This window comes from Globicephala melas, chromosome 19 (genome assembly GCF_963455315.2).
Source record: "Globicephala melas chromosome 19, mGloMel1.2, whole genome shotgun sequence".
Lineage (NCBI taxonomy): Eukaryota > Metazoa > Chordata > Mammalia > Artiodactyla > Delphinidae > Globicephala > Globicephala melas.
The window spans coordinates 62,091,270-62,650,079 of NC_083332.1; the positions used below are offsets into that span (position 1 = coordinate 62,091,270).

At 55.3% G+C, this 558,810-nt stretch overlaps 14 protein-coding genes, 2 long non-coding RNA genes, 2 other non-coding genes and 1 pseudogene across 60 annotated transcripts in view; 10 read left to right on the top strand and 9 right to left on the bottom strand.

Moving 5' to 3' along the window:
* Positions 1-52,801: 52,801 nt before the first annotated feature.
* On the top strand, positions 52,802-116,356 carry ACSF3 (acyl-CoA synthetase family member 3). 9 transcript variants are annotated; one of them, XM_060288480.2, is made up of 12 exons: positions 52,802-52,856; positions 57,493-57,575; positions 58,576-58,809; positions 59,237-59,936; positions 61,088-61,243; positions 74,124-74,278; positions 75,847-75,992; positions 83,673-83,785; positions 99,517-99,643; positions 106,971-107,105; positions 107,546-107,657; positions 110,857-116,132. In XM_060288480.2, exons 4-12 carry the CDS (start codon positions 59,283-59,285, stop codon positions 111,002-111,004), a joined length of 1,746 nt encoding a protein of 581 aa, XP_060144463.1. In that variant the 5' UTR covers positions 52,802-52,856; positions 57,493-57,575; positions 58,576-58,809; positions 59,237-59,282; the 3' UTR covers positions 111,005-116,132. The 9 variants fall into 9 exon arrangements, 8 of the variants coding, with proteins under 8 accessions (XP_060144463.1, XP_069900237.1, XP_030705319.2 ...); XR_011376947.1 differs by lacking the exons at positions 57,493-57,575; positions 58,576-58,809 and adding an exon at positions 116,156-116,343 and having other exon boundaries at positions 52,807-52,856; positions 110,857-114,756; XM_060288481.2 differs by lacking the exon at positions 57,493-57,575 and having other exon boundaries at positions 52,817-52,856.
* A 6,695-nt stretch (positions 116,357-123,051) lies between these two features.
* CDH15 (cadherin 15) lies at positions 123,052-143,595 on the top strand. Its single transcript, XM_060289010.1, has 14 exons — positions 123,052-123,227; positions 129,659-129,817; positions 129,963-130,118; positions 131,173-131,317; positions 137,884-138,044; positions 138,773-138,901; positions 139,317-139,502; positions 140,415-140,668; positions 141,286-141,428; positions 141,589-141,825; positions 142,033-142,272; positions 142,389-142,525; positions 142,635-142,802; positions 143,023-143,595. Exons 1-14 carry the CDS (start codon positions 123,186-123,188, stop codon positions 143,245-143,247), a joined length of 2,382 nt encoding a protein of 793 aa, XP_060144993.1. The 5' UTR covers positions 123,052-123,185; the 3' UTR covers positions 143,248-143,595.
* A 329-nt stretch (positions 143,596-143,924) lies between these two features.
* On the bottom strand, positions 143,925-148,600 carry SLC22A31 (solute carrier family 22 member 31). The gene is given in 12 exon segments (XM_030849445.2): positions 143,925-144,157; positions 144,160-144,240; positions 144,613-144,714; positions 145,075-145,288; positions 145,398-145,503; positions 145,605-145,750; positions 145,934-145,977; positions 146,357-146,487; positions 146,489-146,518; positions 146,608-146,689; positions 147,999-148,361; positions 148,480-148,600. Coding segments are annotated over 12 exon segments (1,653 nt in total).
* Positions 148,601-148,670: 70 nt separating this feature from the next.
* LOC115848651 (uncharacterized) lies at positions 148,671-197,065 on the top strand. Its single transcript, XR_004037785.2, has 3 exons — positions 148,671-149,129; positions 196,060-196,259; positions 196,676-197,065. It is a non-coding gene; the product is annotated as an uncharacterized lncRNA (long non-coding RNA).
* On the bottom strand, positions 190,628-191,968 carry LOC115848650 (small ribosomal subunit protein eS6-like; annotated as a pseudogene).
* Positions 197,066-197,199: 134 nt separating the features above from the next.
* Positions 197,200-365,952, bottom strand: ANKRD11 (ankyrin repeat domain containing 11). Of its 8 annotated transcripts, XM_060289798.1 has the most exons (16): positions 365,847-365,952; positions 295,172-295,253; positions 284,324-285,534; positions 281,873-282,167; positions 278,605-278,890; positions 228,428-228,569; positions 222,222-222,360; positions 214,680-214,850; positions 214,363-214,566; positions 213,528-213,670; positions 210,821-210,968; positions 204,034-210,494; positions 201,760-201,858; positions 201,545-201,688; positions 200,156-200,248; positions 197,200-198,170 (listed from the first exon to the last, which is right to left on the bottom strand). In XM_060289798.1, exons 6-16 carry the CDS (start codon positions 228,512-228,514, stop codon positions 197,985-197,987), a joined length of 7,875 nt encoding a protein of 2,624 aa, XP_060145781.1. In that variant the 5' UTR covers positions 228,515-228,569; positions 278,605-278,890; positions 281,873-282,167; positions 284,324-285,534; positions 295,172-295,253; positions 365,847-365,952; the 3' UTR covers positions 197,200-197,984. The 8 variants fall into 8 exon arrangements, with proteins under 8 accessions (XP_060145781.1, XP_060145780.1, XP_060145783.1 ...); XM_060289797.1 differs by lacking the exon at positions 278,605-278,890; XM_060289800.1 differs by lacking the exon at positions 278,605-278,890 and having other exon boundaries at positions 228,428-228,572.
* Positions 365,953-380,492: 14,540 nt separating this feature from the next.
* SPG7 (SPG7 matrix AAA peptidase subunit, paraplegin) lies at positions 380,493-411,419 on the top strand. The gene is given in 18 exon segments (XM_030849443.3): positions 380,493-380,693; positions 382,823-382,925; positions 384,220-384,309; positions 391,174-391,415; positions 393,659-393,798; positions 394,817-394,919; positions 396,022-396,147; positions 396,398-396,560; positions 396,792-396,965; positions 402,980-403,104; positions 404,215-404,317; positions 404,883-404,993; positions 406,227-406,342; positions 407,479-407,635; positions 408,403-408,569; positions 409,075-409,152; positions 410,635-410,785; positions 410,788-411,419. Coding segments are annotated over 18 exon segments (2,379 nt in total). The 5' UTR covers positions 380,493-380,510; the 3' UTR covers positions 410,835-411,419.
* On the bottom strand, positions 382,497-382,603 carry LOC115848653 (U6 spliceosomal RNA). Its single transcript, XR_004037788.1, has one exon. It is a non-coding gene; the product is annotated as a U6 spliceosomal RNA (small nuclear RNA).
* A 4,939-nt stretch (positions 411,420-416,358) lies between the features above and the next one.
* RPL13 (ribosomal protein L13) lies at positions 416,359-418,686 on the top strand. Its single transcript, XM_030849358.3, has 6 exons — positions 416,359-416,494; positions 416,671-416,791; positions 416,917-417,058; positions 417,259-417,432; positions 417,918-417,974; positions 418,503-418,686. Exons 2-6 carry the CDS (start codon positions 416,688-416,690, stop codon positions 418,659-418,661), a joined length of 636 nt encoding a protein of 211 aa, XP_030705218.1. The 5' UTR covers positions 416,359-416,494; positions 416,671-416,687; the 3' UTR covers positions 418,662-418,686.
* Positions 417,120-417,203, top strand: LOC115848654 (small nucleolar RNA MBII-202). Its single transcript, XR_004037789.1, has one exon. It is a non-coding gene; the product is annotated as a small nucleolar RNA MBII-202 (small nucleolar RNA).
* Positions 418,687-421,511: 2,825 nt separating the features above from the next.
* CPNE7 (copine 7) lies at positions 421,512-432,582 on the top strand. The gene is given in 18 exon segments (XM_060288309.1): positions 421,512-421,539; positions 421,653-421,886; positions 421,889-421,917; positions 424,301-424,375; positions 424,518-424,592; positions 425,096-425,179; positions 425,836-425,925; positions 426,151-426,249; positions 426,534-426,780; positions 426,919-427,053; positions 427,688-427,753; positions 427,756-427,801; positions 428,196-428,250; positions 428,689-429,006; positions 430,621-430,733; positions 431,466-431,705; positions 431,707-431,746; positions 432,264-432,582. Coding segments are annotated over 18 exon segments (2,061 nt in total). The 3' UTR covers positions 432,351-432,582.
* A 10,084-nt stretch (positions 432,583-442,666) lies between these two features.
* On the top strand, positions 442,667-463,999 carry DPEP1 (dipeptidase 1). Its single transcript, XM_030849419.3, has 11 exons — positions 442,667-442,682; positions 457,789-457,953; positions 461,676-461,808; positions 462,024-462,156; positions 462,307-462,457; positions 462,602-462,671; positions 462,991-463,167; positions 463,257-463,341; positions 463,415-463,490; positions 463,592-463,727; positions 463,804-463,999. Exons 2-11 carry the CDS (start codon positions 457,850-457,852, stop codon positions 463,969-463,971), a joined length of 1,233 nt encoding a protein of 410 aa, XP_030705279.2. The 5' UTR covers positions 442,667-442,682; positions 457,789-457,849; the 3' UTR covers positions 463,972-463,999.
* A 2,654-nt stretch (positions 464,000-466,653) lies between these two features.
* On the bottom strand, positions 466,654-473,617 carry CHMP1A (charged multivesicular body protein 1A). The gene is made up of 7 exons (XM_030849422.2): positions 473,393-473,617; positions 471,646-471,665; positions 469,863-469,940; positions 469,115-469,261; positions 468,730-468,858; positions 468,270-468,457; positions 466,654-468,019 (listed from the first exon to the last, which is right to left on the bottom strand). Exons 1-7 carry the CDS (start codon positions 473,397-473,399, stop codon positions 467,998-468,000), a joined length of 591 nt encoding a protein of 196 aa, XP_030705282.1. The 5' UTR covers positions 473,400-473,617; the 3' UTR covers positions 466,654-467,997.
* CDK10 (cyclin dependent kinase 10) lies at positions 473,368-495,849 on the top strand. Of its 12 annotated transcripts, none has more exons than XM_060289375.2 (13): positions 473,368-473,499; positions 473,982-474,149; positions 489,686-489,758; positions 490,376-490,447; positions 491,189-491,291; positions 491,429-491,510; positions 491,611-491,678; positions 493,019-493,071; positions 493,229-493,298; positions 493,879-493,938; positions 494,325-494,448; positions 494,530-494,669; positions 494,896-495,849. In XM_060289375.2, the coding sequence occupies exons 2-13, from the start codon at positions 474,099-474,101 to the stop codon at positions 495,128-495,130; spliced, it is 1,131 nt and encodes a 376-aa protein (XP_060145358.1). In that variant the 5' UTR covers positions 473,368-473,499; positions 473,982-474,098; the 3' UTR covers positions 495,131-495,849. The 12 variants fall into 12 exon arrangements, with proteins under 12 accessions (XP_060145358.1, XP_060145357.1, XP_060145355.1 ...); XM_060289374.1 differs by lacking the exon at positions 473,368-473,499 and adding an exon at positions 473,560-473,622; XM_060289372.1 differs by lacking the exon at positions 473,368-473,499 and adding an exon at positions 473,590-473,725.
* Positions 482,053-486,861, bottom strand: LOC132593981 (uncharacterized). Its single transcript, XR_009560108.1, has 2 exons — positions 484,265-486,861; positions 482,053-482,445 (listed from the first exon to the last, which is right to left on the bottom strand). It is a non-coding gene; the product is annotated as an uncharacterized lncRNA (long non-coding RNA).
* Positions 495,850-495,861: 12 nt separating the features above from the next.
* Positions 495,862-500,557, bottom strand: SPATA2L (spermatogenesis associated 2 like). The gene is made up of 3 exons (XM_030849408.2): positions 500,046-500,557; positions 499,520-499,823; positions 495,862-497,677 (listed from the first exon to the last, which is right to left on the bottom strand). Exons 1-3 carry the CDS (start codon positions 500,543-500,545, stop codon positions 496,763-496,765), a joined length of 1,719 nt encoding a protein of 572 aa, XP_030705268.2. The 5' UTR covers positions 500,546-500,557; the 3' UTR covers positions 495,862-496,762.
* Positions 500,558-503,137: 2,580 nt separating this feature from the next.
* Positions 503,138-514,382, bottom strand: VPS9D1 (VPS9 domain containing 1). 4 transcript variants are annotated; one of them, XM_060289370.2, is made up of 15 exons: positions 513,964-514,144; positions 512,893-512,968; positions 511,407-511,499; positions 510,790-510,952; positions 509,394-509,505; positions 509,257-509,319; positions 508,825-508,877; positions 508,634-508,721; positions 508,439-508,524; positions 507,519-508,027; positions 506,314-506,443; positions 505,918-506,126; positions 505,563-505,647; positions 504,199-504,303; positions 503,138-503,912 (listed from the first exon to the last, which is right to left on the bottom strand). In XM_060289370.2, exons 1-15 carry the CDS (start codon positions 514,045-514,047, stop codon positions 503,819-503,821), a joined length of 1,950 nt encoding a protein of 649 aa, XP_060145353.1. In that variant the 5' UTR covers positions 514,048-514,144; the 3' UTR covers positions 503,138-503,818. The 4 variants fall into 4 exon arrangements, 3 of the variants coding, with proteins under 3 accessions (XP_060145353.1, XP_060145352.1, XP_030705253.2); XM_060289369.2 differs by lacking the exon at positions 513,964-514,144 and adding an exon at positions 514,249-514,382 and having other exon boundaries at positions 503,140-503,912; positions 511,407-511,496; XM_030849393.3 differs by lacking the exon at positions 513,964-514,144 and adding an exon at positions 514,249-514,382 and having other exon boundaries at positions 503,142-503,912.
* A 112-nt stretch (positions 514,383-514,494) lies between these two features.
* ZNF276 (zinc finger protein 276) lies at positions 514,495-532,092 on the top strand. 2 transcript variants are annotated; one of them, XM_030849397.2, is made up of 11 exons: positions 514,495-514,592; positions 519,864-520,167; positions 520,422-520,468; positions 520,561-521,007; positions 521,949-522,027; positions 523,218-523,301; positions 527,930-528,040; positions 528,121-528,196; positions 528,369-528,486; positions 529,628-529,727; positions 529,800-532,092. In XM_030849397.2, exons 2-11 carry the CDS (start codon positions 519,884-519,886, stop codon positions 530,038-530,040), a joined length of 1,587 nt encoding a protein of 528 aa, XP_030705257.1. In that variant the 5' UTR covers positions 514,495-514,592; positions 519,864-519,883; the 3' UTR covers positions 530,041-532,092. The 2 variants fall into 2 exon arrangements, with proteins under 2 accessions (XP_030705257.1, XP_030705255.1); XM_030849395.2 differs by lacking the exon at positions 514,495-514,592 and adding an exon at positions 514,797-515,377.
* The window catches only part of FANCA (FA complementation group A), a 52,770-nt gene continuing 21,032 nt past the window's right edge, over positions 527,073-558,810 (bottom strand). For 4 of the 13 annotated variants that reach the window (XM_030849367.2, XM_060288679.1, XM_060288681.1 and 1 more), the window contains 26 exons: positions 558,786-558,810; positions 558,111-558,171; positions 557,971-558,020; positions 550,028-550,104; positions 548,384-548,497; positions 546,591-546,727; positions 546,184-546,254; positions 545,745-545,841; positions 545,167-545,354; positions 543,782-543,878; positions 542,705-542,881; positions 541,546-541,619; positions 540,076-540,204; positions 537,788-537,872; positions 536,365-536,528; positions 535,798-535,903; positions 534,861-534,917; positions 534,625-534,729; positions 533,847-533,959; positions 533,010-533,148; positions 532,037-532,099; positions 531,638-531,740; positions 531,176-531,251; positions 530,884-531,037; positions 530,666-530,758; positions 527,073-530,480 (listed from right to left, as the gene is read on the bottom strand). The exon at positions 558,786-558,810 is cut by the window's right edge and continues 64 nt beyond it. In XM_030849367.2, coding sequence (XP_030705227.2) covers positions 530,373-530,480; positions 530,666-530,758; positions 530,884-531,037; positions 531,176-531,251; positions 531,638-531,740; positions 532,037-532,099; positions 533,010-533,148; positions 533,847-533,959; positions 534,625-534,729; positions 534,861-534,917; positions 535,798-535,903; positions 536,365-536,528; positions 537,788-537,872; positions 540,076-540,204; positions 541,546-541,619; positions 542,705-542,881; positions 543,782-543,878; positions 545,167-545,354; positions 545,745-545,841; positions 546,184-546,254; positions 546,591-546,727; positions 548,384-548,497; positions 550,028-550,104; positions 557,971-558,020; positions 558,111-558,171; positions 558,786-558,810 — 2,663 coding nt within the window. In that variant the 3' untranslated portion in view covers positions 527,073-530,372. Of the gene's footprint in view, positions 530,759-530,879; positions 531,038-531,175; positions 531,252-531,637; positions 531,778-532,036; positions 532,100-533,009; positions 533,149-533,846; positions 533,960-534,624; positions 534,730-534,860; positions 534,918-535,797; positions 535,904-536,364; positions 536,529-537,787; positions 537,873-540,075; positions 540,205-541,545; positions 541,620-542,704; positions 542,882-543,781; positions 543,879-545,166; positions 545,355-545,744; positions 545,842-546,183; positions 546,255-546,590; positions 546,728-548,383; positions 548,498-548,573; positions 549,662-550,027; positions 550,105-557,970; positions 558,021-558,110; positions 558,172-558,785 lie in introns of those variants that run through there. The other 9 variants (XM_060288677.1, XM_060288678.1, XM_070044148.1 and 6 more) reach the window with 9 other exon arrangements.

The window sequence follows — 558,810 nt, forward strand, 5'->3', positions numbered from 1 at the left end:
GCCACGTGCCTCCAGAGGGGCTGGAAGGGGTGTAGGTTTGCCCTGGGGGTGGAGGGCCTCCCTCCATGATGTCTTGGCTTTCCATGGGGGCGTCAGGCAAAGGTGGCAACAGCACAAGGGGCCTAGAGTCGGGGCTGGGAGGAGCCGGAGAGCAGCGGGGTCCCCTGGACGGCTCACAGCCTTGGGCGCCCAGGACACTGTGGCTGACGCAGCCCGGGCTCAGCAGAGGGCCTCTGAGGCTGGGGTGTGGTGGAGCGTCCTGAGGGCCAGCCTGCAGGGCTGGAACTGTTCGCTGCCCCAGATCCACTCACCAGCCCCCCGTGGTGGGCGGGGCTCCTCCTGGAAGCAGGCGCTGAGTTGACCTGAGAGGGGAGGGCTGCGGGGTGGACACGCCCAGGAAGGTACTGTGCAGGAGGCTCGGCGTTGGGCAGGACTGGTTGGTGGAGCACGGGGCCCACCTGTGCACACCGGTTGGTTCCTTTAGAAGTAGCGTTTGTGACCTGCGCCCCATGTGCTTCCGAAGAGGTTTTGGGGAAACGTGAGAAATCAGGAGACTGTGGAGGCAGAAGTGGCAGGTCGACCTGTCACACCCAGATCAGCCCGGGCCTCCTGACACCTAAGGTGCTACAGGTTCAAGTTTGTATTTCAGAGTTTCCAGGAAATTGTAGGAGATGAAGGTGCTTTCAAGGGAAGGCTGCGTAAGGCCTAGAGTGGGTCCCCGCTCTCTGACCTCAAGAAAATCAACCCACCTGCCTGGAGCAGGAATGACAGTGTCCACCTGCTCCCCAGGCGGTGGACGGGCTTGGGGCCGATGGCCAGGAAGCACGGTGCAAGCGACGTGGCTGCAGAGCTGTCACTGCCATGGTTCTTGTATCACGTCGGGTCCCTGGACAGTAAAGACCCTGTCACACCTCCCGCTCAGGCTGGTCCTGGTCTGTGCCCGTCGTCCTGAGGTGGCTACTAGTAGTGCCCCTTTCACTCTCCAAGTGTCTTGCCCTGGGGGATAAATGATAGGGTGACCGTATGTGTGTGTGTAGGTATTTATGTTTCTGCCTTACTACTAACGCACTAATAAAATGGAGCCCCTCACCTCCGGGGCCTGTGCTACCAAACAGCTGACAAGGCATGAGGTCCAGAGAGCAAAAAGGGGTGTCGCTGTTGGGGGGGGCGGCTCTGTCCTTGGTCTGGAAGGTTCGGGGGTGAGAAGGAAAGATGTGGGAGCCCAGCTTCAGCAGCTCCAAGTAGCCTCCCTGCCATGAGAGCTCTGAATCCTGCTGTGTGACTTTGGCCAGAAAGTAAATCTCTCTGAGCCTCTTTATCTTCTCATCTGTGAACCAAGGTTGCCATGAGGGTGAGAGGTGGTCGGATAATCCCCAGGTGTCGCCCAGGGCAGACGCAGGAGGAAGGGCGGAGGCGTCAGGCTCACACACCCTCGCTGTGTGCATCCACTCTTCCCACACGCCTTCCTCGGCAAAACCCGTTGAGCCGCCTTCCGGGCACCAGGCAGCCTCCAGTTTTTGCTCTGTGGAGAGGGGTTCAATTATGAATTCGTTTTTAAAAATCAGATCTACATCTCTTCAGAGTTTCTGTTTCTTCTTCTATCAGTTTTAGTAATTCGTGTTTTTCAAGGGATTTGTCCCTTTTCTCTGTGTGTCAAATTTATTGGCACGAAGTTGTTCATAATATTCCCTTATTTCCTTTTAATGTCTATGGGGTCTGTGATGCTGTCCTATCTTTAATTCCTGTTACTCATAATTTGTTTCTCTCTTCTCTGTCTGTCTGTCTCTCTTCCCTTGAGTAATATAGCTAGAAGTTTATCAATGTTATTAATCTTTAAACAAAACTACTTTTATGGTTTTAAAATATTTTCTCTATTCTTTGTTCAATTTCTGTTTCATTGATTTCTGTTCTTCATTAATCCTTCCTTCCACTTTGAGGTTAATTTGCTCTTCTTTTTCTAGATATTCAAGGTGGAAACTTAGATCACTTATTAAAAGCCATTAGTCTTTTCTAACACAAGCATTTAAAGCTATAGTTTCCACTTTAAGCTCTGCTTTGGCTATAACCCACAACTTTTGATATGTCACGTTTTCATTGTTATTTAGTTCAACATATTTTCCAATTTCCTTTGTGATTTGTTTTACTCATGGGTTATTTAGAAGTTTTTTGTTTAACTTCCAAACATTCGAGGGAATTTTACAAATATCTTGATGTAATTGATTTCCAGCTGTACTAGGTTAGAGAATATATTTTGTGTGATTTTAGTTTTTTCATATTTATTGAGACATGTTTTATGGTGAATAATCCATGTGCATTTGAAAAACAGAAGTGTGTGTTCTGCTCTTGCCTGGTGGAGTGCCCTAGAAATGTCACCTGGGTCATTTGGTTGATGGTGTCGTTTAAGTCTTTAAATCCCTTGCTGATTTTCTGTCTACGTGGCGCATCGATTATTGAGAGAGGAATGTTAAAAGCTCCAGCTTTAATTGTGGATCCGTCTCCCTTTAATCTGTTAGTTTTTGCTACACGTGTTTTGAAGCTTGTAAGTGCATACACGTTTATGATTATGATGAATTGAAAATACCTGTATTTCATTTATATTTTTAACGACTTTTTTCTTGCAAGATATAGACGTTTAGGTTCACAGTTTTGTTTTACGTCTTTATTGTTTTCTGGACTGCCTCCTTTCTGATGGGGAGTCAGCTCTATTTCTCATCCTTGTCCCCTTGTGACGTGCTGCTTTTTGAGGTGATCTCTGTATCTTTGGTTTTAGTGTGTTCCTACGTATGGGATGTTGGTTTTTGTTTTTGTTTTTTAGTTTCTGCTTCTTGGTTTTATTGACTTGTGGGTTGATATTTTTCATCAAATTTGGGAAGTTTTCACTTATTATTTCTTCAAATATTTTTTCTGCACCACGCTCTCTCCTCGCCCTCTGGCACTTACATTATTTACACACTGGACTGCTTGATGTTGCTCCGCAGGTCACTGGGGGTCTTTGTTGTTTTTTTTAAAAGACTTTTTTTTTCTCTCTCTGCTTAAATTTGGATTGTTTTCATAGGACCTATCTTCAAGTTTACAAGTCATTTCTCCTGTAGTCCAATCTGCTGTTGGAGTCATCCAGTGAATTTTTCATTCAGATTTTGCATTTTTCAGTCCTACATTTTCCATTAGATTCCCACCCCCTAGAGTTTCCATTCTGTTGAGAGTCTTCATCTCCTCACTCATGTCTTTCTTCTGTAATTCCAACGTCTGTGTCATCTCTGGATCTGTTCTATTGACCATTTTTTCTTTGTTCTTTTCTGGTTACATTTCCTTGCTTCTTTGCACATCTAGTCATTTCTTACTGTGTTCTGGACAGTATGACTCCTATACTGTTGAGGGTCTGGATCACACTGTGGTTTTTTGGTTTTTGTTTGTTTGGGGTTTTTTTGGCTATGTTGGGTCTTTGTTGCACGCGGGCTCAATAGTTGCAGCGCACAGGCCCTAGGGTGCGTGGGCTTCAGTAGTTGTGGCTCGCAGGCTCTAGAGCTCGCGGGCTCTAGAGCAGGCTCAGTAGTTGTGGCGCATGGGCTCAGTTGCTCTGTGCCGTGTGGGACCCTCACGGACCAGGGTTCGAAACTCATGTCCCCTGCACAGGCAGGCGGATTCTTAACCACTGCGTCACCAGGGAAGCCCCACACTGTTCTTTAAGGAGTTGCGTTTTGTTCTGGGAGTTAGTTTGCTAGCATTGGCTTGATCCGTCAGAGCTTGGTTTGGGGCTTTGTGAGGGCAGGAGCTCAAGCAGCCCTCCCCCTCAGGCTAGGAGAGCCCTGCTCCTGAAACAGGCCGTTCTGGGGTGTTGGTGCAGCCCCTGCACTCAGCCGTCTGGGCTGCACTGTGCCTCCCGGCACCACCCCACCCCAGACTCTCCGGTCCGCTCGCGGCGTAGGGCTTCTCTGCTGGCTCTTGTGCGTTCCCGCCCTGCGCGTGTGGGGCTCACTGTCTGGAGACTCGGGGAGCCCGTGCGCGTTCCGGGGCCTTCTGTGCACAGCTTCCTCCTCTCTGTGCTGTGCAAGCTGCAGACACCTCAGCAGCCCCAGTGTCTCCTCCGACCCGCTTCTTGTTAAGGCCACGGCAGTACGTTGGGCTCTGTTTCCCTGTGTTGGTTTGGGAAGTGCTTTCAGACAGGAAGCTGGGGGAACGTGGAGCTGTCTGTTGTGCAACATCTGAAGACGGTTTGTGCACGTACTTTGTGCAGTTCAACAGTTGTTTATAGCGGGAGGGCAAGCCTGTGCCCTTTGTATTGATCACAGCCAGAAGCAGAGGCCCACTTTCTCCTTTTGCAACCTGTCGCCTCCCATTTGTACTGGCCTTCCCAAGGACACACCCAGTCCCTTTCCCCCGACCCCACTCGGGTGCTGCGTCGTCAGTAACGCTTTCCGGGAGCCATCAGGCAGAGCGGTCCCCGCGCCGAGCCTCGTCACGTCCTCACGGGGCTCTTGGTTGGCTGTTTGCCCATCTTGTTCTGGACAGGGAGCGCCTTGAAGGGGCTCTGAGCTGTGCCCTGTAGAAAGCATTCACGGATCCTGGCACATTGCAGCTTCAGTAAATGTGCAAGGTTTGAATTAGTGCTGAAGCAGGGACTCCCCTCCCTCCACAGCTGGCCTCCCCGCAGGGCTGCAGTGGGCGTGGGAAAGACGGGGGGGGCGACGATCCTCAGCTGCAAGGGACCCGTGTCTTCACTTTCTGTATGAGGCCGTGGGCCCAGGGAAGATTTGGGATGGGTTTCAATGATGTCATTCATTTATTCATCCTTGAACAAAAAATCGTTGAACGTCAGCCACGTGTGAGGCGCTGGACCTAGAGATGACACACTGTGCCCTGGAAAAGCGCTGAGGCGGGAGTGACATGGGGGAGGTAGAGGGATGGATAAGTGATGTCCACCCACGGAAGGGCTTCGGGAAGAGCAGAGCTCAGCTGTGGAGCTGTCGAGGGGGAGAGGGAGGAGCTTGTGGAGGGGCCGGGGGGCCTGGGGGTGGCGTCCCGGGTGTGCACGTGGGCTCACCTGGGATTTGGGGCGAGGGCCTTGTGTGCCAGCATGAGGAGGGTGGCCGTGATCTGACGGCAGTGAGGAGCCGTGCGGGGAGGCGGGCTCTGGGGGGACCAGGAGGTGGATGGGGAGGCACTCACCAAATGCCAGCCGGCTGTCCCCAAGCTGAGACCACAGCCCGATGGCACGGAGGCAAGGAGGGCTTCCTAACTTTCCGTTCACCGCGTGGCGTGGACCACCGGCTGTGTGCGGGCACCCCGTGTGCACAGACGGGCTCTCGGACAGGTGGTGTCCGTCCTGTGCCGCGGGGCTGAGCGGAGGTGGCTTTGCGGCCAAGACTGTGCACGCATGCCCACGCACGCGCACACCCACATGAGTGTGCAGGCGCAGGGCGTCGTGGGGGCTGCCTGGCACGGCGCGGGAGGGCAGCATGGTGGGTGGGGGCGGGCTCACCCGAAGCACTTGCCCGTCAGGTGCAGCCCCACGTGCACATGGCTGGCAGGTGAAGGTGCCAGGACCCCAGGACAGCAGCGCCGAGATCGGGCCCACCCCGCGTGAAGGCTGATGAGACGGGGATCCCACAGCCGCGCCCAGCCCTGTGCTCTGTTACGACTGTGTCTTTGGGGACAGGGGCTGCGTGGCTTGTCCATCAGAGAGGGGCAGGCAGAACCAACACATCTCCCTCGGCACGTCCCCGGTCCCAGGGTGGCTGCGCTCTTGGGGTGCCGGGTGTGCCCCTGACTGCATACCCCTGCAGACCCCGCCCCTCCTCACCCCCCCAAGATCCTTCTCTCCCTTTCCTTCTCTTCCTCCCTCGCCTTTTGTCCTTTCCTGTCTCCCTCCCTCCAGACCCACCCTCTCCCCCTGCAGCAACAAAGAAATGGACTGTCAGCCCCCCTCCCGCCCTGCTCCCGGAGACGCTGATGCGCAGATCTGCTCATTAACTTGCCCATCTTCCTCCCCTCGCGTCTCTTCATCGTCTCTCCTCTGCGCTCCCTCGTTCTTTATCCTTTTCTCCCCCTCATTCCCCCCTCTCTCTCTCCCTCCATCTCTCTCTCTGTCTCTGTCTCCCCTCGTCCCCTCCCCATCTTCCTCCTCTTGAAAAGCAAAGCAAGAGCAGTGGAAGTCCAGCTCTTCTCTTGGCGATAATTATTGAAAAGTTCAGTGTAGACAGAGCGATGCTGTGAGGGGGAGAGGAGGGGAGAATATTAAAATGCATGTGCACAGCTTGGCTTTGCAGCAGATGTTGGCATAATTAGAGAGGAAAAAATTATGAAATTAATTTGTGGTTCAATGTAAATTTCAGCGATGGGGGAAAGCTGGGCTCCAAGTCACCTCATGTGCACGGATAGACACGCACACACGCGCGCACACACACATGCGTGTGTGCAGTGCACCCCAGCTGCCAGGGAAGTGGTAATTGTCAGAACCCATCTAGGTGGGGAGAGAAGGGCATGAGCAACAGGGAGGGGGCTGAGGGTGGGATTTCGTCCTCTTAAAGGCACAGCTGCTCACCTGCTCGATGGGCAGGAGGGGAACGCCCCTCCCCCCAGGAGGAGGCGGGAACTTGGTGGGAACCTTCCGGCTGGTAAGGCTCTGAGCTCAGGCCCTCTGATATCACAGCAGCCCAAGGAGGACCCTGCGGCCCTCAGCTGAGGATAGATACACCACAGGGTGCCGGGCCCTAGCCCTGTGGGTGTCCCTGCTCCCCATGTGCGGCCCATCCTCCCACCGCGGGAGGCGAGGTTGGGTGACACGGTCACACGGGGCCATCAGGGGATCAGAAGCGAGATGGTCCCTGCTGGGGGGTGTAGCAGTTCAGCTGGTTCTGGGGGTTCAGTCAGGCAGGTGCAGGGACCCCTTGAGCAAAGGCAGGGATGCCAGCTCCAGTGGTGTTGAGGAGGCACTGGGGAGGCATGGAGAGCTGCTGAGCAGGGGAGGGGCCCCTCCCGCCCAGCCTCCCAGCCTCTCTCTCTCCTTTACTCTCTGCCTGCCGCCGTCCCGGTTCCCGCTCACTTGTCAGCTCATCTCCGAACCTCTGACACTGGGTGGCACCCCCTTGCAAGGAGACTGGGGGAGAGGCATGTCCCTGGGGCAGGTGAAGGTGACAGAGACCCATCTCCCACTGCACCGCGGCCAGCACGGGCAGCCTGGCCCTCCAGCCCTCTACCGTGCCAGACCAGCTGAGTGAGCCTCTAGCCTCGGTTTCCCCCTCGGTTTCCCAGTGAGGGCTGGCCGGGGCTCTCCCATCGGTGCCCTGGGTGACTCTGCCCTCCCTCTGGCTGCCGCCATTCCCCGCACACCTCCCGCAGCCTGCCAGTAATGACAAATGATTTGTAAACGCGGCCCCTGCCGCCTGCTCACTGCATCCCACACGCTGAGGAACCACCCCCCGCCCAACTGGGAGGCTCCAGCCAGAGCCTCGGCCCCCAGCGCCTGCATCCCCACCCCCCATGGACACTGAGCCCTCCCGTCTGCCCTCCCGGCTGGGGCACATCCCTTGCAGGTGTTCTGGTGTGTGTCCCGGGGGCATCGTGCCCTGTGCCCCTCATGAGCCGTTCCTGCCTGCAGCGTGCCTCCCCATGAGGCCCCCGTCAGCCCCTCTGCCACCTCGTACACTGGCCTGGGTCACTGGCCTGGTGTTCCCCAGGCGAGCCCTCTTCGAGGAAGCCCTCCCTGATCACCCTCTGTAGGCGTGGTCAGCGATGTCTGTGCCCCTCCCCTCAGGGCCACAGGCCTCTTCAAACACCTCCAGGATGGGCTTCCCTGGTGGCGCAGTGGTTGAGAGTCCGCCTGCCGATGCAGGGGACGCGGGTTCGTGCCCCGGTCCGGGAAGATCCCACATGCCGTGGAGCGGCTAGGCCCATGAGCCATGGCTGCTGAGCCTGCGCGTCCGGAGTCTGTGCTCCGTAACGGGAGGGGCCGCAGCAGTGAGAGGCCCAAGACTACCCAAGACTCAAGCATTGGCATCAGTGGGGCCTCTGGCCCGCAGGCATCCAAGCTGTGTTTCCACGGGGCATCCGGCAGTGGCTCTCACCAGTTCCGTGGGTGGTCACCGGTAGCAAAGTTGCCCAGTGGCAGCTTTGTCACAGTGCAGGGCAGGGGTCAAATGTGGCCCCAGGGAGCCCCCAGCCCCAGGTGGGTGTAGAGGAGACAGCTGGGTGGCCAGGGGGCCCTGTGGTTTGTCCGGGGCCATCAAGGCTGGAGCCGATGTTTGACCACACATCTGTGTGGACCCAGCGTCCGTGTGTCTGCCGCCTCTCTGGGTGGGGACAGACCTTGTGCAGGACTCTGGTCAGAGGCCACAGCCTAACCTGAGATCGCTGCTGACTGCAGCCCTGCCCAGTATCAGGGCTCAGAACCCTGGGGCCAGGCTGGTCTGCAGCCCTCTCCCAAGTGCTGAATGACCGCCCGGCCAGCCGGGCAGCGCAAGGCTGATGCCACGTCCACATCCTCAAAGGGTGAGGAGAGAAAGGCAGGCAGACCAACCCCCGTGCCGTCCTCGCAGGACTGAGCCGTGTGCCCTGGGCCGACTGTGGCGCCCTTGTCCGCGGCCCCCTCAGGTGCCGAGAGGAGGAGGGATGATGATGGGGTTGGACTCCTGGGGCCCAGGTGGAGGGGGTGACTCCTCCCCCCCAGCGCTCCCCGAAGTCACGGGGCAGGGGGGCGGCCCAGCCTCTTTGTTGCTCTGATTATGTTCCTTTGTTTCAACCTCTAAACTCACATCCTTATTCATAAGGTGAGTAAGAAGCAGCAGCAAGGCTGAGGCTTGGCGAGAAATGTCTGTGTCCATCAGGAGCGGGAGAGATCCTGTAACGTGTGGAGGGGGCTCTGCGTGCGGAGGGCACGCGTGCGCGCCCGTCCCGTGCGTCTGTGCAGCGTGGGGACATGCCTGTTCTGGGTTACTCCCAATAGCGCCACCCCCCTCTCTACCCCCAGCTCATTAGGGCTCTCCCATTATTCTGACATTTGTGCGCGTCACGTACTGGCAAGAAGTAATTTACTTAGAAGACATTAAAAGTTCATTTTAATTGAGCGCACTGCACTGTGCAGATGAGCGCATTACGGGCCCCCAGCAGAACAGGGAGGATCAGCGCTTAACCCTCTGCGCGCCGAGCTCCTCAGCTCAATGCCGGGGTGGTCCCCGCCCTTCCGAGGTCTCCCCAACCCCAGGTGGGAGGGGTGTGCATCCCTCCTGAGCCCTCTGTGAACTTTTCCCAGATGTAACAGCCGTGTGAGTGCCAGCGCCCTGGGGGAGACCCCGGGCTCTGTGGGGGGCCAGCCTCACCCAGGCTCCCAGAGGCCCCCAAACCAGGGTGAGTGCAGCGGCAGAGAATCCCCGAGGCCCAACACCCCATCCCACTGCAGGAGGGCCCCAGGGTGGTGGGAGATCTCGGACTCCCCAGATCTGTGACCTGGGGCTGGTGTCCAGCACGTGCTCCGACCCTGTGAGCTGAGACCCCAAGAGCTGGTGCTTCACTGCAGCCCAGGGCGTGGTCAGACAGGCCGAAGGCCAGTCCCCCAACACGGGCCCTTCCCTGTGCCCAGATGGGATGCACCCACCCACCTACCGCCATTTATGGTTGTGGCTTCAGGGGTTCAGAAGGGGCGAGTGGCTTGTCCGAGTGATGAAGAAATCTCCAAGAACAGGGCTGACGTCCATCCTCGGGGCCTGCCGAGTGCCCACGGGGCTGTGTCTCCCGGTTGGGGTACTGGGGCTGCCTGTAGTGCCCTGGGAGAGGGGTGTCGGCTCCTTCCCAGGGCCCTGGGGACCGCCAACAGGCGCACATCTCCCACCCAGAAGGGCAGGGAGGCCTCAAGTCTCAAGGACGGTCTCTGGCCAGAGGGCCTCTCCCAGGAGGCCCAGTGGAGGTCAGAGGTGGGCGTCGGGTTCCACCTGTGTGTCTGTGGCCTGTGGCGCCTCATTTGTAGATGGAGCGGTGTCGGGTCACTCACTGCGGTGTCCAGCGCCCCACAAGGCGTGTACGTGTGGCCCTGGGCCGGTCTCTTTGCCCCCAGTGGCATGCCTTCCTTCTCCATTCCCTCCTTCTGCCTCTCTGTCCCCTCTTGTCCTACCCTAACCCACCCCAGAACAGTGGGGGCAGGGTGGACTCCCCACCCCGGTTCCCAGAGGGCCCTGGCCTCTGGCCCGGGAGCTGGGCTCCCGCCGGAGCTGCGGTTGGTCCCTGGGGTGTTTTTACATTGGATTTTCCCTACCTGTCAGACCTGGGATTTTTAATGACAGTGAGAATGAGGCCGGTTCACAGATGCGCGCTGACAGCAGCTGCGGGAGGCGCACAGCACCTCCAGACCCAGCCCACGACGCCCACAGGTGCAAACAAAAGCGCCGTCGTGGCTCACGTGGACGCGCGGGGACGGCAGGGCCGAGCAGGCTGTTCCCACCCTCCTAGGGTGTCCGGACGACCGCAGCCTGGCTGCAGCCCCTCCTGCCCTGCCGCTCGGTGTCCGCACACGCGCGTGTCTGTGCTCCCCGGGTGACAGCCCCTCGCCTCTGCCGTGCCTCTGCCTCTTGGGTCCCTTGCTGTTTCACCTCACAGGTTCCCTGAAGGAAGAGAGCAGGAGGGGGAGGCTGTCGCCCCCGTGTGAGGCTCGAGGGCACTGGGGTCTCGGACCCTGGGTGGCCAGTGACCCTGGGAGGACCCCAACAGTCAGGCAGTGGGACCCTGGAGGGTGGGTTGGATTCACTGGGCCAGGGCGAGCCAGGGAATCTGCATTCTCAGCAGGTGCCTTGGGAACAGGTGAGGCTCGCCGGGACCACCCTGAGAAGGATGATGGGCCACTGGCCTGGGGTCCCAGGGCGAGCCCTGCACCAGCCCTCAGCCCCTGGGCCTCGTGGCCACCTTTTGTTGGAGGCAGAGGGAGAGGGAGAGGGGGTTCAGCCTTGGGGCTTCTTCCCTCCCGGCTACCAGACGCAGCACTGAATTCCGTCCTCCCGAATTATCTGGAGCAGCTGTCTCCGGGCCCCACGTTATGGGGGTCAGCTAGTTTCTCTGAGTCCGCCAGAGTCTCCGCAGGGTGACCCAGAGGGGCTGGGGGCAGGCAGCCGCCGCGCGGTGCTGGCTGTGCTTGGGAGGCTCCTGCACCCGCGGCGCCTGCGTCTCCCATGCACAGACCTGCGGCGCCTGCGTCTCCCACGCACAGACCTGCGGCGCCAGCATCTCCCGCAGACGCTGGGCTCGGCAGCTCGTCTGAGCGGGGAGGCTCCGTGGGGGCCCGCGGTGAGGGGTCCGAGGACTTGTCAGGGGCCCGGATCCCCTGCGCTGGCTCTGGGTGCCTCGTTACTGCATGTGGCCACCCCCTCCTCTTAGCCAGCAGCTCCAGGAGCAGGGCGACCTCTAGCCTGTTGGTGCACACCCACCACCCTCCCTCCCTGATCTCGGCCATGTCCTGTGTCCTCGGGCCTCCGGAACTGGGAGGTGCGCAGCCCTGTGTCCATCGTCGTGGCCGATGCCCTGCAGCTCTTGGCACTGTCAGCTTCACGTGTGGGCGTGTGTCGATGCTTTACCGAGCACGTGCAGTGTGCCCCGTGGAGGCATATCATCTGTGGCCCCAGGGTCTGTGTTCTTGGTCACAGTGCGCAGCTCAGCAGGGACGGAGGCAGCGTTTAGCTGCGGAGATCCCCGGGTAGAGTGCTGGGCAGACCGCGCATCCACGCACCATTCACCAGCTGCTGGTGGGTCTGGCGGCTTCCAGGGAGCTTGGTGGGAGCAGGATGTTCACGGGTCTGTGCCAGGTCTCCACTGTGCTGGCTGCCACATGGGGCAGAGATTTACCCTGAATGGTCATCTTGGAGCTCATGCAATCCAGGTGGCAGACAGCTGGTGGACAGCGGCTCCCTGGAATTCCCGTGGGTTGTGGGAGAGGCTCTGTGATTGATTAGTGATGTCTGCCCTGGCTCAGGATGGGGCCGGGCCTCTCGGTACAGACGGAGAAACTGGGTCTCCAGGGGGGACGTAGCTGCCCTGGCCCGAGCTCTCCCTGCGGGCACCAGTTTGTATCTCTGGGGTCAGCCCTCCACCCGGGTCTCCCAGGTCTTGTGGCTCACAGGGGCCCTGGCAGCTGCCCTCAAGTCCCCCACCTGCCCACTGCCTGACATGGGCACCCTGTCCCAGTTCTGAAGATGATGAAATCCTGCATGGCCAGCTGTGGCTTGGGTGGCGTCTACACACTTTACGGGTTGCTTCGTGTCGCCGCACACGCGGCCTGAGCTCCTGGTTGCCATCAGGCACGTGACGGGGGCCGCTCTTGTCCCGCTCACTGTGCGTGGTGGGCCGACCAGCGTCTGCGGTGCACACTAGGCCCGGGGGTGTGTCCTCGGGCCTCTGACGAGGCAAAGAGCAGGCCTTCTGCGAGATGTACGCCCCCAGCCCCCCAGTAAGCATCGTCCCTGGGGAACTGGAGCTGCCCGCACGGCTCTGAAGCATGACGCCCTTCCCAGCGGATGCGCTGCTGTCCGTCCGAGTGGGAAGCGTGGCCACAGCTCAGGGCAGTGTCGCCTGAGGACGCCAGCCGCGCCACCGGTGCTGACTGCCCACAGCACCTCATCCCACCCCGCAACAAGCCTTGGGATCAGCATCCCCTACAGACCAGGCCCCTCACCGGCGGCCCTGCACGATCCCTTCCAGCTTCCAAGCCCTCACAACCCAGCTCCCCAGACGTCTCCCTCCCAGGTGCCCCCTGCCCCAAGGCCCTTCCTCCCACCAGCTCCCTCCTGCAGGGCCCAGGGCAAACGCCACCTCCACCCGGAAGCCCGTTCTCCCCTCTGAAGTCGGAGGGCTCCCCGCAGAGTCCCACCCTCTGTGAGTACCAGCTCCTGGCTCCAGTGCGGGGCGGGGATCTGTAGTCCCGGAAAACCACAGGTGAGGGTCAGTGAGAAGGGGAACTCGCGGTCATCAGCAGACTCCCAGAAACACCAGTTTCTGTGTTGTCTGGCCCCCGAGGAGCCCCATGTGGGCCCTGCAAAGAGACGAAGCTGCAGCCTGGCATGTGCAGGGGCCGCCAGGGTGGGACACAGCAGGAGGCCTGGGGCGGGGGTGGGGGTGGGGGTGGGGGTTTGGGACGCTGGCTTCACCCCAGGCATGCCCTGCGGGTGAGGCTCCAGGCAGCAAGCAGGAAAGAGTTAAGTCCTCTGTGAGCGGCTGGGAGGAAGAAGTGGTAAACAATTTTTCTCTCCCTGGGCTAAATTAATATGCAAATTCCTAACCCCCCTCCACTGCCTTCCCCAGCCTTGAAATTAGCGAGGTAGGATGTGCAGGCTAATTATGCATTCAAGCGAGCGGGCTGCGCTGGCGCTAAGAGGATGCTGAAATGATTGTGAGAAGATGGGATGACATTCGAGCCTGCCCCCCTGCTGCATCTGGAGCCGCTCTCCTGTGCCGCCAGATGCGACCCGGCAGCGGCCACGGCCCCCAGGCGCAGGCAGGGCCTCAGGACTAGCGTCCTCCACACACTCGCCCCCAGCGAGGGGAGGGGCCGAGGGGAGACCCCATGCACTGTCCCGAGCCAAACCCCACGTTCCCACCTGTAGGCAGCATCCCCCCGAGACCCCCGTGGGGCAGGTGCCCGGGGTCAGGCCCGTGGGCTGGGGGGCTGCAGTGCTGGCTGCCCCATGACGGCGGAGTGGGCAGGGCGGTCAGTTCCGCTGGTGGACGAGGTCTCCGAGCGGGGCGAGCAGGGGTAGCTGAGCGAGAGCCTCACCTCCAGCCCCCCCTCTACGGAGCTCTCGCAAGCTGCCTCGTATACTGTGGCTACAGGTTCAGCTTCATCCCCAAAGGTGTTTCTCTGCAAAGTGGGTGTCTGGACAACAGGGGAGAACAGGGGACAGGCGCCAGCGGTTCCCTGTCATCTGACAGTGTCAGCAGGAAGCAGACAGGCCCAGGAGCTGAAGATGGGCCAGACCCTGGCCCCCCTCCTGGTCCTTCCTGTACTCTCGGGGCCCGGCGCTCTGCCCGTCAGCCCCATCCCTCCCCACCCACCGCTGCAGCCTCCTCCACACACTGCCCCTCCCTCTCGGGTGCTCACACGAGACCCCTCCTCCCGGCCTCCACCTCGGTTACCCCCGCCGGGCCCAGCTCAGGTCGAGTGCCCGAGCCCCCCACTCCCTGGGCCACTTCTCCTGAGAAGCCTCGCAAAGTCTGAGAGGCGCTCCTAGCTCGCCTCCAGGCCCCTGCAGGACAACACCTTGTGCTGGGCTCTGTGGCTCTCCTGGCACCTGGCCCTCGGCTCAGGGCTTGAAACTCTGCCCCGGGGGAAGCGGTGAACGGGCTGAGCGGGTGCCCTGCTCCGCCGGACACACTGGAAGCACAGGGCAGGGAGCAGCCATGTGGGGGTTTAGCGACTGCAGGAGGTTGGGAAGCTAGAGTGGGCAGATGGGTGGGTGGGCACTGGCACCCTTGCCAGGCAGGCAGGACAGGGATACCCCAGGGCCCGGGGCTGTCCTGGCTTGGAGAGGGGTGCAGACCCCCGCTCTCCCCCACCTGGAAGCAGATGTGTGTGCTGGGCTCTGAAGGGCACAGCAGTGGGCAGTGGACAGAGCCCGTGGGTCGTAGTCCTGGGGCTGTGCCGTGGGTCAGGTTACACCCGCTGCGCTGGCCTCAGTTTCCCCACATGGACCATTGGCTTAGATGCCCTCCCAAGATCCTTCTCCGTGTACAGTTCCGAGTCCAGGGCCTTGTCATGCCACCTGTCCATCTGTCCGTCCATCCATCGCCCCTTAAGTACCCACTGAAGGCCTCTGGGTGCCCAGCGCCTACCTCAGCAGCGGATGCACAGTTCCAGGGCGACCCTCTTCCCCACAGAGGAGAGAACACAAGTCGGGAGGGCAGAGAGGACCAGCAGGCAGGCCGACGCCCCCGCCCTGCGCACCTGCCCTCTCCCTGCCCAGCCCGGGGGCAGCCCAGGTGTCCAGAGTTAGAGTCAGGGAGGCAGGAGCACAGGCGGCAGGGAGGGGGCGAGGGATGGATGGGTGGGTGCGCGGGTGACGTCAGACACTGCTCGGATGCGACAAGGGGTGTGGAGTGTGGTCCAGCTTTCCCTGACCCTGGAGGTGGGCACTCGCCAATCAGAGGGCCGTGGCGGCTGAGGAAGACAGATCCCCCGGGGGAGGCAGCACGTCTCGGAGCCTCCAGTGTCGCTATGTCAATAGGAGGCTGCAGCTCTGAGCAGCCTCGGCGGTGATAGAGCAAATGGACAGGGGCTGATTAGGCCGGGGTGGAGGGGACCCCCGGTGTCCTCGAGGCCGCCAGGGAGAGGGGCCCAAGAGCACAGGGTCCAAGGCAGGACTGGCCGCCTGCCCCACCAAGACTCCATGAATATTTCATTAGGGGAGCGCTGTGCCGACCGCGAGCGGGTGGGACGCCAGGAGGGGGTCCAGGTGGCCAGCCACGCCTGAGCGCCCCCTGGACCCCACTCCTGACCCAGTGGTGGGCGCTGGCCGCTCTGAGCAGGGATGTCCGGGAGAGCCTGAAAAGCCGATCCTCTCGCTTCCCAAGCCGGCCTCTCCCGGAGGTGAGGGCTGCCCCGTCAGGGCTGGGGCTTTGTCCCTCTGACGGTGATGCATGGCCCCAGTAATTCGCTGTGTGCGCGCGGCTGTGTGTTCTGGCGCAGCTGTTGCCCCCCACCCCCAAGCGATCGGCACGGCCAGGCTGCGGTGCAAATTAACACCGTTTGTTCTGCAGAACATGCTTTATTTCTACGCTCCACACAGAGCTCATTACCTCGCGGCAGCTCCAGGAGGGGCGCTGGCCCCTCCAGCTCCTCCATCCCCAGTGCACTGCCTGGACCAGGGAGGGCGCTGGTGCCGGATCCTTGGACTGTGAACTTGGAAGGCTCGTGGGCTCTGGGAATCGTTTCTGAGGGAGGGTCGGGTGACAACGCTCAGGGCTCCGGCCTGACACTCCTGGCAACTTCATTCCTGCACTGCCCAGCTGTGTGGCCTTGGGGAGGTGATTTGACCTCTCTGAGTCCCCGTACCGGCCTCCCAGACAATCAGACAAACCAGTTGGTGAAGCTGGAGCTCACCTCTCAGTAAAAGGCACCGAGTCTATTTTGTTACTGTAGGTGACGGTTGTCAAGGTCAGAGCAGGCATTTAAGACACAGTCTCTACCCAGAGGCCGGGACAGGCGGGCGAGGCCTCGTGCAGATTCAGGGGGAGCTGGGCGGCCCTGGAGCCCCTGCGTGTGGCAGAGTGAGCCCAGGGGTGGGCCGCCTGGCTCTGATCCAGGGTGGCGTCTCCAGGACTGGATGCTGAGAGCACGGGGGGAAGGGTGGGGGGTGGTGAGTGTGTGATGCCCAGGGAAAGCCTGGGGGGTAGGACTCAGGCCCGGCGGGGCACAGCCACCCTGTGGCCACAGCCTGCCACCGGAGCCTGGGGTCACACAGACCCCTCACAGGGCTACTCTTATCATGATTCTCCGCCTCCATGGGGTCTCAGGGGCAGCCACTTGCCCCACCAGCCCTCCCTCCAGACCCGGGAGACCCAGCCAAGCAGAGGAACCCAGCACCGGGAGGATTTCATTAAAGACCTGCCACGCGCCGGCTTCCCAGCTTAGACCTGGGGCCACGGGCCCCCCTCCCGTGGGACACACGTCCTGGACTCTCCTCTCCCCCCCGCGAGCTTTTCCAGTCGCCTGCTCTGCCCCTCGGGGGCTGGAGTCCCAGGGAGGTGCGCCTGGGGAGCTCACGCTGCGTGGAGAAGCCGCTGGTCCCCCAGACCAGCCCCCCGATTAGGGGAAACGCCATTGATGTCTCCTCAGGGAAGGAACGTTGAGTCCAGAGTTCCGGAGGTTCTGAGCTCCTTTGCCTGCCAGTAGCACCTTCCTTCATGGAGGCCGCTGGACCAGAAGGTTCCATAGGGCTCCCCTGGCCCACCATGAGGATGGTCCCTGGGGGAAGAGGTGGCAGAGGGGTTGCGTAGACCCAGGGTGGCCAATGGCAGCGGCTGGCCTTGGCCGACTGGATCCTGGTCACTGCCAGCTGGCTTTTCCTGGGGGCCGCTGGGGCCAAGCACCACCCTTCCGTGAACTCGCATGTGGCTGGGACCATCAACCCATTTTACAGATGAGGAAGTGGAGGCTCAGAGAGGACAAAGGTCACACAGCGAGGTCGGAGCTGGGCTCAGCATGTGGCACCGCCACCTGTACCCCCCACTCCATCCCCCGCTCCTGATGAGCAGAGCGCCAGGCTACACAGGCACCAGCCACGCTGCCTGAGCCCCACCCACCTCCCCCTCCTCTCCTCTCTATCCAGCCCCTGCCTCTCACCCAGCGACCCAGCCTCGAGGACCAACGGAGCCTTGGCTTCGAGCGCAGACACATACCCCGTGTATCCAGGGGTCAGGAGGAGTGCTGTACCACCTGGGAGCGCGAGTGAGATCGGGGAGCAGAGGAGGGACGCCGCAGGGGTAGTCCCTGCCTATGCGGAGCTGCACAGGTGCAGGCTGAGGGGCCGGGCAGGTGGGACGGCGGCACAGGCAGCCGACCTCAGAGCTGTCGTGGGTGCGCCTGGCACCATCGCAGAGCGTCTGCCCAGGGCTCAGCCGGCAGGCGGCTTTTGGGGGCCGCCCACTGGCACTGACAGCAGGGCGGTCCGCAGCCATCCCAAGGGGCTTGGCCGGGTTGGTTGGTTCTCCCATTTCGTGGAACGCTACAGTGGGGCCGGGGGCCAGGATCCACGCGCGTGGAGCGCCTGGCCCACCTGTGTGAGCAGTGGCTGAGGCCGCTCAGGGCCAGGCCCCAGGCTGTGTCCCCCGCCCCCGCCGTCCTGTACTTACTCCCACAGGGCATGGCTGGGAAGGGGGCACAGCGACTGTGACGTTCTCCATTGCATCTCAGGCACCTGATGGGGAGACCTGGGGCCCCTTGCAGGCTGCAGACCGTAGCTGGGGTTCTCTACGGACTTTGCAAGGGTCTGGGGTTGCCCAGCGTGACCAGCGTGGGTGATGTCAGTGTGTGTGGCCCAGAGCAGGGGTTGGGTCTGTTTTGCTCCATTATGAAGCCCCATCTCCACGCCTAGAAACCACACATAGGTTTTCAGCTGATACGGAGTGAGCAAGTGGATGGCTGGCTGGCAGGTGACCACAGTGTGGCCAGCGCACAGCGGGTGAGACTCTGTGGGCTGTGGCTTGGTCGTGTTGGCGTGGGGTAGGTGGGCCATCAGACACCAGAGCAAGTCTTAAAGGGAAGCTGTAGATCCCTTTCCAGCTGGGGCTGCAGAGCAGCACAGCTTGTCCCCATGGGGCAGCTGGTGCCCACGAAAGGTGGCCAAGGTTTGATGCGGGGGAGGGGGCACCCTGGCAGTCACCTGCTCATTCCCGGGACTTCTCTGGGAGGCTGGGCGCCGAGGCTCGCTTTCCGAGGTGTGGGAAGCTGCGAGGCTTCTGTCAAGAAGCCGAAAGACTCCGTGAACATTTCATTAGGGGAGTGCTGTGCCGACCGCGACGAACGTCTGGCAGGGTCTCCAGGGCGCTGGGAGCCGGTGCAGGAAGCAGGAGAGTGAAATGGGGGTGACGGGGCGGGGGGCTCGGAGGCAGCGGGTGGGACACCAGCCTCTGCCACCAAAGGTGGCTCTCGTGTCCAGCCGCCCGGAGTCCCTCGTGCTCTGTCTGTCACCACGCTGGCGTGGGCCACCACCCCATTTCTGTGGACAAACACCTGCTGGCATGGGGGTGGACGTCCTGGGCCAGCTTCCTCGTTTCCCCCAGCACAGCTCCCATAGCCCGTGCTGCTCCACTCGGGCCCGTGGCCAGGTCAGAGCTTCTAAAGGGGCAGGGGACCCCAGAGGGGGGCTAGACCTGGGGTCGGAACCTCTAGATGAAGCCACAGAGCTGGGGCAGCATGGGACCAGGGGCGCCCAGGGAGGCAGAGAGTGCCCACCTGGAGCTTGAGGGGGAGGGGAGCTGTGGTGGGGCGGGGGTCCCTGCACCCTTCACTGGGGGCGCAGTGGACAGGCACGGTTTCCCAAAGCCCCTGGGGTTCCGAAATCTGACAGCTCAGACCGGGGCTCACCTGGGCCAGGCCAGCACCTGCCCTGCTGGTGAGAGTGTCAGGGCCAGAGATGGAGAGGCCTGGGGGCTGGGACGGAGTGACATCTCTGGCCTCAAAGACCAGGGCACACCCACCCCAGGGCTAGGGCGTGGCCCTGGCAGAGCGGGGAAGGCTCTCCACAGGACCCCCTGGTCCCACTGGCCGCACACCGAGGGGGCCGCCCACTGAGGCTGGGGGACCTTGCTCTCCTGCTGCTTCTGGGGGCCCCCGGGTGCTGTCTACCCAGTGCTCGAGGCTGCCCACTGCTGGCCCGGTTCCCGGAGATGGGGATTGGGCTGGGCGCCCTCTTCAGAGCCCCCATTACCTGCCTGGTGAGGTGGGTGGCCCGCGCTGGGAGCCCCTTCCCCCTGCCCGAGTGACTGCCCAGAGCCCAGACCCCTCTCTGCCTCCCAGGGCCAGGCACCCCCAGCCCAGCCAGACCCTGCACTTGGCTTTTCAAGCTCCTACCGACTCGGCAGCACTGGGACCGGCCACTGCCTGGGGCGCAGGCGCTGCTGGAGAACCGCACACCCTATTGGGCCACGCGCCCCATGTGCTTTCTTTCTGGGTCTATACTGGGAGCTCCAAGCGTCAAAGTGGACAGTGTCCAGCCTCGGGCCCCTGGGGCGGCAGTGGCATCCCGTCTGCTCCTGTGCCCCCGGCCGAGGTGCTCAGAGGCTTCCCTCCCCCGAAAGCATGGTTCTCACCCAGGGAGGGGTGGCTAGGCGCCTGCCGGCTGGCCTGGCCCCTTCTGCCCGGGAGGGCTTTGTCCAGTGAGCCCCTGGCACGGGTCCTCCCCAGCCAGGCTGCTCGCCCCCAGCCCGTGCCCTCGACAGCTGGCAACAGCGCCCGAGCTCCTCTGACGGGCACGCTTGGCTGTGCCCCCGCGGGTCTGCACACGGCACTGCCGGGCCAAGCCGGCTGTGGGGCTCCGTGCAGATGGGGGGAGGGAAGATCTTGGGATCTCCCAGTCCCTCCAGGTGTTGCCCTCTAACCCCTCTTCCCAACCCAGTCCCCAGGTTGGTCTGCGAGAAGAAACAGACCTTCAAGAACGGTTGGGGGACACATTCCAAAACGGGGGACAACAGGACCCAGCCCTGAGAGCCAGCAGGGCTTCGCAGGGTGGAGATGCCACAGCCACAAGACCCCGGAGGGAGGGCTCGAGCACCAGAGCCAGAGGCGCCGCCGTGCAGAGCCAGGGACCCTGGGCGTGGCTGCTGGCATCTCTGTTCTCCGGTGCAGGAACGATTCCTGTGCCACCTGGACAGACAGGCCCTGGGGTGGCGGACCCTCGCCTGCACCCAGGGCAGTGCTCAGGGAACTGGCGAGTGAGAGGGCCAACTGCGCTGGCCTGGACGTGGGAGGGTCCAGGCCCACACTGGACGCAGCTGTCCCCTCAAGCTGCATGCCATGTCGCCCGCGCCCAGGCTAAGACCCAGCCGCCTGCCCGGCGAGCCCCACGCGGCCGTTACCTGTGCTGCGCTGGCTGCCCGCTTCCAGCCGGTCCTCCGTGGCTTCTCTAACGAGCGGCTGGCGCCTTCGGGACGGGCTGCCAGCAATTTGCCATGGGTTTTGTTTGTGAATTTTGGCCCCGTGCGCCGGTTGGCACCCGGGAGGCGCCAGCCCTACCGCTTGGCCATGGCAGGCGTCCATCTTCCCCTCTGCAGCATCCACTAGCCTCGCTCTCCTCCTGTCCCCGTGGCGCCAGCTCACACGGAGCCGGCCAGCCTCTCACAGCTGAGTGCAGCCACGCTCCCCTTTTCCATGTTCTGAACGCACACACGTGCTCTGGCACACGCGCACGCGCACACGCCAGGCCCCCCGCTCCTGACGACACGCAGCCCGTCTGTCGGGAGCACTTCCAGCCGAGGCAGCCCGGTGGTGGGCGGTGGAGACCCAGCCTCTGCACGGCTGCCTCTGCCATCGCCTCTCTCTTACGTCAACCTTGGGGAAGGAGACGGACTCAGAGTCACACATGCTCAGAGCCTCCAGATGGGTCCACGTTGTCCCCGGCCTGGCCTGGCCACGTCCGTCCCGCTGGCGTGCTGCCGCGGTGACTGCAGCCACTCCCCGTCCTTCCCTGAGGGATGCTCACTCGCGGAGGGCTGAGCGCGGGCCTCGTGCTGGGCAGCCAGCTGGGCGAGTGCGGGGCGGCCTCCTCGAGCCCACAGAGACCACGGCCCCCGCGGACGCAGGTGGGAGGCCAGCAGCTCTCGGGACTCTCCCTGCCCCTCTCAGGGACCTGGTCTGGTCGTCTGGCTGGGTGTCCGTTTGGGTCAAAGGTCACCCAAGCCAACCACCTGCCCTCCCCTGAGCGGCCGGCCTCGGCAGGAACCTCTCTGACCTTCCGTCTCTAGGCCTTGCTTTGCTCTTCTCTGCGTGAATTCTTTTCCTACCAATTATTCTAAGCGCTTGACAACCGTAATTGGCTTGAAAGCTCCTTGAAGTGCCCCAGGTGGACAAGCAGGAAAAGTTGCCACTGGACAGTCCTGCTCTGCGGGGCTGGGGCCCAGCGGCCTCCCTGCGCCACCTGGGCCTGGCCCTACGCCCCATGCAGGTGGCTCCGAGGTGACCTCCAGGGCAAGCTCTGACCTCGAGGCCACTGGGTGTCCCTCTCTGGACGGTGAGCCAGGACCGCACTCCTCCATATCCTTCTCACTGCTCTGGAACATTCCGGAAGCTCCTGCAGAGGTACTGCTATCCCCTCCCTTCCTGAGAGGCCAACGTGCCCCCTCCTTAGGGGGTCTTCCCTGGCCATGCCTTTTTTTTTAATATTTATTTATTTCGCTGCGCCCGGTCTCAGTTGCAGCACGTGGGATCTTTGTTGTGGTGTGCGGAATATTTAGTTGCGTCGTGCGGGATCTAGTTCCCTGACCAGGGATCGAACGTGTGCCCCCTGCATTGGGAGCACAGAGTCTTAACCACTGGACTGCAAGGGAAGTCCCATGACCGTGCCTTTTTTTTAAAAAATAAATTGATTTATTGATTTATTTATTTTGGGCTGCATTTATATTTGGGTCTTCGTTGTTGGCTCTTAGTTGCTGTGCGTGGGTTTTCTCTAGTTGCGGTGATCGGGGGCTACTGTTTGTTGCGTTGTGCAGTCTTCTCACTGTGGTGGCTTCTCTTGTTGCGGAGCACGAGCTCTAGGCACATGGGCTTCAGAAGTTGTGGCACGCGGGCTCAGTAGTTGTGGCTCGCGCGCTCTAGAGTGCAGGCTCAGCAGTTGTGGCTCACGGGCTTAGTTGCTCTGCGGCATGTGGGATCTTCCCGGACCAGGGCTCGAACCCATGTCCCCTGCATTGGCAGGCAGATTCTCAACCACTGCGCCACCAGGCAAGCCCCCGACCATGCCTTTTTTTGTGTGTGTGTGGTACGCGGGCTTCTCACTGTTGTGGCCTCTCCTGCCGCGGAGCACAGGCTCCGGACGCGCAGGCTCAGCGGCCATGGCTCACGGGCCCAGTCTCTCTGCGGCATGTAGGATCCTCCTGGACCGGGGCACGAACCCGTGTTCCCCGCATCGGCAGGCGGACTCTCAACCACTGCGCCACCAGGGAAGCCCCCGACCATGCCTTTTTAAAGTGTGTTCAAATACACGTAAAGGTCACCATTGGAACCACGTGGGAGAGCAGAGGTCAGTGGCATCCAGCACGTCCCCAGGCTGTGCGGCCACCACCTCCGCCTTCCACCTGGGGCCCCTGCTCTGGCTGTCGCATGTGGCTCCGCCCGCACGCGACTCCTCTCTGTGACGTGCTTCGAGGCTGCTCCAGGCTGTGGCCCGCGGCGAGGCTGCCCGACTCTGGGGGCTGATTTGGCTCCTTCTTCAATGGCCCTGCCTCCTCCTGCGCGCCGGTGGCTCCATCCATGGTGACCGCAGGGTGTGACCGGGTGGGGCCAGACTCGCTTTGACGAGAATGAAGCTTTTTAGTGACTCAGGATGTTGTGGGACAGGAGGACACACAATTCCCCTAAACACAAGCCGGGTCCCCATCTCGGTCGGGCTGGAGGTCACCCTGCCCTGGCCCCCCCGCCCCGTGGACAGGGCCACGCCACCACCCACTACGCTCTAAGCCCTGCTGGGTGCACCCGGGGCTGTGGGGCCCAAGGCCCACAGACACCCTAGCAGCCGCCGCTGCACCCAGTAAGGTGACACTTGCCATCCAGGCGTGGTTGTCGGAGCTGGGCCACGCAGAAGTCGGGGAAGGAAGGCTCCAGCCGTCCTGCTAAAACGCAGCAGTCAGCTGGCTGACCTGAGCTGGGGAGGGCAGGTGTGGGCGAGGGACGATGAACGACCAGGTGTCCACTGTGGGCCTGGACTGGCGTGCCTAGGGCATGGTCAGCGGGAGCGCAGCCCATCAGGAAGGTGGACCCGCAGCCATGGTCTGACTGCCCAGCCGCACCAGGCAGAGTGACTCCAAGCCCTGTCCTCCCGGGGATGCCCGCGTGTACAGCTGCTGGGGGCTCAGCCTCCCCCACCTGCCCAGCCCCACCTTCCCTGGGGCTCCACCTGTCACGCTGATGGATGGGCCGAGCCAGGGGACCCCCAGCTGGGGTCAGCACCCCACTGCCTGTGGGACTCATGCCTCATTCATCACCGGGGGCTACCGGCAGACCGGGCGCGGCAGCTGCGCGAGTGCCTAGTGCATGACTTCGGAGGCTGCCAAGGGGGTGCTAAGTGCCTCTCGCCCCCGGGCCCTCCCCAGCCAGGGCGGGGGGCCATGCCACACCCACCCCCCTCAGCCCCCGGAACCCTGGCCAGGTGCCGCCTGCTGCCGCCTGCTGTGGCAGAGGGGCTTCTGGTGGTCCGGCTGCAGGAGGGGCGTTCCTGGGGGCTGTGCAGGGGGCAGAGCCAGCCCCCGGGTGCGGCCCCGCAGTGCTGTGCCTTCTGGGACCCTCCGTGCCTCGGCCTCCTGGCGGATACTGCAGTGCTGGTCACAGGCTCCTGAGGCCTCGGCAGAGCTCGGACACAGGGGGGAGCAGGTGTAGGTGCGTGTCTGACCGCCTGCGAGTGCTGTGGACCCACGTGAGCACGTGTGCTGCGGGTGGACCCATGGGGCGCGTCTGGGGGTAGGCGAGTGGGAGAGTCCTCCTTCCACGGCCCCCTTTCCACCATTGGGGCCCCAAGGGTTGGAAGAGATCTCGGGGTCAGCCCTGCAGCTCACTGTGAGTCCTGCCGCCCCTGCGGCCCCCGCGGCCCTCCCAGCTCTGCAGGGCTGACCAGCAGCATGTGGGTGAGACACTGCCCCAAGCGCCTTGGTGCGGCCCGGTCTCTCCCACCCCAGACAGTTCCAGTCGGCCTGACTGTGTGGTCTTGTGTCCACTCCTGTCCCGATTTGCCCTCGACTTGAGGAAACGTCTAGCACAGTAAGTCCTGGAGATGAATGCAATGTGTTCCCTCTCCTTTCCTGCCTTCTCCCTCCGGCCCCTCCGGCCTCCATGCTCTTCCGGGAACCCACGCTGGCTCCTGCCCCAGGACCTTTGCACTTGCTACTCCATCAGCCTGGAAGACGCTTCCTGCAGGTCTCTGTTCATACGCCAGCTTTGCAGCAACCGCTTCCCAGGGGGAGCCTTCGAGCACTTCTCGCAGGCCCACCCTCACTTGCCTTTTCTCTGAAGTGCTGTAGCTAACGGAGTGCTGTGTTACTGACCCCCAAGAGACCAGCAGCTTGGTGAGGGCAGGTCCACGGTCGGAGAAGGAGCTGCACATGGTGGTTTAAAGAAGCAGTGGCGGGAAGGGAGCTCCCTGCCCCTCCCTGCCCATCCATCCATCAGCTGCCCTCTGATGGTGGAGGCCTCTGGTGCCCACTGGGGCTGCCTTGGCACTGGCCGGGGTGAGGCCCACAGGTTAGCCTTCGGGGCCTGCCCTGAGGCCTGCTTGGCGAGCCCCGGCACTGACCAGAGGCGTAGGGCGGGCCTCCAGCGCCAGCTCCTGGGTGGCAGTTACCACCTGGGGTGCTCTCTGTGCGCCAGGCCCCTCAGGTGGTCGTTGCCTGCAGTCACTTCCCCAACAGCCCGGCGATGCCCATACTGCCGTCTCCACTTAAACAGACGAGGAAACCGAGCTGCGGACACAAGGTGCCCGCGACTCTAACCCCGGGGGGCCTGATTACGACACGCCCCACGCCCTGCCTCCGTGGGGGGTGGGGCCACGCGCCCCCGGCTGGGTTGGGTGGGCATTTGCACAAGCGTGCCAGGTCAGGTGCGCTGTGTTGGAGAGCACGCAGGTTGGCCGGCCTCCGAGGACCACCAGGTGCTGCTTGGCGGTGCCTGCCAGGTTCCGAGGCCTCAGTCCCCCCACCTGGCAGGGGTCCGGCCGCACGTGAGGTCACCGAACTCGGGGAGGGGAGAATGAGCGCCACCCTTTCCGGAGCGGCTCTGCCTGTGGTTGTCACCGTGCACGCGAAGGTGGGATCGCCTCTTCTGGAATCTGGCTGTGAGTCTCTCGACCTTATTTTATGCCCATCGGGAACGTTTTGTGACTTTACCCTGGGCTGGTTCTGCAGTCATGCCGGTGCTGGGAGTTTAAGTTGTTGATTTTCATTAAGAAAGGAGGTGCCGTAGAAGTATTTAGGGGTAAGGAGGCATCATGTCTGCAACGTAGTGTAGAAGAGAACGATAAGCAAATGTCATCGAATATTAACAATTGAGGGAACCGGGAAAAAGGTGTGTGGACGTTCTTCCTACGATTCCCCCATATTTTCTGTCAGTTTGAAATTATCTCAAAATAAAAAGTTGCAAAATAACACACAAACACACTCTGCCCCTAGAAGAAGTAATGGACGACAGTGCTCTCGAGTGGGTTTTTCTCTTTTGGTGTGTTGATGTGAGGAATTCCAAAATGGAACTGTCCTTGGATTTCTGAATGAACCATACTTGGTCAGCGTGCAGTGTTCTTTCTTATACTGTGAGATTCAGTCTCTAGTATTTGTTGCCAGTGGGTTGCTTTCAAAGCCAGAGTAAGAGGCGTCTGTATTTCCTCTTCTTTTTTGTGTTATCTTTGGTTTTGCTATCAGGGTTAAGCTATCCTTGTAAAATAAATTGGGAATCGAGTTTCCTTGAGTGTTTGGAAGAACTTGACTATGAAACCTTCTGAGCCTAAGGCCCTCCTTGGAGTAACTTTCAAATTATTTTTGCAGTTTCTTCTTTGGTTGTTTTTATTGGTTTGTTTGGATTTTCTACTTGTTTTTTATTTTTATTTATTTATTTGTTTTGGCTGCGTTGGGTCCATTGCTGCGCAGGGCTTCTCTCTCGTCGCCGCGAGTGGGGGCTACTCTTCGCTGTGGTGCGTGGGCTTCTCACTGCGGTGGCTTCTCTTGTTGCAGAGCACCGGCTCTAGGCACCCGGGCTCCAGTAGTTGTGGTGCACGAGCTTAGCTGCTCCGCAGCATGTGGGATCTTCCCAGATCAGGGCTCGAACCCGTGTCCCCTGCATTGGCAGGCAGATTCTTAACCACTGTGCCACCAGGGAAGTCCTGGATTTTCTACTTCTTTAGGTCAATTTTGATCACATATATTTCTAGAAAATTATGTATTTCAATAATATTTAGAATATATTAGTATAGGATTATGCCTGTTGTCTTGTAATTTTTAAAGTCTTCTCATTGGTCATTATACCCCCTTTCTTATGCTTCACTCTATGTCCCAGTTTCTTATTTTCTGGATTAGATTAACTAGAAGTTAAGATATTTTATTGTTTGCTTGTTTAATCAAGAAGTATTTCTCAGGACTTCCCTGGTGGTCCAGTGGTTAAGAATCTGCCTGCCAGTGCAGGGGACACAGGTTCGATCCCTGGTCCAGGAAGATCCCACATGCCGCGGAGCAACTAAGCCCGTGTGCCACAACTACTGAGCCTGCGCTCTAGAGCCCGTGAGCCACAACTACTGAGCCCACATGCCGCAACTACTGAAGCCTGCGCAACTAGAGCCCGTGCTCCACAACAAAAGAAGCCACCGCAAGGAGAAGTCAGCACACCTCAACGAAGAGTAAACCCTGCTCACCGCAACTAGAGAAAACTGTGCGCAGCAATGAAGACCCAATGCAGCCATAAATAAATGAATAAAAATTTAAAAAATAATAAGATTTTTTTAAAAAAGTATCTCTTGGGGCTTCACTGGTGGCGCAGTGGTTGGGAGTCCGTCTGCCGATGCAGGGGACACGGGTTTGTGCCCCGGTCCGGGAAGATCCCACAGGCCGCGGAGCAGCTGGGCCCATGAGCCATGGCCGCTGAGCCTGCGCGTCCGGAGCCTGTGCTCCGCAACAGGAGAGGCCACAGCAGTGAGAGGCCCGCGTACCGCAAAAAAAAAAAAAAGTATCTCTCAGCTGAATCTACCAATATGCATTTTTCTGTCTCCTAATTTATTATTTTCTGCTTTATCTTTCATTCTTGTACTTTCTTTGGGGTTTTTTCCTCTATTCCAACTCTTGATTTGAATGCCTGATACCCCACGTTTAACACTGAAAATATTTCAGGCCATGCATATACCTTTTAGTTCAGCTTGAATTGTATGCCATAGGTATAAAAATCCAGGAATTCCATGATGTTATTTTCTAGATACCTTGTAATTACAGTTTTGGTTTTCTTTTTGTTAAAGTAGTCAATTAGGTTATGTTTTAAATTCCAGCTGGGAATTGTAACAAACTTTTAATTATTAATTTTAATGTGCTGTGGTTTCTGGATTCTGCCTGGATAGTGTCTGGGTGTCCAGCCGTCCTGGTTTTTCTGGCACTGAGGGGCTTCTCAGGACCCAAGTCCTTTGATGCCAGGCAAACCGGCACAAGTTGGTAACCCCAGTCCCCGAGGCTTTCTTTGTCACCTAAAGTGTGACTTGTTTTAGCACTTGCTACAAAGGAACTTGAAAAAGGATATGTTTCCGGGTGCAGAATTTAAATTTAGATTTACTTAATTAACTTAATAATATTTCTCAGTTCCTCAATATCTATCCATTTGCTAATTTGATTAGTCAAAAACTGTGAGAAGTACATTAAAGTATGTCACCACTGTTTTGTCTGTCAAGTTTTTCAAACAGATTTTGCCTTACGTATTTCATTGCTGTTATTTTTCACATAAAACTTTATCATTGTTGGGCTTCCCTGGTGGCGCAGTGGTTGAGAGTCCACCTGCCGATGCAGGGGACACGGGTTCGTGCCCCGGTCCGGGAAGATCCCACATACCACGGAGCGGCTGTGCCCGTGAGCCATGGCCTCTGAGCCTGCGCGTCTGGAGCCTGTGCTCCGCAGTGGGAGAGGCCACAACAGTGAGAGGCCCGCGTACCGCAAAAAAAAAAAAAAAAAGGTTAGCATTGTAAAATTGATAAACCCCTAGCAAGACTGATGAAACTAAAGTGAAAGAAAACTCAAATCACCAATATCAGGAATGAATCGGATACCACCACAGATGCTGTAGCCATTAAAAAGATAATCCAGGGACTTCCCTGGTGGTCCAGTGGTAAAGAATCCACCTTACAATGCGGGGGACGCAGGTTCGATCCCTGCTCAGGGAACTAAGATCCCACACGCCACAACTACTGAGCTCCTGTGCCTCAACTAGAGCCTGCATGCCACAAACTACAGAGCCCATGTGCCCTGGAACCTGAGCGTCACAACTAGAGAGAAGCCCACGTGCCACAGCGAAGAGCCCGCATGCCTTAACGAAGATCCCACATTGCGCAACTAAGAGCCGACACAGCCAAAAATAAATTAAATAAATAAATCTTAAAAAAATAAAGGCAAATAATAATAAATTTAAAATTTAAAAAAAAGGTAATCCAAGAATACTAGCAAGAACTTTACATGCACACGTTTGACAACTTGGAAGAAATGGACACCACCAGAACTCACCCAAGGTGAAGCAGGTAATCTGAATAGCCCTGTAACCATTCAAGAAATCAAAATCATAACGTAAAAAGTCCCCAACAATCAATTTCCAAGTCTAGATGTTTCACTGGAGAATTGTATCAAGTATTTAATGAAGAATTAACATCAATCCTTCTCAAACTCTTTCAGCAAATAGAAGATAAAGGAATACTCTCCCTCATATATTATAAGGCCAGAATTACCTGGTTACCAAAACCAAAGACAGTACAAAAACAGAAGCAAACAAACAAAAAAACTCTACAGACCAATATGTCTCATGAACTTAGATCCAGAAATCCTCAACGAAATATTAGCAAATCAAATCCAACAATGTATAAAAATAATTAAGCATCATAACCAAATAGAACTTATTCCATAAGCAAGGCTGGTTCAACATTAAAAAATCAATCAACAGGGCTTCCCTGGTGGCGCAGTGGTTGAGAGTCCGCCTGCCGATGCGGGGGACATGGGTTCGTGCCCCGGTATGGGAGGATCCCACATGCCGCGGAGCGGCTGGGCCAGTGAGCCATGGCCGCTGAGCCTGCGCGTCCAGAGCCTGTGCTCCGCAACGGGAGAGGCCACAACAGTGAGAGGCCCACGTACCGCAAAAAAAAAAAAAAAAAAAAAATCAACAGGCTGAAGAAAAGGTTGTGTGATTATATCAGTAGATGCAGAAAAAGCATTTGACACTATCCAACACTCATTCATGATAAAATAAAACAACAAAAAACCTCTCAGCAAAACAGGATTAATGGGGGAACTACCTCAGTGTGATAAAGGGCATCTGTAAAAACCCTACATACCTAACGGTGAAGAATGAATCTTTTTCTCTGAGACCAAGGACAAGGCAAGGATTCCACGCTTACCACTCTTGTTCAACATAGTACTGGAAGTTCTAGCCAGTGAGATAAGACAAGAAAAAGAAAGGAAGGGCATATCGATTAGAAAGGAAGAATGAGAGCTGTCCACATTTACAAATGACATGATTGTCTACGTAAAAAACATTCTACAAAATACAAGTAAAACTAATAAATGAGTTCAGCAGGATGCAAGACCAACATACAAAAGTGAATTATATATACCGTATATATATAAAAGCTTCACACCTTATATAAAAATTAACCCCAAATCTATCCAGAATAGAGACAGAAAGTGGGTTTGTGGCTGCCAGCGACTGGGGGTGGGGGGGCGGGGGGAGGAGGGAACGGGGAGTGACTGCTTAATGGGTACGGAGTTTACGTTCGGGGCGAGGAAAAAGAACTAGTTGTGGTGACGGCTGCAGAACATTGTGAATGGATTTAATGCCACTGACTTGTGTGCTTGAATATGGTACATTTTATATTATGTGCACTTTTCCAGAATTAAAAAAAATACCCAAAATGGATCACAGACTTAAATGTAAAATTATAAAACTTGTAGAAGAAAACATGGGAGAAAATCTCTTAGGGCCTACATGAGAGTTTTTGCTCTTAGAGTTGCCACCAAAAGCACAGTCTGTAAATGGAAAAAATTGATAAGTTGAACCTCATCAAAATTAAAAGTTTTCCCTCTATGAAATACCTTGTTAAGAGGATGGAAAGACAAGCTTCACACTGGACAAGATATTTGCAAACCACAGCTCTGACAAAGCACTAGTATGTAGGATATACAGACAACGTTGAAAACTCAACACTACAAACACAGTCCAATTAGAAAATGGGAAAAAGACGTGAACAGACATTTCGCCGAAGAGAAGATGGCAGATAAGCACATGAGAAGATGTTCAAATCATTAGTCTTAGGGAAATGAAAATTAGAACCACTGCACATGTATATATCACGTATATATCAGAATGGTTAAAAATAAATAGCGGCCACACGGAACGCTGGTGAGGATGCGGAAAACCTTCCTCTCTCAGATGTTGCTGCTGGGAGCAGACACAGTGCAGCCTCTCAGGAGGGCAGTTGGGCAGTCCGCTGTGAAACAGTGAACTGAAACATGCGGATTCCACACAACCCAGCAAGTGCACTCTCCAGCGTTTATACCAGAGAAATGAAGACTTACATTCACACTAAAACCTGTACATGAATATTCACAGCAGCTCTATTTGCAACAGCCAAAACCAGAACAGTCCAGATGTCCACCCGCAGGTGCATGGTTAAACCAACCGCGGTACGTCCGCACCAAGGAACGCCACCTGGCAAGGAAAGTAACCAACTACGGGTGCACGCAGCACCGCGGACGGATGCTGAGGGCGTCCCCAAAGGTTACGTACTGCAGGGTCCGTTGGTGCCTCATCACTGAAATGACAGACAGTGGAGAGCAGACTCAGGGTTGCCAGGGGTCATGGAGAATGTGGGGGCGGGAGGGAGCCTACAAAAGGCAACAGGAGGAGCCCCCGCTGGGGTGGGGACGTTCTGGGTCCTGAGTGCATTGATGCCCGCATCCCAGTTGTGACGTTTTACCGTAGTTTTGCACGTTGGGATAAAGGCCACACAGGGTCTCTGTGTCATTTCTTACAGCTGCACGAGAATCTACAATGATCTCAAAAACAAAAATGTTCATTTAGGTTAAAAATGGCCTTAAGGACTAGAGAACCTCGAGAACAGTCCATTTGCGGTGGTTTGGGGACTCTGCCGTCAGGACTGTCAAACACAGGTGTGTGGTCCATGCAGCTCGTTTGTCCATTCGATAGATATCGGTGAGCACCTTTGAAAGGGTTACTGTTGTAGATAATACGCTTCACCAATAAGAAGCGGTCTCTCTTATCCTCTGCGTGGAATTCCACTCTTAACACTGGAACTTTTATCTCCTGTGCTCTGCACTTCCTGGCCTGTCTTGTCTCACTTAAATTTTAACCTTTCTGATTTCCTTTCTGTTTTTGTCCTCTAAATATTTATTTATTTAGGCTGCGCCAGGTCTTAGTTGCGGCTCACAGGGTCTTTAGTTGCAGCATGCAGGATCGTTTGGGGTTTTTTTTTTTTTTTTGCGGTACGCGGGCCTCTCACTGTTGTGGCCTCTCCCGTTGCGGAGCACAGGCTCCGGATGCGCAGGCTCAGCGGCCGTGGCTCACGGGCCCAGCCGCTCCGCGGCACGTGGGATCTTCCCGGACCGGGGCACGAGCCCGCGTCCCCTGCATCGGCAGGCGGACTCTCAACCACTGCGCCACCAGGGAAGCCCTGTTTGTTTTTTAGTTGTGGCATGTGGGCTTCTTAGTTGTGGCAGGCAGGATCTAGTTCCTGGACCAGGGATCAAACCCGGGCCCCTTGCATTGGGAACATGGAATCTTACCCACTGGACCACCAGAGAATTCCTTGATTTCCTTTCTTTTAGGTGTTTTCTTATAGATTTCAGTTAGATTTTGATGTGTTTTTTTGTTTTTTGGGTTTTTTTTTTTTTTACCAAATCTAAGAGCCTTTGTCTTTTTCAAAAAGGATCAGATCTATTTCTAGTTATTGATATACAAACCAGTGATGTTTGTCATTTCCCCTTCATCTCATCTCAGGGTAGTTGTTCTGCTTTTGGTTTTGCCCTGTGTGTATGAGTGTGTGTGTTTGCTTATTTTCTTTGTTTTCTAACTATTGGCGGATTGACCATCTTTTATTCAGTTTCACTAGTTGCTTGAGAGATATTCTTCCTGTTCTTCATGTTCTTGTGGTTACAGCATTTTAAAAAACGTCTCTGCCCTCCTGGGTTTCTGACTCTCTGCATCGGTTGTGAATCCTCTCCAGGTGATTTGAGGAAATTCACCCACGTTGCCACCTGCTCCTGCAGCCCCACCCTTCCTTGTTTTTATTGGCACACTAGGCAAAGGAAGGCCCCGTTGGTTGACATTATTTGTTTTAGCATATTACATTTTCTTTTTAAGTTACTTATGGCAATTGTATCCTTTCACTGTTGTGGCCTCTCCCATTGCGGAGCACAGGCTCCGGACGCGCAGGCTCAGCGGCCATGGCTCACGGGCCCAGCCGCTCCGCGGCATGTGGGATCTTCCCAGACCGGGGCACGAACCCGCATCCCCTGCATCGGCAGGCGGACTCTCAACCACTGCGCCACCAGGGAAGCCCATGTATCCTGTTTTCTTAACCACATCTTAATGGTTGTTTGGATTTGCCTCTAAGTGTAGATTTTGTCTGTCTTCAGCTATCCCGCTTCCTTATTCCTATGGGTACAACCTCTCGTTGGACTGTGGTCACCTGGGGTGTAATCTCAGAGCTTTTGCGTAAGTGGGAAAGTCTTCCTGCTGCTGCCACACAGAATAACACCTTGGTTTTACATAAAATCTTGGACCAGAATCATTTTCTCTCAGAGCTCTCAGAGTGTACTGCCTATTCTCAGAATTTATTATTTTAAGGAAGTGATGAATTTAATGTAAATTTTTTCTTCCTGGAAGTTAATAGAATTATTTCTTTAGTCTCCAGATTGAAAATATTTTTTTCCTCTGAGAATCATCTAAGGTTTTTTTTCCTTTCGTTAATTTCAGCAGCTGCAACATGAGGGGTTTCACCTTGATGGGAAGTTTCCCCTGTCATGTGACAGACTTGCTTCTGCCCCTGCTCTTGACCCTTTCCGGGATGGCAGCCCCCCCACCCCCCCGCCCCAGACCTGCCCCCAACCCGAGCTCCTCCGTCCCCTCCCTCACCGTTCTCCTGGCATCCCAGTTGCTCCCCTTTGCTGTCCATTTCTTAACAGCTTTACTGAGACATATGTGACACAGGATAGACTTCACATATTTCAAATGTGCGATTTAAGTTTTGACGTTTGCATTCAGTCATGAAACCATCACCACAACCAAGATACCAAACATGTCCGTCACCCACCAACCTTCCTGTGCACCTTTGGGGCCCCTCCCCCCACCTCCGGGGCGGGGGGAGAGGAGGCTGTGGAGGGGACGAGGAGAGAGTCCCGGGAGTCCAGGGCGCAGAGTCCAGGGTCCCGGGAGTCCATCCCCAGAGATGGGCACCACGGGGGGTGCCGTGGACACAGCCAGGTGGGACGAGCAGGACAAAAGTGGCCCCTGTGTGTGGTCGTTGGGCCCACGATGACTGAGTGGCCCCAGGAAGTCCAGGGAAGGAGTGAGCCTGCTGGAAGCTAGAGAGAGGGAGGGTCTGGAGGGCTCTGCAGGAAGGCACGGCCCCTGGGCGACCAAGGAGTCCAGCTCTTCCCACCAGGCCCCTAAGTGGGCCCTGGGCAGGGTGGGGCTCAGCTGGGCAGGTGATCACTGGAGTCCAAGACCTGCCGCCTGCTGGCTGCATGTGTTCCTCTCTGAACCTCAGTCTCTTCATCTGCGGGCTGGGAATGGAGGTCCCTAACACAGCTGGTCCATCTGAGATGCCCCTGTGCTAGTTCCTTTTCCTTCACTGCCCTGAACAGGCTTCATTTCAGGGGCATGGGAAGCTGTCCCTTCTCTCCGCGCAAGAGTGAAGAGCCTCTTGGGGAGGCCACATGGTGATTCGAGGAGAAAACATTTATTAAGCAAGCATCGCCTCTGTGCCCATTACATCTGACCCTCTGAGCTTTACAGACCTTCGAGTGTCAGTGCCATGCAGTGTCACCAGTGTTATTCCTAAGACACCCACTCAGAGCCCTTTTAGTGGCCCCCTTTGCCGAGATCCCGCTGGCCTCTGCAGGGTTGGGGTCCCAAGGCCTGGGCGAGTTGACCTCTGGGTGGACGCTCAGCTCTGGGCGTCCCTGATCCTGTGGGAACAGCAAAGTCACAGCCTGGCCCAGGGGCCCCACCACTGCCCCCGGCGAGTGCAGGACCAAGGCAGCCAGCCTACAGGGAGCCTGGCCGCTGCTGCCCCTCCCTGGTGACCGAGAGAGGGTGAAAGCTTGTCCTCGTCCCCTGCAGATCTCTGGCCACACCTGGCTAGGACCCAGCTTCCCTCTCATACAAGGGTTTCCCTCGGGCTGGTGAGGCCCTCCTTCCAGGGGCCAGGAGGGCCTAGAGGATGCAGGAGTTTGCAGGAGTTACCCTGAAGAGCCCGGAGGTGGCCAAGGCCGAGACCGGTGAGAGGGCTCACTTCAGGCCAGGTTGCTCGGCCACTGCTTCTGGAAATTTCCATGAACTTGACGGCCTGTTCAGATGAGCCATTTGCCTTTCTGATCACACACTGAGCCTGCCCAGTGGTCCGAGGAGGGTGTCCCAGGCCCAGGGCCTGGTTTGGAGGCCCCGGCCGCCCCTCCCCCAGTACGGCCGTTCTGCAGCTCGTCCGGGCCCTGGTGAGTGACCACGTGTGCGACCGCAGCCCAGGCCTGTGAGAGCGGAGAGCAGTCCCCCGGCCCACGTGCTGGCAGCCGCTCCATCAGGCGCGGTGGGCTCCGAGGCCTGCGGCCCAGCTGCACCTGAGCGGATGCGGACTCTGCGTGGGCGCAGCGATGTTCCGCCCGCCGCGCCCCGCCCACCGGGACTGGGAAGTGAAATTGCTGGGCGGATGGGCGAGGGGTGGGAGGGTCCACGGGCGAGGCTGTCAAGGGCAGCGTGGGGGCTGGTCTTCTGCCCAGGCACCGGGGTGGACGCTGGTGTCCTCGGCACGGGATCTGGAGGCTCGGACCTGCCAAGAGACCCCCATGCCACAGACCACCTGCTCGCCGGCCAGGAGGAAGAGGTGACTCTGCAGCCGGATCGGTGGCGCCCGTGCACGAGCGTCCCCTGCCGGTCGGGCATCTTGCGTGGTGGGTCTAAGGGAGAGGGTCCACCTGGCCAGACGCCAACCTCAGTACGCAGCGCCCAGCACGTGTCACTCTTCACAGCCCTGCAGCGGCGTCATTCCCCCACCTCTTCTGCAGATGAGGAAACAGAGGCTCAGAGCTGGGGCCAGCTACCTCGCTGTGCGGCCCATAGAAAATGAACATTCGGGCACTTATTTAAAAAGTATGAAGCATTTCAGGACGTTGACAGGCGAGCATTAACCAAGGGCGGGCGCCACTGAGCCTTGCGGAGCCCTCAGCGCCCAGAGGCGAGACCCACTGCCAGGGACTCCCAGGCCAAACTGGAAAGGTCTGAAGTGGCCCAGTCCAGACATTGTCAGACTGGGTTCCCTAGAGAAGCAGGTTCCGTGGGCCTCGCAGAGGCTGCCCTGGGGGGTGGCCAAGCAAAAGCCCCAGGCTTCCCCACCCGACCCCCAGAAACTGCAATTCTAGTTTACATACTCGTGGTCAATACCGTTTGAAATAAGTGAATATTGAGGTTCCATGCTTAAAAAATTTTTTTTTGGAGGAAAGAAGGTTCAAAGAGTTATATGTGGGGAAAATGCAAACCGTGGGTTTCATCCAACCCCATATTTCAACATAAGGGAAACAGGCCCCAAGAGCAAGCGGGAGCTCCTGCAGGGCCTACCGGGAGTCCACGTCCCCCGCCTGTCACTCAGAGCCTGGCCGGACAGGCTTGAGCTGGTCCCGGAGTCGGGTTCGGGGGGCTCCCTGCAGGCCAGAGGCTCTTCAGGACTCACCCTCCAGCTCACAGCTGCAGCCCCTGACACCGGTCGTCCTTTGTAGCACTTCTGCGTCTGCACGTGGGACTGCTGATCAAGGTCCCCTCCACTGGGAGGGGACTGTCACTGTGTCTCGAGGTGCTTGTCACATTTAGGGGAGCAGGACCCGTGTGTGGAATCGCCCGGGTCGGGGAGGGGCAGGTGACAGGAGTCCAGCCCGTCCCTCACACCTGGCCTCTGACTCCGTACCTGCCAGCCCAGAACCAGCAGCAGTGACAGTGGAGGGGCCTGGCCAGGTGCAGACCGGGAGGTAAGTGGAGGCGGGGGCAAAAGGAGGGCACACCCTACCAAAGAGATCAAACTTTACAGATGTCATCGTGTGCTGGCCACGTAGCGGGTGTGGCCCGATCTGCAGCTCAGGACTGCCCCCGCCTTGGAGGCCCTCCCTCCACTGCACGGGGACATGGGCATACCCCACCCACCTCTTCGCTGCCGTCAGCAAATATCTGCTGGGCAGCTGTGGGCACCTGCCCTGAGGGTCTAAGCTTGGATCCCGCTCTGCCATGGGCTTGCTGTGCGCCCCTGGGCAAGCTGCTGGACCCCTCTGAGCCTCCGTGTCCGCACCTGTAAAATGGGGGCAGCGTGCTCAGTGGAGGCAAGTGGGTCACCCGCGTGAAAGGCTGGCCCAGGGGAGTCTCATTCAAGGGGCATTTTGTTTTGTTTTTCGGGAGGAAGTGTCTCTCCATGAGCCTTGTGGTTAAAGCAAGGTGAGGAGCTGGTCAGGGGACGGCCTCTGGGGGAGCCCTGGGGGCTGACCAGGCCATGCTAACGATGGCAAAGCAGTGCCCAGGCCCTGGAACTGCAGCTGCCGTGGAGGCTGTCACCTGGTGTGCATCCCCAGCGCCAGGGGGCCTGGCCACGCTGCTGCGGCGCCGTGCAGGCACACGTGGACGGCAGCCGCCCAGCACGGACCCACAGCTGTGGCTCTTGTTTGCAGAGTGTGTTGCCCGGAGCGGCTGGGGCTCACTGTGGCAGCGCTGCTCCCGATCGCCCTGGGCTGGAGGCTGAGCGTTAACGGGCAGCTCAGCCCTTACCCACCCTGTCCTCTACTAGGGCTGTCAGGCCACCTCCCACACGGGAATCGCCAGCTGCTCACACAGCCCAACGTGCTGGCCAGTGAGGGGCGGTCACCGAGTTCCAGGTACGTGGGCGACCCAGGGAGGGGTCCGGGTGGCCCAGTTCCAAAACTGAGCTCGTGCAGGGCTCTCAGCACAGCTGGTGCACTTGAGAAGTCCTGATGCCCAGCCCAGCCAGAGCAGCCCCATGAGAACCCTTGTCACCAAGCGCCCAGGCTCACTGACGTGCGCTCAGAGCTGAGAATCACCGACAGGAAGACAGGAAGGGGCACAAGCAAGCCCCGCCCTGGCCAGCCCCAGGGTGGTCTCCCGGCTGCACCACCCACCAGCTCCAAGGCTTTGGCAGGTCTCTGCCTTCCCCAGTCCTCAGTTTCCCCATCTGTAAAATAGGGATAGGAGTACTTCCACCCTCCTAGGTCCTTGAGAAGATCAGATGAGAAGACGGCCACCCAGTATGTGCTACGGTGTCACCGGCAGAGGCCAGGAGCTTTGATCCTCAGAGGCACCTGGGAATGGAGGTGTTGTTACTGCCACTTATGGGAGAGGGAACAGCACAGAGGTTTAGCAGTTCACCTGAAGCCATGCAGCTAGTAGAAAAGGGAGCTGGAGATTCAACTAGGATGGTGACGGTAATGGTGACAGTGGTGGTGATGATGGTGGTGATGATGGTGATGACGGTGGTGATGGTGGTGATGGTGGTGGTGATGGTGGGTGGTGGTGATGGTGGTGGTGGCAGTGGTGATGGTGGTGGTGATGGTGGGGGTGGTGGTGATGGTGGTGGGGGTGATTGTGGTGGTGGTGGTGATGGTGGTGGTGATGGTGATGGTGGTGGTGGTGGTGGTGATGGTGTTGGGGTGATGGTGGTGGTGGTGGTGGTGGTGGTGGTGGTGGTGATGGTGGTGGTGGTGATGGTGGTGGTGGTGGGGGTGGTGGTGGTGGCGGCGGTGGTGGTGGTGGCGATGGTGGTGATGGTGATGGCGGTGGTGGTGGTGGTGGTGATGTTGGTAGTGGTGATGGTGGGGGTGGTGATGGTCATGGTGGGGGTGGGGGTGGGGGTGACGGGGGTGGGGGTGATGGTGATGGTGGGGGTGATGGTGACAGTGGTGGTGGTAGTAGTGGTGATGCTGGTGGTGGCGGTGGTGATGGTGGTGGTGGTGATGGTGGGGGGTGATTATGGTGATGGTGGTGATAGTGATGGTGGTGGCGGTGGTGGTGGCGGTGGTGGTGATGGTGGGGGGTGATTATGGTGGTGCTGGTGGTGGGGGGGTGATGGTGGTGATAGTGGTGGTGGTGATGGTGGTGATGCTGGTGGTGGTGGTGGTGGTGGTGATGGTGGGGGTGGTAGTGATGGTGGTGGGGGTGATGGTGGTGGTGGTGGTGGTGGTGATGGTGGTGGTGATGGTGGTGGTGGTGATGGTGGTGGGGGTGGGGGTGGTGGTGGTGGCGGCGGTGGTGGTGGCGATGGTGGTGGTGGCGATGGTGGTGATGGTGATGGTGGTGGTGGTGGTGGTGATGTTGGTAGTGGTGATGGTGGGGGTGGTGATGGTCATGGTGGGGGTGGGGGTGGGGGTGACGGGGGTGGGGGTGATGGTGGGGGTGATGGTGACAGTGGTGGTGGTGGTGGTGATGGTGGTGGTGGCGGTGGTGATGGTGGTGGTGGTGATGGTGGTGGTGATGGTGGGGGGTGATTATGGTGGTGCTGGTGGGGGGGGTGATGGTGGTGATAGTGGTGGTGGTGATGGTGGTGATGCTGGTGGGGGTGGTGGTGGTGGTGGTGGTGATGTTGGTAGTGGTGATGGTCATGGTGGGGGTGGGGGTGGGGGTGACGGGGGTGGGGGTGATGGTGATGGTGGGGGTGATGGTGACAGTGGTGGTGGTAGTAGTGGTGATGCTGGTGGTGGCGGTGGTGATGGTGGTGGTGGTGATGGTGGGGGGTGATTATGGTGATGGTGGTGATGGTGGTGGTGGCGGCGGTGGCGGTGGCGGTGGTGGTGATGGTGGGGGGTGATTATGGTGGTGCTGGTGGGGGGGGTGATGGTGGTGATAGTGGTGGTGGTGATGGTGGTGATGCTGGTGGGGGTGGTGGTGGTGGTGGTGACCTCTAACACTGAGATAGCACGTACTGCACGCCAGGCACTGTTCTAGCAGTTTATACATATTAACTCTTTTAATTCTCACAATTGGCCAGTGATCATTTCCAGTTTACAGATGAGGATCGGCAGGCATGAAGAGAGGGAGTAAGTAACTTCCTTAAAGCTACACAGCCAGGCAGTGGCAGAGCCCGGATTCAGAGTGACACAGTTGGTTGGAGTCTGTGCCCCTAGCTGCCCCGTGAAGCCATCCTGCCTCCCACAAAGGTACCTGGTGAGATGGGCACAGGGCTGAGCCCGGAGGAGAGAGTGAGACCCCCGTGGAGGGCCTGCGGTTGTGCAGGAGGCAAGGTTTGAGCTGTGTCTTGAAGGACGCGTATAGGGGCCAGGTGGGAGGGTCTGACTGGTGGGGGGGGGGGCGGGGGATCTCTGACCGACTGTCACGGACGGAGTCCTGCTCCAGGGAGCTGCAGCGCCCCCTCCGCGACGTGTCCCGCTGGAGGTTCCCTCCTGGGTTTGGGCCTTAGGGCCTCTCTGCCTCAACCCTCCCATCTACCAAGAGTCTTGTCTTCAGGACTGAGCAGGGCTACACCTGGTGCCGGATGCGCCAGATGCTCTAGGACTCGGGGAGGAAAGCTGGGCCTCCTGAGGGGACACGGCCGGCTGGTGGGTGAGGGGCCCTCGGTCGGCAGCAGGGGCAGGGCCTGGAGCCCCTGCCTCGCCAAAGCCCTCACTTGCCGCCTCCGCCCCGCATCCCCACTGCTCCCCCGGCCGCGCCGCAGGACGTGGCCAGCAAAGTCCAGACTTGGGAAGGCCCAGACTCAGGCAAACTGCTCACCAACCCCGCCGTGGCTCCTTTCCTGGATGTGCCCCTGCATGCGGCAGACACCGCTGGCTGTCCCTCTGTCCCTCACCAACGGGACCCAGACCTGCCCCCTGGAGTGACCTGCCCTGGCTCGGGTGGCAGTGTGGCCGCCGGCCCACCTGGCTGCTGGCAGGACTGGGGGGCGGCAAGGCCTGGGGTGTCCACCGGGGGCTTCTGTCTCTCTGCTTCTGCAGGGAACAGTCCGGGGAGACCAGCTGCCCCGGCTGGAGGGCGGGACAGTCTCCCGGCTCTTGCCTCTTAGACCAGTGAGTCAGGCGTTCAGCTGCTTGCACCCGTGGTCACTCACGCCATCACTTTCTTGTCCTGAGGACCAGCTGGGACAGGAGTGGGACACCTACGCCATCTGCTCTGGGAGGCTGGGCCCTGCTGGCTTCTTCCCGGAGCTCTTCTCCAGTGTGTCTCTGCTTGAGAGACAGAAACGACGTTTGTCAGCCACGCCTGCCTCTTCAGATGTTCTCATTCGATCCTCCCACCGCTGAGGCTGGTGCCGTCACTGGACCCATTTCACAGTTGAGCAGACTGAGGCTCCGTAAGGCATCAGCGGTGAGTGATGGAGCCGGGACCCCAGCACTTGTGTTTCTCCTCTGCTGCCCCTCCCAGTTCCTGGGGCTGCTTTCCCTTCTCTGGACCCCAGGGGAGTCTGGGGCCCGGGCTGCGGCTACTCCTGTCCAGCAGGGCTCCCTCCCTCCCTTCCCCCACCCACAGGGCCTGTCTCCCCATGCTTCCCTTACGAAGAGCGTCCACTGCCCGTCACTCACCACGTGTGGCCCCCACCCCCGCTCCGCTTCCTCCACTGTACAAGCTCCTTCCGTGGGCTTGAGAGGTCTGCACTGGGCAGTTTCGTGGCATTGCTTGGCCCTTGCTGACCCCGAGACAGAGCTCAGTGAGTTACTGTTGTCACCACCGTTACTCTCACATCGTTGTCACCTTGCCTCGCCTTGCTTCTGCAGGCCCCCGAGGGCCCAGTCCATATGACCGCCTCCTGGGCCACGAATCGGCCTGACTCTGTGGCCTCTCCCAAGCGCAGGTGCCCCGGGGGGCAGCTCCCGTCTGAGGGGACAGGTCAGGGTCCTGGAGAGGAACCTGGGCCCACCTCCTGCTCTGCAGGCCGGGAGACACAGGCACCGAGGGGCCGGTAGGGCGGCGGGAAGGAGCATGAGGACAGGACGGCTGTGCTGCAGACTGGCTGGCACCGAGCCCACTCAGGAACGCCCGGGGTGGGGGGCCCAGGCCGCTCAGCTGTCATTCTGATTAAACCCAGACGTCCCTCCTACCGGTGCATGTGTGCCCTGGGAGCATTTAAATGAAAAGCGCAAGGATCGGAGAAGAGTTCCTGGAAACCTGCTTCGTGGGGAGAGGGGGAAGGGGAGAGCGGGCTGTGGAGCCCCCCGCTGCTCGCCCATGGCCAGTGGCCCCCGTGCAGCGAGGGCCCTCCAGCCTCTGCCTGCTGGGAATGGGCCCAGGCCACCTTGCCCCGCCCCAGGCTGCCTGGGTGATGCCTGGGTGGAGGCCGACCCCTGTCTTCTGAGGACTCTGCCCTGGGTCTGGAAGTGGGGCGTTGAGCCCAAAGTGACCTGAATTCGAATATCATTCCGACAGAGAACAGCAGAGGAGACCAGAAGCGAAGGCCGAGTCCAGGCCCCAGGATGGGGACGGGAGACCTGGCCCCAGCAGGAGCGGCCACAGGGCCGGATGGACTACGCGGCCTGCGCTCCCTGAGGGGCGGGGCCTGGGTGGGAGGGGCCGGGCCTGCCGCCGAGGCTGGGCTCAGCGGACCGCCTGCTCCAGGCCGATGCGGACGTGAGCCGAGCAGGACCCCCTCCAGGGCCAGCTGCTGGGTTCAGACTATGGCAGAGCTGGGCCCTGGACAGAACCAGAACCTTGCCAGGCCTCTGGTTTTCCCGACAGTAAGCTGCTCTGAGGAGCTGGGGCGAGCCTGGAGCCCAAGCGACACACCAGCCCCCCAGCCCCATGGCTCTGCCCTGGGCAACCCAAGATCTTGCTGGACCTGGGGGCACCGTGGCCTCGTGGACGAATCCCTCGGCTGCCAGCCTCAGGCACGAACTCTCAGCTCGTGATTGACGGCGGGAGAAAGGCCCCCGCAGGCGTCCACGTGCGTTGTCTGGGTCACCTGCCTCACTTCCTCCCCGCTCTGTCCTCCATAGGCTCCCAGCACCACTCACCTGCCACCTCCGTCCCTGCAGGTTCCCGGGCTCCACACCCTGCTGGAGAAAGGGCTGGGCGCTGTGCACCCTGATGGCTCGCATACCCTCTGTGATCTGAGCTCAGGGTGATTTTTCCTACAAAATGGGGGAAATAGGACATCTCCTGTTGAAAGACAGGACCTAAGGATGATCCCCCGTGTGGGCCTGGCTTGTGGCCTTGGTGCCCTGTCCTCAGGGCCCCAACGCAGCAGGAGGAAAGGCTCCAGGACAACTGAGTATGGAGCCGACTGGCTGGAAGCCTACCTCGCAGGCTCCCGCACACCCACGTTCCGGCTAGCAGAGTCCTTCGGCTTCCCAGGACTCCTGGCTCACGCCTTTCTGCGCTGAGGCCTTCGGGAGACGTCTGATGGATCACAGGTGAGAGAAGGCAGACGGCAGGGGTCCAGCGAGGCTCTGCACAGCCTGCCCCTTGCACCTGGGCTTGGGATCAGGTCCTGCACTGAGCTGCTCAAGTCCAGCTGGCTCCTGAGGGGTCTTGGGCTCCTTGACAGCCTTAAAAATCATCAGGGGCCCCAAAAAGCTTTACTTTACGTAGCACTAGCTATCGATACATACATACCATATTAAAAATTAAAATGAAAAAGTTAAATCTTTACTTATCAATTTACTAAAAATCACCATAAATAAATGTAATATAAATTACATTTTAATGAAAATAACTATATTTTCAAAAACACATATATACACTACCAAACGTAAGGTAGATAGCTAGTGGGAAGCAGCCGCATAGCACAGGGAGATCAGCTCGGTGCTTTGTGACCACCTAGAGGGGTGGGATAGGGAGGGTGGGAGGGAGGGAGACGCAAGAGGGAGGAGATATGGTGATATGTGTATATGTATAACTGATTCACTTTGTTATAAAGCAGAAACTAACCAAAAAAAATCTAACTCTGTCATTTACTAGATGTGTAACTGTAGAAAAATTAGTCACTTTGCTTCATTAATAAAATATAGTAATAACTTAAAAAAACCCCACTTAACATAGTATCTAGCCCTTAATAAACATCATCTTTACTATTATTAAAAAGCAATTCTAGACACTTTTACATTTATTTTAAATTATTGTTATATATTTTTATATTTGTGTTTATTATTATGTATTTTTCACTATTGTACACTGTCGGCGTTATCTTACGTTTCTGCACATTTCTGTAACGCCTGGCTTCACAGGAGACAGCTGGATTCTCACGTCTGCTTCTGCACTCGGTCTCTGTGATACACTGTCCTGGGTGAAATGGTGGAGAAGGTTCGGCCTCACACAGGTGTGCGTTGTGGAGTATTTTATTAACAGAGAAGGTGGGATGTTTTTTTCTTTGATGCTACACCAAAACTCAACAAGTAGTGTTTTCTTAAAGGTTAGCTGTAATGTGGAGTCTGACGCCAACTCAGCGACCCTTTTCTACTCTGTTCCATGAAAATCTACTGGTGTGTTCTGCGCTCTGAGTGGATCATTCCCCGAGGAATGATTTCATAACGTCCCACGTGGGTCACTGGAAAATACTGGTTCATTGAGTTATGCATCCAGATATTGACACTTTTTTATGTAAAAGTTCACATTTATTAATATTATCCCTGCTCTCAGAAATGTCCTTAAGTGTTGGGAAGCGGCTAAGACTAAAGAAGTAGCACAATGTTTCCAAAATCAGAACTTTCTCGTGTGGGTTCAAATGCTCCCTGTTTGCTTCCCGGTAAATATCTCATGTTTAAATTGGAGTAGAGTTGATTTACAATGTCGTGTTAGTGCCAGGTGTGCGGCACAGTGGTTCAGTTCCATACATACATATATACACACACACACCTCTATCTGTCTATCTCTGTATAGATATTTTTTCAAATTCTTTTCCATTATGTTAGAAGATAGTGAACACAGTGCCCTGTGCTATACAGTAGGTACTCGTTGGTTATCTATTTCATACACAGTATTGTGTGTGTGTTAAACCGAACCTCCTAATTTAGCCCTCCCCCCTTTCCCTTTGGTAACCATGTTTGTTTTCTATGTTTATGAGTCTATTTCTGTTTTGTAAGTAAGTTCATTTGTATCATTTTTTTATATTCTACATAGAAGTGCTATCATATGATATTCGTCTTTCTCTTTCTGACTTAACTTCACTCAGTATGATAATCTGTAGGTCCATCCATGTTGCTGCAAATGGCATTATTTCGTTCTTTTTTATGGCTGAGTAGTGTTCCATCGTGTGTATAAATACCACATATTCTTTATCCATTCATCTGTTAATGGATGCTTAGGTTGTGTCCATGTTTTGTCAACAGTGCTGCAGTGAACACTGGGGTGCATGTATCTTTTTGAATTATGGTTTTCTCCAGATACATGCACAGGAGTGGGATTGCAGGACAAGTTGCTACCATTTACACAAATACCGTCAGGTGTTTTTCTTGAACTGGCAGGTTTACTTCATTCATTTTCAAGGAACTGTCTGCAGATGCCCAAGTCTGGGTGACGACGGGCCATCTGTGTCATTCTTTCCCATTAAAAAGGTGTCCCGAGAGAAGCTTCCCTGAGACCACCCTGTGCTCGGTCAGGGTTCTCCAGAGAGACAGACCAGTAGGGTACATATAGATACATGTGAGAAGAGATTTGTTATGGGAAGTAGCAACGTGGTCACGGAGGCCGAGGAGTCCCACCATACGCCGTCTGCAAGGGTGATTCAGTCCAAAGCAGCATCTGAGAACCGGAAGCCCCAATGTCCAAGGGCAGCAGAAGATGGATGTCCAGCTGAAGAAGAGAGAGAATTTGACCTTCCTCCCCTTTTTGTCCATTTGGGCCCCCAGCATATCGGACGACGGCCGCCCACGTTGGTGACGGTGATCTTCACTCGACTCCAACGCTAATCTCTTCCAGAAACACCTTCACAGACACACCCGGAAATAATGTGCTACCAGCCACCTGGGCCTGCCTGAACCCAGTCAGGTTGACACATAAAATCAAACCCCAGAGCAAGACAAGTGGCTTATGTGTACTTCCCACTTTGCCACAGAAGACATTAGAAAGATGATTACTCTGGGGTTGGGATTTAACACCACTGGTATGAGGACTGGGTGATATGAGCACAGTCCGGGCTGAGGCCATAGTGCAAAGGTCACCTTGTGACAAAGGCAGATGGCAGCAGTGTCGTTATGCGGCGGGTCTGACCTCACAGACCCCGGAGGGGCTGGGGCCCTGGGGGGTAGACTGGGGGCTGGCGCAGGGGACCCAGTTCAAGCTCCCAGGGGGAACACTCACGCCCGCCCCCTTACCCCACTGCCTCCTCGTGTAATGCAGTGTCCACCTGCCCTAGCCAGGGGCCTCCCCACTTCCAAGCCCTGGCCTTCTGAGGACTCTCCCTTCCTCACTCACTTGCTCTGGTCTCGGGTGCCGGTTTTGAAGCCCAGCTGTGTGGCGAAGCCCCTGGAGTGTGGTGACCTAGCTCTCCCTCTTCACCTTTTCCTCCCTAACCAGTGCTCAACAAGACTCTGATTAGCTGACTGCTTCGTCATGAGTCTATCCCTCCTCCCACTCCCACCTTCCTCTGGCACCTGCAGTGTGAAAACCCAAACTCAACATGATCAGAGAGGAAGGAGAATCCTAGGCTCACCCAAGCAGAAGTCTGGAGGCAGGAGGGCTCCACATGTCAGCGCAGTGGCTCTGGATATCGCCCTGGACTCAGGCTCTGTCCGCCTGGCTTCCCACTGGCTCACTCTCAGGATGGCACTCCTCATGGTTACAGGATGGCTGTGGCAATTCCAGACATCACACACAGACACAGCGTCCGCCAGGAGAAAAGAGGGGCTGCTTCTTCCAACGCATCTTGTTTCCTTCGTGAGGAGAACCTGCCCAGACTTGCTCTCACATCCTACATCCTTGGGCCAGACTCTCTGGCAAGGGGATGAGACCCCTGTGGCTGGTTTAGGCCAATCATGATCTGCCCTCTGGGGCTGGAGGTCTGGGACCCACCTCTCTTCCCCACATGACCCGCAGGGAAGTTGGGAACATGAACAAACTCAGGGTTCAGAGGGAAGAACGGAGGTCGAGTGGAAACGTTTGTCAGACAGCAGACAGAGCTGGATCCTGGGCTTGGGAGAAAACGATCAGTTGCAGCAGCAGCCTGACAACCGTTCCTTCCAGCCCCAGGCACCCTCTTTAATATTTGCTCCTGCCGGAATCCAAGAGGGGATGCTTTGGGGGTCGGGGAGAATTCAATTCATTCAGCACCTCTTCCGAAGGGCTCCTGTGTGCTGGGGGGCCGTGCCTGGCGTTCTCGCTCCTGTGGACAGGGGGCCTCAGGGCAAGTTGTCAGGTGGGGAGGCTCTTATCTGCCTTCGGGAGAAGCCGTCCCATTCATTCCACTTCCACTGACTCAGAACCGGTGGCTTCACTTCCCAGCATGTAAATTCCAGACCCCTTAATGCCAGCAGCCCAATCTGACCCCAGCCAGCCTTCACAGTCTCACCTCCTGTTGCCCGAGTTTACGCTGAGCGTGAACTGCCCACAGGGACCCTCCTGCCCTTCCCGCCATCTCCTCGGGTCCAGATCCTGCTTCTCCTTCAAGGACCAAGTCAAACATTACTTTTCCACAAAGCCTTCCTTGAACCCACCTGTTTGAAGTGAGGTCTTCCTGAGCCCTTCGCATCTTGTGATATATTTATGTAAATATTTCATAATAATGATGACAGCTAGTTTTTCAGCATTTGCTGTATCCCAGGCCCAATGCCAAGAGCTTATTTAATTTTTATAACATCCATCGGAGGTAGGCATTCTTATTCTCGGGTGAGAAGCTGACACTCAGAGAGATTAATCTGCCTGCTATCACACAACTGTAGCTAGCAGAAGCAGGGTATTGGCTCTCTGTTTCTATGTTCAAATCACTCCAAACTTAGCAGCTACAACAACACACTTATGATGTCAGTTTCTGTGGGTCCCGAACCCAGAAGTGGCTCGGCCTGGCGGCCCTGGCTCGGACTCGAATGAGGCTGCAGCTGGAGTGTCGGCAGGGCTCCCGTCTCACCTGAAGGCTCCACCCGCCTCCAAGGAGGCTCCTCCCCTGGCTGTGGGCAGGAGGCCTCAGCTCCTCCCGTGTGGCCTCTCCCCGGGGCTGCCTGAGTGCCCTCACAACGTGGCTCCCCCCGGGGTGAGCAATCAGAGAGGCAGGAGGAAGCTCAGTGCTGGTCACGACCTTGCCCAGAGTCACTCACATTCCTGCCCAGGTCAGCCTCTTCAGCTGGGATGGGACTGTACGTGGGCACGGACACAGGAGGCGGGCACAGTGGGGCTGGACCTCCGTCGTGGAGGCTGGTGGCCAAAGGCAGGGCGGAACCCAAGTGCTGCCTGACCCTAACCCCAGCTCTGACTGGCACGTCCTGCATAAGTGCTCCCGGGGCTGACTCGGTGCCCTTGAGCCCCTTCTTCGTGTAGCAGCCGTCCCTGTGAGGTGGGAAGCTCCGTGCTCTCGAGGACGCTGCTGCCAGTGCATCTGTGTTTTGCTTTAATCAAGTGAAAAGGTGTGACCCAGGCGCCCCCAGCAGCTTGGGCTCATCAAGCTAGAGGTGTGAACAGAATCAGTGAGGGGAAAGATTCCTACCTGGTCTCCTGCGGCCCCTGGGTGCTCCAGCTGGAAGGGCTTCCCCTGGGAAAGGCTGGGGGTTGGGAGTGGACAGGGGGCCTCAGGGCAAGTTGTCAGGTGGGGAGGCTCTTATCTGCCTGCGGGAGAAGCCGCCCATTCATTCCACTTCCGCTGACGGAGCACCTGCTCAGGGTCTCTGTTGAGGGGCGGGCGATAAAGATGCTGAGGATGACAGTAGTGACCGCAGCTAATATTTATGAACAGCTTTAAGTGTCCCGGCTCTTTGACCTTCCCAGTGGGATTAAGCTGGGAACCGCGGTGGGAGCTGTCATTGCCCATTTCATAGACAGGAGCACGTGGACCCCAGCGTCCCACAGCCCTGCTGAGGCCATCCCCGCCCCCAGACCCCCTCCCGGGGACGGCTCTCCTCCCAGGGTCAGATCCAAGGGCAGCTGAGGTCCGGAACAGCAGGGCTCCCCCGGATGCCCCAGGAGCAGGGAGGCACTCGCCTCCTGTGGCCTCCCGGCTCTAGGGCCTGCCGTGCCAGGCGGCCCCAGCACTTTGCACGCAGGGCCGCTCCCTCCTGACCGTACCCGTGGCCATGGGAGACCTAAGCGGTGGTGATCTCAGGAGCCCGTCTCTTCAGAGGACAGGTGCCTCCCTCCTGGGTGCTGTCCCATCCTTCAGAGCTTGTCTGAGTGCACAGCGGGAAATCCTAGTGCACGTGCCTTTGTGTTCCAGTTTTCCAGTGGGAGGATCTAGGAAATTATTTATGCTGTTTTTATTCAACCGTAGACTGCTATGAGCAATTCCAGTGTTTCTTTTCTTTTTTTTTTTTTTTTTTTGGCAGTACGCGGGCCTCTCACTGTTGCGGCCTCTCCCGTTGCAGAGCACAGGCTCCGTACGCGCAGGCCCAGCGGCCATGGCTCACGGGCCCAGCCACTCCGCGGCATGCGGGATCTTCCTGGACCGGGGCACGAACCCGCGTCCCCTGCATTGGCAGGCGGACTCTCAACCACTGCGCCACCAGGGAAGCCCTCTACTGTTTCTATACAGCTTCACTACTGTACTTCGTGGGGCCCTGTGATCTCGCTATTTCCTCTGTCCTAACTCAGCCCCCACCGAGCAGCACTTAGGTTGTTTCCTGGCTACAACAGCAACACTGCTAGGAACACCTCTGAGGATGTCGCCGTGGAGACCATTTATTCTTGTCGGAAGGAGCTATCTGGCTTTGTGTGGGGAAGAGTTTTGGTCTTAAGCACGAGGACACACATGTCTGCTTGTTCGCTCAAGAATCTCAGAGCCATGAAAAGGTGAGGGGCACGAGGCAGGGAGCAGGGAGCAGAGCTCCGGGTTCAAACCCTGCTCTGTCACTTTGTCAGAGCGACAGGCACTCGGAGCCTCGGTCTCCTCACTTCCTGTGGTCAGAGCCAGCCTCGGACACTGGCTCCACGCAGCCCTCTGAGGGCCCCCATCACCTGGCCTGGCTCGATCTTCCTCCAGACCACTTGTCTGTCTCGGCTTGGACAGCTTGAACGACACGTGCCTCTTTCTCACACGTCTGGGGGCTGGATGTGTCTGATGAGAGCCCACTGCCTGGCCTTTAGACAGCCATCCTCTCACTGTGTCCTCACTGGCCGGAGAGCAGAGAGGGGAGCAGGCTCTCTCGTGACTCGTAAGGGCACTAATCCCATCCTGGGGGCTCCACCCTCATCACCTCATATAACCCTGATTGTCTCACTAGACCCCACTTCTTAACACCATCACATTAGGGGCAGGGTTTCAACATGTGAATTTGGTGGGGGGGGGGCGGGACAAAAACTTCAGTCTATAATGTCATCAATGGCATATGACTTGTCTAACTATTCCCTTGCCTTCTCCCCCACGAGCACATAAGTGACCGGAGGGCAGGGGCTGTGTTTACATCTCCGGTGCCTGCAACACACCTGGGGACACGTCGGCACCTGCACCAACACCCAGCTGCCTGTCGTGAGCTGCGGGAGGCCGTAGGGTCCTGGGTTATTCAGCAGAGGTGGTGGCGCCATGATTAGGATTTGCCACGGCTGCTGATCAGGCTGCTGTTCCCATTGTGTGCCTGGTGGAAAGCAAACCCCTGGGAATCCTTGGAGTGTTTGGGACCAGAGGCGAGACAGCAGCCAAGGAGACTCAGTGATGGGCAGGGGCTGCCTGCAGGTGGAGAGGAGCCACATCCACGTGGACATCCTTGAGGTGTTTCCTGTCTCCTCCCCCTTTAAAACTTACTTTATAGTCTAGTTTAACTTTTATCTTTATCACAGGTACACACAGTTATCCAGCCACACAGTTTAAGGAACCCCCCTTCCCTTCCCAATCACCAGAGACGGCTTTCAATTCCTTTGATATTTACCTCCACGTGTCCACCCCGGCGCTCTTTGCTCCTGTGATGGACACCCAGCCTCAGCGTCTCTCTCCACGCCACACCCTTCCTGTGCCCCCATCCCTGCCCAAGAGAGGGAGAGAGGGAGAAAGGGGGAGAGATGGAGAGAGAGGGAGAGGGAGGGAGAGAGAAGGAGGGAGGGAGAGGGAGGGAGGGGGAGAGGGAGAGCAGGGGAGAGGGAGAGAAGGGGAGAGGGAGGGAGAGAGGAGAGGGGGGAGAGAGAAGGATGGGGAGAGAGGGAGGTAGAGGGGGACGGGGGGGGGAGAGGGAGACTGCCTAAATTCGTTAGACCAACGTCAATGTCCGCATTGTAAGTGTTTACATTATTGCAATTCTGTAAATGCTTGTCTGAGCCGAGCGTCCTAGAGCCACGCGATACTTTGCCTTTGCTGCTGTTCTCCCAGTATTTAACTATCGCCTATTTTTCTCTCTTTTTAAAAATATTTATGTATTTATTTAGGCTGCGCAGGGTCTTAGTTGCAGCACATGGGATCTTTAGTCACGGCATACAAACCCTTAGTTGCGGCATGTGGGATCTAGTTCCCCAACCAAGGATGGAACCTGGGCCCCCTGCGTTAGGAACGCGTAGTCTTACCCACTGGACCACCAGGGAAGTCCCTCACCTATTTTCCTCTTGATCAGTTTTCTAGGTATTTATCCTTCTTCTAGCCCCAAACTCTCCCTCAGTGGTTCAAATCTCCTCTCAATAGAGCAAACACAACAGTTATTCCCCCAGTTTCATCTTCCTCAGGATGACTGCTCCCGTCTGCCAGGTGGGGGACCCCAGAGTCCAGGATGCTAGGATGTGACAAGAGTGGTCACTGGGCCACCCAGCTGCCGTGCTGGGGACAGACTGACGGGGCAGGGAGGTGCAAGCAGGGAAGCCAGGAGGAGGCTATTTTAGTAATCAGGGTGTGAGACCATGGTTTCCCAGCACCCTCCCCACCGCCCCCTGGTTGCAGTGGTGATGGTGGGAAGTGGCTGGTTTCTGAAAGATGCTGAAGGAGAAACCAGCAGGACTGGATGTGAGGTAAGGCAGGAAGCAAGGAGGGGAGTCTGCACGACTGAGCCCAGGAATGATGGATGGGATCGGAACGCTGACGGACAACCTCAGGGGTGAGTCGGAGTCCATCTGGGCTGCTGTAACAGATGCCACAGACTGGGGGGCTTGAGTTCTCACAGTTCTGGAGGCTGGAAATCCAAGATCAAGAGAGTCTGTGTCTGGTGAGGGCCCCCGTTCTGGTTCATGGGCCGCGTCTTCTCGCTGTGTCCTCACCTGGAGAAGGGGAGGCGGGGAGCCTTGTGGGGTCTCTTTTCTAAGAACACTAATCCCATTCATGGAATCTCTGCCCTCATGACCTCGTGAGGTTAGAAGGCCCCCCTTCTAACACCATCACATTGGCGGAGTCAGGGCTTCAACAACGGACTTTTGGAGGACACAGATATTCAGACCATAGCAGAGAAGAGCCCACGTTCAGGTGGATGTCTGGTCAGGTGGGCGCTTAGGGGCGTCCCCACACCCACGCTCGGGAACACCCCCGCTGTTTGCCAAGTGCTGTGGGCCCCTGCCAGTCACTGCAACAGGGAAGTTCTGATTTTCTTGAATTTCTTCGATGATTCCCCCCCTGTCTTGTCTGCGGTCCCTTCCTGAAACTATTATACTTTTCTTACTGGACCGAACGGAGGGCCCAGGGATCTTCTCATCTTTTTTCCATCTCAGTCGTTTTGCTGCTCCTCGGAGATTTCCGGCCCCTCTTCCCTCGGGCTCCGCGTCCTCAGCCCCCCCGGAAGTTCACGGCCGACACCGAGGGCGGTGGGGCGGCGGCCCAGCCCGGGTTCGGCCCGGCTCGCGGCGCCCCGGGAGGCGGGCGGGAAACGCGCTGGCCCGAACCGTGTGTCCGGGGTCGATTTGTTACTTCAGAGAAATCTCACGTTTCGGCCGAGCGGGCTTGTGCCCGGCTCCGCCCAACTGGGAGTTAGAACACCTGAGGCGCCCGGTTCCCAACCCGCTTCGGGATGGGAGCGGTGAACACGCAGCCGCCCGGGCCCCGGGGCCGCGACGACCGGTCGTGGGGAACGTTCGCGCCCGGAACCCGCGGCGCGGTGGCGCGCCGGGGGACGCGCTTGGGCGCCGGACGCGGGGTGCGCGCGCAGCCGCGGTTCCGGTTCCGGTTCCGACCCGGCAAGGAGGAGGAGCGCGAGTCCGGCCTGCGGAGGTAGAGGCCGCCCCCTCACCCCTCACCCCCGCTCCTCCACCCCGCGTCCCGCCCCGCCCCCTCCCTTGCAGGGGCTGCGTCAAGTGGGGACCCTGCCTTCCCTTCGCGGCGCTGGCGGCGACGTCCAGGCCCCCGGGGTGTAGGAGTGAGTCAAGTCCACGTTCAGCCATAGTTGGAGGGAAGTTGATCGCCTTGTCGGAAACAAATCCATTTCCGGCCTCATTGGGCCGCAGGAATCCTCCTTGAAGCACCACGCCCCTCCCCCCGCACTTTCTTTGTTTGCTTTGTGCACTAAAGAGGAGGTGATACTCAGCGGGGCTTTGAAGGATGCTTAGGAGTTTGCCAAAAGGGGGAAGGATGACAATTGGAGGTGGGAACAGGAATCCCGTGTTTGGGGAGTTTGTAGGCTTCCATCCCGAGGAGGGGCATGTTTGGAGACCTAGGCAGGGACAGGTGGGGGTAGGGGGCACCGGTGCTGGGCCCAGGAACACAGACATCCCCAGCAGGCTTCAGGGGGCCCCCGGAGGTTCTGATGTGAAACGTGAAAGCCCAGCGAGTCTAGCGAGCTTTCCTCAGTCCCTATTGTGCCCCCACCCCATGTCCCAGAGCCGCTCTTCAAGGCAGACGGCATCTGTGGATTAAGCCACGGCCCAAGATTGTAAGCTTCATCCCTCCAGATGGCATCTTTAAAATAGTATTTTACGTCCTAATATGGAGATGGGTTTAAGCGTTTGCTTTTCCCTTTTGGTGTTTTTGATTTGAATGCAGTGTGAGTGTTACTTAAAAATGTAACTTTGAAAGCGGCTCCCCAGACCACAGGCAGCGTGCTGAGACAAGTGTCCGGCGCAGAGGGAGGGTGCGGGCCCCTCCCCAGCCGCGCACCTTCCCCGAGTCCGCAGACAGCGGGCGGGCTTGGCGGCAGGTGGTGGTGAGCCGTCAGGTGCCATTTGATTCATTTCGAAACCAGCCGCCTTCATTTGAATGCAAGTATCGTTCTTATCGCGTAATTTTTGTCACATGGCTCCGTGGTGAGCATGGGGCTGAGCGTGGCTGGGCCGTGTGCTTCCCACTGTGTGTGCTGGGCGGTTCTCACAGGAGCCGAAGGCTTAGACGGCTGAGGAAAACTCGGAAAAACCAGTGAACGTTCCAGGCTGGGCCTGTTTTGACTCTAGAATCTGTGCTGTCAACCAGCACCCCGGTTAGGACGTGACAGATGTCATCTTCCCGGCGTTGGGTGTGTGTCCTGAGAGGGCCGTGGTTACCCTAAGTAACCTAAGTGGTCTGGCCTGGGAACCTGATGGTCAGAGCACTGAGTGGCTTCTGCTGGGTCTCTGCCTGGGCTCCGGCCTCCCGGAGGGAGCTGAGCGTGGCGTGGCCTGCCCGGGAGAAGGCGTCCGGTTCTCCAGAATTCAGGTTTCCGTGTTCTTGGCCGGGATTTTTTGACATTGCTGCACGGTGGTGCTGACCTCATGACGTCGGTTAATCGAGATGGGGAGAAATCCGTGGCCGAACTGCATTTACTGGGCGGCAACATCACTCCAGGCTGTGCCACCGGCAGTGATGGGGGGCCCCGTGGCCAAGGGGGCTGGTGGTTGGAAGGCGTGGCCTCTTTTCCTGAGGTAGCTGTTGGCCTTTCTGCACCTGGACCTGCTCAGGACACAGTCATCTGACCTGACCTCGTTCTTTCTGCTTGTTCAAGGCAGGGCCTTGCTCCCCTTGACCTTGGAGATTTTAGCTCTGTATTGAATGGCTCGATGATGGGTGGTTTCGGGAGCACCTAAAAGCTGTTTCGAAGGGGTGGCCCCATGTTCCCACGTGTTCAGTGGGAGAAAAAATTAGTGCAGCTTCTCTGGAGGCCGCTCTGGCAGCGTTTACCCAGTTAAAAGTCATTTGGGTTGTAGGCTCCGTGGTGAGCAGGCAGGGCCCCTCCTCAGCGTCTGTTCCACAGACACCCCCGTGTGAGCACAGCTCCGTGTCCCTGAGCCTCCCTCCCTGCAGGTCACCTGGCAGGCTCCCCGTCCCCCGAGCTCCAGCCACCTGCCCCACCCTGCCTCGGGACACCCGTCCCCACGCGGAGCCGGGTGGTCTTGCCACCTCCCAGCACTGGGACACTGGGGCCAGGTCACTGCTGCCGGACGCCAGGCCTGCGGTGCTCTGAGGGCCAGCGCAGCGGGCGTTCCAGCTGCTTCTGTGAGGACTTCATCATTGTCCCCATGAGCCTTCCGTGAACCACTAGGTTTAATTGCGAGAAGAAGGCTATCTCATTTTTATTTGCCTCTGTCGTTTTGAGACATTAAAGAGCTACAGAAAATTACAGATACCCTGTAGGTCCACCATCCAGAACAAATAATTTTAATATTTTCCTCTTTTTTTCTATTTTTTTTCCTTTTCCTTTTTTGTACCAAAGAAAATGTTAATGCTGAGGTTGAAATACCTCCATTTGAAAATATAAATGTCATTTATTAGACTTTTAAAATCTGATTACAAAAGTCGTACGTGCTCATTGCAGAAAATCTGGAGCAAATTGAGCAGCGCTAAGAAGAACACGAAAGCCACCTGTGGCCCTGCTGCCTCGTGTCCACCTGGAGGCTCACCTTCCTGTCTCTGGAGGGACGTCCCTCCCCTGAGCAGCGCTGCGGGGGCGGGTGCAGTCGGGCCGTGGCCCAGCCCCACACGCGTGTGTGTGCCCTGGCCTCCTCAGACCTTCCGGACCACCTGGCTTAGCCATGGTTTTTCAATATCAGAATTAACCCTGCAGTGAACACCCCACAGTGAACCTTTGTGTACACGGCTGATTATTTCCTTAGGATACATTTAAAAAACAAAACCGTGGGAACAGAGGGCTTGCATTTCCTGTTTTCATGTCGCATCTAGAAGGGACTGCTGAGTGCCCTCTTTGGACGGCTGAGCCGTCACTAGGCTGGGGGTGCCGCCCAGTTAATGTGTGGTGTCTCTTGGGGCAGCTCCCAGCACGGACTTGGCCTTCCCTGCCCAGGGCCTTCCTCACCACCTGTGGTGTCTCAGAGTGGGTCGGTGTGCTGCAGCCAGCCGGGCCTGGGTCTCGATGCTGTTTCTCCAGTTGCTCTGTGGCCTTGGGCAGGTGGCTTCACCTCTCTGTTTTTCTTGGAGGTGCTGCTCTGACTGCCTGCCCCCGGTATCCGTCCCCAGCCCACTGTGGATTTGCTGCTGTGGAGTCAGAAGTCAGCTAGCCCTCCCACCCCTGGCCAGGGAGGGAGGGGAAGTGGCGGTCAGCCTGTCTTCCAGTTTTCATTTCAAGTTCTCAGACCCCAGCTTCTCTCTGACTGGCCCCCCTCAGTGTGGTCCAGTCCCTGGGGCCCCAGGGGGAGCAGGCAGAAAGCTTGCCCTTCCTAGGCCCCTCACGGGGTGTCTGGACAGAGGAAGGCTGAGCCGGTGGGTGTCGCCGGCAGCAGCTGTGACATTGCCTGTGAAGCTCTGTGAGGCCTGCCAGGCAGAGGGGTGGGAGCAGCAGCCACTCCTGGCTGTCCGTCTGTCTGTCCTCCACGGCACCCAGTGCCTGAGTGCTGTGCTCCTAAACACCCCAGAAAATGCTGTCACTTCAGCGGGCACCCCCGAACATCTGTCTTGCGTGGTCACCAACAAGACTCAGGCCTCGGGCCGTAACCCAGAAACGTTGTGCGGTAGGTTTTCTGTTTATAGATTCTCTTTGTTTTAGTTTCTCCTGTCTGTAAAGCAAATAGAGAAGAATTTGCTAGAAGTGAGAAGAGGAAGCGCTTAAAGCCCCTGGTTTGCTTCTCACTAGCTCATTTTCTTTTCTTTTCTTTTCTTTTTTTTTTTTTTTGCGGTACGCGGGCCTCTCACTGTTGTGGCCTCTCCCGTTGCAGAGCACAGGCTCCGGACGCGCAGGCGCAGCGGCCATGGCTCACGGGCCCAGCCGCTCTGCGGCATGTGGGATCTTCCCGGACCGGGGCACGAACCCGTGTCCCCTGCATCGGCAGGCGGACTCCCAACCACTGCTCCACCAGGGAATCCCACACTAGCTCATTTTCTTTCTGAAACTGGCACATCTCACATGTTTATTACATTTCTTATTTTCTCTGGTCAAGCCCAGCTGTTTTCTTACAATTTGTCAGGTTTCTTTATAGTAACAGAAATCCAGAGGTGTGAAACCAACTGCGAGCCCGCCTCTGAACCTTGCGTAGAGGACAGAGCCCAGGACGTCACAAGACACTCTGGCCTCCTTCATCTGGAAGGGGTGTGGGCCACGTGTACTGGAGAGCCTACCGGTGGGGGAGGCCTGGAGCTTTTGGGAGTGTTTCCATAGGACCTCGGAGCAGCCGTTGGGGAGGAGATGGGGCCGCCGAGGCCCCTGCAGGCAGGAGGGTCAGGCAGGCGGGCATCTCTCTGGTGCCAGGTTTCCGCCTGCTGGGCCGGGAGGCTGGGAGACCTTGTGTCAGAGCCCTTGCCACCCGGGGCAGCCAGCATGCGGAGGATCTCAGGACAGAGGAGAGCTCAGTCCTGACCTTTACTGCTGTGGGCCGTTTGTTTTGTTAGGTAATTATAAAGTGTTGTGTGTAGTCTGTTTTTTAAATTAACAACCGAGAACAAAACTGTTTGGTACATGTAACAAACATAGCACATTTGTTTTCCCCCGTAGCAAGTTAATGAAGGAGACGGAAGAGTGAGGCTTGTCGGGGAGAGGATGCGCTGAGCCCGGGAGAAGCAGCCTCCTGGCAGCAGGTGCGGGGCTGCCCGCCCGCCAGTCCCCACCTTCCCTGCTTTGCTGGGCCCGCTGGAACGGGAACGAGAGTTACAAGTTTTATTTTATGATGTTGTTGGACAATGCCTTGGAGGCGTCCTCATCAGCCTCTGACACTCAGAAGTGCTCTCTAGGGTCCCTGTGAAGTCTGCCCCCCCCAGCCCCCGCCCCAGTAACAGGGAGAGACACGCCCCCGCCCCCCCCCCCCGCCACGGCATAGCCAGCATCAGGCCATTTCCTTGTGCTGTCGTGGGCCAGGGTGGCCGTGGGCGTCTGGCGTGGTGACTCTGGTGGGGAACGATGGCTGCGGGTGGGAAGGCTCCGGCTGGGCTCCTGGCTGTGATTTAGGAGGGGGGACTTTGAATTTTCTCGTGGGTGAGATAGGGTTAACAGTGCTTGCCTTGCTGATTAAACAGGGTGGTCGAAGGTGGAAACACACGTAATATATTAAGTCTGTTACCAAATAATACTCATTAAAAATCCTTCAGGAACAACCGGGGGAGCTGGTGCACCCGTCAGCTCCCCGTCAGGGATGCTGCTCTGGCTGAGAGCGCCCAGGCGGAGCAGAGGTGGCAGAGGCTGCAGTGGGGAGGGCACGGCAGTGGGGACGCCGAGCCAGGGCAGGTGGGGGCCCGTGGACCTTGCTGGCCGCCCTGGCGCTGGGAAGGAACCGTCTTCCGTGGTTCTGGGGGTCAGGAGGGCTCCTGACCTCTCGAGTGGAGGGGTGGCAGCGTGGAGGGGGTACGCCCGGCCCCCCTTTCCCAGGCCGCCTCCTCTAGAGCACACTGGAGAATTCCAGGTGCGGGTCGTGGCTCACAGCCTTCCTGGGGAGCCCTCCTCCTGGTGGACGGACTGTTTTGGTCATTGTTTAGTAGTTAGGCTGTGGGGAAGAGAGGGAAGAGTTATGTTTTGGCTTAAAAAACAGAGTGACGCTTTGCAGACATGTGAACCTGCCCTGTTTGCGTCTCTGCTCTATTTTAGACAGGTTCCTAGGAGTCCATGGCTCGGCACGTGTTCCAGAGCAGAAGCGAGCCCAGTGCCTGTGCTCCGCTCGCCGGAATTTCCAGGCCCCGCTGCTGGCGGGGAGGGAACACAGCCAGCCCTTGAACCAGGCGGGGGTCGGGTGGGCGTTAGGGGCGACCCCACAGCCGAAAATCCGAGTGACTTCACAGCCGGCCCTTCCTGCACACCCCCGCCCTCCGTATTCACACTCGTGTAAGTGCCTCAGTGCAGATTAGTGAAAACAAGCCACGTGTACGTGGACCCGCGTCGTGCACACCGTGCTGTCCAAGGGACCTTGGCACATACTTCTCTCGGCTCGTACTTCTCCGGGTTCAGGTGTTTGAAAACCGTTATTCAGAGTTTACCTGAAGTGCATCGAGTTCTGTTTGTTTCTCCTTGGCTTCCCCTAGTTTAGTTCATTGTTTTAGAATCTTGCATGTTTTTAAAACCTTTAAAGCAATGAGATTGAATAAAAAGCTGAAACTTTGGTCATTTAAGTTCCAAAGGTGTGTGTTGTGAGATCGTTAGCATTTCCGGTCTCGGGATGTCCGCCCGTGATTGGAAGTGAGGCCACCTCTCCGGCCGCCGTGGGGGTCCGGCAGCACAGGGCAGTGACCGCAGTGCCCTCTCTTCCCGCCAGGTACCGGCACTTTGTGTCTGCTGCTGCGACGCTGCCCCGCGTGGTGATGTCCCTCCGGCGCCTGGCCTGGGCCTGGCCTGGGCCGTGTTGGTGGCCAGCCCCCCGGAGGTGCAGAGGACGCGGCGCCCTGCACACGGCCCCGGCCGCGCGCTCCGACAGCAGCACGCTGGGCTTCCGCCGCGCCCTGGGCTTCGGGGACAGGATCGCCCTCGTCGACCAGCACGGCAGCCACACGTACAAGGACCTCTACTCCCGCAGCCTCTGCCTGTCCCGGGAGATCTGCCGGCTCCGTGGCTGTGCCGACAGGGACCTGCGGGAGGAGAGGGTGTCCCTCCTGTGCAGCAATGACGTCTCCTTCGTGGTGGCGCAGTGGGCCACGTGGATGAGCGGCGGCATCGCCGTCCCCCTCTGCAGGAAGCACCCCCAGGCTCAGCTGGAGTACTTCATCCGGGACTCGCGCAGCTCCGTGGTCCTCGCCGGCCCGGAGCACGTGGAGCTCCTGAGCCCGGTGGTCCAGAAGCTGGGGGTCCCGCTCCTGCCTCTCCCGCCCGCAGTCTACCACGGGGCAGCCGAGGACCCCGGGGAAGGCCGGCTGCCAGAGTGGGACTGGAGAGACCGGGGCGCCATGATCATCTACACCAGCGGGACCACGGGGAGACCCAAGGGCGTCCTGAGCACGCATCAGAACATCAGGGCCGTGGTGAGTGCTTCTGGGGCCGCCACGGTTGGGAGGTGCAAGCTGTGTCCCCGCAGGCCAGTCCCAGCAGCAGTCACGGCAGGCGGCCTTCTGTTCATTCTGCAGGGCCAGCCACAGCTCTCATCGTCCCACCCCCGGGGCCGCGTGACCGGCAGCCCCACTGGCGGTGTAGGGGGTGCAGTGCCCAGGTGCCGGGGGGTAACAGGCCCCCTCGGGCTCCTCCAGAGCCGTGGCGTGTGGAGCATGGAACGGGCCACTCTATGTGACGCTGAGGTTTTAAAGGAAACCAGCCCCAAAGCAATTATCCAGATGTGCCGTCAGCACCTAAGTGCGGCTGGTTTGGGAAACGAGAAGCAGGAACTCGTGTGCGCCACATCGTAGGTGTTAGCTTGTGTTCCGTGGCCTCAGTTACCATTTCTGTGAAACTCCCCAGCCGCTGTATCTATCTGCAGTTTATACTCTTCTTGCTTCCAAAAAGCATTTGCACGTACAGTGAAGACTTTTACACAGCAGGAGTGGGAAAATAAGAGAGAAGTTCAAACCCACAGAGGGAGGTCAGAGGTCAACGCCATCAACTCAGGCTAATTCAGTCCATAAGTCAGCATGAACTGAGTCGGGCCGGCTGCAGGCAAGGCGTGATTACACGTCGTCTCTGTCTCCGCGGAGGAGACGTGCTTTTTGTCTGGAGAGGCCATCTCTGGACCAGTATCTCTGCGGGGTGGGCATCTCACTTGTGTTCGCACATGGCCGTCACCGCGGCATGCACCAGGCAGGCTCGGCAGTGATCGGGGACTTTTTGGCTCAGCCGGGGCGAGGATGGTGCCAGAACAGACGTGGCTCAGACAGACAGCCGGGTTCCAGCCTGGCCTGTCGGAGCCGCCTGAGGGGAGAGCTGCCCAGCGTCTGCAGAGGCCTTTGACCCCAAATCAAAGGCCCTTTCAAACTGGCTGAAGCCCCTGACTACATGCGGCCCTGTTCTCTAGCAGGAGGGTAAGTGGTGGACAGACGGCCCCGCGGTCAGACCCCAGGTCATTCTGTTACCATGTCCTCCCATGCCGTCAAGGGCGGGGCAGCGGCCGTCTCCCCCGCCTTTTCGGCTGGCGCGGCCGGCTGTGTGCGCCGTCCTATTCTGAGGCTGTGCTGCCGTTCTCCAGGTGACGGGGCTGGTCCGCAAATGGGCCTGGACAAAGGACGACGTGATCCTCCACGTCCTCCCGCTGCACCATGTCCACGGCGTGGTCAACAAGCTGCTCTGTCCGCTCTGGGTGGGCGCCACCTGCGTGATGCTGCCCGAGTTCAGCGCTCAGCTGGTGAGTCAGGGCCGGGCTCTCGGCGTCGCGGGCTCCGGGCCTCCGCGGGCTAGGTCCCTTCTCTGGGGTGCAGAGTCCCAGCGGCGAGCTTCCTGTTACTGCTGGAGCAGAGGGTCGCCACTGGGGCTTCGCACAGCACAAGTGTACTCTCGGTTCTGGAAGGCCAGGTCCAAGTGAGGCTCGCAGGGTTAAGGGCCAGGCGCCGCAGGCCTGATTCTGTCTGGAGGCTGCGGGGCGGAATCCGCTCCCGCCTCTTCCAGCTGCTGCAGGTGCCTGTGTGCCCTGCCTTGTGGCTGCATCACCCCCGCCTCTGCTTCTGTATTCTCGTGACCGCTGCCTCTTCTGTGGCCAGATCTCCCTCTACATGAGGACCCTGTGGCCATGTCGGGCCCACCCAGTGTCCAGGGCAACCGCACCTTCTCCAGACCCCTGCAGAGTCCCCTTTGCCGCGTGAGGGGCGCATCCACTGGGGTGAGCACGTGGATGTCTTGGGGCTGTTGTGCAGCTGACTGCTGGCTTTCAAGGTCCCAATGGATGGCCCAGCTGGGGGCTCCGTGTCAGCCTCCCCACCGGCCCCTCTTTTCAGCAGGGGGTTCTTTCCCAGCACTGCCCTGCGGTCAGCGGGGCAGGGAGGCCGAGTGGATACGAGGTGGGGCAGAGCGGGCACTGCAGAGCAGAGTGCAGAAGGAGGGGAGCGACCTGGCCAGACGCTGCCCCTGCCCCCGGCACGTGGTGAGCTGCTGTGCAGCAGTCCCATCCCAGCCTCCGTGTCCCATGTACTGGTGGGGACAGGTGCCTGGGGCAGGTGAAGGCAGGGCTCTGAGGTGGTGATGGGCTGACTGCACGGAGAGGCTGCCGGAGTGACACATCCCCGTGGGGCCGGCAGGAAGCACAGGGCTTGAACGAGACCCTACTCTGTCACTGACTCACGCTGTAACCTATACAGCATGGGAATGCGAAGTGGGAGAGCCCAGGAAGCACCTGGGCTGGGCTTCTGTGGGCGCTGGACTTCAGATGGGGGCTGGGCTCCAGGTGGGGGCGGGCTCCTGTGGGGGGCGGGGCTCCGGTTGGGGGATGGGCTCCAGGTGGGGCAGGGCTCCTGTGGGGGCGGGGCTCCTGTGCTGGCTGCTGTCCTGCAGGTCTGCAGCCCCAGGAGAGGAGTGGCTTGGAGACCTCTGCACAGCAGGGCTGCCGAGTGAGGTCTCTGGAGAGGTGCCCAGGCTCGGCCCGCAGCACAGAGCTTGTTGTTTAGTCACTTTATTCCAGGGTGAATTTCCTCACGAGGGGTCCCTGAGGCCTGGGGTCCCTGGTCTGCAGAATCCATCGTTCACTGAAGTCGGCCTCCTCTGTCTCCACCAGAAAGAGGCAGCTCTAGATAGATCATCTCCGGCCCGTCCTCACATCACGCCTGGAGCCGTAATTCACATCGGTGCTGGTGCCAGGTCAGAGTGAGAGGACGAGGTGCTACAGACAGGCTGGTCCCGGGCGAGCCCCGCACCTCCCTGACCTTCCGTCTCGTCCTCTAACGGAGGAGCGATGAGCCTGGCGCAGGGTGGGCACTGAGCCCAATCCCAGCAACGCAAAGCAGGGAGAAGCAGGGACCCTTTCTCCTCCTGTTTGCAAGGGTGCTGCGTGCAGACCAGCGTCAGGGAAGCTGGGGACCCTGTGTGCTGACAGGTGATGCTGTTGGGTTTAGAGAACGTAGCTTAAAATCCGGCGTGAGCGCTGTGGACAGACCGGCGAGCCGAACAGTAGAAGTGGCAGTCAGAGGGCCAGGGCAGCCCGTTCAGACCCTGCCCAGCCAGCCAGCCCCCTCCTCCGCCCCCATCCTGCTGTTTGTTTTTCAGCTGCAGGGCCTCAGGATTTAGACAGCGGGGTCTACAGAGGGCTGTCTGCCTCTTAACACAAGTCCCAGTGACTCTCCAAAGGGGTCGGTCCGGCCCGGCACACATGGCTTCCTGAGGGGGCTCTGACTGAACTGACTGGGCAGCGCGGAGGGGGAGAAAGGGGGGCCCTGAGGCTATCGGGAGTGACTGCTAAGGGCAAGTGGGGACAGCCAGCTCGTCCCCTAGTCCCAGGGAGGTTTTGTGACTGTCTGGCCTTGTGCAGCAGGAGTGCAGGAGCGCCCTGGGGTCTCCACAGAATGCAAGTTGCCCTCCCCCCAATGCTTCATTCACTCGGAGGGCCTCCCTGCAGGGCACCACAAAGACAGGAGGACGGAGGGGTGCCCCACCCTGAGCTTAGATCAGGGACCCAGACAGGCGGAGCGGCAGTGGCGGACCAGCCGGCTACAGTCCCAGCTTCCTGATTTCCTCGGTCCTGACCCATGTGAGTGCCTGGTGGGCGAGGCAGGGGTGCAGGCAGGCTGCTGGCCTGCACTGAGCAGGCCTTTCCTTCCCCAAAGCACAGACCCAGGAAGGTAAAGAAAGAGCAGGAAGTGTGGCTGCCTCGTCCAGGAGGGGAGCCCCGGCCCTTGCTGGCCTCTTCCACCGCCACCTTCTCCTCCCCACCTACCCCCACCACCCTGGGCCTGCAGGCTCAGTCTCTGTGCATCTTGGCCCCCGTCCTGGCCTGATCTGCGCTACTGTTCAGTGTAGCACTTACCACCTCGAAGCCACGTAGACTCTGCTGTGGGTCCTCATTCTCTCCCCCTAAAATGTCACTTCCGAGGGCATGGTTTTCCTTCTCTTTAGGGCCTGTCCCCAGGGCCTAGAGCAGGTGGCTCAGAGCTGTTGTAGATGAATGGACGGTTATCACTTACGGGCCCCATGGGCCATGAGGGAACGCTGGCCCCTTGAACCCTCTCCACAGCCTCCCCCTTGGCTTTTGTCATTGTGATCGTCTGGACTTGTGAACAGGCCTCTGGGGAGAGCGTCCCTGAAAGTCACTTAGGGGAGTGGTTATTTGTTTAATGAAAACTTTACTGTATCAGCTCCTCAGGAATCAGAGCATAAGCAGATAAACATAACAACATTCCACTGAAAAACCCACCACAAGGTTCCCTTAAAGGGATAGAGTTCTCTGCACACTTTGGGTTTGTAGACGTGTATAAAGACCAGGGAGGGGACTTCCCCGATGGCGCAGTGGTTAAGAATCTGCCTGCCAATGCAGGGGACCACAGGTTCGAGCCCCGATCCAGGAAGATCCCACATGCTGTGGAGCAACTAAGCCAATGCGCCACAACTACTGAGCCTGTGCTCTAGAGCCTGTGAGCCACAACTACTGAGCCCGTGCGCTGCAACTACTGAACGCCATGTGCCTAAAGCCCGTGCTCCACAACAAGAGAAGCCACTGCAGTGAGAAGCCCACACACTGCAACAAAGAGTAGCCCCTGCTTGCCGCAACTAGAGAAGCTCGCGTGCAGCAACGAAGACCCAAAGTGGCCAAAAATTAAATTTAAAAAAAAAAAAAAAGACCAGGACGGCGGATGGGGCTTCTTGTGCTCACAGCTCAGCTCCATCTGCCACTGCCCGTGGCCGCAGGTGGCGGGTTACACGGGCGGGCTTGTCAGTGTCCCTGAGCCGGGGGTTCCATGTGGAATATCATCCTTGGGGTGTGGGCAGCTCCACCTGACGGCCTTGGTGTTCACCCTCCCGAGAGGTCTTGCTGGTGTAAAGCCTAACGGGATTGGCTCTGTTCAACATGTACCTGTGTAGCTTAGATACTGTGAAAACGAGAGCGGATTTTGGACAAGGAAGCACTCAACAGGGAAACAAACCTCAGGGATTCCCACCTGCTCCCAGGCCACCAGGTCCCATTTATTTTCTTTGGCCTCCAGCTGTCTCCCGTCACTGCAATGGCCCCTCGCTGTCACTACTCAGCCTGCACCTCTGAGAGCGAGACCCTGGGATGCTGCCTGTCTCCTGCCTGGGGGCTGGAGACCAGAGGCTGCAGAGCGGCTTGCTGGGACAGTCAGCTCAGACCTTCCCGATCCTAGGCACTGACTTGGGGTTTCTCAGAACCATGCAGCAGGGCTGAAGGGTCCAACACATTTGCTGTGGTTGATAGAAGACGCAGCCCTGAGCTTCAGAGCTTTGTGAATCTGCTTATACCATTGATAGGAAAACCCCACCTTCAGCATTATTAAATATCGGGGCTTGTCTACGCTTGTGTTTGAGAAATGCGCGTGGGGACTTCCCTGGCGGTCCAGCGGCTAAGACTCCTCGCTCCCAGTGCAGGGGGCCTGGGTTCGATCCCTGGTCGGGAAACTAGATCCCACGTGCCACAAGTAAAGATCCCACGTGGGGCAACGAAGATCCCTCCTGCCGCAACTAAGACCCAGCGCAGCCAAATACGTAAATATATTTAAAAAGAAAAAAAAAAAAGAGTATTACCATTCATTGAAAACAAAAAACAAAGAAATGAGTGTAAAGAGGTGCGGGGCCCAGAAACCTGCACTGGTGTTGACACGGTCTCAGCTCCTGGCGGCTTCAAGCCCTTCCGTGGACAGTGGGGTGAGGGGCTCTCTGCGTCCCGCGAGGCTGACTGATGCGGTGGCGGTGACTCGGGGATGGCAGGAAGACTGATGGCGGGCTGTCCGCCGTCAGCCCCGCGGAATGCAGTCTGGTTGTTGATTAGGCTGCCTGGCTGCGATCGATTCCTTGTCGCAGATACGTGCTCCGGTGACTTCTCGGGATCACGGTGGCTCTCGGAGAGGCACTGAGTCAGGGTGGGGCCCGGCCGGTGAGGCAGGAGGGCGCAGACCCCGGCGCGTGGCACTGCTTTCGGCTCGGCGGTGCAGGCCGCTGGGGCCACTGCCAGGGCACTCTGTAGAGACCAGTGCCCTGCTCGGGACTGCGGTGCCCATGTGAAGCCTGCTGCCTGGCACACCTGTGGCCGCAGAGGGCTTTGAGAAATCTGCGTCTTGTTGAAGTGGGTGGAGGTGTTTGCAGGCGGAGTTGGGGGAGGGAAGCAGAGCTCTTAAGCTCAAGTGCATCTCAGATCTGACCCACAGCCTGGGGCCACTTGGGCGGGGCCGCGCACACAGGCCGGTGGAACGGGATAAACAGGCATCTGTTCTCCTGTCTCCAGCCTTTCATTGTGGAGTGTCCTCTGTCATTGCCAGACTTTGGCCAGAGCACCTTAAAAACAGAATAAGAGCCCTCCCGTGTGTTGTTACAATTGCCAGAAACGGGTGAGGGCTTAACCCCTGGCCATTGCTTCAAGCTGAGGAGGCGTCCGTGGCAGCTGTGCTCCAACCCTGTTCTGGCTTTTGCTGGGCAGGGCAGTCCTGCTGGGGGTCTAGCCCCAGGTTCCAGTCCCGGATGCTCTGCAGGGTCACGTCGGGGAGCTGGTGCGTGAAAAGGCCCCGGCCCCTTGCTCTGCTGCATCCGGTGTGGGCTCCTGTGTGCTGCCCGCTTGGGAGCTGCTCACATCCGTCTGGGCTCTGCGGTCTGGCTGCCGCAGGAGTGTTTTCACTGGTAAGACGCAGGCCCTAGAGAGGCTTTTGACGGGATCGCCCGACCTTCAACTTTGAAGTGTATGGACGTGTTGAAGCAGCGGGGACGCGGCACGGTGGCGGTGCTGCCGTTCTCTTTGCCAATGGGGGCGAGTTCTCACAGCCTTCCCGGCTGCAGACAGTTCTCGGAGGCAGCCCCCGGGGCAGATGCCATTTCTGTGCCAGGGGTCAAGTGTCTGAGTTGATGACCTTAGGGCCGGCCCTCCCCCTTCATTCTGCTGAGTGTGAGCTCTGTCCTTACTTCAGCCTCCGGTGGGAAGCCTGGGTGAGGACCACATATGCGTCCACCAGAGGCCTGGCCAGGACCATAGGTTCCCAGAGTGACGGCCACCTCACCCAGCCTGCCCCCTTTCCTCTCGGGCCAGGGCCCTGCACCTCACCTTGGACGTGGTACGGTCTGCGCTGCTTTGTGTCTCCTTGTCCTCGTGCTCGTGGCGACGGGCGAGCCCTGGTGAGCAGGATAAGCACCCCCCGTGAGGGGCCCCGTGAGGCGGTTGTCGGGACTTGCCAGGCTGGGTAGTGGCGGGGTCTGCACTCCAGTGGTCTGCACACTGCGGGCGCTAACCTGCAGACGCTGCCGCCATGAGTGAGAAGGAACGGGCTCGAGGCTGTTCCTGGTTAGCCAGATCGGGATATCCACGCTCCCGGAGATGCCCGAGTGCTGTCCGGTGTGTCCTCCAAGGACCCATGCCTTCCCTGGTGCCAGGTGGCAGCGAGGGCACTGCCCTCCACCTCGGGGAGCGGCCTGGCCAGGCCAGCGCGGACTTGGCAGACAGAGTTTCTTTAACAAGCCAGTGGGAAGTAGGATGCCCCACAGGATTTCCAGCAAATCTGCACGTCAGAGCTTGGAAGGGAGCTGAGGGATTCTGTCCAGATTAACACAGTGGTGTGAGAAGATAGCAAGAAAGCTGCAGGGCCTGGTCAAGGTCACAGCCACAGCTGGGCGGGAAGGCCTATCAGGAGGTCTCCGTGCCCCGGGGATTCTCACAGGCACTTTGCTCTCGGTGGCTGGACCACTGCTCGTGCACATGGTTTTACTTCCTCAGTTTCTCCTCAGTCTTTTCCTCGCAGTTTTTGTTTATGAAATTGTGTGTCCTGTACACTTTCCCCCAGTCTGATCTTGTGGATTACGTCCCTGTGCTGTCGTTTAACACGTTTCGCTATCCCTTATACTTCTTGAAAGTTGGTAGTTAGGTCTAGAGGCGTGATGAGGTTCAGGGTTTTGTTTTGCTTTGGCAGGGAGGAGACTTCACAGGCAGTGTGTGTACCTGTCCAGCAGGGCACATAACGCCCAGTTGTCCCTCTCCTTCTGACGTCAGCATTGCTGATGCTCATAGCCTAGAGCTGTCAACTCACCAGGGTTTGTAAAGTGGGGAATGTTGTCACCTTCTTTTATTTAACTGAGGCATAAATTACATACAGTAAAATGTATGTAAACTGAGTATGTGTCTGTGTGACAGTCACCACGCAGATAAAGACAGAGCACGTTTACATGGCCCACAGTGTTCTCTCCTAGTCGGGGCTGCACCATAGCTGAGTTTCATGCTCTTCATATACGTGGACCCGATAGTATGTGTCCTTTTGTGCGTTTTAGTTAATCGTACTATTTTAAGATTTACTCTTGAGTTCCATCAATTGTAATTCGTTCTTTTTGTGTTGCTGTGTTGCCTTCCTTTGTATGAAAGCGCCACAATTTATCCATTCTTCTGTTGAAGGATGTTGGATTGTTTCAAGTTTGGGGATATTTTGAATAAAGCTGCTATAAACATTTGCATAAGGATCTTTCCGTGGACATTTCTCTTGGATCTGTACCTGCTGGTGCTGGATGTATATTTAATTCTGGTTGGAAGTGCCAAGGAGTTCTGCAGAGTGGGTGCATGTTTTATCCTCCCAGCAGCCATGTGTGAGTCCTGGTTACTCCAGGTCATTGCCCACACTTACTGTGGTCAGTCTTGTTAATTCTAGCCATCTCAGTGAGGGTGCTTTTGTTTCCTTTTATTGAGTTTTCGTCTCCATGAAGTGAAATGCACAGATCTAAGTGTGCAGTTTAGCGCGTCTTGACGGCTACACTTGCACAAGCCACACCCAGGCTGGGAAAGAAAACATTCCCATTGCCCCAGAAGTGCTTTCGTGACAACCCCCAGCCACCCCCTGCAGGCAACCACGTCTTCTGGTCTTTGTTACTATAAGTTAGCTGACCTGTTCTTGAAATTCGCATGTAATGGGATCCGCGTCTGTAGGCTTTGTGTTTCCCTTCTTCCACTGGGCATCCTTTGAGGTTTATCTGTGCTGCGTGTGGAAGCGGCGGGTTCCTTCCATCACCGAGGACCCACAGTTGTCATCCCTTCTCCTGTTCACGGGCATCTGGCTTTTCCCAGTTTGGGCTTTATGAATGAAGCTGCTGGGAACATTCTCATATGTCTTTTCGCAGATGCACTTTTCCATTTCTTCTGGGTAAATACCCAGGGTTAGAATTAGTGGGTCACAGGATCACGTATGTGAAATGTTTTAAGAAGCTCCCAACCCTTTCCCAAGTGCTTATCCGTTCTATGCTCCTGTCTGCAACGTGCCCCGCCATTTAGCAACTGGGTCGGGCTTTCTAGATTTCATCCATCCTAGTGGGTGTGTAATGCTGCTACCTCACTGGCCTCATAAGATTTGCATTTCTCTGATGAGTGATCGTGTTGAGCACTTTTCATACGCTTACTGGTCATTCAGAGATTTTCTTTTTATGAAATGCCTCTTCAAGGCTTTTGTCCATTTTTAAATTGGGTCGTCCTTTTATAACTAATCAGTAGGTGTTCGTATATATTATGGATAAAAGGTCTTTGTCAGAAATACGTGTTGTGAATCTCTCCCCCGTCTCTGGTTTCTCATTTCACTTTTTTAATAGTCTTTTGATAAAGAGAATTTTAAATTTTGGTGAGTCTAATTTGGAAGTGGTAATGGTGGACATCATTGACTTATTCTCAATCTTGGAGAAACGTTAATATTTCACTGTTAAGTATGATGTTACTTATAGTGTTTTGCAGATACCGTATATTAGCTTGAGGACATTCCTCTCCCTTGTTTTCTGAGAGCTGAATTATAGGGTGGGTTGAATATTATCAAACGGGTTTTCTTTACCTCTTGAATTGATTGTATAAAGTTACCCCCTTTATTTGTCTCCCTCTTTATTCTGTTAATGTGGTTAGTTTTACCGATTAAAGTTTTGAATGTTTCTAATATCCTTTAGCAGACTTTCTCGGCCGTGAGGCATTGCCCTTTTCACATACTGCTGGCTTTGGTTTGCTAATACTCGGTTAAGGTGTTTGCTTCTGTGTTTACAAGGAGCACAGGTCTGTGGTTTCCTTGTGACATCCTTGTTAGGCTTCTGTATGGGAGCTTTGCTCGTCTGTGAAAGGAGCGTGGCAGCCACCCCTCCCCCCCTTATCTGTTCTTCGGAAGTTTCTGTGTGGCTGGAAGTACTCTTTCCTTCAGCGTTTGACACAATTCCATCGAAGCCATCTGGGCCAACCTTTCTGGGAAGGTTTTTAATTAAGGATTCAGTTTCTTTAATAGATGTAGGACTTCGAATATTTTCTATTTTGTTTCTTGTGTCAGTTTTGGTACTTTAAAAAAAATAATTGTGCATTTCATCAAAATTGTCAAATTTATTGGCATAGGGTAGTTTATAATTTCTCCTCATTATCCTTTTAATATCTTTCGGATCCGTAGTGATGTCTCCTTTAGGTGTCTGATATTGGTAGTTTATGTTTTCTTTCTTTTTTCTTGATCACTCTTGTTTTAGAGGCCTGTCAACTTTATTATCTTTTCTAAGAACCAACTGTGTTGATTTTCCTCTAATGCACCTGTGCTTTATATTCCTGTTCCTTCTGTTTCTTATTATTCCCTTCCTTCATCTTCATGACACACTGCTACTATTGTTGTTTTAAACAGTCAGGGGTCCTTAAAATTTTTTTAAATTACCCATATATTTCTTTTTCTGGCGCTCTTCATTTCTTCCTTCAGATCTGTGTCTCCCTCTTGGGTCATTTCCCTTAATCCTGAAGAATTCTTTTGATAGTTCTTATAGTGCAGCTTAAAAATATATATATTTATTTTATTTTATTTATTTTTGGCTGCATTGGGTCCTCGTTGCTGCGAGCGGGCTTTCTCTAGTTGTGGCGAGCGGGGGCTATTCTTCATTGTGGTGTGCGGGCTTCTCATTGTGGTGGCTTCTCTTGTTGAGGAGCACAGGCTCTAGGCACGCGGGCTCAGTACTTGTGGCTCATGGGCTCAGTAGTTGTGGTGCACGGGCTTAGTTGCTCTGCAGCATGTGGGATCTTCCTGGACCAGGGCTTGAACCTGCACTGGCAGGTGGATTCTTAACCACTGCGTCACCAGGGAAGCCCTGTAGTGCAGCTCTGCTGAAGACAAATTCTCTCAGCTTTGTTTCACTGAAAATGTTTTCATTGCATTGTCCTTTTTTAAAAATAGCTCTATTGAGATGTAATTCACATACCATAAAATTCATCTATCGTGAACGATGCAGGGATTTTACATGAATTTATAGGATTTGTTCAACTATTATCTCAGTCCCTATTCCCACACCCAGGCCCTGGGAACCACTGTCTGTCCTCCGTCTCCACAGCGTTTCCTTTTCTGGGCTTTGTGTGTAAGTGGAATCATAGAACATGTGGCCTTCTGGGTCTGGCTTCTTTCACTCTGTAGAACGTCTGAGTTCTGTCCACGCTGTAGCATGTGTATTAGTAGTTTGTCCCTTTGGCCCCTGGCTAGTGCTTCAGCATGTGGCCGGGCCACGTTTGGTTCACCCATTTATCATTTGTTGGGCATTTGGGTCAGTTCCAGTTTTTGCTCTGGGCATTTACGTACAAATCCTGGTGTGGACATTCTTCATTTACCTTGTGTGGATAAGTAGGATGAGAATTGCTGGGGTGTGCGATGTTGATTGTTAACATTGTAAGAAACTGCCCCACTTTCCCGCAGTGGCTGTTCGTCCCCGTTCTCATCAGCAGTGCGTGAGGGCTCGTTTCCCCACATCCTCACCAACGTTTGTTTTGTTGGTTTTTATTACCATTGTTATGGTCATTGTAGTGGATATGACGTGGTATCTCATTGTGGTTTAAATTTGCATTTCCCTAGTCACTGAGGACGGGTGAGTGTTTTTTCATGGTCTTATTTGCGTCCATGTATCTTCTTTGCTGAACTATCTGTTGGGATGTTTGCCCATTTGTAAATTGGGTTATTTGTCTTCTTAGTATTGAGTTTATATATTCTGGATCCTGTCCTTTATCACATAGATGGTTTGCAGATATTTTCTCCCATTTGGGCTTGTCTTTTCATTTTCTTAATGATATCTTGTGAAGCACGCATGCTTTAACTTTTGATGAGATCTATTTTATCAGTTTTTTAATTTCATAGATCATGTTTTTGCTGTTGTATCTAAGAAATCTTTGCCTAACCAAAGGTCATGAAGATTTTCACCTGTTTTTTCCTGAAAGTTTTAGCTGATACGTTTAGGTCTCTGATCCACTTTGGATTAATTCTTAGGTACGGCGCGGTAAGGGTCGAAAGTTCATCCTTTCGGATGTGCATATTCAGTTGTCCCAGTGCTGTTTGTTGAAAAGATTATCCTATGGAAGTGACTTGGCTCCTCTGTCAAACTCAATTGGCCATCATCGTATTGACTTGTTTCTGGGCATCTGCTCCGTTAGTCTGTGTGTCTGATCTTACGCCAGCCTCACACGGCGTTGAATGCTGGTGCTTTGGAGTAAGTGGGGTCAGGAAGCGCGCGTCCTCCGCCTTCCTCCCTCCTTCTCACATTTGCTGCGACTCTTCCGAGGCCTCTGCCTTTCCCTGTAAACTGCAGGGTCAGCTTGTCAATTTCCGGAAAACACAGCTGCTGGGGTTTGGGGAGAGCTGCCACCTTAGCAACACTGGGTCTTCCCACGTGTGGACGTGGATGTGTCTCCACTGACCGAGCACGTCCGTCTTTCCTGACAGGTCAGAGTGTGTCATCTTGTCCCACACGTGGTGACACTCTTCTCTTTCTCCTCTTTCCTGTCCGTACTTCGGTTTAGATCATTTCCATTGACTGCTGTCTTTGCTGCGTCTAGTCTGTTCAGCGTATCCAGTGAATTCCTAGTTTCACATAATGTACTTTCCAGCTTGTAATGGTTCTCTTGCAGTTCCACTTCTCTGATGAAATCCTTGATCGTCCCCCACTTCGTTCGCCTTTTCTGACTCTCTTAACCTACTTATTAGTTTAAATTCCTTGTATGAGTCCAACATCCGTATTGAGGGGCTGCTTCTGTTGGCTTTTTTCTCAGTTATGGGTCACATTTTTCTCTTTTCATACATGATTTTTTTTATTTCCTGCGGTTCGCGGGCCTCTCACTGCTGTGGCCTCTCCCGCTGCGGAGCACAGGTTCCGGACGCGCAGGCCCAGCGGCCACGGCTCACGGGCCCAGCCGCTCCGCGGCACGTGGGATCCTCCCGGACCGGGGCACAAACCCGCGCCCCCTGCATCGGCAGGCGGACTCCCAACCACTGCGCCACCAGGGAAGCCCTATACATGCTTTATAATGGGGGCGGGGTTGTCTTTAAAAGAACGATGTAATTTTCCCCCCAAAGAGGAGTGCCTTTGCTCTGTCAAGCAGCTGTGGTGAGGAGGTAATTGCAAGTGTGCGATCAGGGACTGGGGCAGGCCGGGCTGGCTGCAGCGTTTTGGATGCCTTGAGGGGGAAGGCTGTCTGTGGGGTGTGCTGAGCACGCAGCACCCCGCGCTCCCCGTCCCGCCCTGACCATGGGCTCATGCGGTGGTTGAACGGAGAGAGCCCCTTCTCCTGAAGATGAGGGCTAACACACGAGCACGTTCTCAGCATAAGCTGGGAAACTTGAAGCATCTTTATATTAAAACGAGAAGCATTCGTTACAGAGTAAGATACAAACTTCACATGACTTCTTCGGACAAAACAGCAGACGCCATCGGTTCCCCGTGCGTGCACGCCCGTCTGCCAGACGCTGTGCTCAGGCCCACCTGGCCCCTCCTGCAGCTCTGTCCACCCTCGTCCGCGTGGCTGGAAAAGTCTGAGGCGCCACGTCTCCCCTGACAGCAGATCCGAGGCCGGTGCCCAGGCCCAGGGCCACTCCTCCCCCCGGCCCTCTTCCTCCTCACGGGCCACCCCTGAGGCCAGACGCCAGTGTCCCCTGCACAGTGACTCCACGGAAGGTCCGGGAGCTTGTGTCACCCTGTCAAAGTGAGACCCCCTTTGAGACGGGAGCCGCTTACAGACTCTGATGCTTAAGAAAAGGGGGGTCCTCTGCTGGGAGCACTCGTCATGGAACCAAGGGTCCGTACGTGTCTGTGCATGCGTGTCTTCTAATCTTTTTGCTGTGTGCTTCCTTTTTTCTTTTCAGGTTTGGGAAAAGTTCTTAAGCTCTGAAACTCCACGGATTAATGTGTTTATGGCAGTGCCTACCATATACAGCAAGTTGATGGACTATTACGACAAACATTTTACCCACCCTCATGTCCAGGATTTCGTGCGTGCGGTTTGTGAAGAAAAAATCAGGTAAATGAAAATAGTCCACCTTCCCATCCAGAAAGCCAAATGTAACTTCTTTTTAGTGAGTCAGTTCTACTAAGTTTTGGGAAGCAGTATTTTTTCTTTGCTTTAAAATGTGTGTCTACATCTCTCTCTACGTATCCGTGCTCCCAACGCAGCTGCCTGTGTTCTGTATCCGTGTCTCTGTTCTATCTCTGGGTCTCTCTGTCCCTCTGTCTCTGTCTGTCCACCTGTCTTCCGGTAGAGTCTGAAGGACGAGGATGGGGAAGTCCTTTCTGACCCCACACCTGCTGGCTCTCAGCCCTGCCCCCTCCCCGACCCCATGCAGACACACTCCCTGACAGACGTGTGGCTGTCTGGACCCTTCGGTGGCATGGGGTTTGCTCTGCGTGTTCCCACGAGCCTGCCGACTGCAGCTCCTCTCTGCTCGTGATCAAGCGGTTCATCTGCAGAGCACACGGAAGTGAGCGGTTTGGCAGGTCTTTGCAGGCATGATGACACGTGCGCCCAAGAGGTGTGACACGTGTGTCTGTGGCAGAGACAGCCTTTAACAGGGCAGCGAGTTGGCGCTGGACAGCCACGAGCTTCATGGCCTCTGTGCATCTGATTCCTAGTCCTTGAGAGGAGCTCAGGAAAGCCCTTCGTCTCCTGGAGAGAATTTCCAGTTACCCAAGAAGAGCATTTCATCTTGTTCTGCTCCCATTCAACCACTCTTTGCGCCTTTTCTGTAAAGACGTTTTGATGGAACTAGAGCCCTTTTCTGAGGGTGCCACGCCAGCACCTCCCTGGACTGGCCTCCCACGAGGCGCCATGGTGGGGCTGGGATCCAAAGCCCAACCACCAGGACAAGAGTGGGACTGGTAGCACGATGTACCCGGATCTCAGGAGCCAAGGGCAAGAATGAGATCAGAGAGGGGAGATGAGGGTGACTCTGGGTGACAGGCCCTCAGACCTCAGCAGCCGGGCTCCTGGTGGGGGGGGGGGCTCCTTGTGCCTGCACCTCTGGGGGGGGGAGCACAGGGGTGGTCGTTGCTCCGCCCCCACTACAAGCGGAAGCACCTTCCTTCCTGCACACAGTGCTTTCGGGACATGGCGCATGCCGAGGCTCTCATATCAGATCGATGTCATCGTCAGTGAGCCGTCAGCACCAGGCAGTGTTCGTGGAGGAGCCCCCGTGCGCCCCTCACTGGAGACTGCCTGCTTCCGTCTCCCCCTCCTCCGCCTCAGACCCGGTGGTGCTTTGTCCCCAAAGCAGACAAGCTGTCATCACGTTACTCTTATCACTGCTCTTTTCGGGGCTGTTTGTGGACAGCACGTTGACTGTTTGCAGAGCGTGCCACCAGGGACCCTCAAATCACTTTTCCTTTTACTGTGATTACCCCTTGACCTATTTGCATTCTAAAATATACCCAAGATTCTTTCCAAAGAACAGAGTTAAATTTCAGCCCGAACTGCACTTTTAGCCGTGAGTTAAAGGGTGACGGTGACTGGGGTGCTGGGCGCGTGTGGCTCTCACCGGGCTGAAGAAGCCACGTGCTCCCGAGAGCTCAGGAGCCTGTGGTTGTGCCGGGCAGGTTGATGGTCTCGGGCTCGGCCGCCCTGCCCCTGCCTGTGCTGGAGAAGTGGAAGGGCATCACCGGCCACACTCTGCTGGAGAGGTACGGGATGACGGAGATCGGCATGGCCCTGTCCAACCCCCTGACCGCAGCTCGCCTGCCAGGTACGAGTGGCGCCCGCCAGCCGTGTCCTCCCTCTGCTCTGGGTCCTCGGGTAGGCCATTCTGTGGAGGATGCTCCCCTGCTGGGCTACGGTCACGTTCTCAGGGTGGCAGTGTCCTTCCCAGGTGACCCAGACGCCGTGTGCTTGGCAGGGCGCCCCCCTCCCCACCTCCCGGGCTGGGGGCTGCTTCCGTCCAGACCAGGTCGCCCGTGGCCCAGAGTTTCCCATGCAGGTGCCCTGAGCCACACAGGCCGGTGGCAGCGGGAGAGACGGCAGGTGTCGGGGGCAAGGGAGGAGGGACACCCCGCCTGTGCTCGGGGACCTGCACGCGTCTGGAGGGCCTGCTGCTCTAGACGGGTTCCTGCCCTTTGATCTTCCTGTCCCGCCTTCTCTAGGCCATTCCACATAAACAGCCTTCACGTCCCGGGTCCCTGACAGGGAACCTGCAGGCGGAGCCTGAGGCCTGAGACGTGAGTCTGTTCTGTATTGGGCCCTTTTCTAGCCCTCCCGGTCAGTACCCTCCAGCTTATCCAAAACACAGTAGGCGTCTGGAAATAAACGTTAAGTCATCGTGTGCCTGTACTTGCCTCTGTGCATCCACTTGTCTTGCACGACAGTAAAAGGCACCCTTCTGGTGGGCAGGTCTGTGAGTTTTCAGTGTGTCTGCCGTCATACTCAGGTAGACGAAGTTGAATCACCTCCAGACCTTCCCCCTTTCGCGGTCAGCGCCTCCTGCCCCAGGCCGGCGAGCACGTCCCTGGTTCCTCTCCCTGTAGCTGTGCGTTTCCTGGAACGACACAGAGGCACAGCCTCCAGGACCTGCCTTTGGGTCTGGCTTCTCTCACTTGGCGGGACAAGTGTGAGACACATCCTGTGCTGAGCAGCATCTTCGGCGTTAACCTGTCCGCCACCGAAGGACGCTGGGTCGTGTCTAGCCTCGGACAGCTCCCAGTCGGGCCGTCGTGAAGGTCTGTGTGCAGGGTTTTGTGCGAATGCGTCTTTACGTCTTGTGGGCAGACGCCTCAGAGTACAACTGCTGGGTCAGAAGGGGGCGTGAGCTTGACTTTCTAAGAAGCTGCAAACTGTCCACACGACAGCCCCGATACTGGGCTGGTCTTACCCCTCTGATGGCCTTGGAGAAGTCACACAGACGGAGCAGGTGCTCGCACTGTCGGACCAGGACACCCTCTGTCGGGCGGGGGCAAAGGCCCCGGGACAGAGGGACCTGCGCCCGGGCCCTAAACCCGAGGCTTCTGGGCAGAAATTCTCGAATCTTAATAGGCTGCAGCTCTTCAGGCTCAGGGTTCTGCCGTGGCTGTGCGTGGCCTCTTCTCGACACCGGAACCAAGCGCCCGGGGTCTTTTCTCGCCCGTGAAGCAGGCGGCTCACAGTGGGTATACGGCCGGCTCTTTGGTTTAGAAACAATGAAGGAAGTAGCCGTCAACCTTGAATCCGGGAGTGAGTCCCTGAGCGCCGCTTCCGGAGCAATCAGGCTGTGTCCTCTGTGCCCCTGACTCCTGGGCCGGGCTCCTTCCAGCCGGGACTCTGGACTGCTCCGGGGACACATCCTGCCAGCCTGGCCCATCACAGGTTCCCTGGCGGCCCGGAGGGGCGCGTGGCCTGAAGGATACTGTTTGCTCGGCTGAGGCCCGGGGTGGTGACCTTAACTGCTGGGCCTGACATGCGCTGATCGGAGGTTGCTATCAGATACAGGGCTTGCCAGACAGGCGCTCCAGGACCCAGTGAGGCACAGTCACAGGAGGCCGGACAGAGCCACATGACAATTAAAGTCACCTGGCCACTGATGACACCGTTCTAAAGGGAGGCGGAAGGACAGCCTGCCCTACTGACTGCAGCCAGCCTGTTGCCCAGTGGACACCAGGAGGACATTCAGTCCCTGCGGGTGTGGGAGGGGCCCGTCCCGAGCTGTGGCAGGGGCCGCATCCACGCGGTCTTGGCGGGGCTGCATCACGCGGTGTGGGGCCCGTATCACACGGTGTGGGCGGGGCCGCGTGCACGTGGTGTGGGCGTGGCAGCGTCACACGGTGTGGGAGGGGCAGTGTCAGGCGGCCTGGGAGGGGCCGCGTCCCGCGGCGTGGGAGGGGCAGCCTCACGTGGCCTGGGAGGGGCAGCGTCCACACGGTGGGGGAGGGGCCGCGTCACGCGGTGTGGGCGGGGCAGTGTGCACGTGTGGGTGGGGGCCGCGTCAGGCGGTGTGGGAGGGGCAGCGTGCACGAGGCGTGGGAGGGGCAGCGTCACACGGTGTGGGAGGGGCCGGGCCATGCGGTGTGATAGTGGCAGTGGGCACGAGGTGTGGGAGGGGCAGCGTGCATGCGGTGTGAGAGGGGCAGCGTCACGAGGTGTGGGCGGGGCAGCGTGCACACGGTGTGGGAGGGGCAGCATCACGCGGTGTGGAAGGGACAAAGTGCACGCGATGTGGAAGGGGCTGCGTCACGCGGTGTGGGAGGGGTAGCATGCACGTCGTGTGGGCGGGGCCGCGTCACGCGGCGTGGGTGGGGCAATGTGCGCTAGGCGTGGGGGGCAGCGTCACGTGGCGTGGGCGGGGCAGCGTGCATGCAGTGTGGGCGGGGCAATGTGCGCTAGGCGTGGGAGGGGCAGCGTCACGGGGGGTGGGAAGGCCCCCATCCCATGGTCTGGGAGGGACTGCATCACGCGGTGTGGGAGGGGCCGCGTCTATGCGGTGTGGGAGGGGCCGCGTCTATGCGGTGTGGGAATGGCCGTGTCATGCGGTCTGGGAGGGGCAGCGAGCATGCGGTGTGGGGAGGGCAGCACGCACGTGGTGTGGGCGGGGTAGCGTGTACGTGATGTGGGCGGGGCCGCGTCACGCGGTGTGGGCGGGGCAGTGTCTCGTGGTGTGGGGGCGCCGCATCAGGCGTGGGAGGGACAATGTCCACGTGGTGTGGGAGGGGCCGCGTGTACGTGGCGTGGGCGGGGCAGCGTCACGCGGTGTGGGCGGGGCCGCGTGTACGTGGCGTGGGCGGGGCAGCGTCCCGCAGTCTGGGAGGGGCAGCGTCAGGTGTGGGAGGGGCAGCGTGCACGTTGTGTGGGTGGGGCCGCGTGGTGTGGGCGGGGCCGCGTCACGCGGTGTGGGCGTGGCAGCGTCCCGCAGTCTGGGAGGGACAGCGTCAGGCGTAGAAGGGACAGCGTCCATACGGTGTGGGCGGGGCAGCGTGCCCGTTGTGTGTGCGGGGCGGCGTGTACGTGGCGTGGGAGGGGCAGCGTCACGCGGTGTGGGCGGGGCAGCGTCACGCGTTGTGGGCCGGGCCGCGTCACGCGTTGGGGGGGGGCCGTAACCCGCGGTCTGGGAGGGTCCGCGTCCCGCTGCGTGGGAGGGGCAGCCTCACGCAGCCTGGGAGGGGCAGCGTCACGCGGCGTGGGAAGGACAGCGTCCACGCGCTGTGGGCGGGGCAGCGTGCACGTTGTGTGGGCGGGGCCGCTTCTCGCGGTGTTGGAGGGGCAGCGTGCACGTGGCGTGGGCGGTGTAGCATCACGTGGCATGGGACGGGCAGCGTGCACTTGGCGTGGGCGGGGCTCCATCTAGTTGGGTGTAGGAGGCTGGCCCTGCTCTGTTCCACCCACTGGGGTAGGGGCGGGGGCTTCTGGGGTCTGAGCAGCTGCCCTGCCCTAACAGCAGTCTCTGCCGTTTGTAGACCTAACTTTAACAAATCATAGGTGTTTCTGTGGCGATTTTAATGCCACCGTTGTGGTACTGGTGCTGTAATTCTGTCAGCGTTTTCTTTTTTTTATATATAAATTTATTTTACTTTTATTTATTTTTGGCTGTGTTGGGTCTTAGTTGCTGTGCGCAGCCTTTCTCTAGTTGCCGCGAGTAGGGACTGCTCTTCACTGTGGTGCGCAGGCTTCTCATTGCGGTGGCTACTCTTGTTGCAGAGCATCGGCTCTAGGCGTGCGGGCTTCAGTAGTTGTGGCTTGTGGGTTCAGTAGTTGTGGTGCACGGGCTTAGTTGCTTCGCTGCATGTGGGATCTTCCCGGACCAGGGCTGGAACCTGTTTCCCCTGCATTGGCAGGTGGATTCTTAACCACTGCGCCACCAGGGAAGCCCTGTCAGTGTTTTCTTTATAGACATTCTTAGCAGTTCAGGTTTCATTGAATAGGCTGGACAGTCCTGACTTTCTTAGGATGGGAGAGGGGCTGGAGGTTGAATCAAGTACCAGTGGCCAATGATTTAATCAATTGTACCTGCATAATAGAACTTCCATAAAAAACCAAAGCAAGGCTGGTGAACACGGGTTGGTGTTGGAGTGTGATGTGCCTGGAGAGTGTGCCAGTTTAGAGACTCCCACCCACCCGCATACTTGATAGAGGTGTGTCTTCCATCTGGCTGTTCCCACCTTGTATCCTTTGTAATGAAGTGATATTCTAGGAAGTGACCTGTTTTCTTGGGTTCTGCGAGCCGCTCTAGCAAACCGTTTAATCCCAGGAGGGGCCCAGGGAACCCCCAGTTTGCAGCCAAGTTGTACAGAAGTTGTGGGTAAGTGGGGACATGCCCCTGTGACTGTCAGTCCTGTGGGACTGAGGGCAGCCACTCACCTCCCTGGAGGCCACAGCAGATCCCATAGGGTTCCCTTCTCCACAGCATCTCCCCACATCTCCGTGTGTTCCCAGCGCCTGGATGGAGCCTCTGCTTCCTCCTTTCTGTAAGTGTTACTGAACTGAGCCAATTTACTGACACTGGGTTGTGGTGAAGGAAAGTGCAGGATCCAGGCAAGGAGAGCAACTGGCTGGTGCTCAAAGGACCCAGACTCCTTATGGCTTTCAGGGAAGGGCTATTAAAGGCGACATTTTCGGGGAGGGCTGCAGGATGTGTGACATTCTTCTGACTGGTTGGTGGTGAGGTAACAGGGTGGTGTCCCAGGAATATCAGTCATCAGCCTTCTGGTTCCAACGAGTCTGGGGGTCTCAGCATGTAGCCACCATCCTCCACCTGGGTGGGGGACTTAGTTCACGCGGAACAACTCCAAGATGTGCGTCAGATTAGTGTGTACGTCTCTTGAGGAGGAGGTATGACTCTGTCTTATTACCGATTTATTGTTTGAGCTCGGAGGTAACTGCTTTTTCTTTGTGTCTGTGTTCCTCTGTTTCTCTAATTAGTAACTGCCTCCGTCTGCTCTCTGGATCTCAGGGAAGGTTTAGGAGACTAAAGTGTCTTTTTACAAACACGAAACGAGGGACGTGGAGGGGCTTTCGTACTCCGAGGATCCCCAGGGCTCACACTTCAGGAGGAGTCGCCGTCTGGAGGGCTTGGCCCTGAGCAGGCGTCACACCACTGCAGGGACGAGAGCTCAGAGGAAACGGGAGGAGGAGCAGATTTCACTCCTGAGCGAGGCGGCTGCTCGTGCTTAAGATTCTGTACTTGGTTTAATGAAGTGCCTTGTGATGAAATCATCACGTTCCGCCTGACGGCTCTAGGTGTGTTCATGGGACGCTTTACTTCTGATGAAATCATCACGTTCCGCCTGACGGCTCTAGGTGTGTCCATGGGACGCTTTACTTCTGATGAAATCATCACGTTCCGCCTGATGGCTCTAGGTGTGTTCATGGGACGCTTTACTTCTGCCACATACTAAAGGAATCACCCTGACCAGTCTCAGAAAGTGATAAATCAATTCACACAGCAAGAAATCCTTTTACTGCCTGGGAGCCCAGGAAGAAGGACCATCAGCCTAGTGGGCCCGACCGATGTCCTCTTACACACGGTCTTTCTTTCCTGCACTTTATCAACCCATTTCTTCCCTTAGACCTTCTGTTCTGTGGCTTTTACACACACACCGAGGGCTAAATCCTAGGTCAGCCTGCTGACATTTGGCCATGGAATATGAGCAATTGGGAGTGATGTGAAGACCTGGGAAAATCTCCAAGATGCCTGGGCCTGGTCTGTAACCAAGCAGTCAGAGCTGTGGCCCCGCCGGTCGTTATCAGACGTGAGGTCCAAGGAGGAGCAACGCAGACGACAGGGCTGAGCCAGACGCTTCACTGGAGACAGATCCAGAGGGAAGCTACGACGCTGAGGTCCGCTGGGAAACACATCCCGAGTTTCGGGACTGTGGCCGCCTTGGCCCCGGGTCCTGCAGAGCCTGCAGGACGGCAGGGCTTGGCCCCAGCTCACGTTCACAGCCTAGGTCTTGTCTCGGGTCCTCGTGTCTTGTCTGCAGCTGAGGTGGAACACCTCCTTTTCCAGGCTGTCTCCCGTCTTGAGCATCCTGGCACTCGTGCAGCCACTGGCCCCAGCAGGAAGAGAGAAGGATACATGCCTGGCGGTTCCTTTCATACACAACATCCGGGGGCAAGTCCACAGAGAATGGGTTAGTGGTTGCTGGGGTCGGGGGAAGATCCGACAGCTGACGGGGACAGGTTTCTTTCTGGGCTGATGGAAAGTTCTGGAGCTAGATGGAGGTGATAATGGAACGATGTTGTGAATGTGCTTAATGCCCCTGAATCCTAGGCTTTATAATGAATAGCTGCATCATATATGGATTTCACTGTAGTTTTTAAATCTTTGGAAGCAAAAGAGAAGGAGGGGAGGAAGGAGGAGGAAGATGCGGCGGGGGCGGCCCCCAGGACCTCAGACAGAAGACGGGCTGAGGAGGACAGGGCAGCGCCATCTAGCAAGCGGAGCCCTGTGTCGCAGACCTTTCCAGGCGTGTGGATCCCAGAGCACTAAGCAGCTCGTGGAGTTTGCCAAGTGGGCTTCCCGGGACTTTGCTCCTGTGACAAGTCCTCATTGATAACAGTTAAAATACAGGGCCTGAGGGGCTTCCCCGGTGGCGCAGTGGTTGAGAGTCCGCCTGCCGATGCAGGGGACGTGGGTTCGTGCCCCGGTCCGGGAAGATCTCACATGCCGTGGAGCGGCTGGGCCCGTGAGCCATGGCCACTGGGCCTGCGTGTCCGGAGCCTGTGCTCCGCAGCGGGAGAGGCCACAGCAGTGAGAGGCCTGCGTGCCGCAAAAAAAAAAAAAAAAAAAAGGGCCTGAGACCTTGAAGTGAAGCGTTTGGCCCTGGAACCTCTGCCCCGCCTCAGCTATTCATTCCAGTGGCCACGGGGACTCCACTGCGGCCAGGGCACCACCTGCCCTAACCTTTGCAGGTTCAAAAGCTGATTATAGCCACACAGGGGTGAAGACGCTGAGCCACGCACAGGCGCCTAACAAGCGAACCGGGACGCTGGCTGTGTCACCCCTGCCGTGAGGACCCGCTCGCCCTCTGGCATCTGGCCCACTGCAGTCCCTCGCCAGCGACAAACTGCGGTCGTCAGTGCCCTGACCGCTCAGCCAGGCGCTCCAGTGAGATAGAAGTGCCCTTGCATCTTGCCCTGGGCGCCGGGCGGCCCTCCCGAAGTGACCTGGAGGCCCTGTAGGGTGTTCGGAGCCCTGGCTGCCGCTCTGCGTGTCCCGCCTAAGGCTGTGCTACTGGCTCCTGGGGCTTCGCCCCGCTGTGTGCACGTGAGAAGGGGCAGGACCCCTGTGTGCGCACGTCATGTCCAGGTGGGATTCCCACGTGTGTGCACGTGACACCCACGCGGGATCCCCCCACCCCCGTGTGTGCATGTGACGTCAGGCAGACCCGAGCACCTCCGCGTGCAGCTCTGTCCTTCAGAATCCTGCTGACCGCCTCTTTTCCTCGCGCCTCCCCGCCCCTTGCAGGCTCTGTGGGGACCCCGCTGCCCGGCGTCGAGGTGCGCATTGTGTCAGAAAACCTGCAGAAGGACGGCTACCCCTACGTTGTCCACGCGGAGGGAAATGAGGAGGACACCAAGGTGAGCCCCTGTGTTCTCTCTGGCGGCACGTGGGCATCACACGGCCACGACCACCCAGGAGGCCGATGGCAGAGGTTGAGTCCCCACCGCTCGGGGACGGGCCTGGACTGCGGCGCCGCTGGCGGGCCTCGACTCAGGGCAGTGCTGGTGTTTGGGGCGTTGCCTGCCGTGTGGACGGTGCAGTGCAGAGTGAGGCCCAGCAGGGCTCCCCGCGCTCAGCCAGGCTCCTCCTGGGCTCTGTCCTCTGGGCCACGTTGAGATGGGTCCTGATAGCCTCAGCTAGGAGAGCCCGAGTTCAAGCAGAGATCATTGTCGGCAGGATCTTGTTAAAAGTTCTGCGCTGGCGGGACGCTGGCACCCGCTCGGAGTGGACGCCGACAGTGTCAGCGGCCCCCAGCCTTGCAGTCGCCCATTTGGACAGATTCACGGAAGCTGTAAATTGAGGTTCCCCGCTTGGGAAGTCACTGTTCCCTGCTTTCTGTGCTGTTCTAAGCTCCGGGGGGCAACAGGAAGAGAGAACTGTTGTCTCGTTTCAGTGAGGACTTCACAGCCACAGGTCTGCTGGTCACAGGTGATCAGGGTCACAGCAGAGTGAGGGCTTCACAGCCACAGGTCTGCTGGTCACGGGTGATCAGGGCCACAGCAGAGGTTCGGGTTTTGCTGGAGGTGGAATTTTGATTTGAGAGGTTGTTTTCTCCACAGAGGATGTACATACTCTTGACCTCTGTCACCCTGAGAAGTTTTAAAAGCTGAAAGTAGCAGCGACCCTGCCTCTCACTTGTGCCGGGAGGGGCGGCGGACAGGCCCTGCCCTTGTGGGCCTCGGTCTGCAGTGGGAAACGGCAGCATTCAAGAGATGGTTGTTGAATGTCTTAGCTCGAGAACGTAGGCGCAACTTGGGTGGTTTTTACTGTAATTTTATGAAAAATGACACCAAGAAGTATGTGTCCGTTTACGCAGGAACCTCTCACCTGGACCCCCTTGCTGGGCTCGTGCCCCCTCGGCCTCTCCGCCCACACGTGATGGCCCTCCAGACCAGCCTTGCTCCCGCCCACGCTGTGTGGGCAGCTTTCAGGGTGGCCTCAAGGTCCCCAGCCGTGGCTCTCACTCCCTGGCTGCCTGCTGCCTGGGCTCTTGCGTCAGCCCAGCTGGTCCAGGGCCGTCAGCCATGCCCATGGCTTAGGGTCCTTTTCTGGCTCTTGGCCTGTGCCCTGCGGTCCTCTCTGCCCCTCGGGGACCCGTGCTCACACCCGAGTCACCTGTCCCAGCGTCCAGCCCTCCTGCAGTAATGAGGCTGCCTCCCCTTGCTGGATGCTCGGTCCGTCGGTTCTGGGTGTCGTTCCGGGGACCCCGCTTGGGAGGAGGTCCCCAGCAGAGCAGCGTCGGGGGCATGTGGGTCCATCAGGCAGTAGCAGCACAGATGGCAGGGGGGCTCCTGCACTGCCCTGCCTGAGCACCTGTAATGCTGGGTGCGGCAGGGATGCTACCAGAGAGGAGGTGTGGGTGGACAGCGTCTCCCTCCTCAGTCACACTGAAGTTTAGCAACTTGGGGCAAGCAGCCGCCCCCTCACCCGGCTCCTGCTGGGGGCTGTAGGGGTTTCCTCAGTGAAACGCGCTCAGAATAGGAGGTGGCAGCCTGGCCCTGATAGGAGGTGGCAGCCTGGCCCTGAGCATCTTGACGGTCTGAGAAGGAAGCGCGTGGTCCACGGTGTGGGGGCTCGGGGGCGGTGGAGACAGGGCAGGGATGACGATCTGCTGGCCACAAGCGAGGCCTCATAAACGTGAAGTTAAGGAGACCTGGAGCTCGCGGCGGCGTGTTCTAGAACGTTTCCAACTCAGTCGAGGGGTCAGTGAGACACACGGTCCAGAATGGAGCCGTCTCCATGGCCGATGACGGCCCGGGGCGGAGAGCGCAATCACAGGCCGGTTGCCCCCGGGGGCTGGGGTGGGCCTGGGCCTGGGCTCGCTCCCCGGCTGGTCAGAGGCCACCGCCGTCCCCCCCTCCCCGCTGCCGGCAGCACGACAGGGGCACTCCCCCCCTCCCGTGGCTTTCCCCAGGAGCCGCCTCCCGGCTGGGGTGTTGCTCACCGTCCCGCCCCCGGGACCCTTAGAGGGGAACAAGGCCAGACTCCACACTCAGGCGGGCGAGACCTCCGTGGAGCCTCCGCCTGGGTCCCCGCGCTGCGCAGGACGGGCCTGGACGGGGTGCGCCCCGAAGGCAGGAGAACCGGGCTCAGGCCTTGCTGAGGAGGCGCCTGCGCTCGGCTTCTGTGACGTCACAGGCACTCCCCGTCGCTGACGGTGGCGGTGAGGAGGACGCCGGCTGCTCGCCTGGCCTGGAAAGTGCTGGCTCTGTCCCTGAGGGGGACTCACAGGGAAAACCCACCCGCTCTCTTGATCGCCGCCCACGCTCGGCAGGTCCAGACGGCAGGGACTCTTTCATGTTCTGAAATCTGGGGGCTGCAGGCGGTGTGGTTCAAGGTTTTTGTTAACATTTAATTGGAAATCACTTCAAACTTACAGGGAAGTTGCAAAAATACCAGTGTGCAGAAAGCCCGCGCGCCCTTTCCCGGTGCACTTGCCCTTCCCCTCTGTCAGGGCGCCATGCGGGCCAGCATGGGCTCCTGCAGTGGCCGTCCTCCTCTCACTGCCTGCCTGCCGCTATCCCCACCCCCCCCCCCATGATGCCGCGTGGCGACTCCCTCCACTGCAGGCTCTCTGGGGTCAGGGTCCTCTTTGCTTGTCATAAGGGCACATCCTGAACTTGGAAGTACCCCCTAAGCCTGATGGTCACAGGCCCTTTGACCCAAATGGCAGGCGCAAGGTCAGCGCAGGCGCATTGACCAAGGAGATGTGTGCAGCGTGGCAGGCGTGCGCGCTGAGCCCGCGGCGGGGCAGCAGGGCTGGTGGTGCGCCAAAGCCTCGCTGGGGCTGACCTCTCTGTGGGGTCTGTGGCTGGGGCCTCTCCATCCTCCCTTCCTTACTCCTCTCCTCCAGGCCGCACGTGGGGAGCCCCCCCGGGCTGGAGCCTGTGGAAGGAAGCGCCCACCAGGCGGTGCAGCGCTGCGGTCAGGGTCCCCCGCCTCTGAAGCCTGAGAGCTCTTGCTTCTCTGGCAGGAACCGACCGCCGAGAATCAGGAGTGGTGAGCAGGGGGCTCTCGGGCCTGTGTCTGCCCCGCAAAGCAGAGGCCCAGGGGAGGACAGGAGCCCGGCAAAGGCACAGGGTGCCTGGGCCAAGGGGTGCTCCCAGGCAGCAGGGAGAATCCGGTTCACTCCTGCCAGCCCAGAGCAAGGGCAGGGGGAGGCTGTGGAGGCCGGATGCCTGACGCTCAGGGGATGCTCCCTTGTTCTGGGTACGGTCAGGGTCCCCTGCGCACCCTGCAGAGCATGGCTGGGCTCCTGCCGTGGATCCCCGTCTGTGTCTCCCAGCGTGCGGGTGCCCTGGCCGCAGCCTCCACGGCTCTGCAGCCATCGCTTCCTGAGTCTTGCGCTTCGTCCGGCGGGACATCAGGGGCTGGAAGAGCGGGCAGCCTCCCCCCAGCGTGAGGGTCCCCTGGCCCCGGTGAGGTGGTTCCAGCTTCACGGTGTCCTCTGCCGTCTCCCGTGAGGCCCTGGGGATGGGGTAGGGGGCTTTGTTTGCTGCGATGCTGCTTTGTCCCTCTTCCCAGCTGGCAAACTCTGCAAGCACGTGGTGTGGTCTTTCTCTTTTTTTTAAATTTAGTTATTGAGGTGTAGTTGTCTCTTTATTTATTGTTTCAATTTGCTCACTTAACGTAAGACCCAAATGCCAGCCAGCAGAGACGGGTCCATTGACAGATACGGGCCACACTGCCGTGTAACGCAGAGGTGACCAGGCCTCACGTGGAATCCTCTTGTCTTGCAGAGGATGCAGACACCCACGTGGGGTGTGGGACAAGCTGGGGCAGGAGGACAGCGGCAGCGAGCGCCGCTTTCTTTTATCCCCTTAAAATCAGTTACTTGGGCTTCCCTGGTGGTGCAGTGGTTGAAAGTCCGCCTGCTGATGCAGGGGACACGGGTTCGTGCCCCGGTCCGGGAAGATCCCACGTGCCGCGGAGCGGCTGGGCCCGTGAGCCATGGCCGCTGAGCCTGCGCGTCTGGAGCCTGTGCTCCGCAACGGGAGAGGCCACAACAGTGAGAGGCCCGCGTACCGCAAAAAAAAAAAAAAAAAAAATCAGTTACTTCGTGTGGCTGACGTGCAAGCTGCTGCCCTGGACAGTGGGCTGATGTGTGGGTGCCTGTGCTCCCCCCGCCACCCGCCTCTCCCGTGCTCCCTCTCGCCACTTCCCCTGTTGCTGCCATGGACCATGGATTGCTGCACGGACCGTGGAGGTGGGGACGGGGACAGGGGCCCTGTGGGGCCTGGGCACGCTCTGCCCTGCGATGAGTGGTGGGGCGCTGTCCCCACAAAGGCACTCACTTCAGACAAGCAGCTGACCGTCGTCAGCCGTGTGCTTCTGCCTCTTAGGGTGAGGTGGGTCCACTACCTCTTTTCCAAGGGCCTGGTAGGAGGTGGCAGGACCCTAAGTGAGGACTTTCACATGGGAAAGCGGGTCCAGTAGGCCCCCTGACGTGCCAGGTGAGCATCTGGAGCACTTAGCACCCTGTGCCGCTTGCCTGCCCCCAACTGTGCTTTTAATGTCCCCCTGGAGCCACCCCGCCCCCTCTGTTGGCTTCATCCTCCGTGTTGTGAGGACCGGCTCCTGTCCTGGGGCTGGGCAGTAAGCTACACAGCCCTCCCATCAGGATGCATTGGGAGCGGGGCCCACGGCCCAAGAGGCGCCAGGCCTTTGGGGACAGGCTCTGCCGTGTGTCCGGTTCTGCCCCTGCCCCGGTCCTGCCCCCTCACCTGGGCTCCCACACCTTCCGCCAGCTCAACTCCCCCTCCTTGGAGCTTGGGTCATGGTTCCACCGGGGACTTTACAGTAACTCCCGCCTCTGAGATGCTTTCAGATGAGGAAGCACGTGTTCTCACACCGGCAGCTCTTGGGCACGGCCCTGGCCGCCCAATGACAGAGTGGCCCTCGAACGAGGAGTACATGTGTCAGGTGTGGGTGCCCTGGGTCAAGACGTTCCTGTGCACCCGAACGGGGTCCCCTGTGAGGGCACCCAGACTTTTCACTGCAGGGTGGATGGCAGGTGTGGTCTGAAGCCACGCAGTCGCCGGGAGTCCGGGTTTTGGATGCGTGCCTTGCCCCCTGCACCCAAGCTGGGTCCCCAGAGTACGGGGACTGCCCGCCCAGTGCCATGGACGGGTAGTGTAACTCCACGTGGTTCTGAGGCGTGGCGGCAGAAACCTGCAGCGCCCTGGCTCTGCCTGTGACCTGGTGATACGCAGGACGGATTTGAGTGGAAGGCAGCGTTTATGGTTACGCATTATTTTAGGTTGTTTGTTATTAGAACTTCGAATTGGTGGTTCACTTTCCCCCTCCCTGAAGAAATGAAAAAATGCCTTGTTTTTGTCTGGCGTAAAGAAAATGGTGGCGTGTCTTAGTTTCCTTCTGTTAAGGATCTTTTTGAAGTGGACCATTTTCTTAAGGCTTTATTGCGTTGGTTACAGTATTGCTTCTGTTTTGGTTTTTTGGCTGTGAGGCATGTGGGACCTTAGCTCCCAGACCAGGGAAGCCGCACCCCCTGTATTGGAAGGTGAAGTCCTAACCTCTGGACCGCCAGGGAAGTCCCATGTCTTAGTTTCTTGATACTTGCTTTCTGTAGACCAGAGACTCCCTGGCAGATCTGTACAAAAATTAGAATTGGGGGGTAGGTGTGTCTTTGTGGCATTGAACCCAGGATGGGCGTATTAGGTGAACCTAGGAACACGCTCAGATGGAGTGTTGAGTGGGTGGCGCTGGGTAGGTGAGGGGTCTTGAGGGGATTCCGTTCAGAGAGTTGGTTCCGGTTCCAGAAGACCCTGACTCTATGCTCCGCGTGTCTGTGGCCACAGAGCCTGCATGCCAGCAGCTCCCGAGCTCGGGGGCTGGTCTGCGTGTCACGGGAAGGGGCAGAGCAGTGTCCGTGGACAGTGGTCATCCTTGTTCGCCAAATCCATGTCCCATCCGTGGCGAGGCACAGCCCAATTTCAGAGATGCTAAACGTGAAAAAGTGTTCTGTGGAGTTCAAAAGTTAGTATCTTGCATTTCATGCAACTTGCCTGGAAGAAGCTTGTGAATATCTTTTCTTACCATGTGAAATCAGGAATCTAGGACTCAGTGCTGGGGGTGGGCAGGAAGTCCGCTCTGACTGGGTGAGCGCTGGTCCGCTTCTTGCCCACCATACAGGCCTGCTCGCCTGCGGTCAGCATGCACCTGGCTGTGGGTCCAGCATGATGGAGGAATAAAGGGAGAGTCCACAGACGACAGGAGCTGGAGTGAACGCAGCACAGGGTTGGGTGATCGTGTCTGTAAATTAACACACAGTAGGTATTGTCAGGACACAAGCACACAGTGATTTGAACAGGTGATGTGCAATACCCAGAATGCCTGCCCTGAGACAGAAGAGTGACTGTGATAAGAGGTCTCTGTAGGGCACCCAGTGCTGGGGAGTGCTGAGGAAGAGGACACAGGGATGTGGATTTCTAAGGTAGAATGGAACTCAGTTAGAACTGCCCATTTCTCCCTTCAGTTCTGTCAGGGTTTTTGCTTCATATGTTTTGACGGTTTGTCCTTAGGTGTGTGAATAAAGTCTCTTTTCTCTGATATTAGTACAGCCACCCTGGTCTGTTTTGGTCAGTTGCTATTTGCAGGAATATCTTGATCCATCCTTTTACTTTCCATCCACCTGTGTCTCTGGATCTCAAGTGAGTTTCTTGTACGAAGGCTATACAACTGACCCTTGAGCAACATGGGTTTGCACGGGTCCACTTATATGTGGGGTTTTTTTTCCAGTAAACATGCACTACAGTATTACACAATCCACGGTTGGTTGAATCCATGAATGTGGAACCACAGATACAGAGGGCTGACTGTAAAGTTATATGCAGATTTTCAACTGTGTGGTGCGTCTCTGCCCATAACTCCCACATTGCTCAAGGGTCTACTGTCGTTGGATCATGGATTTTTATCCATTCCACCAATCTGTCTTTAGACTGGAGAATTTAATCCATTTACGTTTAAAGTAATTACTGATAAGGATGGACTTACTTCTGCTATTTGTGTTCTATGTGCCATATAGCTTTTTTTGGTCCCTAATTTCCTGCATTTCTGTCTTCTTTCGTGTTTAGTTGATTTTTTTTTTTTCGGTATGCGGGTCTCTCACTGTTGTGGCCTCTCCCGTTGCAGAGCACAGGCTCCGGACGTGCAGGCCCAGCGGCCATGGCGCACGGACCCAGCCACTCTGCGGCATGTGGGATCTTCCCGGACCGGGGCACGAACCCACGTCCCCTGCATCGGCAGGCGGACTCTCAACCACTGCGCCACCAGGGAAGCCCTTAGTTGATTTTTTGTAGTGAAATGTTTAAATTCCTTTCTCATTTCCTTTTGTGTATTTTCTCCAGCTAATTTCTTTGTGGTTGCCACAAGGATTACATTTATCTTTCTAAAAATTTTAACACTAATTTGGATTTATACCAGCTTAACTTTAATAACATGCAAAAACTCTGCTCCTTTACAGTTGTGTCCTTACCCCTTTCAGCTGTTGATGTCACAAGATTACATCTTTATACATTCTGTGCCCTAAAACATAAGTTAATTCTTTTCAATGTATTAGTCTCCTAAATTACGTAGAAAACAAGATTTGGAGTTACAAACCAGAGTTTGTAATACTAGTTTTTACACATAATTTTTTTAATGTGTTAGTCTCCTAAATCATGTAGAAAACAATGTGTCATAGTAAGTGTATTTACTTCTGTTGAGATCTTTCTTTCTCCATACAACTTCGGTGTACTGACTAGGTGCTTTCTTTTAACCTGCAGGACTCAGTTGAGCATTTCTTGCAGGGCAGGTCTAGTGGTCACAGACTTCCTCAGCTTTTGTTTATCTGGAAATGTCTTAATTTCTCCCTCACTTTTGAAGAACATTTTTAGTGGATATCGGATTCTTTGTCAACTTTTTTTTCTTTTAGCACTTTGAATATATGGGTGCACTGCTTCTGGCTTCCAAAGTTCTGATGAGAAATCTGCTGACATAATCTTATTGAAGATCTGCGTCCGTTTTGCCCACCCTGGCTTCCACAGTCTGTCTGCAAGCTGCTCTAGGAATACATGCACAGCTGCCTGCGGGGGCGGGGGGAGCGGTAGCTGCTACAGAGCTAAGAGCTGAAAATGACCAAAATTAACCACAGTTTACCCTCCAAGCCTTCCCCTGGAAGTTGCAAGCCTTCAACAGACTCCAGGTTTCAAAAATAGTTACATCAGACAGATCCTGCCTGTGCAGTTGCTGTCCAGGTGGGAGCTGGATTCCTGGTGTTTCTTGCTCTGCCCACTTCCCCTCTGGTTACTTTCTTACTGTTGGGTTTCAAGAGTTCTTTGTCGGATATCTGATTTGCCAATATTTCCTCCTAGTTTGTGGCTTGTCTTTACATTGTCTTGTATTTCATAAAGCAGAAGTTTTTAATTTTCATGAGGTCTAATTTCTCTCTTTCTCTTACTTTTATGGATCACGCTTTTGGTGTTATCTCTAACTCCAGGTTACAAAGGTTTTCTCCCGGAAGTTTTATAGTTTTACGGCTTACATTTATATCTATTGTGCATTTTGGTGAATTTTTGCGTTACATATGAAATTTAGTTGGAGCTTATTTTTTTTCCATATCCAGTTGTTCAAATACCGTTTGCTGAAAAGACTACCCTTTCTTCTTTGCAATTTTGTCAAAAATCAACTTTACATGTTTCAGCAGGTTCATGTATAGATTGTGTATTCTCCTCCACTGGTGTGTGTGTCTGTTCCTTTGCGACACCACAGCCTTGACTCCTGTGGCTTTATCGTGAGCCTCAGGACTGTTATTCTACCAACCTTTTTCTTGTTCAGGGTTTTTTTTTTTTTGTTTTGGTTATTCTAGTTCTTTTGCTTGCTCATACCAATTTTAGAAATAGCTTGTCTGTATCTACAAAAAATCCTTTTGGGATCTTGGTCACAGTTGCATTAAACCTATAGATCAATTTGGGAAGAATTAACATCTTTACCTCGATGACTCTTTTCAATCCATGAACACGGTGCCCCTCTCCATGTACTTAGGTCTGCTTTGGCGGGGGGTGGGGGAGTGGATGTGTGAGGTTTTTAGCATGCTGCTCCTGAACATGTTCTGCTAGGTTTATACCTAAGTATTTCTTCTTTCCTCCATCTCTTTCTCCTCTTCTTCTTCTTTTTCAATGATTGTAAATATAGAATTTTTTGTTTCTAATTGTTTATCACCAGCGTATAGGAATACAGTTGATTCTAGTGTATTGCCTTTGTATCCTGTAGTAATCCTGGTAAATTTGTTTTTCAGTTTTAGGAGGATTTTTTTTTTAATTCCTTGAGACTTTCTATATACACAATTATTTTCTGCAAATAGAACAGATTTATTTATTCTTTTCCAATCTGTATGCCTTTTATTTCTTTTTCTTGCCTAATTGTCCTGAGTAGATTTTCCAGTATGATTCCAAATAGGAATAGTGAGAGTGGATGTCCTTGTCCTATTTCCAATTTATGGGCAAAGACCAAATGTCTTTCACTATTAAGCATGACAGTAGCTATAGGCTTTTTGTAGATTCCATTCTATTTTTGATATGCCGAGAGTTTTTTTTTAATATATAAATTTATTTATTTATATTTTATTTTTGGCTGAGTTGGGTCTTTGTAGCTGTGCGCGGGCTCTCTCCAGTTGTGGCGAGCGGGGGCTACTCTTTGTTGCAGTGCACGGGCTTCTCATTGCGGTGGCTTCTCTTTTTGCGGAGCGCAGGCTCTAGGCATGCGGGCTTCAGTAGTTGTGGTGCATGGGCTCAGTAGTTGTGGCTCACGGGCAAAGAGCACAGGCTCAGTGGTTGTGGCACACTGGCTTAGTTGCTCCATCTGCGGCATGTGGGACCTTCCCGGACCAGGGCTCGAGCCTGTGTCCCCTGCATTGGCAGGCGGATTCTTAACCGCTGCACCACAAGGGAAGTCCGAGAGTGTTTTTTATCATGAATGGATTTTGGATATTTTCACATGTCTTTTTTGCATTGATTGGGTTTTGTTCATTAGGCTGCTGGTATGGTGGACGGCACGGATGATTTCCCTGGTGATTCCAGGACAGACCCCACTTGGCCGTGGGGGGGTCATTCTTTTTATTCAGTACTGGATTTGCTTTACTAACGTTTTGTTGAGGATCTTTGCATCTCTGTTCATGAGGGATTTCGCTCTGTAGTTTTCTTGCAAATTCTTTCTGATTTGGGTATCAAGGTAATGTAAGCATCATAAAATTAGTTGGGAGGTATTCCCTCCTCTTTTACTTTCTGGAAGAGATTGCATATAATTGGTGTTATGTATTTTATAGAATTTCCACTGAAACCGTCTGAGCCTAGAGGTTTCTTCTTTTGGAAGGTTTTAACTATGAATTCAGTTTCTTTAATAGTTAAAGAACTATTCAGGTCATCTATTGCATCTTGGGTGAGTTTTGGTAGATTGTGGTTTTTGAGAAATTGAATACTTGATGCGCATAGAGTTTTTCACAGTATTATTCCCTTATTGACCTTTTAATGTCTGCATAGTCTGAAGTGATACACTTCCCACAACTCATGTTGATAAATTATGTCTTCTATTTATTTTTTCTTTGTTATTCTTGCTAGAAGATTATCCATTTTTAAAATCTTTTTTCAAAGAATTCACTTGAGGATTCATTGAATTTTCTCCATTATTTTTCTCTTTTCAATTTTTTTTTCTTTTTTTAATTTTTGGCCACAACCGGCAGCATGTGGGATCTTAGCTCCCTGGCCAGGGACCAAACCTGCACCCCTGCATTGGAAGGCGGAGCCTTAACCACTGGACTTCCGGGGATGTCCCTCTTTTCAATTTTTATTGGTTTCAGTTTTTATCTTAATTGTTTCTTCTCTTCTGCTTGCTTTTGGCTTCTTTTTCTCTTTTTCTAGTTTCTTAAGGTAAAACTTTAGGTTATTGATTTGAGATTTTTTTCTTTTTTTCTAATATGTGCATTTAATGATATGAACTTCCCTCTAAACATTGCTTGAGCTTTACCCCTGAAATTTTGATATGTTGTGTTTTAATTTCATTCAGTTCAAAATATTTTCTAATTTTCTAATTTTCCTTAAGACTTCTTCTTGACTCATGGATAATTTAGAAGTGTGTTGTTCAATTTTTCTGTTATGGATTTCCAGTTTAATTCCACTACAGTCAGAAAACATACTTGATATTATTTCAATTTTTAAAAATTTGTTAAGCTGTGTTTTATGGCCCAGAATGTGGTCTTTCCTGGTGACTGTTCTAGTGCACTTGAACAGAGTGTGTATTCTGCTGGTTTTGGTTGGGGTGTAAATGTCAGTTAGATGAAGAAGGTTGATGGTAGTGTTCAGGTCTCTCAAAGCCATACTGGTTTTCTGACTACTAGTTCAAGCACCAAGTGAGGAGTGTTGAATTCTCCAGTTATAATTATCTGTCTGTTTCTTCTATCAGTTTTTTTTATACATTTATTTATTTAATTTTGGCTGCGTTGGGCCTCTGTTGCTGCGTGCAGGCTTGTCTCTAGCTGTGGCGAGCAGGGGCTACTCTTCATTGCGGTGCGCGGGCTTCTCATTGCGGTGGCTTCTCTTGTTGTGGAGCACGGGCTCGAGGCGCACGGTCTTCAGTAGTTGTGGATCACAGGCTCTAGAGCGCAGGCTCAGTAGTTGTGGCGCACGGGCTTAGTTGCTCTGCGGCATGTGGGATCCTCCTGGACCCCAGCTCCAACCCGTGTCCCCTGCATTGGCAGGTGGATTCTTAACCACTGCACCACCAGGGAGGCCCCCTCCTATCAGTTTTTTGTTTCATGAATTTTGAAAATCGGTTGCTTGGTGAACACACACTTATAATTACTATGCCTTCTTGGTGAATTGACTTTTATCATCATGTACTGCTGCTGCTAACATTCTGCTGTTAAGTTTATTTAGTTTGGTACTAATATAGCCACTTCCATTTCTTTCGATCGATGTTTGTATGGTATATATTGTTCCATCCCTTTGCTTCTAACCTACCACGTAACTGTATTTGAAATGAGTTTCTTATAGACAGCACACAGTTGCATGATGTATGTTTTTTAATCTAATCTGAAGTTTGTCTTCTAATTGGCCAGTTTAGACCATGTGCATTTAATGTGACTATTGATATGTTTGAATTTAAGCCTCTCATTTGTTATTTGCTTACTGTTCTGTCCCTTGGTTTCTCATTGCTTGACTTCCCTCTAACTGCCCTCTTTGGGGTCAATTTTTTAGTATTCCCTTTTAATTTATCTGTTGAGTTTTTGAACACATGTCTTCTAGTTTTTTAGTAGTTGTTCTAGGGACTACAAAATACATACTTCACTTTTTGAAATCTACTTAGACGCAACATTTTGACACTTCCAGAAGAACACAGAACTCCTACTACATGTACTGTCAAAGAAAAATTAATCATCACTCATGTTAAAGATGATGGGGTTGGCTTCCCCGGTGGCGCAGTGGTTGAGAGTCCGCCTGCCGATGCAGGGTACACGGGTTCGTGCCCCGGTCAGGGAGGATCCCGCGTGCCGGGGAGCGGCTGGGCCCGTGGGCCATGGCCGCTGAGCCTGCGCGTCTGGAGCCTGTGCTCCGCAACGGGAGGGGCCACAGTGGTGAGAGGCCTGCGTACCGCAAAAAAAAAAAAGATGATGAGGCCGACTCAGGACCGTCACGATGGGTGTAGGAGCCACTGCAGTGGGATTTGCAGGAGGGGAGAGAGATTGAGCTCAACTTCAGATACAGCGTCGGCAAGTGTGGGTTCACAGCCAAGGAGCAGGTGGAGTCATTGGATGGAAATTTGCAAAGAGGAAACATCAAGGGTCAGGGGGATTCTGGCTAAACCGACCTAACAGGATCTCTGAAAGCCTGGTGGTCAGACATCAACTGCGAGATGGTGGGGGATGAGGAACCTGGTCAGATACGAGGGTGAGCAGATATCAGGGTGGAGGGGGCCTCTTACTACACTGACTTAGCCAAGTTCTTGCTAAAACTGGATTTTTTTTAAAGGTTTTTTTTTCCTTTTGCTTGTCTTTATGGAAATGAGGTTAGTTTTTTTTTTTTAACATCTTTATTGGGGTATACTTGCTTTACAATGGTGTGTTAGTTTCAGCTTTATAACAAAGTGAATCAGTTATACATAGACATATGTTCCAGTCTTCGTCACCACTCTGTGGGTCACTTTGCCCTCTCCCTTTTAGGTTGTTGTTGTCATACGTAACGTCTATGTGTACGGTAAGCTCCGTTAAACAGTGTTACAATTTTTGCTTTCAATGGTCAGAATATTTAAAGTGCTCGTGAGGAGAAGGATAGTCAGTTTTATTCAACCAGATACTTACCAGTTCTGTTGCTTTTCCTTTACTTCTGATCTTCCAGGTTCATTCGGGTGTCACTTCTGTTCTGACTGAAAACTCTGTAGTCATTTGTCTTAGGTCAGATCTGCTGACGACAAATTCTCTTCTTTCTTCAGCTGAGAATGTCCTCACTTTATCTTCATTCCTGAAGGTTATTTTCACTGGATTTGGAATTCTGGGTTGACCGTTATTTCAACACTTTAAAAATATGTTATTCCACTTTTTTCTGGCCTCCATTGTTTCTGCTGAGAAGTCAGTAGTCGTTGGAATGCCTCTGAGTTATGCTCTGCTGTCAAGATTTTTGTCTTTCTTTTTAGTTTTCAGTGATTGGATTATGATGTGTCTGGGCTTGTCCTGCTTGGGGTTCATGGGGCTTCTTGAATCTGCACATTAATGTATTTCACCAAACTTGAAGAGTTTTAAGCCAAATTTTATCAACTATCTTTCTGCCCCTAGCTTCTCTTCTGGGAATCCAGTAGTGTGACTGTTAGCCCTTGTGGTGTTGGTGTAGGCTTCTGAGACTCTGTTCAGTTTTTCCAATCGTTTTTTCTCTGTCGTTCAGATTGGGTAACTTCTATTGTTCTGTCTTCAGATTATCAGATTCTTTGCCTTGTAATCTCCATTTTGCTCTTGAGCGCATCCAGCAAATCTTTCTTCCTTCTGCTGTTGTGTTTTCAGTTCTAACATTTCCATTCGGTGCTGCTCTGTGCCTTTTATCTCTCTGCTGAGACTTTATATCCCGCTTATTTGCAGTGTTTTCTCCCTTACTTGTTGGAGCACATTGATGACACGCGCGTTCACGCCTTTCTCAGGCACTCCCAGCATCTGTGCCGTCTGGTGTTGTCCTGCACTGATGGCCTTTTTCCATAAGGGTGGACACTTGCTTGGCTTTCCATGTGCTGAGCAATTTCGTGTTGTGTCCTAGACATTTTGGACATCGTGTAATGAGACTCTGGACCTTGTTCAGTTCCAGTGGAGGGTGTTGGTATTTTTGTTTTACTATTATCTAGTTGACTTAAGCCTGCCAGTTCCAACCTGCCATCTCTGGGGCTGGTTTCCACGTCAGATTATTTTCACAGCCTTTGCCTTGCCGTGTATACCTGCCCGGCAGGTGTGCCACCCCATGGCCAGGCTGACCTTGGCAGTGGAGGAGATAAAGGATGGCAGTGGAAAAAATGGTGAAATACAAATAAAGCCTGCAGTTTAGTTGAACAAACAAACACCTCCTCTGAGCAGGCTGATGGCAGGAGCTCGGCTGGGCCCAGGACATGCAGCCCGGTCCCCTCGGTGACATCACTCCTGTGTGAGAACCAGGGTGATGAGTCGACAGCAAGGCTTGGGAACAGAGCTGCTGTGGGGCAGACTCTCCTCACCCTCTGCCTGCAGGGTTGGCCCCGGGGGCGTCCAGCTTGCCGTCCAGGCCTCAGACAAACAACTCAGACGATTTTACAGCACGTTTCAAAGGGGCTCTGATTTTTTTTAAAAGAGGGGGGATATTCTTTCCCCAGGAAACTTCATCCCAGGTGGGAGCTGATGAGCTGAACAGGCCTGTACGGCACTTGATCTCATGGGTCACAGTTAACTGTCAGCCAACTCTGTGAGCACGGAGCCAGCGACGGTGCACCCGAGGGGCTCGCTGGGCCCCGCGGCGTGTGGTGCCGCCTCGCTGTATCCTTTCCTGGCATCACAGACATCGACTCCGTGTCCTCTAACACGCAGCCCCCTTCCCGCCCTCGCTGTGCTCCCAGCGGGGGAAACGCTGAGATCCCTGCTTCTTGACCACCTCGCTGTCCTAGGCGCCCGGCTCTCCCTCCTTAACGGGCTGCCCTGTGGGCTCCCTTCCTACCCCGAAGCTGCCGACCCCGAGCTTCTCCAGCAGCCATGGCAGGTGTGGGCAGCTTGCCCTCTCCTCCCGTGTCCGCAGTCGGTCCAAGAGTCACCCTGAAGACAGAGTTTCACGGGAGCGTGGCCTTTGGAGGTGGACAGTCAGGCAAATGGGGCCCAGCAGCAAGCTCTGGGGAAGCGAGGTGGACAGCCCCCCGGGCGGGGCAGGCGCGAAGGTGGCGGCCGGCGTGACCGAGGTGGGCACGGAAAGCTGCGTTTGCCGTCTTTCCCACCCAAGTGTCTAATTTCAGGAGAGCGTGTGGGCCTCGGGAGGGGCGGGGGCAGGTGGAGACGTGCCCTGGAGGGGCGAGCTCTGACGCCCACCTCTCTCTCCTGTTGCAGGTGACCCCAGGGTTTGAAGAGAAGGAGGGGGAGCTCCTGGTCAGGGGGCCCTCTGTGTTCCGGGAGTACTGGGACAAGCCGGAGGAAACAAAAACCGCCTTCACCTCGGACGGCTGGTTCAAAACAGGTAGGAAGGAGGGTCCAGAGGGGACGGGAGGGTCACCCGGGTACCACCGCACCGGGACGTCCCCACAATCCTCCCTGGCGGGCAGAGATGGGGTGGGGTACACTTTGTGCTGTCGTCTTAAAGGCTGCACCTCCCACACTGCACCCCAGCCCCCCTGAGGCCTCTAGAAGGAAGGTCCTGAGGCCATGACCCGCAGGGGGGCTAGCAGCCCCCAGCCCTGTGGCCAGGCTCCCGTCCTGTCCCTTGGCCCAGCAGCCCTGCTCGAGGTGGTCCCGCTGCCCCTCGTGGGTCAAGACTCTCCTTCCCGAGTGACCACTGCACTCCGCCTCCGAGACCCTCCTGGGCGCCCCGCCCTCCCCGCCGCCGCCACCCCCTGCTTTGTAACCCCGCCCCCGTTTTCATAGAAGGAGGTTGGTTTGCACTTTGGTTTGGGTCCCTCGTTACGTTACTCCCTGCCCTGCACTCTCTCGCCTGCTAGAGCAGCCCGTGGAGCCAGAGCCCAGGGTCTGTGCGTGGGCAGGCAGGCACCCACCCCCCAACCTCGGAGCCCTCTCACCGCACGCGCACCCGGGGCCCGCTCTGAGGAGCCCCACCCCTTCCGTCCACCCCGCCCCCCTCCTTGGTCCCAGCGGTCCCATCCATGTGGACGATTCGGCAGGCACTGGGTGTACTCACGGTTGCAGCTGCATTGATTCACTGCGTTTGTGTTCACACGACACACCGGAACAGCAGCTCGTGACAGCCAGAAGGTGGGGTTCTGGGCTTTCTCTTTTTCTTATTGCCTGTCTGTATTTCTAAAAGTTTTGTACTGAAAATGCATTATTTCATAATAATAATCTTAAAGCAGTATTTTCCAAAAAGGAAGGCCTATTCCCCCGTCCGTCATGTGCTGGCCTCATAATTAGAAACGCACCTCTTGCCAGGTCTTCTGTGGACCACAGAGCTGAAGAGAAACGCTGTGTGAGGGGGGCGGCCGTGACGGGGTGCCGGGCGCACCTGGGGGTGGGCAAGGAGGCGCGCAGTGGGTGTGTCCTTGGCCTGGTAACGCCTTGGGGAACTGCGGCCGGCCGATAGCACACACGTGTCTTCTCCACGGGCTCAGGCCGCACGGGTTAGGAAGGGCAGAAATCACCTCCAATCTGCCGCCGTCGTGGGCCTGAGGTCACCAGGTGACAGAGCCGGCGGCCACGTGCAGACCCCCCGAGGTCTCGGGGTGCTGGGGCTCCGCTGGGTGGGGCTTGAGGGGGAAGGGGCACATGAGGGGTTCTCCTGGGGGACCTCGGGGCTCCATTTCGGGCCCCCCAGAGCAGAGGCCTGTGCCAGGAGCCCTGGCCAGTGCCAGCAGAGGGCTCTGTGGTTGGGGCCCAGGAGCCCGGGCCACCTGTCCGTGCGGCACATTCACACACGCCCTGGCTTCCCTTTGTAAACTCCGCGTTCATACGGGCCAGCCTGGTGGCAGCCAACCACGATCATTGTCCTTTAAATGCAGTATTTAACCAGTACTACTTTTGAGCTAATCTTGCTTTTTTGTGGGTCCCTCCCGTAGCCCTCCGAGTGTCCTGACTTGGAAATCTGACTTCCTGGTGGCCATCCTGTTTCATTTTTAAATGCAGCTAAGGAGCTGCAACTTTTTTTTTTGAAGCACAGGAACCAAAGCCCTGTGGATTCTGCAGATAGCAGGGCTCGCTGAACACTGGGCCGGCAGCGCTGCGAAGTGCAGGGCAGTCAGCGGTAAAACATTTTAGTCCCTGGTTGTGATGAATATTTCAGTTGAAAGGAATAGCATGCATTAATTATCGTAAAGAGATGTCTTTAGGAGAAAATGATTTTGAAATTCAGTTTAATTTCATTGTAATGCGCAGCAAACAGGAAGGGAGTCTGTGTGTTTAATTGGCTCTCGGGGGTGAGGCCTGGAAGCCGCGTGCCTTTGTCACAGGCCATTAGCGATACAGGCTGCATAATGAGCGCGGCAATCAGCTCACAGCTGCTGCTCCTCCGGGGGAGAGCGTGATATTAAATAGAAATCAGGATGAATTAAACTTAACCCTTTCCCTGGCCAGCCCTTCCTGCCACACAGATTGTGGCCCGGGCTGGAGAGGGGCCGCACCCGGCCGGCTTCTCCTCAGAGGCCTCCTCCGTGTCTGGACGAGAGGAAAGAGGCCTCCCTCGGCCGTGCCAGCCATGGCCACCCTCCCTGCCCTGCGTGAAGCCTGGTTTCCATCGCCAGGGAGCTCCTTGCCAGCCCCAGGGGTCCTGGCTGCAGCTCAGGCCGGAAACCAAAGCTCTCTATCCAGAAGCACCTCCGATGGCGACCCTGATCGTGTTCCACCTGCGCACGCCAGGCTGGGGAGAACCTTCCACACGCACACGGGCCCAGTGCCGGCCGGGGCAGGGAGACGGCAGTGCCGGGAGCCCCCCTCTGCTCAGGGCTTTACCTTGACCCTGCGGACGGAGCTGAGGACACAGGGATGCAGGGACTGGGCTGAGCTGGGCTACAGCTCCTACCCTCTGGACGTGGTAGAAAGACTGTGACTGAACACGAGGAAACAGAAATGGTAGCTCTGCCTTATTCTAAAGAAGATTTCCTTGCACCGTTTACTGTTAGGAAGTGACGTAGTAAACTGCACACACCTAACGACACGTCAACACAGTCGTAGAAGAAATTTAGGTAACTGGGGAAAAGGTCTGTAAGGAAACCCTGCAGAACGTTAACGGGGCTATCTTGGTGCTGAGTTTACTCCCTTTTTTTCCTTCTCTAATGAGCACATGATGTTATCAGGGGAAAACATAAAAGGCTATTTATATAGCAGGAAACAAGAGAGCCCTGGGTGCACACGTGGCCGAGGTCTGCAGCCTCGGTGGAACGTGGAGTCCACCGAGAAGTCGGTGAGGGCCAACTGGGGCCGAGGGAGTGGGTCCCTTGAGCCCAGTAGCCCCAGTAGGAAAAACGAGCCACGGCCACGGGCAGATCGAGAGGAAGTGCAATTGGACATAAAAATACGGAAAACGTTTTACTTCCTGGTGGTGAAAGAGCAAGTATGGAAACAGTCTCCTTTCACCAAACTGGCAGAGATTCTCCCGAAGTTGACACTTGGTGCTGTGAGGCAGGTGCTTGGCACCCGCGGGCGGGTTGTGTGTCAGGAGGGCTCCTGGGAATCCGTTCAAAGGAAACCGGGTGCGGGGCGACGCGTACGATGTTTATAAAGTGGGAAATTGGAGTCCGTTGTTCTGCGCTGGGCTTGTGGGTGCCTCGTGGTGCATCCAGACCAGGAGGATCGTGAGCCTTTTGCAGCCACGACTCGAGTGATCCTGGCCTGAGGGAGCCCCTGCTGGCGTGCACCACACGCGTGTGTGTGTGTGTGTGTGTGTGGCCGTCATGCGGGTTTGCACCGCCAGGCACAGACGCTAGCTGCTGTCTCTGTGATTGTCTGTCCCTTTGTTTTCTCTCTGCCAGTGTTTCCTCAGTAAGCTTCGTTCCCTTACAAACACGGACGAGAAGTATAAAATCTTCCCAGTTGTCATGTGACGAAGGCCCCAGGGTGGACCCAGGCGTGAGCTCCGTCCTCTTGCCCAGCCGCTCACTCAGAGCCATGCTGAGCTCTGATGTGGTTCTCCAGAAAGCAGTGCTTTTATTTTGACCAACAATAGTTAGGAATCAGGCAGCGTGTTGAAAGGAGGGCGCCCAGGGCTTCGTGTTAGGGGTGTGACAGCACATGTAGCTGGAGGTGGTCGACCCCTTCACGTCTGCTGACCGCGTACGACCAGAGCCCTGGGCAGGGCCCCCAGGCCCCCCAGGCCCCCCAGGCCGTGTGGTGTGGTCAGGCTGCCGATCCCGCCGGCCCCCGCCGCCCCGCGGGGCTTGGGCTCTGTGTGGAGGCGCCCTGTGAACAGGAGGCTGGGGCTGTGTCGCGGGCCTGTCTGCTGCTCGTCCCTTTGTTCCCCAGCGGTCGTCAAGAGCTTTTCCTCCATGTTCTTCTGAAACGCCGGGCTTTGTTGGAGTTAAGTCTCCGAGCCACCTGGAGTGGCTTCTGTGCGGACGGCGTGTCCCCATCCTGCGCGCTCCTGCTGGGCCTCTGCGCTGCCCTTTGTTTTTTGTTGTTGTTTGTTTTTCTGGGTTTGTTTGTTTGTTTGTTTGGCTGCACCAGGTCTTAGCTGTGGTGTGCAGGATCTTTAGTTGCGGCATGTGGGATCTAGTTCCCCAACCAGGGATCGAACCTGGGCCCCCTGCATTGGGAGCGCAGAGTCGTAACTACCGGACTGCCAGGAAAGTCCCTACGCTGCCTTTTGGCCGCTGTGTCTACCCTGGTTGGCCTCAGACCTCTGGGCAGAAGATCTTTGTTTTTATCAAGGTCCCATGTGCGCAGCTGGAAGGCTCCAGCGGTCTGTCTGGTTTGGGAAGAAGGACGCGTGGCCCTCGTACCCCAGCCGTGCCCATCTTGGCCACCTGGAGGCTGCCAGACGCCTGTGGACACACCGTTCAGGGTTGAGCCACGTGGGAGCCGCAGTGTTTCCCGAGGCGGGAGGGCCCATCTGTTCTGGCCTCCAGTCCTCCTGGGAGACCCCCCCGTGCTTGCCACCCACGCCAGTGCACAGCTCCCACCGGCCTCCTTTCTCCTTGTCGGCCACGTTCCCCAGGAGCCTCCTGAGGCTGGGCGGGTGGGAGGTGAGCTCTGGAGAGCTCGTGTCTGCCAGCGTCTTCGTCCTGGCTGGGCCGGGTACAGGAGTCTGGGCTAGAAATTGTCTTTACTGCTGTCAGGCCTCCACGTGTGCTGCCGGCTGCAGCTGCGTTATTCCTGGCGCGTCGTGACCTTTCCCCCCTTGAGGTCCTAGAGAATCTTCCCTTTGCACTGGGAGCCCTGAAGTCGACAGGCACGCACCCCGGGGGCTCTGGAGACCACGTCTTGTAATTCCGGGTGTTGATGGCTGATTTTCTCCCCTCTGATGCCCAGCAAGGGTCCGGGGGCTGAGAGCAAGAAGAGGGGGTGGGGAGGCCCAGCTACCGCTGCTCAGGGCCCATGGGCTCCCGTGTCGCCGTCCACCCTCCTCCGTCCGCAGAGAAGGACCGGCGGCCGTGCGCTGGGGGCCGGTGCCGCTGTTCCTCGCTCGGCCCGTCCTCGCCACCTCCTGCAGGGCGCCTGCCACCCTGGCCGTAACCCGCCTCACACAGCCTCCCTCCAGCCCGCGGGGTCTGTCCGCTTGCTTTCCAGCCGCCAGTTCCCTCACCATCACGCCCTCTCCTGTCTCCTGTGCATGGCTTTGTGCCTTGAAAACGACAGTTGCTGTTGATTTTACTCCAAGAGGGAGAGAACCAAGCTGTGTGCTCAGGCGAGGCTCTGCTCTGGGAGGTTGTCGTGTCTTCGTCTTCCTTCTAGCGTCTTCCTTGGCCTCCTGCACAGCCACGTGTGAGGGGCACAGAGCCGCTGGGGCCTCCTCCCTCCGTCTCCACGGGGCCCCTCCTGGGTCTTCTGTGTCTCGAATATCCCTCTGCCCTGCCCCCTCACGAGGACGTGTGTGATCACACTGAGGCCACCGGGTAGTCCAGGGTGGTGTTGACATCTGTCGGCGACCCTGCCTGACGGTGGTCCCGGGAAGCAGCAGGGCTCTCCCGCGGGGCTTTTCCTCACTCAGCACACAGACCCCCAGGCCTCCCCCGGGACAGTGTCCGTGTGTCCTCAGCGCCATCCCTACCACTGCGGTGCCTGGCTTTTCTCAGAGAAGATCCTAATTCTCACTGCTCTTCATCAGGCTGGGTGAGGGTCAGTATAAGAGCTGGTGACAGGAGACAGTGCAAGGAAGCCGCTGGAACTGTGAGCTGGTGCGTGGGGAGGGGCACCTGGAGATGCCACAGAAGTGATGTCTGAGCAGAGGGACAGTGAAGGGGATCGGGCAGATGGAGAACCAGATGCCGCAGATGGGGTAGCGGGTGTGAGCACCCCTGGGGTGAAGACCGTGGCTGGGGGCCCTGCCGTAGGGCGTGTGGGTGCAGCCGTGGGGAACTCTCACCCTGACTTAAGTTGGCGTCACACAGAGCAAAGAGGGTGCAGGCGACATGGCCAGAGGCCCTGAAGCCATGTCGGCCTTGGTATGGGCAATGGGGGCATCCCTGGCAGGACCAGGGCAGGGCAGTGACCCCCACCCCCAACACTGCTGGGTCTCTGGCCGGCGGAGGCCTGGCTGGGCCATTGGGTGCATTTAAGGGGCTGGTGTCCAGTGGTTGGGAAGCCGTCAGGAGACCCAGTGGCTGTCCAGTGTGGAGGGGACATGGCTGGAGCCGGGGCCACACAGCAGGAATGGGAGAGGGGCCCTGGTGGGCCTCATGGGATGGGGGCAGACTGCGTCCTGTCCCTGTGGCCCGCCTTTTACTCCACGCCTGCATCCTTGCCCGCCAGCCGGCCACCTGCTCCATCCCTCTGTCCGGAACACCTGCAGGAGCCCGGCTCCTGCTGCATCACAGCCCACCGCAGCCAGCCAGGCAGTGCCATCCATCATTTCCTAGGCTGGGACGCCCCGCGTGGCAGGTCGCCAGGAGTGTGAGCTGACGGAGGGGCCTCCTGCGCTGGACGGTGTGATGTATCATGAAGTATTGATGATTTATTCCAGCTACTCACCCGTGTGCAGCCTGGGGTGTGTGACAGCAGACGGTGAAGCATCAGCGCCGCTCGCAGAGTGCACGGTGGGCGTCCCCACGTGCACAGGCTCACACGTCCGTGCACACGTGTGTGTGCACCCTCACACTCAGCCCCACCCCCCCGACCGCAATGCCCTGTCTGGCGTGCGGCCCCGCCCTCACTGAGCTCGTCGCCCCCCCCACCCCCGCTCAGGTCTCTAGCGCCTCCTGAGGTGGGACCGCGTGGGTCCTTAGCTGGGCAGGGCTCCCGCCAGGACCACGTCCAGGAGAAGTGGGAGGGGAAGCCCCGGCGCTGAGCATGGCGGGTGGGGGGGCGGGGTCCGTCCCTCCTGCCAGACCCCCATGTGACACGGCGTATGGCCCAGAGCCCTGTTGGGAAAGGGCCTGCTGTGGCCAGGACCCCAGGGAGGCCCTGAAGCTCTTCTTTCCTGCCTCCGTGGCCCTGGGCTGTTTCACGGGGGTCCTGCCTGGCCCTGTGGGACGCCGCCACCTGCCTCGGGGCAGGGCCACGGAGGCGTCTGGCGTGGCGTCATGCGAGGTCCCAGCCGTCCGCCTGCTGCTTGCTGCCTCGTCCCAGAAAGGCGTTGACGCTCCCAGATGCGGGGCCCACACGTGCCGGGGAGGGTGGCACTCACGTGCGTGTGCAGCGCCCACTGCGGCCGAGCCAGGTGCCTCCCACCGACCCGAGCCTCTCCCCAGGTGACACGGCCGTGTTCAAGGACGGCAACTACTGGATCCGCGGCCGCACGTCCGTGGACATTATCAAGAGTGGCGGCTACAAGGTCAGCGCCCTGGAGGTGGAGCGGCTCCTGCTGGCCCATCCCAGCATCACGGGTGAGCGGCCAGGTGCCCGGACCCTGACCTCTGGATGACACAGCTGCACTCGGCCACCCGGGCTGTCTCGGGACCAGTCCAGATGTGTCTTCCTGTGTGTGTGTTGTTGACAAAACGGGGACCAGGTACCCATGAGGGGGCACAGCACCAGGGCCTGCCTCCCATCCCCTCCCCACCCCTCCCCACAGTCGGCCTGGTCCCCCGCCCCCCGCCTGGGTCCAGGCTGGCCAGGTGCAGGCCGGGACCCCGTGCTCAGGAGTGGTGGCGTCCTGGGACGTCCTGGCCCCTCAGAGGCTCCGTATCCCCTGTCTCTGGCCACTAGGCGGGCTTCCCTGGGGCGGCGGGTCCCAGGTGTTTCCCGCAGGTGCCCGCTGCCCTGCAGCCTGCGGTGCTCGCCCTCTTGTGCTTCTGAGGTCCCCCACCCTCTTCTTTCTCCACAGACGTGGCTGTGATCGGAGTTCCAGATGTGACGTGGGGCCAGCGGGTCACCGCAGTGGTGACCCTTCAAGAGGGACACTCGCTGTCTCACAGGGAGCTCAAAGAGTGGGCCAGGTGAGGGCCGGGCGGGTGGGCGGGGTCTCGGGCTGGGGGCTGAGGGCCAGGTGACGTGGTCCTGTAGGAGCTGCGCTCCCCGCACCACACACACGCACACACACACGCATACGCGCACACGCACACACATACATGCACACATACACACTCATACGCGCGTGCAAAGGGCCCCAGGGAAGCTGTGTTGTGACGATGGGAGCAGATGCAGGACCCTGACCCCTGACTCAGGTGTAAGCTTCCGAGGCCGGGTCAGAGGTGGACGGGGTCCCATGGTGAGTGAGTGCGTCCCCTCCTGGGTGTAGGAGGAGCCTTGTCAGGGAAGGTCCGTTCCCAGGAGCTGAGCTCAGAGCCATCCCGATGGGACCCCAGGGCGTGGGCTGAGCAGGCTCCGGGCGCTGCTGGGCCCGAAGCACGTGCAGAGCGCAGGGCATCACACGGGCCCCTGGGCGCCGCTGCTGGCCCCAGGCCAGAGCTCAGAAAGGAGCTGTGAGTTACATCCCCAAGGCCTTTATTTTAGATCCAAGAGGTCCCTCCTTCTGGTCCTCTCTCCCCACACCCCCTACCCGACTTGCCTCCTCCTCTGCACTGAAGATATTTGTGGCTCAGCCACCGTGATTTCACAAACAGGAGGAATCCTTGTTTATCAGGGCAGCACAGCTGGGCGATTAGATTCCCCTGGATTTGCAAAATCACAGTGGGAACTTTGCAGTTTCACAAAGGCACGAAGAAGATTCTAGTCGGCTTTGCCGCTTTGGTTAAGCAGTTGCTTTGTTAAAGAAAGAACCTGCCATCCTGTGCTGAGAGCAGGTCTCCTGGGCCACGCCTGGGGCTCCCGTCGTCCCCTCACCGCAGGGGCCCGGCTGGGGCAGCGCTGCGCTGTGTGCTGAGGCTTTGGGTCCCTGGGGAGATGCTCCCAGCAGGGCGGGCCTGGGGCGGGTGGTCAGCCTGCAGTCTCCACGCGGCCGGTTCCCTGGGCTTTGTGTCCTCCCACGGGGCGGTCACTGGACAGTGACCCCGCGGCTGCCCACGCCCTGGAGGGAGAGCAGGGACCTTCCTTTCAGAGCGCAGGGCCGGCTCCGCCCCCTCATGGGGGGAGTGGGGGAGGGGCCTCCGAGCTTTCAGACGTTGGCTCAGCGAAGCTGCTTTTTCTTTCTGTGTCCTGTTCGTTGCCATTTGGGGGGTCTTTTTTAAAGGGCGTTGTTTTTTTAATAATGTCTTCCCTTTTGCTGCCATTTTTTTCATTTCTGAAGATTCTTGAATCTTACAAGACCGCCAAGCAAAGGGCTGTCCTACGTCCTGCTGCAGACCCGGCGCTGTGCTCCTAGCCGAGTTGGGGGGGGGCTGGCACCCCCGCCCCAGCTCAGGCACCGCGACACTTGGAGGGGCCGGCGTGGCCTCTGGGCTCGGTGGCAGCACCACGTTCCCGGTCTGGGACGTGGCCCGCCCACCAAACTGTCCAGTTGCAGTGGCCCACGTGGGGCTTACACGCCGGGGATAATTCAGAAATCCGGTGTCCAGATGGCGCAGGTGCTGCTGTCCGATCAGACCGTGGAGGGGAGATGCTGCTGGGCCCCCGGGCCACCTCCCTTCCCCACGGGGCTGAGCGGTGGAGCTGAGGCCGCCGCTGCCCACGGGGCTTTTCCCACAGGGAAGCTGGCTCTGTAACAAACCACTCAGCCCTGCTGTGCTCCTGCCCAGGGCTTCAGTTGGCCTGGGAGCTGCTCTGACAGTTTCCTATGAGACCAGTTGCTAAGCTGACGCCCCTCGTAGGAGAACAGGGTTTGTTCTCAGAATCCGCGGGTCTGCAGGCTTTAGGGTGCGTCCCTCTACGTCCTCAGCTTCTGCTTCTTCGTGGTGGCTGTGAGTTAGGCTTCCGGCTGTGTGTCCTGCCTTTGCTGTGACCCCACCCCGCCTGTGCGCTGTCGTCCTACCTTTTATGTCGTTACAAGCCCCACTTTTTGTTCAAACGGTTATCTCTTAAGGAGGATTCACGAATAAGGAAGATGACACGTATCCTGTCTGGCACTCTCCCCCCATGGCGGCCCCTCCCACCACAGACCCTCAAGTGTGGGGAGTGGGTCAGCTGCTGGGGACCCCAAGCTCCTGTGTCTGAAGCCTTTAACTTCATCTTCATCCTTGAAGGAGACCTTCTCCGGGTTTGGGCTTCTAGACAGACGGGGTTTCCTTTTCCTTCGTGCTCCACTCCCACCTCACCTACTCTTCACGCAGGGCCTGCATCCTTGCGGCTGCCCCTTGACCCGCTCCACGCTGGTGGGCGGAGAGGAGGTGGGTGCCGCCTGGGAGGCGGTGCTGTGCCGCGGGGGGCGGGGAGCGGGTGTCCCTGGGGGAACCTCCGTGACCTTTGGCCCGGGGCAGGTGATTTGCGCCAGAGCTGCCCCGAGGTAACAGCGTTTCTCTCCATCTGTGGGCAGGTGGATGTAGGCACCAGCTACTGAGGCCAAGGGATGGGGTTTCTCTGCCCGCCCTCGCCGGCCCCTTGCTGCACACGTCCCGAGTGGCCAAGGCTGTCCCTACTCCTGCGGGCTCCGAGCAGACTTCGTGGTGCTGCTGTCCAGAGCCCCACTGCCCAATGCCCCGCTGTCTGCGTCACTGGCAGCAGCCACAGGAGCCTTTGTGGGCCAGGAGGCCACGATGGGTGGCCCCTCTCCCCACCACCCCAGGCAGCATCCTGTGCACCTGCTGGTTCCGTATTGAAGGGCCCCACGTGCGGCCCTCGAGCAAGGAGCAGGCAGCTCTGCTCAGGAGAAGCCTGGGCGTGGTGTGCAGAGCTGCCTGGGGCTGGGCCCGCCACGTGGCCGTTCACAGGAGGGAGCATTGTCTAACGGTGCTCCTCTTGGGGTGCGGCTGCAGGCCAGCTGCTGGACCCAGATGGCTCTGGGGTGGGAGGGTGGCTCCAGCCGGCGTGTGTGGTCATAGCACCCAGGGGTCTGTGAGGTGCCCACCCACCTCCCCCAGCTGTCCAGCCAGGGCTGCAGTGGATGGGCCGCGAGGTAGGACCAGTTCTTTCCAGCTCAGGGGCTCCGGGGCGGGGTCTCGGGAGGCCTGGCCCTGGGTGAGGCTCACCCTCTCCCCCAGTGGGCAGAGGGGCGTCTCCATGCCCAGGACCAGGCCCCGACCTGCTGCAGAGGCGCCACCCGCGCCCGTGGCTCCTGGCCTCAGGCCTGGCCTGTCTCTGCAGTGGTGTCCTGGCCCCGTACGCGGTGCCCTCGGAACTCCTGCTGGTGGAGGAGATCCCGCGGAACCAGATGGGGAAGGTCAACAAGCAAGACCTTGTCCGGCAGCTCTACCCGCGCGACTGGGCTGCCCCCGAGACTGGGCGCCAGTGAGCCGGCTTCCTGCCTGGCCACGCCTGACCGGAAGGAAACCGCCTCGTGCCCTCTGTCCCCGCCTCGTGGCCATGGCACACCGCACAGCTCCATGTGCTCTGCAGTCCCCGCCTCCCAGGTCCCCGCGGGTCTGGAGGTGTCACCGGGGAAGCAGGTCTCCCTGGAGACTCAATAAAGGCTCCACAGAGAAGCAGACACCTGTCCTGCGCTCCTTCCCAGGGCCTGCGTGGTCCCCGCCCACGGCACAGGGAGGGCCCGGTCTGCACGCGTGTGCACGGTGCACAGGGCGGGGGTCTCTCTGGTGGACACGGACGATGGTCCTGGGCGTCCAGGGGAGGGCGTTTCCCACCACACGAGCACCTTGCTGGGGTGTCCGGCACCTGTAGCCCTGGCAGAGGCTCTCTAGGCCTTCAGGGCCAGGGACGCAGCTCATGTGACCAGAGGACCCTCGGCCCCCAGAGGGGGCCTCCTGGACCAGGGGTCGGCACACTCTGGGACGGGCCAGGGGGCCAGTATTGGGCTCTGGGGCCAGTGTTCTTGTCGAGGCCGCAGCCCGGGCCCCACAGACCTCCCTCCCCTCCCCTGTACTGCTCCCTCCACGACACCCCCTGCCCCCGTTGGTCTTTGGATGTCTCCCTCTCCTTCCCAGACCCCCCCACACCTGCCCCTGCTGCCCGGCCCCCAGGCTCCCTGCCCTCCCCAGCCAAGGGCAGAGGCGCCCTTGGAGGCCCAGGTGTCGTGGGGAGGATGGGCGGAAGCCAGGACAGAGCCGAGGACCTGGTGGGCAGCACGTGGGGGCCAGGGCTGCTCCCCCACCCTGTGCGCACGGCCTGTGACTCCGCGAGGCCGGCCCTGGGCACGGCGTTTGCTCGGAGGAACGTCCACCCCAGCGCCCTCCTGCCCGAGCCCTGGACACGCACTGGTCACCCGCCTGTGCAGCAGGCCAGACTTCCGGGCTTGGCGCTGGCCCGCAGCCCAGTACTCTCAGGGCAGCACCGGACACTGTGGCTCCTGCTGTCCTCGTGTCCTGGGACCTGGGGACCACGAGCTCCTGGGAAGAATCAGTTCCCACGTCCCCAGATCTTTACCTCATCCCACTGGTTTGACTCTGTCTGTCTTGATACTGAAAATGTGATTCCTGAAAACGTTCACGCCATCATCTGCCTTCTGCTATCGTCTGTACAAAATACTTTCCGAAGAATAATGGTCATCTTTGACCGAGAACAAGACCGGCCTGGGACGCTGACAGGCTCTTAGACCACGTCCCTCAGGATGCAGAACGTGGCCTGGCCCCTGCCCAACCTGCCTCCTCGGCGCCCTCGGGCCAGGTCCATCCTCTGCCGCTCCTCACGTGGGTCCAGCCCAGCCTGGCGGGGGCCCTGGCCTGGCCCTGGAGACAGACAGAGACCCACTTGCTAAGCCAGCATGGCTGAAGGTCCCGAGGCTTTGGGAAAGTTCCCGGGGCTGGAAATGCCTCAGCCTGGCGGCTCCGTGTTGCCCTGCGCTCGACTCCCAAACCAAAGCCAGGGGCGGGCACCCTGGGCTCTGTCAAACCCGTAGTGCTTGGATCTCGCTTGGCTGGCCTCCTGGGCACAGCGGGAATGGACATGTTGAGAGGCAGTGGGAAGATAAGGGCGCCTGGCAGGGGCTGCTCCTCGGACGCCGCTCCCTCGGGGGCAGGGGGAAGGTCCGCGGTGGAGGGTCCGCACCTGCCACGTCCCTCCCTCCGGACATAAACCTGCCGGGTGTTCAAGGCTCTGCTGCCGTCTGCCTGCATTTATTCCCCAGAGCTCAGCATCCGCGTGAGATGCGCAGAGGGCCCGCTGAGGAGACCCCGGGGGTCGGGCGGGCGGGCTTGAAACGGCCGCAGAAATGTCAGGGCTGACACCGCGACACCTCAGGGCCCACGCGCCCCCTGCGCCACCCCCCGCCCCGCCCCCCTGTTCTGTGACGTGAGGCTGCTGCCCCCTCAGGGCTCCGCCCGAGGACGGAGGCCTGAGCTCCCCGTGGGAGCCAAGGTGGGCAGCTGCCCGCTGGACCCTGTGCTGTGAGGGGGCGGAGCCCAGGGAGGGCGTGGCGAGGAGGAAGGGGGAGCCCAGGCCCCACGAGCGACGACAGCCCATCTCGGGGAGGCCCGGACCAGTGTCCCCGGACAGAGAGCCCACCCCAGGGCTGGTCGGGAGCGTGGACGCCACAACAGCAGGGCTGTCCCAAGGGAGCCGGGCCTGCCTCTGCCGGTGCCTGAGGTCCCCCAGACGCCCTCGGATGCTGGGACCACCCGTGAGGCCCCCAGAGTTGTCCACGTCCTGGCCCCCTACGCAGGCCCAGTGTCACCCCCGTGGAGAGGGGCAGGAGCGCAGTAACGCGCAGCCCTTGGCACGCGGCCATTGCTGCGCGCCTAGTTACTAGGCGACGGTTACCGCGAGACCGCTGACGCGGGCTGTTCAGAGCGGTGGTTAGCGGTCCCGCTAGGCCGGCGGTCGGCGGGGCGGCGGGCCTCCGGTGCGGAGCGAGGTAAGAGGCGGATGGCGGCCTTCTCTCCGGGGCTCTCCAGACCCTCCGGCCTCGGGCTGGCGGCTGGCGGGTGAGCTGAGGGCCTGGGCACAGGCTGGGGGTATGCCCTGCAGGGCTCCGCAGCCCTCGCCAAGGCCGCCCACTGGCGGGGCGGAGGCCTTGAGGCGGCCGTGAACCTCTCCGGGGGGGGGGGTTGGCTCTGCCTCCTTCATTGCGAGCAGGCTGGCTGACTCTTCACACGTTCTCTTGCCCGCGTGGTCTCCAGCAGGATTGCTAAGGGGGCTGCTGGGGTAGAGAGCTGGTCATTCTTTCACTGCTTACTTCTTCATTCTTACTTCTTTTCATCTAGGAAAAGAATCAGCGCAGTAGACAAGGCGAGGTGTGCGTTCAGGAGAGCACAAGTCAGGAGTTACTTTCAGTTGCCTGGTGATCTCATTCCTATAATTAGGTTCTTTTAAGTGTAGAGGGGACAGAAGTGGGCAAACAGGAAAGGGGGGAAAGGGCTGCTTTCCGTGTGCCAAACATCTGAAAAACTCTGAATCCCGACGCGCTTCTCACGGGGGCGTTTGGATGTGAGACTGGGCCCATCTTACTTAGGGCTCGGAAGGAGGTGGAGGTGGGCCCTGGGACCCTCAGGGCCGGCAGCCTCCTCGGGCCGGGCTGTCTTTGGTGACCAATTTGGGCTCTTCAGTGGTTACTGGTTTATTCAAACTCGTTACTTCCATTTGATGACCTGGGATCTTCTGTAAAACCGTGCACTTCATCCAGGTTCCAGGTTTATTTGCACAGTCCCTTATCAATCTTGCCTGTGCATCTGGTTAAAGTACCCTTTTGTTTAGCTTCTCCTTTCCTGGTGGCTGGCTGGACCCGCCCTCACGGGCCTCCACCTAGCTGTTCTCCTAACGCCCACCTGGGCACCCCCGTCCTCACCCGGCTCCAAACTCCGGGTCCTTTCTTCTTTGACTTAATTTCTTAAACCGGGAGTGACTGGAGCACGTTGTCTGCTCCCTGTTTCCCCACTGGCCAAGGGGTTCCTGAGCTTTGGAACTTGAGGCCCTCCTGTGCCCCTACACAGCGGCTTTTCTTTCCCCAGGAGGCAGCTCTTCCTTTGATATTCCAGTTCTAGGTGCCCAGGCCCCGCTTATACCTTATTATTATCTATTCTGATGGATTGTGACTTGCGTTTTCCTGTTAAATCACACGTTCTCTGAGATCAGTACCGCTATCCGGCTTCTGGGGTTGGTATTTATTTATTTATTTATAATTAATTATTTTATTTATTTATCTCTGGCTGCGTTGGGTCTTCGTTGCTGCGCGCGGGCTTTCTCTAGTCGCAGCGAGCGGGGGCTACTCTTCGTTGCGGTGCGCAGGCTTCTCATTGCGGTGGCTTCTCTTGTTGTGGCGCACTTGCTGTAGGCGTGCGGGCTTCAGTAGTTGTGGTGCGTGGGCTCAGTAGTTGTGGCTTGTGGGCTCTAGAGTGCAGGCTCAGTAGTTGTGGCGCATGGGCTTTAGTTGCTCCATGGTATGTGGGATCTTCCCAGACCAGGGCTCAAACCCGTGTCCCCTGCATTGACAGGCGGATTCCCAACCACTGCACCACCAGGGAAGTCCCTGGGGTTGGTATTTAAATGGTCCATCCCTGGGTTCCTTCATCCCACTCCCACCCACCCCCATGTGGCTTTGCTCTCTCTTGTGAGCAGCACAGCTGGATCTGGTGTTTTAAACTCCTGTCTCTCTTTTTTAAAAAAAATATTTATTTATTTATTATTTCTGGCTGCGTTGGGTCTTTGTTGCTGCACGCGGGCTTTCTCTAGTTGCGGCGAGTGGGGGCTACTCTTCGTTGCAGTGTGCGGGCTTCTCATTGTGGTGGCTTCTCTTGTTGTGGAGCACAGGCTCTAGGTGCGTGGGCTTCAGTAGTTGTAGCACACAACCTCAGTGGTTGTGGCTTGCGGGCTCTAGAGCGCAGGCTCAGTAGTTGTGGCACACGGGCTTAGTTGCTCCGCGGCATGTGGGATCTTCCTGGACCAGGGCTCGAATCCGTGTCCCCTGCATTGGCAGGCGGATTCTTAACCACTGCGACAGAAGTCCCTCTGTCTCTCCTTCAGTGGGCAAATGTAGTCCATTTATTATGATTATTGATGTCTTTAGACTTATTTCTACAATCCCCATTTGCATTTTCTGCCACCACCTTAGGGATATGGCATTTGTTGTTTTGCCTTCTGTTTCATTGTATTGATAAACTTCTTGGGACTTTCCTAGCGGTCCAGTGGTTAAGACTTCGCCATCCAATGCAGGGGATGCGGGTTCGAGCCCTGGTTGGGGAGCTAAGATCCCACATGCCTCATGGCCAAAAAGCCAAAATATAAAACAGAAGCAATATTGTAACAAATTCCGTAAAGACTTAAGAAAATTCTGTACTCTTTTCTTTTTGCTTATTTGGAAATTATAAACTAAATTTCTGTTCTTTGAGCGCCTTAAAACGTTTAGATACTTGCTACAAAGTCTAAGTTGTTCGCAGTAATGCAGCACGGGGCTCCCCTACGGCTGGGATGAGGCTCCCAATACCTGCTCCTCTGCCATCTTTTTTTTTTTTTTTTTTTAATCTTTATTTATTTATTTTTTGGTCATGCCGTGCAGCATGTCGGATCTTCGTTCCCCGACCAGGTATCGACCCGGCGCCCCCTGCAGTGAGAGCTTGGAGTCTTAACCAGTGGACCGCCAGGGAAGTTCCTCCTCCGCGGTCTTGATATCTCTGTAGCATTTCAGTTTTGTTTTGTTTTGGACACAAAAATTAATAGGCTTTGTTTTCACGGTCAATCATTAAATTTACTGACATGTGATCAACTTCTTGGCTCACCGGATTTCATTTTAATGAATAATTCTCTGCAGTAGCTGTTTCAGTAACCGCCGCGGAAGGTGTAGGTGAGTCTCTACTTTTTCTCACTCTCGAATGACAGGCTGTCTGGGCATAAGACGCGGCGCTGCTCCTCCGTGCCGGAGAGGTTTTCTTTGTCCTCAAGGCCAGTAAGTGTCTGCCTCACTCCCACGCCCCCAGGACAGAGCCCCTAGGGCCTGGGGCAGGGGCAGGGCCAGAGCACTTCTGGAAAGGTCGCGGGACCGGGGAGAGGACTGGCCAGAGGGGGAGCCAGAGCGCACTCGAGTCTGGAAGGTCGGGGTTCCAGCTCAGCAGCCTGGATGGAGAGCGTGGGGGGAGGAGCGGGGGCTCGGGGGCACCTGCAAGGTGCGCACAAGCTCCCAGCATTCAGGAGAGATCCGGGCATTAGGACCAAGGAGAGTGGCTGAAACGTGCGATTCTCCCCAGAGAAGCGAGGAGGCCGCAGGCTGGGCGAGGCCGGCGCTTCAGCCCCCGGCCTGTGCAGGCCTCTCCCTGGCCGTCCTGCCCAGGCCCTCTGTCTGGAGGAGAAAGGCCGGCAGGAAGGGCCCAGGCTCCTGAGCCCCCCAGCCCGCATCTTCCTCCTCAGCCCGCCCCTGGAGAGGGACGCACGGCGGGCCCAGGAGAGCCTGCGCGTGGGCGGTGCCTGCTGAGTGCGCCTCCCCCGCGCACAGGGGTGGAGGGGACCGGAGAGGCAGCAGCGTGTCTGTTACAGCGCCCGATCTAATCTGAACGGCCATTAACGTGATTTATGCGGCTGCTCGGGGTTCTTTGCTCCCAAATTTGTCACCAGCTCCCTTGATGTTGATTGAGAGACAGTGGTGCTGGTGCCCAGTGGGGCGGGCTGCGGAATGCGCGGGGGCTGCGCTGCCTGGGCGGGCTTGGGGACACGTTCCTTCTGGAGCCCCCCTGGGGCCCCACATGTCCCCCTCCCCTGCCAGCACCCCTCCACCCCTCCCAGCTCTCACCCACTCTGACTGGGGAGGTGCCAAGGAGCAGCTGTGTTGGTGGAATCTCTGGGCCGCATGGGAAGAGCCATGAGGCAGATGAGGGGGGCGGTTGTCCTGCAGCCCCCAGGAGCCAGCAGTGCTGGGAGACAGCCCCCCGCCTCCCCTCCCCTCCCCCCAGACCAGGAAAGACCAGCCCCTGGGCGGCCTCATTTGCCCGGAGCCCATCACCCCAGCTTCTTCCAGACAAGGACCCTCCGCAGCCCGGGCCATGCACCAGGGTGCAGATGTGACTTGGCGCGTGAGGGCTGTGACGTGATGTGTGTGCAGGACACAGGCTCACTGAGGCCTCTCCTACGGCCCCAGGAGCCCCAAATCCAAACCGAGAGCTGCCAGGTCCCAGGCAGCTCCGCGGGTCTCCCCGAGGACATTCCTGCATGCCCTGCTCCACCAGTTACTGCCGGGGCCCACGGGCACAGGCTGCCCCCCAGGCCAGCTGGGAGTGAAGACGCTGGTGAGTGGGTGATGATGGAGGCCCAGGCTGGTGTGCACGCCCTGTGGGGCTCTCGCACCCGCTGCAGGACCTGTGCCTGCCCTCCCTGATCCCAGCTCAGGCACAGCCGGCACAGCCTCCTCTACTGGTCCTCAGCGCCCTGAGACCCTGGGATGAGCAGGATGGGGGCCTACATCCCTGCCCTGGAGTCTTGGGGTGCATGCGTGCCTGGGTGCCCTGGCCCCGGCCCACGTTGGTGAAGGTTTTTACTGCAGTGGGTTTTTCCATGAAAGCCACCCTCTGGGGGTGACAGTTATGCTTACAAATTGCCTTCAAGCTTGACCACCCGAGCCCAGAGACCTCTGTTTTCTGCCCTGCCTGAACCCCCGTCAGTGTGGCCAGGCCTGCGCCCCTGAACCTCGCGGGTCCTTGCCGTGGCCCGGGGCCTGGACGGCCCTCAGGAACTCGGGATTCCGGCGGGGCAGCCTGGCTCGGCCAACGAAGGTGCCACCTGGCCGAGGCCATGCCCCCAGACCTCAGGGCCAGCACGTGGGAGGACCAGACCACTGCCTCTGCCCGGCCTTCCCTGGAGCCACACTGCCCTCTGCTGGTGCCTCCGGGCATGGCGGGAGCCGCTAGGACCCCTGGTCTCCTGCTGCTCCGGTGCCTGGCGGGACCCTCCATCCCCCGAGTCAGGGCTGCTGGGCAGGAAGGGACCCCGGCCCCAGCATGTGGGGGCTTGGAGCTCAGGTACAGCCCTGGGGCAGGCTGGGACAGAGTCTGCCGCCCCAGGGCCTCCAGCCCGGCTTCCGGTTCTCATGGCCGCCGGGCCGGTGGGGGCCGCCGGTACACCCAGCTTCTCTTCTGTCTCTGTCCATCTGTCTGTCTGTCCGTCCGTATTTTTGAGCACCCAAGACTTTAGAAGCGTAGTTTGAGAATGACTGTTCCGTGGTGGTGGTGGGGGGCGCCCATCACCGGGCTGCTGAACAGGCAAGGCCCCCAAACCTGCCGGCAGCCCAGACCTCTGCTGTCCTGAGAGGCCCCGCCCGGCTGTGCCCTGGCCACCAGAGGACCCAGGCAGTGACACTCTGCACTCCCCACGCTCCAGCCCACCCCACCATCCCCTCTGACCCTGGGACCCATTTAAGGGACAGGAAACCCTCTGCAGGGCCCCACTGCTCCATCCAAGCCATGGGGGCCAGGCGGGGATTCAGGGCCCCTCCAGATCCGCCCCACGTTTGCCTGCCTCCACTGAGGACCCCCGCTCGTGCCGCTTCATCACATTAGGGTCTGTCGGTGCCTGACTCCCCTGGGAGGGCAGACTTATGAGGGCTGATGCCCCAGGGCCTGGAAGGGGCCTGGCACAGGGGAACTGCGGAAGGAGGGAGGGATGGGAGTGGGGAGGAGGGGAGGGAGAGGTTGTGGGGGAGTGTCTGCCTCCACCCAGCCTCTCTCCTGACCTCCAGACCGGGCTTGAACTTGGAAAGGGCGTGGGACCTGAAGCCAGTTGCCCAGGCTCCTGGCCAGGCCTCACCTGTATTGGCCGTGTCACCTTGGCCTCTGGGTCCTTGCCTGGTAAAATGAGGCCCCAGAGGGACAGTCCACGTGTGGGGTGAGATCAGTGCCTGGGCCTCCCGGAGCACACTGCTACCCTTGACTGTGGTTACCTGCGGCTACCCACTGGGCACCTCCCCCCGGATGAGCACAGGCACCCAGTTCATATCTACGAGGACCCTGTGCTCCGCCCAGGCCAATGCCTCGTGTCTGGGTCACGTCCTTCCTGTTCGGTCCTCCTGAACCCCCAGGCATTCTGCTCCCTCCCTTCTGTGTCTCATCCTGGACATGGGAGCCTGAACCCCGGGCGCGCAGCCCGAGAAGTTGCGTTCACCTGGCCGTCCCCTGGCCACACGGCGCTAGCTGACCCTCGCCTGCACAATGGGTGTGTGCATGGGAGCCCCGGGTGGGCTGTGCTGGGGCGCGGGGTCATGCGATTATCCCAGTGAGCCCAGCGAGCAAACGCCTGCTGAATACCAGCTGAGTGGCCCAGGTGCTCACCCGGCCACACCGCCAGAACAGTTACTGCAGACTTAGCGGCTGAAACACCACAGCTTTATCTCACTGTTTCTTTTTTTTTTTTGGCTGCGTTGGGTCTTTATTGCGGTGCGCGGACTTCTCCTTGCAGTGGCTTCTCGTTGCAGAGCACGGGCTCTAGGCACGCGGGCTTCAGTAGTTGTGGCACGTGGGCTCTAGAGCGCAGGCTCAGTAGCTGTGGCGCACGGGCTTAGTTGCTCCGCGGCACGTGGGATCTTCCCAGACCACGGCTCGAACCCGTGTCCCCTGCATTGGCAGGCGGATTCTTAACCGCTGCGCCACCAGGGAAGCCCCTCACTGTTTCTTTAGGTCCGTCTGAGTGGGCTCTACCGAGTCGTCTGTTCCCGGTCACGTGGGGTGAAGGCTCTGTGTCTGCCGGGCTGGCTCTTACCTGGAGCTCAGGGGACAACTTTCTTCAAACTCCTCCAGGTCCTTGGCAGACTCAGCCTCCTCAGGGTTGTAGGACTGAGGGCCCCATTTCCGCTGACTGTGGGTCTCCCGCTCCTGCACCCACGCGTCTGTCCGCCTGGCACCTGAAATCTCTCTGGTTTCCTCTCTTGCTGCATTTCTCTGGCTCCAGCTGACCGTTTAAGGGGCAGCACGTTCTCTGCTCTTAAGGGCTTCTGTGAATAGGTGAGGCTGGTCCAGGCAATCCAGGACCCCCTCCCCACCTCAGGGTCCCTCTGTCAAGGAACGTGACGTCTTCACAGGTTCAGGGAGGCCATCCCTGCCATGCCTGCTAGGCCACAGTGTCCTCATCTGCACGTGGACTGAGGCCCCTGCTTCATAGGACTATGGGGACTAAACACTGGGCCTTATTGGGGGTGTATTTGTGTGCAATTTTATCTAAGCCTGCACGCTTTTACACATAATTCTTTTTTTAATATTTATTTATTTTTGGCTGTGTCAGGTCTTAGTTGTGGCACGCGGGCTTCTCTCTCGTTGTGGTGCGCAGGCTTAGTTACCCCGCAGCATGTGGGATCTTAGTTCCCCGACCAGGGATCGAACCCACGTCCCCTGCATTGGAAGGCAGATTCTTAACGACTGGCCCGCCAGGGAAGTCCCCATAATGATTCTTATTACACTACAATTACGGTATTGTTCTAATGTAACTGCACTTTATTTCTAAAGTTATAACAGCTTCACTTCTCTGCTGAAAGTCTCGGTGCCCCCCTTTTATCAAGAGAAAGTTGAAAATCCCTAGATGGGTGGATGAACCTCCAGGGCTGGAACGCCCCCTCCCACACCCCACACCCCCTCACCCAACGCTCCCTCACCATCCTACCCCAGTCCGGTGGAGCCACTGCCCTCCTCCCAGCTCACAGGTGCCCAACCGTGTCCCACCAGAGACAGAGGAGGCCACCCAGGGAGGGGAGGTCATGGCCCCACTGGGCTGGGCGGCGGGACCCGCACCTCAGGCCCCTCCCACTCGCACAGGACCCGAGGGAGGGTCCGCTGGTGGTGAAGGGTTGAACCCTGGGGTTGGCGGCCGGGTAAGCGGAGGGGGCGCCTGGAGGGTCCGTCGCCTTGAGTCCACCAGGAATAAGGGCTCTTCTGGAGGAGACGGTCCACGGGCAAGGAAGGCCAACTGGCCCTTGCAGCCTGGGGTGGACCAGCGCCGGACGGGACCTCGGGGCTCAGACACAAGAGGTCAGCGGAGACAACTTCCTGCACAGGGCCCAGAGCCAGACTGGACCCCAGGCTTCCGCGTCCCCAGCCCCAGCTGCCCGGGCACGAGACTGGGGGGCGAGGCCGTGGGGGGGGGGTCCTAACCAGCCTGGGGACCACGCCCCTCCCCCAGGGACTCCTCCTGCTCTCCGGGCTCTCCCATGACCAGACCCAGCTTACACTCCCCCTTGGAGCACCCCCGCACCCGGGAGGTTATTGAGGGGGACACAGATGGCCGAGAGGAGGGATGGCCTAGCTGAGCCCCTGCCCCCGTGTACTTCACCCTCTACCCGTTCAGGGGGCAGAAACCCAAAAACATTCAGAGGGCTCCTCCACCCGGGTTTGGGGTCTGACCTCAGAGGCAGGACGTGGCCTCCAGGAGCTGCTCAGCCCCAGGGCCTCCGAGCCTGCAGCTGGAAGGGTCTCCCGCCCTCCACCCCCACCTTGGAGCGGTGAGTGCCAGGGACACAGTCTCTGCCGGAGCCCCTGCCCTCACCCCTATCCCCGGCAGCCTGGCCTCCTTCCAAGCAGGCCTAGGGCACAGATGGTGCCGCACCTGCTCAGCTGCCCCGCAATCTGGAGAGGAGAGCAGAGGCCCCCGTGCCTGCTCCTGCTGCAGAGAAGACCGGCTCTCGGAGAGGACACTCCCCACTTCCCTGCCCAGAAGACGGCTCGAGGTCCGCAGGGCCGCCCCCGCCCTCCCCGCCCTCCCCTGGTTCTGAGCCGCAGGCTGCCCAGGAGCGCAGGGGCTTGGAGGGGAGAGATAGCCTCCCCCTTCCACCAGGTAGTTACCAACCAAGTAACTGCCAACCGAGGAGGAAGGAAGGGGCGGGTAGAGCTGGGCACCGGGCCAGGTCTGTGCCTGTCCTTCCTGTGTGCTAGCCCTGGGGGTCAGCAGTGGACAACCTGCCCTGGGGGGCTCCACCCCTGAGCGGGAGACAGTAAAGGGACACAGCAAATGTGATCCAAGCCCTCAAGGCAGCGAGCGGCTGGCCTTGGGGAGAGCCGGACAGGCAGTCCTGGCGAGGGCATGGCCGGCCAGTGCAAAGGCACTGAGGCAGGAGAGTGCCTGGTGCTCAGAATGAATGAGGGAATCCACCCTAGTCCCCAGCCCCCACCCGCCGCTGCCTTTCTGACAGCCTCCTTCCTGGAGCCCCGCATCCAGCCTGGGACGGTGCCCGACCCCTGCTCCGCCCCCGACACATGCTGTCAGTCACATGTGCTGTCACTCAGCCGCCCCCCCGCCCCCCGCCCCGCCCATGTGCTGTCACTCAGCCCCCACGCCCCGCCCTACACACTTGCTGTAACTCAGCCGCCCCCACGCTCCGCCCATATGCTGTAACTCGGCCCCCCACGCCCCGCCCCACACACGTGCTGTCACTCAGCCCCAGGCGCCGTCCCGCCCACGTGCTGTAACTCAGCCCCCACGCCCCGCCCAGCTTCGCCCCCGCACACATTATCACTCCCTCGCTAGGCTCGCCCCGCACACTTGTGCTGTCACTCAGCCGGGTCCTGTCCCAGCAGAAGGCGTCGCTCCCGCCGCCGGACGCTCGGCCCGCTGCCCGCCGCCGGCCCATGGACGCCGCGCTCCTCCTCGCCCTCGGGCTGCTGGCCCAGGTAAGGCACGGGCGCTGCGCGGGGGTCTCTGGCCCCTGCACTGAGCGCCGGCGTCTTAGAGTGGGGCGTCCCGGCCTCGGGGACCGAGAGCCGAGGGTTCTGTGCGGGGCAGCCCTGTCCAGGGGGGAGTGTAACCGCCTCCGCTGGACCGGACGGGGAGCCAAGTTCGGGAACGGCCAGGAGAGCACCCAGAAGGCGGGCCCTCACTCCGGAGGGGCGCCCCTCAGCCCTGCTGGGGTCTGGGAGTGTTCAGTCTCGCGGGAGGCGAGGGAGAGGGGGCGGCAGGAGCACCCCCAGCTGGGAAAGCCTGGAGGCCTGGTCCCTAGGGACCCCTGTGAGCTGGTAGGTGATTCTCCGTAGTCTAGTTGGGTGGAGTCCAAGCCCCCATGTGTCCGGCCGGCAGGGGCAGCTGTGGGCTCTGCCCTCCAGAAGCCCCCTCTCCCTGGGGAGCCCTGGTCTCCCTGGTGGGAGCAGGACGGGCGGCAGGAAACACAGGCCGCCCCACTCGCCACACGGGCACCCCTGGGTGGCTGGGACCGCATCCTTTCGGCCCCTGGCTTCTGGGCAGGTGCTAGGCTGGGGCCAGGAGTGCAGCGTGTGACCTCAGTGGTCTCCGGGCTTCGGGGGACTGAGCTGAGCGGTGGTCACTGGTGAGGGCCGGGGGCCAGGAGGACGGCCTCAGGCCTCTTACACCTGACAGGTGATGAGCACAGGGCCTGGCCCTGCGCCCACGAATCATCACTCACTGTTACACTTCCAGAGCCATCACGCAGCGCCGGCCGCTGGCGAGCGTCGCCCCTCACTCCCGCGGCGCCCCCGGCTCCGGCTCGGGTTTCAGCCCCTGGCAGCTGACTAGGTGCCGCCAGCCCCCGCCCCAGCTACCCACACCCCTGCCTCCGGGCCTTCACTGACCCCATGGAGGCGGTGCTGGCCGCTCCCCACTGCCATGGCCACCTGACCCAGAGGGAGGCCGCAGCCACCCTTGCCCAGCACAGCGTGGCTGCCCACGGCCTGTGCCCCTCGGCCCGCTGCTGGGAGCCCACCCGGGGCAGCGGGCTCTCTGCCCCCACCCCAGGGCCTGGATGCCCCCATGCGCTCCAGAAGGCTCCAGGCTGCAACGCCCCCTCCCACGATTCCTGCCCCTGCCCCGCATCAGGCGGCATGTCCTCGGAGGCCCACTCCTGGGTCTGGGGGTGTCATCCTTTGACCGGGCCCCAGGGGGACTCTGCTGCGGGGGAGGGGAGTAGATCCCTCTCAGATGCCTCTCCCCTCCCCCAGGGTCATGCCCAATGCACCCGCTCCCAGACAGCTGGGGACTGCGGGAATTCTGGTGGCGCTGGGAGGCCAGCCAACGGGCCTGGCCACTCATGTTCCCGCACTCCCCGCGGCTCAAATTAGCTCCGGTGCGAGGGGAGCGACTTCGGGATTGGCCGACATGTGTCTGCGTAGGACCTCGCACGGCCCTCCCCCATCCAGCTCAGCTTTCAGACTTTTGTCCTCTCCTGTCCAGCCACACGGGTCCTGCGGCCGCTTCCCAACACACCTTCCTCCACCTCCGGGAGCCCCCCGGCAGGGCTGTCTCGGGTGGGCCCCTGGGGTGGGGGCCTGTTGACCAGACTCCGCACAGGCCCGTCATCTGCTTGGTGGCCTTGGACGAGGCTCACCCTTCCCTTGTGTTGCCTGAAATGTCGGCCAGGGGGCTTAGCGTGTGTCTTTTCGGAACTGGCCTCTATCGGCCCCTCACCTGTGCCCGTGGTGTCCCCAGTAGCTGGGCCTTCACTGGGACCCCCCCTGCCTGGGGGTGGGGAGCCCAGATGGCAGACCCACGTGCTGCTGGAAGGGGCCCCAAGCCTGCGTCCGGCTCCGCTGAGCCACGTCGCTGCCCGTGCACTCACGTGCGGGGACACCCCTCCAGCATCACTTCCGGGCCTGGGTCCCTCAGATTCCAGGAAGCAGGTGCGAGGCCTGGAGCCCGGGGGAACGTGGGTGGGGTTTGCTTGGGCTAAGGGAGAGGCCCCACAAGCTCCCCAGGCCTGAGCCCCTTCCCCACCCCCGGCTGGAATCCAGGCCGCCCTGTTCCTGGACGGCCTGGCAGGCATCAGGCGCGCCAGGAATGGACCCAGCTGTCCGCCTGGCCCAGAGAGGCCCCTGCGGCTCTCCCCTGAGCCCCCTCCAGCTGTTGCGGGCTTCAGAGGAGGGGCAAGATGGCGAGGCGAAGGGACAGCTGTTTTCTCCAGCCTCCCCCCCACCCCACCCCCGCTGACTGGGGCAGGCACCATGCTCCCGGCTGTCCTGCCCACCTTGAGAGGACAGCGCCCCGACCTGGCTTCCCTCCGCGGCCCCGGTTACTGTCACACCGACAGTGTGTTCTGGAGAGGACCATGCGTGTCTGCCGTGGGGCCCATCCTGTTCCAGGACTTTCCCGTTGCCTCAGGGGGTCTTCACGGCTTGCAAAGCCCCCAGGAGTGTGGCTGCGGCCTCCTCCCAGAGGCCACGTGCTCAGGAGAGCCCCAGAGCCCCTTCCCCAGCCGTGGCAGCCTCCTTGCGTAAGGGTTGCCCGATTGCAGGGAGATGGAAGATGCTACCCTTCAGTCAACCAGGATGCACCCGGGCCTCCTGCCTGCCACTCGCAGGGGCCACCAGAGGCCGTAGTGCCAGGAGCTGAAGCAGGCTCTCCTTGCCGTCCCCCTGGCCGCCCTGGTCACCAGCCTCTCTATCCAGGGCAGGTGAGCCATCAGCTTTCTTCCCAGGAGACGGGGCCGTGCCTCGTAATTCTTTGTTCCGATCCCACCGAGGGCTGGTGGAGAGAAGCAGAGAGCTCTGCGGGCTGCCCCCAGGCGCCCAGGCAGTTCAGACCCCTGCAGCGGGCAAGGGCGGCAGGCATTCCCTCCAGGGCTCAGGCACTTGTTCGCTTCTGAACAGTTGATGGTGGGGTGCGTCCACGCGTAGGGCCTCCGAGGGGTGGGGTGGGAGCCAGGGCAGGGCTGTGTGACCCTCAAGTCCCGCCTCTCGGCCCTGCGCCTGCCTTGATTCCCAGATGTTCCCAAGGCTCACCTGGGGGCTCCGGGACCCCCTGGGAGGTCTGACTCAGTAGGCCGGGGGTAAACTGGTGGAATCTGTATTTTTCCTGACCTTGGTTGGTTGTGATGGTGCGTCAAGTCTGGAAGCCCCAGCGGTGGTGAAGTAGCCCAGGCCCCCTGCGGGGGCCTGAGGGCAGCAGGCGCCATCTCAGATCCCAGGGGACGGGAGCCGCCCAGAGGCCAGAGGGGCATCGGGAGGAGCTGGCCAGCTGCTCTCGGGCTCAGGGCCTTGCCCACCGTGGCCTGCAGCGACACAGTATCACCCACCCGGGCCCTTGCCTGGGTCTGGGGGGGGGGTGAGGCCACTCCTGCCCCTGCAGTGGGTTTGTAGGGTGCTCACCGCGCTGCTGGGCCCCACGAGCTCCGAACCAGACGGGGAGCTCTCTCACTCGGCAGCCGTGGGGCTGGGGGCCGGGGCTGGGACCACAGCGAGGGGGCAGCGGCCCGGCGTCTCTAGGGCTTCCAGGCTGTTCTCTCAGGCTCTTGGCTAAGGGAGCGGCGGAGGGTGAGCATGGGGATGCCACCGGGCACCCGCTGGGAGAAGTGGGTCCCTGATGCCCATTGGTTCTGTGTGGTGCGGGGGCGGTGAGGGTGACAGCGTTTGAGCGATGTGCACTCGACGTCCACGGCTCTGTGCACGTGGCTTCGTCCCGGCTCCAATGTCCTGGGATTCCCAGGCGGCTCCCAGGCCTTCCCCGGCCACCGGCATCTTCTGGGAAGGGGCTGGCGGGAGGACAAGGGACAAACTGAGAAGCGTCCCGAGAGCCGGAGGTTGGCTGCAGCCACTCTGGCCACGCCACCTACTGCAGGCCCCGGTCTGGGCGAGGCCCCGCCAAGGCTGCTGGCAGGGCGGGGGCAGCCGTAGGCTCGGTGGGGGGCTGCAGGGCCGGAGGGGCCAGCCCAGGTATGGACAGGGCAGTATGTCCCCCAGTGCCTCTCCAAGAGCCTGAGGCCTGGGAGCATCTGCAGGCTGTCCCTCACTCCCTGCTGAGGTCAGGGCGGTGCCTCTGTGTCACGGGGCATCACAGAAATGCTCCTTGCGATGGAGGTTCAGCGCTGGTGGACCTGTGGCTCCCGCCTCTGCTGCTCCCTGAGGGCTGAGAGGGGCTGGGGAGGGGCGGAGGGAGGGGCGGGGAACGGCGAGGTTGGGGGCAAGGGAGCTGCTGCCCCAAGATGCCCAGGAAACAGACGCTATCCCCCCCCCCCCCCCGAGCCTGTGACAAAGGCCGGCAGGTCTCCGCTTGGCGGGAACACCACGCTGGCCTGTGCTGGGCCGTCTTGGTGAGAAGCCAGCTGCCCGGGAGGCTTGGAGGCAGTGCTGCCATCTGTCGGGCCACGGGGAGCTCGGGGGCCTGGTGAACCGCCCGGCCCTTCCTCCAAGCTGGGTGTGCTGCTGCCTGGACCCCAGGCCCCTGGCATTTCAAGTGCAGTGGCAGGACGAGGTCTGGGCACTGGGGAGGTGGCCCGGGGCCCCCCAGGGAGACTGACTTTAGTTTGGATGTCAGTGCAGTTCTGTCAGCAAAGTGTACAAGGACCCAGGCGGGCAGAACAGGGAGGCCGTGCAGGGGGGCACAGGCCAGAGGTTGCCCGGAAGAGCGGCCTCCTGGCTGAGGGGCCTCTCCTCCCTCCCTTGCCCCCTAAGTCCCCCCACTCACCAGTCACCAAGCCCGCCTTCCCTGAGGCCACCAGCCCAGGCCTGGTCCTTCTACCGACTGCGATGGGGAAAGGGATGGAAACCTCAGCAGAAGTCGGTGGACCGACCGGCCAGGGGCGGGGTCGAGGGGTCGAGGAGGGGAAGGGCCATGGGAGGCAGAGGAAGCCCGCAGCACAGAGATCTGGGGAGGCGCCTGGCAGGAGCAGCTCCACTGCATCTCCCGCACTGCCCTGCCTTGGATTTGGAGGGGGGCTGGGCAGGGGGCAGCTGCAAACGCAGGGGGATTGGGGGGGTCATAAGGGCCATGGAAGACGCGTTGCTCACGTTCTCCTATAGCCAAGCCAAGCTGGGTCCCAGTAGCATCCCTGCCCCCGCCCTGAGCCCTGACAGCCCTTATCCAAGTCCAGCCAGGCTCTGTGCCCTCCAAGGGTGCCCCAGCGTCGGCCCCACTCATGACTCGGGGAGCACAGAGGGCCCCCAGTGCCTCCACGCCCAGCCGGCCACAGTGCCTGAGCCCACGCTCAGACCACCCACTGGCCGATCGAGGCGTGGGATGCGAAGACCACGTGTTTAAACCAGGGCTGTCCCAGGAGACTCTGGGTGTTTGTTGGGGCTGCCGCCAGCTCTGCCCTCACCCCGCCAGGTGGCTTTCTTCTCTGGGCCTCAGTTTCCCCGTCTGAGAGGTGGGGGGGGACGAGCTGACAGTGGGTCTGGGGAGGGTTTCGGCACCGCGGGCCGCATTCCTGACTAGCCTTAGTGCTGAGCCCAGAGCTCAGCGGGTGGTGGCAGGGCGGTGGGTGCATATCCCCGGCCCCGCCTGTAGGGTAGTGTCGGGGGACAGGGCTGCCCCGCACTCTGTCCTGCCTCTGCAGCCCCACAGGCCCCGAGCGCTGGGCTTCGGGGACGTTGCACACAGGGCCCCCCTGTCCCCTGGGCGTGCGGAGCCGGAGACAGCGTCCCGGGTTCCAGGTACTAAAGTGTTGGTTACACGGTCACACCTGGTTCCACGGTTCTGGGGGGAAAACAGCACGGGCTGGGGTTGGGCTCTGGGGGATCAGGGCCCAAAACACTCCAGCTGCCCCGTCCTCCCGCCGGCCCCTCAGCCTCACAGCTGCACACACCCCACCCCGCCGGTCCCTAGAGGCAGAGGCAGCTGCCGCAGGGGGCGGGGAGCTGGGAGCTCAGCTCCGTTTCATTTCCACAAAGCAGCCCTGGGACAGACAGCCCCACCGCCTGCTTCCCAGAGGCGTGTGGAGTGTCCCCCTCCCCAGCCTGGCAGAGGAGACCTGCCATGTGAACAGCTGCCCTGTGTGGGAGGGGTGGGCGCTCTGGCCCCCAGGTGGCCCCCTCTCTGGGTCTCTGAGGACAAAAGCGCTGCCTGGTCAACCTCGACCAGCCCTCAAGAGTTCACGTCACCAGGAGGCCTGGGGTGGCCGCGTGTCCCCCCACTGCCCCCAGCCCAGCCGCCCTTCCTCTTCAACCCACCTCCCTCCCGGGCCTTGCCACCCATCCCCGGGCTCCCGGGAGCCAGGCTGCCTCCTGTCCCCCTGAGCACCCCATGCCCCCCAAGTCCTGGCACCCGAACCTCCCCGGGCCACACGACAGAGGGCTTGGCAGTCGGGGAGGGGACGTCCCGGCCCTGGTGGGGGAGCTCTGGGCGCTGCTGTGGTGGTGACGGAGGTTTTTCTTTGTTGCAGAGTCTGTGCCTGTCAGTGGGGGTCCCCGGGCTGAGGAGGCCGCATACCCTGTACCCCTGGCACCGGATGCCGGCACCGGGCCGCGTGCGGAGAGCCTGGGTCATCCCTCCCATCAGTGTGTCCGAGAACCACAAGCGCCTGCCCTTCCCCCTGGTGCAGGTGAGGGGCCGCGTACTTTAGGGCGGGCACACCCCTGGGGCCGCAGGCTGAGCGACCCCATCCCAGCTGGGGGAGGGACCGAGGGCTGCAGAGAGGGGACACCCCTCCCCTGGGGCACCTCCCCAGCCCATCACCTGTCCCACAGATCAAGTCGGACAGGCAGCAGCTGGGCAGCATCATCTACAGCATCCAGGGGCCCGGCGTGGACGAGGAGCCCCGGGGGATCTTCTCCATAGACAAGTTCACAGGGAAGGTGTCCCTGAATGCCGTGCTGGACCGAGAGAAGACAGACCGCTTCAGGGTGGGCCCCGCCCCGCCCCATGGGGGCCATGGCCACACCTCCACCCGCAAAACCCAGCATCCTTAACTGGGGGGCAGGGGTGGGATTTGGGACCGGCTGCCCCAGGAAGCAGGTGTTCAGGGTCACAGGCTCATTCGGCAGGTGCGTGAGCGGACTGAACACTGGGTCCTGCCCAGGAGGACTGGGCAGCTGGCCTCAGGGTGGGCGGCAGCCTTCCCAGGAAAGCAACACCAGACACTGGTGTGGCCGGTTCTCCCCTGAGCCTGCTATGTGAGTTGAAGAAGGGGTGCCATGAGGAATCCCACGGAACTGGCCGCCCCTAGCGGCAGCTGCCCCGTGACTGTCAGGGTGGGACGTCGGGGGAGGTGGGACGGGATCTGCCCAGTGGAGGCGTTGGGATTGTCAGGTCTGAGAGAAAGGGCCGTGGGGAGGGGGTGAGCGAGGGGCCAAGGAGGGGAGCTTGGAACTCGCCTGAGTCCCCTACAGACAGATGATCCGCCCCCCATCCTGGCCACCCTAAGGTGATGTTCAGACTTGCCCCGGGCAGGGGGCTGCAGCCTTTGCCTTTCCTGTGCCCGGAGTCTCCCTCAGACTTTGAGAACCAGCTCTTGGTTCCCTTACACAGAGAGTTAGAGGGTGTGTTTCCCCTGGAAGTTGTACCAAGTCTGTTCTCCAAAGGGACAGGAGATGGTTGAAGTTACAATTTCACGTGTGGAGCGGAAACTTCAAAAGCAGCCACGACTGTTCACAGAAAAAGGGAGAGAGACCAGGGGCGCCAGGGGAAGAGAGACCAGGGGCGCCAGGGGGAGCGTCGCTGCAGCCAAGCTCGCAGCACAGCTGTGGGCTTCCTGGTGGCCCAGGCAAGAGGGGGCGCGTGGTGGCCACCCCGCCTGCTGGGAGAACCCAGCTCCCCTCGAGGGCGGTCCCAGCTGCCCGGCGCTGCCCCGTCCCCGTGCCGCTTCCCACCTGTTTCCAGCAGGACACAGAGTGCACTCACTGCTGCTCTTGCCCTCGTGGGGGCCGCAGTGCCAGCCCCTGCTCTCTGCTTGACTAGCTCAGGGCCTTTGCTCTGGACCTGGGGGGGTCCACCCTGGAGGAGCCCACGGACCTGGAGATCGTGGTTGTGGACCAGAACGACAACCGGCCTGTCTTCCGGCAGGAGGTGTTCACTGGCCGGGTGCTGGAGGGCGCCGTCCCAGGTGAGCCGAGTGGGTTCCCGGTGGGGGAGGGAGCTTCGCGAAGGGTGCTGGGTAGGTCAGAAGTCCAGGATTTCCCTTCAGCAAGAACTTCAGAGGTCCTTCAGAGAGTCTAAAAACACGTAAACAGTCTCCAGGACGGAGGGAATTTCCACAAGTCGACTCAAGCCTCTTCCCATTGCGATATAAATGTCAACCCCCGAATCCTCCAGAGTTCAGAGAGGATTCCTGGATGGCAGAGCTCCGGTGGTTTCCGTTGCTCTCCCCTCCCCCTCCTCCCCCCTCCTCCTGCTAAATAGAGGTGACGTTCACATAACATAAAATTAACCATTTTGGAACAAGCTTTTCAGTGGCAGTTAGCACATTCACAGTGTCGTGCAACCAACACCTGTGTCTCCTTCATCCCCCGAGAGGCGACCCCCCTGCCCGTTATCAGTCGATGCCTCTCTCCGCTTATTAATTCTACACTGAGTGCAGAAACCGCTGACCCTCTGTCCCTTCTGCGTCCTCACAGGGCAGACTCGCTGGCCTGATTCTGTTCCAGGCAGAATAGGCATTCCAGACAGTGATCTGCTCCTTCCCTCCCCACCGGGTCCCCGGGGCTCTGGTCAGATCCCAGGCTGGTTGCAGACCGGAGGCCTTCAGAGCACACCAGGGACTCAGTGTAACTTCAAAGTCAGGGGTTAGCACTAACACATAGTAACATCTCACCTGCATACCTGTTCTGCTTCAGCGGCCCAGTGAAGCCTTTTAGAGCAAAGGCGGTCCTGCCTCTCTCCACAGTCCCTGCCGCCTGTCTGAGCCTTGTCTGCTCCTGCATGCCGTCCACCTTTTCCTTTAAGGCGGTCCTGCCTCTGTCCACAGTCCCTGCCGCCTGTCTGAGCCTTGTCTGCTCCTGCATGCCGTCCACCTTTTCCTTTAAGGCGGTCCTGCCTCTGTCCACAGTCCCTGCCGCCTGTCTGAGCCTTGTCTGCTCCTGCATGCCGTCCACCTTTTCCTTTAAGGCGGTCCTGCCTCTGTCCACAGTCCCTGCCGCCTGTCTGAGCCTTGTCTGCTCCTGCATGCCGTCCACCTTTTCCTTTAAGGCGGTCCGGCCTCTGTCCACAGTCCCTGCCGCCTGTCTGAGCCTTGTCTGCTCCTGCATGCCGTCCACCTTTTCCTTTAAGGCGGTCCTGCTTCTGTCCACAGTCTCTGCCGCCTGTCTGAGCCTTGTCTGCTCCTGCATGCCGTCCACCTTTTCCTTTAAGGCGGTCCTGCCTCTGTCCACAGTCCCTGCCGCCTGTCTGAGCCTTGTCTGCTCCTGCATGCCGTCCACCTTTTCCTTTAAGGCGGTCCTGCCTCTGTCCACAGTCTCTGCCGCCTGTCTGAGCCTTGTCTGCTCCTGCATGCCGTCCACCTTTTCCTTTAGGGCCTTTTGCGCGCGGAGGGTGGCTGCTTCAGTTCTGTCAGATAAAAGCCCAAGTGTCTGGTTGGCCGTGCATCTGGTTCTGTTGGCTGTTTAATCACTAGGGTGGAATTTTCCCCTCTTTCCCTGTGTGTGAGAGCACAGCAGAGGTGGGGGCCAGCCCACGGTGGGGAGAGGAGACGGGCCTAGCCTCTGCCACTGCTTGAGCTCGGATCCCGGGGGCCTCTCTGCGTTCCCGCCACGGCAGCGCAGCCCTGCATGCAGAGGGGCCCCTAGCGGGGTGACAACCCCTGTGTGTTACCTGGCAGGGCTCCTGGGGTACTGGGGGGTGGGCAGTCTCGGTCGAAGGTGGTCCCTGAGCCCCAGGGCTGGGGCTGCTTCAGGGTCCCTGCTCCTCCCCCAAAGGCAAAGCGCCGTCCCTCCAGCCCAGCAGCCCCACCCTCACCCTGTGACTGTGGACCACCGATGGCCTTCCCCACACCTGGGCTGCCCTGTGGCCTCAGCCGAGGGGCCCTCCCGGGTCTCCTCCCACCCCGCCTTCCCTGGGAGCAGTCAGTGGGCGCGTGGGAGAGGGCACAGGCCCCCGTGTGGGCACCCAGGGACCGCCAGCAGCTGTGCCAATCTCGGCCCCTCTTCCTGCTTCTGTGGGGTCGCTGCACCTGCCCCACCAGGGGAGCCCCAGAGTGTGCACCTCCTGGGGGGTCACAGCCTGGACTCGGGGGTGTCAGGTCGCCTGTGCGTCACCGTCTGACGGGCTCACACAGGTGTGATCTTCCCCTCCGTTCTCGTCGTGGTGGCAGGACTGAGGCCCCCGCCCGCTCACACCCCCTCAGTGGGGACGGGTCCTCAGCCGCCAGGAGCTCATGACACTGACTTCTGTTCTGCCAAATTTTATTGTGGTAAAATACATGCAACAAGGTTTAGCATCTTAACCATTTTTAAGTGTACGGGTCGGTGGTTTTAAGCCCGTTCACATCGTTGTGCACCACCACCAGCATCCGTAGAATTTTCTCATTTTCCCAGACTGGAACTCTGTCCCCATTAAACGCTAACTCCCATTTCCCCCTCCAGTGCCTGCCACTCACTGTCTGCTTTTTGTCTCTATGATTTGTCTGCGCGTGAGTGGAATCGTACAGTACTTGTCATCCTGGGTCTGGCTGATTTCACTGACCGTCCTGTCCTCAGGGCTCGTCAGTGTGGTAGCCCATGTCAGAGTCACCTTCCTTTTCAAGGCAGAATAATACTCTATTGCATGTTTATACCACACTTTGTTTATCTGTTTATTCTTCAGTGGACCCTTGGATTGCTTTTTAGCTGTTGTGAATAGTGCCGCAGTGAACATGGGTGTCCAGATATGTCTTTGAGACCCTGCTTTCAGTTCCTTTGGGTATGTACCCAGAAGTGGGGCTGGTAGATCAAATGGTAGTTCTATTTTTAATTGTTTTAAATAAATTTATTTATTTTTGGCTGTGTTGGGGCCTCGTTGCTGCGAGCGGGCTTTCTCTAGTTGTGGTGAGCGGGGGCTACTCTTCGTTGTAGTGTGCGGGCTTCTTATTGCGGTGGCTTCTCTTGTTGTGGAGCGTGGACTCTAGGTGTGCGGGCTTCAGTAGTTGTGGCTCGTGGGCTCAGTAGTTGTGGCGCACGGGTTTAGTTGCTCTGTGGCATGTGGGATCTTCCCGGACCGGGGCACGAACCCGTGTCCCCTGCATCGGCAGGCGGACTCCCAACCACTGCGCCACCAGGGAAGCCGTATTTTTAATTTTTTGAGGATCCTCCATGGTGTTTTCCACAGTGGCCGCACCATTTTCCATCCCCACCAACAGTGTAGGAGGGTCCCAGCTTCTCCACGTCGTCACCAGCGCCTGTTGCTTTCTGTTTTGTTTTGTTGTTGCTGTTGGCAGCCATCCTAATGGGCGTGAGGGGCTGTCTCGTGGTTCTCATCTGCATTTCCCTAATGATTAGTCACGTTGAGCGTTTGTTCATGTGCATATTGGCCATTTGTATATCTTCCTTGGAGAAAGGCCTGTTCAAGTCCCTTTGCCCATTTTTGAATTGAGTTGCTTGTTGGTTTTTTTTTCTGGTTGAGTTTTACAGGTTCTCTGTATATCCTGGATATTAATCTCTTATCAGATAAATGATTTGCAGATATTTTCTCCTATTTCGTGAGTTGTCTTTTTACTCTGTTGTTAGTGTCTTTTGATGCATTTTTAAATGTTCGTGAAGTCCGGTTTGTCTATTTTTGTTGTTGTTGCCTGTGCCTTTGGTGTCATATCCAAGAAATCATTGCCTTCGTGACATTACCAGTGTCCTGTGTTTTCTTCTGAGTTTTAGTTTTACGTTGTACACGTAGGTCTGATCCATTTTGAGTTGACTTTTGCATATGCTGTTAAGTAATTACGGGTCCAGCTCCATCCTTCCGCCTGTGGATGTCTTTCCCGGCACCATTTGCTGAGGAGACCGCCCTCTCCACGCTGAATGCTCCTGGCGTCCTGTGTAAGATCACCTGCCCGTGGATGTGAGGTTTATTCCTGGGCTCTCTATTCGGTTCCATCGGTCTGTGTGTCTGTCTTGAGGGCAGGTGCACACTGATTACTGTACTTTTGCAGAAAGTTTTGAAATCAGGAAGTGTGTCCCCTGGCTTTGTTCTTTTCCAGGTCGGTTTAGGCTATTCAGGGTCCCTTGAGATCTTATAGGAATTTTAGAATGAGTTTTCTATTTATGTAAAGAAACTGTCCTTAAGATTTTGGTAGGGATCGCACTGCATCTGTAGGTCGCTCTGGGTGGTAGTGACGTCTTAGCAACAAGTCTTCTGTCTGTCCGTTTATTTGTGTTTTCTCAATTTCTTTCACTGATCTTTTGTAGTTTTCATTGCGAAAGCCTCTCAGCTCCTTGCTCACGACACTGACATCCTGAGGCACTTAGGCGGTTGTTGTGATGATTGTCCCTGCGTGAGTCTGCGTGGCTGGAGGCGTGCACATCCCTCAGGAGGCGTGCACATCCCGTTCCTGGAGATGCCGATCTGGGTCTGTAGTTCAGGGGGTGTCCGCCAAGCTTCTTCGCTCTGGCTTTTCTCCTTTCCCCTTTGTAATTAATAGGTGTCTTGTGGGAGACCCTTTGAGACTGTGCAGGTGTCCTGCTGCCCCTCAAGCTGCCGCCCAGCAGCGTTCGCATCTCTGGCGGCTCTTGCCTGCATCAGCTGTTGTTTCTTCATTGTTTCTTCTTGGTCATCACTTGGCTCTCTATTGTATGATAGGACTTTCAGTACCCCTGTATATGAATATGTGGGTATGTGTTACCCACCAGGGTTCTTGGCCTCTTTAATCAATAGAAATCGATCAAAGGCCAGACAAGAAATTCAGGCAAGGCTTTATTGGGGCCCCCGCTGCAGCGGTGGGGAGTGGGAACAAGAAACAGGTTCCCTTGCTAGCTTGCTCCCTGAGGGGGGGCGAGCTTGTTCCTTATATGGGGTGTGTCCAGGGGTCAGGGGTGTGTCCAGGGGGTCAGGCCGCGGGGGGTGGCTTAGGGGGTTTGCCGTAAACAGAAAACTCATTCTAAAATTCCTATAAAATCTCAAAGAACCCTGAATAGCCAAAACCATCCTGGAAAAGAACAAAGCTGGGGGACACACTTCCTGATTTCAAAACTTTCTGCAAAGGTACAGTAATCAGTGTGCACCTGCCTTCAAGACAGACACACAGACCATAGACCGATGGAACTGAATAGAGAGCCCAGGAATAAACCTCACATCACGGGCAGGTGACTTTACACAGGACGCCAGGACCATTCAGCGTGGAGAGGGCGGTCTCCTCAGCAAACGGTGCCGGGAAAGACACCACCCTAGGTGGTGGTGTGTGCGCGGGGCGCGCACAGGTACCCTGCTTCTGCTCCCGGCTGGTGTTTGCTCTTCAGAAGTGGCCGTTGGGCTTTTTAGTCTCTTTGTATGTCGTCCAGAATTTGCTCGAACTGCCACGTACATAGTTATTTTTAGTCCCTTGTAGTTTCTTTGTATTCTGTGGCTCGAGGAGACCTGTGTCCAGGCGCAAGCCCTGCAGCAAAGGGTCCCGGGTCCCAGCCTGTCTCGTATGTGTTTTGTTCACACGGATGTGTCTGGATTTATGGATTCTTGCTTCACTCAGTGGCTTGTGCTTCTTTGCACCGTTGTTTTGAAGCTCAAATCATGGCTGATCAGAAGCTCATCAAACTGGCCCAGGCCCCTTCAGCAGCCGGGGCTGGGAAGGAAGCTCACATACATACAGACGTCGTGTGTGCACGCACTGTCACAGCTGTGTTAACACGGCTCTGTGCCTCCATCACAAGTCACGAGTCCTCTCTGGCACCTCCACTTCTGATCCAGCTCTGCAGGGTTCCTTTGGGGTCCTCTTCTCTGTTGGCGAGAAGCTGGGCTCCAGTCACCCCAGGAGTTTGCGCACTTGCTCAGTCACAGAGAGCCCGACAGGTGCCTTTGGAAGCGCTTGTCTGCATCCCGGTGGCAGGGTGCCTGTTCTAAACATTGTTTTTGGCTTTAGCCTGGGGTCCAGCATCATGCCAGGAGTTACCTGCTAAGGTAGCTTCCCACCTTCTAAGGCTGGGTCAGTGGCCGGGTCACTACCGTTCATCAGACACCAGCATGACACTCAGCTGACCCGTCAGGGCCCAGGAGGGGCTGGGATGAGCCCAGTCACAGGTGAGGGGGGGCTAGCTCCTCGGGTGGCCCGAGGCTGGTCCACCTCACCGGGATAACTTTTAGTACACCTGATCTGGGCCGGTGTGGGGAGGGGTGGTCAGACCTGAATTGCTCCAGAAAACAGGTGGGCACAGGTGCTGGGGCACCTCCAGGACCCCTGCAGAGGCCCTTCTCTCCGAGATCCAGGGCCTTGTTTGCCCCAGAGCGCAGGTGCGGCCCTGGGCGCTGCCTCGCCCCGCCTGGGGCTGGTTCCCCAGCGGGCTCGCCTGGTCTGTCTCAGGGTCCTGTAGGAGACAGGTGTCCGCAGTGTGCATCGGACACCTGACCTCATCCCCACTGGCGACGCAAGCCAGGACGCCGGGATGCTTGCACGTGCAAGGCTGATCGCGGGCCTGGACCCGGTGCAGCGGGCCGCGGGGGAGTGGGCGACGCGCCCTGGCATCCATGGGTGTCACCCCCACATGTCCCCTCCCTTCCCAGGAACCTTCGTGACCAGGGCTGAGGCCACGGATGCGGACGACCCGGAGACGGACAACGCGGCCCTGCGATACTCCATTCTGGAGCAGGGCGGCCCCCAGCTCTTCAGCATTGACCCGCACACGGGGGAGATCCGCACGGTTCAAGTGGGCCTGGACCGCGAGGTGAGGCCATGCAGCTGCACCCTGACAGCTGAGGCAGGGCAGCCCCCCAGACGAGGGGTCCGAGTGCCGCGGACACTGTCCGTGGCCCTGGGCTCCAGCAGACCTGCCCCGCGGGTAGTTGTGTGGTTCGGTCCAGAGATGGTGTGAGGAGGGGCCCTTAGCGTGTTTTTCTGCCGGAGACCTCCCCCACCCTGTTGCCTGCAGAGCAGTAGGGCTCCTCGGCCTGGGGTGGGCCCACAGTGACCACGCATGCTGCAGAGAAACAGTTGCCCTCCAGCCGGCCGTGCCCACTCCTCCCCTGTGGGGCCCCTGCGGCCCCTGGCTGCCGGGCTTCTGTGTGGCATTGGCACCTCACCTCCAGGAAGCCCTCCTTGGTTTCCCCAGGGCCACTCACTGCGTTAGTTGATCTCTGTCCCCTCTCTCGGCAGCTGCACCTGGCTCCCCAGGGCAGGGACCCCACACCCCAGTGCAGCAGGTGCCCCGTGAGTGCTCATCTGGCTCGGCAACCGTCCTCTTGCCCACTCACAGGCTGGGGCAGAGTCTGGGGTCGACAGTGATGCCGTCGGACCCGGAGAGGCTAGGCAGCCTGTTGCCCCAGAGCTTGGGAGCAGGGCAGATGCTGGAGCCTCCTGGGGTCTGCCGGCCCTGCCCCCAGGCCCTAAGGTGGCTGACCAGCCCCGCCCTGCGCGCCACCTGGGTCTCCTGACCCCATGTCACTGTGCTCCTAGGTGGTCGCCGTGTACAATCTGACCCTGCAGGTGGCGGACATGTCTGGAGACGGCCTCACCGCCACTGCCTTGGCCATCATCACACTGGAGGATGTCAACGACAACGCCCCCGAGTTCACCAGGGGTCAGGTGCTGCCACCGTCCTCACCCCCACCGGCCGCTGCTCAGGGCTGACCTCCCCCCGATCCCGGGGCTTCTGGTGGGTGGGAGGCTCGGTGCTCCACAGAGGAGGCATCCTGTGTGGACCGTGCAGGATACCCTGCCGGAGGCCAGCATGGGGGGCGGTGGGCTGTGAGCATGTCAGGAGCTAGAGGGCCCTGGGGGGAAGCCACAGAGACCCTGGGGTGGGACCTGTCCCCAAGCCTTCCTGGGTGGGAGCGAGCGGCAGCCCTGCCCTCCGGGGAGGATGTGCCCAGCACATGGCCGAGACTGGGGGGGGGGTGCTCCTGGTGCCCTGGACTCCTCGTGGGTGGGCAGTGGGAGGGTGACCCCACAGGGGACCGTCCCCGGCCCACCCGTGGGTAACGGGGCCGAGTTCCCACAGTTCTTCCTGGAGGCCACAGAGGCCATCAGCGGAGTGGACGTGGGGCGGCTGGAGGTAGAGGACCGGGACCTGCCCGGCTCCCCCAACTGGGTGGCCAGGTTCACCATCCTGGAGGGCGACCCTGACGGGCAGTTCGCCATCCGCACCGACCCCAGGACCAACGAGGGTGTGCTGTCTGTGGTGAAGGTGAGCTGAGGAGGGTGCCTCTCCTCACACCCTGGGACCCCGTTTGGACCCTCTGTGCATCCTTAGGAAGGGAGCGAAGGGGACCAAGAACGCTAGGACTGTGGGCTCGGGCCACGCTGACCACAGGGGGACAGGGCTGGAAGGAGGGGGCAAGCCCACGTTACTTCCAGTGTCTTGCCACTTAAAGTATATGATCAACGTGCACAAATACAGACCTCACATGTCGGCCAAACTGAGACCAGAGACAAAACCAGCAGGACATACGTGTGCACGCACACACCTGAGCATACACACACGTGCATACACGTGCATAGAGATGCAGATGAGCTGTCAACACAGGAAGAGCCTTATTGCCAGAGACTGGCTCACGCCGGCCGTCGTGCAGGCGGCTGGCAAGTCCGGAGTCTGCGGGGCTGCGACAGGCTGCAAAGTCAGGAGCTGAGGCTGCATCTGGAGGTGGGAGCCCTTCTTCCCCAGGGCAGCCTCAGGTCTGCTCTCAGAGACTCTCACCCACAGATGAGACCCACCCAGGTTCTCCAGGACCATCTTCTTTATTTAAAGTCAGCTGATTGGACGGGTCAGTTCAACCACGTCCACCAAATACCCTCTTAGCAAGACCCAGGCGAGTGTCTGCTTGGGGCACCGAGGAGGACACCCGGCCAGGGGACGGGAAACTGGCCTCACAACACCCAGCAAATACGTTTGCGTGATGAGTAGCCGTCATTTTGGCATTATTTTTTGTGCCTTTTTGTCCTGCGTGATTTTTGTTTTTCCGAGGCTAAAAAGCAGAAGGAAAGAAGGGGCTCTGAGGACAGAGCAGAAGAGGCCTCTCGGCCGCAGCTGCCTCAGGCTTCCCTGAATGGGGGGAGGGGGCCGGAGTCCTGACGGGCGGCCGCCCCGCTTCCCCTGCAGCCGCTGGACTACGAGAGTCGGGAGCACTACGACCTCACAGTGGCGGCGCAGAACGAGGCTCCCCTGCAGGCGGCGGCCCCCAGGGCCGAGCGGGGCCAGGCCAGGGTCAGCGTGCAGGTGCGGGATGTCAACGAGGCGCCCGTGTTCCAGCAGAACCCACTGCGGACCAGCCTGGCCGAGGGGGCGGCCCCAGGAACCCCCGTGGCCACCTTCTCTGCCCGAGACCCTGACACACAGCAGCCGCAGAGGCTCAGGTGGGGGCCCCGGGGTGAGCAGGGGGAACTCACAGCCCCAGTCCACCTCCCAGCCAGGGTAGCAGCACAGCTAAGGGTACTGAGCCCTGTGCCCTGAGGGTTCCCATTAGGGCCCTGGTCGGAGGGCAGAGGGCTCATCTGTGTGCGTCACCGAGAGCCCAGGGGCTCTCAAGTACCGTGCGTGCGCGTTCACGCGACCTCGTCCTGTAGGCAGGACTGGGCTGCATCTGGCGCACGCTGACGTGGCCCGTCTGTTGGCCAGCCTCTGAGTGTCTGGCCTTGTCCGTTCCAGGGAGCCGTTACTCCACTAGGACTGGCTGTCACTGTCTTGGATTTCACCCCCTGCCCTGACCCTATGTACCCTTGTCTGTCAACATGGTGCCCACCGTTGAATCCTAGCTGTCACTCAGTGGCCACGGGGCCCTGGGCAGCTCACCTGCCCTCCCCGAGCCTCAGTTTTTTCATCTGTTGATTGGGATGGAAAATACCAGCTTAGGGCTGTGGAAGGACTATCCTTAAAGGCCTGCGTATGTGTGCGTGTGTGCACGTCTACACGTGACCACACCTCCGGGGGTCCGGCTCAGGCTCAGGGCCCCTCCTCCCCTCCTCGCCAACAGCTACTCCAAGGACTATGACCCTGAAGACTGGCTGCAAGTGGACGGGGCCACTGGCCGGGTCCAGACCCAGCGCGTGCTCAGCCCCGCATCCCCCTTCCTCAAGGACGGCTGGTACAGGGCCATCATCCTGGCCCGAGATGATGGTGAGCATGGAGCTCGGCCTGGGTTCCAGGGCTCCCTAACCCTGGCTGGGGCCCCTGCTGCTGCCCAAGGGCTGAGAGCGGGCACTCCACCGAGCAGACTTAAGGGGTGGGTGGGGGCTCTGCAGGGGCAAGGGGCCCACCAGACCTCTCCTATTTGCAGCCTCCCCACCCAGCACGGCCACAGGGACCCTGTCTGTTGAGATCCTGGAGGTCAACGACCACGCCCCTGAACTGTCCCCGCCGTGGGGCAGCCTGTGCAGCACACCAGAGCAGGGCTCCGGTCTTCTCTTGGGGGCCACGGATGAGGACCTGCCCCCCCACGGGGCCCCCTTCCACTTCCAGCTGAGCCCCAGGCTCCCAGAGCTGGCCCGGAACTGGAGCCTCAGCCAGGTTAACGGTGAGCTCGCCCCACGCCCCTGGGGGTCCAGAGCCTGGGGCAGGTCCCCACTGGTTCCCACCTCAGTGCACTGCATCCTCAGGCCCGCAGGGATCAGTTATCACACATACAGGACAGGTGGGGAACCCAGGCCGGCTGCCGCCGGAAGCACAGGCGCAGAGGGGCGTGGCCGCCCCTGCCCCTGCTGACCGCCGGCACCCCCTGCAGTGAGCCACGCGCGCCTGCGGCCCAGGCTCCAGGTCCAGGAGGGGCTGCACCGCCTGAGCCTGCTGCTCCAGGACTCGGGACAGCCGCCCCAGCAGCGCGAGCAGCCCCTGAACGTGACCGTGTGCCGCTGCGGCCTGGACGGCGCCTGCCTGCCGGGGGCCGCTGCGCTGCGGGCGGGTGGCGCGGGCATCAGCCTGGGCGCCCTGGTCATCGTGCTGGCCAGTGTCATCCTGCTGCTCTGTGAGTGCCCGCGCCTGCAGATCCCTGCCCCGCCCCGCGCCGCCTGGCAGCCCCGCCCTGCCCGCCTTGCCCCGCCCCCACCCCACACCGACCTCCGCTGCCCCCCCCACCCCCAGTGCTCGCCCTGCTGGTGGCCCTCCTGGTGCGGTGCCGGCAGCAGTCGTGTGACAAGAGGCTTTTGCACGGGCTGCAGGACGACCTTCGGGACAACATCCTCAACTACGACGAGCAGGGGGGCGGGGAGGAGGACCAGGTGAGGGGGCCGGGGTGGCTTACAAGTGCTGGGGGGTCTCCCCAGGGGCCCCAGCTGGCCAGCCGCCTCCCGACCCTCACCCCCACGCTCTCTGTCCGTCCCTTCTCAGGATGCCTATGACATGGACCAGCTGCGCCACCCGGCAGAGCTGGCGGCCCTGGGCGCCCCGCTGGGACGGCCTTCTCTGCGCAGAGACGCCCCGTTCGGCCGATCGCACCCCCAGGCCCCCCGCGTGCTGCCCACCAGCCCCTCTGACATCGCTGACTTCATCAACGAGGTGGGTGCCCCAGGGGCGCCCTGCACCCCGTTCCCCCACCCCACGAGCCTGAGGCATCGCTCTGGGGCTGGACAGGGGTGGTGGTTCTTGCCGAGGGAGGAGAATCGCCCAGAGAGAACCTTGCCCCCAACCCGGCTCCTGGGGCCAGGCCTTGGCCGAGCTGGTGGCGGAGGGCACTTGGCCGGCGCGTGCTGGTCCTGAGCCCCAGGCCTCTCCATAGGGCTTAGAGGCCGTGGACAGCGACCCCGCCGTCCCTCCCTACGACACGGCTCTCCTCTATGACTACGAGGGGGACGGATCCGTGGCAGGCACGCTGAGCTCCATCCTGTCCAGCCTGGGTGATGAGGACGCAGACTACAGCTGCCTCTGGGACTGGGGGCCCCGCTTTGCCCGGCTGGCGGACTTGTACGGGCCCCGTGAGGGCACCAGGGAAGAGGCTTTCTGATGGGGACCTGCACCCACCCTGCTGAGAGCACGGCCTCCCGGACACAGGGCAGACCACAGGCGCTTGAGCGGACACGCCGGACTCGGCTGTGTGTCGAGATGGACAGAGGGCCCTGCGCCCCGCCCTGGGGCCTTGGCCGGCCTGGTCTCAGCCAGGGGAAGTCAGGGCCCAAAGCCTAGAGCGGAGTGGCTAGAAGGAGGCGCCCCTCCTGTCCCGTCAGTTGCCTCCAATGGGGTCAGAGACCCCATTCCCAGCTCTGCTTCCCACCCACGCTGATCTCATCTCTGTATGAAAGGAAGCAGCTCTCGGGCAAACATGAATTAAAAACGTGCTCATCTCTCCAACGCACGGTTGGCACGGCGACTTGCAGGGCCTTTCTGCACCTCAGTCTCACCAGAGCCGCAGCAGTGGGCTGGCCCCCGAGGGGGTGGGGGCAGTTGGAGAGGCTGCGGATGCCTGGTTGTGAGGGGGAGGTGGACACCAGAAGCCCCCTTCAGCCAGGGGTGCGGCCTGAGGGAAGAACCAGCGAGGGTGCCAGGTTCCACGGACGCCTTTATGCTCCCCACGTGGAGGGGGAACCAGGGCCCCCGGCAAAGAGGCCCACTTCCCACCACCCTCCCGTTCCTTCCCGAGACCCGTCTGCCTGTACTGGCGGGTGGCGTGTCTGTGCAGCCTGGTCACCCCTCCCGGACCAGCTGTGTCCCGGCCCTGGGGAGGGAGGCTGGCAGCAGGGGCAGGTGGTCCTGGCGGGGGTGGCCCCAGAGGAGCGGGGAGCGGCGCGGGCGGTCGGCGTCCTGCAGCGACGGGGGCAGTGCGCGGCCACGGCTCTCGGGCAGCAGCAGGACGCGCAGCAGGGCGAGGACGGCCAAGGACGGGAAGGCCACGTGTTGCAGAAAGAAGGCACGCTGCTGCGCGTGTCGCTGAGCGGGGCGGCCGCCTGGCCCAGGAACCCAGCTCCCAGCACCAGGCCCAGCCCGGCGCCCCGGCAAGAGGGGGCGGTGGGACACGGCCCAGCGGGGCACCCAGCGCTCCTGGGGTGGATGGCCCTTAGCAGGCCCCAGGAAGACACCTGCAGAGTCGGGGGGGGGGAGCTGCCCTGGATCGAGCGCTGTCCTTTCCATTAGGAAACTGAAAGTCCATTTTTGCCCTGGAATCCGACCCTGCCTGGGGGCTATCACTTCCGACCACCCACCGCTCCACTCATGAGCTGATGTGCAGACCCTTCTGCGGCCATTGTCCCCCTCGCCACCCAGGAAGAGACACCTGAACTCTGGTCCCGATGGCATGGACCTGGGGTGTGGGGAGCGCGGGGCGCACAGGCAGGGCCCTGCCCTCCAACCCTGCACTCTTCTCACCTGCTCACCATGGGGAAGACCTTGGCTGAAAAGAGGCTGCTGAGGGCGGACACTGCCTGGGAGGCCAGGAGCCCCAGGACAGAGACGGGCAGCAGCGTCCAGCCAGGCAGGTCTGGGGAGGAGGAGAGGCCCCACGCTGCCCACACTCCCTCCCTCCCCTCACCCGTGTCTCAGGGATCCGGGCCTCCCCAGCCCTCTACCTCTGCTCCTGCACTTGGGGTCAGGGGTTGCAGGCTGCCCCCGGCCACACCAAGCCCTTATATTAAGCCCCTTCACATAGAATCTTTTTGGCCCTCACCTCTTTGGGCCTCAGTTTCCCCGGGTGCACAGTGGGGAGGTGGGTGGGGAGAAAACAGCAACCTCATGCGAATGCCTCATGCCCTGTGCCTGCCTCTCCGGGATCCCCACCACCACTGGGCAAACCCCCAGCCACACATGACAACCCTGCCAGCCTGCAGGGCCCCACACTCACACTGGGCCCCTGCAAGGAGCAGCAGGGGTGCCAGGCCCAGGACCAAGGTGCCCAGCAGCAGGACTGGGCGGCGCCCCCAGAGATCTGCTGTCAGGAGCTGGAAGACCACGGCCGCTGCCTCCAGGCTGGCCTCCAGGAAGTAGGGCCAACAGAAGGCGGGGTCACGCGTGGCCAGGTTGCGCAGGAAGCTGGCTCTGATACCCCGCCGATCAGCCTGGGAGGCATGGCAAAGCTGCAGGCCCAGCCAGAGCCGCGGACTCTCACCCCGTGGGGAAGGCCAAGATCCCTCCCTCCCCTTCCCACCCACACCCTCCCCTCCTCACGAACTGAAGCCCAGGATGAGTCCGTTTCTCCAGGCGACGCGGGTATGCCAGAGTTCCAGGACCGAGTGGTGTCGGGGCTGGGGCTCCCTGCACACAGCACGTCCGGCTCTGCGGCCCCGGGGACATAATGGGGCATGAAGGAGGGGATGACACCTCTCCTCCCTCCTCCAGCACCCAGGCCTCCCTTCTCCCTGGCTGGTCCATTACCCGTAGCCAGGGAGCTCTCCTCCTCTGAGCTGTCTTTGGTGTCCACACCACTGGCTTCCGCAAAGCGCCGCAAGATCTTCCTGGCTCGGGCCGGCTGCCCTGTGGCCAGCAGCCAGCAGGGAGACTCGGGGAACAGGGCTGGAGACCTGCGGGTTTGGGGTGAGGATGCCAGGGGACCTCCCGGTAGAGAAGGACCCAGTGGCGAAGCACAGTGCATGGCTCTGTGTCCCTGGGTCCCTGGCCCGTGCCCATCTTCCTGCTGCTGCATGGAGGTCAGAGGGAAGCAACGCACGTGGCCTCCACAGTGGATGTGAACCCCTCTCACTCACCCCCAAAACAGCAGCAGGAGTCCCGTGGCCAGGGAGCTCAGCCCCTGCAGCAGGCGCCAGTCTTCCAGGAGCAGGGCCAGGCCAGGCAGCGGCAGCATGCCCGCCACAGAGAAGAGGCCGCCCCCGTGGAGAATGCCAGGCAGCGCGGGGCGTCACCCAGCTCCAGGCCTGGGCAGACACAGACGGCCTGGGGCCCAGGCCTCTCGGGAGGGCTGCCCTGTCCAGGGCTGTGGTGATCAGTCGCTGGCCTGCCCAGGACCTGGACATCTGAGGCACCCGGGCCTGCCCACAAAGAGCAGAGCCCACAGAGCAAACAGCTCCCCGCCCACCTTCTGGAGAAGGGCCCTCGACTGGAGTGCCAGAAAGGCGCCCTCCAGCGGGCCAGAGGCCTAGCCTGAGTGGGCGGCCCCCAGAGCCCCCCACGGTACTCATGAGCCACATAGAAGGCTAGGGAGGCTCCTGCTGAGGCCCCCCCACGAAGCAGCTGCAAAACCAGTAGGGCGGCAAAGCCAGTGGCCAGGGCCTTGCTGGCCCCCAGGCCCGTGGCCAGCACCGGAGCCCACAAACACAGCCCGGCGGCCAAACCTAGTGGGCAGCAGGGGACACACGTGGATTTGGGTCAGGAGGGCTCAGGGGAGGGCTGCCAGGGCAGAAGGGCAGGGGCAGCGCCTCACCGGTCACAGCCTGGGCCCAGGAGGACACAGCCCAGCAACCAGCCCAGGAGGTAGTCCACCTGCTCCAGGGGCACCTTGCAGCGGAACCACGAGGTTCCACTGTAGGGGATACCAGTCACCTGTCAGCTAGCCAGGACCCCTACCCCCGCTGGAGTTCCCAGAATATCACGCTGGAAGGGACCCTAGGTATCCTGTTCCGATTCCTCCCTGGAGACAAGGGGAAACAGGTAGAGAGACCAGGGACTTACTTGCTCAGGACTCAGGATCACACGGCATGGCCTCCTGACCCTGGTGGTCTTCACATGGAACTGGACAATTCCTGGTCTGAGCCCCCAGGTGGTAGAGGCCTGGGGTCCCCAGGACACCCGCATGGAGCCCCAAGTCTGGTTTCTCCTTTGCTCTGCACGGGGTTGCACCTGCCTTTCTCCGGCCATCACTCTGCTGCCAGGCTGGCCCCAGGGCCTCTCCTGCCCTTCCCCTGGCCTGTGCACCTCGAGAGCCACTCCTGGAACAGGCTGCAGGGCCACGCCACCGGCTTTTCCCGGCCAAGGGCCCTTTTCCCGGGCTACTCTGTGTCTTCTCCTCAAGCTTGACACACCCTTTTGGGTCACACTACGTCAGAGTGTTTATTTTAAAATCCGACTGCTTGTGAAAGCTGGTGGGCGAGGATCCATCACTACACCAAACAGGTGGCCAGAAGGAGGAAGCCCAGCCGGTTCAGGGCCCCAGGTGGGCCCGGCAGGGATGTGGCAACCCTGTCCAAGCTTCCACCCGGGGCCCTTCCTCCCAGGGGCAGGGGGTGGGGCTGCGGGCAGAGGCTGCCAAGAGGAAGGCAGGGTGGGCTGGCCTAGCCAGAGGAGGGGGAGGGAGGCCCCGTTACCCGCTCCCCGTCCTTGGCGTCCCTGCCCCTAGGCCAGCCTGCACACACCTTACAGGTGGGAGGTCTGCTCTTCAAAAACGGAAGTGACCCAATCACTCTCTTGATTCAAAGTCTTGGGAGCCCAGCCTGAACACCTGCATAGCCCAAAGCCACAGGTTGCTAGAATGTTCACGGCACCGAAGGGAACTCCAGGCCCTGCTGACCGCTGGGCACCTACCTGCTCAAACCTTCAGCTTACCGCCCCCCTCCCGGACTGCCTGCCCACCTTGGCAGCACCCAGCCTCGGACTCTGCCTTTAGGCCCGGCACCCTGCCTATGGACACCTGCTGCACCGTCAGACAGGAGGGGGCTGAGCCCCGCGCAGTCGAAAGCCCCAGTACCACAGCCCCGGTCGATCAAGGGCCGAAGACCGAGGCGGGACTGGAGGAGGGGGAACAGAGGAAGGGCGCTGAGGGCAGGGGGACGGAAGGAGGGGGAGACAGAGCAGGGAAGCAGAGGACGGGGCGGGGGACGGAGGGGCAGGTGCAGAAGACCTGGGTGACCGGGCTGCGCAGCAGGCCGGCGGCGGGCAGCGCGTAGCGCCAGCCGCGCGTGCAGGACCGCGTGCCGTTGGGGCGGACGCGGGGCGCGGGCTCGGGGTAGCTCAGCGGCAGGCAGGGGCCGGGGGCGAGCGCGGGGTCCGGACCGCAGTGGTTTGCGGGCAGCGCGGTGAGCAGCAGCTCCGAGCCCAGCGCCAACCCCAGCGCCACGCACGGCAGCCACGAGGCGGCGGCCAGCAGGCACCGGGACCGGCCGAAGCCGCCCGCCGCGCGCAGCACCCGCGCCTCCAGCTCCGTCCCAGGGCTCTGCACTCCGGCTGCCGGCGGGGCGGGGCCTGAGAGAGACGGTACCTGAGGGGCGGGGCCTGAGAGGGCGCGGCCCCATAGGGGCGGTGTCTGCGCTCTGGAGGCCGGCGGATCGGGGCCTGGGCGGGGCCCGGAGAGAGGCGGGGCCGGAGAGCGGCGGTATCGGCTGGGTGGAGCCCTGGAAGGCAAAGCAGGCCGCCGGGCGGGGCCTGGGCCGAGGGGCGGGACGGATGGGGTGTGGCCTGGAGCGGGCTGGGGGCGGGGCCATCGAGGGCCGGGCAGGTGAGGGGCCTGGCCGTGGACGCGGGGGCGTGGTCAGCGAGACGTACTAGCACGGAGCGTGGCGTGGGGCCGCGGCCTTCGGGGCGCTTTGGAGCGCGCGAGGTCCGAGCGGCGTCGGAGCAGGAAGGAGGTCCGGCCAGGCCTGCGTAGCGCGGGCCACCACTGCTCCCCGGCGGCCGGCCGCGGCGCTGCAGCCAGGGAGGGAGCGCCTCCGGCCGTCCAGCTCGGACCGTCCAGCTCGAACCCTAACCCGTCCAGCTCCCTTCGTCCTCCGGGGACCGTCCTGCGTGGCCACCGGTCTGCAGCCCCGGCGGAGCGTGGTGGCCGGAAAGGAGAGGCCCCACTCGGTGCTGCGCGTCCTCAGAAGTTTGAGGGTTATCGTAGGGTTATTCGGCAAAACGAGCTTCCAAGTTACTTTATCCCGCGCTGGTCCTCCTGTGAGCTTGGCTCGGAATACGCTGCACTTCGGCTTAGCCGACACCGTCACCCTGGAGGGTCTCCATCCCAGGAACAAGGTAAGTCGCGTTTGTTTTTCACTTTTCGTTTTCGCAGGGAGGAAAGTTAAAACAGGTCCTATAGATTATGCTTAATTGTTTTTAATTGAAGAAGAATTCACATAACATGAAACTAACCATTTAAGGTACCACCACCACCTTTATCAAGTTCCAGTATATTATCACCACCACGGAGGAAAACCTGGTACCCATTAAGTAATGATTAAGTGATCACTCCCTAGCCCTCCTTCTTCAGCCACCTGGCAACCGCCCGCCATACAACACGTGGCCTTTGAGATCTGGCTTCTTTCACTTAGAATAATGTTTTCAAGGTTCACGCACATTGTAGCAGGTGTCAGGACTTCATTCTCTTTTACGGCTGAATAATGTTCCATTATATGTCACATTTTGCTTATCCATTCATCTGTTGAGGGACGTTTAGGTTGCCTCCACTTCTTGCCTATTGTGACTTCTGTACAAGTGTTTGACTCCCTGTTTTCAGTTCTTTTGGGTGTATACCTAGGAGTGGAATTGCTGGGTCATGTGGTGAGTCTGTGTTTAATTTTTTGAGGACTCACCAAGCCGTTTTCCACAGTGGTTGCCTATTTTGCAGTCCCACTAGCAATATATGAGGGTTCCAGTTTCTCCACCTCCTCGCCAACACCCGTTTTCTCTTAAAAAAACAAAAGCCAAAAAAAAAACAGAACTAGCCCCATCCTGGTTGGTGTGAAATATCTCACTGAGGTGTTTGTTTGTTTTTTGCCAGGTGGGAAGGCTTGTGGGATTACAGTTCCCCTAACGGATCGAACCCGGGCCCTAGCAGTTGAAAGTTTACTTAGGTTTTGATTTGCGTTTTCCTAGTGGCTAGTGATGTTGAGCATCTTTCCATGTGCTTGTTGGATGTGCGTTTGTCTTTGGAGAAGTCACTGTTCAAATCCCTTGCCCATTTTTTACTTGGGTTGCATGCCTTTTTGTTGTTCAGTTGTAAGAATTCTTTACGTATGCTGGATACTAGACAGCATTAGATACATGATGTGCAAATATTTTCTCCCGTTCTGTAGGTTGTCTTTTCACTTTCTTGATTGTGTCCTTTGATGCACAAAAGTTTTTAACGCTGATGAGTTTCAGTTAATTTTTTCTTTATGCTCATGCTTGCAGTGTCATATGTAAGAAGCCACTACCAAATTCAAGATCATGAAGATTTACACCTGTGTTTCCTTCTAATCGTTTTATAGTTTCAGCTCTTAGATTTAAGGCTTTGATCCAATTTGAGTTAATTTTTTTTTTTTTTTTTTTTGCGGTACGCGGGCCTCTCAGTGTTGTGGCCTCTCCCGTTGCAGAGCACAGGCTCCGGACGCGCAGGCTCAGCGGCCATGGCTCACGGGCCCAGCCGCTCCGCGGCACGCGGGATCCTCCCGGACCAGGGCACAAACCTGCGTCCCCCACATCGGCAGATGGACTCTAAACCGCTGCGCCACCAGGGAAGCCCCTTGAGTTAATTTTTATATGGTATGTGATAAGGGTTCAACTTCATTGTTTTGCATGTGGATATCCAGATCTCCCAGCACCATTTGTTGAAAGGCCTGTCCTTTCCGCATTGAATTGTGTTGGCACCCTTGATGAAGCCAGTTGTATGGTTAATATCTGGACTCTCAATTTTATTCCAAGGATCCCTGTGTCTGACCTCATGCCAGAAGCATAATGTCTTGAGAACTGGAGCTGTGTAGTGTGTTTTGGAATTGAGAGGTGTGGGTCCTCCAACTCTGTTCTTTTTAAGATTGTTTCGGCTGTTTATTTTTCACTAGCAACTCCATATGAATTTTAGGATCACTTTTTCTATTTCTGCAAAAAAAGAATGTTGGGATTTTAGTAGGGATTGTGTTGAATCTATAGAATGCTTGGGGAATATTGCCATCTTAACAATATTGTTTCACAAGATGTCTTTCCATTTATTTAAGTCACCTTTAACGTCTCTCAGGAGGGCTTTGTGGTTTGGGGTATACAGATCTTGGACTTGATGGAATTTATTCCCAAGTATTTTATTATTTTTGATGCTATTGTAAGTGAGGTTACCTTATAAATTTCCTTCTCAGATTGTTCATTGCTAGTGTATAGACGTACAAGTCGTTAAAAACTACTGATCTGGTGTCCGACAATTTTGCTGGATTTCTTTATTAGGACTTTCTACACATGACATCAAGTCATTTGCAAATAGAGATAGTTTTACTTCTTCCTGTCTAATTTGAATGCCTTTTCTTTCTTTCTCTGACTAGAACTTTTACTATAATATTGAATAGAAGTGGTGAAAATGGACATCCTTGTCTTGTTCCAGATTTTAGAGGAAGAATTTTCAGTCTTTCATCACTGATTATTATATTAGCTTTGGGTATTTGGGATATTAGCTTGGGGCCTGCTGAGGTATTCTCCTTCTATTCCTTTTTTTTTTAAAGATTTATTATTTATTTATTATTATTAATTTTTGGTTGCGTCTGTTCTTAGTTGCGGCACGTGGGATATTCGTTGAGGCATGCGGGATCTTTCATTGTGGTGCGTGGGCTCTTCATTGCGGTGCGCAGGCTTCTCTCTAGTTGTGGCGCCTGGGCACCAGGGTGCGTGGGCTCTACAGTTTGTGGCACGCAGGCTCTCTAGTTGAGGCGCTCGAGCTCAGTAGTTGTGGCGCGCGGGCTTAGCTGACCCGCAGCATGTGGGATATTAGTTCCGTGACTAAGGATCGAACCTGCGTCCCCTGCATTGGAAGCCGGATTCTTTACCACTGGACCACCAGGGAAGTCCCTACTCCTGGTTTTAACATGTTTTATCATGAAATGATGCTGAATTTTATCGAATGCTTTTTCTGCATTAATTGAGATGATCATGTGGTATTTTTTCCCTTCCTTCTATTCATGTGGTGTATTACATTGACTGATTTTTGTGTGTGGAACCACCCTTCTCATTCCTCAGATAAATCCGGCATGATCATGGTGTATAATCATTTTAATGTGCTGCTGGATTCAGCATGCTAGTATTTCCTTTCTTTTTTAAAAAATATTTTATTGATTTATAGCTGATTTACAATGTTGTGTTAGTTTTGGGTGTACAGCAGAGTGATTCAGTTATACATATACACATATACACTCTTTTTCAAATTCTTTGCTCATAGAGATTATCACAGAATATTGAATAGTGGTCCCTGTGCTATACAGTAGGTTCTTGTTGGTTATTTAATATACAGTAGTGTGTGTATGTTAATCCTAAGCTCCTGATTTATCCCCCCACCCCGTGTCCCCTTTGGTAACCATAAATTTGTTTCCGATATCTGTAAGTCCATTTCTGTTTTGTAAATAAGTTCATTTGTATCATTTTTAAAAATTAGATTCCGCATATGAGTGATATTTGCTAGTATTTTCTTGAGGACATTTGCATCTATTCATAAGATACTGGTCTGTAGTTTTTTTCTTTGGTGTCTTTGTCTGACTTTGGAATCAGGATTATGCTATCCTCATAACTTAGGACACATCCAATAGGGCACACGTCCAATAACTTCGGAGGTGTTCCTTCCTCTTCTGCTTTTTTGCAAGAGTTTGGAGTGGATTAGTGTTAATTCCTTAATGTTTGGTGGGATTCACCTGTGAAGCCGTCTGTTCCTGGGCTTGCTTTCTTGGGATGTTTTTGATTACTGACTCGGTCTCTTTATTTCTTACAGATCTATTCTTATTTCTTCGTGGGTCAGTTTGGGTAATTTGTGTGTTTCTAGGTATTTGTCCATTTCATATAGGTTTTCTAATATACTGCCGTTGTTTATTGTAGAACCTTTCCTTATTTCTGCCAAACCCATAGTAATGTCCCCTTGTTCACTACTGATTATAGTGATTTGAGTCTTCTCTTTTTTCTTAGCCTCCATAAAGAACTGTCCACTTAATTGATCCTTTCAAAGAACCCGCTTGTTTTGCTGATTCTCTTATTTCATGTATCTCCACTCCAGTCTTTATCCTTTAAGCTAAACCCAAAGCCTCACTTCTACTGCCTTTGGGTTTAGTTTTCTCTTCTTTTTCTTGTTCCTTACGGTGTGAAGTTGGGTTATTGATTTCATTGTTTTTTGTGTAGCAGGCATTTACATCTATAAGATTCCCCTGGAGTACTGTATTCACTGCATCCTATACGTTTTTCATTTTCTATAGTTTCCAAGAATTTCCAAAATTTCCTTCGTGATTTCTTCTTTGACTCATTGCTTATTTAAGAGTGTGTTCTTTAACTTCCACGTGCTTGGAATTTTCCACTTTCCTTTCTGTTACTGATTTCTAACTGCATTCCGATGTGGTCAGAGAAGATCATTTGTGTTATTTCAGTCTTTTCAAATTTACTGGGACTTGTTTCATGGCCTAGTGAGTTATCTGTTCTTGAGAATGTTCCATGTACACATGAGAAGAATGTTTATTCTGCTGTTGTTGGGTGAAATGTTCTGTGTATGTCTGTTAGATCTAACTAGTTTATAGTGTTCAAGTCCTCCATTTCCTTACTGAATTTCTGTCCAGTTGTCCCATCCATTATGAAAGTAGGGAATTGATGTTTCCAACTATTGTTACAGAACTATCTATTTCTCCCTTCAGTTCTGTCAGGTTTTAGATCATACGTTTTGGGGCTCTGTAATTTGGTGTGTATATGTTTATGATTTTTATATCTCCTTGATGGAGATATATATATATATATATATAATCTTAAAAAATCAATATATAATGTTTTTCATTGATTCTTGTAACAAATCAATATATAATGTCTTTCACTGATTCTTGTAACAATTTTTAAATCATCAATATATAATGTCTTTTTAAAAATCAATATATAGGGCTTCCCTGGTGGCGCAGTGGTTGAGAGTCCGCCTGCCGATGCAGGGGACACGGGTTCGTGCCCCGGTCCGGGAAGATCCCACATGCCGCAGAGCGGTTGGGCCCGTGAGCCATGGCCGCTAAGCCTGCGCGTCCGGAGCCTGTGCTCCACAACGGGAGAGGCTGCAACAGTGAGAGGCCCGTGTACCGCAAAAAAAAAAAAAAAAAAAAAAAAATATATATATATATAATGTCTTTCATTGATTCTTGTAACAATTTTTAAGTTACATTCTGTTTTGTCTGATAATAGTATAGCCACCCCAGCCCTCTTTTGGATTTATTTGTTTTATGTATGTCTTCTGTGTGTATGATTCTTTGTTGTTGTTGTTCCTTAGTTCTTCCATTACTGTCTGCTTTTGTATTTAGTTAATTTTTTTAAGTATACCATCTTGATTCCATTTTCTTTTCCCATATGCTTTTTACTTATTTGTTTGTGGTTACCTTGGGGATTACAGTTAACATCTTATGACAACCTAGGTTAAACTTATTTAAATAATACCATTTAAAAATACCATTTTTGTATTATATAAATAATACCAATTAGTTTCAATAATATACAAATACCCTGCTCCTGTATATCTCTGTCCCTCCTTTATTTTTTAAATTATTTTTTAATTAATTAATTTATTTGTTTATTTTTGGCTTGTTGGGTCTTTGTTGCTGTGTGCGGGCTTTCTCTAGTTGCGGCGAGTGGGGGCTACTGTTCTTTGCGGTGCCTGGGCTTCTCATTTTCGTGGCTTCTCTTGTTGCAGAACACGGGCTCTAGGTGCGTGGGCTTCAGTAGTTGTGGCATGCAGGCTTTAGTAGTTGTGGCTCGCGGGCTCTAGAGCACAGGCTTAGTAGTTGTGGTGCACGGGCTTAGTTGCTCCACGGTGTGTGGGATCTTCCTGGGCCAGGGATTGAACCCGTGTACCCTGCATTGGCAGACGGATTCTTAACCACTGCACCACCAGGGAAGCCCCTCTGTCCCTCCTTTAGATTGTTATTTTCACAGATTACATCTTTATATATTGTGTTCAAAGATTTATAATGATTATTGTGTGCATTTGTCTATTAAATAATATTAGAAAAAGTGGAGTCATAAACCAAAGTTCAATAATAGTGGCTTTTATGCTTACCTATGTATTTACCTTTACTATTTGCTATTGACTGAATTGTGTCCCCCAAAATTCATGTGTTGAAGCCCCAACCCGCAATGGGATGGTATTTGGAGACGGAGCCTTTGGGGGTGATTAGGTATTGAGGGTAGAGCTCTCAGGATGTGATTAATGCTCTTAATAAGAAGAGACACAAGAGAGATCTCTTTCTCTCGCTCCACCATGTGAGGACACAACAAGAAATTGGCCTTTTGCAAGCCTGGACGAGGACCCTCACCAACCTGCCGGCACTTTGATCTCAGGCTTCCCAGCCTCCAGAACTGAGGAGTAAATGTTGTTTAAGCCCCTCAGCCTGTGATAAAATGTTGCGGCATCCGAGTTGACTAAGACACTGGTGTTCCTTATCTTACTTATGGCTTTGAATCGCAGTCTAGCATCGTTTCATTTCACCGTTAAGGACTCCTTTAACATTTCCGTAGAGCAGGTCTCGTGGCAGTGAACTATTCCAGCTTTTGTTTATCTGGAAGTGTCTTAATTTCTCTTTCATTCTTTTTTTTTGGTTTATCGATATATTTTTTGTTGAAGTATAGTTGACTGACAGTGTTGTGTTAATTTCTGCTGTACGGCAAAGTGATTCAGTTATATATATATATGTGTATATGTATATATATACATATATATGTGTATACATATATACATACACACATTTTTTTAATATTCTTTTGCCCTGTGATTTATCACAGGATATTGAGTATAGTTCTCTGTGCTATACAGTAGGAACATGTTGCTTATCTATTCCATATAGAAAAGCTTACATCTGCTCACCCCAACCTCCCACTCCATCCCTCCCCTAAACCCCTCCCCTTTGGCAAACACCAGTCTGTTCTCTGTGTCCGTGTTTTGTAGATAGGCTCATTTGTGTCATCTTTTAGATTCCATATAGAAGTGATCTCATGTGGTATTCGTCTTTCTCTTTCTGGTCTACCTCACTTAGTGTGATAATCTTTAGTTGCATCCATGTTGCTGCAAATGGCATTATTTTGTTGTTTTTTTACAGCTGAGTAATATTCCATTGTATATATGTACCACATCTTCTGTTCGTCTGCCGGTGGACCTTCTGGTTGTTTCTGTGTCTTGGCTATTGTAACTAGTGCTGCAGTGAACGTTGGGGTGCATGTATATTTTCAAATGATAGTTTTCTCTGGATATATGGCCAGGAGTGGGATTGCTAGATCACATGGTAATTCTATTTTTAGTTTTGTGAGGAACCTTCATACTGTTTTCCACAGTGCCTGAACAAACTTAACATTCCCACCAACAGTGTAGGAGGATTCACTTTCCTCCACACCGTCTCCAGCATTTGTTGTTTGTAGACTTTTTAATGATGGCCATTCTGACTGGTGTGAGGTGGTACCTCGTAGTTTCGATTTGCATTTCTGTAATCATTAGCAATGTTGAGCATCTCTTCACGTGCCTATTGGCCATCTGTATGTCTTCTTTGGAGAAATGTCTATTTAGGTCTTCTGCCCATTTTTCAATTGGGCTGTTTTGTTGTTGTTGTTGGGTTGTATGAGCTCTTTGTATCTTTTGTAAATGAAGCCCTTGGCGGTCACATCATTTGTAAATATTTTCACACATTCTGTAGGTGGTTTTTTTTGTTTTATTTATGGTTTCCTTTGCTGTACAAAAGCTTGTAAGTTTGATTGGGTCTCATTTGTTTATTTTGTTTTTATTTCTATTGCCTCGGGAGACTGACTTAAGAAAACATTGGTACGATTTATGTCAGAGAATGTTTTGCCTGTGATCTCTTCTAGGAGCTTTGTGGTGTTAGGTCTTATGTTGAAGTCTTTAAGCCATTTTGAGTTCATTTTTGTGCATGGTGTGAGGGTGTGTTCTAACTTCATTGATTTACACGCAGCTCTCCAACTTTCCCAACACCACTTGCCGAAGAGCCTGTCTTTTTCCCATTGTATATTCTTGCCTCTTTTGTCAAAGATTAATTGACTGTAGGTGTGTAGGTTTATTTCTGGACTCTCTATTCTGTTCCCTTGACCCATATATCTGTTTTTGTGCCAATACCATGCTGTTTTGATTACTGTAGCTTTGTAGTATTGTCTGAAGTCTGGGAGGGTTATACCTCCTGCTTTGTTCTTTTCCTTCAGGATTGCTTTGGCAGTTCTGGGACTTTTATAGTTGCATGTGAATTTTAGGATTACCTGTTCTAGTTCTGTGAAACATGCCATGGGTAATTTGATAGGGATCACATTAAATCTGTAGATTGCTTTGGGTTGTGTGGCCATTTTAACAATATTAATTCTTCCAGTCCAAGAGCATGGGATATCTTTCCATTTCTTTGAATCATCTTCAGTTTCTTTTATTAATGTTTCATAGTTCTCAGTATATAAGTTTTTCACCTCCTTGGTCAGGTTTATTCCTAAGTATTTTATTTTTGGGGGTGCTATTTTTAAAATAAATTTATTTTGTTTATTTATTTTTGGCTGCCCTGGGTCTTTGTTGCTGCGTGCGGGTTTTCTCTAGTTGCGGCGAGCGGGGGCTACTCTTCATTGTGTTGCAAGTGCTTCTCATTGTGGTGGTTTCTCTTGTTCCGGAGCATGGGCTCTAGGTGCATGGGCTTCAGTAGTTGTGGCACGAGGGCTCAGTAGTTGTGGCTCACAGGCTTAGTTGCTCTGTGGCATGTGGGATCTTCCCAGGCCAGGGATCAAACCAGTGTACCCTGCATTGGCAGGCGGATTCTTAACCACTGCACCACCGGGGAAGTCCCTGGGGGTGAGATTTTAAATGTTTTTTTTTTTTACATTCCCTTTCTGATATTTTATCGTTGGTGTAAAGAAATGCAACCAATTTCTGTATGTAATCTTGTATCCTGGTACCTTGCTGAATTCATTTATTAGTTCTGGTAGTTTTTGTGTGGAGTCTGAAGGGTTTTCTATATATAGTATCATATCACCTGCATATAATGACAATTTTACCTCTTCCTTTCCAATTTGAATATCTTCTGTTTCTTTTCTTATCTCATAACTGTGGCTAGGATTTCCAATACTATGTTGAATAGAAGAGGTGAGAGTGGGCATCCTTGTCTTGTTCCAGATTTTTGCAGGAAGGTTTTCAGCTTTTCACCATTGAGTATTATATTGGCTGCGGGTGGGACTTCCCTGGCGGTCCAGTGGTTAAGACTCTGCGCTTCCAAGGCAGGGGGCATAGGCTCGATCCCTGGCCGGGGAACTAAGATCCCACATGCCTGGCGCAGCCAAAAAAAAAAGAAAGTCATGATATATCGGTTGTGGGTTTGTCGTGAAGAGCTTTTATTATGTTATGTTCCTTTTTTACCCACTTTAGTGAGAGTTTTAATCATGAATGGATGCTGAATTTTGTCAAATGCTTTTTCTGCATCTATTGAGATGATCGTGTGGTTTTTGTCTTGTCTTTTATTTATGTGGTGTATCACATTGATTTGCACGTGCTGAACCATCCTTGTGAACTTGCGATGAATCCCACTTGTTCTACGTGTATCTTTTTTTATGTGTTGCTGGATTTGGTTTGCTAATATTTTGTTGAGAATTTTTGCATCTATATTCATCAGAGATATTGCCCTGTAATTTTCTTTTTTGGTGGTGTCTTTGTCTGGTTTTGGTATCAGGGAGATGGTGGCTTCATACTATGTCTTTCATAGTGTTCCCTTCTCTTCCATTTCTTTTGGAAGACCTGGAGAAGGATCAGTAGAAGTTCCTTTTTATATATTTAATAGAATTCACCTGGGGAGCCATCTGGTCCTGGACTTGTGTTTGTAGGGAGTTTTTAATTTTGATTTTTATTTATTTTGTTTATTTGGTTGCACCGGGTCTAAGTTGTGGCACGTGGGCTCCTTGGTTGCAGCACGTGGGCTCCTTAGTTGTGGCAGGCAGGCTCCTTAGTTGTAGCTCAAGGGCTCCTTAGTTGCAGCTCTTCAGCTCCTTAGTTGCAGCACACGGGCTCTCTAGTTGTGGCATGTGAACTCTTAGTTGCAGCATGCATGTGAGCTCTAGTTCCTGGACCAGGAATTGAACCCAGACCCCCTGCACTGGGAGTGTGGAGTCTTAACCACTGCACCACCAGGAAAGTCCCTGTAGGGAGTTTTTTAAAATTACAGATTCTAGGGAATTCCCTAGTGGTCCAGTGGTTAGGATTCCATGCATCCACTGCAGGGGGCATGGGTTCCGTCCCTGGTTGGGGAACTAAGATCCTGTATGCTGCATGGTGAGGCCAATAAAGAAAGAAAGAAAGAAAGGGAAGAAAATTACAGATTCTGTTTCTCTTTTAGTGATCAGTCTGTTCACATTCTCTGTTTCTTCTTGATGCAATTTTGGTGGGCTGTATGTTTCTAGAAACTCGTCCATTTTTTCTAGGTTGTCGAATTTGTTGGCATATAATTGTTCATAGTATTCCCTTATGGTTTTTTGTGTTTCTGCAGTATCAGTTATGTTTCCTTTTTCATTTCTTATTTTGTTTATTTGGGTTCTCTCTCTTTTCTTTTTGGTGAGCCTGGCCAGAGGTTTGTCAATCTTGTTTATCCTTACAAAGAACCAGCTCTTGGTTTTTTTGATTTTTTTCTATTGTTTTTTAAATCTCTATTTTATTTATTTCCTCTCTGATCTTTATTATTTCCTTTCTTCTGCTAAATTTAGGTATGTTTGTTCTTCTGTTTCTAATTCTTTTAAGTGGTAGATTAGGTTGAGTTTTCTTGTTTTTTGAGGAAGGCTTGTATTGTTATGAACTTCCCTCTAAGAACTGCGTTTGCTGCATCCTATAGATTTTGTATGGTTGTGTTTTCATTGTCATTTGTCTCAAGGTATTTTTTAATTTCCTCTTTGATTTCATCATTGACCTGTTGGTTTTTTAGTAACATGTTTTTTAGCCTCCATGTAATCATTATTTTCTCATTTCTTTTTCTGCAGTTAATTTCTAGTTTCATGATGTTGTGGTCAGAAGAAATGATTGTGAGAATTTCCATAGTCTTAAATTTGTTGAGGCTTGATTTGTACCCTAGTTAAGTGTAACTGCCCTCTTGTATCATTGGGGATCTCTGTTGCCTTATTGATTCTCTGTCTAGAGGCCCTGAGTGGGGTGTTAAAGTCTCCTACTACTACTATTACTTTATTCCTGTCAATTCCTGTCCTTATGTCTGATATTTGTTTTATGTATTTGAGTGCTCCTATATAAGGAGCATATATGTTGACGAGTGTAATATCCTCTCCTTGTGTTCATCCTTTATTAGTATATAGCGTCCTTCTTTATCTTTCTTTATGGCCTTTGTTTTAAAGTCTACTTTGTTTGATATGAGTATTGTGACCCCTGCTTTCTTGTCGTTTCTGTTTGCATGAAATATCTTTTTCCATCCCCTCACTTTCACTCTGTGTGTGTCCTTTGCCCTAAAGTGGGTCTCTTGTAGGCTCTTGTTTTGTTTTGTTTTTATCCAATCTGCCACTCTGTGTCTTTTGATTTGTCATGTAGTCCATTGACATTTAAGGAAATTATTGACAGATATGTATTTATTGCCATTTTAAACTTTGTTTTCCCATTGATTTTATATTTCGTCTTTGTCTCTTTCTTTTTCTTTTTGTGATTTTCTTTTGTATTATACTTGTGCTCTCTTCTTTTTGGTTTTTCTGAATCTATTGTATGTTTTTGATTTGTGGTTACCTTGTTTTTCAAGTATGGTAACCCCTCCCTGTATCTACTTGCCTTAGACGGGTAGTCATGATTCTGACCAGGGTCCTTAGCCTGCTTAAGCAATAGAAGTTGACGTGAGGCTAGACAAGAAAGCCAGCAAGGCTTTACTGGGGCCCTGCACTGGCTGCAGGGGAGAGTGAGAACAAGTAACACGTTCCCTTTCTCACTCCCTGAGGGGGGTGTGAGCCGGTTCCTTACATAGGGTGAAGGCAGGGGTGTGTCCAGGGGTCGGGCTGGAGGGTGGCTTAGGTGATCTGCCCACTTCTTTGTGGTGTTGAGTGCAGGGGGGCATGCACAGTACCGGGCTTTTGCTCCCGACACCCAGTTTTTGCTCCCGGCTCTTCAGAAATGGCAGTTGGGGTTGGGTTTTTTTTGTCTTTTGTATCCTTTGGGTCCAGAATTTGCCCCGACTGCACGTGCTCGCAGTCATTTTTAGTCCCATATAGTTTCTTTGTCTTCCGCAGCTTGAGGAGAGGTGTGTCTAGGTGCAAGCACTGCAGCAAAGGGTCCCAGGCCTGTCTCATTCCTCCCAAGAGACTCTACACCCTTACTCTTTTTTTTTTTTTTTTTTGCGGTACGCGGGCCTCTCACTGTTGTGGCCTCTCCCGTTGCGGAGCACAGGCTCCGGACGCGCAGGCTCAGCGGCCATGGCTCACGGGCCCAGCCGCTCCGCGGCATGTGGGATCTTCCCGGACCGGGGCACGAACCCACGTCCCCTGCATCGGCAGGCGGACTCTCAACCACTGCGCCACCAGGGAAGCCCGTACACCCTATTCTTAAGGAGTAAGGGCCTGAAGGTCTCTTCTTCTAAACTTCTTCCGGCTGGACAGGGGCCACAGAGCGTAGCCTACCCTGGAGGTGTCGAAGTCCCTCGCTGACTGTCCCAAGGACCTGTAGGGACCTAGGCCACCCTCCGCTGGAATGGGCTGAATACCTTGAGCCATCGTGAGCCTCACTTGAAACTGTTGGAGCCTAGAAGACACAAACTTAACCAGAAGGTTAAACAAACAAGGGCTTAAAAGGAGAAGAACGACAGTAGCCATTAAAGGGCCTGGAAAGGGCAGGACCCAGGTTAGCTGCGGGAGGGCTTCCTGAAGTGCCGACCAGACGGCAGCGATGGTGCCCCTGCCAGGAGGCCATCCTGCTCGGGCATGTATACTTGTTAATCTCGGGGTTAAAGTTTAACATGTTTCTCGATTTATAGAATGGAAGGTCCGGACCTGTTGGTCCCAGGTCTCCTTCCTGGGCCGCAAAGGCTTAGTCACAGTTTTACAACAGTAGGGAAGACAATAGAGCACTAGGTGAAATATAGCATAAATCAGCATGACCGAAAGGGGTTATGAGAAAATGAAAACCTCCTACTGGAAAGCTTTTTATACCTCGTGGGATCCAGGAGAGCAATCCAGAGAACCAGCTTTCAGTTTCCCCGCCCGTATTAAACAGTGAGGATCGTCAGTTAACTGTCTGCTGAAGACACGTGGCTTGTTGTCGAATTTTCTCAGCGTTGGGAAGAGGTGTTGACATATGTGCCACAAGCAGCATTGGGAATGGGGACTGCCCTGGTGGCGCAGCGGTTAAAAATCCACCTGCCACTGCAGGGGACACGGGTTTGACGCCTGGTCTGGGAAGATCCCACATGCTGTGGAGCAGCTAAGCCCGTGCGCCACAACTCCTGAGCCTGCGCTCTAGAGCCCACAAGCCGCAACTACTGAAGCCCGCGCGCCACAACTACTGAGCCCGCGCGTCTAGAGCCCGTGCGTCTAGAGCCCGTGTTCCACAATGGAAGCCACCGCAATGAGAAGCCTGTGCACCGCAACGAAGAGTAGCCTCTGCTCGACACAACTATAAAAAGCCCGTGTGCAACAACAAAGACCCAGAGCAGCCAACAATTAATTAATTAATTAATTAAAAATAAATAAAAGAAGTACTGGGAGTGGCGCAAGCCCCTCCTTGTTCTGCTAATAGATAACGCAGGGCCACTCGGTCGCCAAGTACCCCTTGGCCAAGGAGTCTGGAGACGCTTGTTGTGAAGTAGCAAGAGATTCAGCAGTCTCGTTGGCTAGGGTGTTGAGGGTGTGAGACAAGTTCCAAAGGACATGTTGGTGGGCAGCTACCCCCCACCATGGTAGCAACGTGTACCCGAAGGAATAGGTACCTCCATCTGGGGTGTTTCCGGGTAAAAATGTCGAGTTAATTGGGTGCACGGTTTTAATGAACTAGCCCAATGCTTGGGCTCCTTTAAGGAAAGAATCAAGAAAGGGAAGGGGTAATTAAAGTTCCCAGCATACGTTGCATGGGTGTGGAATAATTGTGTTAGGCACTTAGTACCCACAGTTGTTTATCTACCTGGCACACAAAAACGTGTCCTGGCGGGGCACAGCAGACCAGCGGGCCCAAGGTTTTAAGTCCTAGCCATCTAATCCTATCGTGGCAATACGCTCCCGCATACACCCAACACGGTCCATCCACGTCCGCTGTGTCCGTGTCCCCTCCCTCCGTCAGGGAGCGCGTTGGGGTTTGAGCGCAGGTGGGCAGCTGGAGCTCCGGCTTGGGAGGGGGCCACAGTAACGTGTTGGGGAGCTGTAATGCCAGTTCTTTATCCCCACATTGTGATTTCATACTTTGCTTCTCTTGCTAAGGGAAGAGTTAAGCAAGAGAGTAGAATTTTCTTCAGCAGGGAAGAGAACAATTCTGACTGTGTACATTACCGCACTGACTCTTGGGTTTTCAGTGGAAAACCATTTTCCCTCAGGATGGACAGAGGGGTCTCTGTGGTCAGTGACAGACTTAGCTCGAGGCAAGCAAACCCAGCGTTCAGTCCGCCGCGTGGAGGAAGCGCGAGTCTGAGCAGTGCGGACTGGGGAATTATGCATCCATCCTGCAGATGAGGGAAGGAAGCAGGGAGGGGGAGCGTAGCTCGTAGCTCCACAGTTGCACCAATCAGAGGTTTGATCTTGAGAGAGAACCAGAGAGCAGGTAGCAAACGAGTGTTAAGAGAAATGCTATAGTGACTTAAAACCCGGGGGTAAGTGTGGGGTCCTGAGGTTTTAAGGTGACTCACATTAAACCACCCAGCATGGGCAAAGAAGTTGCCTCTGGGGTATGGGTGCCGGACGGTAGCGACACTCGTGGAAGATTCCGAGAGCGAGGGGGACAGTAATTACCCAAACCCGCCAGAGCCTGGTAATTATTTTGTGAGTGGGCTGGAGTGTTGGCAGGCAGAAAAGGAAGTAGTGCTTATGGGCACCCAGCCTTGGGTTTGTGAAGTTTCTTTGTCCTTTTTCCGGACGAAGAGCTTCAGGCCTTGAAGAGCTTCGCGTGTCCACCTGGGTTTTTCGAGTTGCCCAGGGTCCTCTGTGTCTTGTGAGGACGCAGAGTGGGGCAGGTTGGTGGGGACAGCTGGGACGTGTGCCTTCGGGTTCCTGGGACATACTGGTGGGGACAGGCTTAGGCCTGGACATGTGTGCGCAGCTCGTGAGTCCCTGGAGTTTGGTGCTCTGGGGCGCTCAGCAGGCTTGGTGCTCTGGGGCGCTCAGCAGGCTTGGTAAGGGCCCCTCCGTTTCGGGAGCAGCAGGTCGCCGGGGACTCGTCTTTCCAGGTCTCTGAGCGCACTCAGTCCCCAGGTTTACGGTGGAGTGACTGGGGTTGTTACCTGGGGCAGGCCTGGACTCTTGCCATGTTCCTGGAGAGCCCTCAGGATTTGGCGTAGGTTCGTAATGTATTCACGATGGGCTTAGGTTTCCGGGTCAGTCAGCACGTCCAGAGTGAGAAGTGGCCTCCCGTATGTCATTTCGAAGGGACTCAACTTAGTAGTTGTTTCAGGGGCTGCCCTGACGCTTAAGAGATCTATTGGCAGCAGGCGATACCACTACTCACGTTTCCTGATAGTTTGCTCAAGGTTTTCTTTAGAATGTGACTGGCCCGGTCCGTTTTTCCTGAGGACTGAGGTCTCCAGGACGAATTCCTAAAGCCTGCAGAAACTGTTGAGTGACCTTTGCTACAAGTGAAGGTCCATCGTCGCTCTGGAGATGGCGGGGCAACCTGAACCTTCGAATAATTTCTTTTAAAAGCACCTTAGCCACTTCAGTTGCCTTTTCTGTCCTAGTGGGAAAGCCCTCTATCCATCCAGTGAAAGTATTTATAAAGGCTAGTAAGTATTTGAAGCCCTGGGAAGAGGGCATCTGAGTGAAATCCACTTGCCAGTCCTCTCCTGGGAAGTCCCCCGTCACTGGACTGGGCTAGCAAGAAGGGGAGGCTGAGGTTGCCCCCTGCATTTTGGGTGTCACAAAGGGCACAGGCTTGAGTAACTCTTTTAATTGTCTCTGGGAGCCGTTTTCCTGTAAAAAGCCGGAAAACGATTGTAGACATTGCATCCCTCCCCAGATAGAATCATGTAGCCCTTTAATAATTTTCCATTGGTCAGAGAGACTTACGAGCAATTTCGGGTCTGTGTGCCACCAGCCATCCGTTCCCTTAGTTCCCCCTCTGTTTCGTGCCCAGTCCTCTTTGGAAGTGGAGTACCTGGGTGTAACGTTAGAAGAGGTGGGTATGGGACTAATGCCGTTTCTGGGGTGGGCGTCAGGGCCGCTGTCTTTGCCTCCCGGTCTGCCCTGTTGTCCCCTCAGGTAAGTTGAGAATCTTCCTTTTGGCCCCATGGCAGTGGATGAATGCTACTAGTTTTGGTCCCTGAACCACTTCTGTGACATGTGAAACCTCAGCCCCATGTTTTACAGGGGAATTCACTGCATTCGAAAGTCCTCTTTCTCTCCAGATGGCCGCGTGGGCGTGTGAAATCAGGAAGGCGTGTTTCACGTCTGTATATGTTTATACTTTTTCCTTCCCCCAAGCTCAAGGCTCAGGCTAGGGCTGTCAGTTGAGGTCTCTGGGGTGAAGTGTTAGGTGGCAGAGGTTCGCTTCTGTGGCACCATGAGTGCTCACGATGGCATACCGCCCTCCTGTCTCCATCTTTAACGACACTACTGCTGTCAGTAAACCCTTCTTCCTCGGGGCTTTCTGTAGCCTGGTCTGTCAGGTCAGGCCTACAGGCATGAACCTGGTCGAGGGTTTCACAGCAGGAACGTGTTAGTTCTGGGCCTTCAGCAGGCATCCGTGTAGCCGGGTTGAGGGTGTAGCAGGTTTTGAGGGTTACCTCTGCGGAGTCGAGGAGTAAAGCCTGGTTCTTAGTAAGGCGGCCTCCAGTTAGCCAGTGGTGGCCTTTTATCTGCAGAATCCCTTGCACGTGTTAAGGGCTCTGGACTTCAGTGGCTGTCCGAAGGTGAGCTTGTCAACTTCTTCCACTAATAAAGCAGGGGCAGCTACCCTCCCCCAGAGGCAGCCAGGCCAGCCTCGGGGCCACGGAGTCTGGTGGTTTGGAAAAATAGCCTGTAGGCGGAGGAACTTCTCTTAGCTTTGTCCAAGGACCCCCAGAGTCGTCCCCTGCTTTTCAGCTACGTACAAGATAAATGGTTTTATTTTCAGCTGGGGAGACCAGAGCAGGATCTCTGGTGAGGGCCTGTCTGATATTATTAAAAGCCCTTTCTTGTTCCCCTGTCCAAAGTAATGTTTCTGTATCTGGGCCTTCAGTGGCTTCCTATAGGGGCTTAGCCATTAGCCTGAATCCTGGAATCCGAATTCTGCAAAATCCGGCCGTGACTAAGAAAGTACGAAGATTGTTTTTTTTTTTTTTTTGTCTTTGGGGTGCTTAGGCCTAAGGTAGCTTGTTTTCTATCTGGAGATAACTGTCTACTTCCGGCATTTGTAATATACCCCAGATATTTAACCTGTTCCTTTGAGGTTAGTGCCTCTTTCCGGGAGTCCCTGTAGCCCCAGGCCCCAAGCAGATTAAGGGCTTCAATGGTATTTTGACCTGAGGGCTCCATGGTGGGGCTACGTGTTACTATATCATCCACACACTGTAGAATGGCCCTCTTTTAGGTGTATTTCCCTTAGTTCTTTTCCTAGGGCCTGGGAGGACAAGTGTGGGCTGTCCCGAAACCCCCGAGGCAGTACTCTCCAGGTGTATTGTTGCATTTGGCCTGAGTGGGAGTTAGTCCACTTCAAGGCTGACAGGTACTGACATGAGGGATGAACTGGGATACAAAAGAAGGCATCCTTGAGGTCAAGCCCAGTAGACCATCTGGCATCTCCAGGAACCTGGACTAGTATGAGGATTGGCCACGAGGAGATGTGTAGGGACTGCCTCGGTTACTGATATAAGGTCCGTACTGTTAGATATTCCCCATGTGGTTTAACAACCGCACGAAGGCTGACAGGGCACTAAGAGGCCATGTTCCAAGCATTTGTGAGGGGCTGCAAACGTTTCCTTGCTCCCGGCTTTGTGGCGTGCCGTCTCTTGTTACGCTTAAGGCTAATTTTCACAGGTTGGGCACGTGCAGCCTTCCCAGGGGTTCCTTTGTCCCAAACTGCAGGGTTTACTGCGTGTAGAATACGGTTGGGAAGAGGCCCTTGTTCTTCCGGCTGATTTGTTTTAGAGTCAAGAAAAGGGGCTGCTTGGGGCCCCCTAACTGTAATATGGCTCTGAGGGAGCCCGGAAGGTCTCTCTCCAGTAGTGGGGTAAGACACTCAGGCACAACTGAACAGCCACGTGAGATCAAACCCTGTTCAAGTTGAGAAGCGAGAGGCCCAGTGAAGAAGCGGGTGTGAGGCCGTCCATTGACATCAGTCACTGCACAGCTCTTGGAGGAAGGAGGTCCAGTGCGGGAGATCAGGACAGAGTAAGTGGCTCCCGTAGTAATTAAAAAATGGATTTTCTTACCTGGCTCCTGGATGGAGATAGACATCTTGTTGCGGGGAGCCGCCGGAATCCCCAGGCCTCCTCAGTCGTCCAGCATGGCCGTCTCGGGGGCGGGAGCCCGCCTTCCCCTTCGGGACTGGGGACAGTCCCACTTCCAATGCCCTGCTCGTTTGCAGAGCGGGCGTGGACCAGGGGGTTCTTTTCGGCACTTTGGGCCCCGTGGCTGGCTGACTTGCGTCTGACGCATTCCCCTTTGCTGGTTGATACCTCTGGGCGGGTGGGAAGCTTCCTTGGCCCCTTGGGTCGTCCCGAGGCCGCAAGGCGCGGCTGACGGCCGTGGTCATCAGTTGAGCTTGAGCGCTGGCCTGTCTTCACGTCGTGTTCTCTCTTCCTCCTCAGCTTGACCTCGATTATTAAATACCCCAGAGGCCACCTCTAGGGGTTAGGACGTAGGTGTTGGTGGGCCTAATCGTAATCTGGGGGGTTTCCGCCTGCTATCAGGGGCGGATTCGCTGATAAAATGTTGTCCCAGAAGGGGTTTACCCTCGGGAGTGGAGGGGTCAGTGTTAGTACATTTTCTAAAAGCCTCCACAAGCCGTCCCTGAGAGAGGGCTGGGTGTTCCTTTTCTTCCTGAGTCACTCCTTTAAGCTTTTCGTAGCTAACTGGCTTTGTGGTACACTTGCTCATCCCTTCTACTGTACACTGGATCATGTGCTTCCTGGCTTCTGCTCCCTCGCGGGAATTATCGTTTCAGCAGGGCTCCTGATCTGGGACTGCGTCTCCACCCATACCAGAATGTTCGGGTTGGTCCCTGGCAAGCTGGTCAGCGTGCCCCTGGGCTGCCCCCCAATTCTCTGTTTCTCCTCAGGGCTACAGCAAATAGACAGGACTCTTTGGACATCCTTCCAAGTTGAATCAAAGGCCAGAGTTAGGGCCTGAAACCCTTCAGCAGACTTCCTAGGGTCTTCCGGAAACGGACCCAGTCTCTGTTTGCATTGGGCTAAGTTGGTTAAAGAGAAGGGCACACGCACCCTGATTGTCCCTTCGCCATTTGCCACGTCCCTAAGAGGGCATAATTCCCCTATCCTGGGTGATAGGAGGCTCCACTGCGAGTTACCCCGGAGGGACGAGTCTCTCCCTCCTGGGGTAACGGAGGGTATAAAGAAACGTAGGGAATGTAGGTTGCTCAGAGGCATCTGAAGAAGGAGGTGCCTCTGGAGACCTGGTTCCCCCCCGAGAACTGGGGAAGGTTAAAAGGGGGTCATCTGAAATGTCGGAGGTGTTTTCTGGTTCCCCTGGCTTTTGATTACAGGAGCAGCGTAGAGTGGGGTTTTGGTAAAGGACCATGAAGGCTTGAAGATAGGGAACCCCAGTCCATTTTCCCATCTTGGTTGCAAGAAGGTACTGTAATTTAGAGACCCGTTTGCAGGCCATTTTGCTCGGTCCCCCAACCTGTGTAAAGGCCAGGCAGTGTTACAGGAAAGTTCAAGTTTTTCCCTTTTCAGCCCATTTATTTTAAAAAATTTCCAGTTTTTAAGGATACATTCCAGAGGTGTTTCTTCTGGCTTAGAGGATCCTCCCATGTTGAGGAACCTGCAACTTAGAAAGAGCGCTCCTAGAAATAAAGTCCACCGTCTCAGAGACATTTACTAGGAGGCTTTTGTCGGAAGGGGGTCGGAGCGTCCTCCGAATTCCCTCCTGACTTAATGGGATGTTGAGCATCCTGTACTCTCCCATTGCCTAACCAGACGTCTCTGGTCAACCCCGTCCCTCGCTCAAGGGGTCCCCAATAGGGGACGTTTGAACCAGTGTCAGGGCGTTGCCAGGACTCTCCTTGAGGGGGATCTGTGGTCTGTAAAGTTTCCCTGTGCTGGGGTGTATTCCTCAAGACTGAGCATCTATAAAGCCTAGGATGTGGGCTGCTTGGAAGTGGCCAGTCCAGTAGGTAGTCTGTAACAGTGTATGGGGCTGCCAAGGCCTGGAGTGAAGGGGGTCCTAGAGGTACAGAGAGGAACTCCTGGAGGAATTGGAGTTGGGAGCAATGGAAGATGCCACAGGGGTCAGGACCTGAGGGCCTAGAAGTGGGCGTATTCCCACTGGGGATTTTTTGGACATAGAGTAAGGTGAGAGACTAGACAGCGGAAGAACCCCAAACCCTTTTCCCTACCTCTTTGGTGTCTGTGATAAAATTGGGGAGAGCCTGGTGGTTCCATCTGACACAGGCAACAGCGAGTTTGGAGTGTCTCCCATGTAATTTAACATACGAACCCAGTTAGTTTAGGGTCTTTCTTTGGGGTGCTCCAGGGGCCCTTGGAAGCACCCCAATGTTAGCTGGAGATCAAAAGAACTTTAGTTAGAATTTGATATTTGGGAAGTCTGTCAAAAGTTTTAAAACACCTGGTCAGACAGAATCACGGGTCGCTGTGAAACAATTGTTCCTTGCGCCAAGTAAGGTGAAAAAGAGATTCCAGACGTTAGTACAGATCCCTTAAAGGCACAGAAACTCGCACGATCTGTCATCAAAAGCAGCATTCCAGGAGAATTTTGTTCTGAGGGAGGGGAACCAAATCCAGTCTTACATCAGCCTACTCATAAAATCCATTTACCTAAAGAAACTTAATCCAACCTTAGAAAATCCCGACCACATACAAAAGTCTTTTCCCAGTGGTCCTTTTCTGCAAACCTCCTGCAACTTTCTGTAACCATAGTTTGTCCCTTATTTTTTTCCATTCAGAAGTAACCAGTTTTAGGACAAAAATCATCCCTTTTTCCTTTCAACAAAATATATTTCCATTCCTCATACCTTTTCTGGAAACACATGTGCTACTTCCCTTAGGCAACTGTGGACTGTCTTCTGCACTGGCATTCTACAGGTTGGTAGAGAACATCTCAAGGTGGCACCAAACATCTTCGGTTTCTCGCCCACGAGAAGACGAAAGTGGGTAACTTTAGACCCGTTTAGCAATTCATGTTCCAATACTTCATCTTATTTGAAACAGCCTGAATAGTCAGGGAATTCCTGTCACTTAATTTAGTTTCAAGTTACCAGCATTTGGAGGGACTGTTCTATTATTTATTTATTCATTGAGGCTGTGCTGGGTCTCCGTTTCGTCATGCAGGATGTTTTTTTAGTCGTGGCATGCAGAGTTCTTAGTTGCGGCACGCACACTCTTAGTTGAGGCATGCACGTGGGATCTAGTGCCCCGACCAGGGATGGAACCCAGGCCCCCTGCACTGGGAGCGTGGAGTCTTGCCCAGTGGACCACCAGGGAAGTCCCTGGAGGGATTATCTAGATGGACACTTCCAAAACATAAGTATTCCTATAGTGTTTACCAAAAAGCACTCATCTCAGTTACATTTAGTTAAAAATTTAATTGTGTCAAGTTATTTTCCCTCTTGACAGATTTTATAACGAACAATACGCTCTTGTTGACTTCCAGTAACCGTAGGTACAATAAACGCATTATACTTAACGTTGATGCCTCTAAAAACAGGTCTGTATTGGGAATTCCCAAATGAGGACATGGCGCTCTCACTGCCGGGGGCCCGGGTTCAATCCCTGGTCGGGGAACTGAGATCCTGCAAGCCACGCGGCACGGCCAAAACAAAAACCAAAACAGGTCTGTATTAATTAAACCCACAAGCTTAAGCTAGCTCTAATACCAGATATTAATTTAATATCAAATATTTCCCAGATCACATGAACCTGAAATGTATTCTGCTGAGTTTTCTTTTATATTTCTGAGAATGTTTATAAGTGCTCACTTTCCTTTAAGCCAATTAAATACAGCTCATTTATAAGTTAATTTTTACATAAAGACAGAATCAGAGATCTCAGTTTTCCCACTTGGATTTAGAAAGGCCCCTTTTTTCCCTCAGTCTGGGGGACTACAGATGGATCAGGTAGTTCCTGAGAGTCCAGGCAGGACACTTACATTGCAAAGGCAGAGGAGAGAGATGCAAGCCCCTCTCCCTTTTTTTTTTTTTTTTTTCTCTTTAAAATCCCACTAAGTAACCCAAGGCTGGAGTCTCAGGCCACGTGGGCTGTGTTTGCATTTCAAGGCTTAAATGCTCCATCGTGCCCACAGCGTCAGCAGAGGCTTGTAGGAGCAGTTGGACAGACAAAACTACATAAAACAGAAACACCGATGACAAAAACTTAAAGACACAAACAAGAAGTTATCAGGGTAAAGGGGACAGGAGTGCAGGTATAAGGGTCAAAGGAGAGGTACAGGGAGGAGGGACAGAAAAGACTGCAAAGGAGAGACAGCAGGAAAATAAAGGTGAGAACGCTGGGATGATTGGACTTCCAGCCATGACTGTCCGGTCGAGGGGAGCCCGCTGGACCAGGGTCTGCACGGTGCAAGGCGAGCCTCTGCCCGCTCTGCTTGTCACCCGTCAAAGTGAGCCGTGGCCGGCCAGAGGGAGCAGGTCTCACAAGCTGAGACGAGTGATGCCGTAGCTGCCTGCCATCCCCTCTCCCGGAAGGAGAGGACAGAGAGCAGGAGAGGGGAAAAGAAAAGGGGGAGGGGAAAGCGTTGCCTGAATGAGGGGCCGGAGGCCCCCAGAGGCCAGGAAGGCAGACTTAGCAAACGTGATGCTGAAACAGGAGATTCAGGTGGCCGTCTGTCAGCCACAGGGAGGCTGCATTCGGTGGTCCCCGAGGTGCCCAGATCCTCTCCCCAGAAGGGGACAACTGCCCCACGATGGGCGCCGCTAAGTCTGATACCGGCCAGGGTTCTTGGCCTCCTCAATCAGTAGAAACTCATCAGGGGCCAGAGAAGAACTTCAGGCAAGGCTCTAACGGGATCCCTGCCACAGAAGCGGGTAGGGAGAAGCAGTACTAACAGGTTGCCTTGCTGCCTCCCCGGGGAGGGGCGAGCTGGTTCCTTCTGTGGGGTGAGGGCAGGGGCGTGCCGGGGGGAGGGCCGGAGGGGTGCCTTAGGTGGTCTGCCCACCCCTTTGTGGTGCCGAGTGCAGGGGGCACGCACAGTGCCCCGCTCTTGCGCCCGACCTCTGCTCTTGCTCTGGGCTCTGCAGACGTGGCAGTTGGGGGTTTTGGTCTTTTTGTATCTAGTTCATAATTTGCCCCAACTGCGCATGCACGCCGTTATTTTTAGTCCCTTGTAATCTCTTTGTATTTGTTGCTGGAGGAGACGGGTGTCCAGGTGCAGGCCCTGCAGCAGAGGCCCCAGGTCCCAGCCTGTCCCAATTCTACCTTTAAGTACCTTACAGTAACACACTTGCATTTCTCCCACACTTCTCTTGATCTGTTGTTGTTAACATTTTGTGTTTCTTGTGCTGTAATCAGTAAGTGCATTGCTGTTACTTTGTAAACAGGCAGTTATGTTTTAAAGGAGTACACGAGCTGTGTCTTATCTGTTTAGCCATGTAGTTAACAATTCGAAAGATCTTTGTTTCTTTACGTAGATGCAGAATTCTCTCATATTATTTTCCTTTCGTCTGTAGGACTTCTTTTAAGACTTCTTGTAGTGTGGGTCTGTTTGAGACTAATTATTTTTACTTTTGTATTACATAAATGTCTTTATTTCACTTGAGGATTTTTTTTTTTGCGGTACGCGGGCCTCTCACTGTTGTGGCCTCTCCCGTTGCGGAGCACAGGCTCCAGACGCGCAGGCTCAGCGGCCATGGCTCACTGGGCTCACATGGGCCCAGCTGCTCCGCGGCATGTGGGATCTTCCCGGACCGGGGCACGAACCCGTGTCCCCTGCATCGGCAGGCGGACTCTCAACCACTGTGCCACCAGGGAAACCCCAGCACCATCTTCTTTCTCTTCTCCTTCTGGGGCTCTGGTCACATGAATGTTAGACTTTTGTTTATGTCCCCCAGGTATTTGAGGATCTGTTCGTTTTTAACATTTAATTTTTCTCTTTGTAGTTCAAATTGAATAATGTCTATTGATCTCTCTTCACGTTCGCTGAATCTTTCCGTCCTGCTGTTGAGTCTATACAGTGAGTTTATTGTGCTTACTTTATTTTTCAGTTCTGAAATGTCAACTTGGGTTTTCTTGGTATCTTTTATTTCTCTTATGAGCTGTTCTGTTTGTAGCGTTTGTTTGAAGAACGTTCACGATTGCTTCTTGAGGGTATTTGCATAATAAACATCATATTTGTCAGATAATTCCAACATCTTTGCCGTTTTGGCACTGGTATCTGTTGATTGTGTTTTCCTATGTGAATTGAATTTTTGTGGTTTTCATATGCTGAAGAATTTTTTAACTGTATCCCAGGTGTGTGAGACCCTGGGTCTTATTTTAAAACGATGGAGACAGGTACTTACGTTTTATCAGGCAGCCCACCTGGATAGATTCAAGCAGTAAGTTTCAACCTGCTTCCGTGAGCGGTAGTTCACTGTCAACTCAGTTCAGAGCCTTTGTGGTTTTCTTCTGAACTGTCCCAGGTGTGCATCGCGTGATGGCAGTCTGTGATCTGGGTGTGCGTGGACTCTGTGTTCCCAGAGTTTGTAGTGTGCTAATTAGAAACAAATCCATGCATGTGTGAGTGGGCTGAGCCCTGGAGTGAAAGAAGACGTTTTATGGATCACTCCTGAGCTGCTCGCTATCCACGGTCTCCTGGTGCTGTCTGCACCAGCCCTTTTTTGATCCTCTGGGCAGAAACTTGGGCCTCTAGTTACCCTGCTCTGCCTGAACTATGTTTGGGTCCACATCCAGGCCCACGTAGTGGGAGGAGGGAGAGGGAAAAGCGCAGTGGGAGTTGACCCCACCCTCTTGGTCTCAGAGCTACTCTGAGCGGAAGAAGTTTTCCTTCCTCAGAATACTGACCCTCCCCCCGCCCCGGCCCCTGCACCAGCTGCCGCCAGTCCTGCCACAGAATGGCCTGGACCTGCCACGTGAGAGGATGGAGGGATTCCATGCTCGCTTTGAGCACTGGGAATCCCCCTGTTCACTCCTCCAGCCGGAAGTGAAAGTTTTCTCCTGGATCTCTCTGTGCCACTTACTGTCTTCTGGGTTTCAGACTGTATTAAGTTGAGGCTGGATGGCGCTGGAAGAAAAGACAGTTGTGAACTCAGTGCTGGGCCAGCAGTACTTCAGATTTCGGTATCTCCCAGCTGCATCCGCTGCTGTTCACCTCTCCGTCCTTAACTAGCTGTGCTGACATTCTGCTCTGGCCCAGCGCCGTATTCAGCTGCAGAGAAGGGCAACGTGTGTCTGCCCCATCTCACCTGGAACTCGAAGCCTCTGTTCGCGGTGCTGGCCCCAAGGATGTCCTCCAGCCCAGGTCCTGCTCTGGCTGCCTTATTAGCTCAGGGGTCTCAGTGGGCACCCCACCCACATACTTCTTTTGCTAATTATGTGGTGAATTAGCTCAATTTCTTTTCTGTCCAATTACCTCAAAGTATTTTCTAATTTCCCTTGTAACTTCTTCTACGAATATTTATGAGTGAGATGTCTAATTCCCACATATGTTTTGAATTTTCCAAATTCCCTCCTGTTATTGACTCCTGATTTTATTCCATTGTGGTTGGAGAACATACTTTATATTATATTATCTCAGTCCTTTTAAATTTATACAGCCTTGATTTATGGCCTAGCATATGGTCCTTCCTGGAACACATTCCACGTGCACTTGAGAAGACTGTATACTTGCTGTTGTGGGTGGGGTGTTCTATAGATGTCTAGCTGGTTTATGGTGTTAAGTCCTCTGTTTCCTTGTTCATCTTCTGCCTACTTACTCCAGCCATTATGAAAAACGAGAGGAATGAAGTCTCCAGCTATGACTGTTGTCTGTCTAGTTCTCCTTTCTAGACGGCCAATTTTTGCTGAGTCTTGTAGGTAGCATAAAGTTAAGTCATAGTGTTTTTTAAATCACTTCTGTCAATCTCTACCTTTTAATTGGAGAGTTTAATTCATGTACATTTAAAGTAATTACTGATAAGACTTCTGACATTTTGCTCTTTCTGTGTGTTGTCTGTTTTCTTTGTCAGTTCCTCCACCACTGCCTTGTTTTGTTAGATGTTTTCTAGTATTCCATGTAAATTCCCATTTCTTTTACTGTATGTTAAAAAAAATTGGTGTGGGGCTTGCAATTAACATCTTAACTAAAATAACCTAGTTTAATTGAACAGTCAGGGAATTTCAGTAGTACCCAAAAACTTTGTTCCAACGTAGCGATCTCCTTCCCGCCTTTGTGCCGCAGATTATGTACAAATTACATCTTTATACATTGTAACTGCAGCAACAGTTTTATAATGACTGCTTTATGTGGTTGTCTTTTAAATAAAACAGAAGAGTTGAAAACAACAGTTCATTTACACTGTCTTTTGTTTACCTGTATAGTTGTCTTTAGCAGTGTTTTTTATTTATGTGAATTCAAGTTTTTATTTAGTGATTTTCATTTGAGCCTGAGGGGCGCTTTTTAGTATTTCTTGAAGGGCAGATATGCTAGCAATAAGTTCTCTGTTTTTGTTTATCTGGAAATGTCCTGCTTTCTCCTTCATTTTTTGAAGGATGGTTTCAGCAGGTAGAGAATTCCTGGTTGACAGTCTTTCAGCACCTTGAATACGTCATCCCACTGTCTTCTAGCCTCCATGGTTTCTTTTTTTTTTTTTCAGTTTTTTTTTTAATGTGGACCATTATTTTTAAAAAGTCTTTATTGAATTTGTTACAATATGGCTTCTGTTTTACATTTTGGTTTTTTGGCCGCGAGGCATTTGGGATCTTAGCTCGCCGACCAGGGATTGAACCCACACCCCCTGCACTAGAAGGCGAAATCTTAAGCCACTGGACCTCCAGGGAAGTCCCTGGCCTCCATGGTTTCTGACTAGAAGTCAGCTGTTAATCCTACTGAGGGTCCCTCCGGTGGCCTGGACTGATTTTCTCTTGCTCCTTTCAATATTCTTCGTGTTTTGCTTTTGACAGTAAGATTCTGACGCAGCTCGGTGTGGAGCTCTTTGAATTGATCTCCTTGTAGTTTATTGAGCTTCTTGGAGATAGAGTAATGTTCTTCATTAAATTGGGGTAACTTTGGGCCATTATTTCTTCAAATATTCTTTCTGCCCCATCCTCCCTCTCCATCTAGTATTCCCACTGTGCCTAAGTTGGTACACTTGATAGCAACCAACAGGTCTCTGAGGCTCTGTTCATTTTTACTGTTTTTCTTTCTTTTCCTCAAATTAGACCAAACTGGTTGCTCTGTCTCCAAATTTGCTGGTTCCTCCTTCTACCAACTCACATTTAGCTTTTGTACTTTTCCATGATGGAGTTTCCCCTTGTGTCTTTAAAAACTTTTGTTCTCTCTCTTTATTGGTACCCTGTCTTTGGTGAGATACTATTCTCTTAACTGTCATATTAATTCTTTAGACATGATTTCCCTGAGTTATTTGTACATATAAAAGCTGATTTTGTCTCTGTCTGATGTATTGGGGTTCTCCAAGGAAACAGCATCATCAGAAGATATATAGCTGAATGGATAGCTCGCTGGTTAGCACTTAGTCTCTCTGATTGTGGAGGCTGCAGGCTGAACCCAGGACCAGCGGATGCTGCAGTTTGAGTCTTCAAGCAGGCTGGCGGGCAGAATTCCCTCCTCACTGGGGGACATCAGTCATTTTTTGTTAAGGCCTTCAAATGATTGGATGAGGCCTTCCCGTGACCTCCATAATATGGAGGAGGGTCTGCTTTACTCAACTTCTAGTGATGTAGATGTTAACCACATCTAAAAAATACCGTCACAGAAACATCTAGAGTAATATTTGACTGAAATTCTGTGTACTGTAGCCTAGCCAAACTGACATGAAATTAACCATCTTTCTTCCCGTTTCTCTCTTTCCTTCTAGGACTCCGTTTACGCGTCATTGGTGCCCTTGATCGTACCCTGCTGGTCTCCGAAACTGTTCATTTTCCTTCATGCGTTTTTTCCCCCCTGTTCCTCACATGTGATAATCTCAATTGACGTATCTTCAAGTTTGCTGGTTCTTCTGCCCACTCAAATTCATTTAATGTACTTTTCAACCACGGAATTTCCATTTTCTTTTTGAAATAATTTTTTTCTTTACTGGTATTCTCTATTTGGTGAGAACCATTCTGTCATATTAATTCCTCAGACATAATTTCATTTAGTTCTTTGAACATGATTTATGAAAACTGACTTATCTAGTATGTTGAACATCTGGGCCTACTCAGAGATAATACCTATTAGTTGATTTAAAAAAATAATAAATTTACATACATACACACACACATTTATTACTTGTTTGTTTGTTTGTTTGTTTATTTATTGTTGGCTGCGTTGGGTCTTCATTGCTGTGTGCGGGCTTTCTCTAGTTGCAGCGAGTGGGGGCTACTGTTCGTTGCCGCGTGCGGGCTTATTGTGGTGGCTTCTCTTGTTGCGGAGCACGGGCTCTAGGCGCGCGGGCTTCAGTAGTTGTGGCACGTGGGCTCAGTAGTTGTGGCTCACAGGCTCTAGAGCGCAGGCTCAGTAGTTGTGGCACACAGGCTTAGTTGCTCTGCGGCGTGTGGGATCTTCCCGGACCAGGCCTCGAACCCATATCCCCTGCATTGGCAGGCGGATTCTTAACCACTGTGCCACCAGGGAAGTCCCCAAAGTAGACACTGTACATAATATAATGTGGTGACTCGAGAAACCAGTTTCCTACTCCCCAGACTTGCTGCCGTTGCTGTTGCTGGTTGCTCTTGCTGCCGTGCTTAGTGACTTTCCTGAACTAATTCTGTAAAGTCTGAGCTCCCTGTGGTGTGTGGGTTGTGAAGTCTCTGTGCTCCTAGCTTGGTACTCAGCTAATGATTTCCTTAAAGCCCATGACCCAGTAAGTCAGCTGCCCTTTACCCAGAGGCTCTTCAGTGTCCCAGCAGGTTACAGCTCTGCCTTGGCCTTGACTTCCTGCTTCCACAAGGCCTCACGGTTAACCAAAAATGAGAAAATAGGATGTTCTCAGTTATGTCCTATGCACGCACACAGAGCTGCACGTGTGCATGGACTTCTGTGTCCCCAGGAGTATGTCAGCGCATTTAAGAGTATTTGTGGGCATTTTATTCCCCAGATCTTCCTTTTTCTTTCCACTTTATGTGTGTATGTGTTTTAATTGAAGTCTAGTTGATTTACAGTGTTGTGTTAATTTCTGCTGCACAGCAAAGTGTTTCAGTTATACACACACATACATATTCTGTTTTTACATAATCTTTTCCATTACGCTTTACCGTAGGGTACTGAATGTAGTTCTCTGTGCTGTACGGTAGGACCACGTTGTTTACCCATTCTGTATACAGAAGCTCACATCTGCTCACCCCAACCTCCCACTCCATCCCTCCCCCAGCCCCCGTCCCCTTGGCAACCACCAGTCTGTTCTCTATGTCCGTGAGTCTGTTTCTGTTTCATAGAAAGGTTCATTTGTGTCATATTTTAGATTCCACATATAAGTGATAACAGATGGTATTTGTCTTTCTGACCTACTTCACTTCATATGATAATCTCTAGTTGCATCCGTGTTGATGCAGATGGCATTATTTCATCCTCTTTATGGCTGAGTAGTACTCCATTGTATACATGTACCACATCTTCTTTTCCGTTCATCTGCCGGTGGACCTTTTGGTTGTTTCTGTGTCTTGGCTCTTGTAACTAGTGCTGCAGTGAACGTTGGGGTGCATGTATATTTTCAAATTATAGTTTTCTCTGGACATATGCCCAGGAGTGGGATTGCTGGATCCTGCGGCAACTCTACTTTTAGTTTTGTGAGGAACCTCCATACTGTTCTCCACAGTGGCTGCACCAATTTACATTCCCACCAACAGTGCAGGGGGGGTCCCCTTTCCTCACACCCTCTCCAGCATGTGTTATTGTAGACTTTTTAATGATGGCGTTCTGACCGGTGTGAGGTGGTGCCTCACGGTAGTTTCGATTTGCGTTTCTCTAATCATTAGCGATGTTGAGCATCTCTTCACGTGCCTACTGGCCGTCTGTATTTCTTCTTCGGAGAAATGTCTGTTTAGGTCTTCTGCGCATTTTTGCAATTGGGTGGTTTGTTTGTTGTTGCTGTTGTTGAGTTGTATGAACTGTTTGTAACTTTTAGAAATTAAGCCCTTGTCGGTTGCATCACGTGCATGTATTTTCTCCCACTCTGTAGGTTGTGTTTTCACTTTGTTTATCATTTTCTTTGCTGTGTAAAACTTTTAAGTTTGATTAGGTCTCATTTGTTTATTTTTGTTTTTATTTCTATTGCCTTGGGAGATTGACCTAAGAAAACGATAGTACGATTTATGTCAGAGAATGTTTTGCCTGTGATCTCTTCTAGGAGTTTTATGGTGTCATGTCTTATGTTTAAGTCTTTAAGCCATTTTGAGTTTATATTTGTGCATGGTGTGAGGGTGTGTTCTGATTTCACTGATTTACATGCGGCTGTCCAACTTTCCCTGCACCACGTGCTGAAGAGCCTTTTTCCCATTGTATATTCTTGCCTTCTTTGTCGAAGATTAATTGACCGTAGATGTGTGGGTTTATTTCTCGGGTCTCTATTCTGTTCCATTGATCCATACGTCTGTTTTTGTGCCAGTACCATGCTGTTTTGATTACTGTAGCTTTGTAATATTGTCTGAAGTCTGGGAGGGATATGGCTCTTGCTTTGTTCCTTTTCTTCAGGATTGCTTTGGCAATTCTGGGTCTTTCATGGTTCCATGTGAATTTTAGAATTACTCATTCTAGTTCTGTGAAAGATGCCATGGGTAATTTGATAGGGCTCACATTAAATCTGTAGATTGCTTTGGGTAGAATGGCCATTTTAACAATATAATTCTTCCAGTCCAAGAGCATGGGGTATCTTTACATTTTTTGAATCAGCTTCAATTTCCTTTATTAATGTTTTATAGTTTTCAGTGTATAAGTCTTTCACCTCCTTGGTCAGGTCTATTCCTAAGTATTTTATTTTGGGGGGTGCAGTTTTAAAAGGCAGCCCAGTGCTTATGACTCCATGCTTCCACTGAAGGGGGCACGGGTTCAATCCCTTGTTGGGGAACTAAGATCCTGCATGCCAGGTGGTGCAGCCAAAATAAAAGAAAAGGTGTTGTTTATTTAAATTCCCTTTCTGATATTTCATTCCCTTTCTGATATTTCATTGCTGGTGTACAGAAATGTGACCCATTTCTGTGTGTTAATGTTGCATCTTGCTCCCTTGCTGAATTCGTTTATCAGTTCTAGTAGCTTTTGTGTGGAGTCTTTAGGGTTTTCTATATATAGTGTCATATCTGCATATAATGGCAATTTTACCTCTTCCCTTCAAATTTGTTTACATTTTATTTCTTTTCTTGTCTTATGGCTGTGGCTAGGACTCCAATCCTATGTTAAATAGAAGAGGTGAGACTGGGCATCCTGGTTTTGTTCCAGATTTTTAGCGGGAGGGCTTTCAGCTTTTCACCATTGAGTATTATGTTGGCTATGGGTTTGTCATAAATAGTTTTGATTATATTGAGATATGATCCCTCTATACCCACTTTGGTAAGAATTTTTATCATGAATGGATTTGAATCTTGGTTTTTTTTTGTTTTTTGTTTTTTTAACATCTTTATTGGGGTATAATTGCTTTATAATGGTGTGTTAGTTTCTGCTTTATAACAAAGTGAATCAGTTATACATATACATATGTTCCCATATCTCTTCCCTCTTGCGTCTCCCTCCCTCCCACCCTCCCTATCCCACCCCTCCAGGCGGTCACAGAGCACCGAGCTGATCTCCCTCTGCTATGCAGCTGCTTCCCACTAGCTATCTACCTTACGTTTGGTAGTGTATATATGTCCATGCCTCTCTCGCGCTTTGTCACAGCTTACCCTTCCCCCTCCCCATATCCTCAAGTCCGTTCTCTAGTAGGTCTGTGTCTTTATTCCTGTCTTACCCCTAGGTTCTTAATGACATTTTCCCCCTTAAATTCCATATATATGTGTTAGCATACCATATTTGTCTTTCTCTTTCTGACTAACTTCACTCTGTATGACAGACTCTAGGTCTATCCACCTCATTACAAATAGCTCAATTTCGTTTCTTTTTATGGCTGAGTAATATTCCATTGTATATATGTGCCACACCTTCTTTATCCATTCATCCGATGATGGGCACTTAGGTTGTTTCCATCTCCGGACTATTGTAAATAGAACTGCAACGAACATTTTGGTACATGACTCTTTTTGAATTATGGTTTTCTCAGGGTATATGCCCAGTAGTGGGACTGCTGGGTCATATGGTAGTTCTATTTGTAGTTTTTTAAGGAACCTCCATACTGTTCTCCATAGTGGCTGTACCAATTCACATTCCCACCAGCAGTGCAAGAGGGTTCCCTTTTCTCCACACCCTCTCCAGCATTTATTGTTTGTAGATTTTTTGATGATGGCCATTCTGACTGGTGTGAGATGATATCTCATTGTAGTTTTGATTTGCATTTCTCTAATGATTAATGATGTTGAGCATTCTTTCATGTGTTTGTTGGCAGTCTGTATATCTTCTTTGGAGAAATGTCTATTTAGGTCTTCTGCCCATTTTTGGATTGGGTTGTTTGTTTTTCTGTTACTGAGCTGCATGAGCTGCTTGTAAATTTTGGAAATTAATCCTTTGTCAGTTGCTTCATTTGCAAATATTTTCTCCCATTCTGAGGGTTCTCTTTTGGTCTTGTTTATGGTTTCCTTTGCTGTGCAAAAGCTTTGAAGTTTCATTAGGTCCCATTTGTTTATTTTTGTTTTTATTTCCATTTCTCTAGGAGATGGGTCAAAAAGGATCTTGCTGTGATGTATGTCATAGAGTGTTCTGCCTTTGTTTTCCTCTAAGAGTTTGATAGTTTCTGGCCTTACATTTAGGTCTTTAATCCATTTTGAGCTTATTTCTCTGTATGGTGTTAGGGAGTGATCTAATCTCATACTTTTACATTTACCTGTCCAGTTTTCCCAGCACCACTTATTGAAGAGGCTGTCCTTTCTCCACTGTACATTCCTGCCTCCTTTATCAAAGATAAGGTGACCATATGTGCATGGGTTTATCTCTGGGCTTTCTATCCTGTTCCATCTAAAGATAGATCTATCTGATCTATCTTTTGTTTTTGTGCCAGTACCATACTGTCTTGATTACTGTAGCTTTGTAGTATAGTCTGAAGTCAGGAAGCCTGATTCCTCCAGCTCCGTTTTTCGTTCTCAAGATTGCTTTGGCTATTCGGGGTCTTTTGTGTTTCCATACAAATTGTGAAAGTTTTTGTTCTAATTCTGTGAAAAATGCCAGTGGTAGTTTGATAGGGGTTGCATTGAATCTGTAGATTGCTTTGGGTAGTAGAGTCATTTTCACAATGTTGATTCTTCCAATCCAAGAACATGGTATATCTCTCCATCTATTTGTATCATCTTTAATTTCTTTCATCAGTGTCTTATAATTTTCTGCATACAGGTCTTTTGTCTCCTTAGGTGGGTTTATTCCTAGATATTTTATTCTTTTTGTTGCAAAGGTAAATGGGAGTTTTTGTTTTTGTTTTTGTTTTTTGCGGTACGCGGGCCCCTCACTGCTGGGGCCTCTCCCGTTGTGGAGCACAGGCTCCAGACACACAGGCTCAGCTGCCATGGCTCACAGGCCCAGCCGCTCCGCGGCATGTGGGATCTTCCCAGACTGGGGCATGAACCTGTGTCCCCTGCGTTAGCAGGTGGACTCTCAACCACTGCGCCACAAGGGAAGCCCAATGGGAGTGTTTTCTTGATTTCACTTTCAGATTTTTCATCATTAGTATATAGGAATGCCAGAGATTTCTGTGCATTAATTTTTTATCTGTGCATTTATTTTTTATTTTTTTACCAAATTCATTGATCAGCTCTAGTAGTTTTCTGGTAGCATCTTTAGGATTCTGTATGTATAGTATCATGTCATCTGCAAACAGTGACAGCGTTACTTCTTCTTTTCCGATTTGGATTCCTTTTATTTCCTTTTCTTCTCTGATTGCTGTGGCTAAAACTTCCAAAACTATGTTGAATAAGAGTGGTGAGAGTGGACATCCTTGTCTTCCTCCTGATCTTAGTGGAAATGCTTTCAGTTTTTCACCATTGAGGATGATGTTGGCTGTGGGTTTGTCATATATGGCCTTTATTATGTTGAGGAAAGTTCCCTCTATGCCTACTTTCTGCAGGGTTTTTATCGTAAATGGGTGTTGAATTTTGTCAAAAGCTCTCTCTGCATCTATTGAGATGATCGTATGGTTTTTCTCCTTCAGTTTGTTAATATGGTTTATCACATTGATAGATTTGCATATATTGAAGAATCCTTGCATTCCTGGGATAAACCCCACTTGATCATGGTGTATGATCCTTTTAATGTGCTGTTGGATTCTGTTTGCTAGTATTTTGTTGAGGATTTTTGCATCTATGTTCAGCAATGATATTGGCCTGTAGTTTTCTTTCTTTGTGACATCTTGTCTGGTTTTGGTATCAAGGTGATGGTGGCCTTGTAGAATGAATTTTGGAGTGTTCCTCCCTCTGCTATATTTTGGAAGAGTTTGAGAAGGATAGGTATTAGCTCTTCTCTAAATGTTTGATAGAATTCGCCTGTGAAGCCATCTGGTCCTGGCTTTTGTTTGTTGGAAGATTTTTAATCACATTTGCAATTTCAGTGCTTGTGATTGGTCTGTTCAGATTTTCTATTTCTTCCTGGTTCAGTCTGGGCAGGTTGTGCATTTCTAAGAATTTGTCCATTTCTTCCAGGTTGTCCATTTTATTGGCATAGAGTTGCTTGTAGTAATCTCTCATGATCTTTTGTATTTCTGCAGTGTCAGTTGTTACTTCTCCTTTTTCATTTCTAATTCTATTGATTTGAGTCTTCTCCCTTTTTTTCTTGATGGGTCTGGCTAATGGTTTATCAATTTTGTTTATCTTCTCAAAGAACCAGCTTTTAGTTTTATTGATCTTTGCTATTGTTTCCTTCATTTCTTTTTCATTTATTTCTGATCTGATTTTTATGATTTCTTTCCTTCTGCTAACTTTGGGGTTTTTTTGTTCTTCTTTCTCTAGTTGCTTTAGGTGCAAGGTTAGGTTGTTTATTCAAGATGTTTCCTGTTTCTTAAGGTGGGCTTGTATTGCTATAAACTTCCCTCTTAGAACTGCTTTTGCTGCATCCCATAGATTTTGGGTTGTCGTGTCTCCATTGTCATTTGTTTCTAGGTATTTTTTAATTTCCTCTTTGATTTCTTCAGTGATCACTTCGTTATTAAGTAGTGTATTGTTTAGCCTCCATGTGTTTGTATTTTTTACAGATCTTTTCCTGTAATTGATATCTAGTCTCATAGCATTGTGGTCGGAAAAGATACTTGATACAATTTCAATTTTCTCAAATTTACCAAGGCTTGATTTGTGACCCAAGATACGGTCTATCCTGGAGAATGTTCCATGAGCACTTGAGAAAAATGTGTATTCTGTTGTTTTGGGATGGAGTGTCCTATAAATATCAATTAAGTCCATCTTGTTTAATGTATCATTTAAAGCTTCTGTTTCCTTATTTATTTTCATTTTGGATGATCTGTCCATTGGTGAAAGTGGGGTGTTAAAGTCCCCTACTATGAATGTGTTACTGTCGATTTCCCCTTTTATGGCTGTTAGTATTTGCCTTATGTATTCAGGTGCTCCTAGGTTGGGTGCATAAATATTTACAATTGTTATATCCTCTTCTTGGATCGATCCCTTGATCATTATGTAGTGTCCTTCTTTGTCTCTTTTAATAGTCCTTATTTTAAAGTCTATTTTGTCTGATATGAGAGTTGCTACTCCAGCTTTCTTTTGGTTTCCATTTGCATGGAATATCTTTTTCCATCCCCTTACTTTCAGTCTGTATGTGTCTCTAGGTCTGAAGTGGGTCTCTTGTAGACAGCATATATATGGGTCTTGTTTTTGTATCCATTCAGCCAATCTGTGTCTTTTGGTTGGAGCATTTAGTCCATTTACATTTAAGGTAATTATCGATATGTATGTTCCTATTCCCATTTTCTTAATTGTTTTGGGTTCGTTATTGTAGGTCTTTTCCTTCTCTTGTGTTTCTTGCCTAGAGAAGTTCCTTTAGCAGTTGTTGTAAAGCTGGTTTGGTGGTGCTGAACTCTCTCAGCTTTTGCTTGTCTCTAAAGGTTTTAATTTCTCCATCAAATCTGAATGAGATCCTTGCTGGGTAGAGTAGTCTTGGCTGCAGGTTTTTCTCCTTCATCACTTTCAGTATGTCCTGCCACTCCCTTCTGGCAGCGGAGTTTCTGCTGAAAGATCAGCTGTTAACCTTATGGGGATTCCCTTGTGTGTTATTTGTTGTTTTTCCCTTGCTGCTTTTAATATATTTTCTTTGTATTTAATTTTTGACAGTTTGATTAATATGTGTCTTGGCGTATTTCTCCTTGGATTTATCCTGTATGGGACTCTCTGTGCTTCCTGGACTTGATTGACTATTTCCTTTCCCATATTAGGGAAGTTTTCAACTGTAATCTCTTCAAATATTTTGTCAGTCCCTTTCTTTTTCTCTTCTTCTTCTGGAACCCCTACAATTCGAATGTTGGTGTGTTTAATGTTGTCCCGGAGGTCTCTGAGACTGTCCTCAGTTCTTTTCATTCTTTTTTCTTTATTCTGCTCTGCTGTAGTTATTTCCACTATTTTATCTTCCTGGTCACTTATCCGTTCTTCTGCCTCAGTTAGTCTGCTATTGATCCCATCTAGAGTATTTTTAATTTCATTTATTGTGTTGTTCATCGTTGCTTGTTTCCTCTTTAGTTCTTCTAGGTCCTTGTTAAATGTTTCTTGCATTTTGTCTGTTCTATTTCCAAGATTTTGGATCATCTTTACTACCATTATTCTGAATTCTTTTTCAGGTAGACTGCCTATTTCCTCTTCATTTGCTAGGTCTGGTGGGTTTTATCTTGCTCCTTCATCTGCTGTATGTTTCTCTGTCTTCTCATTTTGCTTATCTTACTGTGTTTGGGGTCTCCTTTTTTGCAGGCTGCAGGTTCGTAGTTCCCGTTGTTTTTGGTGTCTGTCCCCAGTGGCTAAGGTTGGTTCAGTGGGTTGTGTAGGCTTCCTGGTGGAGGGGACTAGTGCCTGTGTTCTGGTGGATGAGGCTGGATCTTGTCTTTCTGGTGGGAGGTCCATGTCTGGTGGTGTGTTTTGGGGTGTCTGTGGACTTATTATGATTTTAGGCAGCCTCTCTGCTAATGGGTGGGGTTGTGTTCCTGTCTTGCTAGTTGTTTGGCATAGGATGTCCAGCACTGTAGCTTGCTGGCCGTTGAGTGAAGCTGGGTGCTGGTGTTGAGATGGAGATCTCTGGGAGATTTTCACTGTTTGATATTATGTGGAGCTGGGAGGTCTCTTGTGGACCAGTGTCCTGAAGTTGGCTCTCCCACCTCAGAGGCACAGCACTGACTCCTGTGCAGCACCAAGAGCCTTTCATCCACACGGCTCAGAATAAAAGGGAGATAAAGTAGAGAGAAAGAATTAGTAGAAGTAGAAAGGAAGGAAGGAAAGAAAAGAAGGAAAGAAGGAAAGAAAAGAGGGAAAGAAGGAAAGAAAGAAAGGAGGGAGGGACGGATGGTGGGAGGAAGGAAAGAAGGAGGGAAGGAAGGAAAAAAGAAAGAAAGAAGATGGAGTACAATAAAATAAAGTAAAATATAATAAAGTTATTAAATTAAAAAATAATTATTAAGAAAAAAAATTTAAAAAAAAACAGACGGATAGAACCCTAGGACAAATGGTGGAAGCAAAGCTATACAGACAAGATCTCACACAGAAGCATACACATACACACTCACAAAAAGAGCAGAAGGGGAAAAAATCATAAATCTTGCTCTCGAAGTCCACCTCCTCGATTTGGGATGACTCGCTGTCTATTCAGGTATTCCACTGATGCAGGTACATCAGGTTGACTGTGGAGCTTTAATCCGCTGCTCCTGAGGCTGCTGGGAGAGATTTCCCTTTCTCTTCTTTGTTCTCACAGCTCCCGGGGGCTCAGCTTTGGATCTGGCCCCGCCTCTGCGTGTAGGGCGCCGGAGGGCGTCTGTTTTTTGCTCACACAGGACGGGGTTAAAGGAGCTGCTGATTCGGGGGCTCTGGCTCACTCAGGCCCGGGGGGAGGGAGGGGCACGATGCGGGGCGGGCCTGCGGCGGCAGAGGCCGGCGTGACGTTGCACCAGCGTGAGGCGCGCCGTGCGTTCTCCCGCAGAAGTTGTCCTGGATCCCGGGACCCTGGCAGTGGCGGGCTGCACAGGCTCCCAGCAGGGGAGGTGTGGAGAGTGACCTGTGCTCGCACACAGGCTTCTTGGTGGCGGCGGCAGCAGCAGCCTTAGCGTCTCCCGCCCGTCTCTGGGGTCCGCGCTGTTAGCCGCGGCTTGCGCCGTCTCTGGAGCTCCTTTAAGGGGCGCTCTTAATCCCCTCTCCTCACGCACCAGGAAATAAAAGAGGGAAGAAAAAGTCTCTTGCCTCCTAGGCAGCTCCAGACTTTTCCCCGGACTCCCTCCCGGCCAGCCGTGGCGCACTAGCCCCGTTCAGGCTGTGTTCACGCCGCCAACCCCAGCCCTCTCCCTGCGCTCCGACCGAAGCCCGAGCCTCAGCTCCCAGCCCTGCCCGCCCCGGCGGGTGAGCAGACAAGCCTCTCGGGCTGGTGAGTGCCGGTCGGCCCTGATCCTCTGTGCGGGAATCTCCCCGGTTTGCCCTCCGCACCCCTGTGGCTGCGCTCTCCTCCGCGTCTCCGAAGCTGCCCCCCTCCACCACCCGCAGTCTCTGCCCGCGAAGGGGCTTCTAGTGTGTGGACACCTTTCCTCCTTCACGGCTCCCTCCCACTGGCGCAGGGCCCGTCCCTATCCTTTTGTCTCTGTGTTTTCTTTTTTCTTTTGCCCTACCCAGGTACGTGGGGAGTTTCTTGCCTTTTGGGCGGTCTGAGGTCTTCTGCCAGCGTTCAGTAGGTGTTCTGTAGGAGTTGTTCCACGTGTAGATGTATTTCTGGTGTATCTGTGAGGAGGAAGGTGATCTCCGCGTCTTACTCTCCCGCCATCTTCCCCTCCTTCCCTGAATCTTGTTAAATGCTTTTTTCTGAATCTGTCGAGATGATCATGTGGTTTTTGCTTATGTGGTGTATCGCAGTGATTTCCATGCATTGACCCATCCTTGTGAACTTGCGATGAATCCCACTTGGTCATGGTGTGTGATCTTTTGTGTTGTTGGATTCGGTTTGCTAATATTTTGAGAATTTTTGCATCTATATTCTTCAGAGATACTGGCCTGTAACTTTCCTTTTTGGTGGTGTCTTTGTCTGGTTTTGTTATCAGGGTGATGGTGGCTTCATAGCATGTCTTTGGGAGTGTTCCCTCCTCTTCCATTTTTTTGGGAAGAGTTTTAGAAGGATCGGTATAAGTTCTTTTTTGTATGTTTGGTAGAATTCACCTGTGAGGCCGTCTGGTCCTGGACTCGTGTTTGTAGGGAGTTTTTTTAAATTACAGATTCTATTTCACTTCTAGTGATCAGTCTGTTCAAATTATCTATTTCTTCCTGATACAGTTTCGGTGGGCTGTATGTTTCTAGGAACTTGTCAGTTTCTTCTAGGTTGTTGAATTTGTTGGCATACCCTTGTTCATAGTAGTTTCCCTTACGGTTTTTTATATTTCTGTGGCATCAGTTGTTATGTTTCCTTTTTCATTTCTTATTTTATTTGGGTTCTCTCTCTTTTCTTTTTGGTGAGCCTGGCCAGAGGTTTGTCCATCGTGTTTATCCTTCCAAAGAACCAACTCTTAGTTTTATTGATTTATTTCTATTTTTTTAATCTGTTTTATTTCTTTCTTCTCTGATCTTTACTGTTTCCTTCCTTCTGCTGAATTTTGCTTGTTCTTCTTTTCCTAATTCTTTTAAGTGGTAGGTTAGGTTGTTTGAGGTTTTTCTTGTTGTTAGAGGAAGGCCTGTACTGTTATGAACTTCCCTGTAACAGCTGCTTTTGCTGCATCCCATAGCTTTGGATGGTTCTGTTTTCTTTTCTTTTCTTTTTTTTATTTTTGTATGGTTGTATTTTCATTTTTTCAAGGTATTTTTAAATTTCCTCTTTGATTTCATCATTAATTAACCCATTGGTTTTTGAGTAGCATGTTATCGTTTTTTTCCCATTTCTTTTTCTTTCTAATGTCTGATCTTATTTGTTAGAACATCTCATTTTTTTAAAACTTTGGTTAGTTTCATGTTAGATAATGAATATTTTCTCAGCTTTATTTCTTGCTTTCAATTTTTATTTTATTTATTTGGTTAGCTTCATGTTAGATGATGAATACTTCTCAGCTTTATTTTTTGCCTTCAATTTTTATTTTATTTATTTGGTTAGTTTCATGTTAGATGATGAATATTTTCTCAGCTTTATTTCTTGCTTTCAATTTTTATTTTATTTATTTGGCTGCATCGGGTCTTGGTTGTGGCATGCGGGATCCTTGTTGCAGCGCACGAGCTTCTCTCTAGTGGCACGTGGGCTCTCTAGTCGTGGTGCATGGGCTCCAGAACGCGCAGGCTCAGTAGCTGTGGTGTGTGCGCTCTCTAGTTGTGGCGCATGGGCTCCAGAGCACGTGGGCTTAATAGTTGTGGCGTGTAGGCTTAGTTGCTCTGTGGCATGTGGGATCTTAGTTCCCCGACCAGAGATTGAACCCACATCCCCTGCATTGGAAGGCGGATTCTTTACCACTGTGCCACCAGTGAACTCCTAGAACAAATCATTTTTTAAAAAAATTTATTTATTTATTTTTGGCTGCGTTGGGTCTTCATTGCTGTGCACAGGCTTTCTCTAGTTGTGACAAGCAGGGGCTACTCTTTGTTGCAGTGCGCAAGCTTCTCATTGCAGTGGCTTCTCTTGTTGCAGAGCACAGGCTCTAGGCATGCGGGCTTCAGTAGTTATGGCACGTGGGCTCAGTAGTTGTGGCTCGTGGGCTCTAGAGCACAGGCTCAGTAGTTGTGGCACATGGGCTTAGTTGCTCCGCGGCATGTGGGATGTTCCTGGACCAGGGCTCAAACCCATGTCCCTTGCATTGGCAGGCAGATTCTTAACCACTGCACCACCAGGGAAGTCCGAACATCTCATTTTTGACTGGACTCAGAGGTAGAAGCTCTGAGAGAGGACAGCCTCCATCTCTTGACAGTCTGTTCCCGGCATTCTTCTTTGGCCTTCTTCATTCTCTTGGCAAAGAGTTTAGCATATTCTGCACTCTGCCTTAGTTTTCCTAGAATGCTGTTTCTTCAGAGCAGTACACTGACATTTGTGTTGCAGAACACATGGAGTAAAAAGACACTGAACCTTGTGTGCTTTGGTCCTAGATTTCTTACCTTTGTTTAGGGGTTTCTCACAACATACTGGTGGACATCATCTTTGGAGAGACTGAAAAGTTTGTGGATTCTGCTAGCTTTTTTAATTTATTGATTGATTTTTTATTTTTTGGCTGTCTTGGGTCTTCGTTGCTGCACGTCGGCTTTCTCTAGTTGTGGCGAGTGGGGGCTACTCTTTGTTGTGGTGCGTGGGCTTCTCATTGAGGTGGCTTCTCTTGTTGTGGAGCACGGGGTCTAGGTGTGTGGGCTTCAGTAGTTGCAGCACGTGGGCTCAGTAGTTGTGGCTCATGGGCTCTAGGCATGTGGGCTTCAGTAGTTGCGGCACGTGGGCTCAGTAGTTGTGGCTCGGGGGCTTAGTTGCTCCGAGGCATGTGGGATCTTCCTGGCCCAGGGCTCGAACCTGTGTCCCAAGCGTTGGCAGGCGGATTCTTTTTTTTTTTGTGGTACGCGGGCCTCTCACTGTTGTGGCCTCTTCCATTGTGGAGCACAGGCTCCGGATGTGCAGGCTCAGCGGCCATGGCTCACGGGCCCAGCCGCTCTGCGGCATGTGGGATCCTCCCAGACTGGGGCATGAACCCGCATCCCCTGCATTGGCAGGCAGATTCCCAACCACTGCGCCACCAGGGAAGCCCCAGGCAGGCGGATTCATAACCACTGAGCCACCAGGGAAGTCCCTCTGCTTGCTCTTTGGGGTCCCAGGCGATGAGGCACAGTAGTATCGGTGAGTCTGGTAATATTTTTCTCCCTTTTTTTTATGAAGACCAAATTGAGACCACTCAGATTGGCATCCACAGTGCAACCCCATACAGATTTGTGAATTCTTTCTCCAGTTCTCCTTGGTCTGTAACAGGAATGTCCCTTATTCAGTAGCAGGTGTACGCAGCCATGGGTTAAGACACCCTGCTTTATGGGGAAACCCTGTTTGTCATTCCCACCACTGATTCGGACCACATAACCCTTCCATTCTTCACCCAGAGTGTCGGCAGCCACTTCTTTGGCCATAGGATTCTCATAAAAGGTACGAAGTTTTCATTCATCATCCACTTCAGTGAGTTTCTGGCAGCCAGTGGCCAGGAAGGAAATCTTCAGCTTCATCCTTGAGTGGCCGGCTGCACCCGAGGCACCACGTGAAAGAGCTCGTTTCTTCTTCTGTGGTTAATCGCTAGTTGCATGCCATTGTGGTCAGAGAAGATGCTTGATAGAATTTCTATACTCTGAAATTTGTTGAGGCTTATTTTGTGCCCTCGTATGTGGTCGGTCCTGTATAATGTTCCATGTGCCCTGAAAGGAATGTGTATTCTGGTTGTTTTGGGTGTAATGTCAGTTAAGTCTTACTGTTCTGTTGTATCATTGGGGATCTGTCTTGCCTCACTGATTCTCTGTCTAGAGGCCCTGAGTGGGGCCTCAATACTATTATTGTATCCCTGTCAGTTTCTGTCTTTATGTCTGATATTTGTTTTGCGTATTTGAGTGCTCCTATATAAGAAGCATATATGTTGACGAGTGTAATATCCTCTCCTTGTGTTCATCCTTTATTAGTATATAGCGTCCTTCTTTATCTTTCTTCATGGCTTTTGAAGTTTATTTTGTCTGATATGAGTATTGCGACCCCCACTTTCTTGTCATTTGTTTTCATGAAATATCTTTTTCCATCCCCTTACTTTCAATCTGTGTGTGTCCTTTGCCCTAAAGTGGGTCTCCTGTAGGCAGCATATTGTAGGCTCTTTTTTTTTTTTTAATCCAATCTGCCACTCTGTGTCTTTTGATTGGAGCTTTTAGTCCATTGACATTTTAAGGTAATTACTGACAACTTTTTGTTTCTCCTTTTGTGGTTTGATGTTTTTTTTTGGCCGTGCCATGTGGCTTGAGGGATGTTAGTTCCCCTACCAGGGACTGAACCCGGGCCCTTGGCAGTGAGAGCTCGGAGTCCTAAGGCACTGGACTGCCAGGGAATTCCCCGATGATTTTCTCTTGAATTATACTTACGTCCTCTTCTTTTTGGTTTTTGTGAGTCTATTGTATGTTTTTGATTTGTGGTTGCCCTGGTTTTCAAGTATGTTAACCCCTTCCTATATCTGCTTGCCCTAGACTGGTAGTCATATAGGCTCAAACACATTCTAGGAAATGAAAAGAAGTCTACATTTTCTTACTCTCCTCCCCCCACATTTTGATTTTGACGTCCCTTTTTACATCTTCATGTTCATCCTTTTGCTGTTCATTCTGGTTATCATTCAGTTTCGCAGAAATTTTTTGATGTTTAAAAAATGTGTGGCCTGGCTTATTTAAGTGATTTATTTTCCAATTGTGATTTTTCTCTTTCCTGCAGATTCTTAGTTCTGTTCTATTTAGAGAAGGCCTTTCAGTATTTCCTTTAGGATAGGTTAGGTATTGCTGTATTCTTTTAGCTTGTGCTTGTCTGAGGAATTCTTTCTCTCTCCTTTGTTCTAAATGACAGTCTTGCCGGGTAGAGTGTCCTGGGTTGCCGATTTTTCCCTTCCAGGACTTTGACTGTCTTGCCACTCCCTTCTGGCCCGCAGCGTTTCCGTAGAGAAATCAGCTGACAGCCTAATGGGGGTTCCCTTGTCACTAACTCTGTTTTTCTCTTGCTGCCTTTAGAATCCTCTCTTAATCTTTAACTTTTGCCATTTTTTTTTGAAGATGTTGGGGGTAGGAGTTTATTAATTAATTTATTTTTGCTGTTGGGTCTTCGTTTCTGTGCGAGGGCTTTCTCTCTAGTTGTGGTAAGCGGGGGCCACTCTTCATCGCGGTGCATGGGCTCACTATTGCGGCCTCTTGTTGCGAAGCACAGGCTCCAGACGCGCAGGCTGAGTTGTGGCTCACGGGCCCAGCTGCTCCGCGGCACGTGGAATCCTCCCAGACCAGGGCTCGAACCCATGTCCGCTGCATTGGCAGGCGGATTCTCAACCACTGCGCCACCAGGGCAGCCCACCTTTTGCCATTTTTACTGCAGTGTGTCTTGCTGTAGGTCTGTGTGGCTTTCCCTGCTTTGGGACCCCCTGTGCTTCCTCTGCCTGGGTATGTCTCCTTCTTTAGATTTGGAAAGTTTTCAGCCGTCATTTCTTCAGATACATTTGTGGTACCCTTTTCTCTTTCTTTCCATTCTGGAATCCCTATTATGTGTCGATTGGCACACTTTATATTCTCCCATAGGCCTCTTATATTGCTTTTTTTTTTTCATTTGGCTTTCTGCTTTTCTGATTGGGTCATTTCCTCATTTCCATTGGTCTACCTTCACTTATTCATTCTTCTGCATTATTAATTCTGCTGTTCATTGCCTTTAGCTCAGCTTTTGTCTCTGCAAATGAGTTTGCTAATTTTTTGGGGTACCCTTCAGAGTTTGTTTCTTTTTTATAGTACTCTGCATTTCTGTCGATAGCCTTTCTTTTTTTTAAAAAAATGTATTTATTTATTTATGGCTACATTGGGTCTTTGTTGCTGCACGTGGGCTTTCTCTAGTTGCGGCGAGCGAGGGCTACTCTTCATTGCGGTGTGCAGGCTCATTGCGGTGGCTTCTCTTGTTGCAGAGCATGGGCTCTAGGCACGTGGGCTTCAGTAGTTGTGGTGCATGGGCTTCAGCAGTTGTGGCTTGCGGGCTCTAGAGCGCAGGCTCAGTAGCTGTGGCACACGGGCTTGGGTGCTCCGTGGCGTGTGGGATCTTCCCGGACCAGGGCTTGAACCTGTGTCCCCTGCATTGGCAGGCGGATTCTTAACCACTGCGCCACCAGGGAAGTCCCCGATAGCCTTTCTTAATTCCTTACTTTCCTTTTTGAACTCAGTGTCTGTTGGAGCGAAGCGGTCTGTGTTGTTTCTTGCAGCAGAATTCTCTTGGTCTTTTAACTGGAGTGGTTCCTCTTCTTATTTCTCTTGCTCTGTGCGTTTAGGAGAAACAATTGTCAGCTGTGGTTTTGGAGGGCTGTTGACACGTGGGGGCATCCCTGTGTAGCTCTCGTGGGTTTAATATATTTGGTACCAGGGCTGCTCTTAGTATGGATGCCTGTCAGCTCTTTCCTCAGTGTGTGCTGGTGGTTAATCCCCTTGCTAGGGGTGTGCAGATGTGGCGGCTGGTGACCAGTCCTGGGTTTCTCGACAGTGGTGGCAGCTTAGGCACACCCCGGGAGTATGCGACGGGAGTGGAGGTGGCTCATGACGCCTCCTGGAGCCCGTGCAGTTGGCAATCACACACGCAGGGGAAAAGGCTATGATTGCAGGTCCCGCTTCCCCTCTCAGGCACCCCCCAAACAATGGTGCCCAGCCTCCAAGGCAACCCAGGCTTCCTCTGTGTACGCCCTCAGTTGCAGTTGCACCAGATTGCAGCCCTACCACCCAGGCTGTCTCCACACAATCACCCCAAGTTTTCTCCCCAGGTCTGACCTCCGAGGCCTGAATTTCAGCACCCATTCCACCCCCAGCCCAGGTGACCACCGTCATATTTTCTGTCTCTCTGATTTTGACTACTCACAGTACCTCCTATAAGTGGAATTGTACAGTATTTGTCTTATTTCATTTAGCATAGCGTCCTTAAGGCTCACCCATGCTCCAGCATCTGTCAGTATGTATCAGGTATATACTCCACCTTTTCTTTATCCATTCATCTGTCAGTGGACAGCTGGGTTTGTTCCATGTTGTAGCCGTTGTGAACAGTGCTGTGATGAACGTGGGCCGCACAAGTATGTCTCTGAGACCCTGGTTTCAATTCCTTTGGGTATGTACCCAGGAGGGGGATTGCCAGATCCCATGGTAAGTATACTTGATGAACCTCCATACTGTTCTCCATAGTGGCTGTACCATTGTACGTTCCCACCAGCAGTGCACGGGGGTTCCAAATTCTCCACACCCTCCCCAGGTGCTTGTTGTTTTCTGTTGGTGGTGGTGTTAGTAGCCATCCTAATGAGTGTCGGGGTATCTCATTGTGGTTCTCATCTGCATTTCCCTAGTGATTAGTGATGTTGAGCATTTGTTCATGAGCTTATTGACCACTTGTGTATCTTCTGTGGGGAAAGGACTATTCAAGTCCTTTGCCCATTTTTGAAATTTTTTTTTTTTTTGCAGTTGAGTTTTACGGGTTCTCTCTTTATATCCTGGATACTAATCCCTTTTTGTTCTCTGGGGCCCACCACTGCACAGCCATGTGACGAGAGCATCTGTGCCGTTGTCTCTCATGGCAGGAAGTCCCACGCAGAGCCAGGAAAGGGACGTCATGATGTCACAATGTCATCGTGGTGTAGACGCGCCAGAGCATGGGGTACACCTCCAGACGCGCTTGCCGCAGCAGGACCAGCACCTACAACGGGCGGGACCTCTCTGAGTGCAGGGTCTCTGCGGGGTGGCCTGAAGTTGCTGACGCCAGGATGTGCCCGATGAACAGGTGCGACCTAATTCATGCTGTTTAGAAAGACGCTGGGCAGTGCAGGCTCTGGCCCCGCCCCAGGGTCACTCGAGGTGGGACCGGCCGGGGTGGTGGGGGGCAGGGATTCGCACAAAGGGGAATGCAGAGTCAGGGCGTCTCTGAGGCAGAAACCGAGAGCTTGGGTCGGGCCAGGCAGCCCAGAAAGTGGAAACCACCTCCAGCTGGTCTGGGGCACCGTCAAGGCTGCTCTGTGAGGCATGCTGCTGGCACAGGGCTGGGTTCTCACTCCCAAGTGGGGTCACGTCTGCAGCTCCCGCCTGTGCCAGGTACAGGAAGCACGGGGGAGGGAGCGAGGTGCCCGAGGACTCCAGCAAGGGCTAGGGCCACCCCTGACCCCCTGCCTGGCCCTGCAGCCTCCACCCCTTGCCCTCCAGCTCGAGCCAGCCGTTGGACGGGAATTGTGGATGGAGCAGGCAGGACGGTTGCCTCTGCTCAGAAGGGGCCCCTGGCCTGGCCCTGTGCGCACCCCCCTCAGAGAGGAGCACAGACCCCAGGTCACGCTGGGCTCAGATCTCCGACTCCTGCCCCGCGAGCCGGTTTTCAGGCGGAACACACATCCCGGGTGGGGACTCCCACGTGGCAGCCCCACGGGGAGTCGGGAGACAGTGGTCCCTCTGTAGCCGTGCCACCCAGGGGACCTGCTGCCCCAGCACATGCCCCGCCCGTCTCCTGCCCGCTCCGATGGGCCCTGGGAAAGAGCCTCTGGGTAACCCGTGCTGTCCCGGCCAGCAGCCCCAGTCGTCCGCTGAGTGGAGGGCAGGAAAGCCGGGGGTGAGTATATTTGTTTCAGAATTATAAGCTACTCATTTGGTAGGAAAAAAAGTGGAAGACAGTGGCATTTCCAGGGTGGGAACCCTCCCCTCACAGCCACGTCCACCCTCCTGAGGGGGCTGTCGTGTACAAAGAGCATTTAATTAATTTATTTATTTCTTTACACATAACTGAAGTGATGTTACAGTACATAAGTTATTTACAACTGTGCAGTAACGTGTTGCAAAATAAATTATCTAGAAGGCAGCAAAGTACATTGTGAACGTGTATAAAACTGTACAGCGCGTACGGGTACACTTTTTATATGATTATTGGCTCTGTAGTGTTTCAAGTTATGTTCTCAGAAAGAGAAACAAAATGCCCAAGATTAAAGGAAAAAATATACAAACCACGTGGATTTGACTCCATTAAAAACACAACCCGGAGTCCTGCCTGCGTGTCCCTGTGAGGCGGGCGGGCGGCGCAGCCAGGCCCTCACCCGGCCCAGCGTCCCAGCCCAGATCTCGGGCTGGCACCGTCGGCAGCTTCGTGGCGACAGGACGGCTGCCGGCCCGAAGCTCTCCCCACCCTCTGACCCGGAGGCCGCTGTTGGTGAGGGGTGGACGCCTTAACTTTTATTCTCTTTAGTCGATCAGAAATGAAACAAGGAATTTAAAAAAACGCTCTCCATCCTGCTGCAGCTCCTGAGATGCCTGTGCAGCCGCCGGAAAAGAGCCTGAGGCTGCCGTGTCCGTGCCCGCGTCCCCGGCTCTGCGTCCTCCCGCGGCGGCGGATGTGAGAGAGCCGCGCGCCAGAGGCCCAGCGCGGGCTTCTCCCTGGATGTCCCCACCGGGGACGTGGTCTCCTTCCACCGCCCGGACTCGGCGGCGGACCGGGGGGCTCGCCTGTGACCCGGGCAGCTGTCCCACCGCGTCAGGCCGGAAGGAGCACGAAGTCGTCGTTGACGTCGACCATGGGCACGTAGAAGGACGGCACCTCGTTCACACACAGGGACTTGTGCCCGGCGGGGTCCAGCTCCTGCACCTTCAGCTGCCACTCCATCCTCTGCACAGCGTTGAGGGCCGCGGCCTCGTGCTGCTGCCGCATCAGGAGACACGTCTACGCGGGAAACGCAGCAGGTGAGGGGAGGGGAGGCAAGACCCCGGCCGCCCCCCGCACCCATTCCCCCTGCCGCAGCGCCTCCCGGGAGGTCGGGGCGGGGGACCCTTTCGCGCTCTGGCCTCAGGACGACCTCTTGCGTCTGGGTCTCGTCCTGCGCGGTGAGTGGCCTTGCTGACCACACGGGGGTCTGTCCATCATCCCTGCTCTGTGCCCCCACCCTGGGGGTTTCAGCACAGCCTCTAGTCAGAACTCATAATAGCTTTGCTCTTCTGTTTTCATTTTCCATTTATCTTATTTATGGTTGGTGACATTGGCTTCATTTGCACTCACAGTGGAAATTATGCCTTTTAGAAATGCACTTAGTTTTTAAAAATTAATGTTCACGTGTTTACTCTTAAGCGGGTACTAAGTAAGGTAAACAGTTATACTACTAAAGGCATACTCTGTATTTCATGCTGAGAAGGGAGAATGTTGAAACTGAAATAATGACGGTACCTGGGTTACCAACAGCACGTGGGGGGGGGGCGGCGTTTGGGGTACAAGGCAGGTGACACAGAGCACAGCGGGCGAAAAGACCAGCCTTCATGTGGACAGAGTTAACGGCGTGACAGTGTGCAGGAAGATCATCTTATTTTCTTCGACGTGCACACAAGCATGTAGGGCCAGGTATCACAATTTCTGATTTGCTTAAAATAGTTCAGTTAAAAAAAGTGTTCTGGAAACAAGCCCCACAGGCCCCAGCGGCCAGCCGTGTCCTCCTCGGCACGCCTGGGCCGCTTGTCATCCTCAGGGAGGCTTGAACAAAGGCGTGGCAGCTCAGACACCCTCAGGAGTCCAGCTGCTTTCATCTAATTTAGAGCGTTCTTGACTAGAATTGTATGTACCCCTGAGTTTTCAGTTACTAAAATGAAATTGTTTGTTGGGCTAAACCCCTGAAACATGACCAGCATGTCCGGAGAGTTGTCCCAGGGCTGCAGGAACTGAGGGTGGGCAGCCTGTCTCCTGAATAGGACCTCGTCCACCCTGTGCTCTGAGACCAGTGGCCACGCGGGTGGCCGTTTCGTGCCCCTGCACTCTCCGTACTTCACCAATTCCTTTTTCTATCCATCTATTTTTCTTATTGGTTTGTAAGTTCTTGGCACATTAAGGAAATGAGACTTAACGTTGTCTTTGTAATGTACCAAATCTAACTTTACTTCGGTCAGAAATTTTTTCTCTCTTGTAAGTTTCCCGTGCAGCTCCCTTCAGGCTGGCTGGTGGTGGGAGGAGTGACCGTGGGACCCCCGAACGGTCACCTTTGCAGCTTGTTAGAAACACGGCCTGGACCCGGCCTCAGCTGGGCCTGAACGCCCTGTAGGCTGGTTCCTCTCTGCTCTGGCCTCTGGCCTCCTGGCCGCCCCTCTGGGTGCGCTGCCGCAGTGCCGGAGGCAGGGTCACTGAGGCAAGGGGTGAGGCTGGCAGCCCAGCGTGGGAGCCTGGGTCACGCCTCCATCAGCTCCACGCAGCAGGCCCTGCCTCCTGGGGCTTCCCGGTGGTGCCGGCTTCTAGGTGTTAATTCTGTAACGGGCACGTCACTGCCGGTCAGTGTTCACGGGGGACCCCGGGTGCAACCCTCGCACCTGCAGACAAGGACTTGCTTCTTACTTGCTAATCTCTCTCTATCTCCCCCCCCATCCTCTGCCCGCTGCACTGGTCAGCACAGCCAGGGGCAGGGGTGATGGGTGGATGCTGTGACCTTTGAGGAGGGCTCAAGGTGGGGTCCCACAGAGGTCTGACCGCCAGCTGGTGACAGGAGCTGCTCCCCGCACACCTGGACAGGAGGGAAGACACTCTAAGAGGCAACATGGGGGCGGGGAGGCCTCAGCTCCCTCACTGCCAGCTGGGCTCAGAGCGAGTCTGAAGCTGCCTCTTCCGAACACGGCCCTGCCGCCCCCGCCCAGAAGAGCCCTGGCCCCGCCGCCGCCGCCGGGGCCGGGGCTCACCTTCATGCGGTCATACTTGTCGTCCACGTCCTGCAGCCAGGAGATGAACTGGCGGGCGTTGAACCGGTCCCGCACTGACTTGTTCTCATCACCCTGGCGGGAGAGTGAAGCACGTGTGGGCGTCCGGGAGGGGGGGGCCTGGCACGCCAAGCCCCGGGTCCCCCAGTCAAGGGCTCCCTCCCCCACCAGCTCTCCACGCCGTCCGTGGGGGGAGCTGCCCTGTGGTGACTCGGGACCCCGGCGGCGCCTTCAGGCTCCCCTCCGTCTCCTGGGGAGGCCCCAGGGCGAGCCGGCGAGGGTAAAAAGCGGCAGTGACTTTTCCTTTGACAGAACGCCTGCGAGGCCTGGGGTGGCTGCAGGCCGCCCACGGTGGACTGTGGTTTACAGGCAGGGCAGCCTCGGGAGCAGTAGGTCCCCACAGGCTCTTGCCGGCTGGGTTTGCAGGGCCTCCCGGGTCTCGGGGCAGGAAAGTCTCCCTCTCGCCCAGCCACACGCAACCACCTGCCTGGGGAAAGCCCAGGCCCCCACTACAAAGGGGCTTGAGGGGAGGAGGCTGCAGCCTGAGAGTCCTGTCTGTCTCCATGACATTCAGAGGAAACGCAGCAATCCCTTGAAGGTGAGCAGATTCTTTTTTCTTTCAGATGCAAAAATCAAAAAAAGCAAAGCTTCCACCCAATCCCTAAAATACTTTGTGGACAAATGTTTTTACTTCAGGGAAAATTCGTTGCTATATGCGTAGTACGTTCAAGTAGAAACTTAAAGGTTACGTGTGAGGACTCTCTAACGCACTAACAAGAAATCAGGTTTAACTGAACCACCGTACGTCACCATGCGGCCAACTTGGGAATGCTGCTCAGACACCCAGGGGTCATGTGGCCCACCTGTGGGCCTGGGGTCACTAGGGGCCTCCGTCAGGGGGGAACTCAGCACCGAGGCCGGGCCCAGAATGGCGCGCTCTGGCTGAGAGCCACGGTGGCTGCGGGGTGGACGGGAATCGACTTGCTTTCTGCACATTTCAGATCTCCCGCGTGTCAGCCGACGGGTGGGGCCCTCAGGAGCACAGGTACCACAGGGACGGCGCTCAGCTGGGGAAGGGTGTGACCTCATGGGACAAACACAGCCCTGGGGGCAGAAGGAGGCGGGCTGGACTCTGGTGGACAGACGAGGCACACCGTGTGTCCAATTGCTGGGCGCGCCCTGGGCCCGCGTGCCCGTCGGGGGCAGCAGCCCTGTGGTCCCCAGCGTGACAGCCTCTCTGGGGCCTTCGGTGAGGAAGCCCTGGTGCAGCAGCTCCAGCCGCTGCACGGGCAGACCGCACGTGAGTCTCCAGGGGCCCGTGACCCCAGCGCCGCTCCAGCCCCCCGCAAGCCCTCTCACCCGGACGCCCACCTGGCTCTCGAGCGGCATGTTGTACACCTCCGAGTCCAGCAGCATGGTGCAGGCGCTGAACGGCACCGCCTGGTTCGCGATGGTCCTCGCCGCCCGGCAGTGAACCCGCAGGATCTCCTGTTCGCAGGAGACGATCAGCTTCTCCTGGAAGAGAGGGGCTGGTGAGCTGAGAGCCACCGGGGCCGGGCGCCCTGGGCCCGCGGCTGCCCGCTTACCCGCTCGATGCTGTGCTGCAGGCGCAGCTTCCCACGCACGGCCTCCTGCTGCTTGAACAGCTCCTTCAGGGGCTCCGCCAGGGAGGGAGGGGGCGCGATCTGCGGTCACAGGGGGAGACGGGGGTCAGCGGGGGCCGTGAATCACCCCAGCCGCCCCACTTGCAGGAGTCACCCCAGAGACCACGGTCCCATGAAGACGCGGACGCGCTGGGGGATGCCTGTCCCCAAGAGTAGGTGAGCGAGCACCCGTCCCCTGCGTGTGGCTGGGAGGAGGGCGGCCGGGGAGGGAGCGGCAGAGGTGGGGGAGGCGAGGGAAGCTAAGAACAGAGGGCATCTGCACCTCGGCCCTTGCGCAGCCAAGAGGGGATGGAGGAGGGGCAGGGTGTCCTCTGTTTACCGCAGGCTTCACGCACCCTGAGACCCACTGGGACACAGCTGCCCAGAAGCCACACGAACAGGACAACTGGGCCCGCCCCTCTTCCCAGGGCGTCAGTGAGGGAGCGGGCTCGCCGGGGCACTACCCCCAGGTGCCGGAGGCCACCCCTGAACCCAGAAGGGCACTTCTCCCAGGAGAAGAAGCCGGTGCTTCCGAAACACACAGGAAGCATGTCACAACGGCTCCAGCCCGTATCTGGTGCTGGAGCCTCTCGTGGGGCCAGGAAGCAAGAGCGTGTTCAGGAAGCACGGGACTGCCGAGGAGCCCCTCCCTGGTGGCCGAGGCCAAGTAGGGTGCAGTGGCTCATGTGGCCACGACCTCGGGCTGGAGGGGAGGAATAATGCCCACGGTACAGTGGCCGCCACAGACAAGACCCTCGGAGGGGCTGGACTCGAGGCCCAAGCTCAAGGTACATGCTCTCTTCCAACTTTTCGGTCCAAAATTCTCAAAACCCGAGATGGAGCCACCCAGCCGGGTCTCTGGCTGCACGTCCTGCCCATCACGCCCCGGGGGCCCAGGGCGCCGGCCTCCCCTTGCCTCTTGGGCGCCTGCGGTGGTCTCTGTATAGGGGTCTTGTTTGGGGCTGTTGTGGGTGTGAGGTCACCTCCATTTCACCCTCCCCGGCTCCAGAGGGTGTGGGAATGAGGCCCTGGCCTGCCCTCACCCCCAACAGCCTGGGTCTGGCTGCGGGGCGACAGGCTGTGAACCGCAGCCCACCGCTAGAAAGGGCTGAGCTCCAAGAGACACACAGGTTGCTGCGGGGTGAACTCGGGTGGCGGGGGTCCAGGGGGAGGCAGGAGCACGGCTTTCTCTCTAGTTTCCAAATGTTCTAGGTGGCCACGGTGCTGTTTGTCTAAATTTTAGTTACTGAAACCAAACAGCAGCAAAGTCTCACTGACCGGGGATCCCAGGCCAGGTTCCCCTGCATCCAGTGCCTCGGGCTCCCCCTCTCGGCTCCACTTCCTGCCTGGGAACAGGCAGCGCAGGCCGAGGTCTGAGCGCAGGACGCATCCCGTGCAGCACCGACGACCGTTACGGGGGCTTCTCCCAGGCCCGAGAGACAGAACAAGCCGAAAGCTGGGCTTTTTTCCTCACGGGCGTGGGGGTGGGGTGGGCTGGTCAAAAAATGAGGCAAGTCCGCCACACAGGTGTGGATGGGCAGCACCTGGGCAGCACCGCGAAGCCTGGGGGCCGGGGCGGCTCTGGCTACCACTGAGCACAGGTGGCTGAGATCAGCTTTACTGGCCGCGACGCCTATGCCTGCTGCCTGGGGGGGGGCGGGGCAGCAGCTCGTGGAGGATGCGCGCTCCCCGCGTGGCTTTCTTCATGTGGCAGGACCTGCCAACGGCCCGCGTCTGGGCGTCAAGAGGGGGTGGGGTGTGTGCGGCGGGGCTCGGACAGGTCACGTCTGCACAGACGTGGGGCGAACCACCAGGGGACGGGGCACGCGAACAGACGGCCGAGAGGCGGGGCGTGGGCCTGACTGGGCAGGTGGGGAAGCCCAGAAACCCAAGGAAGGACCTGCTCTGAGGAGGCAGGAGAGGGGCCCTCAGGCCTCTAGGGGAAAAGGTCTGGGCTCTGGCCTTGGGTTGGCACCGTGGGGCCGCTGGGGGCCAGGGTTGGAGTCTGGGGAGCCCTCGGGCTGTTTAAGGGGATGGAGGGGACACTGAACCAGAGAGGGGGCCAGGCGCGCCCCACGTGGGTGGAGCCTGGGTCAGCCGAGGTCCCAGCGCGCGGACTGGGTGGGAGCCGCCATGGGGCAGACGGGGAATGACGGGGAGGACGGCGCAGCGGGTCCTGGGCCTGGGGGGCGCCCCCCCCCCCGGGCAGGCACTCACCACGGGGATGTGCAGCTTGCTGAGGGGCTTGCCGTCCAAGAGGTAGGAGCCGGTGTAGGTGACGTACTCGGCGTAGCACTGGGGCGCCTGCGGGCTGATGTAGCAGAGGATCTTGCGTTTCTCCTCAATCTTCTTCCTGATCTGCAGGTACTCGAAGTACGGGTTGGACCTGTCGCTGTGGTAAGGCTCGATGTCGTCCAGCTTGATGGCGTCCACGATGGCAGCCAGCGTCTGCTGGATCACCTCCCGCGTCTGACGCGTGGACGTGTGCATCTGCTGGGCCAGCTGCTGGCTGGAGCGCTGGAAGCGGCGCTTGCGCGGGTGCTGGGCCTGGGGGTCGTCGTCCTCAGAGCCGCGGCCCTTGGCCCTGGGGGTGGGCGCGGCCGCAGCCTCCTTCTCGGTGGGCGGCGAGCTCTGCTTCTGCTGGTTGGCCAGCATCTGGGCCCGGGTCCTGGTCATGCGCTGGGGGATCTCCTCCACCTTGGGCGCCTTTGGGGCTTCGGTTGTCGGTTTGGGTTCCGGTTCGGGGGCTTCAGCCTGGACGCCGTCCGGAGGCCCCTCGAGCCCGGCACTGTCCTGGGGGCCGGCCCCATCCGCTGCGCGGGCCTGGGCCGAGCCGTCCCCGGGGCCGTCGGGAGCACTGTGGGGCGTGGCCAAGGGGTCTGGGCCCTCGGCCTGCTCGTCCCCACTCCCCGGTGGATGCTGCTCTGAGGGGGCTGGCGTGGGCCCAGAGGCAGGGTCGGAGTCCTCGGGGGCCCTCCCCTCCGGCCCGGCCCCGGCCTCCACTGTGGCCTCGGGCAGCGCGACTGGCTTCGGCTCCTCTGGGGGCTCGGGCGCAGGCTCGGCTGTGAGCCGGGCGGCCACCTGGTCAGGAGGCAGCACCCGCTGTTCGTCAGCAGCTCCCACAGGGACGTCCCCGCCGCTCGGGAGCGCGGGGGTGTTGTCCAGAGGAACGAGAGGACTCTCTTCCACAGGCTCTGCTTCGGCATCGGAAACATCCTTCGTCTGGAGAGGAAGCTCCGGCAGCGAGAAAGGCCCCAGGTCGAGGTCATCCTCGGTGGCGGGGAAGGCACCGGGCCAGGGCACCGGCTCCACCTGGCCGAGGGCAGACAGGTTGTGACCACTTTCCAGGAAGTTATTCTCCAGGGGACCCAGGGCCTCCACCTGAGCCACGGCCGTCACACACGCAGACTCGGGGGGTGCGTCGGGGGGCGCTTCCGGAAGGGACTTGCAGTTACTGAAGAAGGACTCCAGCCTGGAGGGAGGGGCGAACGCGGCTGGCTCTTCTGAAGCAGAGACCGCGGCCGGGACTGCTTCCCCGGCCTCGTCCTTGACTTCCAGTCCCGGCTCGGGGACCGACAGAGGGTATGAGACGGGCGACACCGGGTAAGGGGGCTCCGGGTGGAGAGACTCGGCAGGGCAGAAATGTTTCGGGGACTCCGGGAATCTCTGTGGGGACTTCAGCAGGAGGTCCGACCCCACAGGCCAGCTGGCCGGGTTTTCGGGGGTGCCCCCGATGAGGCCAGAGGGGAGGCCCTGCTCCACGGTGGCGGGGTGTGCCCACTCGACCGGCTCCTCTGTGATGACGGTGCTGAAAGGGCCCTCGTCCAGGGGCTCCAGGAAGCTGGGCTCCGGGGGGATGATGGCCGCGGTGGCCTGCTGGTCCTCCGTGGCATCCAGGGGAATGCCAAGGTCAGGGGGAAGGGCCCCCTCCATGGACGGGGCCAAGAGCTCGTCTCTGTGTGAAGGGGGGGACTTTGTTGGTAAGCCGGCGAAGGCGCCCTCTGGGGAGGGGGTGATGTTGGCTGCGGCCGCAGGCGGGCAGTGCAAGGCGTCCGCTTTGGGGGAGGGGATGCCATAGTCCGGGGAGTAATACCCCGGAGACAGGCAGGCGAACTTCTCAGTGGGTGCTGGGGGCCCCGGGGCCTTGTCCTCCGGGTGCTGCCCCGGCGAGCTGTAGCTGGGCGCCGCAGGGACGCTCTGCTGTCTGAACAGCTTGTCCCCAAGTCCGAACTCTTCCTCAGGGGTCCTCCTGATGTCCACAGACACCGAGCGGTAAAGGTTCGCGCACAGCGGCCTCGTAGGTGTCTGGCCCGGTGTTTCTGAAGTCCCGCTGGCGGCCACGGAGAACCTGTCAAAGAAGGAGGGCGAGCAGGCGCTGGCGGACGTGCTGGACACGGGCTGGGGGTCTGTGCAGTCGAACATGAGGTCGGGGTAGTCATCGGCGCTGCAGGACGGGGTCCGGGGCGTGTGCATGGCCTCCTCGTAGCTGGGGCAGGACACCACCGAGGCGGGGGTGGGGACCCCGGTGGGCCGGCCGTGGTCCGGCCTGGGGGAAGCGGGCAAGACCTCTTTCATGTGGGGGCCTGCCAGCCAGTCTCGGGGGTCCACCGCGGGTCCCGGGTGGGGCTTGTTCTCGGCAGCAGGGGCGGCAGGGGCTGACTCCTTGAGCTTCTTGTCCTTCGGGGCAGGGTCCAGCCCCAGCGGCTTCTTCGGCGGGCCGTCCAGGCCCTTCTTCCGCCCGTCCTCGGCGGGCCTGGCCTTGTCCTTGAGCTTGGGGTCACCAGAGCGGTGGCGCAGCTTCTCCATCTGCTTCATCCTCTCCTTGTGCCGTTTGTGGCGCTCCTCGATCTCCAGGTCCTTCTGGGAGAGCATCCGCTCGAAGCTCGTCATCATCAGGTCCCCGTCGCCCAGGAGCTTCTCCCGCGGCCGGATGTCTTTCTTACCGGGGTCTCTAACCGGGAGGAGCTTGTCGTTCCCATTGCTCAGCTTTACGGGGTCGCCCTTGTCCTTCTCCAGATTCTCCTTGACCTTCTCCTTCAGCTTGGCCTCGCCAAGCTTCCCGCCCTCGTCCTTGGGCTTGTCTCGGAAGGAGCCGGGAGGGTTGTCCTTGTCCCTGGCCGCAGGCTTAAGCTCCTCCCGGTGGTGCCGCGGGGGCCCGTCCCCGTGCCGGTCCCGGTGCCGCTCCTTCTCGTCCCGCCACCGCTCCCGGTGCTTCTCCCGCCGCCTCTTCTCCTTCAGGAGGCTCACGGTGCTAGAGCCGTAAGGCCTCAGTTCCTTCTCTACCTTCTTGGGAGGTTCTCTTTCAGGATCATTTTTCTCCTTCTTTTCGGTAGAAAACAACTCGATGGTTTTCTCTAACTCGTCCTCTGCGTCGGCCTTGATGCCGTAGGAGAGGCCGTAAGCGTCGGCCTCCAGGACCTCCTTCTCGTACTGGCCGCTGTCCTTCCGGCCGCCCGTGTCCTTGCAGTCGTCGCTCTTCTCCTTCTTCTCGGGCTTGTCCTTCCTGACCCGCTCTCGGTCATGGCTCTTCTTGGAGGAGGATGAGGCGTGCCGGTGCCGCTCCCTCTCCCGCGCCCGCTCCTCCGGGGGCTCCGGGAAGGGCGCCTCCAGGAGGGCGCCGAGGCCCGGGTCGTGGCCGCGGTCGGGGAAGCCGTCCGACGACGCGTCGCTGGCCTTGTCGTTGGAGTCCTCGCGCAAGTCCTGCAGCGCCGCCTCCTCCAGCCGCTCCAGCAGGCTCTTCTCCGCGTCGGTGCCCTTGCTCGCCTTTCTCTCGCGGCCCTGCTCCCGGTCCGGCCTCTCCCGGTGCCTGCTCTTGGCCTTGTCCTCCGCAGGGGGCCTCTTCTCCCCCTTCTCGGGGAGCCTCTGCTTGTTCCTCTTGTCCTGAGTGGAGTCCACCGACGCTCGGTCCTTCCTGTCCTTGTATTTTTCCGTGGACTCTCTGTCCTTCTTCTCTTTGTGCTTTTCCAAGGTTTTTTCTTTCTTGTCCTTCCCCCCGTCGGTGGCGCCCTTCTCCTTCTTCTTCTCTCTGATTTCTTTGTCTTTCTGCTTCTCCGCATGCTGCCTGTCGGCCGAGTGCTTCCGGTGCCTGTCGGGGGGGTGCGGCTCCCGCCCGTCCTCCCTCTCGGGGGGGCCATCCCCCCGCCCCTCGCCGGCCTCCCCGACTTTGAATCCGCTCGCCGCGTAATCATCTTTTTCATCTTCGCTTTCATCAGTGAATATGTCTGCAATGTACCAGCTTTTCTCTTTACCCTTCTTTTCATCTTTTTTTTCAGAGAAGTCCTCGGAGAGAATTCCGGGGAAAGCCTTCTCCCGTCTGTCTTTACCTTGGTCGAGAGATGCTTTTCTGTCTTTGTCTTTGCCATGCTTCTCCTTGGCGTCCTTTTTCTCTTTGAAGCACTTCTCAAGCTCTTTGTCCTTCTGGCACTTCTCGAGCGTCAGTCTTTCGTTTCTGTCCTTGTCACTGGGCTTCTCTTTGTGCTTCTCCAGCTTTAGCCTCTCCTTCCTCTCCTTCTCTCTCGCCGGGTGGTGCCTCTCCCAGGGCTCCAGGCTCTTCCCGAAGTCGCAGTCGGGCCTGTCCTTGAAGACTCCCTCGCAGCCGCACTCCTTCAGGTCCTCCCTGTGCGCCTCCTCGGGCTTTGCACGGCCATCTCTCCGCTCCTTGGCGGCCTCGGGGGGCTCCTTCCTGTCCCGGCCGCCTTCCGCACACTCCCGCCTCCTCCTGTCCTTCTCGCAGAGGTAGCCGGGCACGGCCCTGTGCCTGTCGGCAGCGTGCTCTCTCCTCCGCTCCGAGCCCCGTTCCAGGCAGTCCCTGTCCTTCTTCCGAGAGAAGATGTCCCTGTCCGTGCGCTTCTCCCGGGCCTTGTTCTCCCGCCTCTTCTCCCTACTGTCCTCTTTCACCGTCTCCAGGATCAGCCTGGCCACAGACTCGCTCTTCATGTCCCTGTAGTCTGTCACTGCAGAGTCCCAGCTGTCTTCCCCTTTGAAATCGAAGGATGAATCTGACAAGTCAGAGAACCACCGATCCTGGTCATCAGAAAGACTAAACTTGGTGTCTTCGTTCTCCAGAAACTGACTTTTGTTACAATATTCATCAAAAGCAGACTCCTCCCTATACACTTTTTTGAGTTTTTCTTTATCTTTATCCTCTTTGAAGGTCTTCTCCCTCTCTTTTGAAATTTTATCCTCTTTAAAGTCATTCTTTTTCTCTAACTTGGAGGGCCTGTCTTTGGACTTCTTCTTTCTTTCCTCCTTGTAGAGCCTCAGCTTTTCCTCTTTTGGAGATTTTTCCTTCAGCAGCTTCTCCTTGTCGGCTTTGCTGCACCGGTCCTTCTCCTCCCGGAAGGCCCTGCCCCCGTCCTTGTTCAGCTCCCTGATTCTCTTGAGCGACTTCTCCTCTCTGGAGACCTTGATCATCTCGTCCTTGAAGAGCCACTCCTTCTCCTCCGCCTTCATTTTGCTGAGCTTCTCCTCCTTCTTACAGGGGTCTCTCTCGTGCCTCAGGCCTTTCAGCTTGCCCTCAGCCGGCACGTCGTCCAGGAGGATCGCCTTGTCTGCCCTCTGCTTGGAGTCCTCGTACTCGTAGGTGAAGCTCTTCAGCTTCAGCTCCTGGCTGACGGAGCACAGCCCCTTCTCCTTGCTTTTGTGTTTATGTTTCGTCTTGTGTTTCTTGACGACTTTGCCCTCCTTGTCCAGCTTGGGGATGGCGCCGTCCCCGCCGGGATGGAAGGAGTTCTTCCTATCGGGCAGCGCGCCCTGCAGGCCGGCCCTCTTCCTGTGCTCCTGCCTCTTCCTGACCGGCTTCAGTGACTCCACGCTGGAGCCCTCGGAGGAGCCATCAGACTCGCTGCTCAGTCTCGTCCTCGTGGAGTCTGATAAGGAGCTGACCTCGGACCAGGCTGGAGAGGAGATGGTTTTCCAGTTGTCTGTCCGCCAGTGCTTGGCGTGCGGGTCCGCGTGGCTGGGGTTATGCTTCTGGGGGGCGGAGCTGCCGTGGGACGAGGTGGAGGAGGCGGACAGGGAGCTGAACAGGGCAGGGTCCTTCAGCACCAGCGGGGACTCCTTGAGGCAGCCGGGGCTCCCCGCCGAGCCCCCACCGTCCTCGCCGCTCTCCGAAGACTCGCTCTCGGACTCGGAGGAGCAGAACTTGTCGCTCCTCTTCCCAAACCGCACTTCTTTGCCCTTGATTTCTTTCTTTCGCTTCTTTTTCACTTTATTTTTCTCCTTCTGCTGCTTGCAGTTGGAAGGCTCCCGTGTCTTGTTACCAGGCAGCATCGTGTGAGCCGAGAGTCTCAGCTTCTCCCCGGTCCCCACGGCGACACCGACGTCCTCCTCGTCTGACGTGTCCGACAAGATGCGGTGAGACGCCTTCTTTGGTGCAATCGTGCTGTTTTTAGTGTAACTTTTCACTTCCATTTTGGGTATAGAAATAAAACTATTTGACTTAGTTTCCTTCCTGTAATCCTTTTTCAGCAAGTGTTTGTCGTCCACGGGAGGGATTCTGTCCTGCTCGTCGTCCTCGTCAAACTCATACTCATCCTTGACGGGGGTCACAGTTTTCTGGGGCTCCGGATTCTTAGTCTTGTGCTTCAGACCTTTCTCAAACTCGGAGTCCGTGTTATTGCCGTCGACTGAGCTGGAAGGTGCGAACGATGGGGCGTCGTCCTCCTCCTCGGAGCTCTCTGCGGGGACAGGGGGGAGGAGGTCAGCGGTGCTTCAGGCAGGGGCTGCGGGCACCTGGGGAGGGGAGGGGAAGGCGCCCGTCCAACAAGCGCGTCACCTGGCTTAGTTCAGGTTGAGGCTGGCCCCGGGCAGAGGGGCTACAGAGAGGTCTGCACAGACACGGGGCTGGAGACCCTGCACGGAAGCCCCCCATCCCGGCTCAGGGTGGGGGACTCCTCACGGGCCAGAAGCTCCCGTCAGCAGCAGGCATCCAAGGAGGCTGCCGGGAGAGCCCTGCTTACCGCGGTGACGCCACCTGCCCAGCCCGCGCCCCCGCAGCACTGACCGGCCGAGCTCTCCTCGCTGGACGTGTAGGTGCCCTTGCCCAGCAGCAGGTTCACCATGGTTGGGGAGCTGGCCACCTTGAGCGGCGTCTCGCCCTTCCTGTTGCTCTGCTGAGGGTTCCCTCCATACCGGAGCAGCAGCTTCACCACCTGCGGAGCAGTGAGAGGCCCGTCAGGGACCCTGAGAAACACAGAGCGGCCGCCACGCTGATGCGCAACTGCGGCCCCTTCACAGGGCCTGAGCACGACCAGGCCAAGGGGTGGAGGCTGTTCACGCTGCCCGCGAGGCCTCTCCCACCAAAGACCCACCACTCAAAACAGGCTGCTCCTCTCGAGCCGCCGGGTTCCTGCAACTTGCGGGGAAGGCTTTTATGGGGGGGGGGGTGGGGGGTGGGAGCGGGGGCGTGTTACACAGTACAGAAAACAAAGACCAAGCTTGTGCAAGCAGGTTTATTGCATGTTTGTTTATTGCAGGAAAGTAAGATCACCTGTCGCTAATCCGTGCCCAGGACCCACTGAACGCAAGGACAGCAGACCTCACTTTACTGCGCTTCAGATGCCGTGTTGTCTACAGACGGAGGGTCTGCGGTGACCCTAGCCTGCACCCAGCAAGTCTACTGGCGCCATTTCCCCGACAGCATTTGCTCACTTGGTGTCTGTGTGTCACATTTTGGTAGTTCTCGCGGTATTTCAGACCCTCCACCAGCAAAAAGATCACGACTCCTGGAGCTTCAGGTGACAGTTACATTTTTTTAGCACTAATGTATTTCTTTTTTTTTTTAAGGCCGCATGGCACAGCATGCAGGATCTTAGTTCTCTAACCAGGGATTGAACCCGTGTCCCCTGCAGCGGAAGCGTGCAGTCTTAGCCACTGGACCGCCAGGGAAGTCCCGCGATAATGTATTTCTTAACGAAGGAGTGCAACTTGTTTATAGATACGGCTGTTGCACACCTAACGGCAACTGTCCAGTGCAGACAACGTTCAGATGCACCAGGAAACCAAAGAATTCTGTGTGACTCACTCCATCTCGATCCTCGCTTCACTCGGGTGGCCGGGGCGGAACCGACAGCCTCCCCCAGGTGCCTGGCAAACGGGACGGCGGCCTCCACTTCAGCCCGGGCTGCACGCAGGTGTACCTGGGTCTGCATGGCGGGAGCAGGACACTGCTTCCTGGGCAGGTGCTCCCCTGCCCTCTGGCAAATCACCACGGTGCTGGACAGTCCTGGGGCCAGAGTCAGGGCTCTGGTCCCGTGTCCTTGCTGTCTGCCAGCCGACGAACACCCCAACTGCTTCAGGCCACCACGTTCCCTGGCTACGGCCCCTCCCTCTGAGACCAGCAACGCAGGTTAAGTCCCCTCAATGCCGTCCTCCCTCCGGCCGAGAAACGGTCTCTGCCGTATGCAGCCCCGAAGGCCACCAGCCCACCCGGACAGTCCTGGGTCATCTCCCATCTCCTGGCCCTCAGCCTTCTCCTCTCTGCAGAGCCCACACCTGAGGCCACGTGTCCATTGTCTCTCACTGCTCCCTAATAACAAGTTTAAAGACAATTACACAAGCGGAGATTCAGGCGGCGGTCCTCTCCCTCCCAGCTCCATCACCTACCAGCCAGCCAGCCTCATTTCACCCATACCCCATACCTGCCCACTGCCCCGGGTATCTTTTTGTTTTTTAATTTTTGGCTGTGTCGTGTCTTAGCTGTGGCAGGCGGGACCTTTCGTTGCGTTGTGTGTGGGCTCTTCGTTGCGGTGCGTGGGCTTCTCTCTAGTTGCGGCGCGCGGGCTTAGTTGCCCCATGGCATGTGGGATCTTAGTTCCTTGACCAGGGATCAAACCTGCATCCCCTGCGTTGGAAGGCGGATTCTTAAGCACTGACCACCAGGGAAGTCCCTGCCTGCCCTGGTTTTTTTTTAGCAAATCCCAGATATTTCATAAAGTTTTTCAGCATACTTCTTCTCTAAAACGGCTCTTAAAAAGCAGTAACAACGAAAACCCCATAATGCCATCGTCTTCCCTAAAACGTTAACTAATTCCTGACGTCAGCTCTGCGATCAGCACTCGGGTGTCCCAGGTGTCTCGGCATCCTGAGCTCAGAGCACCTCCCAATCTCTCCCTGCGCCAATGCGTCATTTTCACACTGGCCACACTGCCGGTTCCCTGACACCTTCCTACAGTGACCAGCGGGGCCGCCACGACAGACCAGATGCACTCAAACAGCTGCCACGTGTCCTCATCACGCACCACCCCAGCTCTGGCCAGGGGCCTCTTGGACAGTGTGGTGGTGACCGCAGCCAGGTCCTCACCTACACGTGCGGCTCCTGCATTGGACCTGAGGGGCCGTGCCCCAGGTGCTCGCGGCTCCTGGGCTGCTCACCCCATGTTGTCTACCCCCGTCCAGGCTGCCGGGTCTGGCGGCAGCACAGGGCCGAGGACAGGCAGAGCCCCCCTGCCTCTGGGTATGACCACTCACCTCCTAATGGCTGACCACACCTGAGTGGCCGGAGCAGGGCCCTGACACACAAGCCACAGGCGGCGCGAGAGGCCACCCAGGCGCTGACCCAGAGTGAGAAAGCTGGGCTGGGGGGAGGCGGGGCCTGTCAAAGATTCACTTCCTGGTCCCCCGCACACAGGAAGGACAGAGAAGCAGGTGGCTGCGGACCAGTGCACAGTCTGATGGCGGGCCTGCCGTGGGGTCTGCGGGGAGGCGCCCACCTTGTAGTGCCCATTGTTGGCGGCGTCGTGCAAGGGGGTGTCATCATCCAGGCCCTTGGTGTTCACCTCTGCGCCGGCGGCCAGCAGCTGCTTCGCGACATCGTAGTAGCCCCGGTTACAGGCCTCGTGCAGCGCAGTCCAGCCTGGAAACAGACACTCAGCACGTACGTGATTTAACCCTCAGGAAGGTCACTCCCGCTGCTGGGTGGCACTCAGGAAGCGCTAAGGACAGGACAGAGGCCTGGTGGGCACCCAGACTAGAAATGCCGAGTGGTCTTTACTTGGGCGCCTCTGGGTTGCTCGTGACCTCTAGCGGTTAACCTTACAGACTAAGAATCTGAGAGGGTGACGTGGCCCACCGAGCTGACAAGGGTACAGGATCAATGAACACAGGGTCACAAGGGGCAGCCTCAGCCCAAGTCACCTGTCAACACACAGGGAGGATGTGCCCTGTCTGCAGACAGGGAAGCAGGCAGGGCGTGGCCACGGCCGCAGGTCTGGAAGGGCCTCCGTGAGCATGCGCTGAGGCCTCTCGGGGAGCAGCTGCTCACGTCGGCACGCACACAGAGCTGCCCCGTGGACAGATCCCAGGGCTTTGGAAAAATGCAACTTAGGAAAATCGCTTTTTTTTTTTTCCTTTTAAAAAAAAAAAAAGGTGCTAAACTAGGTTTGGGTCCAACACCCAGGGCCGTGGGAAAACCTAGGATTCCACACGGGAAGGCCTCCTGGTCTCACAAACACTCCTCTCTCAGTGCACAGCTCTGGACACACAAAAAGAGCAAATCATCCTACGTAAAAGGGGGTCTGCCCCACGGCCCTCCCTCCGAGCTCTCACCTGCGAAGTCCTTGACGTTGACGTCCGCCCCCTCGCTGATGAGCTCCTTGATACGCCGGGCGTCCCCCCGGATGGCCGCCCGGTGTAGGCGGGTCTCTCCACGCTCATTTCTCTTGTTCACTTTATCTTTGGTTTTTGAGGCAGAATTGGGCGTCCCCTTCTGACACACTGTCGACTGGGAGGGGTGCTTTGGTGTCGTGTCCACTGCAGGCCGAGGAGAGGATGGGCGGAGGTTACCGGGAGGGACCTGCGGGGCTGGGCCACCGTCCCAAAGGAGGGCCTCCCAGGCCCCAGGACCACCTGCCCCCAGGGCTCACCTGGGCTGTTGGCAGACTCCTCGGCCGTCATCTGCATGAGGAGAGCCACCTGCTGGCGCTCCGAGAGCGGGTAGCCGGCGCGGATCCCGGACAGCCCCATGCCGAACAGCAGCCCGGCCTTGCGGGCGACAGGCTCCTTCTTGATCCTCTTCCGCTCGGGACCCTGCTTCTCTGTGAGGCGTGGAGGAGAGAGGGGAGACTTCATGCCACGGAGCCCTCTGACTCCGGGGCCGCACAGCCTGCGGGGGAGGGGAGGGACAGCTGGCAGCACGCACGCTGCCCGTCATCACCTCTTCCGGCAGTAGCTGTGCTGGGGACACGATTCCGACACCTCGGCACCAGCCACTGAAGCCAAGCCTGGCCCCCACCGACCGTCCACCGCTCCAGGTGCCTCCCCAGACCGTGCCCTGCGCGCCAGGCGGCGGGGCGGACGACCCCGAGTCCCGGCTCCCTCAGGACGGGCCTCGGTCTAGCAACTCCTAGTGTCTGTGGTCCAGGTCCTCTCCCCACCCCGCCTCCGAAGAGTTCAGATGTAAACGCAAACGCAGCTTGGAGACCCGCGGGGAGGCCAAGGCTGGTGGGCGGTACTGTACCTTTCTTCTTGCTTCTAGGAGCCTCCATCTCATGCCACGGCGCTTCGAGGAGCGAACCAGCCTTGCAGTACCACGGCGTGGACTGAGCTGGAGGCATCTAAAGGCATCAACACAGAGCACTAACGAGATACGGCGCCGGCCCGGCGCCCCTCAGCCTCCTCGCGACAAGCACACTGTGCTCCTCTGGCCCCTCACCTGACACCCTGCCGGCCTCAGGCAGAAACACTGCGCCGTGCCTTTCGCAGGGGCAGGGGGGCGGAGAGAAGAGACACCCCCCACTCCACGGACCAGGAGCCAAAAGCTGACCTTGCTCCACACTCACCCTCCTACTCACAGGAACTGGGGCTCCGTCGAGTCTCAGACCCCTCCCCTGCTGCCCTGTGTGCTCTGGGGAGCCCGGGGATGGGGGGGCCCAGGTCACGGGTGCGGACCACGGGGAGGGAAGCTGGGTCGCCACGGGGCCCGGGTGTCTGAGGGGCTCTCCCTGCCCTCCGCGTCCCCGGGCTGGGGCGACCTCTCCACTCCCACAACTACAACCCTGGGCTGCTCTCCACCTCAGGCCCCACAAGCGTGTCACGCTTTCCATTTTCTTACAAAGCGTTTTCTGTAAACAGTTACTTCCTTAAAAAGTACCTTAAACTGCCTTTTTAAAAACTGAAGTTGTGATCTGCTGACAACGGTGATCTGTGCACCTTAGGTGATGACCCCCGAGCACCACACGCCACCCCGCCAGCAACAACTGCTTTCTAACCAACGCACGAGGCATAGGCCCAAGCAAGGAGGAAACTCAGAAAGGACGCTCCTCAGGGGTGACCAAGGACCCCGCTCGCCTTCTCCCCCGCCCCCAATTCCCCCACGACCCGGCAAAAGCAGTGAGGAAAGGGCGGCACATGGCCCCGGCTCTTCGAGGAGGCCTCTGCACAGGGCACAGCTGGCACCCAGCAGCTTCAAGGAGCCCCGAGAAACGAAGCCACGCTGGGGCAGTGGCCGGACCTGGGCAGGAGCCTGGCTCAGAAGCTCTCCCACAGCTGAGCGCCACACGGATGGGTCCGGGGGCCGGGGCAGGGGGAGGCCGTGGGGCCCTGCTCTGCCCAACCTCCTGGGAAGCACAGCCTGGCCTCAGACAATTGGGGTGTCTGGCCTCTCAGGGGCGGTGGAGACACGAAGCCCCCAGAGGAGAGGACGGAAGCAGAACCTCAGCGAAGCGCGCGACCCCGCGGCCTCCCGCGGGCTGTGGGCGCACCTGCCGCGTACACTGGGCCCCCTCGGGGGCGGAAGCAAGCAGCGCAGCCCCCTCCGCGGCGCACGGGCCTCCAGGACAGACGCGCCCGTGATTTAAGATGCCAGAGGAGCCCGGCAGAAGGGCCGCAGCCACCTCTGTCTTCAAGTGACCGTGCAGCCAGTGGACGCCCAGGACCAGGGAGGTGCCTCGAGGGTCTTGCCTGCGCTGCTGTTGAGTGGCAGCGAAGAAGCAACTTCTACCCAGAGACTCTGATGTCGGCGGCAGAGCTGGGCCCTGTGGCACCGGCCTGTGGTCTCAGGAAGGGGCTGGGAGAGCTGTAAGGCTCAGGCAACCCCAGCACGAGTCCACACCTGCCCAGGGGCCCTGCTCACCCCACACGTGGAGGAGAACAGACTAACCCAACCCTCTGGTCTCCCCAGGCTTAACACAGGGAAAAACCCCAAATGTAATCCCATCTCCTGAGACGCCAACTTCTCGGTGGTGGAGTGTACTTCTCTACAGGTGCCGCGGCTGCCGGGATCTGGAGAGCCCACGTCTGGCCGGGCTGGGCGTCGCAGGTGGGGCGGCTGCCCACGGAACCCGGGCCACAGAGGAGCGGAGGCCGGGGCGCTGGTGCTGCAGAAGGGCCTTCCTGCCCAGCCACTGCGTCCTGTCGGCAGGGGCCAAGCCGGGGGTCAACCCAGGTGAGACCTGCAGAACGTCCTTCCTGCCCTGCCCTGAGGTGGGCAACGGCCCCGCCTGCCAGCGCTGGGATCGGGGCACGGCAGAGGAGGTGCCCGGGCAACGGCCCAGCTCCCTCAGCGCTCTGCCGGCATTTTGTCTCTCACATCCAACCGGAAGCAGAACAGAAGGTACACGAGGCCCAGGCGGCGTGTCAAGCTGTAGGCCGGAAAACCGGCAGGTCCGTGCGAGCGGCGAGCAAGGCCAGAGGGCGCTGTGGGGGCGCGGGGGCTGGGGCACACCCTGCCCCCTCGCTCTCCGGGGACGCCAGCCGTGCCATCTTCCCAGGGTAACGGGGGGAAGGCAGTCTCACGAGCCTGGACAGTCCCCTCGCCGTGAGGAAAGCGAAGCACAGCCGTGTGACTCGGCCTGTATGTCCATGGCGCCTTGATTCTCACGCTCAATCACCTCGCTGGTCCTCTGTGAAATCGGGGCCACGTTTATCATCTCTTCCTGGGACACGGTCACCCAGCTAGCAGATGCAAGGATCCCCAGCCCCCCAGGCCATCCCTGCGTTTCCCCCTAAATGCGTTCCTGTCTCCCCCGGAACACGCCTCTGCTCTCCTCCCACAGCCCCCGTGGCCTCCGCTGGGGCTGGGCCTGCGGAGGGCGCAGCCCTGAGGGCCTCTGTTTCAGGACCCAGCACCCAGAGTCCACTCCTCCTGGAGAGTTTCACTCCCCAGCAAAACTGACGGCGTCCAGTGGAGAACTTCCCCGAGTCACGGCGAACCCTGGCAGCAGAGACACAGAGTGAGCTTCTGGGAGAAGGTCTCCTCTGGCTTCCGGGACGTGGTCTGCAGACACTCTCCCGGCCGCCTTCTGTGTCCCCTCGGGCGGTCCCGTGGTTCCACACAACGCTCTGCGTGGAGCCTGCACCCTGCGCAGACACCGGCGGCCCCGTGTGCTCCTCCTGGACCCCGGTCGGCAACTCCCCTCTTCCTTCTGTGCGTCAGCCGAGGCGGCGTCTTCAGGTTCAGCAGCTTCCAGCTCACTCACTCTGCTCATGGTGGACCCAGTAAGCGCTAGAACCCGTCCCCCGCCCGAATGCTTCGTTTCAGCAATCGTTTCTGCTGCCTCATGCTCTGTTTTACACTGTGAAAACCCTGCCTGATCTTCTGGACGCTGTTCTGTGTCTGCTCGGGTGTCTTCCTCCTGTGGCGGCCATCTCTGGGTCCAATCCTCGTCTCCGCTCTGGGGCTAGGAAGGCGCCCAGAGGCCCAGGGAGGGCCAGCCCCATGGGGGCAGGACGGCGTGAGCCTGGGGAGCCCTCTCGGCCCCCAGGCGGGAGGATGGCATCTTCCAGCCGGAGGTGTCGGCAGGCACGGCTGCCCTCAGCCCGTCCACTGCCACCAGACGCCCCGTGGCTGACAACCAGGGCGTACCACGTTGCCGAAAGTGGGAAATCTAAGACTCTCCTCAGATGTCACCATCGTCAGGGCTCCGCCCTGTGGTGGGGAGGGGGCGGAGGAGGTCCTCGGTCTCCCATGAAGTTGCAGGGCTCGGCCCACGGCAGGCTGATGGGAGGTGGGTGGTCGGCACTGGGACCTGCTGTCCCAAGAGCGGCCCGTCCCTTGGCCTCAGAGCACACCTCCCACACCACACAGGGTCTGACCTCCACGATCAGTCACAAACACAGGCTTCTGACCAAGGAGCCGGCCCAGGCACAGTCCACATGTGACAGATACCCCGTCAGGTGACGTGCTGCACGGGGTCCTCCCCGCATTACACTCCGACCCTCCAAGCGCCACTGGACCCACATGGGCACCATCATTCAGGCTGTGGTGACAAACGGCTTCCCTTCCGGTTTCCTGCTCTGTGTCTCCTCCTTTTCCTTTTTAAAAAAAATTTCCAGCATTGATCGTTTAAAGAAAGAGCGGTCTGTGTGGCCTTCAGCAAGTCCCCGGCCTGAGAGGGACAGGCTGGACCCCCCACGTCTCACTCCCCCGGCAGAGGCTGCTCCAGCTCCAGGTAAGGGCGACCACAGAGCCGTCCCCCAGGTGACCGTGATCAGGAGGCCAGAATCCATGGAGGTGAGGTGGGCATAAAGGGCCTGGACAACAGGGGTTCCCAACCACTGACCCCAACTTTCACGACAGCAGTGAATCATAATCCAGACCGCCAGCAGCGCACGAACAGCAGCATCCATCCCGCCGGCCCCAGCCTGCCTGGGGGCCTCTGACCACCCCTCGAGCTCCCCACACCCAGACCCGGGAGTTCACCGGGTGGGGCGGCCACCCTGACCCAGACCAGAGAGAAGCGGGCCCAGCCACGCCCTCTCGACTTGGCCTGGGATGGAGGTGGCCAGCGTACTACACCAGTCCTGCCCGCTCTGGGGTCCCGAGAGCTCCAGGGTCACAGTGTGGGTGGCATGTGCCCTCCCAACCAGCGACTCACAGCGTGTCATGCCTGGCAGGCGGCCAAGCCCCTGCATGGTCACCCACGTGACCTCCAGCATTTGGCAGGGGGCATGCTCAGAGCCCAGCGCCAGTGAATCCCCGCACACAGGGCAGCCTTGAGCAGGAGTCCCGACAGGCCCTGCCCACCAGGGAAGCTGCGTGCCCGCCGCCTCCGTCCCCAAATCCCAGCCCTAGACGGGTGAGCTGCTCACACATCCTCACTGCAGAGCCAGCACAAAGTAGAAGCAAAGAAACGTTGGGAGCTGAGAACAGGCCCCTCTCTGAAGGGCCCTGGGGGCTCCAGGTGGGAGGCGGGAAGGCTGCTGTCAGACTGAGCAAGAAGCCTGCAGGGCTTCATCCACACGGACCTCAGCAGGAGGTGTGCGTACACTTACGTTGCGGGGAAATTAAACACATAAGAAGCAGACAGCAGAGTATAATTTGAAGCAGGTCCCGGTCCCACCAAGACTGGCACCGGGCAGGAGGGCCCCCTCTCCCTGCCTGCAGGCACCCGCCCGCTGGTGGCCTGAGCTCCAGGGAGGACGCCCCAGCTCTGACTAAGCGCTGCGGGCCTCCTGGGGACCGGGAAACAGGAGGGTGCTCCCAGGGAGCCCGAGGGTCTCCGGGGGATGCTCACCAGCCTCCCCCGCTCAGGGAGCACAGCCGGAGAAACTACTGGCCACTTGCAACCGTCCCGTGAGTGCCAGGCTGCATCTTCCCAGCAGGGGGCGCTGGAGGGACACGGCAGGAGCCAGCAGGCAGGGAGGGGACGTGGGAACACGGGGACCTTCAGCCTCCCTAGCTCGGTGCTCACCAGAGTTGGCACTTCTGTACAAGAGCCTCCCCATCTGCCCTGGGGCGGGTGGGCAGGCGGCACCTGGTGGAAGCGAGGCCTCTCAGAGGAAGAGCTTCACTCTGCCTGGCCAGGCGGCCGCTCACCAGGAAGGGCAGGGAGGGGTCAGTGACCAGGGCTGCAGGCGAGGTGCCCAGTCCTGGCCCGAAGGATGAGACGCTCCCAGTTACTGGAGACGAGTTCTGCCACATGACCAAAGCAGGTGTACAAGAAAGCTGCAGGGTCAGCCCCTGAACCCCGGGGGCGGGGGGGATGGGCAGGACACAGTCACCCAGTCGAAGGCCCCCCTCCTCCCACACTGTGTACTACTGAAAAAGCTGGCACATAAGCGGAGCCGTGCAGCTCGCAGTCGTGCTGTTCCAGGGTCAGTGGTGCAGCAAAACTGGCCCCCAAAGGGATAGCCACTCAACAGTAAGAGGACAAATGCTGGACTTTCCATGTACTTAGACTTTGTCCCTGCCTGGAAAATCCCACTTGCAAAACGTTCTTCAGTTTCCCACCTGCCTGGCGCCCCGTGCTGAGATGCCAACCGTCCCCTTCACGGCCAGCACCCCGCAGACACCCCCGAGGACGCCGCGCCCGCCTGTGCTCGGGCAGGGACATCCCAGAGGACGACACCGACCTGCAGGCCCCCAGCACCCAGGAAGCCGCACCCAACAGCGACGCCACGCCCTCCAGTACCAGAGCTGGCTCGGGCACCCAAGCTTGAGCTGGGCCTGTCTCTTCTGCACCCAGAGCCTGAGGCACAGGGTCCCTGCGAGGACTCCCACCTCCTCTGCCCTCCTCCCCGGCCCAACCCCTCCCCTTGCGGAGGACCCCGCGGAGGTCGAGCCGCCTGCCCCGGACCCCAGCCATACCCCAGCCGGCACCACCAACCCCGCCAACCTGCTTCACCAGCCTGCAACTACCCCAGGTCATGCTCAGTGGCTGCGAGCCCGGGGCGCACCCGCCTGGGGGTCGCCCCGTGCAGGAGGCGCTGTGAGTGAAGACGTTCATTTCAGGCTGTTCCCCCTGCCATTTCTCCCAATTCTCTCACATTTATGTCATTCCCGTACCTGCCATTTTCCTGAGACCTGACACAAACCCTCACGTGCAGCAAAGCCCCCTGCCCTCCGCCCGATCCTGGCAGGACCTCTGCTCCTTCCCCCGTGGCTGCATCCTGGGGGACCCAGGCCCCCTCGCGGCTCTGTGGATCCACCCCACACCTGCCCCTGGCTTAGGGGGTCTGCAGTCAGATGACCGGCAGGCGGGGAAGGCCCAGCACACCAGGACCAAGAGGAGGAGTGTGAGCCGGCTGGCAAAGGGGCCGGGTTCTTGCCTGGACCCAGCACATGTCCCTGCAGGCAGCTCGGATGGAACCAACCTGAACGCGCACGCGCCACGTGGTGGTGAGTGGCACACCCGCAGCGCACGCGCAGGGGGACTGCGTGCCTCCTGCTCATTCTCACAGCTCCCTCTGGCCTCCATTTCAAACAACTGGGTTTAATTTATGTGCTTCTGCAGCCCTGAGGGGAAACACGTTTATCCTGCCATGTGAAGTTCTCCAGAGGCTCTCCTTGAGAGAGAGGAGCCCGTGCTCACACGCACGGGAGGCCCCTGGGCAGGCTGGGGCTGGGGGAACGTGGCTTCTGTGCACACTTGCGGGAATCCTCTGCCTGGGAATCTGCCCTGTCAGCTGTGAGTCACCCCCTCCCGAGTCCGTGCAGCAGAACTGGGGCGCCGGGGGCGGGTGGGTACCTGTGTCCGAGTCCTTCTGCTCTCCATTGGCGCCCACAGTGAAGGGCAGCTTCCGCTTGGTCGTTCGCTCTCTCACCTCCTTCCCACCATCAGTGCGGTCCAGCTTTGGGGTCTTGGTTAGAGAAACTTTATCTTTATCCTGGAAAAGAGAGTGACGCTTTCAGACGCTGGCCCCAAGTTAGACTCTCAAAGTCCTTAGGTCTAGCAGGACTTCACGTGCCCGGAAAGCAAGTCTCTTATCTGGGCAATGGACACCCCTCCTGCCCACCAGGCTCAGAGGCACCCACGGCCCTACCACCTCGCTGCCTCCTGCCTCGTGTTCCCAGAGATGGACTCAGTAACGGCGAAAACGCACCTTCAGAGGGGCCTGCTGACAGACGGAACCTGCCCTCTACTGGAAACTCTCCCCGTGACCGTGAACGAAGGGGCCCGGCCTCGCACCGAACGGGAGAGAATGTCTGCCCTGAGACGCTGGCTCCCCTCCAGCGTGTCGTCCCTCGCCTGCCCGGGGCCTGAGCCACCTCTGGTCACCACAGGCCTGTGACACTGCAGGGCCGTCTTTGGGACGGATCTTGCAGCCGCAGCAGCCCCGGAGCAGAGCCCAGTGCGGGCGACCCAGCCCAGAGCAGGAGCTGGCTAGAGGGCGGCCGGGTGTGGCCATCGCTCCCAGCCCTGCTGACCTGTAAGGACGCGGGAGCCCGAACTCCAGCCTCAAACTGGGAGGTCCAGCCGGGCGTCTGCCTCGCCTGCCACCGTCTGCAGAACCGGGGGAAGCGCCACCTTGGGGGGGGGGGCGCGGGGGGATCGGGATGTGACACGCCCCTCACAGAAAGGGCAGCACACAGAGCCCTGAGGGTGGGGTGCGGGCGCTCAGCAGAGCCTCAGGCTAACCAGCGCCCCGGCTCGTCTGCCCGCAGCGCACTGCACCACACGGGCCAGCCAATTTGCGTTGCTGACATGGAGGACGGCACTGCTACCGCCAGGCGGCCCCTTCTCCAGCAGCAGGCTTCCTTTCTGGAATCCACCCCGGGGAGGCGGAGGCAAACACACGGCCCTCACAGCAGCCCTCACGGCACTGGGGCGTCGGGTGCTCCTGGGAGGGGACGCCCAACCCTGAGCGGCGCAAGTCCTGTCTCCCAGGGCCCTGAGAGTCCTCCACTTGACTGCCACGCCGTGCCCTCCAGTCTCAGCAGGCAACGAGACACCCTTGGGTGACCAGGGAGACCCCGCCACAACACACCGCCAGCTCCGAGGGCACCCGGAGCGCGAAGAGGGACCAGCAGGCAGAGCCCGAGCCTCGGCCGAGCCGGTGCCAGAGGCACCAGGACACAGGCCCGCTTGTCACCACCTGCACGCACCTCCGCCCCGCCCCCCGCCGCCCCTGCCAGGAGAACAGCACCCACCAGTGAAAGCCCCAAACTGTAATAAGCAACCTGCCACCAAAAAAACTCCTGGTCCAGTTCGTTAATCTGATCGACAGACACAAAAAAAGATAACACAAATCACACTAACAACGTATTCAGAAATGCAAGAAATTAAAAAATCAATGTAATTCACCACACTAAGAAAATAAAGGACGGGGACTTTCCTGGTGGTCCAGTGGCTAAGACTCCACACTCCCAATGCAGTGGGCCCAGCTTCGATCCTTGGTCAGGGAACTAGATCCCACATGCCGCAACTAAGAGTTCGCATGCTGCAACTAAAGATCCCGCATGCTGCAACTAAGAGTCAGCGCAGCCAAATGAATAAGTATTTTAAAAATGCTTTTTTTAAAAAAAAAAGGATGGAAAATTATGATCATCTCCACAGCTGCAGAAAAGCCCTGAGGTCCTGAGACCAACTCCCAGCACACTGTGGGGAGGGACGTCCCCCACCTGACACAGGTTTGGTGCAGAAGATTGGGTGCCACCCCCGAGAGGGGGTTCAAGGCAGGAATGCCTATACTCACCACATCTACTGAAAAACTAAACCTATTTCTTAATGAGCAAAAGATCTGAACACGCACTTGTCAGAAAAAAATATCCATACAGCCAGTTAACGTTTGGAAAGGTGTTCGGCGTTGGGAAAATGCAAATTAAAACCAGGAGGCAACACCAGTACTCTCACAAGAATCGCTGACTGGACCGGCAGAGCAGTGGGCCTCGGACGCTGCTTGGGGCCACTCAGAGTTTCTAACGAAGTCCGGGGAGTGAGTGACATGCCACACGAACTCACAGTTTTGTTCATAACAGTAAAAGAAAGAGCAACCGCCCATCAAAAGGCAAATGGGTGCATCCACTCCAGTGCAGCCGTAGACGGAACATTCCACAGCTGCGGGAAGATGCCGGCGGGCTGCGCCCCACCGTGACAACACGCCTCAGGGGGGCGGTCTCCTCCACGGTCAGACCAGGCCAGCCCCGCCCCCCTCTTCTTCCTGAGGGATAACAAGGAGTATTTATCTTACGACGCTGTGTTTTTACACAGGAGAAAATCCAGAGGAATTTACGATTAAACTCTTCAAATTAGTAAGTGAATGAGAAGCTCAATCACACGGAAAGTGACTGGTTTCTATATACTATAAACCATTAGGAAATCATGCTGAAATATTACATATTCATATCCAAAGACATTAAATACACAGGAATGAATCTAACAGAAGGTGTTCAAGCCCTCTACATAGACAATTACAAACATTACTGAGAGAACAGAAATTAGACTGATAAAAATGCAGGCCCACTTATGGGACACTGTTCAATACTGTTAGCACAGCATATCTCCCCCAACTCGTCTCTACATTCAAAGCAATCCAATCAAAACCCAGCAGGCTTTGCGTGGAGATCAACCAGCTTTTTCCAAAATGTACATGGAAACGCAGAGGGTCACAAGTAGCAAGGACAATTCTGAAGAACAACGAAGATGGGCAAATTAAACTGCCAGGTATCAAGACTGTACAATTACAGTCACAACAGGTAGTCCTGGACCCAAGGGCCAAAGGTTCAGAGCAAAGAGCAGAAGCTGAGCCCCACCTGACTGGTGACAAGGGCTCCGCTACAACCCAGCAGGAAAGGACAGTCTTCCCAGTGACAATGACCATGTGGACATCCACAGGGAAGAAAATAAACCTTGACCCTCCCTTACAGCACGAAACACAAAATGAGTCCAGATGGATCACAGACGGACAGCTTGCAGAGGACGGTACAGGAGACCAGTAGACGACAGAAAAAGGCAAATTAAACTGACATCCCCAAGTGTTAGCACGGATGGGTCCGCCTGACCTAGGCTTTGGGGGTGCAGAACTGTGCAGTCACTTTGACGAACCGTTAAACCCTATCTGCTGCCTCCACAGAAAAACCCCAATGTATGTATGTTCATGTCACACCTGGACTGGAAAGAACCCAGATGTGTATCAGCACAGGAATCGGCAGAGAAGCTGCTCGAAGGTCCATCCGATGGACACCACACAGCCACAGAGGAAGAGCCTCCTTCCAACAGCAAGGGCCTGTCCATCGAAAGGAAGCAGAGATCCCCACCATGAGTCCGCATCCCCTGTGGGTGGGGGTGGGGTGTTACCGTGGGGACTGCTCGCGGGGGAGGGGGGTGTCCCGAGAGCCTGGTCTGGATCATCGTGATCCCAGGTTCTAGAAAGGAAATGTGCATTTCTACTTCACTAAAAGTGCTCACAGAAAGCTTTTAACCCTCAGCCAGAGCAGAGCAGGGCAGACCTCGCTGAGCCTCCCTCACTAGTACCCAGGCACCGTCACAGGGACCAACCGTACACACTCCACAGTGTGTTTACTTCCTCAATGCTAACAGGATGTCTAGACGTCAAGTTCAACCTCTATCGGGTTCAACCTCTATCAGTTCAACCTCCATGTCAGACCGTGGCACACCCTGAAAACTGCTGTGGCCCAGCAACCAGCGTCCCCTACGGACGCTCAGCCAGCTCCCACACACCACGTACAGAGACAGGAGGGCTGGCTCTTAACCCGCACCCCACACACCTGCCCTGGAACCCCTTCGACTATGACTAACTGAGTCTTATCTGTGAATGACCAACAACGACAGAAGCCAGTAGGAATGAGGACTCTATCAGCCACCAAAAACAGCACAAATAGGTTGATCTGACTGTCCCACCTTCGTCTGCTGAAAAGATGATCCTTTCGCAACGAAGCAGCCTCAGCATCTTGTAGACAAGCAGCTGAGCACACACGTGGGTGCCTGTGGGGACCCCGCTCCCCAGGACAGGTGTGCGCCTGTCTCCACTGCCCCGCAGCTTCACGGCCAAGGCCGAGGGCCTCCGACTCCCTCCTGCCTTTTCAAGGTGGCTGCTGCCGCGCCAGGTCCTTTGAATTGCCAAACACACTTTGGAAGCAGCTTATCGGCTTCTCCCCAAGAGCCCTCAGGGGCTGGGACCTGCATCGCGACGGCTCTATGAGACTGGCCTGGGGGGCGCTGGCATCTGAACACCATGGAGACACCCTCGGCCCGTAGGCCCTGCTCCTCTCCAGCGGCTCAGAACTGCCTGAGTTTCCCGCAGCAAAGTTCTGCAGGTTTCAGGGTGCACACCTTTCATCAAATTAATCCCTAAACAGTCTGTAGCCTTTTTTTTTTTTTGTGGTACGCGGGCCTCTCACTGTTGTGGCCTCTCCCGTTGCGGAGCACAGGCTCCGGATGCGCGGGCCCAGCCGCTCCGCGGCATGTGGGATCTTCCCGGGCCGGGGCACGAAACCGTGTCCCCTGCATCGGCAGGCGGACGCTCAACCACTGCGCCACCAGGGAAGCCCCACACATGTGTTTTTAAACTTACACACCCGACCGCTGGCTAACAGCGCTCAGAAAAGGCACTCTGCACGCTGCTCCGGCCACAGCCTCGCTCCGCAGGCCTTGCACCCCGCCGCTTCTGCGCACACCTCCTGGGCCTCCTCTACAGACGGCCCTGTCGTCTGGGGGAACGCAGCTGCCCTCCCTGCTCCAGTCAGGGTGCTCCTCTCTCTCAAGGCCTGACCTGTCCCTCCCCTGCGAAACCTGCGTGGACACCTGTGGTGTCACACAGCCATGCCCGGGGAGCGTCCTGTGGAGGGGAGGGGGTCGCAGCGGGTGGCGTGTGCTTCAGCCGGCGTCCCGCAGAGAGCGGGGCAGGGCGCGGGGCTGGCTCCTCGGCCAGGCACAGCTTGTTCCTCGGCCCTTTTTCTCTATCTCCCTCTCTGCAATCCCCAGCGTCACTGGGACCGCAGGAGTCCACCTGGGACGGCAATACCCCGACCCCTTCACTGCCACCAGAAGGCCTGTCTGGAGCCCCGAGAGGAGCGGGGGCTCCCAGGGGCTTTGGATCCATGGACCCCTGCCACCCTTCCTGGGAATTCAGCATCTGGACGCGGCCTCCTACTCTCTCCTCGGTGGATTCCTCTGGGATTCCGGGAACCAGCGCTCCCAGAGTTTCCCAGCGCTGGGAGGAGCATGGAGCCCGAGGCCTCTTCCCAGACCTGCTCGTAAAACCACGGGGCAAAGCAGCAACGAGCCACATCCAGCTTCCACACGGAGGGCTTCTCTGAACGTCCTCCTCCTGGATCAAGGGGGGCCGGGCACAGGCCACAGCACCCCACGCAGAGCACGGGCGAGGCCACCTTTGCAGGTGGGCCCTCCCTCAGGAAGCCTGTGAGTCTGTAACTCCTACAGACCAGCGTGGGGGTCCCGCTAAGAACAGTCTGGAGGGAACACTGGGTGTCACAGCTTGTGGAGCACACAGCACACACCCCGAGCCCAGGGCGCCAGCACATTAACAGGACACAACGAGGCAGATTTACAACCCATTTTCCTATTCACACTGGCAACAAGCAAACGGGGAGTACAATTACCCAGCAGCGTTTCAAGTCAGGACCACTCGCACGGCTACCGTCAGATTTGGTCTGCCAGCAACCATATGGCAGGAACCCATGGTCCTGAGGGACAGACGGTGGGGCCGAACTGGGGTTCTCTCAGACAGCAATTTCTGTCCACGGACCTAGTGGTTAAAGCTCCACTTTGGCCCCCAAATAACAAACATCCTTAAAAAAAGCCAGACGTGTCCTCCACAGCCACCCAGCACAGCAGTTCCTCCACTGCCGCCCGAAGACGGTCTCGCGGCACAGACGTCGCCCACTGCAGAGGGACAAGCGACAGTGACACCCCCAGCCCTCCCCCGGGCCCGGAAGAGGCCCACGCGGAGTGGTGGGGGAGGACGAGCTCACCTTTTTCCCGGGCTGCTTCTCCACCATGTCGCTGCTCAGGGAACGCTCCTCCTGCTGTGGGGTTCTAGAACACCCACCCTTGGGCATCGTTTCCTCCTCACCAGGCCTTCATTCACGCCGCCATCGCTTCATCGTCAACCGTCTGCTTAAAAACAGAGGACAGGGGTTAAGATCCAGTGACCCCACATGAAACCCAGGTGCCGCCTCCAGTCAGCGATGCACGATGCATGGACGCAGCAGCCTTCTGAGGGGCCGCTCCTGAGGCACCGGCCCGGCTGGCAGCCCCGGCAGCGGCACGTCCCCCTCCACGAGGGAGAACAGCAGAACCCCGGGGTGCACGCGGGGCCCTGCTCCGGGCGTCAGGCGCCACACACGCTTGGTGGCAGCACCCTCTGCCCACGGGCAGGGTCATACCTCGAGGTCCAGGGGATCACGCCCACCACCCTCTCGGCCCCCTGCCCCCACCCCCAACAGAAGGTCAGGATGAGGGCTACTCTGCCACTCAGAAAGCACCCAGCACCCCGAACTCCCCAACTCCCGCAAGTCAAATGTCCAGAAGGTAGGCAAGTGACGCCGCTGGGGAATGCCCGGAGGATGTCAGGTAGCTGTGGCGCCCACTCCTGCACGTGGGCCTGAGGCCTGCGCCCCTGCATTTCCCAGGACACATGCTGTGGTTATCGTGTTTTCTGTATTTTATGTTTTGGCATCTTCAGTTTGCTTTCTGGGGACAGACCGCCCTCCCACCAGGGCCAGCCCTTTCTTGGCAATGGCCAAGAACCCCCCACAAAACCACCCACCACCCCACCTACCTCTCACACACAAGCCGCCGACTCCCCCGAACATAACGCATCCCAGGTACCACGTAACCAGAGACCACCCCACAGCCCGCGGAACTGTCCACTCCACCCACCGCCTTCCCCATGGAGACCCCAGGGGAGATGCTGGCCGACTCGCCTCTCAATCCTGTCTGCTGCTCCCAACAAGCCCGGTGCTTCCCTGGCGGCCGTGCCGGCACAGCCAGGCGCTCTGCACCTGTGCGTGGAGTCGTCTCTGCCTGTGGCCACACTGACCCGACCCGCCCCTGCCCGATGTGGACAGCTCTCCCCCCACCCCCCCGGTCCTCCTGTGCTTGCTCCACGAATCACATCCAGGGTGCGTGCTGCGCTCAGCAGAGGGAACAGGGAAAAGCGCGTCTGCTCCGTCCTCCTGAAAGCCTTCCTCGCAGACATCCTCCTCACAGGGTCAGAGAACAGTTCACACAAACCGAATCACACCTCTGGCACCTTGCCATGTTGGACGAGGGGTTTTGTAAATAGCTCACCTGGAATTAAACAGCCTCTACTCTGTATGGTTTTGGAAACACGCTGTTCAGAAGCGTTCTGGAGTGGCAGCTCCGACCTGCTCTTCACCAGCCTCTGGAGAACCTGTCTCCTTTTCCACATTAACAGATCAAAGGTTCCCCGAGTGTCCCCTTGCTTATTCACTGGCCAACACACATCTAACTGTAGTCAGTGGAGGGACCACACCACCTCCTGACACCGCCTCCGCAGCACACCACGCAGGTGGGCCGGGCTCTGCCTCCACACGTTCCCCGTGGCTGCGGCCGTAAATGATGGTTCCTATCTGCGCTTGAAACTGTGAACGCCAAGCTCTCTTCCAGTTTTCCACGACCAAACTGGGCTGTCTCAGCCTGAGGAATGGCATGTCAGAGCCTGACTCAGGACAGCTGCTGAATCTCAGGGCTACCTGGGAACTCATCAGCAATGTTTCCACAGAAATTTAAAGATTATCCGAAGTTAATGTTTTGAAAACCTCCTGACTGCCTGCTCCCAAGATGGAAACCCAGGCCACGGAGCCGTGGACGCGCGACGCTCGCACCCCCAGACGCGAATCCCCGAGTGTGTGGAGCCAGGCAGCGCACGCTGGGCGGACCCACGAGTCCCGGACCCCGACCTTGCCGCATCCAAACCAGGAGGGCGCGTGGACGGCCAGCCCAGGCCGCAAAAGCTGATGTCACCAAGTGCCCCACGGCAGCTCTGGCCTTTCCTGGGAAGCCCTGCACGAGCTGCCCAGAGGCTGGGGGCAAGAGGGGGGCCCGCTCCTCCAGGGCCTCGGTGCCCACGGCGGCCCCCCAAGGCGCACCCCCAGCTTCTGGAAACACCGGCAGACCCTGCAGCTCCTCTAGCGCCTCCTGCTCCGCTGCTGTCGTCGACGTGAAATTTCAACACTACACCCGCGTGCATGTCTCCGACCCGGGCTCTGGCACGTCCCTGCCACCAGGAGACACTCGCCACTGCCGTCATTTTGGGCGCAATCCACTAGCTGACGGAGGAGGCCCGCGCCTCACCAGGATGTCTGTGTTGGCAGCTGGCCCCGAGTGCCAGGTCTCCACTCATTCCTGAGGAGGGACAGGGCTCGATGGGTCCAGGTCCGCCCCAGCTGTGTCCCGGTCTCACAGGCACACTTCTGTCCTCTCCCCTACGTGCCCAGCAGGACCCTCCCTGAGGCTGCCCAGTCCCTCGGGCTCCACACCACCCTGCACCCCTCCGCTGGGCAGCCTCTCCTTCCCGCCTGCCTGTCCTGGGCCCAGGGAGACGTCCATTCACAGGGGCTGGCGGGACAGACATCCTTGTCAAGAGACCTCGTGTCACAACGAGGCGTGTCCCTCCCCAAAGGCGCTCTGAGCGCCACGGGCAGACCTAGCCCCGCGGGCACCGCAGCAAGCGACTGCCCCGACCACGGCACCCTCCTCCTTCCCGACACAACTCGGCCCTGCGAGTCCCTCTCCGTGGGCAAGAGGCGCAACTCTCGGAGGAGAGGCTCCCTCCAAACTAACCCTGAGGAAGGTGGGTGGCTGCACCCCTGCCACACCCGCCGTTCAGCAAACTCCTGCCTTTGCGAGTGACAAGCTAAAAGCAAGACACGAGGGGGAACCTGAAGGCAACTTTACTGGCCTCGTGGGGATCAAAGCTGGAACCTGAGTGGAAAAGGCCACAGCACCGTGGGCCCCAAATCCACGGACAGGGAGAGCCCGGCCCCGCAGCTCCAGGAGGGAAGGCGCAATGGGGCGGGACGAGGGCCCACCGCCTGCCGACCTGTGCCAGCCACCCCCACCCCAGCGGCCTCATCCCCGCAAGCTGCAACCACAGGGGCAGAGAAGGCAGCTGAGAGGGAGGCTCAGAGCAGGGCCCGGAGGGACAACACACACAGGAGCAGGGTGAGCAGGGGCTAGAGAGAGACCGGGTCAGCAGCAACCTGGGCTTCAGGAGAGTCTAGAAAAATTCAGAGACAGAAGAAAAGACTCACAAATTTTAAAACGAGAGGATACACTAAGTCCTGGAGGAGCAATCCAGAAAGCCCGCTGTCACAGCAAGGCAAAGACGCTGCCCGAGGAGGAACCAGAGACAACGGCCCAGGACAGGACCCCAGCCAAAGGGCAGGAGCCCACTGAGCCCCGCCTCTCCCGCACGGGGGCCTCTGTGCAGGGGACGCGGACACAGCGCAGCAACGGTCCCGAAAAACGATTTCCAGACTCAAACACCAAATGTAGCCACACTGGCGACCAGGGTAACGGCAAAAGAAAGGCACTTGCGAGCCTGCAGCAAAGTCCCCCGGCCCTCCCCCTCCTGCGGGCCTTGGGGGGGGGGGGGTGTTGGGCAAGGGCAGCCGCAGGCGGCACAGCCCGGCCTCTCCTGTGGGGTCAGAGCTGAGCTCCAAGAATGGTCTGAATTTAAATCCTTGGGGGACAAAGAAAATCAAGACTAATATTTTGTAAACCAGGAAAACTGCATGGAATTAGAATTTCTGTGTCCATAAGTAAGGTCTCCCTGGACAGAGACCACACCCAGAGCACTATCGTGGGCTCCACAAGGGACACTGTGGCCTATCGGTGTCACCTGAGGGCGCCAAGACGCCCCAAGCCCTCTCCGGCCGGCGTGGCCATGCACCCGCTGGCACGTGGCCGCGGTGAGCCAGCCGGCGTCCCTAGCGCTGCCTCGATAAAGCAGCAAACGTCGTCCACTCTGTCGCTCAGCAAACCCTACTCCCTGCCCTCCTGACACTGAGCAGATGGACGGTGGGGCTGGCGGGACTGCACTGGGCTCTGGAAAAGCCCCTGCGGCGGGGCTGTGGCCACGCCGGCTGCGTTTTCATGGGGCACAACGGCTACTTGAAAGACTCTCTCAGACAAGCTATGATTATTAAGGACTGGTACGTGTTTTCTCAAAAATGAACAAAATGAGGCCATCGCTTCAAGGAAAACTAACAGTAGTTGTGGCCAGCAATAAAATTTGAGCTTTCACATGAATTCTGGGAAACTTGTATCCCTTCCATTAGCTTCCTAGCACCCAGCCTGAAGACGGGTCAAATGAGGTTGGTGGTGATCATGGACCGTCCACATTTGGGAGACCCACACACCTCAGGGGACCAATGCTTCACAAGGGAGCCCCCAGCGTCTTCAGATCCCCCGAGTCCAGTCGGAGGAGAACCCACCCTCACGTGGAGGCTCCCAGGCGACTCCCTGTTCCCTATACATGTCTGTGAGAGGCTGGATCGTTTTCACACACTTTAAGCAAAACCGCAGAATGCAACAGATGGAGTAAAGGTGCCAGGTATTAGAAAGAGCTGCAGCTATATGAAACAATGCCACTCTTCTCACTAAACTTCTGTTTTCTTTTATAAAATAGTTACTTTTCAGTAAAAGTTCAGTAAAGTTTACCGTGGGGTCCTCACTGCAAACCCCCAGGTGTGTAAGGGACTCAGGGCCCAGCAGCTGAGCACCAGTACAGAGAGGCTCCTGGGCAGAGGGAACCCAGATGGAAGTACTTGCTGTCAGGAAACAATGAGTGCAAACCAGGAGCAGGGGCTGGGAACCATAAAATGACTCCTGTACAGAAGCCCAAATTGGCGTAAGAAAAAAAAGGAAAAGGTCTTTAAAAAAGAAAGAACTTGGAAATTCCCTGGTGGCGCAGTGGTTAAGAATCCGCCTGCCAACGCAGGGGACACGGGTTCGAGCCCTGGTCCGGGAAGATCCCACATGCCGCAGAGCAACTAAGCCCATGTGCCACAACTACTGAGCCTGTGCGCTAGAGCCCGTGAGCCACAACCACTGAGCCCGGGAGCCACAACCACTGAGCCCATGTGCCACAACTACTGAGCCTATGCTCTACTGCCCACAAACTACTGAAGTCCACGAACCTAGAGCCTGTGATCCGCAACAAGAAGCCCGCGCACTGCAACAAAGACCCAACGCAGCCAAAAACAAACAAATAAATAAATAAATCTTCCTTCCAAAAAAGCAGAAAGAAAAAAAGAACTCATGCTAATAAACTTAAAATGAAAAGGAAAGGACTTCAAATTGCATAAATAAATATTAATTTAAAAAATTAAAGTCAAAGTTAAAAAGCTGAAGAACAGTACTGACACCGCCTGATGCTGACAAGGGCCAACCGGCAGGCCAAGCGCACGTGCACGGTGACCCACGTTCCGACCAAGGAGCCCCCGACCTGAGCCCCCCGGCAGAGTGCATGCAGAGACATGAAGGTGATTCCCACTCACCCCCACACAGAACCCAAGTCCAGACACTGCAGACCAGAGGAGAACAGGCTGCTGGACAACAGGGTAGAGAACACCTTCACAACCTCAAGGTAAAGAAAGAGCCCGCAAAACCGGAAACACTAACCATAACGGCAAAGTCTGAAAATTCTGACACTTTATTTTTAAATTTTATTTATTTATTTTTGGCCGCGTTGAGTCTTCGTTGCTGCGCGCGCGCTTTCTCTAGTGGCGGCGAGCGGGGGCTACTCTTCGTTGTGGTGCGCGGGCTTCTCATGCCTAGAACCTGTGTTGCAGAGCACGGGTTCTAGGCATGCGGGCCTCAGTAGTTGTGGCACGTGGGCTCAGCAGTTGTGGCTCGTGGGCTCTAGAGCACAGGCTCAGTAGCTGTAGCTCACGGGCTTCACTGCTCTGTGGCATGTGGGATCTTCCCGGACCAGGGCTCGAACCCGTGTCCCCTGCGTTGGCAGGCGGATTCTTAACCACTGCGCCACCAGGGAAGCCCAGATTCTAACACTTTAAAAACAACAAGTTTTGTTCATTAAAGGTCACCTTCCCACAAAAGAGAAGAATTTTCTACACACATAACTGACAAAAATCTCTTATCCAGCATCTATCAAGAGCTCCCACAAATCAATAAGGAAAAGAGAAAACGTCCACTACAAAAGATGGAAGTGAGACTCAGGCCTTTCACAAAAGAGGAAATCCAGATGAAAAACTGATCAGCTTCTTTAACCAACAGGACAATGCAAACAAAAACCAAAATAAGCTATAGAACATCAGCGAAGATGCAGAACAGAGGAAACGACGCATCCTGATGGGAGCGCGAGCGGAGCCACGGACCCACTGCGCACGCGCGCCCAACAGCCCACAGCGCCTGGGGCGACACCCAGAGGCCACGCCAGCGCAGGACGCAGGCCTGTACCGCACACGCCAGCAGCCCCTGTGGGAGCCTGCAACAACCCAACCATCTCACAAGTCAAGGCAAAAAAAAGTTACATTGTATGTTTCCCTAAGTTTCTGAAAACAGTGCTGAGGGATGCACTGCTCAGCTGACAAGACTATTAAAAACATCAAGCGGTGACTATTGTAAGTAAAAGTCTGAAGGAGGGTGGGATGGGCAGTCATGCCTGGGAGTGTGACCTGGAGTTTTCTACACAAAAGTCACATGCGTGTGTTCTTTGTGAGAATGAAATTGTACATTTTTATTTTGCAGACTTTTGGATATTATGTTACATTTCACAATAGTAAAGTTTAAAACACTGGGTAGGGCTTCCCTGGTGGCGCAGTGGTTGGGAGTCCGCCTGCCGATGCAGGGGACGCAGGTTCGTGCCCCGGTCTGGGAAGATCCCGCATGCCGCGGAGCGGCTGGGCACGTGAGCCAGGGTCGCTGGGCCTGCGCGTCCGGAGCCTGTGCACCGCAGCAGGAGAGGCCACAACAGTGAGAGGCCCGCATACCGAAAAAAAAAAAAAAAAAAAAACACCACGGGGTATGTACCTGCTACACCCTGGCAGGCGCTTAGAAAGTGGAGGGCTAATTACCAGACCCTGTCCCAGGACAGTCTCCCTTCACGGGGCCCCATGCCCTGTGCAGAAATGCAGCTCCCTGGACACTATGGGGCAGCAGCTCAAGGCTGCCAGCCTGTGGCGAGACCCACCCTCCCTTGCACAGAGCACACAAGCCACTGGAACTGCGCGGCCAGAATGGAAATGAAAACCTGATCAATTAACGGTGAACTAGGAAGGTTGGAGGAGGGGATGGTTAAAACAGAGGAGGAAAAAGATGTCTTACAGAGAAGGGACCAAGCTGCAGAATAAATGAGAGGAGAAGACAGGGACAGGCCGGCACCCTGAGAGCCCCACGACGTGGTGACCAAGAGCACAGCACGGGACGAGTCCACACGCCTCCATGGCTGCTCCACGGAGACAAAAGCACAAGCCAGAGAAAGAGCAGACTGAGAACCCAGAGGAGGACAGCCCTGGGGAGGGACAGGATAGGAAAAGTGGCCCTGGGCGGGCACTACACCCACCCACCAGGCGGCTGCAGGACAAAAGGGGGGAAGACCCAGCACTGGGACCAGCGGGGGCCCCACAGGGTCACCACATGGAGAAAGCGACTAGAGAGGCCGGTGCAGCTATGCTTGTGTCAGAAACAGGCAAACCTGGCTCTGTGCCTGAAAACCGATGCGCGCAATCCACCACATTAACAGGCCAAAGAAGAAGCACCACACAGTCCTAACAACTGGCGCAGAAAAAGAATTTAACACACATCAAGGCTCATGATGAAGACTCTCGGCACAAGAGGGGTCCGGGGAACCCCTCAGAGTGAGCAGGAGGGTGGGCAGCATCGTCGGCCAGCATCACCCCTAACAGTGAGACACGGGGCACGGCTGCCCTCCCACCACTGCTTCTGGACATCTTCCTGGAAGCACTATCCAGTGAATGAGGAAGAAAGGAAATAAAAGACTGGAAGGGAAGAAATAAAACTTTCTACGTGATAATGATGTGACTGTCTATCTAAAAAGCTGCAAGGAATCTACCAAACTCCTGGAAACAGTGAGCTCAGCAAGGTTGCAGAACACCAGATTGACACACGGAAACCCACCACATGTCTACGAATAGCAAGAACGTGTGGAAATAGAATTAAAACACAATACCATTTACAAGTGCGCCAAATAAAACTGAAATGCTCAGGTACAAATCTAAATTTAAAAAAAGTATGAAAACCTGTACAAATTGTAGGAAAAAAAAAAGAAGAAGAAAATCTTTAAGACCTCAAGCTAGGCAAACAGTTCTTAAGACATGACACCAGAAGTACCGTCCATTCACAAAGGGAAAAACTGGTCAACTGTATCTCAGCAAAATTAAAACCTTCTGCTCAATGAAAGACCTAGTTCACAGGATGAAAAGGCAAACTGCAAATCACAAGTCAAAGGACTCGTATGAATAAAAAATAAACAACAATCAAAACAACTGTAAACAACAAACATCCAATTAGAAAATGGACAAAAGACGTGCAGAGACATTTCATCAAAGGAGAAACATGAGAGTGAGAGCAACTCTGGGAACGTGCCCTGCAGACACAGCTCACCTACTGGGGGTTTCCAAAACCACACTCAGTCCCACAATTGTTTTAGCATGTTCAATAGCCACTTGTTAGAAAGTGAAATAACACAGAACAGAAAATATCAGGAGGCATCACACACACCATCTCATGAAGAGTTATTTTGTGAACATGTTTCCAGGGTGTGTGTTAAGGGCAAAGACAGAAATAGACTGTTTTCCTAAATTATGAGAAGCTGTCAGGACACTTCAGAAACACTGGCCTAAGTAGTTAAGGACACAAATCTGTTGCTTTTCTATACACTAATAATGAACTATCAGAAAGAGAAAGAAAACAAAAATCCCATTTTGAATTGCATCAAAGAGAATAAAATACTGGGTTGACCAAGAAGTTCATTCAGGTTTTTCCATAACATCTTACAGAAAAACCCGAACGAACTTTTTGGCCAATCCAATACCTAGGCATAAACTTAACTGTGTAGGTGAAAGATCTATACTCTGAAAACTACAGAACACTGATAAAGGAAATTTGAAGATGATGCAAAGAAATGGAAGGATATCCCATGCTCTTGGGCTGGAAGAATTAGTACTGTTAAAATGGCCACATTACCCAAAGCAATCTACAGATTCAATGCAATCCCTGTCGAAATATGCATGACAGTTTCCACAGAACTAAAATGATCCAATCCTAAAAATTACATGGAACCACAAGTCTTGCCTCATTGCCAAAGCAATCTTGAGGGAAAAAAGAACAAAGTGGGAGGTATCATGCTCCCTGACTTGAGACCATACTATAAAGCTCCAGTAATCAAAACAGTACGGTGCTGACACAAAAACAGACACTTAGGGACTTCCCTGGTGGGGCAGCGGTTAAGAATCTGCCGACCAATGCAGGGGACACAAGTTTGAGTCCTGGTCTGGGAAGATGCCACATACTGCAGAGCAACTAAGCACGTGCACCACAACTACTGAGCCTGTGCTCTAGAGCCCACGAGCCACAACTACTGAGCCTGCGTGCCACAACTACTGAAGCCTGCGCACCTAGAGTGAGTGCTCCACAACAACAGAAGCCACTGCAATGAGAAGCCCACGCACAACAATGAAGAGTAGCCCCCGCTCGCCACAACTAGAGAAAGCCCGTGCGCAGCAACAAAGACCCAACACAGACAAAAATAAATTGATTTTTAAAAAATAGACACTTAGATCAATGGAACAGGATAGAGACCCATGCACCTATGGCCAATCAATCTACCACAAAGGGGACAAGAATATAAATGGAGAAAGGACAGCCTCTTCAATAAATGGCGCTAGAAAAGCTGGACAGCTACACATAAAAGATGAAAGATTAGAACATTTCCCCACACCATATATAAAAATAAACTAAATATGGATTAAAAGATCTAAGCCTAAGACCACAAACCATAAAACTCCTGGAAGAAAACATAGACAGAACTTTCTTTGACATAAATCATAGCAATATTTTTTTTGGATCTGTCTCTAAAGGCAAAAGAAATAAAAGCAAAAATAAACAAAGGGGATCTAACTAAACTTAAAAGCTTTTGTGTAACAAAAGAAACCATTAAAAAGACAACCTACTGAGTGGGAGAAAACTTGCAAATGATACAACTGAAAAGAGGTTAATATCCAAAATATATAAACATGAACTCCCTTGCAGTCCAGTGGTTAGGACTCTGCGCTTTCACTGCTGAGAGCGTGGGTTCAATCCCTGGTCGGGAAACTAAGATCCCACAAGCCTCATGACGCGGCAAAAAAATACGTGTGTGTGTGTGTGTGTGTGTGTATGCATGCATGCACTCACACACACACACACACACACACACACACACCATGTAGATACAGCTCACACACTTAAATATCAAAAAAACAAACCAACCCAATCAAAAAATGAGCAAAAGACCTGAACAGACATTTTTCCAAAGAAGACACATAGATAGCCAACAGGCACATGAAAAGATGCTCAACATCTCTAATTATTAGAGAAATGCAAATCAAAACCACAATGAGGTATCTCCTCACACCGGTCAGAATGGCCGTCACCAAAGCCTACAAATTACAAACGCTGGCGGTGTGGAGAAAAGGGAACCCTCTTTACAGGGTTGGTGGGAATGTAAATTGGTGCAGCCACTATGGAGAACAGTATGGAGGTTCCTTAAAAAACTAAGAATAGGGCTTCCCTGGTGGCGCAGTGGTTGAGAGTCCGCCTGCCGATGCAAGGGACACGGGTTCATGCCCCGGTCCGGGAGGACCCCACATGCCGCGGAGCGGCTAGGCCCGTGAGCCATGGCCGCTGAGCCTGTGCGTCTGGAGCCTGTGCTCCGCAATGGGAGAGGCCACAACAGTGAGAGGCCCGCGTACCGCAAAGAAAAACAAAAAACAAACAAGAATAGAGCTACCATATGATCCAGCAATTCCACTCCTGGGTATATATCTGGAAAAAATGAAAACTCTAATTTGAAAAGATACATGCACCCCAATGTTCATAGCAGCACTATTTACAATACCCAAGACATGGAAGCAACCTAAGTGTCCATCAATAGATGAATGGGTAAAGAAGATGTGGTGTTTATACACACAATGGACTATTACTCAGCCATAAAGAAGAATGCAGTTTTGCCATGTGCAGCAACGTGGATGGATTTGGAGGGCACTATGCTAAGTGAAATAAGCCAGACAGACAAAAACACACACTGTATGAGATCACTTACATGTGGAATCTAAAAAATACAACAAACTAGTGACTATAACAAAAAAGAAGCAAACTCACAGATACAGAGAACGAACCAGTGATTACCAGTTGGGAGCGGGAAGGGAGAGGGGAAAGACAGGGAGAGGGGATTAAGAAACACAAACTACTATGTATAAAATAAATAAGCTACGAGGATATATTGGACGGCACAGGAAATTAGAGCCAGTATCTTATAATAACTTTAACTGGAGTGTAATCTGCAAAAATACTGAATCACCTGAAATATATATAGCACAGCAAATCAACGATAATACTTCAATGAAGAAAAAAAAGAGCCCTGGGTTTGTGGTTGGATATATCTGTTTCTCTATCTGTAAAATATGGAAGTAAACCTTCCTCATGTTAAGAGCTCAGGATGATACCTGACACCTGCCCAGGGCTCTTATCAGTGGCCCTTGAGTCTCTCAGGCTGGGGAGGTGGGGGCTGAGGATGGAGCCCTTGAAGCCAGTGTTCCTCCAGGGCACTTCAGATGCTTCTCCTGAAGGAACACCCGGTTATAGGCTTCTGCCTGAGAGCCAAGGTGTGCCCCCCTCTCTGAGGAACCAGTCTCCTCCTGCCATCACCTCCCTGCCCCCAAAGGGTGAGGTCCCGTCACTTCCGCGAAGAGCCACAGCCGCGGCAGTGACAAGGGGCGGGCAGGCACAGGCTCCGCCCACTGCCCTCACGGTGGTTTATCGCCCGTGTCTGCCCCAGGCCTGCACCTACAGATGGTGGGGAGCAGACACGCAGCAGCCGGTGGCTGGACGCTGCCTCTGCCGTGCATCTCTGTGAATGCAACCATGGACACGTCCCCCTCTGCCTGATGACACCCGTGGGTAGATCTTTTATCAGTTTCTAAATTAAGAAGTGATGGCAACATCACAGGAAACTCGACACTTTTCCTGCCAGTTGGTTCGAAAAGGCCTTAATTGTTACTTCGATAATGGGTTTCTGGCCACGTGACCATGCAGCCAGGAGGCTTGAAGACACAGAACCACCATTCTCAGGGCGGTGAAGGCCCAGGCCAAGGACACTGCCTCCACCAGAGCCTGAAGCAGCCTGGCTGAACACACACACACGCAGGAGCACACAGCACACTCACCCCTGAAGGCTGGAGAGCCAGGCCCCGTGTGAAAATGCTACCCCCTCCCCACTTCCCGGCACCGTCACACAGAGCTCAAATAACAGCCACCCCCACCGTGGGAACCCAAACTTCCATGAGGCTGGGGGCACCCTGCCTACAAAGGTGCCTCCCCAGGAAAGGGAGGGGGCCGTGGCTGACGTGGCCCTGGGAGCCCTCCCACTCTGCACAACCCTCAGCACCTCTGTGTCCCCCCAGGATGGTCTATGTGGCCAGAAAAACCAAAGGACAGGTGACAAAAGGATTTCGTACACGTGTAACGTTTTGCATATAAAGGGACATCTTCCCATCAGGACACCGGACAGATGGATGGAGACACCAAGCAGAGCATCAAGGTCAAAGTCGAGGTGCTCGCACACCTCCTGCTGCGCAGATGCATCCAGGAGAGGGACCCCGGCTGTCTCCTTCCTCCTCCGGTCTCGGCCCGGTGCCCACACACGGGCAACTCTGAGCAGGGGCTCGTTTCAGGAGACCGGGGCGCCACATGTCCTGTCCTGCAGCCCACGCCCCGCAGTGTGTCCCACAGCACATCCTCACCGAGGACGTGAGGCGCCCAGGCCCTGCTCCTCCAAAACTGCTTTTTAAAAAAGCTTGTTCACATCAGCCTGCTGGGCCACACGCTCTTACGGGCGCACGTGGCCCGTGTGGCTGGCGGCCCGGCAGCTGGTTATCGGCTCCGCATGCGCAGGCGCGGGTGTGTGCGTGCACTCGCAGCGTCTTAGGAAGGACTGCAGCTCAGCCTCTGAGCCAGCCCAGGAGGGCGCCCTGGTCGGCCACCAGAGCCAGAGAAGGCCTCCTCCCCTTCCCTCTGTTCTCAGCCCACAGCACAAGCCCGGGCCCAGAGACCGCAGCCTCTGAGGCGCACCTGCCGCCGGACATGCTCAGTGCAGCAGCGTCACAACATGGCCCCACAGTGACACAGGACAACCACCAGCACCCGCCTCAGGGTGGGCGACGTCCCCAGACGCGTCCTCCGCTGCTCCCCATGGCACACTGTCCCCTGTAGCCCTGCACGTCCACCTGCCCGGGCCGGGCACCGCCGAGGCCGCTCACCCCATCGTGTGCTGCTGAGGTTCCCGGGGACACAGCCCACCCCAGCCCGGTCATCTGTCACAGGGGACACAGCGGCTAAACTCACACAGCAGCCTGGAAAAGACTTGTCTGTGCTGGCGACACTGTGTCCACCATACTCTCTGGTTCCTGAAACAGAAAGTCTTTTGCAGAAAAAGGCTACCAAAAGAACGATCCTCTCCACTTCCGTTTAAATAATCAGCTGGTAATTTCCCTCTTTGAATGGCAAGTTTGCCAAGGGGATGTTTGGAGCAAAACAAGTCTAAATTAGTAACAAAGTCATCCAGAAATAAACCCATCATGAAGCCACCTCCTTTGCCCCAGAAGTCACCATCACCTGGCCTGTGCCCGAAGTCTCTGATCAGACTTGGGAATGAAAAACCAGGGAGGCACGCGTGTCCACGCTTCCCGACGCTTCACCTTGGAACCTGAGCAGAGGGACGTTCCGGTAACTGCTCGGGGCAACTACACTCACTGCGACCTTCTTCTAAACAGGTTTCCACGCACCAGAAACAAGTAACTCTAAACACACACCCCGGTCGCAAGTCCTGTTTGTAGTGATGGTCGGCCACATTTCACGCGCTGTTGCTGGGTGCCTTTGTGACAACGGGGGGCGTGGGCCCCACGGCGGGCAGGTGGAGGTCGTGGCCTGCCGCCTCCAGGGTCCCGGGAGCACAGGGCACCACTCCCAGGTCTCCCAGCCCTTCCTGGGCACTGGCACCGCCCACTCGGAGCGCAACACACGCTGACACTCGCCCTGGACCCACCTCCTCCCTGTACTGCTCACTTTGGCAAAACCCAACAAAAATCCTCTCCTGGGTGGAGCAGCAGGGCTCCTGGAGAAACTGAGCGGCTTTTCCTTAGCAAGAGGGCACTGAGAGAATATATTGAAAATGCATTTACCCAGACACCCTACTTCCTGTGGGAGGGAGCCTTGTGCACGACAGCCGCGAACTGCAAAGCACGTGTCCACGAGCGAGCGGCGCCGGGTGCACCGTGCCCACAGGGCAGCGCTGCTCAGAGGCAGGCCCCCCCCAGTGGGGTCCCCGCCACGTCACAGAAGTGCCCTCTCAGGGGCGCTGAGAGCCCCAGGGGTGGGCACACTTACACTGTACACCTAAGACCTGTGCATTTGTTCACGGCTACATTACATCTGAAAGAGGAAAGAGAAAAGCTGCACGGTTGCCTCAAGGAAGCAGCAGCAGTGGGCTGAACGGCAGGCCCACTCCCGAAGATCTTGCCACGCAGCACTTGTGCGTGTGACCTTATTTGGGATAAGGTAACTAAGTGAAGGACCTCAAGAGGAGCCCTTCCTGGATACTCGGGGCAGACCCTCACCCCGACGGCAAGCGTCCCCGTGACAGAAGGGAGACAGTGCTGCGGCCCCGAGCCGACGAAGGCGTGGGCCGCCAGGAGCTGGAGGAGACCAGCACCCCGGGGGTGCTGCCCAGGGGTCTGGGGAGGGAGTGTCCTGCCAGCACCGCAGCCTAAAATTCTGGCCTCCAGAACTGTGAGGACGCACCTCTGCTGCCTACACCAGCCAGTGCGTGGTGACTTACAGCAGCCCTAGGAATTAACACAACACCTACGCAAGATAAACTCGTGGAGTGTCCTACGACTGGCCACTTGCTCCCCAAAGCCAAGATAGACGACCTCCTGCTGTGTCCTCCAGACCAACAGAGGCTGCACCCCGCTCTCCACCCTGCGTGGTGTGGCCCCTCGGACCCCTAAGGGAAGGCGGCACACCAGCTTCAGGGGTCACCTCCACCCCGAGGAAGGGCCCCAGGCCTGGGTCGCTGGCTGCTCCCCTCACCCAGGGAAATGCACTCTGAGCGTGGTGGCTCCACGCCAGGGAATGCTCATCACGGAAACCGGGACTTGTTCACAGTAAACTCAACAAGGCTCAGCTGAGCCCAAGGCAGAAAGCTGGTGGGCACTTGCTGCCCTCCCTGGAGAGGAGGATGGCTGGGAGGGGACCCGGAGGGGCCCTCCTAACAGTCCTCGCACTGCCAGCGCAGGCTTTCCTCCCTGCTGGGCCCGCCCCGGAGCCACCGACAGTGCTGACACCTCTGAACAGCGATACAAGTACCCACGTGACACCCTCAACACTGCCCCTTAAGGTTGCGATGCCTGAAGTATTTACTCTCTGGCCCTTTAAGAAAAAGACAGCCAACGCTGTGCTAAACCAAGGCACTGGCAGACACAGTAAAGAGCAGGTCATATCAGCAGTCACGGAGAAAAAGCCTTTTTCCACACAACAGCTCTGAGATCTGAAAGGAAAGGTAAAACCAGTTACAAGATAGGAGGCTCTAATTTTTGCTAAAATATACCATGTGATAATAAAATACAATTAATCCACGAAACAAGATTCCAGAAGCTAGTAACACAGGGACGCCCGCGGGAATGTGCTTTCAGTCTTCTTTGTATTTTATGATTTTCCACCATGCACATACACTGCCTCTATCATCTGATTACGGAATCAGACATAGGGAATTGCAAACTGCATCCACAAACCTTATTTAACATTTCATGTTCTACTAATCATTTTACCTATACGATCTGGAAAAACCCTACGAGTTTTGTCCTAGGACAGATATTTTACAGGGTGAAAACCAAAATCCCCATGGTGGGAATGACACGCCCAGAACTAGCAAGCAGGATGCTTGGAGAGTCCGGAGTAGAACCCACGTCCCACCTAGAAACTCCCTCCAGGGCCACTGTCACAAGTCCCGTCCACTAAGGATCAGAACAGAAGGTGACATCTGACCACTGTGGTGAAAGCCTGGACTGGATCATGAAAGGACCCAGTGGGCTTCCCCTGGACACAACCAAAGGCATGACAAGTGGCCAGCTCAGTTCGAACCCTACCATCTGCCAATTAAACACAAAAAACAATCACAAACAAAAAACCTCACCAATGAAACTGTAATGAAAACATTACAGACTGGGCAGGCCAGTCAACAGCAGCCAACTGAGGTCAAGTTCTAAATCCCCAAAGCCCACGCACGGCACACGTTGTTTGAGTCATGTTTTCACAGTGTCGAGGGGAAAAGCAGTTCCTTTTCAAACCATTCCAGGAATCCGGAGGCCCCTAAATATGTTTAAAATGGGTTATTACATTTTATGATCTCCTCACAGCAAATATTTTCTATCCTTGGCATTTTATAACAAAGTAACAATGGCTAAAAGTTTCATTAAAATGTAGAAACATACAGAAAAGTATGAGAAATAATGTAAGAAACATTCATGTATCCCATCGCCTGTTCATTTTGCCATATTTGGTTTGGAATTTTTTTATATAAAAATATTACATACATAGTTGGAGCCCCTATGAATCCTGCTATCATCCCTCCTCCTCCTCCTCTCCGAAGATTGTGGATTTTTTTTTTTTTTTTTTTTTTGGCGGTACGCGGGCCTCTCACTGTTGTGGCCTCTCCCGTTGCGGAGCACAGGCTCCGGACGCGCAGGCTCAGCGGCCATGGCTCACGGGCCCAGCCGCTCCGCGGCATGTGGGATCTTCCCAGACCGGGGCACGAACCCGCGTCCCCTGCATCGGCAGGTGGACTCTCAACCACTGTGCCACCAGGGAAGCCCAGATTTTGGATTTTGATGCTAATCATCACCATACATGTTCTCACACTCGTGCTACATGCTACACTGTAAACCTGTAAACATGATACGGGATATCTTTACAAGAAACACGTTGCGCGGACCTTCATAAACCGTTTCCCCCCAGATTATGCTTTGGGGATTTATCTATGCTTCTGTTCAATGCAGCTCTGCTTTATTACAACTGCAGTGTGGTGTTCAATGTCTGAAAGGAAAAAAAAATTCTCTTATTGACTGGCATTTATTTTGTTCCAGCTCTTTGGCAGTACAAACAGTGCTACAATGAACATTTGTCTTCACGCTTCTGTACATGTATACCTAAGAGTTTCTTTTAGGGTTCACAACTAGAAATGGAACTGCAAGAAACTAACTAAATTCTTTTTAAAAACCTGATGCAGCTTCACACTGCACAGTCATTCACACCATGCCCTGTCACTTCTGATGGTGGCATACGTCTTCAGTTGTAAAATTATCAAGAGATCTTGACAGAGAAAGGGGGAAAGGTATCCTGCATGTGACAGAGTCATTAGTGGAACGTGACTAGGCTCTACCCCAAAAGTCAATAACCAGGAACTTTCATCTAAATAGAAACTGTAAATTCGAGTGATGATATGAGACTCTTCCTGGGCCAAACCTCTGAGACGAAGTTCAGGGACAGCTGAGGTGAAGGGACAAGGGTCTGGAGAGCCCTGAGGCTCCAGAAACCGTGCAGGAAGAAGGTTGACAGTTTTCTCTTCCTGAAAGTGCACAGTGACATGGCAGGTGAATAGAAGGCGGCCCCGAATGAAACACGAGGACGCTTCACTGTACAAATTCAACCTTCAGAGAGACGGAGAAGTTACCAACACACCCGGAGGAGCACCACTATAACATACGTGACTTCAGACTTCTTTAACCCAGCGGAAAAACCCATAAATCATAACCCAGGTCATATGACTACAGCTGTTTATATGCACTACTGTAAAAATGTTTAAATGGATATTTCCACTGAAAAACATATGAAGCCCGAGTTGGTCACTGTATCTCTAAGGAGGTCGGCTGAAAACAACCACAGAAACAAAGCGGGTCCCCTTCTCTCCATGGGAAACACACTGCAGGGAAAGCAACCAGGCAATCAAGCTACAAGGGGGCAGACAACGTGACTGCAATGGGACAGCCTGGGGACCCTTGTGTGAACAGATCCCGCCAAGCGTCCCCCCGCCCGGAAGGACTGTGTGGGCAGCGAGACGAGGCTCGTCACCTTGGCAACAGCTCTAAACATATGTGCAGTGATACCAGATGATTCCTGAAAGCTGTAAATAGAGGATAATGGCATAAAAATTCCAGATTAAAGCAAGGACCACCCACCCCCTCCCCTCACTACCCTGCCCACGGCTTAAATCCCACTGGTACCTCTCAGAGCAATTCCATGTATGCAAACGTGCTTTTAATCTCCGGATATACCAAACACTGCAAAATTATGTACCTAGAGAAGCAAAATATAAGGCCCCCGGATTAATCAGCTTTGTGCAAACTCGGGTACGGACATGAAGTGGCCACGAGACGGCAGCGTCTACAGCAGAGGGCGTGAGCCCACAGTGGCTGCAGTCACCTCAGGGATCTCTGGGTCCTCCCCACACGGTCACCTGAGCCTCCCCGGGGCCCTCGGGGCCAAGGTTCCTAGGACTGACTCAGACCTGGCTTCAAAGGAAGAGGTGGAAGTGGGGGCAGGCCCGCAGCCGGAGGAGACCCGAGGGAGGGTCCAGGCCAGACAGTCCAAGATTTCCGGCCTCAGAACCCAGTTCCAACTTGGTTTGAAAAACACAGTCCATTTCATCTTTGGCGAGTTTGAGACTCTGGAAGCAAATCATGCAGTCCAGGATAAAGCAGCAGCATGAGGAGGTGTGCGCTTGACAGGCTTGCAGAGAGACGGCTGACGTGAACCCAGCCGAAGGTGTGAGGGCGTGACTTGGCAGGGCTGCAGCGCCATCTCTGGGACTGTCAGCATTCACCCCACCACCTCTGGTCTTCTTCCAGCACGGGACGCGGTGAGAAGAACATGCTTTTCCCCTTTTTCTTCCTACCATATTTTTAAACCATCGTACAGAAAACTAGGCAACTAAATCCCCAATCATGAGCTGACATTTTTAAGAGAAAAAACAAACTTGATATTTTGTGTTACAAAAATCTATTTATGGGCCCTACAGATACACTTCTCAGGACAGTCATTATTAAAATTAAATACTAAATATTCCAAGGAAAAAAACAATTGCAAGTTAAAACAGAGATGTTAAAAATGTTCCGAGAAATTGTTTTTACAGAATAAGCAAACTTTCGTTTACTCGGAGCGTCCCCCGCACTGATTCCACCCACATGGCAAAGGGGTGGAAGAAAGGGAGCAGGTGCGAGGCGAGGAGGCCTGGGCCATCACATGTTTAGAATCCTGGACTCAGGATGCAAAACCAGGAGAAACTGCAGTCACATCCGTGTGCAAATCTAAGTTCCTGAACAGATATACACAACAACATTTATAAACTCCAGTGCTCTGTTTTAAAGATCCTGCATCTGTGGCAAATTCTTTCAAAGTAAATACCAACTCAGATTTGTCTTTTTTGTGAACTTCCTTAAAAGCCACAGTACGCAGGTATTCTTCTGCACAGGGCTGGGGAAAGGGGGCGGGTGCAGGCAAGCCCTGTGTCTCCTCTCGACAGCCTGCTACAGAGAGAGGACCTGGCCCCGAATCCACTCCAGGGAGTAAACTCACGTGAGTGAAGACGTGTCCATAGGTGCTGCCTGACGAGAAGCGTCGATAAGCCCTGCACCAGCGTCATTCCCAAAGCTCACTGCTCCTGGTGTTCAAGGAAGCGCCCTGGGCCCTGAGAAAGGGACCCCAGGGCCACGGAAGGCTCCCCCTCCCCCCGTTCTTGCCCCAAAGCTGATGTAGTAGAGGGAAGGCAGGCCTCCGGGAAACTACAATGACAGGGCTGTTTCCAGCCAGGGCACCTGCAAGTCAGACCCTCACAACCTGTGGCGTGGTGTGGCCGTGGACCACGCGGCAAACAACCCGTGCGCACTGGCTGAAATCGTGAGCAATCTCGGTCTCCCTGTGTATAAATCAGGAAAAGAACCACTGTCCTGCAGGGCCACATGGAACCCAGGCAAGTGCCCGGTACACACAGCAACTGTAATTAACGACCACGCCCCACCCCCTTCAGTAAGGGACTGGGTTTAGTGATCCATTTCCAATTACATCTGCACGGTGCTTTACTCTCATATGTCATTTTATTTAGAGCCCTACCTAGCCTCAGTTGAACAGATGGTATTGTCTCCACTTTACAAAGGCAGGCAGGGCTCAGACAATCACGGGGGTGCCCGGCAGGGCCTCGGAGGGCCGTCTCGCAGGGCCGCGGCCACAGGGTCAGCGGCTCCGAGTGAGCCAACCCACACAGATCTTACCCTCTCAGGGGTAAAATGCTTCCATCTTCCCAGACTGCCCCTGAACAAAAGGAGTGGCGTCCTTCCCTCGTCTACAAGCTGCCTCAGCGTCTTGAGGACAAAGGCGGGCACTTCTCCGCAGTCCGGAGAAGGTGTCTGGGAGACATCGAGAACCACAGCGGGGAGCGAGGGTCGTGGGCCGGCGGAGGCTCGGCCAAGGCCTGCACACAACAGAGGCCCCGACCCTCGGCCCTGTCTTCACCTGCCAGGAAACACCGAAGTCCATTTCTCCGGTGTCATTACGAAGGTCCTCATGAAAGAAACCAGTGAAGAAGATCATTCGGAAGAAGTGGCAGTTATAGGTGAAAATATATAAACACACGCACAACGCAATCGAAACAAGAATGGACACGAAGCACGAGGAAAGGCAACCTGGGGGGTGTCCCAGGTGGTCTGAAAAGGCTGGCTTGCTACACACCACTCTCACGTCCAAGGTGACCGCAAAAAGTGTGTAATTCCCAAACCCGTAGAGGAAATAGAAAGGGAACCGAAGAAGATCTAAAAAGGCAAAATAAGAGAGAAAAAGAGACAGAAAAGTCAGAATAAACAAGTACAATGTGAAAGAACTAAATGTTTATTAAGTACAAAAGTAAGAGGACTAAGAAATACAGCTAAAAGACGAAGTCTGTCAGACTGGAAAGGAAAAAGCAATCCACCTAGCTCAGAATGAGCAAGGGATATCAAGAACATAACAACCTAGAAGGATTTCGAGAGAAGGAGAGAAAAGATACATTGCTTAAATGGTGAGCAGAGGAACTGAGGCTGCTACACGACCCAACCCAGGAGGTGATGAGGTATGTCACTACCTCACAGCAGAGGCTCCTTTCACGAAACACAGAAGACAGCCTCAGAGTAAAGAGCAAAAACTGACACCACAGGGCAGACAGAGCCACAATCACAGGAACAGGCTTTAAAGCACCTTTCAGTAGCTAACGGGCCAAGGAGACAAGCCCAGCAAACACTAGAACACAAGAGACTGGAACACAATAGCCAGCTTGATCCAATGAGCACATACAAAACATCCCGGTCAGTAATCGCTCAGTGCCCATTCTTTTCAAGGACACAGGACAACTGGTCATGAAAAATGGCCACACACAGCCCAGAGAGCAGTCTAACATCTGAAAGGACCAACTTCTTACACCACAATACAGTTTAGATGGGGGGCGGAGAGACCACGGACACCTTAAATCTGAGAATTAAGAAATGCACTTCTAAGGATGAGGGTCAGAAAGGAAATCAGAGTGGGAACTAAAAGCCTTCAAAACTGGGGATGACAAAACGCTACACAGTAAACTGGGAAACAGCAGCATAGTGGTTCTTAAAGGAAAATGTATTTATTTTCAAAAGGTATCTCGATAAAGAGGCTTTCAAATCAGAATATACCTCAAAGCACAGAAGGAACATGTGGTAAAGGTAATTACACAAAACCAATAGAAAGCAAACGTGTAACAGAGCCCAGACAAAGTCAAAGGAGGATTTTCTTCTTTTTTTGTGGTACGCGGGCCTCTCACTGCTGTGGCCTCTCCCGTTGCGGAGCACAGGCTCCGGACGCGCAGGCTCAGCGGCCATGGCTCACGGGCCCAGCCGCTCCGCGGCATGTGGGATCTTCCCGGACCGGGGCACGAACCCGCGTCCCCTGCGTCGGCAGGCGGACTCTCAGCCACTGCGCCACCAGGGAAGCCCCTGGATTTTCATTTTCATGACCCATAAAAAAGGCAAACTGAACGGCACAGGACGAGGTACTCGTGCAACAGGAGAGCATGAAGGCAGGACCAGAAAGGGCGGCTCCGTGGGCAGGAGCAGGGGCAGGAGGTCTCTCTGTGGTCCACGCAGTGGATAAGACAGGGCTCACTGACACGGAAGGCGGCAGTCACTGACTGTAAAGAGGGGATTCTATAAAATTAATAAGTATACATTACACACTCGTATCAGGTCAGTCAGGGTCAGCCAGAGACACAGACACACATACTAAGAGACTCACTGCAAGCAATCAGCTCGCAGGCCGGCAAACACGGCCCCTCCGTGGGATCAAGCCACCTTTACTCCAGCCACTGACCACTGGCCACGGGGCAAGTGCCCCACAGCAGCACCTGGACCACGTGGGCTACCTGGGCCCCAGAGCCTCCCACACACAATGCATGCATGCACACGTGTAAGCACACACACACACAGAAGATCTCTTTTCTCGGCAGTGAAAACATGGTGTTGTATGCTTTATTTTTTCTTATCAGTATTTCCTAACTTTCCACAATGCAGAGTATTGCTTCAGCAGTAAAGGTTATTTCTAAAAAGAGAACAAAAGAGATGCCAGCAGCAACCTACTTGCACTTGGCATTAGGAGAGGACTCAGCTGTTCACACTGCAGTACCTGCAGCCACTGCGGGGACCCCTAACACCTGCTCATCAGGCTGAGGGAGCGCCTTCCGTTCTCACTTTGTACTGTTTTTTATTGTGAAGGGGTATGGAATTTTGTCACTTTCTTTTCTTTTTTTTTTTTGCAGCTTTCGAGAAGATCTTACGGTTTTTCTTTTTTATTGCGTCAATATGGCACCTTACAGCAATTGATTTTTGAATGTTAATCCAAATGTGAGTTTCTGAGATAAACCCTACCTGCATTATTATCCTTTTAAATTGCTAAATCAATTTTGCTCCAAAGCAAGGATTTTTACAGCCATATTGACGTGGGAACTGGCTTGTAGTTTTCTCATCACATCCTCCTCTGATTCTGGTATCAAGGTTATCCTGCCTCACGGACAGGTGGAGAAGCCTGTGTATGACAGACATTTCCTGTTCCCTGAGGGGTGGTAGAAATCACCAGTGAGGTCACCGGGGATTGAAGGTCTCTTTGTGTCAAGATTTTAATTAAAAATTCAATTTCTTTAATAGATACAGGGCTACTAAGGTGATCCATTTCTTCTTGAGTGAGCTTAGGTAGTTTCTGTCTTTTAAGGAATTTGTGCATTTCATCTAAGTTGTCAAATTTATTGGGATAAAGTTGTTCATAACATTCCCTCATCCTTTTAACAGCTACAGGATCATAGTGATGTTCCCTCTCTCATGCTTCATATTGAAAATTTGTGTCTTCTTTTTTCCCTGATCAGTTTCACTAGAAGTCTATCCATTTTATTTCTTTTCAAAGAACCAACTTTTGGTTTCACTGAATTTTCTCTATTGCGTTTTCAAAAATTATCATCTTGATAGGTAAAAAGGGCATAGGACAAAACTCTACTCCTGTTTGCCTTAAACACTCTGAGCAAGCTAAGAAAAGAAGAAAACTTCATCAACCTGATAAGGAACCTACTAAAACGCAACAGTGGCCCACTGAACTGTGAAGGACTGCACACACCAAGAGTGCCCACTCTCAAGACTCCCCTGCGGTGCTGGGCTTCAGCACCAGACAGTGCAGTCAGACAAGAAATGCAAGGCACACAGAATGGAGAGGAAAACGTAAAACCGCCTCCACTCACGTGATGAACATAACCACACGGAAAATTCTATAGAATGTGGGTTTTTTTGCGGTACGCGGGCCTCTCACTGCTGTGGCCTCTCCCATCGTGGAGCACAGGCTCCGGACGCGCAGGCTCAGAGGCCATGGCTCACGGGCCCAGCCGCTCCGCGGCATGTGGGATCTTCCCAGACCGGGGCACGAACCCGTGTCCCCCGCATCGGCAGGTGGACTCGCAACCACTGCGCCACAAGGGAAGCCCGAACGTATTTTTTTTTTTTTAAACCTATCACAATAACTGAATTTAGCAAATATGTAAAACAGGTCGCTACTGTAAAAAAAAAAAAAAAAACAATTATATGTATATGCAGTACCAACCAACATTAGAAAACTGAAATTTTAAAAAAGCAAGATGGGGGCTTCACTGGTGGCACAGTGGTTGAGAGTCCGCCTGCCGATGCAGGGGACACGGGTTCATGCCCCGGTCCGGGAAGATGCCACATGCCGCGGAGCGGCTGGGCCCGTGAGCCATGGCCGCTGAGCCTGCACGTCCGGAGCCTGTGCTCCGCAACGGGAGAGGCCACAGCAGTGAGAAGCCCGCATACCGCAAAAAAAAAAATAATAATGAAAAATAAATAAATAAATAGATAGATAGATAAAAGACAATTACAATAGCACCCCGAAATTACTTAGGGATAAAATATGTGCAAGTCCTCTCTAAATACACGTAACATTCCATGTTGTTAAGATACTGATTCTCTCCAAACTCATCTACAGACTTAACACAGCCTCAATCAAAATCCCAGCTGACTTTTTTTTTTTTGGTAGAAACTGATGACCTGATTCTGAAATGAACATGGAAAAGAAAAGCACACAGCGTAGCCTCAGCAGTGCTGAAAAAGAGCAATGTGGAAAGACGTACACTACCTCATTTCAAGATTTACTACAAAGCTACAGTCATGAGGACGGTGTAACACTGACCTAAGGGCTGACATGCAGATCAGTGGGACACAACGGGGAGCCCAGAAATGGACCCACATATACATGCAGCTAATCTTCAGTAAAGGTACAGCCACCGCGTGGCAAACAGTCAGCTGGTCGGCAGGTGGTGCTGGAATAACTGGATATCCTCACGTGCAAAAAAAAAAGAAAAAGAACAAAAACAAACAACCTTTAACCTTATACAAAAAGGATCTCAAAATGGATTGTAGAACTGAATATAAGAGCCAAAACTACCTAACTTCTAAAAGAAAACATAAGAGAAAATCTTGTGACACCGGGTTAGACAAAAATTTAAGACCCCAAAAGCATGAAGTATCGGAAAAAAACTGTTAGCTTGGACTAAAATAAAAACTTTGGCTCTTCAAAAGATACTTGAGAATGAAAAGACAAGACACAAACTGGGAGAAAATATTTGCATGACATAAATCTGGTAATGGACTTGTGTCTAAAATATATAAAGAACTCTCTAAAGTATAGAATTAGAGAGGATTCTCAGTAAGACAACCCAGTTCTTAAATGGACCAAATAAAATTGATATGAAGGAATAGATACTTCACCAAAACAGCATACAGGGAACACACACACACACACAAGAAAAGACAGTCAACATCATTTGTCATCACAGAAACAGAAATTAAACCACAACTGTATACCACTAGAATGGCCAAAATTAGAAAGAACGACCATACCCAGTGACGGTGAGGCTACGAGCAACTGGATGGACTCTCATTCACTGCCAGTGGGAACACAAAATTGTACAGTCACTTTGAAAAACAGTCTCACAGGTTCTTTAAAAGTTAACCATTCCCCTACCGGAAATCCCAGCTCTGGGCACTAACCAAAATGAAAGGAAAACACAGGCACAGTGTCTGTACACAGCTGTTCATAGCAGCTCTGATCATAAGAGGTAAGAACTGGAAACAGTGCAATGTCTGTAGACATTGACAGGTGCTGCATGGAACCCATGGGATGGGCGCTGAGTGGAAGGATGAATGGAGCGGTGTGGTTCCGTTCACAGCAAAGTCTAGAGAAAGAAAACCTATAGTGACCAAAGCACACCAGTCGTCTCCTGGGCCCAGGGGATGGGACGAAGGTGTTGGCTTTGAAGAGGCACTTTGGGATGACAGCCATTTCTGCGTCAGGATTGTGGTGGTAGGAACGTGGCTCCGATGATTTGTTAAACTCTGCGCACTGTATACTTAAAACTGGTGCATTTCGTTGTATTTAAACTCTGTCTCCACAAAGCGCTCAAAGAGCTGGGGCAGGAGAGGCTCTGAAGACAAAGGTCCAACCACTTCTTTAAGAGGACTTTTGCTGTGGAGGGGAGCAAAGAAACAGGGTATAGCTGGCAGTACAGTGGGTTTGGAGGGTTCGGTAAAGAAGGGGAAAGGACAGCAGCTTGCGTGCCCATGCGCACTCCAGGCTCAGCCCTCCAGCGACAAGCAGGGGGCTCGGGGAGGGGGTCTCCTGGAAGCCCCACAGGAGCGGGAGCCGGGGTCCGGGGCACAGCAGAGGCCCGGCCGAGGCCTGGGGGGCTGGGAAGGAGGCCGCCTCTCTCAGCTCAGCAAGTGAATGGCTGGTGCTACGAGCACACATGCAGTCTCACTTAAACAGGATCAGACCACAGTTCTTAAATGAAACATCAGATATAATCTCTTTAACATGTCTGCAAGTTACATTCAGCACATCTGGGTTCTTTCCATGTTTCTGCCGTCACAGACAACGCGTTCCTGACACGTGCCCAGGTGCACATGTGCGTGTTTCTCCGTGGGAGCAGAGTGTATGATTCCAGCACACACACGGTCCAGAAGAGGCAAATCCTCGGAGACGGAGAGCAGGTGGGTGGCTTGCCCGGGGTGGGGGGCGGGGGGCGGCCATGACCAAGGGGCGTGGCTTCTTGCTGAGGTGGTGAGAATGTGCGCAGGCAGCCGTGGGGACACAGAGGCTAGGCGGGGCTGTGTGGTGTGCCGACTGTATCTCAGCAAAGCTGTTACCTTCTTCAAAAATAACCATGAGACGAGGGTCCCTAGAGATGGATGGGTCAAAGAGACAGGGCCTTGTGACAGGTGGGCCACCGCGCACCTCAGCAGAGCCCCGGCGCCCCGCAGCCCCTGCCATCAGGGCCGCCCCGCCCCGGGGCCGTGGCCACCTCTGCCCCACCTGTCGGGACCACACGGCAGCTTATTATCTTCGGAAAGCCCAAGGAAAGCCCAACTCCGGCCACGCCACTCCTCAGCACGGATGCCTCCCGTGGTGGCCCGTCCACCGAATGACCCAGCCTGCACGCCGAGCCCCGCCGGGCCGCACGGGGTGCCAGGCGCTCAGAGGAGCACGCTGGGTGGCTACCCCCACCCCACCCCCGGACCTCAAGCCTCTTTCACGCCCTGCGGCTGCTCAGCAAAGGGGACCATCGGAACCCGCTTACTTTTAATCCCGAGTTTGGAGGAAGGAGGTGGAATGATTAAACCTTCAGTATGGAAATACTACTGTTACAGGGCTTATTTACTTCACGTGAACACACACGTAAAGTTATAAAACAAGAGAAAGTAAACAGGAAGCTTCTACCTGTCTCTGAAGAGCATCTCGAAGGGTCATAAGCATTAGCAGGAAGACTCCTCACAAACGAACACCAGTCCCGGGCAGCTGGACGGAGCTGGGTACAGATAGCGCTTCTAATGACAGACACACGGCCAACACAACGGCACACCCGGCGGCACTGCGACGCCACAACAAGGCCCTGAGCGCGCTGCCAGGCCGGCAGGATGTGCGGGGGGCCGGGCGTAGCCTCCTCAGCTGGGCGCCCCCCCTGTAAGGACAGGCAGGGCCCCGCGCCGCCCCCGCCGGGGGACAGCCCGCCCCGCCCTCACGGTGCACCCGCCGCGTCATTTCACTGCTTTTCAGTAACACGTGGCACAGTGGCTGAAACACACAGCTCCCCTCCCGCACGTCTTGCGAGGCATATGCATCTTGAAGAGTTAACCTTACGTGCAGCAAACAAAAAAATGCTCTTGTTGAAGCACAGTATCTCACCCTAAGATTTGACAGCGTCCTGCTGCCTGCTCCCTCTGAATTTCAGTGAAAGGAAACTCTGAGAAATGACTTCATGACTTCATGAATATTAGACAAGTCACCAAATGCTTAAGAGGCTGAAGACGGTCAGTATTTCAGCAGGCGGAGCCTGGCCGAGCAGCACCGACCCTGTGAGGCAGCCGGTCTCCTGCACCAGCAGCCCCAGCATCAGGGAAGGTGCCGGGGCCACCACAAGCTCGGACAGAGGGCCGGGTGGGCCCGGGCAGCCCACCGCGGGGCTGCAGGAACCAGGTGGTTGATCAATCTGCAGCTGTTCTGTCATCTAGCTGTGGCGGGGTGACATGGCAAGGTCCGTTCTACTTCCTTTAAGAATGAAAAGCCCTGGTGGCAGGAGGGGGCAGTGGGGGATGGACCCTCAGAGTTCCAAGGGGTTCAGAGAGCAATGCGCTGCAGATTCACTAGAATACATGAAGGAAAGCTCGGGGTCGCAGTTTGTTTCCATCTAACGACATTAGAAAAATCTAAAGGTTACCAAGTCTTCCCAGGCAGAGGGACACTGGCTGTGTGTGTAGCTGCCTGTGAGCCCAAGGCCAGCACCAAATCTGTGGCCGAGGCCACCTCTGCCCCACCTGTCCGGACCACACGGCAGGGGGTCTGGGACCCCCCCCCCCGCAACCCTTTCACTCGCTCCCAGCTTCCTCCCAGCCCAAGCGGGCCTTGCTGCCACCCTCGACAAGCCTGCAAGGATGACACACACAGGAGCAGCCACAGCAGGGAAGAGCTGATGGTCCCACTTCTGGGATTTTAAAAGCAAAGGTTTGTTTTTGTTTTGTTCCATAATGAACAAAAGAAAACGCAAAGATGCTTATTTTTACTTAGTCTTGGAATACGCAGAGACACACTGAGGGTGGGTGGTTTCTTAAGGACCGATTCACCATGAGCACTCGTGCTCCACTCAATGGGAGGCAAGGTCCCTTGTGGAGCTGCCTCATGGAGCCATTAAATAACCCCGAGCAGTAAGGAGACAGGGAACAAACACATCATTCTCATCCACAGCAGGGAGATCCGTGACTTGCCCAAGATCACAAGAAACGGAACCCAGAGAAGCTGCGAGGCCTCTCCTACCTAATCCCTCCGCACCCGGAGCTGGTGTGCACTGGCCTGGGCAGGCCCAGGGCAAAGACGACAGCCAGACTGACCCCGCCCACTGGAGGGACGGCCCCACCCACCAGAGGGACACAGCCAGTGTGAGCCTGTGTGGTGAGCTTTTGATAAATAATTCAAGGCCCCTCATGTTACTACTGCAGAGAGCAAACAGATGACTGCAAAAGCATTTGGAAAACCTTACCATGAGCTGGGGCTGCTTTTCACTAACAAAGCACAGTATTTTTTTTATTCTCAAGTTTCTGATCCTTACCTTTTAAAAAATATGACATTATAGATTGCAAATACCAGTCTGTTGTGAATTTTTTAAAAGTATTCATTATTGATTCTCAACAACTCCACATGAGACGTCTCCTGTGAAGGGAGTGAAATGGAAACTTCCAGTGATGAGCACAGGCTCCCCAGGCCGCCATCGACTGGCCCCGGGGACACTGGCTGTCAGCTGACCTTGGTCAGAAGAGGAAACAACCTCAGGAAGCTGGAAGGAGCAGAACAGGCCTTACAGCCAGGACTCAGTCAGGAGTCAGGAGCACGTTCCCGGAACGACACTGCTGAGTCAAGGGCCAGCTCTGTGAGAAAGGCACAGTGCAGTTTTGGGGACCTCCCCAAAAGGACATTTTGCACATAATAAACGTCAAGAGAAGCCAGGGTGTCACCTCCCAGGGCTGCTCCGAGGCCCTTCAGCCATCATCTCCAAGGGGTCAACTCCTGGACCCCTGGTACACTGCTGGTGAGGACGTACAACAGTACAGCTGCTGTGCAAAACAATATGGCAAGGCCTCCAAGAGTGCAACTGAGAGTCACCATGTGACCCAGCAACTCCACTTCTGCGCATACACCCTCCCCCAAACGAGAGCAGGGTTTCAAAGCGATATTTGCTCCGCCATGTTCACAGCAGCATTACTCACAAGAGTCAAACACAACATGGAAGCAACCCAAGTGTCCATCGACAAATGAATGGATGGAAAAAAACGTGGTTTATCTCTACAATGGAATATTCATTATTCGGCCTTAAAAAGGAAGGAAATTCTGCAATATGCTACCACACAGACTTCAGAACACTGAGGACATTATGCTCAGTGAAATACGCCAGTCACAGAAAGACAAATACTATAAGATTCCACGGATATGAGGTCCTTGGAAGTGTCAAACCCACAGAGACACACAGTAGAGGGGATGACAAGGGGCCGTCTGTAACCGCTGGCATCACAGCCGATCCCGGCCCGCCTCCTCCCCCCCCCCCCCCCACCAAACAGATGGCCCTCTCCTCCTCAGAGGGGAAGCACAAACGCCAGGCAAAGGCCCGCTGTACCCAAGCCCAGGTCCTCCGGCCCCAGGTCCTCACCAGGGTGACCCCTGCAAGGGAGGCAGGAAGGGGCCATGCCCGTGACAGAGTAAACCAGGGGGTCACCGCAGCCAGCCCCCTGGACCCCTCTTTGGGGAGGGCCCACGGCTGTTCCTGCTTGTGGCGGCATCTGGGAGGGCAGAGCGGAGAGCACGCCTTGCCGGCACTCCAGGGGAGGGGGGCCCTGGGGTGGGGCCGACGACACCCCCACCCTCCCCCAGCAGCCCTCCCCCAGCAGCCCTCTCCTGCTCGCCAAGCTGGAGGCTCCATTCAGGGAAACCTTCCTTTCTATTAATTTTGTAAAGAACACTGGGGTGATGGGACTTCCCTGGTGGCGCAGTGGTTACGAGTCCGCCTGCCAATGCAGGGAACACGGGTTCGATCCCTGGTCCGGGAAGATCCCATATGCCAGGGAGCAACTAAGCCCGTGCGCCACAACTACTGAGCCTACGCTCTAGAGCCTATGTGCCACAACTACTGAGCCCACACGCCACAACGACTGAAGCCCGCATGCCTAGAGCCCGTGCTCCGCAACAAGAAAAAGCCCGCACACCGCAACTAGAGAAAGCCTGCACGTAGCAATGAAGACCCAATGCACCCAAAATAAATGAATAAATAAAATGAATCTAAAAAAAAAGAACAACACTGCAGTGAAAGTAACGAGAAGCAGGAAGTCTTTATAACACAAGTCAGGCATCATTACTATGCTCAACTTCTGACATCTATCTTTAAAAATGGTCCTGTGGACTTCCCTGGTGGTCCAGTGGGTAAGACTCCACACTCCTAATGCAGCAGGCCTCGGTTCAAGCCCTGGTCAGGGAACTAGATCCTGCACGCCTGTGACTAAGAGCCCAAGCAACCAAGTAAATAAACATTAAAACAAAAACCCAAGCAAAAACCGGTCCTGTGGCTAGTCCTTTTCCTCCTGTGAGACCAGGCCCACTCCCACAATCACAGGCCCCCGGGGGCTTCCCCAGGCAGGGCGCCCGGAGCTATGTGCCCTCCTCGAACACCACCAGGGACAAGCACATCCACAGCCTTGGGTCCCAAAGACCGCCACCCCCACCCCTGTCCACCGCTGGTTTTAGCGACGAAGAAACTGAGGGATCAGATACAACTTTTTTTTTTCTTTCTTTTTTTTTGCGGTACGCGGGCCTCTCACTGTTGTGGCCTCTCCTGTTGCAGAGCACAGGCTTCAGTCGCGCAGGCTCAGCGGCCATGGCTCACGGGCCCAGCCGCTCCACAGCGTGTGGGATCTTCCCGCACCGGGGCACGAACCCGTGTCCCCTGCATCGGCAGGCGGACTCTCAACCACTGCGCCACCAGGGAAGCCCCAGATGCAACTTTTAACCCCTCATCACGGGTCACTATGAAGGGCCGAGCTCTTGCCCACGTCAGCGCGGGTTTCACGTCACCCACACCCACCTCCTGCTTCTACGCGTGTGTAGCGCAGCAACAGCACAGGCGGCAGTGCAGGCATGCCTCGGCCACGGGTACCGGGTTTCCACGCTGGGTTCGTCACCGACACCTGGGAGCGACCTGGGTAAGACCTCCCCGTAACGACTGTTCCCGTGGGCCTCGCTCAGAGGTTCTGTTTCAGCTGAAGCGGGTGTTCAGAAAGGTCAGAACACGCAGCACCTGGAGCCGCCTCGGCTTTACCAGCAGGGGTACCTGCGTGGACATTCTCTAAACTTCATCTCTTAAGCAAGAGCAGCCAGGCCCAGAGGCTTCCGTGCTAGGAGGGCGCCGCGCCCCCGCCCCCGCTGATACCAACGCTCGCTCCCTGCAGGTCTCAGAAGGGGATGCTCTGAAAGCCCCAGAGGGTGAAGAAGAAAGGCAGCCTCGGACAATGGACAACCAGACGGCCTGACACCAAGGCACTTTCCCGGGGCAATCGCCAGCTTAACTACCTGGACACAGGGTGCCGCCTGCAGCCAACTTCACAGCCATCAAAAGTGCCAGGAGCGCTCTGCCCGAGACGGGCGCTCGCGGCCGACACTGGAGAGCACGCGGCAGGCCTGGATGCCAGCCTCCTTGACCCACCAAACTCCACGTCTCTCTGAGAGTTTTACTTCTAGGGTTAGTATCTGCGCCCCCCTCCTTTTTTTAGACTAAGATTCTGGAACATTGTTCACAGCCTTTTAAACCTCTGCTAGTAAAACACAAGAGGACGGGCAGCTGAATGAGGATGCAGGTGCCATCGACTCTGCTTCTCCGGAATACCGCAGACGACCAGACACGGCACACACGGGGACAACAGCGACCGGATTACGCGACCCTCACAGGCAGCACACGGCACCCCCTCCACCTGCAACACAACACCCGCCCAGCTGTCCGTCCACAGGCAGGAGTCCCGTGTCCCGCACACGAGCCCTTCTCCGCGCGTCCTCTGCTCCACGCGCCCCGAGGTCCCCACAGCGCCACTGCCCGCGTCCTCCCTTGAGGACGCCTCCGGAAAACACAGCCTAGAAAGCAGACCACGGGCGCAGCCCACACATACCACCGTGCCGCCAGGAAGCGAGTGCCAGGCGCCGAGGGCTCAGGATTCTTTCTTATTTTCAGCAAAGACCAAATAAGATCACCCAGGAGCCCGCTGCTGCGGACACCGCACCAGACCTTCCCTGACAAGGGCCTCCCACCTCCTCCCTCGGGTCCAGCGTCTGGACAGTCCGCTAAGCGCACACCCCGAGGCCAGGCCGCCAGAACCCGTCTTTGTGTTTCAGTGCCTTCTATGCCACAAAGGCCACCGTCCGCCCCTCCGCCCTTCATCCTGAAAGTGTAGCTGGAAGGTAATTTCGCAAGCGCCACCTGCATCCACCTTCACACCCACAATGAAAGGCACAGCACACCCTCAGTGGTGCAGAGAGGAAGATGGGACGGCATTCAGCACGGTTTTGCGTAAAAGCTACAAAATCCCGAAGTGCGTGTCACAGATGCCAAAAGCAGCATCACGGACTTTCGTCACCTGACCAACAAGCCTGGCGTGAGCGGCACTTGTGCTGTGCAACGAGACTCTAGAGCTGCGTGTCTTAAACCAAAGGCCCACAGGCCTGGGCCCGCCTCCTGCCAGCGCTGGCGCTCCAAGAATTCCCACCCCTCTGGGTACAACAGCAACACAGCATGAATGGCAGTGAAAAGGCTTCCAGGGACAGCCACCCTTGGGCAAAATGAACTGCACACAGCCTAGAGTATGCATGTCACCAACATTCAGCTGCCTCATCTAATAGGACAAGGGCCCCCTTTGCACGCGCACGCGCGCGCACGTGCGCCCACGTGCGTGTGTGCGCTGAGGGGCTATGGAGAGAAGAGGAACAGAGTCACATACACCAAGAACTCCCACAGGAGAGGCCCAGGTAGTGAAGCATGCTGCTCAGCTGGCCTAGAGCCTGACCCACATGGCAAGGCCCGTGGCCGGCCTGGGGCGCCCTGGGCTAGGCCTCCCAGGGCCATGCAGCCGCCCACTACGGCACAGACTGAGTTATTCCAAAGCTGGGCGCCCTGCCTGTGCTGCTCAGCACCAGCCACCCACCTCTTCCCTGAAGACCCCCTTGGGCCTTGCTTTCTTCCTCCAAGTCTGAGGCCCTCTCCGCACAGGTGGGGAGCCCCGCCTGAGGCCCACCCAGGCCCCAGGGCACACCCCCATAGTTACAGCTGAAAACACTGAAGGTGTTATCTTCTTTGGTTATACACAGGTCAAATCCCATGGTCTCCTCGTCAGCAGGGAAGCGCCCACCACCGGAAGGCTCCACCCAGCAGCACCAGGGCAGTGTCCCGTGTCTATTTAGAACCAAATCAAAGAGATAACAGTTGCAAAATGAAGCACAACGCTGAGCCCTGAAGGAAATGAAACACAATAAATATTCACCAAACGTGACCCAAATCCAAGCTGGGAAAATATATCTATCGATATTTCTTTAAGACATACAATATTTCCAGGCTAAAGAATTCTGGTCAGAAATAGGTAGATTGTCGGGATTTCCATGGGGGCGCAGTGGTTAAGAATCCACCTGCCAATGCAGGGGACACGGGTTCGAGCCCTGGTCCGGGATGATCCCACATGCCGCGGAGCAACTAAGCCCGTGCACCACAACTACTGAGCCTGCGCTCTAGAACCCGCAAGCCACAACTACTGAGCCTGCGTGCCACAGCTACTAAGCCTGCACTCTAGAGCCCGTGAGCCACAACTACTGAGCCCACATGCCACAACTACTGAGGCTGCACTCTAGAGCCCATGCTCTGCAACAAGAGAAGCCAGCGCAATGAGAAGCCCGCAACACCACAACGAACAGTAGCCCCCCACTTGCCGCAACTAGAGAAAGCCCGCCTGCAGCAACAAAGACCCAACGCAGCCAAAAATAAATAACTTTTTAAAAACTTAAAAAAAAAAAAGGTAGATTTTCATTCCAACGTTTTTCACTCACTCTACAATCTGAAGCATTGTACAGTGAATGAAAAAATCTCTAAATTTACCTTGTAATTTGACAATGCGTACAAATTTGTTAATATGCTTAAATGCCAGGCAAGGGTTAAGACAGTCTTATTAAGTTTTGAAATCTCTTTTAAAAACAAAAAAGAAAGAAAGGAAAACCACGCTTACGTTGTCTACAATTCTATGTCCAGAATTTAGGGATATCAACCCAAAATCTCTTTGCATTCTATTAAATTCACATGCAATCTCTGTGCCAAGCCTGGCTCAGTACTTCTACACACCAAACAGCCTGCACTTACTTCCGTCACACACCCCAGCATAGTCTGGGTAACGGGCCACCAGGTTCCCACCCCTGCCCATCACGGAGGGAAGGGAGCCTCTTCCCCAGCGCCTGGGCCCCAGAGGTCTCGGGGGACACTCCGGGCAACCCACCAGCTTTCTGTCGCTGCAGTGACCTCTGGCAGGACCAGCGGAAAGACCACCCAGGTGGGGTGACCTTTCGGGAGGGCGGGTGTCTGCCGGCCAAGAGGCCCTGCAATGCGCGTGGCTACCGGACTTTCCGGAACTCGCCTTCCCGAACACCCCAAGCTCGTGCGCACTGTGCTTGCCCCAACCCCTCCCGCTCTGCGTCCGCGGACACGGGGGCCGTGCTCAGGGGAGCCCAACACAGCACGACCCCGCCTTCATGGCAAATCGGCTGCTACTTGCAGCCCCCAGCCCAGCCCCGTCCCAGCTGGGCCACGTGCTCACAGGCAGGCCAGGGGCACTTAACGGGACAGAACCCACGACGTCAGTTCAACAGGGCAAGCCCCCGGAGCTGGCCCCCCAGCTCCGGGCACCCCACGTGCCAAGCCTGGTCCCAGGAGGCTGACCCTGGGGAGGGCCAGATGGAGGGCCTTTGGCCTCTGCAAGCTGCGCTGTTGTGAAGAACTCGTTACAAACGTGGAAACCACCCTTATCAATCTGGCTGTACAAACTCAGGCCACAAATACAAACGCTGGCCTGTGGCCAACTAGCGTGCAGCCCAAATCCCTCGCCCCCCCGACCCCACCGGGGCCCTCCACCAGGAGACCCAACAGAGCCCACTGCCACCGTGGGCCTCCCGATGACCAGGGGCACCTCACTCCCGGCACCGTGCGCAGGGACACTGAGAGCACTCAGCCCGGCCCAACATCCAACATGACCCTGGGGTCCCAGAGTGTGCGGGCTCCCCAGACTCACGGGCCGAGGCTGAGTCCAGGGTCCCTGCTCTGCAGAGCGAGCTTCCTTGGGGGCCAAACCTGAGACCGCCCTGCACGGCAACCCAAGGAAACCAGAGCGGGCTCCGGCTTTCAAAACATACCCCCCAGAAGCGTGGCTGCCTGAGGCAACCCACGGTCCCTGCACGCTGCCTTCAGTCGTGCCTCCCCGCCCACCAACGTCCTGATGATGGCCGGTGGCCACGCACATGCCACGCCCCCATGCCACCTCCCTCAGACCCCAGTCCAGAGCTTAGAAAACACCTCCTAGACACACATTGTATGCTACTACTCACTCCTTATTTTGGACTAAAACCAGTTCTCTTTGAGGGAAGTAACATTAAAACAGTAATCCAAAGCTAGAGAGCACTTGTAAATTCCCTGTTTCATTCATATGGAAGCAGACAGACTTGCCGTGTGTTAGATGTTCCTCATCTGCTACTGGGCACCCCCCTGGGGCCCAAAAGTGAGCCCCACATGGAGAGATCTCTCTGGAAGATGCTGCACCTGCAGCAAATGTCTCTGTCTACCAAGGGGCTGCCCTTCCCTGGCTCCCAGCTCTGTTCACAAGGCCTGCGTTCAGCGGTGTCGCCAACAGGCCCTCAAACCAGCTTCCAACATCCCTTTCAGCACACATCTTGTCCAGGGGTCTCTCTTCAGCACTTTCTCTTGCTCTCAAATTAATTTCTTGCTCAACAGGAGAATTCAGAGCAACGGATGTACTGTACAATGCTTCAGAGCAGGATGGCAGCAGAGCGCCCTAGCGTCTTCCAGGAGGACGCGAGCACTGGCGGGAGATCCCCTGAAGGCCTCCCTCAGCCCCCTCGGCCCTGGCAGCCCACGCCGGACTTGGCAACGTGAGCAGGCACCCCAACCTCCACGGGCTTCCCCAAAGAGAATGTGACTCTCTCACCACCAAAGGCTCCAGTCACAGCAAAGAGCAGAGCAACATGTCCACTCCTGGCGTAGCCTGAGACAAACACACGCACACACAAACCTAAGTGCTCGCGTCTGCAGCTGCACGGTTCACAGTCGCCAAGGGGAGGAGACGATTCAGGGGTCTGTCGACTCACGAATGGATCACCAAGATGTGGGTACTGCCACACGGTGAACTATGAGTCGGCCACAAAAAGGAACGGCGGCCGCTACACGAGATGCGGGTGAACGACAAACACGATGCTCGTGGAAGCTCCCAGACACAGAGGACGTTTATGGGCAAATGCACAGAGACGGGAAGCGCGTCAGCGGTTACAGGTGACAAACAACATCAGGAGGCCCTCATGGTGCGGCCGCTGTTCTCGTGTCCCGGCTGCGGTGCTGCATGCAGGGAGCCCAGGACACACACACATCTAGGTAAACAAGGCAGTCTGAGTGTAATCAGGGGATTTGACCGAAGCCGGTATGCTACCCTGGCTGTGATGCTGTCCAGTTTCGCAAAATGTTACCGTGAGAGAAACCAGGCCAACTGTACAAGGCTCTCTGTGTTATTTCCTACACCTGCATGTGACTCTACAAAGATCTCAAGAAAATCAACACACACACACACACACACACACACACACACACACACACACACACACACACAAGCCACAAGGAGCCAGCCCATCTCAACACCCAGGCACCACGAGCGCACAACCCCCAGCCCCACCGATAGGTCCCAGGTGGGGTCTGGAGCTCTGAGAGGCTCTCGTGAGCAGAAAGCAAACCTTGTTTAGATTCAAGCATCAGGAAGAGCAGGGAAAGGGAGGGGCCGTTTCAATAAGGTGTGGTGAGAAGGGACTGGTGGTCAAAGTGCTATAATCAGTAAAACCAGTTTCTCTCGCTTTGCAAGAATCCGTGTGCTTGGGCTTCCCTGGTGGCACAGTGGTTAAGAACCTGCCTGCCAACAGGGACATGGTTAAGAACCTGCCTGCCAACCTGCCTGCCAATAGGGACATGGGTTCAAGCCCTGGTCCAGGAAGATCCCACATGCCACGGAGCAACTAAGCCCGTGCGCCACACCTACTGAGCCTGCGCTCTAGAGCCTGTGAGCCACAACTACTGAGCCCACGTGCCACAACTACTGAGCCCACATGCCTAGAGCCCGTGCTCCGCAACGAGAAGCCACCGCAATGAGTAGTCCACGCACTGCAACCAAGAGCAGGCCCCACTAGCCGCAACTAGAGAAAGCCCACGCACAGCAACGAAGACCCAACAATTAAAAAAGAAAGAAAGAAAAGCAGAATAGAACGATTAAAAAAAAAAAAGAATCCGTGTGCTCCATCACAGGCTTTCTTCTCAGGGCTCAGCACACTCAAATGAAAGGACCTGCATCCCAGGGTGGCCAGCGTGCATCCCCACAGCAGCTCTGAGGACATGCGTACAGCCGTGGGGGCCCACGTGGAGACGTTTCCCGAAGGGCCTGTTGCCACATCCGGCAGTCCGATCCGCTCCCTGGCCTAAGGGTGCTCGTGGGACAGCAGCTCCTGCCCCCAGCCCAGGGAGCGATGCCGAGTCTCCAGGTGGTCCAGCCATCACCCTGGAGCCCCTCAACAGCCGCTGTGGGGTCTCATCGGCATTCCCACGCCCTACAAACCAGGCCATACGCAACGCCAAAGGTGGGTCACTGAAAACCACTTTTTCAAAAATCCTATTAAAGCTCTAAAGGTGAAACCAGAGGGATGATGGACTCACGAACGCAAAGGCAGGAGTGAGGGTCTGCACGGAGCCCAGGGCCCCTCCCACCGACTCCTGCCGCAAACTGAAGGAACACGAAGACCACCAATGATGGCACCTGACTCTCACGTAAATAAAAGATTTTAAATTCAGTTCTGAGAAAAATTACCACTAGAGTTCACACCCTTATGAGGAAAAAGCAACTACATGCATTGCAAGACAGACCATAACACTCGAAGTCTAAGGAAAAAGCCCTGCACGCCGTCTGTGGGCCCGCAGCACAGCGCCAGCAGTCTGCAAGGACGGAATCACCGACACCAGCCACTCTCACCAGCCATCGCTAGAAGATCCAAGGGAAAGGTTTTAAGTCTTTAAGTATGAGACTTACTACTGAAGTATGTGCAGGTAAAGTGATATGACATCACAGATTTACTTTAAAATACTAAAATTTAAAAATTTTTTAAAAAGAAGGAAAACAAAGACGTACACAAGCAGGGGAAGAAAGAGAACCAAATGCTGGTAATTGCTGAAACTGTACACAGAGTGTGTATGACTGTCTCAGGTTCTGGGAGTGTTGGGAAACGGAAGGTGAAATAAAAATGTTACCTTTACGTGTGCCGTGAGACCGCACATGCCGGGGCTCCTGACAATGCGCCGTCCACCCTCAGGCGGCGAGAGCTGTCTGTCCATCCCTAGACTTTTCCTGAACGACCCAGTCACCTTCAGAGTCATTCACAGAATGGCCGCATGCACGCTCCTCCACGCACGTGCACACGCATGCACACACACGTGTGCACGCCTCTGGAGGACCAGAGAAACCAGTCGATGTTCTCACTACAGGAAATGAACTCTGAGGTCCCAGCCATGCCCTCCCTCAACATCACAACCCTAAAGGGCTCTCCTGCCCCGCCACCAGATCACGGGCAGGGGACAAGGCACTGTCACACAGTGTGGGTGGAGAAGGCCTTCAAAGGTCATTCGGTCTAACCCAAAACAGTTCAGTTACTTTCCCACGATCCTAAAGCAAGCTAATGGTTAGCCTGAACAGAAAAACCGTACTTCCAAAATCACACCAAAATAAGTCATGTGGCTGTGAGGTAAACGACAACACCCACATCACGTCAACCCTGGGTCTGGGCCGCCGGAACCCTCACGGGCCAGCCCTGCGCGCCGCAGTGGCACTGACAGCAGCGGCCGCAGGAGTGTGTTCTGGTCCCTATAACACATGCGTGGACAAGTGGCACCTGTACCTGCCATGGGCACCACGACCACGGCCATGCTCCCCCCAGGGGCTTCCTGGAGAGCAGGAGGAGGGTAACCTGCAGATACGGGAACCTCAGTTGCCAAGTCCAGGCGCGTAACTGGGGGCGGGGGGGGAGGGATGCTGAACTGCCCTCCTGGTCACGGGGCAACACCGCGGCCACCGACAGGAGACATGGCCTTGCCAGAAACCAGCCACTCCGGAAAGAAAGAAACTGGTGCGAGACCATACCAGCACCTGACATTTGTGTTCCCATGAGGTGCTTCACTTAGCAAAAATCAAAACACTGAGTAACTCTCACGTTCACCCAAGAGCCACAGGCAGCTCGGAGCACACACGTGTCCAGCTGTCTGTACACCTCTTACAGTGACCAGATCGACACGGTCAGTACAGTTACTTGTGATGAAGTCTGTTGATTCCATGCGTTTCACAGAAACAGAGGTGGGGCTCAAGTCTCGGGAGGTGGTACCAGCTGGGCAGGAGGCCTGAGTCCCGGCCCAAGCGGCCTGACTGCCCATGCAGGCCCATCAGCCTCTGGAGGAGAGCGTCAGGGCCTCTTCCCCGCCCTGGACAGACGCCTTCGCGGCAAGCAAGCACCTGCTGACCTAGGACACGTCCCCGAGGGCGCAGTGCTCCCCGACCAACCTCCCACCTTTCAGCCACAGACACCTTTTCTCCATCCCGTGCCAGAAAGGCTGAACCAGGACATGGGGCACCCAAGTTCAGGGTCTTGAAACTAAGGGGGCTCAGGGTGAGCTCTGCTGCCACCAAGGCCCTCACACCTGTCCATCCAGACCCAGGGGGCACACCAAAGGTGACCACTCCTGCTTCCCGGCAGGGCTCTACGCGTTCCCATCTAAAAAGGAGGGCTGTGCAAGCCATCCCCCAAACCCCTGCCTACTTCCAGCCTGCGCCCTCCCGGCCTCACCCACGGGGGTGGAGGCGGCTCTCTGCCGGGCAAGACGCGCGCCTCTGGTGGCGAGGGCTTCCGGGTCCGAAGTTCCCCAACGTGCCCTCTCACCGCTTCCGGTCCCTCCCTAAGCGCTCAGGAGCTCTCTGGAAACCCCTTTCCTCTGAACCTCTTCTATTAGCCGTGTTTACTATCAGGTACTTGTTTAGATACCTGTAGTGCTGGTATTTCATGTCTCATTTCATGAACTAATCTGTTGAAGCGTGAGAATCCGGGGCCTCAAAAAATACTTAACACGGCACTTAACACTCAGCAAGTATTCAAGCAAAGAACACACTTGATGACTGAAGGCTACACGACACAAGTCCTGGGTGCCGGTCCCCTTGGACCCTCTTACTTCTTTGGGCTTTGCAACAAACTTGGACTGATACAGGGTCGTTTTTCTACCCACACTTCTACAAAGCTGCAGTGAGAGACTCATTTGCTTACAAGTGAATGATGGGGGCAGGGGGTGCAAGAAAGACAAAACTTGTAAATAATTATTTTACTGGTAACTGCCTTCACCTTCTCTCCTCCCCGTGACATCCTTTAAACACAAAAACTCTGTAAAACACTAATATCAGATTTTGCAAACGTAAGAGGATTTTAACAGAAATCCTCCAGATCTTGTGCTTCTGATCCTAGACATTCTCTTCACCAAGTAAGGCCCCTCGAGAGCAGGGCCCGCAACCCTGGCCGCCGTGCCCATCTGTGAGCACGGCTCCAAGTGACAGTGCTCACTAGCACACACATCGCCGTGGCCACTTTTGTTCTGCACCAACAGAGGCTCTTCGGCCAGCAAAGCCAACTGGCCCAGACGGAAGAGCCTGCCGGGCCTGCTCAGGGCTGCCTTCCTCAACGCAGTTCCGTGAGAGAATCAGACACCACCGTGTGTAATGAGCTAACTTCTCCATACGCTTCCAGACCATGCCATCCCGGCAGCACCCTAACCAAGAAAACCATCACTCAGGTCATTCGGCTTAGATGAGAAGAGCCCTTCAGGAGCTTCGTCCGGATAAGGCACGGGCAAACACCTATCCTTTCACGTTTACAACCACATGATTAACATGTATACATGCATGTGTATAATGATTTTACTGGAAAAGTAAGCCTACCATCTTGATCACAGTGATTTAGCCCCAATTCTTGATACCAATTTCAAATCACGACACTTAAGCTTGACCACCATAATGACCTCCATAGAAAATCACAAAAATGTAGAGCTTAAGAAGATATCAAACTAAGTTTGTGTGTTATTAGGCCACAGATAAAGCACGTTGAAAATAACAGTAACAGGATTATAAAGCCTGGTTAACTAGCATATTTTCTCAGGCTTTCTTTAAGACACTGCTGTATACAAAGATCCTGAATATTAACAGGCCAAGCGAAATGCATCTAAATTTATTCATAAGCCTGAGTTACAAGCCTAAAAATATGCAGAAACAGTCGGAGCTCGGAAGTGGCTAGAAGCTCAGAGAGGCTCAACCAACCCACCGCTGAATCACTTTTATGAGGACTACGCCCCGCTGAGCCTCCGTGTGCACAGCACCCCCGGGGCTCCCCGTCACGCACAGGGCAGGGACCACGCATGCCACAGCCTCTGATCTGTGGCCACCCCGCTATGGTTAGGAATCACTTGTGCGACAAGCACAACTTGGAAAAGCAGAGCACGGGAGAGGAGGTGCAGTCGGGAGACACAGGAGGACGGAGGAGGCATTCTTAGGCGCTGTTTTGGTTTTTTTCCTTTGGCACATGTTTTTTGGGGAGGGGTAGTGGGTGGGGAAGGATTGTGTAAAGTTTAAAGTCTGTTCAGAACCAGATCATCGTGAAGGGCGTGGACGGCACCCAGGAGTGTCGAGGCGCCCGTGTAGCCACAGCCAAGCCCAGACCCGGGTGGGGTGGCGGCGCTCACTGAACAGCATCACTGAGAACCCTGGTGTTCCTTGACAATGACCAACACACAGAGACAGACTCAACGCGGGGGCTCATCCGTGCCCACCAGTGTCCTTAAAACAGCTGGCCCCAAAACGTGCAAAGGCAGGACATGTCTGGAAAGGCTTTCCGACTGGGTACAGGAAGGTGGGGCAGCTCCCACACCTGCCCCACGCTAGCCATGAGGCAGTTCAAGGAGTGCCTGCAGTCGGCGGGGCACATAGGGGGACTAGCAGTTTCTAAGTGAAATGGAAAAAAAAAAAACAAACAGATCAAATGTCAACAGTGAACGGGGCTCCCGATACGACCTGAACACTGAACGTGGGGTTAGGAGGCCGGCAGACCGGACAGGCACAGCCTGGACGCGCTGACCAAGCACTCCAGACGCTCGGCCTCTGAGCAGGGCAGGCCGCTGCATCGCTGCTGGCCCGGGTGTATGTGCGGTGTGCGCACTCACGCTTCAGGAAGCGGGCACCAAGGTGGAGGGCAAACGAGGCGTCATTTGTTTGTTCCACTCACATTGTCACTGTTTTCAGTAACTGCCCAAGAAGTATTCATCAAAACTTTTTGTAAATACAGAAAACACAACCGTTAGGAAGAAGCCTGCTACAGACGCTTGCCATGTCAGTTTCCTCGTCGCTCAAAAACATACACTTTCATCTTTATTCACCAAGCCCTGCATCTCGAAACTACTCAACTCAAGTCCAAATATAAATGGGTGTATAAAAAACTCCTCCTTTCTACCAAGAAATTCACTCTGAAGAGATGTTATTTCTGGCACCCCAGGTGCAGAATGCCAATGCGGTTTTAGCTCCTCTGCTCCCAGGTTGCTCGAGTGCCACGACCTCCAGGGCCGGGCCACGGGCTATTCCAGGGCCCTCATGGCCACACCTGCGTCCTCGGGGGCCCCGGAGGGAGGCGCTCTGGGTGGTGGAGAGTCAGCGTGGGTGCTGGAAGCCAAAGCCGTCTTTGCTGAAAGGCAACGACCCGGTGCACACGGGCTCACTAGCAGGCAATCTAGAGAAGATGACCGCAGCCGTGAACAGGGCACTGAACTGACGCTGCAGGTGCCGCCCAGCGTGCTTTCCAGGGAGGAGCACAGAACCCGGGAAACACGCCCGCCAGTCTCCATGCCAAGTGACCAGCACGAGGCCTGGTGTCTAAAGGAGGAGAGAGGCTGTGAGGTTCTGGCCCCAAACGTCCCCCTAGTGACAAATGCCCGCAGCTCCCCTGCGCGGGCTCCAGAGGAGAGCTCGGCACAGACACGCCAAGCCCGGCACTGACGGCTCCCAGGGCCCAGCCCCGAACAGAGGGCAAGCCATCAACCTAAACAGCAGGGACTGCAGGAGGAAAGCCACCGAGAAACTGCCAACACGCCTGGGCGTGCGGCCCGAAGGGGCAGCGTCTCCCACGCTGCACGACCCCAAACCCTAAGCCATCAACAAGAAGCCACATGTGACAAGCGTTCTGCCTATAAACCAGGTGAGAGGACTCCATGGGGTGACCCGCTGCCAACTCTAAGAAAAAGATGGACTTAATCCTGCACCGAGGCCCATGGGGGACAGTCAGCACAGAGCCCCAAGAGCTTCCAAGAGATGGCGGACGCCCGCCCACAGCCCCTCTGCCCTCGGTCCTGTCCGTCTAATCTCCACAGCTCCCCTGCATTGGCAGCTGGTTCCATGTGAAGCAGCCTCAGGATGTGTCCAGAAGAAGCCTTTCGGGCAAAGGGGAAACCGCACCTGAACCCAGATCCGCTGCCCTCGACTGCCGAGCGCCCAAACCAGGGACTCGCTCCAATGTGGCCAGCAGGACTCGGGTTTGAAACTGCACATAGCGAAGGGCCCGAAGCACGGCCCCCACGGTCTGGTTGCACACGAGAGTCCGAGGGGCCCTCCGGACAACCTCGGCCCCTGTCCCAACCAGACGGAACCCTGCCCACAGGCTCGTCAGGACACACGGTCCACAGAACCAGACCTTCAGAACTCTCATGGCAAGAAACGAATGGCCTTCAGCTAGTCAAATTCAGCCTGGAGGATATCTGTCAGTATACATGTATGTACGTACACACACACCCCATATTTACTCACTTTATCATCCAGAGTTTAGTGAACATTTTTCAGCCCCACAAATGGATGTGACAGGGCGGGGGGAGAAGACTGGGCTCAGGGCATACTGTTGGCCGGCCTGGGTCCTTCACTTGGTGACCACAATGCAGCCACGCAAGCTCTCTGGGCCGTGGCCTCCCAGCAGTGCTCACACCGTGTCTGTTCTCTTCCCCCAGACAACTCGAGACCTTTCAAGTCCAAGTGCCGTGCAGCAGTACTGTGGAGGACCAGGAAGGCAGCGGTAGGCAGAGGCCCCCTGCTCTGACCCACCTCCTCCGGCCCCTGGAACCCAGCAAGCTAGCCCAAAAGCTTCAGACAGTGCCCAGTGCAGGGGAGGCCCAGGCAAAGCTGAAAGCAATCTGTTACTTCCGCCTCTGCACACCAGGGCTCTCAAAGGCTAGAAATCAACAGTTTGTCCCTGCCTTACAGCCTAACAAAGAAATAAAAAGTACAGTCTTTAAAACACAAGTCCAGGGCTTCCCTGGTACCACAGTGGTTAAGAATCCACCTGCCAATGCAGGGGACACGGGTTCGAGCCCTGGTCCGGGAAGATCCCACATGCCGCGGAGCAACTAAGCCCGTGCGCCACAACTACTGAGCCTCCGCTCTAGAGCCCGCGAGCCACAACTACTGAACCCCGTGCGCCTAGAGCCCGTGTTCCCAACAAGAGAAACCACTGCAAGGAGAAGTCCGCGCTCCACAACGAAGAGTAGCCCCCGCTCGCCACAACTAGAGAAAGCCCGCGCGCAGCAACAAAGACCCAACGCAGCCAAAAATTAAACAAATAAAAATAAATTTATTAAAACACACACACACGGCCATGTATTTATTCAACTATGCCCTGTCAAATAACTGTTTCTTGTCCAGATTTTCAACTTTCATACCACTGTCAGTTATTTTAAAACAGTTAATAAAGTTACTAAAATACATTCGATGGACACACTAACTCAGGCATGACTCTGGACCCCTTCCCCCTGCACCACAGTCCAGGCTCCGGGCTCAGGGGTTGGGGACAGGACGAGGGGTGAGGCAGGGTCTGTCTTTTTTTAAACAACCATAATGTGAGCAGCATGTTTTTCTTGCAAAAGTTTAGATAACACTGATACCCTAAAAGAAAGTTTAAAAGTAACTAAAGACAAAACAAAACTAAAGACAAGCCCCTACCATCGGGTCTCCAGCCAAACACTGAATCAATACTCCCCCGCCTCCGTTTAAGATTACAAGTGTTACCCATGAGCAAACTTTCCCTAACTTAACACAGAAACCCACGATTGATTCCCCAAACCTGCTGTGCATGGTCCCACAATAACTTATAAAACTGCAGGACCTGTAATCAGAGCCCATCTTCCCCTACTGCTCTGTTTAGGAGCAGAAAAGCGGCAAGTCACAGACGGCGCTCACCTCCTGCCTTGCAGAGCAGAGGGCGCAACAGTCAATCCAGAATGACCACCTCAGGGAACACTTCCTCCCAGGGAAGGGGGCACGCGGGCTGCACAAGCCCAGCCCTCCCTCCTGGGACCACCACCCCCGACCCGTTCTGATTCTCTTCTCTGTGGGCAGCTGCTAAATGAGACGGGCCAGCAGCCTCTGCCCCCTGGAAATGCATACCTATGACCTAAGGCAAAAAAGACACCATGGTGCTAAGGTCCGAGACAGGCTGAGGACCAAGGTCTCCGGGAATGGGAGTGGGGAGGAGCCACAGAGGAAAGGATTAGTCTGTGGACGAAAGGTTCAACAGAACAGAAAGGTGCCAGCAGTGAGTCCTCCCCTTACTGCTTCCTGAGGGACCACGGACGTCGCCACCTCTGCTGGAACAGCGGGGACAAGACGGCACTGCATCGGCCCTGAGAGCTGCTTTCTGTCTGATTCCAAACCTTTGCGTCCCGCTCCGTGGACACCTGCTGATTACTGTGTGTCTGCAGTGACAGAGTCGCCATGGAACAAGGTGCATGAGAAGCAGCACAGGCCAGATGCAGCGGGTGGACAGCCCCATGGACGAGAGTCAAGGACCTGACACGAAGTGGGCACGTGCGTGGACCGCACTGACCCTGGAGAGCTGCCTCCACCCTCCTCCGTCCTCCGCGCTCGGCGGCCACGGGGAAAGGGGGCTGTGGTCATACCCGCCAGCACCCTGCAGGAGCTCCGCTCCCGTGGAGGGAGGTGCTCCACCGTACAGAATCTAAAACACCCTCCTCTGTCCTGAGTCCTGAACTCCCCCCTCCGGAAAGAGAGTATTCTCTAAGCTGAGGCCTGTCCCACACCCTCAGACCCTGGGACAGGGGGCTTACAGAGGGATCAGGCCCACGGCTGGACCCGTTTGCAAATCTAGCCCTGAGCCAAACACAAAGCCTGCCTGTAAGGGTCAGGGAGTCACCAGGCACAGGCTTGCAGGCTGTGCCTGGTGACTGGGCTGCCGGTTCACGCAGGACAGAAGGCCAAGCACACCTCAGGAAGCAGGCGAATCCTGCCTGCAACATCTTCCCCTCACGTGCAGGAGGCCACCTGCTCTGAAGTTGTTCTGAGCCAGTGAGGCTCAGCTCTGTATCGAAATCGAGCTGAGATCCAGAACACAACGTCTATCTATACACACACGCGTGCACGCGCGTCAATTATGTCTCAATCACACTGGGGGGGAAATAAAACATAAAAATTTTTAAAATTAGAAAGGGACAGGGAATGATTTTTTCCTTCCTTTTACCTCAATCAGGTGGCCTTTTGATCTTACAACATTTTACGGTAACCCACACTTAATATCAACAGAATTCAATCCTAACGACAGCCCCGTGGTGGCAGAATCAGGGAGGGTCAGTGAGGAGTTTGTTGGCATATATGTGAGTGCCTGTGTGTGAGCACACATGTGAGCACATACACATGAGTGCACAGCAAGAGGCAGCTTTTCACGGCAGAGTCTGTAAGAGAGAAGAGAGCTTCCAGGCCCTAAAAAGGAAACTCGGGACTTGTCTGCTCATCAGTCTTCACAAAACGAGCACAGTCCCGTGTTCACGTCCTCCAGCACCAGGGAAGCGTGTGACGTGGGAATTAGCGTGGCCAGAGCCCTCCCCATGGTGAGGACCCGCCTTCCCAGGAAGTCGGGCTGGTTTCCAGCAAGAGATGAACCAAGTAAGGGAAGGCGACAGCACCCAAAGCCACCCCCAATTCTGCCTGCAGAAATGCAGTTAACTCCCAGCTATTAAGCAACAAACAAAACAGATGTTTTATGCTATCTCTTCATTATTTTTTAATCGGACCACTGAACTGAGAAAACTCCAACTAAATGCTTTGTAGGCAGCCCTGAAGCTAAAACCTTATAAACAAAACCTTTCTATCATTCTTCTGCTGTAGCTTTTATGAAAACAGGTTCCAAGAGAAGCTTCTAAGAAATTCCAATTCTCCATGGCCGAGACTCAGAAGGCCTGAGTAGACGGCACCATTACAGACACAAGGACCAAGAACTTTCCCAGTGACCACGGCCGCTACGGCAACGCAGGTGGCACTCGCACTGCAAGGTCTCGGCCTTCGGAGCCCAGCAGAGCCCTCCCCGCCGGCCCGGAGACGGAGAAGTCCCCACCCACAGCGAGGAAGCTCGGAACGGCCCGCGTGTCTTGGGCTGGCCGAGGGCCGCCCTCCGTGGTGAGAAAGGAGGCAGAGCGACCAGTCCCGACAAGAAAACAAAACCAAAGGACCGGGTCTTCACTCCTCAGCAATTACATTCACTTTAGGTACAGCCTACCAACCACAGCCTGGAAAGAAGACCACCCCCTGTGGCGGCGGCGCTGTCCGTCCGTGTCACAGGAAGCCCTCCTCCAGGCCATCACGCATGGGGACACCGGTCCACTTAATAGGCAGCTGTCGTATCCCCCGAGCTACCGCCTGGGCCCCAAACCTGCCTCGACAAACCATGGACGGTAAATTTTAATAACTAATCCTTGGGAAACTGGGATTGACATAGAGACACTCACATGTATAAATTAGATAATAAAAAAATTATAAAAAATACTTAACCCATCTTATTTAAGGAGAGAAGTCACTCTAAGCTCTCAATCGACTTTAAAAACTTAAGGAACACAGTCGTATTTGTCAGCAAAAGAAGCAAAGAGGCTGCCGGGGTCTCTCCTATTTCTCGGATTATAATTGTTGAAGTAAAGCCCTTACTGATTGGAAAACATAATGTGGGACTTTATTTTTTTTTAATAAATTTATTTATTTAGTTTTGGCTGCGTTGGGTCTTTGTTGCGGTGCGCAGGCTTCTCATTGTGGTGGCTTCTCTTGTGGAGCACGGGCTCTAGGAGAGCAGGCTTCAGTAGTTGTGGCACGTGGGCTCCAGAGCACAGGCTCAGTAGTTGTGGCGCACAGGCTTAGCTGCTCCACGGCATGTGGGATCTTTCCGGACCAGGGCTCGAACCCATGTCCCCTGCATTGGCAGGCGGATTCTTAACCACTGCACCACCAGGGAAGCCCTAGAAAGTCACATTTTTTAAAACTTTACTCAACTATAGTTGATTCACAACGTTGTGTTAATGTCTGCTGTACAGCAAAGCAGGGCGTCGCACTGTTAACAGTGTGACGAGCAGGACGGTCCATGGAGCCTGTCCGCCTCGTCACAGCCGCACAGCCAGTTCCCCAGACGCAGCGTGCAAGGCAGCCACTCCACCCTCCACCCCAGGAAGGCCTGGCCAGGAGGTCACAGCCACACACAGCCACTCTGGACGCTCGCAGCCCGGCCTCTCTTCTGGGCTGTGACAGCACAGCACAGCTCCCGGGCAGGGCGAGGCTTTCTGAGACCATGGTCTAGTCTAGATGGCCCCCGCAGAAGGAGGGCTGCAATTCGGGGAGGGGGGCTCAGAGCTGCTGACACTGTTATCCCAAAAGGTACCTGCCAGGGAACAGTATATCTGAAAGAACTTCAGGACACAAATAATAGTGATAAAACTGCAAGTCATGACCTGAAACAGTTTACCTCTTACCTCTGGTGAGTGGAGAAAGCAGATCGTTTCCCAAGTGATAAAACGTTCATTTAAGAAAATAATAATCTTGACAGCATGGATGACATCGAGCAAAACAAACGCTTCAGACGTTCTCACATGATGCAATGAACGCTTCGTAAAATGGAAGCCTGGAGACGCTTCCACCCCGACGGGACTGCAGGCGTTCCTCACCCACGCGGCCGCGGGGCCAGCCAGCACCCCGACTGGACATGATGAGCAGGCACTTCTCCTCTGCGGCCATATGCCTCCCAAACCACAATCCCGTCTAAGGAGAAAACATCAGAGAAACCCACATGGAGGACATTCTCTAAGAAACACCTCACTGGTGGTCCTCGAAACTGCCCAGGTCACAGAAGAACAGAAGAGACTGAGGTGACAGGACCACTGAATGCGATGGGGTGTGCTGGGCAGGGCCCTGGGACAGAGGGGGCGTTGGGCAAGGAGTGAGGCTGAACAGTCGGAGTGCGAGTTAATACAACGCACCAGGGCCAGTTCCGGGAGGACAGACTGGCAGCGCCGACCCGACGATGCAAACAGGCCCGTCGACAGCCCCGTGTGCAGGGCTGCCAAGGAGCCCAGAGCCTGCGCCTCTGAACCATCAAACTCCTGGAGCAGTAAACTGCCCGGGGCTGCTTTCTTCTGAATATCATGTCAGAGACGAGGAACACCGGAAACAGATTCTAAGCAATTCCACTGCAGAAGAAAGGAAACCTCTTTGAGTGAGCCTGTGTCGAATCCCCACCGGTGACCCTCCCCATCACCCTCACCCAGTTGACCTGGGCACCTTCCTGTCCACGGAGTCCTTCCCTTGTCCCCAGCTCACAAAGTTTAAAGCCAAGAAATCTACAAAATGCTCCCACATCAACTGTGAAGACCCGAGAGGCAGTGGTGCCCAAGCCCCAGTCAGGCAGAGGCACCCGATTCCGGATGCCCACCCCGCTGCACAGCCCTGTCCAGCCCTTCCGGTGCCCACTCTGCTCGAGCCGGCATCACGGAGAGGACGAGTGAAAGTGTACCTTAATCTACACGGCTCTGTAAAAAAAACTAACGTCTGTTCTTGGTGACACATAAATGTGCCAACTGAATTAGAAAAGGGACGTCCCCTAAGGTCTAAAGCAGCCCCGGCAGAGCCGTGGGGACTGGAGGCCGAGTGCGCTCTGCTCTGCGGCCACCCGCTCCACCTGGCACGGCGGCCCAGGGGAGAGCCCGATAAACCTGCAGGCTCCAGGTTTCGGGGCAGCGCTCTCAGGCCTCTGGTCCTACCTGCCTGCGAGTGCTCGCGTTCACTAGTTTTGCTGTTTTCTGGCTCACCTCGTCTCACCTTTCACACTCCCCCAAACTGAAGGAGGTCAGCTTTACCGGAGCTTTACAGGAGGCAGGGAGGTGCTTGGTAAAGAGTACAAACCCATTTCAAGTTGAAGCAAACAGCAACCAGTACATGGGGGTTCCAAACTGCTTAAGCCTCACCACAAATATCTAGAAATTAAACCACACTTGTTGGATTCTTCTGTGAAGGCTTCAGTCTAAAGCACCTCATTGTTATTGGTCCTTCAGACCATTTAAAATCCCAAAAATTGCTAGTAAAAAAAGTAACACGCAGTCCATGTGAGCTATGCTTACTATGAGGTTTAAATACATAATAATGTACAGATTAGAACATAAGGCACCTTATTTCCCAAAACAGGAACGTGACCTAGACAACCACACGTCATCCATTCAAAGGACCTACGGCTTCCAGTGGAGAAGTCACTTCTATAGATGTTCTCTCCATTTCCTGTCTTATACAGAGCAAGCCTGCCCGCTGAAGACTACTGCGCTGCGCTCGGGGGCTTCTGCTGCTCTGCTCCGTGTAGCTTCCTTCTTCCTGCCCGCCCTTCTCCCGGTGCGCACACACCCGCACCCAGGGGGACCCCCGGCCTCAGCTGCCTGCTGGGTATCCCAGTCACTCTCCTCCCAGCACCTCGAGTCCCTCGTGCCCAAACATAGCTCCTCCCATCAGCCCCTTCTCTCTGCGTCCCCTGTCTCTGCAGCGACGCTGCCATCCCTCCAGTTACCGAGTTGAGGATCTGGTTCCCCACTTCCCAAGCCCCAGAGCAGCCACAGGGATGGGTCCACGCCCGCTCGCTGGGCTTCCTCCCCGCCCCCCTTCCAAGACACCCCTTGGTCTGGTAGCCCAACCTCACCTGCACCCCAACCTTGAGACACACTGGACTCGCAGCTCCAGACTCACTCTGATTCCTTCACCCGAAAGCCCTGTTTTAAACACCACGGCCATTTGTTCTAATTATACTTATTACTCAAAGCCCACCCAAAGCTACCTCCTCAGCGGAGCTTTGGGCAAGCTCGAGCCACAAGAGAAACAGTCTCCCCCTTCCCACACGTGCCTCTAGGGGGTCTCTCTGTGCGTCTGACATCTTTCTGCGAGACTCAAATGCCTTGAGATTCACTCGTGCTCACTGGTGACGACACAGCCTCATGGAAGAGCACCCGCCGGAGCCGCCAGAGTCCCACGCACACACGGGACTCCACCTTCCTTCTGCAGGCAAAGCGAGAACGCCCACCACAGGGGGCCTTTCCGGATTAAAGGGGGAGCAGCTGGCCCAGTGCTGATGGGCAGTAAGCAGTCCAGCTAGGCCATTACCCTTCATGCTGGAAACCCAGCTGGGTGTTAACATGGCATCTTGCACATACAAACGCTGAATATTTACTAAATAAAAGGAAATACGGCAGACAGTGAGAAGTACCATTCTGATTTGCATGAGTTTGAAGTTTATGCCAAAAAAGAATCACCAAGAAAGTTATGGCACAGACCGATTTAATTCTGAGGGCCAAAAATAAGGGAAGCTCCAACCACAATGTGTCAAAAGTGGCAGTGGGTCCTGACACACAGCTGTGGTCACACAGGTCCAGCAAAGCCACAGCCCACAGAGCAGGAGCCAGTCCAGAGCAGAAAGCGCCGGGCAGGGCCCGCGCGCAGTGAGGTGCTCCCAGCCCGGCTGTCCCCAGCGCAGGCGCGCTCTCAGACTACAGTCCAACCGGCTTCCGCGTCCCTGGACACAAAGGGCCTCGACTCCACCAAGCTTGCTGTACTCCTCTCAATAATCAGGACACACCTCCCGATACAAAAATCTCTCTGACAGACAATTAAGAGTATTTTCCCCTCCTCATCTCAATAAAACCTGAAAAAGATCACTTTCACATACGGAAGTCATGTTTTATGATAAAGAACTTCATTAAAGATGCTTACCGGGTTGTACATCAGAGTTTCATAGTAAACGGCCTGCAGAGTTACATCCAGGAGGTTACTGAGTTATTGGGAAAAGGCCCAGCGTCCTCACTTCCAATTAAAGCAGATCGGCCCCAGCATTATTAGAACGTCAGTCTCAAGGTCCCTTCACAGTCAATTCAGAGACAGCAATTTTTAGAAGACTAATAAAAGTTGAGTATACAGAACTCCATAACTTTAAAAAGTTCTCCAAACCAGCAAATGTGTACCAATCGATATATTTCGAGTCATTGCAATCCAGATCATCTTAAAAGGTCTGCAAAATTTGGAAAAACAAAGACAGATTTTTAGATCAAGTGACCAGGCTGAACTACAGAAGACAAAACCAAAGTGACCCCAGAGGAAGCTACATGGCTCAAATGATCCAAGAGAATCAGGGTCTAAAACTACGAGATGCACCATCAGTTTGGAGGCAGCGTCTCAGCAGGAAGAATTACGCAAGGAAACTAGATGAGGCCCAGGGAAGGGCTGTGTGCTGCCAGAGGAGTGGGCTGGACCTCGCCCAGCAACCTGTCCTGGGAGCAGAGTCCACACCCCCAAGAGCAGCTGGCACACAGGAAGCCTGGCCGCACAGCACTGCCTTCTGCTGCTGGTCTGCTCCGGAAGAGGAAATCAGAGGAAGGGGAAGCAGCTTAGGGCACCGACACACAGCTGAGGATGTGTGCTGAGTCTGTGAGCATGCGCCAGAAGACATGCACAGACAGACCTACTTTAAGGGGGGGGGGGGGGCAATGTTCACATTTCTGTGAGAACTACAGGAGGGGTGCTTACTACCAAGGGTCCACCAAATCAGGAGCCCTCTGAAAATGCACACGAACTCGTGAGCTTACGCACTAGGGAGAGGTCATGGACACCATCGGATTCTCCTAAGGCTGTGGAATTTTGAGAGACCGATAAGCATGTAGGCTGACTTGATTTGTTCAACTACGATTTCTCATACATGCTGAAGTGCTTGTTAGTACAGCTGTTTACAAAATGTGGTCCAAGGACCCTTAGGAATTCCTGCAGCCCTTTTGAAACTTTTTTTCATAGCAACACTGCCTTTTTAGCTGGGGTGGTATTTGCACTCATGATGCAAAGGTGATGGCCCAATTTGCTTAAGAACCTTCATGATGAACCACTAATTAATGAATTATTAATTTCATTAAATACCAAGGCTTTCCGTACTTGTCTTTTTCATATTCTATGTAACAAAATGTGAAACGTACATGAAGCATTTCTGCTGTGTACCAAACAACAGCTGTCCCCAGCAAAGGCATTTTTATATGGAAGAGTGACTGATATACAAGCTCTACAAACGAGGGGATGTGGCAGAGTGTTTCTAGCAAATGAACAAAATGAGACTGCCACTTCAAGGAAAACACCTGACCTAATTTATTGATCTTTGACCACGACGTGCAGCATGCGGAACCTTAGTTCCCCAACGAGGGATCGAACCCAGGCCCTCAGCACCGGAAGCTCAGAGTCCTAACCACTGGACCGCCAGGGAAGTCCCAGCACCTGACCTATTTTATTGCCAACGCTAAAATTCAAGCATTTGGTCAAATATTAGAATTTTGGAAAACGCCATGAGCAGATAGCTTTTGATGGCTTAAAGGCTCTTCTGATGAGCCTGGTGGTAACAGAAACAAAAGTAGCAAAATAAAATACATCAGCATCTGGAAGACGGAAATAACTGAGCAAACCACAGTTGACCAACTGCCAATGCACAATGCTGCAAAATCCAACACAGGTAAAAAGGTCCAGTTACAGTGCAAGAAAGACCAGTGGGTCGAATACAGCTGAGAAGAAACACGTGGGACCCAATGGAGGACGCACACTGCCAGTGACCATCACCACAGGACCATTTGTTGGGTTTCAGTGTCATATCAAATAAAACCTCCAAAATTTTATCAAAAAGCTATTGAAGGGACTTCCCTGGCCATCCAGTGGTTAGGACTCGGCGCTTTCACTGCCGGTGCCTGGGTTCAACCCCTGGTCAGGGAACTAAGGTCCCGCAAGCTGCGCGGTGAGGCCCCCAAAAAAAAAAGCTATTCAAATATTCTTCCCTATTCCAACTACATTTTTTTTGGGAGGGGGGGCGGTATACTTTAACCAAAGCAACACATGACAGTTTTTCATTTTGGAAAGTACAGTGATTTAGAGTAACATGCAATGGGTTTATTCCTCCTACTTTTAAATGAAATTAGTAAATAAGCATTTTATTGACAGATGCCCCTATACAGACAGAAGTTTTCTGAGCCCCTCCGTGTTTACAACATGAGGAGTTCCTGACATGACAGGGCCCAGGAACATGGGCGTGCAGGAGAGACAGCTACTCCAGGCCCCTGCTCTATCACAGACCCCGCCAAGACCTCACCCACAAGACCCTTTAATCCGTGTGCCCCACTCCCTGGATCCCACCATGATCACCGTCAACTAGATGAGAAGAGAGAAAAGATGAACATATAAAAGTCTGAGCGTTTCTCTCAAAGAGGCACTGGCTTTCTGTCTGTCTCCCTGGTGGCAGCCGACGCCCAGGGCCGTGTGGTCCCACCTCAGGAGCACAGAGGAGACTGGAGCAGGGTGGAGGGCCTGGCCCGCCTGGTGGGCCTGTCTGTCCATTCAGCTCCACCGGAGACTCGTGGAGGCCAGCTGAGAGTGCCCGCCGGCTGCGGGACGCGGACACCGACACGCGGGGCCCATGCGCCCCGGGCTGGGGCATGACTGGGACTTGGTCCTTTTTGCTCGGCAAGAGTAAGATGCACTATTCCAGATTTTACAGCAATCTTTTGTAGACCCTGACCCAGTACTATCCTCTGAATGTCAAGATGAAAAGGATCCAAAATCATGCCATTTACAGATGGGGAAATGAAGGCCTAGCGGTGAGGCTGCAGCACAGGGGTGAACAGACCAGGTCCAGGTCCAAGCAGCCCCCAAGCTGGCTACCAGAACCTCCGGGCGGGGCTCTGCTTCAGAACAGGGCCCTGAGCGTCAATCCTACTGCTGAGTCCAGGGGCAGAGCTCACTCTCAAAAATGCAGGGTGTGGGTTGCGTGTGGAGAATTTGGCGGCATCTGAAATAGCTACAGACCCCATGACACTCTATGTGTTCTAAGCCCAGGTTAAGAATTACTGGTCTTGTCTCTGAAAGGAAAATTAAGTGGTGTGGGCAAAGGCGCAGTGACTGGATGGGCACACAGACTTCCCAAGGAGCCCAGCGAGGGCCTTGCACCGCCTCTGGACTGGGGTGCGCACCCTCGGACCCCAGGAGACCACAGCCCGAGGCCATCCTTCTCCCTGCCGCCCATCACCAACTCCGCAGTGTCACCGCTGTGGGGATGGTTTCCACGCGAAGTGTTTCAGGTGCTCCCTGAACAGAAGGCTGCATCGTTCTGGAGCAACGTCCTGCACAGTCCAGGGCTCTCGGAACTGGGGGACAACACGGCACAAGCATCCGGGCGGCAACACCCCCTCTTCCAGGCAATTCACAGAGAGGTCAGAGGTCAGCAGCTGGCTTTGTTTACTGTCTACTTCCCATCAGAGAAGACCAGAGAGACAATTAAAAGTGATCCAAGATGCCCTTCAGTAGGTGAATGGATAAATAAACTGTGGGACATCCAGACGATGGACTATTATTCAGCGCTAAAAAAAAAAAGAGAAATGAGCTATCAAGCCATGAAAAGACACGGAGGCACCTTAAATGCACATTCCTACGTGAAAGGAGCCCATCTGAAAAGGCGGTACGAGCCCAACCACATGATATTCTGGAAAAGGCAAAACTGTGGAGACAGTGAAGAGATGGAAGGGTGAACAGGTGGAGGGAGAGGGTTTCAGGGCAGTGAGACGAGTCTGTGTGAGGCTGTGATGGCAGAGACGCATCATCACACACTCGTCCAAACCCACAGGACCGACAGCACCGAGAGGGAAGCAGAATGCAGACCGTGGACTCTGGGTGACACCGTGTCTGTGCAGGTTCACTGCTTTCAATAGATCAGCCACTCCGCCGGGTTGGGTGGGTGGGGGTGGAGTGTATATGGGAAATCTCTGTACCCTGCTGCTTGATTCTGCTGTGAGCCTAGACCTGATCTAAAAAATAAAGTCTGCTTAATAAAAAAGGTGACTGAACTGCCACAAGCTCACCATGCTGGGCCGGGAGGCTCCCAGGAACAGAGCGCCTGGTTTATGAAACAAAGGCGGCCACATCAGGCTGGGCCGCCAACCTCCAGCCCAGTCTCCCACCTCCTGAGGCCCCTCCCACCTCACCTGCTCCCCACCCAGTCCCCAGGCTCCGCTCAGCAGGACCCCCTGCTGTGTGAGGGCGGACAGTGTGCAAGGGGACAAGGCCCCTTTTCCAGAAAACGTGAAAATCATAACTTCATCAGGCACATTATATACACTGCTCTCTAGACTATGTAGTCACTAAAAGTCACAGTTTGAAGTTTCACGTCATCGGAAGTTAATGCTAGGTTTTAAAGTGCAGAACACGAAAGTTTATATACAATCTGATCCCTGTTTTGTGAAATGTAACATATTCACAATTTTTAATTTGTATGTTTATCTTTGAGGGATAGGATTACACATGATTTTTATTTTATTCTTTATATTTAACTTTATTTACTGGTAAGTGTTATTATCTAAATTGTGTCCCCCCCCAAAAAACGTTATTTTGGGATCGTAACCCCCAAGTACCTCCGAATGCGGCCTCATCTGGAAACAGGGTCTTTGCGGATGTTGTCGGGATCATCAGGGTGGGTCCTCACCCAGTACGACTGGTGCCCTTATAAAAAGGGGAAATTTGGACACGGACACAGACACGCACACGTGAAGATGGAAGCAGAGAAGGGCGTGACGCTTCCGCGAGCCACAGAACATCAGAGGCGCCAGCAGATGCGGCAGCTGGGAGAGGCCTGGGGCAGATTCTCCCTCGGCCCGGCAGGGACCAGCCCGGCCGGCCCCTCGGTCTCGGACTTCTGGCCTCCGGGGCTGTGGAGGAGTCTGTCTCTGTGGGTTTGTTGCGGCCGCCCCAGCGAACTGACACTGAGTTTTGGATAATGTGCACGAACTACTTGAATCATGGGAGCCCTAACTTTTCTCTAAGACACCGAATAGCGTAACTCTTAGAATAAAGGAAAGATTTCTACACTTCACTGCACTAAGAAACTACCCTTTCAACAAAAGAAAGCAACATCGTGTACAATTATGTTCGGTGACCTACACTTTACTTTAATCCGCTCTTTGTAGAAAAGGTAGGGGTTCTCTTGTTGACAGTAGTTTCCCTGCAACCTCAGAGTGCAACACAGCCCGAGAGCGAGGCTGCTGTCAACTGACAGGCAGGTGTGTGCAGGGGAGTGTGTCAGCTGTTTGGTGAAAAGACAGAGCTCATTACTGGGAGCAGTTCTGCTCCCGCGAACCCCAAGTCCTCCTTCTGCCCCAGACTCCACTCACCCCCAACAGTAGCCAAAAACTTATTTGTTTTAAACGCGTAACAACTGGGAACAGCCTGAGCAAACTCCAAAGGCCCCAGGCCCCAGCACGTGAGAAAGGAGCCTCGAGAGCTGAGATGAGGCCAAGCGCGGCCCAAACGGCGCCCCTGGAGAGGGATGGGAGCGGCGTCAGGGAAGGGGGAGGCCCACTGAGGGTCCTGCTCGCTCCCCACTAAACCCCCAGCAACTCTCAGCTGAGCCTCTGTGACTGGGCACCGGCCGAGAAGACCCCCAACGGCCGTGAACGGGCACCTGAAGGGGGGGACCTGCCCCTCAGGCCACGCGGATCCCTGCGCGGCACATGCTCAAGCGCCGTCATCCTCCCAGGTCAAGCACCTCGAGGCAGCCCCACGCTGAGAGGCGGAGCCCTCACCCCTTCCGCATCAGACCGCAGACAGGAAAAATGTCTGCCGGGTGAGCTCAGCCCACCACCTGGCCGGTCTCAGAGCTGTCCATCCTGCAATATCTAACAGCGCATGGCCTCCGGGACCGAGCATGCGCTCTGCCAGGCTGACCCCGTGCCCACGGGTGTGGTCCCTCCCCGCAGCCTCCCATGTAAACGTTAATAGTCATAAAACACTACGCTGCCCTCCTAGTGTCCTGCAGAAACCGCAGCCTCAGCTCGAAGGGTCTGGGTGACAGGGAAGCGAATGGCAGCAGCCCTGAGCCGCTGAGCCTCAGTCCGGGGTGGTCACCACACCCTTCCCTGGGGAGCGCTTCCAGAGAACAAAAGCCAAGCCAGCACCCCTCTCCCAACCTCGCGGGGCTGTCCTAGGACCCAAGACTCTGTGCAGCCCTGTGCAGATGCACTCCTCAAAGCGCAGCCCACCAACAGCCGCCCTGTGCTCGCACCGCCAACGCCTGCCCACGGGCCCACTGGGAGGGGGAACCGAAGTCGTGAGCCACCGAGTGGAAACCACACACCATAAACACAGTTTGTTGTTTTAAATAAAACCGAAATCGAACTTCCAAAAAGAAACATCTCACGGTCTCTCCTCTCCACACACCAGCCCAGGGTCACGGTTAAGACCACAGCCCGAGGCCACTGTCACAGGCTCTCGGGCACGACCACCCACAGGTAGGCCTGGTGAGGCTGCTGGGAAAAACGCTCTCATTTAATACTTCTCTATGGCTATTTCTAAACGAGTTTCAGAGAAGTTCTTCCCGCCAGAATCTGTGCTCTCAAATAACTTTCACTAGCTTATGACAGGTGCCCTACTTAAGTAATAAGGGGAAGAGAAAATATTTTGTAGCACACACTTGCAAAACAGCCCTTGGCAGGAGCCTGTCCTCACACAGTGACTTTCCAAGCAGCTTCCCGAGTACAGACTTGATTACGTCCAAGGCCAGGCTGCCCTGAGTTCCTTATCAGGAAATGCACTACTGGAATTCCAGAGAGTCCTCAGGACCCACACAGAGCCCGCACCCAGGGCTCAAATTCCTCACATGATCTCCCAGGACTGCTCGACGCACACGATGCACCACAGTGAACCTCAACGGATCTCCAGCAAAACTTCAGCCAGACAATCACCAAGGTCCTGACCCCAGTCACGCACTTCGCTTCCCCTTTCCTGACTCTAAAGCACAGGACGGGTGAACGCTGTGAGCAGGACACCCTTCAAGACCAGGTGCTCTGGACTGCAGCTCCCGCGTGATGGGCTCCAGGCACACACGTTCATGCCCACTCTAAGCACCAAGCAGAACCGTCCCCAGGCTACACACATGTCACGCTGGTACTCCTTGCGGGGAGGGGCCCCAGTCCAGAAGGCCCAGGCCATAGGCACTTGCAGGTGGTCCTGGAGAAGTGAAGGTTCGCAGTGCCCAGAAGAAGCCGAGGGGCTAAGGTGCCACATGAGCCATGGTAAGAGGACAGCTGCAGAGACGGAGACAGATGCGCTCCGGCGCGGGGGGCCTGGGGGACAGAACAGACGAGGAGAGCAGGCGCGGAGTCCCCAGGCGGAGAGTCTGCCTGGATGGAGAAGAAGGACAGAGCCTTCCTTGAAGACAGGCCTCCACGTCTCTCGGAGCTCCCCGGGAGACCAGCAAGCCTGCCCGCCAGCCACAGCCCCACTCCTGCCCCAACCCCAAGGGCGGCAGTGTCCACCTCGCCAGCGTCTGGGCCACCGGGCAGCACGAGAGTACCAAGCCCATATCCTTTGTGCATACTACACAACTCCATCTTCCGCCGAGCTGACAACTTATCAGGTCACAAACGAGGGCACCAACAGCGGCCTGGGAGTTGTGGCTGTCCTTTCCCGGCCACCCCAGCAGGGTTCCCTGGCACTGCCCCACTGCCAAGGCGCCGGGCCTCACACACTGGTGGCCAAGCAGCCCCGAGTGGTCACCAGCTGGCAAGCCTCTACTGGCCACCTTCTCCGGGGGATGCAGGCCCCACGACCCCTCTGAGGCCACTACCCTCGGGACACAGACCGCAGTTCACTTAAGTCTCAGGAAAAAGTGTGAAAGGGTCGAGAGTGAACAGAACAGCAACTTCTTCCTTGGACAAGAAAAGGACAAGGATGGCAGGTGCGAGGAATCTAGAAAACAGGCTCTGCTGTCGACCCAGAGCAGTGGACCCAGTCCTGTCTGTACTGTGCCCAGGCCTCGCCCTGCACCCGGCACAGTTCAAGCACATGACCTCTGCCCCGGAGCCAAGCACTGGGTGATGGCCAGAGGCGCCCCCCCCCACCCCACACACGCCAGTGCCACACTACACCCCGCCGCACACAGTCCACCATAAACCCACACTCACTCACCCACCCACCACACACCCCCATACTCCCTGCAGCACAATCATGGTACGAGTGTAAAGGGGGGCCCAGGGAGTGCCATCGCCCGGAGGTGATACACCAGCACGCTACTTCATTCACTTCCTGCCCCTTTCCTCAAGTCAGACGCCAGCACAGGGATCTCCTGCCTTAGTGTAAGAAGGACCCCAGGACGTACTCAGTCTGCCGCTGATCAGCTATGGAACCTGGAAAACCCTACTATTCAACATCTTCGACGCCTAGAATCTTTTAATAAAAATGTGGAAAATGCCACCTACTTTCTTGCGTTTCGTAGGGGAAGAAAAAGAATGTAAGTGAAAGCATGTGGAGAGCCCGTGCCTCTCGTGCCTCTCACAGACCTTCAGCGTTCCTGGAAGATGCAACCCAGCAGCCAGTTCCCGAGTGGGATCCCTTCCTCGTGGCCCAGGGCAGCGTGGGCCCCAGGGCTTGCCGGCAGGAAGGCAGGGAAGGCAGTGCACACGCACCTCCCGTCTCAGCCCCGTGCCCACTCCCTGCTTCTGTCCACGCAGAGGCCCTGGAGTGGGAGCCCGGAGCACAGGGGAGGAAGGAAGGGAACAAGAATGGGGTCTTGGGGAATCGCATGACACTTACCGTTTCTGATTTTGTGGACCTTTTGTGAATGGGTAGTTTGCTTATTGGAAGAAAGAAGCCCCGGGGCCCTCATCCACCTCAGAGGGCGTTGTCACACGTGAAGACAGGGGCCCCCCAGAGACCCTCTGCACAGAGACCTAGAAGAGCAGCCGTCACTAGATGAAGAATGCCTGAGAGACGTCCTGTGAGGCAGGATAAAAAGAAGAGGCTCAAACACAAAGAAAAGGGATTTTTAAAGAAAAGTGAGGTGTTAGCTTAAGGAGGTTAGATGAGCTTACACACCTGATTATAGCTTTTCCCATAAAAAATGCTCAAAAGAGGGTTGAGCATTCCCAGCTGTACCACCCCAGGTTTGGCTGCAAACCTTTGTCCTACCCCCGACCCATCTATCTCCATGGGCCTCAAGCCCAAAGACTGTATCTGGGATGCTAGTGTGAGACTGGGCTGCAATAAAGCCCAACTCCACAGGCTCCAGCACCCAACTCACACACACTCTGCCAGAGACCCCCTCCCCCAAACACGGGGGCGGGGCCTCACCATCCGACTTCTGCAGCCCGTGCGGCTCCTCCATAAGTCACCACTCTGCCCAAGATGAAAATACACGGGGGTGCAGGGCACGGGGGCGGGGGCGGGTGAGCTAGATGGTAAACTTTTCAAAAGAACAGGAAAATTCAAAATCTAAAAAAAATCCTTGTTCAAAAAATTAACAAGCACAGGGACTTCCCTGGTGGTGCAGCGGTTAAGAATCCACCTGGCAAAAGCAGGGGACACGGGTTCGAGCCCTGCTCCAGGAAGATCCCACATGCCGCAGAACAACTAAGCCCGTGAGCCATGGCCGCTGAGCCTGCGCTCTACAGCCCGCGAGTCACAACTACTGAGCTCGTGCGCTCTAGAGCCCGTGCTCTGCCGCAACAAGAGAAGCCACCACAATGAGAAGCCCGCGCACCGCAACGAAGAGTAGCCCCCGCTCGCCGCAACTAGAGAAAGCCCACGCGCAGCAACGAAGACCCAACGCAGCCAAATAAATTAATTTTTTAAAAAACCACAAGAACAAATTTTCAACAGAGGTCGACCACAACCAGGAGATGGAGAAAAAGAAGACGTGTGAAGGGTGTGCTAGGATCAGAAGGTGGGGCCACAAGCCAGATGCAGATGCGCTGCCCACGCAGTTCCGGGCCCCACCCCCTTCCAGGGCCCACCCCCACAAACACCCAGGATCCAGACAGCGGCCCTGGAGGCCCTGGTCTTCACGTGTGACAACGCCCTCTGAGGTGGATGAGGGCCCCGGGGCTTCTTTCTTCCAATAAGCAAACTACCCATCCACAAAAGGTCCACAAAGTCAGAAACGGTAAGTGTCATGCGATTCCCCAAGACCCCATTCTTGTTCCCTCCCTTCCTCCCCTGTGCTCCGGGCTCCCGCCCCAGGGCCTCTGCGTGGACAGAAGCAGGGAGTGGGCACGGGGCTGAGATGGGAGGTGAGTGTGCACTGCCTTCCCTGCCTTCCTGCCGGCAAGCCCTGGGGCCCACGCTGCCCCGGGCCACGGCTGTGTACGCATCCAGGGCCATGGGAGCAGACTCTGCCCCGCCCTGGGCAGGGACCAGACTGCTGCTCTGCTCCCCTTTCAAACTCACTACCCTGGCCAGCCCTCAGCTCCATCTGCAGGGTTCCCCACACAGCTTGGAAGAGCCTCAGTGGCAACCACGAGATGGTGCAGACGACCCTGCCGGACCAAACACCGCATCCTCACTCTCAGAACACAGTACACTGCAAACCTCACCGGAAACCTCACTATGACCCTTCTTTTTTTGGCACTAAGAATACCCAAATCCCTATTCCCAACGGGCAACACAAATAATGATCAAGGTACATATTCTATGATATACACACAGTACTATATATAAAAGAGATAACTAATAAGGACCTACCGTATAGCACCAGGAGCTCTACTCAGTACTCTGTAATGACCTATACAGAAATAGAATCTAAAAAAGAATGGATATGTAGATGTATAACTGATTCACTCTGCTGTACAGCAGAAACTAACACAACATTGTAAATCAACTATACTCCAATACAAATTAATTTAAAAAAAAAGGTACCTAACCTAGAGTGCACAAGGCCAAGCCATGAAGGCGCCTCCCCAATTCTGTCCTGGTCGACCCCACAGAACAGCCCACCGGCCCACAGCCCTGCATCGCCTTTCCCCTGCCTTCTTCTTCCCCCCACCAAGATCCAAGTGGGCTGCACAGGAACCCCCCCCCCCGCAGCAAACATCCGTAACTGCACAGAGCCCTCGTCCCGTGAGGCCCAGCAAGGAGCAGCAGGAGGGAAGGTGGGATTTCAGGTTGGTCCAGCAGTCAAGTTCAGCTCAGTTTTAACAACCTGTGGAGCTCTACTCTGAGCCAGATACAGGCAAATCTCTTCACCCTCAAATATAAAACTTGGAGGAAATCCCTTTAGCCAGCTTTTAAAATTTGAAGGTATTAAAAGTAAAATGGGGATGGGCTTCCCTGGTGGCACAGTCGTTAAGAATCCGCCTGCCAATAGAGGGGACATGGGTTCATGCCCCAGTCCGGGAAGATCCCACATGCCGCAGAGCGGCTGGGCCCGTGAGCCATGGCCGCTGAGCCTGCACGTCCGGAGCCTGTGCTCCGCAACGGGAGAGGCCACAACAGTGAGAGGCCCACGTACCGCAAAAAAAATAAAATAAAATAATGAATGATATAAATAACAATGAACAATTATTAGAGAGCCTGCAAAATTATTCTGTTTTTATATTTGTGCCTTCTGATGCCAGGAAAGGTCATGGATCGTAGACCCCGGCACCTGTGCCCACACACGCAGGCCCCGGACCCGGGAGGGGCCCCCCTGGTGATCAGTCAAAGTAGCACCTTTATCTCTATTCCTTCCATACACTGTGGATTTTTTAAAGACAATTACAGTCAATATTAACTGAATATTTATGGTTCACAAAAGTGATAAACTGCATTAGACACCGTGGATTACTGCCATGGGACTTACCGTCAAACAGCCAGCCCTTCACGTGTCAGGAAACTTTGCCAACGTTAACACACCTACTGCTCACAATCCACCAGAACAACTGGGCCAGCCCCAGATCTCTCAGCAGAGCTGCTGATAACTTCTTTCCTTTTAAGCAGCAATCACCAAATGCTTGTTAATAACCTAATTTAAGCAGCATTTTTTTTCCTCGTTATAAATTAAGGCCAATGTTATCATTTCCAAACAAAGGCCAGGCTCAAGCCTGCAGTGTGGGTGGGCCTGGCTGCCCCTCCACGCCCAGCTCACCCCCTGCTGGGCTGAGTCTCTCAATGGCTGCCCCACAGCCCGTGACAGCCAAGCTGAATGCATGGGCTCATCCTGGAAGACGGCCGTGGGAGCGCTCCCAGCATGCTACAGGGCCCACCACGGCCCCTCACCACCACACCCCACTGGCCAGGCTGGCTTCTTTCTAATCCCAGACCACCCTGCAGACTAAGATCTTTCCATCATACCTCACCCCCATTTCCAAGGAAACACTTCCTCAAGTCAAAGAGTCCAGCCAGGTGCATTTCAAAGTGGCCGGATACAATGACGGCTGAGATAGAGGACGGGGTCTGTGAGATTAAGTAGCAGGAAAGGTTTCTTTCCTGTCTGCTAGAAACAACACAAAATAGAAAATACACTTTGGCACTGTTCGCTTTAAAACACTAATACCTGGCCACGGTAGGAAACATGCAAAGGAGCCAAGAGTTTTCTTTCCAACGTGTCCCAGGGGAGGAGGGCTCTGTCCTAGAGCAACGAGTGCCAGTCGGGCCCCAGGCTGCAGGAGGGCAGCTGCCCCTCCGGGCACAGCCGTGCTAGGAATTCCCAGCGGGACACAAGGCTCAGGGCAAACGAGCCAGGAGCCCACTCCACACCCACACACGCTGGCCTCGGACTTCAAGAAAACCACGTGTGGCTACCAGCTGGCCCACACACGGGACACAGAGCAGAGCACAGCCAGGCAGCCTGCCTCCCCAGAGGAGGAGGGGCAGTTCTCAGATGGTGTGTGTGCAACACGCCCAGAGCACAAAACAGGCACCGCAAGCAGGTCCTACAGGCTCCAGACCACTTGGGGACAGAGCCAGTAAGACAACAGAAGTTGACAAGAAACCAACTTCTTTCACAGACCAGGCTGCCAACCTGTCTTAATTTGTCCACAGAACGCCTCTCGCTGGGACACCACGCAGCTCACCACCGCCCTGAAGCACCCTCAGTTAAGTGAAATCCAGGACAAAACCCAGAACACTTAGCCAAAGCTCTATCAAGCTCAAGAAAACCAATGTGAAGACTTAAGAAATATTTTGATACTTCTTTTTACAAACCAATGAAAATAACACAAACTGATGAGAGAGGCAATACAATAAAATATTTACCGAGTCCATCGCTAAAAGCCGAGGTTGATGACTGTAAATTAAATCCAACAGAGGCGTGTCCCAGAGCAGCACTGAGGGTATTCTGAAAGAAGAGAGTAAAGTTAGCTCATGTAAATAATAATTTCTACTCAGTTCATTTTATAATGTCAGTCTCTCTCCATTTGGACCACACTACAACCTTCCTTTACTTCACGGAACTCCAGACAAGCAAGAGGTTTTTAGGATGTCTGGCTGGCTGGTTTGGGCTATAAAGGGAGAGGACACCAGGAGAGGCACTCACACCTGGTGGTTTGTGGGAGGACGCTACCCAGGTGGAAGTCTCTGTTCTTGATCCTGGTTCCTGGACGGCAGTGCCCAGAAAGGCCCAGTTAAGGAAAGAACACTCCGATGGGCCGGTCATTCTCCCCAGAGAAGGGGCTTGAGGACTGGGGCCCTGGAAGGGCCGTCCACAGACTTTCACCTTACTTGGAGTTTGACAGTAAACCTTTGTCGAAGTTATGCATTTGCGTCTTCTACGGACCCCCGTCACACTCAGAGTAAAATGTGAACTCTCCTTTTGGCTCACAAAGCCCCGACGGCTGGCCCGTCCGCCTCGCTCCGCCTGGAGGCCCTCTCCCAGCCTCAAGCTGTGCTCCTGCGGCGCCCAGATGGGCTTGGTCCCGGCCACCCTGTATCCTCTCCACTCCTCTCTCTATCCACCTAGGGATCCATCCTCAAAGGCAAAGGACCATAACTCAGACCACATAAGCTTCCCGGGATCCCAGGTCGGAGACATGCCTCCAGCGTCCATGGCAGGAGAAACCAGAGGTTTGGGGCGGCCCCACAAGGGCTGGCACACTTCGTCAACATGACTAAGAGATATCGTCTGGGGGTGGCAGCACACAGGGGCCTCGTGGGCAGGCCCGCCATGGGCAAACAACCCCGTTACTCATGAGTAAGCTGCAGCTACACGTATCAACATCAGCAAATCTCAAAAACCGTTAACAGTGAGTGAGAAAAGGTCTCAGAGGAATATATTGAATGTATGTGTCTTTCAAAAGTACATGAAACTTAATATATTCGATTTACTATGTATACAGTAAAAATCAATGAAAAGGGACTTCCCTGGTGGCGCAGTGGTTCAGAATCCGCCTGCCAACGCAGGGGACACGGGTTCGAGCCCTGGTCCGGGAAGATCCCACATGCCGCAGAGCAACTAAGCCCATGTGCCACAGCTACTGAGCCTGTGCTCTAGAGCCCGCGAGCCACAACTACTGAGCCCGCGAGCCACAACTACTGAAGCCCGCGAGCTAAAGCCCATGCTCTGCAGTGAGAAGCCACCGCAATGAGAAGCCTGTGCACCACAACGAAGAGCAGTCCCCGCTCGCTGCAACCAGAGGAAGCCCGCGCACAGCAACGAAGACATAATGCAGCCAAAAATAAATAAAACTAAATCTTAAAAAAAAAATCAATGAAAAGCAAATAATCATAAACTATAAATTTCAAAATAACGGTTCCTCTTGGAAGTCGGGGTGGGGTGGATAGCAACCAGGAAGCACACCCGAAGTCTAAGCAGTACTGCTCAAGCTAGGCAGGCCAGGGCCCAGGGCCTGGAGAGCTGGTTCTCACGTTTACACTGTGAGTCTTCCCCGGGTCCAGCAGCGACCTCGCCCCCTCTGCTGCCCTGACAAGGACCGGAGAGGAAGATGAGAGGACCATGCCCGCTCCTGGGACTGTGTAACTGGGCACCCTTCCATTTTGTCATTAATTGAAATAATTTATTTCCATCATTCAAAACTAGGAGTTTAAAGGTACAGAGACAACTAAAAACATCTTTTCATCCATCAAATATTTTTACATCAAAATGTAGCAATTTCAACTCTTTGAAAGTAAACCCAAAGTACAGTATCAAAAGAAAAGCAAATGGCACAATATACAATCTTCCAAAATCATTATAAAAAGAAGAGCTTTTATTGCAAAGCGTCTCCAAAGACCTCCATGTCCGAAATCAATCAACCAATCAAGCAAGCCTGCGGCCTGGCCATGTGAACACAGTGACGCTGCAGGGTCCTGAAGAGAACTGAGATCCCAAGAACAAAACAACCAGCATTATTCCATTCACACCTATTGTTCCACAGTCCCATCAAGCTCGCTCCCACCTCCGAACGCACCAGCCGTGCAGCATCAGGACCGGACACGCACAGGCACACAGGAGACAAGCACAGCTGCCAGGACACAGTGCTTATGGAGAGCAGATTTCCAAGGTCTGCACTCGGTTTCCAAAAGATCTAAGTGGTTTCCTGACCTGTGCTTACAGATGTGTATGTGTGTTTTGCAAAGATGGTTTTAGATTTTTCTGTCCTTATGTTGCTGGTACAGGACTTTTTGAAGCTGACATTATTAACCTCAAGGACTAGAAAGGCAGCTTCCAATCACCACACCTTGGTTTTACTGAAAAGCAACAACTCACTAAGCTTTTCAATTTTCCTATAAAGGCAGTGACGGAACAACGCAGAGTTTATGATGAATGTCTACACTCGGAATGCAACAAATTATACAACTACTATTCAGTTTTGAAGGAAACTTGAGTTTCTCAAACCCAGCACAACTTACCACCTGGAGCCACATCATCCTGTGCTGTCCTGGGCACCGCAGGGTGCTGAGTATCCCGGCCTCTACCCACTGCATGCCGGGAGCACCTCCCCAAGCTGTGACAGCTAGAACATCTCCAGACACTGTCCCAAGTCCCCTGAAGGGCAAAATCACATGGGTAGAGAACCAGTGCTCTACTGGGCCCAAGTTAAGTGACGTTAAAAAATAATATATTTTCAAGTTGTCTGAGGTCATGCAGGGAATTAAAAGCCAGTTGGAAACAAAATCCAGGGCTTCTAAATTCTAGTCTAAAGGTCTTTTCATTTTAAGAGAAAATACTTAGTAATTGACTCAATTACTCCTAGAAGACAACACAAATTAAGAGCCTCTAAAATATTTATACCTTGTGACAGAGTAATCCCATTTCTGGGGAATGCACATTGAAGAAATACCCTAAAAATATGAAAAACGCTTCGTGTTGCACACACGTTCACATCAGAACCAACACACAACTATAATCAAGCCACATATTCACAAGGAAACACAGCAGACTACACTTTACTGTCAGAACGACAGCATTCAAAGAGCACGTTCCCAGCCCAGAAGTAGAGACCAGTGGGGACAGAGTGCAGACGCAGACCCTGGCAACATGAAGCCAGTGTCAACCACAGCTAAGCCCGTGCGCCACAACTACTGAGCCTGCGCTCCAGAGCCCGCAAGCCACAACTACTGAGCCCACGTGCCACAACTACTGAAGCCCGTGCGCCTAGAGCCCGTGCTCCGCAACAAGAGAAGCCACTGCAATGAGAAGCCCACACACCGCAATGAAGATTAGCCCCGGTGCAGCAACGAAGACCCAACGCAGCCAAAAATAAATTAATTAAATAAATAAATTTATTTTTAAAAAGACCCAATGCCGCCCAATTAATTAATTAATTAATTTTTCAAAGGCCTGTGACTGCTAATCGCAGTTTCCGTTCAGCATGAGATGAGCACTAGACAGTTGTAATCAGTCCCACGGAAAGCACGGTCCCCTCGGCTGGCCCACACTCTGGGTTTTAAAGCACCGAGCACCGCCCTGGCCTCCTTGACCGCCCTCCTGTGCAGCCTTTCCAGAGGCCCCAGATCCCAGGAGCCCCAAGTAGCCAAAGCCTGGTCTTGCTGCACTGGCCTCAGCTGGAGGTCTGAAGACACAGACCAGTTCTCCAAGCCCAAGCTCCCAGGGACCACAACGCTCCCTGGCAGAAGCTGGAGTGTGGATGCGAGTGACAGCGGAGCCCCGTGTGGGCAGATGCTCCACACACACCGTGGACAGAACCAGCGCCAGGACACCAAGGTGCTGGAGGGTGGTCATACCCACAGGGCGGTGGGGCTGAGTGCATGTCTGCCTTCCCTTCCCTGCTCCCCAGAGACAGCAGCCGCGGGCTCCTGTGGTAACGCTCCAGGTCAAGGGGCACGGGGCTGGGTGCGGGCGGCCAGCACAGAGCTCAGCCTTCCAGAGCAGGAACTTCTTCCGTAGTTCAGACAATGGCACGGAGGAGGCAGGATGTGTCTTGAGGTCTGTGCACAGACCAGCTAGGTCCACACATCCACACACCCAGCAGAGCGCAGGGCGCCTCTGGGTACTGGACTGCGTTGTCAGAGACCGCCATTTTGGTACGTCAGAAATGGTCCAGTAGCCTCCACAGAATGTTCATAGCAGTTTTATTCATAATTCCCCAAAACTGGAATTAGCACAGATGTCCTGCAACAGGTGAATGGTAAACAAACTGTGGTCTGCGGGGAACAACACTCAGAAACACAAAGGAAAGAAAGTTGTTACCAGTGTGGCAACAACTCTGATGGATCTCAAGGGGCTTGTACTGAGCCAACCCCAAAAGGTTACATTCATGATTCCATTCCCATGACGTTCTCAGAGACAAAATTTTAGAAATCGAGGACAGATTGGTGGTTGTCAGGGTTAAGGACAAGGGTGAGGCAATGAAGCAGAAGGGAAGTGGGTGTGATTATGAAAAAGCAAACAGGAGAGTCTCTGGTGGGGACAGTGGATACAGGGACCTAGATGTGATGGAGATGCACAGAACTGTGCGCACACACGGTACAAGGAAGGCCCACCTGAATAAGATTAAGATTCATCGGCTGTATCCATGTCAGTACTCTGGTTGTGATATTATACTACAATTTGACAAAATGTTCCCATCGCAAGAAACTAGGCAAAGTAGCCAAGGGGTCTCTCTGTATTATTTCTTACAATTGCATGTCAATCTACAATGATCTCGATTTTAAAAAAGTCTCATATTAACAATTTCATATTGTTTGGCCTAACCTCATCTCTGAGGCCCTGTGAAGGTGCACAGCCTCACCAAGGTCACCCCGAATGGGGGGCCAGGTCTCAGACCCAGGCTGACTCCAGAGCCCACACTCAACCACCACCTCCCTGAAACTGGAAACGGAGAACACGTGTCCCTGCTGTTCTCACTGAAGCTTTAAAAACCCCCTTAAGGACTTCCCTGGTGGTGCAGTGGTTACGAATCCACCTACCAATGCAGGGGACACGAGTTCGAGCCCTGGTCCGGGAAGATCCCACATGCCATGGAGCAACTAAGCCCGTGAGCCATGGCCGCTGAGCCTGCGCTCCAGAGCCCGCGAGCCACAACTACTGAAGCCCGCGTGCCACAACTACTGAAGCCCTGGCGCCTAGAGCCCGTGCTCTGCAACAAGAGAAGCCACCGCAATGAGAAGCCCGCCCACCGCAACGAAGAGCAGCCCCCGCTCGCCGCAACTAGAGAAAGCCCGCGCACAGCAATGAAGACCCAACACAGCCAAAAACAAAAAAACGTTAATTAAAAACAAAACAGAAATAAACCTTAAAATGTAACCAAGAGGACTGACGGCACTGTTTGAAGAACGCAGAGGCAGCCGGGCCTCAGTCACAGAAGGACAGGACAGACTGAGCTCTATCTGCAGAGTTACAAAGCCTCCCCACCCCGGCCCGCCACAGTGCCCAGAGCCCAGAGCTCAAAGAAAGCCTCACTCTGCCGGGGGGCGGGAGGGAGGGCTGATTTTTGGTGTTGTTTTAGGATGGGTGCTATCTGTCACTGCTTCCTTGGCTAGATTGGAGAGAAGGCTCAAGGGAACAAGGGGGGCGGGGGGGGGGGCGCGGGGCATAGCTGAGGCAGGTGGGGAAGGAGCTGGAGGGAAAACGAACGCCCCATGTACAACTTCTCTCTTCAACTCAGATGCTTCTTTTCACCAGAGGACAAAGCAAGCAGGAAACAGGAAATTAATGTTTCCAGACAATTCGCTTTTTGCCCCTGAACAGAAGAAAGCGCAGAATGAACAGACACGGGCACACGGGGAGGCGGGAGAGCCTGAGCTGCTGTCCAGGGACCAGTGCCCACTGAGCCGCCAAACCCAGGGGAGGATAGAAAGGGGTTTCTCAGATATCAAGCCACACAGCTATGAAGAGAAACCCCAGGGAAACTGTAAACCAGGGCCTGGGCAACTCCTGAAAGCTGGGATAAGAGCACAGAATCAAACTAGGGGAAGTGGGAGCAGACTGGGAAAGCAGGCCCCTAACGACTGGAGCAGGGGACAGTGCTGCGCCTGGCAAAACAAGCTGTCCATTCGCGGCAGGAGTGACATGGACACCACCGAACCTTCACCAGCCTGCCTCTGGGTCAGCAAGTCCACACTCAAGTTCACAGGCTCCTCGCTCCCTACGCACCGTCCACACAACAATCCACATGGAGAGCAGTCCTTCGGACATCACAGACACACTTGAAACCCTGACTAACAAGACGAAGACTCCTTTCCTGAGGGTCTAAGTCAGGAAACAGATGACCGATGTCTCTAGCTCTCAGCAAACTCAGACTTCCCAGTCAGCATCATGCTCTCCAGAGACAACAGGATGCTGTCACCCACCGTGGTCGGGGTGCACTGGGACCCCAGCAATGGATACACGCAAGGTCACAGGAATCAGGGCTGTGGCTTCCCCACTTCACTCGTGTCAACAATCACGACTGATCGATCTCAGGCTCTCACCACTCCCATCTGCTTCACTTCTCCAAAAGGAACAGTCCAAGGAGGACAGACCACAGGACACTGGGCACCACCCTGTCTTCTGTTAACGGGAGCGCAGCATCAGTCCAGCTCCATGAAGTCGCCATCCCCGTGCCCCACGAGTCTCACCGCAAGCATCCACATGACAGTGCTTAACAGAAGCGGTCCACCGACCACTCAGGAACGCAGACAGAAATCACAACCTACCACAACAGGACACAACTAAAGCCTGAACTCAACCAGGTTGTCCAGCTAGAAAACTGACCTTAAAAAGGAACACAGAGACTTCCCTGGTGGTCCAGTGGTTAAGAATCCGTCTTGAAATGCAGGGGATGCCGGTTCCATCCCTGGTTAGAAAACTAAGATCCCACATGCCGTGGGGCAACTAAGCCTGCGCACCACAACCAGAGAAGCCCACGCACCTCAAAGAAAGATCCTGCGTGCTGCAGCTAAGACCCGACGCAGCCAAAAAATAAATAAATAAATACTTTTTTAAAAAAAAGAATATAAAACCCTAGAGAATCTACAAGAAACCATGAGAGCTAACAATAGAGTGCAGCAGAGCAAAGCTGCAGGACACAAGATCAATGTGCAAAATCAGAGGTACTTCTAACATGCCAGCAGGGAACACTCTGAAAGAGAAATTAAGAAAACAACATCATTTACAACAGCATCAAAAAAAAAATAAAATATATAGGAATGGATTTAACCAAAGCGATGCAACACTTGTACACTGAATGAAAACCCACAAAATACTCGTGAAAGAAATTACAGACGACCTGAACAAGTGGGAAAGCCCTGTGTCTGGGCTGGGAGACAAGACAGTTACAAGGGCAGCCCTCGCCAAGGAGGAGCCCACACGGCCTCTCCCAAAGCTGGCCCAGGTCCTCACAGCCACACCCAAGTGTCATCAATGCTTTCTTTCCTTTAAATATCTCAGACGCTTGCAACTTACAGATGTACAAAAGTTCTGTGAAAGGATTTTTGAGAGCAGGCAAGGAAGACACAGCTGAAACGTCTAGTACTCCTGAGTTGCCAGTTTTTCTCCCTAAAAGGGTGATTTAAAAAAACAAAAATTGACAAATTCTTAGAAAGGTATAACCTTCCAAGACTGAACCAGGAAGAAATAGAAAATATGAACAGACCAATCACAAGTAGTGAAATTGAAACTGTGATTAAAAATCTTCCAACAAACAAAAGTCCAGGACCAGATGGCTTCACAGGTGAATTCTATCGAACATTTACAGAAGAGCCAACACCCATCCTTCTCAAACTCTTCCAAAAAATTGCAGAGGAAGGAACACTCCCAAACTCATTCTATGAGGCCACCATCACCCTGATACCAAAACCAGACAAAGATACTACAAAAAAAGAAAATTACAGACCAATATCATTGATGAATATAGATGCAAAAATCGTCAACAAAATACTAGCAAACAGGATCCAACAACACATTAAAAGGATCATACACCATGATCAAGTGGGATTTATCCCAGGGATGCAAGGATTCTTCAATATACACAAATCAGTCAATGTGATACACCACATTAACAAACTGAAGAAGAAAAACCACACGATCATCTCAATAGATGCAGAAAAAGCTTTTGACAAAATTCAACAGCCATTTATGATACAAACTCTCCAGAAAGTGGGCATAGAGGGAACCTACCTCAACATAATAAAGGCCATATATGACAAACCCACAGCAAACATCATGCTCAATGGTGAAAAACTGAAAGCATTTCCACTAAGATCAGGAACAAGACAAGGATGTCCACTCTCACCACTATTATTCAACATAGTTTTGGAAGTCCCAGCCATGACAATCAGAGAAGAAAAAGAAATAAGAGGAATACAAATTGGAAAAGAGAAGTAAAACTGTCACTGTTTGCAGATGACATGATACTATACATAGAGAATCCTAAAAATGCCACCAGAAAACTACTAGAGCTAATCAATGAGTTTGGTAAAGTAGCAGGATACAAAATTAATGCACAGAAATCTCTGGCATTCCTATACACTAATGATAAAAATCTGAAAGAGAAATTAAGGCAACACTCCCATTTACCATTGCAACAAAAATAATAAAATACCTAGGAATAAAGCTACCTAGGGAGACAAAAGACCTGTATGCAGAAAACTATAAGACCCTGATGAAAGAAATTAAAGATGATACCAGCAGATGGAGAGATATACCATGTTCTTGGATTGGAAGAATCAATATTGTGAAAATGACTATACTACCCAAAGCAATCTACAGATTCAATGCAATCCCTATCAAATTACCAATGGCATTTTTTACAGAAGTAGAACAAAAAATCTTAAAATTTGTATGGAGACACAAAAGACCCCAAATAGCCAAAGCAGTCTTGAGGGAAAAAAACGGAGCTGGAGGAATCAGACTCCCTGACTTCAGACTATACTACAAAGCTACAGTAATCAAGACAATATGGTACTGGCACAAAAACAGAAACATAGATCAATGGAACAAGATAGAAAGCCCAGAGATAAACCCAAGCACCTATGGTCAACTAATCTATGACAAAGAAGGCAAGGATATACAGTGGAGAAAAGACAGTCTCTTCAATAAGTGGTGCTGGGAAAACTGGACAGCTCCATGTATAAGAATGAAATTAGAACACTCCCTAACACCATACACAAAAATAAACTCAAAATGGATTAGAGACCTAAATGTAAGATGGACACTATAAACATAGTAAGGAAAACATAGTAAGAACACTCTATGACATAAATCACAGAAAGATCTTTTTTGATCCACCTCCTAGAGTAATGGAAATAAAAACAAAAATAAACAAATGGGACCTAATTAAAAGCTTTTACAAAGCAAAGGAAACCATAAACAAGACGAAAAGACAACCCTCAGAATGGGAGAAAATATTTGCAAACGAATCAACGGACAAAGGATTAATCTCCAAAATATATAAACAGCTCATGCAGCTCAATACTAAAAAAACAAACAACCCAATCCAAAAATGGGCAGAAGACCTAAACAGACATTTCTCCAAAGATGACATACAGATGGCCAAGAAGCACATGAAAAGCTGCTCAACATCACTAATTATTAGAGAAATGCAAGTCAAAACTACAATGAGGTATCACCTCACACCAGTTAGAATGGGCATCATCAAAAAATCTACAAACAACAAATGCTGGAGAGGGTGTGGAGAAAAGGGAACCCTCTTGCACTGTTGGTAGGAATGTAAATTGATACAGCCACTAGGGAGAACATTATGGAGGTTCCTTAAAAAACTAAAAATAGAACTACCATATGATCCAGCAATCCCACTACTGGGCATATACCCAGAGAAAACCATAATTCAAAAAGACATATGCACTCCAATGTTCACCGCAGCACTATTTACAATAGCCAGGTCATGGAAGCAACCTAAATGCCCGTCGGCAGACGAATGGATAAAGAAGATGTGGTACATATGTACAATGGAATATTACTCAGCCATAAAAAGGATCGAAATTGGGTCATTTGTTGAGACGCAGATGGATCTAGAGGCTGTCATACAGAGTGAAGTAAGTCAGAAAGAGAAAAACAAATATCGTATATTAACGCATGTATGTGGAACCTAGAAAAATGGTACAAATGAACCGGTTTGCAGGGCAGAAGTTGAGACACAGATGTAGAGAACAAACGTATGGACACCAAGGGGGGAAAGCCGCGGGGGGGTGGGGATGGTGCTGTGCTGAATTGGGCGATTGGGACTGACATGTATACACCTAAGTGTATAAAATTGATGACTAATAAGAACCAGCTGTATAAAAAAATAAATTAAATAAAATTCAAGGGCTTTCCTGGTGGCGCAGTGGTTGAGAGTCCGCCTGCCTATGCAGGGGACATGGGTTCGTGCCCCGGTCCGGGAGGATCCCACGTGCCGCAGAGCGGCTGGGCCCATGAGCCACAGCCACTGAGCCTGAGCGTCCGGAACCTGTGCTCCGCAACGGGAGAGGCCACAACAGTGAGAGGCCCGCGTACCGCAAAATAAATAAATAAATAAAATAAAACAAAACAAAACAAAATAAAATTCAAAAAAAAAAATACCAGGAAACAACCCTGAGATTATTAATCCATAAAACAAGGGGATTAGGTTTGATAATCCCTAACACACCTTTCATTTGAAAAGTTTAAGGTTCTTCGATATCCAATGTAAAATTGTTTCCTTTAAAAATACATCATTTTCCCTAAACGTGTGCTACTCTTTTCATGGAGAATGTGAGCTCACACCAATAATCTGTACAGGTTAACATCTAAAATGCAACGAATCTGATTGGGGGGGCGGTATGGAGCTGGCAGGGATGAGCAGCCCTAACACTGTAGAACCAAGATGCAGCGGGGGCAGGCGGCCCAGCACAGAACAAGGACCAAGTCTAGGAACTGCTGAATGGATGACTTAGTACCAGGTGTCCCACATTGCAGGCCCCACCCCAGTCCTGCTGGAAGGCCCACCCTCTGCCAGTTCCACCAATGCACCAGCTGCCCAGACAGGAAAGAAAGGGACAGCACCCAAATGAACAGCTCTCTTCAGACAGACAGAAGGCAGTGCACACTGTCTGGAAGCTCTCCAGCGTCTCTCTGGAGATCAGGACGGGAGCCGGTGCCCACCACACCTTCCCATGTTCGCGGGCATCACAAGCAGGGGACCTGCAGCCGCTGGGCAGGGAGGCGTAGGCAGGAACCCAGCCCCAGCCCAGCCTCTCAGGAGAGCTTTCCCGACGGCGGACTGACACCCAACCCTGTCCTCCCAGGAACCCGCAGTGGTCACAGAGCTCTCGAGCAGCAACGGTGGGCGGAGGGGCCAGCTGGCCACGCGCCTAGCATGTCTCTGTGCCGTCCGCACACACTCTGGCACGCGTCCTGCACAGAAGGGTAGCCCTGCCACCCCACAGCTGCCCACCCCTGCCCTGCACCTGCTCTCCCTACACTGGCTCATTTAACCGTCATGACAACCCTGACAGTAACAGGATCGGCTCCTTTTTTCTGTTGAGAAACCAGATTCTGAGATGTTGAATCATTTGCCTCAAAGTCAGGATCAAAGTCAGGCTGCAGAGCCTGTATCCACGAAGGTCACTCACACTACCACCCCCAACCCCACTGTGCACTCACAGCTTCTGGGACGCAGCTGAAGTCTAAAAGTGACCAAGCCCTTCTGACCCAAAATACAGACACAAGGCTGGTATTCACAAGAGAGTTCTCAGCTCAGAAACCCAGGGCAGGCTGAGCTCCTCCTCCCTCCAAGCCAGGATCATAACTGATGCTGCCCTGCCTTGGCCTCTGGGCAGCACCCATCCCGTCAGGCAGCACCCCACCCAGCCTCTCTGCTGTCACTCCACCCGCTCCTGCGGTGTGGGTCTTCCCGGCTCTCCCGGGGCCATCCAACCTGCCTCTGAGGCTCTAACAACCATATGGGTAGATCTCAATCCCCATTCTCCAGCTCAGAGCTCCCCACGGAACTCACAAAGTCCAGCCACACCACAGACACATCCACAGCACACACAAGTGCACAGATGGAGCCCCAAGGGAATTATGACTATATTTCCTGCCCTGGTTCAGGGTACCACTTTCTAGACGATCGATCCTCCAAGCCAGCAACCTGGCATGCCCCCCTCACAATCGAAACCCAGTCCATTCCAGCTCCAAGTCATCACTCTCTCCCCCTCCCTCCGCCCTGGCCCAACTCCTGACTCAGGTGCAGTATTTCTCCACCTGTGTCATCACAACAACCTGATTCTCTCCACTTCCCACCGCACTGCTGAGAAGTGAACGTGGCACATTAGATTCATCCCTATGCACACCTCACTCTGCCCACGGGAGTCACTGAGCTCACGAGGAACAGATTCGTGTTCAAACTTCAGACCATCATGGCAGAGCACACACGTACATGCACACACACAGCTGAGGAAAAGGCCTCACGGGACAGAAGCTCCGTCCTGCACGGCAGGCACCCCAGCGTTTCCTGCCGCGCTCCCGGAGCTGGTGGGGGTCAGCTCTTGCTGCAGGTGCACCCACTAAAGATGACCTCACAGCCCATCAGTGCCACCACCCTGGTGGACAGCCCCAGGGACACAGGTGCTGAAGGATGCTGTCCCCAGCTGCCACCCTGGCAACTCCAAATCTCTCCAAGTTTCTTGGAAACATCCCGTGTCACTCACAGGAGGCTGCCTCTCCCCCGCTGCCCATCTGGGCAGGTTCCTCTCCACCCTCCAACAGCATACTCAGGCCCTCACTTTCTTCCTTAACCTGTCGCTACTGTCCAGGCCGGCTTTCTGTCTTTACGTCATGTCACGATCATGCTGCAGGCCCCACGCTGCACCCTGGTCACCGGCAGGCACGCAACGGGAGGCCCCGTGTGGAGGAGACCGTGGGCCTCAGGGGCACCGGAAGAGCACAGCTGATCAGTGGGCAAGCGGCTGTGGAAAGGAGGCCGCTTCCCAGAGGCACGGTCAAGTGCTCGGCCCCGCACCTCCAAGCATCTGTGCCCTCTCAATCCACCCAGCTCACAGTCACCCTTTGACACAGATAAAAATTCACCTCAAATCCATGTGGTTTACGGACAAAATTAATCAGAGGTAAAAATACGGACAATAAGAAGCCCTCCCCGGCCAGCGTGTGTCCCTGCGAGCCCCAGCCGAGCGGCCATGCCTGGTGGGCTCCCGAGCAGCCGCTCGAGGTCGCTGGCTCAGTGCTGCCTCTCCTCCACATCAGTGCGCTTCCAGGATGAAGCGTCCACGTTCTCCTTCGCACACTCACCAATCCCTGACCGCACTGCACAGCCCTCCCTGTATGCCACCCCACACACTACATCCCTCCTCCACCTCACTACTGCCATGAGCCTTCCAAACTAGATTATTCTCTAATGCAAAACAAGTTTTGTTCACTAGCCCCAATTCAAGCAAGATTAAACGCTCAGATTGACAGCTGTCCCTCAGGGAGCAGTGAGGGGTGGTGTGAGGCAAGGGGACACCACCTCCGGCTCGGCCTGCAAGGACTGGGTAAGAAAACAGCTACTTAATATATACCTGTTCTCTTCTTTAACCATAGCACCTGGGGCGAATGACACAAACAGGACACTGGCCTCTAAAGGCAGGAGTCTCCGCTCCCACCACTTATACTGCATCTCACCCACCAGGAATTTAAGATCCTACCACCACCTGACCTCTTCCACACTCCAAGTGTAAACACATGGCCCAGAAGAAAGAACAGGGCTGCTCGGAAGATACGCCCTTGTATTTCAAAGACTTAAATCACCCGTGACTTGTCTCCTACACATTCCCACCCCCGAAAGATGCTTCAGATTTTGTGTGTCTGGGGTAAGCCTTGCCAAACTGTACTGTTTTGTTTTTAATGCTTTCCAAGCAAACCTAATAAATAATCACTGATCTAGTCTCATTTGCCCATCCAAACCCCCAATTACAAAACTGTGGAGACGGCCACCAGAAAGCAGTGTTTCTTAGCCTTGAGAATTCTTACCACCCTCACCCTCTAAAGTAAGTTGGAGAGGACTAGTTTAAGAAGGAAGACCACAGAAATGAGAAGGTTCCACAGAAGTCATTGAAGCAGGAGTAGCAGGGCTGTGAGAATCCACACACCCACAGAGCCCAGGCTGCCCCGAGCTCAGAGGTAACCCACAGCCCCGTTTGTCAACACAAGGTCACAGGGCTGCTAGTTGCCGGTCCACCGACCATGCTGCTTGGCCAAACAAAGGCGTATCCAACAGCCTAACACTATACATGCACGACAGACATCTCCTGGGCCCAAAATCTGCTTTGAGGGGCAAGATCCAATCCTTCCTTAATAAAGGGTGGAATGTGGACGGGCTAAATAGACTCCTTATGGCCAAACCACTCCTGTGAAGTTAGGACTTGAATCGAGATCAACTTTGGGTTTCCAGTGATTCAATGTGTGATGAGTGATCTACGCTGTGATCCCGGGCACGAGAGGGTGTCCCCACCCTGATGACTGCACAGACACACAAGCACAGCAAGAGCACCCTGAAACGCCTCTGCACAGGCCTGCAGGGTACGGGTGCGGTCTAATCAGCGGGTGTGTGCGTGAGCAGGCTGACCCGCCCCCGGGAGCCCAACACCCTCCCGCCAGCCCCTGGTCACCATCCCTGCACAAACGTGCTTTCCACTTGTCAAGTCAAGGAGTGAGGCGTCTTCCTTACTTCATTTTCTACGTTTAATTCAGTGTGCTGGCGATGTTCTTCATCTCTAAACCACCTCTAATTTCCAGAAGAACAGCTCTGTTCCAGTGACAGTGCTGAACTGTTACAGTGATATGCTCACCAGCCAGCAGGTCCTGCTACCAAGCAGGGAGACGCTGGCCCTCGCCCACCACCCCAGTCTCCCAGGAAACCCCTCAAGCAAAGAGTCTCCATTCTGAAAAGCGGAGTCAAATTTTCTTCTGTTAAAACATAAAAATCCAAGTTTCTTTCCTGGTAGATGACCCTCATCGACAAGAGAAACTCCAGTAGAAAACACACACTGTTTCCTAACGAGAAGTATTACTCAGACCTCAGGATGATCATCCAGCAAGAATAAACCTACAAGGGCTGCCCTGGTGGCACAGTGGTTAAGAATCCACCTGCCACTGCAGGAGACACGGGTTCAAGCCCTGGTCCGGGAAGACCCCACATGCCACGGAGCAGCTAAGCCCGTGCGCCACAACTACTGAGCCTGTGCTCTGGAGCCCGCGAGCCACAACTACTGAAGCCCGTGTGCCTAGAGCCCATGCACCGCAACAGGAGAAGCCACCACAATGAGATGTCCGCGCACCGCAGTGAAGAGTAGCCCCCGCTCACCGCAACAAGAGGAAGCCTGCGCACAGCAACGAAAACCCAACACAGCCAAAAATAAATAAAATAAATTAACTAAAAAAAACCAAAAATGACACTTATGGATCCTGTGAGCGAGAATCCAAGAGAAAGTCCGCCCGAAGTCTTCCATTATACACCGAAACCGGAGCACTGTTTGCCTTGGTGCCTACCTTCCTCCCCAGCAGCAGGCACCAGGCCCGGAAGTGAAGCGCTTCCCCCAGGGCCTCCTCCCAGCAACTGCTCTCTCCTCCACCAGCCCCCGCACCCCCCCAACCAAGTCCCCACTGGCACCTCTGAGCAAGCAGCCCCTCCTGGGAGGTCCCAGTCCCTCCCAGTCCGGCTACACACCTCCACTGGCTCTGCGGACACAGAGCTCGTACCCAGGCCTCCCGGCCTGTGGGCTTCACTTCCATGGCTCTGCTGCCTCTACTGCCCCTGACACCTCTGCGGGCGCCAGTTTGTACCCTTCCTACAAGGCGCCTTCCGATGCCCCTTCATGCTGCAGCCAGCTTAATTTCCTGAAGATCCACGTGGGCCAAGCTCAGACCAGGGACAGTGGAGTGTGATGGCTGTCGTTAAAATTCTGACCCTGCCACTGTTTTGGCAGTGACCTTGGGTACATTCTAACAGCCTCTGTCATTCTTAAGTTTTCTCATCTGTAGAAAGAGAAGTTCCTGGATACAACATATAAAATGAATATACACAAGCCAACTGCATTTCTAGACACCAGCAACAATCAAAACTTATGATGAAGACAGGGGACAGTGTCACCAGGATAGACAAGCTGACCAATGGGACACACAAAAGCTCCAACACCACGTGGGCACACATGGGGAGACCTGATTCGTGACAGTAAGCAATGCAGGTCAGCGAGCAAAGAACAGCCCAGTCAAGGACAAGGCTGGGCCAGCTGGCTTCCGCAGGGAAGACTGCGAGCAGCCGGCTCGTACGCAGACCTCAGTCCGGGACAGATTAAAGGCTTCGGTGTAAAGAGCAGAAGTTCAAAGTTTTCAGAAGGTGCAGGAAGCTACCTCTATGTCCTTGGCACAGGAAGACATTTCTTAAATAGGAGTGATGGTTCATGATCCACAGTTTGAAGACACTGTCCTAGAGGATGTGGCACAGATCCTTCTAAATAAAAGGATTCAGTATTGTTGCCAATATCTTAGGCAACAAATCTAAGTACATTTTTCTGTTTATCTCAGGGGTAAATATCACGACAGAACATCACCTTAATGCATGACAGGTGTTGTTCAAAATGCACGTATAGGCACAACAACAACAAAACTCTTATCTTTCCTACTCAGCACTGAAGGTTCAAGTAAGTCCCATTGTTTTTGGTAAACAGAAAAGATTTTTGAAAAAATGGACAGTATTTAGGTATAAGCACCTCTATGTATGAGTCATGAGCACAATTATATACGACCTCTGAATATATAACACTAAGTGAATGGATTTATTTCTAAGAAGACAGAATCAAATACATATGCCCTTTTAGTGCTAAAAACTGCACCAAAGGGAAAAACAAGTGATGAAGGTCTCCATGTAAAACAGTGATTTACAGATATAAGTGAGGGGAATTTCCTGGAGGTCCAGTGGTTAGGACTTGGCACTCTCACTGCCAGGGGCCCAGGTTCAATCCCTGCTGGGGGAACTAAGATCCCATAAGCTACGCAGTGCCACGGTGGGAGGGCGGGGTTTCGCTGCTGGCCCAAGTTTGGGTTGACATGGTTATTAAATTGTTAGTAATAAAATTTTAAAAAGCGGGGTGGGGTGGGGGTGGAGATGAGAAAACTCATCTGAAATGCAGAGCAACATGAAGTTGAAACCTACAGGAGAGAGCGTCAGTACGCAGGACTGTGAAAATGACCACACCGTCCACGAAGGAGTACCTGTCCTACTCGGCACCCACATCGGCCACACGCAGCACCAAAGGCAAAGCCAGCCCTGTGCAACGTCCACGCCACGTTGATACACACGGACCCCAGGCAAGCTGAGCAGTAACCACGGCAGAGGTCAGCTGGGTCTGGACCCACAGCCAGCCTAAGGAGGCAGGCTGTGCGGCACCGCACACGGCTTTCTGACACGGCACCATGGCCCACGCCCTCTGCTTGTCCTTGGTTTGGGAGCTGCGTCAAGTCCACCATTTCAACTCTGTGATCTGTGACTTTACTCTCAGAAAAAGAGCCGCAGAGGGATTCACTGCAAACCAGGACCAAGGTCCGCAACGTAAAAGTACCCTCGCTTCCAGCCCTGCGTTCTTTCTCCTACGTCATTCTCCCAGCCTCCTTCTACTCTCTGGTCCTCAAGGGGACAATGGAATGATTCACACCACAGGCCTCCTCCAAAGAATCCAGCGTGCCCCTGTTGAACAACGGGCAGCTAACAAATACGTTAATATAAAATGTGGGAACATATGCATATGTGTAACTGATTCACTTTGTTATAAAGCAGAAACTAATACTCCAATAAAGATGTTAAAAAAATAATAACAACAATTAATATTAGGGGCTTCCCTGGTGGCGCAGTGGTTGAGAGTCCGCCTGCCGATGCAGGGGACACGGGTTCGTGCCCCAGTCCGGGAGGATCCCACATGCCGAGGAGCGGCTGGGCCCGTGAGCCATGGCCGCTGAGCCTGCGCGTCCGGAGCCTGTGCTCTGCAACGGCAGAGGCCACAACAGTGAGAGGCCCGCATACCGCAATCAATCAATCAATCAATCAATAATAAATGTCAATGGTCCCAGGGGAGGGGCAAATGGGAACAGAGAACTGAGAAAAGACAACCACCAGACAACAGCAAGCCAAACTAAGGGCCCATAAAAGTCGGACCCAAATAGCCACAGGGGCAAAGCCCTGGAGAGGGCTGCCCATTCTGGGGGCTGCGAGTCCCGCCAGCACTTCCTGTAGTCTCGCCAGAGCACTGTGCATGTGCTAAAACTCCCTGGGAGGCAAGTCCTAAAATATTTAAATGAGTTTTCATTCTGAAGAGACTAAAGAAATTCTCAAAACAGAGTCTATTACAGATTTTTTTTTAATATCTTGCAAATCCAATGTCAGAATACATTCTGCCACCCAATAACAAATGCAAAGTCATAAAAAGAATCAATCTTCAAACGAAGAATTATTTCAAAGATGTGCAAATCTGATTCTAAAAAATTAAACCTACCCTGCATAATTAAACAGAAGCCGCACGCAGCAATCTATGTAACCCAGTGTTGCCATAGTGAGCCCTTGGCGCTGGCCAATTACAGCCACTCACGGAAAGCTGCCTTTCCCACATCCTCCCTGCAAAATGCTTTCCTAAAATCAGCCGAGATCTCAGTCTGACAGTGCATTTGTTGGAAGATTTCAAAACAATTTATTCTAGTTTAAATAACTCCAAATTGAAAGTCTGTCAGTTACAAATCCCTGCACTGGAAGCAAAATCAAGATGAGTTGTGACTAAGAGCCTAGAAATACATTTTTTTTAAGGTGATAAAGCATTAATTCACCGATCTGTGAAGGGTTAGATAGGCCTGAATGTCCTTGGTGGACACCACGAGGGCACAGCACAGGACAAGGGGTGCAGGGACCGTAAAGGACAGAGCAGGGAGGGAGGTGGCTGGGCAGACGCAGGGCCCAAGTGACACCTACAGACAGTGGTGCCGGGGGAAGGTGCCAGGCCCTGCCTCCGTCCTTCTCACCGGGGCTGAATCTCAACAGTCTACATTCTCCTCTAACTCTTTAAAACTATGTTTTTGGACATGATAGATCTTATCTAGACAACACTTTGTAAACTATCTCAGAAAGCTGCCTGTTAACAAGAGACCAAGACTTCTAGGACTCTTCCTTTTCCTTTCCCTAGAGTTTTGCTCAAAACTGATGCTGCATATAGAAAATTCTAGGGAATTCCCTCGTGGTCCAGTGGTTAGGACTCAGCGCTTTCACTGCCACGGCCAGGGTTCAATCCCTGGTCGGGGAACTAAGATCCTGCAAGGCTGTCTTCATCTCTCTCTCTCAATTCCTCTAGGTTTTTGGCCAAAACAAATCCATTTTTACTGAGCTGGAGCGTGTCATTCAGCAGCGGTTTTACACACCCTAAGACTTGCTTCCAAAAGACGTTTGTAAGCAGCTCGCGGAGAGAAGCCTGCATCTTAAAAAGGGCACACTGGGGCTGCTTCAGCCCCTCCCCCCACCCCATCTACCAGGATTGCTGGTGGATTCCAGATTCTCACAGGAGACCGCTCTGCGGTGCTGGCATGTGCCCGCGCCACCCCACCCCTAGCAGCACGAAGGCCTGGGCTCCCAGCAGCCTCCAAGCTGTCACCACCACTCCTCCCCGCTGGCTCTTGGCCACTGTTAGCAGCACTTCACCACAAGAGCCAGTCTCTCTCCCTCTTTCACTAGAAAGATAAATAGGAATTTTTACTCTAGCCAGGAAATGTGTCAAATGTGAAGCATTTGATACTAGGCTTGTTCTTAGTCAGCAAAAACAAACAGGTACCTGGCACGCCAGGGCATCAGGTGCCCTCCAGTCAGTGGGGGGATGACACACAAGGAGCAGGTGGGTCCCCAAGGCATACACCCTTCCCCAGCACCACCCCGCACGTGTGTGAGGACGCAGCCACACACCCTCCCTACCTGCCCACTGCGCAGGGAAACTCTGTAAGCAACACCCTCCCCACCCAGGGCCAACGAGACCTGTTAAGACCTTTCAACAAGTTTTGCAACCAAGAGAAATGAATTAAGGACACTGTAGGGATGAGTGAGAAACACCCTTTTTTTTACATGTAAAGATATACAAATGGGACGAATTAAATGGGGGCACAAAACAATGACCTATTACTTAGACAAGTTCAGAAGCTGGTGAGGGATGGACCTTGAACCACATGGGTGCAGAGTGAACGCACTTTGAGAACAGAGGTCTGTCCCTGGAGGACAGTATGAAACAAAACTGTGCTAACGTGTAACTGCTGTGCAGGGAGTAAGCAAGGACACAGCACCTGCCGGGCTGGACAGGTGATCCAGTCTCAGGGTCAGGTACACGGCCTTACGGAGACATTCAAGGGCACCAAGGCTGGGTCAAAAGTTGATGGAAAGTTTAAATCTGAAATCAGTAATAACTCGCTTATTTTACCAAGGAAAGTAGTTTAATAAGCTTTATACTCCTGCATCAAATAGTAACAAGACTCGAAAAAGAGAAATAGGACTGTGCAACTTTTTAAATTACAAACAAAATAAACACCACACTGTACTGCAAGCCTCCACGTCAAAAAGCAGTGAGCACAAGAATATCAGTAAAAAAGGTTTTCATGCCTAGAGATACTCTAGTTATAACTCCCCCTGAAATGTAACTCTGAACAGACGGAAAACTGCAAGTGGCTGCCTGCCCGACATTTGTTGTGCATAAAAGGCTTTCTGCTGGAAAGGGCAGCTGAGCGTGAAAACATGCTTTCTTCAGACAGCCTACTTCTGGGAGGCGGGGTGCAGGGGGGCCAGCTGCCAGCATCAGCAGCTTTACCCACTACGAAAGCCTGGACCTCGGCCCAGAACCCCGTCCGTCTCTGGACTGCACCTGAAATCCGACCAGACCGAGAGCACCAAAGGAGCCAAGCAACCACCCTCTGTCCACTGCCTCTTCTCCCAAACGCGGTAAAAGAGGAGGCCGGTTGGTGTGGGCCGCCAGGGGACTCACCAGCACGCAAGCCCTCTTTCCCGAACTCTAACAAACAGAAATCAACCACGGAGCACCGACCGGAGACCCCGGCTAGACTTGTCCCTGCAAGGCACGCATCGGGCTGGCCGAGTGGGTCCTCAGGGCGTCCATGGGAAGACAGGCCCCGGACCACGCAGTCACCCGCACGGCACCGGCCGAGCTCCGAGGCCGGGACGCGGCACGGGGCGCCCAGGCTCTAGCTTCTCGAACCAGTATCTCTGCACAGTGGGCTGGGCCCAGCGAAGGAGAATGCAAACAACTGACTCCTCCCTGGTAAGCTGAGACCCTATCTGTGTGGCTTGCTCGCCAAAGGAAACCCGGCTGCTTGGACAGGGCAAGGAGCACCACGATTCCACCGGACACCCAGCGCCTGCTTTGGCTCGAGCGCTCCAGCCGCACAACCCCACGCCCGGAGCGCCAGCCTCGCAGGCCCACATGCACAGGGAGCACACACCCCATACGCGCCTGCGCCCACACGGCCAGGCCGCTGCCCCCCGCACCTGCCAGCTGGGGACGCATCTCCCCACACCCCAAGCAGCGACAACACAGCCTCTTCGGTCAAACACGGGGACAGGCAGGGACCCAGGTGGACAGGATGTGGGGCCAACGCCAGGACACAACACGGGGAACAACAATGGGAGTCACGGAGGGAGGCCCCAGCATAAGACGGCTCCAGGGCCGCCACGCAAGTCCCACGCTGACTCCGCAAGCCCAGGGAAGAACCGGCCAGCTCTGTGGAGCCCAAGATGCTGCCCCTGGAGCCATGGCCTACCACGCACAGGCAGCCCTAACCCCCCAAGCCTCCCTAAGACCACTGCCCGAGCCCCCAGTGATCACCCCCACCTCCTCCAACTGCCAGAAACAAAAGAGAAGTCATCACAGGCACAGTGACGACATGTCGCCTCACATCCCATCCCCACTCTTAGGCTGATATCCTGACAGCCTCTTGACTAAAATCAGTAAACAGGTGTGTGTGTGTATGTATGTACGTATGTATGTATGTATGTATGTATTCTGGCTGTGTCGAGTCTTCGTTGCTGCACGTGGGCTCTCTCTGGTTGCAGCGAGCAGGGGCTACTCTAGTTGCGGTGCGCGGGCTTCTCATTGCGGTAGCTTCTCTTGTTGCGGAGCAGAGGCTCTAGGCGCGTGGGCTTCAGTAGTTGTGGCACACGGGCTCAGGAGTTGTGGCTCACAGGCTCAGTAGTTGTGGCCCGTGGGCTCTAGAGCACAGGCTCAGTAGTTGTGGCACACGGGCTTAGGTGCTCTGTGGCATGTGGGATCTTCCCAGACCAGGGCTCGAACCCGTGTCCCCTGCATTGGCAGGCAGATTCCCAACCACTGCGCCACCAGGGAAGTCCCCATTTTTTTAAAAAAAGAAAGATTTTTTTAAATATTTTTAAAAAGGAAGGACTAGCCTAACCTAGCATATGTTCTGCAACAAGTGAACAGCAAAGAGAATATGACGTTTTGTTTTTGAGAAGAGTCTACCTAAAACCTCTGTCCTGAGGAACAATGATGCCCTTACAGCTTTACAGTAATTTTCAAAAGGCCTCCTAACCACATTTGTGGAGGATGTAAGAAGCGCGTGCTCAGCTCCTAGTCAGACATGATCTTAAAGAATGCACCGCCAGGACGGAGAGCCAAGGGGAAGCAGGCAGAGGCCCCCCAGGCTGCACTGACCCTGGAGGGGGCACCAGAAGCCAGACCTGAGGTTTCCAGGTACAACAACAGCTGAGATGTAGAAAAGGTCTAACACATGAGCTCTGAACAGTCCCCTAAAGCTTGGGCCAGAATCACAAGCGGTGAGAATAAGGAAAAAGAGGTGAGGTTTTCCTTGGCACTCGCGCCTAAAAGGAACTTTTAAGACAAAGTCAATCCAGCAACCAGGTCACTAAGGGCTTCAAATGAGCTCATGAAATCCTCTAGCAGGAACCTGGAGGTACACTGAGGGCACCCCCGAAGCTCTGCCCAGGCAGAGCCCCCCACACCGGGCCCTGCACGCGGCCTTTGCCCACACCCATGCTCTGCGCCTGTGCGCGCACGTGTGCGCCGCCAGTGGCCCCTCCTCCTGGCCCTCATCCTGGTTAAGGCCTCCGGGGAGCAGAGTTTGGGAAGAACACAACGTGAGGCCCGGCCCACAGTCCAGCTGCCACCGACGACAGCACCCGACTGGGCCTGGCCCCAGCTTGGCCTGAGCTGTCCCCACAGGAAAGGCACGTCCAGCTGGCCACCGCATGCTCCGTGCTCAACTCCGGTGACCCGCCCACCTCCAGTCCACGCTCCCGCCCTCCGACCCAGCATCACCCATGCCCTTTACCCCGGGGGACCCTTACCAGCAAACACCCCGAGGTCTCCTCTGCCTGTCACTGAACTGGCACGAATGTCAACAACAGGGCCTGGCAAAGGGCTGCAGGAACGTCACACAAGTGCAGACTGCAGCGTCCACACCGTGCGGGCACCCACACAGCAGGACTCCTGCTGGCCCCAGGGCCCCTGTCACACCCCAGGAAGTCCCAGGGGCGTCGCCCTACTCAGCCCAGGCGCCGCCTCCTCTCCTTCTTCCTAAGCAAGCGGCATGCAGGCCCCTCGCTTCCATGATGGCTCGCCCTGTGCTCTTCCAGGAAGGACAGGGACCCTTCCTGCCTGAGGCCAAGCCTCCCCAGCAGCCTCCTCTGCCAAGCTTCGCCTTCTGTACCTCGTGCTACACATACACCACCCTAACGCGTGGCACCAGGGCCTCTGTAACTAACTCCATCCTCCCCACAGTCCTCAGAGCCCGCTGCTTTGCCTTGTACGCCTCCCCCGCCCCCCTTAGCGCTCACCACACTGTCCTCTTTTCCACGCTGACCAACCCTGGTCCCTCTGCATGCTTAGGCCCCTCGGCCATTCTGTCCACCGGTCACCTCCTTACTCATCCCACAGAGCCCAGGTCAGGAGCCCCTTTCCTCAGGACACATGTGGACAGCCCCTAAGCTGAGGTGATCGCCCCTGCCTTGGGCCACTACTCTGCCTTATGCTCATTTCTAGGACGTTTCTAATGTCACACACCACATGCATCTGTCTGAAGATTCCATGGAGGATGTGGCTGCCAAACACGCGCAACCGTGCCCTCAGGACAGTCCCGTTGAGCCTCTGCTCCCCTCACCCGCCCCGAGGGAAGCGGCTGTCTCCTCCTGTCCATGGTGGTGGTCCTGGGGTGTCACGGGCACTCTTCAGTTACAAAGTTCAGCAAACATTGGTTAATGGGCTCCATAAAGCGCTCAATCGCTGCTTTGTAAGACACAGAGAACTGCCGCCATCAGGCCAGCGCTGCCCGGTGCCTTGCTGGCAGGAACCGGCGCCTTTCGGCACGCACAGGAACTTCCCGCCTCCAGGCCCAATATTCGTGTCATCTTTCAGAAGACATTCCAACATCAACTGTACCAAGACTTTTACTACCAAAATATACATAACAACTAAATTTAAGCTGTTTAAACAGCAATGACGAGGTCCAGCCAAGTGCAGGGAATTACAACTAGTTAGGATCGCTGCTGATGTCCAAGACATCCCCTTCCAGAGTTGTAAAAAAATCACACATCTTGGAATCAACATGAAAAGACAGCAGTGATGGATTTATAAAAACTGTTTTCTGATAACAGGCAAAGAGCTCCTTAAGGGCAGCACCTGAGCACCTAGTGGGCTTTGAATACATACTTGATGAGAAGCTAAGCAAAGCAGAATCTCAAGAGGTGGAAAGTCCCTTCAAGGTCACTCAGACCAGGAGCTCTCATACTTTTCCACACACAATCAATGGTGAGAAACACAACTGACACCCTGACCCAGGATACACCACGCCCAAGCAAAACAAAAATAGAGGCATTATTTCCATACAGTATGTGTGACACTCTGAGGTTTTCTAGTCTATTACCTTAGATTTTTAAAAACTGGCAAGACCCACTCAGCTGTGCTATCCTCTGCCCTACGCAGTCAATGTTTGCAAACTCACTCATCTAGGTACCGCATCCCTAAGTTTTTGCCATAATCATGCATTCATTACCCATGCCACCATTTATCTAGTTGTGGTTTTTTGTGGGTTTTTTTGCTGCATTGGGTCTTTGTTGCTGTGCACGGGCTTTCCCTAGTTGCAGCGAGCGGGGGCTACTCTTCATTGCGGTGCGCGGGCTTCTCTCGTTGTGGAGCATAGGCTCTAGGGCTTCAGTAGTTGTGGCTCGTGGGCTCAGTAGTTGTGGCTTGTGGGCTCCAGAGGGCAGGCTCAGTAGTTGTGGCGCATGGGCTTAGTTGCTCCGCGGCATGTGGGATCCTCCCGGACCAGGGCTCGAACCCGTGACCCCCTGCACTGGCAGGCGGATTCTTAACCACTGTGCCACCAGGGAAATCCCATATCTAGTATTTTCTTTAAATAGAATAAATTTCTTATTTTAACGAAAGTAACTTTCCTTTCATAAGCGTGCCATGATGAATGGGAAACGAGCACCACTCTGTACAGAGACGGAACTCTACACTGTGCCGTGCGCCTCACCTTCACAGCCGCGCCCCCTACTTGGCAGCAGCCCTGAGAGCCCTCCCGTTCCCTTCAGGTGAGCCCCTTGGCCCCAGGCCCCAGAACCTCCACGCCCCGGCACGGCCTCAGCACGCTCCAGAGCTGCAGGAAGGAGTGCAGGGCTGCTGAGCCCTAGGCCCCCATCACCACCACACACAGTGCCCAGGTGGCAAAGGCATGTGGGCCTCCAAGACTCACCCACCCGGCCCAGGGGTCCCCACAGCCCTGTGCACGTCTCTCCTCATCCTTCCCAAACCTTCCAGCTGTCTGGTATCAAGTGCGTCTCCACAGACAGGCAGCCAACTCCTGCAGGTGGAAAACTGGGCCTCCCCTCTCAGAGGTCCCCACGCTGAAGCATGGCACAGCCACATGGGCCTGATGCCCCACTGCGCGAGTCCAGGCGGGCCCACCGACAGAACATCCACCCTACAGGTGCCCAGGGACTCACGCCGGGTTACCTTTGGACTTAGGTAGCAAATACGTGCATATACTGCACAGAAAACACAAACCAAGACAGTCTCCTTAAGACCTTCTCAACCACAAAACTAACATACACAGTCCTCTCAAACCAAAAATTGAAATTAAAAATATATATAATAATATCTAGAAAATACTAGATATGGGCCTTCCCTGGTGGTGCAGTGGTTAAGAATCCACCTGCCAATGCAGGAGACACGGGTTCGAGCCCTGGTCCGGGAAGATCCCACGTGCCATGGAGCAACTAAGCCCGTGAGCCACAACTACGGAGCCTGCGCTCTAGAGCCCGTGAGCCACAACTACTGAGCCCGCATGTCACAACTACTGAAGCCCACATGGCTAGAGCCCATGCTCCGCAACGAGAAGCCACTGCAGCGACAGGCCTGCACACCACAATGAAGAGTAGCCCCTGCTCAACGCAACTAGAGAAAGCCCACACACAGTAACGAAGACCCAGTGCAACCAAAAATAAATAAATAAAACTGACTCATGATGATAAATAAATAAATGAATGAAACTGATTCTTTTAAAAATAAGTAAATAAATAATAAAACTGTACTGCACACACGGTACATATACACTCACATGTTACATACCCCACGTGTGTTCCATATACACCCACACATGTGCTACACGTGTTACATACACGTGTTCCATATACACCTGCACACATTACGTGTGCCAACACGTTACGTCATTTACTTGCACAGATGTGTTACACGTACATCCACACGTTGCGTATACACTCACATTGCATATAAACCCCACACATGTATGTCATATATACACCCACAAGTGTTACATAAACACTCACATGTGTTGCATGTACACCCACACACGTGTTACATGTTGGAAAGGAAGTGAGCATCTTTTAAGGCACAGCACATCTCCTGCACAAGGTCAGGCATGAAGTGAAGCAGAGGGAGCAGGTGGCGGGTTCAGTCCCAGGGACGGGCTGACCAGGCTGCGTGAGGAGCCCTCCTGGCTCCCTCCACCTGCTGACCCACAGGGTGACCCCTGCCATGGGGGTGGGAAGCACCTGACTGCAGGCTTGGTCCACACTCGTGCATTTATTCCCTCCTTGTTACAGGGAAAGCAGACGGCTGATAAAACAGCGGGCGATTCTAACTTGATCCCTTTCCTCTCCCGCTCCACGCCCAAATCTTGCATCACACAATCACGGCAGATCCCTCACCGTGACCCAGCCCCACACATCTCAGTCACTGAGCTATCACGAAAATTTTTACCTGAAGGACATGAAGTAAATTATTTTTAAACATCTGAAATTCCAATACTTAAAAAATTCACCCAAAAGTTACACTGTTACATATCAAACTTAAACTTATTACAAACACTGTGGGGCCGGGATCAGGCCTCTCAGTATCTGTCAAAGCCATTTTTCAGTTCCATGCATCACTTTCCTGTTTCCTTGCATTATGGGTTCTACACAACTTACCTCTAATTCACTGATTAACAGTAAGATAATCCCATCTTATTGTGCTGACAGAATCACAAACCTTCCTCACTTGTGCTGTCTTCCAGGGACAGTCAGCACCAGTTCTAAGAGAGGGCGCTGGTTGATGCCAGAGGACCTACGAGTAGTGCACACATCACAAAAAGCTCTACTTTGGTGAGAAGTGGAATCACTGCAGGTGCCCAAGATGACTACTTATGTGTTTTTATAGAAATTCAGGTATAGATAAAAATGGATGAAGATCACTTCATCTTCTTCGCGCAGTTCCTTAGACACAAGAACTTATCAGAAGGGAAAAGTTAAAATATTTGAATTGCATCAGAATATAATTAAATTCTGCCCCCAAAGAATACCCAGAAAATCCCAAAGCAAGTCTCAATTCTACAGCACACAGCCAACTGCCCTAAGTCCCACCCAATGCTGCATTATGCATTAAAGAGCAGAAACAAATCAAAGTCAGTCAGGAAACCACCCAGGTCTCTAGTCACAAAGTGGAAGCCGACTTACACAGCGTCCTCGCTGTTAGTGATACTCCCAACGTCCTCCAAACGCCACATTAAGAAAAACAAAGGCCAGAAACCTAACACCCTGAAATGATGGGGGGGGGTGACGAACTCGGAGGTCTACACTCTCACTTCACTTCCACCTTCATCAAAAACCTCTCTATAAACACAGCTCAGCAAAGCACTCCTGCAGGAAGCGGCTGCAAAGAGCCCCAGCACCGGGGAAAGCGTAAGCGTGTGCATTAAAGCCTAAGTCATGTCCCATGGCCTGTGTGTCCCGGGAGCCACCAGGCAGGGGTGGGAGGATCACAGAGTTGGGGAGACCTCCTCAAGGACCCAGCTCCCTGCAAGCGGGGTCGCTGCCCCAGCAACCTGCAACGGGAGACACCTGTGAGGTGAGGAGGGGCACGCTGCCCTCCCTGACTTTAAAAAAATCATCCTGTTTTTAATGCTATCCTGGGAAACTTCTGCATTCTTTCCTCAGATCCCAACTGAATGTCTAGCAATTCAATATGTGGTGAAGAGATGTGCACAATATAGTAAGATTGGAAAAAAGAGAAAACAGGGTGTCTTAGCATACAAAGGCCTGTGACTTTCGTTCACATTTTTAAACTTACATTTTAACATATACACACACCTATTCTCACAGGCCCGGGATGGGCACTGCAGCCTCCACAGGAAGACACAACCAACCCCCCTCTGCGCCCTCTGTGGTGGGACCACGTGTGCAGATCCGGTATGTGCGATATACGCCTCACTGTTGCTCAGAACACAGCACTTTCACAAATTGGAGAAGGGAATTTTTCCACTTTATAAAAAAGTAAATATAAACTGAAGACTCTGAGACAGACCAAGAGCACACCCGGCTGGTGGGGCAACTCCCACAGCAACCACACTCCCCCGGGAAGAGGGGCTGCAGGCCCAAACCCACACTTGACAGCACAGAAGGGCTTGTTCTCCCAGTTAAATGTGACAAAGCAATATTCAAAATTAACAAGTTTGGGGGACGTCCCTGGCGGTCCAGTGATTAAGATTCTGCGCTTCCACTGCACGGAGCGCGGGGTTCAATCCTTGGTCAGGAAATTAAGACCCCATATGCCACATGGCGCAGCCAAATTAATTAATTAATAATAAAATTAACAGGTTTTATGTTCCAAACCCAGTCATTTTCACATTTACTGCTGATGAATGCTTGCTTATGATCCTACAAAACCCAAATCCTTTCTCTTGATTATCATTTACAAATTCTCTTTCTAAAACTTACTACTATACATGCACTCCTAAATTCCTCATTTCTCTGAATCATCAGGACCATCTAAATGCTTGCTTTATCTTCCCAGATATCCTCACATGTTACACAATTTCATATATCCCCCAGAAACCAAGTACGCTCTCCATCAGCCACCAGCATGTCACATGACTGGAGAAAGGTCCAAGCTCAGCTTCTGCGGGAAGTCCTGCTGGCCCATTCCATCTCGGACGTGTGACCACGATCAGGGGGAGCCAGGGCCTGGCTCTGTAAAGGGTTTTCCTGGAACACGGCCACACTCTTTCCCTCCCCCGTTACCCACGGCTATCCTCGTGGTTCAACGGCAAAGCTGGGTACCTTTGACAGACACCTGTGGCCCACATAGTCCAAAATACTGAGCATCTGGTCCTCTATGTCAGATCCCAAGGTTTTACTCAACCAAAGATAAAGTGTGTCTTCATACAGACAACTGAGGAAGGTGCTACTGCTGCTTTTAAGGGTGTTTAAGGGTTTTCATTTTCAAAGTTAATTATCTGTAAAGACAAATCTATAGAGATGGGAAGTAGGTTAGCAACTGCCTGGGGGTGGGGGCAGAAACAGGAACTAACTGGAAATAGGTAAGAGGGATCTTACTCAGTAAACTCAGGAAAAATCACTAAATTATACACTTAATATGCGTCAATTTATGCTATGAAAATTACAACTCAATAAATTAAAGAAAAATTTTAAGTTAGTTATCTGTATAACCGTGCTTTTTGTCATCTAAGACTGAAGCTCAGGGTGCAATTCACAGTAATTCTCTACAGATTCCTCCCAAACATGTGTCCTAAAACTTAACCCTGTGACAGCACGCAGCTCACTGTGGCTGGAGGGACAGGAGCACACGTGCGCCCTCATCCCGGCCAGGCAGCCTGCGCATGGTCCACCCCGGTGTCCAGTGCCGCCGTGAACCCCCAGTTCTCCACCCTCCACCCACCCGAGTGCTCGAGGGCTAGGGTGTCCACGTTCTGGACCTGGCTTAACCAAATAACGCCTCGCTCTTAGTAACCACAGAGGTAAACACAGCCGTTTAGCTGTCACAAGTCAAGAATACTTCGTCAGGAGAAACACATCTTCAGCACATTTTAAATATCCTCTACTATGTTAGTAGTTAAAAAATCATCCTTTGTCATCAAATTTTGTTTTACTTTGCTGACATCAATGTTTCAAATCCAGGAAATAAGATGATTATCATTAAAGGTAAATACTACACTTTTTTTTTTTTCTTTTTGGTCACGTTGCTTGGCATGTGGGATATGGGATCTTAGTTCATCAACCAGGGATTGAACCCACGCCCCTTGCGGTGGAAATGTGGAGTCTTAATCACTGGACAGTCAGGGAAGTCCCAAAACTCCATTTTTTTTTAAGTCTTTATTGAATTTGTTACAATATTGCTTCTGTTTTATGTTTTGGTTTTTTTGTCCGCAAGGCATGTGTGATCTTAGCTCCCCCACCAGGGACTGAACCCACGCCCTCTGCATTGGAAGGCAAAGTCTTAACCACTGGACCACCAGGGAAGTCCCCCAATACTCCACTTTTATATCAAAAAAATTCTAACTTAAAACTGAAGCAGGCCCACACCTCTACGGTCAATTAACCTATGACAAAGGAGGCAAGAAAATACAATGGAGAAAAGAGACTCTCTTCAGCAAGCGGTGCTGGGAAAGGTGGACAACCACATGTAAATCAATGAAGTTAGAACACTCCCTCACACCATGCACAAAAATAAACTCAAATGGCTTAAAGACTTAAAGCATAAGACATGACACCATAAAACTCCTGGAAAATAACACAGGTCAAACATTCTCTGACACAAATGGTACCAATATTGGGACTTCCCTGGTGGTCCAGTGCCTAAGGCTCCGTGCTCCCAATACAGGGGGCCGGGGTTCAATCCCTGGTCAGGGAACTAGATCCCACATGCATGCCACAACTAAGAGTTCGCATGCCACGACTAAAGATCCCAAGTGCGGCAACTAAGACCCGGTGCAGCCAAATAAACAAATAAAATTTTTTTTTTAAATCTGTCCCAATGTTTTCTTAGATCAGTGTCCCAAGGCAAAAGAAATAAAAGCAAAAATAAACTAACTTGACCTAATCAAACTTACAAGCTTTTGCACAGCAAAGGAAACTGTAAATAAAACGAAAAGACAACCTACAGAATGGAAGAAAATATTTGCAAACGATGCGACCAACAAGGGCTTAATTTCCAAAAGATTCAAGCAGCTCATACAACTCAATAACAAACAAAAAAAAAAAATCAAAAAATGTGCAGAAGGGCTTCCCTGGTGGCGCAGTGGTTGAGAGTCCGCCTGCCGATGCAGGGTACACGGGTTCGTGCCCCGGTCTGGGAAGATCCCACATGCCGCGGAGCGGCTGGGCCCGTGAGCCATGTCCGCTGAGCCTGCGCGTCCGGAGCCTGTGCTCCACAACGGGAGAGGCCACAACAGTGAGAGGCCTGCATACTGCAAAAAAAAAGGGCAGAAGACCTAAATAGACATTTCTCCAAAGAAGACATACAGATGGCCAAGAGGCACATGAAAAGATGATCAACAATGCTAATTATGAGAGAAATGTAGAAAAACTACAATGAGGTATCACCTCACAAAGGTCAAAATGGCCATTATCAAAAAGTCTAAAAACAGCAAATGCTGGAGAGGGTGTGGAGAAAAGGGAACCCTTCTACACTGTTGGTGGGAATGTAAATTGGTGTAGCCACTGTGGAGAACAGTATGGAGGTTCCTTAAAAAACTAAAAACAGAGTTACCATGTGATCCAGCAATCCCATTCCTGGGCATATATCTGGAAAAAATGAAAATTCTAATTTGAAAAGATACATGTACCCCAATGTCCATAGCAGCACTATTTACAATACCCAAGACATGGAAGCAACCTAAGGGTCCATCAACAGATGAATGGATAAAGAATATGTGGTATTTATACACACGATGGAATATTACTCAGCCATAAAAAAGAATGAAATAATGCCGTTTGCAGCAACATGGATGGACCTAGAGATTATCATACTAAGTCAGAGAAAGACAAATACCATATGATATCACTTATATGTGCAATCTAAAAATTAATACAGGGACTTCCCTGGCAGACCAGTGGTTAAAGACTCCGAGCTTCCACTGCAGGGGGCATGGGTTTGATCCCGGGTCAGGGAACTAAGATCCAGCATGCTGTGCAGCATGGCCAAAATTAATTGATTAATTAATTAATTAATACAACTGAACTTGTTTACAAAACAAAAACAGACTCATAGACAGCAAATTTATTATTACCAAAAGAGAAGGGGGGAGGGATAAATTAGGAGTTTGGTATTAACAGATACACACTACTATATATAAAATAGATAATCAACAAGAACCTACTGCACAGCACAGGGCACTATACTCAGTACCTTGTAACACCCTATAATGGAAAGGAATCTGATATATATATACATATCTGCAACACTTTGCTGCACACCTGAAACTCACACACTATTGTAAATCAACTACGGTTCAAATAAATAAACAAACTGAGGCAGGAATCCCTCAAACAGCACCTACATCCCTGCTAACATTTCTAAAAAGAACTTATAGCTGAGTTAAAGTCCTAATCAGCCCAATAAGTTCTCTCCCTCTACAAAAAGACCCTTCTACAAGCCAAGCTGCCTTCCCCTGAGCAGGAACCGGCTGCTGAGGACCCCCTGAGCCAGTGTCCCCAGCAGCTCAGGGCAGCAGCATGGTTACGTCCACAAGCACAGCCAACCCAGGAGCCAAAAGAGATGTTACGTTACTTCTGTAAGAGCACAAGTCGTCCTTCCGCCAGCAAGAGTGTAAGTGGGAAAGCACGAGACCACAATGTTGTGAGAAGACGTTCACTCGGCGCTCTACTACCTGCTGGAGATACAGCTGCCAACACAACATACGCTATCTACCCGTCCAAAACAGTGCGGGGAGTGGGGTGGCTTATTACAGAACGTGGCCAGAGGTGGGGCTCTGGAGCCAGGCTGCCCAGGGCCCAATGCCGGCCTTGCTACTCATGACCTGTGTAACCCCAGGCATGTGGTCCAGCCTCTCTGTGCCTCAGTTTACTCACCTCAACAACAGAGAGATGAGTAGGTCTACCTATGCCTCAGGAGTTACCAGGAGTAAATGAGTTGATCTTGCGAAGCACGCAGAACAGCCCCCGGCAAGGAGCGCATGTTTTATAACTGTTCCTTCGATAACGAATAGAAATGATGTGCTCACTAAATGCACAAGGTACGCCGCTTCACAAAGGCCTGGACGCAGGCTGCCACGCGGACACATGGAGAGCTGCTCTCAGCCACCCACGTCCAGGGGCCAGAGGTCAGGATGTAGCGCAGTGCCACCGGGGGCAGATGGAGCAGGCGGCACTGTGTGGGGAGTGGGCCTGCACCTGGCCCGGCACTGGCAGCACCTGAGAGCCGCACTTCACCCAGACCAGAGCCCGATCCTTCCATGAGCACTCTTCACAAACCATAACCCAACCTGCTTAAACCAGCCTCTACAGAAAAACGCTCCAGGCAAGACTCCTCAGCAATGACCAGGATCACAGGGTCCTCAAATCGGCTCCACGTGAGCCACACAGCTATGTGTGTCTCCTCAACAAGAAAAAGTCACAAAGTACCAACACAGACGCATCTCAGAACACAGGCCAGGTGAAGATGTCACCACAAAGGCAGAACAGGGAACCCAACAAGTCCCTCCCTCAAAAGAAAGCAGTGGACAAGGTGGCAAAAACCATCAGTATCAACTTCTTCACAACTCTGTAACCATGGGATCCAATCAAAAGCTTCCATCCACGGGGACACATACCGAGAAAGCTCCTGATTTTTGTGGCAGAGCACTGACAGTGGTGGGACGGACCCACTCACCACACTCTTCGTGCAGGCGGCTGACGCCAGACAGGGCACCGCACACCCGATCCCCAAAGGACTGTGGTTGTGCTTCTGACCTGTATGGTAGGAATGTAAAACGGTGCACCTGTTGTGCAAAAGAGTTTGGTGATTCCTCAAAAAGTTAATAACAGATCTATAAAAAATTAAAAAAAATTTTTTTTTAATCACTAGGGACTTCCCTGGTGGTCCAGTGGTTAAGACTCCACGCTTCCACTGCAGGGGTTGCGGGTTCAATCCCTGGTCGGGGAGCTAAGATCCCATATGCCACTCGGCACAGCCAATAAATAAATAAATAAAAATTAAGTTAAAAAAATCAATCACAGAACTGTCGCATCACCCGACAATTCCACTCCCAGTCACACACCTACGAGGTGTTCAAACAAAACCTTATACACATTTGCTCACATCAGCACTACTCATGATAGCCAGAAGGTGGAAAGAGCCCACATGCCCATCAACAGATAAACGTAAACAAAATGTCTATATCAGTACAATGAAATGCTTTCCAAACATATAAAAGAATGGCGTTCCACTACCTGCTACAACAAGGATGAGCCCTGAAAACACCCAGATGCAAAAGACCAACCTTGTAAGATTCCCTTGACATGGAATGTCTAGAACAGGCAAATCCACAGAGAACCAAAGGACGTGAGTGGTTGTGAGGGGCTGGGGGAGGGGAGCATGAAGAGTGACTGTTTATGGGAAACCCTAAAACGGGCAAAACTAATCTATGCCAAAAGCGGAACAGGTGGTGGCTTGAGCAGGGCCTGGGGCATTAAGTGTGACAAGGAACTTTTGGGGGTGACAGGCATGTTCTACATCAATTTTGACTGTTGGCCACATGGGGTAATACAACTCAAAATGCACCTAGCCGGGCTTCCCTGGTGGCACAGTGGTTAAGAACCCGCCTGCCAACGCAGTGGACACGGGTTCGAGCCCTGGTTCCGGACGATCCCACATGCCACAGAGCAACTAAGCCCGTGCGCCACAACTACTGAGCCTGCGTGCCACAACTAATGAAGCCCACATGCCTAGAGCCCGTGCTCCGCAACAAGAGAAGCCACCGCAATGAGAAGCCCGCACACCGCAATGAAGAGTAGCCCCCGCTCGCAGCAACCAGAGAAAGCCCGCGTACAGCAATGAAGACCCAACGCAGCCAAAAATAAATAAATTAATTTATTTTTAAAAAAACACACCTATATAGACTTTAGAACCAGCACTGTTACTGTCGAGACTATACCCATGGAAATGTCACTAAAACCATCACAGGCACACTAGTGATTACCCTGAGCAACACAGACACGTGCCGGATGGACATGAGAAATGACACACTCTGGTTAACGTCGGATCAAGTGAAGGGCCAGAGGCCCCAGCTAAGAACGGCTGCTCCCACAGAATGCCCCCCGCCAGAGCCTTGGAGACTCTCCTCCCTGGAAGACAGCCCACCAGCACAGCTGCTGTCTGTCCTGAGAGGGACACCACTGCTGCAAGGCAACCAAGGGAAGACAGTGATGCTAACAGAAAAGAGTTTTCTGAAAAGTTGCTGTTTTGGGGTTTTGGGGCTCTGCTGGACCTTCGTTGTAGCGCGCAGGCTTCTCTAGTGGCGGCGCGTGGGCTTGGTTGCAGCATGTGGGATCTTAGTTCCCTGACCAGGGATCAAACCCGGGCCCCCTGCATTGGAAGCGCAAATTCTTAACCACTGGACCACCAGGGAAGTCCTGAAATGATGTATTTTTTAAAGTTTATTCAAAATAAATTCCAGTCAACTTCGTTCTTCAAAGTATATCCCCCGCTCCTGCATGAATTTAGCACTCATGTTATGTAATTCAGGTCTGCGGCAGGGCTTTCATTGATGTCACAATTCCCCTAGAAGACACACCATCACCCTGCTGGGTTCAGACGTCTCCCACTCATCTCCAAAGCTGCCGCCACAAAGAAGCCGCTGCATTCAACAACACTTCTTTCCACAAAATCCAGACTTGTCTTACCTAAGGTAGCAAAACTTGATTAAAATTCCCACAAAGGGAAATAAACCTACAGTGTATCTTCTCCATCTTAAAAATATCTCAAATCCATCCAGTCCCTCGGCTGTACCACCAGTCCTCCATGGTCCAGTTCCACCATTACTGCCTCTAGACACGGTCTCACCCATGTGCAGCAGGCGGGAGCTCTGAGATCAGAACTAGGTCAGAGCAGAAAGGACTAGACGTCTTCCCGGAGCCGACACCTGCAAGGCGGGTGCAGCACTGCTGCTCCGCAGTCGCAACTCTACGTGCAGTGTCACTTTACAGTAACAACACTTCCTCTTCTGGATCAATCAGTAAACCTTCACTTTGTTAAACTTCGACACTGAGCTACACACTGTCTTAATACTGTGACAGAACTGAAGAGGGCATGAAGCACACCTACTGAAGACACAGGACAAGGGTTCCCTGAACCAGGCCCTCGTGCTGCTGTCTGAGCTGCAACTACTTGTGGGGAGCCCAATCTGACTCCAACAAACAACTGACAAACTCTAGTTTTTCAAGTAAACAACTGTTGTCAGTATCTGTTGTCAATGATAAAATCTAAGCTTTTAAGCAAAAAATATTAAAATTCTGGAAAATTTCTATGCCAGCTTCCACTCTGACCAAGATGGCATAAAAGGAACACATTCACCATCCCCTCAGCCCTGGACAAAAGTACAGTTTCCAGACTCTGGACACCAGGTGGTGAGGAGTGACCCCCCAAGAGATGAGAAGTGGGGAGAGGGAGAGGGCGCGGCAGGGGCAGGAGAGCCTGAAGAGGACGGAGCTGGGTCCGGGTGGGCACATGGGGGACCTGTACAGGGACAGAGCTCCAAGGAGCAGAAAAACCAGCCCTGGACTGAACGCTGCTCTGGTCCCACCTAGCAAAGCTGCAAGTAAAGAACTGAAAGAAGTAACTGCTTCAAAGGAGCTTAACTACCCCCAAGAACAAAGCCCAAGGATGTTTACAGTAACACGAAAATATCCAGCAACGACAAGGTACCATTAACAATGCCTGGCACACAATCAAAAATGACCACGCAGAGGAGCAGGAGAGTGTGGGCAACAACAGAGGACAGCAGCCACGCACAAGTGAGGGGACAGCCACGCCGGATGGACACGGACCCGGATGCTGAAGACTCATGTGCTGATCAGACAGATGAAGATCTAAAACGAATCCAACTTCTTGACAAAATAAAACTACAATGTATGAGGTAAACTTTCCTGAGACGAGAATGTGTGTCACAGTAGACATCACAGAAGGAAAGCAGTGAGCTGAGAGACACAGCAACAGCAAGCGCCCCGAACGAGAGAGGGGGCACGGGGCACACCGCGCTGGGTGACATTTTAGGCAATCCCATAGGAAGGAAAATGGAGTCTCCAAAAGAGAGGGAGGGAAAGAAAGTTATCTGAACAAATAACGGCCAAGAATTGATGGACACTATAAACCCACAGACCCATAAAGCTCAACAAACCCCAAGCACAAGAAACATGAATAAAACTTGCTCTACGCTGCATCAGAAACCAAGTGACTTGAACTCTCAACAGCTTCAGAGGAAACAGCCACATTCCACACAGAGGTCTGAGTACCAGGGGGACAGCAGATTTCTGGCTGTAAACAGTACAAGTCACAATCAGTGAAGTGACAGGACTAAAGCACTCGGAACACAGGGTCAGCCTGCAAAACACCTCTCAAAACAATGGCAGAAGAAACACACGGTGAGGCAGACAGAAGCTGGAAGAGCTCATGCCTGAGTCCACTGTGAGAATACCACACAGAGGAATGAAGAACACCAAAAAACAGAAACCACCCAGTTTCTAAGCAGTTTTACTCCTTAAACTTACAAATCTGCAAACTATACCATATGATTTAGGTTGTCTAAAAAACTCTTCAAGTCTAGGTTTTAAAGTTTTTTCAACTTATTATTTAAATCTACTTAGAAGAAAATTAACCATTAAAGTAAAAATAATGTAGCATGTATTCTATAACATGTAGAAGATGTGTCACAGCAATAACACAGAGACCTAGAGGGGAAGAATGAAGTACAGCACACAAGAGCAGTAGAAGCACTGCTCACAACACCGACGGCCCACAGATGGACGACACACACACTCCACGCGGTCCATCCGCGCAAGAGAACGGTATGCTACAGCCTGGACGAGCCTTAACGACAGTACACTTGGTGAGGCGAGCCAGACACAGAAGGACAATGCCATGTGACCCCACTCACACAAGGTCCCTGGAGGAGTCACGTTCACAGACGCAAAGCAGCGTGGGGGCCGGGGCGGGGGGCAAGTTGACAGTGTCCTGGGGACAGAGCTTCAGTCAGGGAAGATGAAAAAGTTCTGGAAATGGAGGGTGGTGACGAGAGCTGCAAAACAATATGAGGACACAAGACTGTACACTTACAAATGGCTAAAATGGGGCTTCCCTGGTGGCGCAGTGGTTAGGAATCCACCTGCCAATGCAGGGGACACGGGTTCGAGCCCTGGTCCGGGAGGAGCCCACAAGCCGCAGAGCAACTAAGCCCGTGCACCACAACTACTGAGGCCTGCAAGCCTAGAGCCCGAGAGCCACAACAGGAGAGGCCACCTCAATGAGAGGCCCAAGTACCGCAACGAGGAGTGGCCCCCGCTGGCCACAACTAGAGAAAGGCCAAGTGCAGCAGCGGAGACCCAATGCAGCCAAAAATAAATTTTTTTAAAAAATGGCTAAAATGGGTTATGTTACGTGTACTGTACCACAATAAAAAGAAAACTCAAGTTGGCAATAATCCAACTTTAATGCAGTTTTACTAAATAAAGAAAAATTCACAGAACCATGAACAGTACCATCCTATTTTAGTTGCCTAAATTCTCCAAACTTTTTCCCCTAATCTAGGAAAATAAGGACAAATGCCTCCTCTAACTAATTACCATGGTCATTTCTACTACACTATAAAGCTGTGAACACTAGGGTCTCCTCTACGCCATGGTCACTGACCAGCAGTGCAGCTCCTGGATGCCAGAGGGACCAAGTCCCAGCCCCTCCCCCACCGCCGTCCAGTCGTGAGGCGCCACCCAGGATGTGCAAAGGCCCCTCAGCATCTCTGTCATCAGTGGGATACTCCACTCATCACAGCTTCACTTCACAAGCAGCCTCGTTAGTACCAACTCAATCACCATAAATACTTCATCCCAATGTGTTACTCCACAGCAAAGTGTTCAGTTCACATTTAATTCAAAATTAATTCCTTAGGCTGGCATACATGCATGATGACTGTTAAGTTTAATATTCCCCCAGCTTTCTACTTAAGGAAAAAATTCATTTCTTCTGTACAAGTCAAAACACACTTGGGGAAAGTGCTTCCTGTTCAGAGCGCAATTGTGTTTACAAAAAGATCAATACCAGTAGATCACGATGGTGGAATGTATCCCCTTAGCCTAAAATTTCTTAAAAGTGACAGACATCGTAGAAAAAGTAAATCTAAAACAGCACTGAAAAACAATGATGTATCAGTAGCTGACCAGATCAGACGGACAAATAACCCACATCTAGGGAAACCACAGATCAAACTATATAGAAAGACCAAAGTCAAGACACTGCTGCAGTTAAAAGAAAGCTGCAAGGACAAAACTCAGTGAATTTATGCACTTCCAAATTCATCTGGTGTGACAGGGCTCTCTGCACACTGGCGCCAGAAGGCCAAATCTGTCCCACTGCTGCTTTTGACACAGTCCACAATCTAAGAATGGTTTTATATTTGTATCTGATTGAAATAGAAGAGAATATTTTGTGGCAACAGAAAATGACATGAAATTCAAATTTCCGTGTCAATAAATAAAGTCTTACTGGAACACAGCCAGGATCCTTTGTTACATATGGTCTATGGTTCCTTCATGGCAGAGCTGAGCAGGTGCAGTGGAGACCATGCAGCCCCAAAGTCTGCAAGTTACTATCAGGCCCCTTATAGAAAACCTTGGAGAGATAAATAAATTAAGACAAGTTTGCATATTCAAAGAGCTACTAAATACTGACAAGATGAAAAAGTCCAATCCAAACCCTAACAAATAAGTGAAATTTCAGACTCCCACAAAAAGGCAGAAAACCCTACAAGTTACCATAAAATCCTAAAAGGTTACCTACAGAGGATCATGAATCAGACTGGTGTCAGATGCCACATGACACAGAACAGGGGTCTGGAAAGCTCTGACGTTCAGGGTACCGGTGCTCAGCCACTTGGGGCCACACAGCCTCGTGCTGGCCCGGAGAACAGCCGCCCCAGCAGGCGGGCGGGCAGCCGCGCTCCCGCTCCACGCTCCTCCAGGATGCCCAGATCCAGCAACAACCACGTGGCTCCTGGTGACAGCTCCAGTCACCAGCCACACTCTCAGAAATGTCAGGATGCCAACGACAGCAGGGACCAGGAGAATGAGCCTGTACCTGAGCCTGGCAAGATGCCGGCAGAGCCTCCCGCTGGCTGTGGGGCAGCCACATCATGTCGCTACACAAAGGACACCCTCATGCTCTTTCTGTAACGAGCCCAACTTTGCTGACAGTTCAACTGTCTGAAGAAGAAATGATTCTCTGATTTATCTAAAACCTGAAAGCCTTACTCCTTAACCTCTTCACTAAGCCTCGGTTTGGTCGTCAGTCAAGCAGAAATCATCCTGCCAACCACACAAGATCATCGCGGGATACAGAGTACCTGGATGATGCCCGGCACACAAACAACAAAGCACCTGACAAACGCTAGCATTATGTGTTGGCTAAAAGTTAAGTAAATTTTGGAAGAAAATCACACTGACATCAAAGGGAAAAAAACAAAGCTTAACTGCTCCCTAAGCTTTGGAGAGCCAGACCAAGGCCCTCTATGAACATTCTGACCTCGATAAATTCAGCATCAAAGCAGCTATCAGATTAGAAGTAACAGTGAGCCTTGCACAGGGCCATGAACAGCGCCTGTCCCCACCAGCCCACCTGCACACACACACGTGCAGATATACACATATCCACACATGGATACACAATGCAGGATAATACTGTATGTTTATAAAAGTCACACCCAACAACTGAGTTACTTACTACCCATGTTCTTTTGGCCATGCCGCACAGCCTGTGGGATCTTAGTTCCCCAACCAGGGACTGAACCCGGTCTCTGGCAGTGAGAGCGCCGAGTCCTAACCGCTGGACCGCCGGGGAAGTCCCGCTAACTCATGTTCTTTAACACCCCTGACTCTGTAGTCACGAAACCTGGCAAGAAGGAACCATTAGTGTTAACCTGAAAAGGAAAACCAAAGCAGAGAACTAGACAGCTGTTAGGAAAACTACAGCAAAAATGAGAGGATCTGGGTGTGGGCCGTCCAAACGACTGTGCCCCACAGCGGACTGTGCACAGTGCACCTTCCCTGCCTCGCCATCCATACCTGCAGGGTGACTCCCAGCTCCTCCCGTCAAGAGGCTGCGTGGCCACAGCTATTTCACACCCCATAAACCTGGGCTGGCCTCACGATGAGCTGGGCCCAGCAGGACGGGGCACAAGTGACATCGTGCAGCTCTGGGCCTCAGGGGTCACGCCGTGCCTGCCCTCTAGTCCACTGTCCTGGGCAGGGTGATGAGAGGCGCAGCCCAGTCACCTGTCAGCCAGCCACCAAGATGGCCTAGCAGCACACGGAACCAAGGCTTTAACCCTAGAATACAAGACTGGTTTCACGCTCGAGAAACAATCCGTGTAATCCACAGAATTTACAAACTAAAGCAGCAAAACCGTAGGACCAACTCGACTGGTGCAGAAAGTTTTTGCTAAAATCCACCATTCATTCCCGATAAAAACTCAGTAAATCTGGAATAAAAGGGAACTTCCTCAACCTATGAAAACCCCGTTAACGGTGAAAACTGACGGCTTCCCCAGTCAGAAACAAGCCTCAGGGATTCCCTGGTGGCGCAGTGGTTGAGAGTCCACCTGCCGATGCAGGGGACACGGGTTCGTGCCCCGGTCCGGGAAGATCCCACATGCCACGGAGCGGCTGGGCCCGTGAGCCATGGCCGCTGAGCCTGCGCGTCCGGAGCCTGTGCTCCGCAACGGGAGAGGCCACAACCGTGAGAGGCCCGCGTACCGCAAAAAAAAAAAAAAAAAAAAAGAAAAAGAAAAAAAGAAACAAGCCTCAGACGGGAAGCTACTCTCCCCCTTCTTTTCATCACTGCACTGGAGGGTCTGTTCAGGGTAGTCAGACCAAGAGAAAAGAAAGAAAAGGTATCAGAGTAGAGAGGAAGGAGTAAAGCTGACTTCACATGTTGACAGCATCATCATCTATGTACACAGACAAGCCAACCAAACCTAGCAAAGAGACATCAGAACTAGCAAGTGAGGTTTAGCATGGCTGTAGGATACAAGGTTAATAAAAAAATTTTGACATCTGTACTATTACAAAATATAGAAATTTTGGGAATTCCCTGGTGGTCTAGTGGTAAGGACTCCACGCTTTCACTGCCGAGGGCCCAGGTTCAATCTTTGGTCAGGGAACTAAGATCCTACAAACCGTGTGGAGCAGCGAATTTAAAAAAAAAAAAAAGAAAGAAAGACATTTTTTAAAAACAACATTTATGGACTTCCCTGGTGGCGCAGTGGTCGAGAATCCACCTGCCAATGCAGGGGACACGGGTTCGAGCCCTGGTCCAGGAAGATCCCACATGCCGCGGAGCAACGAAGCCTGTGCACCACAACTACTGAGCCCGCGCTCTAGAGCCCGCGAGCCTCAACTACTGAGCCCACGAGCCACAACTGCTGAAGCCCACGCTCCTAGAGCCCATGCTCCACAACAAGAGAAGCCACCGCAATGAGAAGCCCGCGTACGGCAATGAAGAGTAGCTCCCGCTCGCCGCAACTAGAGAAAGCCTTGCGCAGCAACGAAGACCCAACGCAGCCAAAAATAAATAAATAAATTTATATACATATAAAAAAAAGTCCTACAACACACAAGACAGCCCCCACAGCAAAAAAGAAACAAACAAAAAAAAACATTTACAACAGCATCAAAATACGAACTACTTTAGGGGAAAATCTGACAAAAGATGTACAGTATTCTAACCCTGACAAGTGAAGCCCTGCTGAGGGAGACTGCAGGACAAAGCCAGCAGAGAGAGATCCAGTGTCCAAGGCCGGGAGACTCTGGTCTGCTCACCCGAGAGCCAATGCGACCCCAACCAAAACCCCAGCAGGCAGGCTTCCCTGGTGGCGCAGTGGTTATGAATGCGCCTGCCAATGCAGGGGACATGGGTTTGAGCCCTGGTCCAAGAAAATCCCACATGCCACGGAGCAGCTAAGCCCACGTGCCACAACTACTGAGCCCTCGTGCCACAACTACTGAAGGCCGCACACCTAGAGCCCAAGCTCCCCAACAAGAGAAGCCACCGCAACGAGAAGCCCTCGCGATGCAACTAGAGGAAGCCCGCGCACAGCTATGAAGACCCAATGCAGCCAAAAATAAGTAAATAAAATGAATTTTAAAAGAAAAAGAAAAAAAAAAACAGCAGGCTTCTCTGTGCAATGTGACATAAGACAGAAAATAACCAAAACAAGTCTGAAAAAAGAAAAACGAGTCTGCAGTACTGACACCCCAGGACGGCAGGCCTCACTGTACACCTACAGGAACCGTCGTGACGGGTGCTGTGGTGCGGGGACAGACGAAGAGATCAATGTGACAGAACAGAGTCCAAAAACAGACCCACCCACACACAGACAACCGATTCTCTACAAAGATACCGAGTCAGTGAAGAAAAAAGATTACATTTATATAAAATTCTAGAATATGCAAAGTACGCTACAGAAAATCAGGAGCAAGGGAGGGCTGCGGCAGGGGGGATTATGAAGGGGTCCTAAACTTCTGGAGGGTGGTAGATACATCCGTTATCTTGAGTGTGCCAAAATGTATCAAATTGTACACTTTAATAAGTACAGTTTATTGTACGTCAGTAACACCAAACTAAAGCTGGAGAAAAAAAAAAATAGCAGTTACCAGGCATCAAATGTCACCCTTGGCCAAGCAAAATGGGGGGAAAATAAGTAAAATTATTGTTTAGGGCTTATGTGCTAGTCACTGTGCTGGTTGCTTTAACAGTCATCAGCTCACTGAATCAGAGAAAGAAAAATAAAAAAGCCCTGAGAGGCAGATGTAATCTCAATTCTCATAACAACAACAAGAGAGATGCAGTGACTTGCTCTCAGTCCTGGCTCTGACCCTGCCTCTAACTCCTTCACAAGAAGGCCGAGATGCCACGGCACGCGGCACAGGGCAAACACGCGCCGCGATTCCAGCCACAGCTGGCGCACGGCAGTCTTAGGCGAGGGCACCGAGTGGCCAGGCTGTGGCCAGGCAGCCATGGGCTTTGTGTGTCCAGACTAAACGTAGGTGAGGGAAACTGGTTAGTCTACGAGCTGGAAAAGCAAAGGCAGAACAGCAGCCTCTGAGGACCAATCATCTCTCCTCTACATCCTAAACTTAAAAGCACTACTGAACTCCAAACCAGAGACTCGATGGAAATGCTAACGATGTCCACGTCATAGCCTGCGAGCAGCTGAACACAAAACTGAAAGGACTGGTAACCTGAGTCCCTGAGTGCCCATATTTCATACCCTCAGAAACACGCATCTGAGACAGGTGATTACAGCAAGTCAGGGAAAGCTCACAAGACAGCAAGAAGGCAGCAAACTGCCCCAGAGGCCTGAAGGAGCCCTGCGGGAAGGGACTCTGCCAGAGGCTGCTCTGAGCAAAGCGTGCAGTCACGATGAAGCCACCGGGGAGGTGCTAAAGGTACAACTCACCATCCAAGTCACACACTCAACTCCCATGCAGCACCACACAGAAGAGGGAAAAAGGAAACACTCCTCTCACCGTGTATTTTAAGGACTTGGCACCCTAACTGCCGGTCCCTGTCCACCACGCATGGGGCAGCTGGCGGTGTACACAGGTCCCTGCCAAGCGCTAGGACATCTCACTTTATCTTGATTTTTATAATAATTTTTCTTAATTAATTTTTTTATTTATTTTTTGCTGCACTGAATTTTCGTTGCTGCGCACGAGCTTTCTCTAGTTGCGGGGAGCGGGGTCTACTCTTCGTTGCAATGTGCGGGGCTTCTCACTACGGTGGCTTCTCTTGTTGTAGAGCACGGGTTCTAGGCGTATGGGCTTCAGCAGCTGTGGCTCGTGGGCTCTAGAGCACAGGCTCAGTAGTTATGGCGCACGGGCTTAGCTGCTCCGCAGCATGTGGGATCTTCCCAGACCAGGGCTTGAATCCACGTCCCCTGCATTGGCAGGCAGATTCCTAACCACTGCGCCACCAAAGAAGCCCTATCTTGATTTTTTAAACTCTCTGCCAAAACATGGCTGAGTGGTAAACTGAAAATAATTAGCACTGTTTCCCACTTACCAGGCGTACGTCATCACTCACAGAAAGAGAGACAAATCTCTGTAAAACAAGAGGCCGGAGGACCCAGGCTGAGGCCTCCTCCAGCTGTGCCACCTGCCCAAGCAGGAGTGAGCACGGGGATGGGGACAGAGATGGAAAAAGGCACCTGCTCCAGATCCAACGGCAGGTTTCCCACCTTCTTTCTGAGGCTGAAGCTGCCACGTGAACACACCAGGGCACAGAAGCGACAGCTCAGCAGGAAGCCCAAAGGCCATGAGCTCCCTTCTCCACATGCCAAGTCTGAGCACAAAACACGTTCTTATTTTTGCACAGAGGTGGGAAGAGGGTACCAACATCTCTAAGTTGGGTGCAATATTTAGAAGATGCGGACAATATCTAAAAGAAGAAATCATTTTGGACTCACACAACAAACCCAGCAATGAAACAAGGAGCCTAACTGACACACGAAGCGAGTGAGAGGCACGGCGGGTCCAGACAGCCAGAGTCGACAGGCACAGCAGCTGGCATGGCCAGGAGCTGCAGCTGGCATGGCCAGGAGCTGCAGGCACCTGCTCCAGCAGGAACCCACCGCGCTCGCCAAGACAGCTTCATCGGGTGGGAAGACAGCTAAGTAGAGGACAATTACAACATAGGACAATAAACTATGACCAGAGACATCCCCCTGGAAACGGAGGATGAGAATCTAGCCAACAGGGGCCAAGGGCACACCCGACAAAGGGGCAGCCGTGAGAGGCCTGAGGGTGAGCGGGCAGCGTCAGGCACCAGGGAAACTGGGGAGAAGGGACTCCCGGGCAGGAAGCAGCCCTTTTAAGACCTGGAAGAGGGCAGTTTCCTTAAGGAAGGGAGTAACAGAGTCAGATCGTCATTTTAGAAAATCACTGTGCAAATTGTGTGGAAGTGCCAGTGACTGGTGACAAAAGGGAAAAAACGACCAACAGTAACAGAGGGACGATGGGGACAGACCTAGGTGGACAGACGGGAAGGAAGGTGTTTACGAGGGAGAACAGAGAGAGGTTTCAGAGAACGCCCTGCGCCGACCCCAGCTGGAGGAGCGGGAGGTCTGAGAGCCACGGCCGGGCAATCACCCTCCACTGACTCCGGAAAAGGACCAACCGCAGCCAGGAGAACAGAGGAGGGTTCAGTCCAGAGCCCTGCCCGGGGTTCCCTGACACACCCCATCACCCACCCGTCTCCACCGGCCCTGCGAGGTGCACACTCAAGCCGCCCAATCCCACGTGTGTCAGCAGGCCCAAGAGGGCAGTGAGAACAGGCACCAAGGCCACAGTCAGATCCCAGGATGCCCCTGGGATGGGCTCTCAAAGGCCCCCATCCCAGGGGCCACCAGGGGCAGAGAGCCCAGCACATGGCCGGGACTGGTGTGGACTCCTCCTGGGGCAAGGCGGCAGGCCTGAGGCTCGAGCTACGGGCTCGGGAGGGGGGCTCCAGGGCCAGGAGCCTACAGGGAGAGGCGGCACAGAAGCAGGGACTTCTCAGACACAGGGAGGGGACCGCTCCCCACGCTGCCCGGCCCGGGACCAGGTGAGGCCCAAGCAGAGGACCCCAGACACCGTGCAGCAAGCAAGCCAGTATCTGCAGCTGCCACCTCCTCACACACGCAAATGACCAGGCAGGTGCTGCCAGAAGCGTGCGGGCCTCTCGGACGCTAAGTTCAAGACCAGAACGTCAGAACCAAAAGTATTCTCGACAGGCTGTCATTCAAAGGGAGACCAAGGTCTTTACAACTGACCTCATAGCTTCCAGTGGCGACCACACTTCAAGCTGTGTGTAACAGAACAGAACACTGCTCTCCAGGGGGAAGCGGGCCACCACCTCCAACCACAGAGTGACACGTGACAGGCCGAAATATACACACCCGTAGTCCACAGAAACCCCAGTGAACCCAGCTTACGTCTCCAGTGTAGCCGCGCTGGTGCTGTCAGGCGGTCTCCCCCACTGCCACCCCAGCAGTGCGGGAGGCCATCCCTGCCCTCACCTCCTGCCCGCTGCTGCAGTGGCACAAGGACCTCAGTGAGGGCTCAGCAGGGGAACCTGCACAATTCAGGACAGATGTGAACACTTCTTGTTCAAGAAATCACTGAATGCTCCCTGGGAGTCAATCTTCCAGGCCAGGCCGAGAGGCTGGAGGGGTCTTGGGCAGCAGGTGGGGTCGCACAGATCAATTCAGGTAGGGAGGAAATCCATGACCACTCAGCTGAATAACAAAAGCCTCTGGCACTTAAGCTGGAGGGAAAGAAAGTCACGCCGTTCTAACCTCCAGAACCTGATGCTCTCATGACCAAACGAGAACAGCAGACAATCCAGGGCCCTCCCCCACGGAGCTGCGCCATGGCTGCGGAGAGCCCGTAATGAAGGCCTGGCAACTCGGCACTCGACTAGTACTCACTACCAAGCTGGACTGTTTCCAAAGCAACCAGAGAGGACCTCTAAGTCAACCGGTTTTGCATGGAAATTATTCTCCATTACAATAAAATACTGCAGTCAGGAAAAGCATTTTGACAAACTAGGTAGGCAACATCAATAACATTAATGCTAATTATTTATTCACCATCCGTACAACTTTTCCTTAAATTCTAAAATTACTTTATATTATTCACACCAGAAGTTTGAAAGCTATTTTATGAGCACTAAATATTACCATCAATAAAGCACGCTGGGGGCTTCCCTGGTGGCGCAGTGGTTGGGAGTCCGCCTGCCGATGCGGGGGACGCGGGTTCGTGCCCCGGTCCGGGAAGATCCCACATGCCGCGGAGCGGCTGGGCCTGAGAGCCATGGCCGCTGAGCCTGCGCGTCTGGAGCCTGTGCTCCGCAACGGGAGGGGCCGCAGCAGTGAGAGGCCCGCGCAGCGCAAATAAATAAATTAATTAATTAAAGCACGCTGGGTCTTCCATCTTTAAATCAGGAAAAAGTGGCAGAAGATAGCACAAGAGCAAGTCAACAAGTACAAAAATACAATCAAATCAAAGTTCTGATCTTTGCTCTAATATCTACACCAAGCAAGAAATACCCTCAGAAGTCTGAAGAAAGATCAGGAACATAAAAACAGCTGAGCAACACAAAGATGAAAAGATAGAAACAAGTAAATTCTGAGAACAAAACCCCCTTAGCCAAGGCCTTCTCACATCAAAACCACCAAATTCCAAATCCAATTGAGGCGCATCAACCCATTTTCAAAAACTGGAATCAAATTCAAAAGCCCCTGTCTTCGCCATCCCTAAAGCTACTGCTAACGTGTCACAATCTGAGGAACTCAGCACAGTGGGGACAGTCACGCCGCCCTGGAAAGAGATCAGAACGCTAGTATTTCACAGTATCCTCTGTTCTTAGGTTGTTCACAGAACAGAAAGTGATTTGTTTTGTAACGATAAAATGATTATTTACATGTTAACATGAGGAAGAAATACAAAGCAACACCCAGGCACACCAGGAAAGGGGTCCAGGCCCTGCTGGGCCACGCCTGCCTCCAAGCAGCCCTCCCCACCGCGGCGGCTGACGGGGGACTGGGCTGCCCAGAAAGACTCTTCTCCCCAATCCCCACCTGACTGGGGGTGACCGATCCTTCCGGAAAGAGGTTCTAGCATCTCGCCTGCCAAGAGCACCGTGACCACTGCCAGTCCTCACACAGGCCAGAGAAGAGGCCAGGGCCACCCACAACCCCCTTACCAAACACAAGGCCCACCACCCCTCCTTGACTGGTATTCCTCCCCCAGACCCACCTGCGCCTCTGCAAACTCCCTGACCCAAAGAGAACAAGGTACCTGCGAGATGCCTTCCCCTTCCTCCTGACCGACATGCTGGTTTAAAGGGGACCAAATCTGGGAGGGGATGAACCACACACCACTCACCATGGTTACATGCTCTTTGTGGTCCAAAAGGACTTTCACGATCTGACACATGTGCAGATGCTGCCAGGCGTAACTACAAACTAAAACCATGACGACTTTTAATAAGATTAACTGTCTAACCAGTAACTTTTTCAGCCTTTTCTAGACAGAAAGAGAAATCTCTGTAAGATACCAACACCCACCAAACAGCAGCCCCTCAATGTATGAAAGCTTTCCACCTATTCAGAAAGGCTGGCCACCCCGACGCTCCTCTCAAAAGGTCAGAATTGTGCTGCTTTAAAACAAATCAAAAGCACTCAGACCTCACTGGTGAGCGTAAGCCAGCACAGGCTCAGCAGAGGGCAACCAAAACATCAAATGCCCATAACCCTGACCATGGAATCCTAGGGACGGAACCAACAGATGACACTTACACCAGATGGATGCACAAGGATGTCATTCTGTCACAGTGATATGCTGGAAACAAGAAAATGTCCGTCAGGAACAGGCAGGTTAGCTAAGTTGTGGCACATATGTGTTATGATGATGGAAAAACTTGAAGCAGCTCCACAAGTATTAACACAGAACAAACTCAAAGAATAAGTGGAAAAAAGCAAAGTACAGAAGAACATATATCTGCCACTCATGTAAACCACTCTGCACAGACTCATACACTTGTATACGCAGAGCCACCCCTGTAAGGACACCCAAGGGATGGGAAGGAAGTGGCCTGGAGCTCGGCACTGGGGGCCAGGAGCCAAGGCTTCCCATGCCAGCCTACAGACAAAACCACTGTTTTCAGTGGAAAACCAAGCATAAAGACAAAAGCAAAACAAACTGTGGGAGGATAAAAGAATGTACAGTTTTAAGTCATCACAGCAGGATCAATCTACTCCATCACCATGGATCTTAACAGTCCGAAGCAGAGAAATTTTTGTTTTCTCCTATTTGATCTGAAAACCCTAGCCACCTCTATCTGTCCAACTGCTGGAGTTACTTACATGTTCCCTCTAATGACACACCTGACACACACCCTGGAAGTGTCCCCAGCTCCTCACTCACTGTGCTCACAGCAGAGCGGGCCTCAAGTCCCAGTGAACCGGAGTCTCTCAGGGCATTAGCAGAGCTGGGTGGAGACCAAATGTGGGTATGCACTTCAGAGTCATTCATTCATTCATTCATTCATTTATGGCTGCGCTGCGTCTTCGTTGCTGCGTGCGGGCTTTCTCTAGTTGCGGCGAGCAGGGGCTACTCTTTGTTGCGGTGCACGGGCTTCTCATTATGGTGGCTTCTCTTGTTGTGGAGCACGGGGCTCTAGGCGCGTGGGCTTCAGTAGTTGTGGCACGTGGGCTCAGTAGTTGTGGCTCGCGGGCTCTAGAGCGCAGGCTCAGTAGTTGTGGCGCACAGGCTCCGTTGCTCCGCGGCATGTGGGATCTTCCCAGACCAGGGATCAAAGCCATGTCCCCTGCATTGGTGGGCGGATTCTTAACCACTGCGCCACCAGGGAAGTCCCCAGAGCCTCTTTGGGCAGACACAACACGCACGCACATGGGTGCACAGGCTGGCAACCTGCACCACACAAAGCCAGTCAAACAGGTGCAAGTCTGCCCCCTAAGTGTCTTCCCTGGCCTCCTCCACCACAGAGGGGGCAGCAGGTCAGCACAAAGGATGTCGCAGGATGTGGATGCAACATGACGTGGACAAGCATCACCTACAAAGGGTTTTTCCAACACGAGAGGCCAGCAAGGCCCACACACACACTGCACAGTCCCCTGCCAGACTTCCCCGCCTACAAATCATGGCGGCAAAGAGTAATCTACAAACCACGAAATCATTCTCACACCTAAGCAGATTAACAATTCCCATTACCACCTGACATCTGGTTCATATTTATATGTCCAAGTGTCCCCAAAACACTTTTTTTTTTTTTTTTGCGGTACGCAGGCCTCTCCCGTTGCGGAGCGCAGGCTCAGCGGCCATGGCTCACGGGCCCAGCCGCTCTGCGGCATGTGGGATCTTCCCGGACCAGGGCACGAACCCGTGTCCCCTGCATCGGCAGGCGGACTCTCAACCACTGCGCCACCAGGGAAGCCCCCAAAACACTTTTTTAAATTGAGATCTGACACATAGCCCAAAACATTTTTTTTTAAGCCCTTTTGCCCGCTCCCTCCAAACCAGAATCCAAGCAAGGTTTCCTCAGTGCCTGTGGTCACTAACACAGATGCAGGATAAACATCAGTTAGAACAGCTCACAGACAAAGCCGTGAGTTGGCATTAGTGATGCTGAGTTAGATCACCTGGCTAAGGTGGGACCAGCAGGTCTTCCTACTATACCGACACATGAGTCCTTCTACAACCAAGAAGTCATCGATGGGGTGACCCTTTGTCAGTACATGAATACTTTGAACCAAAAATTTTACCCACGAAGGTAAAAAGGTTTAATCCAACTCTAATCCAGCCTTTCAACCTAACTTCCAGTTAACAGGAAACACAGGACAGAGGAGGAACCAGTTAAGACCCCAGAACCCGGACAAAGCCAGACAACTCAAGAATGCCCTTCCGGGGCTTCCCTGGTGGCACAGTGGTTGAGAGTCTGCCTGCCGATGCAGGGGACAGGGGTTGGTGCCCCGGTCCAGGAAGATCCCACATGCCGCGGAGCGGCTGGGCCCGTGAGCCATGGCCGCTGAGCCTGCGCGTCCGGAGCCTGTGCTCCGCAACGGGAGAGGCCGCAACAGTGAGAGGCCCGCAAAACAAACAAACAAAAAAGAATGCCCTTCCATCTACGGGTGACTGGTCTCAATTCAGGAAGAAGAAACAAAGGGGGAGGCTGACGCTAAAGACCCAAAGGAAAGGGGCAAACACAGCACGGAGTCTGTCAGGTCCTGAGCGCGGCCCCGCAGCCTGCCCCACGGCGCACAACGCTGCTGCTCGCAGGAGACTGTCATTTTTTGAAGGCGCTCCTGAGGGGGACATGTCAGGAGGCTACATCTTGCTTCCAAATTGTCGGGTAGCGCGCACACCCCCAGACGAAGCAAACAGGGCAAACTTAGCAAGCGCTGAACCCAGATGGTAGCACGTGGGTGATCACGGTGCTCTTCCTGCCTCTCCATAGTTCTGAAAATTGTCATGTTAAAAAACTGGAGAACAACTAAAACCTTCGTTTTTTGTGCTCAAGTTTGCAGGACTAATAAGAGGTACTTACAAAATCAACTAAAAATACTCTTTACGCTAGGTATTAGGGACTTCCCTGGTGGTCCAGTGGGTAAGAATCCATGCTCCCAATGCAGGGCACCCGGGTTCGATCCCTGGTTGGGGATCCCACATGCCACGGGGCAACTAAGCCCGTGTGCCTCAACTAGAAAGCCCTCATGCCGCGAACTACAGAGCCCACGTGCCCTGGAGCCCACGAGCCACAACTACAGAGAGAAAACCCACACACCACAACTAGAGAGAAGCCCGCATGTCGCAACTAGAGAAGCTCGCCGCAACTAGAGAAGCCCGTGCGCCACAGAGAAGAGCCTGCATGCTGCAACAAAAGATCTCGCATGCCACGACGAAGATCCCACGTACCGCAACTAAGACCCGACACAGCCAAATAAATAAATACATATGTATTTTTTTTAAAAAAAGGCTCTGCGCTTCTAACGCATGGGGCACGGGTTCAATTCCTGGTCAGGGACCTAAGATCCCACATGCCACGGCGTGCCCAAAAAGATTTTTTTAAAAAGGGTAAAATACTTCAACAAAATAATAATAAAGCAAACATGGCAAAATGTTACCTATTAAATCTGATACACAGGATGTTCATTTTACCATTCTGTCCTCTTTTCTGCACTTTATAGCAAAAAGTCAAAAACGAGTGTTCCTTTTAAAAAAAAAAGTGTTACTGGTACAGCTGCTGTGGAAAACACTCCGGCAGTTCCTCACGAAGTTAAACATAGAATCACCATATGATCCACCCATCCCACTTGTGGGTGTGCACCCAAAAGAACTGAAAGCAGGAACTTGAACAGATATTCGCACACCCATGTTCACAGCAGCATTACAACAGCCAAAACATGGAAACCTAACCATGCATCAACGGAGAAATGGATAAACAAAACTTGTGATATACATACAGTTCAGCCTTAACAAGGAAGGACATAATGCTACGATATGGATGAACCATGAAAACATCCCGCTAAGCGAAAGAGGCCAGGCACAAACGGGTAAATGTGCAGAGTCCATGTCCAGGGGTCTCTGTGGACAGACTGCTTCCGTGAGGGAAGGCGCAAGAGTCTGAAACGGACAGGAGTAATGGTCATAGGAACAGTGCGGATGTAATTAATGCCACTGAATTGGACACTTAAAAGTGGTTAAAATGGTCAATTTTATGTTATTTACATTTTATCACAATAAAAGAAGGATGAGAAAAGTTTAAGAACATATAGATCAAGGTAACACCCCCAACTCTACACCAAAGAGTGCCTAGAGAGGACTGCAGCTAGATATGAACACATAAAAGGCAAACTCAACACAGTATGCAAGAGCTTCCTAAGCCACTCCCAGAAAACACGGTTCAGTGCTACAGTACCCAAGACGAGGGCCGCCCCTTTCCTAACAAGCTTGTTTCCACTGCAGCTGAAGATACTTCTTCACTGAATCCGCACGCCAGATACAAAGTGCTCACCCACGAGTAGGAAACATGAAAACATCCTTGATACGGAGGACCAGGAATGACTGCCTACAGTCACTGTACCCTGACCTCCCTGGATGTAGCGGAACTGTGGGCAGAGCCAGAACTCCTTTCTCTCTCCAACTTTCATTTCTTTTCTTTTTCCTTCACCAAGTTTTCAGAATACTGGTGACTGTACATCTTTGAATGTGATTAATTGGGCTCCATGGCAAAACAGGTCACAGTAAAATAGTTTTGGAAATATTAAATATGGCTGATATATTTTAAATGTTAAAAATTAGACCTCGGGACTTCCCTGGTGGCACAATGGTTAGGAATCCACCTGCCAACGTAGGGGACACGGGTTCGAAACCTGGTCTAGGAAGATCCCACATGCCGCGGAGTAACTGGGCCCGTGTGCCACAACTACTGAAGGCCGCGCACCTGGAGCCCGTGCTCTGCAACAAGAGAAGCCACCGCAATGAGAAGCCCTCGTACAGCGAAGACCCAATGCAGCCAAAAATTAATTTAAAAAAAAAATTAGACCTCATATTCGCTTCTTGGTATGTATTCTTCTATTTCAAATTTATTATGGCTTCAAAAGAATCCAAGGAAAGGGGGGCGGAAATGGCTCATTACGGGGAGTGCTTGATAAACTGGTTCTGCATCTTCCTCTTTCAGGAAGAGTTCCTAACCTAACTTCAGTCTTTATTAAGACACCAAGGACACAGCACAGCAGCAGCGGTGGCCTGCTTGGCCAGCCTGGATGTGGACTCTGGGGAGCAGCACATGCGGGGCCCTCAGGGCCGGCAGGTCCCCGTGACTTGAGGGCCTTATTTTTATGGCCAAGTCTGACAAACCGGCGGGCACCTATGAACAATCACCCTAACGCACACTCTGACTGCAAAAATGAAAGAGAGGGATAGACAAAAACTGGAAGATAAGTAAAACCAAAGTTCTAGAGTTGGTTTTTCTTTTGAAATCCCTCAAATCTGTCTAAAAATAAGACATCCTATCCCAAATATCTCAGTAGAAAAGACAGACCCTACACCCTTAACCAACCTGCTGCCTGCATCCCACATGGGAACTCACGACCTGGCTGGCCCCTGGAAGCAACCTGGGTGTCCTGCCCCCACGAGCAGCATCCTTGCTGACAGGACAGTCACACCTCGGGGAGCTGCACCCTGGCCCACTCCCCTTCCACCGCGGCTGGTGGAGAGCGGCGCTCACGCGCACCCACTCCTGGTGAAGTCTGCCAACAAGCAGCAGCTGCTTCCTACCTTTGTCATCGACAATCCTGGATGCTTAGTGAAAACCCCTTATTGTAACTATAACTCTAACCTCAAAGGACCACACCTCAACAGAACGAAACCTTGGTTATTCTGAAGTTTTCCAGGATGAGGTAGCCTGGAAAGCTCAACGTGCCTGAACTGAGACATCCCACAGTGACACACTTGAGCCCTTGCATTCAGTGACTCCAAGCAGATAAACATCCCACCACTGGTAACTGCATGGATACCGCGTCCCCTGCTCCCCGTGTGTCCCCCACCCAACACTCAGTCCCTGGAGGATCAGTCCTTAAGGGTTTTGGTGTCAGATAACCAACCTCGGAAAAGTGTAGGGTCACTAGAAGGCAGGTTTGCTCCTGCAAGAAACAAATATAACCTGATACAAAAATATCTCACTACTCAGAAGTGACTTTAATGAACCTGAAGGCTATTTAAAGCAGCCTACTTCCCTACATTAATCAGCACTTGATATTTGCTTTTGTATAAACTCAGTTTATGAACTATTTGTGTTTACCTTTTACTTTTTTAAGTGAATGCATGTACAGATATACTAACATGCCAGCAACAAGGACTGGGCAGGGGCAGAGTGGTCGTGGGGCACCACAGGGACAGTGGGGGGCAGCAGAGCGCTGAAGGGCCTCACCCTGTGCAGGAGGTTTCAACGGTACTCCCAGACTACATCTTGTAGTGAACTTCTGTATTCTCTTCCCGTTTTACTGAAAAATGATTGACTTCCATCACTGTATAAATTTAAGGTGTATAGCCAGATGGGTGGATTAACATACATTGTGAAATGATTGCCACAGGTTCGGCTGACATCCGTCTTCTCATAGACACAATAAAAACAAAAGGAGAGAAAAGGAAAACCACCTTTCTCCTTTTCAGAAGGACCCTGAGGATTTAGTCTCCTAACAACTCTCCTGCACACTGTGCAGCAGTGGCAGCTATAGCTACCAAGTGGTGCACCCCACCCCCAGGGCCTATTTGTCTCGTAGCTGCAAGTCTGTGCCTTTTGACCACCTTCCTCTAATTCTCCTCTCCTCACTCTCTGCCTCTGGTCTCATCTCTTTTTCTATGACTTTAGTGTTTTGTTTTGTTTTAGATGCCACATATAAGTAAGATCATACAATGTTTGTCTTTCTCTGACTTACTTCCCGTATATAATACCCTCAAGGTTCATCCATGTGGTTGCAAACAGCAAGATTTCCTCCTTTTTATGGGCTGAATAATATTCCATTGTATATATGTACCACATTTCCCTTACCCATTCATCTATCAACAGACATTTAAGTTGTTTCTATACCTTGGCTGTTGTAAATAATGCTTCAATGAACATGGAGGTTACAGATCTTTTCAAACTAGAGTTTTCATTTCCTTAGGATAAGTACCCAGGAGTGAAACTGCTGGATCATACGGCAGTTATGTGACTGACTGATGGATTGATTTAGGTCTTAGTTGCAGCACGCAGGATCTTTTACTTGCAGCACACAGACTTCTTAGTTGCGGCATGCATATGGGATCTAGTTCCCCAACCAGGGATCGAACCCGGGCCACCCGAATTGGGAGCGCAGATTCTAACCCAGTGGACCACCAGGCAAGTCCCCATATGGTAGTTCTATTTTTAATTTTTTGAGGAACCTCCATATTGTTTCCATAGTGGCTGCACCAATTTACATTCCCACCAACATTGTACGAGGGTTCCTTTTTCTCCACATCCTCGCCAATACTTCTTATTTGTTGTCGTTTTGATAACAGCCACTCTGACAGGTGTGAGATGATCTCACTGTGGTTGTGATTGGCATTTCCCTGACGATTAGTGATGACGAGCACCTTTTCATGTTATCTGTTCGTCATTCATTACATTCTTTGGGAAAATGTCCACTCAGGTCCCTTCCCATTTTTTTATTTGGGTTATTTGGCTTTTTGCTATTGAGTTGTATGAGCTCTTTTTTGTATTTTGGATATTAACTCCTTATCAGATACATGGTTTACAAGTATTGTCTCCCAACTCCAGAGGTTTTCTGTTCACTTTGGTAATGGTTTTCTTTTGTTAATCGAATTATTAATATAAATTCACTATCATCTAGAATGAACGTGACTTTTACATTTTACATCCCAAAGAGTAGTTTTCGTTATGTAATCAGTTTGTAACATTTGCAAGAGAGGCCCATGGGCATGAAACCTACCAGCACCGCCTCACCCACACCACGTTCTACCTACCTGGGCCCCCAGCGCACAGCGGCCTCTGGACGAGGAAACTGGCGTGCTCTCCCCTGTGAGGGGGGCCAGGAGAACCTTTTCTCCCCTTTGATGCAGTGACAATACCAGGAGAATCTATTCAGCAGACAATATCAACAATTTACAATGAGGGCTTACTTCTCTGAATGACATGCTAGGCTTCCAAGTCCAATTGTGAATTTATTTCAAGGGAAAAAAAGCATGTGCGCTGAGTCTCATCTATGTGACTATCACCTCTAAATCTTATTAGGTGACAAGTTAGTTATATTTTCAGCCGTAAAGCTACAGCTTAGGAAATGTAGCCACTAACGAAAGATATTATTTGTGTGGGAAGTTTAGAAAGTACCCTAGATTTTGATGAGGACACAGGTCCCCGTTCCAACTCTCAAGCGGCTGCCTTGTAAACAGAGGTGTGGGTTGGAGTTAAACACGCAGACACCAGGCCACGCAGGAAATAAACTCATCAACATTAGTCTGTTTGCTACAAATCTCTCCGCCTCCTTTTAGAGGCCCACAACCCACTTCCAGCCTCCCCTAAGAGGGATGCAGCGAAGCTTGGTCCCCCAGTAGTAGATACCTGGCACCCCTGCAGCTGTTATTTACTGCTCTCAGGACTGCAACCTGCAAGCAACTCAGAAAGAGCAGAGTCTGAGAATGAGGGGAGCACAGACTGTTTCTCTTCTTAAACCAACAGCCCACTTGCAAACACCTGGAAACGAAGTAGCCTTCGCCCGTTAATCTTAAGTTATTTTTACAGAACCCTCTTAGCTCTCAAAAGCATCCCTGGGGCTTCCCTGGTGGTGCAGTGGTTGAGAATCTGCCTGCCAATGCAGGGGACACGGGTTCGAGCCCTGGTCTGGGAAGATCCCACGTGCCGCGGAGCAGCTGGGCCCGTGAGCCACAATTACTGAGCATGCGTGTCTAGAGCCTGTGCTCCGCAACAAGGGAGACCGTGATAGTGAGAGGCCCGCGCACAGCGATGAAGAGTGGCCCCCGCTTGCCACAACTAGAGAAAGCCCTCGCACAGAAACGAAGACCCAACACAGCCATAAATAAATAAATACTTTAAAAAAAAAAAAAAAAAAGCATCCCTGGACAAAGAAACAGTACCAGGCCAGCCTCGGGGAGGGTGAGAAAAGGCCAGAGACTAGCACAGCCACTTGAGTCCCTGCCCCATCCCGGATCCCCCACCCCCGTGGTAATGGTGCAGCCATCAAACACTGCAGTCAGGGTCACAAAAACAACTATAGCAACTTGTTCTCTCCCTCAGGTGCAGGGCGGTTGTCAGCCAGTAAAATGGTGAAACGCTTTAATGTTATGGAGGGGTGGTAACAGAGGGACTTGGCAGAGCTACGAGCGTTTAAGTGAGAGTGAACGTTCAAAGCCAAGCACCACACAGCCAAGCGGCCCAAAACATCCACTTCTGCTCTCCGTTTATCTCTCCATCTGCAATTAGACTGCATGCAATTCGGGGCCCTGACTGTACTGCTGGCCCAGTAAAGCCATCCCCCGCTGAAGGCTCCAGGGCCAGACGCCCTGAGCGTAACTGCTGCCGCCCACAGTCCGACCAAAGGACAAAGTCCTCGTGACACAGCACATGACAAGCATGCAGTGACAGAGCAGGTCAGAGGCTCCGTTCTGACGGCCTGAAGCAAACCGCACCGACTCTCACGCGAGCAGACACCGGCGCAGCTTCACTGGACGACGAGCTCCAGGCACACAGGGCTGTGTATCTCCTGCCAGGTGCCACTCCTTCCTCAGCCTAGAGCCTAACTTTTTTTTTTTTTCTTTTGCGGTACGCGGGCCTCTCACTGTTGTGGCCTCTCCCGTTGCGGAGCACAGGCTCCAGACGCAGAGGCTCAGCATCCATGGCTCACGGGCCCAGCCGCTTCGCGGCATGTGGGATCCTCCCGGACCGAGGCACGAACCCGTGTCCCCTGCATCGGCAGGCGGACTCTCAACCACTGCGCCACCAGAGAAGCCCAAGCCTAACTTTTAAGATCCGTCTTTCAGACAAATACTGACTAGGTATCTGATCATACGTGCACAACATGTGCATAGAACTATGGGAAATACAAAACAGACGGCGTGCAAGAGAAGCCTGAGATATCGTGGCCTTTCTCCTCTCCACCCACCCGCCTTCATCGCAGGCTGCTTCTCCAGCTTCAAGTTCTCTAGCCCCTCCTACCCAGACTCAGAGCTACTCTCCTTGGCCTGCAGTTTAACTATCTGGGAATAAGATGTGTAGGAGCCAATCACAGGCTCCTGGGGAGGTGCCCACTCCTCCCTGCAGGGGGCAAGCACCAGAGACTGGGGCTGGGTCTGTCACAGCTCCACAAGGCAGGGGACCTTTTATATAACTGGCCATCCCTCTCAGCTGACCCTCAAGTATTTACATCAACACTTGTCAGCAGGGACTTCCCAGGTGGCACAGTGGATAGGACTCCACGCTCCCAATGCAGGGGGCCCGGGTTCAATCCCTGGTCAGGGAACTAGATCCCACATGCATGCCGCAACTAAGAGTCCGCATGCCAGAGCTGAGGAGCCCACCTGCCGCAACTAAGAAGCCCTGGAGCCACAACTGAGGAACCCGCCTGCCACAACTAAGACCCGGTGCAACCAAATGAATAGTCTTCGCATCTTGTCCAGGCAGCCCACTCTCAAGATCCCCAGGTGCTCTGAGGGCGGCCTCGATGGGAGGCCCTCCCAGCCTCGCCTCAGGCCAGGCTCCAGCAGACACACTTCGCTCCTCAGCCACTTCCCTGGGACAGCACCTCTGCCAGTCATTTAAACTCAGGCATCATTCCGACAACAAAATCTCAATCCCATCATCCATTTCTACCACTCACCGTACATTTCCCTAGAAAATGGTGTTCCCACTTCCTGTAACAGTTTCCACTGAGACCTTTCTAAACCAGACATCATCCAAAAGCAGAGGATGGCGGGGCTGAAAGAACAGGCTAGAAGACAAGGCAGGGGGCTCTCATGAGCAGTGGCCACCCTGGCTGGCACTCACTCCCTCCACCCAAGCCCTAAACGCCACCCCTCTCCTGGCAGCCCAGATTCACGCATCACCAGGCACTGGCCTTCCGCTGGCACCAGCAGAGCCCACGCACGGCCGCTGCCGTCCCTCAGCAGGCCATGGCCAGGGCCCTCATCCTGAGTCCCACACACTCGGCTCTACTCCGTTTCCCTGGCTTCATCTGCTACCACCTTCTTTCATGGGCTCCGTGTTCAAACAAGCCAAGCTGACATTCTCACGTTACAACCCGCCCTCGTGGCCCTTGTCCAGAGCCTTCCGGCAGTCTGCCGGCCTGACCCTGCTCTCTGCACACCCACCGACGCCCACCATGCTTCCAGAGCACTTCCTGCATCAACCCCCAGACCCGGAGCCAGAAATGCCCTCGCCCCTGCGTGCAGCTCCTGCCCCACACCTTGCTTTCATCTCTGTGCTTCCCCCACACAGTCCTGCACACAGTGAGCAACCAACAAACATCTGACTAAATCAGTGGAACGTGGGGAAAGCTGTCTGTGTAGCCTTAGAAGCCCCTCCCTAAAGCATGTTATGCATTCCAGTTACAAAAAGACACCAAACTGTTCTCCCCGTATACAGCAGGCCACATTCAGGAAAACAGTCAAAGAAACCAGAAGTCAGCTACACAACTGCCTATACACAGTTGCTTTACAACTGTGCCAAATGGGTGAATGGTTACAAAGACAGAAAAAACAAAGACTGTACTCTTCACAACTGCCAAGGTCATGAAAAACAAGGAAAAGACCGAAAACCTGTTACAGATAGGAAACCAAAGAGACAGGCAACTAAATGCCATGTGTGATCCTGCAGCAGTGAAAGGACATTAGTGGGAATGAAATCTAAACGAATCTGGGATTCAATTAACAGTATAACGCATCCATGCTAATTTTTTTTTTTTATTTTCAGCCACGTTGGGTCATCGTTGCTGGGTCATTGTTGCTGCGTGCGGGCTTTCTCACTGCGGTGGCTTCTCTTGTTGCAGAGCATGGGCTCTAGGTGCATGGGCTTCAGTAGTTGCAGCTCGCAGTCTCAGTAGTTGTGGCTCGAGGGCTCTAGAGCTCAGGCTCACTAGTTGTAGCACAGGGCTTAGTTGCTCCACGGCATGTGGGATCCTCCTGGACCAGGGCTCAAACCTGTGTCCCCTGCATTGACAGGCGGATTCTTAACCACTGCGCCACCTGGGAAGTCCCAATGCTAATTTCTTAGTTTTGCCAAAATTACCACTGCTATGTAAGATGTTAACCTTAGAGGACCTGGGTAAAGAATATAACGGAACTCTCTGTACTACTTTTGCAACTTTGCTGTATATCTAAAATTATTCCAAAATAAAAATTTATTTAAAACAAGACCTTGGGACCTCCCCGGCAGTTCAAAGGTAAAGACTCCACAGTTCCACTTCAGGGGGTGCGGATTCAATCCTTGGTCAGGGAACTAAGATCCCCCATGCCATGTGGTGCAGCCAAAAACAATTAAATAAAAATTTAAAAGAATAAAATAAAAAATAAAACAAAACCTTGTCCAGGACATGTGTTTCCAGCATATCCACTAATCCCCTATCAATGCCAAGTTCTGCTGGCTGACGGACAGCACTGAGTCTCTCCGAGAGCCAAGGCAGTTCTGGGGAACCAAGGCCAAGCACCAGAGCCTGCTGTACACGGACCCGGCCCAACCTCACGTGTTACGACAGCGCCATGCACTCCCGGTGTGGCTGGCAGAATAACGTCCCCAAGGGCTCCACGACCTAATCCCTGGAGCCTCTAGATATCTCAGGCTACTCATCAGCAGACGGGGGACGAGTCTGCATCATCCAGGTGAACCCCACATAATCACAAGTGTGTTTAACAGTGGAAGATGGAGGCCGAAGACAGTCAGAAGAAGAGCTACGTTCTTAGCTGTACTTTTAGTTCTTTCATTTTATATGGAGGTTTATATAACACTAATGAATGTACCCAATAAGGTAAGAGAATGAAGATATTGTGATAAGTTTCAATGAATTATGAAAAGTAACAGTTTAAATAAACGTCCTGTGTTTTAAAAAAAACAAAACAAAACAAATCCACCTTGGAAGGTCAGAGAGACACAAGGTTGCTGGCTTCAAACATGGAGGAAGGGGTCATGTGAAGAGCCTCCCAAAGATGGAAGATGCAAGGAAATGAAGTCTCCATGGAGCCTTCAGAAGGAACCAGCCCTGCTGACACCTTGCCTTCAGCCCAGCACGATCCATGCCAGGCTTCTAAACTGCAGGACTGTAAATAAGAAAAAATCTGTATTGTTGTAAGCCTTTAAATTTCTGGTCATTTGTTACAGCAGCCATAGAAAATAGTAACAGCACTGAAATATAAAAACCACAAGGGTTTCTCCAGATTGTGAGAGCATGCCTTCCTTCCAACCTTCACACCCTCCTGTGGTACCTCTTCAAATCCTCCGTCTCCCCTGTTTCCCATCTCCCTCTAGACAACATATTTGGAGCCTAGAAGAAAACTGTCAAGGCGAGGAAAACGAGATGCTGTGGGTTAAATTCTAAGAGATTCACTCCCCAGTGTTCTAAAACTTCATTGTGCCCTTAGTCTTTAATTTAGTATCTTTTTTTTTTAAAGATTAGAGTTATTGCTTAAACTGTCTTCTTTAAAAAGTTAGTCATCTGATGAGAACCCAGGTTCAGCAGAATCAGATCTAATCACTTCACCAAAGAAAAACAAAGTTCACACGTAAATCTCATTAAGGTTATATCTGCTGAAAATTACTTCAGCTGTGAGTGAAAGCACAGACCCCTTTCCTAAACTTCATGCTAAGAGATAAGAGACACAATTCAAATATCACCTCCCCAAGTATTTAGGGGAAAACGTTCTGAGCCTTAGCATATGTAACATATTAACCTCTAGACTAAAACACTTCAAATTCCAGATGGACTCTTCTCAAGGTAATGGAAATACCTATGGAGGTAAGCTAAAGCTAAACGGAACAAATCATACACCTCAGCAAAGAAAGAATTCACAAAGTCTATAAATTCTTTGAAATCAGAATCACCTGAGGGCTACAGTTTCAGACCCCTAAAGACTGGCTTTTCGGGACTTCCCTGGTGGCACAGTAGTTAAGAATCTGCCTGCCAATGCAGGGGACATGGGTTTGAGCCCTGGTCTGGAAAGATCCCACATGCTGCGAAGCAACTAAGCCCGCGCGCCACAACTACTGAGTACTGAGCCTGCGCTCTAGAGCCCACGAGCCACAACTACTGAAGCCCACGCGCCTAGAGCCCGTGCTCCGCAAGGAGAAGCCACCGCAATGAGAAGCCCGTGCACCTCAATGAAGAGTAGCCCCCGCTCGCTGCAACTAGAGAAAGCCCGCGCGCAGCAACGAAGACCCAACGCAGCCAAAAATAAATAAAGTTATTTTTTAAAAAAAAGACTGGCTTTTCTCCTCTGTAAGCATCCAAAAAGGCCAAGATTTCTTACAGTGTTCTGCACATCCTTTAATTAGTCCAGTGTTTTAGTAACTTTTTTTAAAGTTAATTCCTTCAAGAGTGCTGCTTTGGGGTTTTGCTGTTTTTTATTCTTACTTCCTGTTTTACAGGATGTACAACCGCATTTAGAAACATGGTACATACCAGCAAGGCTTAATTTCTTAAGAGTAATAAGGTTCTTCTCTGCTTTTCTCATGCTCTCTATTTTAGATAAGTTTACACAGTACAGCCATAATATTCTCAAGTCTACATTATCACCGAGAATTAAATGAAAGTCTTCTTTATTTTACTGGATATGAATGCAGTTAAAAGAAAAAAAGCCCACTATTCATAACTTTACCCCAAACCTTATGAACAAAGCACCTTCCCAAAATGTTCTCACTATTTAGAAATGTTCTTTATTCCAGGACATTCGCATTCTGGGTCTGAAGACTGCCACTGGAAGAGGGAGAGGAAGGGACACTTAACTACTAATGAGCTGAGAAAAGAAGTCTATTTGCTACATTTTAGATGAAAAGTAATCTCTGATATCACAAAGTTATTAAGCATTTACAAGTTAAATTTCAACCCCAGCCATTCTTAAAGGTCACTTTTTTTTTAAACAAGTAACTGAAAAGGGGGGGATTTTATGAATTTTATTTAACCTTGACAAAATACTTTTCTTTGACCTCAGTGATCAAAAATGTTTTAAGTTGAGGGCTTCCCTGGTGGTGCACTGGTTGAGAGTCCGCCTGCCGATGCAGGGGACACGGGTTCGTGCCCCGGTCCGGGAAGATCCCACATGCCGCGGAGCGGCTGGGCCCGTGAGCCATGGCCGCTGAGCCTGTGCGTCCAGAGCCTGTGCTCCGCAACAGGAGAGGCCACAACAGTGAGAGGCCCGCGTACTGCAAAAAAAAAAAGTTTTCAGTTGAGCAAAGACCAACATTCTTATTTTGTGAAGAGGTGCACGTTGGTTTCTTTGCAAGTGGAAAAAGAGCACCCACAGATTTTCAGGATAATAAATAATTCACTGCACAGATGCCAAAGGCAAGACTGGACACGTGGGTCTCGCCCTCAGCCAGCAGCAAGAACGCTCTAACTCAGCACCGCTCCCAACGGCCACCTACCTCCATCCTGGCTGCGGAGGGGGCATCACAGAAGGATTTTCAGTCCTTTCAGCCTTGGAAAAATCTGAGCTATATTAATAGGCCAGACTTCTTCTATTTTCACATTGAAAACCCACTTAACTCTTTATTCAAAGGACCAGAGTGTGAACTGCAGGATTTCTCAAGTTCTAGAATGATGTCTTTAAACGTTTTTGACAACCACCAATTCCCCTCACCCCTTACCACCTAAAATGTTAAAAAACCACACAAATCTACTGTTATCTAAACCAAGAACTCAAGTCTTTATCACCCAAATTATGCCCACGATTAGGCTTTTCAATAACAACCTTTTCCCAAATACATAAGTTTCATTTTTAAAATTTTAGAAAACACAAACATAAGGAGGGAAAAAATAAAACACAACTCCATTTTGGTGTATTCCCTCCAAAGAGATTTTTTTTTCTTCATTAAAATGCCAAAACTAGGGACTTCCCTGGTGGCGCACTGGTTAAGAATCCGCCTACCAACACAGGGGACCCAGGTTTGAGTCCTGGTTCGGGAAGATCCCACATGCCGGGGAGCAACTAAGCCCGTGTGCCACAACTACTGAGCCTGTGCTCTAGAGCCCACGAGCCACAACTACTGAGCCCATGCACCACAACTACGGAAGCCTGTGTGCCTAGAGCCCATTCTCCACAACAAGAGAAACAACCATAAAGAGAAGCCCGCACACCGCAACGAAGAGTAGCCCCCGCTCTCCCCAACGTAAAGCCCACGCACAGCAACGAAGACCCAATGCAGCCAAAAATAAATAAATAATGTTAAGGGGCCTGCCTCCATTCTGGAGAATTTATATTGCTTTGGCCTTCTTTATTACAACCGTTTAGGAAATAAAAAACATAAATCAAAAAATTCTAAACCTTTCACAGGACTCCACACTGCTCACATGACACGCGGCCAGAAGGTGCCCGAAGTACTCATCACCATGAGCAGCAGCAGCAAACCACACTTGGCGAGCCTCTGACTGTGGCCCCCGCACCGCAGTCCTACTAAAGCTGCTTTCACAGAAAGCATTCTTTTTCTTCCACAAAGACAACCGTTACTTTATTTCCTTTATCTCTCGTTCTGTGCCAATTTTAAAAGCCATGCCCCACACCTTTCGCAAGTAAACCTGTAATAACAACAAATAGGAAAATGGCTAAAATGTACATAGTGTAATTCCTAGTCAATCAAATAAATGTTCATGATACTAAGTATGTCCTTTCAAAATTTCTCAAACACTTCCATACACTGCCTTTAAACAATTCAACAAATACTTCCTGAGCCAATTCTAAGCCCAGGGTCATGCCTAGGCTGGGCCCTGGGTGACAAAGAGACCGTGCCTCTCTTCATTCAGCTTAGAGCCCTGTGATCACACATTTGATCAACTGTGTTGATGGGGGGGGGGGGGGGCGGTGAGGATTTGCAAGGGAGACAATGATGGACATTCAGCAAGACCCTGGTCCAGGCAGAGGGTCACCTAGGAAATGAAAGGCCAATGGAACCGGAGCATGAAGAGTTGAGACGACTTGAGTGAAGGACATGGGTGGGGGCAGGGGGTCACACAATCAGGGTTAGGCCAGTTAATAATCCTTTGGGACACTTTTATAAAAATAATACTTGTAGAGCTTCCCTGGTGGAGCAGTGGTTGAGAGTCTGCCTGCCGATGCAGGGGACGTGGGTTCGTGCCCCGGTCAGGGAAGATCCCACGTGCCACGGAGTGGCTGGGCCCATGAGCCATGGTCGCTGAGCCTGCGCATCCGGAGCCTGTGCTCCGCAACGGGAGAGGCCATAGCAGTGAGAGGCCCACGTACCGCAAAAATAATAATAATAATAATACTTGTAGTTCTAGCATATATATAAAACACTATTTGGTTGAAAGGTGAAGTTAAAGAAAATTTTTAACATGGGGAGAAAAGAGCGGGAGTTAAGAAAAGCACAGAAGAATACTAACAAAAACATACACTTACGTACACAGCTGAGTCTGACTCTGGCTTAAAAGATATCAAGAATAAGATGCATCAAACAACAAAAAAAAGAACCGCTTAGAAACAGAAACATCTCTATAAGAATTAACAACAACAACAAAAAAGAATTAACAGAGAGTTGTTGAAGTGGATCATTTCCTAAGCCTTTTTAAAAAGGCTTTCTATACCAATTATCTCTAACTGCCTGCGTTCCAGGTGCTGGGGATTGACGCCATCTTTCACAGAGTTTAAGATAAAACTGAAAAAGTTGAATTGCATAGAAATTCCATTTGAAATTCAAATTAACAGAACACACATGAAAACATTTCAAGACAGTAACTTTTATTTGCGTTCATTCGATTTTTTGTACAAAGTTTATCAAACAGGCCAAACTCAGTCCCCACAGAGCACTGACTGAACAGCAATAGTGAACTGACCCAGCACACAGCCAGGCAAGCAGTGCAGCGTCATTCGCACCTATTAACTAGCAAGTATCTTGCTCTTCAAGGAAGCTCATCCATTATACTTACATATGAGAGATGAAGGGACTTACATGGACTAATGGACAGATCAAAACACTTATTTTGGCAACAAATGCAGACCATGCTCTGAACCAGCATTTACTGACGCTCTCTAATTATGTTATTTAGTTGATGATGGGCTCATTGCCATCCTATGCAAAGTAACTCTCCTCTCATATTGGATGAAACGTAACCTTACTGTGTCAAATGTACTTAAAAACTCAAGGCACGCAACACAACGCCTCTTGAAAAATATTCTCCAGTACAAATAGCACAGCTTCTTTAACTCTATTTGTAGAAAGTTCTACTTGTCACTGTATCAACACTGTAATTAGAGCTAAGATGACAGCCACTAGTCACAAGCAGCCCATCTGGTTTGGAGAGATGAAAGGCCTGCTGTGCAGTGTGATTATCATGGCTGGCCCACAGCACGCCCAAAGGAAAACATCCAACAGTGGCAGCACAAAGGTACAACTGCAAAGGAGGAATTCAAGACTATGTGACACCTTTAAAAACAAACTTCTGGTAAATTTTGTTATGTATATTTTCCCACGATAAAAAAAAACGTTTAGAAGAAAAAGATCTTTTCAAAGTTTCAAAGCTGGGTCAAATTTGGCACTATCTGTGGGTAGCTTTTTAACTAACTCAAGAGGCACACACAAAGAACAGAGGAAAATGTCACAGCAACTTGGTCTTTGTTTCCTCCGTTCAGAGAGCCAGCCTATCAAAGGCGAGCCCGCTCCTGAGCATGACACCGCAGAGGGAGGACAACAGCTGAATGGAGGGCGGGGGATGAAGGGTCACAATCTAAGTTGAGCAAGATGTGTTCCCTTTTTCCTTTCTAACTACAGTTTCAAAGTAATACCAGAGTACTTGTGCAATCATTCTAAAAAACACAAACAGAACTCCAGGTCTTCCAGGACAGCAACACTGAGTAAGCGCAATCAAGGTCCTAAAGGCATCAAACACAGTCTCAGGGTCTCTGATTTAGAACTATCCAAGTTATGCCATTGACTGGGTTTGCACAAACCAAAAATAGTAACTGTTTCAATGGCACTTCTTCTACAAGCAGTATCATCTTACATCTTCTGGCTGAGGGCATTTCATCACCCCCCAATTCAACAACTGAGCGCACTCTCACTGCTCAGGGGAAAAGGAATGTTAAGGACATTGTGCAAAATCACTTCAGAATACTCTCTCCCGATATAAGAAAGCCTGAAATTTGACTTCTCTGCTGAGAAATCCTGTTCTTGCAAACGAACATAAAACTTCTCATAACCTACAGAAACCATGAAACCTAAGCCTGCTGCATCTGAACTGTTAGAAAGAAAATGGTTTTGGAAGCACGGGGCCCTCTTAGGACAGCTTAATCTCCCAAAGCCTCTTCCAAAACTCTTCGGAAGTTGGGATACGAGACTAGCTTTCACAACACAACAGAAGCAGAAAACCTTGATGGGACACCAGGAAAAGAGCAGCCCTCAAGAAAAATTAAGACTCCCCCCAAAACGGCAGAGACACAAGATTCAACAACACGATCCCTCTTTGAAAGGGGACTGAATCCATGTGGCAGGGCCAACCCTACACACACACACACACACACACACACACACACACACACCCCACACACACACCACACCACACACACACACACACACACACACACACACACACAAACACACCACACACACGCACGCGCTCTCACAGCTACCGCCCTGCCAGGGGATGATGAAATGAGGAACGGAAATTAACATTTCAGGCAACGTCTCACATTGTTCCTTGAGGCCAAGGGCTGCTGTTGCAGCCGCCGCCGCCGCTTCCCTCCCACCCGCCCCCCAGTCCCGCCTACCCTCCCCCCGAAACACCCCCGCACCGCTGCCCCGCATTCCTGCCCCTCCGCGGGCCCACGCGCCTCCTGCGGCCCCAACGCCCCCTCTCCCTCCAGGGCCCCGGCTCGCCCTCCCCCTCCGGCTTAGAGCCCGAAGCCGCCTGCTCCCATTTCAAAACAGCGATAATAATAGGACGCTGGGAATAACAACTACAGCCTACACCGCGAAGGCGCCCCTCCCGCGGGTCAGAGGTCGGCGCCCCGCTCCCCAGGTGCCCGGGGCCCTGCACCGCCCACGGCCGGCCTCTCAAGGCTTCCCGGGCCCCCCAGGCCCGCCCGGAGCCCCCAGCAGCCCCCCGTCTGCCCCTCACTGCTGCCCCGGGACCCCAAGGTCCCCACGCCCACCGTGGCCCCTCCGGCTCCCCAGGCTCACCCAGAACCCACCCTCAGCCCCGTGTCGGCCCCCCAGGCCTGCCCAGAGCCCCCGTCGGCTCCTCAGGCCCCTCGAAGACCCCCGTCGGCCCCCGCCCGTCCAGAGCCCTCCCTCTGCCCCAGGACCCCGGTAGGGCCCCCAGGGCCCGAGGCCCACCCGGAGTCCCCCGTCGGCCCTCTGGGCCTCCCAGGCCCACCCAGAGCCCACCCTCAGCCCCTGTCTGCCCCCCAGTCCAGCCTGAAACCCCCGTCTGCCCCCGGCCCCCAAGCCCGTCCGAAACCCGCCGTCGTCCCTCCCGGTTACCCCCCAGGCTCTCAGGCCCACTCGGATCCCCCCCCCCACAAGCCCGCCCGGAGGGCCTGGAGGCCCGTCACGGCTGCCCCGGACCCCGGCCCCCAGGCCCGCCGAAGCCCGCTGCGCTGCTCCGCCCGGCGCGGAAGGCCTGCAGGCCCCAAGGCCGCCCCACGCCCCGCGCCCGCCCCAACCCCGGCGCGACCGCGGCTCTCACCGGCTCCGTCTCCGGCCCAGGGCTCAGCGGCGGCGCGCGGGCGAGGCCATGCAGCCCCGGGCCGTCCCCGGCCCGCGGCCCGAGCGGGAAGGCGGCGCGGGCTCCAAGCGCCGGCGCGGCGGCGAGGCGGGCAGACGCGAGCCCGCCCTCGGGCTGCGCCGCGGCGGTCGGGCGCTCACTGAGGGGGCGTCGGGCCGCGCGCTCGGCCGCGCCTCCCCGCCTGGGGCCCTCGCTCCATCGCGCTCCGGCTCGGGCGGCCTCTGGCTCCGGGACCCGGCGGCGGCTGCGGCGGCGCGGGCCGCATGAGACGTTACCTCCCATTGGCCCGCCGTATCCACCACCGCCATTGGCCCGCCGCCGTCGGGCACAGGGCTGCGCACGTCACGGCGTCGGGAAGGAAGTGCGCGCGGGACCACGGGGGACGCCGAGATTGACAGCTTCTACCACAGTCAGGGGCGGGACCAGAAGCACGTCCGCGGACGGATTGGGCAAGGTCTTGCGTCCTGGCGCACGGGACGCTGGGGTAGCGAGCAGCCGGATTGGCTACCTGCCTGGCGGAGGAGGCGGGTCTTTTGTTCTCGGACGTGACGATTGGCCTTCCCAAGTGCCGGAAGCGGCGAGGGGAATGGTCGGGAGCGGGTCTGGGCGGAAGGCGCCTGAAGGCGCGGTGTTGCGGTGCAGCCGCGGCGCCAGCTGGTCCGGAGGCGCGCCCGCGAAGAGAGGGCCCGGGGCTGGGGCCATCGGTGCTCTGTCCGCTCACAACGAGTCCGTCTTGCGTTGGCTGCACCTGCCGCTGTCCAAGGGGTGCTGGACCAACCGTCCGCCAACCTAGTCAGCTCTCAGACCTGCTTCCTTACAGGAAACTAAGATCCGCAAGCCGCGCGGCGCGGCCTAAAAAACAAAAAGAAAAACACTGACCTCAACCAAATAGAGAATTGAAAGTAGGAAATACGAATAAGGAGGCAATTTGCTTTGAAATAATCTGAAAACATACTAAGGCAAAAGCAAAGCGAAGTTCCACAGAAGCAGAACCTATGTGGTAAAAATATACAGTAGAGAAAAGGAAAGAATTAAGCCACTGAATACATTAATGCACAAATGTTTACTGAGTGTCTGCTATGGGCCAGGCACTAAATCAGGCACTGAGAACGACCAGGAACAGAAGGTAGTTCATCAAATAGCCATACAGGTATCTAATTACAGGCTATGATAAGTGCTTTGAAAGAGCAGTGTGGGGAGTTAAAAATACTGAGTGAAAATCAGGTCTTGTCTGGGGAGTGGCTTGCAGGTTTCCCTACTTAAGTATTGACACTCAAAGTGCTGACAGAAGGTTAAAGAAGAACTACCAAGTAAGATGTGGTGCAGAACATCCAGTGAGGCCGCCCCAGTCACATGTGACAAGTCCAGGTTGACATGGGCTGTGAATATAAAATACTGGATTTGGAAGACTTAGTACTAAGAAGAAAAGAATGTAAAATGTAAAAAAGTAAATTTTGGGGACTTCCCTGGTGGCGCAGTGGTTAAGAATCCGTCTGCCAGTGCAGGGAACACGGGTTCAACCCCTGGTCCGGGAAGATCCCACATACTGCGGAGCAACTAAGCCCATGCACCACAACTACTGAGCCTGCTCTCTAGAGCCCACGTATCACAACAAGAGAAGCCACTGCAATGAGAAGCCCGCGTACTGCAATGAAGAGTAGCCCCCGCTCGCCGCAACTAGAGAAAGCCCACATACAGCAACGAAGACCCAACGCAGCCAAAAGTAAATAAAATAAATAAATTTTAAAAAAAGAAAAAGTAGGGCTTCCCTGGTGGCACAGTGGTTGAGAGTCCGCCTGCCGATGCAGGGGACATGGGTTCATGCCCCAGTCCGGGAAGATCCCACATGTCGGGGAGCGGCTGGGCCCGTGGGCCATGGCTGCTGGGCCTGCGCATCTGGAGCCTGTGCTCCGCAACGGGAGAGGCCACAGCGGTGAGAGGCCCGCGTACCACAAAAAAAAAAGTAAATTTTTTGTATTTACAACATGTGGAAATGATAGTATCTGAGACAGTTGCATTAAATAAAATATAGTGTTGAAATTAATTTTACCTGTTTCTTTTTTCTTTTTAATTGTGGCCACTGGGAAATTTTAAATCATACCCTGGCTGCATTCTGTTTCTGTTGGACAGCCCTGGGCAAAGGGGCAGACTAACCCATGTCCTGAAGGTGGAGAGAGGGACAGCACCTCTCCTCTCGTGGTGTCTGGAGGGATAGCACTCATTGGTTCAGAACACATTGAGGGCTTTTAAGTGCCTACTGTGTGCCTGGCACCATTCTAAGGCCTGTATTAAATGTGGAGTAATGGGGGCTGGGGAAGGACTCAGATAAGATGACCTTTGAGCTGAATCACAGAGTGAGGGAGAAGGCAAGTGAATTGAGGAAGAGCACCCCAGGAGGGGGCAGGAAGGAGCCCCGACAAGCACAGAGCAAAGTTGGAGCAAATGAGATGAGGGAAGTGGCTGGTGAGGGTCCCAGTTCAGAGTTAGGATTTCACTCTGAATGTAAAGTAAGCCACAGCAGGTCCCAGGGAGGTGAAGGGACCTACTGTTGAAAGGGTCGCCAGACTTCCCTGTGGCCCAGTGGGTAAGGCTCCGCGCTCCCAATGCAGGAGTCCGGGTTCCATCTCTGGTCAGGGAACTCTATCCCACATGCCGCAACTAAGACTCCCACGTGCTGCAACGAAGATCCTGCGGGCCACAGCTAAGACCTGTCTCAGCCAAAGAAAGAGAGAAAGAAAGAGTCTCTCTGGAGATGATGGGAGCCCAGAGGAGCTGGCAAGAGGTGGCAGTGACGTCTGGACTGGTGAGACAGTGTGATCTGGCATGTGTTTTGAAGATAGAGTAGGCAAGATTTTGTGGGCTGTAAGAGAAAGAGAGATGTCTGGGATGGAATCGACATTGGCAGGAAAGACGTGGCGGGGGAGAGCTTAGTTTTGTACAGTTAAGTCTGAGATGCTTGGGCCTCCTTGTGGGGCTCTAGGGGGATAGCAGCAGAGAGGTGACCAGGACCTGCAAGGCGTCCGGGCACAGGGGTGTGTCTTAGCCTGCAAGCAGCCCCTGCAGTGAACGGCTCAGCAGCAGCCCTGCTGAAACAGTGTGAACAGGACAGGATGCCAACAGGGGAGCTGTCACAGCAGTTCCAGAGAAAAGAGACACAGGAAGAATAACAGGGACCTAGTGAAGGCAGACGATGGCAGGGTGGTGGGACAGGGGTCAGGGGCCAACCGCCTGCTGGGCCAGGGGGACAGAAGGGGGCTGCCAGAGCCAGCATTGCCACATCTTCCAGTTTTTTATTGGAAATTAAATTTTTATTGGACATTTCAACAAAAGGACTTAATTTGCCAAACATCGTGTGGCCAAGCAAAACATTAGATCTACAAATTCCTGATTTTGATCCCTAAAGGGTAGTTCTCCAGCCCTTGCATGGGAAGCCTGCTTTCCTTAGTGCAGTTACCTGCGCATACCCCGAGGTTCTGACTCGGAAGCTCTGGAGCGAAATCCAGAGCGTGCACCCACGTAGTCCAGGGGCCATCCTCCGTCCCCAGAGCGTCCCCCAGCCCAGTGAGGAAGGCCTGGCCCCGACAGTGCCTGCGCTTGGACATCTCCTCTGATACTGCTCCTCGACTGGATTCATCACGGCCCATCCGCACCCCACACAGAGCACCTGGATTCATCCTGCAAACACTCGTACAGGGCCTACTGTTTGCTAGGCACTGACCTGGGAGCTGTGGATTTAGCCATGAACAAAACCAGGTTCCTGCCAAAGGCACTCACGCTCCAGCATGTCCGTGTCCCTGGAACCAAAAGGAGCTAATTGTTGACCAGACACAAGCCATTCATGGCTCCAGAAAGGCCCGGTAATGCTGGATGCCCTCCCGCATTAGAAATGATGCGTCCTACCTGGTCCCCCCCTGGGCGATGGCACAGATCACCTCTCCACGCTCCCCTGCCCACCCACACCCCTGTGCCGTGGCCTGGGAGAGCCGCAGGGCTGCTGCACCTGCTGGGCTCCTCTCTCCCTTGCCGAGTGGCCAGAGCAGGCCCACAGTCTGGCATCTCCCTTCTTTCTCTTCCCTGCGGCCATGTGATAAGAACTGACATCTGGGTTTGGGCCCAGCTGGCCCAGCCTCAGCCCTGTGCTCGACCCCAGCTTGCCAGCATTCTCAGCACTAGAATTTGGAGCCCAAGCTCATTTCACAGTAAATTATTATGCGTTTTGATTTCCAGTTACCATAGCTCTGTGGTGTGTTTTCCCCAAAACCTCAGGAGGAAGAGGAACTGTGGCAAAAAGCAGCACTCAGGTATTCCTGGGGTCCCCGACCTTGGGACCACCAGAACCACCCGCCAATTTGTAAAACTCTGTACCCAGTACTTTTCCTGCAGTCCTACCTGTTTTGATGTCATGTTAGAGTCGAAATGTCATGATGTATTCTTTTCTTTCATGAATTCATCACAAATCCAAGTAGGAAGCTTGAGAGTAAAAATGTCTTCCTAAGACTTTGTTCCTAGTAAGGCTGTCCCACACTTGCACAATGTTTTATGTGATGAATTTCAGCCTGCAGAAGGCTGGGGCCTTGCTCAGCTGGGAGGTGAACGTGAACTCATTCAGCAAACAACTAGGTGCCTGCTGTGTGCTGGACAGTGTCACAGCCACAACAAAACACGAAGATCTCTTAACACTTTCACAGTCAGTCAGGACTTGAAGCACCGTTTGGTGATAACGTAACTGGAGTAGAATATGCCAGAAGCTTTGCTAGGCGGACACGTTCAAGTAAGTGACATGACACCGCCTGCAGCCCCTCTCCTTGGATTTGTGAAAGAGCCATGGACGTCCCTTCAGGGAGGCCGTGTTCCTCGCCATCCCTGGAAAGCAGCCCTTGGAGATGCAGCTGAGCTCTGCTGGTGATGGTGGATAGGACAGCAGCCCGCTGGCTGGTACCAGTTCTGCAACTAACTACAGTGCTTATTTTCCAGGATGGTAAATTCAGAAACTTTTAGTAATGCTGAATTCAGTAAAGACTTTATATTAAAAACAAACTCCCCAAATTGTCCCTTGGTACTTGAAGTTGTCTTAGCTGGAGAAGGGCCCAAAAGGAATAATCTTTTTTTTTTTTAATGGTCTTCTTTTTTTTTTAATTGAAGTATGGTTAATTTACAATGTTGTGTTGGTTTCAAGTGTACAGCAGAGTAATTCGGTATACATATATATACATATACATATTCTTTTTCAGATTCTCTTCCATTAAAGATTATTACAAGATATTTTATATACAGTAGTGTGTATGTGTTAATCCCAAACTCCTAATTTATCTCTCCCTCCCCCCCCCAGCCCCTTTGGTAACAGTAAGTTTGTCTTCTATGTCTAGGAGTCTTGTTTTCGTTTTGTAAATAAGTTTATTTGTATCATTTTTTAGATTTCACATATAAGTGATATCACATGATGTTCGTCTTTCTCTGTTTGACTTCCTTCACTTAATATGATAATCTCTAGGTCCATCCAAAGAATAATCTTGAATCTAAGTTCCCTTGTTAAATGTATGATGCTCATGGGGAATTCCCGGGTGGTCCAGTGGTTAGGACTCCACGCTCTCACTGCCCCAGGCCCGGGTTCAATCCTTGATCAGGAAACTAAGACTCTGCAAGCTACACGGTGTGGCTAAAAAAAAAAAAAAAAAAAGTATGTCACTCATAGATATCTTTGGTAAAAAAATAATTCTAGTTACATAAGAATTGCCATGTTTGGGCTTCCCTGGTGGCGCAGTGGTTGAGAGTCCACCTGCCGATGCAGGGGACACGGGTTCGTGCCCCGGTCCGGGAAGGTCCCACACGCCGCGGAGCGGCTGGGCCCGTGAGCCATGGCCGCTGAGCCTGCGCGTCCGGAGCCTGTGCTCCGCAACGGGAGACGCAACAGCAGTGAGAGGCCTGCGTACCGCCAAAAAAAAAAAAAAGAAATGCCATGTTTGCCTTAGACCACAGCTTGCAAAGAGAGGTTCGGGGGAGGTCCGCAAGACTCTTTGTGGGTGTCAGCAAGGTAAAACTCTCTTCCTGACAATACTAGGAGGTGTCTGTTTCCCTCTGCTCCTGAGTGCACACGCGTGACGTGAGACGACGACGTCCCTCTGACAGCTGAGGAACATGCCTTCCTGTGTCTTAAACATTTCTCGGTTTTGATATGAACATGGTAAACATCAATAGATACAACCCACATAATCAAAAAGTCTTGGGCTCTTACGTAGCAGAATCTACATATTTAAAGGCTTGGCTGGAGGAGAGGGTGGTGCAGCTGTGAACGCGCCAGGCCTGCACTGACCAAGCACCAGTCATGCCAAGGTCAAGTCCCAAAGAATATCAAAACATTTTAAAATAATGCATAGGGACTTCCCTGGTGGCACAGCGGTTAAGAATCCGCCTGCCAATGCAGGGGACGTGGGTTCGAGCCCTGGTCCGGCATGATCCCACATGCCAGGGAGCAACTAAGCCCGTGCGCCACAACTACTGAGCCTGTGCTCTAGAGCCCATGTGCCACAACTGCTGAAGTCCGCGTGCCTAGAGCCTCTGCTCCACGAGAGAAGCCACCGCAGTGAGAAGCCCACGCACCTCAACGAAGAGTAGCCCCCGCTTGCCACAACTAGAGAAAGCCCGCGCGCAGCAACGAAGACCCAACGCAGCCAAAAATAAATTAATTAATTAATTAAATTAAATAATGCATAATGTGTATTTAATACATGAACAGCAAGATGACCATGACTACGGACTCCGGAGCGGGCGTGTGCTCCATCTTTTGTAGACAAGATCCCACGGATCCCTCTCCCACGACAGTAGTCGTTAAGAGCACACACTCTGGCACCAGACTGCTTGGGTTCAGACCCCAGCTCTGCCCCTATTAACTGTGACCCAGGGCAGCGCGTTCACTCAGGGCCTCGGTTTCCCCACCTGCAATGGGGGATGAGAGAACCTACCTGGCCGGATTCTCACGAAGAATAACCCACCCAGCACGGTTTGCACAACGCAGCCGACACCTGTTAACCGTGACCACAAACCTAAGGAAATGCTCACATTAGTGCTGGGATCGTCCTTCCCGTATTTGATTTCTAGAGTTGCCCTGCATCGAGCTCCAGTTCTTGAATGCCCACAGGAGCGAGCAGGGTGCACAGATGCTCTGCAGCCTGGGGGCCGTGGCTGGGCTGTGGGGACTGCTGTTCCCAGAGTGCCGCGGTCCAGAAGACGGAGCTGTGTGCCACCACATGGGCGGGCGGGAACACAGCAAGGAGGGAGAGAGGAGGCTCGGCCCTGGAGATCACGGGGAGATGGGAAAAGGTGAAGCAGCGCATACAGATGGAGCTCAGCCCAGCCTCAGGGGCTCGTGGGCTCGCACATGGCCCCGGAGCTGTCCCGCACGTCACTCAGGCACCTGCCGATGGGTTTGCTGTGGAGGACGTGCCCTGCCCAGGCCCGGGCTGCAGGGCCTGGACGCCAGCCGCCCAGCTCCTGCACTGACCTCAGCCTAAGAACCAGCCCCTGCCTGCTTCTCGGGGTCCTGTGCGGGTGCTGTGCTCGTGCACCTAACTCCCACGATATGGTAATCTGGGGACAGCGTGGGCATTCGGTGTTACAGGAATTAATACAGTTTGTCACTGAAACCCAGATTTACGTCCCAACTTTAAAGGGGTTCTAAAAGGACCGACGTGCACGTAGAAGTGCTCTAGCTGCCCCTGGGCTCCTGTGTTCTGGGCTGTGACCCCTGTGGCAACCGCGAGTTCCGGCCAGGCCAGCTTCTCCCCGTCCATCCTCACGGTGCTTCAGTTCTTCCCTTCTGCCAGTAGAGACGGATTGTAAACACAGTCTACGGGATTTGTTTTGTTTATTCTGTTTATTAAACTGTAACCTCATATAGGATTGCCTTAGGGCCCAAGTAACAAATAAACTGTCAAACGAAATAAAACATAAAGCAGCAGGGGTGGCGACGGCAAAACCCAAATTGCACGCTGTGATCTGAGGCATCTGTGAAGCCAAGTATCCTCCTGTCTCCGAATAATCTCCAGCTTGACCTGACCAACTCTTGTGCCCTCTCCAACCAGGGCTGGCTGGAGGGGCCACAAGAGGAATTCCGGAAACACAGGACCCCTTGGGGGAAGCTGCTGGGAGATCCTGGTGCCCAGCCGCCTGTGCTGGTCTATCTTTTCAACGATCCACGGGAGAGGGCGGAGTATGTGAGCCATGGTTGAAATTCTATGTAGAAGCGGCCACCTCTTCCTCTGTCAAATCAACCCCGTCAATCACAGAGAAAAGGCAGCCGTGCCTGCACCCCTGAGCCTCGTGGCCACTGCCGCAGCAGCTTGTCCTGGAAGGAGGCCTGTCTGAGCGCTCAGCCCTCGCCTTGCACCGCATCTGCGCTGAGTCTGTCCTGTGTGCTGACGCTGTGCTCGGCCAGCCTGGCCTCCCTGGGACTGCGAGGCAAGCCAAGCGGCCAGCCACTGGGGGAAACTGGAAGCTCCCCAGGTTTCCAGGGCCTCCTGGAGACCAACCCCTGTCACCGCACCGCCCGTCCGCCCACGCAGGGTCTTCCTGCCCTCCCCTTCCCCACCTCCCATCTGTCTAGAGTCTGCTCTCCACGAAGCAGTCCAAATCATGCTTACAAAACAGAGCAATTGGTCCTGGGCTCAAAGCCCTCCAGCCCCTCCAGCACAGAGGAAGGGTCCTGACCACTGGGCATTCTGACCCTGGCCTGAGCCCTGCCTCCCTCCACCTCCCTCCACCCAACCTGGCCACAGAGCATCTCCCACCTGCACATTCCCAGCTTCCGCCTTCCCCTCCCCTTCCACGAGAGCAGAATTTATGTTATGCACGTTTCACCACAATTTTTCAGAGGTTCCCTTCTCTGTGGAGCCTGATCACCCCGCCTCAGGGTTTGTCACTGCAACGGGAGGCCACTGAGACCAGCCATCACTTTGTTCACGGCTGTGTCCTCAGCACCCAGGACACAGCCATGCAACATCTGTCAAAGGCAACTTCAGTTTATACCACAAAAATCTCCCTTTCTCTCCAGTTCCCTCCTTCGCTGCAACTTCTTTGCAGGCCTGTCACCAATCTCCCCAAAACTCGCCCCCAGAAACTCCAGCCTCCTACCCCATCTCCCCATCAGCTTTGCTTTGGACCAGTAACAGCACTGGTGTGTTTTCCCCATCCTCTGCCTCTTTCATCCTTTCTTTTGAGCTATTTTTGCCCTTTGTCTTTCTGTTCTGCCGTACAGAATATCGAGAATGGGCCAGCCACCTCTGAGTTTGAGGGAACGGGACAGGAGTTCGGAGGAAGGTGGGTTTTCCTCAGTGGGCTGGCAGGAAAGGCCAGGACCTCTGCAAGCACTCGCTCGTCACTGTCTTTTCCCCGTTTTGCTGTGACTGTCCAACTTCAATGCGGTTTGTGGAACATCTGCAGAGGCAGGCCCACCACTGATGTGCTGATAAACCGTTAACAGCCACAGACCTCTGGGGTCCAGAAGCAGCCAGCCGGTGGCCACTCTGTGTCTTAATATGGAAAAGCACGAAGGCCTAGGACCGTCCTCCTTCCGGGAGACGGCATGCTCTGTCCAGTGGGTGAAACGGAGCCTCTCCGTGACAGCTGCTAGCTGTGTGTTGTGGGCACACAATCTGACTAGTGGCTACAGGATCCCAGAGCATCCTGTTGGCTGCAGGGCACCTCCAATGGGGAGCTCCCAGGAGACAAAACACAGAACAGTGAGGCCTTCCTTCTTTCCTTAACCTGTCATCCCCCTAACAGGTAACCCGAGGGACCAGAGACATATCAAGCCTGTAACTTTCATCCAGACACGATCCCTCTTTCCTGCCAGCGGGACCCAGACAAGGCTTCTGAACAGGTGCCAGGGCGTGGAGGTGAACATTGGGTGTCTGGTTGTGGCTCCCAAGTGGCTAAAGGACCTGGACAGGCAAACCCCAATGTGAACAGACAGAAAAGCCACTGCAAACTCACACTGTAGGAAAGGGGTTGGCCCCTGACAGGGGAACGATGGGGGTGCCCACTCGCTGCAAATGGATCTGGAGGCTCCCTTGCAGTCTCCCCCTTTGCTGTGGCCACGCCCGCTCCAACCACAGCTCGGAGGGTGCTGGCAGCACTGTCAACTCACGCCTCTACTCCGTGACCCCAAAGGCAAAGTCCTCTCCCCGTTTGCAAACACGAGTGCTAGGAACTCCCTCACGGTCCAGTGCTTACGATGTGGCACTCTCCCTGCCGGGGCCCAGGTTCAATCCCCGGTTGGGGAACTAAGATCCCGCAAGCCATGTGGCTCGGCCAAAAAAAAACCTATGAGTCCTAAGGAAGGACTTGGGGGATGACTGTCCTCTCCCTGAACTACCCAATGTGGTGACTAGCGTGACGCTGCAAAGGGCTAGGGCCACACGATGGGTAGTGAGGAACCCAGCGGATGGGCTTTACTGAGAGGTATGAACAGCAGACATCTTCTCCAACCATCACTGCGGGCAGCGGCCTCCAAGCTGGCCCTCGATGACCCCTGCCCCCTGGGATTCATACCCTTGGGTTGTCCCTGCCATGTGGCACCTCATTACGTGAGAAGCCCATGGAGTCACACGGTGAGGAGCTGCTGCCACGGGCCAGGAGCCAGGCAAGGGCGTTACCTTGGACACTTGGCAAGTTTCAGGTGACCACAACCCCAGGCGTCACCTGCACTGCAGCCTGGTGAGAGGCCAAGCACTCAGGAACCATGTGGCAATAAACACTGGTTGTTCTAACTTGCTGAGTTTAGGGTAATTTGTTACACAGCAATGGATAACTGATGTAATCAACAGAGCAAGTGGTTAAATTAATGAATTTGGCATGTGTGTCCAGAACTCTGGGTGTTAGCACAGACCTGCCCTTTCCAGGCCCCTCCTAAATGTCTGTCCAGAATCCCACGCCCACGTCTGGAGAACTATTGAGGAATACATAGCTACTTAGTCATGTGCGAGTTCCTGGACAGGTTTTTTGCTAATAATAATGGACTTTTCTCCTTTCAAGAACAAATCTGATATTATGAAATCTTGTTGTACGTGTGAGTAAAACCCAATTAGTGAGCCACACGAGAAGAAATCGTTTCCTAAGAAAGATGTGCAGTCCAGAAACAAAATTTACCAAAATGCAGATGACTTTGTTCAAACATTCCACAGGGGAGTGTATTTTATAGATGACAACCTAACATTTTGCAAAGATCTAGGTATAGGCCAGGTCATTCAAAGCTGCAAGACAGCCTCAGCCCAGCAGCTCACCATTATGGGTACAGTTAGTCATTACCTTATGCAACAGCCAAAGGGTTCCAAAGACCAGGCCCGAGTGTGGAGTCACTGTGCTTTTTTAAAAATTTTTATTGAAATATAGTTGATTTACAATGTTGTGTTAGTTTCAGGTGCACAGCAAAGTTATACATACACATGTATATATAAATATATATGTATATGTATATACATTCTTTTCTATTTTTATTGTTTTCATATTTATTTATTTGGCTGCGTCGGGTCTTAGTGTTCGTGGTGGCACTCAGGCTCCAGAGCCCGCAGGCTTAGTTGCCCCGAGGCATGTGGGATCTAGTTCCCCAACCAGGGATTGAACCCCCACCCCCTGCATTGGAAGGTGGATTCTAAACCACTAGACCACCAGGGACGTCCCTATCTATTCTTTTTTTAGATTCTTTTCCATTATAGGCTATTACGAGTTACTGAATATAGTTCCCTGTGCTATACAGTAGCTCCTTATTGGAACTGTGATTTAAATAAAAAGTTTAGCACTTTAGTTGCAGCCAAGCTGCCTAATTTGTGAAGAAGCAAAAAATTATTTTTTCTGATATTAATAACAGAGCTTATATCTTAAAACCAAAGATGGCCCAAAAGATCAACCTCTGTCCCAGACTGCTAAAGTGTTATTCCTATTTTACAGACAAGGGGACGGACAGATGTCCTCAGAGCAGCTTGCCTGAAGCCCCTCGGCTGACAGCTGGCGGCACAGGAGCCCAGCAAGGGTCACAGGGACGGCAGCAGGACGAGGCGCCTTGCTCCCCTGCCCTTCCCGCCTGGTGACAGGGAGGTGATACAGAGGCCTAGACAAGCCTGGGCCGCAGTCAGTTCACCACGATGGCCTCTGACACAGTTAAGGGAAGCCAAGCCCAAAGGTCCTGATGTGCACAGGGTTCCGAGAGCTGAGGAAGCAGAACTGAGTAAACACAAGTCACAAGGTACAGAAAGAACAGAGAGCAGGTGATGGACAGGAGTGGCTCAGGAAAGTGAAGGCGGTGCCTCAGGAGTGGGGCCCGGGAGGAGCCGGTCTCCCCCCACCCAGGTCCTTCTCTGCCAGGGTTGAGGCCACTGGGCATCTGAATTCTCTAACTGAACCCCCATCGCCCGAGGCCACTGCAGTGGTGGGACTGAGCAGGGCGGGGTTCAGAGTCAAGGTCCACCTCTCACCTGAGGCCTGGGTTGCAGCCAGCTCTCAAAGCACAGTTGTTCAGTAAATGTGTTTGGATGAGTGAATTCATGTTTCCCAGAACCTCATTTCCCACGACATCCTGGATGTGGACGGCTTCCCAGCTGATGAGCCGCTTTCATGTATTTTCATTGCATTTTATCTTTACAACAACCCCGTGGGACACCCAGTATCAGCCTCACTCTGCAGATAACTTTATCCCCATTTTACTGATGAGAAAACTGAGGCTTGGAGAAGGTAATCACTTGCTCAAGGCCACAGACTCAGAAGGACAGAAGCCCGCACTACTTTCCCAAAGCCCAGCTCCTGCTATCACCCTGCACTGCTTCCAAATGAACCTCCTGCAAAGAGCTTAGATTCCAATACCACTTTTTACTTCAAACAGTGTTAACAGGACTGCATCTTACACTCTCCCGAAACACGTTCAAATTTGTTAGAGGCTGTGAGTCACAAATTCTCTGTGCTGGGTGAGAAGGGAACCGGGTGAGGGTGGGGCTCAGCCACTTCCTGTTAGGGCGGCGTTGCACAAGCTCTGATAGGGTGTAAGGGGGCCAGAAACTACTGGGAAGCCTGGTCATGGTTACGGGACTGGTCTGGGGAGAGTGGACGGGAGAATGTGGGTGGGACAGTTTAACCAGTGAAAGAAAAACAGTGAAACAGTGAAGGAGGACACCGGGGAGGATGGATGGATTGTTGAGAGAGAAAGTGAGAAGGCAGGCAGTCCAGCTGTGCAGGACAGGGGCAGCCCCCTCTCCACAATCAACCACACTCGAGAACCTGGCTGCCAGAGGGGGGACCTATAATCAGGACGCTGCATTAAAAAAAAGTCCCTAAACCTTTGCAGCTTCAGGACCGACGGGGGGGGGGGGACACATATGACCTTTACAGCCATAGGGCGAAGAGCACAGGCCCTGAAACCAGTCAGACCATCTCTGAAACTCTGTGCCATTAATTCTTAGCTGTGACCTTGGAAAGGTTACTTTAAAGTGTTCTGAGTCTGTTTCCTTATCTGTAAAATAGATGTAAAAGCATTTACTTTGCACACTTGTGAAGATTAAAAGAATGTTTGATACACAGTCAGGCACTAGCTGGCCCTCAGTAAGACTGGTTATCATCTAATGACCTTAGGAATTTGGGGATTACGGAAAAACACACAAACAAACTTAAGTCACCATAACACAATCAGCAGTCTCAAGGCTAAGGGTTCAAGCACCAGACCTCCGGGGGGCTGGGAAAGAGGCGGGGACCCTGGGGTCCGGAATCCCAGGGATAAAACCACAGCCCCCCACCCCCACCCCGCCTCCCAGGGATAGAGCGGACTAAGTCCCCCGGGCTGTGATCCTGGTCTCCAGAGCTGGGCACGACTTCCAGAGGGAGTCAGCCTGCCTCCAGGAGAAAATAACAGTGGACGAGATGGTTACCTCTCCAAAATTAAGCATCTGTAGGCCAAGATTGCCAGCCGCCTGCGCCGGGGGGGCTCAGATACCCTCTCCTGGAGTCCTCGCTCTTACCCTAAGCCCCTTCCTCGTCCGCTCCGTCCGCAGGACCCTCCGGGCACCACCCGGGCAGGCTCTGCGGCCAGAGCCCGGACCAGCGAAGCCCTCCTCCCCTCGGCAGCACCCTCTTCGCGCCCAGACCGCGCCGGGGTCCAAGGGTCGGAGTAGGGGTTAGGGTCCAGGTCTGAGGGTCGGAGTCGGGGTCAGGATCCGGGTCTGAGGGTCGAAGTCGGGGTCAGGGCCGCGGGCGGCCCTGCCATCTGCGCACGCTCCGCGCCCCTCGGGCTCCCTCGCTCGCTCTGAAGTCCCGGGACCCGCTGCGCCAAGTCCCTACGGGAGCGGCGGCTCGGCGCGGCGTTCCGATGCCCTCCTTGGCTTCAGCTGTACTCGAGGCGCTCCGCACAGGGTGGCACCTCAAACCGCTAGAGAACTCCAGTCGGATTAGGGGTGCCGCTGACGCCGCGTGCGGCGCCGGAATCCGCGAGCAGGGGACTGAGGCTTGGCAAGCTTGACCGCGCAGGTGCCGCAACGAGGCCCACACAGCGCAGGCGCTCCGAGGAAACCCTCCACCACCACCCCCGCCCCGCCCGACCGCGCAGGCGCCCCGAAGAGGCCCCGACCGCGCAGGCGCCGCTTCTGAGTCAACATGGCGGCTGCGTGTCTGCTGCTGCGGGCCCTCCGCCTGGGTCCCGGGCCAGGGCCGGGGCGGCTGCGGGGCCCCTACTCTGGCTGGAGTCCAGGCAGCTCCGCCAAGACCGGGTGGAGGTGGCCGTATGTTGTCCACAGGCCTCTCATGGGTGTCGTCGGGCCTGGAGGCCGAGTCCTGCAAGTAATGTGTGGGGAAGATGCCCTCCCGCCGCCGGGTCTTCGTCGTCCGAGAGGCCCCAGGCTGCCGGCGGAGGAGCGGGGGCCGAGGCGGGCGGGCAGCCCGAGGGAGGGGCGGGGGGCGAGGCCGCACAGTTCCTGCTTGGACTTTTCTAGTCCTTGTTTCGTGTGTTGGTATTTTCTGCCCGTCTTCCTGGCGTTTTGAAATTGAATCGAGTAAGAGTTTCATCAATTTCTGGCAGAGAACTATTAGCTCATATAGATCAGATCCCACCCAGATGAATTCCAGCACCTTCCAGATGCTCGAAGTGGGCTGTCAGAAAGTTTTTCGTGTGAGCAAAGTACCTTGCAACCGTGTTTTACTTTTGTCGTGTAGCTTGACATGTTATGGATTCAAATTCAGAGACCCTCTGTGTGAAGGGTGTGTTCCAGGCACTGTTAATGTTAACATTTCACTCTGAAAACAAAGACCCTAAGTTCTAAGCTGAAAAATCAGCCTTTTTCGCCGATTTTTTTTAGCCCTGTCTTAGGACCTCGACTCTCACATTTTAGGTTATAATGTATTATTGTTATTGTATTTTACCATAACTTGAGAACCAATTTCATATCATAATCCTATTCTAGATTCCTGGCCACATTTCCTGAGTCTGAGGACAACTATAGCTGCATTACACTTGTTTTTGTTTTTGCTGTTTAGTTCTATTGAGAAGGAAAATCATAATTTATTATTTTTAATCAGATTCTTTGATTATTCTATGAAAATAAATAAGGACTGAAGTAGGCAATTCACACATACTTGTGAAGTCTAAACAGATAACCTCACCAGTGGCTATAATAGTAATTAAAGAAAGTCATCTGGTTTAAACAAGCAGTGTTTAGAGCTGACTTTGAAGAATGACTTTTTCCCCCCACTCGATCTAACACGCTGACGTTTCTCAGTTACTGGGCCCAGTCCACACTCTATGGTCCTCCCTTATATGCCTCCTGGTCATCACTGAGCCAAGAATAGTGGTATTAATTAAATGGGACAGTAATTGTATGGACGAGGAATGTTTAACCTGCTGCTAACAGGAAATTACATGTAACGTACTCCTTTAGTAAGGAGTTACTTTTCTCCGTAATAACAGCAGACCAAGGATGAACTAAGGAAAAAAAAATTAAAAATAAATAAGTAAATAAAACAAATGAAGAAATTGCCGCCACAGAGATAGAAGAAATTAAGATGCACCGTTGGCCATAACATAAAACACATTCAGGCGGGAAACTGGTGGACTACCTGGGAACGTCCTACAGGGAATAGTCGTCTGCAGTTGTGGGGAGCAAAGGGTTTAGGCAGCCACTGTGGCCTTTGCTCCTTGGGTCCTGCAGGACAGTTGTGAGCCTCGGCTCACAGAATGGCAGCCAGTGTTCCGCACCTTGAGTTCAGCATTTCTTTGACTTGCTCGCTTGCTTTTAAGCTTTTTGTTTTGTTTTGTTTTTTAATCAACATCCCCATTTTATTTTAGTTAGTTTTTTTTAAACTATTTTTTAACATCTTTATTGGAGTATAATGCTTCACATTGTTGTGTTAGCTGCTGCTGTATAACAAAGTGAATCAGCTATATGTATACATATATCGCCATATCCCCTTCCTCTTGCGTCTCCCTCCCACCCCTCTAGGTGGCCACAAAGCACGGAGCTGCTCTCCCTGTGCTATGCGGCTGCTTCCCACTAGCTGTCTATTTTACATTTGGTAGTGTATATATGTCCATGCCACTCTCTCACTTCGTCCCACCTAACCCTTCCCCCTCCCGTGTCCTCAAGTCCAAAAAATATGGAACACTTCACGAATTTGCGTGTCATCCTCGCGCAGGGGCCATGCTAATCTTCTCTGTATCGTTCCAGCTTTAGTGTATGTGCTGCCGAAGCAAGCACTGCTTTTAAGGTTTTGATGTTGTTTGTTTTTTCTTTTGATGTTATGTTAAAACTTTGCAGTAATGCTCAGACTATTGCTTCACATTTCAGGACGGTGTTAATATTACAAGTGAATAAATATCAGAGCTTTTAGGAAAGACTGTGCAGCAGGGAATTAGTCTGCATTGCCTGGGGTGCTGTGGTGTTGGTGGGACTGATTCTCTCTATCGCTCTTTGCAGAGTTTCCAGTTGCGACTGCTAACCCCTACATTTGAAGGGATCAGCAGATTGTTGGTGAAACAGCATCTCGTCCAGAATCCAGTCGGACTCTGGAAACTTCTAGGTGTGTATCTTTTGAAGACAGAGGTGACAGGCAGAGCCTATGGCATTTGTGAGTAAATTCAGAAAATGTTGCTTGTTTGACGTCATCAGAAAAACGAAATCGTGAAGAGGACCTTCGGCTGCTACTCGCTGTGAGCCCTCAGATGCTCTGAAATGAGGTTTATGAGGAGGAAATTTGTCTGAGGTCTGAACAAGCCATTTTTGCTTCTTTTGAGTTGTCTCTCTCTTTTTTCTCTTTAATTCTGGTAATAATTGGGCTGCTTGACAAAGGTTTTCCATGTGCTGTAGCCAACTCCAGGAACGTTTAGTAAGGAGCTGCAAACTGGCTGTGTATGCCTTGCGTGCAGAAGGCAAGTGAACACAGCCTGCAGATAATGTGCTCTTACACTGGAGTCGCACCGTACATTGAGATCTCGTGACATCCGGCTGTCTCTTTTGATCTTAGGTCAAAGGACCATAAGGGTTGACACCTGTACTTTTACTCCCCCCTTTATTCAGTTGGAACAGGGAAAACGTGAAATCTCCCACTGCTACATACGTACCCACCCCCGGTCATAGCAGCCTACACGTACCCCCAGTGGCACAGCCGTCACCTCCAGACACCCCCGTGTCAGGTGGACATCGAGGCAGTTTTATTTGTGATTCTCTTAATGTGTGTGAAGAAGGGTGCAGCCGGTCACGTTGTGAGACGCTTTCCCCCGTTTTAAGCAGTGGTTGGTTCAGACCTTGGACAAGTCAGAGCCTTTGGTGTGAGGAGTGGTCCGGGGCGCGTCTGGGTGAAGGTGGTGGCCCGGGGCCGCTGCTGCTGCATCGTGCGGAAGCCGCTTCCCGCTGTTCATTTGTTTAAATTCATTTAAAGTGACTGCATGTCAAGGGCTTCCCTGGTGCCGCTGTGGTTGAGAATCTGCCTGCCAACGCAGGGGACATTGCTGTGGCTCACGGGCCCAGCCGCTCCGCGGCATGTGAGATCTTCCCGGACCGGGGCACAGAACCCGTGTCCCCTGCATCGGCAGGCGGACTCTCAACCACTGCGCCACCAGGGAAGCCCTGTGTTCATCATTTTTATTCCCTCACGTTGGCTAATTTAAATTACAGAAATACTTACTTCAGTTGAAGTAGTTCATTGTTTACAATGAGTAGCTATTAGAGTAAGAATGATTACCCCAGCTTCTAGATCCTGTGCACGTAGCTTTCAGATAGCTTCTGTTTTGTTTTGGTTGTCTGGGAATACCCCTTCTCCTGAGGGTTCCCCTGCAAGCCTGATTGTCGTTAAACACTTTCCCTCTTCCTCATAGGAGGCATGCACTACTTTAACACCTCAGGGTGGAAGCAGAAGACTAAAGGCAGCGATAAAGCCAAAGGGAGGAGCCCTGAAGATGACGAAGGTATATCCATGAGATCTTAAGCGCTGCCTGCACACGTGTGCTCTAGTCTAAGGAACAGGAAGCCCATCCTGGGATCACACCTGCCCCCCGTCCCTAATGCAGTTGCTGGATTCTTCCTGCCCATCCTTTTAGGGACGGCATCATCAGCACCTGTGTCCCTTGTTCAGGGTACCTGAAGGCGGGTGGGGCTGCTGTGCTCTGTGTGGAGAGGGTGGACCTCGGATCCGCCCTGGACTCAGAGCTCTGGGGGAGGAAGGCTCCAGGACTCCCCGGCCGAAGCCCTGCTCTCGTGCACACCTGACTGGTGTTGGCACTGCCTCCAGGCCTGAGGAGCAGCCCCAGAGGACAGGATGGTACGGGGCATGACCTTGGGGAAGGAGTGGGGCCCCAAGCCCCGGGGCACAGCGAACTCACTTGCAAGTCTCCTCTGGACTCTGGAATTAGGACTCGATGATTGTGTGAAGGGGAGGGAAATGAAAAGGGAACTTTGGACTGAATTGACCTCTAAGATGACAGCTGGCTGCAGGCAGCTGATACACATGGAACTCGCTAGGCCTTAGGAATGGTTGGAGCGTGCCCAGCACTGTGCTCAGTGATTTGTGCACTCTCTCTTCAGAGTGACCCTGTCACTGGCCCTTTCTACATACGAGGACGCTGGATGCCTGCTCTTTGCCTGGTCCAGGGAGGGACACATGCGTGGGGTTGTGGCGCTGATTTTGACGTGGCTGCAGAGGGTTGTGGTGCGGGACCCGAGGCCCGGGGGCCCTGGAGGAGGTACTTTACCCAAAGGCCAGCCATGCTCAGAACCAGGCTCCTGTGAGCCCCAGACGCCTCAGGGGGGACGGCAGCCTGAGAAACGCTTTCTTTATCGGACCCTGGGCCTGTCACCAGAGCTGCACACAGACTGGTCCCGTTCCCCAGGCCTCATCTTTCCAGAAGGGCGCAGCCACCCTGGCAGCTTAGTTGGAACAAGACGGCTTCCCGACCAGGTTTTGGTAACCGTGGGGAGGACCTTCCTCCCTAGTCTGGTCCAGAAACGTCTTCAGGAGCTGGGGGTCTGGAGGTTCGGCCCCAGAGCCCCCTGGTTATGGGGTGAAGCCCCTTGTGCTCGACTTTCTAGGAGGGGCTGCGTTTTCCTGATGCTCGTGTCCATCCTTCGCTGGCGGCCCCTTCGTTTACCTTGAGAGGAGCTGTAACTTTCCATTGGTCTCGACTCCCATAGTGCCCTTGACTGGGTTCAGATTAGATGTTTCTGGCTGTCGACCTCCTGGCTGCAGGCTCAGGCAGTGTGTGTGCTGCAGGCCTCCTTCATCATCACCCCGGGGGAAAGCCCCCAGGGGACTTGGCTCTTCTTGTTTTTTTCTTTTTATAAATTTATTTATTTATTTTTGGCTGTGTTGGGTCTTCATTGCCGCGCGCAGGCTTTCTCTAGTTGCGGCGAGCGGGCTTCTCATTGAGGTGGCCTCTCCTGCTGCGGAGCATGGGCTCTAGGCCTGCGGGTTTCAGGAGTTGTGTCATGTGGGCTCAGCAGCTGTGGCTCGCGGGCTCTAGAGTGCAGGCTCAGTAGTTGTGGCACACGGGCTTAGTTGCTCCCTGGCGTCTGGGATCTTGCCAGACCAGAGATCGAACCCATGTTCCCTGCATTGGCAGGCGGATTCTTAACCACTGCGCCACCAGGGAGGTACCCCGATGCATTCTTTTTTTTTTTTCTTTTAATTTATTTGTTTCTTTGGCTGTGCTGGGTCTTAGTTGCGGCATGTGGGATCTTTTAGTTGCGGCATGCGGGATTTAGTTCCCTGACCAGGGATCGAACCTGAGTCCCTTGCATTGGGAATGCAGAGTCGTAACCACTGGACCACCAGGAAAGTTCCCCACCCCACCCCCATGCATTCCTAAGCATTTCACTGCATGACCTTTGACCATGGGTATTTTTCTTTTTTATTTTATTTATTTGTTTATTTTTGGCTGCATTGGGTCTTTATTGCTGTGCACGGGCTTTTCACTAGTTGCGGCGAGCAGGAGCTACTCTTTTTTTTTTTTTTTTTTTTTGCGGTACGTGGGCCTCTCACTGTTGTGGCCTCTCCCGTTGCAGAGCACAGGCTCCGGACGCGCAGGCCCAGCAGCCATGGCTCACAGGCCCAGCCGCTCCGCAGCATGTGGGATCTTCCCGGACCAGGGCACGACTCCGTGTCCCCTGCATCGGCAGGCGGACTCTCAACCACTGCGCCACCAGGGAAGCCCAGCAGGGGCTACTCTTCATGGCAGCGCGTGGGCTTCTCATTGCGGTGGCTTCTCTAGTTGTGGAGCATGAGCTCTAGGCGTGCAGGCTTCAGTAGTTGTGGCTCGCGGGCTCAGTAGTTGTGGCTTGCGGGCTCTAGAGCACAGGCTAAGTAGTTGTGGCACACGGGCTTAGTTGCTCCACGGCATGTGGGATCTTCCCGGACCACGGATCGAACCCATGTACCCTGCGATGGCAGGCGGATTCTTAACCATTGTGCCACCAGGGAAGTCCCCCCCATGCATTTTTAAGCATTTCACTGCATGACCTTTGACCATAGGTATTTTTCTTTATTTTGCCTACTTTTTTTTCCCCCCGGCCGCACCGTGCGGCATGTGAGATCTTAGTTCCCAGACCAGGAATCGAACCAGTGGCCCCTGCACTGGGAGGGCCAGGGAATTCCCTCCTACAATTTTTTTTGATACTATGCTTTTATATTTTTCCTACAGTTTCATTGGTCTTGTCAGCAGTTCCAGGTCTCTTACTCCACACGTTTCCATGTGAATTTACTTTGTAGATCTTCCTTCTTCTACCTTCCTGGGGTGTAGTGCTGGCAGTCCCAGCTTTCCCTGAGGTTTGTAGGCACCTGACTGTTGAAGGAGGTCCCAGTCAGGTGCCCTCTGCTCGGCGTTTGGCAAGCAGCACTTTAATAGTAATAACTTGTAGTTTATCACCGAGATCATAGTTTTCCTTTAAAGCTGATTGTTTGAACACATGTGTCTTCATGTTCTGAGATATGTGATGTGTCTTCAAGTGTGTCATTCATTTCAGAGACATTCTGAGCTGGAGGAGGAAGGTGAGGGCTTTTGCTTCCTGAGAAAATACAGAAAAGAAACCCTGAGGAGGCGGATACTGGCAGATGTGAACGTTGTTTCCTCCCAACAAGTCAATGCTGGGTTCAGTAACATGTAGTTTAATGGAACAAAGTAGGAAATCCAGAAGCAGAGTCTAGTTTGTCTAAGAATTAGCAAGTAACTAAAGTGGCGTTTCACGCGGTGGCAGAAAGGGTGGATTGTATGAGAAATGGTTTGGAACCGTTGCTTAGTTGTTTGGAAGGAGATTAAATTAGACTCTCATTTCATATACCAACATAAATTCTGAGTGGATTGAATCATTAAATTTAAAAAACAGAATTGGAAAAGAATTAGGAGAAAACAGAGAGGACCGTTCCTTAACTTGAAACGGGTAAAGCCTTTTCTTAGAAGGAGAAGGTAGGTGGGCCGGAGCAGCTTCTGCGTCTGCCTGGCCCGTGTCCCATCACTCAAGCTGGTGCATGGTCCTGCGGATACTGATTCTGCGAGGAGTGGCCATGGCCACTTTCTTTCTGCAGCTTCTAACCTGCCGTGGCTGCGGACACGTGCTCCCCCCGCTGAATCCCATCGCAAGTTACCATCGGGCACTGTAGCGCCGGGGACCAGAGGCAGAGTCAGTCTGGAGAAAGGGTCGCGCCGGCTCCTTCCCTCCGCCCGTGCCACACACCTGCACGCCTGGCGCACACCCGATGAGGTGGCGGCCCTGGGCCGGGTCTGCGCCTCCCCGCCTCCTTCACGTGCTGGTTGTATATTTGTTCATTTTGGGGTGACCTATAGCTTGCCTCGAGAAAGCGGGATAAGGTTCATGTCCGTTATATTTGCATTAGACGATAATTGCTTGCTAAACCAAAGGTTTTTTTCCTTGAGGGCGTCTTCTGGACTGTGAGGGAGTTGACTGGCCCGTGAGCTCTCAGCTCTGTGGACTGCATGCAGGCAGCACAGCCCAGCGTCACGCTCAGACCTGCCCTCTGAGAGCCTTGAATGAGAAAGGCCAGTCCTGAGAGATTATATACGTTCGCTTCTCCAAACCCAAGATTACAGAGCTGGGGCACAGATTAGCGGTTGGAGGGATGGAGTTGTCGTGGCTTGACTGGTGACGGATACGCAGACGTTGACCTGTGGTGACATTGCACAGAACTAGAGCCACACAGGAGCGCGGGTCACAAGGGGTGGCTGTGTCGGTGTTGTCCACGTTTGGGTTGTGATGTTGTTCCCGGTTTTGTCAGATTGACTGTTGGAAGGCCCTGAGCCCAGTAGACGCGGAAGAGGGGCCTCTGTTACTTCTCACGAGTACGTGGCGCCTACAGTTACCTCGTCGTGAGAGGTTAACAAACAGCGATGGCTGGCATTTCCAGAACACGTTTTGTGGATGGTGCCCTTTATCCTCTGTGAGGTGCACCTCGTCTCCATCTTCACGTTTCTCTCCGGGCTGAGGGTCAGGACCAGCCCCGTGGTGGTATTAACGAGAGCCGGGGTATCGCCGCATCCTCCCAGTGTTCACGGCACAGTGCTCACGGCTGGGGTGAACACCTGGAGGGCTCCTGCCGTGGTCTCCTGCACGTTCAGCAGCGTCGTAACTCGTTCATTTGTCTTCAGGTGGCTGGTTCAGGTGACTCACCGCAGCAGCTGACATCCTCCGACCCCCAAGAAGGACTCGTGGGACCATAGTTTTCCAGCGGTCCCGCAGGCTGCTGCCCAGCGGGTAGACAGTCTAACGGCTTAGGAGGCAGCAGCCTTTCCTGGGTGCCCCAGGCAGTAGAGATTTTGGGGTGACCCTCAGCTCTCCGTGAGCTGGATATACGAGGAGCAGCCGGCGGGAGGAGCTGTGCTCACGAAGGCGGGTTCACTCCCCGCAGACAGGGCACAGGCAGAGGCACCAGTCGGCAGCCTCGTGTCCCCGAGTCTGTGGGGATGATGGACTTGGTGGGCAGGAGACGGGGCCTTCGGAGTGGAGGGAATGTCCTTTCTGCCCAGGGTGTTCACATGCCTTTTCTCTGTAGAGTCTCAGGGTCAGATCTCGTTTCATCTCCTAGAGCTCAGGAAGCTTCCATCTGCTTAGCCCATCCTACGTCTCACTTCCGTATCTTCCCTTACTGCTTTCCCGTTGTCTTTCTTGGAGCGGCCCTCATGATCTCATACCTGGTCAGTACTACGGATACATGTTTTGTTACATTTGGTTTCCTTATGTTAAAGTTTCAGAAACAGAACTAGTTCAACCAGTTCAGGCTGGCGCGGCAGGGCTGTGGGGCAGTGCGGCTGCCAGCGTTGATGGCCCCCCACTGGGCTGTTAGCAAGGCTGAAGGTTAAATATTTGAGAGAGACGGCTTCTCACCTGAGAACATGAATCTGCTGTCCACAATCACAAGTGGTCACCTTTATGAGCTTGAAATATCGGATACACTGTTGTAAGCTATCGTAAGATGGGGTGATGCCTAAAATGTACCTTCGTGTTTTCAAAATGGCTGCTGTGACGGTCTCTCAGGCTTCAGCTTTTTCCTTTTATTTATTTTTTATTTTTTAAATATTTATTTGGCTCCTTCGGGTCTCAGTTGCGACACGCGGGATCTTCAGTTGCAGCATGTGGGATCTAGTTCCCTGACCAGGATCGAATCTGGGTCCCCTGTGTTGGGAGCGCGGAGTCTTAGCCATTGGACCACCAGGGAAGTCCCTCAGGCTTCAGGTTTCTAAACCGATTTAAAATGCTTTCGAATTCTTCCAGGCCGCCCGTTGGAGAAGCAGGTGGTATGTGTGGGTGGCTGCACCTCCAGGCTGTGCAGAGGGCAGGGGGCCCTGAGTCCCTCCACAGTCTGTCCTTGGAGAGGTGACCATGGCCAGCTCTGCTGTGTGTGCCGGCATGGCCTCTGGGGAGGGTGAGTGAACGGTGGAAGCTTTGGTCGCTGAGACAGGTCTGTCTTGGGCAGAGCTGGTGAAGAATTGCACACACATTTCTCAAAAGGCGTTGTTAACTGCAGGTCTTGCAAAAGCTGCGTGGAGTGTTAGGAAGGATGGGCCCACCCTGCACAGGTGAGCGAGGCCGGGTTGTTCCAGGGCCTCCTGGGGTGTGGATGAGGTGTCCGGTGCGTGCAAGGACTGGGGAGGTGGGCTCCTGGGGGCGGTGGGCTAGCGAGACCATGTGAAGTGCTGGGTCGACAGCCCTGTGTCAGTAAGACGCAGCCCCTGCCCCCGTGTGATTGGTGAGAGGAGCACTGTGGCCTTGCCTTTGCTGGGACTCTTTCCCATCTGTGCTGTGCGCTGGAGGGAGGTGCCGCCCCCAGGAGCTCCTATGTCAGGTGTGAATCCGGGGAATTTATCTCATGGTTCTGATAAAGAGCGGGTCTCCAGACTGTTTTACACTTCGAAGTGTGCTGTTTGTCCAGTGTTTCTGTGATGAATGCTGTGCAGCTCGCTTGAGTGTCAGTCCCAGGTGGTTGTGTGGGGGGAGGGCAGGTGGTGGTGGAGAGGTTGTTGTTAACAGGGACCTGGGCGTGAGCCACAAGCACTGGGGATGGGTCGGTATCTGGTCGAGCCTGGAAGGCCAGCGAGGGTCGTAGTGGGGCAGATGTGCTGTCAGTGAGGTCACTGTGGAGCTGCGCTGGTCCTGGGAAGCTTTTGACTTTAAAAATGGTTTCATGTTACCCCAGCAGGTGGGACCCCAGGAATGGGATGTTGGTGACCTTGAACGGCGTGCGGGGACGTCGAGCCCCCTGACGTGGGGGGGCGGGGCAGGGGCGGGGGCTCCACCCTGGTCTTACACCCGCCCCCCCCACCCCACAGAGGCGCGGCGGCGCCGGGAGCGCGAGGACCAGATGTACCGCGAGCGGCTGCGCACGCTCTTTGTCATCGCCGTGGTCATGAGCCTGCTCAACGCGCTCGGCTCCAGCGGCGGCAGCATCTCCTGGAGCGACTTCGTGCACGAGATGCTGGCCAAGGGCGAGGTGCAGCGGGTGCAGGTGGTGCCCGAGAGCGACGTGGTGGAGGTGTACCTGCACCCCGGCGCCGTGGTATTCGGGCGGCCGGTGAGTACCGGGCCTGGCGGGGTTGCTTAGAGCAAGCTGTGAGTGTCTTGATTTAAGGAGGAGGCCTGGAGGCTTTGAGAAGGGGGCGAGGCAGTGTGGTCCCAGCGGGGTCTGTGCAGAGAGGAGGTGGGAGGGCGACAGGGGCTCTGGGCTGAGGGAGAGGGGGCAGTGGGCGTCCAGGCTCTGGCCGGCATGTGGCTGGCTGGAGCCCAGCAGGCGGGGGAGGGAGGGGCTGGGACTGTGCTGGTGGAAACCCCTTGGGGCCGGAGTAGGTGGCTGAGAGACCGGTGGGCAAGGGCTGGCCCTGGGCAGGAGGAGGAAAGAAAGGGGGCGGAGGAGAGGGGCCCTGCGAGGGGGAGGGGAGGCTGCAGGCTTGTGCCAGGTAGAGGGTTGGGCGTCAGGGAGGGGGAGACACGCCCAGCAAAGCAGGTGGGTGGGCGCAAGGAGAGCTGCTGTGTAGACCCTCCTGTGAGGAGGAGTCACTGTCCCGCCTGCCTTCCCATCTCCGACCCCTCTCATTTACCCCCAGGAACACGATGCCAGCCTGAGGCCCTGGAAAGGTGACATCCATACCAGAATATTTTCTTTTTTCTTTAATATTTTATTTATTTATTTATCTGGTTGTACCAGGTCTTAGTTGTGGCAGGTGGGCTCCTTAGTTGTGGCATGTGAACTCTTATTTACAGCATGCATGTGGTATCTAGTTCCCCGACCAGGGATCGAACCCGGGCCCCCTGCATTGGGAGTGTGGAGTCTTATCCACTGCACCACCAGAGAAGTCCCCCAGAATATTTTCTAACACACTTATCCTGTTTGTGTTTCCCAGGTGCCTCTATACTGGCCTGAGAGCCTTTTGTGCTAATACTTTTAATCCAGGATCCAATCAAGGATTCTGACTTTAGCATCCTTCCCGTCTTCTGTTAACAGTTTAGACAGTGGGAAAAGCAGGCACCTTTCTCCACGCCAGGAGACAGGGCTTTCTGGTTGCACTCGCTCTGCTCGCGGGAGCCCAGGTTTGCTCCTGTGGGCGGAGTGCCTGCTCCCTGATGGCTCACTCACACGGTGCCCCAGAGCATGCCCCACAGGCGCCCCAGGCGCTGCTGTGCTTCTGGGCTGGGCGGGTGCTGGGGTGAGGGGGCTCATCCTGCCCGAGCAAGCGCGGCCATGGGCGCAGCCCAGCCCTGCGAGCCTCTCCGTCTGCACAGCTGGGCAGATGGTAGAAGTGAAATTCCAGTGCGCTTGACAGGCCAGGGGCAATGGTAGCCGCTGCCGGCCCCAGGGTGAGGGGCCTGGTGGCTGCTGCTGCAGCGGCTGATAGGGGCCCAGGGGATCAGAGAAGGCTTCACAAGGCGCGGGGTTGAAGGGGCTTCTGGGGTCACGCCTTTTGCCTTTGGATGTTGAAATAGAAAGAGGGTCCTTTCTACGTTTTTCCCTTGCATCCAAATTGGCCAGGGCAGGTGTTTGAGTGATCAAGGATCGATGAAGTTCAGAACAAGTGTTTGGGGTGCGTTAGGTTAATCCAGCCACTAAGGCCAAGAGGCGTTCCAGTGCAAAGCTTGGTTGTGACTGGTGGGTCCCCTGTGTGCCCTCCATCTGGCCTTCTCAGCCCACAAAGTGGAGCCTGACCCGCAAGACTTCCAAGAGACTTCAGAGCGGGGGAAATCTGGTTGCTCCATTTAGATTCCGAGAGTGTGCTTAGAATCTGAGCCTGGAACAGTTTAACTCTGGAAAGCATGGGCCCGGCTGCCAGAACCATGACTGACGTGGGACTGGGGTGGAGGTGATGAGACTGTCCCACCAGCTTCCGGGAGACGCCGCCTGCTCCCTATTCCTTAGTTTCTCGTCTGCCTGAGGACGGAGGAGCGCACTCGGTTGACTGTCAGATCCAGCCGATGGTTAAACAGGGACCCTTCTCAGGGTGACTGTGGGTTTGGTCCCGCACTGCGGGTTCCTTGCCGAGGCTCTGCTGTGCCCTCACAGCGGAGTGCGACCCGGGTGCTGAGTTTAAGATGCACGTGCTGCCCTTCGTTTGCTTAAAATGTTTTTTCGTGAACGTGTCACTGTAATTGTGTTTGAGAGAACGAAAACTCCCTAGACGTGGAGAGGGTCTCTGAGTGGCAGGCCTCTGCTTCTGAAGTCCTGCAGTTGTCCACACACTGTGGCTGGGGCACCGTTCTCTGTCCTCAGGGTCAGTGGTCTGACCTGTACATCATTCTCGCGGTCCCTCTGCTTTCTGCCCCCAGCGGCTGGCCTTGATGTACCGAATGCAGGTGGCAAATATCGACAAGTTTGAAGAGAAGCTTCGAGCAGCTGAGGATGAGCTGAATATCGAAGGCAAGGACAGGATTCCGGTTTCCTATAAGCGGACGGGATTCTTTGGAAAGTAGGTTGGTCATTTCTGTATGCCTCTAAACTAAACCAGGCTTGACTTTGTAATGTGAGAAACAAACCCCAATAAAAATCTCACACTGGCTGTGCCTGCAGTGAGCCTGGAGCCCCTCGTGGGAGGCGGGCGCGTGAGGGGTGGCATGAGGTGGGACAGCTTGGAGTCACTTTTAGGCACCACTTCCGCTGTGTGTGGTGTTTCCGAATTCAGCCCAGGTTGGGTTTGCTGTTGCCTGCAAACAGGAAGATGAGGCAGGAAAGGGAGAAGCAGGGTGTCCAGTGGAACTTCTTGGTTCCGTGCTGAAGAGAGACATAGAGACCATGCAGGGCCTGTGGGTGGCAGGGCCTGCGGGTGGCAGGGCCTGCAGACTCCTTGGTGGGAGCACATTCATCAGCGGGTCGCAGGCCATGTATCTGGACGCTACTGTGTGCAGAGGTCTGCGTCCCCTCGTGGTGACCAGCGGCGACTGTGAAGTGCTGTGTGTCTGTCCCACAGCCTCTGGCTCCTGAAGGTGCAGGGCCCCTAGGCTGCACCTCTGCTTGTTGTAGGGAATGGGGGGGCACACCTGGATGGGTCCCCCTCTTCATCTGGGGGGTGATGCCCTACGGTTTTCTCTCTTCACTGTTCCACCGATTTTGCCTTAGTGAGCAAAATTGACGGCCCACTTTTGAAAACAAAATACGTGGAAGGTGAAGAGCTGCTCTCGGCAGGCATGAGTTAGCCGGGGCTCTGGAAGGCGGGGGGCACTCTGGCTTCATGCCACGGTCAGGTTCTGCGTGCCCAGCGCTGCTGTGCTCCGGGTCTGAGGCTTCGGGAGCACTTGACGCAGGAGGAGTGGTTGGTGAGAATGGGACAAGGAAGCCCGTTTTCAGTGCTGGTTCCACAGGTTGATCTCAGAGTGAGGGAGCCCTTCTCATCTTGGGAGTGTCTGCGGGCCCCAGCCTGTGTGAGGCGTGTGTGTCAGCTGCCCGGCGGCCGGGCCTGAGGCTGTGCCCCCCTTTCTCTCTCATGCTAGCGCCCTCTACGCCCTGGGGATGACAGCCGTGGGCCTGGCCATCCTGTGGTATGTTTTCCGTCTGGCTGGAATGACAGGACGGGAAGGCGGATTCAGTGCCTTTGTAAGTTGTACTTACCGTCTCCCCAAGCTTGTGGTCCTGGGGTTCGTCTGTTTGTGCTGACCCTTTCCCGTCACCTGCAGGATGAGTGCACAGTGGACGTCCGCCTGGACGTCGTCCGGCAGCTCCTCTTTCCTTCCGCTTGGCTGACCTGGGGGGCATCGCACTGGCTCCAGCTGAGGCCTCGCTCCCGGCACGTGGGTGGCCGAGCCCAGGGGTTTCCTCTGCACTGTGTCCTGCGTTCTGCACTCTCAGCTGGACCTGGCTCTCTGGGGGGTTTCCCCTGCTAGCCGAGACAGCTTTAAAGGTTGTCTGGAAAAGGACGACCTTTATGGACTTCAGAAGTATTCTTCTGTTGTCATGGCATTCACTGTAACGTGCACTTTCCCTCCCCCTCAAGTCGTACCTGGCCTGTCAGCCGCATCAGCAGAGGGCCGCGGAGGAGCCCCTCCTGGGAACCGGCCGGGGGGACAGAGCGCCCCAGTTTCCCCCTGGACTGGGGCCCTCGGTAGCCCAGGACGTGCACGCACACTGTCAGCAGCAGCATGGTGTCTCGTGGGGTGCGCCGGACCTGGCTCAGCCAGTTTGGTAGTTCTTGCACACTGTGGGCTGTTTATCGTTGTATTTAGATAGTGCTGGGGCGAATCCCACGCAGCTGCATCTTTTGAGCCTGTCCTGAAGGAGATCGTGGCCGAGGTTGAGCTCCTCGCCAAGAGCTTGTCTGTCCAGCCAGATTGCGCTCCAGAAATTGACCAAGCAACTTTTTTACCACCACTCCCCGGAACTGCGTGTTGTTACATAACTTTTATAATCAGAAAAAGAAGTCACACGGTAGTGGGGAAGGTCACACGGAGAAGTAAGATGGCTCATGCAGAGACGTTGAGTCACCTAGTTGACGCGGGGAGTGTTTTCCTTTAAGGCAGATTTCTGGGCGCCGGGCGGCTTTCTAGCTGTCAGCGCCCTCGTGTGTCTGGACCGTGCCCTTAGCTGCCGTCTGAGTGAGTGGGGACGGTGGGGCAGGACGTGCAGGTGAGCCGGCGCCCAGGGCTCCTCCGCCATGTCCTACTGGGCTGCACAGGGCTCCGCCCTTTGTCTTTCTGCCCAGAATCAGCTTAAAATGGCTCGCTTCACGATTGTGGATGGCAAGACGGGGAAAGGAGTCAGCTTCAAAGATGTGGCAGGAATGCATGAGGCCAAGCTGGAGGTTAAGGAGTTTGTGGATTATCTGAAGGTGAGTGGGTGGCGGCTGCGGCGCAGGGGGCGGGGCGGACTGCCTGGCCGGTGCCGCGCTGCCCCTGCTTGGCCGGCACCTAAGTGGTGGCTTCCGTGACCACGGTGCCCTGCGCTGCCTGTCACCCGTCACCGCAGAGCACTCTGCTTTCCCAGAGCCACGTGGACATCGCCCGAGGCCCCCGACAGTCATGTCCCGAAGGTTCTCTGGAGCGCCAGGGGTCAGTGTGTGTCCTCTGCTGCTTTTCTAGAGCCCAGAGCGCTTCCTTCAGCTCGGAGCCAAGGTCCCGAAGGGCGCACTGCTGCTCGGCCCCCCCGGCTGTGGGAAGACGCTGCTGGCCAAGGCGGTGGCCACAGAGGCCCAGGTGCCCTTCCTCGCGATGGCTGGCCCGGAGTTCGTAGAGGTCATTGGAGGTGGGCCCCCTGACCACGTGTCCAGGGCGCGCTCCTTCTGCAGTGGCTGGTTGCCTTAGGGGGTCGTGGGCGTGGAGGGAACGGGGCGCTGACGTTCTGGGGAGCCGTGGTCTGGGGGGTCCAGGAGGGAGTGGGCCGGCACACGTGCAGCAGGGTCCGCCTGCTGGGGCTTCCCCGAGAGCAGGGTCCATGCCCCTGACCTGCCCGCTTCCCCATCCCCTGTGTCCTCAGGCCTCGGCGCGGCCCGTGTGCGGAGCCTCTTCAAGGAAGCCCGTGCCCGGGCCCCCTGCATCGTGTATATCGACGAGATCGACGCCGTGGGCAAGAGGCGCTCCACCACCGTGTCCGGCTTCTCCAACACGGAGGAGGAGCAGACGCTCAACCAGCTGCTGGTGGAGATGGACGGTGAGCGCTGCTCGGGCCGGGTCGCAGGGCTGCTCGTGCGCCCTGAGGGTTTGTCAGCACTGGGAACTCTTCCTCCGGCAGGTGATCACCAGAAACACAGCTTTCACTTTCCCAAAGTCAGGGCAGTAGTTCAGAAAGAAAAAGGAAGAAAGGTGGGGATGCCGTGTCGGGCTGGGTCACGACGGTGGTGGTCAGTCTCAGAGGAGCCCAGGGAGTCTTGCTGCTGTGAGAGTCTCTGTGCCCGGCGTGGGTGCGGCCGGTGCCTCAGATGCACGGCCGGGGGTGCTGTGTCTGCTGCCCTTGAGATGACCTGTGGACTGGCTTCCACACAATTTCTTTTTTTTTTTAACGGAATTGGTTTTTTTTGAGCTACTCCTGTAAGATCCTCTTTGGAGTGTGTGTGTGTGTGTGTCTGTGTGTGTGCGCGTGCGCGTGTGTGTAGATATTGTGTTTGTTTTCATTGTGGTAAAATATACGAAACATAAATTTTACCGTTTTAACCATTTTTAAATGCAATGTTTAGTGGCAGTAAGTACATTCCCATTGTTGTATGACCATCACCACCATCCGTCTCCAGACCTTTCTCATCTTCCCAAACACAAATTGTCCCCATTAAGTACCGACTCGGCATTCTCCCCTCCCCCAGCCGCTGGCCCCACCATCCTCCCATCGGTGTCTGATTTTAGTGGGAACGTACAGGGTTTGTCCTGTTGTGACTGGCTTATTTCACTCAGCATCATGTCCTCAAGGTTCACAGGGTCTTAGTTCCCTGACCAGGGATCGAACCCACACCCCCTGCATTGGAAGCACAGTGCCTTAACCAGTGGACCGCCAGGAAGTCTCAGAATTCCCTTCCTTTTTAAGGTTGAGTAATGTTCCCAGGTGCGGATGGACCACGGTTGGCTTATCCGCTCGTCTCTCGATGGACTCTGTTGGCTGTTGTGAATGATGCTGCTGTGAACATGGGCACACAGATCTCTTTTCAAGTCCCAGCCGCGTAGGACCCAGTTTTAATTTTTCTTTCATCAGAATTCCAGTGCTGTTTTAGGTACTGTAGGTAAGGAAAACACTTTTTTCTCAAAGTAGTTTTGGTCTAAGAGAACCATTTATTCGTATTTTTTTTTTAATATTTATCTTTTATTTTGGCTGCGCCAGTCTTAGTTGCGGCATGTGGGCTCTTAGTTGTGGCGTGCGTGAGGGATCTAGTTCTCTGACCAGGGATCGAACCCAGGCCCCCTGCATTGGGAGCGCAGTCTTACCCACTGGACCACCAGGAAGTCCCTATTCGTGTATTTATGTTCCTCTTTAAAGTATTCTCAGCGTTTGGGATGGTGGATCTGGTGGCCAGCGTGTGGGCAGTGGAATCTGATTGTGTGTGGCTAAGGGTGAAACTTTTTTATTTAGCCTCTCATTTTCAAAGAGTTTCAGACTTACAAAAACAATGGAAAAGCAGTCAGAGTTCCTATGACTATTCCCTTACCCCACGCAGCCCAGAGGCCGACGTGGATGAGGCCTGACACAGGCGTCCAGCAGCTGCCTCTGGCCTGCAGATGTGCCCTTTCTGGCCCAGGGTCCAGCCCAGCCTCGCGTTGCTTACTTGTCCTGTCTCCTTGGTCTCCAGCCTGGGCCTGTCTTTATGTCCTTGTCCTCGTGACTGTGGCACTTCTTCCAGGCCAGGCCCTGGAAGGGACGCCCCCTGTGAGGCTGCTGTATCCTCCGAGTGAGGTTGAGCCCCGCGTGTGTGGCAGGAGCCGCTCAACAGCCTTGGTGGTGGCATCACTGTGCACGGCGGTGCCCCCGTGCCCCGACTCTGGTGCTGGGACGCGGGCCTGCAGCGCTGGGCAGGTCGGGCGCTGATGCAGGGGAGGCATTTCGTCATCTTTTCAGATGTGTGAGAAATCAAAGTGTGGTTTCTCACGGCAGAGGAAAGGGCTGCCTCGTTAGGTCCTGAGGATGGTTTGCGTCTGGAGCTGCCCCTGGCGACCTGCGTCTCCCTCTCGTCCGGGTGTCCGTCAGGATGGCTCAGGGACTCTGCCCCGTGGTCAGGGTCTGAGGAGCAAGCTTCCTGGGGAGGACATGCCTGGGAACTCGGTGTCTGTGCAGCTGAGATGAAGCTCTGGGGGTCGCTCCCTGGAGATGGGCCCTCCTGGGGCCCCTCACCCACCCCCGCTGCTCCCCGCTCTGAGCAGCCCCTCCCCGTGTGCTGGGCTGTGAGCAGCTGGACCCTGAGCGCCCCGTCTGGTCGTCTGCAAGTTAGACTCCGAGTCTCCAGAAACCCCGTCGCAGGGTTTGATGAGCGTGCTGTCAGAAGTGCTGCATCTCAGCCGTGGGGAACCTTGGTGATGCCGCGGGATACGGCAGAGCGTGTCTGGAAGCCACCGTCAAGCTCCACGGCCCTGGCGGCCGTGCCAGACTCATGTTGTCCTGCGGCTGCCCGCCCGAGTGCTGGCCCCGGGGGGGCTTGTGGGCCATGGGGGGACGCGGCGGGGTGCGCGCCCCTCCTCCCCTCCCGTCCTCCGAGCCGGGGTTTCCTGACGTGTCGAGTAAGGCTGATGCGCGACCTCACCCATAGTTGTGACCGTGTGTGCGTGACGGTGGGGCTTCCTCGTGGCCCGCTGTGGCCGAGCACCTGGGCCCCGGGAGCAGTACCCCCCTCTCTCTGCTCCTGCTGCTTTTTGCGCTTGAAGCCAGAGACCACCCTTCCGGGTGATGTGCACCCCCAGGAAGCGTTCCCAGCTGGCGCCTTCTCTGACGGGCCCCTCTGTGCCGCCAGGAGAGGAACAGCTTCCACCGGCTTTGCTGCAGCCGTGGGCCCCCCAGGACCCGCCCCCCAGGCCGTGGAGCACCCCTCAGAGGCCCTGGCAGGGCCGGACCGCCGCCCGCGGGCCTTTGTGCACAGACACAGCTGAGCATTGAGGAGCCTTTGTCACCCCTCAGGGAGGAGCAGTGTCTGCTCATCCAAGTGCAGCGCATGCACCAAGTGCAGAGCATGCAGTAGACCTGGTGCTGCAGTGGGAAGCCGGCAGGGGCGGGGCGCCTGCGCTCCGTCTCACAGCCCAGTGGGCGCAAGGAGGCCTTCGCTCCTCGCCCCCCACCATGGGCGTCTCCGTCCACACCCCCGTGGCCTCGATTCCGCCTGGAGTCTGTAGAAAGGCCTGGGTACCTAACCCCCAAGGACCTCCTGTACAGCGCAGGGAGCCGTAGTCAGCATCTTGTAACAACTTCTGATGGGAAAGAATCTGAAAAAGAATATGTATACGTATATACGAAAGAATAGTTGAATCACCGCGCTGTGATTCAGTGCTACACCTGAAGCACTATAAATAAGCCATACTTCATTAAGGAGCGAAAATTAGTTAAGGAAAAAGAGGAGACCGCAGGCAGCGCTCACACGGCCTTTTCCGTGTTAGTCTGTGGCCCGTGTTAAGTGAATTTCTGTGTGAGGTGAGGCTGGGTCACAGCCCACTTTGCGTGTGGACGTCCAGCCGCTCCAGCACCTCTTGTTGAAGTGCTGTCCTTCCTGCGCTGAGCCTTCAGCGTTGCGTGAGCCCAGCCGGGCGCCTCTGGAGAGCATGTTCTCGGCCCCCGGCTGCTGGTCCACGACTCTGTCCTCCTCACGCACACGTCCCTGTTACTTAGCTGAGCACTCATTCCTGAAGGTAGAGTCATTCCTCTCACTTCATTCAAAATAGTGGCAAGAGCAGACGTGGGGAGGATGTGAAGAGACTGGATCCCAGGTCTGTGCGTGAACCTGGACTCTGATTTGAGTGAAGCAGCTGTGATAACGCATCTGTGAAGCAGCAGGGGAAGCGAACCTGACCCCCTGCGGCGGGAGAGGGAGAACGTGCAGCCTCCCGGGAGACAGCTCGGCCGGCTCTGAACACGCTGGACACACACGGCACGTTGACCCGGTGTCCGCAAAACACGCGTGCACCAGTGTTCACTCGCTTGTAACAGCTGAAACCTGGAAAGAGGCCGTGTGTTCTGCGGTGGGTGCGTGCCTACGCCCTGATGTGTTCTCATGGGGGTACCAGGCAGCAGTGAAGAGACGCTCGCTGTTGTTATGCCCGACTGCCTGGCTGGGTCTCGAGGTTTATGCTGAGTGAAAAGGCCAGCCTCAAAAGGTTACAGGTCTGCTTCAATTTATATGAGACCGTGTAAATGACAGTTCTGGGAAGGAGAACACGCGAGTGGCGAGGAGGGGACGAGGCTGTGCAGGGAGATCTTTGTGGCGGTGGGATCTGCCTCCGTCCGGGGTGGAGGCCGGGCACCGCGCAGAGAGATGCGTGCCCGTCAGACGGGGTTGCGGCAGCTTCAGCTCCACGTGGGAGCAAACCTGACACGCAGCCACGGGGACATCTGTACAGTTTCTGCCACTTGCGGTGTGCCCAGAGCTATGCCAGTCCCTGCTTGCTGACGCAGAGGCCATGGCCGTCCTGCGGGAGTCCCCGCCTGGAGCTCCGGGCTCACGCTCACCCTGGCCCGGCTGCTGCTGTCTTCTGCACCCGTTATTCCTACTGTTTTTCAACGTTATTTCACTGTTGTATAATCTCAGGATTCTGTGTTCACAGCCCCGGCCTATGGCAGGCAGGCGTTTGGGGAATCTGAGTGGGGAGCCCCGGCAGGTGTCCCAGGTAGCGCTCTGGGACTCGAGGTGGAGGGGCTCCTCCATCCCCAGGTGTCCCGGAAAGTGGACCCGGCCAGCTCTGCCCAGGGCCCCTCCCTCCAGCAGGCGTCTCATTTCCATTTCAGAGTTTCGCTTTTCCTAAAATTGAGCACAGGCAATCGGGGCAGAGGGGCTGGTGCATCACATATGCTGGGTGGTGCTTGCTTTTGTCCGAGTTTATTTCAAAAGTCTGAGTTATTTTAAGATGCTGCCTTTGTGTTGGGAAGCAGACGCTTTTCTGCGCTGTCCACTCTCGAGATGTGAGTGGGCCCAGGCTCCATGAGGTGTCTGCGCTCACCACATCCCAAAATGCAGAGCCCAGGCTGGGAGCCTGGTCTCTGGGAGACATTTCTTTGAAGTTCTGGAGTGATTTCCTTGGGGCTGGGTGTGGTTTGGGCTGTCCTGGTGGTGTCAACCCCTGGACGAGGTGGGTGCCCTCCCTGGGTCGGGGCTACCTGGGCCCCTGGCCGCTGTCCTGGGATCGTGCAGTAGAGTGAAGGACTCTGATTTCACTTCCGTTGAAAGACTTTGTACAGGTGATTTGAAATTGTATTTGTCAATGTCAGTTTATTACAGATTAAGTTAGCAAAAGATGGATCCTGGCATCTTTATTTTTTAAACTTTGTGTCATGGAACTTTTCCGAAGCTGGGGAGAGCCTGCTTTGAGTGCCGTGCCCCAGCCCAGCCTCGGTGCCTGTCGTAACTACGGCCAGTTCTGTCTGCCAACACCCCTGCCTCTTCCCCCGTGGGTTAAAGCAGACCCAGAGTTCTGCACCTTCACTAGGAGAAATAACTCCCTATCATTGTGACACTTGTTCTTACTAGCATCTAACATCCAGTCGGGGTCAGATCCCCCCGGCTGCTTCGTGGGGCGTTTTTGCAATTGCTTTATTCAAATTAGCATCCAGCCCAGGTTCACACATAGGTGTGGGCCGTTAGTGATGGTTTCTGGACTTGCTTTTAAATTCTCATGAGAGACCTGGGGCCCTCAGTCCCAGTGTTGGAGGGGACATGTCCCCGATGTCCCTGGCAGTGGTGTGGGGAGGTGCCCCTTGCACCCCGGGAACACTCTTCCTGCAGGGCTGCTGTCTGGATGTGGAGGATGGCCTTGGAGGGCAGAACCGAGTTCTGACCTGCGATTCTGCCTCTGGGCCGCGGCCTGGGAAGGAAGTGGTGGGTTCTTGCTCTTGTGGTTTTGGTGGAAGCGCTCAGGAGGGACGGGCCCGGGTGGGTCCACAGCTCTGCGTTCAGGTGCCCCACCTCTCCCGCCCCATGTCCCTCAAGGGGGCCTGTGGGGAAGCTTCCGGGCTGGGGGCCCCACCCTAACAGCTGCTGTCTGTTCCTTCAGGAATGGGCACCACCGACCATGTCATCGTCCTTGCGGCCACCAACCGAGCTGACATTTTGGACAACGCTCTGCTGAGGCCAGGCCGACTGGACCGACACGTGTTCATCGACCTTCCCACGCTGCAGGTCAGTGCGGCCTGGCTGGCCTTTCCGGGCCTCGGCTCCCTGCTCTTCTGGGTTTTTTTGTTTTAAATTTTATTTATTTATTCATATTTTTTGGCCGTGTTGGTTCCTCGTTGCTGCGCGCGGGCTTTCTCTAGTTGCGGCGAGCAGGGGCTACTCTTCGTGCAGTGCGCAGGCTTCTCATTGCAGTGGCTTCTCTTGTTGAGGAGCACGGGCTCTAGGTGCATGGGCTTCAGTAGTTGTGACGCGCGGGCTTCAGTAGTTGTGGCACATGGCCTCAGTAGTTGCGGCTCGCGGGCTCTAGAGCGCAGGCTCAGTAGTCGTGGCGCACGGGCTTAGCTGCTCCGCGGCGTGTGGGATCTTTCTGGATCAGGGCTGGAACCCGTGTCCCCTGCACTGGTAGGCAGATTCCTAACCGCTGCGCCACTGGGGAAGCCCCTCTTCTCCTGGTTTTGATCCTTGTTGTTTTCCTCTTTATCCTGAAACGTCTGGGCCGAGTCCTGCGGCACAGTCTTCGCAGAGCCTCAGAGCCGTGTGCTGCATGGCTTTGGAGCACGAGCTGCACGGCTGCCCTGACGGGGTGGAGGGTGTGAGCCCCAGGGACCTCTCGGCCCCTCTGGCCACACTTCCTCAGGCCTCTGCTCGGACGTCCACCTCCAGGGGGTTGGGCCTTTGTGGTGGCCGCCCAGGGAGCAGGAGCCTAGCGTGGCTGAGGACCCAGCAGGGGCAGGGGAGGGTTTGGAGGGTGAGCGTGGCAGGTGGCTGGTGGGTTAACGTTCCTGCAAAGACCGACGTGGGGGTCAGGGCCGGGCCTGGGAACACCCAGCTTTGTCCTGTCGTAGGTTGTGGCCTGCCACTGCTTCCGAAGGCCTGGATTCCCGTCTTCCTGACGTGTCACACAGGATACAAAATAACCTTTGCTACCTGTGATGTGTGACGTGCTTTATCTTCTCTTGTCTCCTTTTTTCCTTCCGGTTTTGAAACGCTGCCTGCAGCCCTGAGTTGGTTTCTCGGAGCAAAAGCTGACCTCTCGGCCGGTGGCTCCCGAGTGTCAGCTGGCGGGAGCCTGCATCCGTGTCCTTTGACCCGTGTCCCCTGTCCCGTGTCCCGCAGGAAAGGAGGGAGATCTTTGAGCAGCACCTGAGGAGCCTGAAGCTGACGCGGGCCAGCAGCTTTTACTCCCAGCGGCTGGCGGAGCTGACGCCGGGCTTCAGCGGTAGGGGCACGGGTCTCTGTCTGGGGCTGGAGAGGGCGGAGGGGGCCAGCACAGCCGGGGTGGGAGTGAGGTGTACACGCAGCAGGCAGAGGTAAGAGGACTCTCCTCCCCGAGGTTCTGTCGCCTGTGCACGCCCCCCCACCCCCGGCAGTCCTGGTGGTCCTGCCTTTGTTCCGCTCCTCCCCACTGGGGGCTGACCTGCAAGGCCACGTCTCCTCCCGGGCCCCCCACTGCCCTCCCCCACGGTCTCCGTGTTGTCACAAATCAGGTTTCTTTTCTGTATGGCTCTCGTTTTACAGGGTAATATAAGTAGAAACCCCTTTTATCGTGGTATAAATTTCTTCCCTTTGGACTTTGTTTAACGTCCTGAACTAGAACCTCATGGGTGTCAGAGAGCCTTTCTCATCCCTCGACGTCTGTGTGGAACACTAGGTGGAAGGAACCGGCAGGGGTCCAGAGAGGCGGCTGACCTCAGCCCTGTGGCCGCTCGAGGGGAATGGGGCAGCCCCCTCCTCCCGCCCCCCATCTCTCTGCGTCTGCTTGAGTGCCACCCCCGTGCCCACAGGCGCTGACATCGCCAACATCTGTAACGAGGCCGCACTGCACGCTGCGCGGGAGGGGCACACGGCCGTGCACACGTCCAACCTGGACTACGCGGTGGAACGCGTCTTTGCCGGTACATGGACCCGCCCACGGGTGGGGGGCAGACCTAGACGCCGCGCGACAGAATTACTGCCCAAGAGGGAAGACAGGTCAAGAGTTCCTGTTTTTACGTCAGGCCTTAACAGTGTGACTTACTCTCGTTAGTTTAAGATACTGTGCAAACAGAAATATCATAGGGTGTCACAAGCTGAAATGTGAGTGTCCTCAGCCCATCGGCCAACGTGCGGGGCCTGAGCGCCGGACAGGCCCCTGCCCACATCGCCAGGGGTTGGCAGCTGCGCCCCGGGCGAGGAGGAGGCCTGCTCTGCAGGAGGCTCCGTGCTCTGTGTTGGGCGGGGCCGGCGCCTGCAGCTGTGCTCACCTGCTGCCGTACGAGGGGTCCTTGGCCTCCTGTGAGGAGAGCAGGACGAGCTCCCACAGCCCGGGGGCAACACCAGAGGCCATCAGTGCACCTCGTCCTCCCGCAGGGTTTAGAGCAAGTCATTGAGGGTGGCACCAAGGAGCAGGCCCCTCCCACAGGTGGGCCCGCCACCCGCAGTTTGAGTTCAGACCTAGGACAGGTGCCTCTGCAGCCTGGGCACAAGCCAGCGTCACAGTTTCTCGCTGTAAATTACGTTTTGTGTAAGCCATTTCTTTTACGTGGAAAGTGACGCGCTTACAGCGAGAGTATCCGAACGGGAAAGACTAGAGAAAACCCGTCCAGAGTCCTGCCTGGGTGTGTGGTGCCTCGAGCAGGGTACTCCCGAGCTGCAGCGGCTGCTCCTGGGCCCGGCTCTGGGTGGGGCGATCCGACTGCCACAGCCAGTGCGTCTCAGGACGTGTCCCCTCACAGCGGGTGCTGGGGGTAGTCCCGGTCGCGTGATTTACCAAGTACCCTGAGCCTAGAGCTCGTTCAGGGTGCAGAGGTGGAGACATGCGGCTGTGTGGACGGTTGGGGACAGCGGGCAGGACCTCAGCAGTGACTTGAGGGGGATGCCTGTAAGGTTGCGAGGTAAGGGGTCAGTTACTCGGGCAGGACCGGAGAGCGGGGGCTGCGGCTGCCCTGCCAGGTCTGGGGGCCGGCAGGAGACCCGAGCTCGTGCCGTCGGCCCCGCAGCCCTGTGAGGGCCTTGCCTGAGGGGCTGCTGTTGGCAGCATATACACAAGTGGGGCGAGCGAGGCCTCGCTTTGGTGCCACGAGCACGCGCCTGGCCGCGTATCCGGGGTGGCCGCGCGCCTGAGCTCACCTGCCTGGGTGTTCTTTCAGGGGCCGCCAAGAAGAGCCAGGTGCTTTCCAAGGAAGAGCAGAAGGTGGTTGCGCTGCACGAGTCAGGCCACGCCCTGGTGGGCTGGCTGCTGGAGCACACGGAGGCCGTGGGGAAGGTGGGTGCGGCGCCTGGGCCTGGCCGAGCCCGCTGTGGAAGGCCCACACGCTTGTGCGTGGAGGGGGTGCAGGGTCGGCGGCCCAGGCACGGGGCGGGGTGGCCGCGGTCGCCCGTGGAGCTGAGGATTGCCAGGGTTGCCGTCAGCTCCGGGACGTGCTGATTTCGTGACTCCTGAGTTTAGAAAGGAGTGAGGTGAGCACACATCGTGTATTTGGCAGGCGTACCGTCGTAGCGCCCCCTCAGCTGTGTGCTTTCGTGACCAGGGGTCCCTGAGTGGCCCCTGCGGACGGGGCCCGTGTCTGGGACGTGGGTGCCCCATGTGGAGGGTTGTAGCTGTGCCCTCCACAGGGGCCTGAGCCGGGGGCTTGGTCCCCCCAGCGGAGGAGGAGCTGCCTTGCTCCTTGTTCCGTGACCCCCGAAGACGGGACTGTGCGGCAGCTGCAGCCCGCGTGTGGTGTTTCCCCGGGGGTGACGGCTGCAGCGGCACGTTGCCAGTCGGGCTTCGTCGGCCGGTGTCCTGCTGCTCAGGCCGGTCCCCGCTGTGTCCTGGGCAGAGTGCTGTGGCGAAGGCCTGTGTGTGCAGGAGCTGCCCGCCGAGAAGACCCAGGGATCAAGATAAATGTTTTCATGCAGTATCTCAAAAAATTAACATGGGAAAGTCCATGGTGAAGTAAATACCCTAATTTAAAATTGCCTGTTCTCAGGGTTTTCCATTTGACGACAGAGAGTCAGGCAGACTAGTCGTGCCGAGAAAGCCCCTTGCCCATGCTCGGCACTCCGCCAGGCGAGGTGGGGACGTGTCCTCCTCGGAGCCTCAGGGTGGCCTCCTGCTGCCAGAACCCTGCCCCATGGGCTCACCAGGCGCGGGCTGTGGGTGGGAGCATGGGCAGCGCAGGGCCCTTGGCGGGCTGTCCCGTCCTCGTCACCTTTCCTTCCCTCGCGGACGCGTGGTTGGGTGCAGCTGCTTCACGCCCCAACAGTGTGGGAGCCCTTCTCCGTGATGCTGTTATAAACATGGGGACAGTCACATTTGCTCCCTGCTTTGAACCCTCTGATTGAAGAGTGTCTTACTGCACCCCCCAATCTCTGAGGCCTACATCCTGTCCACTAACTGGGGCCACCTCTGTTCTGCAGGTGTCCATCACGCCGCGGACCAACGCAGCCCTGGGCTTCACTCAGATTCTCCCAAGAGACCAGCACCTCTTCACCAGGGAGCAGCTGTTTGAGCGGATGTGCATGGCCCTCGGCGGCCGTGCGTCCGAGTCCATCTCCTTCAACAGGGTCACTTCCGGTGAGGGGCTGGCGCCCACACGACTTCCACACCTTGCAGCCATTCTGCGTGAGGGGTGGTGAATCCGATGGAGGGGTCTGAGTAGCAGGTGCAAATGCAGTTTTGAATTCCATTAAGTGTTTCTAAAAGATGAGCTGTGGTCAAAGGATGTTTGGAACTAAGCAAGACTTTCTAGATGATTTAGTTGTTACAAAAGCTTTTCCCGGGCTTCCCTGGTGACGCAGTGGTTGAGAGTCCGCCTGCCGATGCAGGGGACACGGGTTCGTGCCCCGGTTCGGGAAGATCCCACATGCCGCGGAGCGGCTGGGCCCGTGAGCCATGGCCGCTGGGCCTGCGCGTCCGGAGCCTGTGCTCTGCAACGGGAGAGGCCACAACAGTGAGAGGCCCACACAACGGAAAAAAAAGAAAAAGCTTTTCCCCACGTGCAGACTGTAAGCGGAGCTAGGTGGTCTCGCTGGGCCGTCAGGAGGTGGAGGAGGTTCTGGGAGACTCGGGGCCCCACGGACCTGGATGTTGCCAGGTCACTGCCGGCGCCATGAATCCAGAGATGCACCCCGAGGAGTTGTTCTTGTTGTTTTTGCTTTTTTTGCGGAAGCCCCTGAGGAGTTGTTTTTTAAATAAAAGAGCATTTTTTTAACTTTTAAGGACCAGTGACAGGATACAGTTGTCCCCGGGTACCCTGCTCTGCTCTCAGGGGTCGGCAGGGCCCCGGGTGCCTCGACCTACACCTCCAGGAAAGAACCCCCTTTTCTGACCCCTCACTCCAGCGGCACAGGACGACCTGAGGAAGGTCACGCGCATCGCCTACTCCATGGTGAAGCAGTTCGGGATGGCGCCCAGCATCGGGCCTATCTCCTTCCCTGAGGCCCAGGACGGCATCCCAGGCATCGGACGGCGTCCCTTCAGCCAGGGCCTCCAGCAGATGATGGACCATGTGAGTCCTCCCTGGTCCTGAGCTGCATGCGGGTGGGAGACAGGCCTCGTGTGTGCTGGCTGTGTGCCCAGAGAAGTTGTGCAAGGGCCTGCTGGCGCCCAGTGGGACCGTAGACAACACAGGACTGTGAGGGACGTCAAATGAGTATATGTCTCCAGTGATGGAGCCAGCACCTGTGAGCCCTGCAGCTGCCCACGGGAGATGACCGCAGTGTCGCTGGCACGTAGGCAGCCGTGGGCGTGGAGGACAGACGTGGGTTCGGGGCTCCAGGAGCTGGCGGGCTGTCTGCTGGGCAGGCCCCTTGAACAGGGCATTCCCGGGGCTGGGGTGGGGGCAGGAGGCCCTTGACAGCCTTGCTCTCCTGTTCGTTGTAAGACACGAAAGGCCGTGTTCCTGAACCTGTGTTTCTTCTGTGTACCTTAGCGCCAGGGCCGGGCCGCAGGGGACCCCGCGCGTGGTGGCCAGCCGCCCTGGCCCATCACAGACCCTTCTCTTCCCTTTGCAGGAAGCGAGGCTGCTGGTGGCCACGGCCTACAGGCACACTGAGAAGGTGCTTCGGGACAACCTGGACAAGCTGCAGGCGGTGAGCCCCCACCACTCCCCGGGGCCCTGTGCCTGCCTGTCCCGCCAGGAGCTGGGCCTGCCGTCACTGCCCTGCTGACGCAGCCGCTCACCCCTCCCGTGCACAGCACTCCAGAAAACGACATAACCAGCGAGGCCCACCCACCTCAACTGAACGTAGCACCTTTTGTACCTCGTTTAGCTTTGTATCATTGAACCTCTCAGGCCAGTTCCTTCAGAGGAGACGGAGGGACATCGCCAACCCTCCTGGGCCGTTACCCAGTTTCAGCCAGTAGTGGGGTCTGGTTGACGCTGTGTAGTCCTTTTCCAGCTCTTACCCTTCTCCTGGAACTTTTAAACTAAATTGTAAAGCTTAGCATAGTTTTAGGTGCCCATGGAAGCGCCAGGTACAGCACAGAGCCCTCTGCCCCCAGTTGATCCCCTTGTGTTAACATCTCCCATCAGTGGGGCGCGTTCCCCACAACACAGTGACCAGCCGACGCGGACACGGCGGCGTTAACCGCAGTCCACGCTTCAGCCGCCTCGCCCAGCGCTTACCCCGCCTTCCGGTTGGTCGTCATGTCCGTCAGGCCCTCCTGGCTGGCACGGCTCCCTCCTGTTGCTGATGGCAGTGCAGGAGGGCTGGGCTGGTGTGTGTGGAACGTCCCCCAGTTGGGCTCTGTCTGGTGTCCTCATCGCCAGCCTGAGCTGTTGGGTTTGGAGGCGACCACAGAGGTGAAGCTTCCGTGGACCCGGAGGGGGTGCAGCTCTCTGTGGACGGGCCGTCCTGTGAAGGACACTGTTCCTTCAGCGTGATGTTGTGGGCGTCGTGTTGTGGGGCCCCGAGAGCAGCAGCGCCTGCCCGCCGGGAGCCGTGCGGAACCCACCAGGACCGGCCCGCTGCCGTGTGGGGCTCCCGTGTGCGCTGGGACCTGCTTGCGCCGTCCGGGCGTGCCTGGGCTGAGCACCACAGAGCTGGCCCCCGAGCGCCACCTTCACAGCCGGCCCTCCCTGCCCGCGATTCTGCATCTGCGGGTCGTGGGTCTCATAGTCCTGCAGTCACGTTCACTGAAGAAATCCGCGTAGGAGCGGACCCGCACACTTCAAGCCCGTGTTGCCCAGGGCCAGCTGTCGGAGCGGCCGGCGTGGGGGCGATGGGAACCCCTCAGCAGCGGGTGTGGCGGCTCTTCGTGGGCCCCTCCCCTGGTCCCATCGAGGCGGTCCTGCCCGCCAGCTCCACTGCCCTCATGCTGACGCTCACGCGTGTTTGTGAAAGAAGTTGAAGTTGCCCCAAATAAACAGGTTGGGAAGGGAAGCAGAAAGCTTAATGAGGCTGGCAGCTGGCCTTTTCTCCAAGGCGGAGTCAGGGAGCGGTTCTGCGCTCTCAGCCGCCCGCCCGGCTGGCGGGTCCGGGGGCTGGGCCCTCCCTCCACCGTGCCCTGCTCTCAAAGGGCTCTTGTCCGGGCGCTCGTCAGCTGCTCACACTGGCCTCTTGTTCTTGCAGCTGTCGAACGCCCTGCTGGAAAAGGAAGTGATCAACTACGAGGACATCGAGGCTCTCATCGGCCCGCCCCCCCATGGGCCCAAGAAGAGGATTGCGCCGCAGAGGTGGAGCGACGCCCAGAGGGAGAAGCGGGAGGCGGGGGAGGCGGAGGCGGCCGGCAGCAGCTCCTGCAGGGGGAGGAGCAGTCCTGGCCCCGATAGCTGGACCACCTTGCTGGCCGCCCGAGACGGTCCCTCCTCTCAGCCCTCGCAGGTCTCAGCTCAAGGCCCCTGAGATCTATTTGTTGACTTCCCTGCCCGGGATAAGTCAATGTCTCTGCAGAGACGCACGGTTTCATTCGTGTTTGTGGGTCGTTCTCGCCTGTGGGAGGGTCACCGGTGCGCACGGAGCGCCCCATCTTGTGGGGGCCCTGAACAGCCTCGTGGTGCGGGGCCTGGGCCGGGCTCCTCCCGGCTCCTGAGACTTGGTCAGGATGCTCAGGGCTCCGCCGTGACAGGGCCTCCAAGCCCCTCATTGCTTGTCCTCCACGGGGCCCTGTCCTGGGCTCGCTCATCAGTGGGTCACAGGGACAGGCACTGGGCCTGGAGGAGTGAAGCACCGTCACCTGCTGCCGCGTGGACGGGTGCACACAAGGGGCCCTGGGGGGACACCTGGGAACTGTGACCACTAATAAATGCTGTGGATGGAGGCCTCTGTTTCCTGCGTGGTCAGCTCTGCCCCGAGGGCCGTCCTGGGTCACGGATACTATATTCACACGGTGTGATGTCAGCTGCGAGGTGACCAGTTGGGACCCCTCCCTCTTGTAGGACTCTGGGAGGGAGGGTGTGGGACAGATGGACGGGTTGCAGTCGGCCCCCGAGTCCCCGGCGGTGTGACCCACTTGGGGGCTCCCACCTGCTCCTCGTTGCTTCCACCTCCCCTGTGCATCGGTGCCCCGAGGAAGCTCATGGGGGCGAGCGGCCCAAGAGATGCTTCACCATCTGCCCCAGTTCCCCAGGTTCCTTCCCAAAGATCAGCCGAGGGTTCAGAGGGTGAGGCTGGCGTCTTCACCATGGGGCGGCCTCTGTAATCTCACACGGATGTGGCTGTGCTCAGCCCCTCGTGGTTTACCATTAAAATGGCCCACGTCTGGTGACGCTTAGCCAGGAATAGGATGGAAGTGGCGTGAAGCGGGCTGCCTTGCTATAGTGGAGGAAGGTGCAGCCTGGCTTCCCAGGGCTGGCCAGCGAGTGGGCTCACGGCCGCCCAGCAGGGAGGGCTGCGGGGACGGTGCTCTGATGGACAGAAGGGAGTTGTCCTAGGTGACGTGACCTCCCAGTCCTCAGGCATGGCACCCGCAGGGCGCACTGGGCACAGGGCCTGTGCACCTCTGCTGCCTCTCACGCCTCCCTTACAGGGCTCCCGGAGGTGAAGGGGATTCTCCCAATAGCAGCTCGTGGTCCCCTGGAGCAGCCAGACCGCGCTGGGCAACCTGCCCCTGCCCAGCAGAGCGGGTACATCGTGGCCTGACGGTAAATGTACATTTAATACAATCAGAGCCCCAGAAGACCAGTGAAGACTATTAGATGAAGTAACTTAGAGTTCTTACATCATCCTACAAGTTGTTTTCCACTCTCGTCTATGCTCATATAAACATGGGTTTTTATTTTTTTGTTGAGGTACTTCATATTTGTTTCAGGTGTACAACACAGTGATTCCTATTTGTTTGTGCCGTGATCACCACGGTTAGTCAGTTAACACTGGTCACCACACATAGTTACGGAAGCTTTTTTTTTGTGATGAGAACTTTAAAGATCCACTCTCTTGGGACTTCCCTGGTGGTGCAGTGGTTGAGGGTCCACCTGCCAAAGCAGGGGACACGGATTCGGTCCCTGGTCCGGGAAGATCCCACATGCCACGGAGCAGCCGGGCCCATGTGCCACAACTGCTGGGCCAGCGCTCCGGAGCCCACGAGCCACAACTGCTGAGCCCAAGTGCCGCAATTACTGAGGCCTGTGCGCCTGCAGCCCGTGCTCTGCAGCAGGAGAGGCCACTGCAATGAAAGGGCCTCGTACCGTGGCGAGGAGGGGCCACTGCTCACCTCAGTTGGAGAGGGCCCGTGCGCAGCAGCGAGGACCCAACACAGCCAAAGATAAATAGATAATTAATTTAAAAAGATCCACTCTTAGCAACTTTCAGATAAGATACTTGTGATTATAATAACGTACTTCCAGGTGCTCACTTACATTAGGTGTCCCTCATATTACAGGACTCTCTCAGCCTCTATCAGGTTTACGTGCTGGCTGCGACTTTGGTAAGTTGAGAGGCCGGGTGGTTGAGTTCTGTGATGAAACACCGTAAAATTACCCTGTCCTTGCTGAGTTGTTCGGCTCCTGCTTTTCCTAATTCAACCAGCAGCCCATATTTATGACAGCGTGCTAATTTTTGCAAAGTGCTCTAGGAACATGACTTTTGTGTGTGTCAAAACACAATAAAAACACGTTGCCGCTGTGAGATTAATTTTTTTTTATCAACTAATTTTTTTTGGCTGTGCCCAGCGGCTTGTGGGATCTTAGTTCCCCCACCAGGGATTGAACCTGGGCCTTCGGCAGTGAAAGCACACAGTCCTAACCGCTGGACCGCCAGGGAATTCCCTAAGATTAATTTTAAAAATCAAGACTGTGTGTCAGGGACTTTCCTGGTGGTCCAATGGCTAAGACTCGGTGCTCCCAATGCAGGGGGCCTAGGTTCAATCCCCAGTCAGGGAACTAGATCCCACATGCTGCAACTAAGAATTCACATGCCACAACTAAAGATGCCATGTGCCACAGCTAAGACCTGGTGCTGTCAAATAAATAAATAAATAAAGACTGTGTGTCAGAGGGCTCCAGGAGCTAGCGTTGACTATCTTTGGAGGGGGCCAGTCAGGTGTAGGTGTGGGGCAAGCAATTGGGGCACAATTAAAAGGAAATTCTGGGAGGCTGTGCATACCCCACCCCTCCAGGGCGCTCCTCCAGGAACCCTGACCCCAGTGAGTGCTAAGTCCAGCGGCATTAGCCAGTCCTTTCAGTGGCCTTTGCAGGCCCAAGCCCGGGACAAAAGCCCCTCTGCAGAGTTGTGCCGTGGAGTTCTGTGGCAAGGAGGCAGGGGCTGTCCCTCTAGCTGAAGACTTTTTTATTTTTAATTTATTTTTGGCTCCGTTGGCTCTTTGTCGTTGGGTCCTCGTTGCTGCACGTGGGCTTTCTCTAGTTGTGGTGAGCAGGGGCTACTCTTCATTGCGGTGCACAGGCTTATTGCAGTGGCTTCTCTTGTTGCGGAGCATGGGCTCTAGGCATGTGGGCTCAGTAGTTGTGGCTCGTGAGCTGTAGAGCACAGGCTCAGTAGTTGTGGCGCACAGGGGATCTTCCCAGACCAGGGATCGAACCCGTGTCCCCTGCATTGGCAGGCGGATTCTTAACCACTGCACCACCATAGAAGTCCCTAGCTGAAGACTTTTAAAACCCTGAGCCAACAAGTCTGTGTGTCAAGAAGGATGCCTACATAACAGTTCACTTCTTTCATCTTCCCAGCTGGGAAACAGCTCTCAGCAGAACATCACATGGGAACTTTGGGCCTTGCTAATTCTGCATATTCCTCAAGGATGTAAGTATGGACCATTCAGGTGTCGAAAAACTGTGTGGCCGGGTTGCCGGGTTGTATGCAGCAGACCGAGGTCCTCGAACTGCAGCTTCAGCTTCTTACCACTAACTCCAGACTTCAAACCCTCCCCCGGTACCCCGGGCAGCACCCTATGATCAGACTGAGCTGCATGAGTCTGTGGGTCTGAAAGGGGGGATGGGGACAGGAATGTGTTTGAGATTAGAAAATAGCAAGGTATCCTGGTCCATAGCGGGATTACTGAAAGGCGTCTGAGATAGACATGGGAGGTGTGGGCTAACGTCTGTGTCCGAAGAAATACGTCCCAGGCCAAGGCAACCGTGTATTCAACAGACATCTCCTCCAGGGCCTCTCTGCTGCAGTTAGGCTGCCAGGTGGGGTGAGCGTGGGTTCAGTTCCAATGGACAAAGTGACTTGCAAGGCAGATGATGACCCCTCGCTCTCCCCTGCTCCCTTCTCTCCTGCACTGCCTTCCCTTCCCTGTCACCTGGAAGCAGAGCTGTGTGACCTGACTTACCATGCACCGGGCACTGCGCTGTGTTCTGTGTCCTAACAGCAGCTCCTCCCATTTCACACCAATAACTTGCCCAAAGTCTCAAAACTAGTACAAAGATTTTATACTAGCTAATTCCACAGCCACTTAACTGTGGGTCACTGACCTTCCAGTTTAGCCGTCTGTGTCTGTGAAAGGATGCACAGATTTTTTTTTTTAATTTTAATTTTTGGCTGCATTGGGTCTTCATTGCTGTGCGTGGGTTTTCCTCTAGTTGTGGCGAGCAGGGGCCATCTTCATTGCAGTGCGGGGGCTTCTCATTGCGGTGGCTTCTCTTGTTGCAGAGCACGGGCTATAGGTGCATGGGCTTTAGTAGTTGTGGTGCACGGGCTTAGGTGCTCCGTGGCATGTGGGATCCTCCCGGGCCAGGGCTCGAACCCGTGTCCCCTGCATTGGGAGGCAGATTCTTAGCCACTGAGCCACCAGGGAAGTCTCAATGCTAATTTCTTAGCTTTGCCAACCTTACCATTGCTACGTAGGATGTTAATATTAAAAGGACCTGGGTAGATAATATAATGGAACTCTCTACTACTTTTGCAACTTTGCTGTGTATCTAAAAGTATTCCAAAATAAAAGTTTATGACCCTAACTTCACAGATAAACACCACTTCCGAGTTTACCGAAAAGTGTTTTCTTGCATTTGCTAACAACTGTCGGCCAAGCAGGACTGATACAGCCCTTGCGTCAGAGCTGAGCGGGTACCTATTAGGTGGCAGGGCTCCAACCTTCCACACAGCCTTGGCACTTATGTGTTAAAAATCCTCCTCTGCCCTTTCACATGTTCTGGTCTCCCCAACCATAACCCTGTAATTCCTCAATGAGTCCCTGATTTTTCTAATACCCGGGGGTGTCTCAGTAGGGCAGAAAGCTATCAGCATTAGTATCAGCTACCTGTTTACTCAGTGTAGGACACAGGCCTCCAAATTTCTTATTTTGTCATGAAATTCATAAAACGTTGATTAGGTTTCAGGGGAGGAAGCCTGGTGACTGGGGTGAGGCTGGGAACGTAAAGGGGTTGCTGGGTGTCAAGGCTTAAGATGGCAGGATGTGTTGGCGTCGTCCCAGGCTGTCCCGGGAACTGGAGGCGCCACAGCCCAGGTGGCCTGGCTACTTGGTGTTTTCACGACGCTCAGCTGCGTGGGTGGCAGTGTGCACAGCGGAGCGCGGGACAGCCGCGACCCGCCACGCGGTTCTTAGTTCCACACTCACTGCCGGGTACTCGCCACCAACGGCCCGCAGACCTCCGTGCGACACGCGCAGGGCGCTCTGGAAGGCCCGCTCCTAAGTGTGTGCTCCGCCCACAGGGAGGGCAAGCAGGCTCCACGTGGTGGCCGGGGCCGCAGACCAGGACGCGGAGGGCGAGGCCTACCGTGATGCACAAACAGGCCGGCCAGCCGGCCCAGGCTTCGCGAGACCCAGACCGTCCGCGGGCCGGGGGCGCGGACGTTGCCGGCGGCGGGGGCGCAGGACTCCCGTAACACGGGAAACGCGGCGCCATGTCTGTCCGTGCAGCTAGGGCCGCCGGGGTGGGGGTGGGGCCTGTAGGTCACTCGGAGGCCCTGGCTCTGATTGGTCAGAACGCTCCGTCGCTTCTGATTGGCCGGGCCCAGTACCATCCCAGGTTGCTCTGCGGTCCCCTTTCTTTTCCGCGTCCGTGAACCCGCGGAGGAGGTAAGTATACGCGAGCGTGGCGCTATCATTGCTATCCGACACCATCCGGCCCCATCTATCGTCCCTGGGATCCGCCCGCCGCCGTCGGCGTCGGGCGGTGGCCCGGGCTCTGTGCGCGCGCCGGCGGGCCACCGTGCCCGGGCCCTAATTCGCTCCGCGTCCTCCCTGCTCCCCAGGCCAGTCGGCCTCAGCCATGGCGCCCAGCCGGAATGGCATGATCCTGAAGCCCCACTTCCACAAGGACTGGCAGCGGCGCGTGGCGACATGGTTCAACCAGCCGGCGCGCAAGATACGCAGGTGAGCCGCCCCGAGGCGAGCGCGCCCCCTTCTCTCCCCGCGCGCGGAGGGCGGCCGGGACTCGCGCTCCCGGCCCGCTGCGGGAGGGGCGGCCGGTGACCGCCGCTCGGCTTCTGTCTGCGCAGACGCAAGGCCCGGCAGGCCAAGGCGCGCCGCATTGCCCCGCGCCCCGCGTCCGGCCCGCTCCGGCCGGTGGTGAGATGCCCCACGGTCAGGTACCACACCAAGGTGCGCGCCGGCAGGGGCTTCAGCCTGGAGGAGCTGAGGGTGAGTGTCGCCAGCCCGCGTCCTGAGTCCCACGGGTTGTCCCTCGTGGCCCACAGCCAAGTGATGACATTCTCCGGAATCGCTGCACCGCTGTGATGAAAGTGTGCTTGAACCCTTTTCCATCTGACGGCTGGGCTTTCCCGGCAGGGGGTGGGGACCGGGGAGCCCTCGGGTCTTCATCTGTGTCTGTCTCGGGGCAGGTGGCCGGCATCCACAAAAAGGTGGCCCGGACCATTGGGATCTCGGTGGACCCGAGGCGGCGGAACAAGTGCACGGAGTCCCTGCAGGCTAACGTGCAGCGGCTCAAGGAGTACCGCTCCAAGCTCATCCTCTTCCCCAGGAAGCCCTCGGCCCCCAAGAAGGGAGACAGCTCTGTGAGTACCGGGGTCCCTCTGTGCCCAGCCGGGTGAGGGCGTGGAGGTCTCACTGTGGGTTTAGCTGCCTTGAGAAGAGCACGTATTTGTCTGTAGCTTTTTATCATCCAAAGCTGGGTCTTCATGCAGGGTAGTAGAGAATTGGTAGATAACTAGAAGAAAGCCTCTGAGAGTCCACAAGCTAATTACTAGGACTGCCGAGATTCACCGTGGGCAAGAGCTGTGGGACTCGGAGCCAGCTGTTGTAGAATTGGGAAAGTGTTTTTCCTGTTACTGACCTTTGTGTCAAATTAACAGTCCATCGGTATGGGTTTCTGAGAGTTGTTCTACCTGTGTCTCTGCTGCACACGTGGTTGGCGCTTTTTCATCTGCCTGTGCCTGCCATCGGCTAGACGGACAGGGATCCGTTGGCAGACACCCAGCCAGGGGTTACAGGCTTGGGCAGATGAGCTGAACCCACCTAACTCCCTTCTCACTGCACACAGGCTGAAGAGCTCAAATTGGCCACCCAGCTGACCGGACCAGTCATGCCCATACGGAACGTAAGTGGGCATGTTTGGAGGGAGCAACTGAATGACAGGGCGGGGGTTGGGTCGGAGGGAGTCAGCCTGGCATCTGGGGCCCATTGTTGAGATTTACAAGTTTGTGGAAAGGACCTTCCTTCCACCCTGGAGAGAGCCTCCTGCATCTTAACAGATGGACTCCTTGAGGGAAGCTTTGTGGACCCTTACTTGTCACCACTCCCTCTGTTGGGCTCTTTTTCTCTCCTATTTGGAAGGCCAGGCTGTAGGCAACCCTGGGTGTTTGGTGATCCTGTAACCTGAGTGGCAATTGACCAGGCCCTTGAGGCTCCTGCGAGTGGGGCGTGGGCCTGAGCCTCCCCTTCTCCAGGTCCTGTCCAAGCACAGTGCCCCGCCCACCCTTCACATGACTTGGGGTTGTTTTAAATCCACAGGGGATTGTTAAAATCTTTTGGTGGCCTTCCCTGTAGCCTTTCTTGGGTGGGCAGATGCCCCTCCAAGGCCTCTCAGTTTGCTGACAGCTGCTCCTGGGCCTGTGCTCCCTTCCAGGTCTACAAGAAGGAGAAAGCCAGAGTCATCACAGAGGAAGAGAAGAACTTCAAGGCGTTCGCCAGTCTCCGCATGGCCCGTGCCAACGCCCGGCTTTTTGGCATCCGGGCAAAAAGGGCCAAGGAAGCTGCAGAACAGGATGTTGAAAAGAAAAAATAAAGTGCTGTTGGTAACTTGTGATAAACCTGCAGTGTCCATGTGACCTTCGTTGTGTAAGGAACTGGGGCCTGGAGAGCCTCCTCCTTGAGGGGAACCTGGAGCACGTCCTTGTCCCTCGTCGCAGCAGGCCTGCTGTGAGGGGAGCAGGTTCGGGGCCTGGGAGGCAGGTGCTCAGTGAGTTTCCTTGTCGGAACCCTCCACCCCTGCAGGTGCTGTGCGTTCGGTACCAACTACCTCAGGCAATTTGGAGGACTATTAAACCACTGTTCTCATCTCTAAAGCTAACAGTTTATGAGGTACTGATTTGACGTCCATGCTCACTTTGTGTATTGGAAGTCATGAGCCATAGAAAGGTCAGCTGGTGTGGAGGCCTGGGGGTTGGAGCCTGATGGGCCATCTGTGAGAGAGGGCACATGGGGGGCTGCCTCTGGACAGCCTGGAGACACTGGTTCATTTGCTTTGTGCTCAGAGACCTGGCAAGGAGTTAAGCTACCCGAGGGCAGGGTAGCTGCCCGTCTGCTGGAGCCCCGGCTGAGGTGCTCACAGGCTGGGGGGGCAGAGAGGCCTCTGGCTGGGTGTGCGGGGCCAGGGTCTACTGTGCCAGTGTCCATCTGGGCAGAGCTGTTTGTGGGTTGTAGGTGCATCTCCTGGACAGATACCAAAGTACGTGTGCTGGTGTCACCCGCAGTGCCTGCAGTGGCCACCAGGGAGTGCTGGGGCATTTGTAGGAGACTAGCGTCGGTCTGGGTAGTTGCAAATAATTTTTGTTTAATATTCAAGTTGCATGGTATTTTTTATTTTGGAGGGAAGGTATACATCACTGCATTTTAACCCATGGGAGTGTCACCCCTCCAGAGTGAATTTTAATTTGATTTTGTATCCTGTAGTTGCTTTGTTAAAATGTAGATAATTGTGATATTTTTCTAAAAATTGAAATTCTAACTCCCAGTTGATTCAAATTGTTGTAGTTTACAGGGAAACTGTAGTCATTTTAGGTTATTTCGGTTTTTTCCCCACTTTACTCAACTTAGTTCAAGCCAAAGAGTAGACTAAGGGGCAGCTGCGCAAAGGGCGAACAGTCCTCTTTCCTTGATGTCTCGCGTAGGTGGTTGCACTTGCCTTTTTTCTCCTTGTATGTTTTCTGGGCGTTACAGGAGGAAAACACAGTCTTTGCGTCACAAAAGGTCCAGAGGAAAGGAGAGGCAAGGACCTCCCTTTCCTAACGGCAGCCTCTGTCCAGGGCAGTTCATGCCCAATTCCAGGAATTTCCCAGTGTCCTTGTTCTTTTTTGTTCCCTCAGCTAGACTCAGTTCTCAGTTGCTTAGAACCAGACCAGAGGAAACTGAATGAGCTGACCCACTTCTGGCCCAGGGCCTGCCTGGCGTGACCGTCCTGAGGACCTGGACGGTGGAAGCTGATGATGGAGCAGGTGTGGGTGGGCCAGGGAAGGTAGAAAGCGATGTGCGGGGAATCGTCTCAGAACAAATCGATGAAGAGAGAACGGGCACTTGTTCAAGTATTTATTGAGCATCTGCTGTGGGCCAGGCACAGTCCCAGGTTGCAGGGACATGGCAGTAACCAAAACAAACTATCTTACCTTTGTGGAGATTTCTTTCTGAAAGATCTCTGGCTCTCACTGCAGCGTGTTGGGTGCGTGTCAGCCTTGGGTAGCGGTGAGGACTGCTCAACAGGAGGACCATGGTCCAGGGCCTGGTGAAGGCCTGCAGCCCAGGAAGAGAGGGCTGGCCTTCCAGATTCACCTCTGGGCCCACCCTCCTGGGAACGACTCAGAGCTTTCTCGGGGGTTACATCTGGGGAGCCTGAGGACCTGAGGGGCAGTGGGAAGGTGTGTGTTAGGCCTTGGTCCCCACCCTCCAACTGGTGCCTCAGCTGGGCTCTCCTCCTTTGTAAGCCCCAGTTGTACAGTGCTGGGGGACGAACTGATGAAACGGTGCTGCGTGGTAAGTTCCTGCCCTTTTGAAAATTTCCCCAGGAAGGATGGTGCCTCCGGCAGAGGAGGTAAAGCTGGGTCACTGTTGAAAGGGACTGAGGGTGGAGGGGCTGGGCGCACCATCCAGGCGGCTCCTGCCAAGGGTATCCTCAGAGCCCCCAGATGAGCCAGGCACGAGTAAAACCAGGCCTCCCTCAGCTGGACCGCCCACCCGGTGGACACTGCTGCCACCTGCCTCCCTGGCTGCACTGCCATCACCCCTTTGGGGACTTTGGGCAGCTGTCCTCGTGGTCTCCGCCTCCTGCCCTGGCCCGAGGTCCCACGTTTGTGTCCTTGTCTGTGCGGTCCATGAAGTGTGGGCTGGACCCAGCAGCTTGTTTCTGCCTGAGTGGAACAGAAGTGAAGGATCGGGGGCTGAGGTTGGGTTATGAAAGATTTCACTCCCCCAGGGAAGCAGGCCACCATCCTGGGAGCAGCAGTATTGAGTGCCCAGGGCCAGCCCTGTGCAGAGTGGCTCCTGGTCAGGGGAACCTAGGAGGGGGACAGCCAGACTTGGACAGTGTCTCTTGTTCCATCTGGCCCTGGGCAGGTGTCCTGACTATGACTTCACAGGGGCTCGGGTGGCCCTGCCAACTTGGGAGGGGAGGGGTTGGTGCAGCAAAGCTGCAGAGACACCTGGGGCCTGGAGGGTCAAGGGAGGTGAGAGTACTGGTTTCTGGGTGGAGACGGGGGTCCAGGTGGAATCCCCCTGCTGAGTGAGTGACCTCACAAAGGCCCTTGGACACGCCCTCCCCTCTAAGCCTGCCTGCGCATCCGTGGTGTGGGGATGGAGCAGGCCCTCTGTGGGGGCCAGAGAACTGCCTTTGTCTCAGGGAGGGAGGTGCCCAGGGGTCTGGGCAATGCCCCCCTGGGGCATCGCAGCAGCAGGTGGCGGGTGGGGCGAGGGGGAGGGGTTGTCTTCCCGCATCAGGTCCTGGAAGCAAGTCCTTCAAGACCACCCGAGGGCAGATGGGTGGGAGAGGGGGGACCCTGAGGTATAGAGCCGGGACACAGGGCCTTGGGGAGTGCTCAGCTGGACAGATCCCACCCCCACCCCGGGGGTCTGCTCACCCAGGGCTGCTTGCAGGTGGACAGAACCGAGGTGGTCCGGAGCGGCCTGCATCCGGCCTTCTCCAAGGTCTTCACACTGGACTACTTTGAGGAGGTGCAGAAGCTGTGCTTTGAGGTCTACGACACCCACGGGCCCAGCAGCCTCAGCTGCCAGGATGACGACTTCTGGGGGGCATGGAGTGCACCTCGGGGCAGGTGGGCGCCCGTCCCCTTGGGAGGGAGAGGGAGGAGGGCAGCATGGAGACCTCAGCTGGTCCTGAGGGCCGGTGCGATGGCGGTGGCCTGGGGACAGCGTGATTACACACAGACCGTGTACCAGCTGCTCTGACTCCATAGCTCCTTCTCGTAAAACATTTTTTACTTAAAAAAATGTAATTTTGAACTGGGTAATACGTTCATATGGGTCTAAATTCAGAAAGTATAACAGGTACACCCTGGACCACATATCTCCCTTGTGCCCCGTCCCCAGGTTCATTACATCCTTCTGGAGAGATTTATTCTTCACTGAGCAAAGGAACATAGTTTTTTCTCTGTAGATACACTTTTAAAAACACAAACGGCATATACTGTTCTGCAGTTCGCTTTTTTTCACTTCCATGACATAAGGGAGCCCTTCCCTCGTCTCTCCCCGTGGCAGTGACCGGTCTGAGGTCCAGCTGCCACCCGAGGGACACTGCATGCTCTGGTGAGGTCGTTCCCAATTAGCTCTACCGTGGTCAGTGTAACGGGAGCTCTTGCCACCAGCCACCAGCCGGACAGCTTAGCGCAGGTTCTGAGCCGAACACTCGATGTGTCACGTTAGATTCTCGTGAGTGCTCTGGGGTGCCTGTCTTTTATTGAGGTGTAATTTACGTACAGTAAGATGTGTAGACCTCGAGGGTTGGGATCGATGGGTTTAGATAGTTGTATACACCTGACCATCACCCAGATCACACAGGACATTTTTGTCATCTAGCAGGTCCCCTGTTCCTCTCAATCCCCTCCCCCAATAGTTTTGCCTGTTCTCGAATTTCATGTCCATGAATCACACAGTGTGTTCTCATTTGTGTCCAACTCCTTTCACCCAGCGTGAAGCCTGTGTGTGACATCCCCATCGCTGCCTGGGTTGGAGCCAGCAGGGTAGAGCCTTCTATCAGTTAAGAGGACCAAGATTTAGGCAGGGCAGAGCCCCACGTGAAAGCAACAGGGAAGGCTTCTACCCAGTGTTGGCCTCTTACCTGCTCTCATGAGCGTGGAAGAGGACAACACACAGGGACACACATGCACGGACACACGTGTATCGGCATGCATGCACATGTGGGTGCAGATCCATGGATACACAGATACATGTATGGACACACATCTGGACATACACGTAAACTTTAGGGAAGGGCCCCCCCAGGACTGCCAGATCTGTGGGGCCGTCAGGGGCGCTACCATCAGTGGCCAAAGGCTAGGACCTTGTCTTCAGATTCCAGTGGTGCGCCCTTGAGCGAGTCCCTGACCTCTGCTTCCTCATATGGGAAACTGGGACCGTGACAAGGCCACCTCCGTGGGAACTGCGGGGCTCTCAGGAAGCATGGTCACTTGTCAAACCAGCTAAAGCAACTATCCCATTACTCAGAACAGGAGAGCCCAGAAGTGAGTCTGCAAATGGGAGAATCTGGGGGGCCTGGCACGTGGCCCTTTTTGGCCTCCGCTTCCCCCACCTGGGATGGGTTTCTCTTCTGCACAGAATGTTCCTGTGTGCTCTGAGCTGTTAGCCAGGCACCTCCTGTTGGGCGGGGGGGTGTCCTCTGTCCCTCTGTCTCAGCTTGTCAGACAGGATCCTGTGTGGGGCAGGGCGAAGAGGGTCAGCACTGCCCTCACCCACCACGGCCACAGCTGAGGACTCGCTGGCCAGTGGAAGGGGGCAGTCCCCACACATACAAAGTACCTGGTCGTCCAGCAGCCATGAGGGTGGTCGTCCTCTATCTTGTTTGCAGACCAGTCTGAGAGCTGCCCCTGGTGAGCCGGTGTTGCTGGCTGCAGACGGCATTCCCGGGTCAACTCTTAGCCCAGTCAGGGGCTTATAGGCCAATGAGGAATGCAGCCCCCGGGGAGATTGTTGAGAGGAGGGGGAGGGTTGGGCAGGGGGCTGAGACCCCAGGGAGGGAGCAGCCTGGGGGTCCTGGATGGGGCTGGGAAGCCCCATGGCCGCTCGCTCGCTGGCCTTGGGCTGTGGTAGGGGCTGTGCTGTCCTCGGCCTAGTCCGTAGAGGGTGATGGGTTCCCAGGGCGCGGCTTCTGCTGCAGGTTGCACACACGCGCTCACCAGCGTGACTCCCTCCTCCCGAGCCTCCCTTTCCTCACCTGATGCGTGGGCGGTGGGAGGGCCTAGGAGGCGGTGAGGTGTGCCGAGCTGAGGGCCTGGTGGAGCGAGAGGGTCACGGGCTGGCTGCTGCCAGGCGCCGAGGGCGTGGTGCCCTGGGGGGTAGGTTTGGGGAACCTGGCCACCGAGGGTGAGTGGGGGCGTTGGGGAGGAGACAGGGAGACCCAGGACGGGGTTAGGGTCCTCAGGGGAGCAGGTGCGTACCCCTCCCTGAGCCTCTGACTTCCAGATCGTGGCCCAGAAGAAGGTGACCCCAGCACTGTTGCTGAAGGTCAGCAGGAACGCTGGCAAGTCCCCCAGCACGGTGAGGCCCCGCCTTCCACCAGCCCCGCCCCCTGCAGACCCCCGCCCATTCCTCCCCGAGGCTGGGCTGCAGCTGGGCAGGGAAGGGTGGGGTCAGACCCCTCCTGCCCAGCCGGGAGCCTTGGCGCTCTCCCTTCGCCCAGGTGATAGCCAGAGACATCTCTGGGAATAAAGGCCATGCAGAGCTCGCCCTCTGTGCCATGAAGCTGGATGACAAGGTGAGGGGCGCCCCCCTGGGGCCCAGCTTTCCCTCCTGTGAGGAGGTGTAGACAGAGCTACACTGTGTCTACAGGGAGACAGGTAGCTGAGGAGTGGGACGCACTCAGAGCCGTGGGTGGGGCTGCCCGTCCAGGCGGTTGTGCTGCTGTCAGGGTCCTGTATGTGTCGCTGCCGTCAGCTCATCCTCAGCTCCCTGTGACGGGCACTCAGGGAGGTCCCCGTCCAGACAGTGGAGGAACTGGATCTGAACTCGGTTCTGGTCCTGCTGGCTTCTCACGTGGGGTAGGGGCACAGAGCAGGGGTCTGACCTGGCATTGCCTGCTGCCTCCCCTGGACGGAGACTGAAGTGGGGGTGGGGCAGGTGGGGGGCAGGATGGGAACTGGGCGCTGGGCACTGGGGAGGCAGGGACGCTCCAGAGGGGAGGCCGTTGCCCTCACAGCCAGGAGGTGGCAGAGCCTGGACCCCACCGCTTGCCAAGCACACCCTCTGCTCCTCCTGCAGGGCCTCTTCAGCAAGCCGGACCCCCTCCTGGAGCTGCACCGGATCAACGATGATCAGAGCAAGCAGCTGGTGTACAGGACGGAGGTGAGGGGTCCCTGGCCAGCACCCAGGGAGAGCATGAAAGGACAGGGGAAGGAGTCACCCCGGCCCTCCCTGCACCTCCCTGGCCCCCCACGGCTGTAGCATCTTGACCTCCAAAACCGCCATACCCCTTTGAACAGAGAGCGGCCAGGTGGGCATGGAGCTTCCGTCCTAGAATCAAGAATCCGGATTTGCTGTCACTACCTGCCCGTAAAACAAGATTTCAGTTACACCAGTGGAAAGGCATTTCTTTTTTTTTTTTTTGCGGTATGCGGGCCTCTCACTGTTGTGGCCTCTCCCGTTGCGGAGCACAGGATCTGGACGCGCAGGCTCAGCAGCCATGGCTCACGGGCCCAGCCGCTCCGCGGCATGTGGGATCCTCCCGGACCGGGGCACGAACCCATGTCCCCTGCATCGGCAGGTGCACTCTCAACCACTGCGCCACCAGGGAAGCCCCGGAAGGCGTTTCTTTTTGAGATAAATTAATTTGAGTAAAAAATAGGCTATTTAAGGAAAAAGAAGTTCAGGTGGTCCAGGAATGTGGGGGGTTAGGAAGGTGGCTCTGGAAGGAACGAGCTTCGGAGATGCAGCTCTGGGCTCGCAGGGTCCTGCCCGGAGCCTGAGGCAGGGCCGCCTGAGCCGCCCCTCCCGGTCCGCAGGTGGTGAAGAACGACCTGAGCCCCACCTGGCAGCCTTTCAAGGTGTCTCTGAGCAGCCTGTGCAGCTGTGAGGAGCCTCGGCCTCTGAAGGTGGGCGGGGCGGGGCCGGCTGGCGGAGGGTGGGTGCTGGGGAGGGGATGGGGCGGCTGGGGGCGGGGCTGGGGTGGGGCGAGTCCCCCCAGACCACACCTTCCTGGAGTTGAGGTACGTGGGGAAGGATGGTGGGAAGGGGGCGGCCTTGCTGCAGGGGCATGGAGACACCCAGGCTGGGGGCCTCAGAGGGGCAGGCGGGCTGAGGGGTCCCGGGGTCCCCAGGGCCTCGTCTGGGGTTATGACTCCCGCGGGAAGCACGACTTCATCGCAGAATTCTCTACCACCTTCGTGGAGATGCAGAATGCCTTCCGGGAGGACCAGGTGACAGCAGGAAGGGCCCGCCTGTCCCCCAGAATGCGCTGGGACGCTGGCCCTGCGCTGGGTTGCCCCAGAAATTGTTGTGATGGTTTTAGAGAGGCTAAAGATGGTGGCAGAGCAGGACACCCACACCCACCAGGTGGCTGGAGTAGGGACCACCAGCCTGTGTTAAAGTTGAAGTGACAAATGCCGGTGGGGCAGGGCTTTCAGTCCTCCCCTGCCCCTTGGGGTGGGTGTTGGGTGCTGGCACTCTGGGGTGGGGGTCTCTGCTTGTCCCTGTCCCCCAGGCCCAGTGGGACTGTGTAAACCTCAAGTACACGCAGGAGAAGCGCAGTTCCAAGAACTCTGGGGTGGTCATCCTGGCAGACCTGAAGGTGAGCCTCGGCCCAGCCTGCAGCCCCTCCCCCCGCAGTGGGTGGAGGGGGTGCTCCTGCCTCAGCTCTGCAGAGAGTGATCCGGGCTGGGGTGGCCGGCCACTGCCTGGAACCCCCTGTAGTCAGATGGACCTTCAAGGGCCCCCATCCCAGAGGTCTGGTGCCCCCAGTGTGTGGAGGTGGGAGGGATGGAGGGGAGGGGGAGACAGAAGAGAATAGATGGTTGGGGGAAGATGGGCATTCAGGCGGCCTGAGGGCCTGAGAGGAGGGGACTGAGACTGCTGGGCTCCTGGAGGAGGGCATGTCCCAGGAGCCCCGGAGGTCCCGACCCTGAAGCCCTGGCCTCAGTCTTCGCAGGGTGGGGGTCCCGGATGTTCTACAGGGCGTACTTGTTCCAGGACTACATCATGGGCGGTTGCCAGACCGCTTCACGGTGAGTCCACGGACTGTCTGCACAGCCTGCTGGATGGGTGTCAGCGCCCGGGCCCCACCCCAGGGCTCCCAGCAGCCCCTCCCCACCCTGGGTGTAACTCAGAGCCTGTCTGGCACCCAGGGTGGATGGGCGCAGAAAAGGCCCTTCGGCAGGGCCTACAGGTCCCTTCTGTGTGGCCTCTGCACTCCTTCTCGTGACAGCCAGAATGCCCTGAGGAAAGTGACTGGGCGGGGGGCACACAGGGACCCCAGCTCAGGGCTTGCTCCTCCCCAGCCCTGCCTAGCCCCTCCCCCACCCCGCCTCCACAGCCCCCGCTGTAGAAGGAGGTGCCGAGGGTCCGCTGTGACCACACTGGCTCCCTGCAGCTGCTGGCTGGTATTGCCCTGAGGCGCTGGCCAACCCTGGGGACCCAGGAGCTTTGGGGTTGGCACGTCCCTTCTGTGATCCCGCCAACACAGCGCTGGGCCCTCGGGCTCATACCTCCGGGTTTCCCTGCAGCCCTGGGCGAGTGGCTCCCCAGGCCTCAGTTTCCCTTACCTGTCATATGGGGGTGCAGGTGCCCACCCCAGCCCAGGAGGGAGGGGTTCCTGGGTCTTCGCACTGTGGCCCCTGCAGGTGGCCGTTGACTTCACAGCCTCCACTGGGGACCCCAGGAACAGCTGCTCCCTGCACTACATCAACCCCTTCCAGCCCCACGAGTACTGCAGGCCCTGGCGGCTGTGGGCGAGACCTGCCAGGACTACGACAGGTGCGCCATCCCAGCGCCCCCAGCCCACCGCCTCCCAGGCTCTGCGTGGAGTGTGGGTCAGCTGCTGCCGGGCCTGAGATGGGAGGTGGGGCCGCTCCCCAACCGTGGTCCCCTTGGTCCTTCACACAGACATGCCGTCCGAATCCCACTTCACAGACCGTGAACTGAGGCCGTGGCAGGGCGGAGCCCTCGCCTGGGAGGTGATGGGGGCCTGCACGCTGGGTGGCTTCTTCACGGCTCTGGCCCTCAGTTTCCCCCATGTGGCTCGGGGCGGGGCCTGGACCCCGTAGAGTTTCATCCTGGTCTCCTGGCTCTGTCGGTATCTCTCCAAAGTACCCGCACCTACCCCGAGGGAGATCAGGGACCCTGGCTGATGGGGCCGTCTCTCTTCCAGTGACAAGAGGCTCTCTGCTTTGGGGTTCGGAGCCCGGATCCCTCCCAAATGTGAGGTAGGAGAGCCCGGGTCCCAGGACCCCTGGCTGCTGCCTCTCCTGCTGGGAACCAGCTACCATGTGACCGGCGGTGGGCAGGTTGCAGGGACCGCCTGCTGGCCAGAGGGCTGACCTTTGACCTCCCAGCACTGCAGCCCTGTCAGGCAGAGGGGATCATTAGTCTGGAACCTTCCAGCTAGAAAGGACATTCAACTGGCTTAAGCAGAAAACTTGGGGGCGGGGGGCGGACTTATTGGCTAATGCAACTCAGAAGCTTCAGGTCCCCCTGGATCCAGGGCTGGAGCGATGCCCGGCACTGGTCTGTCCTTCCGCCCTCTGTGCGAAGGATCTTTGACGTGGTGGCCCTGGTGGCTCCAGACCTACCTCTCCCAGTAGGTGGGGGTGTGGGGTCCTGGGAGGGGGACCCACTGACCAGTCCCTTCTGTGCCTGCCCAGGTGTCCCATGACTTTGCCATCAGTTTCAGCCCTGAGGATGATGAGTGTGAAGGTAGGAGCGCGAGGCGCCCAGGGTGGGGCTGCAGCGGGGCTGGGCTCACCCCCCTCCCCCGCCGGAATCCGGGGCGTGGAGGAAGCCTGCTGGAACTGCCTGCCCAGGGTCCAGCTCTAGGTGCCGGGGCTGGGCGCATGAGGAAGGTCTGCCTGCTGCTGTGGGACAGGGCAGGGCCAGGGTCCACTGTGGGCGAGATGGGGAGTGGCGGCAAGGAGGCTGAGGGAACCGGGGCAGCGGGCAGGAGGCCGGTGTGTCTGGACCGAGTGAGGACCCGGCTGGGAGATGCCAAGGGCCCCAGAGCCAGCGGCTGAGCTCTGCTCTCAGGCACAGAATTCTCACCCTGGAAGCTGATTTGCTCTTCACAGTTCTGTCGTACATATATTGTCATTTTGTTTGCTTTGCCGGGGACTTCCCTGTATTTTTAATTTACACAAATAATACTGTGCTACAGGCTGCATTCTGCTGCAGAACCTTCTGTAGACCTGTTCATGCTGCTGTAGGCACGGCTACCCTGTTGCCTTCTTTTAACTTTATTTTGAAAAAAAGCATCAAATTTATGGAAGAATAATTTCAGTACAGCACCTTTGGCACCTGCTTCCCTAGACTCATCCATCATTGACTCCCTGCCTTGTTTCCTCCTCCTCTTCTCTCTTTCTCCCCCCACCTCCCGCCTCCACCTATATTTGCTACTATTGTCTTCTTTCTGAACCATTTGAGAGCAGGCTGCTGACCTGAACGCCCCCGCCCCACGTTCTCCACGTTGGTCTGCTCGCGGCCAGGACACTCTGTGCATGACCACGGTCCAGCTTTCGAGCCCCACGTTGCAGGCGACCCCGTCCTCTTGTCTCTCCCCCACGTCCATCTGTCCCCGCGTGTCCACGTTCCCTGCCGTCCCAGGACCTGCCCATCCTCTGTCCTGGTCTCCTGATCTGGGCTCTTCCGCTCAGCCTTGCTCCATCTTCGTGACTTGCCATCGCCCAGCCTCTGATCGCCCGTGGTCCGGTTGTCCGACTGTCCCTCGCCCTGCGTGGGGGCAGCTCTCCCCGGCATGGAGCCCCAAAGCCAGGGTTGCAGCATTGCCCTTTATACCTCAGATCCGGGAGTTCTCTTCTATAACCGCGACACAAATACCAATTTCAGGTAGTTTAATTTAGATCCAATACTTTAACCTATAGAATATACTCCAATTTCACGCATCGCCCCCATAATAAGTCTATCACAATATTACTTCTATCACAGAATCCAGTCTGGAGTTAAGGGTTACGTTCAGTTGTCATGTTCTCCTATTGTTTTGAACCAAGTCCCAGACACATAATTTCATCTGTAAACATCAGTATAAATCTCTGAAAGAGAAGCAGTAGGGTTCCAATGCCATCATCACACTTAAAGACGATGTCCATTCCCGAGTATTAAGTGTCCAGCTGCCTCGTCCACGTCCTGGTGGCTTTTCCAGGAGGAACAGGGTTAAGATAAGGGCCTCCACCTGACAGTGGGTGTGGCCGTCCTGCTGGGGACCCCTGCCTTCTCTCACGCGGTCCCCTTGCTGAAGAAACCCGCGTGTGTGTCTAGTAGGGCCCCTGGCTGGAGTCTGCTGACCTTGCCCTTGTGGTGGCCTCCATATCCCCTCTCATTCCCCTGGGGGGTGCTGCCAGGCTCTGGGGGCACTCAGGCCTGCCCCTGTCCTTGCTGGGGCTCGGACCCCTCATCTTAGCCGAGCAAGGTGGATGCGGGTGGATGCTGGGCGCGTGTCGCGGGACCCACTTCCCTGCGCCTCCACCTGAAGTTTGCCCCCACCCATCTTTCTGTCCCACGGAGAAGCCCTGTCCTTCCTTGCTGATGCTTCCGGGGACCCTGACTGCAGTGGTCCCCGGGCTCAGGTGAAGCTTCTGTTCCAGGCGGTGAGGGTGTGGAGTTTGCGCTACTGGCAAACGCAGGGCTGTGAGATGTTAATGGAGAACTGGCCCTACTCTGGGGGGCAGGAGGAGGGCATGTGGGGCTGAGGGCTGGGCTGGGCACTGCAGGGGTGCTCCAGCCGTGGACAGGAGACTGCCCATCCCCCTGGTCTGCAGGCTCAGAGAGGAGCCCTCTGGGAGAGGGTGCCCCTGTTGCGCTCTCGGTTGGCTCCTTTTCTCTGGAGACATCACGGTGCTGGGTGCCCACTGGGCCAGGGACTGGGCCAACTGGTGGACAGCCCGGCCGGCCTTCCAGGGGCTGCACCTCCAGGGTGATTCCTTCTTCTCTTGTATGTTTTCTCTCATCCAGATTTTTAGTAACGATTTCTGAGTCGTTTTGTTTTTTTCACACTGGAAATGGACCTTTATTTGAAACAAGTCCCAGTCTGTCTTCTGCAGATGCACTGGGCACCGGGCCAGGCTGGACCAGACTGTGTCCTTTCCAAACTCTGTTCCTTGAATCTCAGCGACTCTTCAGGGTGTGGGAGCCCCTTCCTACCCAGGGCCCACAGACCTCTCCTCCTCTGGCCTCAGACCTGGGTCAACCCCGGCTCCCCCAGCTGCGGTCTCCCCATCTATAAGGTGTGGCCATTCCAGTATCTGCTTCAGGGTCAAAGAGAGCATGTGTTCACAGTTCATTGTGATTACGTGTGTGTGTGTGTGTGTGCGCGTGCGTGCGTGCGTGTGTGGGTTACGCTTCAGCAAATACGCTTTTAGAAAAGCTTGGAAACCATGGTCACCCCCAGGCCATCTGGTTGGTGGACTTGAAGTTTGAGTAGGGGGAGACGCAGCTGCCCTGAAGGGTCCCTGTGGCCCCAGCAATACTACATCCTGCTGATCCTGACAAACGGCGTGGCGACCAACATGGCGGACACACGCGAGGCCATCATGCGCGCCTCCCACCTGCCCGTGTCTATCATCGTGGGGGTGGGCAGCGCCGACTTCACCGACATGCAGGTCCTCGACGGCGACAGCGGTGTCCTGTGCTCCCCACGGGGCGAGCCTGCCCTCTCACATCTTGAAGTTTGTGCCCTTCTGGGAGCTCAAGAGCGTGAGTGCTGGGCGGGTGGTCGGGCGGGCCCCTCGGGCAGCGCACTGGGGCCCCGGGCCCCTCGCCGTTCTGAGCAGCTTTCGGCCCCTAGAAACTTTTGCAAGAGAGAAGTGTCACATGGGTGCCCCGGAGGGCAGGGCTCCTCTCAGGCAGCTCCCCGCTCCCTTTGTGACGTGGAAAGAACTGCCTGTCCCGTGGACACACACTCACAGCTTCACTGGGGACCTGGGCCTCCCTCCTGCCTCAGCCACTTTGCCCTGTGCCCAGAGCAGGGTCACACCGATCCAGAGGGGCCCCCCTGTGCCACCCGCAGTGCCAGCGCGGACGGACTGCCCAGCGACCGCGTTCTCATCGTTAGTGCAAGCTCACCCAGCCGCCCACTGGGTGAATTCCTGGTCGTGGTCCCAGGAGCTGGTGCACAAGCCATAGGGGGTGGAGGTCACGGTGTGAATGGCGGCTCTAGGGGAGGGGCTGGGGGCTGGGAAACCGGCTGGAGGCACGCTGTCCCCACCCACAGGCGTCCCCCGTGGCGCTGGCCAAGAGTGTGCTTGCCGAGGTGCCCAGGCAGCTGGTTGAGTATTACAGACACAAGGAATGCCTCTGAGAGACCTCGGCGAGACCAGCCCGGGCTCCACTCCGTGAGGACACACGGTAGGGGGCCGGCCAGGACTGTGTCCACCATCTGCTTCTAGCACCCTCCACCCCGACTGCCCAGGGGCCTTCCTTCCCCCAGCCCACACCCACCGTTGGCTCCTGTGACCCTGCTGCCCGGTGGGCCAGCCTCCCTCCGGGCCCCAGGGCTGAAGGAGGGACAGGTCCCCCTGGGCACGCCTGACCCTGCCTGAGCCGGGTGGGGGGGTGGGGGGGTCTGGGGGATTCCTGCTTTTGCATCTGATCTTCATGGGGGAGGGGGCAGCAGGCAGCGTCCTGTCTCTGAGAAAACCCAGACCCCCCCGGACACCCATCCCTATAGCCAGATCCCTCTTTGTCCCAGCTGCATCCCCATGTCTCTCTGTGTCTGTGGGGTCTCTGGGGGTGCGGGCAGGAGGGTTAGGCAGAATAAAGTGTCATCTTGTCCTTGCAGCGGCTCTGTGCCTTTACTGTCCCCCCAGCAGAGGCCTGCAACCCCTGGAGGGATGGAGCGGTGCACGTGTGCCCTGCAGCTCCCACACTGGAGCCGGGAGCTTCTCGTCAGGCTCACCAGCTCCTTCCTGGACTGAACCAAGGGCCCTCCCAGGAATGAAAGGGTGCGGGGGCCATTGCTTGACCGTGGGAAGGGCCAGACGGTGCGATGGCCGCCCCGCCCCAAGCAGCCTCCTCTTGGCCAGGCTCGGGTGGGGAGCGGCTGCCTACACTGGGCTCTACGAGAACCCACTGGGGGCTGCGTGCTATGGGCTCTGTCAGGGGAGGGTCACCACCTGCCAGCGCCTCCCAGCACTCTGGGGGTGGATTTCCAATTGAGATTTCCCCTAAATTATCTTGTCGGGGAGAAACAAACTGTTCCGACCCTGAATCCAGGCCTACCCACCCTTCCATCCATCCACTCTGGGGGCCTGTTTTTAGCTCCTGATTCATCTCCCGTTCAGCGGGGATAGTGGGCATCGCCATGGTAACCTGGCTACTGCTGAATTCCAGAAGGGCCGATACTGGTCTCTTCGGGGATGCGAGGACACCCAAGCAGCAGCCCTTCCATCCACATCTGGGAGGCAGCAGGGCTGCAGAGCGGCGGTGACGTGGTCCAAGCAGGAGGGTGAGCCAGCAGCAGCCCAGCCGCTGAGTCCTGTGGGAGTGGGTTGCCATTTCAGCGGCAGAAAGCCGTGGACAGTTCCTGGGCCCGGCTCAGGGGCGAAGCCAGCAGAGGCTGGTCAGCTGAGCTCCCTGGGGAGGCAGAAGCCAAGAGGAATGGGAGGGGTCCATGCACAGCACGGGGGCAGCCGTGATGGCCCCGGGAGCTGTCGCCTTGGTGGGCTGTAGCCCCTCCCAGAGCACGTGGAGCAGGGAGGGGGCCGAGGTGTGAGGCCCCAGCCTCTCACCTCTGGCCAACAAGAAGCAGAGAGCAGTCGGGCGTCAAGGGGGGTGGGGGGCAGCCCTCAGAGGATGCCCTCCTGGGGCCAGAGCAGGTGTGGACGCGAGGACGACGGGGGCAGTCGTGGGGCCTGGCCAGTGGGTGGTTCGGCCGGGCACGTGCAGGTGTAGGGGGGCCGCCGAGGGAGGTGGGGGCAGGAAGGTATCAGCTGGCTCAGCTGCACAGATGTGGTGATTGTACCAGCCGGTGCCCAGCCTGAGAAGGTGGCCAGCTCTGCCCACAGGCAGTAGAATAATAAAGTGATTACTGCCCCAGGGGCGGTTCAGGCGGGCACCCCGGCATCCGTTCCCACCTCCTTCCTTTGGGGGCCGTCTCTCAGTCCATGTATTTCATGGGCCTGGACCACTGTCCAAATCCCAGGGTGGACACGACCCAGGCCTGGCCAATCAGCGAGCGTGCTGTTCCCTGGCCACTGTGATTGGCTCTGGGTGGGCGCTCCACCTGGCTGGCCAATGAGACTGGGTCCTGAGACTTTCCTGCAGGTTGCTAAGCTGTTGGGATGGGACCCAGGAGCAGCTGGTGACCACTGCCGCCACATGGACAAGGCCTGCCTGAGGAGGAAGCCGGCATAGAGGAGGTGGACAGAGAAATGATGCTGGGGGCACGTGGATCCGCTCTTCCCTTTCTGCGCAGGCCAGCTGGGGCTGGGGGTGGGGCTTCTGTCCCTTGCCACCCGAAGATTCTGGCCCAGAAGGATGGCAAATACGCCCAGTTCACAGACAAGAAAAGCAGGGCTCAGAACAGTTAAGTGACTTGCCCAGGGTCATACAGCTGGCCAGTGGCAGAAGCAGGACCCGCCAGCCTCTTGCAATTCCTGGAGGTACAAGTCCTTGTACTTTTCAGTACAAGGTTCTCCATCAAGGGCTCTGGAATCCAGATGGGATCCCAGGGAGGGAAGCCCAGGAAGGGCTGGGCTGAAACCCCGGCGGCCGGCCAGCCCCCAGCTCTTCAGCACTGCACGTGGGGTTCTCAGCAGGCGGACCCAGAAGGTGCGCCGTGGCCTGGGGCCCCCACGGAGGCACGTGGGCCTCATTGTCTTCCGAAGTCGCCTGCAGCACACTGCTCGGAGCAGCCCCCATTCTCGGAGGGTGGGTTTGGGATTTGCAAAAGCCTGCAATGGTCACTGACTTAAGCACTGGTCCAGAGTCAGGCGAACGCCTGGCCCAGTGCTCATTGGACAGTCTCCTCAGCCTGCACGTGAGCCCCTGCTGTCACCTGGGGACGCGGCAGCTTTAAATCACGGCCCTAGAGTTCTTGGCCGCCCCTCCCCTCGAGAGGTGGGGTGGCTGCCGCTTCTCCTGGAGTCCAGGCGGCCTTGGTCCTGTGTGTCTCCAAGGCTCTGTCATGAACACATCACAGGACTGCCCTGGTCCCTTGCTGCCTGGGTAGGGGCTCCCCAGCTCCCACGACACCTTCCTGCACTTTCAGGAGGGAGCCGGCCGGCCCACAGGAACGGGGTGAGTTCATCCTTGTTTGCCCCTGTTCTAAGCCACCGCGTTTTGGTATAACTCTGCACCCTCTCGTAAAGACTGCATGGGAGGGTGTGCACAGGGCCTGGCACAAAACACCTGTTGGTCAATAAATATCGGTCTCCTGGGGGAGCGGGGTGCCTCTTCCTCATTCTGTGCGACCCTGATTGTGGAGGTGCCCCAGCCTGCTGGTCATCTGCCTCGCCCTGGGCCCCTCCCCTCCAGTGTCCTCAGAGGCAGCTGTGGGCTGAGGCAGCGGGACAGGGGCCGCTTGGCAGCCAGGCTGCTCTCTCCTCTGCTGTGGAGGGGAAGCGGCAGCAGGCAGCTGTGAGTGCCGTAACTGACATGGACGGCAGGGCTGTCAGATGCCAGGCGTGTGGCCTTGGGCCCAGGGGGCTCTGGGCGAAAGCTTCCCCTGCTTTGGCGTCTGCCCCAGGGCAAGGGCACCCTGGACCCTCGCAGATCTGCAGCAGCTGCTGAGCCCCGGCCGTGAGGGCTTGGTCTTGGCCGCCTGCCGAGCGTGGCTCAGACCCTAGCAGCAGCCCCGGGCCAGACCGCGGTGGCTGGCATCTCGCAGAAGGGGACTGAGCTCAGAGACGTGAAGTCATTGGGCCTGGGGTGCACTGGAGCAGGGTCCTGAGTTGGGCCACCCAGCCTGGTTCTCAGGATCCGAAGCCCACAGCCAATAGGCCTCAGCTGTGTGTGTGTGTGTCTGTGTGTCTGTGTGTGTGTGTGTCTGTGTGTGTGTGTTCCTGGGGACATGGGGAGGGGTCGGGGGGGGGTCGTGTGTGTGTGTGTGTGTGTGTGTGTGTGTGTGTCAGCCTCGCTCTGTGGGTCCTGTCTCTGTCTGGTCGCCGAGCTGGGAGTCATTCAGTCCAGGGTGTGGGCTGGTGGCCGTGAGCGTGTCTTTGGAGCTCTGTGCCCTGCCCAGCATGGACACTTGTCACTCAGCGTTGACCAGGATGTCCCTGAGAACATGAGATGTGATAACTTTTTCCAGTCCTGGGAGGGGCTCCGGAACAGTGCCCCAGGCTCCGTGTCCCAGGGGGCAGGATGGCCAGACCCGGCCTCCCTCCCTCCCTTGCCATGTGGCTGAGGTGAGACCCAGGAATTTGGCTTCGGACACTGGACAGAGCCCAATGCCGGGTCGAACCAAGCCAGGGAATTGCAAGTTACGTCTTAAGGAACAGAAGTCCCTCCCTGCCAGCCACGGCCCGGCCCTGGGTGCTGGCCAGCCCCCTCCCAGGCCCTATCCCCGGACATGGCCATTCTGGTCATTCTGACCCTTCAGCTGGACCAGCAGAGCTGGACAGGAACCTATATCTGGATTCTCACCCAGGAAAATCAGAGGAGACACCGCGCTGTGGCGCCCTAGGCAGCCTCTCTCCGGGGATTTAACTTCCAGGGGCCCTCGTGTCTGATGCTCCGTGGAGGCTCCTAGAAGCCTGGGACCCCGAGAGGGGGCAGCTGGCCAGATGCAGGCTCAGGTGGTCCCAGCGAGGATCCCAGCTCCCATCCCACCCTGGCAGGCCAGGCTCAGGAGGGATGTGAATTTCTTTCCTCACAGGTGGGCTGGTCAGGAGGTTTCCTGGGAGCTAAACAAAGGTATTTTACCTTAACGCTCATTACCTGGGAGGCAGGGTTCCCTGGGATGGGCCATCGTGTATAATTTAAGCTATAGGCAATGTCCCTCTTTTATTTTTTTAAATAAATTTATTTATTTATTTATATGTATATTTTTTGGCTGCGTTGGGTCTTCGTTGCTCTGCACGGGCTTTCACTAGTTGCGGCGAGCGGGGGCTACTCTACTCTTCGTTGCAGTGCATGGGGTTCTCATCCTGGTGGCTTCTCTTGTCATGGACCACAGGCTCTAGGCACGCGGGCTTCAGTAGTTGTGGCACGTGGGCTCAGTAGTTGTGGCTCACGGGCTCTAGAGCGCAGGCTCAGTAGTTGTGGCACATGGGCTTAGTTGCTCCGCGGCACGTGGGATCTTCCCAGACCAGGGCTCGAATCCGTGTCCCCTGCATTGGTAGGTGGATTCTTATCCACTGTGCCACCAGGGAAGTCTGGCAATATCCCTCAGAGTGATTAACTCATAATAGAGTAAAGGCTCTTCCCTCTTACACGCCTCCAGGCTGACGCAGCTGTACTGGTGGCCCCAGATCTTGAAGGTGACATCACCACAGTGTCCTGTCCTGCAGAAAAGAGGTTGGGCCTTGGTTCCATGAGGGGTGAGCTTCCCATGGGTGACAGTGGAGAGGGTGGGGTCCTCAGAGCAGGCCCCCCCTCTTACTGTCAGGCCCAGGTGCAGGCCAGCACTGAAGGCCCTGGCTGGGTGGCCAAGGGCAGGCCAGGAAGAAGCAGGTTGAGGGTCAGGGAGGGGGTCAGTCTAACGTCCAGGGGAGGTGGAGGCCGGGTCGTCCATCTTGGCCTTTAGACAGCACTGAGTTTCGAGCTTGTGCTGGAGTAATGTGTTCAGTCCCCACAGAGTCAGGAGGGAGAGCAGATGGAGGAGAAAGCTCACGTGGTCCTGGGGGCCCCTGGGCTCCTCGGGGGGAAGGCCAGCAACCGTCTCCCCCGTCCTTAGGGGACACGATCAAGTCCTAACCCCGGTCCCGCAGATGGGGCCTTCTTGGGAAATAGATCTTTGCAGGTGTGATCAAGGTCAAATGAGGTCATAGGATGGCCCCTGAGTCCAGGGATTGGTGTCGCCATAAGAGGAGGAAAGTGCCAATGATGGGACAGGTGCTGTCCGCCCCCCCCCCCGCCATGGCAGGCTGCACAGGGAGCGTGCCCCGACACTTTGGTTTTGGACTTCCGGCTCCAGGACCGGGAAAGAGTGAACTCCTGTTGCTTGTGGTTTTGTGCAGCAGCTCCCAGGAAGTGGGGAGGCTGGGGACTCAGGGGCCGCCTGGGCTTTGGTGCGTCAGAGGCGTCGAGGGACATCTGCATTTTGTCTTATTTTTCAAATTTTCTAAAATAGTTTATTGTTTAAACAGAAGGACCCCATAACCACACTTTGTTTTGATACACTGTTTTCTCATACCAGGCATGCGGAGCTGTGATGGGGACCAGTTATGACCGACTCTCCCTCCCAGCCCTGCCGGCCCTGGGGGGCGGCCACCTCCTGGAGTCCAGGGCCTGGGGTCCCTCAGGAGCTCCGTCCACCCCTGCCCTCAACGCTGCACGGAGCGCGAGGTGTCAGGACGCTGGCTTCCACTAGGGGGCGCCCCAAACCAGGCGCTCACGGGACCCCGTTCCGCGCTGACAGCAAATCGGCAGCTTCTTCCCCAGCTTTACTGAGACGCAACTGGCAGGTAATATGTGTGAGTTTAAGGCGTGCGATGTGATGATTTGATACACTTACACATTTTGGGACAATTCCCACAACAAGGCTAGACCACCAGCATCACCTCCCATAATCACCTGTTCTTTGTGTGTGGTGATGAGACGTAAGATGACTCTGAGCAGCTTGCAGCTATACACACAGTATTGTGAGCTGCAGTCACCATGCTATACATCAGATCCCAGAGCTTACTCACGACTGGAAATTTCTGCCATTTGACCAACACCTTCCCGTTTCCCCTCCCCCACAGTCCCCGGCCACCACCCTCTACTGCCTGTTTTTATGAGTTTGGCTTTTAGATTCCACGTGTAACTGAGATCATACAGTGAGAACAGAGAGTCCTTTTCTGTGTGGCTTATTTCGCTGAGCATAATGCCCTCTAGGTTCATCCTTGTTCCAGAAATGGCAGGATTTCCTTCTTTTCTATGCTGAATGCTATTCCTCTTCGTGTGTGTGTGTGTGTGTGTGTGTGTGTGTGTGTGTGTGTGTGTGTGAGAGAGAGAGAGAGAGAGAGAGAGAGAGAGAGAGAGAGGGTGGGGGTGGGCGAGACAATCCTCTTTATCCATTATCCACTGATGGACACTTAGGTTGCTTCCATGTCTTGGCTATTGTGAATAGTGCTGCTGTGGAAGTGGGAGATGTCCCTTCGAGGGTGATTTCATTTCCTTTGGAAAAGGAAATGAAATTCCACCCAGGAGTGGAATTGCTGGATCATATGGTAGTCCTATTTTTAATTTCTTGAGGAAACTCCATACTGTTTCCATAGTGGCTGCATCAATTTACATTCCCACCAACAGTGCAGGAGGGTTCCTTTTTCTCCACATCCTCACCACCACTTGTTTTTTCTTGTCTTTTTGATAACAGCTATTCTGACGGGTGTGAGGGAATATCTCACTGTGGTTTTGATGCGCATTTCCCTGATGATTAGTGACGTTGAGCACCTTTTCATGTCCCTGGTTACCATCTGTATGTCTTCTTTCGGAAAATGTCTAGTCAGGTCCTCTGCCCACTTTTTAATTGGGTTATTTGCTCTTTTTTTGCTATTGAGTTGTATGAGTTCCTTATATATTTTGGATATTAATCCCTTATCAGATGAATGGTTTGCAAATATTTTCTCCCTTCTGTAGGTTTCATTTTCATTTTGTTAATGGTTTCTTTTGTTGTGCAGAAGCTTTATAGTTGTATGCAGTCCCACTCATTTCTTTTTGCTTTTGTTGTTTGTGCTTTTGGTTTCATATCCAAAAAATCGTTGCTGAGACCAATGTCAAGGAGCTTTTTCTCTGTTTTCTTTTCAGGGTTTTGTGGCTTCAGGTCTTACATTTAAGGCTTTAATTCATTTTGAGTTAACTTTTGTGAGTGGTGTAAGATAGCAGTCCAGTTTCACTGTTTTGCATGTAGCTGTCCAGTTTTACCAACACCATTTATTGAAGAGACCATCTTTTCTTCATTGAGTATTCTTGGCTCCCTTGTCAAATGTTAGTTGACCAGATATGCAGGGGTTTATTTCTGGGCTCTGTATTCTGTTCGTTGGTCTATGTATCTGTTTTTAGGCCAATACCATACTGTTTTGATTACTGTAGCTTTGTAATATAGTTTGAAATCAGGCCGTGTGATGCCTCCAGCTTTGATCTCCTTTCTTAGGATTGTTTTGGCTATTCAAGGTCTTTTGTAGTTCCATACAAGTTTTAGGATTACTTTTTTTATATATATTTCTGTGAAAAATGCCATTGGAATTTTGATGGGGATTGCATTGAATCTGTAGATGGCTTTGGGTAGTATAGACATTTTAACAATATGAATTCTTATGATTTATGAACATGGGATACCTTTCCATTTATTTGTGTCTTCAGTTTCTTTCATCAGTGCCTCATAGTTTTCAGTGTACAGGTCTTTCACCTTCTTGATTAAATTTATTCCTGGGTGTTTTTATTGTTTTTTGATGCTATTACAAATGGGATTTTTTTTTCTTTTTCATATAGGGAAAATTTATAATAATTTTTGTCTCAGAGTGAGTATTCCAGCATCTCAAGGCAGAAACAGTCATGTGTGTTGTCTGGTGGTAGCTGCTGCTCATTCCCCACTGGGCATTTCAGTAGCTGTGGAAATGGGTAAACTCCCAATTCCTAAACACAGTTGTTTCCAAGAGCTTGGGATGAGGGATTGTGGACATCTGAAAGGTCAGCCTTGTAAAACCAATTTAAAACATGTGATTGAGAAATTGATTTCAACGTGTGATTTAAAGTTGAATCTTACTGGGTACATACAATATTGGACCAGCTCAGAGAGCTTTGGGGGCTCCAGCTTCACAAGTGTAATTTGCTAGATGTACAAGTTTCTGTTTGTTCTGTGAGACAACTGTAGGAGCTAAAAAGAAAGTCAAACGGAGTGAATGTATTAATACAATTAAACATGTTTATAGGAGCTTGACTAGGTTTATAAATGGAATCAAACGTGAATCAAAGACTTTAAAAGTGATGAATAAATAGAATATTAAACTTCATAGACTGAATGTGTAAGAAACTGGGGTTGAAAGTTTATATCATTAATGAACTGGATTTTATTAAATGGTGAAAGTCACAGTGAACCACAGGAAAGCCACCAAATCTCACAGCTGACATCAGTTTTGGGAACTGGAACCATCCCTTTCCCAGGACAAGGGACTCAGGCCTTTACCCCCCCACCCAATGAACTGGCAGCCAAAGCAGGGGCTCCTGCATGGACCCTGCCTCTGAGGTCAGGTTTCTGCATGTTCGCCCCCCAAGCCCCTGTCTTCTGGGACTTGTGGATGAAGTGAGACCCCAGAACCCCCAGACTCGGCTCTGATTGGGCCGCTCGGAGGCCGGCCCCTTCCCCAGCCTTGGACTCCTTCAGAGCAGGGCCAGGGCCCTACTGGAGGTGAGCAGGCGATGTCAGGAGGGTCCAGCAGCGGCGGGGTGGGGGGTGGGGTGAGGACTGGGGCCGTGCCTGCTGGGCAGGCCCCAGGGTCCTATCGCTGCTCCGCCTGGGGCCTTCTTCGCCCGTGGAGATGTCTGCCGACTGGGACACAGGCCAAGGGCAGCTCCGGGCCGGCTGGCGGCGGCTTCCGCCCTCCTGGCGGACTCCAGAGTCCTGCCCGCACCTCGCGGGCTACCCGGAAACCTCACCCCACCCCCTGAGGGGCCTCGATCGAGGCCAAGGAAATGTGGACGCTGCCTGGAGACCCTCTGTCTTCAGGTGCGTGGGGGCAGGGCGGCGGTGCCCCGTGTGAAGGGGGAGACGTCCAAGTTCAGCGTGCCTGGCAAACGCGCAGGAGGTATGGCAAAACGGTCCGTGGATGTCGCCGCTCGGGGGCAGCCTTCTGGAGGGTCCCGGCAGTCACGTGTGACCCACAGAGTAGCGCTGGGAGCTGACCAGGCAGGTAAGGGCACACGTAGAAAACGCTGTCAGCCGCCCTCGGGCGCCGGTGAGACGGAGCCCGACTCGGGGCTCCAAGCCACTCCGTATGCTGCAAACACCCAGCACCCACCGTCCTGACATCAGGGTGCGTGAGGGCGCGCACACACGCGCGCGCGCGCGCGCACGCGCACACACACGCACGTGCGCCTAGCTGAAGAAACACAGGAAGAGAGCACACGCAAAGCGCGTGTACGGATGAAGTGCACGTGCCAGGCGGGGAGTGAGGGCGCTGTGGCACCAGGGACGGGGGCGCGACTTCCCGGGGTGTCCGTGGGGACAGAACGGCCCCCAGAGCTGCCACCCCTGATCCGCAGAACCTGGCGCAGGAGCCCCAGGTGGGCCGGATGGAATCGCACATCGTTAACCGAGCACTTCCTCCAGCTGGAAATCGGGAGTCGACTCCCGCCCAGCCGCGGAGCGGGACCGAACTCGCTGCTCTTCCCCAGGGCCTCCGGGTCTGGGCCGCCTTGGTTTGGCCTGTGAGACCCAGGGCGGGCGGGAGAGCCGGCCAGTGCCCCCCGGACTCGGACCCACAGAACCAGGTTCTGGCAGCCTCAGCGTTTGTGGTGGTTTTTCGGCGGCAATAGAAGACGCCTGCAGGTACCGTTTAAAATCAAATTGATTTTTTGGAATCCTGTGAATGTATTGCCCGTTCGAAACAAAAGAGCCAAACACAAAAGCCAAAATTAAAAGGGGAAGCCCTGCGGAGGAGGGGGCGCTGGTGCTCTGAGCCGTGGGGCCCTCCCAGCAGAGTCCTCCTGGAGTCTCCCTCCCGTGGCCGCCGGTAGGACCCACGCTGGCACTGAACTCCGGTGGTTACCCCGAAGCGGTGGTGGCAGTGGGCATGGGGGTAGCAGCTCTGGGACGTTTTGCCCAGAGGCCCCACTGACCGGGCAGAGCCCTCCAGCCAGCCTGTACCACCCCCTCGGTCTCCTCCAGCAGCCAGGTCGCCCTCGAGGCCGGGGGGCCTGACCACCCGGCCCAACCCGCCGATGTTTGTTTGCGAGCACGTGTATTAGTGCACGTGTGTGTGCGTGCACGTGAGCTTCTACACCTGCGGAGGGTGAGTGTGGCTCAGGGGCAGCTCCCAGCCCAGGGTGAGGTCTGGGGAGCCCTAAGGGAAGGGTGGAAGTGAACTCTGGACCAGGCAGAGGAGCTCGCAGGGCAGGGCGTCTGCTCAAGGCCCTGAGACAGGCTGGTGAGGGGGCGGTTCCGGGGCCAGGAGCAGTCCCGTTACAGCCACGAGGTGCCCTCAGAGGGCAAGAGCCTACACTTCCCAGGCCGGCCAAGGAGGAGAAGCAGGGGCTTTAATGTTTATGCTCAACGTTGACCACGCTCGAAACACAGGACAATATAATTGTGCCCGTCAGAAGTCTTTAAGGAACATTTATAACAAGAGTTTCTGTACACGGCTCAGCAGGGGAGTGGTGGGTCCTGAGATCCCGCTGAAGGGGCTAAGATGAGTCTTTTTCGTCCTGTCTCACGACCCCCAGCATGAGTAGCCCACCATAAAGACAGAAGTCTGGGAGCATGAAGGGCGCTCCCTGGGTCTGGGGTCCCTGAGAGGCCCGCACACCCTCTGTAGCTCCAGGGGGAAGACGGAAGCCCCGGGCACCCCCAAACTGTCCGAGACCCCACCCACCAGGCAACTCTCCTGGCTCTGCCTGTCTGCCAGCCTTGGAGGACGGCTTACCCACTCAGGTTGGCCCAGAAAGGCACCAAACTGGAAAATTCTGGGCTTGCAGCCAGGGGCCTGGGACTGAGCTGTATTTGGGGTCAGATGACAGAGGCGGGTCACCCAACAGCCCCCCTCCGGCCCCCTGGGTGTGGACTCTGCTCTGCAGGGGAGGTGGGAAAGGGCCAACCCCGACCCCACCAGGACCAAAAGAGCCTGCAGCCCCTTCTTGAGGATGATTGAGAAGGGAACCGTGGCTTCGCTTTCCCGTCACGAAGTGCTGTGCGGGGGGGATGGGCACAGAGCCAGCTGCCCTGTTGGTCTCCAGAACAGGAGAGGACAGACACGTCTTTACCAACTAAAACCATGGCTGTCAGCTAATTAAAAGACATATTTGTTGTAAGTAGTGAGCACAGTAACACCCTCACGTGGTACAAAGTAATCCGAGTCCTGGCGAGGTGTGTCTGGACGTCCTACTGGTGGCCTTCCTGCCACTTTGGGCATCCAGCCAGGTACCATCATCTGCAGTAACTGATTACAGGTGCGTCCACCCCTCCCTCCGGACGTCCTGCTGACTTCTGCTCATCAGTCTACAGTCTCAACAGCTGCAGAGAATACCTCAGTTTTTAAATCATTCTGGTCCAGGTGGACATGGGGCAATGAACCGTGTGGCAGAGACACTATCTTGTGTGTGTGTGTGCCGTGTGTCCGTGGGGTCAGTTTCGCAAAGTGGGGCTCCTCGTTCACAGGGCAAATGCAGTTTGATTTTAGCTGACGTTTGGAGTTTGCCAGTCAGATTGGTACAAGAATCTTGCCATGGTTTAAGCTGCCTTTTTCTCATTCAGCTTTTTTTTGTCTGTTTGGTCATCTCTTCGTTCATGCCCTTCGCCCGTTTTTCTGTTGGATTGCTTCTTTTTAAAAAATGACTTAAGGCCTTTTGTGCTGTAAGCATTATTAGAAATGTGTTTTCCTAGTTTGTCACTGGTCTTTGATGCTCCCCTGGGGTGTGCTGGCCGTGCGTCTGTATTTTTCTCTAATGCCGTCTATCTGCTCCCTTCCAGTGCTTTCTGATTTGTAGAATATGAGGCGGGGAGTCCAACCTGACCTGTTTTTCGGATGGTTCTATCCTTGTCTGAATACAATTTACTAAAATCCCACGGGATTGATGGGCTGCTGTCTCCATGGGCTGACCCTTCTCGCGTGTTCTAAGCAGGGCAGTGAGTCGTGAGCTGCCGCTGCCCAGCCAGCACCCACCCAGCTCTCTCACGCAGCACGGCGCTCGTTAAAGAGGCAAGCGCTGGGTCTGGGGTTCCCTGGTGGCGCAGTGGTTGAGAATCCGCCTGCCAACACAGGGGACACGGGTTCGAGCCCCGGTCCGGGAAGATCCCACATGCTGCGGGGCAACTAAGCCTGTGCGCCACAACTACTGAGCCTGTGCTCTACAGCCCGTGAGCCACAACTACTGAGCCCACGTGCCACAACTACTGAAGACCGCGCGCCCAGAGCCCATGCTCCTCAACAAGAGAAGCCACCACAATGAGAAGCCCGCGCACCGCAACGAAGTGTAGCCCCTGCTCGCCGCAACTAGAGAAAGCCCGCACGCAGCAACGAAGACCCAATGCAGCCAGAAATAAAACAAATAAATAAATTTATAAGAAAAGAAAAGAAAAGAAAACGCTGGGTCCATCCCCCAACCCCTTCCCTCACTGTTGGACGTTTGGTGGATAAAGAATAGCACAAATTTTCCCACAGCTATTCTTCCACGTGATGAAGTGGTGACCAAAGCTGTTGGCAGTCTGTCCACTGATGCTTCTGGGATGTATACTTTGTGCCCGGTTTAGAGATACAGTTGTGACCAAATACTGCCCGTGACTTTGGGGGGCTCGCCAGCGAAGGGGGGTCAGGCCACAGTAGCAGACGCTCACCAAGGAGTTTGAGGGAACCTCGGGTCTGTGGAGTCAGAGGTCAAGATCCCTGTTGAGCGGTGGCGTTTGCTATGCTCTACTGTCTGGAGAGCAAAGCAGACAAGAATTGCTTTGATGTGGAGAGGTCCGGCTGGGGAGCAGTACCTCATTCTTGCACCCCAAACACCCTGCCCCTTGCCCGCTCCCAAGGCCAGTGCCTGGGGGCCCCTTCCCGCTTTTGTAGATTCCTGCGCCCCCAGTGGCTGAGCCCGGCTCACCCCCCAGCCCCCTTGCTCGGCACAAATGCAGTAACTGCAACGTGGTATCCTTGCCCTTTCGCAATAGTTATCACTGATTGAAATCTGGCCTCCACAGTCGGTTGGTGCCCCGCTGACTCGGATTCAGTCCAGCTGTTTCCATTTAAAGGGCCTGGAGGCCGAATTCCATTCCAGCCTTATTTTTCCTGAACCGACCCTCCTGTAGTGACCCCAGAGAGCCAGCCCCTGGCCCCGCCTGGATCACTAGCTCGCAGTGTGGCTCGGATAAGTCACTCCTGGGCCTGGACAGTCCCACCAGCTGGGCCCTGCGAGCAGCGGGTGGGGGTTTGTCCCCTCCGGGCCCCCAGCGGGGACAGTGCCGCCCTCCCCCGCCCACCCTCATCTTCACAGACAGAGCGGCCACAGGCGCGTCCAGCACCCCGTCCTCAGGTGTCCTGGGGAGCCGAAGTGCTCGGGAAGAATTATCTGAGATAAAAGGTGGAATCTGATGGCAACTTTCCGGGACAAAAGGAAAAGAAACAGAAAGTCCCCAGAGCAAGCGGGGGGGACAGGGTTGCCCGGCTCTCTGGCCTGGCTGCAGGGCTTCCCTCGGGAGGTGTGGGTGGCAGCCTAGCTCTTGGCTCCTGGAGAGAAGCCCCCCGATTGCCGGCCCCCACCCCCAGATCCCTGACACCCAGCCCGGGCTGGTCCATGCGGCGCCTCGGACAGCCCAGCTCTGCGATGGCGGTGCCAGTGCAGGCCGGCCTCCGAGGCTTCCCGGGGTCTCAGCAAGTTCTGTCCCCCATCGGTGGCTGCCACCCCTCCCCTCTGTCATGCTGCTTTGCCCTTTTCCTGTCACATCTTCCTCCCATGAGAAGGATGTGTCAGGAGTCTCCTGGGCCTGGCATTTCCGTGTGACGCCCTCCTGCGTGGAGGGCAGGGCAGTGTCCCAGGGTGACCTCAGGGCACACGGCCCCCTCGTGCCCCTCCTGGATGAGGCACACGTCCCCGCGAGGGGGGTCCCTGCACTGGTCTCTGCACCGCCTGGTCTGAAGCTCCCCTGCCAGCTGGGTGACCTCTGCAGGGCATTTGGCACCCATGAGCCCATCTGTGAAATGGGGCACTAATTAGACCCACCTGCAGTGGGTGGGATGGTCGCCTCCAGAGGTGTGACCTCCAGGCCTGTGAATGTGACTGTGTTTGGGAAAATGCAGGTGTAATCAGGCTGGCACGGGCATCCCTGGGGGCCTGGCTGGTGGGGAGGGAGGGGGCGGGTGACTGGGTTTGTGGGGTGGGAGGAGGCCAGCCTTGCGAGGGGCTGCGGGGGGCGGGTAGCAGGGGAGGACTTGGGCTCTGACTGGACCTGCAAGCAGCCCTGGGGCGGGGCCCAAGTCCAGAGCCGCTCTGCCTCGTGTGGGCCCTTTCTCCCCCTGGCTGGCGTGGCCCGCAGCTGGCCCCTTGGCCTCCCGGTGCCCAGGGCAGGCGCAGGGCTCTAGGCTTTGTCTTCCTTGTCCGCCAGACTGCAAAGTGCATCCTGACCTGGCTGCTACCTCCTGAACGCTGTCCTTCACATTTTCCTAGAGAAAATCAGCCCGTGACCCTCAAAGCTCCAGGGACAGAAGTCCAGTTCTCTGAGTTTTCACTTGTTCACACATGACGCGACCATTACGTAGATGAGACATGACACGTCTCCCCCAGAAACTTCCCTTGCGCCCTCACCAACCCACAGCCCCTCCCGACCATCCCACCGCCCGGGTTACCCATCCCAGGACCCGGCACCCAGGGACCAAGGCTGAGTGTCCTTCTTCACGGCATTCAGCCATGTTGATGTGTGTCCACGGTTCCCGTTCATTCTGTGTCACGCTGCACGCGTGGGCGCGCCGTAATCTGTGGGTCCGTTCGCCTAGGGGTGGAGGTGTCAGCTGCCCCCTGTGCTACGGTTGTGACCGCTTTGTTGCGATGCAGCTCGCGTGCTGTCTGCTATGCACTGAATGTTTATGCACATCCCCCCTACGCCTGACAAAGCGGGCTTGAGTCAGTAGGCCCTCTGCTGTCCTTAGGGTTTGGTCCAGACCCACTGAGGCCCGTGAGGCCCCTGCCGGCCTCTGCAGCTTTCTCTCTCCCACATCTCTGCTGTCCTCTGCCTAGAGCCTTCCTCCCTGGCCACCTGCCCTTCGAGATTCAGCTAGCTTGTCTCCTCCTCCAGGAAGCCTTCCTGTTCTGCAATTTTGCCTGGCTGCCCTGCTGTCTGCCCTACCCACTGCCATCCAGGAACCTGCAGCTCCGAGCCATATGGCCTGGGTGCGTGCCGCCCGCACCTCAGTTTCCAGGGCTGGGAAAGGGGGGCCACACCTGTGCTGCCCTCCGGACCCTCAGAGTATGCAGGGGGCTGCTCCACAGGCATGACCTCCGGGCAACACCACGTGGCCCGACCGGCCACCAGAGGGCAGCAGTGGAGGGGCGGGGTGGGGACAGCTGCCAGGGCCACCTGGGGCCCATGTCACGGGGTGTGGGTCTGAGGACCACGGGAGGCCCTAGGGGGACCCGAGCCCCTGGCCTCACCCCCGAGCGTCCACCAGCCTCAGGCTGAGCTTGGGGCTCCCGGCCTGTTTCACAGACAGGACAGGGCGGCCCTCACACAGCGCTTAAGAGACCCTGAGCATTTTCACACGAGCGTCTCCTTCAAATCTAGAGGGTCCCTGTGCCGGGCACCATTCTCCCCATCCTACAGTTCAGGGAGGGAGGCGCCGGCCCCAGCGGGAGGCCCTCGCCTGCCCTGCCCTGCCCTGGTTCAGCCCAGTGACTACCCTGCCCTGGGGCGGGGCGGCCGGGCCACAGCTTCCCTATTGCCATGCTGGACAGGGGGTGTAAACGGGCGGCACCCCAGGACGGGGGCCTCTGCAGGGACAGGGATCTGCTGAAGGAACAGCTGGCGGGGCCCCCAGACCTACCCCCCTTGCGGAAGGCGCTCCCAGCCTCGGGATTGCCTGTGAGGCCCACAGGGAGGGTGGCCTGGCAGCCCCGGGCAGGGCCCTCAGGCACTGTCTAAATGTTCCTGGGATGTCTCATGCTCAAATACAGAAGCCCACCAGCCAACAGGAGACCCGGTGTCCCTCACAGGAGCTCATCCAGTGGCCACAGGCGCAGGAGGGGAGGAGCCCGGAGGCCAGCCTGGAGGAGGGAGCCCACTGGAGTCTGCCCCCACCCCTGTGCCCGCCTTTGCTTTGCCGCACACTCTGTGGTCCTGGCTTGTCCTGGAAGCTGAGGACACACCAGAGAGTGAGACAAACCAAACCTAGTGAGGATGGGGCCTCGGGGGCAACAAACGGGGAGTCCCTGCCCATCACACATCCTGCCAGACCGTGGCAAAGGCAAGACTAAGAATGTCAGCGAGCGTCACACAGCCTGTTTCTGACTGCGAGCCACGCGGCCTCTGTCTGAGCCTGGCAGCCCTTCCCAGGCCCCAGCAGCCACCCTGGGACAGATGGAGATGTCCCCCTGCCAGGCCCAGGTGCCGGCTCGGTGAGCTGGACCATGCTGGCCAGCGTTTGGGGGCCCAGGGCACCCCAACCTCAGAAGGAAGGGCAGCCGGCCGTGGCGGTGTGCGCCCTTTGACCCCAGGCCTCCTGAAGAAGCCTCCCTGAGGGGCGTCCCCCAGAGATCACTGCTGACTCACCCATCTGAACGTTATGTTCCCCAGGCTCAGCCTGACTAGGCGTGGTTTCTCTCTGGGGACTTTCAGAAGGACAGATGTGTCCCCCAGGGTCACAGGTGTGGAAGCAGGAAGGGTGCAGTGTAGTAGACGTGGCTCCACACACTTGCTGGCAGTCCCTGGGCCTCCTCCCTTGGGGACTCCTGACCGGTCAGCTGCACGGGGGGGGGGGGGGGGGGAGGGGGGAGCCTGAGCCTGCCTGTAGGGTCTCACCTGACACCCCCGTGAACGGAGGGCTCAGGGCTGGGTTGGGGCCCTAAGGTGCCCAGACCCCCATCTCTGTGCACAGCCCGCTTGAACCCTCTGTTTCTGGTTTAATTAATTTGATTTTTCCATGTTAATGCACATGCTAACATTTTCAAACAGTACAAAGAGTAATAACATCAAAAGCAGAACTCTCCCTCCCACACCCTGTCCTCAGTGCCTCTGGCCCTCCGGCCGTCCGGCTATGCCAGGACCCGGGCAGACCCAGTGGGGAAGCTCTGCTCTCCAGCCTTGGTGCCCCCAGAGTGGTGGAACTGGGGCGTCGTCCTCCAGGGAGGGCCTGCACCTGGCTGCCTCCCCCGGCCCTGGTCCGCAGTGCCTGGGGGGCCACTCAGCCCTTCGCCACCCTGACCCGGCTCTCCTCCCGGGCCCTCCCCTCCCGGTGCCGTTCACCCTGCACCCGGGAAGGGGAGGGTCGAGGGAGTGGATTGCTTCCAGAGCCTCAGCAGGGGGCCTCCTAGCTCCGCAGCCTCTGCTTAGATCCCCACCCCCTCCTCACACTCTGGATCTCCTTGAACTTCGAGGTGGGGAGAGCCCCCGACCCGGGCCCCACGGCCACGTCCCCTTCCTCGCAGTTCTGGTATCTGAGCTCATCACAGCACTGCCCCGACTAGGGGGCTGTCCCCACTCAGAGTCGGCGTCTGCGGCCCAGGAGGGGGCCAGGGCAGAGGGCAGGCGGGAGTGCGGCTGTGCACGCCCCACTGTGCCCCCGCCCGGACTTCGGGGAGCCAGGGTGCGCCCAGCTGTGTGTGCCCTCCCCGGATGGCGATGGGACTGCCAGGTGCCTGCCAGTGCTGACCGGGCTCTTCCCCACCTCCCACGCTAACCGCAGAACCCTGAAACCAATTAGCGCAGCCAGCCCCCAGCTGGGCTGGGTCACCACCCAGACCTTCCCCTGGGTTTGGAAGTCCCGTGTCTCTGCCAGAGGACATTCCGATCCCTGATTGCTTCTGACGCTCCTGTAGCTGGGGATGTTACATATATAGAAACCAGGGCCCCCAGCCTCTGGGCCCCGCTGCGGCCGAGGATGCCTTCCAGCCCTGAGACACAGCGGTGTTCCCCCCAGCAGTGAGGGCGGTGGGCAGGGGTGGAACCCCGGGCCCTCAGGTGACAGGCTGCCCTCTGCCTGGGATGCTGTGCGCCAGGCGGGAGGGACCCGGGGCCCAGGTGTCCCCCGTGAGCCTCCTCCCCACAGCTCCTAACTCACCCCTCCCACCGATGCCAGCAGCCTGCCGGAGGCGGCCCCCACCCCCGACCGCCCGGCCCGAGGCCCGAGGCCCAGCCCGAGGGTCAGAGGGCGCTGAGACCCGGTGGGCCGTGTGTGCCGGGCACGCCTGGCTCACGTGTCTGCGGAAACGCGGACCAGCTGACACGTGTGCGGCATTCGGCCCTCTGTCCCGTGCTCTGAGGTGTGTCGAGAAGGCCCCCGGGGGAGCTGCTGTTCTGTGTGAGGGAGGTGAGGCCGCCTGCGGAACTCAGGGGTAGATGGAACTTGAGAAAAACAGAAACAAAGCCCCAGGCCTCGCGGGGAGCCCGGCGCAGTGCTGTCTGGGCTGCAGGATGGCCGTCTCCTCCTGCCACCGCGGGCCGCCTGGGTCAGGGAGCTGTGGAGAAGCTGGTGGAGAAGCCACGAGCCTGAAGGCCACTTCTGGGGGCTGGGTGGACGGGGTGTCGTCCGTGAGGAAACTGGGCAGTGAGGATCTGGGGGCAGAGGTCCCGGTGGTGGCTTCATGGCTGGGCATGGAAGGTTGAGGGGCCTGGGGACAGCCCAACCCAGATGTAGCCGGGTCGTGTGCCAGGCTCTGTGGGTGGTCATGGGCTGAGGGCATGGCTGCCGGCCCCGAGGTGGGCGTGGGGGCCGGGTGGGCACAATGACACAGATACAAGGGCGTCTGCAAGGCTAAGCATGTGTGTTGTGTGCTGCGTATGTGACAGGACAGGCCTGGTAAGAGTGTGTGTGTGTGTGAGTGTGTGATCACATCTTTGTACTTATGTCTGAGTGTGTGTCTGAGTGTGTGATCACATCTTTGTACTTACATCTGAGTGTTTGTGTGATCACATCTGTGTACTTATGTCTGAGTGTGTGTGTGTCACATCTTTGTACTTATGTCTGAGTGTGTGCACTTATATTTACATGCTAAGTATGTGTGTCTCTGTATGTGAACGTTTGCATATGTGCTGATCACATGTACAAGTCTTCATGTGTGTACTTGTAAGCATGTGCTGTGTCTGCACACGCAGGTGTGGGACATGTCTGAGCATTCTCGTGTGCGACGTTCAGGTGCGTACGTGTGCAGGTATGGGGGTCACGGGTAGGTGTGTCTGCACGTTCTCTGTGTTGGTGTCTCTGGGGGCACAGGCGTCTGCACGCAGGTGGTTGTGTGTGTACACCTGTGTGTGCATTGGATGTGGGTGTGCTCTGTAGCCTGGGTGGGTGTGTGGTTGGCTGTGTTTGCACGTCTCTCTGTGTGTTTGCTCACGCACATAGCGTGTGTATTCCTGAGGGATGTGGGCTGTGGACTCAGGCCCTCCGTGCTGCTCTGGGCTGTGCCGGGGCCTGGGCTCTGGTCCCTCCTGGCTGGTTGACAGCCCGGCCCACGTGGGTGGGGGCAGTTTCGGTGGACCCAATCTTGGTCCTGGGAGCTCGGGTGAGCGCCTGGCCTGCCGTGCAGGGGCCTCGGGTGTGTGAGGATGCAGCTGGGCCCTGACTGCTCCCTGGACGCGGAATCTGCCGCCTCTCTGTGGCTCTGGCCAAAACTGAACAGCACTGTTTAGTTTTTGTGTGTTTATTTTCCTGTGTTCCTTCTGTTTACGGCAAGTGACGTTGATGTTTCCAGTTAATAATATTATTCTCCTTATTTAAGTAAAAAGTGATAATGCTTTAAAGCAAACTATTAAGTGGCCCCGCTGAGAGCTGAGCTGGCTGCAAGCCTCGGGCGTCCTCCCAGGGACCCGCCGGGGAGAGCACGTGTCCTCGGCCGCCACCCATGTGGGGCTTCTTGTTACTAAGGCGACAGTGGGGTGCAGCCACCTCCAGGAGGCCGAGGCGGTTCGGCTTACTCACCCCATTTTACAGACCAGGACACTGGTCACCGGCAGTGGAAGAAAGGCCAGCAGGTCAGCTCCCCGCCGCCGCACAATACGTCCTCGGCGGGCTCCCATCGCTCACGTTTCCGGGCCCGGCGGGGCCAGCTGGTCTCTGGCCCGCGGATCCGGCCTCAGCCAGGAGCTGGCAGGGGGGCCGGCGGTCAGCCAGCCGGCAGGGAGCTGGGCTGGTGGCTGCCTTCCCGACGGAGTGTCCAGCACAGGAGCCAGGCGGCAGCATGGAAGTCACGCCTACCGCCTTCTCTCTGCGCGTCAAGCCAAGTGTCCCCCCTCTTGGCGGACAATTAGGAGGGCGCATGGATGGAGACGTGGGGGCTGCCGGCTCCGGAAAACGCAGCTGGCCACACGGGAGTTTGAACCCAGGGTGGCCTGGTTTCCAAGCTCGTGCTCTTAACAAAGCCTGTTCCCACCTCCTGAGAGCCAGTCTCTGAAATCAAAGGACCTGGGCCAGGCCGTCGGGCCGCGGCTCTGTCCCTGAGGCTCACGTCCCTGGGTGCCAGCTACCAGCACAAGAGGAAGAAACAGGAATTAGAAGCAGAAGCCCTGTGAGAATCCTCCATAGCGACACCCACTGCATCCTCTAGGTCAGAAGGTCGGCCTGGGATGGACATTTCCTCGCCATGTCTGTCAAGGTGGGAGGACTTGACTCAAGCAGAACCTGCTGTGTCAGAGAAAGGCAGGACCCTCAGCAGTCAGGTTCAGCCTGTCTCTGGGGATAAGAAGCGGGACGGAGGTGGCCCCTTCGGGAACATGTACAGAGGGGGCAGCAGGTGGACAGGGGGCAGCCACCCAGCAGAAATCGGAGAGGAACTCGGTTCAGACGTCACGAGAGGGGGTGGGAGTGAGATACGTGGCTGAAATCGGGCTTGTGGACGGCTGCATCGTGGACCAGCTGACCCCCAGCGCCCAAGTACCCAAACGCACAACCCTGGTTGGCCCACGGCCAGGCTGACTCTGGGGGAAAAGGCACCAGTGGGTCCTTCCCTAAAAGACCATTTGTTTTGAGAATCAGGGCTGCTATTGACATGGTCATGTTAGATGCTGACATTAAGGGCCCCCACTGTAATGGCGGCCCCCCTCTTGAACCTGGGAGGCTGCCCGTGTATCCACAGCACCGCAGCCTCGCTACTGCTACATCCTTAATTATTACGTTTGAAGTGACAAAGACCTCCAGCCTGCACATGCAACAAAAGGTCCAGATAAACAATGGAAAGAAAAAAAGGTCCAGAGGAAACAAAACTTCTCACTGATAGCAGACAATATGGCTTCCGTAACAAGAACAAGGTGCAAAGGAAAAAAAAAACCCACCACCAACAGAAACACAAGAAAGCACTCTTGGGAGATTAAGTATATAATTCCTGAAAGAAAACTTTGGATAAAAGTGCTCGAATTCAGAACTGAGGAAATTCATAGAATAAATTCAAAGAACAGAATCTCTATTCTATTCATAAATTCACAGAACAGAAACGCATAGAATAAAAGCACGAGGAAACCTAAAATAGGAGAGAAAAACACAAGAGACAAAAAGGATCAACGCGGGATGTCCAGCATCTGACTGAGCGCCGTGCCCAGGAGAGTGGGCAAAGAGGATGCAGGAGAGAAGGGATTCCAGGGCGTGTCCCGGGACCAGAGGCAGAGCTGGTGAACGTGGGTGCAGGGCGGTCGGATGAAACAGAGTCTCCAAGGAGGCACGACACTGAGAAAGTGCAGAGCCCACGGAGAAAGAGGGGATTCAAGGAGATTGTGCAAGAAAGCAACACGCCGCCTACAAAGAACTGGGTTCCCGACAGCAGTGCGGTGCGGACGGCCCCAGAACGTTCACTTTCTGAGAGGAAACGGTTTATGACCCTGAACTGCATGGCCGGTAAAACTGCTGCTCAGTTATGAGGGCATAATAATGGCACGTGCAAACGCGCCAGGACTTGGAAATCCACTTCCCGCACACCCACTGCTAGCGGTGGTTTGGGGACCAGCTCTACCAAAAAGGACATAAACTGAAAGGCAGAGGGCTCAGGGCAGAAATCAAGTGAGAACCACAGATCCGAAGCCAGGGGCGGTGAGGTAGGAGGCCCAGAGCTTGGAAGATTGTGAGGACATGGTAACAGCACCCAGTGGAAGGAGAAAAAGGCAACCAGAGACCCCAGACTCCAGAGCACACAGGTTCAAGGGTGATTTCGGGGGCCTGACCCGCGAGTCCATAGGGTGACGATCCCAGCAGGAGGTACCACGGTGACTTGTGTTCCAGACAGACGCTGCGGCTGAGGAGCGTGAGCACTTACATAGCAGCCCGACCCTGCGCGCCCCGGCCAGCCGCAGGCTGTGAGTCACCGGAGAGTGTGTGGGACAGACGCTGCACGGCCCGAGCCCTCCTGGACGTGGACTTGGGCCCTCTGGGTGTCATGTTCCGGGGCCGTCGTCCTGGACATCCTCTCCTGTTTGAACAAGGGTGCACCCAGCCTTGAGTCTTCTCATGCTCGGGTCACCCTGGGAAGTGTGGTCACGCCCTCAGCTTAGCTCCTAGAAACGCCGGCCTCTGTCACCAACTTGCAAGAGAGTCCTGCAGCTGATGTCACGAAACCTAATGTGAATGGCCCGGTGAGACCAGCTGTGCGGAACCGCGGGGGGAGCTGGGACCAGAGGAAAGGTCAGATGTGGCCTTGACTCTATCTAAAAGTTTCACATTTCGTTCATCATGGATTTTTTTGGGGGGCAGGAATTTTTGATTTTTAAAAATATTGCGTTAAAATATTAGTTACCTCCATGAGGCACTTCCTAACCATGGTAGGAAAGGAATCAAAGTAACACGAAGAGCACGGCAGAAGCAAGAAACGGGAGGAGCACGGCCGGCCGTCGCTTGGGAAGTAGCGAGGCTAAGGGGGGATGCAGTGCTGTCACCGTCGTACTGGCTGAAACGGTCACATTTACAGACAGAGGCGCTCAGATGAGGTGAAGAAATAAAATACAGTTATATGCTCTTGCAACTTCCCTGGTGGTCAAGGGGTTAAGACTTCGCCTTCCAGCGCAGGGGGTGCTGGTTCCATCCCCAGTCCGGGAGCTAAGAGCCCACGAGCCTCGCAGCCGAAAAAGCAAAACGGAAGACAGAAGCAACATTGTAACAAATTCCATAAAGACCTTAAAAACGGTCCACATGAAAAAAAAAAGAAAATTAAAAAATATACAATTACATGCTCTTAAAAAAAGCCAACTCTGAAACAAAAACGATAAGGGGAAAAGGTTGAAAATACGGAGAGTCAAATGGAGCAGGCCGGTGTGAACAAGGGGGGACGTGTGCTCACAGCCATGTCAGAGAGGAGGGTTCCGGGGAGAAGCCCCCCAGCTGCAGACGGGCATCGCCCGCCACAAAGCAGCAGCGTCGGGTCGCAGAGACAGGCCGGGGAGGTGGAGGGGGCTGGACACAGAGCACGGAGGACCGCCGAGGTGCTGGGGCCATGGGGACAGTGCGAAGGGCAGACGGGGTCCTGGCTCGGGGGGGCAGAGGGACACACTCGGCTTTAAAGCCCGTGTCCTGGCCCAGCACCTGCTGGGCCACGGTTCCCAGGCAGCGTGGGCAGAGTCCTGGATTCCTCACTCTTCAAGGGGGTCTTTTGTGCACAGAGTGGTGAAGAGGGTGGAATCCCAGGGCCTGGCACTGAGGATGCCCCTGTGGGGAGCGGGGGCAAGTCCTCGATGGGGTCTGGGGCCGGTGGCCTCGTCCCCGAGCATCTGGGTGGAGGACGCCCTGGAGCCCCTCCCCCCGGGGTGATGGTGGGTGGAGGGAGGGAAGGTAGACAGCTCCCCGCTCTGCGCAGTCTCCCCTGAGAGCTGCCGTTTCAACAGGAGGGAAACGGGGCTGGAGGCCCAGGCCCCGGGATGCAGAGCTAATGACGGCAGAGCCAGGGTTCGGACGTGACCCCTTCCCAGGCGGGAGGAAGGGCCTGGAGCTGGGCCCGTCCTGTCCTTGGGGCCAGGTCGGGGCTCGGGGAGGCCACCGGCCTGGGACCTGGGCTCCACAGGGCAGTTCTGCGTGAGGGTCCAAAGCCATCCAGGGACAGAGGTGCCAGGGAGCCCAGCGAGGGGGTAGGGTCTCCACAGCTCAGCTGCCCTGAGGATCCAGAGTGGGCTGGGGTCACCCAGGTGCCCAGCAGAACCCTGGATGCTGGCCCAGCCCTGGGGCCGGGATTCACGATTCACTGGGCCCGGCGCTGCCTGGGCATCGGGTTCTCAGAACCGTGCCCCCCACCCTCCAGCCCCTGCCTCCTCCGGGAGACCTGAGTGTGCGCCCCCAGCTCTAAGGAAATGCAAACGCTCTAAGCTTCCAACCCCAAGCCCCAGCATCCAACAGGCTCGGTCAGAAGCCTGCAGCCGGAGCGCGGGTCAGTGTGCAGACGCCCCCAGCACTGCAGTGGAGTGTGGCAGGAGTGCCCCTGCCGGGCTGTGCTCCACCTTGCAAGAAAAGTAACAAAAAACTACAGGCAAACAAAGGGATACATTCAAGTACACAAAACTGAATCTCGTTTGTAGACCTCAGACACCGGGTCCTGGGGGCAGGACACAACAAACACTGGCGGCCCCTTTCCCTGCGCTCGCCCATCCTCTGCCCCACTTCTGGGCACCAGTCCCGCCCCTGGGGTTTTACCACACTTGGCCTGGCCCAGACAGCGACGCCCAGCCTCAGGGGCTAGGAACTCCCATGGATCCACCCTCGCAGGGAATGTGCTGATTACTGATAAACAGGGGAGGTCCTGGCAGCAATCACCTGGACCAAAGCCCTCTGTCTTGTGGCGCCCAGGACGGCGGGTCAGGACACACGCACAGGAGCAGCAGGGGAGCGCATCCCTGGGGACCGCGCCATGTGGGCCAGCTGGTGGTTCTGGCCCCTGGTGGCCGTCTGCAGTGCGGACCAGTTCCGGAACACAGCGGAGAGGATCATGCAGGGCACGCCTGTCATTGACGGGTAAGCAGCCCCCCCCCCCGTGTGACGGCCCCGGGGGTCCGGGCGGGGGGCGCTAGGGTCGAGGCTCATGTGCCCTTGACCTGAGACAGGAGCTGCCCTGTCTCCAATGGGACTCAGTTTCTCCAACTGCACTATGGCCTTTGCCCTTTGCTGGACTCAGTTTTTTTGTGGGCTCTCTCAGGGCCCCAGAGACTTCAGTACATGAGGGCCTGTGGGGAACGCGGCAGGAAGGAGGTGAATAGTGAGGCCCCCAAGGCCTCAGCATCTCCCGGGACAGCCCACAGCCTGGACCCCTGGGGGCTGGATCCCAGCTCAGAGTGGGGCTGGGGCTGGGGACCGTTGGGGCCTGGCCCAGGGTCCTGTGTCACAGGAAGTGCAGGTGAGGGTGGTGTCTGCTGTGGCCCTTGGGGGACCCTCTCGTCAAGCCCACCCCTCGCTCCATCCACCTGGGGTGACCCCATCAGGCCTGTGCTCCCGGCCTGACCTCACCGAGGCATCTCACGCTTCAGTGCCCCAGGCCAAGCTCCTGGGTGCCCACTCCCCCTGCCCCTCTTCCAGCCAAGACCCTGGTGACACCTTGTCACTCTCTCCCTGATGTCACGGCCAACCTGGCCGCGCCTGACCCCTTCACTTACCCTCCAGCCCCGCCCCTGTGCCTCTGACTGCCCCCTCCTGCCCCTGGCCTGAGGTCAGGTCTCCGCACTGCAGCCAGAGGAAGTCTGGAGACACAAGTACCAGCCCCTGCCCTTCCAGCTCCAACTCCCACAGAGCTCAGAGCAGTAGCCGGAGTCCTTGCAGCGGCCCCCGGGGCCCCTCGGCGCTGCAGGCAGGCCTGGCACTGCCCTTGCCGCTCCCGCCCCCAGCTCCTCGGGGCTCTCCCTGCCCTGGGAAGGGCGCCGCCTGTGCACACACCCCCGCCCCACCTGCTCTTTCCCACCGGGTGCTGGGAAAGTTGGGGTACCCACTTGCCCAGGCCTTATGGGACAAAAGCTCCGCAAGAAAAGCAGAGAAAACAGGTGTCTCATCACGTAAGACTGGCAGGGAAATGAGGGGCAGCCCTAGATAAGGAAGCGGCCATCAGGGGTCAGAGTGCACCCTTCCCTCCCTCCCTCAGTCCTCCCCTGGTCCCTCCCCTCCCCCTCCTTGCTGGACCTCCCATCCCCCTGCCTGCCTCTGAGGGTCCTCACATGGCTGGGTCTCCTCACAGGCATAGGAAGTTTGCTGCAGAGGCCGCTGTCCTTTGCTCGCATCCGGGAGGCCCTGCTGTCTGGCAGGTCTGGGCTCAGGGACCGGGCATCCCAGGTCAGCAAGGGCAGGTAGAATATGCCAACAAAATGAATGTTCCTTCCTTCCGGGGGACTCAGGGTGGCTGGGCACACGGAGAGGGGCTCCGAGTTTAGGTGCTGGGAGCTGTCCAGATGTCCATGTGAGGGGTAAGATGGCTCAAAGAGCCCAGACAGCCAGGAGTACTCAGGAAGCTGGGATTTGGGGAGCTGGGATTATCCAAAGTCTTAGAAGGCCAAGACTAGGCTGACAGAATCAAAACCAGTTAGTATTAGCTACTCCTGTGGGTAAGAGAGACCCAAATAAGTAGCTTCAACAACAGAGCAGTCCGGACGGAGTCCTGGCATGGCATTCCATAATGGTGTGGCCACCATTCCCGCAGTTACCTCATGATTTAATATGGCTGCACCAGCTCCAGCCATCACATCTGTAAGCCGTAGCTGGCCTCAGTGTGTGTTTGGCTGTCGTTTCTAGCACTTCCCAGCACTCGGAATCCTCCCCTCTCATCTTTGGGTAGGGTGGCAGGGTCCTCTGTCACAGCTGAGGATGCTACCCAGGCCACACAGATAAGGAGGGCAGATCCATCAGCCTCCAGAACAGACTCCAAGATGTGGTGTTGACCTTAGCGCGGATACCTACAAAGGGAGGACAGGCTGAGGCGAGGAGGGAAGAGCAAAGCGGAGGCAGCTGGAGCGTGGGGCCGGATTTCCTAGAGGGGCAAAGGAGTGAAGTCCTGCTCAGCGCTGCCTTGGGGACAGTGACCAGGGCCAGCCCCCCCCCAACTCTGCAGTGAGGCAGTGACCTCGCCTCCTTGGAGCTCATCCACCCCTCAGTCAGCAAAGGCGTCCTGACCACCAGCCCATGCCCAGCAGTCAAACCTCACACCGGGGGCCATGGCCACCTTGCTGTGGAAGAGCCCACCCCAGGGGGCCGGACGACGTAGGCCGTCACGGCGTTAACATTGTCAGTGAGCCTCACAAGGCAGCCCCGTGTGTGTGTGTGTGTGTGTGTGTGTGTGTGTGTGTGTGTGTGTGTGTGTGTGTGTGTGTGTGTGTGTGTGTGTGTGTGTGTGTGTGTGTGTTACAGATGAGGAAACAGACACCGGGGAGGGAGCCAGGGCTGGGGGTGGGAACTAGGTGTGGGCGAGGGTCCTGGGGAGAGTGGGCATGGCTGCTGGGCTGGGGAGGAGGGGTGGATGGGAGGGCCCGCAGTGGCAGCAAAGCCCCCTCCAGGCTGTCCTCACAGCCCCCTTGTCACCAGGCTAGGGATCCGCTGGTCGGCTCCCTGCACGTCCCGGGCGTGTGTGCCTGTTGGCTGGTAAAAGCCAGATGCCGACTGGTGGGCCAGGGCTGGGCCTGAGACTCTGAAATTCTAATCAGCTCCCAGGGGCCGAGGCCCCTGCCGGCACCTGGAGCTCATGGCTCCCAGCAGTCTCTCCCCTTGGGGCTGCTCCTGGATGCAGGGAGGAATGTGCCCCACGGGTCCTGCCCCGGAAGACCCCCAGCAGCTGTTGAGAGCCCTCCCTGTCCCCTGCCCCTCGTCCTGCCTGTCTAGTCCCCTCCTCTCCTCTCCCCGCACCTCACCTCCTCCTCCAATGCACTCACCGCCTACCAGCTCCTGGGAGAACTTCAGAGGGCCTGTCCTTTGGAAGCACAGAGGGATCTTCTTGGAAATGGTGCAGGACTGTCCCCAGGGACAGAGGCAGCAGAGGGCCTCTGGGGCCCCCAAATCCCGCACTGGTGCCCTGCTCCCATGGCTGCCCCCCAGGGTAGGCCACGCCCCACACTTCCCCACCCTCTCCCTGCAGCAGAAGCATTTCATCTTTTTTTTTTTTTTTTTTGCCGTACGCGGGCCTCTCACCGTTGTGGCCTCTCCCGTTGCGGAGCACAGGCTCCGGACGCGCAGGCTCAGCGGCCATGGCTCACGGGCCCAGCCGATCCGCGGCACGTGGGATCTTCCCGGACCGGGGCACGAACCCGCGTCCCCTGCATCGGCAGGCGGACTCTCAAGCACTGCGCCACCGGGGCAGCCCGGGATTCCATCTTTCATCTGTGAATCCCCCCAGGCCTGCGCTCAGCAGCCCCACGCCAACAGCCTTGTTCGTGGAGATTGTCTCAACCCCAAGCTCCCCCTCCCTCCACGATTTTGAAGCCAAGCCGGCATCTGCCCTCCCTCTCCCTCCAGCGAAAGGCTCCGGGAGGGAAGACCTGTCCACTTAGGGCTCAGTTCAGTGGCCTGGCCTGGGGGTGCAGCCAGCTGAGAAGCTCACCTGTGCTCAGGTGTGCTCAGATGACAGCAGTCACCCTGCGACCTCCCTAGTCTTCAGCCCATGAGAAGAGGAGCTGGAGAAGGCACAGCCTGCCCGGGAGGCAGCTCGGGGGGCCCGGGTCCAAGGGGCCTCCTGACCTGCCCCTGACCCCTCCGCCTGGCCCCTCCAGGCACAATGACCTGCCCTGGCAACTGCTGAAACTGTTCAACAATCAGCTTCAGGACCCGAGGGCCAACCTGACCAGCCTGGCCCACACGCACACCAACATCCCCAAGCTGAGGGCTGGCTTTGTGGGTGCCCAGGTATGGTCGGGCCCGGAGCCTGAGGCGCTGGAGCCTATCGCCTCCTTTCTTGCTGCCCCTCCCTGGTGGCGGCGTACGGCCCCGGGCCCTTAGAGGGGGCTCCGATAGCCACCCAGGCTGCGGGGAGGGCTTCCGTGGCTAGAGGGAAGCCAGAGCTCGTGTGCCTGGGGCCCAGCTCCTGAGCTCCCAGCGCCTCCCCCCCGTGACCCCCCCAGTTCTGGTCTGCGTACACGCCCTGCGACACCCAGAACAAGGATGCCGTGAAGAGGACGCTGGAGCAGATCGACGTCATCCACCGCATGTGCCAGTTGTACCCCGAGACCTTCCTGTGTGTCACCGACAGCACAGGTGGGTGCCAGCGCCCACCAGCCCCGGTCCTGAGCAGGGGCTGCTGCACTGCTCTGCGGTTTGTTTCACGTGGAAGCCAGTCCCCACACCCGACACCCAGGCACACGTGTCGCCCGGTGCCCACTGCCCCTGGCCGGGCTCTCCTTGCAGGCATCCGGCGGGCCTTCCGGGAGGGAAAGGTGGCCAGTCTGGTTGGCGTGGAGGGCGGCCACTCCATCGACAGCAGCCTGGGCGTCCTGCGGGCGCTCTACCACCTGGGCATGCGGTACCTGACTCTCACCCACAGCTGCAACACGCCCTGGTGAGCAGCCCCGGGGGGCCGGCCGGGCGGGAGGGTCTCAGAGCAGGGACCGCCCCGGCACCTGTCTCTCCTCCTGAGGGTCCTGAGGTGGGTGGGCCCGGGCAACCACTCTGCCCCTCGGGCGCCTGCCCTCTGCTCTCCCAGGGCCGACAACTGGCTGGTGGACACGGGAGAGGACGAGGCCCGCAGCCAAGGCCTGTCACTCTTTGGGCAGGTGAGTGGGGGGGCGGGGCCTCGGTCACCCTCAGAGGACCCGGCATGTCACCTGTTTCCTCAACTGTGAGATGGGCCAGCAGGACGGGCCTTCCACTGGAACCCACTGGTCATTAGAGTGGCCTCCAGTCTTTCAGCCCCTGAAGGGCTTGTTGACACCTGGCCAGTGCCCTTCCCCACACCTGGACTTCCCAGGCGGCCGCCAGAAACCCCAGAAGGTCGTGTGAACCCAAGCGTGCACGGCACAGCCTGCCTGGTCCCAGGGTGCTGGCTGAGACCCTCCAGGCTGTGCGGGTCCCCTGAGCCCCGTCCCCCCTCAGAGTGTCGTGAAGGAGATGAACCGACTGGGCATCATCATCGACTTGGCCCACGCGTCCGTGGCCACCATGAAGGCTGTGCTGCAGCTGTCCAAGGCCCCCGTGGTCTTCAGCCACTCCTCGGCCTACAGCGTGTGCCAGCACCGGCGCAACGTGCCCGACGACGTGCTCCAGCTGGTGGTGAGAGGCTGGGCCGGGGCCGTCCGCTCCTGGGCTGGCCCCCGCGGCCTGGCCGCCCTGCCCACGGTGCCGCCCTCTCTCCCGAGCAGAAGGAGACGGGCAGCCTGGTGATGGTGAACTTCTACAGTGACTACGTTTCCTGCAGAGCGGAGGCCAACTTGTCCCAAGTGGCAGGTGGGCGGGGCTGAGCGGCCGGGGCTCCGGGCCGGGGCCTCTCTCAGGGCCCTCACGTGCCGCCTCTCCGCAGATCACCTGGACCACATCAAGAAGGTGGCGGGGGCCGGAGCCGTGGGCTTGGGTGGGGACTACGATGGTGTGTCCAGGTGAGGCGACACCCCCTCCACGTGCTGTGAGGGGCGGGGCGGGGGCGCCCAGGCCCTGCCCCCCGGGATGCTGAGCCTGGCTTTCTCCACCCGCATCTCAGGCTTCCCTCGGGGCTTGAGGACGTGTCCAAGTATCCAGACCTGGCCGCCGAGCTGCTGAGGAGACAGTGGACCGAGGCAGAGGTCAAGGGCGTCCTGGCAGACAACCTGCTGAGGGTCTTCGAGGCGGTGGAGCAGGTGAGCGGCCCGCAATCCCCGCGCCGCCGACCACCTCCTGCCCTCAGGCAGGCAGCTGACCTGCATCTTTCCCCAGGCGCGCAGTCACACACAGGCTCCCGGCGAGGAGCCCATCCCCTTGGGCCAGCTGGAGGCCTCCTGCAGGACCAGCTACGGCTACTCAGGGGCCCCCAGCCTCCACCTCCAGCCGGGGGCCCTGCTGGCCTCCCTTGCACTCCTCGTCCTCTGCCTGTGTCGCCTCTGACACCCTGGGTACTAGAACGGCAGCGACTCCCCGTGCGCTCAGACTGGCCTGTCCTGGGCAGGCACCTGCGCTCCCCTGGGCGGCACAAAACACAGGCACGGCGGGACCCTCAATAAAGTCGCCGATCCTTTGAGTCTTGTGTCATCAGCACCCTGGCCCTGGAGGGGGCTCCTGGCTGGACACCAGACACAGGAGTGCCTGAGTCCTGAAGGTCAGGGCCAGAGGGGTCAGGGTCTGAGAGGCTTTGCGTGGACGTTGCTGGAGGGTCTTTAAAATAACACACAGTCCAGGCTCCGGCTGCCACCTCCCCACGCACATCTGTACACAGGTGCGTGCACACACACAGGCATGCACACGTGTGCACACCTGCACCCCATATCCTCATACCGGTGCACACCCATGCTCTCACATATACACACACACACACACACACACACACACGCTTGTGCCCACGGCCCACCCCTTGGGCCAGCCTCCCTTGGCAAACAGGAAAGCAAGGTCCGGAGCAGGGAGGAACCCAGCCCTGCAGGGTGTCCTCACACACCATGAACAAGGACCCTGCAGGGCAGGGCTCCGCCCAAGGGGGGCTCAGTAGCGTTCCCCCTGCCACCGGTCATCCGGTGCATGTGTCTTGAGATGAATAACTTGGTGACAGACCCTGGACAAGACCCCCAACGCATCCCTCCTGGCCCCTTTCCAGGCCAGAGCCCCTGAGGATGCCCCTCTGCGCCGTTACCCACTGGTGCCTGCCAGCCTGGGCCGTGGGAGCCAGCGAGGGCCTCTGGGCTGTGGCCCTGCCTCTCGCTCCCAGCAGGCACTCTCTCCAGGGATACCTAAAGCCACCAGCAGGGACACTGTGGGTATTTGCTGATCACTTAGGATCAGTTTAACGTTAAAGGAGAAGAAAGGGTTTCTGTCCTGGGTTGGCTGAACCCTGCCCAGCACGCCAGCCTGCCATGGCTGGCTGATTTATCAGGGCTGGAGGGCCCCCTGGTGGGCCGCAGGCGGGCACGCCTGAGTTTGCTAACTGGGAGGGATTTTCCCACAAGAAACGCTGTAATATTCGTCTGAAATAATCTTAACCACCTTAGAATCACACCCGAGGCCACACCTCACGTGTCATCCCCAGCATCTGGTTCTGGGGACCCTTCTGCTCACCCCTCATTCACCCTGGGAGACACAGGCCTGCAGGCCTTTCCTGGGGGGCCTGGTAAGGGGCTCCAGGGAGGCGGGTGCCACACCCGGGCCCACCCAGCAGCGTGGAGCCTGCTCAGGAGCCCCTGGAGGGCTGTCTCCCCAGGCAGGGCCCACATCAGCGATTCTCCAACCAGGCAACAAGCGGCCCCAGGCCCTGTTCAAACCCAGACGTGCTCTGAGGGGACAAGGGGGGCCCAGAGCCACAGGTGGTCACTCTGACAGGCGGGCTGGGCACAAGGGGCATGGACCCCACTGTGGTTCCGACTCTACAACCCTGGCCACGGATCACACGCCCCAAAAACCTGGTCAAGACCATCCAGGCCGCGAAGCACCAGCGTGGAACACAAGGCAAATAATCTAACAGAGACGACACATCGAGGGGCCCAGCAAGGCCTGCGACAGACCCAGTCCTCTGGTGCCAAGGGCGTCTCTCGGGGGTGGGGGCAGCCAGCAGTGCCGAAACTAGAACTTTGTGTGGGGAGCAGGGGCTGAGAACCTGAAAACGGGGTTTTCCCTGCCCAAGGAGTAACCCAGAGGGGGAGGCCTGACAAGTGCAAACCTGTGGTCCCCGTGCCCACGGGGCATGTGTGTGTGTGTATGTGTCGGGGTGTGTCCGGACATAGTTTCTGGTGCACACAGTGGGGTGCCCGGACGTAGTTCCCGTGAGCACAGAGGGGGGCCCACAGACGTGCTTCGTGTGAGCGGTGGGTTGTGGGGAAGGTGGCCGGACGTACTTTCTGGTGCACATAGGGTGGTGCACCAACATGGTTCCGGCGCGCACAGAGGGGGCGCGCTGACGTGGCTCACGTGTCCAGAGAGGGGCGCACCGACGTGGTTTCCAGTGCACACGCGGGGTGACCAGATGTGGTTCCCGTGAGTACAGAGGGGCGCCCGGTGGTAGTTTCTGGGGGCACATAGGGGTGCGCACGGATGTAGTTTCTGGTGCACACAGCGGGGCACCGGGACTTGGTTTCTGGCGCACACATAGGTTGCCCGGAAGCGGTTTCTGGGGCACACGGGGTGGGGGGCGCCCGGACGTAGTTCCCACGAGCACACCGGTGCAGACCCACTGGCCTCGAGACCGTCCCGGTCACGTAGAGAAATGGGAGGGCCTGTGCCACGTTCGGGGCTGGAGGGACCACAGGGTAATAACGTGAGGGCTGTTTCCTGATTTGGTCGGTTCTACGGTAACTAGGTTGACGTGAGGGAAGCTCCTACAGGGAAGTATACAGAAGTTGTGTACTTGGTTTGCAGCTGTTACATAAGTTTAAAAGTATTTCAAGGTAAAATCGTAGAGGAACTGTGGATCTGATTCGGCCTCACCGAGCAGGGCCTGGGAATCCCACTCCTCACAGCACCCCAGCTGCCCTCCTTCAGGAACCCGTCAGCCTCCTACTGGCGGGCTGGACTGCAAGCCGACCGTCCCCTTAAGGCCCCCACCCCACCCCAGGCCACTAAAGCAAAGATGGAGACAGTTCTCGGGCATCAACCTCTTTATTCACAACAGCATTTCAGGAAAAGGCAAACTTCGCCTGCTGCCCTTTGATGCAGTGTGGCCTCTGCCCCCAGCGGGCGTCTCCGTGGAGCTCTGCACCCCCTGGGGACCTTCTCTGAACCCCCGGCACGTGGGAGCCCCAAGGGATGATGGCCAGGGAGTAAGGCGAGGTCGGCATCACAGAAGAAAAACCAGGTGGCTCTTGAAGCCCATTCTCTCCGGCCTCACACCACAGTCCAGAGCCCCCGGCAGCCCACAGCACAACTTACTGTACAGAGCACCCAAGGGCTCCAAGTCCAGGAAGAATCAAACGCAGAGAGCCAGGGAAAGTTCTCCCACGCTTCTGTCCGTGACAGCCAGCGGCCAGCCAGAGGCCTCTGGTCAGCACCGACAAGCAGTGCTCTCCAGCTGACGCTGGGGAGGGGCTCGTACCAAATGCTCCCGATCTACTTGCTCCTTTTTGGCAAAAAAAAAAAAAAATCCCTGGAAGCTTCAGGAAAACGAAGTAAACTTCAGTAATTGGAGAAAACAGAAAAGTGCAGCCTGTCTGAAGCTCCCCTCAGGCCAGCCCAGCACGGCGTCAGAAGCACTGCCACTGCTGGCCCCACTGAGGGCGGCTCTTCCATCAGCTGCTCCAGCTTCAAGGTCAACAGCGTGAGCCCACAAGGCAGCGAGAGCCAGATGGGGGAGGCACCCCATCATTTATAGTGACAGGAGCAAAGCATCCCACCCAGGAGGGGGAGGCGCCTGCTCCTTGGCTGGGAGGGGCCTCAGCGTAGACTCTGGCTCCCTAGAGAGTCCGCAGGGCCCGAGCCCTCCAGAGGCGCAGGGGAGAGAGGATGCAGACCCCCGGGGGCCCGCTGGACTGGGAGCTAGGCGCCTTACACTGGGGAGCCCGAGCGGGGCCCATGCAGCTGGCAGGACCAGGTTCTAAATGGAGTCGGGGGGCCTCCAGGGGTCCCTAGCAACAGCCTGCAGCCCTGACCCCCACTGGCTGACCACTTCCAGTGCATGTGCCATCACATGGAGTCTGAAAGCCCCCATATCGACGTGGCAGCCACCAGCCAGTCCCTGGGGGTTTCTCAGTGGTGGTGGACGGAGGGGAGCCTGCAGATCGCCCAGCTGGTGGCCCGGAGTCACAGAAATTACCCACAGAAGTCAGAAGTTTGTGCAAACTCGCCCAGCCGGACACAGACCCACACCCGTGCTCAGAGAAGAGGCAGAGTCCCAGGCCTGGCAGGCGAGAGGGGGAGAGCAGTGGGGAGGGGGCAGAGGCGGCCTTCCCAGCCCTTCCCCTATGAGGCCGGGAGGGAGCACGCTGCCGCTTGGCTCCGCTAATTCCTCAGGGCGGCCAACCTGCAAAGGACAACAGGATTCCCTGAGGCCCCGGCAATGGCTCCACCCCGGCTTTCCCAGGCCCTTTTCCAGGCCGGCGTAGTCCTGTCCCCCGCCTTCTAGGGGGAGCTATAGACAGTGAGCAGGGTCTGAACCAGGGGCGGGGACTGAGCTGCTCCTGGGCCTGCAGGCACCGAGGCCCGGGTTTCTGCGTCCCTCCCAAGCTCCCGCCCAGCACTCTGCCCGCCCAGCACAGGTGCCCCTGGCCCACCTCCGAGACAGCTGGTCCTCCTGGCTGCGCACGGAGCTCTCGCCCACGGCAGAGGCGCCCTCGGGCAGCTGGCTGAGCTGGTCCAGGACCTCTAGGCCATTCTCCTCGGCGATTTGCATGATGAGGCTGTCCACCTGCTCCTGTGGTGTGGTCAGCGTGGTGGCCGAGCTCATGGAGTCCTCCATCACCTGGGGGTTGTGTGCCGGGCGGTCAGGGCTTCCTGTGGCTCCCTCCCCCCGCCAGCCCCCTTGTGGCGCTCTCTCCAGCGCACTCCCTCTGGCGTGCTGGTCCTGGGGCACAGCTGCCTGCACGCGCACCCATCCCCGGCCCCAGGCCCCCCTCTCCCCTGCTGGACCTCTGCGGGCCGGTCTGGACTCCCCACGAGGAGCCAGGTTACCGGGAGGGGAAGGGGCCACACGCCTGGCCGTCACCCGCACACCCGGGCCCTGGGCCGACGTACCGACGTGTGCACGTCCAGGTTCTGCACCTGCTGCTCAAATCTGTCCATCACCGCAGAGACCTTCTGCAGGTCCATGGTGCTGAGGGCCCGGTCCAGGGCTTTGGTCACCTGCGCCATGTTCTTGGTCACCTGGCAGAGGCGGGAGTGAGGAGGCAGGCAGGGCCCTCAGGGCCCCCGCACCCCCGCCCCCGGCACGGCACGTCCCCAGATGGCGCCGTCAATGGAAGGACGGACACTGGAGAGAGCCTTCGGGGTGCGTCTGCCGCTCTAGCACCGCCCTTACCGTAGGGAGGGAATGCCGGCCTGACCGCTTGCGCCGGGCCACCCCCTCGACTCTGCCAGCAGGAGCCGGCCCCGGGCACGTGGCGCCCGGCCTAGCACTCACCCCCTTCATGGTCACGGCCGTCTGCACCTTGGAGGCCACGGCATCCACGCGGGACGCCATGCGGAGCCAGTTCACACCTTCGTTCTTCTTGCGAATGGCATTCTCGGCGTACACCCGCGCACACTCCACATTCTTCTGCTGAAGGGCCTGAAATGCAGGGGGAATGCCAGCTGGGGCCGGCCCCGGCCAGTCCTGGGGCGCCGTCTGCTGCTGTGGGGCAGCCCCTTCTCAGCCTCTCTGCAGGTTTTCTCATCAGAAATGTCTCAGGAGTGAGGGTGTCCAGGGGCAGGGCCCCCAACCAGCCCTCAGAGGAAGTCAGACGAGAGAGCCGGGCTCAGGAAAACACGGCCACCTTTCCAGGCCTCTCCACTCCCACCGACACACTCAGCTGCCCTCACATGACATAGCTCCGCCTGGAAGCAGCAGAGCTGGAAAAGCCAGCGCAGGCAATGCTGATTCCAAAGGAATCACGACTATGGCGGTGACGTGGCTTCAGACTGGGATGTCGGCTGCGTTCCCCTTCTGCCCTGGGAGCCTCAGTCTGGCTGAGGAGTCATCCAAACCCAGCACCCCAGGAGCTACTCTAGCCGCTAACCAGCTGTAAGAAAGCCCCCCACGGAGAGCACAGCAACCCCAGGAGCCTCCAGCCCTGCCCCGCCCCACAGAGGGGTTCGGCCTCTGCCCAGGCCCGAGGAGCACAGGACCCACAGGAGGAAGGGCCCGGCCCGGCGGCAGCGCCTGCACTCACCTTCTTCACCTTGGCCTGCTCCGCCTTGGAGTCCTTCTCCGCCTTCTTGGCCAGCTTCTCCAGCTGCTTTGCAGTGAACTGACGGACAGGAGGCTGGGTCACCACCCGGCCTACCCCCCATCCTGCTCCCCGCCCTCCTGGGCTGTAAGTTCGTTCCGAGGGTGGACATCACTGATCCCTCACGACTGCTGCCTCTGCTGGACAATCCGCTGCCCACTAGGACGTCGGTGCCCGTCCGTGCGCTTGTGCCCCCTCTACACAGCCCAGCTCCCAGCGGCCTCAGCCCCTCCTTCCACCAGCCTGAAGCACGACACACCGGCTCCCTGTTCCACGGGTCAGCAGCTGGGGGCACACTGAGAAACTGCCCACAGGCCTTGGCCAGCGTCACACAGATGCTGCCACCGTAAACCCCTCCCTCTTTGACCGCCTTGGTGTCCAGGCCTCAGGCTAATGTCTCCCCTGCTCCCGTGGTCCAGCCTCTGTGCAGATCAACGCTTCCCTAACCTCAGGCTCACGGGCACAGGGCGCTCTCTCCAAAGTCATCCCCGATTCCCGGTCATCAGACACAATTCTGAGGGGCCTTTAAATCAATGTCTGCAGCACCTGACTCGCTGACCACTTTTTCTTCCTGCACGGTCCAGTGCAGTAGCTACTAGACACACGTAGCTACTTAAATTACCTAAAATTAAGTGAAAGTAAAAATTCAGTCCCGCAAGCCACATTCCAGGTGTCTGATGGGGCCGGTGTCAGGCATCGCCATGTCGGGCTACCCTAGCCCGGCTCTGCGCCCAGAGCCCCACTCCTGCCCCACCCGCACGGGGCCGCTCATGTCAGAGGCTCCGTGGCCTGCTCTGTCCTCTGCCTTCTGCGTCCAGGCTTGCCCAGCCCCCCGCTCACTGCCCTCCACACACAGCCTGAAGTACACACTGGGCCACCATCCGCCACCTCTAAACAAAGTCCACCACTCTGGCCAGGTGCCCTGGGACCCGCTGCTCAGCTGCAGCAGGGACCGCCTGGCATGACCTCGCACACCCCAGCCCTGGTCAGTGGCCCTCCACAGGCCTCAGGTGACCAGAAGCTGGCAGGGAGAAGACTCAGATGACCCAAGGGAACAGCAGCCTTCCAGAGGCCAGTTTCCTAACTCTGGTCCTGTCAACACTGTTCTCTCTCTCGGCCAACGTCACTCACCGACCTGGGAGGGTCCCCAGCCCTCGGGCCCCTCCCACAGCCCTGGGTGCCCCCATGCACTTGGGACGTTTTGTTGTGGAAAAAAGCTTTCTTGTCTGTCCACCCCGACCAGCTACGTTCCTCAGGGAAAAGTCCAGATTTTCCTGACCTGGGAATCTGGCCTGGAGGCCCCACAGCAGAGGCAGTGCAGCTGCTACAGTCGGGGGCCGATGCCCGGCACTCCTCCCGTCCTTCGGAACCCACCATGGATGGGCACCTAGGAGGGCCCTACGGGAACTGGGGCAGGGGCTTGCCGACACCACCCCGGGCAGGGGGACTGCTCAGCTGCCCGGAATGCTCTCCTGCACGTGTTTCTGAAGGACTTGAGGCAACCGTTTTAAACGCCTCGTGGAACATTAAGGGACGCACGCACGCGCGCGCTCATGAATGAGGCCAAATGATCTGCTTCCGCTCAGCCCGAGACAAGCTAGCACACCACCTCCCTGACCCCTCGGTCATCAGTCTGGCTGAGCACGATCCTGAGTGTGACTCACACCATCTGTCCCCACTGACAACCAGCAGGCCGGGATGGGGTGAAGGGCCACTCAGTACATACCTTCAGCTGGAACAGCGTATCTGCAAAGAGAGGAGATGGTTTGAGGATTTTAAGAAATGTGAGAAGCAACGCTCCTAACCAGCTGGTGGGGGCACTACGACCCTCCTGGACGTGAAGAGCTGGAACAGAACTGGGGCCTTCAGGGAGGCCTGCTCACACCAGCTCTGCCCCTCCTTAGCCTCCCTGACTCTCCAATTCAGGAAAACACCAGGATAGTACCAGCTGACCTTAAGGGTCAGCGTGCGGGGGAATGTCATGGGTGCAGCGTGTGGCCCATGGTGAAAACTCGAGATGGTTTGTAATCAGTGCAGCTTTCCAAAGGACCCTTGGGAGCCCTCCCCAATTTAAGGAGGTTTAGTACTCGACAGTCTATTCTTTACGGATAAAACAGCACGGCGATGACTCTTACGCCATAAAAGAGCTGGCCCACAGAGACCGCTCTCCATGGGAGCTGCCATTTCTGAGCCATCGAATCGGGCTCAGGTGCCCCCCTACCCTCAGTGAGGAACTGGAGACCTGTGTGTGTTACTGGCTAAGTCCCTCGGCATCTGGACTTGCTCCTCACTTGCCCAAACTCAAGAGCTCGGTAGATTCTCCTTCATCTTAAAACTATCTCAGTGTATATCCCATTCCTAAATTGGGGGAATGATTTCTGAAAGGGGGTACCACACTAGCCTGGAATGAAGAAACGAAGTCCTGCAACCAGAATCCAGGACCACAAAGGTATGTGAAGGCTCCCAGCTGCGAGCCCAGTGGAGCTCCGTGCAGCTCTCCCCTGTCACTGTGGGCCCCAGTCAAGGCCAGCGCTGTCTGCATCTCTGGAGACACAGGTGGCAGGCAGTGTGCTCACCGCCGGGAAAGCAAGGCTGGGCTGGGTGTGGCCCAGCCTCGAGTGGGAAGCACAGGCTCTGAAGGGCAAAACCCAACCCCGGAGAAAAGGGATACAGGCAGAACAATTCCCTGGAGGGCTGAAGCCGAGTGAGCTGTGAGGCAAAGCCCAAGGTGCGCGCGCGTGGGGTGGGGGTATAGCTGTTCATCTTCTCCCTGCGGCAATCTGCATAGGACTTCCTTCATGACAATAACACCGCACAGCCTTTCTACCACACTAGCACTTACATATCCTGGCAAATGTCGGTATCTTCATTTTATCACTGATGCCTCCTGTTCTGGAGGAGAGCAGGGCAGAGGGCCCTGAGGGGGTGCTGCAGGCAGTGGAGGACCAGGGCTCCTGGGGCCTGTGCCTGCACGGACTCCTCAACCTGTTTTCCCATCTGCAGAATGGGCGCATACGGTTCCTATCTCAAGAGCTGTTGTGCCTGTACGTAGTGAGGGCTTTCTGCCAGAGCTCTTATTTCTCTTAGCGGTGTTCTGGGGGCAGTGGTGCAACTGTCTCCTTTTCGGGTGCCCTCTGACCCGGCATCCCAGGGCCCCCAAAGGCCGATGTCCCTCACCAGTACCGCAGGGGCAGGTGGGGCAGGGGCAGACGGTGGCTGAGGAGGGCCGGGGAAGGGGGTCGGGGATCAGGGAAGGGGATCGGAGTCCTGGGTCGAGGCCCCGGGGTCGAGGTCGGGGTCCTGGGTCCCGGGGTATGGTGTCGGGGATCGGGGTCCCGGGTGGAGACCCCGGGATCCGGTACCGGGGATCAGGGCCCAGGGTCCGGGATCGAGGCCAGGGGCACCCGCCTGAGCCCCGCCCACGGGAGAGGCGGCCCCGCCCCGCGCGGCCCCGGAGGGCGGCGGCCTCTCACCGTCCATGGCCGGTCCGGCAGCGGCAGCCCTGGCAGAGGCGGACGGACTGGATCTCCCGGCGGCGTCAACCGAACCGACCGGCGCGGGCTGGCGGGCTGGAGGGCAGGTACTGCCGGGTCGCTGCCGCTTCCGGCGGCCGGGAGCTCTCGCGAGAGGACGGTTCGGTATCGCGGGCGGTGGCGTTGCCGTGGCGACCGCGCGGGCCAGGGAGGCGGCGGCCGGGCCTTTTGTGAGTCAGTGGGCTGGGCCCCCACTGAGGTGCAGGGTCCGCGCCTGCGTCGCGGGGCAGTCACCTATGGGACTTTCCAAAAGCAAACACAAACTCCGGAAAGGTAAAGGGCCGCCGCCCCGCAGTCTCCACGGCGCGGCCCCGCCCCCACAAATCCTCCTGCGCCGGGTCCTCTCTGATGATCTTGCCTCGGGGACCTTTTCATCCGGGGACTATCCACGTGTAGGGAAATGGAGTGACCCAAGTCTTTCACGCTATCTTATTTCATTCCGGACCAAAGCAGGCAACTGAAGAAGGATGGAATCCTTTGCCCTAGACTCAGTAAAATATAGGTCTAATTAATTACCCATATATTTCAGGTGAGGAGCCAAAGTCGGGGCGCACCTGTTCAATCCCAGAGGCTACGGAAAGGCCGGTGGACAGGCCTTCACAAGAGTCTGAGAAGCCTCTAGACACCAAGCCTGCAGAGAGCTTCCATGAGAAGAAAGGGGCAGCCAAGCGGCAGTGGCCTTCATCTGAAGCGGAAGGTAGGACACACCCAGGAGGGTACAGAACCTGAGGTGCGTTTGGGGATGGGGCGCACAGGAGCCTGTGGTGGGATGCTAGTAGCAGGGGGCGTGCCCTAACGGTGGAGGGGGTTTTAGGACCTTTAATATCAGAGTTCTAGTTGGAAGATGTAATAAGTTTAGTCAAGGTTTAGGTGAGTTCCCACGTGGTAGATGCGGAACACACAGTCAAGAGGGCTAAGCAGTGCGCAGATCCCAAGCAGGCCTGCTGTCCTCCCGAGGGCTGGACGCCTTTGGCCCCAGTGTCGTTCCTTCGGCATTCCACAGACTGGGACAGAGCCTGGGAAGCTGCTCCCCTGCGGAGCATGGTCCCGTGGGAGCCCTCTGCCTGGCCACAGAGATCACGGAGGGGATAGGATGTTGGTGAAACAGCTGGGCAGAGTTACTCACCGTAACAGCCTTTGGGTGTGGGTCGGGGTTGAAGCCACAGAAGCAGCAGAATGTGAAGTCTTTCATCAGTTTTATCATGTCGGTCGTGGAAACGGAATTGTTAGGTAATTAAACCAAGGGAGGAACGATGGGGTTTGTGTCTCCAGCACAGAGGCCTCTCACAGGCCCATTGCTGTAACTGGGTAGGAACCAGTGAGGCTGCGGCGGCGGGAATTGCCGAGTGATAGGGTGTGAGGGCAAAGCAGGGAGCCATGGCCGTGGGCTTCGGTGACTGTGAGGACGCATGGCCGGTGGGTCAGACAAGGAAGGGCAGGATGGATGCCCGCCTGGCAGGGGAGAGGAGCTGGGCACAGCTTCAGACCGAGCCCCCTGAGGGTCACCAAGGGCAGGAAACGTTTGAGATGAGGGCGTTTGCCTTGGGGGCAAGGCCTGGACTTCAGATCCCAACTTAAGAGCCCTTACTTGAGGGCTGAAGAGTGCAGGAAGGGCCAGAGTCCTGGGGGGACGTTTGGAAAACTGCTACTAGTCTGTCGGGAGGCTTTTGGCTGTCAGTCACAGAAAAGCCATCCAGACACAGCTTTAGTGCTGAGGGGCTCGGTAGCCCCCAAACAGAGGCGAGGTCAGAGGTAGGGCCCTCGGCGTGGCAGCATCACGGGCTGTGTGTCTACACTCTGCCATCCTCTGTGTCCACGGTCCGCAGAGGGCTGGACGGCTCTTGGTGTCACACACGTCGGACTGCGTCTAGTTTGTGAGAGGCGTTACTTATTGCTTCGTGTCAGCAAGGAGAATCTTCCCCCAGAAGCCTTGTGTGCCCGGTGTCTCCAGGATGGGCTGGACCTCTGCCAGCAAGGGAAGGTGTGGGCAGGGGACTCCACCAACAGTGTGTGTCATACTCTCACTTCGGGGGTGGAGTGAGGATGGAGTTTCAAGAAAGCGAGTGGAGACTGCAGTCACAAGGAATGTGCCGCCCTGTGTACGACGCCCGAAAGCATGATGCGAGTGAAAGAAGCCAGATATAGATTCCTATTCCATTTATATGAAAAGTCCTGCAAAGGCAAATCCATATGGAGGGAAGCCTGGGCTAAGGGTGGGCACAGGGATCGGTCACAAGAGGGCACAAGGGCCCTTTTGAGGGTGATGGAAGTAGTCTCAAAACTGAATCAATGGTTGCCCAACTTTGAAAGTTTACTGAATTCCATTTAATTGCATGCTTTAAACAGGTAAATTTTGTGGTATTTAAATTGTACTGAAGAAAGCTGTTAAGAAAGGAGAACTAGCTGGCAGTGTTGAATGCTGCAGCGAGGTGGAGTAAACTCAGAGAAGACTGTCGAATGAGACCAGCAGCTGGTCTTGCTGGCCTTGCAGCGAGAGGCCCTGGGAGTCCGGAGTGAGGACAGGACCTGGTCTGCCAGGAGCAACACCTCAAGTAGGGCAGGAGCATCTTCTCTTCCACATTCTGGTTTTAAAGCTGAGGAATTCCCCTATTAGATTTGGGAAAGTGACAACTTTCGGAAGTCACGTTTCTTTCAGTCATCCTAATGCCATAAAAGCCTCAGAGAAATAGAAAGGTCAACAAGTCAAAAATTCTGTGTGTTATACAATTTAAAAAGTAGGTTTTACCACTGTTGGGTAGAAATCAGAAAATGATTGCTGGGCTGGGGCCGGGGCAGGCTAGCTGACTGGAACAGGGCCCGTGGGAGCTTTGTGGGGTGGAGGAAAGTTCTGCATCTCGTTTGCGTGATGACACGGGTGCGTACAGTTGTGGAAAACTCTCCCGCTGAACAGTAAGGACCCTGCGTTTTGTCTAGTGTGAGTTATGCCGTGGACAACATGGAATACGCATGAGTCCTTGTCTCTTAGAGCCGCACCCGAAGTATTTTAAGGGCAAATGGACGTGCTGGGTGGGGATTTGCTGCCACGGGAAGGGGTGCACCTGTCTCTGCAGGTGCTACAGCCCCTCTCAGCCCACGGGTCCTGTGGTGTGACCTGGGGGTCTACGTCCCATCTCCAAATCTCTGAAGGCCTGACACTCTCCTGTAACCAGTGGAGTGGTGGAAGTGACTTGTGGGCTGGGCGGCCTGGCCGGGCTCACGGGGACGCTGGCTGTGCTGGGAGCCACTGTGCTGGGAAGTGCTCGGCTGCTGGGCAGGCCACAGGGGAGCCGCAGCCCGCGGTCCTGATCTCGCAGCCCGTCCAGCCCAGGTGCCGGGCTTGTGACGAGCTTGTCGTGACTCCAGCCCCAGGCTTGGAGTCTCCCTAGCCGAGCCACTGCACAGCACGTAGCAGCCCTGCGAGTGGACATCCACGTGTCCAGCCCAGCTGAGCCTTCAGACAGCATCTGACTGCAGCCCCTGGGAAACCACAGGTGACAACTGCAGTAGAACCTTTCCTGAATTCCTGAGCCATTAAACGGTAAGAAAATGGTGGTTTCAAGCTGCTGAGGTCTGGGGTGAGCCACTACTCAGCCGTAGTAACCAGCACACAGGGGAAGAGCTGGAGTGAGGTCAGCTTTGCCTGGGGTTTATGAGGACTTTGGCAGTTGGGCGATGAGTTGTATTGTACTATTCCCACTGCTTCTGTCTGTGCTTCAAATTTCGCATTACAGAATCCACAAACATACATTATACAGACCGAACACCACGAGCTGGCAGTCAGCCAATTCCAAAACGCTGCAGATTCTTCTGAAAAAAGAACTCTGATTTTTCTACAAATAAATGACTTGTAAAAAAGGTGGTGTCTTGGGCTTCCCTGGTGGCGCAGTGGTTGAGAGTCCACCTGCCGATGCAGGGGACATGGGTTCGTGCCCTGGTCCGGGAGGATCCCACATGCCGCGGAGCGGCTGGGCCCGTGAGCCATGGCCACTGAGCCTGCACGTCTGGAGCCTGTGCTCCGCAATGGGAGAGGCCACAACGGTGAGAGGCCCGCGTACCGCAGAAAAAACAAAAGAAAGAAAAAAAAAACAAATACCATGGGCTGGGGGGCTTAAACAACAGACTTTGTTTCTCCTCGTTCTGGAGGCTGGGGAGGCCCTCAGTCTGGCTGTGCTCCTGTGAGAACCCCTCCCTGGCCCGCAGACAGCTGCCCGATTGCTGTGTCCTCACGTGGCCATGGCCTCATCTAAACCTGATTAATTCCCAAAGGCCCCACTTCTAAATACCAGCACACTGGGGACTAGGCCTTCAACATATGAATTCGGGGGATACAGCCTTTCAGTCACAGCAGAGAGGACTGTTAGAAGGAGCCTTGGGAGACCTATGAGCAGAAAGCCGTGTGTGTGTCTGGGCTGAGTCATTCTGGAGAAAATCCAATTGGGTATTAGGTGATAACAAAGAGTTGACGATAATATCCTGAGATGTGACAGTGCTGTTGTGGTTATGCTAAGAAGTATCCTCATCTGACAGAAGTACTGCATTTCTTGTTTGTTTGTGTGTTTGGTTTTTTATACAGCAGGTTCTTATTAGTCATCAGTTTTATACACATCAGTGTATACATGTCAGTCCCAATCGCCCGTTTCAGCACACCACCATCCCCACCCCCCCGCAGCTTTCCCCCCTTGGTGTCCATACGTTTGTTCTCTACATCTGTGTCTCAACTTCTGCCCTGCAAACCGGTTCATCTGTACCATTTTTCTAGGTTCCACATACCTGCGTTAGTATACGATATTTGTTTTTCTCTTTCTGAAGAAGTACTGCATTTTTTTTTTTTTTTTTTTTTTTGCGGTACACAGGCTTCTCACCGTTGTGGCCTCTCCTGTTGCGGAGCACAGGCTCCGGACGCGCAGGCTCAGCGGCCATGGCTCAAGGGACCAGCTGCTCCATGGCATGTGGGATCTTCTCGGACCGGGGCACAAACCCGCGTCCCCTGCATCGGCAGGTGGACTCTCAACAACTGCGCCACCAGGGAAGCCCGAAGTACTGCATTTTTAACTGTCAAAAAATATGCTGAAGAAAGCCAATTTCAAAAGGTCACATGCTGTACGATTTTATTCATGTAACATTCTCCAAATGACAAAATGATACAGATAAGAACAGACTAGGGACTGCCAGGGTTAGGGATGGCGGGGGCCGGGGGTGTGACTTTAAAGTATAGCATGAACGTGATCGTTGTGATGCTGGAACGTGATCGTTGTGATGCTGGAGCAGTCCTGTGTCTGGATCGTGGTGGTGGTGACATGTGATCACATGGCACAGAACACACACTGTGCCACACGGAGCCTTATTCTACTGCAGTTACTTATGGTGCTACCACTGAGGGAAAATGGACGGAGGTACGGGGATCTCTCTGGACTACTTTTGCAACTTTCTCTGAATTTATAATATTAAAATAAAATGTTTTAAAATACATCAGGGACTTCCCTGGTGGCACCGTGGTTAAGAATCCGCCTGCCAATGCGGGGGACATGGGTTCGTGCCCCAGTCTGGGAGGATCCCACACGCCGCAGAGCAACTAAACCCGTGAGCCACAACTACTGAGCCTGCACTCTAGAGCCCGCGAGCCACAACTACTGAGCCTGCGAGCCACAACTACTGAGCCCGTGTGCCACAACTACTGAAGCCCACACTCCTAGAGCCTGTGCTCCACCACAAGAGAAGCCACTGCAATGAGAAGCCCACATAGTGCAACGAAGACTAGACCCCACTCCCCGCAACTAGACAAAGTCTGTGTGCAGCAAAGAAGACCCAATGCAGCCAAAAATAAATTTTTTAAAAAAGATGATTCTTTAAAAATAAATAAATAAATAAATAAATAAATAAAAATACATCAGAAATTATAATAATTAAAATAACATGATTCCCATATAAGAATAGCAGGTCATTGAAACAGAAAACATGGACAAGAGTGTGTGTGTATGAACATTATGTATGTTTATATATAATCAGAGTACAATACACCTGGCACCAAAAGTAAGTGGGAAAAGGAAGGATTATATAATAAATTGTGCTAGAAAAACGGCGTAACGTTTTAAGAGAAAACGTAAGCTGGATTGTAACCTCCTGCTATATGCTCTGATAAATTCCAGATGGTTTAAGAGTGGATATAAAAAGTGATTACATGTACATCAACTATACTTAAATTTTTTAAAAAGGTAGACTTACTATCAGCTGATACAGGTGACTCAAAGGGTAGAGGGAAAGAACGGCTAGAACCATCTTCCAGATGACAGTGTGTGGTCATCTAAAAAAAAATTTCCTTGCTGGAAAAAAAAGGTGGCTGCAAAAAATAAGACGTAAATTTTATTCTGATTCCTCAAAGCAAAGATATTACAGAGCAATGTTGAAGGATTTGCCTACATTAAAATGTAAAACATCTCCCTAAGCCCTCTATAAACAAATGTAAAACAAATGGTAAGCTCAAAAAGTATTTGCAACAAAAACGAGAGGCCAGAGAATAACACATGATAGACGGAGAGCCTGGACACACTGTTGGTGGAAGTCAGACTCCTTCCTGAAGGCAGTGTGGTAGCATGGAAGGCAGCATTCCAGAGCCCCATCACTGCCCTCTGAACAAGGCTGTAGGAGCCTCTCCCTTACATGTGGGCAGAGCCTGTGAGTAGGAATGGGCTGGGCTCCTGGGATCAGGGTAGTAACCCGTTGGTTTTGACTTAATCAAAATGGAGCTTCTCCTGAGCATGCCTGACCTCATCAGAGAAGCCTTTGAAAAAGGTGAAAGTGTCAGAGACGTGGCTGTGAAGAAGTCGGCTCCCATGATGTGAGAGCCGCCAGCCAGCAAGGAAAGGGGCTTCGTCCTTGGCACACGAAGAAAGGAACTCTGCCTACAACCTGAGTGGCCGTGGAAGGTCCCCAGGTCCAGATGAGGGCACGGCCGGGCCGACAGCTGGATTGTAGCTTAGACTCCAGACACGTGGAGCCAGAGGTGATGTGTGCGCTGTTTTAAGTTGGCCACTAAAATAAGGTAACTTATTAGGCAGTAATTGAAAAATAGAACACGTCCTGTGTATTAAGAACCCTAAAAGGATTCATGTTTCTTATTTTATTTTTACTTTTTATATTTATTTATTTAATTTTTGTTTTTATTTTTGGCTGTGCCAGGTCTTAGTTGCGACACGCGGGATCTTCGCGGTGGCACGCGGGCTTCTCTCTAGTTGTGGTGCACGGGTTCCAGGGTGCATGGGCTCTGTAGTTTGCAGCACGTGGGCTTAGTTGCCCCGTGGCACGTGGGATCTTAGTTCCCCGACCAGGGATCGAACCCGCGTCCCCTGCATTGGAAGGCGGATTCTTTTTTTTTTTTTTTTTGTCTTTTTTTTTTTAATTTTTAAAAAATTTATTTATTTAATTTTGGCTGTGTTGGGTCTTCGTTGCTGCGCACGGGCCATCTCCAGTTGCGGCGAGCGGGGGCTACTCTTCGCTGAGGTGCGCAGGCCTCTCACTGCGGTGGCTTCTCATGTTGTGGAGCACGGGCTCTAGTGGCGCTGGCTTCAGTAGTTGTGGCTCGTGGGCTCAGTAGTTGTGGCGCACGGGCTCAGCCGCTCTGCAGCATGTGGGATCTTCCCGGACCAGGGCTCGAACCCGTGTCCCCTGCACTGGCAGGCAGACCCCCAACCACTGCGCCACCAGGGAAGCCCAGAAGGCGGATTCTTTACCACTGGACCACCAGGGAAGTCCCAAAAGATTCATGTTTCTTTTTTTAAATAAATTTATTTATTTTATTTATTTATATTTGGCTGTGTCGGGTCTTTGTTGCTGCGTGTGGGCTTCCTCTAGTTGCAGCGAGAGGGGGCTACTCTTCATTGCGGTGCGCGGGCTTCTCATTGCGGTGGCTTCTCTTGTTGCGGAGCACCGGCTCTAGGCGTGCGGGCTTCAGTAGTTGCAGCACGCAGGCTCAGTAGTTGTGGCTTACGGGCTCTAGAGCACAGGCTCAGTAGTTGTGGTGCATGGGCTTAGTTGCTCAACGTTATGTAGGATCTTCCCAGACCAGGGATCGAACCCGTGTCCCTTGCACTGGCAGGCAGACCCCCAACCACTGCGCCACCAGGGAAGCCCAGAAGGCAGATTCTTTACCACTGGACCGACCACCAGGGAAGTCCCCAAAGATTCATGTTTCTAAATGAAGAAGCTTTAAACCTCTGAGGAAGATAAAAGGAGTCTTGTTTTGGATTAGAAAGTCTCAGTAACATAAAGTTGTTAATTCTCCCTGATTCTAACAAATGAGTATGACCCCAAACAAAAGAGCACAGGTCGATTTGGGAGCCAGACCAAATTATCCCAAAGGTCACCTAAGAGGATAAAAATGTAAGAATGGCAGGAAACATCTGGAAAAGCAGAGGGATCGAGTCCTCTGACATGGAAGGGTGTCTCACAGTGGGGAACACGTAGCACAGCATGCGTGCATGGGGTCCCAGAGGAGTGCCATGTTGCAGACATGGGGGAAAGACGGATGTTCCCCGAGTGCTGGGGCAACTCAGTCGACAACTGAGAAAACAAACAGTTAAACATGGAAAGTAAAACTATGAAAGTATGAAATGGAAATGAGTAAATGTTTTTATAAGTTTGGAGCAGGGGATGCCTTTTCCAGTCTGACAAACTCTAAAGGCCATTAAGGAATGATGGATGAATCTGTTGCAGAAAGCAACAAAGGAAGCTAAAAGCCAGGGGCTACTTGTAGTATAAGTCACTAAGGGTGAATTTCCCAAATATAAAAAAGCTCACCAAAGAAAAGAAAAACAGTCAATGTAGAAAATGCAGAATGACATGCATTCACAGGAGGATACGTGCCACGGGCCCATGGACGAGTGACAACGAGATGAGATGCTCAGCCTCCCCATGGCGAGGGTGCCCAAGGCTCAGGGAAGCTGGCGGTGACCGGTGACCAGCGGGGGCGGAGTCAGCACTTCCACTGTCAGTGTAACCTGGGAAAAGGTTTAGAAAAGTGAGAAGCAGGAGAGTGTGGAGGGAAGTTCTGCTGATAGCCTCCTAGAGGAAAGATAAATTTATATAATCTTTTGGCTGCACAGGGTCTTTTTTAAAATAAATGTATTTATCTTGTTTATTTATTTTTCGCTGTGTTGGGTCCTCGTTGCTGCACGCAGCCTTCAGTAGTTGTGGCACAGGGGCTCAGTAGTTGCGGCACACAGGCTCTAGAGCACAGGCTCAGTAGTTGTGGCTCACGGGCTTAGTTGCTCCGCGGCATGTGGGATCTTCCCAGACCAGGACTCGAACCCGTGTCCCCTGCACTGGCAGGCAGATTCTTAACCACTGCGCCACCAGGGAAGTCCTGCACGGGGTCTTAGTTGAGGCACATGGGATCTTTGCTGTAGCATGTGAACACTTAGTTGCAGCATGTGGACTCTTAGTTGCAGCATGTGGGATCTAGTTCCCTGACCAGGGATTGAACCTGGGCCCCCTGCATCGGGAGCGTGGAGTCTTAGCCACTGGACCACCAGGCAAGTCCCAAAATTGATATAATCGTTATGGAAAACAGTTTGACAATATTTGCCAAAATTTTCCTAGTAACTTACCTGACAGATAAAGCTCCACAAGTGTATAAATACATAAATGCAGGAATGTTCATTGCAGCATTGTCCAAAGAAGAAAATTGGAAATGACCTAAATTATGTCCATCAAAGGGAGTTGGTTACGCACATGAAGGGCCTCCGACAGTGAACTGCAGGCTGCCGTGGAGGAGGGGCCGCACCTGTGTGGATGTGGGGCTCAGCCTACTGCGTGGTCACTGCAACACTCAGCCTTGCACAGCGTGATCCCAGCTGCACGTATGCGTGTGCGTATGAAGTGTCCGCAAGGAGAAGCGTCATTCCATGTGCAGTCTCTAACCAACATGTATTATTTTTATTTTTAAATTATTTTTTTAACTTTATTTTTTATACAGCAGGTTCTTATTAGTTATCTATTTTATGCATATTAGTGTATATATGTCAATCCCAGTCTCCCAGTCCATCCCACCCCCATCACTTTCCCCCATTTAACCAACATGTATTATTTTTAAATTAAATATTCATAACCTTTTAAGTAGTCTTAACATATAAAAATGCTTGTGTAAATCAACATGAAAAAATGATCTCAATTTAAGTTAAATTCAAAAGGGACTTCCCTGGTGGCACAGTGGTTAAGAATCCGCCTGCCAACGCAGGGGACGCAGGTTCAAATCCTGGTCTGGGAAGATCCCACGTGCCACGGAGCAACTAAGCCCATGAGCCACAACTACTGAGCCTGTGTTCTACAGCCCGTGTGCCACCACTACTGAGCCCCTGTGCCACAACTACTGAAGCCTGCACGCATAGAGCCCGTGCTCCGCAACAAGAGAAGCCACCGCAATGGGAAGCCCATGCACCGCAACGAAGAGTAGCCCCTGCTCACCACAACTAGAGAAAGCCCGCGTGCAGCAACAAAGACCCAACACGGCAAAAAATAAATTAAATAAATAAATTTAAAAAAATAAATTAAATCCAAAATACGATGAAATGCACATTTGGCTTAATGATAAAAACGAAAAGAAAGGATACTGTCAGTGCTCAGTGCAGGCCGTGGGCCATCGGCAGCGGGTTAGAACGACTGAAGCCATGCTTGCAGCGCTGAAGGTCGAGGTGGCTCTGGACCCGACTGCCTGGGACCCGGCGTCTCCCTCTCCCACCAGCCCTGGGCATGTGACTGAACCAACCCTCTGTGCCTCAGTTCCTCCGTCTGTAAAACGTAGGTCTTAAGAGGACCTACCTCAGAAACGTGCGGTGGTTATTCTAGGGCTCAGAGCAACGCCTAGCACGGGACGGGCACCTGCTCATCCCCCGTATAGCTGAGTTCCTGGGGTGTTCAGTGTTCTAATTCTGTGCAGTACACGTGTGTGCACACGGGCACACACAGGCCTGAACGGAGGGAGCAGGCCGGGAAGTGAGGCGGTGGAGGCAGTGAAGGGGCTTCTGCTTTTGTACTTTGTAACGTTTCACACGTCCCGTGTGTTCCTGGTAATCCTGACAAGTTTGAGAAAACGCTGTGGCGTCCGTTTCTAGAGTGCCCTGCCTGATAAAGCTCTGTGCAGAGAATCCTTTGCACACTGTGTGTCTGAACCTTCACCTCTGGGGCAGACCCTGCCTTTCCCAGGTCTCGCTCCTGCGTCTGTCACCCTGGCTGCCCGGCAGCTCAGGCTTTCCACGGGGATGGTGCGGGTGTCTGTCCGTTCCCCTCCTGGAAGGAGGCCTCTAGGGTCACCACTGCGTGGCTGCGTTGCCGGTTGGTGTGAGCTTTGGAATGTTCACTCACGGTTTTGACTGCTTTCAACCTCACCCATTTCTTTTCCTGAGCCACGAACCTAATTCCTTTGCTCTGGCCCTAACACAGACATTGTCTGTTTTACAGAAGAGTTTTTCCACAGACTTATGAAATACCCGGATGTTTCCTTCCTTCTAGAGAAACCTGATGTAAATTCAGAAGAGAAGAAATTTGCCATCCCCCGGATTGTCATCACCACAGCCTCAAAAGAGACTCTGATCAGCTACGGTTCCACAGGAATGGAGGAGCAGAGGACCATTCGGGAAAGGGCTGAACCGGGCCCCTTCTACCGACACAGGAACCCCAGTACGGTAGACGCCTATAATTCACAGACCGAAGAATAAACAGGCACCCCAGTAGCTGCAGTCACTCCCTGTGCTCTGAGTCTCAGAGGTGATGGCAAAGGGCTGCAGGTGCCCCTTCAGTAAACAAGGCTCTCCCCAGCTTCTCCAAAGCCGCAGGCAGCTTGGCAGAGGGCAAGAGTGACTCTGGGGTCATCGGTGAAGATATGACCCTGTCGGAGCTGTCTGGCTGTGCAGAGTGATGAACTGGTAGCAGGCAGCATCTCTTGCTGACTCTGGATGCGCATTAGAACCCTTCCTGTTCGCTTCTGAAGGAGCATGGTGTAAGCACTCAGCAGTTACAGTGGAGGAGGTGTCCCCCACCCTTGAACAAAAGGTCGGACTCTGAGGATGAAACCTTAAGGTGGTTAGGTCCCAGAACAGGGAAGTGCACAGTCACCTTGGAGGGTCCAAGGGCTCCTAGCTTGAGTATTAGGGATGCAAGGTATTATAGGATCCAGAAGAAGAATGTGGATGCAGGAGTGGTGGCAGCCATGGCACTTAGAACTGTGGAAGTGGCTTTGTCAGAGTGCCCTGGGAGAAGGTGAGTTGAACTGACAACTTCCCCTCTTTCTGGCTGTGTTTGAGGGCTCCTGGTGGGGAGGGGCTGTTCAGGGGACACCCAGCCTCAGCTGTCCATCCTCACCGGCAGCCCTTGGGTCAGAGTCCATTCTCCTCCGAGGTGGCTGGAGAGAGTGCCCTGCCCGTCCGAGCGCAAACGTTTAGTCTGATGACAGTGTATGTCAGCTTCCTTCGTTCCTGGAACGATCAGCAGGCCGTACACATGGTCTGTCTATTGATGAGGGTCATATTCTTTAGTAGTAAACAGTACAAGTGACTTTCAATCCATAAGTTTTGGTATAACCCAAGAAAAAAGAAATCTCATCTTGACATTGTTTACTAACATATTATCAACATCCTTATTTGTATTTATTTAGTATGTTTATTTATGTATCCTGACTGCCATGACTAAATATTTATACAGAAAAATCAAGCCCATACAAAGGTGAATTTGAACCCATTGGGTCAGCATGCCTCGCCTTCTCTATAAAGTTTCTAGTAGCTGTTGCATTTCTATTATATGACCTAGAAACTGCCCTCCTCCTACCCCTGCCCTGAGCATCTCAAACAAATAATCCCCAAACTATACTTACCATGGCATTCATTCTAATCTCATTATTAGCCGTGAGCTTAGCTTATCAGAATTCAAAAACCACCGGAATGAACTGAATGTGGTAATTAGTTTAAATACTTTTGACTCATGATTATTTAATTTCATAATTATCAAACGCCCTGAACTTACATTCGCATCATTTTAGCATTTACAGTATAGTCCCCGTGACAGGAGAAGCTGCACCCCTCCTCCTACAACGGGCCACTCACTGCCCTGCCTCGTTTTTCTCCTTAGCACGCCGTCTGCTTTACTTACCTTGTTTACCGCCTCCAGTTAGAATGTAAGGTCCGCCAGGGCAGAGCCTGACAGGGCCGAGCACGTACTGGCTGCTCAACACGGATGTGTTAGGTGACCCTTTGGTCCCACAGTCCCTCCGTCGCCGCGTCCTGTCAGTTCTTTACACAGCTCTCGGACGCGCCCTCTGCTCTCGGTCCCCACTGGCCCTGCCCGAGCCTCCTCCCTCCCCTGGCTCCAGGTCAGCCCTCCAGCACAGCTCCCGCGGCCCCGCGGCCGCCACGGCCCCCGCAGCCACCCCCCAGGCCACTGCAGCCCCCCGGACTTCGGCCTCCTCCTCCGGCGGCCGTTACTCAGCGCCCCAGCGCGGTCACGTGCCCGCACTTAAAACTAAAGTAGGGCCTCCCTGGTGGCGCAGTGGTTGAGAGTCCGCCTGCCGATGCAGGGGACGCGGGTTCGTGCCCCGGTCCGGGAAGATCCCACATGCTGCGGAGCGGCTGGGCCCGTGAGCCATGGCCGCTGAGCCTGCGCGTCCAGAGCCTGTGCTCCGCAACGGGAGAGGCCACAACAGTGAGAGGCCCGCGTACCGCAAAACAAACAAACAAAAAACTAAAGTAAAGCTAGAAGCTTGGTAGTTCGAGTGCATCGTAGGAGTTGAGGTCCTCGTGGGTGGGGTCGGGTCTTCGGGAGGTTTCCTTGGTAACCGTTGCTGAGGAGGGGACGCCCCGGAAGTAGGCCATGCGCTTGCTCCGAGGAATACCCGTCTGCGCCTGCGCACATGGGAAGTGGGGGGGGTGGGTGGGGTGGGGCTGAGCTCGGCATGGGGGAGCCGGAGCCGGAGCCGGAACAGATCCGTCTGAAGTGTATCCGTAAGGAAGGCTTCTTCACGGTGCCTCCAGAGCACAGGGTGCGACGACGGGCTGCTCGGGGTAGATGTGTCCTCGCCGGCGGCAGGGCGGAGCCGAAACGCACTGGGGCCCTCAGTGTCGCGCTAAAGCGCCAGGTTTCCGGCGAGAGCGGGAACGACAGTCCCAGAGCTCCTCGCGACAGGCGCGGAAGCTGGCGGCGGCCGCCCGGGACTCCGGTCCCGGCCGGTCCGCAGACCCCGGGGCGTGTGACGCCCGCGCGAGGGAAGGGCCGGCTCTCTGGCCTCCGGCCGCCTAGGCCAGAGCGCGCTGCAGCGCGGGCGTTTCTTAGCTTTGTGCCGGGGACGGGCGCCTTGTGTCTGGAGACAGTAGCCATGGGAAGAGTTGGAGGCGTGTCTCCCACCGGGCTGTGGGTGCACCGTGCGCGGGGCCCCACCTGTGACCCGGCAGCTTCGTTCGTGCCTTGCTCCGTGTGGGGCTTCTGCGTGTGTAACTGTCACTTAGTCTTTTCGGGGACCCTTTGTAGAGGTGAGGAGGGTGAAGCTTAGGGGCGTTGGGTGGTTTCTCCAAGGTAGACGGCTCGTGCAGGGGCAGGTGTGAACCCTGGCGGCGGATTGTTTTAAACACTTGCTGGTGCTCTGAGAGGCCGCCTCAGTGCCCAGTAAGGATCCTAACATACTGGCTGAGTGAGCGCAGGACCCCCCCCCCCGCTTGAGCCGTCCGCCGCCGTCGTTCATCACCGAGACACGCAGCAGCTGCTCTCAGTGGGGAGTTAAGACATACCCGGACGAGGACAGTGCACAATAGTAGGTGCTGTGAGACGAAAGTGTCGGGATTTTTCAGAGAAAGAATGCTTTCAGCTGGGGGCCAGGAAGCAGTTTTGCAGGTAGCATTTCTGCTGGGCGGGTAAGTGTGAGTGCGTTTTGGACACGCAGAGACGAGGAGGGTTCTTGCCAGACCTGGGCAGCAGCAGGAGCAAAGTCCCGCGAAGCACAGAGCGCACAAGAAGCACCAGGGGGTCACGGGAGAGAGAGGACAACTAGGTTGAGCTGAAACCGTGGAAGGGCTTCAGTACAGGCCAGGTGACTCTGACTCCGTTCCCCAGGATGGCGGGCAAGATACACAGAGGCAGGGAGTCCAAAGAAGGGCTCTTAGAACTTGAACCTTGCCGCACGTGCTTCTCCGACCCAAGGGGAGGTGCTCATTGATTCTGCTACAACTGACGGTGTATTAGGGTACAGGCTCTCTGCTAGAATATGGAGACCCCAAAATACAGTGGCGTAAGTACAGGACTTTATTTCTGGCTCCCCTAACGCCTCACAGGTGGGCCAGGCACTCAGGTTGTCTCTTTGCTTCACCGGTGCCCCACCCAAATCCCAGCCTGCCTCAAGGGGCAGGAAGGCGTGAGCAGCAAGCAGCCTCCTTTGATCAAAAAGTTGCACTTGTCCCTTCTGCCCGCATCCCATTGGCCAGGATTTAGTCACATGGTCACACCCAGCTGCAAGGGAGGCTGGGAACTGTGGCCACCAGCTGGGTGGCTATGTGCCCCTGGGCAGTTTCATAACCCAAAGGAAGAAGTAACGTGTGGATGACTGAGACAGTTTTTGCCGCAGAAGTGTTTCCACTGTGCTTGGTAGATGCTTTGAGAAGTTCTTCAAGCTTTTTCCACGTCCAGAGCTTGCTTGTTTCTTTCTTTCTTTCTTTATGGCCTCTCCCTGCAGCTTGTGGGATTTCAGTTCCCCCAGTCAGGGATTGAATCCAGGCCCTCGGCACTGAGAGTGCGCAGTTCTATCCAGTGGACTGCCGGAGAAAACCCCAGAGCATAATTTAGAGCGGTGCTGTTCAGGGGACTTTCTGTGATGGTGGAAATGTTCTGTTTTCTGAATCGTCCAGGATGGTCACCACAGCTGCGTGGGGCCATCGAGCGCTTCACATGGCTTATGCAGCTGAAGAAATGGACTTTTACTTTCATTTTAGTTAATTTTAACCAAATGTGGCTGGCGGTTCCTCCTTTTGGGCAGCACACATCTGGACCATGGAATTGAAAGGGAGTGGTTAGACCGTCTTTGATATCACATTCAAAGAGGCCAGCATCATCACCCCATTTTCTCACCTGCAAACCCAGGTGTGTGGTGACCTTTCTGTTTGGTGAGCAGGACACGAGCTGGCTTTTTGGTACCAATTGCGTGTCCATATCCATCTCTGGTGCCATTAGCTGCCGGATCCCCTCACCGCCAGCACCTCTCTCTTTCAGCTGGGACGGTGCCGGAGCGTGAAGGAGTTTGAGAAGCTGAACCGCATTGGGGAAGGCACCTACGGCATTGTGTGTGAGTGGCCACGGTGGGAGGCCTGGGCGCCCAGGGACCGTCCCAGCAGTAGCTGTGGCAGGGCTGGAGGGAGGGGACAGGTGACCTCTAATCCCTGGTGTAATTGCCATAGATTTCACGCCACTCCTGAATAAACACAAGCATCAGGTTGCTAATGTGTACCCGTGAGTAGAGGTAGCTGTTACAGCCAGAGCTGCATCCACAGTAGCTGGGACGTTGGTGTGCGTCAAACTGCTGCGGGTTTGGAAGATGCACAATTTAGCACAGTGCTTTGGGGAGCCAGCTTTGACAAAATAAGAGTTCCTTTTTCAAGATAAGCTACCTTATTTGCTGTTAGAACATAGTAACCGCAGAGCACAAAGCAGTGATCTGCATACCAGCTCTAAGAAGGAAAGCCTACAGGGAGCTTCTCACAACCAGGGGCCCTGTACCAGCTCAAGCCAGAGGACTCCCCAGGGAGCACATCTCGCAGGGTCGGGTGCTGCTTGCGAGGAGTGTGGACGGGCTGCCACAGGGTACCCAGCAGCCAAGGGGGAAAAGAAGGGAGCCCCTGTGGGGCAGGAGGCCACACGGTGGGGTCGGGCTTGGAGCCTATCCTGGAGGAGTTTCCATTGCAGACAGGGCCCGGGATACCCAAACGGATGAGATTGTTGCCCTGAAGAAAGTGCGGATGGACAAGGAGAAGGATGGTGAGCACGGAGGGGCCGCCGGACCACTCTGAGCTCACGTGGGAGGGGGAGGAAGGTGTGAGTTGCCTGAGGCCCGCCCCCGAGTCGCGCCTGCTTTCCCAAGGGTGTCTGCATGATGGTCAAAGGAGGCTGATCTCTGGGGGCTGCAGCCTGGCCCCTGCCACACAGTCTAGGCCTCAGCCCCCCTAAGCCCTGTGCGGTTCATCCCCTTCACCCTCCCCTTGGGTGACTGCCTCATCTTCTGTCTCAACTCAGCGTCACCCCTCCACAGGGCTTTCCCACCCAAGACTGAGCCGGCAGCACCTGTGTGCTCCACGCCGCCCTGCCGACAGCCCCGTGGCTGCCTGTGCAGGCAGGGCTGTGCTGGGCGCACTGGGGGCCACCTGCCATGCACAGGGGTCAGTACAGAGTGCTGCTTGCATTTGATGAAGGAGGGAAGAGTTAAAGGTGCTGGTTAGGATGGCCTTGCTTCTCCCTGAAGTAGCAGGCAGAGCCCTGACAGCGGCGGGCATGGGGGTCCCTGAGAGGGGATGTAGACAGGGGTTGGGGGCTCACTGAGTAGCTGGCTGTCAGGGGTCCCTGTGTGCAGGGGAGCGTCACAGAGGCTGTCAGGCGTCCCTGTCTGCGGGGGGGGGGGTCACAGAGGCTGTCAGGGGTCCCTGTCTGCAGGGGGCGGTCCCAGAGGCTGTCAGGGGGTCCTGACTGCAGGGGTGGGCTCGCTGAGGCCGCGCTGGGTTGCAGGGGTCCCCATCAGCAGCCTTCGAGAGATCACGCTTCTCCTTCGCCTCCGCCATCCGAACATCGTGGAGCTGAAGGAGGTGGTTGTGGGGAACCACCTGGAGAGGTGAGTGGGCCGCTTGCCGCCCCCGCATTGGGTCCTGCCCGCCCCTCCCTCTTGCCCTTCCTGCTGCCCCAGGAGGGTCCCTTGGCCCACTTGGGAGGAGGTGGGAGGTGGCCTGCGTTTCCCCCTCTTCTTTTCAGCATCTTCCTGGTGATGGGTTACTGTGAGCAGGACCTGGCCAGCCTTCTGGAGAACATGCCAACACCCTTCTCTGAGGCGCAGGTTTGAGGCTGCGGGCTCTGGTGGCGGGCTTCCCACGTCCTTGCTCGGCGCACTGTGGCAGACGCAGGCTGCCCTGACCCTGCATCCTGGCCCTCTACAGGTCAAGTGCATCGTGCTGCAGGTGCTCCGGGGCCTCCAGTACTTGCACCGGAACTTCATCATCCACAGGTGGGCGGGGTCCACGGGCCTGGAAGGGGGCGGGGCCTCAGGAAACATTTTTCCAGAGGAGTGCTGGTTTGTGACATGGGGGAAGTGTGACTGCCAGTACTGACCCAGTGCCAGTTGACGTTGCCCAGTATCCAGGAGAGGAGCAGGCACAGCCTCGATGCAGTAGAGGTTCTGTGACTGCTCCTGGCGGATGGTCCAAGAGCAGATAATACCTGTTTTCTCCTCTGGGGGGCCGATGGTGTGAGCGAGTCAGGCTCTGAGAAGTGCTGCCTTGGAGAGAGCCTTACTGGAAGGCAGGCCAGGAAGGGCAGAGACTGGAGGGGCAGAGGGGAGGGTCTTGCAGGCCTGGGCAGGACCTTGCAGGCAGCAGTTCCGTGTGCCCTCGGTGGCTCGCATGGCCTGGGTGGGGATCAGACACAGCCCTGGAAGTCAGACCTGGGCTCAAGGCCGCCTCTGCCAGTTTCTCAGAAAGTTACTGAGAGCTCTCTCTGGTGTTCCCAGCTGCCAAATCGCCTTGCACTGCCTGCCCTCCTTATTTTTAAGAAGTGCAGGGACTTCATGGGCGGTCCAGTGGTTTAGACTTTGCCTTCCAATGCAGGGGGTGCGGGTTCGATCGCTGGTCGGGGAGCTAAGATCCCACATGCCTCGCGGCCAGAAAATCCAAAGCATAAAAAAGAAGCAGTAGGGCTTCCCTGGTGGTGCAGTGGTTGGGGGTCCGCCTGCCGATGCAGGGGACGTGGGTTCGTGCCCCGGTCCGGGAAGATCCCACATGCAGTGGAGCGGCTGGGCCCCTGAGCCATGGCCGCTGAGCCTGCGCGTCCGGAGCCTGTGCTCCGCAATGGGAGAGGCCACAACAGTGAGAGGCCCGCGTACCGCAAAAAAAAAACTAAAAAAACCCAGAAGCAATATTGTAACAAATTCAGTGAAGACTTTAAAAATGGTCCACATAAAAAAAATTAAAAAGTGCAAACAGGGGCTTCCTTGGTGGCGCAGTGGTTGAGAGTCCGCCTGCCGATGCAGGGGACACGGGTTCGTGCCCCGGTCCGGGAAGATCCCACATGCAGTGGAGCGGCTGGGCCCCTGAGCCATGGCCGCTGAGCCTGCGCGTCCGGAGCCTGTGCTCCGCAACGGGAGAGGCCACAACAGTGAGAGGCCCGCGTACCGGAAAAAAAAAAAAAAAAAGTGCAAACAGGAGGAGACGTATGGGGAAATGTTCTAAGCATCACTGCGACGGACAGGAGGAGACGTATGGGGAAATGTTCTAAGCGTCGCTGCGACGGTGACAGCCTCTTTCCCCACGCAGTTTCCCGGGAAGCACTGGTGTTCTCTTTTTGTCACAGGGATCTGAAGGTCTCCAACTTGCTCATGACGGATAAGGGCTGCGTGAAGACAGGTGGGTGCAGGTGCTGGCTCTTTGGTGGGGGCCTCCATGAGCGCCACCTCGACGGGGCGGCAGGCCGGTCCCGATAAGCACCCTGCACGCTACAAGCTGGTTGCAAACGTCAGTGGACAGTCTTCACTGGGTGACACTCTCCCTCCCGTCTGTCCAGCGGATTTCGGCCTGGCCCGGGCCTATGGCATCCCGCTGAAGCCAATGACCCCCAAGGTGGTCACCCTCTGGTGAGTCCCTGGGGACCATGGGAAGTGGGGGGTCACGCTGAAGCTGCTCAAGGACCTGGGAGGATTTTAGGCTGTGGGGCTGCACACACTCAGAGGCTGCGTGTGGATGGCTCCTGAGGCCGAGCAGGGCTGCCACCGGGAAGGACCTGCCCCGTCCAGACGGGGTGCTGCTCTGAGCTGCTCGCAAGGGGCGGTGTCTCCACCGACGGGAGGACAGAACAGTGCATGTCCTCTGTAATTATTTCTCACTCGACATTTTGAAGAACGGGGTTGTGCTTTAGGGCAGGATGCTTTCTGCCGTGTGTCACTCAGCCCCGACCTGTGTAGAACGGGCCAGCACAGGACACTGCTGCACGCGGGAGCCATCCAGTGACAGCAGCTGCTGCCTCGTGTGCTGTGTTTGTCGGGTTTAGTGGAAGGGACAGCCGAGCTGGGCTTCATGCTCCATCGTCCAGGCTGACTCTGGCTCTCAGGGCCGGTGGTGGCCGGTGGGTAGGCTGGTGCAGAGCCACGGTGCCTCGTGGAGGCCGGGCCAGAGGAGAGGAACTGCCAGACCCAAGGTGGGGGCTCCTGTTCGCAGGTACCGAGCCCCTGAACTGCTGCTGGGGACCACCACGCAGACCACCAGCATCGACATGTGGTGAGGGGTGGATGCACCCGGGGCCTTGGGCAGGGCGGGGTGGTCTTGTGGGAGCTGGCGGGGCAGGTGTGGGGCTGGGGTCTCGCCAGCCTCCCAACTCCCAGGAAGGTGGGCCTGCGCCTGGGGTCCCGAGAGGCAGTGTAAGACGGCTTCGGCGTTCACGGCCCCCATCACTGAGGACCCGCCCTTGTGGCCACTCAGAGAGGCCTGCTGGTGCCAGCTCACGTGGCCCGGGGGGAGAATCCAGTGGTCACCTGCCTTCCCGTCGTGGCCTCCTCCCAGCTCTGCCCCCGTCCTCTGACCCCAGCGCCCGGGGGCCGGGGCCGGGCGGAGTGGTGCTCTGCGGGGCCGGAGGAGCTGAGGCGAGGCCCCGTGCTCCCCTGCAGGGCCGTGGGCTGCATCCTGGCCGAGCTGCTGGCCCATAAGCCCCTTCTGCCCGGCGCTTCCGAGATCCACCAGGTGGACCTGATCGTACAGCTGCTGGGGACACCCAGTGAGAACATCTGGCCGGTGAGTGCCGGCCCTGCCCTCCCCTCTCCTGCCCCCTGCCGGCCGCCAGCCTGCAGCTGCCACTCCCCCTCCCCCACACAGGGCTTCTCCCAGCTGCCACTGGTGAGCCAGTACAGTCTGAGGAAGCAGCCCTACAACAACCTGAAGCACAAGTTCCCGTGGCTCTCGGAGGCCGGCCTGCGCCTGCTGAACCTTCTCTTCATGTACGACCCCAAGAAAAGGTGCTGACCCGGCCTGCGGGCGGGCAGGGGCGCCGTGACTGAGAGGGCCCCTCCCAGACATGCCTGTGAGGCCTGGGCCTCTGCCCGTCCAGGTCATGAAGCCCTTTCTGAGGCTCCTGTCGGTTTCTGGGCCCCTGGTCCCTACCTGCCACCCAGCTGTCTGCCGTGCGGGGCAGGTGTGAGGGAGATGGGCCAGGCCCCATGAACGGCAAGGCCTTCTCTCCAGGGCGACGGCCGGCGACTGCCTGGAGAGCTCCTACTTCAAGGAGAAGCCCCTGCGTGAGTCTCCCCCACCCCCTGGCCGGCGCTTGGCTGGGGGTCCCTGTCCGTGCCGGGGCCGCTGTTGGGCAGGTGGGCAGTGGGGCCCGAGCAGGCACGGGCTGCTCGTGCCGCAGGAACCGTGTGCAGGGCCAGGAGGGGAGCAGAGGGAGGCGTGGGGGGCCCTTCCCACCCGGCGCTGAGCAGCCCCCTCCCTGCAGCCTGCGAGCCGGAGCTCATGCCCACTTTCCCCCACCACCGCAACAAGCGTGCTGCCCCGGCCACATCCTCAGGCGCTGAGAGCCAGAGCCGGCGCTGCAAGCCCTGAGGGCGGGGGCCCCTGCGGCCCGGCCTGTCCCTCGGCCAGGACCGACCAGCTGCTCCAGCTGACTGCACCGCTTCCTGCACCTCTGCCCACCGCTGCCCCAGAACGGCAGCGTGTGGACATGGGGGATGCCGGTGGGTGCGTCCTGCAGGCCCAGACACCCTGCCGGGCGCCACCTGGTGGCTCTGTCATCTCATGGCTCTGCCATCTGGTGGCTGGGCTGGGTCCACCTGTTGCCAAGCCCTCAGACCCTCACTTCCCAGGAGGAAATTTGGCTGGGCCCATCTCAGGAGGTGTCTCTGGCTTGGGATGAGCAGACCCCACGTGGTCACTTTTGTCCCCACTTGATCCCCAGGGTCGGCCTAGGAAGGGAGAGGCTACAGTGACCCCCCCCGCTGGGGCTGCAGGACTCAGAGTGGGAAGGAGGGGTGGGGTGTGGGGTGCCGCCAGCTTGGTGGACTAGAGTCTGGGCAGCTCTGAGCCCACCAGAGGGACAGCCCCTGGGTTGGGGGCTGTGCCCTGTGCCCACTCCCCACTGAGGCTCCTGGGGAGGGACATGGTTGGGCCTCGGAGAGATAAACGCTTTCCTCACAGACACAGCTGGATCCAGCGTCCTTTAATGTACTTTGAGGTGGTGATTCGCGTGACAGACAGGTGTGGGGGGAGGGGCCACACACAAGACTGGCCCCACCCCAGGCCCAGGTGGGCAGACCCACCCCCTCCAGCCCTGTGAGCGGGCTGGCGGCTGGCAGCTGGTGCATCTTTACCACGGGACCCAGGTGGGCTCTGGGGTGGGAGCCTTGGAGATCTCTCACCCTGCCTTCCGAAGCCGGACAGCAGGAAGATGTAGCAGGAAGATTGCTCAGAAGCCCCCACGCTCCGCCCGGAAGTGGGGTGACAGCCTCTCGGGCTCCGTGGCTCCCCGTCTCCCGCCTGCTGTTCTCTGGAACTCCTGGGCACTCACTCTGGCTGGAGACTAGATCATTTCTCTTCTGTCCTTGGGTCCAGCTTCCCCGCCCAGCTCTGACTGGAGCCCATGGGGCTGGTCTCAGGCCAGCACTCAGCTCATTCAGTGCTGGTCTGTGACACCCATGGGGGACCAGGTCCCCTCAGCCGGGTCAGCCATGCACCTGGCAGAGCCCCTAGAATGGTCTTAGCAAAGCTCCGGGGCTCATGAGGTCACCTGAGCCCCCAAGGACACTCCTCTGTGGAGCACCCCTTTGGGCACTTGCAGGGAGCAGGTCAGGAGCTGCGGCGCTGGGGCCAGTGGTGGGGCCGGGGAGGGGTGGGAGAGGAGGGAGAGGGTGCTCCCTGGGGGCGGGCCGGCAGCTTTCCGAGGAAGACGGCCCCCACCTCTCACGTAGCGGGGTTGAGTCTCCATGCCCCCCGACCTGCCGCTGTGCTCAGCACCCCTGGGGGGCAGGAGGGGCAGGGTGGCCAGTGGCCCGGGTCTGAGGAGGGATGAGGCCCAGAAAAGCACCACGGAACATGTCTCCAGAAAGCCCTGGGCCTAGGGCCAGGCGGGCCTAGGGGCATCGTAGAGCAAGGTGTCCACCTGGGCTCGCTGCAGCCACAGGCGCCGCTGGTGGTTTCCGTGCAGGGCGCGCAAAGGGTGGCCCGGGCGGCAGGTGGCCAGGGTGGCACAGTGGGAAGTGTGCAGCTGGCGACACGTGTCACAGCAGAGGGTGGGGAGGGCGCCAGGGCCCAGGCAGCTGTGTGTCTGGTAGCCGGGGGGCTCGGGGACTCGTGGGGGGCTGGCCTGCTCAGGGGCTCCAGGGGCTTGGGGGGCGGCCAGGTCTCCGGGCCGACTGAGCAGCTCTTGGCGCAGTGAGAGGAGGGAGAAGGCCTCGGCCTCGGGCTCCTCCTCCGAGGCCGGGCTGCTGGCCTCAGCCTCCCAGGCCCCGCCCCCCACGCCCCACAGTCTGGCGCTCTGCTCCCAGAACAGAGGCTGGCAGGCTAGCTCCGAGGGGGGTGAGTCGGGGCCTGGCGAGGGTCCCCCGTATAGGCTGGTCTCATCTGAGCCCTCATCCTCCTGCAGGTCCCGGTACAGGTCCAGCCGGGCCTGGCACCGGGCCGGGGAGCCACGGGGGGGAACAGGTGGCGGCTCTTCTTCGCGGGCTAGTCGCTGCTGCAGCCAGGCCACGCAGGAGGCCACATCCGCGCTGGCCCGCCGTGCCTGCAGCAGCTCCTCGGCTGGCAGCATGCTGGTGCCCAGCTGCGCCAGCACCTCGCCCAGGATCTCACACTCCAGCCGCAGGGCAAAGCAGCCCAGGGCCACCTGCACAAGCTGGCGGGCGGGGGGCAGGGCAGCCACCATAAGGCGGTGGTCGTCCCTGCGCACATAGCCCATCTTCTGGAAGCTCTGGATGAGGAGGTCCTCCGAGAGCGCGCCCTTCAGCACGTGCACGTAGCCCCCTGAGAAAGTCTGCAAGGGAGGGGGCCGGTCGGCGGCAGCCCACCCTCCCGCAGACCTGCCCCCGCCTCAGCTGCACTCCCTTGCTTTGGGGGCCACCATCCTCACCCCAGGGGGCGGCATGGCCCCAAGGCGGTCTGGGATGTGCTGACGCTCCCTCCAGAGGAGCTGTTTAAAAACATACATGCTGGGAGTTCCCTGGTGGTCTTGTGGTTAGGATTTGGCACTTTCACTGCTGGGGCCTGGGTTCAGTCCCCGGTCGGGGAACTGAGATCCCGCAGGCTGTGCGGCCAAAAACAAAAAAAACATAGATGCTCAGGGCCACCCCCAGAAACTCTGATCTCACTGGCTGAGGTAGGCCCCAGCATCACAATTGTTTAATCTAACACATTTCATCTGGGTCATAGAACAAACTAAATAAAGAGGCCCTGTTGAGAAATCTCGCTGCCCTCTGGGTCCCCTCCACCTCCTCTCACCTGTGGGGGTTTGCTGCTTTAGTTAGTTTCCCGTGTGCCTGCTGAGTGGTCATGCAAACAAAGAATACAAGTGCTTATTTGCTCTGAGCAGGTAGCCTCCTAAACGCCTCATTCTGAACTCTGCTTTTCCAGTTTCTGAGAGCCTTCCCTGACACGACAGAGGCCTAGCCATTCACTTCTCCAGCTGTGCAGCTTTCCACCACACGGATGGAACATCTGTAGTTTTTGGAGGCTCCAGGCTGCAAAGGAACTAGAAGCGTCCCTAGGATGGCGATAACGTGTCTCTCACGTGTCTACAGTTCCTTGATCCTGGGACCCTGTGAGTGTACCTTTGCTTACAGCTGATGAGAGTACCTCCACAGATGGGGCACTGCTGTAAGACTGTTCTCAGGGCTGGGCTTTCACCCCTCACAATGGACCTTGCGCTAGACTGTCCTCGTGTTTGCTTCATGGAGGAAGGAATGGATTCCAAAAGATTAGGTAACTTGCCCCAAGCCACAGAGCCGGCAGAAGCAGACCCCATCCAGGTCTGCCCAGTGCTGAAGCCCGTGAGCGTGTCAAGATCAGGCCTGTCTGTTCTGCTCTTGGCCCCCCATGGGGCTGCATCCTGCCCTCGTCTGAACGGATGAATGAAAGAACTAGAACCTCAGAACAGCAGGTGTCCCAGTGGAGCAGTGGGCTCCACGGCTCACCTCACTGAGAGAGGCTGCTGCTGCCATGGCAACCAGTGGAGGCGGACGCCCACGTGCCCAGTGACATCATTACCTTCCCACTCTTCTGAATTAGCTCAGAGCAGAAGGCAGCCTGCCCCCTCCTGCCAGCCTGCAGCTCACCTGGAGGGGCCCGGCCGGCCCTGGGCTCAGCTCTACCCAGGCTGTGGGGTGAGCTAGGTACTTGTTTAGCCCGGCTCCACTAGGACATGCAGGGGCACCCCCAGCCCCTGCCTACTTCATAGGGGATAACCATGTCATCTTCCACACATGGAGCCACAAATCTCTCCTGGAGAGATTAGGGTGACCCTGGAATGCCCAGTCCTTCCTGTGTGTCTGTCCTAGGATTTCTATGGTAACTGGGGCCACAAGGCTACTTTGGGGAGGGCAGTGATGCAAGCTTTAAGGACCAGGATCCCCCTCGGAAGGCAGGTATCCAAATGGGTGACCTCCACGCACCCCATGTTCTCAGCCCCAGGAGTACAAAGGGGAACCTCGGCCAAGAGATGCTCCAACACGCCCAGGACCCTTCAGCACACTGAGCTCTCTGAAACCCATCAGCCTCTGAGGACACCTGAAATCCCTTAGGCCCGACGGTAGCCACCGTCCCGATGGTAGCCAACTCCCAGTAGCCTGGGCAGGGGCCCCCACTCGGCTCGGCGCCCTACCTTGATGGTGGTGAACTCCTTCCTCCAAGGCAGCAGATACAGGTGCACGGCGGCTAACTCCAGCAGCTCGAAGGCGCGGGCCAGGCCGCGTAGCGCAGGGGCCAGGTCGGCGCGGCCCCACAGGCCATCGGTGAGTAGTGCCAGCGCGTCATCCTGCAGCGCCCCATGCAGGTCGAAGTCTTCCACCAGGATGTGCCAGAGCACGGCGCGTAGCGATGGGTCCCCGCACACGCCCGCGCGGCCGTGCCTAAGTTCGCGCTCCAGGCACAGACGGTAGTCCTCGGACAGCGAGCTGCTGCCCATGCTGGCGGGCGGGAATAGGGTATCAGGACGCAGAGGTCCCTCCCTGCCCGCTGCGCGCCTCCAGAGCCCTCGCCTGCATCCACAGGTCCCCCACCAACTGTGCGCCCCTGGTATCTACAGCACCCCCTTCCCTGGAGACGTACGCCACCTGAGTTTCCCTTCCCGAGCAGAGACCCCTTTGCCCAGCAGATCGTGCTGTGGGCCCGGAGGACGACAGCCCTACCTGTCTCTCACCAGCAGTCCCCGAGCGCCCGCTGCTCTGTTCGGGCCTCTCCAGCAGCACCTCGCTTCCGTCGGGCCGGCTCCACCCCTCGGCCGTGACGTTAGGGGCGGGGTCTCTTCGGGCACCGCCCCCTCCGCCAACGCGGACAGGGCGGGGCCTGGTGAGGGCCCGGGAGCACGAACCTCCACGGACTGCGGAGCCAAGGACAGGGGGCACACCGCGGACGCTCCCACCGAGGCGGGCGCCGACCTCCTGAGCTGGACCCTCGGGAGCGCCAGGGTGCCGAGGAAGCAGGTACCGTGGCTCTTCGTGCGCCTGCCGGGAGCGGGGACCGGACGCGGGGCGGGGCAATCTCCTGGGGGCGGGGCTACCCCAACAGGGACAGGACCCTTCTCGTTGCCTAACGGGATTGACCAGATACGGGAGGGAGGGAGGGGTCGAGCCGCCCTCTGGCGGGGCCAGTGCTCCAGGTGGAAGCCGGCCGGGCGTTTCAGCGTCATTTAAAACTGCAACCTCAGGAGACTTTCCTGGCGGTCCAGTCGTTAGGACTCCGCGCTCCCACTGCTGGGGGCGCCGCACCCTCCTCCCCCCACCAAAAAAACCCAACAAATCAGCAACCCGGGCCTCTTTGAGGCGGCGTGAAGGCGCTTTTTCTGCCTAGGTCAGAGTCGCTTCCAGGCACCGGATCCGACGTTCTGCTCTGTATCCAGCCCTGCTTCTCCGCTCCTGCTCTGAGTGCTGTTTGCGTGGCCCCAGGTGTTTGCTGTTAACTGTTGTGTGCTATTCCAGGGAGCATGGCTCTGTCTCAGTGTGCCACTCGAACCTGAGCAGGTCTTTGCACCGTCCTCCCTTAGAGGAGTAGTCCCATAGAAGACCCGTTGAATGGAAGTGACGTTGCATGGCTTTCCAGGTTAAGTCATAAAACTGCCTTGCTGTCTTGAGACGCTCAATCTTGGGACCTAGCCACATACTGGGAGGAAAGCAGCTGCATGAAGGGGCCGAATAATGAAGGCTGAATAATGTCCAAACTCCATGGAACCCGGGAATGTGAACATATTTGGAAATAGGATCTTTGGAGCTATAATCAAGTTAAGACTAAGTCAGACTGGATTAGGGTGGACCCTAAGCCGTCAGAATGACGTCTCTGTAAGGAGCAAGGTTACGTACTTCGGGAGGAGGCACATGATGGATGCAGAGGCTTGCAGCTACAGGCAGAGACTGCAGGAGCCCCGGAGCTGGACGAGGCAGGAAAGGGTTCTCGTCTAGCACTCTGCTGGGCCACGGCCCTGTGGACGCCTTGACTTCAGACTTCAGGACTTTGGGAGTAAATTTTTGTTGTTTTAAGCTCCCCAGTAGCTAGTTACAGGAAACGAATGCAGGCCTCCCACGCCACGGCTGTTCCCACAGCCGAGGCCCTCGCTGATGGCAGACGTGTAGACAAATCTCCAGATGACTCCAACCCCTTGATCTTGGGTCACCCCAACTTGGAAGCTGACTTAGCTGATGCTGCAGGTGGGGCAGAGACAAGATGTCCCCACTGAACCCTGCCAAGGTGGGAGTTTCACAAGCAAAGCAAATGGCTGTCGCATGTTTAAGCCAGTGAGTGGGCTGGCTTGTTACACAGCAGGGGGGCGGATGCCACACTGCCTCAGCGCCAGCTGCGTAGGGGTCCTCCTGTGACCCTGGGCTATAGCCGGGCGGAGCAGATGGGTGGCAGGGTCAGTTAATACCTACCTTGGCCAGGACCGCAGCTCCCTGGACCACCGCCCAGCACACTGCGCGGCTGGGTCCAGTCTCCCAGGCAACACCCCTCTCCTCCTCATCCAGCTTTCTCATCTTCACCAGTTCAGCGCAAGGGAAGGTCTGTCTTGTAAGTGTTTTAATTTGCATTTCTTGATTTTAAAAATGACTTTAAACACCTCTTCTTATGCTGATGAGCTTTTTAAAGTTCTTCTGAAGACAGCCTGTTCACAGCCTTTGCTATTTTCCTGACGGGGGCTCCTGCCTTTTTCGTGTTGATCTGGAGGATTTTCTGTGTGAAGAATCCATCACTCACCGTCTTACGAAAGGCTGTAGGCTGGGAGAGGCTGAAGGACTGGCCCAGAGCCAGCAGCAGGAAGGCCGTCTGATCAGCGCCTCCAGAGAGCTCCCCAAAGCCAGCAGGAGCGCCCACGGTCAGGCTTCGCTCCATCGTCCACCTGCTCTATGAAAGGGGGCTTAAAATCCCATCCTTGAGACCGCCAAGGCCTGGAGCAGGGGGTCATCCTCCCCAGGCTTCATGGCTGGCTGGGCCTCGTGTCCAGGACTGGGGGGCTTCCTTTGGAGAGGGCAGGGACTCAGGGACTGAGAGCTTTGAGGGCAGGGCAGGGTGAGCAGGCGGGTGCCTGCCTGTCGTTCCTGGGGTGCTGGTGGGCAGGGGACCCCTGCCCACAAAGGCTCCCGAAAGAGGCAGCTGCCCCCGGAACTCGGGTTGGCCTTCCCTTGGGGTCACGTCCCCGGCCCCCTCTGGCCTCCGGAGTCAACGTGCTGGGCTCGAAGAGAGCTCTGCCACCGGGAGCTGGAGAAGGCGTTTCCCCTTCTGTGCCTCACTTTCCTCACGAGGTTCCCGCACAGCCTTGGGACACTGCGTGCACAGAACACACAGTCAGGTCCAGCTGGGCCTTCCCCAGGGACCCACACGCTGCTCCCACACCACTTTCTGCCATGGTGACAGATGCTGCCTGGGGCTGGGGCCGGGCCACCTGCATGTGTTCCCCACCTGGAGAGCAACATGACTCCTGGGAACCCTTCGGGAGGAGTGGTCCGGGCTCAGATCCTGCCCAGTGATGACCTCTGACCCTGCCAACCTGCTAGGCCCCCCAGAGTGTGTCCAGTGCTAGAAGGAGCAGCCCCACGGATCCCACTCCTGGGCAGAGGTCTGGGAGGTGGGCTGGGCTTGGCGATGGCCCCAGGGGCCTCTGGGACCCTCTGGCTCTGGCTGGTTGGCTGGGAGTGGCTGTGCTGCCCAGGCCTCCGCCCGGCCAGTGGGACGGGGAGCAGGTGAGCCGCGCTGACGGAGACACCAGTGACCTCTTTATTTCCAGCTGGGTCAGTGGTTGCCCAGGGGCCTGTAACAGTCAGGGTGGGCAGGTGGTGGGGCTCCTGGCAGGCGCCGACCCTTGGGTTCACACCGACCCTGAAGTGGCTGAGTGGGGGTGGGGATTCGCCAGCGGTCTCAGGATGTCCGTGCCCATTGCCAAGGGTGGGAGTGTGGCTCAGAGCTCCCACACGTGGGCAGGTGCCCTGGGGACACCTGGGTCTTCAGGACAGAGTGATCAGTGACCAATAAACAGCACAGTCTAAACCCACCTGGGCCCCAGGCCTCTTGTGGGGTGACAGGCTCTCTTCTCGACTCAGACAAGAACCTGGCTCAGGGAGCTCCGCGTGTCACGGGGGACGGGAAGGGAGAGAAGCAGACCTGCCCTCGGCCAGGCCCGCGGCCCCTCTGTCCTTGGGCTTGTGGGGCCTGCAGGGTGTCAGCGGACTGAGCCGTTGGAGTGTGCAGGCCCCAGGGGCGCCCGGTTTCCCTGCACGGGGCCTCTCACAGGTGGGGACAGGAAGGAGAAGGGCCCGGTTCCTGGGAGCTGACTCGGGTCAGCCCCATCCTATCCGGAGCAGAGGGGCCTCCTTGAGCCCTAGGGGCTGATGTCAGGCGGGGGCGAGAGCCCCACCTCGGCCAGCCCACCGCCCCATGCAGGTGCCTCTGGGCCAGTCCTTGGCCAGCCCGTCCTCTGCTACTTGCCCAGGGCCCGCCGGGGCAGCAGCTCCACGTAGCTCAGGGCGCTCTGCAGTGACGTCAGGCAGTAACCCTCCTCTCCGATCAGGTACCTGCACGGCGGTGGCACAAGCATCTGTCACTGGAAGGATGCAAGGAGACCCCGACGTTCTGGAAGGGGCACCTGCCCTTGCGGGGCAGAACCTGGATGCTGAGGGCCCACGGGCTGTCAGGGCGCTGGGCTGGGGGACGGCCCACTCCCCAGGCAGACGCTGCTCAGGGGATGGCCCCCTGGCTCCTCTGGGCAGTGTGCTGGGTGAGGGGCAGGGAGAGGGGCCGTGGGCCCCGTGCATGGGTGGGAGCACGAGCTCAGCCCCCACGCTGGCCCGAGGCTCCCACCTCTCGTGGATGAACTCCTCCAGGGCTGCACACTCCGACACCAGCTGGGGGAGGCCACTCCTCAGCGCCACAAAGGACAGGATGGGCAGCAGGTCGTCGGCGCCACTGTTGGGGAGACGCAGAGCCGGCCAGGAGGCTCCAGGGACCGGGGGCGCTGCTCAGTCCCCACAGCCCTGAAGCCTCCCAGCTAGGTCCCTGGAGCAGCTTTGGGCTTGCTGGATGCTGTCCCCGTGCCTCTCCTGCCCACCGGCCTCAGGGGGCTGGGGGTGGGCTTGGGTCAGCGTGACAAAAGACCACCTGGGATCGCTGAGGCCATCCTGAACGGGGACCCTGTGCCGCAGAGCCCAGGGCTGGACCAGGGAGGCCCCACAGTGAAGCTCTCCCGTGAGCTGGCCCGAGCCCGGGGACGGGAGGACGGAGAGGATAGCCCGTGTCCCAGGCAGCCTGCTCACTCCTGGGATCAGGGTCACTCACGTGCCACTCCAGGTACCCCAGACCCTACGCAAGAGGCACCTAAGTGAGGGAGGGAGGCCCTGAGGGATGCTCAAAACCCTGGCGAAGGGCCCACGGGCCAGTACTTTTGGCGAGGAGCACGGAAGCATACTGGTTTGAACCTGATGACCAACCAGGGACTCCTGCCCCCACCTCCCTGGGTGCCACACACCTGCAGGGACACACAGCGCCACCACCCCCCCCCCCCAGCTCCTTGGATGTCCTGAGGAGAGAGAGAGCGCTAGCGCGGGGTTGCAGCTGGGACTCGGAAATGCTTTCAGTTCTGGGGCCCTTTCACCCGCTGCAACTTTTTCGGAGACCAGGTGGTACAATAGTGATGGTGGCCGGTGAGAGCCAGGTGGGTCCCCCGGCCTGACCCCGCAGCCCACCCAGCTGGCTGCAAGGACAGGTGCTTTCAGGGCGACCCCGGTCTCTGGCACAGGGTGAGGGTCGCCAGCCCCAGGTGGGCGCCAGGGCCAGGGCAGGCTGCTGGCTACAGGCTGGTGCAGGTGAGATAAGGCAGAACCCAGGTGGGGAAGACCCCTGCCCACCTCAGGAGGCTGGGGCAGGGGCAGTGCAGGAACCCCAGGCTGGGGCTCAGCACAGGGGACGGGCTCTTCCCCAGGACAGGACCGGGGCGGCTTCCCCAAGCATGCACCTGAGGGGGGCACACGCCACCGGGTTAGCGAGGGGCCGGACCGCGTCGTCAGCAGGGCTGGAGCCCGGGGTCTTTGGTGGAAATGGGCCGCACTCTCCTCAAGGAGAAGCAGGGCCAGGCGCCGGGCGGGAACCCGAGGCGCCGGGGCCGGGGCCTCTGAAGGCAGCCCCTCCCGCCCAGTCCCCACCACAGGCCGTGGCCTCCTGGGACTCACATGGCGGCGATGCCCGGCTGGGGCGCAGCCTCGCGAGCCCGGGAGTAGTCCTCTGCGCAGGCACAGGTGACCCGCAGGGCCCGCACTGCGTCGCAGAAGCCAGGCTTCGGGTGAGGGGCTGGGGACCTCGTCCCGGTACGGCCCCGGGCGCCGCCCCACCCCCATCGCGTGCAGGGCTGGGCAGAGCCTGGACCACCACCACTCATGTCCCACGGGACACACACCCCCCGGACTGGAGAAGGGCCTGCCGCTGAGGGCTGAAGGCGCAGACTCCAGTCGCCCTCCGGGACCGGACTCGACCCTGTCTCATCTGACTCCCTTCTCCCTTCCCTCCAACCAAACCGTCCCCACTCACCAATGCACTCCAGCTTCTTCTGGGGGCAGCTCTCCAGGACCAGCAGCCCTAGCTCCTGGGCGGCAGCACAGTAGGGGTAGGCGCCGCCCGCCGTGGCCTCGGGGTCCCGGGGGAGGAGCTTGGTGGGGACGCCGACGGCCGCCGGGGGCGCGTTCCCGTACAGCTCCATGCTCCTGCTCAGGGCGGCCTCCCGCAGGCGGTGAACGCTCCTGGGGCAGAGAGGGGCCAGGCTCAGGGGCCCAGGGCCCCGCCCGGGAGGGGACAGGGGCGGCGCTGGGGAAAGCTGGCCACGCCCCGAGCCGTGGGAGGGTGCGCGTGGCACCGCCTGCACACGCGCAACACCTGAGGGGACCTGGGAGGAAGGCAGCTGAGGGACGCACACGCGGCGGGCCGCACCTGTACACGGCCAGCAGCAGGGGCCACAGCGGGGAGAAGAAGGGCTCCTCGATGCAGGCCAAGCAGCGGTCTTTGGAGGCGGCCGTGTTCAGGCCTTCAAAAGCCAGGAGGGTCAGCGAGAGCAGCCTGTCTGCCGGGAGCAGAGCCAGTACAGAGGCACTGTGGGGACAGCTGGGACCTCTAGCCCCGCTGGCAGCCCCTGGAGGCCTCTCCCACCCGCAGCCAACCTGGGGTGCCCAGGCAGGGTCCCCACCTGCCTGCCCCTCCCTGCCGCCCCAGAGCCAGCTTGGGATGGGCAGAGCCACAGGTAGCTTCCCGGCTCAGCAGGAGGGGCTCTGCCTGGCCCTGCCTCCCCCCACTTCTGAACGCTACGGCCCAGGTCGGTGCAGGGAGTCAGGGCCCTCATCCCTAGGGGGTCACAGGGTCATATGCAGCTCCGCCAGGGGGCCAAGGAGACAAGCCTAGAAGGGAGGGCCTAAGACAGCTTCTTTCTGAAAAGGGTCTGTACCCCAAACTGGGGCACCCAGAGGAACGTCAGAAGCATATCTGAAGACAAGAAATCTGAGGTCCAGGGAGATGAAGGAACCCGCCCCCCACCAGGGAGGAAGGGGTGCTCACCCAGAGTCTCCCAGACAACACAGGCCCCTGACTGCTGGGCCTCTCGCTGGTTCTCAGGAAACCCTCACAGCCTACCTCCTTGGAAGGGACGTGAAGTCCCCTGCCACCCTGGGCTCCTTACGGAACACACACTCGCTTCTCAAAATGGAAAAACCTAAGATGAGCCGCCACCAGGCCGCACAGACCTAGAGCCCTGGGTTTGGAAGGGTGGGGGTCGGACCTAATGGGGCAGCTAGGACCACCTGGCAGCCAGAGGCCCTGACGGCAGACCCTCCCCCAAACCCAAGACTGAAATGGACCCGGCTGTCCTCCCTATGTGGCCCCGTGAGGAGACAGCCAGGGATGGAGGGAGACCCTGGCCACTGCCAGCCCCAGCTGCTCTCTGGGGCAGGGTGTGTGCCTCTCTGCTGAACTGGACACGTGGCCCCAGGGGAGGGCTCTGCAGAGCAGGGCCGGCCTGGATGCCACCCACAGGAAGGCTCCGCTGGACCGGGCCCATCCCAGGCCTCTGACAAGCTTTCCGAGGACGTGGGCTTCGGACAGCGCAGTTCCCCCACCACCCACCCGGCCTGTGGCGCGGACCTCACCGATGGCGTCGTGTATGTCCTGCACGGTGCCCTTCAGCTGCTCCAGCAACGGCTCCTTCCTCACCCCTGGGGGCTGGGGCTCAGGCTGCCCCCCAGGGCCCCGGCCCCTCCTCTCAGGAGTAGCCAAGAACTGTTCCAGGTCCCCGAAGGAGCTGTCGTTGCCCGGCAGGTCGGATGAAGTGTCCGCCAGGGGTGAGGGAGGCCCCGTGGGGCTGCCGTCTGCCCCTCTGTCCGGGTTGCCGGGGTGGGGTGGGGGGATGGGGGCGCTGGCGGAGGCCCCGTCTGTGGGCCTTTGGGCTGGGCTGGGCTCGGGGGGGGAGGGCATGCAGTAGAGGCTCTGGGAGGGCCGGAGCCGCCGGCTTCCAGGAGCCAGCAGCCCGTCGGCATCGGGGGGCAGGGAACGGCAGCCCAGGGCCGAGGCAGCGCCCCTGCTCACGATGGGGTACAGCGCCCGGTACACGGCACACTGGAGCTTCTTCAGGAGCTGCGAGATGGGGTGGTCGGGGACGCTGTGAGTAGGGGGAGAGGCAGTGTGTGAAGGCAGCCCCGTCGGGCTGGGGCTGCAGTCCCCTCGCTGGGTGACCCGGGGGCTGAGAAGGCCCGCCAGCCCTGCGAGGCCCTTACCCGACCCCCACCCAACGGCCACGTGGCCCTGCCGTGAGGGATTTCAGAGAAGGGACGCGTGGACTAGTCCTCGCGGCTGAATGTTGCTGGTAAGGCCTGTCCCGCCCCTCCGAGAAGCCAGGAGGCCCGTGAAAGGCCGTCCGCGGACAGGAGGCCCCGGGGTCACAGGCGGGGCCTCCGAGAGCGCCAGCGTGGCCTGCTGCCCGCGCGGTCACCCCAGGCTGCCTCGCTCCTCTCTCCTTCATCCCTTCCTCCGCCATCAGCCTGCAGCCGGGGGAAGGGCCGACGTCCGGTACCTGAGCAGGTGGGAGACCAGGCTGGTCACCAGGGACAGGTCCCCTGGGCTCCTCTTGAGCTTGGCCTTCCAGCGCTTTGGCCAGTCCTGCAGGACAGGAGACCTTGGGGGAGAGCCCGCGGGAAGGCCCTCCCCAAGCCAAGGCCGCGCCCAGGGGCCCAGGCCTCCCTGCGGACTCCCCGCCCCGCGCACTCACGTGGTCTTGCTCGTACTCGAGGATGGCGGCGTAGAGGGCCCGCTGCTCCCGGTCCTCGGGGGTCAGGGCAACCTGGCTGCAGAACCTCCTGGGAGAAAGGACAGGTCTGGGGGCCTCAGGGCTGGACAGGCGGGCGCGGGAGTCCCCACCTGGCCCCCCCAGGAGTCCCGGGACCGAAGGCGGAGACGCACCTGTTGGCGGCCTCCTGGAGTCGCAGCCGGCGCTCCTCCATCTTCCTCTGCAGCTGGGGCGGCAGAGTCAAGGCCCTTCTAACGCGGCGTGCACGAACCCCCCGGCGTCCCAGCGCCCTGCCGGACACGGGGCCCGTTGGGATGGGTGGGAGGAGGGGCTGGGCCAGAGGACAGGCCCGCTCAGGGAGGGAAGGCAAGTCCTAGTCGACCTGAGGGGTGGAGAGGAGTCTGTGGGTGCTGGGAGGGGCAGGGTGGCCTGTGCAAAGGCCGGGAGGCGAGAGGAAGCGGGGCTGGGCGGGAACCACCCACTGAGGACAAGTGTCTCTGAAACTGGAGGAACTCTGTTTCCACACCTGAACCCTGGCATCTTTACTTCCCTGTCCCCTCCCTCAGCTGAAGCCTCTGCACACTAAGGATGGACAGAAAGGATACTGTCTTCTCCCGGGCTTTAGCGATCACCAGGTTCTCCATCATCTGCCGCTGCAGGGACAGGGTCTAGGACGGGAAGGATGGAATAAGGCCTACTGCCCCCACCGGCCTCACTCCAGACCCTCCTGGACTCCGCTCACCAGGGATGTCTTCTGCATGGCCTGGCTGGGGTCCAGACGGGCCATCCGGGCCTCATAGGCAGCCTTCAGCTTCTGATTCTGCAGGGAGGCCTCCTCCAGGGGTGTCAGCTCCCTGGAATGGTGACAAGCTGCTGTCCAGGCTCCAGGAAGCCCAGGAACGCTCTGGTCACCTGAGGTCCCTTCCTGGCCCCGCCCTGAGACCGGAAGGTGAGGAGGTGGTGATGGGGGCAGGCAGGAATGTAAAGGAGGGAGAAGGTCTGGGGTGGGCAGGAGACACCTGCCTCCCTGAAACATGGCCCTACTGCCTGGATTCCAGACCTTTATGCACACCAGTCACATGTGTTTATTAACAGCATGAAACTCTGTGAAGGCACCACGTGAGCCAAACAGCTAGATTAGTTTGCAACCCATGAAAGAGGGGTAGGGGTGGGGGGTGTTTCACAGCTACTTGGTAACAGCCACCAACAGCCCCCTCACCATCAAAACTTATGGTCCCACGTCTTCCTGCTTTCATGGGTGGGAGGAGGTAAGTCGTGGGGACACAAGACTATACTGAGATGGAAGTCTGGTGCCTGGCCCTGCCCCAGAACTGCACTTGGAGAGACAGGGTGTAGCTGTGGCTCAAGGCCTGGCAGCAGCAGCAGGAAGAGCCCATCCTCTTGCTTATCCTGCTGGGATTCTGGCATCTGTGTCTCAGTGTCTTTCACCAGTTCTAGAAAATTGCTTTCATCTCCTCAAGTAACGCTCCTCTCGCATTTTCTTTCTCATCTTTCTTTGGAATTCCAATGACCCCTTAGACCTTCCATGTCTTTTTGTGTGTGTGAGCCATGCAGGGTATCTTTTAACCTTTTATCCAATTCTCTAATTCTGTCTTCAGCTGGGTCTACTCTGCTGTTTTAAACTTGTCCCCTTCTTTTTGTGTTCATGTGTGTATGTTTACAGGAGGATATAATTTGTTGTCGTTTCTGATTAGTGTTTAAAAATAATTTCAGTATTTTTGTTTCTACTTGGTTCTTATTTGACCCCTATCATAAGTCAGATTTTATAGCTTCTTGTTCCCTGCAGGTATTTTCAAACTCGCTTTTTATTTCTCTAAATACAGAAAGCGTGTCTGTATCATCATCTGTGTCTCATAGCTGTCTGAAGACTTTGCAGGTCTGTTTCTGCTGCCTCTCACTTACAGTTTCTGGACTCTTTCTGTGCCTGGCTGTCTTTGACTACGCGCCACTCATTTTATGAGAGTTGAAGGTGCTTTGCTCCAGAGACAATTTGCATTTGTTTCTGCCACGCACCACGTATCTCCATTCTGGGATCCCTTCTGACTAAATCCACCATGGTTAGCTCACTTTGCCTCGAAACCCAGGCTTAGCCCGCCTTCTCTTCTGACCCATCTTACTTCTTAGAGCTTTGTGACTCTACAGCCTGAAGCTTCTGGAAGATCTCAGGCGGCAGAAATGGAGAGAGCTTCCCTCCCTCATCTGAGTACACTCGGCGGTGTCGGCTGGTAGGAGAGGGGACGGGGGCAACCACAGGCATGGCTGGCCTCAGGCATGTTTTCCCTGTAAGACATACGTAGCCAAGGGTCTGCACGGGGGCCTGACATTCCACAAAGGAGATGCAGACTTGGGACTTCCCTGGTGGCTCAGTGGTTAAGAATCCGCCTGCCAATGCAGGGGACACGGGTTTGAGCCCTGGTCCGGGAAGATCCCATGTGCTGTGGAGCAACTAAACCCATGTGCCACGACTACTGAGCCTGCGCTCTAAGGCCCGCGAGCCACAACTACTGAGCCCGTGCGCCTAGAGTCTGTGCTCCGCGACAAAGAGGAGCCACCGCAATGAGAAGTCCGCGCACTGCAACAAAGAGTAGCCCCCACCCACTGCAACTAGAGAAAGCATGTGCACAGCAATGAAGACCCAACGTGGCCAAAAAATTAATTAATTAATTAAAAAAAAAAAGAGATGCAGACTTGGGGGGTGGGGATGTCCTAAGAAAGCTTTCTGCCGGACACCCACCAAGTTTGGCAGCTGTCGACTGGGCCCTCTCCAGACACTGCTCAGCCAGCTTCAGCATCTTCGAGGTGTCAGGGGTCACAGTCTCCCCAGCTTCTGGGGAGCAAGCGACAAGAAGGGTGGTCACCATCACCTCTATCACTAGTCAGATTCTTGCTGGGATAGAAACAAAGGAGAGCCCACTTCCTCCTCATCTCTGACCATCTGCCCTGGGTTTACCTCCTGGCCCTGTGTGTGGCTGTCCTGTCCTCTCGCCTGGACCATCAGAGCCTTCTCTATAACTAACTGGGCCTTTTCTCCTCACTGGCGGCTTCACTTTAGTTACAGCCCCTCCTCCAGGTGGGCCCTGCAGTCAGCACGGCTGTTTCACAGAAACAGTTTCAAAACCCATCTCCCGCCCCCTGGCTGTGTCCAAGCTCACCCCTGGTGCAGCTAGAGGACTTCTGTTCTGCACTCCCTCTGGGAATCGCTCCTATCAGCAAACTCACGGTGTAGGAGCTGCCACCTGCCACTCTCCCCTGGACCCCACCAGACCTGATCCACCCCCGCTCCCGTGACGGCCAGACCCTCACCACACCCTCGTTCAGCCACGTTGCTCCCATTGCAGTGGCCCTCACCCACTCAGTCCTGCCCTTCTCTGAGGGCTCCCTGACCTCGCAGGTCTCTCCTCTAGGACGACCCCTCGCGGCTGCTCCCACCGTGCCCTCCTCCCAGTGCCCAGAGCTCTGCTGAGCTCCCTAGCTCCCCAGGGTGGAGACTCCCACCTCTCCCTGACTACTGTCGGGCTGCTGGACACCTCGAGCAGAATGTGCTCCTGACAGAGACCTCAATTCCTCCCTCATGTCTGCTCCTGCCACCTCCCGCACTGCCTCCTGTGCTCCCTGGCCCTCCCCCCCAACTCCGGGCAGCTCACTGTCCGCTTAGAATGTCTGGTGAGGCCCATCTTTAGAGGACATGCCTCAAGCCCTTCACTCCTTCCACCTCCAGGCAGTCCCACCACTGCTGTCCTCACTGTGGGAGCCTCCTGGAGGATCTGCTCCCATGCCGGCCGCTCCCCACAAAGCCTCCACGAGCTTCACCTCGTGCCAGAACAACCCCAGGCCCATCCCAAGGGCCGGCCGGCCCCAACTGCACCTTCCCCTCTCCAGCCTGCCGACCCTTCTTGTGTCCGGAACCCTCTCCCTCAGGGCCTTTGCAGCGCCCTCTGCTGGGATGCTGCCCCCAGCCCTCAACCATCGTGCAGCTCACTCGTCCCTGGACTGAGGTTCAGCGTCCAGTCTCTGGTCACGTCCCAGCCCATCTCCATCCCCTCAGTCACGGCAGCCGGCCCTTCCTGCTCCCTGCTGCGCTCGTGCTTACTGAGCGCTCAGCCGTCCACCTTCGACTAATGGCCCGGCAGGCAAGACACAGGACACCCCCAGGCCTGGGGCCCTGGGCCCCATCAAAGGCTGAGCTGCCCACGGTCTGCCCGGCCTGGGAGGAGCCGTACCTTTGGAGGCCTCCACTTCTTCTAGCAGCACCTGGGAGATGTAGTGGACGCTCCTCAGGTATTCCGTATATGCCTCCTGTGCCCAGGGAAGAGAAATGGCAGCGGTCAGGCCAGTAGAGGCGCATAGTTCCATCACGCCTGCTCGGTGCCCTTGTGGAAACACAGGAACAGTGGAGCCTGCTTATCTGTGAGATACACCTGCAGTGGCCGAGCCGCTTCACTGGTAACTGCTCTGCTGGGGCATGGAGAGCACCCCTCTTCTCTAGACTTGAAGCTGGCATCACTGCCTTTCTCTCCAGTACAGGAAGGAACGGAGGTTCTCTGTCAGTGGGCCAGGGTAAGGAGCCTTGGCAGGTGCTGCCATTTTCCACTCTATGCAACAAGTTCTCTGCCTGTGTAACTCAGGGGCCACTCACTCAGTGGCTTTAGAAAAATATTTCTTGGAAGGTGAATCAGGGAGTGTGTTGTAAATCTCAGAATGACTTTCTGACTCGGATTCTGGGAAATCCTTTCCCGAACCCCAGAGTAAGTATTCCCTGGGCACGCAGCAGTCTGACACTAGAATGTCAGTATTTTCAAAAGGGTGACCCTGCCATCCTGTTCAGGGCTCCCTGATAGAGCTCAGGACGTTTGGAACCATAGCATGGTGCTTTGCTTTTTGTTTGTTTTGCTGCATCCCAGTTCTCAAATTACCCACCTTTAAGTCTACACCTCAGATAAGGATAAAATGGGTTCCGGGAAGGATTTCTGACTCGTGGGGGCATTTGCTGCCCTAGGATCCCGACTTGGGGAAGGCAGCGGATGGAAGACCGGAATGCCTTTCGGAGGCACCCGCGGCCTCCTCCCCTCCTTGGGCGGCCTGGTGTGACTCAGCCGGCTTTTCCATGCGGTCGCCACCCTTAGGATTAACACCAGTTCTTGGAGACAAGCCACAGCCCTCCCCCGCCGGCATTTCCTTCCAAACAAGCGCTGAAGGCGACTGGAAAGCCGCAGCTAACCTCTTACGGATACCGTCCCCTTCGGAAATCTGACTAAAGCTACAGGGCCCGCCCCCAAACTAGACAAACGCACGGGATTGTCTGCCAGATACACTTTGGAGGGCTGCTTCACGGACCCTCCTGAGTCCCCTTCACAAATGAAAACACCTCTTCTCATATTCCCGACTTAACGAACAGACGGGAAAACTGAGGGCTGGAGCCCGCGGGAGCTGTCCAAGGTCACGGCCGAAGCCCGAGCCCGCGCCCCGGAGCCTTCGGAGAGGCCTGGAGGCGCCCACCCCGCAGCCCCGCCCTCGCCCACGCCCACCGGGCTGGCCGCGGGTCGGCTACCGCCCCCGCCTCGCCCCGCCCGCCTCACCCGGGGCCGGTTGCCGGTGTCCAGCTCGATGGCCCCGTTGGCCAGCTTCATGGCGCATTGAAGCGGTTTCACCGCGCCGTCCCCGACCGCAGCGGCCATGGCGCCGGCGGGGTAGGCCGTGGCGGCCGAGGGGCGGGGCGGGCGGCCCGGATACCGGAACGCGGCGTGCGCGGGCGCAGGTGCCGCCCGAGCCCCGGACCGCCGGAAAAGGCGGTACCGACGTGAGGCCACTTCCGGCAGCCCTGCCTCCCGACGCGCGGCGCGCTCCGCTCCTGGAGCCGAAGGGGCGGAGGTGGGGGGGACGGAACTCTCAAATAACCTCCTCCCGCAGTTGCCACGACAGTGTAAGTGCAACTACCGATGCCATCACTCCTTGTCGGTGACAGGTCAACCGCGTACGCCCCCGCCCCTTGCCCTCGTCGTGCCGTGCTGCCCTGCCCTCCTCACTCCGCCCCTCCCCTCCTCAGTCCGCTCCTCCCCTCATTGCCCCGCCCCTCCTCGCTACGCTTCTCCCATCCCCTCCTCCCTTTCCTCGCCACTCCCCTCCCGCTGTCAATCCGTCCAATCCCTGTTTCCTCACCCTCCTCGCCCCCATCACTCGCCCCGCCCCTCCCTCATCGCCCCGCCCCGCTGCCAGTGAGTCCTGCGGAGCCGAACGGCGGAGTCGAACTGAACGAGCGAGCACAGTCCAACCTAGCGGACGAGAGGCTCCGGGCAGAGCAACACCTAGCCCTGCCTCTTGGCCCGGCTAACCGAGCGGGGCCGAGCGGGGCCGAGCGGGGCCGAGCGAGGAGGAACGGGGCGGAGCGCCGGGCCGAGCAGGGCCGGGCGGGGCCGGGCGGAGCCGAGCGGGGCCGAACGGAATCGGACGGGGCGGAGCTCCGGGGCCGAGCTCAAGCCGCCGCCACAGCGATGAAGCGGGACCGGCTCGGGCGCTTCTTGTCGCCCGGGGTGTCCGGGCAGCGCGGGAGCTCCGGTGGCGGCAGCTGTGGCGGCGGCCGGCCCCGGGGCCGCCCGTCCCGCAGCGGTCCCGACGTGGCCGAGGCGGCGGCTTTGGTGGCTGCGCGGCTGGGCTGGGGCCCGACGCGGGCCTGCGCGGACGCGGGCGAGGACGGCGCCGACGAGGCAGGTGGGTCCTGCCGTCCGGGCTCGAGGGGCGGCGGGCGGGGGCCCCTCGTGACCGCCGAGTGCCCCCGCGACCCCCCCCCGGCTCCCGGTGACTACCCAGCCCCCCATGAACACCCGTCTCTCCGCGACCACCCGGCCCCCGGGGAGCACCGGCCCGCCGTGACTCCCCGGCCCCCCGAGACCACCCGCTCGCCCCCGCCCCCCGCGACAACCTGGCCCAGGGTGCCTTGGCTCCTCAGAAAGCGGACTAGGCCTCCCCGCCTGGAGGGAGCGAGGCGGTCTCCGCGGCGGACGCCGCAGCTGCGCTGGGTGATGTTTCGCAAGACAGCTGTCCCTTCGGCGCCGACTCTGAGCTCACTGAGTAATTAGTGCTCAAGTCCTGCCGTCTGTCGGGCAGGCCTGGGTTTCAGTCGTGGTTTTGCCCTGTGCTCTTCGGATAATGGCTTCATCTGGTCTGGGCCTCAGCTTCCTCTTCGTTAAAACAGAACTAAGAGGGTTTAAGAGGGTTAAGTGTGGGAGTGCCGGGGCCCCCTCCTGGCAGGCGGTATGGGCGTTAATATGCACTTTGCCTTCGTGTAATGCCTTTGCCCCCTCGAGAAGGACTTCACGCTTCTCTCATGTAGTCCTCCCCCGGGGCAGAGAGGGAGGTGGCATCATCTGCACTTGCAGACCGGAGACCCCCGGAGAAGCAGAGCATGGACGTGCTCTTTCAGTTCTGGTCGCAGGAGGGTGATGTGAAGAGGAATGAAGTTTCCAGCTTAGTTTATGAAGTGCCATAGCTGTGGAGGCATTTATTTATTTACTCATACTTTCTTTTTTATTATTATTTTTTGGGGGGGATTTTTTGAGGTATAATTGGCACATAACATGATATTGGTTTCAGGTGTACTAGGTAACATCCATCACCACTTGTACTTAGAAGTTGTTTTCCCTTCTAAGTTCTCTAAGATGAGAACTTTTAGGATCTACTTTTAAGATCTCAGCAATTTTCAAATATACAACGCAGTATTGTGCTGAAGTATCTGTAGTTACCGTACTGTGTAGCACATGCCAGGACTTATAACTGGAAGTCGGTACCTTCTGACCACTTCATGCCTTTCACTCACCACCCCACTCCCCTTCTCTGGCAACCACTAATATGTTTTCTGTAACTATTAGTTCAGGATTTTTTCTTTCTTTAGATTCTACGTATTAGTAAGATCATATGGTATTCATCTTCCTCCATCTGACTTACTTCACTTGGTGTAATGCCATTAAGGTCCATCCATGTTGTTGGAAATGGCAGAATTTTCTCACCTTTTCGTGGCTGAGTAAATATTCCTTTGTGTATATGTACCACAGTTTCTTTAAACATTTACCCGTTGGTGGACACTTTGGTTGTTCCCATACCTTGGCAGTTATAAATAATGCTGCAGTGAGTACAGGGGTGCATATATCTTTTCAAGTTAGTGTTTTCATTTCCTTAGGATAAACACCCAGCACTGGAATTGCTGGACCGTGTAGTAGTTCTGTTTTTAACTTTTTGAGGAACCTCTATACTGTTTCCATAGTGGCTGCACCAATTTACATTCCCGTCAACAGTGCGCAAGGGTTCACTTTTCTCCACACCCTCACCGACACTTGTCATTACATGACTTTTTGGTGATGGCCATTCTGACAGGTGGGAGCGATATCTCATTGTGGTTTTAATTTGCGTTTCTCTGATGATTAGTGATGTTGCGCACCTTCCCACGCACCTGTTGGTTATCTGTGCCTTCTTTGGGAAGAGGTCTCTTCAGATCCTCTGCTCATTTTTAAAATCAGATTATTTGTGCTCTTATTATAGTGTTGTATGAGTTCTTTACATATTTTGATTATTAACCCCTTATCAGATACATGATTGGCAAACTGTTTTTCCTATTCAGTAGGTTGCCTTTTCATTTTGTTGGTGGTTTCCTTTGCTGTGCAGAAGCTTTTTAGTTTGACATAGGCCCATTTGTTTATTTTTGCTTTTGTTACCTTTGCTTTTGGTGTCAATCCAAAGAGTCATCTCCAAGACCCATGTCAAGGAGCTTACCTTTATGTTTTCTTCTATGAAGGAGTTTTATGCTTTCAGGTCTTTGAAACCTGTAATACATTTGAGTTTATCTTGAGTATGGTATAAGGTGGTGGTCTAGTTTCATTGTTTTGCATATGGCTGTCCAGTTTTCCGAACACCATTTTTTTTTTGAATTTTATTTTTTTATACAGCAGGTTCTTATTAGTTATCCATTTTATACATATTAGTGTATATATGTCAATCCCAATCTCCCAGTCCCAGCACCATTTATTGAAGAGACTGTCCTTTCCCCATTGTATGTTCTTGGCTCATTTGTTGTAAACTAACTGGCTCTGTACACATGAATTTATTTCTGGGCTCTCTATTCTGTTTTATTAGCTTACATGTCTATTTTTATGTTAACACTGTACTGTTTTGATTACTGTAGCTTTGTAGTATAGTTTGAAGTCATGCCTCTGTGATCATGCCTCCATATAGTTTGAAATGTTGCCTCCAGCTTTGTTCTTGTTTCTCAGGATTGCTTTGGCTATTCATGGTTTGTTTTTTGTTTTTTTTTTTTTGGTTCCATATAAATTTTAAGATTGTTGTATTTTTGTGAAAAATACCAGTGGGATTTTGATAGGGGTTGCTTTAAATTTGTAGATGGCTTTGGGGAGTGTAAACATTTTAGCAATATTAATTCTTCCAACCCACGAGCATGGACTGTCTTTATTTGTGTTTTCAGTTTCTTTCTTCAGTGTCTCATAGTTGTCAGTGTACAGGTCTTTCACCTCCTTGGTTAAATTTATTCCTAAGGATTTTATTCTTTTTGACACAATTATAAATCTGGTTGTTTTCTTAATTTTTAATAGTTTGTGAGTATTTAAAAGTCAGCCGATTTTTGTATACTGATTTTATATTCTACAACCTCACTGACTTTGTTTATTCTAACAGTTTTTTTGGTGGGGTCTTACAGAGTTTTCTATATATAATATCATGTGCAAATAGAGGTTGTTTTACTTCTTTCTTTATGATTTGGGTGGTTTTTATTTTTCTCGTCTAATTGCTCTGGCCAGGACTTCCAGTACTATGTTGAATAAAAATGGTGAGAGTGGGCATCCTTGCTTTGTTCCTGGTCTTAGAGGAAAGCTTTTAGCTCTTCACCATTGAGTATGATGTTAGCTCTGGGCTTGTCATATATGGCTTTTATTATGTTGTGGTACTTTCTGTCTGTACACAATTTATTGAGGTTTTTATCGTGAATGGATGTTGAATTTTGTGAAACATTTCTTCTGCATTTATTGAGATGATTGTATGATTTTTATTTTTTACTTTGTTAATGTGTGTCACATGGATTGGTTTGGGGAGGTTGAGCCAGCCTTGCATCCCTGGAATAAATCCCAACTGATCATCGTGCATGATCTTTTATTTACTTATTTATTTATTTATTTTATTTATATATTTTTTGGTTGCATCGGGTCTTGGTTGTGGCACACGGGATCTTTCATTGCGATGTGCGGGCTTCTCTCTAGTTGTGGCATGCAGGCTCCAGAGTGCATGGACTCTGTAGTTGTGGCGCGTGGGCTTCAGAGCGTGTGGGCTCTGTAGTTGTGGCGCTGGGCTCAGTAGTTGTGGTCTGCGGGCTTAGTTGCCCCATGGCACGTGGGATCTTAGTTCCCCAACCAGGGATCGAACCCGTGTGCCCTGCATTGGAAGGCGGATTCTTAACCACTGGACCACCAGGGAAGTCTCCACGATCTTTTAAATTAATTGTTGAATTCAGTTTGCTGTTATTTTGTTGAAAATTTTTACATCTACGTTCATTAGATATATTGGCCTGTAATTTTCTTTTCTTGTTGTGTCTTTGTCTGGTTTTAGTATCAGAGTAATACTGGCCTTGTTGGGCTTCCCTGGTGGCACAGCGGTTAAGAATCTGCCTGCCAAAGCAGGGGACACAGGTTTGAGCCCTGGTCCGGGAAGATCCCACAAGCTGCAGAGCAACTCAGCCCTTGTGCCACAACTACTGAGCCTGTGCTCTAGAGCCTGCAAGCCACAACTACTAAGGCCACGTGTCACAATTTCCGAAGCCCGTGTGCCTAGAGCCCGCGCACCGCAACGGAGAGCCGCCCCCGGCTCGCTGCAACTAGAGAATGCCGCGCACAGCAACAAAGACCCAACAGAGCCAAAAAAAAACCAAACAAAAAACTGGTCTTGTTTTGGAGGCATTTAGAATTCTTTGAAAGGTTTTCTAGCCCAGAAGGCCCTCCACTGGCCATTCTCCCCAAAGGCTGTGTATTCGCCTGGGAGACCGGAGCCAGAGGCCTGCCTTTGGCCCAGACCTGCGCCTGTGTTTAAGGGGCATGTCTGGGTAGGCCCCGCTCCAGGAGCTGGGAGGCTGGCGGAGTGTGGGCCTCACCTCCCCTGGGAGCTGTCTTGCATGCCTGACTTCATGTTTCCTGTGCTTGCCCAGGAACGGCCCGGGCCCTGGCCATGGGGCACTGTCGCCTCTGTCACGGGAAGTTCTCCTCCCGGAGTCTCCGCAGCATCTCTGGCAGGGCGCCTGGGGAGAGCTCAGAAAGACCGGCCCCTGGGGACCGTGTTTTTGTCCGGGACTTCCAGCGCCTCCTGGGGGTGGCCGTCCACCAGGACCCGGCTCTGTCCCAGTTTGTCTGCAAGAACTGCCACACCCAGTTCTACCAGTGCCACGGCCTCCTCACGTCTTTCCTGCAGAGAGTCAACGTCCCCCCCACGGGCCGCCGGAAGCCTTGTGCAAAGTAGGCGCCCTCCCTCGTTCGCTGGGGGCGTGCAGGAGACCCCACAAGCGGGCCGCATGGGCACAGGGCGGCCCGGGTGGGAGCCTCCGCAAGGGGAGCCCATCGTGGCGGGTGAGGCAGACGCTCATGAGCACCAGTGCGACGGGTGTGTGGGCGGGGGGCCCGGCGGGCGGCCTTGGAGGAGAGGGCTCAGACTGCACGCGGAGCGGCCGGGCCCACTCCTGCTCTCAGTGGGCGGCGCTGCTCCTTTGCAGGGTCGGTGTGCAGCCTCGGACGGGGGCGGAGGAGGGAGCGTGTGTGGGTGAGTGCACCCCCGGGGTGGGGCGCGGGGTGGGCGGGGTGGGAGGTGCGCGTGCTCACCGGCCATGGGCTGGCGTCTCTGCCTCTCCTCAGTGGACCTGATCGCTTCGAGCCCCCAGGGCCTGCGTGGCTTGGTGGGGTGGGTGCACGGACACGCGGCCGGCTGCGGGGCCCTGCCCAGCCTCCAGAGGACCCTGTCCTCCGAGTACTGTGGCATCGTCCGGGCCGTGTGGGGCTGTGACCGAGGGCACGACTACACCATGGACGCCGACTCCAGCTGCGGGGCCCTCTTGCTGGACGGCACCTTGGGCGTCAGGCGGACGTGGGACAAGGATTTGGCCCCAGGGCTCCCCCGGCATCGGGGGTCCAGCCCCAGCGGGGCTGCCCCTCAGAGCTCCCAGGGCAGAGCGATCGCCGCCGGGGCCGAGACCGAGACGCTGCCCAGCACGGACACAGCCCGGCCTCCTTCAGATGGCGACCCGGTGGGGCCTGGGCCGGGCCCCCCGCCTCAGCCAAGCCTCCCCCAAAGCGGGGCCCCAGGTAGGAGGCGCCTCTGGGCTGTCTGACCAGGATTCCTAGTCCTGGGCCAGGCAGAGCCCTCGACAGGAAGCGTGTGTTGGGGCGGTGGCTGCAGTGTCGTGCGTGGAGGGGCCAGGGTAATGCCGGGGGCCGCCTCACGGCCATCTGACAGCAGAGAGGCCGAGGACCCTGTTCCAGCGCTTTCTGTGACGGCACACTCGTCTGCCCTCCAGGCTTCCTCTAAGCCTGCATGGGCCCAGGGCACAGAGGGTGGAAGAGGACGGGGGCCTCGTGGGGCCCGACGGCGGTTGGTGTCTGAGGCTGTCCTGAGCCAGCTGCAGGTCACTCCCTGGGCCTCAGCCAGCGCCCAGTGGGACCAGTGTGGACAGGCTGCTCTGGGCGGCCCCTCCTTCGGGGCCCGATCCCACGGCACTGTGGGTTGGGCGCAGCTGTTCGCAGAGGTCGTGTTCGGGGGGCCAGGCTGGCTTCCGACCGCGTCGCTCGGCCTCCATGTGGGCGCCTGTTGCCGTGTGGGCACCAGGCTGCCCCGTGTGCTGACCCTCAGCCACCGGACGGCTCAGAGTGAGGGCGACGCTGGTGTTGGAGGGGAGAGACTTGTGCTGCACGGTTCTTAGAACTGCTTGCGTTTCTAAACTGTGTGTCTGCAGTACTTGGATAACAGTGATTTTTTTAAATGTCCCAAAACATCCACAAAGTACAAGGCATCCCATCCCAAAGCGGCTGGATCCGAACCCCTGGGGAGGGGCTGGGCTTGCTGGCGTTGCTACTGTTGGCTGGACATGGGGGTGGCCCGGCGCTGGGGCCACCCCCATGTGCGGGATGGGTTGGGAGGTGAGTGACTTGGAGGCAGGGGGACCCCAGGCTCCCCATCGTCCTTGCGGGGAGCACCCCTGGCTGTCTGGGGGTGACGGGTGACTGGAGTCTTGTTCTTTGTTTCTCAGGGCAGTTGGGTGAGAAGCAGGTTCCCTCTCCAACCTCGGATGATCGGGTAAAAGACGAGTTCAGTGACCTTTCTGAGGGGTGAGAGAAGAGCGGGTTTACATAGCCTAAAATTCCTCCTTGGAAACCAAGCGCCGCCATCCCGGGGCCGGCAGCCTGGGTCTCGGCCGGCCTCCCCGCTTTCTCTGTTGGGAGGAGGGGAGCGGCGGGGGGTGCTTCTAGGCTTCCGTTCCTGACTGGGGGCTCCTGGGTCCCCGGGGCACCGCAGACCTGATGGAGCTGCAGGGGGCCTGGCCAGGGTGGTATGGAAGTTACTCTGCTCAGATGGTCCTCTGGCTGGTCCTTTGCTGCTGCCGCTTGTCTCGCCCTCCAAGGCCTGAGTTTTGAGCCAACCCCAGACATTACTAGAACAGAAGCCAGCCTCTGGCCTCTATCATGATGTGTTGGTGACGTGGGGGTGGAGGCTTCCTACAGGAGGACAAACCTTCCTGGAAGGGGCACCTGTTTGCTCCTGGGGCCACCCCCCGGGCTCCAAGACCAAACCTTTCGGGATGGAGGCCGCACGCCAGCCAGCCTTCCCACCCTGCCCTGCGAGCTCTGGCTGGACTGCAGATGCACTCTTGTCCAAACAAGTAGGACAGCGTGACTTTGGTGCCAGTGACGGATGACCCAGGTGCTGGAGGAACCCCACCGTGTGTGCCACAAACTCCCCCGGGGTCAGGAGGCCGTGGCTGTTCCGTAGCCACCAGCCAGCCTTGGGCCTTTCTCTGTGGGGAGTGTGGCAGCTGGGCTCTGTCCGCTGCCCAGCAGAGACTGTGTAGTGACTCACACTTCAGGGTAAAGGTTACAGACGTACAGATGTTTTTTTGGCCTTTTGTGACCTTTGAGATGACTGACAGCTGATCTCTCATCCTGGCAGGTGCTCACAGTTATGGGGGTGAGGTGACATTCTAAAAGCCCACTTCCTGAGAAGCCCGCCTCTTGTGAGGGTCTTCACCCCCTGCCTCGGGCCCCAGTAGAGAGGCTCTTTGGGAGATCGGGGTCCTGGTGTCATGATGAGAAGTGTGGCTTACACGGGATCGTCAGCTTGTGACCCTGGCTGGCGTGCCCTTGCTGTTAGGAGATGGGATTGGAGACTTGGGAATTTTAGGCCTTTTGAGGAGAGCTAAGACGTGCAGTGTGGGGATCCACAGGGTGCCTTTAGACAGGAAGTTTCACTGGCTCCGTCACCGGCCCCAGAGCTTTGCTAAAGGTTCTCTCTTCTCTCCTAGAGACTTCCTGAGTGAAGACGAAAATGATAAGAAGCAGAATACCCAGTCCTCAGACGAGTCCTTTGAGCCCTACCCAGAAAAGAAGTAAGGGGGACAGTGGTGCTGTAAGCTCGCGGGATGTGGGAGGTGTCCAGTGGGTGACTGGAGACGTGCGTCTGCCCTGGGGGGCAGCGGGGACTGGACGGAAGCTCGCTGCCCCCGTCTGCCTCGCTCAGCACATGCTTTCTGCTTCTCTGATGGCCTGACCTCCCAAGCTCGGCACAGTGTGGCTTCTGGGTGACCCGGGAGGACCTGCCCAGTTCAGCGCAGGGACCTGGCCTGGCGTCACCCTGGGGGGCAGCAGCCAGCTGTGCGAGGAGCCCTGGGGATGTGACCCCGCCACCCACCCGCGTCTGCTGTCGGCCCCACTTTCCCGGCTCATCATCTGCTCTCGGGTCCGCCTCTGGCTCTGATTGCCACGCCACTTCCTCGTTGAGGCAGCCTGCCCCCTGCTCGGCTTTGTGTCCTCTCTCCATTAGAACACGGGGTCGTGGCAGAGAAGGCCGTTTTCACTTGTGTCACCCTGTGCCCAGGAACACCCCAAACACCTCCAGTTAGTAGATGCCCAGCCTGGGCCTCTGACGTGGAACAAAATCTCAGGAGCACCACACCATCAGCCGGGAAAGCACAAAACAAAACAGAGAAGCAAAAGCATGGCTTCCTTTTCTGCTTTAAGCTCCCGTGTGGGCAGTGTGGGTAGAGAGACAGGAGAGGAGGCGGCTCAGGAGATCCCAGTCAGCGTGTGGGGCTGGCTGAGTCACGAGCCCTTGAGCAGGCCTGAGTGGACACACGCTGCCTGGGGCCAAGGGGGGCGTCAGGCGGGCTAGGTTGGGGAGACCACACCTGCTTCCACGGTGCCGCCCGGGGCTGCGGCAGGAGCCCCCGCTCCCCACCCTGAACTCCACGAACCCACCTCTTACGTCCTGCTGCCCAGCAGGCCTGGGGCCACTGGTGTGGGGACGGGGACACCTGCCGTGTCCCTGGGTTTCCAGGAGGCCCCTGGGAGGGCACACAGACACATGCTGTAGGACAGGACACACAAGGTATGTGTTCAGAGGCCTGTGGGAGGTGGGACTGGGCAGCAGTGGGCTGGCGGAAGCTCTGGGCTCAGCCCTGACGGCCTCAGGTGCCATGATGTGAGTGCCAGCTGACGTCCTAGGATGGGGCCTCTGAGCAGCCGTGGTCCACGTGACCTTGCAGCAGCCGTGCCTGTCGGGGTCCGCAGCCAGGCGGCAGGGGCCAGGGCTCCAGCAGGAAGCGGGAGAGAAGGAGCCTGAGCGGCGATGGGAAGGAAGGGCGCCGGCAGCCCCGAGTTGGGCGCTGTGAGCACAGTCCTCCTGCGTCTGCAGGGACCTCAACACCTCGTCCTTCACGGACTCACCTGAGACACCTGTGGGCTCTCTGAAGCCTCCTGCTCTCAAGAAACGTGTAATCCTCTGCAAGCACTGGTTACGGTTCAGCTCTGACTGGGTGCCCAAGCCACACAGCAGAGGAGGAGGGGTGGAGGCCAGGACCGTGGCCAGGCCGGAAGAGCAGTTATTAGACAATAATAAGGAGAAGCAGCCTGTACAGCTGTTGAGAAGGTTCTTGTTAATGCACTGTTTAAAGAGGAGGACAGCTGTTTATGTTTTTTATTTATTTATTTATTTTTGCTGTGTTGGGTCTTTGTTTCTGTGCGAGGGCTTTCTCTAGTTGTGGCAAGCGGGGACCACTCTTCGTCGCGGTGCGTGGGCCTCTCACTATTGCGGCCTCCCCTGCTGCGGAGCGCAGGCTCAGTAGTTGTGGCTCACGGGCCCAGCCGCTCCGTGGCACGCGGGATCCTCCCAAACCAGGGCTCGAACCCGTGTCCCCTGCATTAGCAGGCAGACTCTCAACCACTGCGCCTCCAGGGAAGCCCTGTTTATGTTTTCAATTGTGGTAAAATATACGTAAGAACATATACTGTTTCACCATTTTTAAAAGTGTACAACTCGGTGGCATTTAAGTGCTTTCACAGTGTTGTGCGACTGTCACCACTATTTCCAAATTTTTACTATCCCAAGTAGAAACTCTGTCCCCATGAAGCAACGACCTCCCCTCTCCTCCCCACAGGCCCTGGCAACTCCTAATCTCGGTATCCATTCTGGGGACTTCATACAAGTGCAATAACGTGTTATGTGTCCTTTTGCTACGGGCTTCTTCCACTTAGAATAATGTTTTTGAAATTCATCCATGTTGTGATGTGTCAGTTTGATTCCTTTCTATGACTTGAGTAATATTCTATTGTAAAGGGACTTCCCTGGCAGTCTCGTGGTTAAGACTGCACTCTTCCACTGCAGTGGGCATGGGTTTGATCCCTGGTTGGGGAACTAAGATCCTGCATGTGGCATGGTGTGGTCAAAAAAAAAAAAAAATTCTATCGTATGGATGGACCACGTTTTGTTGATCCATTCATCTGTCAATTTTGGTTGTTTATACTTTTTTTTGGCTATTGTGAATCATGGTATAAAGACTGTTGTAACAAGTATCTGAGACCCTGTTTTCAATTCTTTGGGTCATATGGTACTTTGAACTTTTTGGGGAACTGCCATACAGTTTTCTACAGCAGCTGCACATTCTACATTTCCTACTAACAGTGTACAGGGGTTCTGATTTCTACACATCCTCACCAATATCTGTTATTTTCTGGGTGTGTGTGTGTTTTAATAGTCATCCTAATGGGTGTGAAGTGGTATCTCGTCATTTTGATTGGCATTTCCCTAGTGATGAGTGATGTAGAGCATCTTTTCACATGCTTGTATCTTCTTTGGAGAAATGTCTATTCAAGTCCTTTGCCCACTTTTTAATTGAGTTGTTTGCTTTTTTGCCATTGAGTTGTATATATTCTCCCTTTTTTCACTCTCTTCATAGTGCCCTTTGGTGCACAAAAAATTATTTTGAAGTCCAATTTACCTGTTTTTACTTTTGTTGGCTGTGCTTTTGGTGTCATATTTAAGAGAAACCATTCCCAAATCTAAGGTCCTAGAGGATTTACCCCTAAGAATTTTAGTTTTAGATCTTTGATCCATTTGAGTTAATTTCTACGTAGGGTGTGAGGTAGGGATCCAGCTCCATTCTTTTGTATGTGGATATTCGGTTGTCCCAGCACCTTTTGTTGAAAAGACTGTCCTTTCCCCCATGAGTGGTCTTGGCACCTTTGTCAAATCAGTTGATTGTACTTGCAAGGGTTTATTTCTGGTCGCTCAATTATTCAGTTGGTCTGTATGTCTGTCTTTTTGCCAGTACCACACAGTTTTGATTATTGTAGCTTTGTAGTAAATTTTGGAATCAGGAAGTTTGAACTCTCCAGCTTTGTTGTCTTTCAAAATTGTGTGGTTATTCAGTGTACCTTGAAATTCTATGTGAAAATTTGTTTTTTGTTGTTGTTGTTTTTGTAAAAAACACCATTGGGATTTTGATAGGGATTGAATGTATAGATTGCTTTGGGGGATAACTTCCATCTTTACAATCCATGGGTATGAGATATCTACTTATTTAGGTCTTTAACTTCTTTCAGCAGCATTTTGCAGTTTTCAGTGTACAAGTCTTTCACCTTGGTTAAGTTTATTCCTAAGTGTCTTATTCTTTTTGATGCTATTAAAAATGAATTGTTTTCTTAATTTCCTTTTTGGACTGTTCATTGTTAGTGTATAGAGATAGAACTGGTTTTTGTGTGTTGATTTTCTACCCTGCAATGTTGCTGAAATTATTTTTCTGTGTGGGTTCTTTAGGGTTTTCTACATATAAGATCATGACATCGTGAAGAGGTAATTTTCTTTCCTTTCTAATTTAGATGCCTTTTCTTTTTTTTTTTTTTTTTTTTTTGCCTACTTGCTGTGGCTAGGACTTCCAGTGTTCTGTTGAGAAGTGGTGAAAATGAGCATCTTTGTCTTGTTCTTGCTTGGTCATCACCGCCAACAGCACGTGAGGCCCACCACCCCCTCTCTCTCTGTTCCTGATCTCAGAGGAAAAGCTTCCAGTCTTTGACCACCGAGCATGGTGTCAGCTGTGGGCTTGTTGCTATGGCCCTAGAAGTTTCCTTCTATTCCTGACAGATTTCCTTAAACTCCTGGATCTAGAAAGAAAAGTGTGCATGTATCTTTAAGTCTTTGAAGGACACCACAGGGCGGGGGGAAGTTACTGTGTCTGGCCTGGTCCTCTGGGGCCTGCGAGACTGGCTGAAATGCATGACCCCATGTGTGGAGGACAAGGTCCCCGCTGCCCAGGGGCTGTGGAGTGGGGGACGGCAGTGGGCGCAGAGCTCTCTCCTGGCTGCCCTGAGTCTCCCAGCAGGTTCCAGAAGAGTGGATCCTGATCTTTTCTAGCTTAACGATAGTTTTGTTGAGGGACTGACCCCCGAGTCTCCCCTGCCCCACCTTTTTCCATGCTGTCTCCAAAATTATGGTGTTGATATTTCAGACAGGGAGTGAAAGTTGTCATGAAGGCCCACTCCTGTGTCCCGAGGGGGCAGTGCAGCGCCTCCACCTCCCCGAAGAGCTGTTCTAGCTTTGGCGGCCAAGGGTCAATTTGAGGGCCAGCCAGTCAGCACGGGGACTGAAGCAGGTTAGCCCTGGAGGCCTGAGGAGACCCACCTCCCGCAGTGCATATGCAAACAATCAGAAACATCACTGACTGGTGTCCTCTTTTTCCCCCAGGATCTCTGGTAAGAAGAGTGAAAGCAAAGAAGCCAAGAAGTCAGAAGAACCAAAAATTCGAAAGAAACCTGGGCCCAAGCCGGGCTGGAAGGGCAAGCCGCGCTGTGAGAGGTGAGGGGCCGGGGCCGCGCAGCCCGTCGGGGCCACGCAGCCCGTCGGGGCCGCAGCTCCACGTGTGCTCTGCATTGCAGGGAGGAGCTGCCCACCATCTACAAGTGTCCTCACCAGGGCTGCACGGCCGTGTACCGTGGGGCTGACGGCATGAAGGTGAGGGCCCCGGCCCGTGAGGATGGGGGGGAGGCTGGACAGGCCTGCAGTGCTGGGATCTGTTCCTCTGGGGAGAGGAGGGTGCTGAGCGGGGCCTGTGGGAGGGAGGCACGTGCTGTGACCAGGGGTGTCCGCCAGGCCGAGGCACTCAGGTCCCCAGTCCCTCCCACAGAAGCACGTCAAGGAGCACCACGAGGAGGTCCGGGAGAGGCCCTGCCCGCACCCCGGCTGCAACAAGGTGTTCATGATCGACCGCTACCTGCAGCGCCACGTCAAGCTCATCCACACAGGTGCGTCCCCCCCCCCCCACCCGCCCCCGTGGACAGGGCTGCCTCCTGGGAAACCGGCGCCGAAGAATCCTGGTGCCTCTCTGTGGGTTTACCGTCGTGTCTTTTTAAATCACTACTTTAAGAAGATGACGTGTGCTTTTTGGATTACAAGTGACCCGCATCCGTTGTAGGAAGCACAGTGAAGACAGTGCCCTGCCCTGGTCATCACCACCACCAGCACGTGAGGCCCAGCGCCCCCTTCTCTCTCTGAACATGCGTTCATACCTTGGACTCTTACGTGCCTGGTGCGCGTCGTCGCTGCTTCTGCACAGAAGGCAGCTCTCCCAGACCGCACCCCCTTCTAGATAGATTTGTTCCATCTGTGTCTACGCCTAAGAGAGCGTTTTTCTTGTTCTGAACTTTGTAAAAATGAGTCACTTCGCTCAGAGTTGGCCGTTGAATTGTTGGCGCACATTTACTTGTCGGTTCCACAGCGAAACAGTTTTCCTTGTGTGTTTTTGCTCCAAGTGTTCTTGTCTGTGTCTCTAACAAACACAGTGATTCTCTTGGGTTGGGTCAGGCTGTTCTCAGTCTGGATGCCAGTGGTCGTGACCACAAGCAGTTTTTGTCTTTAACACAAAAGAGGCTAGATGTGTGCTATGGGGACGGTTGCCCCTAGTGAGGGAGGAGCCTGCCTGGGAGGCTGGTTCAGGTACTGGTAGAGGAGCAGTGGGACGTGCAGTGACGTGGGGCGGGAAGCGTGTGGCAGCTGCCCCACTGGCACGGCCTGCAGTGGAACCACTGGCGTGGGGCGTGACGGTTCAAGTTCTGTTCAAGAGCGTTAAGATTGCCTTTGCAGTGGGTACCCCGCAGAGGGCCCAGCGTGGCGGTGGGTCTTAGAGTAGCAGCAGCTGTCATCAGTCATCTATGCAACCTTGCTGAGTTGGCTTCCTCTAAAAATTTGTGCTCAAGGAAATCGGCCTAAAGGGCAAGAAAACAGGCTCCGGGTGAAATGTACACAGTAGCTGGAGAGGAAGCTGCAGCCAGGTGACAAGTTCAGGCGGCCCGGAGGGCTCTGTGTCAGAGCTGTGGCACCTGTAAGGCACTTGGGCACCGAGGGGAGGGTGTCAGGGCCTGTGGTCACTGCCTCTCTGGTCCCCAGAGGTGCGGAACTATATCTGTGACGAGTGTGGGCAGACCTTCAAGCAGCGGAAGCACCTCCTGGTCCACCAGATGCGCCACTCAGGAGCCAAGCCCCTGCAGTAAGTGGGGTGGGGGGTTGGGGGGGGTTCCCCCACCAGCGGTGCCCTGGCTCACCTGCCCCCGGCCCCCAGGTGCGAAGTCTGCGGGTTCCAGTGCCGGCAGCGGGCATCCCTGAAGTACCACATGACCAAGCACAAGGCCGAGACGGAGCTGGACTTCGCCTGCGACCAGTGTGGCCGGCGGTTCGAGAAGGCTCACAACCTCAACGTGCACATGTCCATGGTGCACCCCCTGACGCAGACCCCGGACAAGGCCCCGGAGCCCCCGCCTGGGCCCGCAGCGGGGCAGGCCGTGAAGGCTGAGCCTACCTGAGGGCACGCCCGCCCCCGAGCTCAGTGGGCAGTGATGGGGGTTCAGGCCTGACGGCACAGCTCTGCACCCCGACGAGCCTCCACCCCATGTGCTGGGTGGCAGGGGCTCAGCACACAGCTCACGGGGCCTTGTGGCTTCTGCTCTGGGACCGGCAGTTTCTTCTATAAACAGAGTGACTTGGGGCCAGAGGCGGACTTCAAAGAAATGATTCCTCTTCCCCACTAATGCAGTCGAGGTTTGTAACCCACTTTTCAGGGCAACGGAGAGCTCCACGTTAACGCTTGTAATAAATTATTTACCGAGGAGTTGGGCTATGCCCTGCACAGATCCTGTCAGAAGAGTCGGGGCTCCTGGTAGAGGTCAGGGTCCAGCATGGCCTGCTGCCTGCTGAGGAGGGCGGCACGCACTTCCGGGTCACAGTCCGCACTCGCACCCAGCAGCTGCAAGAAAGCCCGTGTGCTGGGCCCGTGCTGCTGCCCATGGCCCCCAAACAAACACCCAGGGCCCGGGGAGATGCCAAGTGCTGGACGCTGCATGTTCGTTTTCCCGAAGGCGTTCAGCACCCTCACAGTGAACAGTGATGGGGACTTAAAGACAGACAGCAAGGCGAGCATCTGGGCATTACCTCTGCCACGTCTGAGAAGCTCCTTTTCGGGCACCGAGGTATCGACTGCAGCAGAAAAAGACGAGCGTTTGTAATCAGGCTTACGGGGTCGCCCTGGAGAGAAGACAGAGCCGCGGTCAGGGTGCCCACAGCTGCACGCTGCGCCAGGAGGGGCTGCACAGGCCCCCAAGAGCTGGCCGCCCGGGTCCGTCTGGAGACAGGCCTGGCCCTGCACCTGCCTGGGCCTGGAGGTCCCCACTGTGGGCCAGAGTCCAAACCGCACCAGTCTCCCCAGCCACGAAGAGGCCCACGAGCTTCAGGTACATGTTAACAGCAACATGCAGGAAGGCGTCTTCCTGGAGGAGGGCGTCCTCGTCAAAGTAGGACAGGAGGCTGAAAGCAGAGACGGATGTCAGGTGACCCGGCCCTCACTGACCTCACTGAGGCCGGTGCAGGCAGCAGAGGAGCAGCCTTTCCCATCTCAAGGGAGCCCCGCCGCCCCTCCCCTGACCAGCAGGCCCCGGGGGTTACCTGTAGAAGGCGACCGGCAGCAGCCTGACCTGGTGGTCGGGGGCCAGGCGGAGGAGGGTGCGCCCCAGGCCGGCATCTGCAACACAGAGGGGCTCCGTCAGCAACGCAGGTGCCTCCCTGCAGGGTCAGGGTCTTCACGGGCGTCGTGTGCCTGGTGACGCAGGGGTGATGTCCTCATGCTGCAGAGTAGAGCTTGGGGGCCGGGGTCCCTGGGATCCTCGATACTCCACTAAATTATTTTGCTTAAATGAGTCTGCATACTTAACCAAGAACAGAAACTTGCAAAAATGAGTTTTCAAAGTGAGCCCCAAGGAGAGGCTCATGTTTAACCATCTGAAAGTTGCTTCTGAAGAGGACTAAAGAACGGGGCCGCAGTCTGACCCTGCCGCCCCCTGTGCTCCCGGCAGAGGGCTGGGAACCAGGACAGACACAGGTCGGCCAGTCGGGCTCCGGATTTCTCACCCGTCTCCGTCAACTGAAAGAGCGGCAGCCAGGAAATCCTCTTCCTCTGCAGACACCCCAGGACCTCGGCACAGACGTCCAGGGGCTTCAGGGAGCCAGCGGCCTGTTACCCACAGGAGGAGGAGGAGAAGGACCCTAAGCTGACAAGTGCGCAAGGAAGAGGTGTCCACCTGGGGCCTCTGGACATAAGACACCAAGAGGCAGGCCAACGGCCTGGGGTTTTCTCTCCTGAGAAAGCCTTCGACACAAGGGTCCCAGGTGCACCCACCCCCACCACCACCATGAGACCCTAACTCAGGAGGTCTCGGGGGAGACGGGGAGACCCATGGTTTCAAGTGCCCCGGGGGGTCGTACCAGCTGCTCGCTGCCCTGCCCACGGCGGCAGAGGGTCTGACCTACCTGTGGGGTCAGATGTGAAGAGAGCAGGCCCATCAAGGAAAAAAAAAACAGGAAAACCAACAGCTGCAAATACAAACAGGTCCACTGACAACATAAAACTACCTGTGCTCCGTTCCCTTAAAGTAATTCTAAATGGGGAAAGAACACATTCCTCGTTAACTGAACAATTCACAGGCCTAGGTTATAAATCTCTCTTAAGTGGATCTCCAGAGAAAGAAAAGTTTCCAGTCACTCTTAAAGAGAAAATTTAATGGGTTATAAACTATTACTGCTTGGGGACCTGTCTCTGCTGATCCCCCAGGCCAGAGTGTGAGGAGGTGACAGTGGCCTGGAGGCTCTGGAGCCGCTAAAATCCTTCCAGCTAAAACCACCTGAAAACTCTTAAAAATAGACTCTCCCTGGCAGTTTCTTCCTTTAAATTATAATCACCAAAAACTCAGCTCAGCAACTGTTCTCAGGCAGGTGGGTACGGCCTGAGCTACTGCGGGACCCTGGCTTTCACAGAACCAGGGGTTCAGCTGGGGGAGACACGGGAGCACGCCACAGCTCTGGGTAGGGGGCCCTGGGGGGTCCCACAGCTCCCAGTGGGGCCACCAGCCTGCCACCCGGGCAGCCCTCTGTCCACCCTTGGTCTTTGCCAGCAGCTAACTGGGGTGCGGGTGCCTGGAGGCTATGAGAAGGAAGGTCCCGCTGGACAGCTGACAGCCAGCCCTGACCCCCCCACCCCGGGGGTTGCGTTGATAAACAGGCCGAATAAAAGCCCTTGAGAATGAAGTGTAAAGCACCCTTTTTATCAACAAGCCTGAGAACCTAAGTCTTACTAAACCTACAAACCCAGTAAGTCTTTGCTTCCAAATAAAGTTACCAGCACCCCAAACTCTTGTCTGTCCTTGAAAAGCACAGTGTGGTCGGAACCCTGAGAGCCAGTGAGGCTGCTGGGAAAGGACACGCAGGGAAAGGATCTCACTCTTACCTCCTCTCCTTGGCCGTCCAGCTGCCCCAGCTCCCGCCGGATGCTCTCCTTCCCGGCCCGTCGAATCATGAAGTGCAGGGCAGCCGCGCAGAGCCAGGCCGGGCCAGGTGTGGGGGGTGCCGCAAGGGGGGAGAGGACGCTGCCGCAGACGGAGGTGTGTGTCACCACAAGAGCCCCCCGCCCGTCACAGCGAGAACCCAAAGCGCACCCCCCCCCCCGGCCTCCCAACCGGTCTCCACAGGCTGGCCCTTGGCTGTCAACATGCCCCTCTGCCCCGGACACAGGAAGCGGTATGCCTGGAGGGGGCACCCGGTCCCAGCAGCCTCAGCTTTGCAAGGAGTCCTCCCCCCAGAGTCTGCACCCGCCTTCTACTCAGCCCCCACTCCGACTGCACTGTGATGTTCACGGTTCTCCAGAAGGTTAAAACTGGGCCGAAAGTTAAAAATGGAATATAATGCAGTGATTTAAGAAAGTTCTCCGCTCTTCGCAGAATTAGACTCAGTGGGCAGACTTGGTTTCTTCGTCTTCTGAGATTTCGAGCATCCCTGACCCTTTGTGGGGGGGACACAGGTGCCTCGGATAAAAACGGGTCACAAAGGAAGATGCAGGGAGGCTGGATGGGGCCAGCAATCCCTGCTGTGACCTCCGAGGACAGCACCACTCGGATGTGCGAGGAGACGGGCAGGTGGACCCCGGATGCCAGTCTGACGGGACCGTGTCCGCTCGGCTCTGCTTCCCCCTTCCACACGTGGGCCTCACAGAGCCTCCCCAGGGCCCCCTCCAGCTCCCGAGACACCATGCACGTAACCCAGAGTGGGTCCCGCTGCCCGCACTCACCTCCCGGCAAAGTGCCGGGCCTCCTGCAGCCTCCGCAGCTCTGCAGGCAGCGGGCTCTGAGAGCATCTCCTCCAGCGGCGGTGAAGCTCGGGCTCCAGGTGCGGCCACCACAGCTCATGGGAGAGAACGGGCACCGACAGGTCAGTCCCCCCCCCCCCCCACCAAGAAGATCGGGAAGCCTCGGGTGATGCTGGCGATCTGCGTGGGCAACGTCTGCCCGCAGGCCGACACCCCCAGAGCCTGTCTCCCGCTCATCAAGTGCTTCATAACCGCAAGGACAGCGTCTCATTTAAGGTCCAAAGCAGCTCCGTGAGGCGTGCTCATCCTCATCCGCGGAGGATGCAGGATGTGGACAGAGGATGGCCCGGTCCTTGGACGGCCCTGCTGAGCTGCAGAGCCGTGAGCCAGAGGCCACAGCCGCCCAGGGAGCCAGCAAGGAATGCGCTGCGTCCTCCCTCCCGACAAAACTGAGAAGGGGTGAGAAAGCCCGCGTGGGAGCCCCACCCGTGGAACGTCACGAGAAGGCCGGGCCAGCAGGGGCTGGGGCAGCAGCCGGACCAGCAGAGCAGCAGTCCCCGCTCAGCTCCAGTCAGCACAGAGCAAGTAGGAGTGTGAACGGCTCCGGGCACAGAGACTCCCGAGGAGCCCCACCCCAACTCCTGTGGTCTGTCCCAACTGCTCCTGGTGCAGCTTCCCCTGAATCACGCTGCCAGGAAGCCCTGGGCGGACCCCGGCTGCGCCAGGTCCAGGAACGTCCCTGAAAAGATGGGGAGCCTACCAGAGCAGAGGTCAGAAGCAAGGGGCACTGGGTCTGGCAGGCAGTCAGGGTCAGGTCGGCTGCCAGGGAGGGGTCTCTGCTTCGTAAACAGGCGTTGAGGAGCCCCTGCGGGGAGACACGCCCGCACGCAGGGTTTGCACGCGGACCAGGGCCCCGGGAGCTGCCACGCACCAAGGGCCCAGCCCTGGGGTCTGAGTGAGCAGCGACGCTGGAGGGGCAGAGGGAAAGGAAATTACCCTGAAGAAGTGGGCCGTGATGTCGTGGGTCAGGGCGCCGTCGTGGGAGAAGTTTCTCTGCACAACAGTAGAGGCCAGTGAGGAAGCACGCGCGGGACAGGGCGGGCAGCTGCTGGGGGCTCCAGCACGTAAGGACACGCGGCAGGATGGTACCGCCACGGTCCACGGAGGGCTGGCTCCGTGTGGCTTCGCATCCACCCCCGTGCCCGCCAGCCGTGGTGCAAACCCCGTGGGCCCAGGCGGGCGGGCCAGGTGCCGTCCCTGCCGTGTCCTCCCTGGCTGCTTTCACAGGCCGTTCTCAAGGCTCGAAGGGAAACAGCCTTTAGAACGAACTTAAAGAAAATCTCATTTCTGCTGCTTCCCCAGTTACCTTTTAAAGTTCCACACAAATGAACAGAACCTCAGGTCAAGCTCTAGTCACGTGTGCATTTCTAGAAAGTGGGAACCCATCTTTGGTGTAGAAGCCGTTCCCCTGCAGTGGGCAGGGGAGCACTTATGCACGGCACCTCCCTGACCCTGACCACGTGCAGGTCACAGGGATGTCACCCTTTGGAGCCCCTGACAAGAGCTGGGGCACCATCTGGCTTCCGTGCCCCCAAAAGAAACCGACGGAGGGGAGGCAAGGCGGGCAGGATGGTCTGCACATGCAGGGCCCAAGCTGGTCACCCTGCGGAAGGTTCCGTGAAGGAGTCGTGCTCCGGAGGACGAGGCTGCCCGGTCGCTAGCCTCGCAGGCCGGTGCCGAGCCAGGTGAAGGGCTCACCCGCAGCTCCGAGCGCCACGTCCTACCCTCAGAGACCCGGCGTGGGCAGGCAGGACATGCACTGAGGCGTTGGCTCCACGTGACCACGGATGCGCTGGTGAGTTTTCCAGAGCCAGCCTGAGGTGCCCACGTAGCCCCTCAACCCCACAGCCCAGCTCACTTGCCCTGCGCCTACCAGCTCCGAGTTGACCAAGTGGAAGAAGTCATCGCAGTCGGGGGCGGCCAGCTGCTCCAAGCGGGGGCTGCCGACAAGCACGGAGGGGGGCAGGCCGAGGAGGATGCTGCGAGGAGGGAGGCATGGACGGTGACCCCGAGAGCTACGCTCGGAGCGCAGCCAACCCTCCCAGCCCGCTCGGAACTGGCCCTGGTCTGCGGCCTGTTGCCCTGCTGGGCCGACGGACACTCACTGTGTGTCCCCAGACCAGGTGTGATGTTACACGATGACCAAGGGCAGGGAGCAGCGTGTTAACCAACCAGTTCACGAGACCGGGAAGGACATCACGGCTCAGCCGTGATGCAGTGAGGACCCTGAGCGCACATTCCACACGAGGTCTTTGAACTGAGGGGTTTCTGAAGCCCAGGAGGAGAACTTTCACCCCCAGTTGCTTTCACACCTCTAGACCCTGCTCTCCAGGGGACCCGGGGAAGATGCCGTCCCAGGCTGGGGCGGGGGCCAGAGACGAGCAACTAGTGGGAAGAGACCCCAAAGTGAAGACAGACCCTGGGGCACCAGCCGTGTTACCGTTTGCACATGAGCAGCTCCTGCTGTCGCTGCAGGCGGCTGGCCACGTCCCACCCTCGAGCCAGGGCCTGGAGGCGTCTGCAGAAAACTCCAAAGAGGAAGTGGCCCCGGGGAGCAGCATGGCCGAGGCGCGCTGGGCCCTGCTCCAGGCCAGCAGCCATCTCCTGAAGAGAGCACGGCCAGAGGCAGAAACCCTGGGGCCTCTCACTCCCAGCAGGGCCCCGAGGTGGGGCCAGCGGAGTGAGTGCAACTAGCCTTTTCACTTGGAAATGACTGAACAACTGCAGGATTTTGCAAAAATGAAGAAAGAACAGTGCAAAGAACACCCTTCCCCAGACTCCCCACGGCTGACACTTCACCCGTTTATCACCTGCTCCCCTGTGCAGGTGGGGGTGTGTACAGCCTGAGGGTGAATCACACCAGTGAGGCGCGCACACAGCCTGCAGGCACACGTGTGTTCTCTCACCCCCCAGACGCAGAGCACCCGTCTCATCATCACCCCGTCATCTGTGACCCCAACCCCACGTCTCCCGCTGTGTCTGCCCTCACAGGTCACCACCTTCCACGTTCAGTTATGACGGACGTGGAGGACAAAGGTCAAGATGAGGGCTTGGGGGACTCGGGTCCTTTCTCTGTGGGATGCTTTACTCATTTTTAAGTACATTTTCCCAGTGCTCCAGACCACATCCTCCATGATTTCTCTTTCATTCCCCACATGTTCTAAAGTCAGGCACTTTTTTAAGAGTGACAGCGGGAACACCGAATCCTATTATACAGAATTGCACGTACTCTTCCAAAGTTACAGACCCCCAGTGCACACTGTGGACGAGGATGCAGGATGGGGCCTTGCTCTGCACTCTGACCCCAGAGTTCACGCTCAAGAGATCTGGGGAGAGCAGGATGCTGACAGAAACGCCCCTTTCACTTCAACGTGAGAAACACGGTTTCTGCACTCTCCTAAAAGTGCTCCTGCCTTGCTGCCAAGTGACCCGGGAGACGGGAGAGTCTCCCAGCCTCCGACATCCGCAAACTCCTGATCCTCGGCCAGGTGGAGGGTTATTTATGTCAATCCTCAGAGCCTGACCTCCCAACGCAGCACCAGGAGTTACAAAGCAGAGAACAGGAGTAGCAGCCACGCTGCTGCCAAAGTCAGTATCTTTACTTCCTGTTCTCAAATTTTAAACGTCCTAAAGCCTGGAGATGCTTCCCATATTACAGTTTTCGTTTCCGTGTTCCTGTGATGTTCACAGTGAGGTGAGTTCACAGAGCACGTGGCCTCTCTGGTCTAAGCCACTGTGTATGTGACTCAAGCTTTCGTTCTGGTCAGGTTCCTTAGGACTCACTGGATATTCATAATAAATATCTTAATAGCACGTGGCTTAAATGCAGTGGACACACTTGAGTTTTACATCTTCTAACTCACCTGCAATCTGGAAAAAATATCACGATTTCCTGTGCAGCCACCAAGAACCAAATCAGAATTCTCTGAGTGATCATAACTCCTTGAACTGAAATGAAAACACAGTGAAAGCCTCCTAAGTGTCTCCTAACTGTGCTGGGCTGCCTGCTTCTCCTCCTGCCTCCAGAGTGGCCTGTGGTCACAGGGCCAGGACGTACCCGGAGACAGCAGGACACTCACGGTGTGCCAACAACAGCAAAAAGCCAGCAACCAACTCAAGCAACACATCAAAACAATTACATGCCACGACCAAGTGGGATTTATCCCAAGAATGCAAGGTTGGCTCAACATGCAAGAATCAATTAATGCAATAAACATATGAGTAGAATAAAAACCAAAAACCACACAGATAAAGCATTAAATTAAATGCTATACCCTTTCATGATTTTAAAAAAAACAAAAAACAAACAAAAAAAAAAAACTAGGAGTAAAAGGGACCTTCCTCAACCTGTCAAAGGGCATCTATGAAAAACCCTCAGTTCACACCGTTCTTAATGATGAAAACTGTCCTCCTAAGATCAGGACCAGGACAACTGTCCGCTCATACCACTTCCAGTCAACACTGCCCTGTCAAGTTCTGGCCAGGACAATTCAGCAAATAAATAAATCAGTACATATAAGGCATCCAGATTGGAAAAGAAAAAGTTAAACCATCTCTACTGGCAGATTTCAAGACCTTTCATATAGAAAATCCTAAAGAATTCACAATAAAAACCCATCAGAGCAAATAAGTGAAATTAAAGCAATGAGCCTATGGTGCTAAAAAGAATAAAATACTTAATAAATTTAATCAGGGAGATGCAAGAGTTGTGTGCTAAAAACTATAAGATATTGTTGAAAATATTAAAGATGACCTTAATAAATGGAAAGCCACCCCATGTTCATGGATAGGAAGATGGCAATGCTACCCAAACTGATCTACAGATACAATGCCGTCATTATCAGAATCTCATCTCGTTTTGCAGAAAGTGATAAGTTGATCCTAAAATTCAGGTGGAAGTGCAAAGGACCCAGAATAGCCAAAAAAAATCCTGAAAAAGGACAAAGTTGGAGGATTTCACATTTTCCAATTTTTAAAATTTATTTATTTTTGGCCATGGCACATGGCTCGTTGGAACTTGTTACCCGACCAGGGGTTGAACCCAGGCCCTTAGCAGTGAAAGTGCAGAGTCCTAACCACTGGACCACCAAGAAATCCCCACATTTTCCAATTTTAAAACTTACTACAAAGCTATAGTAATCAAAATGGTGTGGTCCTGGCACAAGGATAGACATATAGGTAAGCAGAATACAATCAGGAGTCCAGGAGTGAACTCTCACATGTATGGCTAATGGACTTTCCACAGGAGTTCCAAGACCATTCAACAGGGAAAGGGCAGTCTCTTCAACAAAAGGGGACAACTGGATATCCACATACAGAAGAATGGGGCCAGATCCCTACCTCACACCATATAAAAAATTAATGCAGAATGGATCAAAGGCCTAAAAATAAGAGCTAACTCTAAAAATAGATGAATAAGGCTTCTTCAAAATTTAAAACTTTTGTGCATCAAAGTACCCCTTCTAGGGAGTGAACCGATGACTCATGGAATGAAAGAAAATATCTGCAACTCATATATCTGGTAAGGACCAAGTATCTAGAGTATATAAAGAACTCTTATGACTCAATAAGCAAATAACCCAATTTTAAGTAGGCAAAGGATCTGATTAGACATTTGTCCAAAAAAGGTAACACAAATGGTCAACCAGCACGTGAAAAGATGCTCAACATCATAAGCCATCAGGGAAAAGCAAATCAAAACCATAATGAGATAACACGACGTACCACCTCGACACAGCAACCACGAGGACGATGAGAAAAACAGGCCACGTCAGAAGGCCACACCTGGCACAGCCCATTTGGTACCAGGAACGCCTGCCTTTCATGGCAGGCAGTCCACGCCAGTGCTCCCTGCACTGTGGGTGACAACACTGGCGCCCACCACTTGCTTGACCTTTTATTCTCATCACATTTGCTAATAACCCTGATACCAGGAGACAAAGCAGAAAGACCAGGTCACTGCCACTGGCAAATCTAGGCACAGAGAGAAAGCTGATTCCGGAAGCTTGCCTTTATCTCGAAAACCCAAACTTGCGATCAGGATATGTTCAACTGTGCTCTGTATAACACAAACTGGACTGAGAGAAATAAAAACGTTCTTAGAGCTACCAAAATCAAAAGACAGACTCTTCGGGGCACTAACATTCCTAACCTTTGGCAGAAGTCCATGAGCACGTCGACAAGCGTGGCACAGGCGACTTCCAGGTCTCCATCGCAGCCCCCGGTGGCAGCGGGCGCGGGGAGGAAGTGCTGGTGGATGGCCCACTGGTGGAAGTCCTGCCTGCAATGCAAATGCCAGGGTCTGTGCTGAGGGAGGCACGGGCCAGGGTCTGCTTCAGCCAGGGGTGACGGGGACTGCATGCAGGTCCACAGCTGCTGAGCTGGGGGTGGAGCGGGTGCCTGCACCGTCCCAGGCCCACCAGCAAAGCATCCACACATGGACCAGGCTCCGTGGTGCTGAAACCACAGCACAGACAGCCACCAACACTGCAGTCTGTTCCTGCAGGAAGAACAGGACCCAAGCAGGACCTCCCCATGTGACCACGAGGGGCAGGGAGTGAGCCGCCAAAGCCTGTTTGGAACTGCAATCAGGAGACGGAAGGAGGCCCTGAACAGGACCCACACCATCAACACACAGTGACCTGAGGGTGAGTTAAGAAGGGGTCCTATGGAGCCGCAGGCCAGAAAACTAGTTCCTTCTTTCCCTCCTGGCAAGGAAGGAAGCGCACAGGAGGCAGGCCGCGCACAAACCTGAAAGGTGGAAGCGCCCACTGAGCTGGGAAAGGAAGCGGGTCATCCCTCCCATTGCCCATCACTGTCCGTCCTTATTCTACTTGTTCCGTCAGATTCTGACACCACGACACAGCACCCCCGTGTTCAGGGACGTCTCTGACCACTCCAAGTATGGTGGCTTGAGGACAGCCACCTCTGGCTTCTGCACCCCCTGACCCACCCCCAAACCCACGGCCCCTGAGCACCTGCTCGAGGCCAGGATAGCACACCTGACGTCTTGGCGGTCTCAGTCACCAGCCCCGGGACTCACATGGGTCTCAGACTCTGATTCGCTCACCCCTGGTGCCGCGCCTCAAAGCCAGCACTCGGCAAGGCGCTGCCCACCCTCCCCTCTGCTTCCCTGGCTGGCCGACACCAGCTGAGACCCTCCAGGGCTTCCCCACTGTGGCCCTCCCCAGGCGCAGCCTTCTCTGATCCTTGCCCGCCGGCACCAGCTCCCAAAGCCCCATCTGGTGTCTTCAGTGCCCTCTAATCCACCTTATTTATCACTCTGCCCGCCCCCAGGCTCACACAGGGCCCGGTTCTGCACAGTTCCTGTGAAGAACGGCTTAGGGGCGTTGGGGCAGAGTGCAAGTGGGAAGCCCTGTATGTGCCTCGTGTGCCCCATCTGTCTTGTTCACACTGCATCCCCAGCTTCTAGAACATTCTAGAAGTGTCTGGCAAACTGTAGGTCAATAAATGTTTCTCAAATAAAAGAATGAATAAAATTGTACTCATACACTTATGTTAAACTGAACATTACACTGAGGATACAATGACAAAACTTAGACTTAAGACAGTGTAGAAAACTGTATTAACACTTTAAAGGGTAGATCCTTTAAACACTTACCTTTCTGTATCTGAAAGAGAATCAACTTCAGGCTGAATTTCTAGTTCCAGCTGTAACCAGTCTCTGTAAGTCAACTGAGAGAGAAGGACCAAGTGACCACCACAGCAAGGACAGAGCACAGAAGCCACAGGTTGGGGCTGTGACGCTGCCCTATCTCATATTAGCTGGAGATCTCCTGTGTGTCTGTCAGAAATATCGTCCTATGCCATCTCCCAGGGTTAGACTGGGAGGCTGGCACCAAGCCCAGATGAAGAATCAGTCATTTAACTCTGAACGTGAAGCTAACCAAAACTGTTCAAACTGGTATTTAAACTCAGTCCTCAACGCCGCTGCCTGGTCCTGGACAGCCCGCAGCATCTGCACAACAATCACTTTCTAGCTCACTGAGCTGTGCAAATGACCAAAAGATAAACTCGATGTGACAACATGCTTCCAACAGTCACAGCTCCACGCGTCAACACAGACTAACCTCAAAACCTCACACCGCTGACACAGAGAAGGAAGGTCTAGTGCATGTTGGGAATTAGGAGCAAGAGAAATATAAACTAAATGCACAGAATATAAAGTGTAGCCGTGTCTAGACACCATGCTGTACTGGAATAATTTTTGTGCCAATAAATGACATCAGAATTCAAAAACAAAAAAACCTCACACTGTGTGTAACAACGTGTCTCAGGGACACGCATGCAGCACACGCAGTGTGTGTAAACGCCGGGGCTGCGCGGCACCAGCAGGGACGTGTGTGTAGACAGTGATCGAGGCACGGCTGCTCCTGCCTCGTTGCTCCTGGCATCAGGCAGATGGTCAGACCTACTCTTGTATGACTGATCATTAACAATAAAAGAGTTGAAAAACATATACAATAAAACGACACAACTTCTTCTCTAAAGACCAGAACAAGCAGGCAAACATCCAAGAAATAAATGAAAAGTTATGAAGAGGTGGCAGAAACGGTCACATGGGCACGTTGTCTGCGCGGCCAAGCTTCCGGTGACTGTGCTCGGAGACACCCGGCCCCAGCTCACGGCCTGGCAGGCATGTGTCAAATCTGACGATCCCAGGAGTGATTTCTGTCGGGTCAGGCCCGCCGCCCATGTCCTGCGCCCACGGAGCCCAGAGCGTGGAGGAGCAAAGCAGCGGAAGGGACAGTGGGACCTACATGGAGTCCCTCCTGCTTCAGCAGTTCCCGCAAGGTCCTCTGCTTCCACAGGCAGAGAGTGGCTCGCTGCCAGTCCACGGAGGGCAGGCACAGGGGCCGCCAGGGAGAGCTGGCCGGGTCTTCCCAAGAGGGAGGGTCTCGGGCCTCTGAGAACCATCTGAACACCATGAACTGGAACTGAAAAAAGACAGTGGCGTGTGTGCTGTGAGACTGAGGAAACACGCAGGGGCCTGGCTGCGCCCGGCTGGTAGCGAGGAGCCCCTGGTCTCAGTGGGCAGCCAGCCCTGACCACACATCTCTGAGCTGCCACGCCGTGCAGCCGCGCACGGCCGTCACGCGCGACCCGCGGGCACCGGCATTCTAAGAAGTGTGCTCCCTGGCTACAGGAGATGCTCCCTCAGTGATGCACTGAGCCGCACATCTTTGCCTTAGGAGGTCGCACCCCCACCCTCAGGCTGACAGAGCCACAGGCTGCTCGAGGGGACCTCGGGGAGCTTGGGACACAGGGCGAGGACTTCCTCTTCTGGGCCGCTCCTCCGGATCTCTATCCCACACTTTAAAATGTCGGCACCTGGACCCCAGGCTGCTCCTGACGCGGTGGAGCTCCCAGCAGCGCCCAGGAGCCCGATGCGGAGCCTGGAACTCTGAACCAGGCTCGAACCTCATGGGAGACGTGCCCTAAAGCTCTGCAGGCGCAGCAACACTGGTTCCCGCTGTGACGGCACCGCCGCCTTTGACGCTGAGGATTCTAACACGCGGCTTCCCAGGCCGTCTTCAGAGGAAGCGCAGGGTGCTTCTTTAAATGCTGACACACTTTCTATGAACGGCAATCTTCTAACTTGCCTACTTCATAAATAAGGAGGGACATCTGTAGCTGTCACCTGCCAGCCCCTCCTCTTAACTCAGATGGAAGGAAAAGGCAGTGTTCAACCCAAGCAGACGGCAGGGTGGCGCCAGGAGACAAGTCTGCTACGAACGAGGCCGGTGCCGGGATGGAGGCGACACAGGCTTCAGGCCAGAAACCCGTACAAGACTGGAACTTACAGGAGAGCAGAAAAAGGAACCCACAAGACTCACCTTTTTTATAAGGCCTGGAGACAAACAGCTGTACGAGATGTCACGTGACTGGGAAGAAAACTTACACAAAGAATAAGAAATTGCCGCTGTACAAAATCTGAAAATAGAAAACAGATTATAACACAGAAATGGGATCCACGCAAAACAACAGGTGGAAGAAGAGCGTGAACTGCACAACGTGAACTGAGGGCCTCCCAGCCCGACGGCCGCTCGGCGCTCAGCCTCAGGCCCAGCCAGGCCGGCTCCTCCGAGCCCTCGGGAAGAGCCCCCAGTCAGGCCGTCTGGCCTGAGCTCTTTCCACGTTGATGAGAGACTCAGAAAACACATGAACACGCAGGCTCTGCACGTAAGGGCTTGCTTTCCCAGCGTGTCCAGAGCCACGGTCAGAACCAAGGGAATGAAGTGAGGAGGTGCGAGGTGGGTGTTCCCTGTGTGATTGCGTAAGGCTCTCGTTCATCTGCATGATGGCAAATTATTCACTGTTCCCGCCTAAAAGAACCTCAGAGCCAGAGTGAAGCATGTCCGGTTTCCAACTCAGCCTCTGCCTGCCCATGGCGGGCTGTGACGTGTGGGAGGGAGAGGCTGCCGAGAACAGAGGTGACCATGAGGCCCAGAGAGTCAGGACTGTGGCGAGGAAGGGGCCCGACTCCCAGTGCGGACTTGTCAGTGGTGCTGCTGTGGATGGCGCGGACAGCTGGCGGGCACTGGTCCCAGGCCGCGTTCCTGTGCTCAGCTCTCCCTGTCTCTCCTAATGCCAGCTCAGTCCGTGAGCCGCGACCCTGGTCCCAACATCTCCCACCGGAGCCTCCGGCTTCCGTCCTGACCTCAGCAGCCACAGGAAGCCCTTCGGGCCTGAGTCACACGTGCACTCCCCAGGGCTCTGCCCATGGGATGGCCACTCTCACCCAACCCCCGCCCATCTCTCACAGCCGCCGACCCCAGGCTACGGGCTCCCTGCGACTCACCAGGTCCCGGGAGGGGGCCTAGCACGCAGTGTGCAGCGAGTGGATGAGCACGTAACTGGACGATGGGTCTCCAAACCCTCTGGATGGGACAGCTGTGTGTGTAGAAACCTCCCCCAGAGAAAGCTGTTCACCACAGGGACCCCGGAACCTAACCTGAGGGACAGGCCCAGCCAGCCGCTGGCCACCTGACCTGGAGAAGGGCACCTGCAGCCCACTGTGAGCATCTTGAAAAGCAGGTGGCAAAGTAGGGTGATCTCACTTTTCTAACTGAAGATACCAACACACACATAAATACACCCAAGACAAGGTTCTGGAAGGGTACAGACCGACACGGTAAAGACTGGGCATCTGTAGAGCATGTGTGTTTGTGCTAATTTTGTCTGATGGACGCGTGTTACTTTTGACAAGAGGGACACTCACTTCAGACACAGGGCTGAGGACTCCTGGGTCCTACAGGGCAGGAGGATGTCGAAGAGCTCAGGGACGGGCAGGCCCCTGGCAGGGGTGGGAGGGCCCACATGCACCTCCGGGAGGGCAGACCTGGACTCGCCGAGGTGGACGGCCAGGGCAGCCAACCCCACCACATGTGAGGCACTCAGGCTCGGGCCCTAAGATAGGAAAGAAGAGTGGTTCAGGGACTTCCCTGGTGGTCCAGTGGCTAAAGACTCCGCGCTCCCAATGCAGGGGGCCAGGGTTCAATCCCTGGCCAGGGAACGAGATCCCACATGCCGCAAGTAAGAGCCCACATGCCGCAACTAAGAGCCCGCGTGCTTCAACTAAAGATCCCGCATGCCGCAACTAAAGATTCTGTGTGCTACAACTAAGAGCCCATGTGCCGCAACTAAAGAGCCTACATGCCGCAACTAAGAGCCCAGATGCCCCAACGAAGACCGGGCGCAGCCACATGCATACATACGTACATACGTAGATAAATACAGAAATATTTAAAAAGAAAAGAGGTTCAGCGTTGTGGGGGCTGGAGGAGGTGGCAGCCCTACCTGGTGATGGAGCAGTTGGCAGAGCCGGCTGAGCAGAGCCGGCAGGAGCCTGCGTCTGCACAGGGTCCTCACGAAGTGGGCGGCCCAGGGGCCCTGCCTGTGGGGACAGCCACAGAGAACAGTGGCAGCGGCCAGGCCTGGCCCTGCACTGCCCGCCTGGAGCCTGGTGGATGAGCAGTCAGGCACCAGAGACTGAAGAAAGAACCAGGCTGTTCCCCAACCAGGAGGGTCTCCTGTTGCGACGCTGACTGTCGCCACGCCCCTGCTGGATAAGTCAGCCCCCCCCCCCAGGCCCTTCCCCAGCGCAGCATGAAGTCGGGGGGCAGGACCAGGGCCCCAGGCTCAGAGCTGGACCAGGAACGACGGCCACTCTCATCACGAGCACCCAGGCCGCCCCAGGACAGCTCCAAACCACCCGGTGAGACCGCCTAGCCTCTACCTGTCTGGTGGGGCAACGCTGGAGGCCGCCATGAGGTTCTGACAGAAAGACGTCAGCAGGAGGTCCACGACCTGAGAGAGGAGAGGTCTCAGGGCCGCAAACCCACATCACAGCGTTTCCACCCTGGACGTACAGGGCCACAGTGGAGCTGACGAGACTGGAAAACGAGCCCCCATCCGGAGAAGAGGCTGCAACGCCTCAGCACAGGAATCCCCAAACCCTGGGAGGGGCCCCCAGGGGTCATCACGGAGCTTCTCAGCAGAGAGCAGGGTCAGCAAACCTGCCCACAAAGGGCCACGAGCAGCCTCTGCCACAACTTCCTCCCAAACACAGAGTCTGTACGCAAACGGCAGCACCGGCCCGAAACCCTCAACTCACATGTGGTCTCCCTGGTGCCCCACACTCACCCTCTGCTCCCACGGCTGGAGCTTGGGGGCCCGGACGCTGAGCTGAACCGGGGCCCCCTCGAAGTCGCTGTCATCCTCGCCGAGGCCCAGGGCGGAGCGGAGCTGTTCAGAGATCACTGCCATCTGAGCCAACAACGCTGCAAGGCAGGGACCGGCGCCATGAGCAGGGGCGCCATCCACCACCTCAGGGGCCACACTCTCAACTGACCCTGGGGCCGCTCTCGTCCCCGCCCGGCCAGCAGCGGAACCACTTTTCTGCAGTGCAGGTGGCCAGCCTTCTCCGAGGGGCTGGCATAGCTCTTCACGTCACCACAGCCCCTGTGTCTATACCCCGCGCCCCTCGCCCCTCGCCCGCCAGCCACCTCTGCACACACTGACGCCCGCTGCGGCCGCCCGGCCCGGCCTCAGCAGCTCTGCCAGCACAGGGACTCACAGGCCTGGCTGGCTGACCATCTTGCGGCAGCGCTGGGGCCCCACACAGGCCTCGACCTCCCCAAGAACCACGTACTGCAGGAGCAGAGTTTGGAAGGGTCACGCTGACCATGAGGGGACATCCTGGGCCCTCAGGACAACCACGGTGGAGGCAGAGCTAACAGTGCAGAGCTGGGGCTGCCGACCCTCCACCACAGGTGAAAATCCGTGCGTAACTTCCGACCCGAAGCTTAACCCCTCACAGCCTTCCGTGTATTTTGCCTGTCATGTGAATCTACGTGTATTTTATGCATTCACGACATACCTAATTTTCTCAACATTTCTAGGCAATGTGGTTTATCTGAAATTTTTGCAATTGTCATTTATCTCAAAAAATTTTCCAGTATATTTACCGAAAATAATCTGCATATACTGAGTGGACCCACACAGTTAAAAACTGTGTTGCGGACTTCTCTGGTGGCGCAGTGGTTAAGAATCCGCCTGCCAATGCAGGGGACACGGGTTCCAGCCCTGTCCAGGAAGATCCCACATGCCGCGGAGCAACTAAGCCCCCGTGCGCCACAACTACTGAGCCTGCGCTCTAGAGCCCGTGAGCCACAACTACTGAAGCCCGTGTGCCTAGAGCCCGTGCTCCGCAACAAGCAAAGTCACCGCGATGAGAAGCCCGTGCACCGCAACGAAGAGCAGCCCCCACTCGCCACAACTAGAGAAAGCCCACGGGCAGCAACGAAGACCCAGCGCAGCCAAAAATAAATTTAAAAAAACCGAACTGTGTTGTTCAAGGGTCAACTGTATTTCCTCCGTGAGACTCTCATAGGAATTAAATGAATTCATAATAAATAAACATCTACTGAAGTTACTAGGTGAAAGCATGCCTTATGTATTTTAGTTTCTGCATTTAGCATAGCAAAACTCTAAAAACACCGGAACCTAACATTTTACTTGTGGACCGCTATGGCCACTGAGCGCTTTGAACTGCTCACGCCTGTCCTCCAGGCCCCTCATAGGAAACAGTCCCAGAAGCAGAGGCCCAGTGCTGAAGAGCACAGCCACCCAGGCAGTAAAGGAAGGAGACAACGCAGCTTTCCTCCTCTATGTCTCCTGTCCCACCGAGACGCCAGGTAGCAGAATAACCATATTCTACCCAGACATTGGGACAGCCTGAGTGTCAGAAAGGAGGCACGCTCCACACCCACCAGGCCGTGGTCAGGTTCACTACCAGATGCTGAACTGCAGGGAAAATGCACTGACCACTGCCACTATGGGCAACAGAGCAGCCTCAAGCTCTGAGCACGTCAGGACTGGCCTGTGCACCCACGGGCACCCACTGCGGACGGCCCGACCCACAGCCCTGTCCTCACCGTCACGCTGGGTGGGATCTGTCACTGAGGCCCTGAGCTCTCGCAGGGCAGTTGTGAGCAGACCCAGCGGCTCCTCCTTACAGCTGGGCTCCACCTCCCTCTGCGAGGCTGCATCTGAGAGACAGGAGATAATTTTAACAATTAAACAGGTTAGATCAGATAGGAAGCACACGGAACTGACGCTGTCCCTGGCTTCTCCCTGCAGAGGGCACACAGAGGACTGGGGCCCTATGAGGAGGGAAGTGAAACGCTCTCCCTGGACGGCGGATGTTAATGTCCTATCAAAGTTAAAACATTCATAAGGAAGTTTAAGAAAAACCATGGTTCTATACACACTATCGCCACAAGTGTAAAAAGCAGGTATGTAATGAACAAAGACCAAATGCATGTGGAGGGAGGCTGGGCGGGGAGAGCAGAATTATGTACAGATGATGGTTTAGTCCCTGTTTCTCAAACTTTTAAGTAACATTGTGATATTGTTTTTTACAACAGGAAGTTAAAATCAGTATATTAGAGGTGATTACCAGTCCTCAACACACACTTAGTAGGTTTACTAAAAAATATTAGCCCTATGAGATACAGCATTAGGAAACATTCTAGAAGCCCCAAAAGCAGGACCATGGGGTTAGGAAAGGAGGGCAAGGCCTCACTCAACGGTGGACACAGCCCTACGGCCCCCTTGGCATCCTGTCTGCAAGATGTTTCGATACTGGTCCAAACAGGTGTGGGTCTCCCTGGCTGTCAGAAACTGTGGAAGATTGTGCAAGGAGGGTTCTGGCAGACAGAATTAGAAAACAGAGCTGCAGTTGCTCATGCAGCCTAACTGGCCCTGCAGGCGTCAGAGGGATTGACCAGCAAACAGCTGCACCATTTCAACACCGACAGACCAGGCCCTGTCCGGATGGCGCCTCGTTCCTGGGGCGATGGGGTGCGGACAGCCTGCCCAGCTGCTCCAAGCAATGATGCACGCTTTCACACACTGGCCCAGGTCCACATCACTGTCCCCTAGAAGCAGAAAGATCCCCAAACGGCCAAAGAGCCATGGCAGACCCCCTACTAGGACACGGTGCAGAACAAGCACCACGGGCCTCGGGCCCGGCTGGTCACCTGACTTTAAAGCTCGAATTCAGGGCTTCCCTGGTGGCGCAGTGGTTGAGAGTCCGCCTGCCGATGCAGGGGACACGGGTTCGTGCCCTGGTCTGGGAAGATCCCACATGCCACGGAGCGGCTGGGCCCGTGAGCCATGGCCGCTGAGCCTGTGCGTACGGAGCCTGTGCTCTGCAACGGGAGAGGCCACAACAGTGAGAGGCCCGCGTACCGCAAAAAAAAAAAAAAAAAAAGCTCGAATTCAGACAGGCAAACAGAAGCCACATGACAGCCTCAGCGGGGCACACAAAGATGAGAAATGGTCAAGTGGATTTTGTACTGCATGTGTGTTCAGGGAATGACATCACAGGCAGCCCTCCTGGTGTCACAGCTGTCCCAGGGCTGGTGCTGGGCAGTCTCTGAAGCCACAGCTGTGACCAGACCCAGCATGACAGAAGCAGACCAGATGGACCAAGGTGCCACCGACACGTCTCATGGTCAGGGAAGTGGAGGTGAGATGTGGGCACGTCTGGGGACCAAGCGACCCACTGACCTTACCTTCTGGCTTCTTCTCTCCGACAGTGGAGCAGGCTTGGCGGTAGGTGGAGTATAAGGAGGGGGGAATTTTATCTGCTCTGGATCAGAAGAAAGCATTAAAATAGTCAACTATGACTCAAATTAATTCTCAAGCTTACAATCCCAAAGACTATCATAAAACAGAAATAGGCAACAGAGTAAATCTAAACAAATTATACAACACCCCACAGCATGACCCTATGTTTAGGAAAAACATTGTCCATATGGACTTAAACGGTCCTGACTACTTCATATGTCCTATATAAACATCTCCCAACAGTGGGTTTTGTTGTGTAGTGAGATCATAAATGATTTTCACTTCTCTCATTCAAGTTTTGGTAATTCCCAAATTTTAAAGGTGAACTTATATTACTTTTAATGAAAAATGCTAACTAAGGAAAACATCCAATTAATGTCATTAAAAATACAAGTCCTGTGATGAGGACATGGGGCATCTACAGGGCACGGACACAGCTGGCACATTGTCATGGCACAGCAGTAAGTACAAGGACGAGAGCCACAGAGCATCCCCCCCCCCCCGCCATCAGTGCTGCAAACCGTGACAACGAGATTCAACTAGAAGAACAGAGACGTAGCTGTGGTCCAGAGTGAGAATCCACACCTCCACACCGGGACTGGAGGGAGGCAGGGAATCTGGCTGGAGACTAGGAACTGAGGGCACCACCCACTGCCCTGGGGACTGGAAAGCCTTCAGTTTAAAAAACAGAAACCAACAAGAAGAAAAGAAAAAACAGAAACCAACGCAAATAAAAAGAAAGAACAAATTCAAGGAAACGGAGAAATTCACAGAAAAGAAACTGTCAGTCATCACTTTTATTAGTATCTTCAGAGAGGTAAGACAAAACACTGCAGCTGTGAAACAAGAATGGACTGCTAGGGGCTTCCCTGGTGGCGCAGTGGTTAAGAATCTGCCTGCCAATGCAGTGGACATGGGTTCGAGCCCTGGTCTGGGAAGGTCCCACGTGCCGTGGAGCAACTAAGCCCGTGCACCACAACTCCTGCGCTCCAGAGCCCACAAGCCACAACTACTGAGCCCAACTGCCATAACTACTGCAGCCCGCACGCCTAGAGCCCATGCTCTGCAACAAGAGAAGCCACCACAGTGAGAAGCCCGCACACCACAATGAAGAGTAGCCCCCGCTCACCAGCAGAGAAAGCCTGCGTGCAACAACAAAGACCCAACACAGCCTAAATAGATAAATTAATTAAATTAAAATTTTAAAAGAAGAATGGACTGCTGTACAAAGGAATATCTGATGACAGAAATGAAACACTCAGTAAAAGAACTTGCAGATAAACTTGAAGAAATCTCTCAGAAAGGAGAGGAAAAACAAAACAAAACAGATACGCAAAATAGGACAAAAGAGAAAAAAATCAGAAGACAATACAGGAGATCTAATATCTAAAACATAGCAGTTCTAAGAAGAAAAAGGACATAAAGAGGACACATCTGCAGAGAAATAAACCAAGTAGAAATAATCAGCGTCTGGGATTTGCTTCAAAATAATCCAGAATGCTGGGTGGGTAAGTGAGTTTGAAGGCTATAGATGAAACAAGATTGCCCATTTATTGATAACAAATCTGGGTGATAAGATTCTATTCTGCTTTTCTGTCTTAAATTTTTCATAAAAAAAAGGTTTTAAGTATCCAAGAAAATCCCTTAGTACTGAAGGATATGAATTTCCAGAGCAAAAAGCCCACCATGTGCCCAGCCCAGAAGTAAAATTAGACCCACAATGAAATACACTGCTATAAAATTTCAGAACACAGGGAACAAAGAAAAGGCACTACAGGCCTCCAGAAAGAAAAACACAGAGTCCCATGCAAAGAGTCAGAAACTGTAAGTTCTAACACCTCAGTCGCAACAATGGAAGCTAGAAGTCAATGGAGTGACTCTTAACAATTTGAGGGAAAATAATTTCCAACTTAGATTTCTACACCCAGACTACCTATCAAATGTGAGGGCTAAATAAGGTGTCGAAAAATCCACCTCACACCCATCCTTTTGTAAGAAGCTTCAATGGGGTGTTTTCCACCAAGACAAAGGAGTAAACCAAGAAAGGGGATGATCTCGGGCATAGAAAGGAGAAGCCAGCACAAGCCAGAGCAAAGGACGTCAGTCTCCAGGTGACGCTGAAGGAAGATACAAGGGTGACAGCGGTCTTAGAGGCATAACAAGCTAGTGGGTCAGAGTGAAGCAGGTCAGAAGGCTCTAGAAGAGATTTCCCAAAGATACAACCGTTGGGATACTTGATTCTGAACAAGAGAACATTTAGACAACTGGTAGAGTTTCCAGTGAATCATGATATGTACAAGGAAAACTAAGATAAAACCAAGATAATTATAAACTCCAGAGAAAACAGAAAGTAACGATTCCTAATGATCAACTCTGAATACTGTTTAGATAGCCTTAAAAAACAGGGGTTTTTGTGGTTGTTTTTTTTTTTTTTGCGGTATGCAGGCCTCTCACTGTTGTGGCCCCTCCTGCTGCGGAGCACAGGCCCTGGACGCAGCCAGGCGCATGGGCCCAGCCGCTCCGCGGCATGTGGGATCCTCCCGGACCGGGGCACGAACCCGTGTCCCCTGCATCGGCAGGCGGACTCTCAACCACCGCGCTACCAGGGAAGCCCTAAAAAGCAATTTTTCAAAACCAACACAGGAAGGGCAGCTATGTGTATTGGTAAAGGAAAGAAAACTAAAACAGAAAAATTAATACCAAAATAATAATGTTATATGAAGATTCGGGGCGAAATATCGAAAAATCAGTTGAGTTGAAAAGGCTTGCTTCCAGAAAGAAAGTGAAGTGGCAGGGATGGGTAGGGAGTGGCTATTTCTCTCTCTCTTTTTTAAAAAAATAAATTTTTTTATTTTATCTTATTTTTGGCTGCATTGGGTCTTTGTTGCTGCACACGGGCTTTCTCTAGTTGTGGTGAGTGGGGGCTACTCTTCGTTGTGGTGAGCAGGCTTCTCATTGCAGTGGCTTCTCTTGTTGGGAGCACGGGCTCTAGGTGCTCAGGCTCAGTAGTTGTGGCACACAGGCTCAGTAGTTGTGGCTCGTGGGCTCTAGAGCGCAGGCTCAGTAGTTGTGGGGCACGGGCTTAGTTGCTCTGCGGCATGTGGGATCGTCCCAGACCAGGGCTAGAACCCATGTCTCCTGCATTGGCAGGCAGATTCTTAACCACTGCTCCACCAGGGAAGCCCCTGGCTATTTCTCTTAATAAACTTCATAGAAGTATCTGACTCTTTAATCTAACTTTAAAAAAAAAATTTATTCAAGTATAGCTGAATTACAATGTGTGTTAATTTCTGCTGTACAGCAAAGTGACCCAGTAATACATATATATATATTCTTTTTCATATTCTTTTCCAATATGGTTTATCACAGGATACTGAATATAGTTCCCTGTGCTATAAGTGGGACCTTGTTGTTTATCAATTCCATATATAATGGTTTGCATCTGCTAATCCCAAACTCCCACTCCATTCCTCCCCGTCCACACCCCTGCACTCCCCAGCAACAAGTCTGTTCTCTATGTCTGTGAGTCTGTCACTGTTTCATTTGTGTCATAGTTTAGATTCCACACATAAGTGATATCATATGGTATTTGTCTTTCTCTGTCTGACTTACTTCGCTTAGTATGATTATCTCCAGGTCCATCCATGTTGCTGCCAGGACTCTTTAATCTATATCTATATTTAACTCTGACAAAACTCGTTTTTAAAGATCAGAAATAAATATGTCAAAAAATTAGGGACTTCCCTGGTGGCGCAGTGGTTGGGAATCCACCTACCAATGCACAGGACATGTGATCCCACATGCCGTGGATCAACTAAGCCCGTGAGCCACAACTACTGAGCCCATGTACCAAAACTACTGAAGCCCGCGCGCCTAGAGCCCATGCTCCTCAACAAGAGAAGCCACCGCAATAAGAAGCCCACGCACTGCAACAAAGAGTAGCCCCTGCTCTCCACAACTACAGATAGCCTGCGTGCAGCAACAAAGATCCAACGCAGCCAATAAAAAAAAAATTAAGAAGGCATACCATACAAATACCAAAAAAAAAAAAGCCGGTTTTAATAGCAGACAAAACAGAAACTAAGGTAAAAAGCCTAACAGAGACATTACATAATAACAAAGGGAAAAACACCCAGCAAGAGAAGCCTGTATTTTAACAATTACAAACTTTCTTGCAACAAGACAAATCTGACAGAATTATAAGGAGAAACTGACAAAATCACAACCACCTCCACAATAAACTGATAAACCAAAGACACAGAAAACTATTCAGGATACAGAAAACTTGAGAATAAGCAAAATTTAACAGACAGACCCTACAGTCCCAAACTGAAGGACATGTGTTGTTTTCAAGGATGCGCGGAATGTCTGCAAATTCCAAGCAAATTCTGAAAGGAAGTCTTGACTAGTAGAAAAAACTCCATATAAAGTGAATCATATTCTTTGTGAAACATGAAATTAACATTGGAATTCAACAATAAAAACTCATGGGCAAACACCTAAATGTTTAAAATTTTTTTAAATTTACTTAAAACTAACTTACAAATTATGAGAAAATCATAGCACAATGGCTGGGTATTTACTTAGAACCGACCGACAGCGCAAGAACTACACATTGAAACTTCTGGAAGGCGGCTAAAGTGATATCTGGAGGTACAATTTATTAAAATATGCCTGTTTTAAAACACAAGTTATAAAACAATAGATTAAACCACCACTTTAAGAAGTTATAAAAGGAACAACATAGTAAACCCAAAGAAAACAAAAGGTAAATAATAAAGTTAAAATCTAAAAACAAATAGAAGATTTTTTTTAAAACAGCAGGGAGGGGCTTCCCTGGTGGCACAGCAGTTGAGAATCCGCCTGCCAATGCAGGGGACATGGGTTCGAGCCCTGGTCCGGGAGGATCCCACATGCCGCAGAGCAGCTAAACCCATGCACCACAACTACTGAGCCTGCGCTCTAGAGCCCGCAAGCCACAATTACTGAGCCCGTATGCCACAACTACTGAAGCCCACGCACCTAGAGCCCACGCTCCACAACAAGAGAAGCCACCACAATGAGAAGCCTGTGCACCGCAACGAAGAGTAGCCCTGGCTCGCCACAACCAGAGAAAAACCCACGTGCAGCAACGAAGACCCAACGCAGCCAAAAATAAATAAATTTATTTAAAAAAAAAAAAAAACAGCAGGGAGGGGGTTTCTCTGGTGGCGCAGTGGTTAAGAATCCGCCTGCCAATGCAGGGGACATGGGTTCAAGCCCTGGTCTGGGAGGATCCCACATGCCACAGAGCAGCTAAACCCATGCACCACAACTACTGAGCCTGAAGTCTAGAGCCCGCGAGCCACAACTACTGAGCCCACGTGCCACAACTACTGCAGCCCGTGTGCCTAGAGCCCGTGCTCCGCAGCAGGAGAGGCCACCTCAATGAGAAGCCCCAACTCGCCACAACTAGAGAAAAGCCCATGCACGGCAGCAAAGACCCAATGCAGCCAAAGATAAAAATAATAAAATAAATAAATTTATTAAAAAAACCCAAAACAGCAGGAAGGACACAATATTAAAAGCTGGTTATGTGATAAAATTAATAAAACAGACAAGTCTTTAAGTAATGAATGAGTCATAAAAAAAGGCAAAATTAACACTAGCATGAAAAAAATTTTAAGGGATGAAAAGTACAGATGAGGTAGACAAATTTTTTAAATCACAGTAGAATATCATGAAAAATGATACATCAATAGATTTGCAAACTTAGATGAAATGGACAATTTTCTAGAAATATATATAAAAGCTAACTCGAGAATAAAGAACCTGACTAAACCAATAACCATTCAAGAAACTGAGTCAGCAGCCAAAAGTTTCGCCTCCACAAAAGACACCAGGAACAGATGATTTTGCAGCCAGATTTTACCAAACCTTAAGGGACACATGATCCCTGTGTGACAAACTATTTCAGGGGACAGGAAAGAGGGAAGGCTACCCGGTTTGTTCCATGAGGAACCAAATACCTTAATGGCAAAGCAGCCAAGGTGAGTGTAACAAAATGAGACACAGATGCCTGAACTCTAAATAAAGTATCAGTAAACCAAATTCAGCAGTTCATAAAACAAAAAACTGTTACCAATTAGGGGGTATTCCAGGAACGCAAAGACAGTGGAAAAACCTATCAATGTAATTATCACATAGCCGATGACAGGAGAACAGCACAATCATCCTAAGGGTTGCCAAAAAAAAAAAGCATGAATTCCTGCTAAAAGTCCTTAGCGAATTCACAGAGGGAACTCTTTTAATATGGTAAGGAGGATATATATATATATATATAAATGGTAAAACTCTAGAAGTAGTCCTGTTTCAGCCAGGAACAAGACGCGAGGCCAGCTTTCACTCCTACGATTGCTCATTATACTAAAATCCTACCCAATACAGTGACAAACACCGAGAGGCATAATAATCAGACAGGAGGAGGCAAACTTGATCTTGTGGACAGCGTGACTGCATAGAAAATCTCACCACCCGCTGGGAGTAAGTTCAACAGTTAACGGAAACAAGGGCACCTACACCTCAGCAACAGCTGATGAAGAAGCCAGAAAAGAACATGCAATTCACAACAAAAGCTAGGTACCGAGTAGCAAGGCTGACAACAATTTACAAGAGTTTTATAAAGAAAAAACACTAGTAAAAGACTTGAATAAACTAAGATGTACTGTGTTCCTGGAAGGAAAAACTCAGTACCATAATAAAGCCAAATGCCTCAAGTTAACCTATAGAATCAATGAAACTGCACTCAAAATTTTCAAGCTTTCATGGAGATACAGCCAAGGGTGTTCACTGAAGCACTGCTAACAGAACATAAACGTGAAGTAACCCAAGGGTCCAACTCCAGGGTGGTGAGTGCATCTATTTATTCCGTAGGCATGTGTCCTGCACCCGGGGGGGTGCGACGTGGCAGTCTGCAGACACAACAGAACTCCACACAGCATTAAACAAACCAGAGCACACGACCAGTGGGGGGAGTGAAAATGCAAGTCACAGAACAACACACACTGCTATCAAATCCACTTTGAAAACACACAAGAGCACACTGTGTGGTGTGTTTGTGTGTGGACATGATTTACAGTTATAAACATATAAAACAAAAGGATAAAAAATAGAGGAAAAATTTATGCACCAACTTCAGGATAATGATTTTCTTGGAGGAAAAGGGGAGGGGATCAGAGACCTGGGGTAAGATGTATCTGGACTATTTCAAGGAAAAAAGGAAAGATAGCAAAAATATTAATGTGAATGGGGCATAGGGGTGTTTTTTTTACTGGTCTCTTTACTTTTGGAATATCTTATGCCAAAAATAAATAGAAGTAAGGATCCCAGAGAATGGCCTAATCATAAGATGAAAAAGCTTATTTTTACTTTCTAGGCCCTTTATCTTTTCAATCTTCTCACAGGACCCATCACTTCCCATAAGACACTGGGAAACAGGGTTGATCGTTTTCTGTTTCTACCACCTCTCTGCTCCTGGAGGTCCTCAGTGTGAGCCGGGGGATGGGACCCCTGTGCTACACGTGGTCTCCACTCTCCCCAAATCATCACAGTGGAAGGCTTTCACCTCTCCCTTTTCCCTCTTTCCTTAAATTCTCCTCCTTTCCCAATGATTATGTAGCAAAAACACTATTTTCTTTAATTCCCAGACTAATCATCCTAAAAGTTCATTGAAAAATGCTAAGTTGTGATATTCAGAATCAAAGAAATTTTCTTTTTAACATTTTAACCGACTAATTTTGAGCCAACTTTTTATAAGTAAAGCATACATGTGACAAAACACATTCCTCTACAGAAGAGCCACAGCTCCTTGCGCTGTTAGCCCCCAGACGAGCCGCGCTGCCACGCATACCTCCTCAGGGACTCTATGAGAGCGGCCCGGGAATCAGGGATCCTCGGGAGCTGAGAGGGAAGACAGGACTTGGGTGAGACGCCAACAGGGACCCCGCTCTCTGCCGACCCAGCCCCACGTTCACGGCGACGTGTACTGACCCCTCGCGGTGTGAGCAGGGCGGGGAGAAAGTGGGACAGGTAGTAGGACCTCCGGAATATGCTGCAACAGAAAAGGCCAGGCTCAGGGGTGCCCCACCTCGACCAGAGGACCCTCAGTGAGGGCAATGACCGGCCAGGGCCGTCCCTGCAGGCCAGAGCGTGGGCCACGTGGTGTCACGTTTCAAGGCTATGACATTATATCACGTTTTCAAGTTTTCTTTCCCACTGTTTTGGGACATTTCACACAAAGGGAACTCTGTGCTGGTGACCTGCACCCTGAGAGTCTGGAGGATTCTAGATGCACGGCCCTGGAACCTGGGTTCATCCGCGGCCACGAGGTCGACCGTGGGAGCTGGAAGCTGTGAGCGTTTCTCAGAGGCAAAGCCTTAAGAAACCTACCCCACAGCTACCCCGTACTGGTAGCAACCAGAATTCAACGTGTTTTGGCATCACACCAAATTCAACAAAATTTTGCTATTCAACTCCCTGTGCTGGCTTCACACGGTCACCGTTGAAGCATGAACAAGAAAAGTCATCGTGGCCACAGGGAGGGCCTGTCTGGTCCCTCTGAACAGTCTGTGCTGCGGGGCACCTGGGCTTTCCGCAAGGGAGCTCATGTCACAGCAGGGGCTCAGCAGCACCTGCCCACCAGCCCTTCCGGCAGCGTGACCCCACCTGGCCTCCAGGACGGCGGCGGGAA

Coding starts and splice junctions, on each gene's coding strand:
- VPS9D1 (XM_030849393.3), bottom strand. CDS start 514,347: ATGGCCGCTGCGGTCGGGGACGGCGCGGTGAAACCGCTTCAATGCGCC. Junction 509,506..510,789: donor GAGTCACAAAGCTCTAAGAA/GTAAGATGGGTC, acceptor TCACCATTCCAG/GGAGCTGACACCCCTGGAGG. Junction 505,648..505,917: donor GAAGAAGCTGGAGTGCATTG/GTGAGTGGGGAC, acceptor TCTGCGACGCAG/TGCGGGCCCTGCGGGTCACC.
- ANKRD11 (XM_060289796.1), bottom strand. CDS start 228,514: ATGCCCAAGGGTGGGTGTTCTAGAACCCCACAGCAGGAGGAGCGTTCC. Junction 213,671..214,362: donor CAACGTCAAGGACTTCGCAG/GTGAGAGCTCGG, acceptor GTCTGTTTCCAG/GCTGGACTGCGCTGCACGAG. Junction 210,495..210,820: donor CAGCGAGGAGAGCTCGGCCG/GTCAGTGCTGCG, acceptor CTGTCCCCGCAG/AGAGCTCCGAGGAGGAGGAC.
- DPEP1 (XM_030849419.3), top strand. CDS start 457,850: ATGTGGGCCAGCTGGTGGTTCTGGCCCCTGGTGGCCGTCTGCAGTGCG. Junction 463,168..463,256: donor ACGACGTGCTCCAGCTGGTG/GTGAGAGGCTGG, acceptor TCTCCCGAGCAG/AAGGAGACGGGCAGCCTGGT. Junction 463,728..463,803: donor TCTTCGAGGCGGTGGAGCAG/GTGAGCGGCCCG, acceptor ATCTTTCCCCAG/GCGCGCAGTCACACACAGGC.
- CHMP1A (XM_030849422.2), bottom strand. Junction 469,941..471,645: donor ATACGCTGTTCCAGCTGAAG/GTATGTACTGAG, acceptor CCTGTCCGTCAG/TTCACTGCAAAGCAGCTGGA. Junction 468,020..468,269: donor GAGGACCAGCTGTCTCGGAG/GTGGGCCAGGGG, acceptor TGTCCTTTGCAG/GTTGGCCGCCCTGAGGAATT.
- CDK10 (XM_030849410.2), top strand. CDS start 487,344: ATGGGAAGTGGGGGGGGTGGGTGGGGTGGGGCTGAGCTCGGCATGGGG. Junction 489,759..490,375: donor AGGCACCTACGGCATTGTGT/GTGAGTGGCCAC, acceptor TTTCCATTGCAG/ACAGGGCCCGGGATACCCAA. Junction 490,448..491,188: donor GATGGACAAGGAGAAGGATG/GTGAGCACGGAG, acceptor GCTGGGTTGCAG/GGGTCCCCATCAGCAGCCTT.
- ZNF276 (XM_030849395.2), top strand. CDS start 515,161: ATGAAGCGGGACCGGCTCGGGCGCTTCTTGTCGCCCGGGGTGTCCGGG. Junction 528,487..529,627: donor CGTCAAGCTCATCCACACAG/GTGCGTCCCCCC, acceptor TCTGGTCCCCAG/AGGTGCGGAACTATATCTGT. Junction 529,728..529,799: donor TCAGGAGCCAAGCCCCTGCA/GTAAGTGGGGTG, acceptor CCCGGCCCCCAG/GTGCGAAGTCTGCGGGTTCC.
- ACSF3 (XM_060288480.2), top strand. CDS start 59,283: ATGTCCCTCCGGCGCCTGGCCTGGGCCTGGCCTGGGCCGTGTTGGTGG. Junction 99,644..106,970: donor GGACGGCTGGTTCAAAACAG/GTAGGAAGGAGG, acceptor GCCTCTCCCCAG/GTGACACGGCCGTGTTCAAG. Junction 107,658..110,856: donor GAGCTCAAAGAGTGGGCCAG/GTGAGGGCCGGG, acceptor CTGTCTCTGCAG/TGGTGTCCTGGCCCCGTACG.
- CDH15 (XM_060289010.1), top strand. CDS start 123,186: ATGGACGCCGCGCTCCTCCTCGCCCTCGGGCTGCTGGCCCAG. Junction 141,826..142,032: donor GAGCCTCAGCCAGGTTAACG/GTGAGCTCGCCC, acceptor CACCCCCTGCAG/TGAGCCACGCGCGCCTGCGG. Junction 142,803..143,022: donor TCGCTGACTTCATCAACGAG/GTGGGTGCCCCA, acceptor GCCTCTCCATAG/GGCTTAGAGGCCGTGGACAG.
- SPATA2L (XM_030849408.2), bottom strand. CDS start 500,545: ATGACGCTGAAACGCCCGGCCGGCTTCCACCTGGAGCACTGGCCCCGC. Junction 499,824..500,045: donor GGACTGCTGGTGAGAGACAG/GTAGGGCTGTCG, acceptor CCCGCCCGCCAG/CATGGGCAGCAGCTCGCTGT. Junction 497,678..499,519: donor AGGAGTTCACCACCATCAAG/GTAGGGCGCCGA, acceptor CCTCCCTTGCAG/ACTTTCTCAGGGGGCTACGT.
- RPL13 (XM_030849358.3), top strand. CDS start 416,688: ATGGCGCCCAGCCGGAATGGCATGATCCTGAAGCCCCACTTCCACAAG. Junction 416,792..416,916: donor CCGGCGCGCAAGATACGCAG/GTGAGCCGCCCC, acceptor CTGTCTGCGCAG/ACGCAAGGCCCGGCAGGCCA. Junction 417,975..418,502: donor CAGTCATGCCCATACGGAAC/GTAAGTGGGCAT, acceptor GCTCCCTTCCAG/GTCTACAAGAAGGAGAAAGC.